At 40.6% G+C, this 576,716-nt stretch overlaps 1 protein-coding gene across 13 annotated transcripts; it reads right to left on the bottom strand.

The window, feature by feature from the left end:
* Positions 1–148,058: 148,058 nt before the first annotated feature.
* Positions 148,059–563,605, bottom strand: EBF1 (EBF transcription factor 1). 13 transcript variants are annotated; one of them, XM_062188752.1, is made up of 17 exons: positions 562,862–563,605; positions 562,646–562,764; positions 560,270–560,426; positions 559,660–559,723; positions 558,948–559,003; positions 548,498–548,571; positions 537,434–537,502; positions 302,685–302,766; positions 279,767–279,908; positions 253,689–253,822; positions 231,357–231,483; positions 180,976–181,064; positions 163,836–163,901; positions 162,719–162,896; positions 161,888–162,067; positions 157,994–158,188; positions 154,525–155,980 (listed from the first exon to the last, which is right to left on the bottom strand). In XM_062188752.1, the coding sequence occupies exons 2-17, from the start codon at positions 562,735–562,737 to the stop codon at positions 155,877–155,879; spliced, it is 1,809 nt and encodes a 602-aa protein (XP_062044736.1). In that variant the 5' UTR covers positions 562,738–562,764; positions 562,862–563,605; the 3' UTR covers positions 154,525–155,876. The 13 variants fall into 13 exon arrangements, with proteins under 13 accessions (XP_062044737.1, XP_062044738.1, XP_062044739.1 ...); XM_062188753.1 differs by lacking the exon at positions 154,525–155,980 and adding an exon at positions 148,059–148,641 and having other exon boundaries at positions 562,646–563,604; XM_062188754.1 differs by lacking the exon at positions 154,525–155,980 and adding an exon at positions 148,059–148,641 and having other exon boundaries at positions 253,689–253,819; positions 562,646–563,604.
* Between the last annotated feature and the right edge of the window lie 13,111 nt (positions 563,606–576,716).

Below are 576,716 nucleotides of genomic sequence, written 5' to 3'. Positions count from 1 at the left end.
GAGGTCAGGTTAGATGAGCATGTGAAGCAAAACTGCCTTCTAGGGGTCAAGGAAGCAGCACCAGGGTCTCCAGCTCAAAGAAGAGATATCCTGGCCCACTCTGGAGGTTTCCTGAAAACTATGAGTCTGTTATTTGTGCAAAGCTATAGGGAATGTTGGCAGGGTACCCACATAGGAAAAAGGAATGATGTGAGAAGTGGTGCAGGCAGCTAGCCCTGTAGTAAAGATGCCCACATCCTACATCACAGTTTAAGTCCTTGCTTTGGATCCCAATTCCAGTTCCCTGCTAATGTGCACTCTGCAGCAATGATGGCTCCAGTAATTGGATCTCTGCTACTCACATGGGATATCTGCATTGAGTTTCAGAGTCCCACCTTTGACCTTGACCTAGCCCCTATCATTCTGGACATTTGGGTAGTGAACCAGCAGATGGAATTAGTCTCTCTCTCTCTCTCTCTCTCTCTCTCTCTCTCTCTCAGTCTCTCACTCTCTCTGACTCTCCCTGACTCATAAATAAATAATAGAAAGAACTGGCACAGGATTGAAGGGAACACACACACACACACACACACACCAAATGTAAAAGGAAGCAAAGGGTCTCTACTGGAGCAGGAACCTAGGAATGAGGCACGCACAAAAGTATCAGAGATGCTGACCCTCCTAGTATCTCAGAAGGTTTGGAGGATGTGGATCATTCCTGAAACACCTCATTTCATTGCTAGGCCTCTTCCTTGGATCCTGGGTCCCAGGAAAACTGTGAGTTCTGAGGAGCACCTAGAATCTTCCTGAGCCTCTGAGAGAAATGATAAAGGGAGATGTTGCATCCTGGGAAAGGCCACTGATCACTAGGACAGAGGTCTTTTGTTTTGCCAAGAAGGAAGAAGGAGACGCAGATTGTCCCCCTGAAATGATCATTAGCATTCTCACTCTTCCAGTGACTAATTAACCATATTCAGCCAGCTCTTACAGACTCCCAGTGCCAGGCAGTGTGCTCAGCATCTTTCGTGCATTAGCTCATTAAGTCTTCCCAATGAACCCTAAAAAGTAAGTTCTATGGTAACATCTGTTTTAAAAAAATTATTGAGGTTTAGAGCTTCCCTACCCAACCTGGTAGCCCCTAGCCACATGCAGCTCTGAGAACCTAACGTGTACTACAAGTGTCAGACACTCATATAATGTCAAATGTGTACTATGAGGAGTTCAAAGACAACATAGAAAGAAAATGAAGCAAAATACCTAATAAATTTTCAGTATTAGTTACTGGATGATATTTGGAATATCAGATTAAATATATTACTAAAATTAACAAGTTGTTAGTTTTATTTGCTTTCTTTTGGTTTGTTTCACTTTTTCTAATATAACTGCTAGAGAATTTTATATTACCTATGAGCCTCAGCCTGGTACTTACATTCTATTTCTGTTGGATAGCACAGAAGTCTAAAGCAGAGGTCAACAAACCATGGCCCTTAGGTCAAATGTGACTTCATAGCCTGGTGTTATAGAGTTTTCAAGCTAGAGATTATAGAAAGATTTTTACTTTGTAAAAAGTTTTTTAAAATGTGATAGATTCCATGTGGCTTCCAAAGTAAAATATTTGCTAACGGTCCTTTAGAGAGAAAAAATACTGATCCTTAGTCTAGACAATCAAGTGGCAAAGTAGACCTCAAACCCAGGACCACCATCCCGAGTTTCTATAATGCTGTGACTACCAGTTGTATACCAGACGTCAGTCTTAACTTAGAAACTTAGTACACAGTATCTTAATTTTTCAATTAAATGATGTCAATTACCAATATTTATTAATAATGCTACATAATATTATATAAGATGATCAGAACTGGCATTTTGGTGTAGCAGGTAAAGCCTCTATTTGTGACACCTGCATCCCTTAAGGGCACCAGTTTGTGTCGTGGCTGCTCCACTTCTGCTCAATCTCCCTGCTAATGGCCTGGGAAAAGCAGCAGAAGATGACCCAAGTGCTTGGGCCCCTGCCACCCACATGGGAGACCTGGATGAAACTCCTGCTTTTGGCCTGGTTCAGTCCTGGCTGTTATGCTCGCTTGGGGGAGTGAACCAGTGAATGGAAAATGGATCTCTCTCTCTCTCTGTTTCTCTATCTATCCTCTCTCTGTCTGTAACTCTTTCAAATAAATAAATAAATCTATTTGAAAGGCAGAACTACAGAGAGACAGAGACAGAAACAAAGGGAATATCTTCATCTGCTAGTTCGCTTCCCAAATGTCCGCAAATGGCTGGAGCTGGGCTAATCTGAAGCCAGGAGCCAGGAGCTTCTTCTGGGTCTCCCATGTGGGTACAGGAGTCCAAGGACTTGGACTATCTTCTGCTGCTTTCCCAGGTGCGGTAGCAGGGAGCAGATGGCAGCTTTACCCACTATGCCACAGTGCCAGCCCCAATAAATTTTCTTCTTATTTTTTTTTTAAAGAAGGAAATAATGTCATTGCATCAATTTTAGAGATGAAAAAGTTGAAGCTTGTAGAGCTTTAGTAACTTTTCTTAAGTCACTTAAAAAATGATGGGAAGCCGGCACCGTGGCTCACTTGGCTAATCCTCTGCCTGCAGCGCCAGCACCCCAGGTTCTAGTCCTGGTTGGGGCACTGGATTCTGTCCTGGTTGCTCCTCTTTCAGTCCAGCTCTCTGCTGTGGCCCAAGAGGCCAGTGGAGGATGGCCCAAGTGCTTGGGCCCTGCACCGACATGGGAGACCAGGAGGAAGCACCTGGCTCCTGGCTTCGGATCTGTGCAACTCGCCGGCCGCAGTGGCCATTTGGGGCATGAACCAATGCAAAAGGAAGACCTTTCTCTCTCTCTCTCTCTCTCTCTCTCTCACTCTCACTCTCACTCTCACTCTCACTGTCTAACTCTGCCTGTCAAAAAAAAAAAAAAATGATGGGAATGGGATTGGAATCCATTCCTTCCAGAAAGGTTCAGCTCTGTGTCTGATTCTTCTCAGGACTGAATTCCTATCTCAGCCACTTCATTGACCAGCACTGAGTTATCTGCCCCTCGAGTGTTTATCTGAGGTGGTGTGGTCAGTGTTCCTGGTACAAGATAATCCAGAGATCAGCAAACTAAGGGTAACAGGTTAAATTTGGCCTACTGTCTTTTTTATATACAAGTGAATTTTTATTGGAATGAAGTCCTTTGTTTGTATTTGTGGATTGTCTGTTGGTACTTTCATGATGCAATGGCAGAGTGGATTTGATGCACAGAGATCTCACATGCCACAAAGCTGAAAATTTTTACTCTCTCAGCCTATACAGAGAATGTTTGCCAAGCTCTAATCTAATTGATGCAGGACAGGAATTACATTAGCCCATTCTATGTGAGTCACTGTGTCTAGTGCAGTATGGAGTTGATGAAGACGCATTAACAGGAAGTGGTTGGGGAAATGATTGATTGGTGAGTGTGTGTGGAGAGTTGGGGAGTGTTCATGTCCTCTTCACCCTGGCCAGAGCCCCCTGTTGGAGCATACATGGGGCACACCCCTCAGACATTGCCGTCTCAGAGCTTATGTTGAGATTCTCCCTCCCCTCTTCTTCCCCCACTCCTTTCCCCAAGAGTTACTTGGCCAGGAACATGTGGATCACATTTCTCTTAAAATACACAGGGAATTTAAAATTAGGGGAAAACATGTTTGGCAAAAGCTAAAATACTTTTGCAAACCATCTGGGATGTTCTCTTGTTTGTGCTGGAGCTGAGAGAGCCCCTGTCCTCCATGGAGACATGATTTTCACAAAACCCATATTAGTTTCAGGACAATGGGACTCTTCACACTTAAATAAAACCAACAGGAGTGTGTAATGTGACCTCACTATGGTTTGAAAAAATACTTGGCAGCCAATTGCATGTGATGCAAAGGTGACAGTTCAAGGACTTTTTGAGGAGACCCATGGCAAGAAATGCTGTATAAGGGTTGCCCCATGCCGATTCCAAACGACACAATAATAGCAACCATTACTAAGCATTTCCTATGGTCCAGACTCTTTTCTAAGCAGCTTCTACCCTTTACCACAATTAATTCTCCAAACAACCAAATGAGATGGATCCTATTATTGTCCATATTTCAATTTGAGGAAACTGGGAATTAAACAGTTTAAATATTTTTTCCAAAGTACAGGTAACTAACTGATAAGTGACAGAGCCAGGACCTAAACCAAAACCCAGGACTAGCTAGCACTGCGCCCTGTTCTCACTACTGTTATTACACACCAGATTCTGTATATGTTCCCTTAGTTATGCTTGTGACCTACAGCAGTGTGCAGCACATGGTAAGCATTCCCTAATCACTCATTTCCACAGCTATGAGTTTGAATCAGTGTATTAATACCTACTTTACATGAAATACAGGGATAGGTGGAAGGTATTCAACAGTGATCTAAGACAGATGGATTCAAATAAAATTTATTACTTAAAAATGGCATCATGAGATGTTGTACCAGTTATCTCTGTATCTAGAAGACCCCAAACTCATGCAAATTTTGTCCATTTTATTCCCTTTAACTTATCTACTTCTTCATGCTTGGAAAGGGTTTCGGTTTTCTGTCTTATATCTCTTTCCCTCTTGTTCTGCATCTTTCCCCCTTCTCCAAAAATCCCAGCTCCAAAAACAATCTACATATTGTGAAAAGGATTTCTTAAACCACAGGGGTGATGTAACTCTAGGCCTGTTTTTCCTCCCTCTCACTCACACAATATTGGATATGAGTGAGATTTTTAAAAATTGGTTTTTAAGTGTGATGAAAAGAGTGTCCTTTTCCCCAGAACAAAACAGCACTGAGTGCTGAAGACTCCTTCCTGATATGGTCGACTTCCAATGCTGAGGAAATCTGTGCATGGGGCCACAGCCTCCAGACCGAGCCTGGGATAACGGGAGACTAGGGATCAGAAAGACCTTCACCGTCTTGGAGGAACTGTGGTTAAAGACATGGTCTGTATTTAATGGGTAGCAGGCCAGTGAGGCTTCTTGCAATGCAGCTGATATGACAGGGCTTTTGCCATGGAAAGTGTTCACATTGGAGTGCTTCTCAGCTAGTCACCGGCCATCAATTACTTAAGAGTCAGATCTTGGCCAGCGGCCTCTGTTCCACAAAGTATGTCATTCTGTGTTCACAGAAATGGAGTTTACAGTCCTGCTGCTAAATTAAAACTGGTGCTTTCAAATTAAAAGCAGACAGGACAGATGTGCAAGGGAGAAATGAAGACTCACATCTTTTGTGAATCAGCTAATCGTTTTGCCAAAACTTGAAATCAGCTTTTCCTGTAGAGGCCTTGACTACACCACACCTATGGAAGCTGCGTTCACTGAGGTGGAATTAACATTTGACCAGAAATTTCCTACACTCTGACATCTGAAGAAGAACAAAGAGCTCAGTGAAGGCTCGAGTCCCAAGGATTCTGCATCAAGAGGACACGGGGACAGCACCTGAGGGTGACAGCAACCAGCGTGTACCCATAGTAGGCAACATGCAGCCACTTAGGACACAGTAAAGTAGATGAGGAGCACAAGACAGCAAACTTGCCACCTCTGACAGCAAAAGATCCAAGCGCTAGCCAGGACTCTATAGAGGCTGTGTTCCTCAGAAAAAAATGATAAGAATACGTTTTTCAGTGGACTCTGCCTGCCCCGTTAATCAATTCACAATTTAATGTTAGCTTTAATTTATTGATTGCTAATTCTATTACATTTGAAAACCTCAAATCTGACTATGACCAGGTGAATGCTTAAAATGGTACAGGCAGAAACCATCTGGGGGCTTCAATCCCTCCCAGTGATGAAGACTGGCATCCTTGACAGGACCCGCAAGGCCTGCAGAGTCTTGTCCCTGGGCGTCGGAAACCACTCCTCTCCTCTGTGTCCCAGCCATGGTGGCCTTCTCCCCATTTCTCCCATGTACCATATCCCCCTTCATTTCTCTCCCTCTGCTGTATTCCTTCGCCAGCTATCTACTTTTTAAAAAATTTCTTTATTGAGAACTCATTTACAAACCATGTAATGCATTCATTTAAAGTATGCAATCCAAAGATTTCTAGCATATTCCCAGAGTTGTGCAGACCTCACCACAATCTATTTCAAATCATTTGATCACCCCCAAAGAAATCTTTTACCCATTAGCAGTCACTTTCTATTTCTCCCAACCTCCCTCCACCCCGAGCCGTAGGCAATCACTAATCTGCTTTCTCTCTCTGTTCTGTTTTCTATTATGGAAATTTCATACAAATGGAATGTGTGGTCTTTTGTGTCTGGTTTCTTTTACTTATCATAATGTTTCCCAAGGTTCATCTATATTGTAGCATGTATCAGGATTTTATTCTTTCTTAACCATCAAGTAGTATTCCATTCTATGGGTATACCACATTTTGTTTATCCATTCACAAATTGATAGGTATTTGAGTTGTTTCCACTTGTTAGCTTCTGTGAATAATGCCTCTAAGAATATACATGTGTGTGTTTTTAAGTGGATATATGTTTTCATTTCTTTTGAGTATATGAATATACCCAAGGGTAGAATTGCTGAGTAATATGGAAAGTCCATGTTTAACATTTTGAGGCAATTACCATATTTTGGCTCTAACATGAACTGCCAGTCATCCTTCAAGCCTCAACTAAAATCTAACTTCCTCACAAATGCTTTCCTGTCCCCTGTTCTCCCTTCTAAGTCAAGTCCCCTGGGTCACTGCTTCTTATAACTTACTGTGCTTTTTCTTCTTTGATTTATACCAGTCAGTTGATATATTTTTAAGTCCATAACAGTTTGTTATGTGTCTCTCTTTGCTTCTGTAATGTAAGTTTGATGGTTCTTTAGCTCATCACTGTATCCCTGGAACTCATGCTAAGTCACCAAGGTGGCCAGCATTCAAGATTGTTACCAACAATTCCACCTCTTGGTGCTCACATTCTTTTATTATTTTTTTAAAGATTTATTTGAAAGTCAAAGTTACACAGAGAGAGGAGAGGCAGAGAGAGAGAGAGAGAGAGAGAGCGAGAGAGAGAGAGAGAGAGATAGGGTGGGGGGTGTCTTCCAACTGCTGGTTCACTCCCCAGTTGGCCAATCCGAAGTCAGGAGCCAGGAACTTCTGGTTCTCCCACATGGGTGCAGGGACTCACAGACCATAGCCACCTTCTACTGCTTTCCTAGGCCATAGCAGAGAGCTGTATAGGAAAAGGAGCAGCCCGGACTCGAACAGGTGCCCATATGGGATGCCGGCACTGCAGGTATAATATCTTCGCCTAGATGGTGGGTAGATTTCATTTAGTGGCATATTCTAGCAAGCAGAATAAGATGGATTAATTGATATTTGATTTGGAGACTGCTGTCTCTCTCTTTCTTATCATTTGCTCTGAGAGAAGCCAGTGGCTGCCTCATGAGAACACCACTGGCTATGTGAGTGATCTATCTTGGAAGCAGGACAACCATTTACAGTCAAGACTTTAGATGACTGTGGCCCCAAGCCATGCTGTGATGGCATCCTCATTGGGAATTCCAGTCAAAATCATCAAGCTAATTCCTTGAATTCCTTGCCCACAGGAATTGTGAAATGATATTTGTTGTTTAAAGTTACTAAATTTTGAGAATAGTATGTGGGGTAGGTGCTATGTTGGAATGGTTAAGCCACTACCTGCAGTGCCAGCATCCCATATGGGTTTCGATTCAAGTTCCCCACTAATGTGTCTAGGAAAGCAGTGGAAGATGGCCCAAGTGCCTGGGTCCCTGCATCCATGTGGGAGATGCAGATGAAGTTCCTGGCTCCTGGCTTCAGGCTTCAACTCGGCCCAGCCCTGGCTGTTACGGCCATTTGGAGAGTGAACCAGCAGATGGAATATCTCTCTGTCTGTCTGTCTCTCTCCCTCTCTATATATATATAACTCTGCCTTTCAAATTAAATAAATAAATAGATAAATAAATCTTGTTTTAAAAAAGAGAATAGTTTGTAATACAGCAATAGAAAACAAGTATAGTTATACTGCCTGGTAGATACCAGGAGCTAGGTAAATGGTTATGCATGGATACATGAATGAATTGGTGAAGAAGTAAAAGCCATTGGCTTCTGAGAAATAAAGGTTATTAAAAGCTGTATTCATGAACACTTCCCAAATGTTAAATTTCTGTTATTGGGTGAATGGTTTTGTCCTTTTCTCCTAGTTCGTATCTTGAAGTCCTAACTTCCAATATGATAGCATTTGGAGGTGGGACTTCTAGAAGATCATTTCACTTTGATTAGATCATAAGGGTGCCACTCTCATGAAACTGGTGCTATGGGATCAATGGTCTAACAAGAAGAGGAATACATGGTTCTCTGTCTCTCACTTCATCCACCAAGAAAAGGCCTTGTGAGTGTACAGCCTACAAGCCAGAATGTAGGCCCTCTCCAGCAGCTGAGTCTCCCACATCTTGATCTTGGACTTCATAGCTTCTAGCACTGTGAGAAATAGATGTTTGCTATTCAGCTACTCAGTCCTCAGTATTTTATTATAGCAGGTCCATTTGAGTAAGATCGTTTATAACAGAATTGCATTTAGTGATCACATCAACCCTAAGAAATACACATAATAACCTGCATTTTACTAATGTTGAAATTCAGGTCCAAAGAAGCTAGAGATCGAGAACAAATCTGCGTGACATCAAAGCAAGAAGAAGAATCATGGCACCCTGTAACCAAGCCATGCAGATAATTCACTCTCTCCGCTGAGGAAAACATCCACAGCCCTGGACCCTGAGGTAAGATGCGAGATGGAGAACTGACTGCATGGAAAGAACTGTATTGGTTCATTTTCAGGTATTTTGTGACTTTATTTAATTATTTAGTGTGCTTCTCAAAATTTTATTGAGATAAACTTCATATCAAAATTAACCACATGAATGTATATGGTTCAATAGCATTTAGTACATTCACAATGGTGGGCAACCATCACTTCTCACAACTTCCAAAGTAATTTATCTCTAGACCTTGGGTGCAGAAACAAGATAATCACACTGTTAAGTTCTTGACATGTGAACATCATCATCAGGTCTGAGACCTTTATTCAAACCCCTTAGTTATGAGTTCCCTTCATTCTGTATCCCAGGAACTTCTCAACTCTGACTTTCCATTTTTTCTCAACATTAAAAAAGTGTAATGGGGCTGTGCAATTCATCTGTCCTCAAGGAAGCAGCTTTATTTTCTTAGAAAAAGTGCTAAATGGTCAACAGTCCTTTGTTTGAAACCAGGAGTTCACCACTTACCAACCCAGGACCAAATCCAGCCCTTAGCCTGTCTTGTACATAAAGTTTGGTGGAACTCAGCCATGCTCATTTGTTTACAGATTGTCTGTGGCCATTTTCTCACTACCATGGTGGAGTTAAGGAGTTGTGACAGAACCCACAGTTCCCACAAAACCCAAAATATTTACTAAGTTGCCCTTTTCACGAAAAGGTTGCCAGGCCCTGTTCGAAGTCACAGCCTGTCACCTACAATTCTTTGTATGATCATCAGACAAACCTCATCTACTGGGCGTTTGTGACCAGTCAAGTCTATGACACTAAAATGATCACTTTTATCTCTCTTCTGTTTTAAATTCAGTTGTTTTTCTCTTTGCCTTGTGAAGTTGTATACATTTTTCTAATAAAATATTTTTGAGAAAATTTAGTGTGGAAAATTCACAAGTGAGATTTCTCTGGTAGATGTAAAGTGGGGTCCAGCCTGTCTGCCTTCAAGCAGCCCTTAGCCCTCCATCAGCTTCTGAGATACTGAACTGATGTACTAGAGCCCCGGGGAACTCCTGTAAAAAAGCAACCCATCTTTGAGATACTTTTAAGGCCAATCCTTCCTGTGGCATTACGCTTTATGGAGGTATGAACAGTGATGAGTTTTGGAGTTGGTTTAAATGCAAGCTCTGACACTTCTCTTGTGTGCTTGCGCCAGTTGTTTTAATCTCTCTGAGCCTCAGTGTCCACACCAGCATGGGAAAATGAGGGTAAATAATGCTGATATCATGTGCTGATTGTGAAACTAAAGATAGTATTTCTAAAATATGTTGCATAGAAACCTACACTCTGTGGATAGGAGCTACAATGGATAAAAAGTAATATTCGTTTGAATGGTAATGTATTCTTTGAATGTGCAATTCCTGGATACCCTTTGAGAGTCCAAGTTCTTTGAGTTCAGAGAACTCAATCTGATTGTTCACTTATTGGCTTTTGTCATTGGGACTGGAAAGCTCTGCCTTTTTGTTGGGTCGGAAATGTATTACTTTTGTGCTTTGATCCGGGGACACCTCTAAATATCCATTCCTGCCTCAGAATAGCTCATCCAGTGCACAGCTGTATTCTTGACATCAGCATCAGTGACCAGCAGATTCTTGGGTGGAACAGTGCATCTTCAGCTGCCGAGAGTCCCAGATGGGAGCACCTTGTTAAGTCATCATCTCCTACAGGAAGTCAGTCAATCTTGAATTAATCAGTTAATCAGGTTTCAGTCTTTTGGGGTAAAGAAACATAAATAAGGCTTAGGAAAGGCCCACAGTATGAGTGGCAACTTACAGAGGACATATAATCTGCAGAGGTCTAGAGAGGGCAGTAGACAGGGCTCTTGGGAGAGAGTCCTACTGAGTTGAATTCTCTCACACCTCATAGAGGCTGTGTGCCATGTGGCAGTCCCTAAACTTCTGTGAGCTTCTAGATGCTCATCCAAGCCAAAGCTGATAAGATTGATTGAGCTCCACAGTTGAGCACCAATACCTGTTGGTCCTGGCATGGGATGGACACTCCATTAAAGCTTGCTAAATGAATCAGTACAATGTCACAATAGGTACTGTGAGAAGACTTGACATTGGAAATGACCAAATAACCTTGCAACTGTTACACATGGTGGAGGGCCTAAGTAAGCAGCACCGATAAGTTGGGGGCCCACATTAGTGCACTGGCGGAAGGAAACACAGTACAAAAAGGTAAGGAAACACTGATGTAGGTCAAAGACTACTGTGACTAGCAGAACCTGGCATCTACCATGGCCTTCCATAGTCTGGAAGTGCCAGTGATTGGATCTGAGTCAGAATCATGTGAAATCAAGTCAGAAAGGCACTGAGTCAAAAGCAAACACCAGGCACTCACTGTGTGCTGACACAGTGCAAAGCATTCCGTGTACAGTGTCATTTAATGGTTTTACAACCCAGTGAAATTAGGCAGTTAGCCTGCTTTGCAGTAATAGTTCGCAGGGGAGTTGTAGGTGCTGGGGCCTCCCTGACAGCCATGGGATTTGGGTGCTAGTGTGAGCTGTGGCTGAGGTTATTGTGAACAGGAGTGCTAAGAGCCACATTTGTGCCAGAGGAGCAAAGAGCCGTGAACCCTCTTTCACTCTTGTCTTTATGTCAAGTTGGACTAGAAAGCCATGGCTTGATTGACATGGTGATCTCAGATGAGGGAAAGAGCCCAGGTGGTTCATCACCATAAATAATAGAAAAGAAATTCCTGAAAGTGAGTGATAAACAAACTTGTACTGATAGCAAAGTTCATTACTCAACTGGAGCATAACTAGGCCCATTATGACAAACACAAGTGCTTGTACTATGGACTTTCATCTATTTTTGGTTTCATTTCATCTTCAGTATCATTTTAAAAGGTAGGGAAAATAGTGTGTTATCTGAGAATTCAGTGAGGATGGATGAAAGCCTGAATTTAAACCTAGGCATTCTTGTGGCATTACAGTAAGCTGCTGCCTTAGAGAAAGAAGAGGTAAGTTAAGGAACTTGCCTAGGATCTCAGTACTCAGAAATGGCAGTCCAGATTTAAGCCCAGATCTGTCCTGTCATCACCTTCTAGGGGAGTTGTAGTTTCTCTTTATGCCTTCTTTTGCAGGTTTGTTGCAGACTGGTCCAAGGTGGCTGGTTATGTGTGTGTGTGTATTTCTCTAGTGTTTCCATTCTTCCTCTAGCATGCAGGAAGTGAAAACACTTTGTAAAAGGTAAAGGACAGTGATTTCAGCCCTTATGGGTGTGAGGACAGGCAAAGGTGGACTGGTTTTCCTGGTGCTCAAATTCCCACTCCCTCGGGTAGCTGAAGATGCTGTGGCCTAACAGCGATTCGACCCTTCCTCTGGGCAACACTTTCCATCACGGCAAACCTTCTCTGTGCGGGGCCTGGCAAGCTCAGCAACACGCTGTGGGCGCTCCCTGGAGAGGCTGTGCGTCCTCCTATCGACAGGCGTATTGACTTTCAAAACCACAGTGCTCTTGCCTCGGGGCACTCTTTGACTCATATTTCCTTTTGCAGTCTATAATGCCGCCAGGGTTCAGAAAGACAATGGGAAAGGCAGGCACAGTTGTACCCAAGTAGGTAATGAGGAGTAGACTGTGGCTTGAAGGGAAAGAAAAGACAGGCAATGTAATGGTAGCTGAGACTCAGGCACACAGCAGTGTTTAGGCTGCTCTGTGGGCAGAAAATCATGGCAGCCTCCCAGCAAAGCTGAGATGTGGATATTAACTGATTTTCAGGGCATAAAATTGAGGTTAAAAGACAGAATATGGGGCTAACACTGTGGCATAGCAAGTAGAGCTGCCACCTATAGTGCCGGCATCCCATATGAGCACCGGTTCGAGTCCAGGCTGCTCCACTTCCAGTCCAGCTCCCTGCTATGGCCTGGGAGAGCAGTAGAAGATGGCCCAAGTCCTCGGGCCCCTGCACCTACATGGAAGACCCAGAAGAAGCTCCTGGTTCCTGGCTCCTGGCTCCTGGCTTCAAATTGGCACAGTTCCATCTGCTGTCACCAATTGGGGAGTGAACCAATAGATGGAAGACCTCTTTCTCTCTGCCTTTCTGTAACTCTTCCTTTCAAATAAGTAAATCTTTAAACAAATAAACAATAAAGACAGTATGTGACTTACCCATGGTCATACAGTTGGGAGTTAGAAATGGTGTTGGATTTCTCTGGAACCAAGAATTTTAATTTGCTTGGCTCTTTCTGTGTTGATTGGTTTTATGTTTTTCTGTATGGGCTCACTTGACACTTTTGCTAGAATGAATAGTGCATTGGGGTTCTTACTTGGCAGAGAGCATTTGTAAATGTGAATTATGTTTGATCCTCATGAAAGCTTTGTGAATTAGGCAGGGTGTATCTGATTTCATAGTCAAGGCTACTGAGACACAGAGAAGCAACTGACTCACCCTAGATTCTACCACACAGACATGACCTAAGGCCCAAGGTGTTCTGAAACCTGGAGGGATATGTATCTCTGAGTCCCAAGGCTCTCTTCTTGGAAGCTCAGGATTGTTAAAGGGCTAAGAGCATAGGCCAAGGCATTGGGGCCATTTTGGATTTGAGTCTTGGCTCCACAGCTCAAGAGCTATGAGACCTTTTGTAGTGCCCAAAGTTTTTCTGAGTCCAGGTTCCCTTAGTCAGAAAGTAAGAGGAAGAATAATAACATCCAGCTCATGTTCCTAAAGAATTCAGTGTAAGTCCAAGTGAAGTCCAGGCTGATGCGAGGAGCCTGGAACTTCGTGGATAGGCACATTTATTTTTCGTATTCTGCAAAATCTCTTCATCTGGCTTTACTGCCTAAGAAAAAAATCACATCTGTGATAGAGCCTGAGACTCCTACCAGCTTAGCTATGTTTCATCCTCAGAGATTTCTAGGGACCCTAACTGTGCCTAGTGCTGGTCTCATGCATTCACTGGCTCCATTGGCTGCTGGACTTTCAGGAGGTGAGGTTGTGCTAGGGCTGAATTAAAGGCCCTGCCAGTGGATGGCTCCACAGTTGACAGGATCCTGGGAGCTGCTGTCCCTCTGCACAGCTTCAACTGCTTTCCTGATAACAGTGTTATTCTCTTTGGTCTTGTGGGAGTCCCACCAGCATCATTAATCAAAGCACTGCATTGCTTACTCGTAGTGAAGTACCCTCACCGCCTCATCAATCATAAAAGCAGCAAAGGGTGTGCTTTGGATTTCTAAGGAAAGCTCCAGACAGCACCAAAAGAAAAAAAAAGTGTGGAGATGGGGGGAGCTTAATTATCAGCTGGTCCTGAGCCCATCACTCACGCTGCAAATGTCTTTACAGCTTTATTTGGGTTGTGTCTCTTTTTAAATCCTAGTAAACAGCCGTTAAGCGAAAAACTCTCATTGCTCGGCACAGGGAGCCCCACTGGTTTTCAAGCTATTATTTTAATAAGGCCTATTTTACAATTAAGGCACCATGGGCTTTAAATTACATATAAAATAAAATGTGGAAATTGAAGCATTAAGTGCGTGACTGCCATTAGAGAAACAGCAGCAACTCTTTGTGGTAAAATGCTGTCTGGTATAAAGTGAATAGAACAGAAGGCTGGGGTTACGCACCACTGTGATAAAAACAAAACTGAAAACCCCACATACACACACACACAGCACACACCCCATAAAAAAGGCCTGTGCACTCTTCCTCAATGAGGACTGGAGATCATGCCTAAACATAGCTAAATAGTAATAATAATACTACTACTATTATTAATAATAATAATAGTAGCTAATACTTTGTGAGCACTTGCTATGCACCAGGCACCAATTGTACTTTTCTCCTGCATTGAGTCTTCATTTCGCCAAGTTTCAGAGAGAGGTGCCATTCTCATTTCCACGACAAAGATGGAAATTGAGGCCGCCAAGGAGGCCACATGCCCCTTGCTGCAAGGTGCAGGCAAGGAGATAAACTCAGGTCCATCTGAGAGCAGACTGTGTTTGTAGCTAGACCATGAACTTTTCAACAAATGTTTCTGAGCACCAAGAACAACGATGGGCACTGGGAAGTTCACTGTTAGAGCAAACAGCCTTAGCCTTGCCCTTGCAGCATTTGTAATCCAGAAGAAGGTTCAAAGGATAAACAAGAAGCTATCACATGAGTTTTTGACTATGGATAGGATGAGTGTTATGAAGGAAACAAGCAGGGTGATGAAGAATAAGCAAGAAGGAGGCTCTGCTTAAATAGAGTAATCTGGGAATTCCTCTCTAAGGAGGTAAGGCTTGAGCTAAAGGGGACAATTAAGGAAAGAGGACCTAGCTGAAGATGAAACACAGCAGAGACCCCAGCTCATCACAGGGAAAGACTATGGTGACTGCATGCAGCTGAAGGAAGACTGGAGAAGCTGGAGTGTGCTAAGTTAGGGAAACGGGAATTAAATGAGGATGGAGAGGCAAGTAAGAGCAGGTTCCTGCGTGACTACAGTAAGTGACTTTCTCAGTTTGGGAAAAGTTTTAACCAAGGCAGACTCATGTTCCAAATTTTCCCTTCAAAATTATTTCATGTAATTATTTGAGAAGCAGACACACACACACACACACAGAGAGAGAGAGAGAGAGAGAGAAAATCTTACGTTGGTTCATTCCTCAAATGTTATTTATGGCTGGGGCTGAGCTGAAGCATGGTGCTGTGAACCAAGTTGGGTATTCCACCTGAGTATCAGGAACCCAGTTACCTGACCCATCACCTGTTGCCTCCAAGGGTCTGAATTAGCAGGAAGCTGGGACTAGGAGTGAGAGCCAGGGATTGAACTCAGGTAATCTGATGTGGAATGTACATCTTAACTACTAGGTCACATGCCTACCCTATCCAATTTTAAATGGATTAGTTGGGCTGCTCATGAGGATCAGTTGGAAGCAGGGAAAAGTGAAACTAGGGAGACAGGTCAACAGGTTCTTGTGGTATCTCAGATGTGTCAAAAGAGGTGCCAGTGGTGATGAAGATTGTATGTATTCAAGATGATAGAAATCACGGGGTTATTATCATCCATCTCCTATAGGGTCCCCTCAGACTCCCTGTGTTTTGTTATCATCTGTTCCTTTTCTTCCCAGGGAAGGTTCCATTTGCTCCCTTACATAAAACTCCCTTCCTGGAATGTTCATAGAGCTATTAAAAGCCTTATTGGTCTTGCCAGCCAGCAACTCCTCCTCCTTGGAAAAAATGATAAATTCATGCTTTTCAAGCTACCACCGACTCCCCTCATGATCCCTGTGGTTGACATTTAAGACCATAGGGTTTGCAAATGTTTGCAAGATTCTTCAACATGTATGCGAGCCACATGCCAGTGAGACTTGTCTGCCTCTGCAGACAGCTGTCAGTGGAGGGTGACATCAGAAATGCACATTTGCTTTAACACAGCAGCTCAGTTCCAGGGGCGGGAACCCTTCCATGATTAGCAGTGGAGGGGTTGGGGTGGGGGGGACAGACAGAGGCTGCCTCTGCCCCAGGGGCCATGGCTACTCTAGTGGCAAGCCTTCTCCTCCCTCAGAAGAGGAGTAAAGGTAGGGCCAACTATGTCATAAACTTGGAAGTTTTTCATTTTTTGTCCACAAAATCCAGTTCCTGGGTGGTACTGAGTCAAATTCATTAACATCTGACAGCTGTTCGGTGGCTTATGGAAAATGACTCGCAGCTTCGTGGTTTGATTCCCAGTTTGGCCCTTCAGAGCTGGAAACTTCCTTGGCAACCTCGGTGGAGATCCTGAGATGGGTTGAGGGCCCTTCCCTTCTGAAAGGAATGTCCTTTTTGAACTCTACTTCTTTCTCAAGGCTAATAAGAAAGCTGCAGAGGCTGATGTTGGCAGAGTGGAGCTTAGAACCACAGTGGCTTCCCAAAGGCATGAAGTCCACGCTGCCCAGCATCAGGCCCAACTCCTCACAATGATAGAATGGTAAAGATCTACATATTTTCCACTTGAGGGCTCAGGTGTCTTGGAGCTCTGTAGGTTTGTTGGCTCAGGTTTAAAGATGAAACTTTTCATATAAACCCCTGAGGAAGTACCCTTCAATGCAGTCGTGGAATTTCATGTGTTTGTTTTAAAAGACTAAACTGTCCTCTTACAATCTTGCGAAAATCATGTTCCGTTGTATTTTGGACAAAGGGCTGTAGAGCAAGGAGGAAGTCAGCGCCCAAGAGCAGCTCAAAGTTAGAATCAGGGCAGTTCTGTGTGCACAGGAGGCAGATGACATCTGAGTGGTGTGGTTCCAGTGGCTAAGGAGAACCTTAGATTCCGACATGTTCCTCCTACTGCCACCTCTCTTCCCTGAATCCCTGTCCTAGGAACTTCATTGACTCCTACAGCTCAGGTGTTTCCAAGCTTCTTAGCCTGGCTTCTCATCTCAGCATTCCAAAGCTGTTGAGTCCTCTCAGACTTCCCAGACTCACTCCAATCTATTCTCTCCTCTCTGTACCCCTCCCCTGGCCTAAAATGCTTTTGGTCTTCTCTTCCTGATGAAAAAATCCACTCACCTTTCTTGACTCATGGCACAGCCTTCCCTATGCAGCAAAGGTGAGCCCTCCTTCCACCCACCTCTAGTACTGCTCTGTCTTGTAATTAGTTGCTGCTCTGTTGGTGTCCCCTGCTTCTACTTAGCCCCTAACCCCCTGCATGGGAACACTCTTCAAGGGTAGGATTTCTTGTTACTCATATTCAGACTGCTTTTTTATTTTTCCAACACATAGTATTTTTATTATTATATTTTTATTATTTCCAACACATAATAAACACTCAGCAAATAATTGAACAATTGAATGAACAAGTGAATCTGTAGAAGTAGTTGCCTCTATGAAGGATAATTCATCAAGTCTTGGCAAGTACGTGACTATAACTGTTGGTCACATGATTTGAACATAAGGGTGAATAAGGATAATTTTTATTACTGTTGTTATAGACATTTCTTTTTTCTCTCTGGCTTTCCACCAAGGGGTTCTCAGTCTCTTAGCTTGCCTGCTGGACTTTTCAAATCTTTTTGTGACAACTTGAATTTTCTCCCTTCTAGCTTGCAGTACAGTTTATTTGTGCCTCTTGCTACCAGAGTTGGATAATGAACCCATTAAAATGGTTACTAATAGCAGAATAGTAGCTTCATCAGGGAAGGGATCGTGCTTATCATATCTGTGAGCACCTCCAATGCCTAGAGCAGTATCTGGCACATTGCGGGGTGGTCAGTAAAAACCTGGTGGGTAAAGGAAAAAGTCAACAAATCAATAAATATACAAAAGAATAACATCCTTCCATTAATGTGCTGTTGGCTTTTTAGAATGTCATCTGGGTTTGATGTGGCCTTTCCCCTTTTTTATAAGAGAATGATAAATAAGTTTTATCTCATTTAAAACTGATCAACTGGCAGTGGCCCGGTGGAATACTCAATTGAGAAAGATTCAAATTTGGATCAGTATAGAGAGAAGACTATGATTGATTAGTGATATTTGTCATGAGTAATGGTGGGGAAATTGGCTATTTATCCCCCAACTGGAAAAAATCCTAATTAATACATAAATAATACTTGATCACATGGTTCAGAGTGTAGGCATCAATGCAAAGTGGTGAGAAATAAAGAAGGGCTGACAAGTGAGAATACCTACACTATCCAAGTGCCTTAAATCTTAAAAAAAAATCAGACACTTTTTAAAATAAATTAGCTTTAAAACTTTCCTTCAGGGGTGGGCATTTGGCATAGCAGTTAAACCACTTCTTGGGATGTCTGTCTTCCATGCCATAGTGCCTTATTCAAGCCCCAGAACTTCTGCTTCCAATCCAGGCTCCTGCTAATGTGTACTACAGGAGACGGAAGAAGATGGCTCAAGTGCTTATGTTCCCTGTCAGGCACATTGGTAGACCTGGATTGAGTTCTAGGCTCAGGGCTTCTGCCTGACACAACCCTGGCTATTGCAAGCATTTGGGGCATGAATCAGTAGATGGAAAATTTATCTTAAAATAAAAATAAAAAATAAAAATAAATAATTAAAAACAAAACATTTAGAATAAATTATCCTTATATAAATAAGGATGTATTTAAATGCATAAATAAATTTGATGATCAACTTAAATTGCCAAAGCATCAAGTTATGAAACTATAAAAAAATTTGTTGTTTTACTTATTAGACATATCATACACAGACTGAAGCAGCTGATTTGGAGTGAATCACTTTGTGATTTTCTGTGAATTCATTAGTGCCATTCATCACATCTCTACAGCATTTCTTCCGCTACGTACATGGTAGGACAGCATCTTTACCAGCTCCTTGAAGCTGGGCATCATTGTGAGATTTGTTCTGGCCAATGAAATGTGCATAGAAGTGACCTGGGTCCCCTTTGGGTCAAATGCCTTTAAGAACCAGCCTATGATTTGCTCTTTCCTCCTCCTATGGTAACCAGTAAAGCTCCAGAGAGCAGGGACATCTTCAGCCTAAGTCCAGACTGAAGATAGTAGGAAGCAGAATGCAGTCTCCAGCTGATTTGCTGTAGACATACAGCTTGAAAGAGAAATAAACCTTTGTTAACATGGTTAAGCCACTGGCATTTGGAGATTGTTTATTACTACAGTAGGAGTGTGCCTGTCCCAGCTGATGCATCTTCTTGATTGAGAATTACGATATGTCACAGTGCTGAGTACAGAGACCAGTCGCTAAGGACCAGGTACTTGGCAAAGTGCCCCATTCGGTAAACTGTGACTTCTCTTCATCTGAAATATTCAGGGAAAGAATCAATAGAGGGAGAAATGAAAGCTCTCCCTCCTACTGCTCCTCGCCATGAACCCTGTACTCCAGGCGAACAAAGCGAGGCACTGTTCTTTATAATCAGCCCCAGGCTTTCTCATTTCATGCCTTTGTTCCCACTGTCCCCTCTCCTTAGAAAACCTTTCTATCACCTAGTATCCAAGTCACTTCTGTCTCCCAAGGCCCAGCTACAATGCTGACTCCTCTAAATGTGTCTTCCCACTAGTGAGGGGGATGCCTCCCTCTTCTGAACACTCACACTACTTATCATTATCTTTCTTAACACACTTTTCATTGTCTACCATAAAGCTTTATTGAATGATTATATGGAGAGAGAAGAAGAGAAAAGGAAAAAGAGAAGGAAACAGATTCAGGAAAATAACAATATGTAAATTACATTTGCCAATTTGGGAAAATGTTCTGTGTTTTCTACCAGGGTACTTCAAAAGTTTATGGAAAAACAGAATTAAAAGATAGTTTATTCAGGGCCAGATAAAATGATTTTGTGGTCCTCATAGATCCTGTGGGCTGGACATTCCCCACCCCATCAAGGGAAATTCTTAATTTCTCTTCGTTTTCCTGCAACTAATGTGTCCGTCTACTAAGCAGACTATTTCATAACACAGTTGAATGTTTTATCTAAGAATTCTAAGAATTTTCTTTTTTTTTATTATTTATTTGACAGATAGAGTTAGACAGTGAGAGAGAGAGAGAGAGAGAGAGAAAGGTCTTCCTTCTGTTGGTTCACTCCCCACATGGCCGCTAAGGTCCCGTCGGCGCTGCTCTGATCTGAAGCCAGGAGCAAGGTGCTTCCTCCTGGTCTCCCACATGGGTGCAGGCGCCCAAGTACTTGGGCCATCCTCCACTGCCTTCCCAGGCCAGAGCAGAATGCTGTACTGGAAGAGGAGCATCCGGGACTAGAACCTGGGGCCCATATGGGATGCCGGCACCACAGGTGGAGGATTAGCCAAGTGAGCCACAGTGCCAGCCCAGAATTCTAAGAATTTTCTAAGAATTATTTTGATGGCCTTGGGAGAGTACTTTTTTTTTCCTGTCAAAATCAAAGAGAGGTTAAGGATCCTTTTACTTATATTGTCAAACTTCTCTGCTATTCAGTTCCACATCAGTGTAATCAGAAACTCTGAAATGTTCTCCAAGAGGGCAGGACAACAGGAGGAATTCCTCCTAGCATGGATCTGTGATGCTCTGTGATGCGTTCATATCTTTTGCAGAAATCAGTCAACTCCTGTTCAAAACTCAGAGAAGCACCAAAAGATGGTCATGAGGACCTGAGAATTATGTTGGTATTGTCCCTGCCCATCTTGGTTGAACTAAGTCAATAAGTTTAGTAAATGAGAACATGGGATGGGTAAGATTCAACATAGTAGCTTCAGTCACCATAAAGCTTGGGTCATCATGCTCCAGTTGGCTGTTATAGCCAATTATAGTCTATTACTGAAGATATGAGATCAGATGCTGGTATCCATATCAAATCAGTTATACCCATGTTATGTCAGTTGTATCTGTGTCGTATCAGTTGTTAAACAATAAGCCCATTTCCAGTTTGGTGTCTCACAAATGTGTGGCTCCTGTCTGCTCGGACAAGGTATGGTGGAGCAAATGTGTACCAGCTCACACAATTCTTCCTAACCAACCATTCATTGATGTAACACTAAAATCAGCCACAGTGGGGGTATTTATACCACAAAAGTCAGCAAACCCTCTAAACCTGTACTTTGTTTTTGTTTTCAGAGAGCCAGATTTATTCATTCATCATAAATCTTAGATGGCGATAGATGTGCATTTCATTTGTTTAGCCATTCATCCATGGTTTTACCCATAAAACATATGCAAACAATTATTTCCATATAAATTATTTCTAAAACTAAGGATGTTTCCAAGTGTAAAAGGAGATGTTATTAAACACTTACACCAGGACAACCCGGAGGAAACATACTGTCATGGGCAGCCTAGAATGCATTGCTGCCCATGTGCTGTTGTCCCTGGGCTTGGTGTTAGGGCCACAGCAGTCACGGGCAGGGACATGATCTACCCTTCTGATATTAGAGCCTCGTGGGCTAAAGAAAATTTATAAATCAACAGCATTATATTCAGCTTCATTTTCCATGAATAACATCAAGACATTTAATTCACATATTATAAGAACAGTTTTGAAAACATTATTTTTGTCTTCATTATCTTTTGAGTTGTAATTTAACAAAATAACTTAAATGCCTACAAACAGCAAGCCATTTATACACTACCATGTTCAGAATGGTCACCCTGAGAGGTTGTATATTTACCTCAGTGAGGCTGCTGTTTGCTAGAACATTCAAGTCCCCAGGATATTTTGAATAGCATTAATTGCAGTCAGGCTTCATCCTCGAAATGTGGTTTTAACTTTTGAAATGGATCAAAAGTCATTTGGCATCAAGTCTGGTGAAGAAAGAGGCCAAGCTGGGTAGAACACTGGTCTAAAACAGGGTGAAATCATAAGGTCATGAGATGAAGTTTCCTGTGTGATTAGCTAATGTGGCTTTGCAACTAGCAGTTTCCAAGAAACATTACACAGTAAAGTTATAGTCAATTCATGTCTATAACATTCTTAATTTCTAAAATCATTCCAGGAGCTTTTGACAGCATTTTGTACAGCACGGGTATGGCAGAAAAGCAAGATTGCAGTAAATGAAAAATTCCTAGTTCTCTGACATTTTATGTCACTAAAATTTTACTGATGTACATGAGGGGTCATCAAAAATCTCACAACAAATGCATATTATTTAAAAACTATGCCTGGATATAAAAATTTTTACACCAAAATAAATTTATATTTTAAGTCCATTTTTCCATGAATTTTTTGAAGCACCCTCACATATATACTTTTTCAGTCTACTACAAGCTTTGAAATTCCTATCAAAATAAAAATGGTGGTGAGCATTTGTTAGAGCAGTTAATATGCTGCTTGGGATACTCTTATATTGGAGTGACTGTGTTTGAGTTTGGGCTCCACTCCTGAGTCCAGCTTCCTACTAACACACACCGTGGAAGATAGTAGGTGATAACTCAAGTACTTGGTCCCCTTCCATCCATCTGGGAAACCTGGATCAAGTTCTAGGCTCCTGGCTTCAGCTTTGTTTAACCTTGGCTTTGAGGTCATTTTTTGATGGTATTTGAAGCACACAAATGGGTAAAAGAATGGTCTCTGTGTGTGTGTGTGTTTCTCTCTCTCTTTCCTTTTCAAATAAATAAAAGGAAAAAAAACATAAATCTAGTTAATCATTTTTTAAAAAAAGACTTATTTATTTATTTGAAAATCAGAGTTACAGAGAGAGAGAGAGAAAGGTCTTCCATCCGATGCTTCACTCCCTAATTGGCCACAACGGCTGGAGCTGCACCAGTCCGAGGCCAGGAGCCAGGAGCTTCTTCCAGGTCTCCCACGTGGGTGCAGGGGCCCAAGCTCTTGGGCCATCTTCTACTACTTTTCCAGGCCATAGCAGAGAGCTGGATTGGAAGTGGAACAGCCAGGTCTCGAACTGGCGCCCATATGGGATGATGGTGCTTCAGGCCAGGGCGCCACAATGCTGGCAATCTAGTTATTTTTAAAATGCTGCTATGCAGAGATAGTAATTGCTGGGTTCCTGGTATTCAGAGAGTACTACTTCTCACAGAAATTCCCATTAGTGGATATTGGGCATAGAATTGTGGAACATGGGTAATGCTCAGAGCTCAGCCCTGGACGTGAGGTGATGAGAAAGTCACAAGACTCCTGTGTTTGTGGGTGATGGAGTCTTTGATAAAACAATATACAAATGCAAGGGTGATTTCCATCTGCTGTGCTAATGTCATAAAAGCAAAGCGCAGAGCTCTATCGGGAAGCAGAATCCTCCTCCTGCCCTAAGGAAGCAAAATGCAAGTCAGGAGGAAACAAACTACCTGGTCAGAAAGAGAACAAACTGGTGTGGGGAAAGAATAGCTCATGCAGGCACCCAGAGACTCCTGTTGGGATCAGTGAACTGTTCTACCTTGGGGATCCCATGACCAAACTCCTATTTGAGTAAGTAATGAAAGGTGAGCTTTAGAGGCCAGATGTCCTGACTTATATCTCACTCAGGGCACTTTGCAGCACCCTCCTGTCACTTCTTGAATTCCAGATATCCCTGGGGCATGGAGAGAACTTAACTGTGGAGGCAGTGAGCATCTGGGGCTTGTACACACACACACACACATACACACACTCATATACACAAAACCTACATATACAATGGTCACTTCAAAAGTTCATGAACGGGTGGGCATTTGGCATATCCGTTAAGGAACCATATGTAGTTTCCTGTTAATGCAGACCATGGGAGACAGCAGGTGACAACTCAAGTATTTGGGTCCCTGCCACTCATGTGGAAGGCCTGAATTGACTTCTTGGCTTCTGGCTTTTTTTTTTTTTTTTTTGACAGGCAGAGTGGACAGTGAGAGACAGAGAGAGAGAAAGGTCTTCCTTTTGCCGTTGGTTCACCCTCCAATGGCCGCCGCGGTAGCGCGCTGCGGCCGGCTCACCGCGCTGTTCCGATGGCAGGAGCCAGGTGCTTCTCCTGGTCTCCCCTGGGGTGCAGAGCCCAAACACTTGGGCCATCCTCCACTGCACTCCCTGGCCACAGCAGAGAGCTGGCCTGGAAGAGGGGCAACCGGGACACGATCGGTGCCCCGACCGGGACTAGAACCCGCTGTGCCGGCGCCGCAAGGCGGAGGATTAGCCTGTTGAGCCACGGCGCCGGCCGCTTCTGGCTTTTTGGCCAGCCCAGTTTTGTACATGACATGCATTTGAAAAGTAAAACATTGAATGGAATCAATATCTCTCTCTGTCTCTCTGCCTCTCTCTGCCTCTCTCTCTGTCTCTCTCTTTCTTTCTCTCTCTCTCTCTCTCTCCATCTTTAACTGCCTGTTGAATAAGATTTTTTAAAAAAATTTCTTAAAGTTCTTAGAAAATGGATACATTTATTAAGGTTCAAGAAATTTGAAATCCCTGCATATGGAGGTTTTTTCAAAGGTTCATGGAAATGTGTATCATGAAAAAATTGCCTTTTTTTATTCATCTGTGTAATAGGGACAAATCTACTCTATGTAGTGCATTGGATATTAGTGATGTTCTAATCATAGGGTTAACATAAAATTGTTACATTTACACAATACATTATTATAGATTTATTTTGCAGTCCAAAAATGAAATGATGCTTTGGTTTTCTGTGTGGTGACTCCATGACGTTGCTTCCTTCCTTGCCTGTTACTCCGGAAATTATTCACCTCTGCTTGACTACTTGCTAGAGAGCATGGAGATCTAGCACCATGAAAGTTGCCCTACAAGCCCCTGTATGATTCAGGGTCATGAACTTTAGAAAAACCAGAGACAGTCACCACTCACTGGGGAGCTCTCGTCCACCATGGAATCTCTCCACCTTGTTTTTCTTAACGTGTTGGTCCTTTTTCATCCTTTGTTGCAGCACCAGTCTGTCCTGTGCTTCAGAAGATGTTTAGCAGCATCCTCGGCCTCTTCTTACTAGATGCTAGTGACGGTATCCCAGTTCTGAAAAACAAAACTATCTCCACAGTTGGGGCAAGCAAAATCTTTTTCAGAGAATCAAAGGTCTAATAAATAGATGTAGTATACTTTTGTCATTATATTTTTGACTAATTAGCAGTGAAACCACTTTCCTGTTGTTTTGAAATTCTTTACCTTATATCATTTGAAGGCACACAGAGTCTACCTCTGTTAAGGACTGAATGCTTGTGTGCCCCCAAATTCATATTGAAGCCCCAACCTCAAATATGATGGTATTTAGAGGTAGGGTCTTTGGGAGTACACAGGCGTGTATGAGATTATCAGAATGAAGTCCCCATGATGGGATTTGTGACTACGACTAGGAAGAGGAACCAAAACTGTCTGTCTCTGTCTCTCTCCCTCCCCCTCTCTTTCCCTTTTACCCTCTCTTTGTTTCCTTCTCTCTGTCTCTCTCTGTTCCTCTCTCTCTCACACACACACACACGCACACGCACACACATTTCAGAACTCAGGAAGAACTCAGTCATCTGAAAACCAAGAAGAGGGTCCTTACCATGAACCAAATATGTCAGCTCCTTGATCTTGGACTTTGCAGGCTCAGTACTGTAAGAAATAAATACCTGTTCTTTGAGTCACTCTGACTAGGGTGTTTTGTTATGGGAGCCTGAGCTAATAAGACCTTCTATAAAATCTGAAAAAAACAAGAAACTTGACTTGAAGAGTCCACTGACAGTGAGAATGTGGGCCTAGGATTGGCCATTTAAGTGTATCTGCCCTTGATTTTGTATCCAGTGAGAGCTGCAAAGAAGAAAGAAGAGCCTTTTGCATTGGAAATATCAAACTCTGGACTTCAGCAAAGAGGAGTGGAGGTCCCCAGGACAGCCTAGTCCAGAGACAGATAAGTCTCATGCAGATTGCCTTGGACCATAGCTATCGTTATCCCATCCATGGCATTTTGTGGCAGTTTACTGTCTTCTTCCAGGCTAACAGTTTCTCAACTTAGTTCCTACAGGTGTTTTATTTTCTATCCTATTGATAAACTCTATTTCCTCATAACACAGCTTGCCATCAAGAACATGGCATGTTTGAAAAGATAAAACAGTCAATAAACAAGCTGATTTCTGAAGATAGGAATTGAAGGGGAGGGCTTGTGTTCACACTGAGCTATTACTGGTTGCCATTTGCATGCTTTTGTACCTTTTGCTATTTTGACATTCTGCCCTCTTGGTCTTAGAACTTTTAAATGGAAATACTGAAAAGTCTTAAGAGCTTAGGGGCACTGCCTCAAGTCTTTCCTGAAAAAGGATTAATGTTGGGAAGAATGGTGGGGTGGGGTTTGAGCTAAATGTGGGGACTTGGGGTGTAGACTCAAAACTCAGCTCTACTGACACCTACTCCCAGGTTCCCAGACTCACCTGTGAAGGAGGCTATTTTTTTTTTTTATGAGATTTTTCAAGTGGTTTGGCATGGACCACTTAGGATTGACCTGCCTGACCTAAGACCTTTTTGTATCCTTACTAATGGAAAACTGTGTTTGTCTAATCTGGCCTTTCCTTATTCAAAGCTTTGTGAGAAAATTCAGTCTTCATGTCTTTTTCTTATAATTTCTTCATTCATATTTTATTATATATTGACAAATATTACAGCTGCACGTACTTATAGAGTACAAAGTGATGGTATGAATTTTGAAGGTACTGTAGAATGACTACATCAAACGAATCAAGACATCATCTTAAACAGGTAACATCTTCTTTGATGAGAACATTTGAGATAAATCCTCACCACACTGTTCACATGTGTAGTCCTCAGCTACTGGCTTTATTCACCATGCTGCTCAACAAACTTTAAAAAATAAAAAGGAGAAAAACCAAATCTTCATTTCTGAATGAATCCATAATATGCAATGAGAAAGAGTAGACTTACTAAATAATGATGATAATAAATAGATAATAAAATTGAAACCTGAGCACACACCCTTATCAGTCCCTGTTCTAAGTGCTACACACACACAACTCTTCATTCCATCACTGTGATCTTCAGTGGGCACAACCATTATCCTCACTTCATAGATGAGAAAACAAAATCATGGAGCTGTTAAGTAACTTGCTCACCAACCCATAGCCAGAGAAGAGCAATGCTGGTGATTAATGAATTATTGGTTGCTTATTTGATTGATTCAAGAGCACCTGCTCCTTCTAATTCAGTGATTATAACTGCTGGCCTTGAAGTCCTAGGTTCAAATGCTAGTTGTTGCTCTTCCTATTAAGGCCTATCTTTAACTATAGTTTTTTTATGATTAAAGGAAATCAACAAATAATAATATCTAACCTCACAGGAATGTGAGAAGGTTAAGTAGTTTAATATATGTAAAAATCTAGAATAGTGCCTGGAGCAGAGTAAGCATTTCATTAATGTTAGCATTATTGATATTGCTATTACTTTCTATATAACTTAGGTAGACTGACCCCACAGCCTGAATTCTTTCTTGTGAGATTTATTTATTTGAAAGAAGGAAAGAAAGAGAGATTTTTTTTTTAATTTTTTAAATTTATTTGACAGATAGAGTTAGACAGTGAGAGAGAGACAGAGAGAGACAGAGAGAAAGGTCTTCCTTCTGTTGGTTCACCCCCCAAATGGCCACGATGGCCAGAGGTACACTGATCTGAAGCCAGGAGCCAGGTACTTCTTCCTGGTCTCTGATGTGGGTGCGTGCACCCAAGTACTTGGGCCATCCTCCACTGCCCTTCCGGGCCAGAGCAGAGAGCTGGACTGGAAGAGGAGCAACCGGGACTAGAACCTGGCACCCATATGGGATGCTGGTGCAGCAGGCAGAGGATTAACCAAGTGAGCCACGGCGAAGGCCCTGAGAGAGAGCTTCTGTCTGCTGATTCACTCCCAAAATGGCTACAACAGCCAGGGCTGGGCCAAGCTGAACCCAGGAGCCAGGAACTCCATCTGGGTTTCCCACATGGGTGCCAAGGACCCAAGTGTACCATATTCTTCCACCTTCAAAGGCACCTTAGCAAGAAGCTGTATCAGAAACAGAGCAGCCAGGATTTGAATCAGCACTCCAATATGGGATGCCCCTATCACAAGTGGCAGCTCAACCCACTGCACCACAATGCTCACCCTCACAGACTAAGTTCTAACAGCTAATCTACAATATCTGTGTTACTAGATTATGTACCCCATCCTAGTTCCTCAGTTGAGTAGTTGACCCATATAAAGCAGTCAGCAAATATCTGATTAATAAATGAATGAAAGAATACAGAAATTTTTAGATGAATTAGAGAAAGATGGAGAGGGAAATTGAGTCATATCTTACTGTGTAGAGTTTAAAAGAGGAAATTCATATGACATCTTAGAAAATACATTAATCATGTGTTTAAAGTCATTAATTGATCAAAAACTGTGATTTCCCTCAAAGGAAATTGATGAGTCCATCTACACTAAAGGAAGCAACAGGTATTTGGACCTCTCAGTCACCTTCAAGTGTTGCATCCCTGTCACACTTTCCCTTTTCTCTGCTTCTTCATTTGCCCTAAACCTCAACTGTGCCTGTGCTGTGAATTTCATCACTATAGCTTATGCCACTGAAGACTTCCATGCTCCACTAATGTGGCATTTGTTTGGTAATATGCAGAAGAGAGCATTAAAAATAAATCTAGAAATGGCATCTTATAAATTTATATTTTCTATTCTCATAATTTATAGGAGTTCATGTTAGAAAACACTGTCTTATGCATAAATACAATTTCTCTGTGAGCCGATGGTGGAATTTATATCAAAGAGGGTCGAACATAGACTTCATGAACTCAGCATCCACTATTATAAGCTATTTCATGTATAACTGGAGATAAATGATCTCTCCCCCCTGTTTGTCTTAACTTAAAATTCAGTTGGTTTACTTGAATTCATCCCAAAGCACAGGAGTGGGGGAAGGGCACCCAAGATTTATACACCTTTAATATAATCAATTCTAAGCATATCTTTAGACAAATAATTTAAAAATCTATGCATCACAAAACACCACTATTAATTTCAGGATACACAGTTTGGTGAATTTTTATGTGATTGTGGGTTTGTGTGTTTAGGGAGATTTAAAAAAAAAAAGAATATTCTGCCCTCTCTTTTCTTCACCATCAGAAAGAAATTTTAACAGGAATGTTTTGAAAGAAAATCCCACAAGGAAACAATCCCCCCAGACAATTAAACTGGGAGAAGTTCCCCGGAGGGCAAACCAAAAAAAAATCTGTAAAAATAATTGCTGTGCAGGGTTTCTGCTGCATTTTTGGCTGGGTGCAAGGAAAGACAGTGAGGACCTGTGCACACACTCAAAGCACACACACAAACACACAGAGTAAGTGTGTCCCTCCATGGAGCAGGCTTGGGGCACTGCTGTGTGTAACTACCTCGCCAGACTTGGGGACTTTCTGGCAAGCAGCAGTGATTGGAGGCTGTAGCCAATATAAAATAACAATCAGGTCATTTACAAGGTTCTGCCAAATATTAACCTTATATCCAATTCTCCTCCAACCTTTCAGAGCCCCTAATGTGAACCAGGCCAGCTTTCCCATCACTTTACAATATTCTGGAGCTGGGGTGGGGGCAGTGGGTAAGCTGGGGGCAGGGGAGGGTTGGTACCCACTTGTTAGAAATATTTTAAGGGGGGTGTGTTTATACCAAAATAATGATGTGGTTTGTTGGCCTCCTCCCCCCTCTTTTTTTTAAGTGCCAGAAAGATTGTTTAATTGCTTTCGCCTTCCTTAGGGGAAATTCAAAGGTTAATTTGTCCAAGAAAGTAGAGTGTGCATTTGCCCTGAAGATAACAGAATTAGCTGAGCTGTGGTCGAGAGTGTAGGAAACTGTGGTTTAAGGCCAGGTGGCCAAGAGTGTTTTGGCAGGGAAGACTGAAGTTATGGTTTTGTGTCTGTGTTAGGGAATTGCTCTGGATAGAAACCATGCGGTTCTGCCTTTAATGCCACATGGAGAAGCATGCTCAGACAGTTAAGATTGTATTAATGTTTAATATTAACATGGCTTCAAAGTTATTTTGGTCATTTCCAAAGGGATCACTGATTTTGACAGTGGCTTATATGTCTTCCCTTTTCATTTTTGTATCCGTGACTTTGGAGCCCTTACTGTTTGCCAGACAGTGTGGACAGCTTATCGTAGACGAGTCATATTCCATCTTCACAACTGAAGTGTCCTGGAGGAGAAACCGTTAATATCATCATTTTACACATAAGGAAAAGGGGACTCTTTGGAGGGGGAAGTATCTTTCCTAGGTCCTGAACATGAAGGAGCACACACCCCCTGGGTTAGTAGTCCACACTCCTGGGCACTATGAATCTGTTTTGAGATAGCGCTAGCTATCCATGCCTGGATCCCTTCTGCAGGTCTTTGCTTTCAAAAGCCAGTGAGACAAAGGCTACTGATCTAGTCTGAAGTGCGCAATGAAAGCTTAGATACTTCTCAAACCATCCAGGATTCCATGGATAAGCAATTCCTAAGTAAGCCCTTCTGTGTGAAGAATGCATTTTACTCATTCTCTCTACTGGTTGTATAAATCCTAGCCAAGTTTTCCATCCCTCTCTAAGGCCTACTTGAATCTTCCTGATGAAGGCCTTGGAGAATTTAGTGCAATTTCCAGTGTGAAATTAAGCCAGCTGAAGGGTTCGACAATAACAACAGCAGCAGATCTGGGCTCTCTGGGTCTTCTCTAGCAATGGGTGTCATCACTACCACACCGGAAGCACAGGTGCCATTTCTTGTCAGGCAAGACACTGCATCTCCTAGTCAGTTATTCCTCTCTCAAAGTATTTCTTCTTTTGTGGAGGGGGATTGGGGGTAGGGAAAGCCAAGTTTTTAGCGGATGGAGTGTTAGAATAAACAGTTCTGTGTGAATGTTGGGATGGTGTTTTAAAGTGAGCACCAGCCTGTGTAGTCAGGAGAAGAAGTTTTAACAGGAGAGCTGTTATTTTAACAATAGGTTACCAGATCCATTGGGCAATCTGACTAAAAGCCCATATTTATTTCCCTAATTTTATAAACATTTAATAGGTCCTTATTAAACACATCAGCCAGCATGATTTAATAACACAATCAGTCTAGAAGTTTGAGAAAATTGAAAACAGGATTTGAATGTAATGCAGCCACAATTACTGGAGATTATAGGGAATCATTCCCATATGCCTCCAGTGGGGAGCTGCTAATCTCTGTTTGCGTGGAGGTGATTTCCTTTGGAACCCTGCCCAGCCTTCAACAGCACTAGGGCTGAACAAATTAGATTTGAAAGTCCCCAATTTTATGACTAAGGTAATATACTCTGTGTATTTAGAGAAACACTGAGTTCCTATTTTCACTGGCTCTCAAATGCTGGACAGAGACCTTGATTTCATTTAGTTTGGCTCCACTTAGAATATGGTCATAGGTTTGAAGGGGTCAGCATATGTTTTTGTGTGTCTTTCATAGATATTCTAACTCCTCTCCACCCACAATGCTGAGGCGTTTGCATCATGGCTGAGTGACGACAGAGCTCAGGAATGCGCTGCAATTAGACCTGGAAGACAGCCTGCTGCTTGGGGCCTGGGGACCCACACCTCCCTCCACTAAACTTTGGAGCCCCCAGCTCATTCCCTGTCCCCTGCTCATGGAACCCTCACTGTGTCTTTTCTTATGCTTGAAGAGTGGCAGCCTGGTCCACAAGGCTGTGTTTTTCTCCCTATCTTGGGCAGCTTTCGGAAAAGGGAGTGCTTTCACTGGGAGACAGAATTTCTTGGCTCTGGAAAAGCAGTAAAGTCCAGAAGGCTAAAGGTTCAAGTCTTAGGAACTGCAATATCATTCAGATAAGGCTCAATGCAGCTTTTCTATTAGCCTGAGGTAGGGCTTGTGGGTCTCTGCCTTGATATCCCATTCTGCCTCCTATTTATAGAGCTAGAAGCATAACAACTCCAGATTATTGAGCACTTACTATATGCCAGCATGTTATAGTATCAACAGCTTTAAGCCTCACAGTAACTCACTAAGATCAGCCCCACCAACCACTCTTTATAGAAAAGGAAGCTGAGAATATGTCGACTTGGGAAACTTGCAAGGATTCAACTGCCTGCAGCTTTGACTCCAAAGCTCCTATCCTTAATCCCTATTTGGAGCATGCCAATTCCAGCAATAGTAAAGAAGATATGATAACAATTCCTGATGTGCATATGGAAAGAAAGAATAGATTTCCATGACGTCTTCCCACTCAATCCCAAAATTCTACTTGTAGATGCTTATTTTCTTCTTGATGCCCCTCTCATTTCTAATGGTTCATCTGGCTTTAGAAGAAGGAGAAGAAGCAAGATGGAAAACAATCAAAGAATCCGAGGAAGTCGTTTGGGTGAGGTTTAGGGGTATTCTGTGGAGCTTGCAGGGAATAAATGGAAATGAGATGTTCTTTTGTTAAAGTCGGTTTATCATTCACCACTTCCCAGCCACTGTGCTAAGCACCTTTCTTTGATTTTCCTTCATTTTCATCCTCCCAACAATCCTGTGGAGTAGTTTTATCCCCAGATAACTGTACCCACCATCAGTAATTCACTCAAAGTTACCTAGTTAGTAAGGGACCCAACTGGTATGTACACCCAGCATTCTGAGGCTAGGGCTGTTCTTGCCACTGGGCCATGGCATAGCTGTCAAGGACTCTCTCACTCTGAGAAATGCCAGCTAGGAACTGAGGCCTCTTCCAGGGTAATTTTTGTTTACTGAGCTGTGTTTGGCTGACCTTCACTGAACCCCTTGCCTGAAGCTTTCAGTGGATTCATCAAGAAGGAGTGGGAATAAAACCCTTAATTTATTGAGGTGATTTTACAGCCTAAGCTTATAACTACCTTGCATCCACACTCATACACACACTCACATGGGAGTGGTGCATAACCACAAACAAATCCATTAACATATATTAAGTTTATATGTGCTGAATATTAAAGCAAAGTGGAGAACAGTGAACCCTTCAGACTGAACAGACCACCAGAAATCTCCACTCAGCCTTTATTCCAGCCAGGAGGGTTCGACAGCTGCCCTACAGGCCGAACTTGAACACCCGCACATCTGTATGTCGATTTTTCTTTTGTTCATTCCTTTAATTTACAGTAATTGTTGCCCAACTCTAGCAAGAACAAAAATTACTGGAGAGAATTAAGTGCACCAAACCAAAGGCTATGCACTGAGTGTGATAAGCAAGGAAGGCTCTGCCTTCCCAGCAGATGCCTCATGAGATCACCCAGGTGGGCACTGGCTCTGGTACAACATAGTAAGGCTTTTTAAGTGGCCCAGACAACTCCTTCGATGATTTGTTTTATACCAATTCTCAGAAACAGGCAGCTCAGGACCTAGCCCCATGAGGTGTGTTAAGTCAATTAAAATGAAGACCAGGCCTGAAGAACCCCTGAACACACTTAAACGTCATAAGTGACCTTCACCTTGCTTGATTTGTAAACATAAGCAAAACTTAACTGGAGCTATTCCCTGTAAATGCTAATATAATTTAAGCTTAACTAGAAGAAGCCCTAACACTTAATTATACAACTAAGGGGCTTTCCAGTGGGGTAGACCAAATAAGACAACTGTATAACTGTAACCAATCACGTATCTTCTTGCTTTATTTCCATGTTTATCCTACAAAAGCCTCCCTTTTGCATATTCTTGACAGAGCTTCCAAATCACTTCTCCTTTGGAGCTGCCCAATTCATGAATCACAGTTTGGTCACAAATTCCTTTAAACTTTCTGCTGTTTCAGTTGACCTTTTTAATTTGTGTCATTTCCATACCACCTTCTCATTGATGGTGACGCCAGCACAGGGGAAACCTCACATTAAATAAGAATATGCTAGAATCTAAAAAGGACCTTAAAAGGGCCCTGGAATACAGGTTCTGGGCCACATGGAGCAGCTCCTTTTACCACCATCCGACATTTACCATGATTGGCTCAAATGGCTCCAGAGCCATTGAACACAACAGCCTGAGGATTTAACAATGCCACACAAAAAAAATACACATGAGTTCATCTGAAATGTTGGGAGACAAATCCAACTAAATAAACAGCAGATAGGCTTTTCTGTTTCTGAGAGACAATGCCTTCTTGTATACCCTCCCAGCAATCACTAAATATTTTGTTTAATTAAAATTCTAATTGTTTATTAAAACTAGCCAACCCGTGACAGAACATGACCTCTATGGAGCCACTTGCCTGACTTAGAATGCTTGCTCTGCCAACCACAAGCTTTGTGTTCATGAGCAAGTTCACTTGCGCTCTTTGTACTTCCAAATTTCTAAAATGGGTACAAGAATGGAATCTACCTTCTGAATTTGTTGTAAAGATTAGATTAGTTAATCCATGTAGGGTACTTAGAAAAGTGCCTGATGCATATTAAGTGATTCATCAGTGTTACCTTCTTTGCCACCAAATGAGAAAATGCCTCAATCAAGAGGGAACTACTGAGCTAGAAATATACTAGATTTCAAAATCAGTAAGGCCAATTAAGTGTTAAGAGATGGACTGTCGGTCATATAATGCACCAAGGGTAGATCTTAAGAGTCAGATCTGAGTATGCCATCCATGTATTGTCTTCAACGCAAACCACATGAGGTAGTACGCTAGTCAGCTGTGCATACTTCAGAGCCAGCACAATCGTGGATTAGAACATCTTCCTACTCATGTGTTGTTGGAAAAGACACCTACCCTTTCCAAACCTCAGTTTTTTCATCTGAAACAAAGGAACAATAAATCTTATGCTGTGTAGTTGTAGTGAAGGTTAAATGATAAGGTGTATATATTTACTGATAAATCATTAACAGTCAATAAATCATAATATTAATTATTATTGTTCTTTTTTGCAGATAGTTTGCTACCTCCAAAGCCCCACTTCATGAGAAAAACTTCTTATTTTCACTGTTGTATGAGACAGATAACATAAAATTCATTATCTTAGCCATTTTTAAAGGTACAGCTCAGTGATTTCATGGTTTTAAGTACATTCATATTGTCATGCAACCCTTATAACCATTCATCTCCAGAATTCTTTACCTGGAAAATTAAAACTCTGCACTCATTGAACAATAATTTTGCTTTCTCTGGCCACCTGTCACTACTGTTCTGCTTTCTGTCTCTAGGCACTGGCTTATTTAACTTAGCATAATATCCTTAAGATTCATCCATATTGTAGCATGTGTCGGAATTTCCTTCCTAAAGTGCAATAATATTCCCCTGCATATATATACAACACTCTGTTTATCCATTCTTCTGTCAATGGACAGTTGGGTTGCATCCAGGTGTGGCCATTGTGAATGCTGCTGCTATGGACAGGGGAGTAGAGGAATCTCTTCAAGACTCTGTTTCCCATTATTTGGATTATATATGCAGAAGAAGAATTGCTGGTTCATAGGGTTACCCTACTTTTTTTTTGAAGATCCACAATACTCTTTTGTGCATCTGCACCATTTTACAATCCCACCAAAAGAACATGAAGGTTCCAACTTCTCCGTCTCCTTGCCAGTACTTGTTACTGTTTTTTTTTTTTTTTAAGATTTATTTGTTTATTTAAATGTAGAGTTAGAGGCAGAGGAAGAGAGAAAGTGAGACAGACAGGTGTCTTCCATCCACTTGTTCACTCCCCAAATGGCCACATCTGTTGGAGCTGTTGAAACCAGGAGGCAGAAACTTCTTCCAGGTATCCCACACAGATACAGGGGCCCAAGCACTTGGGGCCATCTTCTTCTGCTTTCCCAGGCCATAGCAGAGAGCTAGATCAGAAGTGGAGCAGCCAGGACTTGAACCAGTGCCTGTATGGCATGTTCCCCACCCCTGCAGGTGGTGGCTTTACCTACTACACCACAGCACAGGACACTATTATCTGTTTTTTGTAGCAGTCATCCTGATATATGTGAGATCAGATCTTATTTGGTTTGTAGTTGTACTTCACTAATAATTAGTGGTTTGAGCATCTTTTCATGTGTTTATGGACCATTCTTCTATCTTCTTTGGAGAAATGTCTATTTAAGTCCGTTGTCAATTTGCTAATCAGGTTGTTATCTTGTTGTTGCTAAGTTGTACAAAAATACATTTCTTGAAGATACTTTTAGAGACATGTTTTTATTTTTAAAAGTTTAAAAAAAGTTGAATGTTTTTAATTAACCTAGAGATTTGATTTGTAAAGCAGCATTTTTGTTTTTCCTCAAAAAATAAACATTCTTAATGGAGAAGAAAGCAGGAACTACAAGTTTGTTTCTCCAAAAGTTTGATGCAAAACCTTTCTTTCCCTGGGAGTGACTTCAATGGAGGCCTCAGAGAAGGGAGCACATGGAGGGCCTCCATGTCTTCTGGCCTGGCTCCGCCCTTGTCCTCGCCCCTGCCCCTGTGCCTATGCAGACTAGAGCACCTCTGCCTCTGGGGCCCTGGTCCTTCAGAGTGTCCACTCAGACCCCATTAAAAATGGTCACCCTAAAGCTAAAATCAGCCACAGTCTTAGTCCTTTTGTGGTGCTACAACAAAATGCCTGTACTTCGTAATGTATAAATAATAGGAATTTATTTCTCACAGTTCTAGAGGTTGGGAATTCTAAGAACAAGTAGATGCACTGTGTGGTGAAGGCTGCTCTCTGCTTTAAGGTGGCCCCTTGAATGCTGGCCTCACATGGAGGAAGACAGACAGGCAGAAAAGGGTTAAGCTACTTCCTTCTAGCCCATGTATCAGACACTAAGATATTCAGGAAGGCAGAGCCCTAATGACTTCGTTGCTTTCCCAAAAGCCCTGCCTCAGGATATCACCACAGTGGAGAGTATGTTTGACCATGAATGCTGGAGTAGATGTATTCAAACTATAGCAGCCAGTCTCAGAGGGAAAGCATGGCATGATGCCACTTCTGTGAGCTATCAGAGAGTAAAGAGGTGACTGCCAGGGCTGGACAGGGAGAGCAATGGGGAGCTACTGTTCAAGGTGTATGAAGTGTCAGTTATGCAAGGTGGGTATATTTTAGAGATTTGCTATGCAACATTATCCCTATACTCTGCATACACTGTATTGTGCTCTTAAAATGATGCTCAGAGGGGAAAGCTCATATTAAGTCTTCTTGCCACAATAGTAACAATTTAATTAATAATAATTAATGTAATAATAATAATAAACTAGGGTCTCTAGCACTAGTCTCTGGACAGTTGATTTCATTTTTTAAAACTTTTTTTTCCCAAAGAAACCTTTTATTTAATGAGTAAAATTTCATAAGTACAACTTTAGGAGTGTAGTTATTCTTCCCACTATACCCACTCTCCCAACCCCACTCCCACCCCTCTTTCTCCTCTCTCCCATTCCCATTCCCATTCTCCATTAAAATTTGTTTTCAATTAACTTTATACACAAAAGACCAACTCTATACTAAGTAAAGATTTCAACAATTTGTGCACACACACACACAAACAAAAACTGTTTGGGAACAAGTTTTATAGTTAATTCTCATAATACAACTCATTGAGGACAGAGGTCCTGCATGGGAAGTAAGTGCACAGTGACTCCTGTTCTTAATTTAACAATTAACGCTCTTGTATTTGACATCAGTGATCACCCGAGGCTCTTGACATGAGCTGCCTAGGATATGGAAGCCTTGTGAATCCACAGTCTCTGTCACTATTTAGACAAGGCCATAACCAAAATGGAGGTTCTCTCCTGCCTTCAGAGAAAAGTACATCCTTCTTTGATGGCTCCTTTTTCCCAGTTGGGTTTCATTCACAGAGATCCTTCATGTAGGACATTTTTTTTGCCACAGTGTCTTGACTTTCCATGCCTGAAATGCTTTCATGGACTTTCCTCTTTGAGATCCCCCAGCTAACACCTCAGAGAGGATATAGTGGAGTCTTTGGATGCAACACTAAGTCCTGCTTTATTTGCCCCATTCAACTCTGTGACAAGAGTTTAGAAGAAGTGAAAGATGGATTTTACTAGGAACAATAACCTTCAGTTCCTTGCATACTTTTGCATCCTGTTCCAGTGTCCCAGACACTGAGCCCACCAGCCCCATCTCTCTCCTCCTTCCTTGGGGAATGGCTGGATCTTTCTTCTTTGTCCTAATCAGGTAGCTAACTTTGAATTCCTTTTCTTTGGCTTCTTTTACTTAGCATTATTTAAGTCTACTTTTACCCAGAGCCTTCAACCCTTAATTTAATATGCATTTATGCAACCACAGGACTGGATGAACTTGCAATGAGACAGAAAAGGAAGGTCAACATGTGAAGGAAGGTGCCATTAAAGATCAATGGATCACTTTGGTCCCCTCCTTTTCTTCTCACTGAGATAGAGGGTGTAGGACTGAGGGCAGTCATGTGTGTGTAGCAGCAACCTGTGAAAATAGTCTTCCTGAGATAATTTCTCCTCAGAGACAGAGGAGAATATTCCAAGCATTTTATCTTCATGTCTGCTTCAATAACTGAAAACAATTTAAAGAAGCAAAATATAAGGGCCAAAATATTTCAAAGATATATTTTTTCACCTCTAGCTTAAAAGCAAATTGTAACTTTCTAAGCAAGCAAACAAAAAGGGCTTTTATGCATATCTGATTAGCTCATTTCCTTTGATTTTGGCGAGTGATGTCATTTGGGCCCAGCTGTTGGTATGCTGCAAATGATTTCCCTTCCTCATGTTTCAGCAAATCATTTCTGCTCCTAATGGAATTACTTTGACTGGAACCCGGTGTTTTTCATGGTTCACCTCCCCTATCAGCTGATACCCAGGACTCCTCTGGAAAGACCGCAGAAAGTCCACAAAGGCACTTAAATGCCTGGAGAACAAAAATTTTACATAGACTCTTACCGCCAGTTATCAGTTTGAGGTCTGTTTCTAATGTCCCAGCTTCTTCTCAATTCATCCTGTAAAATAATAGGGACAGCCTGAAGTAGATGAGGGATTCTGAAGGAAAGGTTCACCTTCACCTGGGTCCTTAGAAGTGGACTGGCCCACCCCTTTATGTCCCATGTGCTTACAACAGAGCTGATGCACTAGCTCAGCAGAACAACTTGCAGGGCTATGGAAAGAAGTGGGTAGCGCATATAGGAGCATTCACTGGCTTTCACATTCTGCAGAATCAGGTCCAAATTCAAGTACTGCATCCTACTAGCTGAGAATCTGAGCATCTGTAAGCCTTGCTTTCTTATAGGTAAGAAGAAACCACTAAAAGTAAGCAAACATAGTGGGGGAGGCTGTGAGTATGTGGGAAGTAGAGATACACGGGCATTCTCTATACCTTGGCTCAATTCTGCTGTGAACACAAAGGTTCTCTAAAAAATATGAAATCCTGGGGCCGGTGCTGTGGCACAGCAGGTTAAAGGCCCAGCCTGCAGTGGCTGACATCCCATATGGGCTCTGGTTCGAGTCCCGGCTGCTCCTCTTCTGATCCAGCTCTCAGCTATGGCCTGGGAAGGCAGTGGAAGATGGCTCAAGTGCTTGGGCCCCTGCTCCTGTGTGGGAAGCCAAGAAGAAGCTCCTGGCTCTTGGCTTCAGATTGTTACAGTTCTGGCCATTGCAGCCATCTGGGGAGTGAACCAGCAGATGTAAGACCTCTCTCTCTCTCTGTCTCTGCCTCTGCCTCTTGGTAGCTCTGCCTTTCAAATAAATAAATAAATATTTTTTTTTGTTAAGTGTTTCTTTTTTTTTATTAAACTTTTATTTAATGAATATAAATTTCCAAAGTATAGCTTATGGGTTACAATGGCTTCCCCCCTCCCATAGCTTCCCTCCCGCCCGCAACCCTCCCCTTTCCCGCTCCCTTTCCCCTTCCATTCATGTAAAGATTCATTTTCAATTCTCTTTGTATACAGAAGATCAGTTTAGTATATATTAGGTAAAGATTTCAACATTTTGCCCATATAGCAACATCAAGTGAAAAAACTACCATTGGATTACTAATTATAGCATTAAATAGCAATGTACAGCACATTAAAGACAGAGATCCTACATAATTTTTTTTTCAAATTAATTAATTTTCTATGCCATTTCCATTTTAACACCAGGTTGTTTTTGTTTTTTAATTTCCAATTCTCTTTATATACAGAAGATCACTTCAGTATATAATTAGAAAAGACCTCATCAGTCTGTGCCCACACAGAAACGCAAAGTATAAAAATACTGTTTCAGTACCAGTCATAGCATCACTTGGCTTTAGATGACACATTAGGGACAGATCCCACATGGGGTGTAAGTACACAGTGACTCCTGTTGCTGACTTAACAATTTGACACTCCTGTTCATGGCGTCAGTAATCTCCCTAGGCTCTAGTCATGAGTTGCCAGGGCTATGGAGTATTTGTTGTTGTTGTTGTTGTTCTAGTACTATTGGTTGAACTCAGTAATTAACACACAATTATTCTTAGGTGTTTAAATTTTAACTGAAAAGTGATCCCTGTTAAATCTAAGAAAAAGAGAGGGAGGAGATGAACAATTTGGAACATGCTCAATCGGACTGGCCGCAAATGGTGGAGTTAGAAATGTGCCAGGAGATTCCAACACAATTCCATCAAGATGGCATGTACCAATGCCATCGCACTAGTCCAAGTGATCAATTTCAGCTCACAATTGATAGCTCTGATAGGTCTAAGAGTCAAAGAGATCACACAAACAAGACAAGTATCTGCTAATACTAACTGATAGAATCAAAAAGGGAGAGAAAGATCCAACATGGGAAGTGGGATACACAGCAGACTCATAGAATGGCAGATGTCCTAAACAACACTCTGGCCTCAGAATCAGCCCTCAAGGCATTCAGATCTGGCTGAAGAGCCCATGAGAGTATAGCAGGCATGGAAAGCCAAGATATCATGGAAAAAAAAAAAAAAAAGACCTAAATGAATGATCTCTGTTAGTGAGATCCCAGTGGAAAGAACGGGGCCATCAAAGAAGGAGGTGCCCTTCTCCGAAGGGAGGAGAGAACCTCCACTTTGACTATGACCCTATCGGAATAAGATCAAAGTCAACGAATAAATAAATATTTTTAAAAATATATGAAATGTTTTAAAACAGAAGAAGCGGTAGAGAATTGCTGCATATACCAAATCCCATTTAATCTTAGTAAGCAGATAAATCATTATAAGAGTAGTTATCCAACTTGAGTATGTATCAGGATCTCTCTTTTGAATATAAATTACTGGACTCTACCCCAGTATTTGTGATTCTGTAACTTTAGTGTAGGCCTGGGATTTGGCATTCCCAGGTGGTGCTGAGATAGTTGGTCCTGGAGAGCCTGGTCAAGAGTGGACAAGAGCTGTGACCTCAGACCTGACTAACCCTGTTTTGAGACCCTGTTGCATCTTCTTGAAAGAGATAACCTCTTTGAGCCTCAGTTTTTTCATTTGTAACATCAGGGTAATAATAACTAGAATTGCTCAAAAAATATAGTATCCTTGTTCCTTAAATGTAATATCCTCAATTCCTGGTGCTTACCAACTTCCAAGCATGTGTCCTGATCAGAGGGGTAAAAGGAGGTCAATTTCCTTCCCCTTCCCCTTCCCCTTGCTTAGAAGGAAATAGCAAGGAATTCAGTCTCAGGGAATGTGTTTAATTTGGGTATGTGACTGCAAAAGTCATTTGGTTGTTTAACCATTTCTGTAGTGGACAAAATGTCCCTTTTTCACCTCCCTGCAAGTTTCCTGGACCTGTTGGGTATGTCAGAGGACAGCAATGAGTGCTTTATAAAGAACTACTTAATATAGAAAATGCAAATGTATCCCATCTTGAAACCTCGTTTGGCCCTTCTCTTGCCTTTTTTTTTTTCTAAACTCTGCTTTACCTTCTGCACAGGGTCTTTGCTCCTCACTCTAGCCCAAATGAATATCTCCCTTTTACGATTTATCTCTGTTATCTAATCGCTACTTTGCTATAAGCAACTCACTTTGAAACTTACCTGCCTAATGAGTGCTGTCTCCAAGACTCTTCTCTGCAGTTAGAGTAAACATTGTTTGAGGAAGTGAACTATGCTTTCCATTTCTTTTGAATTCCCTCTGAGTGCCTGGCTTCATTCTCTGAACAGTCAGCAGGCAAATGCTGATTAAATGTATATTATCAAGTTTGCATAGATTTGAGATCAAAGCTTTGAACAGGAAACAGGGAAATAATTTCTTGTGTCTTCATGTTTAAGATGTAGATCTCTGTATCTTTCAGGTCATTGGTGCTTACATTTGACAAATTAGTCACTGACAAACCCCAAACTGCTCAAGTTGACTAGTTATAGGAAAACTCCTAGGATAAATCAATATGCATCACCTTTCTCTGATGTTGTATCAACAAAATTATTTAGGGGCTGTGGAAAACAAAATCTTGGGAAAATGAAACATGTCTGGCTTCCAATCATCAGATTACTTTGTGACTGAAATTATAAAAGCATTACGCTGAGTGAGTTATCCAGCCTTCTCCATTTAAGTGGACAAACATTAAACTCTTAAAATAATAAAACCCTGAGAGTAATGGGAAGTAGAGCGGAAAGGAGGGAGCTGAGAAATGAGATGAGGGCTTCCAGTCCTGAGTTGCTCATTTGTGTCCCACTAAAGTATAGCCATAAAATAAATAATGAGCCATTTGGAGTGCATGTGGTTTAACTTGTGTTCCCTCTCTCTCCCAAACATGGCTTATTTTAATAGAACAATGATTCTACCCAAGATAGGTCTCCCTGGAGAGAAGTTAGGGAGAGAGCCATGACCACAGGGATCTGTGGAATATCCACTAATTCTAAAATCATGCAACAGTTTGGATGGAGTTTTATGCAGCTTTTTGGCTAAGATTTATCACTTCAGGAAAATTATTCCATCTCTTATAACTGTATTTTTTGTGCACTCTTTTTTGTCACACCCTCCGGGAGGACTTGGTGCTATGTACCAATTCCATTTCCCTATAAGTATAGAGAATGCCTCCAATCAGCAAGGGGTGTAGTCCCAAAAGGAGTCAACTGGATGGAGGTGGTAGGATTTGCAAAAAGCAATTTGACTTTCCATGATAACCTTCAGTCTTTGATTTGGATAAATGGTTCCCAGTCGTGGGTCATGACACATATTTGCCTATGGCGTCACAAATATTTGTAATATGTTACTAAACACATGCTGCAGCACTGGTGAGTGGTTTACTCTTTATAAGTTGAATTGAAATCAAAGCCCTCCTGGGACAAAATCCACTCTCATGTATTTCTTTCAAAAAAAAAAAGATTTATTTATTTATTTGAAAGGCAGAGTTAAAGAGAGGCGGGGCGGGGTAGGGGAGAAACCTTCCATCTGCTGGTTCACACCAGAGCTGGGCTAACCTGAAGCCAGGAGCCAGGAGATTCTTCCGGGTTTCCCACACACATGCTGGGGCTAAAGAACTTGGGCCATCTTCTACTGCTTTCCCAGGACATAGCAGAGAGCTGGATCAGAAGTGGAGCTGCTGGGACTCGAACCAGCACGTAGTGGCTTTACCTGCTATGCCACAGCACCAGCCCCCAGTTCTCTCATGTATTTCTAATGTGCTTTCTAAGGTAGAGTTCAACCATGTGCCTACATATGCATATGGGAGTAAAACTTGAATGCTTCAAGCTGAAAGTGATTTTAAAAGATAATAAAATATCACCTGAGATATGTGTATGCCATCTATGGGGCTCCAGTGAGTGAGTATACTACACAAGACACAGACCTAGGAGATTACTGTAGTATTGCTTAGCAACAGTGTGAGCTCAGGCAAAGCCATCTAACTTTAGAGAATCTTGATTTTCCCACCTGAAAATTAGGAAAATAATAAGATACAGCTGTTGTGTTGTGATGCTTAATTGGGATGCTCTGTGTACATCACACAGTAAATTATCAAACGTTAGCAGCTATCAGCATTATTACTATTATTATTATTATGCTTATTCATATATACCTGAGACTTAGCAGTAGACTTAGCACAGTGACTACTTAATAATTCTACTATTATTTTTGTTGTTAATTTTCAAAAAAACCTTGATGAGTAGAACATAATTCTGACGATGTCAGACCTCGTAGTTGCAGTTTTATTTCCTGTGTCCATGTGTGTGACACCTGCAACCAAGTAAGTCACTAGAAGTGTTTCTTTAGTGGATAAAGAAACTTTTCTTTTAACATTTTTGGTTTTTTTTCTGTACAGTTTGTGCAGGACTTCTTTTTCATCTAGGGAAGATGTCTAACAATATTTAGGTAGAACATTATGGTTTTCCAACAGATGCCACTATTTAAGCTTCATATTTGCCAAACATTGGCTTGAATTTGTTGTTTTGAGGCACTTGACTTTAGAACAATGCATTTGCTTAAAATGGAGGACATATGTTTTGCTGCTTTTTATCCTACCATATAGGGCTTGACTACTGTGATAACGTTGAGTGCTCTTAAAAATCATAAAACCTAAAATTTATTGAGTGTTCTGGTTGTGCCAAGCATGAGAGTAAGTGCTTCCCATGTGTGAGCTATTTTAATCTTCAGAGAGCAGTAAGGTACATTCAGTAGTTACTGCTAAACCATTGTACACATGAGAAAACAGAGGTTGAAGAATATATTCAATGTGGTTTCTTAAATAAGTGGAAAAGCTTTGCATCTCAGATCAATACCTGTTGGATTCCCGAACCTATGAACTTATCTTCCACAGAGTCAATCTGCAATTTCGTCATAAATCATTGTGTGCCCACCTTGTGGTTCAACTGGCTTTCTAACACTGATTTCTTCTTTCCCAGATCTAAAGCACTCTGCAGGCAGGGACTGCATCTCACTTGGGGTTTTATTTCCTTTCTCCTTTTTGATGGACCCAGAACATGAGGAATTATTTTGAAAACCTCATTGTATTCATGTTGAGTGTCTTTACAGCTTCCATCATTGTTGGTTGCATGATATAGTTATTGCAAATGAATTTTAAAAGCAAGTTTCTACCATCCTTTCAAGAGACCCAAATATGGACTTTGAAAATAGTTCTTAAGTTCCTGTATTATACAGTATTCTCTGTACTCCAAACTCTCAAATACAAAGAAGGAAAATTTATGACAGTCTACCCTCTGGATGCCCCAAATTTAATTTCCATAGTGGAGTTAATTAACTTTCAAACCGTACTGTATTCCAGTGTCCAGAAATGCGCAGTATCTGAAGTATGAATGAATTTAGTTGTGGGCCCAGATGTTACTTTCAGGAGCAATTTGTCTGTGACTGGAGAGGTGGTCCCACACAGATTAATTAAAAAGGAGACAATTACAGTGATGTGTTGAAGGCAGTCACAGCCAGGGAAAAGATTAGTGGAACTATCTGCCAGTGAAGTGGGATGTTTTATGTGACTTAAGAGAAAAGTACACTGTGTGTGCTTCCTCTTCCAAACATCTGGGTCAAACAGACCCAACACCTCTCAGAAAATCGGGAAAGAACCAATATGAATGACTCAAGAAGGAAGTGGTTATATCTGTCTTAAGTGGAAGAATCTGGACATTAATGTCTCCCTTAAAATTAATGAAGGAAATCCAAACACATTAATTTGTTGAATTCTAGACATTTGATCCTAGTTTCTATTTTATTTGTGATGATGACAATAACATCACTGTGTCAGGACTCTTTCTTGCAACTGACATAACTCATACTACTGTAAGTAGTAAAACAAACAAGAAGCTTTCAGTGCAACTCAGGAAATGCAACAGATCAAAGTAGACAGGAATTTATCTCCTACTTGATCCAGGGCTCAAATGATGTCATGAGGACCCTGTTTCTCTCTCTTCATTCTCAGTGACTTCTCCTTTGGTGCTGCCTCCTTTGTCAGACTCCAAATACAACATGGCTGCAGAGTCTCAGATCCTACATTCTTTCCGATACACTTCTCAAAAAGGAAAAAAAAAAGTGATGGTCTTTCTCCAGAATTTCTACCTAAAGTCCTGCTGCTCTGATGGGGTTATTGACCTATCTCTGAGCCAATGTCCATGGTCAGAGGCGGGGATGTAACAAAGGGATAACTAATACCTGCCTGGAACACATGTTTAATCCAGAAGCCTATGAGTTAAGAGTAACTAAAATACATTCATGATGAGTATTGACATTCACCTCCACTGCCATATAGCAAGATCCATGTATTGGACATTAACTTTTTCACTGTGGTTTCTCATTAATTTATTCAGAGACCACATTGAGGTCCTACCATGATGAACAAAAACAGAACATGGTCTCTACTAACAGTGTAGAAGGGGAACATACTATGAAGGAATCATTACTACCTACACCTTAAGTATGAAAAAACAACGAGCCCTCCTTATGTTATTTCAGTTCCCTACCACATTATAGTTACAAAGCAAGAAATATAAATCGAAACCCAAACCTCAGGTTTCCACAGCCCATGTCCTAATCTACTATACTGGCCAAACATGTCCTGCTTCGTAGAATAATCTTCCTCAAACTAGTATACATTTATCTGTAGATGTCCACCAGGAAGGTTATCACATGATGAGGAAAAGAAGGACAGAAGGTAAAAGGTCTAAGGAACGTGTATCCTCTTACTCCATCCCATACTCATGAGTCAGTATTAAATTCTTTTGGGTTATCGGTGATAGCCACAAACTGGCCAGCTGATTTTTGTGAATGTGTGTTTGTTCATCATTATTTCTCCTCAATGCTTTAAAAGAACAACCAACTGGGTCTCAGATATTTGCCCTTGCTAGAGAATCTTTACATATTTATTGGCAGCATAAGCGTAATTGGGCCTTGTATGGCTTCTAGGAGTTCAACAATTCTCTTGTTGGACACATAAGAGTACATAGCTCAGAGAAGTTAAGTGGCCAAAGCCATTGAGCAAATAAGAGATGGAGCAGCAGACTATATCACCTGTTCTTTTAGCTTTTGTACTAGTGTACAATTTTCTGTCACCCTCCATGATTTTTTGCCATATTCTAACCAACTTTATTTAAATGCCTACTGTAGTCTCATTCTTGGCAACAACAGTTTTCAGTTGATGTTACTGAGTATCCAAATTCATTTTGGTACCCAGAAAGCTGGGACCCATACATAGTTTTTTTTTTTTCATAATATGGATTTTCCACAAACTTTTTAAAGACCCATGTGTATTTTCCTAAAACACTGTCTAAATCTATACAAAGCTAATCAAAATTTTCACATTCCTTCCCTGAAAGCCCTAAAAATACCTCAAGTACCATCAGTAGTCATATCTCATACTTTGAGAAATCTGTTTAGTGCTCAGTAATTATCTTACCAGTTAGTTGGCCTCCATGACAGGGTCAAGACTCAGGCAGGCAATTTCCACAGAGAAAGAGACACACATGTGTCAGGGTTGTGGGAATGTGGTCATGTACAGTTCTTTCCCAGTCACCATTGGTCTCCCCAGTCACCATCACATCCCCTCACACTGATCACTTCCTGTCTTTCCTTGTGAGATACATTTGCTATTTAAAAGTCAACACAACTTTCCTAGTCTCACTCTTGGAGACCTTTATTGTTCTTCAGCTTGTGTGAGTTTTTTGGTAGCTTTCAAAGTTACATTATTGTTCACATTGAGAAATATCTATTTTGGGAGAGCAACTTCAACAATTTGCATGAAGCTATTGCCACGTTCGCTTTGTTTTGTTGTAATTATGTTTGGTTCCCCATAAGTTTCTCTACTTATTGTTGAGGTTCTACTACCCTCATAAGCCACGTAAGAATGAAATTCAGATCCCCAAGTGCACTTTTATCCCTAGTTGCTTGGAAGGAAGGATTAGGTAAACTACCTAATACTTCTCAGTTTTGACACAGTGAATAGGAGGAAGAGAAAAGACCCATTTGTGTTGAACACATTGCTTCACAAGAATTCAAGCTCTTAGAAGCGGCTCATTTGTTTCACCATTTAAAAACAAAATTAAGAAAGTCTGTGTTTGTTCTCATAGCTATTCTTGGCTGCCATGGTGCTCAGGGAGGTTGGGGATAGTGAATGCTAACATACCTTCCTCAGGGAAAGGCGTTGCATGTTTGTATTTTTGTTTTTGTTTTTTACTGTTTCTCATGAGAGAATCTACCAAATTGCAACATAACACAGTTTTCTTCCAACTCCACATTGGAGACTTAAACAGGGTACTTAATAACATTGTTAACTTCAGAGTGTGGATCCTTTTTCCAACTCTACTAATCTTCAAATTTTAAGTGGTGAAATAATCAGTGACACAAACTGATGAAGCAGGACATTTAAGTCAGTATCTCTGAGGATAAAATCTAGGCATCCTTTTAAAAGTGCACCAGGAGATTCTAGACTGTGCATGTGGTTTATAGGTCTTCCATGAGCCCCTGGGTTCAAGAGTCCCAATATAATATTATGGTTAGATGCAGTCGGGCAGGTCTGGAGTTGAATCTCGCTTCCATTTACTAGCCATGGCATAAGGCTATTTATTTAGTCTTTGTAAACCTTGAGTTCTGTTCATTAAATAGGGATAATGATGGCCCCTACATTATGGAGTGGTTCTGAGGTTTCGCATGATGAAACACAGACAGTGCAACCTACCTCCCCTACAGTGATGAACTACCTACTCTTTCTGCCTTTGTGCTTCTTCTCTGCTAATTTCATATCATCTACCAATGAAACTTCATAAAGCTTTGCTCCATTGTGCACTAAGAGAAAGACATTCAGCCCCTGACCTTTGGGAACTGGCCTAATACATCTACCAAGGGCTTGGTGTTGTTAGGCACTGGCCTGGAATTCAAAGCTTGGCCATGGCGACATGAATGGCCTCACTGAATATCATCAGATATGCTCACCCTCTGACTGTGATGACATGAGACAAAAACAGACCACTTCATAATTTGTCTAAGCATGAAAACAGGTTGCTATGCAAAATGCAAAAATACCAGACACCTTCTGACCCCTAGTGTGAGTAACAGCTGCTTCCTTACCTATTGCAGATTAGCCTGAGTTTGGTCTTCCCTTTTTCTATGTAAGGTTTATTATGACAGTCAATTGAAAAATTATACCCACTCTCTGACAGCACCCAATCCAGAGTAAACCTTTTCAACTCAAAAATCAACTAATTGAAGTACAAATCCCATAATTAATACTTTCTAACACCTTGCTGTTAAGTGACCACATAGTTCCCAGGATGTGGAGTCTCTCTCATTCCCTCTAGTAATGAACTCAAAGTGCTCAATAACAGCTACATTCCTAGTGACCTTCTGTTGGAAGACAGTGATACCACTCGCTTCTCCAAAGTTCAGCGGTCTCAGTCTCTCATTTAAGAACCTAAGAGTTGTTAAAACTCTTAATTCATCTTTATATTGCTGTGTCAAATCTTCTAAGCCTTTTTCACCTAGCTTATATCATCCATGAAACCCCATTTGCTCATATACTCTAGTGTGACATCCTAGGGTACCCCTTTCATCCATTTATGATTGCTTTTTGTCTTATTTTTAGTCATACCATTTCTATACCGTTTCTTTACTGTTTTCTCCTCTCATCTAGCCTGAAATAATAATTAAACATTTACTATGTAATGGCCACCATCTCCAGACAGATTCATGAGTTGAGTCATTAAGGATAGACAACAACCTTTGACTTAGAAGCCTTTTTGTCTGTTCTGCAGAAGAGGAAACAGAGTTCCATGAAAGTTAAAAAATATGCTAAAATTCACAGTTAGGAAGCCATGGAATCAGGATTAATTACATACTGATTTCTCTCTCTAGTAAAATTTTTACAAAGATTAATGAGATAATGCAGGTAAAGGATTCAACATTGTGGGATTTCCAAAAAGTCTTTGACACTTAACCTGTTTTTTTTCTTCAGATTTATTTATCTAATTGACATGCAGAGCAATGAGTTGTGGGAGGAGACAGAAAAAGAGGGAGATTGAGAGAGAGAGGGAGAGATCGAGAAAGAGGAAGAGGAAGAGAGAAAGAGAAAGAGAAAGAATGAGTATCTTTCGTCTGCTGGTTCACTCTCCGAATGGCTACAATAACCAGGTCTTAGCCAGGCTGAAGCTAGGCTAGAACTTAATCCGAGTCTCCCTTGTGGGTATCAAGGGAGCAAGTACTTAGACCATCTTCTGCTGCATTTCCGGGAGCATTAGGAAGCTGGGTTTGAAGTGGAGCAGTCAGGATTCGATTGGCACTCTGATATGGGATGCCAGAGTTGCAAATGATAGCTTAATCAGTTGTACCACAATTCTGACTTTAACATGAATTTGAATCCCTGTTTTGATGCTGAAAATCTTTCTTTGCCTTACACAGCCTGAATAAGTATTGTCACATGTATTAAGTTTGTCTTATCTTAACTCATTCATTCAGAGAGATCTATTTTCTCCCAGTCCAAGCAGCCTTTTGACACTTGTCTGAGTCATTTTTGCCTTCCCATTTGGAACTATGTCATATTGATTATCTGTTGGTCAAAAATGATCATAGAGCTTACTTCAATCTAGTATACTCTGTTAAAGACTTACAGATTCAAGTACTAACATGCAGGTGCCTAAAACTGAATTAAAGATACCACACATACAAAGGACGTTCACAACACATGAGATTTTACAAAACAGTACAAATGCCCCTTTAAGAATTATTCTAGTATTCAGGCAGCAAAACTTTTGTAAAAATAATTGAATACCTAAAGATGAGTGATTCACAGAGCCTTCATGAACTAGGCTCAGAAATTGAGTGAGATGATGAGTTTCTTTTTTATCTGGAGCAAATATGTTTCTCAGAGAAAAGTTAAATCCTTCTGCACTGGATATTCACTGAAGACTCATTTTGTTTTCTTTTTTTATGTTACTGGATTCCTTATGTTGTATAGAATTTTTAAAGTTTATTTAATAAATATAAATTTCCAAAGTACAACTTTTGGATTATAGTGGCTTCCCCCCACCCATAACCTCCCTCCCACCTGCAACCATCCCATTTCCCACTCCCTCTCCCATCCCATTCATATCAAAATTCATGTTCAATTAGCTTTATATACAGAAGATCAATTTAGTACATACTAAGTAAATATTTTAACAGTTTTCACCCACACAGAAACACAAAGTAAAAAGTACTGTTTGAGTACTAATTATAGCATTAATACACATAGTACAACACATTAAGGACAGAGATCCTACATGTGGAGTAAGTACACAGTGACTCCTGTTGTTGATTTAACAATTGACACTCTTATTTATGATGTTAGTAATCACTCGAGGCTCTTGTCATGAGCAGTCAAGGCTATGGAAGCCTCCTGAGTTCGCCAAATCTGATCTTATTTAGACAAGGTCATAGTCAAAGTGGAAGTTCTCTCCTCCCTTCAGAGAAAGGCACCTCCTTCTTTGATGGCCTGTTCTTTCCGCTGAGATCTCACTCACAGAGATCTTTCATTTGGGTTTTTTTTTTTTTCTGCAGTGTCTTGGCTTTCCATGCCTGAAATACTCTCCTAGGCTTTTTAGCCAGATCCAATTGCCTTAAGGGCCAATTCTGAGGCCAGAGTGCTGTTTAGGACATCTGCCATTCTATGTATCCTGCTTCCCATGTTGGATCGTTCTATCCTTTTTAATTCTAGTGTATTAGCAGACACTAGTCTTGTTTATGTGATCCCTTTGACACTTAATCCTATCATGATCAATTCTGATCGAAAACTGATCACTTTGACTAGTGAGATGGCATTGGTACATGCCACCTTGATGGGATTGAATTGGAATCCCCTGGCACGTTTCTAACTCTACCATTAGGGGTAAGTCCGATTGAGCATGTGCCAAACTGTGTATCTCCTCCCTCTCTTATTCCCACTCATTTAACAGGGATCACTTTTCAGTGAAATTTAAACACCTAAGAATAATTCTGTGTTAATTAAAGAGTTCAATCAATGGTATTAAGTAGAACAAAAAAAAATAAATACTAAAAGGAATTAAATAGTAAGTTGCTCCTTAACAGTCAGGACAAGGGCTGATCAAGTCATTGTTTCTCACAGTGTCCATTTCACTCCTACAGGTTTCCTTTTTGGTGCTCTGTTAGTTATCACTGATCAGGGAGAACATATGATATTTGTCCCTTTGGGACTGGCTTATTTCACTCAGCATGATGTTTTCCAGATTCCTCCATTTTGTTGCAAATGACCAAATTTAATTTTTTACTGCAGTATAGTATTCTATAGAGTACATATCCCATAATTTTTTATCCAGTCTTCTGGATGGGCATTTAGGTTGATTCCAGGTCTTAGCTATTGTGAATTGAGCTGCAATAAACATTGAGGTGCAGATGGTTCTTTTATTTGCCAATTTAATTTCCTTTGGGTAAATTACAAGGAGTGGGATGGCTGGGTCATGTGGTAGGGCTATATTCAGGTTTCTGAGGAATCTCCAAACTGACTTCCATAGTGGCTTTACCAGTTTGCATTCCCACCAACAGTGGGTTAGTGTCCCTTTTTCCCCACATCCTTGCCATCATCTGTTGTTGGAAGATTTCTGTATGTAAGCCATTTTAACCAGGGTGGGTGAGATGAAACCTCATTGTAGTTTTGATTTGCATTTCCATGATGGCTAGGGATCCTGAACATTTTTTCATGTGTCTGTTGGCCATTTGTGTTTCCTCTCTTGAAAAATGTCTATTGAAGTCCTTGGCCCATCTCTTGAGTGGGTTGTTTGTTTTGATGTTATGGAGTTTCTTGATTTCTTTGTAGATTCTGGTTTTCTTTATCAACCCTTCATCTGTTGCATAGTTTGCAATTGTTTTTTCCCATTCTGTCAGTTGCCTCTTCACTTTCCTGACTGTTTCTTTTGAAGTACAGAAACTTCTCAATTTGATGCAATCCCAATTGTTGATTTTGGCTTTGACCGCCTGTGCCTCCAGGGTCTTTTCCAAGAAGCCTTTGCTGGTGCCAATATCTTGCAGTGTTTCTCCAATGTTCTCTAATAATTTGATGGTATCAGGTCATAGATTTAGGTCTTTAATCCATGTTGAGTGGATTTTTGTGTAAGGTGTAAGGTAGGGGTCTTGCTTCATGCTTCTGCACGTGGAAATCCAGTTTTCGCAGCAGCATTTGTTGAATAGACTGTGCTGCTCCAGGAATTGGTTTTAGATCCTTGATCAAATATAAGTTGGCTGTAGATGTTTGGATTGATTTCTGATGTTTGTATTCTGTTCCTTTGGTCTATCCATCTGTTTCTGTACAAGTACTATGCTGCTTTGATTACAACTGCCCTGTAGTATGTCCTGAAATCTGGTATTGTTATGCCTCCGGCTATGTTTTAGTTGTACAAGATTGCTTTAGCTATTCGAGGTCTCCTGTATCTCCACATGAATTTTAGCATCATTTTTTTCCAGATCCGAGAAGAATGTGTTTGGTATTTTCATTGGTATCGCATTGGATCTATAAATAGCTTTTAGGAGAATTGACATTTTGATGATGTTGATTCTTCCAATCCATGAGCATGGAAGATTTTTCCATTTTTTGGTATCCTATTTCTTTCTTTAATATTTTGTAATTCTCATCATAGAGACCTTTGACATCCTTAGTTAAGTTTGTTCCAAGGTATTTGATTGTTTTTGTAGCTATTGTGAATAGAATTGATCTTAGAAGTTCTTTCTCAGCCATGGCATTGCCTGTGTATACAAAGGCTGTTGATTTTTGTGCATTGATTTTATATCCTGCTACTTTGCCAAACTCTTCTATGAGTTCCAATATTCTCTTAGTAGAGTTCTTTGGGTCCCCTAAATAAAGAATCATATCATTTGTAAAGAGGGATAGTTTGAGTTCTTCCTTCCCAATTTGTATCCCTTTAATTTCTTTTTCTTGCCTAATGACTCTGGCTAAAACTTCCAGTACTATATTGAATAGCAGTGGTGAGAGTGGGCATCCCTGTCTGGTACCAGATCTCAGTGGAAATGCTTCTAACTTTTCCCTATTCAATAGGATGCTGTCTGTGGGTTTTTCATAAATTGCTTTGATTGTATACAGGAATGTTCCTTCTATACTCAATTTGCTTAAAGTTTTCATTATGAAAGGGTGTTGTATTTTATCAAATGCTTTCTCTGTGTCTATTGAGATAATCATATGGTTTTTCTTCTGCAGTTTGTTAATGTGGTGTATCACATTGATTGATTTGTGAACGTTGAACCATCCCTGCATACCAGGGATAAATCCCACTTGATCTGGGTGGATGATCTTTCTGATATGTTGTTGCATTCTATTGGCCAGAATTTTATTGAGGATTTTTGCATCTATATTCTTCAGGGAAATTGATCTGTAATTCTCTTTCAATGTTGCATCTTTTTCCAGCTTAGAAACTAAGGTGATGCTAGCCTCATAGAAAGAATTTAGGAGGATTCCATCTTTTTCGATTGTTCTGAATAGTTTGAGAAGAATTGGAGTTAGTTCTTCTTTAAATGTCTGGTAGAATTCAGCAGTGAATCCATCCAGTCCTGGGCTTTTCTTTGTTGGGAGGGCCTTTATTACTGATTCAATTTCTGTCTCATTTATGGGTCTGTTTAGGTTTTCTTTGTCTTCAAGATTCAATTTAGGTAGGTTGTATGTGTCTAGGAATCTATCCATTTCTGACTGATTTCCCTGTTTGCTGACATACAACTCTTTATAGTAATTTCTAATTACTCTTTATTTCTGTAGTGTCTGTTGTTACATTCCCTTTTTCATCTATGATTTTATTGATTTGGGTCTTTACCCTTTTTTTAGTTGGGTCAATGGTGTGTCAATTTTGTTTATTTCTTAAAAAAAACCAGCTCTTCATTTGCTAATCTTTTGTAATTTTTTTTATTCAATTCTATTGATTTCTTCTCTAATTTTAATTATTTCTCTTCTCCTACTAGATTTGGGTCTGGTTTGCTGCAATTTTTCTAGATCCTTGAGATGCACTGATAGCTCATTTATTTGGTGCCTTTGCAATTTCTTGATGTAGGCACCTATTACTATAAACTTTCCTCTTAACACTGCTTTTGCAGTATCCCGTAAGTTTTGATATGTTGTGTTGTTATCCTCATTTACTTCCAGAAAGTTTTTTATTTCTCTTTTGATTTCTTCTATGACCCACTGTTTATTCAGGAGCATGTTGTTCAGTCTCCATGTGTTTGCATACGCTCTAGGGATTCCTGAGTTGCTAATTTCCAATTTCATTCCTTTGTGGTCTGAGAAGCTGCATGGTATGATTCTAATTCTTTTGAATTTGCTGAGACTTGCTTTATGTCCTAGTATGTGGTCAATCCTAGAGTAGGTTCCATGTACTGCTGAGAAGAATATGTATTCTTTAAATGTAGAATAAAAAGTTCTGTAGGTATCTGTTAGATCCATTTGAGCTATAGTGTCAATTAAATCTGCTGTTTCCTTGTTGATCTTCTGTCCAGTCGATCTGTCTATTTCTGAGAGTGGAGTATTGAAGTCCCCCAATACTATTGTATTGGAGTCTAAGTCTCCCTTTAAGTCCCTTAACATATCTCTTAAATAAACCAGTGCCCTGTAATTAGGTACATATACGTTTATAATAGTTACATCTTCTTATTGAATTGATCCCTTAATCATTATATTGTGCCCCTCTTTGTCTCTCTTAACAGTTTTTGCGTTAAAGTTTATTTTATTTTATATTATGATGGCTACGCCAGCTCTTTTTTGGTTTCTGTTGGCATGGAATATATTTTTCCAACCTTTCACTTTCAGTCTGCATGCATCTTTGTTGGAAAGACATGTTTCTTGTAAGCAGCAAATAGATAGGTTTTGTTTTTTAATCCATTCAGCCAGTCTGTGCCTTCTAACTGGAGAGTTGAGGCCATTTACATTCAATGTGACTATTGATAAGTAGTGACTTTGTCCTGCCATTTTCCCAAAGATATTTCTAATATATGCTTTGAACTTCCTGTGATCTTTTACTGGGAGATTTTCTTCCTTTACCTTCTTTCATATTGATGGCCCTGTTTCTGTGTATCTGTGTGTAACACATCTTTAAGCATCTTTCGCAGATCTGGACGAGTAGTGCCAAATTCTTTCAATTTCTGCTTGCAATGAAAGGTCTTTATTTCACCTTCATTCACAAATGAGAGCTTTGAAGGATATAATATTCTTGGCTGGCAGTTTTTTTCTCTTAGTACTTGGACTATATCTCGCCATTCCCACATAGCCTGTAGGGTGTCTGATGAGAAGCCAGCTGTGAGTCTAATTGGAGATCCTCTGAAAGTAATCTGACGTTTCTCTCTTGCACATTTAAGAATCTTTTCTTTATGTTTTACTGTGGTGAGTTTGATTACAATGTGTCATGGTGAGGATCTCTTTTGGTCATGTTTATTGGGGGTTCTATGTGCTTCCTTTACTTGGATCTCTCTTTCCTTCTCCAAATCTGGTAAGTTTTCTGCTAGTATTTTACCAAAAAGGCCTTCTAATCCTTTCTCTCTCTCTCTCTCTCTCTCTCTCTATGCCTTCAGGAACTCCTAGAACCCGAATGTTGGGTTTTTTAATAGTATCCTGTAGATTCCCAACAATATTTTTAGATTGCTAATTTCTTCCTCTTTTTTTTTTGGTTTGACTGTATATTTTTCTGTGCTCTGTCTTCTAAGTCTGATATTCTCTCTTCTACCTCACTGATTCTGTTTTTAAGGCTCTCAAATGTGTTTTTCATTTGTTCTATTGAATTCTTCATTTCATTTTGGTTTCTCTTCAATATCTCAATTTCATGTTCTACCAAATTCCTCATTTCATTTTGATTCCTCTTAAGATTTCATTTTCATGAGCGATTTTCTGTCCTTTCCTGTATGGATTTATGTAGTTCATGCATTTGTTTTTGATAACTTCTAAATGTTCTTATAAATTTTTTGAAATCTGTATCTTGCATTTCTTCTATCTCATCATCTTCATAATCTTGTATTGGAGTGTCATGTTCATTTGGGAATGTTATGATGTCTTCCTTGTTCTTGTTTCCTCGGTTTCTGTGTTTGTTGTTTGGCATTGTGGAGATATTCTTTGGTTGTTTCTTTTTTTTTTCTCACTATGGTGGCTTTTCTCATTATACTAAGACTCTAGATTAAGTGGACTGTTTTTGGTGAATTTCTAGAGGCTTGTGGTGGGTGTGGCCAGAGAGCTCTCTTCGGTTCTTCATGGTTAAGGGTGTGCCAAAGGTGACACACCCTGGTTTGGCATGGTAAATCTTCTCTCCCTCTTTTTTTTTTTTTTAAATCAGAAGGGAAGTGATTCCACTCAGCTGGGCTCTTCTCCTTGCTGGCAATCAGTGCCTGAGCGCTAGCCCCAGTGGGTATAGTATTCGTCTGCTCTGTCCCAAGGACCACACAAAGGATTGTGCAGTGCTCAGCCTCATTCCCTCTAGGCTCTTCCTGCCGCTTCTCTGCCAGTGTCTGGGGCTACTGTGGTTTAGCCTCACCTCCTTTTCCAGTGCTGGTGCGTAGACTCAGCAGCTGGGGTCCTGAGCCATGGGTGCCTGTGCCCGCCACATAGGTCCACTATGTCCTTCTAATTCCAGAAGAGTTTCCTCTATTTTTTTCCCCTAACTCTTCCCTGAGACTACAGTATCTCCACTTTTATTAAACTATCTTTTCTTGGACTATCAGTGAGCTTTCTCCCTATTCTGCCATCTTGGAGCCCTCTCATTTTTTTTTTAATGCATTCAGATGACTTTCTGATTCCTGTCTTGGAGGCATACCACTCTACTACTAGGAGCTGCTATCCCTGAAATGGGCCTTGTATAGAACATTCTTTAACCCAAAGGAGGAGTTTGCAGATGAGTTTAAAGCAGAACGAATTCAGATGGGAGTGAAACCATTTTAATGAGTGTAACTGCTCTTGAAAGAAAAAGATCTTTCATGTATCATTTGAGACACTGGATACTGGGTTCAGTCTTAAGACTCCAGGAAATTTTTAACTTCAGAGATTCTAAGAAGATAGACCTGTTCTATTGTATTTGGTTTTTTGGTTAAAGATTGATTGATTGATTGATTGATTTGAAAATCAGAGATATGTAGAGAGAGAAGGAGAGGCAGAGATTGAAAGAGGTCTTCCATCTGCTGGTTCACTCCCCAGTTGGCCACAACAGCCCGAGCTGCCCTGATCCAAAGCCAGGAGCCAGGAGCTTCTTCCAGGTCTCCCACATGGGTGCAGGGGCCCAAGGACTTGGGCCATCTTCTACTGCTTTTCCAGGCCATAGCAGAGAGCTGGATTGGAAGTGGAATAGCCAGGCCTCAAACTGGTGCCCATATGGGATGCCAGCACTGCAGGCAGTGGCCTTACCCACTACACCACAGCACTGGCCCCCTGTTGTATTTGACCTTACATTAGACTTCTTTCCACTTTGGTGCAACAGAACAAAGCAGTATTCACCGAGAGCCCTCTTCCTTCCCCTCTTGTGAAAGAGCATTCTCTGCACTTTGTGATCTCTCTCATTGCTGTTTAAGGAGAGCCCTGTGTTTACTGGCTGGGGCTTTTATGCTACTTCCACAATGCAATGGAGAGCTAAAAACAAAAGTTTAGTTAGGAAAGGGAGAAGATCAAATCAAGAGAGAACAAGGAGAAAAAGTAAATGGAAGGACAAATGAGAGAGAAAGGAAGCTCTTTCCCTTTCCCAAGCTCTCTCCCATAGCCCTGCACTACGTGAGCATCTTTCATAAGATGTTGATAGCCGTGCCCCCCTGCCTCAGAGTCTGAGTCACTTGATATTAGAGCACTAACTTTTTAAAAGTCTCCCTTGGGAGATTAATATTCCACTTAGGTTATCACCCTCAGGAACAGGTGAATTATTAAGTCCCCTCGTCCTTTGAGGTGCTATGATGGATCAAACTTCAAATTCTTATTGTTTAAGAGCATGAGCTCTTGACCAAAACCTGTACTGTGTTTAACTCTGCTTTTGATATGCTATGTGACATTGAACAAGTTATTTAACCTCTAGGAGTCTTCATTTCTTCATCTGCAAAGTGAAAGCAACAATAACATCTTTCATGAAAATACATGAGTATTAAACGATGTGTATAAATTATTAGGTTCAGTGCCTGGCATGTAGTAAGAACTCAGACAATGATGATGATGATGGTGATGATGTTGATGATGATGGTGGTAGGATGATCCTCTTGCAAGGAGAATAAGTGTAAATTTGGATGTTGCAGGTTTCAGTGTATCTTATGATAAAATATGGCCAAAACTTAGATGAAGTTCATAGATAATAAATTTTGTGGACAAAGATTGTGAGGAAAGGGAGTAAGTGGAAGTTAGACATTCTTTTTTGAAAACTTCAGGATTAAAACACAAAGAGCTAAAGCTTCTCATTTTCATGGTCCTCTTACAAGATATCACTAAGCCAAAACACTGAAGTCTTTGTCTCTGGCTGTGTTAACTCAAAAAGATAATTTCTGTTCCTGCTGTCTTGGGAAGATGGGGGATATATGAGAAAGTTCTCTACCAGATACAGGTGTTATTTTCAACTGGCAATGTTTCAGTACACATTATCTATAAACCAACAGAGAAATCCATCAAAGATGAGGAAGCAAGACTACAATTTGAGACTTCTGGGAGATCCAACCTCTATCACATACATACATGTAGAAAAAATATGGTGGCACAAACTTTTTAAGACTTTATTTTATAACTACATAAAACAAGAAAGACTGATGATATGTAATCTGCTGGAAGATCAGTTCCTTGTTGTTGCTTTGCTGTTTTTAAATCCCCCAGCCCCTCCTCCCATTCCAGCTTATAAAACAAAAACCCCAGCCTAATTAAAATCAGAACCTTGTATCCTATTGGTGCACTTTTGCCAGGCCTTGGCTATCGCATTGTTGTTCTGACCAGTTTACTCATTAGTGTTTATTATTAATCATCTGTGGCTGGAAACATGACCCAAAGGGAAGAAGACCAGAGCAACAGCATGCAGTGACGTTGTTAGAATTATTCACAGTGTTTTCTACAGGAATCATTCAACTCAAATCTACAACCACAGCAGATGCCTCACCGTGCCAAATCCCAGGCATTGGCAGCCAGGCAAAGCAGGCTTCCCTTAGCACTTGACAAGATTTTGTTTCATTCTTCCCTTCGTCTGAAGTCCAGTGTTTCCCAGACATAAAGGTGGGACACGCTGAGGAAATAAGTTTCTTGCAATTGACAATGAAGTTCTAATATCACGTATCTCCTCCCCACTACCCATAGAAAATGAACAGTTTTGGTGAGTGAGATTTGGGCACAATGAGAAAGTGTCTTGGGGATATCAAATATATCAGTATAATACACTTTGAGTGATGATGCGTCTGAGTAACTTAATCTGAACTCAGCCGGCCTGATGAAATCTTTTCACCCATGTAATATTTAAACAAATATTTATTGAATGTCAACTGTGAGCCGGGTCCCTAGTATCAAAGAAAAGGCAGGAGATGAACAAAAATATAGTGATGTATGGCATAATGATGTTTTAGTCAATGATGGATCATATATATAACTGTGGTCTCATAAGATCATATCATCTTGTGACATCATAGTCATCTTAATTTCTGCAAGCACATTCTACAATATTCACACAGCTGTGAAATCAACTAACAGATTTCTCAGAATGTATCCTCATAGTTAAGTGACACATGACTATATTAAAAATCACTATTAAAACTGATGATAGGCTGGCGCCGCGGCTCACTAGGCTAATCCTCCGCCTTGCGGCGCCGGCACACCGGGTTCTAGTCCCGGTCGGGGCACCGATCCTGTCCCGGTTGCCCCTCTTCCAGGCCAGCTCTCTGCTGTGGCCAGGGAGTGCAGTGGAGGATGGCCCAAGTGCTTGGGCCCTGCACTCCATGGGAGACCAGGATTAGCACCTGGCTCCTGCCATCGGATCAGCACGGTGCGCCGGCCGCAGCGCGCCAGCCGCGGCGGCTATTGGAGGGTGAACCAACGGCAAAAGGAAGACCTTTCTGTCTGTCTCTCTCTCACTGTCCACTCTGTCTGTAAAAAGGAAAAAAAAAAAAACCTGATGATAGATGGCCGGCGCCGTGGCTTAACAGGCTAATCCTCAACCTTGTGACGCCGGCACACCGGGTTCTAGTCCTGGTTGGGGCGCTGGATTCTATCCCGGTTGCCCCTCTTCCAGGCCAGCTCTCTGCTATGGCCCGGGAAGGCAGTGGAGGATGGCCCAAGTCCTTGGGCCCTGCACCCACATGGGAGACCAGGAGAAGCACCTGGCTCCTGGCTTCAGATTAGCGCGATGCGCCAGCCACAGCGGCCATTGGAGGGTGAACCAACGGCAAAAAGGAAGACCTTTCTCTCTGTCTCTCTCTCTCTCTCACTATCCACTCTGCCTGTCAAAAAAAAAAAAAAAAACTGATGATAGAAACATGAGAGTATTAAAATTCATGTTAAAATTAATGATAGAAATTTATTGACATGCAAATTTTCAAGTGATTTTGTAACTGATGTTGTTGCTATGGGAGAGCTCATAGACAAAGTTTACCTGAATCAATATCCTTAACCTAATTATTGTAGCTTTGTTAATATTGTAGTTCCTTCATCTAGAAATACATGTTTGAACATTTAATTTTTTTCTCTACTTCCCAAAGTTATAAATCCCCATTTTTAAATTCATTTGGAAAATATGGGGAAAAAAACTTTTAGTTACCTATAATCTTACCATAACAGCATAATCCTTCGAGTATAGAATAGGTGACTTTAATTGATAAAAATGTCATTTTTACCTCATGTTAGTAGATATGCTTATATTGAAAATTCAGCTGATTGAAACAAAGGGGTACATTATGACAATGAGAAGAATTTGTTAGGAATTAGTGGTTTCTTCCATGAGCGAAATATCCTAAGTTAATTTAGCATTTTTGTTAAACCAGTTTGGAAAATGACAAAAGATTGAGATGGTGATGTTTTATGATTACAAGTGTGTGTGTTTTCTTCCACGAAGAAAATTCTAGTGCCTAAGAGATCTGTAACTGAGTGGTTTTTGCCTGCTTAGTCAATATAATTTTTTATCAGGTGTCTTTTATGTACCAGTAATAAGACATGGAGACTCAGAAACAGAGGTACGGAGGTGCTTAGTCTAGGGAACTAGTGACCTTAGGCCAGTAATAATACTCAGATGAAGTATCGTGGTGGTACATGTTATGAAAGGAATATAGGTGCTATGAGATTTTATAGCAGGAACGCTAACTTATTCTAGGTAATGAGAAAAGCCTTTTATAATCAGGTATACTTAGAGCTCATGCAATGCATTTGGAAGAAGGCAGTAGGTTCAGTCTGTGGTCTGAAGAAGAGATGATTTCAGCTACCATGATCAGGTGGAGATCTATACTCAATTGTTCAAAATAACTACATTGTACCAAGGCCATTTTAACTTTACTGAGTTTGCTGCTCTAAATGTGGCTATGTAAGTGCATCTGGAAAATAACATCCTTGCGCGGTCAATCACCCTTCTCACTGACCTTCTTTGGAAGAGAATGTCCCTTCTTGGAGGCCATTTGCTGGAACCCCACCCTTCAGCATTTGATGTATAGTGTCACTTTGGACCTAGTTAAGAGGATACCAGGAATTCCAGGCTGTATGCATAAATGGATACAAAAAGCATCTGATAGGTTCTTTGAGTGGTTGTGGCAAAAAAAAAGATGCATTATGATATACGTACCGTACATTGGGAGATGTCTCATGTGAAGCCAACTACTGAAATCAAATGAATAATTCAGCAAGCAGATCAATTGCATCATCTCACTTGCCATGTTATTGCTATTTTTATGTAATTGCAAAGTGAAAAATAAATTGATGTCATAAATAAACAACTGTCATTTTATGTGATGTAGACCCTAGCATCTTAGACATATTCTATTTGGGGGTACTACTCTGATGCATTTTATACAATTAAAAATGTAGCCTTATTAAATTATGGAGAGAAATATCTCTACATGGTATTTCAATGTCAATGTTGAAAGAAAAACAATGTAGTAGATGAATCATCACACTTCTTCTTCTGGAGTATGTTCTTCATTTCTGGTCTTGTTCTAGAAGACATTTACTCAAGAGAAAGCTCTTAATGCCCATGAGATAGTGTGATAGTACACTGGACTCAATGCAACCAAAACAAAACAGTTTAATTCCTTTCATGTTGGCTTTAAAGTAGGTAGAGAAAACGGACTTCATCCAAAGTCCTACTTTGCTTCCCCATGAATCCTTCCTTGATTAAGTAAAAGATAATGACAATTACCTTGTCCTTTTTATTTTATGCTTTTATAAGAAACATAAATACCACCTAGGTAAATCTTATATCATCTCCATAAATAGTCATATCATGTCAGAATTAATATTGTAACTAGTACTTTCAAACTGCTACTGAAAGTCATGAATTTCACAATTAGTGGCCTTTCCATTTTTCAGGTTTTTAAAATCAGTCTTGCCTTCCTTGATCAGAAAGGATCAAGGATTATTTCTTGCAAGTATTAATCAAACATATTTTCTGGGTGAGACTAAAAAAGTGTCTGAACTTTAAAATTACTATTAAAAACTAGAAACTCACTTTTATTTACTTACTGTTGATTGAAGGATAAGCTCTAACTTGAAGTTTAGTCTTAAAAAATATGTTTTCTGGGCCGGCGCCGTGGCTCAATAGGCTAATCCTCCGCCTGCGGTGCTGGCACACCGGGTTCTAGTCCCAGTCGGGGCACCAGAATCTGTCCCGGTTGCCCCTCTTCCAGGCCAGCTCTCTGCTGTGGCCCGGGAGTGCAGTGGAGGATAGCCCAAGTCCTTGGGCCCTGCACCCCATGGGAGACCAGGAGAAGCACCTGGCTCCTGGCTTCGGATCAGCGCGGTGCGCTGGCTGCAGGACACCAGCTGCGGCAGCAATTGGAGGGTGAACCAATGGCAAAGGAAGACCTTTCTCTCTGTCTCTCTCTCTCACTGTCCACTCTGCCTGTCAAAAAAAAATTTAAAAATATGTTTTCTGTGAAATTTATGAACTTTCTATCTTAGTAGTAACTGTGTTGGACTTTAACAACATAGGTTTGTCTTTAAAGATCTTATATCTGAAATTCTTTCAACTGCATTCATTTGAACATCAATTAGATTTCCATCAAAATTTGGTTGTTTTAGAATAGAAACTCTTTCAGGATCAACCAACTAGGCTATCTATATAATATATCTTGTCTAATATACTAGGTAGTATTAGTAGTAATAATAACAAAACAACCACAGCATGATTTAGAGAGCACAGGTTTTTCTTTGTTTTGTCATACTTCTCTTTATTTCATTATTTTATGAAGAATTATTTATTTTTTGGAAGTCAGAGAAAGAGAGAGAGAGAATCTTCCATCCACTGTTTGACTCTCTAGACTCCCCAGATGGCCACAATGGCCAGGGCTGGGCCAGGCTGAAGCCAGGAGCAAGGAGCTTCATCCAGGTCTCCTGCATGAGTGGCAGGGGCCCAGACACTTGGGCCATCTTCTGCTGCTTTTCCTGGGCAATGAGCAGAAAGCTGAATCAGAAGTGGAGCAGCCAGTACATGAGCTGCCCCACTATGGGATGCTGGCATTGCAGCCAGGGGCTTTACCCACTATGCCATGACACTGGTCTGTCTCTTTCATTTTAGAATTGAAAATATAATGGGGTTTATAAAGCCAAATATAATTTAAAATGAACTCTTCCATACTTCTTTTCCAACTCAGGTTGGAAAATGGAAAGAACCCAAGTAGGAAAGAATGAGAGGTTTTGAACTTCGTGGGGGAAAAGTGTAGGGAGTCTGGATGCTTCTCTTGTTTCTCAGCTGGGCTGGGCTGGGCTAGGCTGGGCTGTCATTATTAATGTGTAGATGTTCTTAACTATGTCCTACAAAAAGTCAAAAATGTGCAGCCAAATGTCATTTCATGGGAAAAAAAAACAAATTCCATTTGTGAGATTTCTGGAGAAGAATGAAGCCAGGCTGGGTGGAATTGACAAAGCGCACTGATGAAAAAAATTTTTCTACATGTGGTGCCATATGCCTGCCATTCTGATGTCTAAAGATGACATATACATGACTTTGAAGCATGTATATGTATCAGATCCTATCTTGTAGAAGCTGGCATTGGTTTTATCAACACTAACCTGTAGGATGTTTGTAGCCTAGAGTGAGGTGTGTGGATAGCTGGATCCAATGCTAGAGAATTCACTAGAGCAGATGGAACACTACACACGTTCTGCACAACATCCCTCACTCAGCCTATAGTATGAATGTTTCTCCACCTTGAGGGAAAACGCAAGACCTTTATAAGAGTAGGTGGCATCCTGAACCTGTCTCCTCTCTCAGATCTGCTTTACTAAGTCACTTGAGTGTTTCATTGAGCATCCTTCAGTGCAAGGATCCAAAAAAACTGTTTGAAGTGATCAGTCTTAACAACAACCAAATGGAAGACATATCCATTGTATATTAGTACCTAACTGTGTATACTTGTTGAATGAATGACATCGTCTTGCACATGTAAGTGAATCTTTTTCATTAAGTTACAACTCTGTGGCAACAGGCATTCTATCTGGCGATTTGGTGAGATTATTTCTGTAAACTAGTTGTAGGCTTTAGTCCAGTGGCTGAAGCTTAGATAACATTAATTTAATACTTGTTGAATAAAATTTAAAAGTATAAATCATCATGTCGTTAACATTTGTATCTTATGCATGTGAGGATCCACATGCCCAGGGGTCTGAGACATGGTGTTGTATCCAGCCCTTGGTTTGGGTTCTTAAACTACATCAGATCATGGGAAATTTGCATCTTTGGACTACTCCCTTCTGATCTAAGTACGATTCATTACTTTTAACAAACTATTTTGAATTCTTGCAGTGAGTGATGCTGAGAGAAATAGCCAAACAAAACTTATCACTTTATTTATTCTAGAGATTTTCTTGAGGATACAGATAATAGCCTACTTACAAGGACTTGGAAATTTTTCTGTCTTTGAGCTGGGAAATGTTGGCTATTCCTGAGCAACTGATGGCTTCTCCATCATATAAGCAACATGAATTTGTAACTGAGTGAAAATTCTTTGTGCTTTGTCCACTTAGGAAGTCAAAGCCGACTTTGGAGGTGAACTTAGTGATCATATACTTATGTGTGTTTTTATCTCTGGCATCATTTTATAAGTCTAGCCCTCTTTTCTCATCATTGTGCTTTTTTACATAGTTTATGCTTTTTAAATTTTATTTAAGTTACATAGTTTTATGTATTTCATATATACAGTTTTAGGAACATAGTAACACTTTTTCCCCTTACCCTTTCTCCCTTCCATGCTCCAACCCTTCCTCCTCCTCCCTCTCATATCCCCACTCTTAATTTTTATGAAGATCTATTTTCAGTTTATTTAAAGATCAGTAGTTAACCCTACACTAAGTGTAAGAGTTCAACAAATAATATGAAGAAAAAAAAAAAAAAAGCTGTTCCTCAGGAGACAAGGGCTGTAAACAATCACTGAATCTCGAGATGTCTATTTCACTCCAATACATTACATTTCAGGCACTCTATTACTTACCTCAGATGAGGAAAACGTATGATATATCTTTTTGGGACTAGCTTATTTCACTAAGTAGAATGGCTTCCAGTTGAATCCATCTGTTGCAGAAGCCAGGATTTCATGTTTTTTTTTAACAGCTGAGTAATATTCCATAATGTATACATACCATAATTTCTTTGTCCAGTTAACAGTTGAAGGACATGATTCACTCTTACTGTATGTTAGCATGCTATGACATACTGTCTATACTTGCATTATTTGTAAATAAGAATCTATTAAAAAAAAAAAAACTCCAATAGAGGCAAAGGTTGTGAGAGTGATTAAGAGTTTAAGAAACCCTGAGTTCCAGTGCCAACTCTACTATTTGCCATCGGTGTCACCTTAAGTGAGTATTTCACCTCAGTTTCTTTATTCATAACATAGCATAGGATGCTAATACTACAAGGATTTGTTGCCAGGATAAAAGGAGATGATGTGTATGAGGCACTTAGCCCAGAGCCCAGCACACACAAAGTATATTATTTTTTTTTATTTTTTATTTTTTTGACAGGCAGAGTTAGAGAGAGAGACAGAGAGAAAGGTCTTCCTTCCGTTGGTTCACCCCCTAAATGGCCTCTATGGCTGTCGCGCTGCACCAATCCAAAGCCAGGAGCCAGGTGCTTCCTCCTGGTCTCCCATGCGGGTGCAGGGTCCCAGCACCTGGGCCATCCTCCACTGCAGTCCCGGGCTACAGCAGAGAGCTGGACTGGAAGAGGAGCAACTGGGTCAGAACCCGGCACCCCAACTGGGACTAGAACCCCGGGTACCCGTGCCACAGGTGGAGGATTAGCCAAGTGAGCCACGACACCAGCCTACACATTATTTTTGTATTCTCTTGTTCCACTCCTTGTCTCTTCCTCTCTTACCTACCACATACACAGTGTTCTGTTACAAAGCTTCTCTACTCAGCACTATTGGCATGTTGGGCCACATCTTTCTTTGTCCTGTGCAGCAGAGGGTTTTTGGCAGCATCCCTTACCTCTACTCACTAGACACCAGTAGCTCCCCCTCAGTTGTGAAAAGAAACAAACAAAAAAAATGTCAACAGGCATTGCCAAATGTCCCATTGAGGGCAAGATGGTTTGTGGTTTGGAACCACTGCTTTAGAAGTCTGCCGCTGATGCAGACCCTTCTTCCCAGTAATTCTCTGTCAGGTCAGTTTCCCAGATCAGTTGACATACCACTGGTTTTGTTTGTTTTTTAAATCCAAACCTAGTGGTCCCTTAGGATCCTGTTCTCCTCCCATCGTGCGGAGAACACTTATTGAATATCAGTAATGGCCTTTGCCCTTAAGGAGGTGTTGTCCAGGGAGGGAGTTTGACTGTGTCTACAAACCACCATGTACAGCTCAGTGAGAGCTAAAAGCTGGAGATAAGTAAACTCCCCTACTCTGTACTGTGTTATCAAAATGATAATTCAAGACACATGCTTTGACACCAGATTTTTTTTAGAGGGCAGTTACATTGCAATTTGTATGAAATATTATAAATGCATAAAAATAAGTAGGTAAAAATTTAATGAATCACTCTTTTGAGAAGAGTAAAATTAGTGCCTAGAAAAACTGAAACATGCAGTGACTATCAGAGGCAGTGATTAATTTTTCTAGAAATAGATAATCTGATTCATAGTAAGACAGTGATAATTGATAAAAGGTTAGGGTGATGTCCCTTTCAGACACCATTTGCGTCTTAATGCAGGACTGTCATGTGCTTATTGTACGTGTGAGTCATATGGGAATGATGTTTGTAAAAATGGAACCTGAATACTTTCTGTAAACTAACAAAGGGAAAGCTGTCAGGGCAGGAAATTTCCCTTTCTTTCTTTAATAAAGAAAAAAGAAAACCATACACATATTTAAATACAAACAACCCAGTCCTGAGTCCCTCATCATCTTGGGGACCTGCACCAGGAAATGGGAAACACTAGAGCAAAAAGAGCTTGGTATAAAATCAAATAAGATTTGGAGATAATGTCTTACAGCTAATGGTGGTGATGAACATGATACAAATTAATGATAGATGGAAAATATCTTGGCAATATTCCTTGTAATTTTTACTGAAAAGTAAGTAAAAAAAGCGTGACTTTGTCCAGACTTCCCTCTCTCTACTTTCCTCTTTGCATTGCTGGCTACTCACCTTCGCACAGATGAAACCACCCATAAGTGTACAATCATTTTGATGAGTACGGAACCATTGTGGAGTTCATTGTTTTTACCAAGGTTGGTGCTGTTGATCTCTCAGAGTTTCCTTATAAAATTTCCTCCTGATGACTACTATGCTTTGTGAAAGGTTTGTTTCTAAATACAGCTGCCTCCACGCACAATGGCCATTGGTAGGTTTTGAAGACAGAGGGAAAACAAGAGAGAAGGCAAACTTTGCTTTTTGAGAAAGGCCTGGCATAGAGGTTCTTAAGTCAGTCTACTTGGTTAACTTACAGAAGAACACCCATACCAGTACACAAATGTATTTGACTTTGAGTCTTAAGAGCTGAATAATCAAATTCAGGGACCAGGTGAGAAGGCACTAATAGAAACCAGAAATTCATTTTCATTGTGTTTTCTAAAGCTCAACTTTGTACAGTCTCGTGAAAAGCGCAGAGATACTTCCCCTGTGTGTATAATAGGGTCATTTTAAGGACACATTTGTTGGACTTGGCTCTCTTGGCGTCAGTTCAGGACAGCTAACAAAAGTCAGTTGTCTCTTACCTTCTGAACACCACCTCCCCCCTCCAACACACAAATCACCAGCAAATTCCACTTGCTGAGTGTCCTCCTATTAGCATAATGGTGTGTTTTAATTTCGAGAAAAAGCATGTGTTTCCTATAAGAAAGTTGTTTTAGGTCTTTAAATGTCTCTGTCAAACACTTTCTTTTTGTTTGGAGAAATAATTACAGATCAGTACTGTTGAAACGAAAACATCAGAGAAATTGCCTGTCCCAATGTTTCTAATTTGGTGGACGTCTGCTCAGTGAATGACAAAAGTTTAGCTTGGCCATGCCAAGAAAAACATATCCAGTTTGACCATTGCAAATGCTGACTTGGTTATAAGGGATGACAGTCGCTTTACTTTGGTTGATTTCCTCATACTCCAGGGAAAGCATTCTCCTTCTACAAGGGCACATCTCTTTTTGCAGCTTCAATAATGGCAGACACCAGGTGAAAATGTGATGGTTTTCTTTTAATAGCATTTCCCTGCTGTTTTAAAGAAGACATTTATGTTCTTCCATGGATACTCAGGACCACTACCTTGATATCTCCCCTGTATAAATATTTCACCTTAGACTTTTCCCAGTCCTTGGTTTTTGCCATAACCAAGATGATAACTGCAGTAAGATAGTTGTGCACAGCAAATAAGCAAAGACATGGAAGGACAGACACTGAAATGTGATCATCTGGGAACGAGATTATAGAAAATTACTATTTACTTATCTGCACTGGCTACATTTCTTAATCTGGAGTAGTTATTGTATCATAGGGGAAAGAAATCATTTGTTTAAAAAAGTAAGTCATTCTGTCTAGGAAAGGAAAACAATGTAAATATGAAAAGAAATACTCAAATTCCAGGGAATAGGTAAGTGCTAAACAAAAGTATTGACTAAATTGTAAGGACATAGAAAATGGGGAGCAAATGCCCACAAGTCATCAGAGGGGTAGGGTTCAGCTGGCACGAGCTCTTATGTCAAGGGTGACAGTATTCAGGCAGCACCTACCCTCTGCTGGCAAGCACTCCATTAGAATATCTCAGACAATAACCCCATAATGGGAGTGATATTTCTCTATTTAAGTTTTCTTTAAATTTTTATTTATTTTGCTTTATTTAAAAGACAGAGGGACATGCAGGCAGAGTGAAAGAGATATCTCTCATCAGCTGGTTCACTCCCTACCTATATGCTTGCAATGATTGGGCCTGGGCGAGGCCAAGCCAAGAACCTGGAACTCAAGTCAAATATAACCATGTGGGTGATAGGAACCCAATTACTTGAGCCTTCATCACTGCCTACTAGGGTCTTAAGTAGCAGGAATCCAGTAGGGAGAGAGGAGATAGAATTTGAACTCTGGTATTCCAGTATGGGATGCAGGGTCCCCAGCAGCATCTTAGACCACAGTGTCAAACACCCATCCCCTCCATTTGTTTAGGCAAGAACTTTTTGGTACAGAGAAAAGTAACTTACTCTAGATCCCACCACTAGAAAATTTCACAGCCAATATTAGTAGAACCCTCTAATGCTAAATTCTGTGTTTTCTCCACTTTACCTTATCCCTTAGAAAGACAGGCAAGACTCAGAGAGGTTACTTTCTTTGTTCTAAATCAGCTGTGTGTTTGTGTTTGGGCATAAAGTGAAGGGGTATAGAATGGAGGAGGGTGGTGGTGACAAAAATGGAACCACTCAAGCACACAGCATTTCCTCTACCTAATAGCCTTTTTGCCTGATATTAAGTTACGGGTCAGGAAAAATGGAAAAGTTCTTTCTCTGTGAAATTCAGCATAGGAAATCATTATGCAGAGGCTCTGCTGCCTGTTTCAGAATAAAATGTAACATGACACTTTGGATTTAACTTCTAGAAGTACACAGTCAAACTTTTTGCAGCCTTTCTTTGGATGATATATATTATCTTTTAAATTGTCTACACTTGAATACCTGATTGGGGATGTTCTGCTCCCAAATGGCGTGAAGCTTATATTCCAAGGCTTAGTAAAAGTGTTCTGGACCTGTTTATCAGATGCCTTGCTGGTGGTACAAACTAATGGATTTTTAGGATTTGTAATGAGTTTACACAGGTGGTAAATCTAAATCCATCAAAAATAAGTTCTCTACTTCTCTGATGAAATGGATAAAGAGAATATGAAAGGTATGCAAAATGTATTTGATCTTATGTATTATTCAGCTGTGGAAGCAAATTAAAATTCTGAGTATTCATCTAAATGAATATGTCAATAGCATTTGGCACATATTAGACCAGTTCAGACATTAAAGATCAATGTATGTTTAAGAATAATCTTTGAGTTTTATTACTTTTTAAGGAAAGTCCTCATATATGTGTCTACCAAAAGTAGACCAGAATGACACCATTTGTATCTTTTGTTTACTAAATTGCAATGTCAGGATAATAAATGCTGTGGTTGGCTTATGTGTGTGTTTCATTTCTCTTAGGGAATTCTGTACTTCAAGGGCTTTCCTCTTCAACATTGCAGATAAAACACTACATCACACTCTTTAGTGAAAGAGACACTTTCTCCCTCAAGATGCCTGTTCAGCTGTTCCACAGCTGAAGAGCTGGGAAGACTTAAATTACATTCTTTTTCCTGCCATTAAAAAGGAATGGGGGAGGGGAGAACAAGAAACTTGCATCTGGTTCAATTTCTTTGCCAAATTCTTCATTTAATTGTTTTGTAATTTGAAGAAAACCACAAATGACAAGATGAAATTGCTAGGAATATAAATACAGAATTTAATTGTTCATGTCAGGATTTTAATTCCCAAGCCATGGTAATCTGAGTCACAGCTTTCTGACCAACAAACAAAAAAAGCATTAGAGGTTGCTGCTGAGTTTGCTGAGCCTCCGTGGTCCTACTCTCCTCCCTGAACCCCACCAACTCCATGGTCACAAAACAGTCTTCAATCAGAAACAGAGGAAGAGGAAAGCTGACTTTTCTTACCTCAGTGGATTTTGTTCCAACAGCTGGGATGCACACAAGTTCCCGCAACAAAAACCGTAACCCCAAACCCAGGAACGAATCTAAACTATCACCTGCCTGCTAAACACTGAATAGGTTTAGAGCATCCTTAATAGCACTGAGATTATCCTAAAGATGTCTTTGTTTTGAGTCAATTTAGCCTAGTTGGAGTTATTCTAGTTTTTAAGTTAAAAAGTGTTGTTACTCTCAGCCAGCAAGCTGAGTTTGTTACTCTTGTTCCACTGTCTGAAATAGCATTACAGCTTCAGATATGCTCAATTAGTAATTATGGCATGAGTTGGTTTCATGAGCAAATGCATAATAGAATGAGTACCAGTATTTTGTAAAGTAACTGAATAGATAAGATCCTCAATCCTTTACGCTGTGTTTCTTTTCAAGTCTGTGAAGTCTCCAAATTCTAGCTTCCTGGATCCATCATGGATTTCGTTCACCTGAATGTCTCTTTAGTAGAGTTCCCCCATGCACCTCCCATACATATTCCTTTTGTTTTCTTTTCATCAAAATTTACCACATCTTTATGCCAATCCCTTCAATTTCCAATTACTTTTGACTATATTAAAATCTAACAAACTAGTTGTGGCTAAAATGTTATTGACTTAGAATAGCTGAAGATGCCATCCAACCCAAATAGTTTTCTTATGCCAGTCTTATTAACAACAGGTCATTAATGGTTATAATTCATTACTTAATAAAATATAGACAAGTCTTAAAATTTATGTACATACTTTTTGCCCCAAGTAGACTACATTCACAATTTTTCCTCTTGCTGATAATGGAAAATTTGGGCAAATCTTGGTTATTTATCTAAGGTGGTATATAGTAGCTCCCAGTATCTCCCAATATTTTTACATTGAATTCCAATTACCTATTCAGAATTTTTATTTTGTTATGATAGAAATAAAAATGAAAGTTATTTTATTCCTAAATAAGAAAATAGCTATTTTGACATCTGTCATGTTTTTGTTTATTTTTATTTTTATTGATTTATTTGGTCTGAAATTTTAAAATTATAAAATACTGTAGAAAAATACTGTGGGCAATGAATTTTGTAGTTCTGGGTTTAATGCTAAAGTCCAGCATTATGGGGCAGCAGGTTAAGTTGCTGCTTGTGATGCCAGCATCCTACTTTGGAGCACCAGTTCAAGTCCTAGCTACTCTGCTTCCAATCCAACTTCCTGTTAATGTACCTGGGAAGCAGTGGTAATTGGGCCTTTGCCATCCATATGTGAGATCCCAATGAAGTTCCTGTCTCCTAGGTTCAACCTGACCCAATATCAGCTATTTTATCTATTTTAAGAGTGAGTCAGCAGGTGAAATTCCCCCCCACCGCCCCATCACTATGCATTTCAAATAAATAAAATAAAACTTTAAAATGTTTATGTACATTAAAAGAATAGTTTTTTGTATTCTTTAGTTGTATCATGGTAATTTTCAGATTTTTCTATACTGTTTCACCACACGGATTTTATATAATACTAGTTTAGTAGCGGAGTTAGATCAAAGATTGCAAGGTTCTATGAGTGGCTATGTACTTGCTTCTCAATTAATCCAATGTGTCATTATATTGAGAATCATCACAATAAGAAATGTTGCTAATACCTACCCCATGCAGGCTTTTCATACTAGCCCTATTAAGAACCCCTTCCCTGAGAATTCTTCAGATAGAGAAAGCCAATTGATATATATTTGAGGGTACACTTTTCTGATAGATTAATATCATCTTGAGTTATTTTTCCGACCACAAGGCATCTACTTTCATATGATTCTGTGAACTACTTACTACTATCTTCTACGAGCATAGGACCCAGAAATCATTTTTGTAACCAATGACACCAGTCATAGTAGATTGAGTCAAGGCTAGACATGACACAGCAAAGTCATGCAGATTCTCTTTCCCAGAAATCTGTAACCAATACCAAAATTGAATAGAATCATATTATCTGGTGAAATGAGGCTATGTGTTAGATGTCAACACGTAGTCTCAGAGGGTAGTTAAATTTTACCATGTGTTCCACAGATGCATCTAAATGAGGAATTGAATAGGGCCACAGAGATGGAGTTAGAGAAAGGAAGAAATGGGGGCCCGTGTTGTGGCACAGAAGGTTAAGCTGCTGCTTATGATGCTGGCCTTCCATATCGAGACATGATCTGCTCTCCTTCTCATCCAGCTTCTTGCTAGTGTGCCTGGGAAAGCAGCAGAAGATTGCCCAAGTACTTGGACCCCTGCCACCCATGTGGGAGGCCAGATGGAATTCCTGGCTCCTGGCTTTGGCCTAGTCTAGACCTGGTTGTTGTGGCTATTTGTGGAATGAAAAAGGGAATTGAAGATCTCTCTTGCCCCCCACCCCGACCCCGTCTCTCTCTCTGTCTCTGTCTCTCTGTCTCTCTCTCTCTCTGTGTGTCTCTGTCTCTCTGTCTCTCTCTCTCTCTGTGTGTCTCTGTCTCTTATATATGTGTGTGCACTCCACTTTCAAATAAAAGACCAACTTTTTTTAAAAAAAAGAACTGAAGAGAGTTCATTTCAACTTTATTAAAAAAATGATATATTTATTTGAAAGGCAGAGTTACAAAGAGAGAGGGGGAGAGAGAGAGAGAGATCCCCAGATGGCCTCAATAGCCAGAGTGAGGCCAGGAGACCAAACACTTGTGCTGCTTTCTCAAGTACCTTAGCAGTAAGTTGGATTGGAAGTGAAGCAGCCAGGGCTTGAACCAGAGCCCATATGGAATGCCAGCATTGCAGGTGGCAGCTTAACCTGCCACAACACAATGCTGGCCCCTCAGCTTCCTACTTCTGACTGCATCCTGAGGGTCAGTTTCTGTTCTTGATAAGATAGATCTACATTCTCATAATAAATTCCCTTTTTTTGTTTTAAAAATAACCAAGAATTAGTTTTTATTACTTGTTACCACAATGTCTTAGTGAATTCCGGTGGTTTGAAAGGTTTGAAACCTTCTCTTTGAAGTATTGGTCTGGTACCCCTTTCTAGGTTCCTCCAGGCCCAGGGATTCAAGTTATTCCTTCTGGAGGTTCCCATAGCCTAGTTCAGGGATGTTTCTTCATCCCGTGCTGCCAGCTGTCATGAGGGAGGTACAAGGTGGGGTTAAGATGCAGCTTTCTCCCTCCATCCTAGTCTCTTAGGAAACCATCTCAACTCTTTAGAGCTTCCCAGCTTTCTTGAGGGAGGATCCAAGAGCGATGCTTGGTGTTCTCACGCTTCTCAATAACAAGTTTATATTGAGCAAATTATATATAATTTTTAACTAGGATGTTGGTTGGTGGGAATCTCTTGACAGGCATCTTCTGATGACTCTCAGTGCCAGCTGCCAATTATCAAAGCTTTGTTTTGAATAGATTTGGTTACACTATGTGTAGAAGCCAACTTTCCTTTATTATATTTCATATTTTATAGTTTGACTTTCTATTTGCTTCAATATTAAATTTGGAGAAATTGCACCCTTGGCTTCAGAAATAAAACAGTGTAACCTACTTATCCCCCTAATCCTTGACTGCTATTTTCACTGTGATAACTTCATTTTCTTCACTGTTTTGGTAGATTGGAAACCATTGGTCCTGCATTTTTAAAACCTATCTTGAAACCCTATATTCATACTCTCATTAGCAAACATGTTGAATTTCAGTGTGCAACAAATCTGCCTGAAGGTCTTGTTAAAATTGTTAGGTCCCACCCTAGAGTTTCTGATTCCGTATTTCTGGGTTGGTGTCTGATGAGCTATATTTCTAATATATTTCATAGTGATACTGTTGTTTCTATCAGAAGATTGTACTTTGAGAATCTCTGTTTAGAACATCAAAGGAAGAATTCCTCTTTGCTCTTCCCAAGTGTTAGTCAAATCGCCAACTTCTTATCTTCCTCAGCCACTAAAATGGTACCACCATATAAAACTCACCCGGTGAAGTTTCATTGAAAATCCTTGGAGAGTACCATGGTGCAACTCAATGACATAAAAGTCATTGTTTTTGTCTATTTGGTTATTAAAACCAGAACCAAATGATTCATTCTCAGCAATACTTCCTATTGCAGCATTTGATATCCTTAGAAATTAAAATTCATGAAAAATATATTAGAGTAATTATCAAAATAAGGATCTTAGCACAAAGATATGTTTGTGGCTATCAAAATAAAACCAACATTTTTGTTTATTATAGCCACTGCAAGGCTAATATGAGACTTCTAGCACTGACCTTTATGTGCAATTCAACATTTTCATGAATGAATAAAAGAATGAGATTGCCTCATTCCTTTGTAATCATAACCTCTACTCTACCACCAATGGCTCTACTCCCAACCTGTGTGTACTGATGGTCCTCTTCCCCACTTAATGCTGTATAATTGTTCAAACCTGGTAAATGCCACTCTTAGGATCATTGATTACTATCCTCACTCTGTCTTTTATGACCTTGTCTAAATATGATCAGAGTCGGCAAACTCGGAAGGCTTCCATAGCCTTGGCAACTCATGACGACAGCCTAGGGTGCTTACTGGCACCATAAACTAGAGTGTCAATTTGTTGGGTCAACAACAGGAGCCACTGTGCACTTGCTCCTCATGTGGGATCTCTGTCCTTAATGTGCTGTACATTTTGATTTAATGCTATAACTAGTACTCAAACAGTATGTTTCACTTTGTGTTTCTATGTGGGTGCAAACTGTTGAAATCTTTATACTAAATTGATCTTCTGTATATAAAGAGAATTGAAAATGAATCTTGATGCAAATGGAAGGGGAGAGGGAGCGGGAGAGGGGAGGGTTGCGGGTGGGAGGGAAGTTATGGGAGGGGGAAGCCATTGTAATCCATAAGCTGTACACTGGAAATTTATATTCATTAAATAAAAGTTTAAAAAAAAAGAATGAGATTGCTCCTAGTTTATAAGGAGTTTCACTAACCTTCAGACTATTATATTTATTATTGTTACTAATCTACCATTGGTCTGTGACTATTCAAATATTCTATTTCCCAGTTGTCTTACATAAATGGGAGGTATATTCAGGTCAAAAAATGACTAACTTTTGGGAATATGTTATGAGTATGAGCATCATGAAGTAATGGAAGAAAAGAGGCTGAGATCTACCTTATAAGACTGCCTTATAAGAGCACTCTCACCTTATTCCCCTTGAATTTCATCAACTCTTAGTTGGAAATCATAACTTGTTTTGAGTGATCATCATGTCCCAAACATGCACATGGCAAAGATACCGGTAAGTATAAAAATAAAACTGAAGAATCAGTATTGTCACAGAAGTAGATGGAATCCCAAGTACTACAGTCTAGAGCCATTGCCTTGACAGAGAGGTGATATACCCGGACACACATGAGGCAAAGCATCAGGTATGGGAGATGAAAGTCACGCCAAGAGGAGAAAAGCCAACATTCTAATCAGCCTGAATGACACTAATGAGCCATGTGAGGGGGCAGCGTTCTGATGCAGTGAACTAAGCTGCCGTGTGTAATGCTAGCATCTCATATCAGAGCACCAGTTCAAGTCCTGGCTACTCCACTTGTGATATAGCTCTCTGCTAAGGTACCTGGGAAGACAACAGAGGATCGCTGTGGTGTTTGAGCCCTTGCCACCCATGTGGGAGATGCGGATGGAGCTCCGGGCTCCTGGCTTTGACCTGGACCAACCCAGACTGTTGCAGCTCTTTGGGGGAGTGAACCAGCAGATGGAAGATCTTTTTCTTTTTCTCTCTCCCTCCATCACACTGACTTTCAAATAAAAAAGCAAATATCTTTTAAAAATACATAGTCACATGAGACCAATTTCAAGGTCCACAGTCCGGTTCCCAAGGGTGCAAGAGAGGCTTCAACAAGACTTCAATCCTTCATTCATTTATTCCCCCAACAAAGAGCTATTATTGAAACTGTGTTAGATGTCAGGCACTGGGCTGAATACTTGAGAACATGAGGTGAATTAGCCAGACTTGCTTCTGACTACCCAGAGCGGATACAATTCCAAGGTGGACATAGTAAGAAGGATTAATCATCCAGTAGGAGATTTAATTCAATTTCTGCTGCTATTTTTGAGAAATATAGAAGTTTGCACAGTTAAGAGAGGCTTCCGGTATGACACAAAACTGTTTAAGTTGAGGCTTAAAGGAATGCGAAGGAATTGATGAGATTTAGGGGAGAGGGCTAGAGCCAAAGGGGAAATGATGGGAGAGTATTCCAGGTAGAGGAAAGAGCAGATATAAAGGGTCCCAAGGAGAAAGGAACACAAAATGCTGGGGCTGAATTGCAGTTCCTACTTCCTGTTTCAGCCAGGGATCCTTGTGCAGGATACAATGTCTCTACCTACACAATAATCTGGCCACTCTGTACGATGGAAATTTTGCTTTTCTCATTTTGTGTGACTTCCTAGTCATATTGCATACCAATTGTCCTTGACCTTCTTTAAATACTTCCTTCCTCAGATGTCTATGCCCCATTCATCCTTTTTCTTCCACTAACCCACCCTGACCTCCCTCTTCATCTGGGCCTCCGTGTGATGATATGTCTCAAGGTTCAGTCTTCAGTCTTCCTCTTCTTTTCATTCATATTCTCCCTTGGTGATCTTTCCTGAACCAAATCTTTAAATCTCAATATGGTCATGATGTCTTTATTATCATCCCAAGCCCTGACTTCCTCTCTGAGCCCCACATTTTTGAGTCCTAGTGTTTATATGACATCTGTACTCATGTATCAAATATACATCTCATACATGTTGTGAATTAAAAAGAACTAATCCCCCCCATATCAGTCTATGTCTTTTCCTATGTCCCCCATCTCAGGGAATGGCACATAACCCATGTATTTGGTTGCATTAAAAACCTAGGAGTCATCCTTCATTCCTCTAGTTTTCTGACCCTATGGTCACTTGATTAGCAAGAACAAAAACTCAGCTCTACATATAAGCTATATCTCAATTCAGTTGGCTGTTGTGCAACAGTGGATATCCACATCCAATGTCAAATAACTGATTTGAGTCCTGACTACTCTGTGCTGTTGATTCAACTTCCTGCTCATGTATTTGGGAAGGCAGTAAATTATGGCCCTTGTGCTAGAATCTCTGGCACCCATGTGGAAAACCAGGATTGAGTTCTGGGCTCCTGGCTTTGGCTCCAGCACCAGCTGTTGCAGGCATCTGGGAAAAGAACCAGCAGACTAAAAGATTTGGGGATCAACCAGCAGATAGATGATATTTCTCTCTCCCTCTCCCTCTCCCTCTCCCTCTCTCTTCCCCCCTCTCTCCCTCCCTCCCTCTTTGTCTCTCTCTCTCTCAAATAAATAAATAATAAATAATTCTTTAAAAAAGGAAACATAGTCCAAGATTTTACCACTTCTCATTTTGTTTTTCTCATTTTAAGAGAAGCCATGCTACCATCACCTTATACCTGGATGGAATAGTAACCATCTCACTGGTCTCCTTGCTTCTACCATACTCTCTAAAATCTGTATTTTATGAGGAATCTTGGAGATTCTTTTTCTTACATAGAATTCTATTAATGTATTCCTATTTCAGTCAAAGTACAATTTTTACCTTTGTCTACAAGACCATTTTTGGTTTGTCCCCTAACTACACATCCACAGTAAACTCATGTAGTTATTCATATCTCAGGGCCTTTGCACCTGCTTACATCTCAAGAAACACAGTTCCCCTAGATGTGTTTATCCCAAGCCCTGACTTCCTGTCTGAACCCCACATTTTTTTTTATCCTGGTTCATCTCCCTACTCAGGCCTCTACTCAAACAGGAGAGTTTTTTCTGGTCTTCTCTAATATCCTTTCTCTCTCCACAATCAAGAGATATTCCATGACTTGCTCTCATTCTATTTACAGGTTTGTAATAATCTGAAATTCTTATTTATATAATTGTTTATCTGTTTCTGTGCTTATCCTCCTTCAGAATATAAGATTCATAAAGGCAGACTTGGTCTACCTAGAAAGTCTAGCACTTATAAAATGACCTAGAACATAATAGGTGATCAATAAATAACTATGTATGAGGGAGAGATTGAAGTTTTGCAACATGAAATTTATAATCCCGGCACAATACATTATTTCAAAGAAAAATGGCCAAATAGATATATGTTCCAAATATGGTGCATAACATGGAGGGCAGGTACTTTCTCAGCCAAGGACCACGTTTATGTTACATACTTAAGCAAGAGTTGAATGTATTACATTTGTCTGATGCTTATAATTTATGCCTTATTGGAAGAGAGCATGTAGCAAAATGTAGTTCTTTAGGTCAAATGATCTAGATTTTAATCCAATCTATAACAATATTTGCTATGTCAAGTTAGATATTTTTATGAGTTTTCAAGACACAACAGAAAAATACCACCTGACTTGCAGTTCTATAATAAAGAGTATCCACACATACAAAAAGATATAAATGAGGCCTAGCATATATTAGCTATTCAGCCCTGCTAAGCATGACAACAGTACTGATACTGAGTTTGTCACTGACTAAAACTATGAGAGTAGTACACTTATCTTAGTCATTTATTCCTTTTGCCCTTCTAGTTGCTCCTCTTGATTTCTAGTTGCAATTTTATTACCCTCTCTTTCACCAAAATTCTATTCTAGACTGTTTCTTCCATGTCCTTTATGGCTCTACTCCAATCTATCTCTGTATTGTCATTCTCTCTTCTTGGAGGTATACACACACCCGTTTGTTTATTCAGTTTAGGCATTGTCAGTTTATTGAGTGCTTACTTTAGGCCACATTTGAGACCTTAGCAACAACAGTAAGCCACTTGATTTTTCCATATTGGGATAGTTAGTTAAATTCTTATGTAAATAAGGATCAAGAATGGCATATTTCAAGCGTAGAAGCCAATGCAAAACATAGCACATACTTATGGCAAATCCTTAATACATATTCATAACTTGAAAGATGTCCTGGTATAGTGGAAATGGTAAGACTTGGAGCCATGTAAATAGGATTCAAATCTGACCACTAACATTGATTACTGATGTGATGTGAAGTATGTCCTCTGTACTTTACATCTCTTGACGCACCCTAACCATCCACTGACACCTTTTTTATGCTCTAAGATTTAGCTGTAAGAAGCCACCTCTGACCCATCTTGCTCCAGTTAGTGCCTTTTCCTTGGATTCTAGAACCTGAGTTACCTCTGACTTAGCACTTCTCACATCTGGGATTGCTTGTTTATTTTCACACCCTAGTTTTAAGCTCCTTGAGGAAAATGAAAATCATATTTGTACTTTTGGCTGCAGTCACTAACTTAGCACACACAGTGGCCAGTGAATATCAAACTAGTCCCAGTGAAATTTGGTCATCCTTCTTTCACACTGCACTTTTCAGTTTGCATGCTCCACTAATCTTATGTGTTAGTTGTTTAGGAAGCACTGCTGAGGCACTATTTGAATGTTTGACCTTCCAATCTAAAGTATCAGCTCTCCAAGGACAAGACTCCCATCTTCTCCTTGTTTATCCCTCCTGCTGACTGGTGCTCTGTTTTGGTCTGTGTAAATGTTTCCTGTCCATATTGTTGACTAAGTGTTGAGCAAGTAACTCTCCAAATGTTAAATCCTTTTAGGAGGTCAGCGAAATCCCTATTTTGCCATTTTCTTTGTTCTTCAGGGACAAAAGAATCCCCCTAGAATTTTTTCTCTGCTGTTCACTTGCCATCATCCCCAAATGACCTCCTTGAAGGCACAGCCTCTGTAGGTAAAAGGTATTTGTTCATCTTTATGAATGTCAGTCTCTTGACATTCATGGTAAATAGACAAGTTCTCAGTCTCTTGACATTCATAACAAATAGACAAATCCCTCAGTAAATGACAATGGTCCCCAGCATCACATTAAAAGCTCATGGGGATAAACACTCAAGGGTAGTCATGGTTCAGGCTCAAGTTTCAAAGGCTTTGTAATGTGCTTACCTACCAAAAAATGTGTATCTTCACCTGTTACAGCCTCAACAGCAGCATTTTTAGAGTCCTCATCTATATTTAAACTTGCTCTTGCTTAGTCAGGAACAGGGATGTTGCCTGCTAGCATTTCCAAACAGCAAGATAGAGATGGCAGCTTCCAGTACAATAAACACAGCTCATGGAGGCTGCTGCTTTGGTATTCACTACCGTGTAGGTTTGCCAGAGGATGCTTGCTTCTTATGACATCAGAGTTGCCATTTCAGTGACTTTCTCTCCAGTCTTGAAAAAAGTCTAGGGGCTTAAGCCTCCCAGTGAGTCATTTTAGCAACAGCCTATCCATTATTCATGATTGAATTAATAAGTATTTATGGGGTATTTACTATGTAGCATCTGCTACTACTTGAGAAGTAGATTGATAGAATGATTGAGAGTCCACTTGCTGAAATCAAAATATATGGTTCAAGATCCAAATACCTTACATATACACTGTGAAGCTTTGGGGAACTTATTCCATCTCTCTATGCCTCAATTTCTCTATTAGTAAACCTTCGTGAGTTGTTGTAAAAATCAAGAGTCAACACCTGAGATCCTCAGAACTGGTTGATAGTGACTGATTTTAGTATTAAGTCTCTGGTTTTGAACACGCCCATGGTGATACAATGATAAGCAAATTTGTTAAAGCTCTTAAGAGAGATTGATGAAATAGTTACAGTATGTTATACAATAGTGACAAAGTACAGTGAACACTATGGGGAATTTAAAAATTTGATTTCATAGGAATAGAGTACAATAGTGATCACTGGAGGCTGGGAAGGGTAAACTGTAATTAAAACAATTATTTTGAAAAAAATTATTTGAAAGGGTTATAGAGAGAGAAAAGAAGAGTGAGAGAGAGAGAAAAAGAGAGGTAAAGAGAGGTAGAGAGAGAGAGAGAGAGACAGAGAGAGAGAGAGAGAGATCTTCCATCCTCTGGTTCACTCTTCAATTGACCGCAATAGCCATGGTTAGGCTAGGTGGAAGCCAGGAGCCAGGAACTTCATCTAGGTTTCCCGCATGGATGGAGGGTCCCAAGCACTTGGGCCATTTTCCATTGCTTTCCCAGGTGCATTAGCAAGGAGCTGGATCAGAAATCACACAACCGGGACTTGAACCAGCACTCCTATGGAATGCCTGTAGAGACTTAATTGGCTAGACCACTTTGCTAGCCCCTAAAATTATTCTTAAGACTTGTTTTTTCTACAGATATTTAAGCTTTCTGAACTGGAAATTTTACTTTTCTTAACATATTACCAAAACACCCCAATGCTAGAGACAGGGAAATAAAGACAGGTTGGTATATGGGTATCTAAATACAATTGGATAGAAGGAGCACATTTTAATATTCTGCAACACAACAGAGGACTCAAGTTCACAACCAATTTATTGTAGTTTTATAGAGAGCTAGAAGAGAGAAGTTCAAAGCTTCTCAATACAAAGAAAAGGTATATGTTTAAGAAGGCAAATGCTAATCATCCCAATTTTACCATTACACATTATATACATGATACATGCAGCAAGTCGTCCATTGTACCATGTAAATAGTGCAGTTATTATGCACCATTTAAAATAATTTTTTAGGAGTAGATTTTTAGTGGAGCAGTGAAGTTGCTGCTTGTGATTCCACATCCCATATCATAGTCTCTTGGTTTTAGTCCCAACTCCATTTCCAAGTCATCTGTCTGCTATACCGCCTGGGAGATAGCAGGTGATGATTCAAGTACTTGAGTCTCTTCTACCCACATGATAGACCTGAATTGAGTTGCAGACTCTTGACTTTGTCTAGGCGCAGTCCCAACTATTGCAGGCAGTTGAATAGTAAACCAGCAGGTGAAAAATCTCTGTGTGTCTCTCTTTCAAATAAATAAATTTTTAAAATTTTAAAATATTTGAAAAAATCTAAAATATTTGAAAAATATCATACACACACACACAAACACACACACACACTATATAGGATAGATGAGTGAGGGATAATCACAAAAGAACCCATCCACACACACACTATATAGGATAGTTGAGTGAGGGATAATCACAAAAGAACCCGTCCAAGGCTTCCAAGAATGGGCATCAGATTTGACTCCTACGTTATCTGTTAGCATTATCTATGTGGCATGAGAAAGGAACATCCTGGACAGGACAATCATATACCAAGATCAAATGAATGGATGGAAGTAGGGAGTGGTAAGTTAGGAAAGAATAGAGATCAAGACCTATAAGTGGTCTTTTTAACTTACGTTGAAGATTTTAGTCTATTCATTTGACAATGCTAATTCACTGAAGTAGTTTAAATGAGTGGGAACCTGATTTCTGATTTCTTTGAAAGAAGTACTCTGGCTTCACCCTTGAAAATGGACTGAAAGGTGCCCAAAAAAAGACAATGATGGCACTGCTTAAGTGGCCATTCTAATGATCAAGGCAAAAGATAGAACTCATCTGGATTACAGTGGTGTCAGTAGAGATGGAGATACAGAATCAAGCCCCTAATACCTAATACCTCCTACCCTTAAAATACCACCTCATACTTCCCTCAATGAGATGGAGTGAATTATTTTTATAAACCTTTATTTAATTTTAAATATTATCTAATTTTCTTATGGGAGGGAGAGACTACCAGTTGATGTTAAAATGCTCATCAGTTATTTGTTAGATGGGTGAGATCTGCTGCTGATGCTGAGAAACCAGGAGTTCTCCATATGTTCATGGAGAATAGATGGAAGGGAATTGTTGAAAAAAATGATGCTTTAATCTCATAAATAAAAATAACAGTATTTCACCTAAGTGTGCTGACCGGGACTTCTCCAAGGATGGATGAGTTTCATGGTGGGTGCACAGCCCTTTGGCACCAATTCAGTGGCAAAGTTCCTCTCCCTGGATGTGACCAAGGTGTTGCTCCTGCACAAAGGCAGATCTTGGTTAATGTTGCACCACTCTGTGTTGACTGTTCTCAGAAAGAAAACTTCGAAAGGCAAGAGCTTAGAAAACGAGTCTTAGCCAGAATGCTTGATGGCAGGAAGAAAGCATGTGGGATTATATTAGAAAGTTTCTATTGACTACCAGGAAATGGAGACAGGAGAATAACTCTTTAGGTACAAAGCACTGAAATGACAAGAGGGAGAAAGGTACCTATCTTAAGTCTTGTTGAACACTATTATATTCTAGAATCTTTACATGTCTAGGGCTTATTTAGTCTTCAGTGTTGAGGTACTGAGTAGTATCCTTATTTTTGAAATGAAGACACTTGGATTTACAGGAGTAAATAACTTGCTCCAGGTGATGTGGTTGGGAGTGCAGGGATGGTATTTGAACCAATTACAATCTGGGCCCCAAACTTATCCCCTTCTATTTTATGAGGGCTCTGTTTAATGACATTGCATTCCTGATCTTTTCCTTGGCTTACATAGGCTTTCCTATAAGAACTTTGCCCTTTGTCCCTCTCTTGAAGGTAGAACCAGCTCCCTTTGGTAATAATGAGAAAGGAAGGCAAATAAGATCAATAGCTCTACTACTTTTTCTTTCTCCAGGACCACAGCTAAGCCCACATGAAAAAAATACTTAAAGTGGGAACAGAAAGACATTTTGTGAGAAAGCAACAGTAAGAGAGAATGGAACCTCATTTACTGGTCACATTTTATAGTGTGGAAATTGGTACCAGGTGTTATTTTAGGGGGGTCTGATGGATTGATGAAGAGGAACATTGTGGCTTAAATGGGGTGGGTTATTCCTTATCTTCCTATTTGATTTCTGCCTGTGTCCCCCACATACCCAATAGGGACCAGCCTCTTATGATACTATTCTAGTCATCAGAATCATTAACACTGATTTCCTCACTGAGAGTATTAGTCAAGTTAGGGAGAGTGTTCATATTCTCTGTAGAAAAAAACTAACTGCTGAGTCATAAGAAAATACCATAATCAGTGTAGTTCATAGATACAGCTATAAGAATGTAATGTTATTCCAATATTCCCTTCCTTGCTTCCTATTTTCCACTCCCTCCTCCCTTGCTTCCTCCCTCCTTGTCTGTCTGTCCTTCTTTCTTTCTCTCTCTCTCTCTTTCTTTCTTTCTCTCTCTCTCTCTTTTCTCTCTCTCTCTTTCTCACTCTCTCTTTCTGTCTCCCTCCCTCCCTCCCTCCTTCTTCCCTCCCTCCCTTCCTTCCTTGTTTTTTTCAGCTTTTGAGATAACATTTTATTTAATGTTACAGTCAAGTGCTTAATGTCCTACATAAAGACATCAACAAGTAAAAAGTAAACAAATCCTACTTCAGCATAATACGATCTCTAATAGCTTATAGCATATTATATTAAAATCCTGGCATGACTTAAAATATATGCACAATTAGCTATGTCTACATATTTTACATCTGAACCTCAACTGAGTGCCCTTTTCCCTTTGGTATTTGTCATGCTCTACATTAATGAGGAGATAGTTCTATCTTCTTTTGCTCCTTTAAATCACATTAATAATTTTTGCCACTTCAATTTCTTATCTGTATGATAATTGTTTCAATATTATTATTAAGTCCACATAATTTTTATACTTAGCTTCATCCTAGACAATGAAATTGCTAGAAGTTACATTTTTCCCAATGTATTAATTAATATGTAACTTATTCATATGTTCTATACAAATTAGCCTTCTCTTACACCAATGATTCATGTATAACATTAGAAAAACTTCCTGTGTATTAGAAAGAGACCACTTCTGTCATTTGTAGGCTGTAGTCATGTATTTTTCCATTGCCTGACATCAGTCTCTCCATCTGCAAAGTGGAAAGCTACTATCTACCACATAGCATTGTTACAAGGATTGAGAAGACTGATTATAACTAAAATATTTAAGTTCCTAATTCATACCAGATACCATGTCAGACCATTATTTTTCATGCTTTCCTTTTTAATCTCAAGAGTTTTCCTATGAGAAAACATTACAACACTGATCATTAAATCGGGACTATGAGGCTTTGGATTGTTATTGAACAAGCCCAAGTTTCCTCTTGTAGTAGAGTGAGAATTTGATACCCTTACTGTCTTACTACAGAGCCCATAATACTGAATACTTTTATCCTAAATTATTTAGTTGCTTATTTAATTCACTTGAAAGGCTGGCAGAGAGAACAGAAAGAGACAAAATCTGCTGGTGCACTCTCCAAATGCCTAAAACAGTCACAGCTGGATAGACTGAAGCCAGGAGCCAAGAGCTCACTCTGAGTCTCCCATGTGATTGGAAAGGATCCAACTCTTAACCATCACTCTCTGCCTTCCAGAATGCACATTAGTGGCAAGCTGGATCCTAAGCTGAGATGAGACTCAAACCCATGCTCACCTATAGGGGATGATGGAATGCCACGGTATGTCTGAACCTCTGCACCAGAAGCCTGCCCTTGACCTCTTATTCTATACCATCAGTATTACTAGCATGGTTCTTGACACCAATAAATGCTCAATAAACATGTATTCCTTTCCTTTTGTTTGTAGATACCAATTATGTTGTTCCATCTAGGGTGCTAGGTGCCTTCTAGTCAGAGCTTCAATGTACTTCTCTCGCCATGGCCACCAATGCTATGTGATGCAAAATAGAAGCAGGAGAGCTGTTTGCATACTACTTAACTGAAAGCTCTATTATCCTTTACTATGTTTATCTTGTGGAAGACAATATTTTACATTTCTCTGGTGACTCTAGGACAGATCAGTCATGCACAGAAATCATACAGGCCTAAAGCACTCACCAGCTGATGTGAGCTGAGAATCTAGTTCCCTAGATTTTCCTCTAGGTCTAATTTCTAATTAGACTTCAGTATACAAAAATAAACCTTTTATATGTTTTCTATTATATACCTTTATGTGATTCTGTGTCTAGTTTTTCACAGGGAAGTAGGAAAAAATTGCATTTGGGTACCTGATATTTTGGTAAGAATAAAGGCTGACATTGAGGTGAGGTAGGGGTTTATCTTGACAAGAGGAACAGCTTCTTCACAATTCCACATAGAATTCTTTTTTTTCATTTATTAAACTTTTATTTAATGAATATAAATTTCCAAAGTACAGCCCATGGATCACAATGGCTTCCCCCCTCCCATAACTTCCCTCCCACCCACAACCCTCCCCTTTCCCGCTCCCTCTCCCCTTCCATTCACATCAAGATTCATTTTCAATTCTCTTTATATACAGAAGATCAGTTTAGTATATATTAGGTAAAGATTTCAACAGTTTGCCCCATATAGCAACATAAAGTGAAAAAACTACCATTGGAGTACTAATTATAGCATTAAATAACAATGTACAGCACATTAAAGACAGAGATCCTACATAATATTTTTTTAAATTAATTAATTTTCTATGCCATTTCCAATTTAACACCAGGTTGTTTTTTTTTTCATTTCCAATTATCTTTATATACAGAAGATCGATTCAGTATATAATTAGTAAAGATTTCATCAGTTTGCACCCACACAGAAACACAAAGTGTAAAAATACTGTTTCAGTACTAGTTATAGCATCACTTCACATTAGACAACACATTAAGGACAGATCCCACATGGGATGTAAGTACACAGTGACTCCTGTTGCTGACTTAACAATTTGACACTCCTGTTTATGGCGTCAGTAATCTCCCTAGGCTCTAGTCATGAGTTGCCAAGGCTATAGAAGCCTTTAGAGTTCGCCGACTTTGATCTTATTCCGATAGGGCCATAGTCAAAGTGGAAGTTCTCTCCTCCCTTCAGAGAAAGGTACCTCCTTCTCTGATGGCCCCGTTCTCTCCACTGGGATCTCACTCACAGAGATCTTTCATTTAGGTCTTCTTTTTTTTTTCTTTTCCATGGTATCTTGGCTTTCCATGCCTACAATACTCTCATGGGCTCTTCAGCCAGATCCGAATGCCTTAAGGGCTGATTCTGAGGCCAGAGTGTTGTTTAGGACATCTGCCATTCCATGAGTCTGCTGTGTATCCCGCTTCCCATGTTGGATCCTTCTCTCCCTTTTGATTCTATCAGTTAGTATTAGCAGACATTTGTCTTGTTTGTGTGATCCCTTTGACTCTTAGACCCATCAGAGCCATCAATTGTGAACTGAAATAGATCACTTGGACCAGTGAGATGGCATTGGTACATGCCACCTTTATGGGATTGTATTGGAATCCCCTGGCACAATTCCTCATAGAATTCTCTATACCCTGGCTATCTTCACTCCTAAAACACAAACAGGTGTTAACCTTTTGAGATATATGAATAGCTCTGAAAATCTGATGGAAGATATTGGCCTTTGCTTTAGGCAAATCCATGTATGCACACACACACACACACAAACATGCTTGCATCCAGTACAGGGACTTAATGGACATGCCTAAGAATCTATGGACTACTTCACACCCATATTAGTACTTCAAGGGTTCTGGAGACATGGTGAGACATTCTCTACAGGGAAAGATGACAATCTTTTGGGAGATGTCTTATGTGACACAGAAAGTAAGCATTTGTTTCCTAGGAACTAAAGTTGTTAGGAAATAATCCAGATCAATAGCCTTCAGTGTGGGCATTTTTATTCATAAGAAGTTACAATAACATTAGAATTTCTTGCCTTAGATAATATACTAATATCTTATCACAGCTTTTAAACAATAAGGGAAGAAAAGATAATAAAAAGAGAGATGTGGTATAGCAGTTATTGTAATTAAACATCAACATCTGACCATTGAAAAGTAACTTTTTTGTGTATATACATTGACATGCAACACATAACTAATAGTGATGATTATGAAAGCAAAAACTTAGGTACTTCTAAGTGCCAAGCATTATTCTTCATGCTTTAACAAATATGTTACTCTTTCCTCCATGAAAGCTCTAAGAAAAGGAAAAGATTTTATTATTCTTAGACAAACGGGCTCCAGAGTTCAATGGGGATTTAAAATATTCCATTGAAATGACTAAAGAGTTTGTATTACTTCATTGTTATAATGCTTTATTGGGTAAGTCTTCATGTCTCCAAGAGACTTCAAGGGACCCAACCAACTGGCCACTCAGTAGAGGGGGCAAGGATTTTTAACACTCCAGAGTTCATGTGGGTGGCAGCAAAAGGGTTGACTCTGTGAGGCTTCTACTCCTCTGGAGACATTTGTGCAACATAATGCCTTGCTTTACCCCATTGTTCTCTAGGAAAACTCTTGTTTTCCACCTCGGTTGGTATGTTGCAAACATTTTATCCCAGAGACACTGGGGGCCATGGGGAATGGAATGCTGCCCATAAGCCAGATGTTTGTAAACCTTCACTCTGAAATGTGGCACAATACCACAAACTGTCAACTTGCGTAAAAACTGAAGCAAAGACAAAAACAGAATGTAATACTTACCAGATGACATTTCTTTGTGTGTGTAATCTTGTTGGAATTTTGGGAGTATCCAACTCTCATACATTTCAAAATGGATCTTGTGTCCCACCCCATCCTACCATGCACCCCTCACCCTCAGCTTCTCCCTGCTCAGGGTGGGAGAAAGTTATAGAAAAGAAAGCCTTTGTCCTAATAAACAACAAGATTGGCATAGCCCCAGGCAGTTAGCTATATAATTAAGAGATACACAGGATGTTTTCTGTCCCAACTCAGAAGGGGAGTCCTAAAAATATTATTTCTGGAACAATTTTTGGAATTAGTGCTAAACAATGGGATATTGTGTGTGTGGCAACTTTTCATTTTGCATGAGCTGTTCAACAGTTTTATAAGCTCTATATTCATTAGCTCGTCCAAAGTTTTAGCATGTATGACAAAATTAGATTCAAACAAGAATTCCCAGAAATGTGGAAGAAAATATTTTCTCTGTATGACTATTGGTATAATCTCAGTGCGTACGTTGACACAAAAGAATAGTTTAAAAAAACCAATAGTAGGTACTTGTTTAAAGGACTTTGGGGTGAATCAAAATGGAAAAAGGTGACAAATTTAAATGTATTTGAAATGCAAGGCTTCTGAAGAAACATCAGATTATTTTGATTTTAATTTTGAAAAGGTTGAGTAGCCTGTTAGTTTGAAGAGTTATAGTTGCATCACAAGTTTAGGTGTTTTTTCTGTTGAGAGAGGAAGTGAGAAACTTAACTCAGTGCCTTCATTATGACAAATATGCATTTGTGAGAGGTGGTTCTAGGCCACCGATTTTGAGTCATATTATCCCTACCCCATTATAGCTGGTTAGAACAGAGAAACCTTGTGACACAGCGGAGCCAGACCAAAGATGAGGCAATGACTAAATCTAATTCTCTCTTTCTCTTGAAAATACGGACTAAGAGATCCAAAACCTGAGATCAGAAAATGTTGGATCACTGACCTACAAGGCCATGTTGAGATGGGAGTGGGTGGCTTTCTGTAGTCACTCCCAAACTGAGGGATTGGCAGGGAACATCATCCCAGAGACATGGGACTTTTGATCAGCAGCACAGTAACATAAGATGGTGTGTTTTCAGAAAGAGAAACATGGTAAGCATGGATTCCTCTCTGACAGATAGTTTTCCATCTCTAGTCCCCAATAGGCCTCAAGATAGCTCTGCCTTTTGTCTGAGAAGCTCATATGGATCATTCTTATAATACACATGTCAGTCTCCAAAAGCACTTGGGCGGTAATGGAAGCTTCCAGCACCATAAAACTCAGTACTAGGAAAAGCTGGCGACTGTTTCACTTATTTAAGTTAAGAAAATGTAATGTTTAAATTTTTGACTTAACGTATGGAGATTTTTTTTTTTTTTTAAATGCTCACTTGATTAGTTTTTACAAAATGTCTCATATGCCTTGGGTGGCACTGAGATGCGGCAAAATCAGTGTAAAAATGGGCTTTCTGGGAAAAGAATAGAGATTCTGTTTGGCAAAAAGCTGTGTTTAATAATTGTGTATTGAGTGGAATTTATGACATGACACAAGATCATTGAGTGTAGGGTGGGTTTGCAAATAAAACTGCTAATAGCTGCATTCCAATTCTACCATAGATGGTTGATTTCAAATCTTTTTATCCAGCTGTGTTGCAGTAAGTGAAACTGGAAGTGTTAATAGCAAATTAAATGAAATAGATACTGTACATGGGCATTATGGGAACAATAAACTCTGTAACCTTAGCAGAACATTCTAGAGGAGGAGAAAAAGATCCCCATGGTGTATTAGTGGATAATTTGAAAGAAACTACCTTACCTTCAAGTCCCACTTTTAACTAATGGAGATTCTGGTGACAAAAGATCATGCTGCCGCTTCACTATTCTAGTTTCAAATTGTAATTAAAATGGATTTTTGCATCCATCACCTGTACTATTCCCCCTCTCCCAGTTCCTCCCTTCCCTAACCCAGCCCCTTGAGCTCTCATTTATAATGTGACCTTCCCAACCAATCAGAGTAGAGAAGTCTATCTTTTTGCAAACTAGCTCACACATGAACCATGCATACTCTTGGCTGATGTGATGTGCAGGCATCTTGCTAAGTACTGCATATACTTATCTCTCTAACAGTTATAGTAACTCTGGGTAATGGAAATTTTTCTGATCTCTCTTTTACTTGTGAGGAAAGTGATGCTCCCAGAGGCTGGGTAGCTTGCTCAAAGTCACACGGCTTTCAGTGACAAAGCTGAGATTTTCCTCCAGATTTGACTGAACAGCTCATCTTGCAAGCAATCAAATTCTTTAAATTACATGCTTGTGGGCTCTAATCTCTGAAGAACCAATGTCAGAGTCATATCAGAAGTTAGTGCTTGGGGTCAGCACTGTGGCATAACAGATAAAGCCGCCGCCTGCAGTACCAGCATCCCATATGGGTTCTGGTTCGAGTCCCAGCTGCTCCACTTCTGATCCAGCTCTCTACTGTGGCCTGGGAAGGCAGCAGAGGATGACTGAAGTCCTTTGGCCACTGCACCTGTGTGGGAGACCTGGAAGAAGCTCCTGGCTCCTAACCAGTGCAGCTGCAGCCATTGTGGCCAGTTAGGGAGTGAACCAGCAGATGGAGGATTTCTCTCTCTCTCTCTCTCTCTCTCTCTCTCTCTCTCTTTCTCTCTCTCTGCCTCTCCTTCTCTGTGTAACTCTGACTTTCAAATAAATAAATAAATAAATCTTTAAAAAATACTAATAAGAAGAAATTAGGTACTGTCTCTTAAATGACCAGGAACTTAGATCAAAAAGCTGTAGGTTGTCTAATTGAGAAGACAATAGCCATCAGTTTAGTCAATATGATTTTTTATGTGCCTACTAGTAAGAAATAATTTTGGACAAAATATGTTTTTTTAAGTAGTAACTATAGTCATGCATTGCTTAATCACTGATATATTCTGAGAAATGTAATGATAGGCATTCTCATGTTATCTGAAGGTCATAGATTTGTACCTACACAAAGTAAGACGGCTAATCCTTCTTATTGGTGCAGTGTTAGGGGACCCATGTCCCAAGTGCGGTTCACTGTTGTTTCAAATGTTATTATGGGATGCATGATTGTACAAAGACTACTCAACTTTATATAAATTAATATAAATAACTTCAGAGCTCATGCTATGAGACTATCTTATCATAACACCTGTTTCAAAAAATGTAGGACAGGCCTCCCTCCTCTGAAATTCTGGATGGTATCTAGGTTGATAGATAACCTAACAATAGTTTCCCTAAACAAAATCAGAATTGTTTGGAATTACCTATTTACCTGCTTTGTTTCAGGAATTATCAGGTAAGATAGCTCAACTCTCTCAAAAGAAATGGAGGCTGTTTTTAAAGATCCATTTTCCAGTAAAACAGAGTTCTCATGATCCAACTTGTAGTTCATTTTTAGTTGACAACATTTTAATCTTAAATGTAATTTCAATATGAAATTTAATCTATAAAATGGGCTCAAATTTTCAGCATATTAACAAGATCAGGGACAGTGAGATAGTAGGGAAAATTACTCAACTGCAACTGGCCATTGGCTTGGAGGAAAAGATGAGTTGTTGTTTCCATTCCTGGCTGATCCTAGTGAGACATAAGGTGGTGCACACCACGTTCTGCCCTTTTGAATGGAACACTGTTAGTTTTGCTGCTGTGCTAATATAGAAATGAGAATCACAATTATGCAAATAAGTATTTGCTTAATATAACAAATTGTTCTATTTTGGCTGCTTTAGCTCTGTTGTATGATTTTTTTTTTCTTTGAAAATAAGCTGACACTGGAAATAAAGGAAATGTATGATTACCATGGGAAATACAATTTGAAGATGGCATAGGAGCCAAAATAGCAGTTGTAGAAAAGGGAATCAAAATCATTCTGATGTTATCAACTGTACTATTAATGGGGCTCCAAGGAGAGGAAGGAGTTAGTGAGTTCCCAGAGCTATTAAGATTCCATCAACCCTTTTCTTGCTTTCAGCAGTCTTGTTGTATACCTTTGATGGTTGGCATGGGTTCAAAGCATAGAGGGCACTTTGCTTAGAAATTCTCTCTGACCCATGCAAAGAAGGATGCGGATAAATGAATACCATGCCTAGAAATGGATGCCATGGCATTCCACTAACCAAGGATCCCGGCTAATTCATTTGTAACATCCCCATGTATGTTTAACCCCATTCATCCCCTCTTCCTTTCTCTCTTTTTTTTTATATCAGTTTCTTATTTTCTTTCTTTTATTTCTCCCTTAGAGGAAAACTCCATTTGATCTGGTAGCAGATGACAAACCCCCAAAGTAGTTATTTTGTATTTTAATGACAAATGTTTCCTAGGGCAGCAAGGGGGCATAGAGGTATACACAGAAAGAATTATCTGGTTATAGCAGTGACAATGCCTGGTAAGGAGAGAGCTTGGGAAAGGTCTTCCATCAATGACTGGGTGCATTTTCTCTTCTGGGGAGAGTTTGAGGCAGCAAGAGGGATCCTCTCATTGCCACTACAAAGGCTTGCAGGGATTAGTTAAGACTGCAGACCTCACCCTTATCAGAGTGGTCAGAATGTAGGTAACATTAGCCCTTTCTTTGTTACACCAAAGACAAAACCCTGTCAGAGAAGGCAGTGGGAACCCTTTGTGGATTTATGCCTCTGTGAATTCATAGCCCACTCCAGCCTAGAGCTACCTCATTTTGTAGGCTGTCTGATGTTCAGGTGGAATTTGGGGTAGCGGGGGAAGGGGAATGAAGCAAGATTTACATTTCTAGCCAAAACTGTTGGGAAGGACAAATTTTGCTTCTCATTTTGATTTTATTTTTTGGGCCATCACTCTGTGAATGGCCTTAGAGATCGGGCACAAAGTAGAAGGGCAGGGTCTGGTTGTCTAACTTTAAGAGATTAGAACAGTGGGATAAAATGGGCTATTAAGAATTGTTATGTATATACACTGGAAATGCTAACATGAAAACACACACACATAGTACATTGTGGGGGAAAAAAACAGGCCATGAATTAATATATATTATGTTTGTTTCTTAGTGATTAGGATTCCTGTTAAGACACCCATGTCTGACATTGGGACACCTGGGTTCTACCTCTGGCTCCTGACTCCAGCTTCCCAGACCGTGAGGGGCAGTGGCTCATGTGATTTGGTCTCTGCTACACACTTGAGGGAGAGCTATGTTGAGTTCCCAACTCCCAGCTGTGACTCCAGCTCTGTCCCAGCTACTGTGGGAAATCTGGACAGTGACCTCGCAAATAGAAACTCACACTGTGTCTCTGACTCTCAAGTAAACTTTTAAAAAATTAATAATGTATGTATGTATGCATTTAAAAAAAAGTCTAGAAAAAATAGACTAAAATGTTAAAGGAAGTTATCTGGGAATAGGGGATTTGAAAGGTTTTACATTTTCCCCTCATTGCTTATCTATATTTTCCTGTCTTTCTTTCTTTTTTTGTAGAATGCTTGATATGATATTAAAGGAGGGTAAAAATTAAAAGCAGGATCCCCAAGTCAGAAAAATCCAGCCTGGGTCCTGCCTCTGCCTCACCCTGGCTGAGGAAGCTGGGAAAATCCACCAGTGTTCTCACCCACGGCTTTCCGTTTACAAGCAGGGGTGATAACAGTACTGGCCTCACAGGCAATTGTGAGAATTGAGCGATTTAACATGCATGGCAAAGCTGTGTAAAGGCATATTCCTTCCTTGAATACGGAGTTGTGTTTACTAATATTTGGCCCCCTTCAGTTTTGGGAGAACTGAGTCCTTTTTAAAATTTTTCCAAGGGCCAGGCATTTGACATAGTGGTTAAGATGCCACTTGAGATGCCCACAGCCTCATCAGAGGGCCTGAGTTCAAGTCCCAACTCTGACTCTAATTCCAGCTTTTCTCTAATGCTCACCATGGAAGGGAACAGGTGACGACGGCTCAAGTGGTCACTGAGTCTCTGTCATCCCCGTGGGGGACCTGGGTCGAGTTCCTAGAAGATCTCTTTCTCTCTGCCTTTCTTTCTCTGCCTTTCAAATAATATAAAAATACATTTTCAAATAAAAGCATTTTCTTTGAGTGGTACGGGATAAGGTCTTATGTCTTCCACACAGGAAGGCCCGCCATCCTCCAGAGCCCTGCCAGAGCTGCTAGCTTCCATCTGGTCCTTTCCCCATCCTTGTGGAGGCAACAGTGTGTGTGTGTGCACGCGTGTGCGCAGAGGGAGTTAGTCCTGGACATCTGGGTCAGGGCAGAATGGAAATGTACAGAAAGAGCTCCAAGATAAAACTGTGCCTGCAGAGAGCATCAAACAGCCTGTCCTCTAGCTTAAAAATTATAAACTACGTTATAATACAGAAAACTACATAAAAATTTACAATTTGGTGAACAACTAAAAAACACACACTCATGTAAACTCACTGACATCAAGAAATAGTAGACAATTCTAATTCTAGAAGTCCTGTGAGTTGGCCGCTAACCATATATCCTTTTGAATTCTAGAAGTAACTGCTACCTTGACTTTTGGGGAACTTGTGTACTTTCATTTGAATTTTTTAGTTATATGTATCTCTTAACTCTGCTTGTTATTGAACTTGCTGTAAATGAAATCATTCTGCATTAAAGATAAATAAATAAAAATAATAAAATAGAATAAAAACCCCATCCTTCCCTGGACTGCCCTACATCTCAACTTCCTCCTGGGGAACAGGGAGATAATCATAGTGGGTCACTTGCTGGGCCATGTAAGGCAAATCAGGGAATGACTCCCAGAGAGAGCCTGGCTGGGCTTACTGCTCAGTACATGTCAGCTGCTACTGTCATTAGTCCAGTGAAAAGTGCTGGCACATGACATTTATCTCAGATTGGTGGTTACTGTTATTACAGATTATTTGGTAAAAATAAGAATAGTTCCAACACAGATCAGTAATAACTGGGTGGCATGAGGGAAGGAATCACCAATGTTCTTCATTCTTGTGATTCTAATTCTCATCTTGATGTTTGAAATGCCACTGGTATGGTCCTCCACTTGGTTTCAGGCCTTTATTATATTCAATCCAAGAGTGTGTTCATTGTCACACCCATGAGAGGAGGAGAAAGATTAGAGAGAGAATAGCCACTGGGGCAGTGAATCCACAGGGCTGTCATCTGAGCATGCTTCTCACACCCTGCTTTTGGCCTCACAGCTCACAGCTTTGCTGTGACTGTGAAAGTCAGGGGCCTGTCACTCCTTAGAAATTCACAAAGACATGGAGGCAGCGCGGAGGTGACAGTCTGAGCCTGCACATAGGTGTGGAGTGAAGCCCCTCTATCCCTTGACGATATGTTCCTGTGCAAGCACCTTTGCTCTTCACCTTTGTTATAAGAATGAGAAATGACGTATTCAAAGAGTCTAGCATAACATCTACATCTAACAGGCCCTTGATAGATGTGTAGATATTTAATTTTCTCTTTATTGAAAGAGCAAGAAAGAGATAGAGCTCTCATCCACTAGTTCCCTCTAGCTCCAGCTTCACACGAGTGCATACATACCCCGGCCAGCAGTGGTGAAGACTATAGAAGTTGGATGTCTGCCACCCACATAGGAACCCAAGACCGAGTTCTAGATTGTTGATTTAGGCCTGGCCAGCCTCAGCTGTTGTGGCGTTTGGAGTATAAACCATTGGATAGGAGATTGCTGTTTCTCGCTCTCTCTCTCTCTCTCTCTCTCTCTCTCGTTCTCTGTCTTCCAAGTGAAAGAAAGAGAGGAAAAGAAGGGAGAGACAAAGAAATGGATTTAAAAAAAAGAGTTGTTGGAAAATGTATATTATGAAAACACTATGTGTTTCAGAAGTTATTATGCCCAAATAAACTTGTTTTTTAATTTCATATTTTCAGGAACTTTTTAGGTACCCTTGTATCTTCAATTATATACCAGGCCCTATTGTAACTTCATTACATATAATCAATGGGTTAATCCTCACAACAATCTTTTGAGGTCTAATATTATCTCCACTTTGCAGATAAGGAGACTCAATCTCTAGAATGTTAAGTAACTTACTCAAAGTCACATTCCACAGCTGGAATCCAAAGCTGGGCATCCAGCACTGGTGTCATACCCACTGCTCTTATCTGTTGGTGCTGTCGGGGAAGAAAGGTTAAGCATGTTCCCTAACTGGAGTAGGTCAAAATAGGGCCTGTTGTAGGGGGCTGGTGCTGTGGCACAGCAGGTTAACGCCCTGGCCTGAAGCATCAGCATCCCATATGGGTGCCGGTTCTAGTCATGGCTGCTCCTCTTCCAATCCAGCTCTCTGCTATGTCCTGGGATAGCTGCAGAAAATGACCCAAGTCCTTGGGCCCCTGTACACATGCAGGAGACCCGGAGGGAGCTCCTGGCTCCTGGCTTCAGATCAGCATAGCTCCAGCCATTGCGGCCATCTGGGGACTGAACCAGCAGATGGAGGACCTCTCTCTGTGTCTACATCTCTCTGTAACTCTGTATTTCAAATAAATAAAATAAATCTTAAAAAAAAATATGGCCTGTTGTAGAAACTCTGGGGAGAGAGATTTCACCTCAATACAAGAAGTGTTTCTAGTCAGCCCCGACTTGAAGAATAGCTGCCTCTTGAGTTGGTGAGTCTTCTAATATTAGAAGTGTTTGAGACACACTGGCATTGTGGCATAGCAGGTAAAACCACTGCCGGCCGTGCAAGCCTCCCATATGGCCACTGGTTCAAGTCTGGCTGCTCCACTCTCTGAACCAGCTCTGTGCTCATGGCCTAGGAAAAGCAACAGAGGATGGCTTTAGTGTTTTGGCCTCTGCTGTCATGTGGGAGACTTGGAAGAAGCTCCTGGTTACTGGCTTTAGCCTGGCCCAGTGCTGGCTGTTTCAGCCATCTGGAGAGTAAACCAACAGAAGGAAGATTCTCTCTCTCGCTCTTTCTCTGTATGTGTGTATGTTTGTGTCTTCTTGTTTTTCCTGTTTCTCTCACAAACTTTTTCAAATAAATCTTTTTTAAAAAGTAGTATTCAAATAGCTGTTGGACAGCCTCTGGAACGGAAAAGTGTTGAGAAGATTCTAGTACATGGAAAAGGGTTATACTAAAAAAAAAAAAAAAAAAACAAACACACACACACACACACAAAAAAAAAAACTTGTAGTCTCTTTACAATTTTAGCATTCTCTTGTGCCTAGCCTGATGTAGCACAGTTGCTTAGTAAGAATCTGAGTAAAAAATAACTGAATGAATTCAACAATTCCATGAACATATCTGTATACCTAACATGCTAACATGTGCAGATGAGAAGGCTGCCATGCTTAGAGATTTTGGATATGTCAATCAATAATAAAGGTTATTCTCATGTTGCAATTTTATATTTGATTATTTCCTTTGCTGTAATTGAATTAAAAACCTTTGCCCACAAGAGGCAATGCCTTACCTAGTATAAAGCAGAGCATGTATTACAAGCCCTAAATATGCTCTTAAATGGTAGAGCTACTAGAAATATGATTGACTTCCAGCTGAATGCCCTGGATCAGAAATCCATCCTGAACCATTTATTCATTCATATAGCAAGCACTGATCACATTCCTTAAATTAGCCCTTACTATGTGCCAGATTACATGCAGAAATATAAAATGAGAATGACCTTGCCCTTAAGAGAAGGTATTTGCCATAAAAGGGAATAGATAAATCTATGGTGGAGAAAGCATAGATGATGACCCTGGGCCCAGATGAACTTAACCAGGGAGTCAAAGAAAACTCCAAGAACTCCAAGCCAAAAGAACTGGATGGTCAAAGGCCTGGAGGTAGTTACAGGGATGGGCACATGAAGGTGTTTGATGAATGGTTTGTTCCCTGATTACAACTCCTCTGGGGGCCGCATCCCATAGATCAGTGGGTAAGTGTGGTCCCAGCTTTGGCATCATCTAGAAACTTGTTAGGAATTCAAAATTCTGGGGCAAGCATTGTGGCACAGTAGATTAAGCCACTACTTGGGATGCCCACATTCCAAATCAGAATGCTGGTTTGAGTCCTAGCTACTCTCTTTCTGATCCAGCTGTCTGCTAATGAACCGGGAAGCAACAGGTATTGGTTCAAGTACTTGAGTTCCTGCCACTCATGTGGGAGACCGATGTGGTTCTTAAATCTGAACCAGAATGGGAATTGGGGAATGAACCAGCAAATGGAATCTCATTCTCAATCTCTCTCTCGCTCACTCGCTCTCTTGCTCCCTCCTTCTCTGCCTCCCTCTGACTCTTCTCTTTAAAATACATGGTATACATAGAGTTTGGTACTATCAGCATTTTCAGGCATTCCCTGGGGGTCTTTATCAAATCAAATAAGGAAGAATTAATGGAATGGCAGTCTGTGGCTGATTTTCCAGGGACAGTCAAAAGTGAGGACCCATTTCTGCTTAGATTTCCAAGGACCTATCATTGGGGCTATGAGTCTCCGGACAAATCAAGGAAATAGAAAGTGAAAACAAACACGGACATTTATTTCCCTAAGTTGCCAATTGCAAACAGAATTTTGCTTAATAAACCACGAAACGATTCACAGAGGTCTGTGTATTATTCCAAAGTGCAGCTGGCTAATGTAAAAGAACCTTTTCTCTTGGTCCTTTGGGTCGTATACAATTCCCAGGCATGTCGATTTGTATTTGTTTTATTGGTAGAGCCTCTATCTGCTGTGTGAGTTAGTGCATTGGGAATCCCACTGTCAGGTGGACATTGTCAACAAAAACCTGCAAGAGTGAGTGAATTGCTGTGAATCCCTTTGTCTCCACAGCCCCAGCCCGAGTCATCCTTTCTACAAATGGGTAACTGCAATTGGCTCAAAATAATCCCTCTGGATATTGTCATTAGTTCTTTCCAATCTTCCCCCATATCCAGGCAGAATTACATCTTCAGCATCTTCCCAATGTCATTATGATAGACACACTTGCCTTACTGCTACCAGCCCTGCATGTGGCCCTTCTGCCTCTTATCTCTGCTCCTCCCCTGTGGTTTGTTCCACTCCAGCTACAGCACCCTCCCCTTTGTCCTCAACTCATGGCAATGACTTTGTACTTCTCTACCCTAGGGTCTTTACACTGACCGTGGCCGGTGGTATGAACACTGTCACTTCTGCTCTTCAGCTGGCTCTGTCCAGTCCATGCTTGAGGTCTTAAAGAAACTATCACTCCTTCAGGAAACCCATTCCTTCAACCCCACCAGACCTACAAACTTGATCAGGCCCTTCTGACAAGCACTTTCGACACTGCCTGGATAACTTGCACAGAATCACTATTAAAAATGCCAAAAGGTAATTGTGTACCTCACTGTCTAATATCTCTCCCCTCATGGGACATGAGTCTCTAAGACCAAGAACAATGACTGCTCTGTTCACTACTATATTCCCAGCACTTAGTCCAGTGAGTAGCATCGAACATGTTTCAATCAATGTCCATTGAATGATCCAGTACATGAAGTAACTTTTCAAGGATGCAGAATTTCTGAAGCAATTTATTTAATTTTTTCTGGGGCAATTTAAATGATGGGAGAGAGAGAGAGAGAGAGAGAGAGATTGATTGATTGATTAGACCTGGGAGGAAGACTATTCAAAGCTTAGGAAGCTAGTTCCAAAAAGGTGGCATTCAGGCAAATGTTGTCATAGAGAACTTGTAACCTGGAGACCACAGAAAGAAAAGCCATCATTTAAGAGGCTCTACGCATACAGCCACACTGAAGTTGAAGTCCCATCAGCCATGTGGAGGAGAAAGTGGGTCCAAACTCAGCAGTGTGGTGCAGGATGCTTCCTTTCACTTCTAGTTGGAGGCTTTGTTGACTACTATGCATGGTTCGTTAACTTAAAACTTGTTCTATTAGAGCAAGAGCATTTTCTTTGCTATTACCATTGAAAGGCCTTGATTTTTGTAATATTGGGCTTTCTAGAAATTTTTCCCTATAGACAATCCCAACTATTGCGGCTTAGAGAACCTGGGCAACTCGAGCTTTAGGGCAAGTGAGGAGAGCAATGAAAACAGCCTGTGCAGTGGCTTCTCTTGGGCTTTCTCAGTGTTTTATCTGGAAAACTATGCTGTCTGATCTATTATTACAGACTTGTACCAGCCATGGGAGAAACATATGAAGAAAGCCATGTGCTTTCAAAGGAATATTAGTGTTTTGAGCTAAAGTATCAAAACTACAACTTCTCTCCACACAGCATATGTACATGCAGGAGTATACCCAGATACACAAGTGTGCATGCGCAAGCATGCGTGCACACGCACATCCCGTATTTCATACAACCTCTGGCTGCCTGGAAAAGCCAAGACAGCTTCTTCCCTAGACATACCATCCTCCAGGTGCTGACTTGACACAGATTGATTGAGATTCAGTATGCAGACATTTCTGAGTAACCTGAAGGACACCAGAGAAACATTTTTTCCCTATCTCTTCCAAAATAGTTTTCACTCACTGCCTCAGTGTCTGAAATTCCACATTTAGCCTTTTTTGGGGAGAAGTGTGGCCCTGTGTAAGTAGTCTCTGTAAACAGTAAATGTTCAGGGTTTCTTCCAATCAAGTGTAAAATAACAATTAGAAAGCTTGGTAGGTAGTGACCACTCGATAAATGGTATCTGTAAACTTTATTAATGAGAGGAGCTGTTACAGTAGTTTTCATGTCTGGCTGCTCTTTAGAATCAACAGGAAAGCTTTTCTAAAATACAGATGTCTGGGGCCCTCTCCCTGGGGTTCTGAGTTAAGTGGGCTGGAATAGAACCCAAACATCAGCACTGCTTAGTTTCTGTGCTAGGCAGATAACATTAGCAACCACTGTCACTCTGACAGGAGGTGGTAGACCACACTGCTGACTTCAAGAGCACACTTTGCCAAGGGTTTGGCCTGGACCCCAGAAGAGTATGGAGTGAGGAGGAGTGCCAAAGTCCAAGCAGAGCCTACTCACTGTTAGAACTCAACAGTTCTGTGCTTTCTCTCTACAAAAACAGTTAAAAATATGATGTAAATTAATATAAATGATAAGCAGATTTTTTCATCAAGTGGGTGGTGAAAATATCCCTTAGTATTTTTAACTTTGAATAACACCCTTAATAGTATCCACAAAGAGGAGAATCTTCTTTTCTGTTACCTTTTATTCACCTTCATTTAATTTTTAAATATGTAGTGACGTGATTGTGGGGCTTCTCATTAGGGGAGGTATCTTACAGTCATAATTTTTGATACACAACATTACTTACCAATTAGCCTGTCTTGTTCGTTTAAATTTCTTTGCTCATATTTTAATGGGAGCTAATGATGCCTTTGTTGACTTATTTAATGTTATGTAAATGTGGCTATAAACTGTGAAGAGTTTAAACAGAAGCACTATTTTTGCTTACTCGTCAGATTTTGGAGTGTACAGACTCCCCAGGAAACACACATATCAACACAATGCATATGAGCTACTGATGAGATGAAATAATAATAACAATTTTTAAATGAAGCAAAGAAGGATGTGTAGAGTGTGAGATTTTTTTTATTTTCCTCTGGGTTAATTGTTGATGTGAGTATCAAAGAAGTTTCAGAGTTCACTTCCCCTAAGCTTTTTGTGTCTTTTTCTCTTTCTACCCTTGTAATCCTTCCGCACATACCAGTCTACGACCACTTGCTGAGCTCTGGGCTTAGCAGTGGCTCTTGTTTAATTTCATGAACCTTGCTCTCAGCCAAGTTCCCTTTTCCCTGTGGCTAGCACATGCATATATGAATGGATGGATGAATATTCTTCAGATGATTAACTTAGTAAATTCCTAAGTTCTGTGGGATGGCTGTGTATTGGGTGACATTGCACTCTATTATGCATTGTGATGTACAAGTCATTTCAGAAAAGGTTCTTTTCTGGAAGATAACCACTAACCCAGCGAACTTTAAAGCAGAGCGTTTCTTCTTTGCCTTCTGGGTAAATATAATCTATTAGCCTTTGTATTTATTTCTTATTTCTAAATGTCCCATTCTTTTTTGTTTTTCCAGCATTGTAGCAATTGTTAAAGGAGAGAGATTATTTCTAAATCTTGTCGGAGCAAGAGCTAGAGTAATTTGTGTACAATACAGTTAAAATTACACCATTAAACTTGAAGCTAATATTACCCTAATGAGTTGAAATGGAGGGAAGAAGGTTGCTTAGAAAAGACAGTAAGTGACTTAGCTCTGGTTTCTCACTTCCAAGGATAATGTTCCTCAGAGCTGTGTTTTGAACACATTGTTATAGATTTAAATATTTTAATATTCATTTATTCTAATTTTTTCTTTTGATAGGTACCATCTCTGTACTTGCATTTCATCAACTCTGACTGGTGACACCACTATATTTAATATCTTCCTTGGCCAAATTTCTTGTGAATTGGGAACTAGCTTTTAGCTGCTTAAGGAGGTTTTCAACAATTCCTTTGTGTGGTTCAACATTTAAAACTCAGATACTAATCTAAAATCCTTTAACAAGGAATTACTCAACCTAAGGCTTAAACAAACATACTGGGCTACAATCTATGGAGATTTTGTTAATATTTGTCCTAAATCATAATCTATTTCAGTTTTCATTTGTGTTTGGATTTGAAATGGAAGTTATTATTGTCTAAAGTGTGTCACTTTGGCGTATATTGCAGGCAGGCAGCAATCTCTATACCCAGGAAGAGCCGTTTCTGACAGGGAATAGGTGAACACCTGTGCTGGGTAGTTAGTGTTGTGAGATCCACTTCTCGAAAATAGTCCCAGGGGCCGGCACCTTGGCTCACTTGGTTAATCCTCTGCCTGTGGTGCCAGCATCCCACATGGGCAGCAGGTTCTAGTCCCGGTTGCTCCTCTTCCAGTCCAGCTCTCTGCTGTGGCCCAGGAAGGCAGTGGAGGATGGCCCAAGGGCTTGGGCCCCTGCACCCACATCGGAGACCAGGAAGAAGCACCTGGCTCCTGGCTTCGGATCGGCACAGTGCTGGCCGTAGCGGCCATTTGGGGAGTAAACCAACAGAAGGAAGACCTTTCTCTCTGTCTCTCTCTCTCACTGTCTATAACTCTACCTGTCAAATAAATTTAAAAAAAAAAGTCCCTTGGTGAGCTGCCAATGTCTGCATTTCTATGATCCTTGCCATCCTCTGCCATCAAGTAATCTCTAACAGGTTCCTGTAAAAGGCACATGTTATCTGGGAGGAATAGGTTGTGTCCTTTAGATAGGATAGCAGGTGTCAGTTATAAATGAAATGGGATACAGGAAAGGCAAATTTTGATATCCCCTCCCAAAAGAAAAAGGAAATTGGGAAAATCTCAAGCCCAGATGACTTTTGGAGAATGATGAGACCTTATAGATTCTTGCAAAGGGACAAAGTCATGGATAAGGTCCCTGGGCTTCTGGGTGTGAGGCATTACTTGTAAACATTGGTGGGATGGAAATGGGGGAGAGGATTGATGTCCAATTTGTATTATGTCATACTTTTACAAAGGGCTAGTCTTCCGTGCACTCACCTCTCACTCAATAACTTACTGTGTTTTATTTTTTAAGATTTATTTATTTACTTGAAATTCAGAGTTACACAGGGAGAGAAGGAGAGGCAGTGACAGAGAGGGTCACTTGGGCCATCTTCCACTGCTTTCCCAGGCCATAGCAGAGAGCTGGATTGGAAGTAGAGCAGTTGGGACTCAAACTGGCACCCATATGGGATGCCAGCACTTCAGGTGGTGGCCACAGCACTGGCCCCAAGAATTTACTGTTTTAGACCAGTGCTTTTTTCTGAATACTCATATTTGAACTCAGATATCAGCTTTCCTGAGGGTTTTCCCAGACCATCTAGTTCAAAGCAGCAACACCCAAATCACTGCTGTAACAAAATACCACAGACGGAGTGAGTTACACAACAGAACTTTATTTTCTCACACAAAGTCTGAGATCACGGTCAGGTTCTGGTGAGGGCCCTCTTCTTTTTTTTCCCTCATATTATGTACGAGAAAGAACTATCTCTCAAATATCTCTTCATATGAGGACACTACTCTCCCCATGAGGAGCCCACCCTTGTGACCTGATCTAGCCCTAATCACCTCCTACAAGCCCTGTCTCCAAACACTGTCGCTTTGGGAGTTAGTGAACTTTCAGTGGACACAGTTCTGTCCATAACATCATGCTTTATGGCTCCACCCTGCTTCAGTTTCATCACAGAACACATCCTAGTCTGAGAGCATCTCATCTTGTTGATTTACATGTCTGACTTTTTCTGTATCGAGAATATAAGCTACATGAGAACTAGGGCTAAATTTGTCTTCTTCACTGCTGTGAGATTCATTGAATAAAACTTGCCAGCAAGAAGGCACTTTATTAATATGTGCAGGATAAATGCATAAATTCTAGTTATTTTCAGCTACTCTGTTATAATTAAGTTGGATATTATAAAAGCTGTTACTGGAATTAAGCTGATACCAAAATTGTTTGGCTTTAGTTACGTTTTTTGTACAACCTATCACAAGAATGTGGTTGACTCAATATTGTTTATCCATGCAGTTCTTCACTCAAAATCTAGTAAGCTCCTGCTCTATGCCAAGCAGTGTGCCAGACTAACATTCAAGTAAGAAATAAAGACAGACATGAGAGAACCATCAGGCAGAAAGGCACTGCTCTGGAAATGGCACACCAAACTGCATCTTGGCACAAAGGAAAAGGAAATTCACTCTTTCCAAGTGAGCCATGCAAGTGTGTGTTCTAGAGAGGGAAGAACATAGCAAAGCTTTCAAAGAATTGGTCAGGTTCAGAGGTTGACAGACACATTGAGTAACAAGATGGCTCACACATGGGAAGATTGAGATGAGGAAGAGGAAATGATAAAGTTCAAAAGAGACCATGAGTCAGATACCAAACGTTTGTTGAAGATCTAGTCTTTTTTCCCTTGAGAAACAGGAAACCATGGAAAGTTTGAGAGGAGGAGAGGGATCTGCTTTGCTTGTCTCATTAAGGCAATGGTGCTTCTGATTCTGAGTGTGTAGGTATTTTCCTTTAATTTTCACACACCTCTGATTTCTGACTCCGTCTCCTAGAGTTTTCTGGTAGTCTGTGGGTCTTTAGTATGAGAGAGTGCTGATGACTTCACTCAAACTATCCTCACTGCTAAAGGTCACGTTATCCAATTCAGGGGTACATTTGAATTCTTAACCTTCCAACAAAGTACAATTTTATGATGAATGAACAAACAGCAATTGTCAAAAGAAGATGCATCCTGGATGGTTTCCATGGTTGATAGCATTCAGAGGTGGGCTTGGGCACACATTGGATGCATGGCTGCCTGAAGGAGGGGTACACAAGGGGTACACAAATAGACCAGCACCCCTTTATTTTCCCTTTGAATCCCAGGTCTGTCACCAGAAAGCCATATAACCATGAGCAAGTTCTCTGGGATTTGTTTTCCTCATCTCCACAGTGAGTGATAAAAGTCTCTATGTATGGTTGGGTTGTGAGTATTAAAGTTCCAGTGGCTGTGGAGCACTTAATGTAGAGCCTGCGCAAGATTAAGTGCTTGCTAAATAATGACTACTTATCATTACTACTTATGACGACTGCATTACTGTGGTTTTTCTAGCTAAAATGACATTTCTGCATTTTTCTTTAAAAACTCAGATATTATCTTTTGTCATCTATAAGAATTTAGATGATGATGCTAACACTTTTGCTGTGAATATTAAAGAATGGATCCATAGCCCTATCTTTGTTATATTGAATAGTAATAGGTCTGTCTTTTATCCATGTCGGTCTTTTAGGAATATTAGTATATGTTTAAAATATCTCTGCCTTCTTTTAAAAGGCTTATTTCTTTATTTATTCATTCATTATTTATTTATTTGTTTGAATGGGAGAGAGAGGAGAAAGAAAGCGAGCATTTCCATCTGCTGGTCCCCAAATGGTTGCAGCAAACAGGTCTGGGCCAGACTGAAGCTAGGAGCCAGGAATTTTACTCTGGTCTCCCACATGGGAGGCAGAAGCCCAAGCACTTGGGCCATCTTCCACTGCTTTCCCAGGTGCATTAGCAGGGAGCTGGATTGAAAGCAAAGCAGCTAGGACTTGAATGAGTGCTCTGAAGTGGGAAGCTGGCATTGCAAGTAGCGACAACCCAATCTTCCACAAGGCTGGCCCCACACCTATGCCTTCTTATAGAAAAATAAAGGAATTTGTCACTGTGAATCTGTAAGTACTGAGAAAACAGTGCAGAATTGTGAGGAAATAGGGAGAAAAATTAGGTTGATGGAGAAGAGAAAAGCAGAAAGAATTTTTTCTAGATTAGTGATTCTTGATTCTACTTGCTACTTTTGGCCCCATAACTGAGGGAGTGCTAACAGTCACCAGGCCTTCCTCATTTCTTCTAGAAATGATGGTCTAGGTTCATCTGTACATGGAAATTCAGAAATTAAAGCAGAATTCAAAATTGGTAGGACTCTAAGTCAAGAACTTTGTGAGATGCACTTTGAAACATGTATATTCAAGACATTAGGGACACTGCAACACAAGTGCACTAGAGAGAGGGAATTCTCAATGATGAATGGGCTTTAGGAGAGCTCCTTAGTACCAGTATGAAAATGCAGTTCTATCAGTAGGATCATTTCATCGGAGGATCTGTATGGGTGCCTTTTGTCATATGCTCACTGGGATCTCTGATACCTCAAAGTTCATGAAGCAGTTAAGAAAGCCCTAGATCCCTTTTCACATGATATCTTGTTCTGTTTCTGGGTATTAATCCTGGATGGTGGTGGTTACCGTAGTGGTGGTGGTGGTGGTGGTGGTGATGGTGAGTGTGTGGGGAAATTTTCTCACGTAACAAGTTGAAGCAATGTGTTCTTCATTGACCAACTTATGGTTCATAACTGAGTAATCAGCATAATCTAAATACTGTAAAATGAAATGTTCTTTTGGGCTTAACAAATGCTTGTTAGGTTGAAACCAATCAGTAGGAAATGACTTGTGTTTGTTAGTGTTTGAGAGGAGAGACCAGATTCTTTGCACATTAGCATTCCAGTTGGTGCCAACATAAACCTCCAGACCTCCAAGTCACAGAATGTGTTATTGTTTTCATATGAGTGAATCTGGGACTGCTTGTTAGTTGTATTTCCATTGTCCACTTGAAAAATGGAGCTCCATGTTTCCACAGACTCTGGTGACAAAAGTAACAAAACAACCCTTTTGGGATTGAACTCTCAGGAAAGGACATTCTTCTTCAAATTGCTGCAGTCCTGGCTATTGTTTTTATGCAGTCGTGGAGTTGGAAGAGGGTAAAGGGCACAGATACTGATTTGACAGTCATGTAAGCTAAAAAGATTTAGTCATAGAGCTCAACTCACACAGCAGGAGGCCCTCGCTGCTAGTGGAGTAAGCTCCTCCAGGAAGGACATGGTAGTTTAAGTCTTTTTAGCATTTTTCTAAGAGCATCATAGATGATATTTTCTAGAATATTGACCTTTATGAAACACCAATTTTCCAGGATCTCAGAGCACATTATTTTTTGTATACAGAACCTTAGGATGTGTATGCTGTAGAAAGTGGTAATATAATCTGCATCTTGTACTTAAGAAAAATAATACCATTGGTTCTCCAGACTCCACTATACTGCCTGAAGTGGTGGATCCCAGGGGGAAGAAGGCCAAGAATCAAGGCATTTGTTTGCTGTCACCTTCCCTTTGCAAGGAAAGTAGTATTGAGTGCAAGCTGGGAAGGTCAATAAACCAAAGTTTGAACCAACACTTCCATTTACTACCCGTACCCCAGAGAAGGTTACTTAATCCCCTAACTCTTACTTTCATAATTTGTAAATTGGCCCAGTCATTATATGTGCCTCCTAGGGTTATAGAGAGAATTAAATTTCAAAGTACATACTGAGAAGTGTCAGTTAAAATGGTGGAGTAAAGACTAAAAAATTATCTCCTCCATAAAAGCAGTGGGAAACTGGTAAAACTTACAAAAGTTAATTTTTTAGAAAGTTAGAAATTTACCAAAATATTGCAGCAATCCAGGAAGTATTAAAAAAATCACTTAAGTTCATAACAGTGGTCCTTGTGGCAATTTAGGTTGCTCTGTGCCCAGACTCAACCCATCTCCTTAACTTTGGTAAGTCTTGAAAACCAATAGGCTACATTAATAATGAAAACCAATAGCGTGGCAGTCACTAGTGGACAAAATAGAGTGGAATTCCCTCAAAGCATCATTCCCACAGAGTTATTGCTGTCTGACTTGTCTGGTGTTTCTCTGGAAGACTCCATTTGGAAGACTGTCTTTATTTAGTTAGGCTAGGCACTTGCCATTTGAAAAGCCTTTTACCCAGAGGTATTTGTTGAAAACAAATAGAGGCAATTGATTAACATCATAATTGTCTGAAGAGGTAGATAATAATGGCAGTAAACAAGAGACTCATCAAAATACTTGAAAGGAAAATCTAAGTACTGAGATGTTCATAAGAACCTTGGAAAGTTCTGACATATCGCAGGGAATCTAGAAGGCTGTATGCAGACATAGGACTTTCTGTATATTCAGGAAAAATTTAAGACGGACTAAATTCTAAATATGGGTTACTTTGCAGTTCTATGCAAGCAGAAAGTGAAAATGAAGGCAGAGATATTAAGTACTGACTTAAGTGTTGAAAACATATCCACCATATATACAAACTTGCATCTGCTTTATTTAAGAAAATATCTGCTGTTTTTCAGCCAACCATCAGGCTACCTGGTCAGAGACTTCAGTAATCATATACAATAAAAATTCACAGAATTGGTTTAGAAATTACTAAATAAATAAAAATGAAAAAAAGAGAATTGGTTTCTAGAGTTGGCATGTCATATTATTTAAAATATCCAGGTTTCAACTAAAAAATTATGAAATATGCAAAGGAACAAGAAACTATAGCCCACTCATAGAAAGAAGGGAATCAGTAGAAACTGTTCCTGAAAAGTCCACACGGTGGACTTACTAGAGACAGATGTTAAATCAGCTATTTTAAATATATCCTAAGGAAGGAAGAATGTCACATTTAAAGAATTAAAGGAAAATTTGAGAAATATGTAGCTCAAAATAAGGCACCAATAATGAAATAGGGTTTTTAATGGAAAATGCACAATAAATTCTACATGTTAAAGGTACTGTAACATAAAAACTCATTTGAGGGTGCATGAGCTGATTGGTTCAGGTTAAAAATTAATTAGTGAATTGAAGCATAGGTTAATTGAGATTATCCAGTCTGACAGAAAGGAAAGATAAGGAAGAAAAAATGAACAAAGTACAAGAAATATGTGGGATAAAATCATTATACCAACAAATATGTAATGAGAATTCTAGAAAAAGAGAGTGAAGAGAAAGTGACACAAAGAATAATTGAAAAAATAATGACTAAACATTCTAAACTTGATTAAAAATATTAATCTATGAGGGGCCGGCGCTATGGCTCAGCGGGTTAGGCCGTCGCCTGCAGTGCTGGCATCCCATATGGGTGCCAGTTCATGACCCAGCTTCTCCACTTCCAATCCAGCTCTCTGCTATGGCCTGGGAAAGTCTTTGGGCTCCTGCATCCATGTGGGAGACGCAGAAGGAGCTCCTAGCTCCTGGCTTTGGATTGGTGCAGCTCCGGCTGTTGGAGCCAACTGGGGAGTGAACCAGCAGATGGAAGGCCTCTCCCTCTCCCTCTCCCTCTCCCTCTCCCTCTCCCTCTCCCTCTCTTTCTGCCTCTCCTTCTCTCTCTGTGTAACTCTGACTTTCAAATAAATAAATCTTAAAGAAAAAGAAAAAATTAATCTATGAGTCTAATGGATTCAACAGACTCTAATAGGTTAAACCCAGAGATCCACACCAAGATCAAGACATGCATCATAATCCAATTGTAGAAACATTGAGACAATGAAAGAATCTTAAAAAGAGCAAAGAGAAAAAGGACTCACCTTATACAAAAAAAGTTCAATAAGATTAACAACAGATTTCTTCTTAGAAACTATGAAGGTCCAGAAGACAGTGGGATGGCATATTCAAGATGATGGTGTGAAAAAAAGACTACCAGGTATGAATTGTATATCCAGAAAAAAATATATTGTGAAATTGAAAGAGAAATAATGATAACAAAAGTTAAAATCTGGTAAAAACTTTCACTGGTAGACCTGCTCCACAAAATGTGTCAGGCTGAAATAAAAGAATGCTAGACAATAACTTTGTCAACTTCATAAAGAATAATTACACCTGTATATTTATAAGCACATGAAGTATAATCATGGAATTTATATAATAAACCACACAAAGAAAAGAATAAGAGAGTTTTCTAACAGCAATGTTTTTATGTGCTAATGAAATTAGTTTGTTATTTATCAAAACTAGGTTGTTAGAAGTAAAGATGTTAAATGTAATCCCTAGGATAACTACTGAAAACATAATTGAAAAATAGTAGTAAAAGAAACAGAAAGATAATTACAAAGATACATGAGGAAATGTCTTTTAAACCAAGAGGGTAGTCACTGAGGAGAGGCTAGTAACCAAAAGAAGAGACATATCAAACAAATAGCAAAGTGGCAGACATAAATCTTACCTACACATTCACAGAATGCAAATGAGATCCTAATTATTACAGGCCCAAATTGAAAAATATGTGAATACCCATCAACAATAAAATGCATAAAAAATTTTTGTATGTTCATACAGTGGTCAGCAATGATAAAGAGCAATCTACAACTACACATAACAAATCAGATGTATCTTAACACAATGTGGCATGAAAGCAGCTATATACAAAAGAATATTCTGGTATGCTGTGTGACTTTGTTTATATAAAATTCAAAACAAGCAAAACTATTCTATGCTTTCAGAAACCATAATGGTAACTGCTATTCAGAGAATTATTATTCACTAGAAGTGGGGAAGAGAGAAAAATTTGGGGGTGCTTAACAATATTCTATTTCCTGAACCTGACTGCTAGTTATATAGATTTACTCAATTTCTGAAAATGCATCAAGCTGTACACAAATGATGTATATGTTTTTCTTTAAACCTGTTACTCCAACATTCTCAATACAAAAATTGCTTCATATGAAGAACAGAGCCAGGGGCCGGTGCCATGGTTCACTTGGCTAATCCTCTGCCTGCAGCACTGGCACCCCAGGTTCTAGTCCCAGTTGGGGCGCTGGATTCTGTCCCAGTTGTTCCTCTTCCACTCCAGCTCCCTGCAGTGGCCCGGGAGTGCAGTGGAGGATGACCCAAGTCCTTGGGCCCTGCACCCCATGGGAGACCAGGAGGAAGCACTTGGCTCCTGACTGTGCTGGTCGCAGCACGCTGACCGTAGCAGCCAATTCGGGGGTGAACCAACAGAAAGGAAGACCTTTCTCTCTGTCTCTCTGTCTCTCACTGTCTACTCTGCCTGTCAAAAAAAATAATAAATAAAAGAACAGAGCCAGGAAAAATACATACTTACCCCCACTAACCCATTAACCCAAGATAATTATAGTTAATATGATAGATTATGCTCTTCTACTCAATGTTGATAAATATAAAGAGGACATTATTTTTCCTATAAAATTGTGTTACTATATTCTCAGTTTAATCTGTTTTTTTTTTCTTAGCCATATGAAACATCCATCTTCTCATACCAAGATATAATGTTCCATTACTTATTCCTACAATATGTTCAGTCTTGTGAATGTAACTTACCTGATTCCCTTTTGTTGGGCATTCCAATTTGGTCTTTTATGTGGAATGTTATCATATGAATCATTGTATTTATCTTTCTTTATAAAAAATGTCTAGAGTAGAATTTCTGGTTAAGAAGAATGCATTTGTAAGCCTTATAAAGTCCTTGATATATGTTTTAAAGCCATCCTTCAAATTTTTTTTACTGATCTATACTCCCATCAAATTTTATGGAAGAACCCATTTCCATTGCCAAGACATAGAATTATGATTCTTGTTCACATTTTCCATTTGAAAGGGCCAAATAAGTTAGATTTTGATTTATTTGTGCTTTTTATTACTGCAAGAGTTGAACATTGTTTTCATATGTACATCATCTATTTACATTTCTTGGTTTGTGAAGTTCATGATCACATACTTTATATATGTGTAGAATATCAATCTGTTTATTTTTCAAGTATTACTTCCCAATTTGTTGTTTGCTTATCAATTTATTTCTTTGTTTTGATTGCAGGCCATATCCATCATGATTTTCCTACAAATAAGTGATTTACCTAATTATACTTTTTAAATTTTTAATTTATATTCTTTATCTGTCTAGAATTTTTCTTGGTATATGGAATAAGATAGGAATTTAGTTTTCTGTTTTCCAATAAATAACCATTTCTCTTCACTTATTTATATCTAGCAATGATGTATTATAGAAGCATTTATTTACTTTAAGGACTAAGGAAGAGAAATTTTAAGATCTTGGCAAATCACAAAATTCAAGCAAGTAGAGCTCTCTGAAGGTTTAATATTTTATTCAACATACTTGAAACAAAAGTTTTGCACATCAATAAATGCTACAGGTAGTTTACAAACTCCTTCAGCCTTTTCGTCTTCTAAGATATATGTGAAAGATGTTGCAACAGATCTCCATCTTCCTACCTGAGGAATACTTAACCATTGGCAACATTTCTTGAATCTGAGTCTAGATGAATTTGAACACACCAATGCAAATATAAGAAGTTCTACAATTCATTTCTGTCGCAGGTGGAAGGGTACCCATCCTCCAGGTCCTGTGCTGAGTTCTGGGGCTACAGTGGTAACAAGGGTACGTTTCATCCAGTCCTCTTGAGGTTATACTTAGACCTGCCTACTGATACAGTGACTGAGTTCATTCTATTCTTATTCTTATACGAGATCAGGTATATAGTATACACATACATACATATACAGAGCAGTTAGAACAAAGTAAACAAACTGTTTAGAATTCACAATTATTATGTAGCATAAATGAATATGTTGACCATCGAATATTCAGCAGACTAAGGAGTCTATTTGAACATAGTCCTAAAGGTGACTACTATATTTATATCTTTTTTTTATTTGCTGTTTGTAAACTATGATCACCAGCTCTTTGTCCATATCATTATAACCATTGATCTAAGCCAGTCTTCCTTACTATTGGAAGAAGTAAATGAACAGAAGGAGGAAGTGGAAAACGGCAGAGCAGAGATAAGGAAGAAGAGGACATGGAGGGCAAACCTCCACTGGATAAAAGTAACTCATGTAGATGAAAGATGTATCACTGCCACACCTGTGTACTGCACGGGTATATTTTTCTTGCCTTCATCTTTTCTTCCCCACATGACTTCACTACACAGTAGCAAAGGCGGCTTCCAGATGCTCCAGGGATTCAGCCTTCGAGATGAATACTCTCCCCAGGAAATAAGAGCACTTCTCTTCTACTCGATCTAGCCAGTTCCCCACGTATGCATTTCGTTGCCCTCATAACAGCCTCTTACACATACCTAAACCAATCACCATGGCTAGAGAAGAGGGGACTATTCCCAGTGGGTGGGTCTGTGTCATGCACCCATGGACTGATTGAGAGTGGAATTGATGTTTCTGCTGACAGTTTGGTTACCAGTATGAGAATATGTGTAGCCAAAACAGATAACTTGAGAAAATGAATAGCTGGTGGGCAATCTTGCTACCTTGTCCTCAAAAATAAGAGGAGCTCAGCTAAAAAGAAACTTTAGAAAGTGAATTTATTTTAGGCACTTTCTTTTGAGGAGTGTAGACCTGCCTTCCATTTCCTCCTTCTTACTAACACTGGAAAACTTATAACGTTTCATTGCATTTTTGTTTTGCCATATGCCATTGACTGTCACTTTTTACAAGTTAAGAAACATGTTATTTCTTTGTTTATTTTGTCAGTCTTTGGTATTCTCTGGAGAGGAATTACATATCTGTGTTTCAGTGGAATAGATTTAATCTGTTTGTCTTGTCTCTAGTCTCACCTAACTCTTTATATTTCAAAGGTTTTCTCTTTTCTTCACTTGGTGAGCAGGTGAATTTATCTTATATCCTGGAAAGTACACATTTCCACACAAATCATATTGAGGAATGGAAAACACAGATTTCTGAGTGTAACATCTTGAGAACATTCTAATGGAAAAGGAAGTTGTCATGGCAATGTTGCCTCTTACTGCAATATTTTTTGGAAATTGCTTAGTCAATACAATTAATCAGTGAATCTAAAGGAGTCATACATAATCTTAAAGTTTGGGCTTTGCTGTCATTCCAATTATCCTTCATCTGTAGAGCCTCTTGTTAATTCTCCCATCAAATACTAAGAGTCTTATACATCACATTATACATCCACACGTTTTTCACCTGTGGTTGAAGCTGTTTCAAGTCCTGACCATTTCTGTCTTCCCAAATAACTTGCCCGATTTTGTGGTTTGCCTTCTGGTCAGTCATGGGGATCAGATTGGGTATCCTGGTTATGTTGCAAAAAAGGAAAGCAGTGGGCCAGCAGGATGCTTTCTTGGCTGTGTCACTGGTGTGTTTTTTAGGAAGTCATTTGTTTGTTGTTAAAATCTAAGAAAATTTAGATGCTGTCCATTAGACTTCTTTAAGTTTCATCTTTAAATTGCCTAATTGTGTCTTTGCTAGTTTTATCATGTATGTTTCAAATTCTTCTCGGTCAACTGTATATGAATATGCTATAAACTTCTCATCACTAATAATTAAATGCATTAAGACCTTCACTGGCTGTCTTTAAATTTCTCTGGCTTCTTTCCCCCTTTCCTTGTCTTCCTGAGCATGTATTATGGAAGATTAGTTCTAGAGGACACTAATGAGTATGATCAGAAAGTGAGGCAGGTGTGACCCTCTCCTGAGAATAATAAACCAAAGAGTACCACTTGGGAGGTGCCATTTGGAACTACATAACTGATGTCAGCATTCTTTTGATTTAGGCTTTCCTTTCTTATCTCTTCTCCTCCTGGAAGGCTATGAGTTGCCCCTCAAGATTTCCCAGAAGCCATCATGCAGGACATCAGTTGGGGGACATAAATTAAGCCCCTTAAAGCATAACCTCATAGTATCTCTCTAGGAACTGGTCTCAATTTGGATCCCACTAAATTCTTCTGGAATTTATCTAAAAGTGTAAAGTGATGATGACATATTCTCGGAAGTAAAGATTTATGGAACCTTTAAGCCTCAGCACCTGTAGGTTCAATAGTTTTATTGGTATATTGGAACACTCTAAAGAAATCCAATTCTTTGTCTCCCCTTTAATTCATGGTAACTGCAATAACAAATCAGTTATGAAGTCTGCCACAAATATTTTATTATTAGTCTCTCCCATACTTTGGTATAAGGTGCTTAAAATCCTGCTGGAGAGTTAATTCTTGATTTGGTATGTTATTATTGAAACTAAGTTCTCGCCAGCGCTGTGGCTCAATAGGCTAATCCTCCGCCTTGCAGCACCAGCACACCGGGTTCTAATCCCAGTCGGGGCGCCGGATTCTGTCCCGGTTGCCCCTCTTCCAGGCCAGCTCTGCTATGGCCCGAGAGTGCAGTGCAGGGTGGCCCAAGTGCTTGGGCCCTGCACCCCATGGGAGACCAGGATAAGCACCTGGCTCCTGCCTTTGGATCAGTGCGGTGCGCTGGCTGCAGTGTGCTGGCCGCAACGGCCATTGGAGGGTGAACCAATGGCAAAAGGAAGACCTTTCTCTCTGTCTCTCTCACTGTCCACTCTGTTAAGAAAAAAAAAAAAGAAAGAAACTAAGTTCTCCTATGTTCTGAGTTGAGACAGGTGGTGGAAAAAGACAAAAACATGTAAGACATGATTGCTGTACTCAGGGGGAAGGTAAGAGTAACACAAATGAATGCCTGATATGTGGCAGGTGTGACAATTTCCTGTACTGATATGTATTGTTAGCAACCAAACTGAATATAGAGTAGGCCATTGACACTGAAATTGGATAAGGCCAGAGACTATTTGAATGTCCCAGTAGGTATGATTTTATCACAAAATACTTGAAAAGAGAACAACACTGATCAAGATGTGAATGCTGATTAGAAGATTTGAATCATTCCGTGGGTACCAGAGGGGCTCCTTCACAGAAGCCCTGCTGAGATCCATCCCCAAATCTCTCTTTTGGCCAAATGACCAGTAATTCTGAATTGGACACTTTTTAAAATTAGCAAATGGGTGAACCAGAATTTTAAATATGTCACTTCCAGCTGTCTACTGTAATCACGCCAATGGATCTCTTGTGCATGATAAACATGAATAGTTAGAATAGTTAGAAGGGCACAGAAATATTGGTAAAATAGGGAAATCAGAAGAATACTGTACCAGAGGAAGGTTGAAAGGAATGGAAGAAGACACTGGAATTCAAAATATAGTGTTCTTTCAAGTTGGAGGCCCCCTTTCATCTCAGGACAATAATGTATCATCTCCCAGTGATTTTCCCATTCATCTTCTTAATCTAGATCCAATGCCACCCAATATAGTTGTGTACATTGCATACTGCAAAAAGATGTCTTATCTAAGGGAATACAATTCACACAATAGACATCTTAGATTGGTCAAATTATCTGACAACTTTTCCACAGATGGCATTGAAGGATACACTATGAAAAAAAAATCCGTGTATTTCACTCATTTTCTCATCTTACAGATATATTCCATTACATTGATTTGTTTGTATCCCCCAGAAGTTCATATGTGGAATCCTTAATTCCTGAATGTGACAGTGTTGGGAGGTGACAATGGATGAAGACACATGGAGACAAAATGTATTGAAGGAAGAGGTGCTTTCTAAGTTCACAGAGCTACCATAAGGGCAAGTGGCAATGTTTGCTCTCGTTTTTTTACACATGAGCCCTAAATCCTTTCCCAGGATTACTGAATTAGGCTCAGATGTCAACCTAATTTTTACTTGTTTGTTTATTTTATTTGAAAGGCAGAGAGACAGACATCTCCCATATGCTGATTCCTTTCCCAAATGTATGCAGTAGTGGGGGCTGGGCCAGGCTGAAACCAGGAGCCAGGAACTCAGTGCCCATCTTCCACATCGGTGGCAGAGACCCAAGTCCTGGAGCCATCACCCGCTCTCTCCCAGGGCCCACAATAGCAGGAAGCTGGAATTAAGAGTAGAGCTGAGACTGAAACTCAGATACTGTGGTATGGGGTGCAAGCATCCCAAGTAGCATCCTGACTGCTGATCGGTCGAGTTGTGGTCAGTCGTGGACACGTTAGGGAGGGGTCAGTAGCCCAGACTCTCTGGGCTTACAAAAGAAATATGAAGAAAAGGGAGAGTAGCCCTTTCCCTTTATGAATGGGTGCTGTTCTCAAAAGGTTGTGAAAGATCAAGCAGCCTGAGAATCATCTATGCCTAAACAGCTATTCTCATCTGGTAGATAACAAATACCTGATACACTGCAGTGTGGGATAGGGCATGGGGACAGCATTGGCCACCCTGTGTTGCTGCTGTGGCTCACCATCGATGAGACCAACATCCTCGACGTGGTTACAATTTCCTATACTTTTCTTGGGTCCCTTGCTGCATCAGCCACTGCTCTGGTGTTTCTCTGTTCTTCAAGTCTGAGGAGGTCCCAAGCCAGTGGGAGTTCCTTTATTCCACTTGACAATGACACTAACTTGTAGGGATGCCTTAGGGGCTGAGTGCTGCTGTGTTCAGGACAGTCCTTTATTTCTGGGTGTCCCAGGGCTCAATTTTCTTTTAAATTTCATTTTTTGTTGTTGTCTATACGGAAGTTGGCAGCTGTGACAAATCAGCCATGGAGTCTTACTAGGCTTGTCTTGACCACAGCAAAAGAAATATTAATACAGACCAAACCCCCTGATATCTGGTAGTGTTGGAGTCATGCTCACTAATCTAGAATTCTGGCCATTACAGAATCACCATTACCACTACTTGTGGATTATCACTTTTCCAAGTTTTGGAGAGACAACATGTGATTTCCTGTAAAATTAGATCATCTTTAATAGTCCAGAATGTACTTTCAAAAACCAAAGAGGCTTCAAACTCCTTTCCAGTTTTATTGATTTTGAATTTACCATAGATGTACAGAAATTGCTAAGGGAAAATTTTAGGTAATAGGATATTGGGTGGTAGAGATTTGCAAGATGCTGGTTTTCCTAAAGTTACAGGATTCTTTACTGGTTGGTATGTTTCGTTTGAGGGCAGGGTGGTTCCTGGTGAAGACCTAGAATGGAAAGGAAGATCTGATTTCTCACTAGAGTAGAAATATGATAAAGGTTCCAGGGCTTTTGATTTGCCTTATTGGGCCCCGTCCATAAAGTAGTGAGCCCAGTGACTATTGGAGCTACCCGTGTCTTCTGAAGGGGAAGGTGGCACTGTGTCTCTGGAGGAAAGCCACCATCGAACCCATGCCTGCAGTCCTCTGGAAGCAACCCGCACTGGGCAGGTCTTACAGATGCGTTCCTGGCTTCTTTGACCGAGGCTTCGTTTCCCTCTCCAGAAGCTGCACCTCTTCACTCACTGGCAGAAACCTCAAGCCCTCTGCCTGGCCTTTGCTTGTGTTTCCACCGTGGCTCAGGGCGCTGTGTCTTCCCACTGGCAAGCGAGGCTGTGTAGCCACCAGAAATGGCTCGGAGGAAGGTGGGGGTGTGATTAGCTCTAAATGAAGTTCTAAACCACTGGTACATGAAATGAAACTATTTTTCTCTCTCTCTTTCTTCTTCCCCTTCCCTTAACCTGCTCTGCTGATGTAAGTGGCTCTAATTTACTTTCCCTGAGAAAACAAAGCAGAATAAAATGAGGAATGGCAAAAAGATCCCTTTGCGAAGGGTAGTGCTTCTGCTCCTGATAAAAGGCAGTCATTTGCTGCTTTCATGGTGTCAGTATTAATTTTCAAGCAGTCAAAGCCACCGCTAATTTATTTACAGAACAATCTCCTTGCCCAGGAGCTGGTCTGGTGAGGCAGTGGTTTCCAGCCTCCAGCTTTGTTTGTTGACAGGCTGATTTCCCACAAGGCCGTTTCCACCTGTGTTTCTGTTGTTTTTAGTGCGTGTCTCCCTTTCTTCTCCCCCGCCACCGCCTCCCTGATGGCTGCTGAAGGCCCTTCTCATCTCCGGTCTCTCTCATCCACTTCCTCCCTCCAGCCCCAAGGACTCCTGGCAGGGCTTTGCAGTCATTCTGCACTTGGAGTCTCTGCTGGGGAAGTCCCAGGGGGCACTGCATTGCTTTCTTTCTTTTTCTCCACCCCCCTTTTTTTTGTTTCAAGGACGAGATTCAAAAGAGCCTGCTACACACAGGTTGTAGGGTGCACCTTCAGATGTGCCTTCAAATGCGGGCTGAGCAATTTGAATATTTGTGCTCTTGGAAATCAGTCTGTAAAACTGTCCCCAAAGCCTATTAAATTCTGCAAAATCGCTCAGCTTTGAGGGTTTCATGATGGAGTCCAATTTGGGGCCCTGGTATCGCACTGCACTGCGGAAGCCCCCATCCCCAAAGACGCCTACAATGGAAATTATCTGGTGGCTTATTTGGCCCTAGCTCCTTGCATATCAAAGGGTGGGAGGGAGGCGTCCCTGGAGCAGGCAGGAGGCTTGCTGCATGCCAGAGCCAGGCAGGTAACACATTGAGATGTTAAAACACACTTCCAGTGCCTGCACATGTACCTGCCTCTCTGCTCCTCTACAAGGCGAAGTGTTCAGGGGCAAGGCCTGTTTGAAAGTCCATGGCAGTTCTGCTTGGACATCGAGTGGAAAACAAGTATTCAATAGCCCATTTTCCAGATGACACAATTGCTACATCCATGGGAAATGTATCCAGACCAGAACAGACATCACAGAAACTATAAAACCTGCACTAAGTGTTGCCACCTTGGTCCTTTGATGTCCTTACTGGTTAAGAAGTACCAGAAGTGGAATTTTAGCTAGGAAATGTGCCTTGGTTCTAACTTCTCAGTCTCGGCACGGGATGTGCAAAATTGTTCTATGCATCTTTGTTTGCAATTGCAGTTTTTTCTGAATTCAGAGATTCTTCTTGTTTGTTTGGGTTTTAAAATACTCATCTCCCAAAGGAAGGCGAAGGGAAGAAAACACAAAAACTTTGTCCATTTGCAATCACACAATTATGCTGTGGGTAATCTGGAAAATTATAAAGAACCAAAGGCCTGGCAAAGGGAATTTTGCTTGCTTCAGTGGATGAACAGAAGAGTAAAAGTTAAGAAATGGCCTGTGGTTTCCATCCCTCGATAATTAGACAATTAAGCTAAAAAAGTTTCACTTGGTTAACAGACTCTCTTACCTTCTTTCCTTTCCCACAAACCCCTGCTCCTTTCTCCAGGCTGCTGCCTCCCACGTCTCTGTGATGGGTTGGCACACGGGGGATGTGCGACTCCTGGAGTTTGAAACTTCCGCGGATTCTCAGTTCTCAGTCCTGAGCCTTCCGTGACCAACAGCTCCCCTATTTATTTTGGAAGCGGAAACAATGCCGTTTCTTTGCGTGCATGCAGAACTCCAAGATGCCTGAAACAGTTTCACTCAAACTTCCTCCCACCTCACCTTTGGGCTGAGACTAAACAGGGAAAGTTAGGGCCCCAAAGGACAATTTTTCAGAGAAGTTGGGAGCAGGGAGAAGCTGAGTCGAGTGATGAAACTCATCTGACAATTGTCACCTGCCCTCTCTGCATCTCCATCTCATTCTCCCGCGTCTCCGGGGGATGCCTGGCTTTTCTTTCTTCTCGGTCGTGTTAGCAGTTTCCCATCCCTTCCCCTGTCTGCTTGTCCTCTGGGATGAAGAGAAGGCTTTAAACCTGTAAACTGTATACATTTTCTCCAAAACCAACTTTAAACCCAGTGAAAATTGGCTGCAGAGGACTCGCTTAGGAAAGCAGCAGCGTGCACCCCCACGCTGCTAGAGCCCCCGTGCTGCGGGCTGTGGGCTGCGGGCTGCTTATGCATGCGAGCCAGCTTGGGGTGGCTGAAGACGAGTTTTCTGGTGGATATTTACGCGAAGATTTCTCTGCAAAACCGAGCCTCCTCCCCCCCACCCCCAGGGGCTCCTGCTGCCCAGAGTCCTTATGGACAAGCTGAGCCTGCCTGTAGCAATTGAAGGTCCCTGGGCAGAGATGCAGCTGACAGAGAGCTTCAGGTCCACCCTCTCAGAGGGATGAGAAGAGGAACTTTCTCTAAGCTCAGTTTTGGTTTCAAAATCAATTCCACAGATGAGACAGAAAGTTGATCTGTGTCAGATTTGGCCTTTGCTAGTCCCCTTTCCCCGTCACAGGTGAGTTTCAGTTCCGGATGCTTCACAGGGTCCCCAGGCCTGCAGAAGGTCAGCTGTCCACCCCCTGTGCGGGATGTGGCCTGTGTGGCCCGTGGGGACGACTCCTGCTGCTGGCTGCCTAGTCATTCCTCCTTTGCATCTCCTTGCTTCAGCCCTGGAGATGTTCCTGAGGACCTTGGTACCAGCTGTAGGCAGGAGGGCTGTCTGAGACACCTCTTATCACAGCATGACAGGGCTCTATCTGGGAGGCTGTCTCCAGGTGATCTTCCCTGCTCCTCACTGGCAGGTCTCTTGCCAGGAACTTTGGGGCATCCCAGGCTCTGCCCTAAGAAGCACAAGATAGAGCCCTCTCCGGGAACCTCTGTGTTCCTGCCATACTATCTGCTCTCATCTCTCCACCTCTCCCTGTACAGGATCTTTCTGGTTTCCAGAGGAGGCCAAATTCTTCTGTGGTCTCCTTTCTCTCATGATCCTTTTCCCAAACACAATGTCAATGTCTGGTGCCCTCTGTGTTTCTAGCTAAGGCTGTTGGAGCACAAAAACCTGAAAGGAACTCTCCTTTTCTTAAATTTGCATTCTGTTATAGCCGTGTGAAAAATCTGTGAGGGCTGGCATTGTGGCACAGTATGTTCAGTCACTGCTAGGGATGCCTTCACCCCACATCTGAGTGCCTGGTTATATCTGTGGCTACTCCACTTCTGATTCTGCTAGTTAGCTTCCTGCTAATACAGCTGCTAAGCAATAGACAGTGGCTCCATTGCTTAGGTTCCTGACACCTGCGTGGGTGACCTGGATGGAGTCCCCTCAGCCTGGGGTTATTATGAGTTTTTAAGGAGTGAACCAGTAGATGGAAGATCTTTCTTTCTGTGTGTCTCCTACTTCTCAGTCCCTCTGCCTTTAAAATAAATAAATAAATAAATAATGAATTTTTTCTTAGAAATTTCTGAGCTCTTTCTCATGAGTAAATATTTACTTTTGAAAAGCTACTTGTGGAAAAATTATGAGCAAAAAGGAAATTACAAAATACCTATTTTTCCTTTTACTGTTTTTCTTATTTAAGAAATACAACTTCACGCATTTAATATATACAGATTTGGGAACACGATGATCCTCCCCCCCCGCCTCCCTCCCACCCATGCTCCCTTCCTTTTTTCCTCCTCCCTCTTTCTTTCTCATTCTTATATTTTTAGAGAGATCAATTTTCAATTACTTTTTATACTCATAAGACTAACCTTACACTATGTAGAGAGTTCACTGATTAGTATGAAGAAAAAATGTAGGCAAAAAGCAAAGCCAACCAAACAAAAAACATTGTTCCTTGACAGTCAAGGCAAGGGCTGTTCAGAATCATCATATCTCAAAGTGTCAGTTTCACTCCTGTGGAATACATTTTAGGTACTCTATTAGTTACCACAGATTAGAGAGACCATAGGTATTTGTCTTTTTGTGACTGGCTTATTTCACTAAGTATAATGGTTTCCAGTTGAACCCATTTTCTTGCAAATGACAGGATATTATTTTTTTTACTGCTGTGTAGTGTTCCATAGTGTATATATACCATAGTTTCTTTATCCAGTCTTCAGTTGATGGACATCTGAGTTGATTACATATTTTTTTTTTGACAGGCAGAGTGGACAGTGAGAGAGAGAGAGAGACAGAGAGAGAGAAAGGTCTTCCTTTGCCTTTGGTTCACCCTCCAATGGCCGCCGCGGCCGGCGCACTGCAGCCGGCACACCACGATGATCCAAAGGCAGGAGCCAGGTGCTTATCCTGGACTCCCATGGGGTGCAGAGCCCAAGCACTTGGGCCATCCTCCACTGCACTCCTGGGCCATAGCAGAGAGCTGGCTTGGAAGAGGGGCAACAGAGACAGAATCCGGTGCCCTGACCGGGATTAGAACCCGGTGTGCCGGCGCCGCAAGGTGAAGGGTTAGCCTGTTGAGCCACGGCGCCGGCCTTTGATTACATATCTTAGCTATTGAAAATTGAGCTGAGATGAACAATGGGGTGCAGATCACTCTTTTATATGCTGATTTTATTTCCTATGGATAAATTCCCAGGAGTGGGATATCAGGGTCATATGGTAAATCTATATTAAGCTTTCTGAGATACTTCCATATTTTCATCCATAGTTTCTGTACCAGTTTACATTCCCAATAACAATGGATTAAGGTTCCTTCTCCCCACCTCCTCGCCAGCATTTGTTGTTTGTTGATTTCTGTATGAGGGTCATTCTAACAGGGGTGAGGTGAACACTCATTGCAGTTTTGATTTGCATTTTTCTGATAGCTGGTGATCCTGAGCATTTTTTCATGTGTCTATTGGTCATTGAATTTCTTCTCTTGAAAAATGTCTGTTCAGGCCCTTTGCCCATTTCTTGACTACACTGTTTGTTTTGTGGTGGTTTACTTTCTTGAGCTCTTTATAGATTCTGGAAGCTAATCCTTTGTCAATTTCATAGTTTACAAACTTTTTCTCCCATCCTGTTAGTTGCTTCTTCACTTTGAGTGTTTCTTTTGCACTGCAGAAGCTTTTTAGTTTGATGTAATCCCACTTGTCAATTTTGGCTTTCATTGCCTGTGCTTCTAGAGTCTTTTTCAAGAAGTCTTTCCTTATGTCAACGTCTTGTAGGGTTTCCCCAATGTTCTCCAGTAATTTGATGTTATCACATCATAGATTTAGGTCTCCTATCCATTTTGAGTGGATTTTTGCATAAGCTGTAGGGTAGGGGTCTTGTTTCATGCTTCTGCATGTGGAGATCCAGTTTACCCAGCACCATTTGTTGAAGAGACTGTCTTGACTCTAGGGGTTGATTTTTGCTCCTTTGTTAAAGTTAAGTTGGTTGTAGATGTGTGGATGTATTTCTGGAGTTTCTGTTCTGTTTCATTGGTCTACACATCTGTTTTTGTGCCAGTACCAGGCAGTTTTGATTATAACTGCCCTGACGTCTGGTATTCTGATGCTTCCAGCTTTGTTTTTATTGTTTAAGATTGCTTTAGCTATTCAGGGCATCTTGTGTTTCCATATAAATTTTAGCATCATTTTTTTGTATCTCTGAGAAGAATGTTGCTGGTATTCTGGGATCACATTGAATCTATAAATTGCTTTTGGTAGTTTGGACATTTTGAAGGTGTCAGTTCTTCCAATCTATTAACATGGAAGATTTTCCCACTTTTTTATACCTTCTTCTATTTCTTTCTTTAATGCTTGGTAATTTTCATTGTAGATATTGTTACTATCCTTGATTAAGTTTATTCCAAGGTATTTAAATTTTTTTTTCTAGTTATTGTGAATGGGATTGATCTTAGGTCTTTCTCAGCTATGGCATTATCTTTGTATACACAGGCTATTGATTTTTGTATATTGATTTTATATCCTGCTACTTTACCAAACTCTTTTGAGTTCCAATGGTCTCTTCATGGAGTCTTTTTGGTTCTCTATATAGAGAATCATATCATCAGCAAATAGGAATAGTTTGACTTCTTCCATCCCTATTTTTATCCATTTTGATTTCTTTTTCTTACCTGATGGCTCTGGCTAAAACTTCTAGTACTATATTAAATAGTAGTGGTGAGAGTGGGCATCCTTGTCTGGCTCCAGATCTTAATGGGAATACCTCCCAAGTTTTCCCCATTTAGTAGCATGCTGACTATGGGTTTGTTATGTTGAAGATGTTCCTTCTATACCAAGTTTGTTTAAGGTTTTTGTCATAAAAGGGTGTTGAATTTTGTCAAATGCTTCCCCTGCATCTATTGAGATAATCATAGGGTTTTTGTTTTTCAGTGTGTTAATGTGGTTTATCATATTTATTGATTTTCATATATTGAATCATCCCTGCATGCCAGGGATAAATCCCTCTTGGTCCAGGTGATGATCTGCTGATGTGTTATTGGATTCTATTGGCTAGTAATTTATTGAGGACTTTTCATCTATGTTCATCAGGGATATTGACCTATAGTTCTCTTTGTCGTATCTTTTTCTGGCTTAGGATTTAAGGTGATGCAGTCTTCATAGGAGGAGTTTGGGAGGGTTCCCTCTTTCAATTGTTTTTAATATTTTGAGAAGAATTGGGATTAGTTCTTTAAATGTCTGGTAAAATTCAGCAATGAAGCCACTAGGACCTGGGCTTTACTTTGTTGGGAAGGTCTTTATTATTGATTCAATTTCTGTCTTGGTATGGGTCTGTTTAGGCTTTGTATGTCTTCATGGCTCAATTTAGGTAGGTTGTATGTATCCAGGAATCTATCCATTTTTTCTAGGGTTCCCAGTTTGTTGGCATACAATTCTTTGTAGTAATTCCTGATTATTCTTTTTATTTCTATGGTATCTGTTGTTACATTTCCTTTTTCATCTCTGATTTTGTTGGTTTGAATCTTCTCCCTCTTTTTTTTTTTTTTTTTGGTTAGTTGGGCCAATGGTGTGTCTATTGTGTTTATTTTTTCAAAAAACCAGCTCTTCATTTCATTTATCTTTTGTACTTTTTTGTTTCAATTTTTTATTTCTTCTTTAATTTTAATTATTTCTTTCCTCTTACTAATTTGAGTTGCTGTTGTTTTTCTACGTCCTTGAGATGCATTGACAGCTCATTTATTTGGTGACTTTCCAGTTTCTTTATGTAGGCACTATTTGCTACAAACTTCCCTCTTAAAACTGCTTTTGCTGTATCCCACAAGTTTTGATATGAGGTATTGTCATCTTCATTCATTTCCAGAAATTTTTAAATTTCTTTTATGACCCACTGTTCATTTAGAAGCAGATTGTTCAGTTTCCAAGTATTTGCTTATGTTCTTGAGATTCTTGAGTTGTTGGTTTTGAACTTCAATCCATGTGATCAGAGAAGGTGCATGGTATGATTTTGATTTTTTTGAATTTGCTGAGACTTGCTTTATGACCTAGTGTGTGGTCTATCCTAGAGAAAGTTCTGTGCACTGCTGAGAAGAATGCATGCTCTGCCACTGTGGGGTGAAAAGTTCTGTAGATACAAGTTAGGTCCATTTGGTCCATATTATCTATTAACTCTGTTGTTTCTTTGCTGATTTTCTGCCTGGTTGATCTATCCAGTGATGCAAGTGGGGTGCTGAAGTCTTCTGTTACTATTGTATTGGAATCTACGTCTCCCTTTAGATTCAATAACAGTTATTTTAGATAGCCAGGCACCCTGTATATGGGTGCATATACATTTATTATTGTCACATCTTGCTGTTGTATTGATCTCTTAATCATTACATAGTGTGCTTCCTTGTCTCTTTTAACAGTTTTCATGTTAAAGTCTATTTTTTCTGATATTAGGATGGCTACACCACTCCTTTTTTTCCCCCGTTAGCACGGAATATCTTTCCATTGTTCCACTTTCAGTCTACGTGTATCTTTGTTATTGAAGTGTGTTTCTTGTAGGCAGCAAATAGATGGGTCTTGGTTTTTAATCTATTTGGCTAGTCTATATCTCTTAGCTGTAGAATTGAAGCCATATACATTCAAAGTAACTATTGGTAAGTAACTACTTGGCCCTGCCATTTTTCCATGAATGTTCCTATCGTTTTCTTTGGATTTATTTTGTACTTTTACTGGGAGATTTTCTACCTTCACATTGTTTCATGAACATGGCTTTGTCTCTGTGTGTAGCACATCCAAGTGGTGACAATTTTTTTCAATTTCTGTTTGTTTTGGAAGGTCTTTATTTCACATTCGTTTATAAATGAGAGCTTTGCAGGTTATAGTATTCTGAGTTGACAGTATTTTTTCTCTTAATATTTGAACCATATATTGCCAATGTATTCTAGCCTGTAGGGCTTCTGATGAGACATCATCTGTTAGTCTAATTGGAGACCCTCTGAAAATTATCTGGTGTTTTCCCCATGCACATTTTAGAATCCTTTCTTTATGCTTTACTGTGGAAGGTTTGATTACAATGTGTCATGGTGAAGATCTTTTCTGGTCATATCTGTTAGGAGTTCTATGTGTTTCTTGTAATTGGACATTCCTTTCTTTCTCCATGTTAGGGAAGTTTTCCATAATTATTTCACTAAGTAGGCCTTCTAGTCCCTTCTCTCTTTCCATACCTTTAGGCATTCCTAAGACCCATATGTTGTCATTTGGTGATATCCCATATATTTCCAATACTGTTTGTAAGTTTTCTAATTTCTTCTTGTTGTTTTTTTGTCTGACTGTAAAATTTCCAGATATTTGTCTTCTAGCTTGGATATTCTTTCTTCTGCCTCACCAGCTCTGGTGTTAAGGCTTTCCACTGCATTTTTTATTTGATCTATTGAATTCTTCATTTCTAGTATTTCTCTTTAAGGTCTCAATTTCATGAGAAAAATTCTCATTCATAGCATATTTAGTTTTCTTTAGTTTGCTGATTTTCTTCTGATTGGTTTTGAGTAATCCAATGATTAATTCTTTGAATTCCATTTCCAGTGTTTCCTTAATCTCTTCATCTTCACATTCTAATATTGAAATGTTGTAGTGTTCCTTTAGGGGGCTCATAGTGTCTTCCTTATTCTTGTTTCTTGAATTTCTGCATTTTTAGGCATTTGTAGAATGTGGGGTTTTGTTTATTTTCATTCGATGGCCTTTATCTTTGATCTGTGCCTCTGTGGCTTAGTGGGAAGTCTACGCTTTCAGTGACTATCAAGAGGAGTGTGGTGGGTGTAGCCAGGGAACTCTGTTCAGTGTTTCAGGATGTGATGAATATCCAGGGTAACACCTCTGGTTAACTGGATGGAGAGGGATGGTCACCTCTGTTGGTGCAACCACCCCTTTTCCTCCAAGCTGAGGAATGCCCAGTTGTTAGTCCCCAGTGTGCTCAACACTCATCTGTACCACTGTATGAGCCACACACATGATCTGCAGAGTCCTTCCTCTGAGCATGGTTCCCTCTGCTGTGAGCTGCTCTAGGTAAGAAAAGAGCTCTGAGAGTGTGGAGAAACACTCTGTGATTGCCCAGAACCCAGCTACACTCTGCCTCTTCTCACATAGTCACAGTGTTTTCTCAGTCTCAGCTCCCAGGCCTCTCAGCATCGAGGAGTGCCAGTGGGCCACTCCACCCGGCTAGCCCATCCTGTCCGCAGGGATACTATGGTGTTCCCAGAGCCACTGTCCATGGTTGTTCCAGCCCACTAGATGAAGTCTGGTCCTTCTAACTAGATTTGATGTCAGTAGGGAACGTGGGTTTTTCTATCTGGTAAGAGCTATAGTTCACAGGCGCGCAGAATACCTGCCAGTTGTAGCCTCACTCACTTCACAATTGTGCTGGATATGTAGGAGAATCCTGTAGGTGGCACTTCCCTCACATAGGGATGGCTCCCTCTCCCCTCCCATTGTGTGGGTGCAGCTGGTGTGGTAGAAACCATCTCCCTCCATTTCCCTTGAGCTGCTGTTGTGGCCCCTACTGAACAGGGGGAGGGCAACCCCAATAATTTCTGGGTGCACACACAGGAGCTGGTGTGGCCACTACCTGTCTGTGTCCAAAAGGGGTTCTAGCACTCCCACCACTGGCAGCAAGTCTCTGTCGTAGCAAGGAGGGGGAGAGGGAGACATGCCCCCCCCTTTTTTTAATTTCCTCTGCCTCTGTGTGAGCAGTCGCCCTGCTTTCCTGAGGGATCTGGGTGGGACTCACAAAGGTGCAGGTCACTAAGCTCTCCCTCCCACTGTATCACCAGTGGCATGGGCCCGTGGAGTCTGATGTCACCTAGTTTGCCAGGGCAGACACCATTCTCCCCAGATCCAAGCTGGTGGGTCTTTTGCTATGTGTCTGCTCTTTCCACACAGGTCTGGGCTGTTTCTACTGCTTTCACAGGATCTACCATTGCAGTTCCCCCGCAGCTTTACCCTGAGAATGTACTTTCTTGACATTTTTAATATCAATTTTGCCCCATGTAAATCAGACTGCCCTGTTGCAATTCTGCATCTTGGAAACCACCCCTATACCTATTATTAAACCAGTTATCCTCCCCCCACCATTTTTTTTATTGGTTACAATATATAAGTTTACTCCCCTTGCTTATTGCTTAGAGACTATTTAAATAACTTTCCCATCAAGAACCAACAAGCATAGTGCACACAGTTACTGCTGGTGCTTAGCATTTTCTTACTAAGCAGTTCCCTTTAACAGTTTTTCAGATCACTTACATGGCCAGTTCTAGTCTGTGAATTAGCACTGTGATTAAAAACATGAGCTTTGGAATCAGACCCAGTTCTGCACTTACCTAACAGCTCAGTGGCCTTATGCAAATTAAAGAACTTCTCTAAGCTTCCTGGTCCTCATGTATGAACTGTGTTAGTATTGTTAGGAGGTGTGGATGAACTAATGTGTGCAAAACATCTAGCACGTAATAAATATTAATGTTTCCTTTACTTGTTTTATTATGCATCTTATATTTCTATGTACTACACCAAGAACATATTTTTTCTTATGAGAAAAGAACTGACACAACAGCTCTGAAAATGAAATGAAATGTACTAAGGTGGGATTTTGTAGCCTAAGTTAAAGAGTAGGGTACACATACACACATACAAAGAGAGAGAGAGAGAGAGAGAGACATTGAGATTCTTCTGATCATTTTGCTGGACAAGCAGAGCAATTGAGAGAAGGAGCCATAAAAAATTCTTAAGTTAGTTTTTAAAAAATGTTTAGTCAATATATATTTTTAAGATTTATTTTATTTTATTTGAAAGTCAAGAGTGGCACACACACAGACAAGTGGAGAGAGAAAAAAGAGAGATAAATCTTCCATCTGCTGATTCAGCCCCAAAATAGCCACAATGGCTATGGCTGGATCAGACCCAAGCCAGGAACCTGGAATTCCAACCAGGTCTCCCACATGGGTGGAAGGAGCCCAAGTACTAGGATCATTTTCTACTGCTTTCCTTAGCTGGAAGCTGGTTTGGAAGCAGAGCAACGGGGACTTGAAGTGATTTTCCACTATGAGATGCAGGGGTCATAGACAGCAGCTTTATCCCTGTGCCACAAAGCCAGTCTCCAGTATACACTCAAGAAACAGTACTCTGTGTTTCCATTTGCTTTCTTTAAATGAATCCAACCTATAATTTATTACATTAACCAGAAGATAAAGCAGAAAGGTTATGTTCTCAACAAAAATAGTACTCCTGGAGAGATGTTTATGAAACTTCCACTTTTCAGACCTTATTAAGAGCATTCATTTGTGAGTTTGGGACTTGTTCTCACTGTCCTATAGAACAGCCACTGCAGGAGCATGAGGGCCAAGTTATCCATAGATCTGTCATTCATCAACTATTGTTGTGAATTTTATAGTCAACTATCATGCAGCCATTTCTCTATCAAAGATTTTTTTAACTTACTCCTGTTTTTCTTGAATAAAATAATTAGTCTCTCTAAGAAAATGGATTATGTCTTTTCTGGAGAACTGCTGGGGGAATAAAATAAAGCTCATTTAAAAATGAAAGCTTAAGAGTGTTCACAGTACAGCACATCTCCATGTCATCAGTGAAATCAAGTTGATGAAGATGGGACTTTACATGGAGCAAGGGATCCTGTTTGGTGGAAGTTTTTTGTTTGTTTGTTTGTTTTGGTTTAAATTACACTTCAGATTTTCTCCTGAGCTTTTTAGAGACAGAAGTGAAAAGGAAAACTGATTACATAGTTTACATTATTAAAATGGAGCGGCACATCAAAGAATATCATGAAAGACATAAGGAATATGAGTACTTCCTCATCTTGACTTTATTACTATGCTGTCAACACATAAAATGGGGATACCAAGGAAAGCTGGACAAGAAGAGGCAAAGATAATAGAGAATTAAGTTTCTCTCTGAAATAAGAGTCTGACTCCAAAAATTTCTTCGTTTATCTAAAGAGAGGCATTTAAAAGAGGTCACCAGCCAGACAGCCTCCAGTGGTCTCCCAAAAATGCTGAAAATCCTTGTCTTGCTTTGTGACTTCCATAGCACCCTGTATCCACAGCCTGTTTGAATTATAGAAGGAGCCCCTGGGACACCCCTCCCAATCACGTGGCAGCACCCACCAGTCCTGGGAAATCAGATTATAGTTCCTGATCCACTTGGGCCTCAGTGCCTCTATGTCCAATCGAAGTATAATCACTGCATGATGATTCAGAGGGACCACACTTGTGCTGATGAAGAGCAAAACAAGGAGAGATGCAGAGGCAGTTAGCAAACACTATCATCTCTTGCTTGGGTTGTGGTAAATATTTCCTAATGACCTAACTCCTGCAGAACATGTCATCTAATCAGATGGGCAAATGCAGAGAAAGACTGGATTTAACTGTTTGCTGATTCCTCCAGTAAACTCTGTACAAATACTAGTATGACTGGGTGGGTCATTAGGGTGACTGCAAAAATGAAGAATTACATGGAATTTGTAATAATGGCATATTTTAGAATTTTTTTAATATTGCATGAGAATAAGAATAGGCTATTACCTTTTTTTCAACTCTTCAGTTTTAATAACCCTCTGGAAATCATTTTTGTGGATTCAGAAACTATAGAAGCACAGAAACAGAGTGGGAACCAACCAGCTTCTGTATGAGCAGTGGAGATGTTGAGTTTGGCACCAGCACTGCTTTTGCTGCCAGATGTTGGGCAAGTTGCTCCCTTGCCCCTGGCCCCACCCTAGTCTGTCTTCTCATCTTGTGAGTGCATTAGGAAAATAACTTCTAAGTTTGTCCATCTAGTTTGTAAGGGCCTATGATTCTTTGGGTCTTGGGGTGGAGCAAAGATGAGGATATTTATGACTGACTACTGATACTTCTGAGTGTGAGCCCAGCAGGAAATAGCTTCATGGTTCTCTTACCATGATTTTTGTGTCGCTTTACCCAAAACTCTAAATCAGGGATTAATTTGCTGAAAATCTACTTTGCAAACAGATAAGTTTCAATCCTTTCCTTTGCAGTTCCCATTTAACCAAGTTTGGGTGTTAGAAGGTGATTATGTGGGCCGTAGTACTTGCTTGGGTTTAGAGATGAATTGAAGTTCTGAGATGGAGAATTTGTGAAAGCCAGCTTGGTATCATGCTAGCTCTCATGAGTGACAACTGTGTGTGTATTTCTGGGGCTCTACTTGCTGATTTCTTCATTTTGCTGGGTGCCTCCTGGATAATGTGATCAATGGCATGAGTTCTCTTGCTGTTGCCACTGCCCACAAATCAAGCCCGTAATAGCCCAATAAAATCATGAGATTCTGGATAAAAAAGTGATTGCATTGCTCAGATGCTAATGAGACACATATATCTGAAATAACTGATCAAAGACTGAGAAAGAGGTCCCGGCACAACATGTGGGGTTGGTAATTTTCAAAGGTGTGGAGCGTTGCAGATAACAGAATGTCAGGAACATTTACTGCAAGACGATCTGAGTAAAATAGTCTGGTTTTCCTTATGTATCTTCCCATCAATTACTGGGACCCCGATTGGGGTGAGTAAAAACAAGATGGCTGAGTGATGATCCTTCAGGGTCTTCTGTCTGCCAGGTGATAGCCAACAAATGCACCGACCTGGCAGGTCAGATAACGCCAACATATTTCTAGAATGTGTTGTGTAGTCAGTAATAAATAAATCCTACAGTGTGTGATTACATAATGATAGCCCTATTCATTCATCTGTCTATCAAAGAAGCCATATTTGAGTTTGAGCTCCTTTCCCCTGGGCCCATGGAGTACAGACAGGGCTTTAGCTTGTCGTCTTTAAAATTCCTAGCAACCTTGGGCTAAGTGCACTGGGGTGGAAGGTAGTCCCTTTTGCTTAGTAATCCATTAGCTAATGGGTGTGAGCCCGTCAGTTTTCTATTTATTCCTTAAACCATGAAAGTTCACCTGCTGTGCCTGAGACTACCCCTGACAAAAAGAGTGATAGTTGAAATAAAATAAATATCAAGCCTTATGAGATCTGATGTGTTTAAAGTACAGGGGGCTTCATGGAAAGGTAAAGGTGAACCCAGTGTTACAAGTTGACACTTGGCCGCCTGGCACAGTGAGGTGAACAGAACTCTTGTGTCGTAGACTGAAGGCACTTGCCCTTAGAGGAGAATTGCTGGAGATGTGCCTTTCTAAGAGGCCCCCAACATTTGTCCACAATATTTGCCTGTGTCTCTTGGAAGCTGATCAATGTAACTTCTTAGACTTTTGATGACTCCCTTTACTCTTTAAATAAAAGCCAATCTCCTTCCTTGTCTATACAAGGCTCTGCAGATCTTGCCATCTGTCTGGCTTCATCTGTCACCTCTCTCTCCCTTGCTTTAGCCACAGTGACCTTTTTAAGTCCTTTGCACATGCTACTCACTTGGACTTTGACGTACTTCCTTGCTTCACTTGCCCTTCAGATCTCAGCTTGAACTCCATTTTCTCAGGGGAAGCCTTCCTTGACTCCCCAAGGTCAGGTCTCTAGCTCAATGCTCTTCTTGTTTCCTGTCCTCCTGTGCAATCCTCAAAACAGTCCAGTGTGCTCTACTTAATTACATCAAGTATCTCATGTTGTCTGTCTCGCCCTAAATGGACAGCTCATGTAAGGCAAGTATCCCTTCTGGCTTTGCTCACTATGGTTCTCCCAGCACCTACCATCATGTCTGTTGAGCAAATAAAGAAATTGGTTATCTTCAGAGAGTTCTGTGGACAAGAACTGCAGAGGTACGTTAAAAACTGCCAGGAATTTCTTGTATTTTATTCCTTATATTTGAAGTTTATTATCTGGTGCTTAGTTTTGACCCCATTGATTTCCATCATTACCTCCAAAAGTTATTATTTTGTCCTGTGTAGACAGACTTATCAACAATGAATATAGTTAAGACTAATTTACTGGAATTAATACTATAGACCCCTTGCTCATCTCAACCCAGGCAAGAAGGATTTCTCTCTCCTGATTACTTACTTTCCTGAATCATTACTTAGAAATGATTCTGCTTGCTGTACTGGCTCAGAAATAACTAATTAGAGTGCACATTAGTATTCCCAGTGAGTTGTTAACTATCCCACATCAAAGATGCCCTTTACACTTAGTGTATCAGTGTTTTGAAGCAGTGTTGAAGGTAGAAACCAAAGATCTTCACGTTATCCCCAGTGCAACCTGAGCTTGTGCGAATTACAGAATCGTAGAGAGGGAAGGGAACTTTAATTCAAAAGAAATGTCTTCAGCATTACCATGTGCCAGGAACAGTTCTAGGTGTTCAGATATGTCAGTGAATAGGAATGCTAACAATTAAATCAATATATGAAGAAAATAACTCTAGGGAGGGAAATGGACTCAAAAGAAAATAGAAAATGATGATGTCAGAGATGGTGACTTGACAGGAGATGCTGTAGTTGAGCACTTCGGGTCAATTCAGCTCAGAGAGTACACATTTCATCCAGGATTATCAACTACTGCAGTGGTCCTGCTGCCAGACCAAAGCCTTCCTGAGCAAGCCACACATCATACCCCTGGACATTCCATTGGTCTAAGCCAGTCATGGCAAACTCACCATCCATGGAGTAGGGAATTACCCTGCACCCATTCTGCGCCCTTGAAGTAGATCTCTGTGCAATTGTTTTCCACAGCTCTTGGCTTTGCCCTCTAGGATCCCTTTCTTTTTTGTTTTAATCTTTTATCATTTCTGAAATGGTAAAAATAAGGGTCTGTCCATTTTCCAGTACAGCACAACCCAGATTCTCTGAGTTCTCTGTATATTCTCAGTTATATTTGCAAACTAACACTTCTCTTTCCTGTAGTACCTCACCAAATGTTGCTACCTACAGCCAGTTCAGTATTTTATTTAAAAAAAATATTTATTTACTTATTTATTTGAAAGAGCAATGGAGAGAGGGGAAGAGACAGAAAGAGAGGTCTTTCATCCACTAGTTCACTCCCCAAATGGACATAACTTCCAGCACTGGGCCAGGCTGAAGCCAGGAGCCAGAAACTCTATCCAAGTGTTCCACGTGGGTGACTGGGCCCAATTGCTTGATCCCTCAGCCACTGCTTTTCAAAGCACATTAGCAGGACGCTGGATCAGAAGCATAGCAGCCAGGTGTTGCACCGGTGGTGCTCTGATAAGGGATGTCAGCATCATAAGCCCTGCTTAATTTGCTGAACCACAATTCTGGCTTCTAGTTCAGTCTTTTCATATCCTATTACCGAATCTCCTCACCCAATTCCTCAAGTTCACTAGGTAAATGTCTGTCTTTCCAGATAATGACAGGCACTGCTTTACCCAATGTTTCACCACTGCCTAATACACATCTTTAGCTCCCCAGCCTCCCCATTTCTCCCTACCCACCATGGAACTTTTAGTGTTCTTTTCATGCTGCTTTTACCATTTCTAGGTTTCTATTTCAGTGTCAGTCAGCTATTGCCATGCTAGTGGTGTGTAACAAATCACTGCAAAGTTTAGCAAGTGTTAATTCTCATATCCTGAGACATGCAGGGCACTGGGTGTGGGGAACAGCTGATACTGGCAGGGATAGCTGAATGACTCGGCTGCAAGTTGCCAGGCAACATAGTTTAGCACCTGGGTGGGCTTGGGTCTGCTCCAAAGACAGACATTTCAAGAACCAAGTCAAAGTTTCTACTGAACTTCCTAGGGAAAACTCTTCTCAAGGAAGACTTCTGAATATAAAAGCCAAGACAAACTGCAGTCACATCCAAGACCTCAGTGCCGGTATCAGGTCAATTGTTGTTTCATGGCCAGACCCAACATCATAAGATGAGAGGTTAGCGGAACCCTGCCAGTTTCCCACCCAGAACTCTTCCCAACATATATGAATAAACGACATGTGCATTTTTAATGTGCTTTTATTTTTTTTTTTGATGATTGTCCATGTCCAGCACCTTTCACACCCATCTCATTGGACAATGTCAAGCACACGTTAGCCACTTACATGTTGGAGTGACTTAGTATGTAAATGATGAGTTATTTCAAGGGATTTCTTATTTTGAATGAAAACGATGGCTCCTAACATTTCATCTTATAAGTTGGTTAATCATATCTAAATTTCACCTAATCCCATGTCACCTAACTTGTTAAATTTATGCATGTTTTAAACTATGAAAGGGCTTGTGTGGGATCACACATCAAAAGTCACTCATGGCTGTCTGCATATGGGAAATATTTCTTTATTCTTCCTCCTTGCACCCCTGCATTGCTGACTTCTCATTATTCGTCCCTTCCCATACTCGACAGTAGGGCTAAGCCTGGCCTTACAGAATTACTACTCAGAGTCTGCTTCCTTCAGCAGGTGCCAATATCAGAATCAATGATTCTCCTTCTTTATGTCTGGAGTTCCCTGGCACCTTTTATGGTGTTAACTAACATAGTAATATAATAAGAGAAATAAATGATTTAGGGTGATATATTGTTTTGCTCATGCTTATAACAAGTGTCAGCCACAGATAGTTTTGGACCCATATGGAAAAGTTGGACATATTTCCTCTTGACAAAATCCATTCTTTGAGGTGGCCTTTTGGGTGCCAGGGATGTGATAAAAAACAGAATTTGCAACGGTTTTTTATTTCTTTTAAATTATAGATATCCACTGAATTTAATAGCAAGAAATAAGAGACAATGTTGTGTCTAACAGTGTGAGAACAGGTGAATATATTATGATATAGATGTAAAAGAGAATAACGATTGCTAACATTGACAGAGTGGCTAAAATGTGCCAGGCACTGAATCACTGGTTATGTGACATTTAGATCATCTTCTTAGACAGAATTTTAAAATAAATAACTGTTACATTTTTAAAAAAGATCAAGAACTGGGGCCAGTTAAGCTATGGTGTGCAGAGCCAAGAATGCATCTGGGTGCCAGTTTAAGTCCCTTTTGCTCCACGTCTGATCGAGTCCCCTGCTAACGCACCTGGGAAAACAGCAAAAGATGGCCCAAGTCCCTGGGTTCCTGCACTCATGTGTGGGAGACATGGAAGAAGCTGCTGGCTCCTGGCATTGGCCTGACACAGCCCTGGCCTTTGTGACCATTTTGAGGGTGAACCAGCAGATGGAAGATCTCTGTGTCTCTCCTTCTATCTCTCTGTAAATCAACCTTTCAAATAAGCAAATAAATCTTTCCTTTTTAAAAAAAGGGCAAAGAACTGAAGATTAAAGAATTGAATGATTCCCTTTTAAAAAATGTATTGATTCACTTGAAATGTAAAGTGACAGAGAGAGGAAAAGAGAGAAATGGAGTGGGGGGGGGGGTGGAGGGAGAAATCCTCCACCTACTGGTTCACTTCCCAGTGTCTGTGACAGCTGGGGTGGACTAGGCCAAAGCCAGTATCCAGGAACTCCAGCCAAGTCTCCCCACATGGGTGTCAGGGGTCCAAGTACTTGGGACAAAATCAGCTGTTTGCCACGTGCCTTAGCAGGAAGCTGGATCAGAAGCAGAAGACCTGGGACTGGAATCGGCACTCTGATAAGGGATGTCAGCATCCCAAACAGTGGTATAACTGCACCGCCCACCCTGTATGGTTCCTTTTGGAAGTCATTTTTAGTATATATTGGTTACTGGGTGAATATATTCCGTAGATATGCTAACCACTTGTCCACATGTGTTAAATGGATGGCTTTCAAGTTTCAGCAGGGATGCATTGATCCTATATGTGTACAGGAGTGGTGAGCAATTCTTTTCTAGCTGGAGAGAGTTTCTTTTCTCCAGGTTCATCTTCAGTTTGATAAAGCAAACTGACATTTTACTGGACACCAGAGCATGCCAAAATAGTCTGTGTGTGTGGAGAAAAAAGCAGGAGGGTCAGTGTTGGCCTTTGGGCTGCAGTGGTTTCTAGGGCATATGGTAGAGGTAGGGATGTTTATCTTTGGAAAATGGAGAGCAATATTGGAGACCCCCCAACCTTTATTCTGATTATGCCTCCCAAAAATTGAAGAGACACTGCCCATGTCCCTAGAATTCCATGCAATAGATTCATGGGTCTGGTAGGCATGAGGGTAAAGAGAGAGAAGGGAGCTACGCAAAGGGGAGACTGGAATAATTAGAATCATGGAACTGCTTTCAGAGCTCCCAAGGACTATCATACTGATCGGGAATGATGCATAGACAAGTCAGGAAAGAAGAAAGAAGATGGACTGAGAAGGGGAGAAAGCCCATGGAAAGGGAAAGAAATGTCAACAGAACAATGGTCTCTGTTCTCCAGTTGGGTGGTGACCTGGCGCCTGTGTTTGGAAGGCTTTCACTGCTCCTCTCCAGACTTTGCCTCGTTAACCCACCTTGCCTTCTTCAGGTCTCCTCTCACCCACAAGCCAATTAATTCATCTGGATTTGTGTGCTCCTGGTTCCCAAGGCTTGTCCCTCACAAGAGCCCAGGCCACACTTCCTAATAACAGAATAGTTATGGACCACTACCCCCACCCCATCCCACCTTTTAACCGCATCTCCCTTTCCCTTGCTCTGATAAAGAGGAAAGGTATTTTTGTTGGAAAAGAAACTTATTAGAAAATAAAGCAATGACAGAGATAGACGAAGGAAGTGAGCAGGAAAGAGCATACAACCTCAGAGTAGAGAAGGGGCCTACTGTCAGTTGCACGGAGGAAAGCAGCGTCTAAGTAAGGTGAAGAGTGAGGGAAAGCATGGTTAGAAAAAAAAAGAGTTCCAATGTGTATTGCTGTGGACTTCAAAGTCGGTACAATGGCCTTTGAAGGATCTAAGTAAGGAATTCAATTCCTCTTTAATTAACTTTGAGGTAGGTTGACTTCATGCAGAGATAGGGCCACATGCTCACTCAGATATATTAGGGTTACAACAGCATTTATCGCAGTGTGTAATTTTATGTTTGAGTGATTGACGCATGTATCTGTCTTCCTTAAGCAGTAATGATGGAAAGAAATAGCTCTATTTGAGATGAAATCACAACCTTAGCCCTTCGTGCAATGCCTGTCACAAAGGAGAGCCTCTGTAAGAATATGTTGCCTAAATAAATGCTTTAGAAAAGGCCATGGCTGTGGCCTGGTTCTCATTCATTTCCTTTGGTTTCCTGGCAGAATCCCATCTATGTCTACGTTACTGAACAAATCACCATCCGTCCTTTTTGCTGACATTTCATCAACATCTTTGTGAAGTCCTACATTCTCCTTACAGAGTAATTCCCTGTGCAAGATATTTCCTGTGGAAGGCCTATCAGCAGGCCTATGGCTAATTCCAGGGCTCAGAACTTGTGTTCTTAATATAGAATGTGAAAATTCTACAATCAGTGGGAAAAATGTGTGCTAAGTAGATAAAAATCAGACCCACTGTAGCATAACTCTCCAGAGAGAAGAAATAAAAGTGCCTGATGCTTAAGTTAAAAAAAAAAGTAGCAAAATATTTCCAGTTCCGGAAACTGAATCTCATTCCTAATGTAAATATAGAAGCCTCTGGCGCAGAGGGTAGCTATTTGGATGGGGGAAGGAAAGGGAACAGGAAGATGGACTTCTCCATAGCAGGAAAACAGCCCCAACAGAGAAACCAGGCATTTCTTTAACAAAGTTAGCCCAGTAAAAGAAACCTGAGCTTCATCTTACAAAATCTTTCCCCACATCCCCCACAATGCACCAATTACTAAGTCCAGTGGTTCTATCCCACAAATACTCTTAGTCCTACATATTTTCTCCTCTTCGTTTTCCCAATCCATGCTGTTCCTTCCTTGCCCAGGCTCCTGCCATGGCTTCCTAATGGCCTCTCTTTCCCCTCTATCCCCTCCAAGTCATTCTCTTGTAGCTACCAAGAGGACACTTCTAGGAAAGAAATCTGCATCCTTTACTTTGAATGTGGAAGACTCCCCACTATCCATCCTTACAGTAATGTCAGTCACAACACAGACAATGGGAAAATAGTAATGAAGAAGAGAAAACAGCAGAAACAGATGACTCTTTGGAGATTTGCTATATGAGGGAGCAGAAGGGCTGTGGTTGAAAGCAAAGTGAGGTCCAATAGTCTTTATTTTCTTTCCAAGGGAGTCATATTTGTAGGCTGATTAATATGTGATACTGAGATAAGGAAAATTGATGACACTGGAAAGAGAAGAGGTGATTTTAGGAGCAAAATTCTTGGGAATGTGAGTGATTGCTGAGATGGGTGTGGTCATGAGAGAGGTGTGTTGGAAGGAGCTCATTCCTCTGAAAATGTTTTAAAATAATGTCCCTTGTGAGGGGCTTTCTGCAAGGCAAACATTTTTCGTAAAAAAGAAAAATCCTGACCTTGGGGTCGGCATTGTGGCATAGCGGGTAAAACAGCTGCTTTCAACACCAGCATCCCACATGAGTGCCAGTTTGAGGCCTGACTGCTCCACTTCTAACCTAGCCCCCTGATAACTGCCTGAGAAAAGCAGCAGAGGATGGCCCAAGTGTTTGGGCCCCTGTCATCCACTTGGGAGACCTGCACGAAGCTCCTGGCTCCTGGCTTGTGGCCATCAGGGGAGTGAACCAGTGGATAGAATCATTCATTCTCTCTCTCTCCCTCTCCCTCTCCCTCTCCTTCTCCCTCTTCCCATCTCTCCCTCTTTGTAACTCTTTCATATGAAATAAATAAATCTTTAACCTGATCTATACATTGAATGTGATAACAGCAAAGGGTAGGGGACTTTCCATAAGTACAGGCTTCCACTTTCCCATATTCCTGTTCTTATTGGTTTTTAATTTTTCCATAGAGCCAGCTCCCAGAGTGCTGACTGTGGCCTTCTGGTACCTACTTTTCCTCACAGCTTTGGTGAACTCCTATTCATCCTGCAGACACCAGTCAAGCACCCCCCCTATTTGCAGCACTCTTTGATCTCTATGAGTAAGACACAGCACCACAGCTTTCAAATCAGCCTATGTAAATCCTTTAAGAACTTGTCTTTTGGCCAGAAGTCCCAAATTGACACACCACAGGATCATGGTCTTTCTTTGCCCAATACAGCATTATTTTAATAAAGCACTCTTTTAAGATGAGGTGCCAATATTTTAAAAGTGGAAGTTTCACACTATTAAAATTCAGTAGCAAACTGGGAATTCTTGTAAAATGAAAATTTGGGCATTTTTCAGCCCACATTCCCATATGGGAGAATGTGGGGTGCCCACTTCAGAGGGAGCATCACTTACCCATGGCCCCAGCATTCCTCCTAATTTAAAGCCAGCATAGTCCCAGTGGTCTAGTATGGGACTCTGAGTTTATTAGCCTTGCCTTAGGTCCTACAGGTAGTAATTGTGAATTTCTCACTGCACTGTAGCGTCCTGTACAGCACCAACCACATAGTTGGTGCTCAGCACATGTTCTGAATTGGACTTTCTAAGCTCGTGGGTCTTACTGTGCACATCTGCATACTCCACTCACACCATCTCTCTGTTCTTGAATGTACTTTATCTACTCCAAAGCTCCAGGAACTGGTACCTGCTCTCATCCCTGCTGCCTATGGCGCTTGGTTCACCTGGCTACCTCCTGCTCATCCTTCCCATCTCAGCTCAGATGTTACTCTCTCCGGATGCCTTTCCTAGACCTTCTTGTGAAATCAGCTTCCATCAGGAACCTGCCTTCAGAGCGTTCAGTACTTTTTCTTCATTATCATTATTGATTTGTTCTATGGACTTGTGTGGCTCCTTAATGTTTATTTGCCTTACTCCATCACAAGATACAAAATGGTGAGGACAACATCACTCGACTCCCTATGACAGCCACCATGTCCTGTCTGCTGCCAGATACCCATTAAACACTCAAGGATTACATGAATGAAAGAATAAGTGAGCAAATGAATAAACATTTCTATGAAGAAGGCCATAGAAGGTAGAAGCCAGTGTGTCAGTAATAGGCACATCCACTTCATTCTACAGGGCATTGAGACATGCCTGCTCACCCGTCTAACCGTCCAGGGCTTAGATGATATGGATATAGGTTTGTCTTGTCTGAGATTGTGAGTGTCTTAAAGACTGGACACTGGTTAAATTTTATCTTCCGTTTGCAATACAGGGAACTGCATCCATTACCATCCCAAAAGTTTATTAGCACAAGTTCCCTGTTTAATAAAAAGATGGCAGCTTCTCTACTTATTAACTTACACATTATACTCTTGCATTACCACAAATTGGGCTATATTCCAGAGCAAAAGTATATCAGCAGTGCCCACGATGAATGATTTTGTTGGTGGTTGTGAGACATCCTATTAGCGCTGGTCATCAAGTTTCTGTTGGTCCATGGCTTATTTGCTGAGGTTTCAAGACATTCTATAAGCATCATTAACCTTATCTTGTCCAATAATTGCAAAAGAAGGAAAAGCATTGAGCGGGCAGTTTGGGAGACATGGTTACGATGGAGCGTAAAGTGAAACACTTTTCCACAAGTGTGTAGCTATTAGGTATTTGTGGAATGTTTGACTCCAGGTAAAGGACATGGAGACTGTCCTATCCACCTGGAGCTAAGAAATGTAGATCCCACAGTGTTCTCAGTTCACACACACTGCCTCATCAGTGAGCCAGTGTGCATCACTGAGCACAAGCCTTGCTTAGGACTTAGTAGCAGCTGTATAAGAGGTGTTTGGTTCCAACTTGCAGCGTGACAGGTGGAGTTCTAGACTGGCCAGGTCCTGGATTTACAGTCACTGTGGGGTATGGGAGCCCAGGGCTCACTGCATGGTTAGTGAGATTGTTAGGGATCTACACTCCTGTGTGGGCGTGCGAGCACACACACATTCAGCTGATGCCGGCAGAGGGCAGCAGTACGCTATGCGTGTTCAATTTGCATCCCAGATGAGCAAATCCCCAAGGATCTACAAAGAAAGTGGGTATCCCAAGACTACCCTAATTCCTTTTCTCTGAGTGTCAACGCTGGTCTGAGTAATTGCAAACACAGCCTTTGTACATGACGATGGATTCCGGCTCATGTGAAACAGAAATGAATACACCACTAGGAGCTGCCATCACAGACAGGAAGTAACTTTAATTAAATATTGTGAAAGTTGAAAAGTTTTTACAGCTTGAATTTTTGCAAAAAAAAAAAAAATTATAACAATCTCTACAGTAGTTAGGTTCTCTAACAATTGAACTGTACAGTGTGTGTCTATTCAAAAAGTTTTGATAAGAAGGTGAAAGGTTAGTAGATTTAGAGATGACTGCATTAAGCTGCATCCTAGTACAATGTGAGGCCAGGGCATGTTGTCCAATCCAGTCATCCAGAAGCTGTGTTATTCCCCCAAAACCGAAATCTTAATTCTATTTCATTTTCTTCTTAAAGCCATATTCTGTATTTAGGGGAACATCCTTTACTTACAAAACTTTTGTGGAGAAGAAAGAGGGTCAGAGGGCCAGAATGTCTTTTTCATCTAATCAATATAAACAGATGCAACAAAACACAAATGATACACATTTTAAAGGCTCTTTGGACTTTCAAGAAAAGTTCTAACCACTGCACATGGCTGACAGATGGGTGGTGTCTGCTGTCGGGGCTGAGCCGGACACCTCACCGGCTGACCACTGGTTCCTTCGCAAACAGTTAAAGGGCCCACCAGACAAAATATGGCTTTACATTGTATACATCTTCAGGCCAGCACTTACCACACGAATCAGACCACCTCTCTGAGTACCGAGAAGCAATGCTAAACCTTGCTTACATTTTCCAGTTTTTATTATTATCAGTCATCATCATTATGATTTCTCACCATGAAAAATCAGCTTTCATCCCCCCCCTCCCTCCCGCTGCTCCCCTCCCCCGCCCGCCCCAACCCATAAAAATCGCACTCTGACAGTCTAGTGAAAACCATTGCAAAATCCATATGGGGGCATGCACAGTTGCAGCATTGTTGTAAATGATTTCTTGCTCTACTAGAAAAAGTTACATTGTCTTAAGGTAACAAAACAGTTCTTTTGTGCTTTTCGATTTCTTTGTTGTTTTTTTTTTTTCTTTTTTTCTTTTTCTTTTTTCTGAGAATGTTAGTGATGACTGAGAGTTCTGGTGCACAGTTGCAATGTACAAGTGAAATGAATATGATCTGCATGGTTAAGGCATCCAATCTGCTGGTTTATATTTATGTGAAGGACAGAGGAAATATACAAGCAGACTTAAGAAAGAAAGTATGTTCATTGATTTCTATGAAGTTTCTCCCCCGAAATTTAATGCACAAAATGCGTCACTCCAAAGGGAGAGATTCCATGCATATTAATAGAGTAAAACAGCAATAGGGTTTTTTTTTTTTTGTAAGCTTCCAAAGCAAAGGATACATTTTTTTAAATCTACAGAACTAAGTACTACAAGAATAATATGCTACTATTTTTTGCCATATATTGGAAAAAACTTCTTAACTTACAAATAATACAAAAATAGACAATGGCTTTTGGGTGGGAATAAAAAAAATTGAAGCATGGTTTAAAACAATACTAAAAATAACTATAAATGAAATGTTTAAAAATCACATTGAAACAGCTAATACAACTGTAGGTGACCAAACAAATACGCACTTTTCACATAGCAAACATACACAATAAAATAAATTGGGGGTGGAAGGAAGAGAGGAAGGGAAAAGCAATGTACAAATCCCAAAGATAAATACATTATTTATATGGATATTTTACAAAATCCCCTTTAAAACAAAAAGCCTTTTAATTAACTTTGCAAGTATGTGCAAGCTAAAGGTAGTGAGCTTTTTTTCTTTGCAAAATATGCAGTAAAATCTTTTTGTGATATTGAAAAACTGTCTTAAGACATTAAAATGTATAAATAGAACAACAACTTTGGCAAAAAATCACAAAAAAATCTACAGTATTTATAACTACATACAAAAACACAACCGCAAAGAAAAAAATATCAGGCAAACGCATCCTCAGAGCTTTGCTGCATCTTTGCCATTAACTCTTATATTTAAGAACACTTTCCAGCTAACGAGAGCAAAAATTCCCATAGAACAGAAAACTATGTTTTGGAGGTCTCCACCTTCTTTCCCTTTCCCCCAGTTTCCTTTTACTCTTAATTCCAAAGCACTTAACCTGTTGTTCGGATCTGTGACGCTGTGAACGGAAGGCTCAATGACAGAGGCCCTGTCGTGAATGGGACAATCGAAATAACCTGCCACGGTGCTTTAGTCAACTTTTGGAATCTTGGTGTGAAGTCAGCAGTGAGGCTGAGTAAACTTTCAACTCGTAAATGGTACAGTGTAAGTGCGCGTTTGGCTTGGGAACTGGAGGGCCGAGTGTGGAATTCTGTGCCTGGACCCTGTTCTGTGAAGTCTCAAAAGAGATTCTCACGTAGTACGCGCGCCTCTGAACTCTCAGAGGCCGGCGGCTTTGAAAGGGGCTGACGTAAGTCAGAGAGAGAAGGAAGGATATCAGGTTTAAATATGCAGTTTGAATGATCTGTCTAGAGGCACTGGATTTTTTGAGTAAAAGGGAAAAACGTGATCACTGACATCGCTTTTTCACTTTCCAGGCTGCATTTATATACACAGTCACTTAAGACAACAATACAAAAGAGATAAATAAACAGGCTTGCACTGCTAAGGGGTGGCAGATTAAGTTAGATACTGAAAATGCACGGTCTGAGCTAACTACCATTTGATATGCTTTAAGGCGCAAAAGCCGACCCTTAGTTTTCTAAAAAATCTAACTGGCATTCCTATTCTGTCCCATACAAGCTTTTTTTTTTCTTTTTTCAAACTTTTTTGTAAATATCACCACTTCATTCTCCCTTTACACAGCTTTAAAAACATCATAAATTAAAACATGGAGTCTTATTTATAGTGTCCCTTGTATATAGCTTTACGGTTTATAAAAGACAAATGATTGCAGAGTTAAGCTTTAAAAAAAAAGAAAAAAGAAAAAGTGGATTTGCTTTTATCAGTACAGAATAAATATATCCCCCAAACACTCGGGAGGTACAACTTTAACCAACACCCTGCACTGGCAGATTCCTTCCAATTTCAGTATTTGCAAGGTCGGTGATTTTTGTTTGTTTAAAAATCTGCAGTTATTGTGATTCCTCTTAAAAAGGCCTGAGTTAAAAGTTCCACTCTGGGACTTGTATCAGATTACTCTCTGTAGCAGAATCCAACCTCTTCATTAATAAAATTCTTCAAGGCAATCCTTTCACATGGGAGGAACAATCATGCCAGATATCGCTATGGAAAGAGAAGACAGAAGTCAATGGCTTAGCATTCAAACTTCTCACTGAGGGGAAAAAAAAATAAAAAGCACCCACACACATCTACATTGATTGAATATTACCCACACACATGCTCTCATCGTCTCTGGAATAAGTTTTTGTGATAATATATATGTGTACTTTATTAAATATTATAGTATATCAACATGTGTATGTATCTCCATCAGAACAGAATAGCCTAAGCATCACTCCAAATCTGATTTCAATTTTAAAACATGACTGGAAAGTTAAATAGTTTGAATACCATTGGGAAAGTTACAGCCCCAAACATTGCAAAACAGTGAGAATTTTCAATCTGTCCCTCTTATCCACATCACCTCCTGGCCCTGACTTCACATCCAGAATATAAATTGGTCCATCCCATTTGCCAGTAATTTTATAAAAGCAACAATAACACCACCACCACCACCACCACCTACGACTTTGCTGTGCACAAAAATGGAGCCACAGGGCAGCCTTCTGAATGCCTTCGCGCCAGCCCTCAGGCTGCAGGAAACACAGCCACTACCACGGCAGGCACCGCTCACTTGGGAATGTGGAGTTGGGAGAAAGCTCAGAGTGGGAGGCGAAGACAAGAAGGCATGAAGCTGCAGAAGGTCTTCACCACTGCTTTGCTCCTGGTTTCTGGAATGTTCTGACTATGCTTCCTAGAAAATTGTAGCGTAGGAAAACTAGAGTGAGATCCTGGGAAACAGGACGGCTCTTTGAAGGGTTCAGACTTAGGCAGTTAAACCTACTGGTATATGGAGAGAAGAGAGGTAGGTCAGCCTTCCCACCTCTGGTTTTCCTGGGCCATAGCCACTCGGATCCTTGAACTTCAATCTCCTTGGCTAGATAATGCAGTTATTCACTTGGTTTAAAGTTGTTGGAAATTTAAATAAAATAACAAATATGTGAAGTCCTTTGCTTAGGTTCCTGGTAGGAGTTAGCTGCATATCACTTGTGCTGTTAAACTAGCTGTGTGACCTTGTGTTAAGTGTTTAACTTTTCTGGGCCTCTCTTTTCTCTTATACCCAACAGGCACATTTCACACATGGCTGTGAGGAAGTCTGGGATATCGATAAGACAGTGAAGGTGGAGCGGCAACTCTGAACTACATCAATGTAAGAGAGATTCTTACATTACAATCAGGAGGCAGCCATATTTGACTCACCAGAACGGCTCAGCGCCCTGTCAGGCAGGGAAAACTGCCTGCCTTCTTTTTACTGGCAGTCCTAAACTTAAATTAATGTTCTTGTCAGTGATGACTGTGTTTAGGAAGTGGCCCTCTTCATTTACTAATGATCCTGTCTAGAGGAATGGGTCTGTTTAAGTGAACCCCACTACTACAAATACTGCAGGGGACACGGGGAGGCCAGGAGGTGGGGCTCTGCACCCTGAGGCCCCCACACGCCCTGACGTTTTAGATTCAATTAGAACAAACACCAAAAAGTATTTTGCCAAACACTTTTTCCGTTAATTTTTAAACCCATCTGTATTCACAAGGAAATTCAATCCACATGTTTCTGATTCATTTACACGTAAATCATCCAAATGTTGTTTTGCAAGAGCCCCTTTGCAGGCCAAAAGCTCCTGGAGTCCTTTTTGTAAGCCCTCATAAGCCTTTTTTTCTTAGAAACAGGAAGTTGTCTTTTGCCAAATGCAGACCAACTTAAACCCCCTGAAAGATTTGAGATCAGAACAAAATGCAGTCCCCCCAAGAATCAAATGAACCCTAGATCTGACTAAAGCCAGGAGCTCTGTATTTTAATCCAAGTCTGAACTTGAGCATTGAAGATGTGGTGACGCAAAAGGCAAGGGGGGTGGGGAGGGGTCTTTGCAGTGTGACTGCTCAGCAGAGCCCTGCCTCTTCAAGGACATTTTTATTCCGGCTGGAATGGGGTCCAGGTATCCTTATTAAAGATTGCGGCAGTTTTAAGCCCATGGCCAAAGAGGCAAGTCTACTTGTGACTTCTACAAGAAAATTAAAGAAAAGTCCCTCACAGTATAGCCAGATAAGCTTAGGCAATGTCAATATGACTCAAAGTAAAGCGGAGAGCTGACACTGCTAATATGGTCAATAGGTCCGGCCAGTATTTATAGCTGGGCCCTACAAACATCCCATTGGGTGGCTAGATTTTTTGTTTATAAGATCTAAGCAGTGTTTGGGTACCTAAAGAATGTGCTAGATCTGTCAGATGAAACTGCCACTTAGGACCACATTTAAAGTTCTGAAACAAAGCTATTTTAGGTGGCAGTCGGTAGCTAAGAGCACTTCTTAACTCAGACTCTAGGGGATCCAACTGCAGCACCCCAGGGGCGCTGGCTGGGAAGGGAGTGAGGAAAGCCTCTGAGTGGGGATGGAGGTGATGTAGCCAGGACCCATCTTCTTCAGAGTGTACAGCAGTCAGGCCCACCAAATGTTGCCACACAGGAATGACAGTTCACAGCCTCCAGGACTTCTGATCTCTTTCAAGACAGCTGGAGAGGCAGAATTTTAAAGACAAAATAGCCAGTGTATCCATGTCAGCAGATAATAGAAATTAAAGACACACACACACATCTGAGGATCTCTAGAGGGGGAACGTGGTCGGCTCCTCCTTTCCCATTTTCCTTCAGTGGCCTACAGACTTGTGGGAGAATCTAATGGAAGCTGTCAAACTCTGTGCAGAAAAAGGCCCAGAATTTTATTAACATCACAAGTTACAGAGCCCTAAACCTTGCCTATGACTTCCAAAACTCCATGTGCAGACACTTATTGATGAGTAAATCCGGGGCTAAGATCTCCATTCGTGGCTCCTCAGCATAGCATGGCAATAGAAACCTCTTTATGAAGAAACCTCACTGTGTGCCTGCAGGAGGCTCTGAGGATGTGGAAGCTGTTTTTCTTTTATCTGTGCTGCAATCTGAAAATTAATTATGTGGGTGAGAGGGATGGGTGTCTGAGGCTCGGAATGTTCCAGAAATGCTGCTGGCATGTTAACTTGCCCAAGTGGGGCCCGTGAAGATTCCCATGAGGACACCACACTCATCACAACACATGCAGACATCACGAGCCCATGGCTGCTCTGCTGTCTCCCCCAGCAGCTGGGCCATCATGTTCTTGGACAGAGACTCAGGAAAGCATTGATTTGGGAAGCAATGCATTTTGCATGATTGTCTCCATGTTCTGATAAGAACAAAGAGGAAATGGGAAGTTTTCAGAACTGGGAGAGGTTGGGCTGAAAGAGTATGGTCTCTCCCAAACCACCATATGTGTAAGAATTATGAGCTAGTCAGGAACAGGAGGTGGTGGTGGTGATGAGATTGAACAAACTGAAATGTACATGGAGAGGAAGGTGAGCACACAGGGCTGAGTACCAGACTCCATGCTCTCTAGGTGTCTAAAAGATCCTGATCTTCAACAAAATGGGAAAGGGAAAAAAAATGATCAGCATCTGTGGACTATTTCTGTGACATCACTCTGGCCCTATAGTATTTGGGTCTGTGCTGTCTGGACTTTCCAGGACATGGCTAGAGTCTGAGTCACTCTGTAGTAGGCACTCCGACAGCACATGACAGCTGTCTTAGTGCTGCCTCTCTCTTGATGAATAAGTCCACTGAGGACCGAATTGCATAGAACCCACGCTCTGATGCATGTGAGCTTTAGGAGAAGGGAGAGGGTATATGTGGACAAAGGCTGAACAGAGCTGGTGACTGAAGTCTTTGGCCTATGGTAACAGGCACATCTGGGGAGGCTGGGGTCAGGAATTAGCAGTGACCTCATCCAGGTAAGAAGGGGAGGAGGTTTCTCTGCATTTTTCTCTTTAAATCTAAAGTGAAGCTGTATTTGCAAACTGTTTCATATGATGTTAATTGATGTTAACAGGTGGAAAAGAACTCTGCAGGCAAATAAGTTTAGCAAACTAAAAGGAACACAGTCAGCCCCCGTAAGCATGGATTCAGCATCTGCAGATTGAACCAACAGCAAATCCAAAATATTTGGGAAAAAAGCTGCATCAGTACTGAACAAGTAAGACTTTTTTCATGTCATTATTCCCCTATACATCAGAGTATCACAAGTGTTTACACGGCATTTACAGTATCGGAGTAATCTAGAGCAGAGATTGGAGGAGGATGTGCACAGGTTCAATGCAAACACTATGCCATTTGACACAAGAGCCTTGAGCATCTGTGAGGTTAGACATCTGTGGGGGGTTCTGGAGCCGGTCCCCCATGGATACAAGGGAGGACTGAAGTCAGTTTGTTTTACTGCAGGATGTCTCAGCCCTTTGGTAAATGTGTGCACATGTAGCTCTCTAAGACAGTGATTCAGTAAGAACCATTTTATAAACTTATTTGATCACAACAGTTTTATTTTTTTAATAAGATATCTTATAAGGCTCCAGAAGTTCAGAGACAAGGGTTACTTTGTCCAAAGAAAACATCTCAGGTATAGAGTAAATTTGCAATATTTATCTACCTGGAAGAGAATGGTAGTTGGAATCCCCATAGGATGTGTGAATTATAGAATATAAAGGAATGGAGCTTAAGGCTCCAAGTAGAGGCTGCGGTTTTCGACCTTTTCCCTGTGTGTGCTTCTTGGCATCAGTGCTGTATTCAGGTTGCTGAGCCACTTCCTGGGTCCCACATGTTGGGGAGGACTTGTCTGCCTCTGCTCCTGGGCTCTGTTTATCCTTAGTCCTTCTGCTTAAAAACTGCACCCCTCTGTCAGTTCCCACGCTGAGTCCTCCTTACTCTTCTACAAGGTCCATTCACAGGCAAACCTCTTGATGCTGTTGTGCTAGCTCCCTGGTCCTCCTTCCTCTCTGCTGCCCCAGCTGTATGCCCAGCTTCCTCCAGACAGCTCTGCCTCATTTACTTAGGTGTTGTATCTTGCTTAGAGAAAGCTTTTTAGGTTGAGACGTTATGGTCTATGTGGTCCTTTTCCAGTGGTTTGAATATATATGGCAATCTGGCAAAGGGTTTGAGCACAATGTTGACAGTCTACCTGGAGACTGAGAACCAGGCTTCCTTGTTTACTAGTTGTGTGAGTATGGACAAGCCATCTTAGCTCTATATCAGTTTATACATCTTTAAAATGGGGATAATTTATCAACAGCCTCCAGCAAAGGGTGGTTGGGAGGAACACATGAGAGAACACAGGAGCCAGGCAGGAAACAGTCTGTCCTGTTAGGGGTATGAGCACTCTCACCACCACCATGTGACAGTGCAGTGTTCCTCATTTGGGAATAGACACACATGCAGTAACCAGAGGAGGCTAAGTGATGGCTGCTGGAGAAGAGGTTTCTAAGGAATAGGCTTTTAAAAAAGTGGAGTGATGGACAATTAGCAAGTGGCAGTTGGAGGTAAATAGGCCTTTAAACAGCCTCAATGTGTCACCTCTAATCTTGTTTACATGGTCAATTTGCTTAACCAACTCTTCCTTCATCACTAGCCCTGCCTTAATGATCACAATTGGGAGTGCTGTAGATCCAAATACAGGAGGTGCTACTGGAACACAAGAAGGGGAGGATGGGTGTTTGGGGCAGTAGTTAAGATGCCACTTGGGATGCCTGCTTCCCAGCTCAGTGCCTGGGTTTGAGTCCTGTCTCTGCTTGTGATCCCAGCATCTTGGTAATATGCACCCTGGGAGGCAGCAAGTGATCCCTCAAGCACTTGGGTCCTTTCCACCTACATGCGATATCCAGACTGAGTTCCAAGCTCCTAGCTTCAGCCTGATCCAGCCCTGGCCTGGCCATTGCAGGCACTTAGGAACTGAACTAGTGAATGGAATCTGTGTTTGTGTGTGTCTCTGTCTCTCTCCTTTTCTCCCTTCCCCTCACCCCTCCCTCCTTCTCTCTCTCTTCCTCTCAAATAGAACAATTTTTGAAAATTGAATTCATTCAGGGATCCTTACCTCCATTCTATAATTCATCCATGTCCCTTTTTCATGGTAGCAGTGGAGTTTAAAAAGCTAAAGATGAAGTCATTCTAGAAGCCCACTGTCAGAATGTCATTTTTTTTAAGATTTATTTATTTGAAAGGCAGAGTTATACACAGAGAGAAGGAGAGGCAGAGAGAGAGAGAGAGAGGTCGAGAGAGAGAGGTCTCCCATCCGCTGGTTCACTCCCCAGATGGCCGCAATAGTCAGAGCTGCGCTGATTGGAAACCATGAGCCAGGAGCTTCTTCCAGGTCTCCCACGTGGGCACAGGGGCCCAAGGACTTGGGCCATCTTCCATTGCTTTCCCAGGCCATAGCAGAGAGCTAGATCAGAAGTGGAGCAGCTGGGACTTGAACCGGCGCCCATGTGGGATGCTGGCACTGCAGGTGGTAGCTTGACCTGCTACGCCACAGTGCTGGCCCCAGAATGTCACTTTTCTCAGCAGAGACTTTAAGAGCTAAGCAAGAGTCACTGGAGAAAATGATGTTGCCCTCCTCAGGCTGGGTCTTCCCTGCCCTGCTGGAGATTGTGTGCTGTGGGGGAAGGTACAGTTCCTGGGGTGGACGTGGGGAGCAAAGGAGTCCTATTTGTGAGGGGTAGGGGCTAGCGGTGGAGTGGACAGCTTAAGCTAAGATTGGTCTCAGTTACTTCAACTTTCACTTCTCTACTCATACCTCCACTGCCATCACCTGCTCAAAAGCAGGAATGTTTGGTGCATTACGGTATTGAAAAACAAAAGCCACATTTTTTCCTACTGTTAATAATTCTTAATAGTGAGAGGATGGGATTGGGGGCCACAGAGGCCACAAGCCCCTGATCAGACCTCAAACTCTCCATGTTGTGTGGCCACATGTGAAAAAAGGTGGTGGTGACAGACTGGGCTCCTGATCAGACAGGGACAGCAGTCTCTGTACATTTAGAATTGGGCTGGAAATGTCCTGGGGAACAAACACACTTTGTATGTGTGACTGGAAGCTATTCTGTCATTGAACACACACACACACACTTACATTACCAGTTCATCCTAAAACCCAGGAGGTTCTGTATGCTGGGACCAGCTCCTATTTTCAGCCCCTTCAGGCTCCTTGATAGAAACATGTGGCATGGGAAGGCTTCAGCTTTGCTGAAGGGCCCCCACTGATGTCCCACGGACAGCCACGATGCTGGTCTCTCTCCCGTAGATGGGCCCTGCCTTCTGGAGTACCAGCCTTCAGCTATCGACTGCAAACCCCAGCACATCTTGTTCCCAACATCAAATCTATGTGGATCAAGGGTTCAGACTGGCTGCTCAGGAATGCTGCACTTGTTCCATACATACTTGCCAGTGTCTACACCTGTTAGAAGCGATGGTTGCTTTGGTGTTGCATTCCCAATTTGCCAGCCAGAAGTGCCCTGAAGGTGACAAAACATGACTTTGAGCTGAAGAAAAGGCAGGTGTATTTGAACAAGTTGGCTCTTCTTTGTGGAAAGTATTTCCTATCATGAATAAGACTGCCTACAAGGTAGCGCCACAAATTCCTTCCCTCTTATGTTTTAACAAGATGGATTGTGGGAGCAGGCAATTAGCCTAGCAGTTAGGATACACTCGTCTCATTCCTGGGTTCAAATCCCCAACTCCAGTTCCCTATTCCAATCTCCTGCTAATGCAGACCCCAAGAATCATGTTAGGGAGTTTCTGCTGTTCACATGGGAGACTCAAATGTGTTCCTGGATCCCAGCTTTGACGTCCCAGTAGTTGTGGGCATTTTAGGAATGGGTAAGTGAATGGGACTGCTCGCTCTCTCCCTCCCACCCCCATCAAATAAATAAAAAGAGGAGAAGAGGGGAGAGAAGGGCTAGCCAATGTGCACTAGATTAAGGAGTTTTGGATAGTTCTTCTGTGGGCAGGAAAAGAAAGTGATTCCATGCTCCAGCTCTGGATACCATGGTTTGGGTTCCATTTTTGGTCTACAATCTACTAAGTCGGTGACCTTTAGCAAATTGTGCCTTGATTTCTCCCACGTATATGCATGGACACAGGGCTGACCTCATAGGTCTTTGAAAGAAGCAACATACACTTGCATCACTGGTAAACACCCAGCACAGAGTCTATGTATATAAGGAAAAACATGCCTATACTTATCCATAGAAGGCAGGGCTGGGGAATCCCAGACATGTGCTTGCTCTGTTGACCCCACCCTGACCCTCAATTAGTGAAGTGCTACATACTGGAGGAAGACACTGTCAGGAGGGCACAGGCCCTGCTGGGTTATATTCACCTCTGCCATCCATTGGCTATGCCTGGGGGCAGGTATTTACTCTTCCTCTTCAGTTTTATCATCTGTACAGTGGTGGTGGTAAGAGTCCTCATACTTCATCAGGAAATTGTGAGGATCAAGTGAGATAAAGCCTGTTCCGTGCTCAACACGGCACCTGACACACTGTTCAGTGCTCAATAGATGGTGGTTGATTATTGTATTGATCTTATTGCCCAACTGGCTGCTTTGAGAATCCTGGATGTGTCCTTTTTACCCTCTGTGAGAAACAAAGAGCTTGGGAGATGAAGCCCAAGTTTGAAGCAAGTATCTGTCTCACACCAGGAAGTCCAATAATTTAGAATCCCTACCCTTAGTTTTCTCATCTGTAAAGTAGGTCCTGCTGTGGGGTGCAAAGGATAGCATTCAAGCCAACATCACAATGTGATGCACAATACATAAGAAACATGGATGAAATGTTGGACTCATTTTCTAACGTCAGTATCTTTTTTTCTCATTGAATGAAAAGTAAATTCTTGGTGATTTTGCTGTTTTACATATTTCATGGTTGGGAATAGAGTGAATAATTTTATTATGAACTGAAATATTCTAGTAGTGCTTTGGGATTCCTGATTCCCTGGAATAAGTAAACTTTTGGCCCTTGGTGTCCAATGCTTGGGTCTCATGGTTCTAATCTAGCCACGGCTAGTCCCCTCTCTGCTCTCTACCCTGCACACATTCACTCTGACACAGGCAACGAGTTGAATGACCTACTTCAGGAGAAGGCCAGTCCTGGGAGAGACCCTGCAGGGGAGAACTTGCTAGAGTCCACAAAAGACTGGTCTGATAGTGGCGACAAGAGGGAATCCAAGAAGAGAGAAAAGAAATGGTAGCATTAGTAAGTGCTAACAGCATTTCCAAGCAAGTCCCAGGCCTCAGCAGAATTGCTAGAATTAGAGTCCTCCTCAGGCCACTCCAGCACTGGAAGGGTGAGGAGGGCTGTGAGCCAGGGTGGATGAGAGTGAACACAGAGGAACAAAAGACGTGAGGGCAGAGAGAAGCAGACAGGCCCCTGGCTGATTGCCTGAGCAACAGTGCTGCAGCTGCTCCAGGCCCTGAGAAGGTGAGTCCAGGGCACGGAAGCTGGACCCCAGTGGGGTCTGGGGCTTACCTTGCAGGCTGTTCCCATTGGTGCTGGTGCAGGTGGGAGGCGGGGAGGTCTGGGGTCTGACAACAGGTGCGAAAGCACTCTTCTGTTTCACGGCTGATACCATGTTGGCTGGTGAGAAGGAAAAGATGCCCGAGGAGCTGCTGCAGTTGGAAGGGAGGCTTGTGGAAGAGGCCATGGTGGGGCTGGATGGCACAACTGAGAGGGGCAGTGGGAAAGGAGAAGTCAGTGCCTCTCGTAGTATCCTGTGATGAGAAAGTTAAGATCCAAACCCAGCCTAGACACTCTGCTGGAGCCTCCGTGGGCAGGAACCATCCCTGAGCCCTCAGGATCCTGCCTGCATCCATCACTTAGTATTCAGCACAAGCTAACTTTCATTGTTGGTGATCTTTGTGTGCATTTATTGTGGGCCTGTTATGTGCCCTGCAGTGTGCTAGGCTCTGGGGTCACAGGCAGCAAGTGCTATCAGGGGGTAATGACCCCATAATTAGCCAAGTCACTGAGTGCTTCATACAGCAGAGCACCATCCTCAGAGTTTTCTAGACGAGACAACAAAAACACAGTACTGTCTTCCCACGGATAGAGCAACACAAAATAGTGACCTAAGTGAGCATCGCCAGCTCTGTGAAGTCATTCAGAGGAGGCATTCCACAGAGCTGAACCTGTGCGTTCCAATTCTTTCATACCCTTCCCTCTGTGGAGCTTTATGTAAGTGTGGATTAAAAAGCAATCAGATGGGAGCCTAGAAAATATCCACAGTGTGGCAATGGAAGGGCTGCAGATAATCAGGCAATGCAGAATCAGAAAAGAACCTAGCTGCTGCCGACATGAAAGAGTTTGGTAGATGTGTCTTCTCTAGTCACCACGGTCCTCTCAGCCTGGCCTTTTGCTCACGGCTAATCATCTCTTGGGTACTTTACAAGATAGGTTTTGCACACGCACCAAGCCTGGTGTTTTCATACATTCAGTTTCTGTTTTCTACAGAAAAGCATGAACCTGATTTCAGGCCCTTAATTAGCATTCTAGGCTCTACCATCTACTTGATTATTTTCCTCATTACTTAGTAAACATTTCATATTGCTTTATCATTCACAAGAACCTTCCTGTCTTTTTCATCTTGTCATTGGCAAGCAACCTTAAGTTGGGCTGATCACATATTTTTTACACTTAAGCCAATCAAGCTGAAACTCACAAAACAGTTGAGTGACTTCCCCAAGGGCCATAGCTAATGCCGTGAAGACAAGAATCAAACCCAAATCCAGTGCTCTTTCCTCTGCGCCACTCTGCAAAGGAAACAGATCGCCAATGGGAGAACACCCCTTCCCATGAGCCCACCAGAATCCAAAGAGCAGCCTGGGTGGCCTTATGCTTGGTCTAATGTAGGCTTTGGAAGACTGCATAAATGGGAATCAAATGGGTCAAATGGGTTGGAGGCAGCAATGGCCATCAGGGAGATATGGTCCCTTGCAGGCAGAGAAAGGCACTACACAATCCCAACGTACTGAATGCTTTATGGAGCAGAACATAGAGCCGCCTTCCTCTGAGTTTTCACAAACATTTCCTAAACTGTACTTTTTCTTTTAATGAGGCCAGCATTTTTATACATCTCTTAGGATTTGTAAATGTGAAAATACGCTCAATAATAACACCCATTTAAATTGCAAAACTCCTGCACTGGAGGTTTGATTTTTAAATATTCGTAGACTTGAAATCCTGCTGGTTCACTGAGGAAGGCAATTAATCTCGTTGGCAAATGCGATCATTATGTGTATTTAGAGATGGGGAGTGTGTGAGGGGGGTGGCTAGCAGAGAGAGGGGTGAAATACAGTCCAGCAGCTCCATTCGTTACAACATTATTAGTTATCAGCCACCACACCAGAAAGTGTGTTCACCAGTGGAAGGTCTGATGTTATTTTTTATTCCACTGGAATTTTTCAACATGAGTGGTTTATGAATAATTAAATATTATAGAGGCAAAAATTCAAATCAGCCGGGCTTTGTGTTTATTGTTTTATTTGCATTTATGCAGATAAAACCGTCCCATCTGAGAGCCTATTTGAGAATTTAATACTTTATTTGTGAGCACTGAAGAAATCAATTAATGGAAATTAAATGTTCTAAGTTTCACAGTCTGACAGATGCAATCTTAGGCTAACGTCACTGGGTGTCTGCGCAGGCTTGAGAAGGAGAAAAATCCAAGCCCCTAAATTGAATTGCTACCATATAGCAATTAGTTTATTGATTTAATTAAGAATGCCACCTTTTAATTTTCAGGTCATGATTGAAACATTTTCTGATTGAATAGATGGTGAACACTGAAATGATAAATCTAGGAGAAACAATCTTTCAATAAATCAAAATCTAATGTGTAACTGATCCCAAATGTTGACTCTTGAGCAGACTTAATATATACATATTATTTGGGGGAACTTTAAATGTTCTAAAAACTGCCAACTGCAAACAAATAAGGTAAAAATAATGCATTTAGTATATCCAGTGCAGAAAAACCACTCATAAAGTAAAAGACTGTAAGTGTCCTTTCAAAAATAACTTCTCTTGGCTGCAGCGCTGGCACACCGGGTTCTAGTCCCGGTTGGGGCACCGGATTCTGTCCCGGTTGCTCCTCTTTCAGTCCAGCTCTCTGCTGTGGCCCGGGAGGGCAGTGGGGGGTGGCCCAGGTGCTTGGGCCCTGCACCGCATAGGAGACCAGGAGGAAGCACCTGGCTCTTGGCTTCGGATTGGCGCAGCGCGCAGGCCGTAGCAGCCATTTGGGGGGTGAACCAACAGAAAAGGAAAACCTTTCTCTCTGTCTCTCTAACTCTGCTTGTAACAAGGAAAAAAAACTGCTCTGAAAGAATTAGCACACTCCACATTTCTCCAATGAGAGACATTATAACTGTCAGTATTTTTAGCCAAGATTGTTTAAAAAAACATCACAAATATTCTTTCATTTAGCAAGATATCATTCTACAAATATCTAAGAGTGTGGCTACATTTTACAAGTAGAAGGATCACCCAGAATGTCTACGATGAGCTTGCTTCTCTATGTAAAATCCTCAGAGGGAGATTGAAAGGTTGTGGAGAAATGGTTCGTGACATTTTATATATGACTATAAAGATGCCAGTTTGCTGAGGCCTTTTAGATGCAAACAAAATGCTATACTAAAAAAATCCTTTAAACTTTAGAACAAAGATAAGGCAGGAAAGAACATTTGCTGTGTATGTGTATACTTTTTTATTATGCCAGATTTTTGGAAAAAAATGTTTCTTGATTTGTTGGTTTTTTAAGTACCCATCAAACACAACCAAAAGGGACAAAATGTAATCATAAAAATCAAGGGAATTATATGCCTAAAAGGGGGAGTTTGGGTTTTAGGCTGTTGTTACTATACTATACCACCACCATCCTTATTATCTTTCTGTTACTGTTGATTATTACTTAGACCTTGGAATCAGGACAAGCTCACCATGTGCAGTCTCTGATCTTTGACTCACAACACTGGATACAGTTGGAGCTAGTTTCTTCTCCATTTCTTGGATGAGAAAATTGTTGCTTGGACTGGGAGATGAACTTGCCCTTGGCCCTCAGGCAGCAATTGGTAGAAGCAGGTGTGTACCCTTTTTCTGACTCCAAATGTGGCTCTTAGAATGCTATCCTTTGGCTGCTTTTGGTTGTAGCAAAGTTTTGACTGTTAGGGAGACTTTGGCCAATGGCAGTTGAATACGGAAACTGGAGATTTCTGCTGGGGAAGAGGATGCCTTTAGCAGCATCACCCAGAGCAGTGCTTTGCAGGATGGGGGACCTCAGGCACAGGAGCCCTGCCCCTTGGCCTCACAGCAAGATGGAAATTCCTCTAGTGAACCCAGACAGGACAAGAAACACACATCTCTACTTACTGGCATAGGGCGAGTTGGCAGCTGAACCGTTGAGGAAGGTCGGGGAGCCGCCCAGGTTGGACATGGCAGCAGAGCCATAGCCATTCATGCTTGTGGTGACTGAGTTGTAGTTGGTTTGCTGCGGGGTGGTGCTGGGCACGTAGCCATGGGGTGACACACTGCTTGAGTTGCGGGTGAAACCTGAGGAGGGGTGGGGTCAAAGCAGGGGTTAGGGTGCCTTTCAGCTGGTGGTGGTCCTGCAAGCTTCAGGGCAAGAGAGGCCTCTGCTTCTTGCCTGCTCCCCGCAACCCAGAGGGAAGGGATCGAGTGATTCATGTGTGTGGGTTGGTGGTGCTAGCTCTGTGATTAAAATGGGAAGCAAGCAAAAGACACATTTCTTGGGAGATCATAAATACTTAGCACGGCTGTGAGAAGTGGCAATGCAGGGCCTATAAATTATCATTTTGGAGCAGAAATAAATCCCAATCTAAGAGATGCACCCTGGAGTTCACGGGTCCCTATTCCCTGGGCAAGAAGGATGTGCTATGGGGCTAAGAACTTTAATTCTAACCCTCTTTGCCATCTGTCATTCATGGTTCACAGTGCCACATCAAGCATGGGGAATGCTAAACACATGCATCCTTTCTGGCCCTCTATCACCAGGTTATCAGACAGGAGAGCTAGAACCAAAATTCTGCAATATCCGACACACAAAAACCAGGACTCTCCCCTTTAGGAAGAAAACAATGTTTTTTAAACATGGAAATTGATAACAAATGGCAGTGAGGAAGGGGAGCTTGAGGTTCGGAAGGGACAGGGAAAGCAGGGAGTGGAAGAAGAGCAAGTTCTGACCCTGATTGGTGGCTTGTGATGCCTCCGAGACGTTCACAGCCAGTTGTCCGCTGAAGGAATTCACGCCCATCATCCCTGCATGGACCGAGGTGTTAGCGAGAGCTGGGAGCTGGTTGTGGTTGCGGGGCACACTGTACAGGGCCTCTGCAATGTCAGCTGCTCTCTTCAGAATAATTTCCTGAAAAGACAAAGGAATATTCCTGTAGCAGAGCCGACCAGCCTCCCATTCCTACCATTTTGGAGTGCTCATTCTGTGCTAGGCACTGTGCTCAGGGCTTTCAGTCGCTCGCTTCATGAACTTCTGTAACCCTGTCTGCAAGCTCTTGAGGTGAGTCCCATCGTCAGCATGTGCATATGCCACATGGGGAGACTGAGGTTCAGAAAGCCAAGGCCTCACTGAAGGGCACATGCCTATTTACGGCCACAGCTGAACTTCATAACCCCACGAGCTCTTGGAAAGTCCATCACAGTCAGTATACAACAGAACCACAGGGCTTCCCTTGCCCCCCAGTTCCTATAGGAACATCGGGTGAGAGAGGGAGAGAAACAGACAGAAACTGCAAGTCATCTCTTGTTGGTGTTGAGCACAGGCTGTAGAAGACTAGTGGGTCCCTGAGCATTAGCGACATTTCATGTCCCTTGGATACTGAGTCAGATGACACAGCAAAAGAGACAAGGAAGGAATGATCTGTCAGACTCAAAGTTTTCAACACAGTTTGAATCCCATGCGTGGAGTTGCTCTGTAAAACAGAAGCAGACACTACTCTTCAGGCCTTTTTATACTTTATTGGGAAAAGAAATTGAAACCTCTTTCTCCTCCTAAATTTGCTTGAAAACCTGAAATAAAGTAAGTCACCAATTATCAAGTACATTTCCACAAAAGAATAGCTTTAAATGGAGCAACTTTTCTGATAAGGAAAATGATTCAGTAAAAAAGGCAATAAAAGACATTCAAAAGAGAGAGGATTGAATAGCTGTGCCAAGTGTTGTGTCTGAATTACACTCCTAACTCATTCACGTGGGGGTTGTATTTGTCATGCTTTCTCATACTACAAGGAGTCTGAGATCATGAGTTGAATGTGCAAGTCCACCCAGGTTAGAGGCCCAGCACACTCACCTGGTTGTTGTGTGGCATCCCATACAGTGCTTCTACCAGATCTGCAGCCCTTTTGAGTATTACTTCCTGTCAAGAGAAAAGCAGACACAGACCTCTGAGTGAAGGCACGCTGCCTGTATCTTTTCACATGATCCTGTTCCAGCCCTTCCGGACATACTTCTCTAAGGCTCTGCAATAAAGGTGGTAGCGTAGGGAACCCTAGAATGTTGTTAAATCATCAATTGATCCTTGTTCACATACACACTTAATTGAGCCAAAAGGTGAGCATTACTGGTACTGCAAGATAAAATACACCACTCAACAGTCTGCTATGGCCACGAGAAAGCACTCATATGTTTATTGCAGAATACAATTCCCTAGTCATTTACTATATTACTACAATCGATGTCATTCAGTGCATGTTATGAATCCCTAAGATGTGTTTATTCTGCACTTAATTGCTTATTCCTGGAACCATGACCTTATCAGACAGGTCATTTTCGAGGGATTTCCAATCAATCTTCAGCTTCTAGAAGCATGTAGCATTAAACTTCTTTTGTTTATCTCCCTTGTATAGCAGAGTCATGATATAAGGGGTGGTGTAGTAAACCCACATACCAAGGAAATGCACTGTTTGTCAAAGGCTCTTACAAAAGGATTCTTCTGTCCCCAGAAGACCCCTCTGCACCGATTTTCATGAGTGGCAGCATCTGTATCTTTCATAGCAATTCTTTTTTATTTCAGTATTGTTTGTCATTTTCCTGATTCGTTCATTCATTCTCATTCTTAGACTGTTTATGCTCTGTTGCTCATTCCAGCTTAAGAAAAAAAAAGTATCTTTTCATTTAGGTGTGCTTCTATATTTAGTTTGCATGTCTTGTTCTAATAATATAGGATACTCTATAAAAGTGCATGACACAGGAATTTTTTTTTTCATTCTAACCAAAAGAAATAATTCTCTTTATTTTTCTCTAGTTGCCTGTAGATTCATTTGCAGAATCTAGAATGGGAAAAGGAGGGCACAGACAGGCTTGGTACATACAAAAATGGGAGCTTATTATTGAACAAAACCAAAGGGTATGATAATATTACCAAAGGGGATTTGCAGGAAAATATGTTCATCATATTTTGCTGTGGGTAAAGTTTCAAACAGAACTTCAACTGTAGATATTTTAAACAATAAATTTCTGTATGGAGATGCAGTGCTGTTAAATTTTCATATACTACAGATGCTGATCAGAAAATAGGGGTATAATTGCATCCATTTTGCTGTCACCATAGCCTCTTCAAAAATCCTGAACAACTCTTGAAATGACAAGCTTTTAGATACATATTAGCATTTTTCAAATTTAAATTCTCTGTAATATATGATAAAACAGTTGTCATACTGCAGTAACAACTTATGACATGTATAATGTCCTAAATTCAAAAATGAGGTAGAGGGGTTTTCAGTTCTCAATAGATATTCATGCTTGCCTTAACCTGCTAGACCCTCTTATAAAACAATATTTTTTATGTATGGAGTAGCGAAAAGCATTATATAATCAATGGAGTTTGAATCAATACATCTGAAATTATTTCTTTATTTTTAATGCAAGCTACAAGAGAGTTCACCACTTTCTGCTTGTGGTATTGTCTGACCATCGCAGTTAATAATTTACTATGGTATGGGCACACTAAACCCTATTCCAGGATCAAATTCAGCTTGGGCCGCTTTCTCTAAAACCTCATGGCTTTATCTGGCTCTTAGAAAAGATTAAAACAAAACAGGATTTAGTGAGTTTATTTGCTAAGATTTGACTTCTCTGGGTCTATGCTCATTTATTTCCTCAAATAAATATTTGAAGCTGGGCAGAGAAGGTATTTCTGTTTTTATCTTAGGAAAAAGAAACATGTCTCCTGTTTATCAAAAACATCATGATGTCAGTTTAAAGTTGAAGTTAGGTACTTCATTCTTTTAACTCTGCAATTGGGGACTCAGAGCCCTCCAAATTTTTTTTAAAGTGTTTTTAAGTCTGAAAAACTAATCTGTGCAAATTACGTGTTTTAATGTTATATGTTATATACTTTAGGTGATAAAGTTTTTCAGTGACATAATCCACAGGTTTTTATTTCTCCTTATTTCAATACCCAGAGGTCTTGTCACTATTTAATCCTTTGGGAGTAAAACACGTGAATCTAGTTTCTAAGTTGCATCTTTCTCTGATCTCCAATGCTATCCCTTTCATCTGCAATGCTGGCACATGTTTCATCCATTCACCACAGTGACACAGGTATATCCTTAGCACAGCACCATTTCAGGCCAGCAGTCTTAGATTTGAAAGGAGTGAACCTGGATTTTTTTTTTTCCTGGAAGTGATGCCATTAAATGTTGTCTTGCCATTTAAAAATGTCCTTCACTGCAGTATCAATGTGGGGTTTAACAGAGAGCTCACATTTGGTTCAGCTTTGCCAGTGTGATTCAGCTTCTACTAGTTATTTCTGCAAATGGGAAGGAGAAAGGATGTATCTGGGTCCTCTATGAGTTCATGCAATGGACCTGCAAGGTGCTTGGATTTCGGTGACCAGAAAATTGCTCTCACCTCCATGTCATTACGCTCCCAGTGAACTAGCCCCCAAGCGTGTTTGTGTTGGGGATCTAATATATTGCCTTTCAATCAGAGCTGAGAGCCACTGAACACACAGACAGAACATGACGAGCAGGTCAGGAAAGCAATAAAGATTTTACAGAGCTGTCCAAGGTGCTAAATTTACTCAATAATGGGTTTGGCACCATAGTGTTAACCTCTCATTTACTACCAGTTTGAGGGACTAAATTGAAGTAGCTGACTTCATTTACCTTGAAATGTATATTTTATGACATTATGTAAGTAGATTGAAAGGGCACTGCAGTTTTAACAATTTAAAGGCTAAAGCATGTTTAAGATGAAACTTGAATATTTATTGTATATTGCACTTAAAGTATATAGAATGTTAAAATGTATTGATTAAATTTGTAAAAGGCATTATAAAAATGACAGGTAGTAGAAAAGATGTATGCCTTTTAAAATCAAATTGGTAGTGTATGCTATCTCTTCTGTGGTCACAAGTGTAATTTTTTTGCAGTTTTATATGGTAATTTGAAAAATCTGTAATTTTACATTAGGAAATGATTGAGTCTGAGATGTTAAAAAAAAGAAATTCCTCATAAGGAGAAGAGCTGGATATTTCATATAATCTATTGTCTCTGAAATTATTCCTAAAGTCTTATTTTTTGTGGCATTAGGAGGAAGCATAGTATAAGAATCCTTCACTTTTAATATGCAACTTCAACATTTCTGAAAGGAAAGAGCACTTGACTAGTGCTAATATCTAATTTTTCCAGGCAATTTTTTGTCAGGAGAGATTTTCTCTTCTTTTCATAATGTTTAAAACGTGTTCCTGCTTGCAGTTTCAAACACAAGAGTAGAGATTAGACTTTTCCAAGATAATTAATCCTATCCTTGGATTTTTAAAAAAATTTCACTTGGGAGTTAAAAAGATAAATAGTTGTATCCAGAGTCTCTTTGTAGAGATAATTCTTGTTCTCCAATCTACATTCTGAGTGAGACTGCTTTTCTTCCTATTGCCTTGGATTTCTTCTCTTGAGCAAACCAAAAATATTTACTCCTTAAAACAACTGTCCACTATTCTAGTTCCTCTCATAATCATAACCTAGCTTTCCTTGTCTTCCTGTAACCATCTGTAAATGATTCATATGAGTGGGGGAGTCTGCAGACAAAAAAGTGGGTATGTTATACTAAATTATTTAGAATCTATGAAAATACCAGGGAGACTCAAGGCAGGGGTGAGGGGAAGTTCTAAGAAATAGTTCAGGTGTAACTCAGGACTTGGAAGCTCATAATTAAAAAGATATATGGACTAAAAATATAAAGAGAAGACTTGGCTTTACTTTTTATGCTGCAACCAGTCCGTTAGCTAACAACTTCTGAGGTTCCTGCTGCCCCAGTTGTCACATGTGGACACTATTCCTTAGTAACTTTCAAGGCACAGTTTCTCCTATCACTGAGCTAGGGTTTATATGATGATTACAAAAGACGCCCACCCTCTCTCCCTATGTATCTGAAGAACTGTTCTGTTCCAGTCTGCTGAGTCCTCCCCAGTACAGAAGCAAAAAGCCTGGCTCCTTCCTGTCTTCCTATCTTCATTTCTTTTGTCTTTCCTTGTTTCACATGCTGCCTTCAGTTTGTACTCATTTAAAATGCCTCCTAATCCTATGAAGACTAGTACTTAATATGGCGGTGTCAGTATGGTAATGAAAGAGAACTGTCATTTATTGAAAGTGGCACGTGCACACATTCAATCTTCAAAGAGAGCCACTTAAGGTATTATTCATACGGCCATTTGGCAGATGAGGAAACAGAGTGGGAGATGGCAGCTAACTTCCCTCAAATGTATATAGCTGAGGAGTGACTAAACTGGGATTCAAATTCAAGCTTGTAAGACAAAACCCAAACTCTTGGCAATTTGACTATACCATCATTGATACCCCAGCTCCCAATCTCCCTAATTTCTCTGAAAAATAGTGTTGACCATCTATACCAACCAGCAGCACAGAAATACACAGGGTGGGGTCATTTTTCCCCAAAATGTGCTAGTATTTGCTCTCCACAGCTGGACTCTTTGAGGCCATGCCTATGTCAATCTCCTTCTCTTAGCCACTCACACCATGTTTAGCAGAACACAGACCTTGAGAAATTCTTCAGTTTATTCTAAGACACAGTCATTGATTTCTAAAAGCACATACCCAATTTATATGAAAAGACCAATCTATGTATTTTTTATATATTATAAAAACAGAAGACTTAAATTTGGTGTTCCATTTGGCTTCAGATTTTGTAATCCAAATTCCCAAAGGTCAAGTTTTGATCACTTTTTCTTAATGTCACTTTTTCAAATAAATTTGCTTTCACTCCTGCTGTCTGGTGCTTGCATTTTAATTTTGCGATTAATATCATGAATCATGTCTAATACAGACATTATCTCAAGTTATAGGCTGCTAGCAACATGAGGTTTGTCTTGAGGTACATCAGTCTTTTAATAAATGTACTCTTGGGCCCTTGGAAATACTTAGGTATTTGCACATTCACAGAAATCCACCTTGGGAACCAGACATATCCCATCAAATATGCTGATAAACCGAACTCATCATTCTTTCTGTTTCATGACAGTAAAACCTCAGAGGATTACTCACCAGCCATGGGAGGCTTCTCTTAAGTGTTTGGCCTCAAATATGTAGCTATTAAGCTCATATTCACTGGCCACATCTAGCCTTCAAGGATAAAGGGGGATGTTGTCTAACTGACAAATATGAACTCATTTGTAATCCCAATTCAGTGTTTTGAGTAATTCAAACCAAAATGAACATGTGAGAAGGCCTAAACTTTGTTTAGTTCATAGCACCTATTAGCCATCTCATAAAGCCAATGGGTATCGACTTACAACACAACATTAGTAGTCAAGGTTCAGACATAAATTCTGAAACTCTGGGAACACTCCCTTAAAATTAAGGCTCAGGATCCCTTCAGTAACCTGATGGGACAATCTGAGGTTGGATTATGCTTGCCCAAAGTGGGTACTAGTCGGCAAACTCAAACAGCTTCCATAGCCTTGGCAACTCATGACAAGAGCCTAGGGTGATTACTGACGCCATAAACAAAAGCGTCAATTTGTTAAAGTCAACAACAGGAGTCACTGTGCACTTACTCCTCATGTAGAATCTCTGTCCTTAATGTGTTGTACAATGTGAATTAATGCTACAACTAGTACTCAAACAGTATTTTTCACTTTGTGTTTCTGTGTGGGTACAAACTGTTGAAATCTTTACTTTATATACAGATGATCAATTTAGTATATATTAAGATAATTGAAAATGAATCGATGTGAATGGAATGGGAGAGGGAGTGGGAGATGGGAGGGTTGCGGGTGGGAGGGAAGTTATTGGGGGGGGGGGGAGCCACTGTAATCCATAAGCTGTACTTTGAAAATTTATATTTGTTAAATAAAAGTTTAAAAGAAGACAAAAAAAACCAAAATGTATACTAGTGTTTGGAAGGAAGAATAAAACAAGATAAACTACAAGCATCAAATGATAAAAGCCAAGTTGAGTTGAATGATTCCTGAGAAAGAAGGACACTACTTTCCTGTCACTGTGCATGGTGCCTTGACACTCACTGATCATCAGCTACTTTGCTTTGTTAGGGATTCAAGGTGTAACAGGCCAAGTATCAGCAAGATAAAGTGCAGTGGCAAAATCACTCCCAATTCAGAGATGATAAGCCTCTGTTAATGAAGTCACCAATGATATCACTGGACTTTTCACTCCATGGTACACTGTGGAGCCTAGATTTGGAAGCATGCATTCAAGTCACTGGCCTTAAGTTTTAGCTCTCTCCCTACTTGTTTCTCAATGGCTGGGTGACAAACTGATTGGAAATCCTGAATGATGAAAAATTGATTGGAAGTTTCTCTCAGCCCATTTCCTGCAGAGCTGGGTGTACAATGCAATAAATATTTGTTGTACTGAGATGTATTTCTGTGGAGGGTAAACTGCCTTTGTTTATTCAGGCAGATGGAAAATTCCACAACGGTAGACTTTGCATTCTGAAAAATCAGTATAATGAGGGCAGTGAGAGAAAGAGTAAAACAAACCAAAGTAACGCTTGGGCACTGTTTAGTTTGCAATCCTCTGAGACATTCCTTAAATTTTTCATTTTTCTTGTAATATGAACTTCTTGAAATAGAGCTTACAGCCAATCATTAGAAGCCTTTAGTGTCACACTTTAAATACTCTTTACTCAGAGGCCCTATGACTGAGAAGAGTCACTTACATTCACCATGGATATAATTAAACATGTTTCTGTTGAAAGGGGCAATCTCATTATGGCTAAGGACCACTTTAGAGTAAATTGAAATGGAAAGGAGCAGCAGAGAGGAGGTGTAGGTAGCAAGTGGTTATTTCCAGGGAGGCATAAAATGCCAAATGTGTAACAATTATATTTTACAATCCTGTATTCTAAAGACTTCATAGTATTTTTATTATATAAGAAGATTCTGCTGAAACTGACTGCTCTATAGAACATTCTAATGCAATCCTGTTGCCCATATTCTTCCGAGAGCCATAAAATTCAAACCACAATCAGAATCGTCAGAAATCTCCAGAGAAAAGCAACTAAATATATTGATAGTGTCGCCTGCAATTAATATGAGAGGCAACATACCAAAAGTCTCCTATCCCAGAGAAAATACAGGGAAGATTTCTAATCCTACTTTAACTTGCATTTACATGATAGCCCTCTCACTTCTCAAACTTATTATCATAGACCATCATGTAGCAAGGCTAGAGACCTACCATAAAGTTTTTGCTTGTGTTGCAAACATGGTGTAGGAGACTTCTGTATGAAATTAAAGTAAGTTGTAAGCTAACCCAGCTATAGCCACATAAGACATACTAACTTACATGATTGACTTTTACAGGGGAAAGGAAAAAAGCTGTTTTCCAGCAGCTGTTATTGCCTCCATGGAAAAAAAAAATCAATGAAAGTGAAATGAACAAGAGATTTTGTCTGAGTTGCAGTTAATACCACTGAAGAGCTATGGATATTAAAAGGTCAACAAATAAATTAGCCAGAGTGTTATGAAATGAATGATTTGGCTTATAATTTTATTGAGTGAAAATTGTTCGCTGCCTATTAGACCAGGTAATTTTTATCTGGTTCCTCAATTACTGTTCCGTAAGCAATAATACAGTTGTGAGAGCTGCCGGTTCGATCGCATGACCTCTGAGAAGCTGGCCAGGACAGCCGACTTTACTATGATGGATAACCAAGCATGGTTTCCATGAGGTGCCAAGCCTCCCTTTCCTGCATACATAAAAGAAACATTGCAGCCTAATTCACTTTACCAAAATGTTCAACTTTTCAAGTGTCAGCAGTTAAGTATAAATGGGGAAACCAGGTATTCCTGAGAAGAGTTATGACAATGGCTCCCCACCCCCGGCCCCCACCGCCCCTTTTTGGTCTCGTGGCATTCTCTTCTAAATGGTGTCATGGTAATTGGTGAATGGCAGCCTGCAGTGCTTCCCGCCACAAACACAGTGAAAAATGGTGTCTGCACCCTTGTGAATATGACCTGCTCAGAGGTACAGAGCTGACCCTGGCAACCTCCGGCCAGCTCTTCTTCTTCCAATTCATTGTACTGGTTTAAGACCAGCGCTCTGGGTTAGGTCCTGCTGTGTGGCCTCGGAAATCGACTTTCTGATCAGGATAAAAGCCTCTGCTGAAACAGAAAGCTCTGGCCAGAGGTGCCTTTTTCAGGGGTAGGTTGTAAAGTCAGCACATGAAACAAAAACTGCTTAGAGTCAAAATTAGCCTTGAACATCTTCTAAGTCACCTTTAAGTCACCAAGGCCTGGGCTTTTAGAAACACACAAAAAGGCCCAAAATTAACTACTTCTGTTTCTTTTTGTCTTTTGTCTGTGGCTTCCCCTTCCCCAGGGCAAGGCAGAATAAATATCTAGGTTGAAAGTAAAAATTCCACGGAGCCGACAAAGAGACACGCTTGTCATCTCTATACATGTGTGTCTATGTATGTGAATGCCCAAATGTATGTGTGTATTTTTATTTCTGCACATGTGTTATACACTTAAACCTGAATACATGCTATGTGTCTATTTTAAGCTATGCTGTGCTTTAAGGATATCTAAGGAAGATAAAATTATAGTGGGTTTTTGCTACTTACATTGCTAAACATCTTTGGTTATTATAAATATTTCCAGATGAAGGATACGTGTAAGTGATGATACCCGTGGCTTTATGTAGGATCATGAGTATAAATGCAATAGAACCCACTACCTCAAGACTGCTGCGGCTCAGTACTTATTAGGCCAGTGCTTAATTGAAGTCTTACTAAAAACAGTGAGCAAAGTTTAAATCTCCTTGCATCTATGTTTAAGAAGAGGATGCTGTGTGTTGGGAGGAAGAGATGAGATTACCCCCTGTTCCTTCGATTTGTCTTAAACTAATGAGTAATTCAATTCAGTGTCCCTGTACGCGGGGTATGATATGAAGTAACTTAACTTAGTCTTCCCCTTCAAGATGTCAGTGCTGAAAAAGAACTTGAAGGAGTTTCAGAACTCAGCTCTTGGGCAACTGTTATTACAAGTCACTACCACAATGACTCTGCAGCTGAAGAGAAAAAGAATGTTCTCCATGGTCTGTGTGTTTGTAACTCTTGCTGCCATATTTGCTCAGCTCAGCCATTTGTGAGCTAACCTCATCCTACAGCACCTCACCCTCTAGCCAAGCTTACAGATTTTAAATGCTGGTTTGCAAAACTTCTTTTGGCTTTTAAGTTCTATTTACTTATTTTCATTGTATTTGAAATGGAGAGAGAGAGACAGAGAGAGAGAGAAAGAAATTTCCTTCCATCTGCTGGTTCATTCCCCAAGTGTATCCAACACTCAGAACCCAATCTGGGTTTCCCACATGGGTGGTAGAGACCAAAGAATATGAAACAACATCTGATGCCTCCCAGGATGTGCATTGGTACGAACACAGATCAGAAGACAGCAAAGACTCAAGCTAATCACTCCCATATGGGATGTGAATTTCCAGAGGTATTGTAACCACTGCACCCAACGTCCAGCCCTGCCTTTTTTCTTCAAATCCCTTTTTCTTAATTCCAAGAGGCAGAAAACACCAACATTGGTTCAAGATCTAGAATCCGAGAGGCTTGGCTCAAATCCATGCTCTGCCAAGTCTTACCAGTCTAAATGCATACCTTTGTTTCCTCATCTGTAAAAAGGACTAATGTCAGCACCAGGTTCAGCAGATGAGGAGTTTTCAAAAAGTTTGTGGAATATGCATATTATGAAAAAATCATATATTTTTAAAGTTTTAGCAACAAAATAAACACTTTTAATCCAGTTTTCCATACACTGTTTGAAGTGCTTTTGCATGTAGCTAATGTTTGTCAAGCAATAGCTAGAATTTCCACCTATTTTCCAGAGAACTTTGCAAAATAGATGCATTCTTCCAGTTAAGGTACACTGGATGTCTAAGGTGCTATGTTGGAGAGGCCAGCCTAGCTGGAAAATACTTTCCAAGATTCTGAATAGACAAAAGGTGAGGCAGAAACCTCTGTTTTACTGGCTGTGTTGGCTTCAGCAGGTTACTTACGCTCTTTGAGCCTCAGCTCCTTCGTCTCTAAAATGGGCATGACACAGTACTAACAAGCAGCATAACACTGCTACATAAATCAGTTAAAGAAAATATTATTATAAAAAATGTTGCTTTCTTGGGACTTTAAATGAAGCTGTAATCTCTCCAGAAAAATTTTATGTGTATGTATACACTTGCAACATGCACACACACACAAACACACACACACTAACGGATTCTACATATAATTTCAGATCTAGGCTCAACTCCCCTGATAACAGAATTGTAAGGAATCAGAAATACCCAACTCCTAAACTGAGCACATGATCAAAATGGAAAAATGCAACTTGCCTATAAGTTTTCTGGCAGATGTAGAGGAGGGAGAAGGAAATGGATTGCATTGCATAGTTTGCTTTTCTGGACACCCACTGAAGCGTGTTTTTCTGAGAGTTGAAGATATCATAAGATTTGTATTTGCTGCTGCATCTTTCTTTGGAGTAGGATCACTGTGGTTTTTGGATGTAATGTTAATATTCTTAAATTTAAAAAAGTAAATAAATAGAGAACGAGTGAGTGAGCAAAGCCACTGTCTCAGTGTGGAAGATAAAGATGTAGGGCTTCTCTTTATCCTTTTCTGCAAAGAGGCAATGTGGTTAAGCAAAGATTTCTTATTTGTATTTTCACTGATGCAACTGCAGGTTTTGAATTACTGATAGTCTTTGCATAAAGACTAAAACAATAAAAGCATAATTAGAATACATTGTATACAGCCCATTCCAGTTTTATTTTGCCCCAGCTCTGTATTTATGATAAATCACTAAACATGAACACTCTTTAGGGAGGGTGGTTTGAGGTCTCATCTCTCCACTGAGCAAAAACAGTGCCTGTGACTAGAGTCTGAATTTCAATTTTGCAAGTGTACAGTTGAAGTGAATAATATTTGGCACAATACAGTGCACAACTGAGCCACTAAGTGGCTGATTTACTAAATTATTATTAGATGAGCCCTTGCTGTTCCAAATGAAAGTGCAGCCACTGTCTTCCTTCATGGAGTGTTCAAATTGTTCTGTGTTTAAATATTCAGCATGAGGCTAATGTGAACTGATGAACTGAGACTATAAACATTCACTTTCAATACACATAGAGCGACAGAGATGCAGCATATCATGTGGCCTGCGGAGGTGAAAATGATTTATACTTAAGGATGTTGCTGCCTACTTCCATCACTTTAAGGTACTCTTAATTAGCCTCATGTTTGAAATGACTAATTCCCATATACAGGAAGAGCAGCTTCATGGAGACAGATTTTCTCATGCCAACAAGGAAGAAGCTACCCTGAGGATATGCTGCCTCTAGAGTTCTGAACCTTAAGTTTTATTCATGGTGGGCTACACAGCACCAGCAGAGCAGGGTGTGTCTGCCAAAGCAACTGGGGCATTTGAAATTCAATGTTGAGGTTTTCCAACCTACCCAAAGGGTCTATAGTCCGGCCTTCCTACAATTCATCCTCATGAAGTCCTACCTCTTTACAACCCAAGTCTGCTTATGGACCACACTAGTACCTGCTCCCCACCCCCGAGCTCTCTAACTTCTTTACTGACACCTGCTGGAATGAACAACAACCCTTTGCTCCTTGGACAAATATAACCCCTCCTGTTTCTTCCCCTTGGAGGGCAGTTATAGGGAAGCACTTAAAAAACTGTGATCACTTACAGTAGATTAGAATTTTTTATTGGTGCCGTGTTGCCATAACAACATGAAGACAGCAGATGACTTAAGCTAGGCTTGCAAAGCAAAAGGCTGCTCATCTGGCAGTTAAAATGAATACAGTTCATTTCACAAGTTTCCCATATGGACTCTTAGTGTATGGTAATGAGGAGACCATATGGTGAGAGAAAATGCACTGAGAACAATTGGGTTCCACTGGCTGAGTGGGAAGCTGGGAGAGAAAACCTGGGTGAGAAATTCTGGCGTGCTCTCTGGGTTCAAGGTTTGGCTGAGGCTTGTTTGGGGTGGTTGTTTTCCATAGTGGTTTTGAGTTTCCTAATCCATTCCTTAATATGTCGTCTGTGCAAAATGACAAACATCTTGCAAATTTTGCAATATCATTCATCACAAACTGTCAGCAGTGTTTGCAAATCTGACTTGCAAGATCTTTTAAATGTGTTGTTCTTAAAAGGCAACAGTACCAAGTTTTTAGACAAAGTGCAGGAAAATTTAAGCACTTCTGACAAGCAGAAACATTAACAGTAATCATTTTAAAAACACTCACATCTTTTGCCTGCATGTTTAGCTGTAAATAATGCTAGAATGTATAAAAGCTTTAAAGTAAAAATGTAATAAATACTTTTTATTATATTTCATAAAGAATAAAAAATGCTTCCAGCCTGTGTCTATGTTACATATACATGCAAACATATAGAGATGGATAGCTCCCATTCATAGCACTAACCAGATTGGAAACCTGGGTGGACAGCTTGAACAAGACTCTAAAGTCAATTCTGTACTATACATGCTTCATAAAAGATGAATATAAATGCATTAGTTAGACACGGTGAGCTAAATTAGAAGGTCAGGCAGGGCTGGGAGGGCTGAAAAATCACACAACCAATGAGTGTAATTACTCTTTTTTAAGTCTATTAAGTGGTGTTGCTCTATCAAGGCTCAGGGGTATAGGACATGAAGAACAAGATAAAGTAATGTGTATTTATTACTCCCACTGGATCAATTTACCAGATATTTTCAGCTCCATAAAGCAAAATACACAAATGCAGCCTTTGTTACTTTTGTCAAACTGCTTTATTTTCACTAAAAGAGACTGGCTCTTAGAGAAAAATCCACATTTACCCTGTGGAGATCCCCATCTCAAACCTCTGGGTGGATTCAATGAGACAAAGTTGTTGAGAATGCGAGGAAGAAGGCGCTTGGTGTCTACTAGGGAGAGAATAGAGAACCTAAACACCTCAAGGCAAAATGATTCGGGTTTCCAGAGCTGAGGGTAAAGTGGGAACTGCATGTGGTGGAAAGAGTGAGGTACTGAGCCCAAGAACCTGGGTTTGAATCTCGCTTTTCCCACTTGCTAGCTGTGACATCCCTGTGGGCTCTGACGCCTCATCTGTGAAATGGGGTATACTCACTGCACAGGGGATTGCTGGTCCCCTTTTAAGGCAGTCCCTGAATTACAGGAAAGCCACTTTGCATAAATTATCTCATTAACGCCTAACAGTGCTGAGGGACAGTTACTTTACAGAAGAGAAACCTGAGGCTTGGGAGGTGGAATTGTGTGCACCAAGCAGTGGATTTGGTTTCCGAAATCCACATCTGTCTGCCTTGAGAGGATCACTATTTTGGCCTCTATGCTCTTCAAAAGCCCTGGTCGTGCCGTACCTGGCTCCCAGTAAGCATGAAGTCAACACTGCCTTGCTCTCCAAGAGTCACAGCTAACACCCAGAATGCCCATTCAGCTTGGGGCCTGCTCTAACCACAGGCAAACTAGCATGCTCATGAGGACAGCTGACAAACTGAAAGAGAATGGAGATACCTCTGGCCTTCAAAGCAGAGACAGCCCTTTGCTCAATGCTTCTGGATTGCATCACTGCAGCTGCCAGCACCTCCAAGCTTCTGGTTGACCACACCACAGTCCCCTTCACCCTCACCTCTACATTGTAACAAAATCCAACCTTGACCCCAAAGTCAGACACATACTCCTCCCCCTCGTGCCCGGATCCAAGAAAGGAAGACAAGTCTGTGTGAAACAGAACAGAATGCTGTGATTTTAAAAACCTTAGCTTTCCTTTCTCCGTGTGCACATGAAAAAGGAAACCAAGAAAAACATCTGGGGTTAGCATAATTACAGTATTTTAAATTCGTGTGTCCAGCAACTATCAATGATGGTGACTTTCAGGGACAACATAATTTACAAAGGATTCTGTTTGCTCCTGTTTTCCCATTTGGTAAATGGGAATGATGTCTGTTTTCCTGACTTCTCTCACAAGAGGGGCTCCAATAAAACAAAGCCTCTCCAAGTTCTTTGAAAAAGCACAAGCCTGTATACAAAGGCATATTATTATGGAAAGCTGTCTGCTAGGTCTTTGGAGCAGTTCCATTTGACAGAATATGTGGGTGGTTGCATGAATCTAGCATTGTCTATTCACAAACACATGGATTTAATAAAGTAGAGTTTGTTTTTTAAGGTGTGTGGTCCACAGCTCATTGAAACACTCCTGTTTGACAAACACTGACCATGATTCTAAGAAAGGCGGAGCCCACTTTTATCCCCCTAACAATGGACAGCAGGAGTATAAATCTCCCCAGTCCACAGGAATACCTTGTGCTGGCTCCATCCGCCACTTCCTGACTCTGCCCTTGAACTCTTGCTCCACCTTAACATCCAGAGCCAAGAGGACAGCCACTCCACTCTGAGTCACACTGAGAGCTTCCTGGGGTGGGCTCCAGGCACAGCCCTTGCATGGTCAAGTAGCTAGATGCAAGCTGTGGAGTGTTTCCTTAACACACAAATCCATTGTGTCCTTGATTACTCTTCCCAAACTCAGGAAAAAAAAGGGCTGAGAATTTCACCATCGGGCCACCAGGGACAAAGTGACACGTGCCTATGCTATTTGTTCAACATTTCTGAACATAACATGCAACTCTTAAAAAATTATCTTGATAGTAAATGCACAGATTTGAACCCCGTATTCCTATTTCTGTTTTCCTTATAAATAAGAGAAGTACTGACTTCCTTCTTTAGACTTTAACCCTTAAATCCAATTTATCTTCTATTTTCCAATATTTTTTTTTAGATTGTTAATCGTGGACCAGATGCTATGTGGCCAGACTTATGGAATTACTTCTCTGTATCCTTACATAATCCCTATGAGGATACCGTGATTATTAGCCCCATTATATAAATGAAGAAACTGAGGTAATAATTTGAATCACATACTCCACTGCTTATCAGGATTTGGATTTTCTGCTCTGCAACAACTGCAGGGGATAGCCTTCAGCAGTAAGGGTCTCATTCTCAATCACAGCCACCTTTATGTCGAGTAGTAAATAAGTGGTTAAAGTGACAGTTTGACATGGCAGAAGGTATCACCATTCGCATTTGACAGATAGGAAAATTGAGGAATAGACAAAGAAATAATTTTGACCTAGGTTCCACAGCTGGTAAGTGGCCAATGTCTGAATTCCACCTTGTCGAGTCTCACTCTCCAGTCTGTGCCCTCAACTCTTACAACAGGCCTTGCAGATCAAATATTCAATAGAAAGTGAAGGCATTCCCAAAATTGGGCCAATATTGAAAAATCTGGCAATGTATCCAGACCTCTGTTTCACCATCGAGACAGCTAATCAACTGACCATTATGTAGACACACATCATTTATGTCATTGTGCTGTATGATTACCAAATTGTCCCATAAGAAATATCTGGAAGCTATATTCTTCCTAGACAGAGGAACCAAAAGGGAAACTTTCTTATAGAATACCTGCACTATGGAAGGAGACTTCCATTCATGATGGTAGTTCATTTTTTTTCATTGCTCAAAAAGAATAAAGGTGGAAGTGGGAAGATGAGAACTTATTCCAAGTCAAGGGCATAAATATATGGACCTCCCCTATGATCCATTCCTCAAGGGAAATGGTTTCACGAAATTTTTACCCAAGTGAGCAACACTTTCATCCAATGAAGCTGAAGGTTCAGACCAAAGGTTTGGTGGTTCTTCCCTTGAGGCCAAGGTACTGGACATGCTTGTCATGGTCCTTCCTCTCTTGCCATCTCCCCACCCCTTCTCACCTGTGCACGGACCCCAGGGGTAGCTCTACGCTGGACAGGACCTGTTCTGACAGGTGGCTGTGTCTACAAGTATAGCCAGCACACAGCTAAGATTTGGTGATAAGCTGATGAGCCACCGAGGTTCCCTGAGATAAGAAGGATGCCAATTTGCCAATTTCGTTTGTGTAAGTGTTTTTACAAGGCTCCATGGAACTAGAAATGACATATCTCTAGATTTACTATTGCAAGGAAAGAACGTCTCAAGTACTCATTTCACTGCATGGCAAATGAAATCTCATTGTGTTGTCAGTAAACAGTGAACAGGAATTTGACAATTCTGTACTTGAACCTTTTTAGCATTTAACTGTTCTTTCCTCCAAGTCCTCAAAGAAGTTGGTGGTGCTTTGGCTAAATAGATGTATCATTTTAGGTTTTTGATTAGTTGTGCTTGGCAATGTCTACCATGCAAGACCAAATGTCTCAGGCACAGAGAGGAATGTCCCAAGCTTTCACATCAGGTACAGAAGAATAATAAAGATCAATTTCTTGACTGGCAATTAATTGATGCATAAAATATATTACTTAATTTTGAATTTTTGTTTCATTTCTCATATTCTTGAACTGTGTTTCCTAAATAGATAGTCTCTTTCATCCCGAGACAGCCTATCTCATTTTCCCAGACTCAAGATCTCCCAATACATTTTCTCTAGCACACTGGCTGTTCTTGCCTAGTCAGGGGTAAGTAGGGATTCTCCTATAGATATTGATGCTCTTTTTTCTTGTGAGAATTAGTAGAATTAGTAGGATGTAGTGATTAAATAGCCCAGATCCTGGGGCCAACCTGTAAAGTTTGGAACTTCATGTAGCAATTTACATGCTGTGTGATCCTGGGCAAATTACTCTCTCTTTGTTTCATTATTTTCTTCCCTACAATAGGACTGATAACAGTAGCCCAGAGGGCTACTGAGAAAAATAAAATGGCATAAAATATATAAAAGTAACCACAGTGTTAACTGGCACATATGTGTTTGCAACTTTTATGAGTGCTTACCTTATAGTACTAAACACAAATGCACAAAAGTACGAGTTGCTTATCAATGAACTGATTGTATCAGCAACAGATTTTCTCTGCCAATCTCTCAACTCCAAGTTTCCAGAGACCATAACTCAAAAAAGAAGTGTTCTGACCTTTGGTAAACGCTCAGGGTCTCCAGGGTGCCGGGGAATGACCTTCTGTAACCTCTGGAAACCATAATCAATGGTGGGTTCGTTGAGCGCTGCAATGAAGAGATCACACCATTAGAACATTTTTAGAAAATAAAGCTGATTTTGTGAGTTGTAATACTGATGGTGAAGATATAACTTGAAAATCCAAACTTTAGTGGAGACTTCTGAAATGATCGTATGAATATTATCTTTGTTGAACATTTCCAGCATGTACGTCTGTTTGCCACAGAGGAGAGTGACTTGCCCAAAAGAACAGTAGGAGAAGGTCTTGAACACCATTTCTCTGGACAAATGCCACAATACGATCATAAATAGAAAATAAAATGGTATTTGATAGGAGCTTTTAGAATTCACTTTATTTTAGAGCTCAGGCAAAAACATTCAAGGCTTCTGAGGGGTATATACACATTATAAACGGTAGAGAAATTAACAGTATCTGCTTAACTAAAAATCCCCAGTATGTGTCAAAGAATACAATTATTTCAGTGCCTTCTATGCAAATAAGCCTGAAAGATGAGGGTGAGGGGCAGAGGAGAATGGATACCAGTGGGTTTTCTAAGAAAACCTTTCAAAGAGTCTGCAAATAGATGGGGATTGAGTATGTCTGTGACTCAAAACCCTCACACTACAACAGTAGGCCCATTTACCAACATTGGTAAATAAAAATATGCCAACTTCATTTTTCTAAGTGTTGTTTCACTGACAGAGACCGACCGACCGACCGACCAATCTCTGTGGAGTACTACCTTAGAGCAACTGAAATCTCCAAGAATAATTCTTAAGGACATTTTTAGTAAGGCTCAGTCTTTATTACCATTTGAAAACAATGGGCCTGCTGTCCTTATATACACTATACAATCTTAAAAGAATGCTTAAACAAAATTTAAGTGGACTCTTATCTATTATACTCAAAATTCCTCCTTAGTGTATGAAATATCTCCAGCCCATTTCACCTGAAAACATGGAAACAATGGCAACTCAGTCCTTTACCCATATCTTCCACATTTTCTGAGTAATGGATAGGTGAGTATTTTTTAAATTTCTTAGCTCATTTTTTCTTTTCTGGTATAAACAAAGTTTCAACCACATATCTTCCCCTACATTGAATAAAAATATAGTTTTTGTAGGTCTGACATTCAGCTATACATTAGAAAACAAGTTGCCACACGCTTTTCTTAAAATCCATTTCCATTAACCTAAATTTTAAAAGTAAGATTCATACTACTGCTAACTTTAAAAAACTGTATTAAATTCAAATAGGTCCCAAGGCTAATGGAAGCAATTTGTATACCAACCCAAACTGACTGGCCCACTTTTCAAAATACAGGTATGATAATCTTGTGGTTTTAAAAGGACATTTAAATTGAAAGACTGTGAATTTAGTACATAATTATACCAATAGAACCCTTTAACTTGTCAACTTGTAAATCTAAAAGGCTATCAATCATTTCTAAAGAGGAAATAAACCTTAAAATTCCTTGATTGACAGTGCTTACTTTTTATGTAAGAGAAAAAAAAAAAAGGCAGGAAAAAAAAAAAAAAAGGCTGCATAAGTGGCCAGAAATCCATTTACAAAAGTACATTGTTTTACATGGGTGAGTAAAAAGCCAATAATTACACCTCCAAAAGACACATAAATCAGAGTAAGTACTTTTTCCTCACTTGTATATTTTAAGTTAGAGTGAACTTCAGATAACTTTTTATTAAAAAGATTTCCTCCCAAATGCAATGCTTATTGAAGTTGTTAATCGAGTACCATTTTCATTTAGGATAATGTAACCATTTTGGCAAATATGAGACTCTGTCAACCCCTCCCCACTTTCCTAACAGTAAACTAGCATCCAGTCTCTTGTGGAAATTAACTAAAATTACACCCAGGTGTACCAAACCTCTCTATACTAGTGTATTAGTTAAGGCACAATATTTATTATTCTTCCCATTTTATGAATTACTTTCTACACCCTTGAGAAGACTTTTCTTAAAGCAGTCTTGTAGAGGAAAAAGTAAAACTATTTCTGCAGGGAAGTTCTTACTCATAAAATCCGCAGTATTTAATCAAGGAATGCATGAGGGGAAGGAATGAGTACTGAGGTTTAAGGTATTTATCCTACCTATGCCCCACCTACAATGCTAATTGCCAACCAAAATGTTTAACCATCAATTGCAGCTTTAGACAATTAACTTATATTGCCATGTATTAAAATTATACATTTATCATCCAGAAAATTCAAATTTTTGGTTTTAGTTTTCAATCTATCACCAATAAAATTTGAATTGTTGACTCACCCCTTTCACATTTGCATAATGAAGTCCTATTGTGTCTAAAAATCTGTGGTTATTAATTGAATGACTATCTAATGTATTGGAGGGGAAGATGTGATGTTCTGGCAATATGGCCAACTCACAGCAGAATGACTGACACCTAATATCAGTAATTAAAAGAGCCAATTCAAATATCCTATGGAAATAATAGCTAAAGAGCTAAGGAAAAGTCATTCTGCTGTCACAGAGTGTAGTTGAATTAAACATATTATACTCATTATTCAAAGAAAAATAAGCAACTGCTCCATGAAAGTATACTGCAGGGAGAAATATTTAAAATTCTGAGGTAAAGGCTTTTATTTTCCATGACTTTATGTGTTGTTCTATGCTCACATTTTTAAATGTGTTAACCTGCTTTCAATGGAAGCACTGAATATTACAATGCAATAGTCCAGGGCTATAGGCCAAGTTAACATGAAACATCCTAAATTCAAAGGAACCTGATTTCTCTGATTTCATTAACTAGATGAAAAGAATTAAGCCAATTACTGAATGAGAGGGGGAATCTGTTAAAGTTCCCCACTTAAACACATACTACATGCACCACAAAAAAGGAAAAAAAAAGCTTTGAAAACATTAAATACCTGGGAAGGAGAATGGTTACATTATGGCAAACCTATGGGATAGAATTTGAGGCAGTCCTCAAAGAAATGTCAAAATAAAAATAGTATTTACTAAGATATAATATATTGCTAGGTTAAAAGCAATTACAGGGACACATGCAGAATATGATTACTTTTTTAAAAAAATAAACAAGTATGAGTGTAGAATAGGAGAAATGTGTATTTTGTTTAAATGGACAAACAGTAGTTATTACTTAGCAGTGGGTCTTACATTGCTTTTCTTCCCCTCTTTGTGCTATGCATTTTCTAAGCTCCCCACAAAGAGCATATATGACTTTTATAATCAGAAAAAAAGGTTAAGAGCAGGAGATTGTTGCTAAGATGGAATTTGACCTGCTTGTATAAAGTAATGACATAAGAAACTATGCCTTAAAAGGGGTCTGTATACCTTTTAATAACCTTGCATAGGTTATTACCAACCATAAGAAAAATAAGTAGTATACTTTTGGCCAGTTGTATAAATATGTGACTATTCATAAACTCTCTGAAAATCAACAGAGAGGGTAGCAGGGAGGAATCATAAAGAATGGTATATTTATTTCATCAGTAGGGGCAGCCGTACCGTAGGGACACACATCGACTCTGCAAGAATGCAATATAAAGTTAATCCTTCAGCAAAGTGACCTCATTGTACTCAAGCACAGGGTTCAGGGGGCACTAATCAATTTTCCCCTCAAACTTGGGATAATTCTGAGAATCTGGGAGAGAAAGGAAAAACAACACTAAATTGGGCATAAATAACCACAAATAAAGATGCCTGAGCATCTTTGGTTGAAGAAAGGAAAATAGCTGAAGCCATACCCAGCAAAGGAATGGAATGGTGACAGCAACTGTGTGGCTCTGCTTCCGAGATCCACATGCTCTGAACAGGTTTGAAAAGGAGGGTGTCATCCTAAACCAGTTACGCGTGATAACAGAATAAGTAAGGCTCTTAAGTTTAGAAAAACGTTATCTTACATAGAATACCTTTAATGTTCAAATTATCAGAATACAATGGAGTCCTATATGTGCAATTTTTAATTCCAAAAGATAGGAGTATCCTTTTTTTCAGTAATTATTTTTAGTGCCTACCACATGTATTTGCCAGAGTGAACTGGTTTGTGTCACAACATCATAAGCCATTAAAACTAAACTTTTAGAAAGGTTTAGTTAAATATCCAACCTGAAAGGACAAATGAAATCCTTTGACTGTGAGTGGAGTCAGAACCCAGCTCCTAGTCTCCCAGCCATGCTTCCTCTTCTGCTCAAAAATCCATTGTCTCCTCTTCCTTAGAGTGACCACCTCTGCTCCAGTTTCTGACAAAGCCTGCACTAGGTTCACAGTGCACTTAAAGGAGACACACGGATTTAAATAGTGACCAGGCTATGGTGGAGCCATGAACCACTGAATTCAAGATGCTTTCCACTAACCCCTTCAAACCTATTCACAGGTAGATAGACGTAAGAGCACATTTACTGAATCAGCTTGGTGGGGCTTTGTAGCTCTGAACAATAGACCAGGGGAGGTTTGAAGCAGTCCTGCAAACACATGGGGAGCAAGAGCCAGTGTTCCTGAACAGGGGAGAAAGCTGGCAGAGTGATGAGTCAGCTGGGATTTCAGAAGGTTCTTCTCACCACAGCTAGGATGTGATCCTGGGGAAGGGCCCCTGGTAAAAATTTGCCTGCCCTACACACAGGGATGGCATTTCAGCTGTCAAAGTCATTACCTTTGAAACAGGACAAGCTGATTACATGATCAAAAAGAAAATCAAACCATTTCACCTGGTTTTGTGTTAGGACTGTTAATAGGTTCCTTCCCAATCTCATCTTCTCCGAATTCCCTAAAGGAAAACAGTAACTTTCTCTTCCAAACCAGTCTCTATTAAGCTTTTCTCTTTATGGACTGCAGTCCACGTGCTGGTCAGAACAAAACAGCTCTGGTTATCCAAAGCTATTTCTACATTGTCCAAATGCTCACATAGCATGAAATGCTGTCTATAAAGAAAATTTGATAATACAACTAGATGTTATACACTAATGTTAGTCATAAGATTACTAAATGCAATTTCAAACCACTAGTAATGAGTAAATTCTAACTGAAAATAGTATAAATATGGCCTTTTTGTGCCTTTAGTCTCTTTCTAGTTTTTTTCTTTAAACAAATTCACTTCACTAAGAGATCAAATAAAGACAATTCTTTTTAAGACAATTTATTTGCAAATTAAAATCATGTAGTCAAGATGGATGCATTGAGTTATGAAAATTGATTTTTCTCTGTTCACAACTTCCTTTTAAAGAAGTCACTCCTCTGTCCCCCTGAGTACTTATTCCTGTAAACAATAGTCATGAGAGGCTGGAGGGCCACGTTCCCAAACACCAGGGGAAAGGGCTCTGGGTGCCATTCCAACATTTGCTCGCAGAGTTCCCTGCTTTTATAGCTCAGCGACTCACTGCAGTGCTTTAACATATTTCTGGGGTTTTAATTTCCTTTTTTTAATGGTTGTGTGACATGATGTCATTTTGACTGGAAATGAAAAGAAATGCAGATATTAGGAAGGTAATATTTATATTCTACTGCTATTTAATGTCCAAACAAATATCTAGACGCTATGCCAAGTAATAAATAAAACCTCATAGCAGAGGCAATGATAAAACTAGCACCTGGGTCTCCAAGCTTCCCTGGTGACTACTCTATATTTGAACTAAAGGAGTAACAGCAGAGCATTTCCCTTCCAGGCAGGCCCATTCTGGGTATGAGAGTTATTACATATGTGTTAGGCAGAGCCTTTTTGTTCCATAATGGCCCCATTTTTCCCTCACTCACTAAATTAACAACCAGAGGTAAACAATAAAACAGCAAGTTATCTTCAGAAACCTATCTTTAAGAGTGACTTTAAAATATATAAGCCGAGAAATCAACCAGAAGACTAAACAAGAGCCAGAAATATTGTTACTGAAGAAATTTGCTGCATTTCCAGCCACTGGATGTTTCATTACCCGCCTAGATGTCGAGTACACAAATGGCACGCAAGGTCGACTCTTCAGTGGAAAAGATACACTCCCTAAGAAACCTAAAGCCCAGGCCCTGGTAAGGGAAGCCCTGGCTTTCCGTGTGAAATGCTTTTACAGCCTGGTGCCCCTGCCTTAGGCTTGTGATGCTCAGGAGAGCTCAGGAGCAGGCTCACTCAACCGCGAGATCTGGAACTGAATGTGTAGAGTGGCAAGAGTAAGCCAACATGGGCAGCATTAACCCAGACAGGAGCCCAAGAAAAATTTCCGAACTGCCCTTGAACACGCCTTGTCTTCTTGCTGTGTGGCAACAACTTAAAGATTCCAAATGAAAAGCAAAGAAAGGAATACCACTCTCTACAAAGGCACAGCTGATGCATTTAGGTGGCAAAGAGTGGAGCCAGGGGACTATGCAAAGCAAGGGTTGCAGACAGTCAGCTGGAAGAGGAAGAGCCCAGGTTGATGAAATGCAGAGGCTCTTAGAGACAGACTGAGATGTAAGACCCTGAGGACTGTGGCCTGGAATGCAAAGAACTTACATATGTTTGCGAATTAATAACAATTCAAGAAGCACAAGCAATCAAGAAGAGGAAGGAAGAATGAAGAGTGACTTGCTTTTGTTTTTCAAAATGAAGTAGCTTTATTGTATTTCTAAACCTAAAAGCAATACATTCTTAATACATAAAAATTTTTGAAAGCAGGAGAGGGAAGAATTCCTGTAGCACCCCTAGTCATGTATAAGCACTATTTATATTTTAGTATGTATATTTTCAGACAGTTTCACACTGCTGTTTTGTATAAATAAAGATTCTATCTATATTTAGACTCACCTCATTGTTTCCCCACATTTCCACTGGGTTAAGAAGTGTTATAATGAACAATACCCAGGCAAAATTCCTGGGTAAAAGAAATGCACATTTCAGATCTTTTAATACATAGATTTCCTAACTATCCTTCATAGGATTTATACCAATTTATGTTTCAATGGGTTTCTTTTAAAGGTGTCTGCAAAAGAAAACTAATTTTTACAATTTTATGTCTTTAACCCAGTTATTCTCTAAGTTATAAAGACCGACCTCTGAAGATTTTTACTAGATGTTAACAATCCCAATGAGCCCTTACAGAGGTGACATCTTCAGCATAACCTGAGGTCATCGAAGACTGTTTTCCTGGCAGTATCAAAGTGTTTCATAGACATTATCTCAAATATTCCTATAGAATGCTCTTAATATCAATATTGAAAAAAATTCTTTCAACTCAGGTGGGAAACTAAGGTGGCATAAGTTAGTACAGATGCTTCATTGTTGATTTTTTTTTTTTTTTACGGTACTTTGTGTTTCAAGATGGCTATTTTGCCTTACTATTAATGAACCTCAAACTGTAGCAGACTGACAAGTCCTGATACCAAATCAATTAAACCTCTCCTTTTGCACAAAATATCTGAGAAACAGAAGTTCATCTTCAACTGTTATCTTTGTGTCCAGAATCCTGACTTTATACAGATGAATGAGCTGCTCCGTGGCCTGACTTCTGTACTTAAAGCTCACCGCACCAACAAGCACAAACTGTTGCAGGAGACCACCCTGGCATTTTAAAGTTGCCCCACAAATCATCAACCAACTGTATTTCCTGCCTCACCAAAATGTCCGAGCCTACAAAGCTCTCTCAAGAACTGAATTGTCCTTTGGAAAGAGGAGACACGTAGTGGTGTAGAGATGCCTTAAATCGATGTATCTCCTGCCACAACCAGTCAGCGTTTTACAAGATCCTTGGTGAGAAGCTGCTGGAAGAAGTGGAGCATTTCCTCTTGAACAGCCCCCATCTCACCCTGGAGCATGTACTCTGTCTAAAATGGGAAGTAGGTGAGCCTACAATAATTAGAGAAAACTGTACTGCTCTCAAATTGTAATGAAGCTGATGAGAAAAGACGCCCCTGTTATGGTGTGTGATGTGCTCTGAACAGCCCGGCCTTCCAGGAGCCTTAATTTAGATTTCCAAATTTGATCCAAGTTTTAAAACTAAAATTAAATCCCTTAAGCAAACAGAAGCTCCATCTTCACTTTTTTTTTGTCTTTCAATCTTGTGGATTTAAAGAAAAAATGGATCATTTATGATTAGATTTCAAAGCCAGATCTGCTCCTTTAAAGGGAAAGAAGAGGATGGTTTTCTCTGTGTAATGGATGATAGTGTTTAAGTACTGAAGGCCAACATACTCTGTCTTTCGTTCGTAACATTTAAGGATAAATCCATAATTCTCTTCCCTACTGACACATCTTCTGATATAACAAGAGTAATATTACTTCTATAATTGTTCTTCAGATTTCTTCCCAAAGAGTTTTGACAATAACTGTTATCAAGGGGGTAAAATCACCCAGCCTGTCTGATAAACATGTTTTCTTATGTTCCCACCCCAGCGAGTGCTGTGACACCGTACTTTTATCATCCAGTGTGTGTACAGAATAAGCTTAGAACAGCAATTGCCGAGAATAGGCAGGCGATAAACCGCATTGATTTAACACATCTTGTTTTCAATCATGCTTGGATTTTCTGAGCACGCATTTTTCCTGTACTCTGGCTTGTAGCTTTTATCTGACGAGCTGATCCCTTTTCACTGGAAAATGAAAAGGTCGCACAATAAGACACGGTTTACTGGAACTTGAACACGCACCAGGGAAAGTATTTTAGATAAATACTGTCAGACATAGCGGAGCTGAATTTCAACAACGCAATTGCTAAACAACAATACTTATTACTCTCCTAGAACAAGCCTACAAGCAACTTACGGCTCACAGCAGGGGAGAGCACCGAGTCAGGCGCCAAAGCTAAGAAACCCTTCCCTGAGCCTCATGCTAACCAAGCACCAAGTTTTGGGCTGAGGTCTTCCTCATGATTGTTAATAACACAGTTTATGAAACAACTCGGAAAAGTACCCCCGCTGTTCACAGAGTCATTTCCTCCAAACCAGCGGACAGGTTTCAGAGGAGCTGGATGATGAAGCTACCACAGAGCTCTGCAGACAGACTGGGAGGAATGAGAAAATCCCAAGGAAAGTGCGAATCAATGTGACTCCAACTAATCCATTAAATTCCACTAATAAGACAGGAAAGCACTTCTAACTGGGAGATATTAGAGGATCAAGTGATTATTTGGTAACGTTCTAATGGCATCAAAAGAATCATATACCCTATGTAGAGACCGACAATGGCCTTGCAGATAAGCCTAGAAGTTTTTATCAGCCTGAATTCAAGCAACATAGCATCTTGACACACAATAAACGAAGTCCATCTTCTTCAGTTTTGACTCACATCACAAGGCTCAGCCAGGACACACTCTTCCACCTCAGCATCAGAGTCTGGAATTCTCTTGTTTTGGCCTTACCACAAATTGATTATGCCTTCATGCACTGTGTGCCCCAGAGATGCCCCAGCTTTCTCTGTTCACAAACCACGAGTGTCTTGAAAACCATCTCAAAGCATCCCCAAGTCAAAAGAAAAGCCCATCAGTTCTATTTACTAACCACCTAGTTCTAAACAACTGAATGTTCAAGTCCTAACAACTTGGTAGCCATTAAAAAGAAAGCAGTACAAGGAAACTGAAAAAAAAAAATAACATGGTATTTTCATTTAATGTTTAAATACTCACAATAACCTACGGGATGTGTGTTTTCGTTGGGCACCACACAACTTCACGAACCTCAGAATCAGATTGAATACTGCCACCCTCATGTTCTATTCCACAGTGACTTGTACATGGCAGTTCCTTTTGACCACAGTAACTGCTGCAAACCCAGATTTGCAAAGGCCTGATGCCATCAAGAGGCATGAGCTATGAGCTTCTATGAACTAGTAGTTTGTGTAATACCTGACATGCTTATGAAAGTATTGCTATTTCTGTCATATTTAAAAAGCCACTGTGCCCATGTGAGCTTGTAGGATGCCTTCGTGCATAAGTACAGGAAACGTGGATCCACTGAGAATCACAGTATTACTTACATGCTACAGTACTACAAGAATCCATTGCATCCATTTAAGTGTGGCTTTTCCTCTAATAATAGCTATCACATCGGTGACAGCAGCAGATGACATTCCCTGAGGACTTACTATGTGTCATGCAATTTATATAAGTTAATTTATCTCATTTTCACAGTGATCCTATAAGAAAGCACTATTATTATTCCCATTTGACAGAAAGGGAAACTGAGGCTTGAGAAGTTACCTTGTGTAAATCTGCAGACAATCACATGAGGAAAGCTTGGGGGTCTCCCAAGCAGATCACTGTTAATTTTAGCCTCCATGACTTGTCTTTTGTTTTTCTTGCTCTCCATCTAACGTCATATTTACAATCTGTTCCCATTCTCCTTTGTCTTGAATTATGTCCCATGGACACCTGTGTCACCTGGTGCAGACCTCATTTGAGTTCCAGCTCTCCACACCACACCATTCTTCCCCTTGTCCCAACCATCTGGGAGTAGGACACAGCTAGATGTACAACCAGGCCACATCATTCATTGACCAGATATGTGCCTTTTGGGAAAGTCACTTGCATTCTTTATTCTTCCTCATCTGGAAACTGAAGATTTGATGTGGGACTATTTGTACAGTGCTCAGCACATAATAAATACTCAACTGGAAGTTCCATCGCTATTAATAGAATACCTGCCATGGCCTAGAAATGAGGCAGGACAGGGAAATACATGATAATTTAGGCATATTTACATATTCCTCACTCTACAGAGTCCAAAGAAAGTCATAAACAGAATCTAAGAGAATGTGGTAACTGACAATTTGAGGATGCGGCATTATGGAAGATCATCAGGTATGGTTTGCCTGTCCCTGGGTCTCAACCTTTCCTCCCTCATTTCTACTAACTTAAAATACAGCTCAATTAACTTCACCACCTCTGATTCTCAAGTATTACCCTAAAGTAGAGATCTATCTGGAGTAGGACATAACCATTTTAAAACAATATAAATTCTATATTTATTATTCTATGAATATATATGAACAAAAATAGGCAGGAAGCACCTAATTAAGTTGGGATTCTTTCTGTGACCTAAATATTTTACCCTTCAAAATTAATGAAAGAAAAATGGATGCTTTCTGTATTCTAGTCCCTATGCTTAAGATGAAGAGAAAGAGAAAGAGAAATACAACACAGGAGCTGTCTTATGCATCCTTAGCTAGAGATGATTCAGTTTGAAAAACTCTTCCAGACATCATGCCGTATGTACCCTTGAGAAATGGGCACTTCAGTGGGAAACAAGCCTGTAATCTGCAACCCCAAAAGACACAGAATTGTAACATTTTTAATGTATTAAGAATCCACTGTGCAGAAGAGTAAAAAAAAAAAAATCATTTGTAGAGGAGTAAGGGAAATATTTACCAAACAGCTGATTTGAGCTGGATATAGGAAGATAAACAGGATTTTCTATTGAAAAGGTGAGAAAAGCATTCTGGGCAAAAGCAACAGCCTGAGCTAGGGAAGAGAAATGCAAAAGGCGTGAGTTCAAATAACATGGTGCTATTGTTTGGAGAAGGGTTTGGCCCCAAAGATTCATGTGCTGAACGCTTAGTCCCCAGCATGTCCGTATTGAAAAATGGTGGGACCTTTAGGAAGTGGAGCCCAGTAGAAGGTGATTGAGTCACAGCCACCTTGCTGATGGGGTTAATGGTGGTCTCACAGAGTGGGTTAGGTCTCACAGACGTGGGTTAGGTCTCACAGAGTGGGTTAGGTCTCACAGGAGCGGGTTTGTTTCCAAGACAGTGAGTTGTCATAAAAGAGTGACCCTAGTCCCTCCTGGGTCTCTTGGTTCCTCTCTCTCTTACAACAACTCCTACCCTGGGAGTTATTCACTTGACGCCCTCACCACAGCTGAGCAGATGTTGGTGCCATACACTTAGACCTTCAAATTATGAACTAAATCTCTCTCTCTCTCTCTCTCTCTCTCTGTGTGTGTGTGTGTGTGTGTATGTCTTTGTCTTTCTCTCTTTTAAATTACCCAGCCTCAGCTATTTTGTTATAGCAACACAAAATGCACTAAGGACATGAATTTGGTGAACTTTTGGCTTGCATGTTGGGAGTAGGGTACTGAAGATTAACCCCAAGCAATATTATTGGCCTTGAGTGCCTTGCTAAAAACTTCACTTGGTAGGCAACAAGGAGGTATTTAAGATTTTCCATAACATAGGATCATGGGAGTGAGTGACACAATCCGATCTACATTTCAAAGAGATTACCAGAAAGGTCAAATGAAGGATGGGTTTTAAAGTCAGCATTATTGTAATAGTCTCAATGGAAAATGAAAGACCAACTAATATCCAAGTGGCCAAAGAGGAAGAGGTAAATTTAAGAGATATTTTAGACTATAGTTTACATGACTTCAAGAACATGTTATATGTGAGAGATTAGGAAGAATAAGGGATGACTCTAATATTTGATTCACCTGAGTAGAAAGACTGATCATTTAGCAAAACAAATAATGCAGGAAAAAATTATATATGAAAGGGAAAATACCATGAATTCACTTTCAGACATGCTGAACTTCAGATGCCAGTAAAACATGCAGGCAAAAATGCTTAGTAACAGCTGGAAATTGTGTACAAAAGTTCAAAAAAAAGAACAAAACCCAAAACTGAGTTAATGTTAATGTTATGGGTAACACAAAGATATAGATAATAGTGAAACCATTCATGTGAGAAGAGAACCAACCACAAATAATACTATGGGGACTACCAACAAGTGAGGACTGGTTTGATAAAGATTCAAAGATAATAAAGGAAGGAGAAAGGCAGGTCAAAATCAATGAGGAGTTTAAAATATAAAGGGTTGTCAACTCCATCTAATATAGCTGGGTGACCCATCAGGAGATACCCAAAGAAAAATTGTGCATGAGAAGCTTAATTTTAACAGAATTCTGAATGCTTTGACCTTAAGACTCTGGATTTCTCAGTAACTTCCAATAAAAAGATCTGAACACAAGTGAGCAAGTGTGGTTGGCAAGTTTGCTTACTTATCACAAGAGGTGTAAGAGAGTACAGATACTTCGTCCCAGAACTAAGTCACCTCCCTCCTAAAGAAGCATGTAGAACTCCAGATGGCCAGAGACAAAAGCTACAATGTTCATCTATAACAGCTAAGATGATGGATCTAGAGCTTATCTTTAGATGTGGCTGATTCTTGGTAGTACATTTTGAGGGACGAAGATGGGAGACTTTTCATGGCTCTTGATTTTTTTTTGCTTTTGGCTCCCATTTTTTGATGTCAGTCTTCTAAGAAGTAGGTGTACCCATGCTGATCCCTTGAGACACTGAGTAAAGTTTTACTTCTACCCACCCTAAGTTTGGACCTGTGATTCAGGGCGGGAATGGGTCCCTTTGCCCCAAAATATTGATAAAATACAATGTTTGCATAATAAGAATTTTATGTTCCCCTTTGGATCTTGGTGGTCTTAATATTGGTCCCTGGAGTCTTGCAATCAATACATGTTTAGTTAAGCAATTCACTTGTTTTGGACTAACAGTTATTGTGTGGGCAATGGGTATGTGGCCACTTCCTCAATAACCCCACGTCTCCTGATGCAGTGAACATTACAATCACACATTTGTTGCTATTAGCTCATGAGATGCTGGAAACCAATTTTGAAAAGCAAGTAATAAAGCACCACATAAAAAATAATGGTGTAATTACTTCTTGGTCAGGTTAAACCTACTGTGACGATAAAAACCAAAAGGAACACCAAGCATCATAAGTGGATTTATTATAAATTTGACACTAGTCCTGACCTTCAGCAAGGAAAAGATTTGAACCCCCTCACCTAAGCTAGGTAGATAGAAAACCATTTAAGTCATATATCTTTACCAAGTCTCTGCTGAAAAGCACTTGAATGAATTTATCCCATTTATGCCTATGTCAACACTCAAAACAAGAGACTGAACTTTATAAAATTACTGCACCAAGGCTTTCAGAGTTTCATCTGAATTTAAGTTGCAAAGAAAAGGGGATGTAGGGGCTGCCGCTGTGGCAAAGCTGGTTAAGCCACCATCTGCAGTGCTGGCATCCCATATGGATGCCAGTTCAAGTCCCAGCTACCCTACTTCCTATTTAGCTCCCTGCTAATGGCCTGGAAAAGCAGCAGAGGACAACTCAAATTGTTGGGCTCCTGTGCACATGAGAGAGACCTGAAAGAAGCTCCTGGCTCCTGGCTTTGATCTGGCCCAGTTCCAAAAGTTGCAACCATTTAGGAGGTAAATGAGCGGATGAAAGATCTCTCTCACTCACTCTCTCTCGGCCTTCAAATAAATAAAAACAAATTAAAGAAAAGGGGTCTAGAAAATGGGTCAGAGGGCAAAAACATGCTGATATAATTTGTTCTCTAAATGTAGTGGGAGGAGGAGTTTCACTGGAATATAAAGTACATTGTTTGATGGAAGTGAAGGAGGTGCTGCCTCTTGCTGTTGATCTGTGAGCAAACACGCCAGTAATTACTAAGGTAAACAGAAGAAACAAATCAGCCTTGACGTTCAGGCTGTGATTCTTCCACTTGTCTCTGCAGCAAGTGAGGCTGCCCTGATCACTAAAAATATCATGGGACTATAGGTAGGAATAGGGGATGAGAGAGAGACTTATCCAAAGTTATGGCAAGAACTTTTAAGGAGACATAGTACAGTAAATATTGAAGGATATGATTAAGTTTTCATTAGAGCTGTTTAGGGTTATTTCTAGCTCTTGAGAAGACTTCTAGTTAACATCTCTTTCTTAGCTCACATAAGAGTTGCAAACGATTCTCCTAAGGTATCTACATCCTGAACAGACTTTATGACAGGATACTATTGGAGGATAGCATCGATCACAGCCTATGATAGACAGTAGTGAGCTAATTTACTACTAATAAAAGTGACTTCTGTAGGTTAATTCTCAACAACAATAACTTGAACGAGATATAAGAACTCCTGTATACTGATGGTTGGTTAGAAACTGGTGTAGGCTTTCCAGAGGGCAAAGTAACTATCTATGGGAAAAGAGGATATAAGACTAACCTTAGAGACCAAATCTTCATTAAGTTCTGGAACAATCTCAGAAGTAGCCCAAGGCCACAGAAACCACTTCTAATGTCTATTTTTTCAAGTGGGCAAAGGCCCAGATCAGCCAACCCAGCCACTTCATTCTTCAGAAATGCCATCTAGTACTACAAGACAACACTGTTCCTGCTGAGACTCCTCTGGGCCTCTTCTTCCTTCTCACTAACATTGCAGACTGAAGTTCCTTGAATGGACTCTTCCACTTCTCTATATATTAATGGGTGCAATGGACCTGCTTAAAACAAATAACAAATGGGAAGAAGGAAAAAGAAGTGATTTTCCCACTATGATCTCTTTTTACAATCTTCCCTTATTGAAGGTTGGTAAATTTAGAGGACATGAAAATACATATTTAGCTCCATCTAAGGAACGCACTTTGCCTGAGGCTACTGTGTCAGATATTGCTGGATTTTTTCAGAGGACTAGGATATATCTGCAGGAGCAGACACTGGCTTGATAAACTGCTGACATATTCCCAAATGGAAAATTTTATGATTATACTGGTACAATAGATACTGTGACCCTTTAAGGACAAAACCAAACATACTGGATTGCACTTTTCCAAAGCTACCAAAATATTTTTCGGTATGAATATATTCTTGTAGGTCTTCCTTCTAACTCTAGAATTAACAACTTGATCTTGATGGGCAGGAACAGATCCATTCAATCAACTTCAGAACTTTACTGCTGCCAAAAACAAACAAACAAAACAAAACAAGTGCTTCCTTTTATAGCAAATACAACCACACTTGCAGACCCTAAGTGATCTATGCAAGATCAAACAGTCAGCTAATAGCTGAATCACAATTGAAAGTCAAATGCTGGAACTCAATCTACCCCGGACTCCCCAAATCATTCCTTCACATAAGCCTATTTAAAGTAAAAAAGGGTCTCATGCTGTGGTGCAGTAGGATAATCCTCCGCCTGCATTGTCAGAACCCTATATGGGCGCCAGTTCTAGTCCTAGCTGCTCCTCTTTCAATCCAGCTCTCTGCTATGGCCTGAAAAAGCAGTAAAAAATGGCCCAAGTCCTTGGGTCCCTATATCTACATGGGAGACCCAGAAGAAGCTCCTGGCTCTGGGCTTCAGATAGGCCCAGCTCTGGCTGTTGTGGCCATTTGGGGAGTGAACCAGTGGATGGAAGACCTTTCTCTCTGTCTCTCCCTTTTGCTGTCTATAACTCTTCTCAACTAAATTAATAAAATCTTTAAAATAAAATAAAAATTAAAAATTAAAGTAAAAAGGATCCATTACTGAGAAGTAGCATTGAGCATTTTATTTTTGTCAACCTGTATTTTATTCTCCAGCACCCAAAAGGTAAGAATGCCTATTTCATGAGAAAACTAAGTCTGCAGGGTATGAATGAGCAATGGGTAGGTGCTATAGTTTGAATATTAGCCTGCTGAATGTCCCTCAAAGGCCTACAGGTTCAAAGTTTAGTTCCCAAGTGTTATGTCAATGGTATAAGAATAAAACTAATCCAATGAAGCTGTTTGAAGCTGGGGTCTTCAGGAAGTGCTTGGCTTGGATTAGATTGCTAGGGTGGTGTTCCCATCACTAAATTCTGCTAGCTTTTTAAAAAATTTATTTTATTTGAAAGGAAGGGTCACAGAGAAAGAAGGAGAGACTAAGTGAGATCTTCCATCTGCTGGTTCACTCCCCAAATGGTTGCAATGTCCTGGGCTGGGCCAGTACAAAGCCAGGAACCCAGCCTCGGTGGCAGGGGCTCAAGTACTCAGTTCATCTTCCACTGCTTTCTCAGGTGAATTAGCAGGGAGCTGGATTAGAAGTGGAGCAGCCAGAACTCAAAGCTGCACTATTACGGGTTGCCAGTGTCACAAATAGTGGCTTAACACACTATGCCACAGTAATGGCTCCAAGTTCTGGTGGCTTCATAAGAGATCACAAAGACATGTCTATGTGTGCTCCCTGCCTCTTGCTATGTGATGTTCTATGCTTCCAGAAAGCCTGCACCAGAAGCCAAACCAACGTGCCCCACCCAATCTTGGACTATGATCCTCCAAAACTATGAACTAAGTAGACTTTTTCTCATTACAAGTTAGCTGCCTCAGGTATTTCATTGTCATGGCACAAAACCTACTAATACAATGAAATTAAGTGTGACTGATGTGCACTATGGAGAAGAAAATATCAATCATGCCCTTCAGATAATGTCTGCATCTACAAGAGCTTTGTCCTGTAACTGAAGGACATTTCAAAACCAAATGGCCCTGATATTTAGTAAAATGCACACTAACTACAAGGAAGAAGAGCCTAAGTACAAAGTTTCTACATTCTCTTGTAACCCTTGTAACCACTGCCCACCTGTCTTGTATAGTCCATTTTGTGAAACCTTCTTTTGTTCTTGAGATTAAAAACAGTATTTCTGACTTTGCCTAAATTCTCACAGCAGTAATGAGGTAAGAATAGTAATCATCACCACTGATGTACAGTCATTGTGTGCCAGAGACTGCTAAATCGTTAATTTTAGCTATTTTTTAAAAAAATTATTTATTTATTTCAAAGGCAGAGTACAGAGAGGCAGAGGCAGAGAGAGAGAGAGAGAGAGAGAGAGAGAGAGAGAGAATCTTCCATCCACTGGTTCACTCCCCAAATGGCTGCAATAGCCAGAGCTGGGCCGATGTGAAGCCAGGAGCTTCTTCCGGGTCTTCCATGTGGGTGCAGTGGCCCAAGGACCTGGGCCATCATCTGCTGCCTTTCCAGACACACCAGCAGAGAGCTGGATTGGAGGACTTGAACTGCTGCCCATATGGGATTCTAGCCCTGCAGGTAGTGGCTTTACCCTCTATGCCACAGCACCAACCCCAGTTTTAGCTATTTTTGAAGTCTGTAGTATAGTCATCAACAATTTTTGTTTATTGTTTGATTTCTCTGAAAAGGAGAGGGAGAAAAAGAAGGAAAGGAGAAACACAGATCTCCCATCTATCTATTCACTTCCCATATGCCAACAGCAGAATCAGTGTATTCAATCCAGGTCTCTCATGTGGATGGTCAGGACCCAAGAACCGGAGCAGTCATCAATTGCCTCTCCGGGTGCACAATAGCAGGAAGCTGGAATTGCGAGCAGAACTTGGACTCAAACCTAGGCACACTTTGACATAACATGCAGGTGTCCCAACTGAGGTCTTATACACTCACTCCATCAACACCACCTTTACAGATGGAAGTAGACACAAAAGATGTCAAAGAAGTGAAGAATTTTGTCCAAGTTTCACAGTAACAGAAGCTGAACCAGGGTTCAAGTTTAGGCAGTCTTTATTCTCTACATGCTTACCCACCTTTTACACTAGATTGCAGTTTGGAAGGATTGGCTGCTACTTTGGAAGGAAAGATGTTCTCTTTCTCATCAGGGAAATACAGATGAAACAAATAATAACAGATGCCTCAAGGAAAACTTCCTGATTTCAGCATGAAAAACTTAAATGTACATTCACTGGTGCTATAGAAAGACATGAGTAAGACATTAAGTTTTAAAAGGAAAACTTTCCAAAATAGATCACACTTCAGCACAAAATCATTTTCTATGAGGTGTATGGTGGTGATGTCACCCGTAAGACAAGATGAGAAATGACACACACTTCTCCATTATCACCTTCCAGGTTGTTTAATCTCACCTGGCAAGTTTCCCTTCATCAAGTAAGTTGAAAATTGTATGGAATCTGGAGACAGCTCTGGGTGACACGAGTAGAATTCTGATATACTTTCTTCATTAACTGCTCATACCCCAGAAATGAGAATAATGCCTCTCTTCCTGGGGAGTCTTTTAACTGAAAAACCTATCTTAATTGAATGCACACATCAGTTAACTATCTTCGGATTCACAAAGCATTAATGCTCCATTTTCACAGAGTGTCTTCTCTTGGCGTGTGTAAAGGCTGGGACTCTCAGGGCTCTGCTTACGGGAATGTGAGATTCAGCAGGAATGTGGAGGGGACAGGAGAGAAGAAGCAAACTTATTAACTACTCATCTTCACAACCAAACGAGTGTTCTGGGGCTGAGCAGCAAACACAGCAAATGATGCTGCCCATGCAAAATTGACATCCTCCCATCCGCACTCTCAGTCAGTTGCAAGGGAATCAACAAATAATGCCATTCTGCCCTCTGACTACCATTTAAGCAGGCTTCCAATGTGCCTACTGAGGGAAGCCGAGGCGTGCAAATAGAACCTTGTGGTTGTAAAAGGATGGTATAATGATGAAAGGAGAGGGGAAGAAGACTAATTGTAGAATTCTCTCCTGAAATAATTGGCCTGTTAGAAGTCCACTTTCTCTTTCAAGAGCCAAAAGACCTAAGCAAGGGTTTGAGACGTGACCCCAAAAGAATCTTGCCAAGCTGCCACCCACAGCAGGGCAAGTTGCCCTGGAAAAGCATCCAGATTAACTGCTCTTCTGTGTCAGGATAAGCAGCTCCTGGAAGAAGAATTAGACCAGCTATGCCTCTAACTGAGCACATAGCCCGTTACAATCAGAAGGATGTGCTCTTCGGTGTTTCTGATGAAGAAGGTGGGGGGCCAGCATAGTGGTACAGGGGGTTAAGCTTTCATCTACAGTGCCGGCATACCATATGGGTGCTGATTGGAGTTCTTCTGATCCTGCTTCCTGCTAATGTGCTTGGGTAAGCAGCAGAGGATGACCCAAGTCGTTGGGCCTTTTGCAAACACATGAGAGACCTGGAAGAAGCTCCTGGCTTCATCCTTGCTCAGCACTGGCCATTGTGGCCATCTGGAGGGTGAACCAGTGGATGGAAGATCTCTCTCTGTAACTCTGCCTTTCAAAAAATAAATATTGGCCGGCGCTGCGGCTCACTTGGCTAATCCTCCACCTGCCGCACGGGCACCCTGGGTTCTAGTCCCAGTTGGGGCACCGGATTCTGTCCCGGTTGCTCCTCTTCCAGTCCAGCTCTCTGCTGTGGCCTGGGAAGGCAGTGGAGGATGGCCCAAGTGCTTGGGCCCTGCACCCGTGTGGGAGACCAGGAGGAACCACCTGGCTCCTGGCTTCGGATCGGCGCAGTGCACTGGCTGTAGTGGCCATTCGGGGGGTGAACCAATGGAAAGGAAGACCTTTCTCTCTGTCTCTCTCTCTCTCTCTAACTCTGCCTGTCAAAAAAATATTATAAGGAGAGAAGATGTCAGGTAAAATTATAATTTATAATAGATATGAGCATATTTAAACTCATTGCATGTGAAACTATTTGGGTTGTATCAAAAATTTTTAAATGTTGTGAAAATATTAGAAACCACCAGGAAGATCTATTTCCCAAAACGTGCAATACCATCTCTTTAGATATCCTACTATTGCTTTGGAAATAAACTCAAAATTTGATAGTGTTGCCCTTGGCCAAGATTCTAAAACCAAGAATGACTGTAATTCTATAAGCAGAGAAAGATATTTCCAACTCAAGTCCTTGCCTTGGGACTTTGGTATTCAAGACAAGATACCAGATCAGGTTTTTGAATCCCAGACCACGCACTCTACACCAAAATCCACTCTTGGTAGAAAAACAGTGTGAAAGCAGTACTCCAGTACACCTTCTAGCAATGCCATTAGTTATGACATAAGGCAATAAACTGCCATAGGGTTTAGGGTTTGGGGAAAACAAATAATGTTATTATATGAGGGAGATAAACATACCCTGGATAACAGCAGTTATGAGTTTCCGTTATGTCACAGCAGCATTTTCCTGCCAGTGGGATTTAGTATATCAACAAAGGAGGTTGGACATGCCAATTCCCTGTTTCATTAGCCTGCCAGAATATTTAGAGGTCTACGCAAGGTACACAACTCTCCCTGTCTGTGCTCAAATAGAGGTGCTGTAGATGTGTCCCAATCTGAGGATTAAATTCCCTTTCCTTCTGATGACATCAACATCGACACTTTATAGAGAACTTCTTTTATAGTCAGCAATCTGGGGCACGGGATTTTATTTCCCTTTGGACAATGAGATTGTGGTTAGCATAACAGTAGTGGATCTAACATCAATCCTCTGTCAAAAATCATTTTATGAAGGCCAGAGAGACAATGGGCAGAAAGGAGATGTACCCAGTTGCAGATGTATAAACATTGAAAGGGAAACTAAAATCGATTCTGTAAACAGCAGAAGTGAAAGCACTGTTGGCGTCATTAAGCACCTACCATTTTAATATTCAAACAATAGGATATTTACTGAAATGTCAGATCAATTCTTAAAGGAGAGCTATTCCCAGTGGGGTTTATTTGTGGTCCTCTGTCCAACATCCATTAGACAGGGTCTCTGTCTAGTAGAGTGGGCTCAAATAAATGGTAAGAGAGGAAATAGATTCCATTCTCTCTGTTTACTTTATTACTATTGATTTCTGAATTCCCTCCAATCTATTTCCTAACTGGGCAGATAATATACATTTAGTACCAAAGGTAATTATCCAAAATGAATCTAGTTTGCAGTTGGGTGATTAAAAAAAAAAAAGAGAGAGAACATTAATAGATTAAATACTTATGCATTAAAAAGTATGGTTGATTGTATGTGTGTATATATATATATGTGTATATATATATACAAGAGCTTTAATATGCTTACTTTATAGCTAGATACAATTTCCTTGGCTAATTGTGAGTTCATGTGTATACCTCAGCATATTTTATTTCTACTATGCTATATTTTATAGCATTATCATATAATGCAAATACAAAAATAATAAAAACAAAATCATTTCCAATTTTTTTAAAAGTCTACCTCCTACAAAAAGAAACTATTTAAAATAACTTTTAAAATCTTCAAAAAGGTTTAAATATTTTAGTTACTCAGAAATTATGAGTTTTAAAGCATCAAAGTTAAGAAGTAGAACAAAGATTACATATGACTATAAAATTATATATAAAAAAACTTCAGTATCTACCAACAGCAAATAAATAAATATAGCAAATCTATACTGAGGGAGATTATGTGGCTCTTTTAACATTGTGTTTATGGAGAAGTTTTAATGCATGGGAAAATGTTTATTAGACTATATGAACAAATCAGGATATAGAACTGTGTATGTAAACTCATACACAGTATAACCACAAATATGAAAAAAATGTTCATGTGTATTTGTAATGCATAGAAAAACATGAAAAATATATGAAAATTATCAGTGGTTATCTCAAGGTCACAGGTATTAGGTGATTTTAACTTTTTGAATTCTAGCCAGTTTTTCTCTGTATTTTCTTTAATTAGCACACTTTTTAGGTCTAAACACGTAACAGAGAGATGGACAGGAAGACAAGTTGGGTGGTATGGAAGGTTTCAAATATGTTTTGTTCAGATCTGAAGGCACTCGCATGTCAGGGACCCCTGTGCTGGCTCCTCTTAGGAAAGCTGCCGATTTGCAAGCTGGTTAAGTTTCCTAAGAGTTCTGCCAGATGCATCCAAATGTCACTCAGGGATCATCATACTTCTAAAGGCAGTGCCGCGGCTCACTAGGCTAATCCTCTGCCTGTGGCACCGGCACCTCGGGTTCTAGTACCAGTTGCTCCTCTTCCAGTCCAGCTCTCTGCTGTGGCCCGGGAGTGCAGTGGAGGATGGCCTAAGTGCTTGGGCCCTGCACCCTCATGGGAGACCAGGAGGAACCACCTGGCTCCTGGCTTCAGATCGGCGCAGCGCGCTGGCTGTAGTGGCCATTTTGGGGCTGAACCAATGGAAGGAAGACTTTCTCTCTGTCTCTCTCTCTCACTGTCTAACTCTGCCTGTCAAAAAATAAGTAAATAAATAAAGGCATATGGTTATATAAATATTGAAGGGGTTTAGAAAGAAGCACAATGGAGGCAAGAGGTTGACTTCTGGAGTCAGACTATCTGGCTATGTCTGGCTTCCCCACTTGCTATTTGAGTAGTTCTGCAAATGACTCTATGCCTCAGTTTCCTTACTGGTCCAATCAGGATAATAAAACACCTACCTCACGGAGATGTTCCAAGACCAAATATGCAGTAATTTGTAAAATGCTCAGAATAGTACAATACATAAGTACATAAAATTTATGTTAAATGAATACATAAAATTTTGTGTTGTATTAGAAAAATGCTATAAATGAAGAAATGGGCACAGATACATATGTGTAAAACATTCGAGCCTTTGTAAACTTTTATATAAGTTCATCTAGGGCAGGAACATAATTTTCTGTTGAATTTAAGCTGCTACTCAGGATCCTAATGATTTTAGATGGTTTTTCTGTATGTGACAAAGATCTATGCATTCATGCATTTCTAACCTGGAATGATGATGATGGTGTCGGCGGTCAGTGGAACAGTCACTGTAGGCCGGGACTATTTGCAGTGTTTTTTTCACTACTCTGTATTTAGAGTCTAAATATCTCAAGAATAAGATAAGAAACTATATAGGCATTCAATCAGTGTTCACTAAATGGAAAAAAAGAATGAGTGAACGGTTTCACCACAGGTCCACTAAACTGTCTATATATGGCATATTTCCACAAATGGGCCTTTCCCTTTTTTAAGAATCAAGGTTGAAGTATCAATTTCCTCTGACTCTAAAACTTTTTACTGTTACAACATAGACACAATGAGATGGCAATATCAATATCAAAGGGGCACATAAATGAAAAAAATTATTCCTAGAAAAAAATCACAGTTCAACACTTGAACATCTTTAAGGACCTTTTTCTTAGGGAATCCATAGGATGAAGGAAATCACTGGAAACAGAGATACCAAGACAACAGCACAGGCACCAAGGAGCAGAAACAGACAGTTTTTCTTGCTGGTTCTGTGGCTTTTCTCCTACCAGGTAGAGCGTGACGATAGAATGTTAAAGAAACAGAAATCAAGGATGAAACTTGAATAAGAACAGTTTATAAAAGGGTGAATTTTCTGTAGTAAATTTTATTATGGAGTGAGGGAGGAAAACAACTGCTTTTAGGTACTACTCATTGTTGTGTATTCATTTCAAAATTCTTCACACATCTAATTTTTAGATTTATAGTGTTAACTTTTAGCCTTTTGTGGAGGTCTTGGCTCCAACACAGCAAAAAAGAAGTGAAATGTCCCACGGTTGTAAAATCTTGATAAGTTCTCCGTGTCACTTTTTTCAAATGTGGAACTGCTCAAACCACACAGATAATTATAGATGACCAGATTGTAACTGTTTTATTGCTTCTTTTTCCCCATAAATTTTAATTTTGGAAAGTTAAGTGAAAAATGTGGTTTCAATTTCCTACAAATTGCACACAATTTGGTTTTAACAAGAAAATAGAAAGAAAGGGTATGTTCTTTAAAGTGAATTATGAACTAGAGTTTGTTTTCGCTCGCTCAACACTGCAAGAGTAATAAAGCACAAAATTTAGAAAAGATGCCTTGCAAAATGGAAATCATGAACTGTAGTAAGAAAAGCATAAAGTAATTTTTTATCTAAACATGGTGTAAGCAATCTAACAGGATAATACAATTGAGCCACTCTTTCTCCCTCTGGTGAAGCAAGTGAAAGTTATAAAGAAAAGAATGAAAGGAAACAGGAGTAGAAGCCAACAATCGTAATGCATGTATAACAGGAAATCTCTTAATAAGAAAAGGCTGTGCACATCCCCATCTTACTCTTTCCAAAAGTGCCACCAATAACAAAAGAACCATTAAAAACAATTAATATTGAAATTATTTAAACAGACACCTAGAAACAGAACCAAAGACAGAAACTCTTAAAAGGATGTTTGTTGGAAAGAAATTACAGCCTTCTGCTGGATTCCAGGTATAGTCTTAAGAGTTAGACCAGCATGCTTCCTCCATCCAAAGTAGTGGTCTGCTACAAGGAGCATGTTAAAGACAGGAAACCCAGGAAGTGTCTTTAACCCTCCAAACAACCAGCTGGAAAGCAAACAATGAAATCAATGAACCGGCTGGTTTTTCTACTTTGTGTCAAACTCTGAGTTCAATGAATTCTTATTCCTTCAACTGACACTGCTTTCCCCTTATTAGTCATGTACATGTACATGTATGTGTACATGTTGGGCAAAATAAATCATTCAGGTAATAAACTTTTCCCTCAATATTATCAATCTCCATTTATCAAACAATCCATTTTTAAGTTATAGTAGAACCACCATAGCTTTCTCAAATTTTACTACCAAAGACAACTGCAAAGTGCACCTGTACTGTGCAGTCTACAAACAAAGCTGTTGCAGACCACATGTTAACATGAGTACTGGTAACTTGTCTTCTCCCTGCATTTTCTTTTCTTTTCAAAGATAATGCAAAAAGGTCTGGTAACATTGAACTGAAAGGTTTATTTTGTTGCAAAAAATTTTGAAATTTATGTAGTTTTTTCATAATACACATTTTCCACAAATTTGTAAAAGTACCCTTGTGTAGTATTTGCTAATATTTTTTTCTAACAAGGGTTGCAAGGATAGAGTGCCTCTGACTGTTAGAACACTAAGTTCTGGCTTATAAAGGCCCAGCTATAAACTGGGACTTGGCAAACCTGAAGTATTACTCATTGCCTAATAATCCCATTAGTCAAAACTGCAAACTTCTGGTCAGCTGCATATTTTAAATATTACTGTATAAAGCTTTAGCAGAAGTTCAACATCCCAAATGTCCTTTGAAGGCATCACAATTAAGACGAGGTGATTTACTCACTTGAAATATAAAAAGCTGACTTTTCCCACCCAAATGTCAATAAATCTGTGGTGTTGCTGAAAGGCCATCCCTACCTGGAACAATCAAGTTATGTATCCCTCAGGCGATGACTTTTCATTGAACTCTGACCTGACTGACCACAGCGTTCATGTGTATCTCAGGTCCAACTGCTCAAGTAACAATGAAGTCTGACTCCAATGATGGTACCATAGAATGGTAGGATTTCATAGCAAAATGCTCAAAAACTTCAATAATCTAAGAATCCACAGGTGGATGTCTTGAAAGGAAAGTAAACAAGCAGAGTCATTCATAAATCTAGGCTGGATGTCCTTCACTCATTCATTTATTCTTGCAACATTTATCCATGAAAGCCCTTGAAACCCATGCTTCCCACTTTGGGCAGCCTTGGTTCCAAATCTGTAACATCAGATCAAAAATGCCTTCCTGACAAGGACTCTCAAATATTTGACTCATAATTATAAGCACTTCAGTTCTCTCTAAGAAAAAGTTTCTGGTTGACATTGGCTAGTTATAGGAAACTCTTATTGCAATGCACTCATTTTCCTTACTTGAAGTTGATACCAATTTCAGGATTTTCCAAAACAAGATGAATAAAATACAAATATGTTAAATATGTTCAAGTCTCCCTGGGGCTGTAGATAGGGGAGGAGAAAATAGGCAGAGAGGGATAATGCAAATCATGAGCTTGGGAAATCACTTCTGGAATATGATAGCACGTATTCTGAGAGGTAAAAATACAGAGATGGGTGGGCAGGGTAGTTTTTCATATAGTTTCTTACAATATATAATTTCTTATGAACCAATGTTTTGTTGGATTCTTCAGTATAAAGACTGCCCATGGCCCATTTTTAAGAGGATGGAATTCCGTAATAAAGGAGAAAGCAGAAAACTGGAATTCAAAGTAATCTTTCCAATTCTAATCCTCCCAAGCTAAACACCCTTCTTAGTTCTCCAGTTTCTTAGAGTCCAGACTGGGACATTCTCTTCCCCCATTTTGTTCCCCGGCCATGCCTTCTGCTTATCCCTCTCCCCTCTATCACTCTCGTACCCTCCACCTCCTGCCAAGTATCTAGTTCTCCACAAGCACTGCATCGCTCTGATTATATGCCAACACAGCCTGCCCTCTGCATTTGCTGCGTACCTGCCTCCTGTGTGTATTCCCAGTGCTCTGTGCCACACCTTGCACATAGCTGGGATTCAATGAAAGGCAGGGAATGCAGTTCAAGAGAATAACAAAATTGGTTCTACTTCAGGAAGTTCATTTTATTTTTAACCCCCTATTTGCTGAGATTAATTAGCTGAAGGCCAAAGCAAAGGAAGAACAGGCATTGAGAGAGCAACTTGAGGTATTTAATGGACTTGGAATTCCCACAGAATTTTTTTTTAAAAAAGGCTGAAACCCATAAGGGATTGAGTGCAAAGCCACATTTCTCAGCTGAGCATGTAGACAACGGCAACAGAGCAAAGGAGGATGGGGCATGTGTGCTTGGTACAAAGTAGTTGCCATGGGGCTGCCACCTGCAGTGCCAGCATCCCCTGTGGAATGTGGTTCAAGACTTGGCTGCACCACTTCCAATCCAGCTCTCTACTATAGTCTGGGAAAGCAGTAGAAGATGGCCCAAGTCCTTGGGCCCCTGTACCCACATGGGAGACCTGGACGTAGCTCCTGGCTTTGGATTGGCGCAGCTCTGGCCATTGTGGCCATCTGAGGAGTGAAGCAGCAGAGAGAAGACCTCTGTCTCTCTCTGCCTCTGGCTCTAACTGTGCCTTTCAAATAAATAGTAAATATTTTTTTTAAAAAGTAGTTGCCATGTTGTATGCTGGATAATCCATGTGAAGACTAGTAAGGGAGTTGGGAATGGGGTGTATCAGAGGTGAACCCAATCTCCCTATATTCAAATTACAGCTTGGTAAAAGGTCACCTAAAAATCCCCTACCATTCTAAATGAAAAGTTTTAAGATAAAAGGTGGTTTTCCTACTGAAAAAGAAGAAAAGTGAGGCATGAAATCAGAGCTTTTTTTAAGGCTCTTTTCCCAAAATGTCTAACCTGGCCAAAATATCTGTATTACTTTAACAGCCTAAAGAGCTTAACAGCAAACCTTACTAAGTTTTGGAGTTGGCCCTGAGTCCTGACTTATTAAGTGTGTTGGGTCTTGAAGATGGGTTCACACCACTGTGTCATGGTTGTGCCTCTTGGATCCAGGGCTGTCATTCTGGCAGGCTCTTTCCCTCTGGCCAAATCTCAACCACAGTTAAACTTTCCCAGCCTCTGGAGACAAAATGCTTGGGCTGCCTTCTGACCAAGTGTGAGTTTTTTTGGATTTTTTTGTTGTTGTTTCTGTTTATGAGATAGGGTATAAAGTCTTTCCCAGGATAATCAGTCATCTTGTTCGGTGACCTCAGGCAGAAGGAGACAAAACTGGGAGATTCTAGATCAATGGTTTGTTTTGAAAAATCACTGAACTCTGTTGGGACAAATTTGATTGGTTTTATTCCCCCCCTCCCTTTTTATTGAATGACTTATTCTTCAAGAATGACTTAGAATATTTTACTTGAGTTCATTCCTAATTAAAAATAACCTCTTCAAGTGTAAACATAATGGTTTTCTAATTCCTTTTTTATTCACACATCATCCATCAATCTGTCCACTGGACAGCAGTCAGTGGAGTTTTTACTCTCTGCCAGGCATTGTGCTTATGATGTCCAGCGTGCAAACTCAATCCTTTCAGTTGTCTCTTTTTTCATTCCTCCCTATTTGTTAAGTAAGGAATAGACAAATAAATTAACTAAATAATGAAGAGGGCAAGTACAAACAGGAGAAACATTCAGAGCACTGAAAAGCTTATATGAAAGGCAAAGAGAGGGGAAAGACACAAAGATAGCTCCCATATGCTTGTTTTCTCCCCAAATGGCTGCAACAGCCAGATCTGGGCCAGGCTCAAGCCAGGAGCCTGGAACTCCATCCTGGTCTCCCATATGGATGGCAAGGGCCCAAGTACTTGGACCATCTTTTGCTGTCTTCCCAGGCACATTAGAAGGAAGCTGCTTCAGAAGAGCAGCAGTTGGGACTTGAACTGGTGCTCCGATATAGGATGCTGCCTTCACAAGGAGTAGCTTAACCAGTTGTGCCATGATGTTGATCCCAGTATAAAGTTATTTATGTGCATATTATGGTTTGTACATAGATACCAATTTAGGAAAATCTTCCACCAATTTAAAGGGTGGGCATTTATGGCATTAGTATCTGGGGCCTTGAAGTTGAGGTCCTGAACCTGAAAGACAAAGTTGTTCTGACTTTTCTGTAAAAACCTGACTCCTGACCCAGGTGCTCAGAAAAGAAGATAAAGTACGTTCTTTCTAGATATTCTAAACTCTTCATGGGCTGAGTCAGGAGCGTGTGTCTCCTGGCTGCAGTGAAGCAATGCTTTCCTCACCGATTCCCAGATGTCAGTAGGGTGCTATAGATGGCAAGGAAGCAGGAAGAGGCCTCAGTAGCATCCGGGGCTATAGATGGCATGTGTTACACACATGCATCCTCTGTCTTCTAAAGAGAAGATGCCATGTGTGCTGGGAAACCCTCTGTGATCAGTAAAATACCATCCTGCTGCTGCTTTCTCCTGTCTGCAGATGTTTATGGCCTCCCTTCCACTGCGTCAAGGCCGACTTCTGTCCCTCATTAAACAGTCACTGAGGAAAGTATGAGATTAATTGAAATTTAAGCAAATCAGATCTGTTAGACTATAATTTCCAAGAGGGTAAAGAGACTGCTCAAGTTGTACATGGTGTCTCTGGTAACTAAGATATGGAAGATTATTATTATTATTGATAAATGATCAGGGTACAGTGCAACATTTCCATTACCTTTGTGCCTAAATACTGAAGATCATTTATACATATACTCAGGAGCATGGACCCTGAAGCCAGTCTGCCTTGTGTTCAGAATCTGACTCTGCTTGTTTCTAGTTGCACAACCTTGAACAAATTCTGAACCCCTCCTGACACAGACTTTCCCTCCACAAGTGGGGATAGCAATATTACTCATCTCATAGGTTTTTATTCTTTTTCCTGATTTAGTTGTGCTTTATAAAAATGTTTATTAATACACAGAGAACAGAGTTCATGTATTTCATAGGTACAATTCTAAGATAATAACATTAGATGTCTAAAGTTATGTTGAATGCTGAAAACAGTGTATGGCATTGACTAAATGCCTTGTAAATTTTAGCAGCAATAGCTAATGTTATTTATTGATGAGAATCGGGAAATGCATTCATTTAACAAACATTATTTGAGCATCTATTCTAGGCCAGGCATAGAGTAAGGTCCTGGAAATACATGGGTGAATCAAACAGAAATAGACGCTCAGATAATCACTTCACAGATAGAGAACTATTTGAAATCCTTAATAATAAGGACTATCATTTTGTATCCTTACTACATGCCATTTAAAATGTGTTAAAGGCTTTATTCATATTATCTATTTCAGTCATCACAACAAACTAGTAAAAAAAAGATATGCCTATTTACCCCTTTATTCAGATAATAAAGTAGAGGTTCACACAGCAAGCTAACCTGTACAAGGTTAGCAAAGTCTTGACTCTATCCCCTCATTCTTTCAACATCTACTGGGTACTGCTGCTACACGCCTATGAGCTGATGAGAGAGAACTAAAGACACATGAAGATCACAGTAAAAGCCAAAGGTTTGTTTTTCAAATATCAGCCTGTCTCAAATTAAAATAATCACACAACAAATAGGTTATATATGATATGACGTTTATCTTCCTGAGTTTGGGACAACAACCAACAGAACAACCTAGAGTTCATTTTGACAATCTGTTGGCCAACAAGGGAGAAACATGCATTTTAGAATAATTCAAATGCCTCTGCCATTTATAAACAATCAATGATTTTAAAAAGTATGAGCTCTTAGAAAAGTACTCTTAATGTTCTTTTTAATTCAGGCACTATACAAGCTAATAACCATTGTTGCAGTTAACTGCTTACTGGTTTCTTGCCACTTTCCTTTCATTATAAGCTATTAACAGAGAGAAGCAAATTATACAATATATATTTATTCAAGCTGAGATGACTTGACATCATTTATTATATTTGTGCTTCCCCACCATTGCCTGGTTATTCTCTTAAAACTAAAATTTCTTTAGCTCCAAACTGACTTAGCATACTCCCTGCAGTGATACACTTGCTAATCATGACTCAAAATGTGGAGCTAGAAGAGGCTGAGATAATATGTTGTCACTCCCATATTTATCACCACATTTCCTGAATCATCCAGCTTCGTAATGATGATTTCTTTCCATTCTTTGCACTGTTTGGCAACCACATGTTTTGTGAATACCTAAGAACACTTATAAATATTCCCTTCCCTTGCAACCAATAAATCTTTAAAATTAAAAGACAAAGTTAAAATGACTTCTGTACTTTCCCAACGTCTCTACTAAATGTACCATACATCTCACAATTTCAATATCACAGTTTAAGGAGCAGTGATGACTTTCAATTTTGCTGTGTGGATAAAGAAGGAAGGGTGTGCTTTGCAGTTTATTGAAAGCTATTTGGGGAGTTAAGTCTTGATGGCTACCTGTCTTATTCTTTCTGCTTCTCCATCCTTTCTCCTCCATCCACATTTATTGACACCTGGCATCAGCCTCTTATTCCACAGAACTTCTTTTTTCTTTTAGAATCAGAATTGGAGAGACAAATATTATAGAAACAACAATTTCAAGGATCTAGTGCAATGACATGGATCAATGCTTATTGAAATTTCAGGAAGCCTGATCTGCTGAGAACATAGTTAGCTGGTATGGCTCATATTTCTAGATAATGATCACAGAGTGGCTGGGGGATGGGTTAGGAAGAGGGAAGCTTCTGGCAAATGATAGCATGGCTTTCACTCTGGGGAAAGCCACAGATGCTTGGAAACAAAAACATGTTTACCTAGAGGAAGCTGTGCAGATTCAATGTGCTCTCCATCTTATACTGTACTAATTCTAATATATAAATGGCTACTTACAGCAGCCCTCCTGCCCCCTATTAAACACTACCGAATTGCCCCTCTTATTTCTTTAATGCTTTTACCAATCTGGCAATTATCGACCTCTTAACTTGCGTATTGCCTTCTCTCTTACTAAAATGTAGGTGTCTTGTGGGAAAGAACCTCACCTTTCTGGGTCACAGAATGTAGAAGATGCATGGAAAGTAGATATTCCAAGTATTTTATTAAAAATTGGAATTTGCATATTGTTTCACCTAACTCTTAAAAAAAATAGCCTCAGAGCAAAATAGCCATGTTTTCTCATGCCTACTTATAGGAGACAATCTCCAATTTTTCAGCACTGACATATAGTCTACCATCTCCAGGACTTACTGTGGTGATAGTACATTGCCAAGTTTCACTTGCCATGTGAGGCCTTACACATTACACAAGAATTTATAAATTCATGGTTATGGTTATCACTAATCAGAAGTTTATGATTTATGAACATGAATTTCCAAGTTTCAGGTTATATTTAAAGATTTTGCTCAGGAACAATACCCTTGCCTAATCTAAACCTTGTAGTTAAGACTTAAAGCAAGGCCCTGTAGAAGCAGAAGCCAACATTTTCCCTAGTCCAAAGCAGCATAAATGTATTGTTTTCAATTTGGTGACTTAACAAGGAGTACAACAGACACATGCGTCTTCAGTCAAGGCAGGAATTCCTTCCAAACAGGGGAATGTATTACAGAAGATGGAGATCTACTTGTTCCCTAAATGAACCACGCAACATAGGAACTGTCATTAGCTACTATAAGGCAACGAAGAACTTATAAAACCAGAGCCAGAGTGTTATTAAGACCAGGCACGATGGATTTAAGGCAATATAGATTTCTGAGCTATTTATTTATTTATTATTATTATTGCGGGTCCCACTCTCCCTGCCGCAACAATTCTAGCTCTGCAGGACCCATGTAACAAGGCGATAGTATCTGAGAAATAATGAGCGAAGGAATGCTGTTCTTTCTTTCAGAGCAATCTCAGGTGCGATCTTATACCGTAAAGGACTGGATCAATACTCCCAGCAGCAAGCCGCTCGATACCCCCTGAATTATTGCTTCATTTTTCTTCTTATTATAGATGAGTTGTGTTATTATTTTCCCCAAATCGATATTTTACAACCTTTTTTATCCGTTTCTCCATAAATTTTGTGATTACTTTAAACTGGGAATTCCGGTACACTAAATAAGATGCAGTATCTGAAAGGGACGGGATGTACTGACATGTTTTTGTTTTTGTTTTTGTTTTACTCTTTTAGACACAATGCCTTTTTTAAAGGCACATCATAATCAATAGCCAAAGAAAAATGTTCAGGGAGATAAGTTTAACATAATCTTGTTCTTGCAAAATAAAAATAGAAATCCTATAAAATATCAACATCCCAAATAGCAAAAAGTTGAAAAAACACAAAAAGAGACACAATTGATAAATACTTTCCATTTGAAATTTCATTCTTAATGCTGTTTCTCCCCTCCAGTTAAAGGGCCAAAGCAATTCCTTTAAACTGTTTCTCACGAAGGAGATAACTCTATGCACCTTGGAGAGATTTAATTGTCTTCTGTAGCTGTCTCCTGCTAAGTGTTTAAAACATCAGCAAATCAAATCATGTAAACTCATATCCTGTTCTGTGTCAGTTTGCTCCAAGCCTGATTATTTAGATGTTAACATCAGCAGTGCCTACACTTAACACAAGAGATGGGGAATATACTCCCCTCCGCGAGTTCCAGGATGACTTGAGTTAATTCTATGCTTCCTATGAAATAATGTGTGGTACTTGGCAAAGAATGCTCAGTGGTAACTAAATAACCATTACAGTGCAGCCAGTGGTAATTACATGGTAATTCACATTAACTTTATAATAAGCACTGTATTTTTCACTATATCCATCTGAGAATGAGGCAGAATCATAGCCTTTCATTTCTTTTTAGTGCCACCTAAAATAAAAATAAAGTAAAATCATTTTAAAGGCAGATGGACAAGGAATATAATCCTGGTGAGTTAAGCTAAAGACTGCATTAAAGAAATACTTAAATCTATTAGGTCTAATTAGACATGACATCCCAGAATTTACAAACAGCAGTTCTAATAAACTTATTTAAAATTTTTGGTGGTTTCTTTAGAAAATGGGAGAATATTATATTATAGGCTGTTATATTACATTAAGGTTGTATAATTTTATATGGGCTCTTCTCTTTTTATGTAAAAGCCTACAGAACTTTATAAGAATATTTCTGATTAAATCAACAAGTCTTAAATAACAATGTGCTTCTTGTAATATGTACTTAATAATGCAATAAACTATTCTAAGTAGTTTAGAATAAAACAGGATGCACTTTATTCTGATTGGCCAAAAGATTTCTGGGCTAGAAGGTCTCAATTCCTTATAGCACTGCAGTGCACAATTCGCATGTGACTCTCTATTTGCATACATATTATTTAAGTTTGCAATTATGAGGTCCTGAAAGCACCTTTCATTTACCACCTGGACCCTTAGGAGGAATCACACGATGAATGCATCATGTGTAAGAATATGAAGAAGTATTCAGAGGAAAAGAAAGCAATGGGAACAACTTTAGACGAGATCGGGCGCGTTCAGAGTGGTATGGCCATAGACATGGGAACAACTTTAATTGAATACTTACATTATTGGCTTAAATTAGACCTGGTTTTAAGTCAGCTACTCTTCATTAGTTGCTGTTGGAAGTGTGCAATGAATGTATTTGACTTTTTACTCACTACACTTACCACAATGGACAACTGCCACTTTTGACTTTCTACTGACAAGTAAGTGTCCTAAAAAAAAAAAAATCCATTTTTATTTGAATTCTAACACAAGCCCCAGATGAGACTGAGAGTATAAATCCTTCACACAATCTTACTTTTTTTTTTTCATGAACTGGGAATATGTCACTGACGCAGCGATACCCTCTGCATTTCTGACCACAGCACAAGTCTGGCAACAATTCACATGCTCATTGTCAGCCAGTCAGCTGCCTCTTGGGCTTCAAACAGTAACCAAAACACCTCACTAAGCCAGACGCACCACAAAGCTCTCTTCCCAGGCAACTTGTAATCTTGTCCCTGATTAGCATTATCTTGCAAGTATCTCTCTCTGGTTGACCCTGCTAATTTTATTTCCAAACCTACTAAATGGAAGATCACTAACTGTGGCAAAGGCTGTGGCCTCCTGTTTCTTCCAGGACCCCCATAGGACTGAGATTTAAAGGCACAATGGAGGGTCACAGATGCCCTGTGACTAAAACAGAGTATCATAGCAAGTCTCCATGGGCGTCAGATTATGAGAGTGCAGTGGGGGATGCTATAAGAGTATTTCAAAAGCATGTGGAAAAACATAATCATGAGTAAAGTTTCTTTTGGTGCAAATTTGTTTTAAAATCCTGCATATGAGAGGTCTTAAAAAATTAGAGAAATGCATATTATGAAAAATGATGCATGAATTTCAAAAACTTTTTGCACCATAATAACCTGCTTTTAAATTCACAAACTTTTTGAAGTACCTTTTATGTTCGGGTGGACCCAACCAAGTCCCTCGCAGTTTGGACATTCAGAAAATGACCCTTCAGTCCCCATGAGGTCACCCAGCAACATACTGGGCTCTGACAGATGCCCTGATCTTATGCTGAGCTTCCACAAAAAGAATGAAAGACATGCTCTTAATTTTCATGAATTCACTTTTCCATCGGAAAAATGGCACTTGGCTCTTCTGTGGGACTTTGATTTACTCAGAGATGAAGAAAGCCTTCTTTCATCAGCAGAAAGGCAAAGATGTAAACAGATCAGAACAACAATGTCTGTGCCACCTATTTTGTAAACAAATCATATATTGGAAGGCCTTCATACTGCCTCAACCTTTCCTTGAGAATTTACTCAAAGGTCAGTGATCTTAAAGAATTAAAGAAGAGCCTATCAAATGTTGTTTAGACGATCTTCATACACATTCATGAAATTGATGTCTTTGTATATTTGTATATTTGAGAACTCTTCCACAAAATAATTAGTAAGTCTGTGTATATATGGTTTGTTCTGATTCTGAATGCAAATTCACCCTATGTTGGTTTGGGAAAGGCTCTTCTTTTACTATTTGAGCCTCAGGTGCCTCCTCTGTTAAATGCTGGAATTGTACAGGCTGTCTCTCAGACTTTTCCATTTCTATACATCAGATTTACAGGCGCCTATTCTCTTGAAGCATTTTTATATGATTTTCCATTAACAGAGCACCTACTATATGCCATGCACTATGCTAAACTTCTCACATACAGTATCTACAAATCTTCAAAGCAATCCTAGGAGATACTATCTCTATTTTACAGATGAGGAAATGCAATCTCAGACTGTTTAGAAAACTAGCAAGGGGGGCTGACGCTGTGGCTCAGCGGGTTAACGCCCTGGCTTGAAGCGCCGGCATCCCATAGGGGTGCTGGTTCAAAACCCGGCTGCTCCACTTCCGATCTAGCTCTCTGCTATGGCCTGGGAAAGCAGTAGAAGATGGCCCAAGTTCTTCGACCCCTGCACCTACATGAGAAACCCAGAAAAAACTCCCGGCGCCTGGCTCCAGATTGGCGCAGCTCTGGCTGTTGCAGCCAACTGGGGAATAAACCATCAGATGGAAGACCCCACCCCCACCCCCGCCTCTCCTCTCTCTGTGTAACTCTGACTTTCAAATAAATAAATCTTTAAAAAACAAAAATAGTAAACTAGCAAGAAATTGCACATTATTCATATTGGGCTCTTTCTTGATTTAAAAGATCTACAATCACACAATTTCTATTTAATTAAGTGAACCTAAGTAAAATACACTTAGTGTAGAGACAAGCATTTAATAGGACAAAAAGGAAAAAATAGGAATCTGGTATAAATACCCTACCATTAGCTTAGTGACTTTATCCAAGTCTTTAAAACTTGGTCAATCTAGTTTTAAACAGCTTCAAAGAGTACAATTTGGCTAAACAGGTTATCTTTCAGGTTCACATTCCATAAGCTTAAGATCACATTTTACAGTCATTCCTTCATACATTCTTCCATCCATTGATGTGAATACTGTTTATTGCAACCTGCTGTGCACTAGGCACTGAGAATACAGTGGTGAACAATGCAGACAAGGACCTTGTCTTCATGAAACTTACAGTCTAGTGAGAGGTCCAGGCTATACACAAGTAAATTAGAAAAGTAAGGCTGGTACTGCTGGTAATAGCAGGTTTAGTCTCCATTGCAAGCATCTTATACGGGCACCAGATCGAGTCCTGGCTGCTCCACTTCTGACCCAGCTCCTTGCTTAACACATTTGGGAAGCAGCAGGTGATGGCCCAAGTATTTGGATTGCTGCCACCCACATAGGGAACCTGGCTAGAGTTCCTGGCTCCTAGCTTTGGCCCAGCCATTGCAGCCATTTAGGGAGTGAACCACCGGGAAGAACTGTCTCTCTAACTTCGACCTTCAAATACATACACACTTATTTTTAAAAATAAGAAAAGAACCCAGATCGTGTCAGCTGATGCTAAGTGCAGAGAATGGAATAAAAGTGGTGCATGCAATCAAATTGTGAATCCTGGGGAGTCGGCTGAAGCATCCACAAATCCCTATTCTCATTAATGAATTATATCCATAGAAAATTAAAACTTGGAGTCAAACTACTGCAAGTCCATTTCATAGATAGAAAAATCTGGGCTATTCAAAGGTATAATCACTTACTTGAATGAATATAAATGTGACATGAGATCCATCACTAGATGATCCAAATTTTCCTAAGTGAACAGTTTACCTTTCGTCAATCTCATTCTTAACACCTGAAACTGAGGATAAAAAGCCCTGTTCTTCCTACCAGACAGAGAACAAAACAGAGTGAATAGATGGCAAAGTATTGGTCAACCATAAAACTACACTGAAGTAAATTATTTATTTATGCAGACGCAAGGTGAAGATGAGACACACAGAGGATTAATAGCCAGGTCTTTACTCTGGCCCCGACATAAAACTTCACACAAGTCATAATATTATTTTTTTACTTTGGTATTAGTGATTTTAGTAAGTGAAATTTCTAAGCCTTTAGATGATCCTGCTATCTCTTCTGAGCTAACCAGTGCACTGTTTCATTTTTCCAGTGTCAATAAAACTGGAGCTACACAGCTCATTAAAAATGGATTCTTCAGATACAATCCTTCACCCAAATGTTCCAACAACCTCAAAGAGTAGTTTTGGCCTCAGTGACTATTTTAAACAACAGTTAAAACTGAAAGGAAATGGTGCACGTGTGTAGAATGACAGGGAAGGTCATATTCCGTGCAGATATTTAAATGTGAATATATTTTTGGCATTAAACAAAGATCTAAATTAACTCCATATTGACTAGGAGTTGGTGCTTCCTGAAGCTAACCACCAAGGCTGATCCCAGGTGGTTCTGCCCAGCAGGTTAAGCCTCCCTTCCATGATGTAAAGAAGTTAACCACAGTTGATGTTAACAGGAAAACGATGAACAATTACATGTGTGAGGTCAAAGAGCAGTGGGTGTGAGGCGAAGTCTGTTCTGTTGTTTCTGCCTGCAATGTACTGAGTCCCAGCTCTGTCTTCCTCTCACCACTGAGATAGTATAGGAAATCTGAAACCCGTTATTAACAGGATGGTTTCAACTTGTACTTTCAGTTGCCTAAGATGAAGCCTGTTTACAAGGGTGAGCATCCCTTATTTCAGTCAAAAACATTATGTAGGTGCCAATACTGTGGCATAGTGGGTTAAGCTGCCGCCTGTGATGCCAGCATCCCAAATGGGCACTGAATTGTGTCCCAGCAGCTCCACTTCCAATCCAGCTACATTCTAATACTCCTGAGAAAGCAGCAGAGGATGGATCAAGTGCTTGGGCCCCAGTACCCACATGGGAGACCTGAAAGAAGCTCCTGGCTCCGCCCCGGCATTTGCTGCCATTTGGGGAGTAAACCAACAGATGAAACATCTTTCTCTATTTCTGTCTCTACATCCCTCTCTATGTAACTCTGCCTTTCAGATAAATAAATAAATCTTTTAAAAAATACTATGATACCATGTAGGACAGACAATTCAACTTGCACCAAGAATCGACTATGGCACATGATCAAACAATGCAGAAGACATACCATGTTGAAACATATGGAGAGATTGCTCCTGATGAAGAACTCCCTTGTTATACATTTGAATCGTTTTAAGTTTTCTCGTATGACAAGGTGCTTTCTCAATGACATTATTTTAGGCTAGGTAGGGTTATGAAACAATCATAATCAAATGGTGATTTGGGAGAGCTTACATAGATTAAGATGAGAGTCAAGACAAAAAAGGAGGACAACATAAATTTAATAACTTTTCCTAGAAGATTGGCCTCTCACTGTCACAAATATTCCTCAAAGCAAGCATTTTTAAAGAACAGTTTTAAAAACATTATTGAAACGGGCTATGTTTGGAGATTTGAAAATACCAAATGGTTATTTATGGCTCAGAATAAAATTTCCAACAAAAGCCTTATGCACAGATCTAAAAAGAACTGTATCCCAAGCAACTTAGGTTGAAGAAAATACAATGGGATTTAAAATGGTCCTGATTTTGAGCAAAACAAAATAAAACAAAATACATTGACAGCAAAGATATTTCTAAGGAGTCTGAATAAAAGTGGAACCCTAAAAGCAGAAAAAGTTATATTTATGAAATATTATAACATATTATGAATTTAAATATGTATCAGAGTACTTCAAATATATATATAGGAAATACATATAATGAAAAGCTATGTGTGATTTTCAAGACTGTTTTTGCAAAGTAAATGTATCTTTTAAGTCCATTTTTCCACAAACTTTTTGAAGTACCCTTGTGTGCAGCTGAATTAATATGTGAAATTTTGTAAGTAGACATTTGATAATTCCTTGGTATCTACAAACATCACTATGATTAACTTGACCCTAAAACCTGAAAACTTCTTGAGAAAAAATGGGGTAATGTCTTGTATTGAAGGTCATGGTATAGTCTTGCAAATATGTTGCTAAAAATTCTGTTAAAAAATAATGTGTCACCCAATAATATAGGAATAATTTTTAAAAATGGTATAGCCATGAAAATGCATTGTTACATCCTCACTAAAATGCTTTCATGAAGAATTTGAACAAGGGAAATTTTTATTTTATAATTTAAATTACAAAGGAAGATGCAAATTTATATAAATATAATGTGACTTACTCTAATCAAAGTATGTAGGAGTACACAAAGAAAGATACTGGAAGAAAACAGTGGTTATCTCTGAGGATTGGGATAAAGGATGACCATTTTTCCACTCCTTTCTATATTTTTAGAATCTTCTATATGAGGATGTTTTATGTTCACAATGGTACCATTTGGTTAAAATGTTTAAGGCACCAGTTGCTATCATGTCAGATGACAATTCACACATCATAGAAGAACCCACACTCTCCCATCACCAATAGCCTAATTTCAGGAAATCAGGGAATTCCAAAATTTAACAAGGTAAAGTAGCACCCCAGGAGTTTACCCCAGTGTAAGCTCCTGTCCTTCTACTATGTTCCAAATCCTGGCTCCTCCACTTACTGACTAAACCCAAAGAAAGTTCCCTTCTCCTTTTTAAATTTTCTTGTCTTAAAATTGGCTAATAGTAGAGCCTGCTTTACTAAGTTTTTTGGAGGGTCAGGGCAGGGGGTATTGGGATGGATGTTTTACATTTCAGTAACGTAGAAAGGAAAAAAGTTGAAAAAACGGGGAGAGTTAGTGTGGGAGAAAAGTGTGCAATAGGAGAGAACAACAGGATGAATCTCCACCAAGGATGTTGGAAGCCTACTGGAGTGGAAAATCAGAGAATCAGTGACAGAAGAGTTCAGCACTCCATCAGGGAACACCACTCTCCTGGGAAGAGGACGGAGGGGCCTATAGTACTTATTAATTGTGATAATTTTGGATTTAGGGTTCATATATGGTTAAGGGTTTTAAATGAGTTTCATTTTTACTTATGAAAATTATAGTACTTATTCACATAGCAGGGGAAGGTTTTATAGAATTAATTGACCCTAGAGGTTATTCAGGTTGCAAACAGAAGCAACTGCATGCTATAGCTAAATATGCTTTTGTGAGCTACTCCCAACACCTAAGGACACACACACTCATTCACTGATGACAGATAATTTCCAAGGAACGTGGCTATCTCTAATTCTGACCCCTAAAGAATCCAGGCATGGACAACTGGCCCTGTACTGCAGGTTTTTCAGAAACACAGAGACAATAATCTAAATTCAAGATATGTGTATGTCTTAACATGAAGATAAGGATGTATCTCATTATAAGGCTCTCCCAAACCATGAAATAATTATCAAAGACTGAAAATTATTTTAAATTACCAACCCTGATATTTATGACATATGAATATTATCAAATGAGAACACAAATTACATAATATTATGTAAGCTATCACCTTAATTTGGTAGTGAAAAAAAATATATATATAGGACGAAGATTGGAAGATACATGCCATTGAAAATAATATTAGCAGTTCACATTTACTGAGTGTTTAAGTTTTTAAGAACTAGCAGGAATGTGGGAAATTTTAATATTTTTAATATTTTCATTGGTGCTCAATAAAATAGCTGAAATCAATATGCATTCGTATGCAACAAAAAGAAAAATGAATTTTATGTGCTATAGGACTCTAGGTCTGTTAACTTTAATAATGAACAGAAGGAAAGGCATCAGGCTGCAAACTTGGATAAACAAAATCAAAATAACCCTCAATAAACATTTGGAATAAATCTTAGAAAAAGAGAAAAAGAAATGTCATCCCCCTTCTCTCCCACTCCAAGATATTGGAGACATTTTCAACATACATACTTAAAAAGCTGAAGGGTTAATTTATCAAGATAATGGGTAAGAAAAGAAAAATCAAAAAACAACAAAAAAAATTGCAAAACTCCAAATAGTTTATTGGCATTGAAAACCAAATCATGTTATATCATACTAAAAAGATTAGAGGTTCAAGATTTTATAGTAATGCATGATATTGGCAATAATACATAGAAAGCTCAGCTTACTACTTTTATTGTTAATAGCTTTCTAATCCCTTACCAGAAATTTATAGTTGAGAAACAGCAACACATCTTAAAGATTAAAACCATGTGACAAATAGTTCATGTCCCTTAATAACCAAATCACATGCCTTACATTGGGCAAGCTTATCTGCCCTTTCCTTCTATATGGCTTCATTGGTAGGAAATACTTTATATACCTATTACATGAATGATGAATGGGACCGTTGGTTATGGTCTGTTATTTGCTTGGCTGTAGTCAATATGTTTTCTTTGGACAGGGATTTCTGTGATTTATCTCTCTCCCAGCCTTATCACTTATTAACTCTGGGTAGACAGGAAAAAGCCAAGGTTGTATATAAGGCCTTGTGGCTATTTAGACCTCTAATGTCAGTGAAAATATCCCTTCTAATGACTCTGTTACACTAGCTGCTCAAGTCTTGATTACACTCCACTCCAAATAGGAAATAAAGATCATATTTCTTGGAGAGTGTATACATAAAATATGCAAAATAATATGCTTCCTTCAGTCCAGCTTTATTTGCAGGAAAGCTTTTGTTTTATAGATGATACAGAAGTACAATGGTTACTTTTTCTGATTGTTGTTACCCTCATTCTGGCACCAATAATGTTTAACTATATAAATATGAAAGGATTTGAATTCATCAACACATCAGCCTACATGGGATCAGGAAAAAAGTCCCATTTTGTGGACAAAAACCCCCCAAAGTCAACAAACACCCTCCAGTAGAGCAGAGACTCGGGACCTACTCTTTGTGTCACAAAAGCGAAAGGAACAAACATTCCCTCTGCCTTGAATAATTTCCTCATTTGGATTAATATTTAAGACATGTGGACAGGCATATCCTGAGAATTTTTCTTTCTTGTTGGGTCTTTTCCAATTAGGACATCACTAAGGCATAACCACGACTCAAGTGTTCAATACACAGCTCTCTTTCAGCTGTCTCCTAAGTGAAAACAATATGATAATAAAATGACAGATAAAGAATATAATTCTTCCCGAGTTTGCTTAGGCTTGTCTTCTTAACAATTCACTTATGTGGAGAAAATTTGCCTTTGCAAAATATTTTCATGCCCATTTTTTCATTGATACTCACAAGACTCTTTGGACACACAAAGAGTGATGACACTTGTTAAGCTGAGGAAGCCAAAAATCTAGAAGACTAACCCCTCTTTCAACCCCACATCCAACCCATCTCACATCCTTTCCAATTTTCCTCTTAAATACCTCTTGAATCCTTTCACTTCATGCCATCTCCACCCATTACCACCTAAATTGAAGTCACCAACTCACTCTCCCAATCGCAACGAATCTCCTAAGACGTCTTCCAACATCCATTCTTGTCTAGTATGCTCCAGCCACCCAGAATTATTTTTTCCAAAATGTAAATATGGTCATGTCCATTTGTCATGTTAGATACTTCAATATCTGCCCATTGCTCTTAAGATAACAACCAAATTCCTCTCCATGGCTTTAAAGTTTTGAACATGCATATCCCTGCTCTTCTCATCTTCTTTCTTGCCATTCTCCTCCTTCTTGATGTTTAACCTCAAAAGAGTTCTTACTGATTTCCAAGCTGCCATAATTTCCCCCACACAGTGCCTTATATTCTCCCATCTGCTTGAACACTCAATCTCTTTCGCCAACCCCAACCTTCACTATTTCTGGGTTAACACTTAGTCATCCTTCAAAATTCAGCTCTCATTTCTTTCATGAAGGGTAGTACCTCTGACCAACCAGTCAGGGTTTCTTTGTTACATAATAATCAGAAACCCCATTCCTGTTTTCTGGACACTTGCCAGGTCTGAAATTGTAAACTGATGAACATTTATGTTCCCTTTAAGACAATCATATCAATGAAAATGGGCCATATTTAATTTTGTTCAACATTGTTTTAGGACATTGCCTAGAACTGGTTTATAAAATTGTCTGGAATACAACAGGAAATCCACATTTTTGAGATGAATGAAGTAACAAAAAGAAGCAATCAAATCAGAACTAGAACCCAGGTCTCTTGATACCTCCCATAATGCTTAGAAAAAAATCATGTCTTTAATCATGATGAAAGCTGGCACATATGTAATATCAAAGCGTACTCTGATAACCAATTCTTCTTTGGATTTTCGAGAGAAACAACACTATTATTGTCTGCTTCTCTCTTTTTGAGTTTACTTTTAAGGAGCACATAAGGTACTATTAGGACTGCATTTCATACATTGAACCATTTAGTCCTCAGATGAAGGCACTATTAAGATATCTCAATTACAGATGAGAAAATTAAGCATATTTACAATATAGACCTAAAACCATTCTTTAACAGAAACCCCAACTGCCGTGTTCTTGGCATGTAAAACTTCAAGTGAAAAATGACAGAACCTTAATTAACAGCTCTTATTTACATTACATGTCATCCAGAGTACAAAAATCAATGAGAACTCATTGATCCTGGGCAATATGTCAATCAACCATTAGAGAACACCTATCATATTGTTTCAACACAGAGTTTAAAAGAGTATAGGATCAGGGAGGGATATCTCTTCCCTCATAAAGTTTGTGGACATTTTGTGATTTGTCTTCCAAAGAATAGTATAGAATTCCAGAGGCACAAAACAGTATATGATAAATTAATAGTCTAACCACATGGGGAAGTCAGATACAAATACAGAGACTCTTCCAATATATCAAGGTAAGCAAAAGGGAACATGAAAGTCTCCTACCCCAATTGGCTTATTTTATGGTGAAGAGATAGAAGTCCAGAGCAGATAAGTAACTTGCCCTACGTCTCGTAGCCAGATAGTAGCAGAGCTGGGGCTAGCACACACCTCACTGCTCTCAGCTCAGGGCTCTGTCCACCATGCTCCACAGGAAACAGTATTTCAGTTGGATCTTACACAAGGAATTACGATGCTCAAAATGCCCAGTGAGGAGACTGGTTTGACTAGAGGTGGGAAAACACTGGGCCCAGAACACAGTGAGACCTGAATGCCAAGCAGAGGATTTGCGGCTACATCTTAAATACTGTGAGTCAAGAGGGAAGCCTTCCCTGCAAGATATTCACATGAAAGTGGCTTTTCAGAAGCTTAATGTGGCAGTGAACTAGTGTGAAGAAAAGGCTAAAGAACATGAGATGCATTAGGTACGAACTCTTCACTTCTCTAAAAATAATGCCTTTACCACCAAGATGGCGACTCTCATTTTGTGGAGGAGGTTGTCAAGCATTGGAAACAGAGCTTTCTGGTCTCAAACTTCTTGAACCTCGAGTGGAAACTACTTATAACTAAAACATCTTGGAAGGTGATTGGTAATGGACTGTAATCATGTTACTACAGCCTCCTACCTTTGTTACTACTGTCTCCAGAGGAAGGGGTTGAAGTTTGGGATGGAAACCAATCATTATGTGTTGTTTCTCAAAAAAATCCACAGTACGCATTTTACAAATCAGGATCCCCTCAGTAAAATATTTACTGTTTGAGGACATTCCTGAGAACATATCCATTATAACCAAATTATGAGGACATTCCTGAGAACATATCCATTATAACCAAATTATTATATTCACTTTATTAACTTCTTTTTCTTGCTACCTTATTCATATTTTGCTCTTTTTATTTGTGATTGATGGTGTTAAATTTTTTTTTACCAAGTTCTAAGGTGATGATGATGATAATGATAGTGATGGTGTTAATAACAACAAATACACAGTAGTCCATTGTAAATGGCAATGAATGAATGAACAATAATAGCTGCCATTTATTAGTGGAAATTACTGGTATTTGGTATAATGCTAGATTCTTTATATACATTTCTTTGATCCTAAAAACAACTCCAGCGAGGTATTATTGCCTTCTTGTAAAGAGCAGGTAACTGTGGTTCACAGTTGTCACAGAATGTCCCAAGGATAGCCTCTCTAGTGAGTGATTCAGCTGAGAATTCAGTCCACCTCCACCATCTTGGACTCAAGCATCCAATCACTCTGCTATACTGTGTTCTTGGGAGTCAAGAAGGAAAAAAATGGGGGAGTAAAGAGGTGAAAGTAGGGAGGCGGGAAGCAGGGATACAAAAATGGTGAGAAAGATTAAAAAAAGGAAAACTTGAATGTCACAGTAAAAGTTGTCAAGTTCTACAGAGCATATTGAGTCAAAATAACCCCTCCAGCTGGCGCCACGGTTCACTAGGCTAATCCTCCGCCTGCGGTGCCAGCATACGGGGTTCTAGTCCCGGTCGGGGCACCGGATTCTGTCCCGGTTGCTCCTCTTCCAGTCCAGCTCTCTGCTGTGGCCCAGGAGTGCAGTGGAGGATGGCCCAAGTGCTTGGGCCCTGCACCCACATGGGAGACCAGGAGAAGCACCTGGCTCCTGGCTTTGGATCAGCGCGGTGTGCCGGCGGCAGCGCACCAGCCGCAGCGGCCATTGTGGGGTGAACCAACAGACAAGGAAGACCTTTCTCTCTGTCCCTCTCTCTCACTGTCCACTCTTCCCGTCAAAAATAAAAATAAAAAAATAACCCCTCCAATGTACAAATCAATGTGTTATGCATTGGTAAATTACTTTGGGCACAAGGCATGAACAGGGAGTATTTCTAGGAAGAACTTCCATTTCAAAGTAAATTCTGAGACTAATACACAGGAATTTGGGTTAGTTCTTCTCCATAAGCAGAAGTTAGATGAAAAATGTTTAGACCGGAAGATAACAGTAGTAGAAAGGGTCTGAGAAGTGACCTAACTATTAATAAACAGCTGAACTGTTAGGTATTCCTGCATCAGGACTTTTAGCAACTTTCTAGAAAGCAGGCAGTGCATGGCCCTCAGTGCATACCTAAGCTAGTCAAACATCATCTTGGTGGCTCATTCTGGCAGCCATATATTCCTCAGACATAGCAGCCACTCCTACGGAGAAGTGAGTGGAATTAAAGTTGGATTGGCCACTTTTTATCAGGAAAACCAATTCCAAGAACTTCAAAGAAGCAGCTGACATGTCCCAAGAATCTTCTATCAGCTCCCAAGGTTATGTAAGGCTTAGCAGGAGAGATCATGATTCTAAAAGACCCAAGTCACTTAAAGATCTAACAACTGCAAGAAAACAAGCTATGAGAATAATAAAGTACTGGAGAGACCCCTTACATGGCAACAGAGTTATGGTAGATTTACTTCCCACTAGACTGACTGACCAAACACATGATGATAGCGCGCTTTGAAAAGAACCCTGTGACTAAAAAAGGGTGTCATTTTCATCTTTTAGAAGACATTATCCAACATTTAAAGTCCGTCTTGCCTTGCATTTACCTAAGAATAACTAAAACAGTAAAGTAAGATGTGGGAAGTGCTATTGAGCCTTTTTGTTCTAATCAAGTTGGGATTCACTTTCCTCCATGATTCTGATTGGGCAAACACAAGGGTCTCTCACATATGGAAGCTCAGAATCGTGTGTTTCTGGTAGGAGGAGCCATGATGGAGAACTGCCCTCAGCACCCTCTCAAGTGGAGCAAGCTGGCAGGCAGTCTGGGTTTAGTCAAATTCTTTCCTCTCTACTCAAAAAGTCTGCCTTTATTTACATAGATTAGGTCATACAGCTTCTGCCTCAGGGTTTTGTTTTTGTTTTTTGTCTTTAAATGATTATTGATTTTTAGTGCCTTCCATTTCTATACATCCAAACTCTCTCCAGCACACTATGAACACAGCAACAGTGCCTTCATTTGGGGTATTTTTTGGCTCCGCGATATTTTTTTTTAAAGAGAAGAATTCCAAATGATATTCCACGAGAAACAAGAGGTTCAGTTGACTCGATCCAGAAAACAAAGCTTCACATCTTGAAATACTATCGATGTTAGAGAAAATGAAGTGTGAACTTCTGTGGGTGGACTGGGGAGGGGTGCCATACATTTACAAAGACCCAGGCAGCTGTTTGAATACAAAGAACACGGAGGTTTTACAACCCATCTCTAGGCCGTCACTAGTATGTGGTGACAAGCAGAGAGGTAAACTGAGTAAATCACACACACCAGTAGCCCCAGCCATGAACCAGCAACCTTTGGTAAGAGCATTTTGTGGTAATGATTAAGGGGCCCATATATAATTCACCAATTAACAGAGCTTCTCTTTTGCTAGAAACGATGTGATGTCGCAGCAACTGTTAATGGCCCACTATGTACCAGTGGAGAAATCTTTGTTTCAATTTCTTCAAATTTTTGTTTTTCCAATATGGGGAAAGGTTACACTCTCTACTAAAACATTTTAAAAATGAAGACTTTTTGTCTGTTTCCCATAGTTTGAAGCAAGAGCAGAGCATTTTTTCATACTTTAAATGTCACACACAGGTACCCATGTGCATACACACCAACTTTTCCCACTCTCCCTTAACTACTTTGCTAGACTTGCAAATCTGTTGCATTTATGTTTGATCTTAATTCCAACATAATATAGATTTTTCCAAGATGTGATTTCTTAAATTGATGGCAATTTTTTTTAATGGTTAAAAAAACTCCAAATAATGATGGGTCCCTAGCTATTTTCTTTTGAGAAGTTAAGTAATTTAATGGGGCTGATTTTTTTTTTTTTCAAACTTTTACGGCCAGGTGGCTCTAGGGGATATTTTGTTGAACACTGATTAAAAATAATTTCTTCTAAATGAGACCTGACCACAAAATGGAACCATTAATGGGCAGGGACATTGTCACCAAAGCGGAAACCACGGCTGATTGCCTCTTGTACCTCCCACCACACAAGCATTTTCTTCCTTTTCTTCTCCTTTTCTTGCGCTTAATAGCAGAGTAAATAAGCAGCCAGCAAGACCTAAATGTTTTCGGCCAAAAACAGAGTCCAAACTCCTCAGAGAAAACATTTGGCCTCTGTGGTTTTGTAATATGTTCCAGAACGCCGCGTTCAGTGAGGAACATTGTGAAAAACTCCCATCCAGTGGAATGATGGTGGGGAATGTTACAGTATCAGAAGTTTCAATTGGTCCTTTTCCTGCAGGCCCATAATGAGGCTTGTAAAAAAAAAATAGTGCTATGTGGAAGTTCTCATGGGAAAAATGAATGGCAAGAAATCCTAGCTTTAAAAGAAACAGCTAATCTGCTAGTTTGATTGTTCTTCAAAACTTACGCTGAACCAATGAGCCTAATTAAAAACACTTGGCCTACTTCTATAAGGCATCACAGCTTTCTCTATGCTTCGTTTGTATACACCGCAAAACTCCAGATAGACTATTATTTTTTCAAGTGCTCACTAACAAAGTGCTGACTTTGTTGGGATGGCTGAGCTAATTTCTTGAACTCAGTGTGAAACCTTAGCTAAACAAAATTGTGGTAATTTTCCTTAATTTGTAAAAGTGATTGGAGTGCAAACAAAATTTTCCTCTTGGGTCAATCCTATAATTTTCAATTAACTAAAACTAATCGTCAGGCAGGCACCAAACCTGCATTTTGTTTAAAGGGCTGGGAGGCATTTCCAAGGGTCAGGATGCATTAATTGTTTTTTATAATTTTGAGACAGAGAGACTAAGAATCGTATTTGGTTTTGTTCCTATCATTAAAATACAAGAGAAAGATGTTTTGAGATAAAATGTCACAGCAAAATAAAATGTGTCGATTTAATTGAATGGTTATAATTAGGACGCACTAACAGTGTTATCCCTTCCCTGCTCTGGAATCTCTTTGAAAGCAACTTCTGCTTTGGAGTAAATGTGGCCCCATGATCCTTTGCATGAATGTAGGAGATCTAGGATGAGTTCATGTAGACAGATACCCAGACCGACACTAAGCAGGGAGCCAGGATTTCACTACTCGGAGTGCAGTCCTTTAGCAAGCAGCGTAAGTCTCACTTGGGAGCTGGTAAGAAATACAGAGTCTCCGCTGCAGCAGAATCTGAATCATAAAAAAGATCCCTGTATGTCTGGTTTACACTGTACCATGTGGGGATCTTTTCCAGTTCATGTTGGCTACTTAGAAAATTCACCTGAAGTATCTGCACAGAGATCCCGCCTGGATCTGAATTCCTGAATACAAAAAAATACAAAGACAGTTTGTATTCCCTCTCCAACCCAAGCTCTCTACTACAAACTGGCCCAAGTACCAAGGCTATTTTCAAGAGGACAAAATGCAACTTAATGGAGGAGGAAAGAACCAAGCTCAAATTAACTATGAAAACTGCCAAATCTATAACACAAATGCTACAAGTAAACTCGAAGAAAGTTGGATTCCGACTGTCCATGAGAGCACATTCCCACTCTATAAAGCAAACTAACCCCAGCAGTTTGGCTTAACATCCGGAGAGACTCAAGAGTGTTTAGCGCACCTCTTTCCCCTTCACTTTTTCCCATGCTGCTGCTTTAAGCATCCGGCTAATTGTTCCAACAGTTCTGCCATTCAGCGCACACACATAGATACATTTTTAATAATAATAGAAGCTACTCATTTAGTCAAGCATATCATGAAATGGACAATGTCGTATGAACAGAAACTGGATTGAATAGTAATATACTAGCTTATGCCTATAAGATACAATAAAAAGACCCCACAGGCCACGGAAGTCCTCCGTTCACCATGGCAGTAGTTCTTACCTGTGTAGATGAATCTGCCTGGCGTCCCTTTGCAGAACTGCTTGGATTTGTAGGACAATGTGACTTCCACAACACCAGGGATGTGCCGAGGAGGGGTCTGCACACGAATGGCATGAGGAGTAATCAACTGGAGGAGAGAGTGGGGGGGAACTGTCATTACGATATGTGAAAGACTCATTTTGCAGCTTCCCTATCAGTTCTCCATAAACAAAGCTTTAAAACACATAATTAACCTGTCAATGTTTAAATGCAATCTCGATGGAACCTTTATAAAAGACACTGACAACAATATTTACAAGTGCTCTGAGCACAGCCATAACAACATTATCTGGGTTTTCCTACACGGCAGGCACTCTGCTTCCTGGTTTGAAAAGGGAACCTGGCCTAATGAAATGATTTATCTACCACAGGATATCCTTTGGAAAATCTCTGTTTGAAACAGACACCCCATTCTGAGTTGAGCTTTGCCATGCCCCTCCTGAAGTTGATGGGCCTGGTTTTTGAACTGAGCCCCAAAACACGTGGACAACACAGAGGTAGGAAAACAGTAGGCCCAGGCATTCTGATTAGCTGCAGAGCACATACATGAAAAGCCCTGAAGATCATTCAGTGCTTTAACTACCAGAGGCACAATCAAAGAGCTTTAAAGGCAAAACCAGAGAAATCTGCCTCCCTGGCATAGCTTAAGGATCTGGCAGAACGGAGGACTGTCCATAAAAGAAAAATGGAAGGCTGGTGAGGGAGCTGCCGAATGCTCGCTGGTCCATGGTGTAATTCCCTGTGCACAGCGAGCAAAGCCACTGCTGAGCTCTGCTGGCAATCAGATTACACTGTGAAGCAGAATTTATTTTTTATTACTCTTATCTTTGTTTGTATAACAAAAATGTTATTAATGGCCGTAAAACTGGCATTATCTGGTTCTTTGAAAAATTCAGCTCTGGTATTTGACTGGTTGACCTCTGTTGGTACTGGATTCTACATGTTCTCTCCATGAGTTCTGCAGTTGCCAATTCTGACTCCATTCTGATGCACTTAGTTAACATTTGTGGTATTGAGTTTGTATACAGCAGATACTACATACAGTATACAAGAGTTTATACTATCTTATGCATGTGCTGTTTTCATGAGGATAATCAGAAAGTACTTTTATTTTAGTGTGCAAACCAAGCTCAATCCAAACTTCTCGCCCAGAGAATCACAGATGACACCGTGAGAAGTAATCCAGTTCCTGGATTCCCCCAGGGTAAACTGCCCCAACACCAAGTCCTGGGAAAAGGAATGTGAAAAAGTTGCTTCTGCTAAAATCCACAAGTGGTTTCTGGCAAGTGTTCCTTCTTGAAACATGAGTAGGCATCAGAATAATACCATTTTAACTTGGAACGAGAAATGACTCATCCTCTTCTGTAGAATATAAGGATGCTGAGCTTATTTGTTGAAGACATTCAAAAGATATTTCAGTAAGACCAGGCTAACATGGAGACTGAGTTGATTTCCACAGCTAACAGTTTTGAATGGCTCAAGGTTCACCCATACAAGCACACATACAAAAATCATTTCTTAACATTTTGTCCTATTGATGTTGAAATTCCTCTCAAGTGTATTACACACTTTCTAAAATAAGTGTATATAATTTAACTTAGTCTTGATGAATCAAGATCACTATTTGGAATACCCTGTATTGTATCTTGCTATAAGATGTAGATACTCTGACTACTGAGGCATGAAGGGCCACTTTCTCCTGCACTAAATGGTTCTAAATAGCACAATTTTGGAATCATTTTTATTTTACTCTGTTTCTTTGCATGTTTTTTCCTCCTGTGACTCACTGTATTTTCTCATTTGCTCTTGTGATCTATAAGCATAGCACCAGGAAATCAAATTTAATGTTGTATAGAGAATAGGAGAGGAAACAGGTGTTGAAGGATACTACAAGATGATCTTCCAAAATCTAGTGCATGCTAACATCAGTTGTTCAGGGAGCATTCTTTCAAAGTTGGGAACTAACATTTGTCAAGTACCTAAGAAGTAGCTACCGCAAAGCTGGAGATTTTATATAAAACCAGTAATTTGTTCAGGAAAATGGCTGTGTTTTTGTCTCTTTTTGTTTTTCTCCTGTGGAAACAGAGTTTTTAAATGGTTAAACTGCATAAGATTGCCCTGGTAATCTGCAATAACATCCTTTAGGTGGCAGGAACAAATACTTCCTTTCTAATCACAGGGAAGAACTGTTCATATGGAAACTTTAAAAGGTAGTAACAAACTCCAATACTTCACATCCAAAGCCTGTGTGTTTTCTATACATACTCTTGCTATCTTCTCTTTCCATTTATTGCCTCATCCTTTGCTGACTTTGAAAGTAAAGGTTGTTATATTTCAAACATGCTTTTATTTATGAGTTACTTAGGATTTACAATAATACTTAAAAGAACCTGCAGCCAATTAGAAAATCCTTCACCTCTTCCTTTTTCTTAAAAAATAAAAAGATATTAATAAATAGGTGGATAGAGATTTATTTTTAAGTTTATGTGCTTATTGCCTACAGATGCTACACTAAGGAACAAAATTCATGGGCTTTACTAGATATGACTGCAATGAAACTAGTGATTGTCTGAGGTTTTACCATAAAGCATTAGGCTCAGGAAATTCAAACAAATTTTCATTTGCAATTTCATTTTCGAGTTTAATCAATTACCCTAACTAAAGCAGAGATTCCTTCTTGAAACAACTGTCCTTCACTGATGAGGTTAAAATCTGAGTCATCATTAGAGAATGAATTCATTAATATTTTCCCTGTTGTCAATATTGGTCTGGGAACGGTCTCTAGCATTGATGGCTTAAATAAGAGAACCATTGTGGGTGATGGCTATCAATTTGAAGGCATAGGTTTAGTTACTCGTCATTCAAAGAACTATCAAATTTATTGCTGGTAAGAATGTCAGTAGTCATTCAAAACGAATCCTCTCATTTTCACAGCTAAGGATATAAAAGTTGAAAAAAAAGTCTAGTGGCTTCAAAAAATGATCCAACAGCTTAGGAGAAGGACGTTATTTAGAGAAGAGGGTCTAGACTCCAAGGCCCTCAGATCCAGGATTTCACACATTATTCCAACCTGGTTGGACTAAGGGAGCCACTCTTGGCAACCAGGGTAGAAAGGTCTGTATTAAGTCTAAATTTTCTACATTTCCATAATTCAAAGATCTCTTTCTCATGTTTTGTCATATATATATATATGTATATATATATATATACACAGCCTATGCAATTCTGTACTTAACAGTTTTAAGTGGATTATCTTTTTGTTTTAAAACTTATTTTAAGAGGAAATTGTATATTGCTACCATAATTGGAAAACTGCCAACTAAGAATGTATTGTAGACAGTAATCTCAACATTAAGATGTTAAATTCTAGCTGGATACTGTTGAAAACCTGGAGGACTTTACTGAAAAAGAGAGTTAACTAGTATTAGATATAAAAGACTTATTTACCCCAACTGAGACTTTCTCCCTTAGCATAAATCAAAAGTGCAAACAAGAGACAGAATAACTTTCTCACTGGGTGATTCAGTCCTATTTAACAACTGTTGAACCCAAAATTGTCTCCTGTTCTGACAGGGGTACATGCCCTATACTCTGGGAAATTCTCTTCTATGTGATTAGAGGGCAGATGCACTGTTGACTTGACCTCTAGAACTGCAAATCAAACAAGCTGGGTTAGAAGTAAAGATTCTGAAACTGTAACATCTGACACTACTTTCTCCCTTGTTGGAAGTCTTCACTTTCTTTACATCTTTTTCTTTTCTTCACCGTCTTTACATCTCACTCATTCGAACATGTAAGACTTGTGTCAGACTAAGTGTCAGAGCTTACCATAGCATTTCACATTCATCAGTTTTAAAGCCCATCCTGTGGTGTGCATATTCCAGATGAGAAATGTTGAGCATCAGGCAAGGTGATTATTATCATTTGAAACACTAGGAAGAAACTCTGTCTCTTATGCCTATAAGTAACTGTTTTCTATAACTCTTCTCTTACTCACTGGGGCCTAACTATTTTGGTTTTCCTCATTACTCCATTTTTCTGCCAACTTGTTACCTGTGGAAATTTTACAAGTTCTACCACATCTTTTATTTCCCTCTTTTTACTTGCTTACCCTTTCTTGAGTTTACTCATTGACTCAACCACCTCAGATAAACGGATACCTGCCGACTTGCTCTCTTTGGCCAAGCACCAATCTTTTATAAGCAACACAGCCACAGCATCGCTCCAAACATGTCTTCCTGCCACCTCAATCACAATAGGACCCAAGTTAAATTTTATCATCTTACTCCCTCCAAATGTACTTCTTGCCACTGAATTCCCTCTCTAAGGTACTACAATCCTCCAAACTGCTCAATATAGAAAACATGGAGTTATCTTTAGTTTTTCTAACCTTTAACACATGCTGACTGCATCCGCACTGGATTCCAGCAGCAGCTCTGTGCTTCTGCACTTTTCATTTTGCTCAGGTCGTCATCCTTTCTTACTCAGACTACTACAGAATGGTAAGTGCCTTTCCAAATGGTCTCTCTCTACTTTGACTTTCTTTGCCAAAATTATCTTCTTCAAATGTAATATTACCATGTCATGCCCTGACTCAAACCTTCAGCTTTCCACTTTGCCTACAACATATACTCCAAACTCCTTGGCATAATACTCATGGCACTCCATGGCCTGACAGCTCATCTATTATGCTCCCTGCTTTTCCCTTCCCCACTCCCGAGTGCAGCGCATGTGAGTATATGGGAACATCACACCCCAGCCTAACATTTTTGCTTTGTTTCTTACCATTCCTTGCCTACACATTCCCCTATGGATATTCCAATTGTTCTTAGAACCCTGAACATATGCTGTCTCTTCCAATAACTTTACTAATCCACAAAGTCAGGATTGCCTGCATCTTTGTGGGAATTTATACAATTATATATAATTTATACTAGAACATTTAACAGCCTATTTTCTTTGTGCTATGAAGATTTTTCTACATATTCTTCTCCAATTAGAGATCCCGAGATCAGCAAGAGTTTAATTCACACTTGTGTTCTTTAAAGTAAATTAGTGCCTGACACTGATGGTATTTTTAAAGTATTTCTGGAATATATATACTTGTAAATTGGATCACAATTGTGCGAGATCTTTGGGTCCCCCAGGCACAGTGATACTATCCATAGGAGTCCACTCTTTTCTTTTACATTTGAGAGGCAAAGAGACAAGAGTTCCTTTCCTCTGGTTCGTTCCCCTCTCCTCCTCCCCAGGAGCCATGGTGGCTGTAGTTGGGCTGGGGATGAAATCAGGAGTCAGGAACTCAATCGGAGCCTCCCACCTGAGTGGCATGAGTCTTATCTTGAGCCATCCCTGCTGCCTCCCAGGGTGTGTTAGCAGAAAGAGTGAGGAGCCAGAACTAGGAATTCAAACACAGGTACTCCAATATGGGACACAAGCAGCTTCACTGAGATCTTAACTGTGAAGCCAAACACCTGCCTGGAGTCCTTGGTTCTTAAAGCAATAATATTTAACCCTCATTCCCTAACTATGTTGATCTTAAAATTATTCATTTGGCCTAGCACCTATGTCCCAATGTAAGCACGGGGCTGCTGTTTGTATTTCATCTAAGTGGTAAAAAAGACGTCTAAAGTTCTGTGACCCCAGTAACAAGTGACAAAATAAAGAAAAAAACAGCCGGCGCCACCGCTCACTAGGCTAATCCTCCGCCTCGCGGCACCGGCACACAGGGTTCTAGTCCCGGGCACCGATCCTATCCCGGTTGCCCCTCTTCCAGGCCAGCTCTCTGCTGTGGCCAGGGAGTGCAGTGGAGGATGGCCCAAGTCCTTGGGCCCTGCACCCCATGGGAGACCAGGAGAAGCACCTGGCTCCTGCCATCGGATCAGCGCGGTGCGCCGGCCGCAGTGCGCCTACCACGGCGGCCATTGGAGGGTGAACCAACGGCAAAGGAAGACCTTTCTCTCTGTCTCTCTCTCTCTGTCCATTCTGCCTGTCAAAAATTAAAAAAATAAAAATAAAAAAAATAAAGAAAAAAAAAGATAAGAAATGTGTCCTGGGGCTGGCGCTGAGGCACAGCAAGTAAAGCCGCTACCTGCAGTGCCAGCATCCCATATGGGAGCCGGTTCAAGTCCCGGCTGTTCCACTTCCGATCTAGCTCTCTGCTATGGCCTGGGAGAGCAGTAGAAGATGGCCCAAGTCCTTGGGCCCCTGTACCCATGTGGAAGACCCAGATGAGGCTCCTGAGTTTGGATCGACACAGCTCTAGCCATTGCAACAGGTTGGGGATGGAAGATCTATCTCCCTCTCTCTGCCTCTCCTTCTCTCTCTGTGTAACTCTGACTTCAAATAAATAAGTAAATATTTAAAAAGAAATGAGTACTAAACAGGTAGTACACAAAAGAACCACACTGAATGTTAACCATATTTATTCCCAGAATGACATTAGACCTCATTTCTCTCTCTTCCACGTGTGTTGTGTATGTGTGTGTGTGTGTGTGCAAGTTTATGTGTATAAATTCCCCAAACTTACACAGGAAATACTAGTCACATAAATAATTATGGAAAAAAGAAATGTATACATATGCAGGTTCTTTCAGTGTAAGAAAATCAATAGTAAAAATTAAATAGCATACCACCAGTTTGGAGCAGTATATATCTCATGTGGTTACATAAAAACCAGGAGTATATGTGCATGGAAGATAGACTAAAAGGGAAAACATCAAATGTAACAGAAGTTACCTCTAGAGAGCAAAGTTACAGGTAGTTTTATTTTCTTCTGCATGACTTTTTTAATTCTCCTAACTTCTCAATAATAAAATATTACAACCCAAAGAAATTAAGATGAAAACACACGTGGTTTCTGTGGGACCTTACAAAGGCTGCCAGCATGCCCGGACACACTGGTGACAACAATTCTCCCTCCAAACTGCCCATATAAGCACTTTATATTCTCTGGACACAGAACACAAGACCAGAAGCACCCTGTGGAGGAGAGCCAGGTGAAGCACACTCATTCTGTTCTCTGGGTGCAAAGCAAAGCCGCAGTGGCCATGAGACAAAGCCCGACATGGAAGCTGCACAATGGGGCCACTCCTTCACTTGATCTTAGCCAAAAGGCTGAGATGTATGGGGCCTCTCCACAGAAACGTAGGTCTTAGGAGAGAGGTTTCACATCCAGCTGTGCACATGGAGCAGAACTCTTGAGAGGCAACCTGCAAACTTAGGAAGGTCAGAGGAGGGGCATGGAGGGGACAATTCTCCAAATGGTTTTTATAAAGCCTCATGTTATCCAAAGTGTGCCCTGTGTGGTAGGTTAATCAGAGTGCCAGTATTTAAAATCATTAATGGAAACGTGTAGAATTCTGTGGCTAAACAGCAAGTCTTGGGAACTGCTTTCTTCTCTGACAGCCAGTAGCATCTTTTAGCTGAACCACTCTAGTTCTTCATAAGCTGAGGATGGTGATGGTCTCAGTGATGACTTCAGCACTAACTACCCTTCCTTGTCTTCTTCCCATGCACCAAGCATTTGGCTAAGTTCTTTCACTGAATTATATTCTATACTATTAGGGGCCAGGAGTAGTCATGAGCTGGTACATAGATGAGGAAAATGAGTTTCAGCAAAGTTTAAAATCATGCTCAAGGAACCAATTAGAAGTGGGAAGGCATCCTGACTAATGACTGCCATTGTGCAACTGTCACTGCCTCTCCTTAAAACTGTTTATTGTTTGTCCTTAATTTCTGGTACGTGTACTTTGCACCCTAACTCTGCCTTTGAGAGCACAGATTGTATCCTGAGCTTCTCCTGTGCCTTCAAAGGTCCTGGGAATATAGTAGCTACTCAAAACAACCTTTCTCCTTGATGAATGAACAAGTTGAGAATGATTCCCCAGCAAAACAAAAAAGGCAATGCCAAGATAAGCCTTTATGCATATTTTCCAACCAATGGGACTATATAAAATAAATGCAATTGGAAGTTCCAAGCCACAAAGTAAAAAAAAAAAAGGGATTACTAGAAAGCACGCTAGTGATTTTTCATTTCTACTCTTCAGATTTAATATTTTGCCCTTTATTACCTTCAGCACTAAAAGGTGAAGGAAATTAAAAGTCCAAAACAAGCAAAGACTCAAAGAGAAGAGGTAAAAGAAAAGTTTCTTCTTTGGAAAAGTGATTAACACTTTAGACTAGAAAAAGCTTAAAGGGGGCACTGATAAAAAAGCTTCCAGAGACAGCCCCATCCACAGGCCAGGGTTTGAAGGTATACCAGCCCACTCAACTACTGGCACATGCCACCCTGTGCCTCAGTTTACAAATCTACTGCATTAGCTCTTATCTGTTCTGTGGAGGTACTGATAATAATATGCTTTTTGTTTGGGTATAGCTTCTCTAGGGACCCTGAAACATTTTCCAGATTAATTTTTTAATTTATGTATTAATAATCCTCACAGCATTCTCCCTCCACCTCAATTAGTATAATAATATCCATCTCTTTTGAGATAGGTAGGGGGTACTGAGTGATGGACATGAAGCAGACACTTAAATAAGGAAACTATAACATAAAAACATAATTAAAGCTTTGTAACCAAATCACATTAAGGACATTTAAAGAGATACCACAGTGCTACTGACCAAAAAAGCAACTTTGCTTTCCACCCATTCTAGAACATTGATGTTTTGTAGTCAGACATGGCATTTAAAAATATACTTTTCATGAGTTACTAAAGGAAGCTGAAATATGAAAAAGTGTGTATTCTTGGAAACAGTGTTGACTGGACTTCCATTTTATATCTCTATTCTCCTGCGGTGGATACAATACTAGTGTGAGGATGCCAGCTCCTCTCCCAAGATCCTCAGTGTATTTTGGTTTGTTCTCTAATCAGAGCTGTCTGGATTTCGTAACACAGATTCTTTCATTCCCAAGAATCATCAGTCTCAAAGGCAGTATATGATTTCTCAGAATGTGAGAGAAAGCCAGTGGAGGCATTTACTGTTTCACAAACATTCTGGTTTCTCTTTGCCCCTAAGAAAATAACTTTAAACCAGTGTTTAGCAAAATATAGTGGGTCACATGAATCCCCAAAGATAAACTTTATGTATGAATTTCTGAGAGACTTTTGAAACCAAGTCTCAGGAGTTGAGTTAACTAGAGGACTTAAATCCTAGCTTTTGAATAATCAGCAGTGTTATCTGACACTGTTTAGATTTCCCTCTTTAGAGATATGCACTTAGACAAGGCTAGGTAGTAGATATACATATAATTTACTCTTTATTATCTGTGTTCTTCAAGGAGAATATAAGCCCCATGTAGAAATGAACTTGGCCTTTCTTTTTTTGACTATGTTCACAACATTTAACAGGACCTTGAGACTACTAAAGACTTGTTGAACATCAAATCAATACGTATCATAATGTTATTCACCACTACTAATTGTTAAGATTCATCAAAGTCCCTTATGAATCTACAAAAAAAAAAAAAAATCAACATTACTCCATTCAGAATTAGTTTTGCTAAAAACAACTCCCCCCAAAATCAAACTAACAAACAAAAAAACAATTTACTTGGCTACTACAAATTTCATGGTATCCTCATTAAGCACTCACAAAAATATATACTGCCCCCTTCTTCTGACCAGAAGCTAACCAAATCTCTAAATCAATGCAGTTAATTATACGAAAGAAAGCAACAACAGATCATGTTTCAAAATAACAGGTTTGGGAGAGAAAGACTGAAATAAAACATAATGCTTCAACTGCCTTTGGTTTGTGGGTTTATTTATTTATTTACTTATTTTGATATTTATTTTTAAAATAAACTTCCTCTAGCTCTCTTCCCAGGATGTAGATCTTGTGCCAACTGGGCCCCATTTATGATTGGATCCCATCCTGGCCATCTGGGAGCTGGAGAGGCAGTGGTGAGTTCCTGAGGTCCAGGGTATTACAGAAGGAGAGAATCAGACACCAGCCACACCAGCCCCTGTGGTTTGCAAGAACACAATGAGCTCTTTCTCAAGGCTTGTTTTTCTAAACTCAGTCAAGAAGGAACATCATTCCCAACTGGAGCCTGGATCAAGAGTCTGTGTTACTGCTTGCTTGTTTAAAAATTAAAATACAAAAGGAAAAAGAAAGCCTAAAGTATTTATGAATGAAGCTGAATACTTGGAATCAGCATTGGCAATTAATAGAGCAATCTTTGCCTATGGAATTAGGAAAGAAAAAATATAAGAATGAAAAGACTGATAAATGCAGTAAGTAAAGAATGAACACACCTTTCACCAAAAGATGGTTAGTGTCTTTCAGAGGACTAACAAGAGGGTTAACAAAACAGTCACAGAGACTCCTTCCAACATTCTTGTGGTGTAGTTCATGTTTGCATACTGTATATGTCAATGCTTGTGCATATATTCAGTAATTAACACGTACCTTCAGCTAACGAGATGCTACACATAAGTAACCTCTACAGTACTAAAATCCCTTTTACTACTGCAGCCCTACAATTGCTTTTGCTGGAAAAATCCTCCGAGGATGTACTACACACATATTGCTGTTTTAAGTACAATATATTGACATGATTGCAGCTCCTCCTTGATGACTCAGAGCCACTGTCATGATGAGCAGTCATCAATGTGGTATACAGTGATATGCATAACTCTGTATCTGCCTTTCAGGTTTTCCATTTCTGCCCTTCACATTAGGCGGCCAGCTGTCACTCCTGCTGTCCCTGAGCTTATTTCCAACACCCTGCCTCCATATATGATGCGCCTCTAGTTTACTCTTTGTAATTTGTTGTGACCTAATAAACCAAAAAGCATAGTTCATTAAAAATTACTGTTCTAGTTGCTCCAAAATCTTTTTTTACTTCTGGTTTCATGCTGAATTTTTGAGAGTTGACGTTATTATAACACTCATTTCTGAATAAATGAGTTCCAACATATTCATAGGATATGGTCAGGAGAATCTCTGGAGTCTGATGGATTTGGATTCAAATCCAAGATTTGCATATAATCAGATGGGGGAACCTTTAGAAAGTCACTCACCTACTTTAACTTTCATATTTTTGGGGGAGAGTATGTCAAGGGGGAGCAGATTAGTTCTCTATATTATCATGATAAGGATTCATTGACATAATGCCTATAACAAGTTCAGAGAACGGTATCACCTATATTGACCACACTGGTTTTATTGCTACTTACTCCTAATCATTTCCAGGAGATTTACACCAAGATATTTACTTGTATCCATATTGCACAACAAATACATCTAAAAACTACCTACCCACATATGCATTAACAAAAACTAAACTACAATCTCACTATTTATTAGAGATATTGTGAATTATCTTCAAATACAATAGTTTCTAGTAAAGAGCATCTCTTGAATGAATGAATGAATGAATGAAAAGGAAGGTAGCAGTATTATTCAACAAATTTTCACTGATGCCTACTCCAGGCTCTTGTGCTAGGCACAGTGAGAAATGGAGCTGAATTTGGCATGAATCCCGCCTTCAAAGGCAGAGTATGCCCTTAAATCACAATAATTTGAGATAAAAAGGTGGAAAGAATGTATATGATAGAGATGAGACAATAAAGAAATGTAAACGCAAGAGAAAATATTCTGTGCCTGAAGCAGTAAGAGAAGATGTCCCAGAAAGAGCTGGTGTTTTACAAGATTCTAAAGGTTAGAGGACTAAGAGCATAGAAGGGAGGTAAAAGCATTTGGTGGGGTTCGGGGTGGGGGAGGGGGAGGATTGGCAAGAGCAAGACAATATGGCAGAGGCAAAAAAAAAAAAATACACACAACAAGCACAGGAGCAGCTAAGAATTCAATGTCACTAGAACATAAACTAAGGTGAAGAACTGCAAAGATGCTTAAAGGAAAGACATTTAGCCTAGCAGTTATGATGCCTGTGTGCTGCATTGGGATACTTGGGCCGATACTCAACTCTAGCTTCTGACTCAGGCTTATTGTCAGTGCAGACCCTGGGAAGCAGCTGTGAGGGCTCCGGTAACTGGGTTCCTGTCCTCCAGGTTGAAGCCTTGGATTGAGTTCCTGGTTCCTGGCTCCCAGCTCCCAGCTCCCAGCTCTGGCACTCCTATAGATGTGGGGCTCTGGGAAGTAAACCAGTGGATGGGACCTCTCTCAGATAAGTAATTTTTTTTAAAAGAATCTTGAATTCCAAAGTAAGGAACGATGACTTTAGGGAAGAGGCAGCCATTGCAGCAATCAGTGCTGAACACACCTAGGAAAGGAACACAACACTATAGACACTCATTTCTTCACACAGTGACTGCAGTCAGGTGCGAATTCTCTTTGGTTCATGTTAAAATTAGAAATGTATCACACTTCTGTGGTTTTCATAAGTTATAGGCACATATGTGCACCACCTCAATACACTGTAAACAACTAGCTGAAAATGCCAAGCGATGCTTTAATTATCTATATAGAGGATAGATTTCAAGTGCTTTGGTCATCAAAAATAAAAATATAGACTGGGGCATTTTTAGGTTAGTGAGGATGGCTGTTACTATGTAACTATATTTAAAAGGCTTTTAGACCATTTTTATCTTCTTTTTAATATGCTGGATCATTGACAAATGAGTCCCCATAAAATTACTTCAGCTTGAAAGTTGTTTACCAAAGTCATATTCAAAGTTTAATGTAATTGATTCATACAAATAAAGTTCATTATTTTGCTTCAAGCTTCTTCCATATAATAGGTGGTCAGCGATACACCTGGCCTATTGGTTAAGACATTTCCATCCCACATCAGAGTGCCTGAGTTCAACTCCCAGCTCCAGGTCCTGAGCCCAGCTTCCTTTTAATCCATGCCCTAAAGGGAACAGGTAATGACTCAAATACCTGGGTCCCTGCCACCCATGTAGGAGACCTGGACTGAGTTCCCAGTTCCCGGCTGTGGCCCTGGCTTAGCCCCACTTTCACAATTTGGCAAGTCAACCAGCAAATAGGAGCTCTCTCTCTCTGCCACTTATATAATTTTTTTAAAATTTAAAGTATAAATAGGTGACCCACAAGTATAGGTTAAACATAGATGCTGAAACATACATTTAAGAAAACTTAGGCAGCTGTGGATTATTTTAAATTCAAGCATTTAGTCAACTTTGAATTAGATATGTGAAATAAATGAACACTATCATTTATATTGAATCATATTTTTATTATGGAATTTTAAACTGTATGATCTTTGAGATAACATCATTCCATAAAATGTGATATAGGTGAGTTATTAGTGTGCTGATGTAATTACACATGAAATTTGGGAAGGTTTAGTAAATTTATGAAAGTTTGTTAAAATATTGTGGTAATTGCATGAAAAAATCTGGTACAACACAGATGAACGGGGGATGAAGCCAGGTGTCTGAGAACCTGGACTCTAATCCCAGCACTCTGGAGCGGGTGTCCTCCAAAGAACAGTCACTCTCTGGGACCAGTTCTGCCTCACAAAATAAAAATGCTGCCCTGATGGAGAAGTGCCCCTTAAAGCCCTGAAAATGTTAGACTTGAAAACTTATCATTTTTTTCCATTTTCCACAGACATTTTGAGCTTTTAGAAGTTCTTTATATTTACCCACAGGTTTCCCCCAGAAACCTTTCAACTTCTCTCCCTATCTCTAGGAATGCAGCTGCAGGCAGCGTTCATCTGAACGAAGAACACAGGGGTAGCTCCCAGTGACACTACCTGATTCATACAGGGATGAAACCTTGGTTTCTCCCTACTGAGCTAAATGGTACCAACAATCTTTAAACAGAACTGTCCTATAAAATCATAATGACAAGTGGGCATTGATTAAAACCGGATGCAAAATGAGGGAAATTTTATTCAGACCCTTGCAGCATTAAACATAATAGCTCTCCATTTCAGGCCAAGACACTGTGGCAAAAAATGTACAACATGGAGGATCTCTGTGAGCAAGACTCCAGTGGAAAGAAGTGGACAAAGAAGGATGTACTTTTCTCTGAAGGGAGGAGAGAACTTCCACCTTGCTTATGGCCTTGTCTAAATACTTACAGAGATTGTGGATTCAAAAGGCTTCCCTAGCCTAGGCAGCTCATGTCAAGAGCCTCGGGTGATCATTGATGTCAAACACAAGAGTGTTAATTGTTAACAACAGCAGTCACTGTGCACTAACTTCCCATGTATGACCTATGTCCTCAATAAGCTTTATTGAGAGTTAATTGTAGGACCAGTTCTCAAGAAGTTTTCTCTGTATGTCTGTGCAAATTGTTGAAATAGAGTTGGTCTTCTGAGTACAAAGTTAATTGAAAATGAATCTTAATGGAGAATGGGACTGGCAAGGGAGAGGGAGAAGGAGGAGGGATGGGAGTGCTGATATGGTGGGAAGAATAACTATATTCCTAAAGTTGTACTTATGAAATGTGTATTCCTTAAAAAATAAATTTAAAAAAAATTTTTTGACAGGCAGAGTTAGACAGAGAGACAGAGAAAGGTCTTCCTTCCATTGGTTCACCCCCCAAATGGCCACTACAGCCGGCGCGCTGCGCTGATCCGAAGCCAGGAGCCAGGTGCTTCCTCCTGGTCTCCCATGAGGGTGCAGGGCCCAAGCACCTGAGCCATCCTCCACTGCCTTCCCCGGGCCACAGCAGAGAGCTGGACTGGAAGAGGAGCAACCAGGACGGAATCCGGCACCCCAACCGGGACTAGAACCCGGGGTGCCAGCACCGAAGACGGAGGATTAGCCTAGTGAACCGTGGTGCTGGCTAAAAAAATTTTTTAAAAGATAAAACAATAAATAACAGCTCTCAATTATTCCTGGTATAATCTGAATATTTCACAACTATTTCAGACAATTTTCTCACATCTATCCCAGTGCAATCTCTTCCTAATTGAATTTTGTGAATTGGTTTCATTAACATGAAATCAAAGTGTACTCCAGTCATCACCAGTTTGTCTTCTTGTAAGGTGATCCTTTGGGGGAAAAGGGCAATAGAGTCAAAAAAGTTTGAGGGGCTGGTGCTGTGGCTTAGTGAGTAAAGCCACTGTCTGTGATACTGGCATCCCATATGGGTGCCAGTTTGTCTCCTGGCTGCTCCACTTCCAATCCAGGCCCCTGCTAATGGAAAGCAGCACAAAGATGATCCAAACTCTTGGGCCTGTCACCCACGAGGGAAACCCAGATGAAGCTCCTGGTTCCTGGCTTCTGCCTAGCTCAGTCCTAGCCATTATGGCCACTTGGAGAGTGAACCTGAGGATGGAAAATCTCTGTCTGTCTCTCCTTCTCTCTCTGCAACTTAGGCTTTCAAAAAAAAAAAAAAAAAAGTTCAAGACTTACTAAAGACTTTGTTGGTCTACACGGTGAGTATTGGTACTTCAAGATCCTGCACAATCTCAGAACCCGGCCTGCCCAGGACTTTGCCCAAAGTTTCTTGACTCCCTCACCTCTCATGTGGCATCTATTAATATCCCAAACAACTGGAATTCCACAGAACTGGAAGAATTAGGGCACCACTATGGTACAAATCTCAGGTTTATATCAGATTCTAGAAACTGAAACAAAGAGAACAGAAATATTGACAGAAGATTTATCAATAGTGAGATGCAATTTTATGGCTAATTAAATTGTTTTGATGAGGTTCAAAGAGTCAGTCAACATATTTTTGTACTCTAAAATAATACTGGTTGAAAAGAAGCTGCTTCCCATCCACTAGTATTACCCCTTCTTACTTCAGGGGAATTTTAAGGGAAATAAATTCTAGATAGGAGTAGCATTTGGCAGAGCAGTAAGTTGTCACTTGAGATGCCTGCATCTCCTATCAAAGTGCCTAATTCAAGTTCCAGCTATATTGCTTTTATTACACGTTTCTGGTAATGCACATCTTGGGAAGCAGCAGATAATGGCTCAAGAACTTGGGTCCTTACCATCCACCTGGGAGACCTGGACTGAGTTCCAGGCTCCTGGCTTCAGCCTGGCCCAGCGCCCAGCTATTGTGGGTATCTGGGAAGTGAACAAGCCTAAGAAAGTTCTCTCCTTGACTCTTTCTCTCTCTTTCTGCCTCTGTCTTCCAAATAAAATGGAAATAAATAAATGTTTAAAAATCAATTTAAAAATTAAACTTGAATTAATAGAATTCTAACACAGATTTCAAAAAAGAATTGAGTGTAAGCCCTTTTTTGTCAGATGAGGAAATAGTCCCAGTGTCCTAAGTGGACAATAGGAATACAATAATTATCTAGGTGTCTTGACCGGCTCCTTGCCTGTTGCTATCCCATGCAATTTAAATAAACCCTTTTTTAGAATATTGTCCTTGACTCCACACTAAGCCCACCATGATACTTGCAAGCAATTACTATTCCTTAATCTGTAGTAATTCTCTCAGACATTTATATGATTAAATAAAAGCCACATGGTAGCCTGAAATACCTAGCACAGAGATCCATCCACATGGAATAGAAACTTGATTGATTTCTCAACGGCCAACTTATGACTACTCCACTTTCTCCACCTTCTAGAATCTTGAGTATCAAACCACAAATTTAATACTAGATTATATAAATATATTATGTAACTTTCAAATTTGCTTCCTGGGATCAAGCTGTTTTTCCAAATAAAACACTAGATCCCACAAAGCCCAACTTTAATTACCCATGGTACCTATCCCACTGATAGACAACCAGCAGGCAAGCTAACCAATACTCATTGTTTAGAAATAGAGGAATTCAGAAAAAGATACTCAAATAATGATGAGCTCTACAGCCACTGCCTGCTCCAAATCGTACGTGGTTAAAAAAAAAAAAAAAATGTATGTCTCTGATCAAGAAAAACCTCAGTCTACTCAGTCCACATCAAACAGTAGCACACATCTACCTTGTTAGTTTTCCTAGGTTTATAAATGAGGATTCAAAACATATATGAGATTAAAATCTAAGTTTATTTTGGTGCAAACTTTTTTTTAAAACTGCATGCATAGTTTTTTTTCATACTATGCATTTTCCATTACTTTTGGAATACTCCTCATATAAAACACTAAAAAGTGTTTTTTATAGTTTTCCAGAGAGGCCAAGAATATAAGTAAAATAATTTACATTCTAAAAAGAAGGAGGAGGGGGTCCCCTGTGTTGTAACATACCACAGTAAACCACTGCCTGCATGATGCCAGCATTCCATATGGGCACTGGTTTGAGTCCGGGCTGCCCCACTTCTGATCCAACTTTTTTAATATGCCTGGGGAAGCAGTGGAGGACAGCTCAAGTCCTTGGGCCCCTGCACCCACATGGGAGATCTGGAAGAAACTCCTGGCTCCTGGCTTCGGCCTGGCCTTGCCTGGCTCTTCTGACCATTAGGGAGTGAACCAACGGATCAAAGATCTCTGTGTGTGTGTCTTTCTATAACTCTAACTTTCAAATAAATAAATAAATTTTATTTGTTTAAAAAAAAAGAGGATAAAGAGCAATAAATAATAAAGGAAGAGAAACCAAGATGCAAACCCAGTTCACAAGAAAGCCACATGAACTTGGCAGCTGGCAGAAGGCAGCCTGAATAAGAGGCAAGGAGTGCCAGCCACCTTTCTTTTTTCCCACCCTCAGGGGGCAATCAGTGAGCTAAACTGAACTATTCATTTGCAAAAGATTGGGTGGTAGGGGAAGAACACAGATGAAGGTAAATTAAGCCAGCCCTATTTTCTTCTGCTCTTTTAAAAATTCTTTAGCTAAAAAAAGACTCCAAAGTAATAGCATCAACTGCTAATCTAAAACATTATCTTCTGTCCTGGCCCACCAGCTTGCTTCCTGGGTACTTTGGGATACAGAATGAGGAGCTAGAGAAATGAAAAAAAAAAAAAAAAGACTACTTAGAATTGGAAGGTCTAGATTCTAAAGATGGCATAAACTCCAAGATGATATGGTCCAGGGCTCTGGATGGCCTTGGTTAAGTAGGAGTCCCACTTCAGACACGAGGTCCAAATAGGCTGTTTTGCCCCAAGCACAAGGCATCTTCCCTTAATTTCATAGGGACAAATTCTTTCTAGAAGGCAGTAGCTCCAACCACAAACATACCCAACTAGAAAATTCTGAGAATCCCTCTTATTTCTGATTGCATACATGCCAGTTCTACCTTATCTTGGGATGAAATGGTAATTGCTAAACTATCACCAACACAGGTAGGCATAACACCATAGTCTGATAAGGTAAAACTCTAGAATAAAAATTGTGGCATAGGCAAATTCATGGAAGGCTAACAGGAAGCTGAACTGTCTGGGTTCAAATCCCATCCATACCACTTGATAAATAAACAACATACTTTACTTTCTCAAGCATCAATTTCCTCAGCAATAAAGTGAAAATATCATGCACAGTTGTGAGGCCCACATGAAAGCCTTGCAAACACTTAGCATATTGCCCAACAGAGACTAACTGCTCAATGAATGTTAGCTAATAGCCACACTGTGAAATTTTCTTTAGCTTTTTTATAGATGTCTTCTCTTAAATATTCCCAGCATCACATTCTTATTCTACCATGCAAAACTTGAGCAATGACTGTAAACTTGACCAATAGTGGTTTTGCTTCTACAAAAACAAAAACCACTCATATAATTCTATTTGATTAAAAACAACAATCATCATTGCTACCACTAATGCTATTACTACTACACCATCTGGCTTGCTGTACATCTCAATTTTTTTTCATCTTTTCCTATCATTCTTCACTTTCTTAAGATTGCATTTTCTCACCTATTAACTAGGACCTTTCCTACCTTGGTAAAAATATACAGTATCTTTCAAATTCAATCTCTAGCACTATTTGGTTCTGTGAGTCATCTGAACTTCTATGAAACTCAGTTTACTCACATGTAAAATTACAATAACAAGACTGTCTTACACAGGGATATCCAGAGGATTAAGTAAACTAACACACATAAAGTGCCTACACATGATAAATCCTTAATAAGCATGAGCTATTTCTCCATTTCCCAGTATTATACAATGGATTTTTTTATTTGGGGCAGTACCAAATTCTCTCCCTGTGCAAAAAGGCAGAGAAAATCATGTCTGTCAAATAGCCTGTGTGAAAATCTAAATATACCAAGAGTTAAGAGTACTACACAAAAAGGCTTATTTCTGCAAGCCTCATTATTCTGAACACAATCACGATAGTAATAGTACAATTTATAGTCCTCCATCCAGATACTCAACTGCTAGTGCTGCAGGGGATTTTTTTTTATGTTAAAAGAATATATGGGGACTAACACAGTGTTGCAGTGGGTAAGGTCACCGCCTGCAGTGCCGGCACCCCATATGGGCACTTGTTCAAGTCCTGGCTGCTCCACTTCTGACCCAGCTCTCTGCTAAGGCCTGGGATAGCAACAGCAGATGGCCCAAGTCCTTGTGCCCTGCATCTGCGTGGGTGACTTAAAAGAAGCCCTTGGCTCCAAATCAGTCCAGCTATTGCCACCATTTGAGGAATAAACCAGCATATGGAAGATACCTCTCTTTCTCTCTCTGCCTCTATGTAACTCTTCCTTTCAAATAAATAAATCTGTAAATAAATAAATAAATAATTTTGGGAAACTTTGTAGTGGGTTCCACCAGGCATAGTTGATTTTTTTTTTATTTGACAGGTAGAGTTTTAGACAGTGAGACAGAGACAAAGGTCTTCCTTCCATTGGTTCACTCCCCAAATGGCTGCCATAGCTGGCAGTGCACCAATCCAAAGCCAGGAGCCAGGTGCTTCTTCCTGGTCTCGCACGTGGATGCAGGGGCCCAAGGTCTTGGGCCATCTTCTGCTGCTTTCCCAGATCACAGCAGAGAGCTGGATTGGAAGATGAGCAACTGGGACTAGAACCCAGCGCCCATATGGTTAATCCTCCACCTGTGGCGCCAGCATCCCAAGTGAGCCACAGCACTGGCCCCTGGGCATAGTTGATTTGTGACCTAGGCACAACTGAGAGCAGTTTGGGAAGAGTAGTTCAGCAAAGATGGAGAATGCATCTCCCACTTTTAACTGACACCCCTGACTGGACATACTCCAACTTCCAGGACAAGAGGGACTTCTGGAACACACAAGGAGAGGAGAGACAGCAAAGGTAAAAGGACAGAGACTTCAGTGGGTTTTCCTTTCCATAACTTTCATCCATTGTGATGCATGGCAACAGATTTTTTTTTAAGATTTATGTCTTAATTTGAAAGGCAAAGATACAGAAAGAGAAGGAAATAGAAACAAAGAGAGGTCATCCATCTACTGGTTAAAATGACCACAATAGCTGGGGCTGGGCCAGGCAGAACCAGGAGCCTGGAAATCTACCCAGGTCTAATACATGAGGGGCAGGAGTCTAGGAACTTGGGCCATCTACCACTGCTTTCCCAGGCACATAAGTTGGGAGCTGGATCAGAAGTGTAACATCAAGGACTCATATCAGCCCTCATCTGGGATGTGGACATTGCAGTGTCAACTTAGCCTACTGGGACACAACACTAGCCCAGAAACATATCTTTTAAAGCAATTGGGAAGCGGGATACACAGCAGACTCATAGAATGGCAGATGTCCTAAACAGCACTCTGGCCTCAGAATCAGCCCTTAAGGCATTGGGTCTGGCTAAAAAGTCCATGACAGCATTTCAGGCATGGAAAGCCCAAGACACTCTGGCAAAAAAAAAAAAAAAAAAAAGAAAAAGAAAAAGAAAAGAAAAAGAAAAAAGCAAAATGACCTAAATGGAAGATCTCTGTGAGTGAGATCCCAGTGGAAAGAACAGGCCATCAAAGAAGGAGGGACCTTTCTCTGAAGGGAGGAGAGAACTTCCACTTTGACTATGGCCTTGTCTAAATAAGATGGGAGTTGGCAAACTCAAGAGGCTTCCATAGCCTTGGCAGCTCATGACAAGAGCCTCGGGTGATTACTGTCATCATAAATAAGAGTGTCAATTGTTAAATCAACAACAGGAGTCACTGTGCACTTACTCCCCGTGTAGCATCTCTGTCCTTAATGTGTTGTACTATGTGAATTAACGCTATAACTAGTACTCAAACAGTACTTTATACTTTGTGTTTCTGTGTGGGTGCAAACTGTTGGAATCTTTACTTAGTATGTACTAAATTGATCTTCTTAATATAAAGAGAATTGAAAATGAATCTTGATGAAGAATGGGATGGGAGAGGGAGTGCGAGATGGGATGGTTGCAGGTGCGAGGGAGGTTACAGGGTGGGGGGGCTGCTATAATCAAAAAGTTGCACTTTGGAAATTTATATTTATTAAATAAAAGTTAAAAAAAGAAATGGAAATAGAAAATCTGAGTTCTAGCTCCATTCTGCTTCTGATATCTTTATATGATCACATCCATATCTGTCACACTCCATGGGTTCTGGAGGCTGCTCTTTGGTTAGGCAACTATTTATCTCTAAGCCTCAATGTCCTCATTAAGAAGACATCTGCTAAGAGTATTCATCTGAAAGATTTGTCTCACTGTTCTCTCTATACTATCTAAAGAACTCAGCACACTCTTGAGTACACAGTTTCCATAGAGTTCAGCAGTTAATATGGCTGCTTACAAAGCAAGTTGGCTGAATCAAACCTATGGTACCTTTTAGGTTTTTATTCTAAACTTCAGTGAGGTTAAGAAGGGAGGGCTCTGAGCATGCTAAGAACTCTAGGCTCAGAATTTAAAGAGCAAAGTTTTCCATGGCATCTATAATCTATAACTAATGCAGATTATTCCCAGGGAAGTAAACTAGCAAGTTAAAATAATGATCACAATGCTTGGAAACAATCACACAGAGAACAGTGTCATTTTCCATTGAGATCTCCGAGAGCTGTAGATCCCTAGTGCTTGGAAAAAGCCCTGGGTTCTTCTAGGTTCCCCTAGCAAATCACTCAGTTTCTAATGAAGAGTCAATGAGTAAGTAAAAAACCACATGTACCCTAGACTATTACCATCATTTGAACAGTGGTTCCCCAAATATGAGATACAGTAGACCTTGTTTACAAAATATTCACAGATGACAACTCTGCTAAAGCTTGAGTGGGCTTTTCCTAAGTATCTTGTGACTTTGCATCTTATTTCCAACTCCCCACATACAACAGAAGCTCTACAACACAGCAAGCCCAAGAGCACGAGTCACAAAAAAAGCTCTCCCAGTGCTTATGGGCAAAAGAATAAAAGTCACTCCAACATAAACCAGTCCATCTTTCCCAGTTTCCCAAAGTTTTGTAGAATGAAGCTGGCCCATCCAGGAACACACCACTAAGTTCTACACACTCTATTAGAAATTCAAGTATAGACACTATCTTCAACTAGACCAAGTTATTAGATATTAATGTTCAGACAACACCTACCTCACTCCAGACCAGCATGGTACCGAATATGACCTGTAACCCATCAAAGAAATTGTCCCCTATGATGATCACAGTTGCGCCTCCCGTCGTCCATCCTTCACTCGGGCTGATGGCTTTGATACAGGGAGTAGCTGCTTTTCAACACACATGAAAAAGAGAAGGAGTCTGCTGTTAGAACCAAACTTTAATGATGGGAGACTTGAGAAAAAGAAAAAAAAAAATCTTTTATCTTTTCACTAACAGAAAGTCCCTCAAGATCTCAGCATTTCCCAGCCACATTAGGACCTGAAGCCCAAGGGTGCAACTTCAGTTTTTAAAAACATTCTTTTCATTGTTTCTATGAAGGCACATAATATTTTACCCAAATCTTTTTCCCAACCTGAAATCTGATAAAATAAAACACAGACATAAAGCTTAATTTATAAAATACTAAAGATGTTTTTAATGGGTGACTTTTTGAAATGGCCTGGAAACCTTACAGAATTGCTTCATCATTAAGTACATCTGAAAAGAAAATGTCTATGTTTTTAGATAAACATTTCTGCCCAATGGTAAGTTAAGAAAGAGAAAGGCTGGAGTAGGGAACGGTTATTGCTCCACACCTTCTGTCTGTAACACGAAAATAGCAACATTCATCATTAAAAATAACTAATTTTTTTTCAAATAAAAGCCATGGATCCCATTTTATAAGATGCAAAACTTGCAGGTCACTCAGGGTGAATTATGAAACTAAATGGCTGAGTCAAGGCTGAACCACAAAGACTCCTCATGACCTTTGCTTTGTTGTCTTTCCCAGGCATCAAACCCTAGATTTGACTTTTTAAAAATTTCATATATTTTCTATTTCCATTATAAATGGCCCTTGGAGATGGGAAATAATTTTCAAATATTGTGCTTCCAAACAAATTGGAGGTGGTTTGCCTAATGAGCATGGCATACTTTCAACAGAATTGCTAGGCATAAATGTAATTGTTGGATTATGTTTTTGCAATCTCTCTGAAGGGACCTTCACATCACTGAGGATTTTTAACTCTGCAATGCCATGCTGCTGTTCTCATGATTACTTTTATAAAAGAAAAATTTCAGAGCAAGGGAGATGTTGTGCAAGGAGAGAAAATGGGACCCTCCTCTTTAATAAAAGGTTTATGAAGCATCCACAACAGGCTTTCCCAGTCTTGAAACCAATGAGAGCACCAGTTAATCTTAACAGGAGAATAAAACTGGCAAAAAATTATTGGACTTTGTAAAATTTGGCAAGATCTCATGCTTTAACTTATGCAAGAAGGAAAGAAACTATTAAGCCTAGCCTGTGGGGTCATTGCTCACGTCCTACCACACAAATAGAACAGGATGGATTTTGATACAAATTAATCTTTAAAAACTACAGAGAAATTTGAAAATACCCCAACTAAACATTTCACGTTGGCTGAACTCACAGCAATGCATTTGCAACTAAAACTGGGCAGTTCTGAGACTTTTCTACCACTTTCCCCCCAAAACAAAATCATTCATCAAGAAAATATAATGACTCATGACTTGACTTTCAAATTCTTCCAATTTTTAATATACACAGTGGTTGTAATCAGTCTTCCACAGGCACAGGACTTCTTAAACAAAAATTCTCATTAAAAGTAAAAATGTTTAAATGCATGGTTAAGTACTCCTGAACCAATGATGGAATATGATACAGAATTTCAAGCAACTTATAATAAAGTACTTTAGCAACTATGTAAAATTCTGTACATAAGCAGTTTGCAATCATTTTGTTCATGTTTTTAGTCTTAATTTTTCATTTATAACTTACTATATCTAGTTGCTAGAGTGAAGTCATAAAGGTGTTCTTACATTCCTGGGTACTTCTGACAACTACTGGATGTTGGTTTGAGAGACTTGATCTTGAGAATCCTACCTGATGGCAGAGTGTGAAATCCAATGCTGCTATTCACTGTTGACCCTATGATTACTCACACCAAATACAACTCTGTTAACTCTTCTAGTTTTAATCCTACAAGCATACTTCTTGAGATAAATATAGTCTCCTCCAGGCTTCTTACCATTGCACAAAATGGGAGTGTGTTTACATATCTTTGAGTACTTATCAGTGTGGTCAAGCCCTGCAGAGTGAAACTTGTTCCCCTCCATCTTTTTTCCAATTTGTCAACTATAGGATATGGGAGGCACATATTGGGGTGGGGGGGGGGTGTTTCCTCCTCCCTCTACATTCTGTATCATCTACTTTCCCTGCTTAGAGACTATGTGCATTCAAGACAAGTCAGTCATGCAGCCCTTTTCAAGTGTGGAGCTCAAAGTGTTCTAAAGAAGCTTCTCAACATCTGCTACGACATATCAATCTCAAGAGGAAGCTCTGCAGTACCTCCCCACTGACATGTTTGGAAAATATGGAAAAGATTCATGGGTTTTTCAACTAAGAGACAGGGTGGGTGCTACTGGCATTTAATAACTGGAGGTCAAAGATGATAACTAACCAACAGTGCATAGGATAGACCCCAAAAAGGAGGAATTTCAAAGTGCCAGAAATACAAGGTGGAAAACATTGTGACTAACCAAACAGAATTACACCTAAGAGAAGTCGTTAGAAAGTCACAGCTCCACACAGGCCAAGGCAAGAAACCCAAAGAAACTAGCAGCTCAAGGATGACTGAAGTAAGTGGACGCTGGCATTCAGCACTAGCCGGGGCCGAGGGGGTAAGGAGGGGAGCAATGGGAATGGAGAGGACCCTGGTGCACTGCACCAGCTATGTCTAAATCCAGCATCTGCTGCTCAGATCCAGCCTTTGGTGACCCCACCAATGCAGGTCCAGTGCGGTCTGGCTTCCGATCTTTCAGAAGAAGCCAGGAAACCAGGTTTTTATATGAAATTTCCCAATCTTTAAATGTTGGCAACTAATTCAATATTTTTGTAAAAATATGTAGGCCAAACAAAATGTTTATGGGCTGGCTTTAACTCACGGGTCAACATTTTGCACTTTTACCCTAGTCACAAACAACCTGCCAGACTAAAAACAGACCAAGAAATATTTACCACTGTGGCCAAAATTACAGGTACTCAAATGTTCAAATGCTTCTGCAATACTGACAGTAAGAAGTAAAGTGTCTAGGTGCCCCCAATAAGACAGTGGTTAAATAAATTATAGTATATCTATATTGTAGAATGTAAGATGTGTTTCATTATAATGAATGAAAAAACTTCTATAAATTGACATGGAAAGACAGCAAAAGTAAAGAAAGCAATTGACAGATTAATAAATAGTATGACCTTTTTTTCCCAAAAATGATATATGAGTCTGTGTGTGTTGTGTGTGTGTGCACACGTGGATGAGGGTATTTGTGAACAAATATGACACATAAAGATCTAGAAGGCAGGATGTGCATGAACTGTCCCCAGTGGGTCCTTATGAAAAGAAATGAGATTGACAGAAAAGGCAGACTTCAATGTTACTCTGTAGACATCTATATGGCTCGAATTTTTTAAATTAGCATATATTAAGGTAATAGGTTAAATAATAAAAAAATCAAATGACAGAACATTTAATTTTGTGAGAAATAAAAATTGTACTTTTTAGAGCAAATTGATACTACAAAAAAAAGGCAAGACAGCTATACTAACAGACTCTGAACCTTCCCTCCCTTCTTCTTTTAGGTAAGTTTTCTCCAAATAAGCTCAGAAAATAGCCAAAAGCAGCCAGGGACTTGCTTTTCTCTCATTCAGGATACCCAGAGAGAAGCAGAGGGAAGACAGAGGAACACCATTTTTTTTAATAGTCACAGTAGATGCATTCAGTGGAATTTAAGATTACAAAGATTTATTAAAGAGTTGGATTCAGTCTGGGAATGGAATAATCAAGATAATTCTATCTCCAAGAAAATATTATGGAAAGGGGAATAAAGAGGTAGTTTTTGAATACAAAACTACTGGTACCAGGAAATTCCTGACTTAATTAATCAAAAGCTTCTTTCTTCCCAGTGAGCTGTCATGCTCTATCCACAAGGACATCAAGCCAATTCCTGTTTCTAAGTCTCCTTAAAAATAAAAGTTTGGGTGCATTCCCCCCTACCCTCTCCCCACCCCCCACACACCTCATTTCTTTAATTCCTCACCCCACCCTTCACCAGCCACCAAAATAGAGATTTTCTTTCCTTCAAACTATGACAATAACATGATTACCCTACCACAGTTTAGCATAATGGCTCTGAAATGCTCGTGGCACATTGCAGAGTTAAAGTGGAAATTATTAGGTAGCTCTTCTTTGTTATAATAATGATCACTCTACAAATAAAAGCTCTTCTCCCAAAGGTACTGCAAGGCACAAAATGCTAATTCTGAAGATTATGTGTGCGCTTTTATTAAATATTACTATGCCCTGCCTGTTTGAGGGCTTCTCTGCTCTGATTGTTTTATGAGTACCATGTTAATGTCATTCCCATCTTGCTAGCAGCAGGCACACATTTTAGCGTTTGTATGAGAGTTGATCAAAGGCCACGTGCTGGGGGAATTGCTGAGAAAACACGGACAAGCGATAAAAATCTAACAGATTAATTGGTTTAAATTTCATTTCAGGGTGTTGAACTTTGGCTCGGGACTTTAATGCTACACCGTGAGTCAGGGCCTAATTACCAGATTTCCAATTTGCTTCTGAACAATGGTCGTGGTGAGAAGGAAGAGGGAGGGAAGAATTAAAAAAAAAAAAATCGCTCAGCTCCCAGTACGTATTTAACCAGGAATGTTCTGTGTGCAGACAATTGCACCAGGGGACATGTGCGCTCACCTGCCTAAGCTCCAGAGCGTTTCTATCTCCTTCAAATAGCCACAGAAAGCATGGGAAACCACAGATGCCCTCAGCAGTTTAAAATGTTCTGATTTACAGAATCAATGTTACATGATTCGAGTGCCTGCACACTCGCACTGGAAGCATCAGGCTCTTTATTAGCAAGGGGAATTTATAAGCTGGAGTCGCACCTCAGCCTCCAATAGAAATGATCTATTTCATTGATAGAAAGCAAGGGCCAGGAGAGCCATGTTTACCTCGGGGTTTATGGGTGGCCTTGGGAATAAGGGTTAATTGAGCTCAGAGGTGCCTGCCCATTGAGGTGAATTAGTGGTGTGTGCAGCTATCAGCAGGGTCCTGGGGCTGCTCTTACTTTTGCCTGTGAAATCTCTTTGTGTTTTGATCAATATCTCACTTGTTTGGGGTAGCTATATAGATAACCCAAGTTCAGCATTTATCATATCTTATCCTCAAAATGAGGTTTTCCAACAGTTCCTGCTGCATTATGGAAGCCTAATTAGGAATGCCATCATTTAGCTTTTTCCCTCCATTCCTGTATTTAAATACACTGAAGAAACAATGCTCTAAAGTTGGTAAAAGGTACAAATTTAGAAATGTAAATCCACTCTAAATTTCAAGATGAAATTGAAGTGGATGTACGTTGTGTATGGTGCATGAAAATATGTAAACTCTTTTTCTAGCATTCTATTAGCCAGCACTCTATATTAATGAGCATTTCTACAAAACAGATATTCAATGCATACAATGGAAGTGAAGAGACTGGCACCATCCCTTACTGGCATCTGAGTAAAGACAGGAAGATCAAATTATGTTAAGTAGATTTTAACATTTAGAATATTACAGTATTTGATAATGGGCAAGAGCTCCAGCTGTTCCAATTTCACATCTACCATTTAGTACAACCTTGAAATAGTCACCTACTCTCTCTAAGCTGTAGTTCCCTCTTAGGAGATACCTTAGATACTCCCAACAAAATTCACAGAATATGCCTATGTATGTTATATTGTTCTACTATATGTCAGGTACACAATACGCTAGTTGTTATGATCATTATTATTGTATCGGTTCCCCACTAACCAGAGGTTATCTACTTATTCAAAAATCCTGTTTATCATCTATTATATAATTTCCTTAAGGAATTCCCATCAGCTACTTGCTAACATGTCCAGCTAAGCGTACCGAGTAGGTGGACTTGGCATCAGTCCTCCCAAAGTAGAATGTTTTTTTAAGGATCTCATTTGCCCAGAATGAATATTGATGGGAAACTTTTCAGAAATGAGGGATTGACTGTAAAGTTATTGTCCCAAATTTTTGAGACTTGGCAGTAAATGTGAAACCCATGATCATAGCTCATTTTTGTTGGGATATCTGTGACCTCATAAAATCTGAGGGCTTCTCATTTTCACCTGTTGACTTTGGCGATGTTGTGCTTGGGAGCAACCCTGTCCCAGAGGCTGATGGTGACACAAAATACCACCATGGATGTCAGCGCATACATACCTGCTCTTCCTGCTTAGTCTGAACAACTGGATTTTGCTGGGTTTTTTTTGTTTGTTTTTTTTTTTTTTTTTGAGTGAAGTGACTTTCCCACCAGCTTACAGCTTAGCAGCACCAAAACCTGCCTTCTCTGATCCCAAAACTATAAGCTGCCAATAGGAAGGAAGACAGAGGGTTTGCTACTAGCTGTAAAACTGATCCTCTGCACTATGACCATGGACAGGAGGCAAATATGCTCTTGGCTTTCCCATTTTCCACCAGAATGCCTTAGAAATGAGAAGGAGTCATGATGCCCGAGTTACAGCACCAGAATGCACAAAGCTCACTTTCACAATGCTATCACTGCCACACACTCCAGTCAGTCAATAAGCAAACAAGTAATAGCACACAATGTGACAGCTTTCCCACTCAAGATGTAGCAATCTTTCTAACACATGCTGTTCCTTTGAGTTACTATGTAAGAGTTTCTGTCTTTACTTTCTTAGTAGTTGCATTATGCAGTTAAATGTTTTATTGCTTACTAGGATTTTTATTTTGTTTTCTTATTGGTCTTTGTTTATTGTCCTGTCCACTAGAATATTTGGATATCATTTGGCAAAGATATGTATTTGCAAAGAAGACCTCTCCCTCCTCATCTTTATCTCTATCTCTATGTGTGTGTGTGTGTGTGTGAGGGGGAGTTATTTTCCACTTTAAAGAGAAATGTAACCCATGATATAGGGGTTTCTCAATATCAGATGCAATTAAACCTATTAAATATTAAATGAGGAGATTGAAAATTTCAAGTGTTTTTCATCCTTTATTCCAAAGTGACTTCATTTGGAAAGAAAACCATATGCTTAGACAGTATTAATGGATTTCACAGAAAAGAAGAAAAGGAAAACTTCCCGGTCACTAGATGGAAACTTTGCTCCAACTCCCATCCCATCCACATAGAGGCAAAGTTAAACTTGGGGTGGAATCTACCTCTATTTAAACTTTAAAAAAGAGCAACTAAGACCCAAGCTGTGCCAGTAGTTAATTACAGTCCAAGCCCAAATAGTATCTACCTCCTGCTTATTTTCTAGCTTTATTATTCTATTTTGAAGCAACAAAATACCTCAACAACCAATGGACATGGCACTTGAGCAAGGAAAGAAGTGCTGGCGGAGAATTTGTAATCCAAAAGATTCCAAGGCAACTGCTTTTGGATTTCGGAGTTTGTCTCTCAGAGATCTAGAACACTGTGCAGGTTCAATATGCAGTTATTTAACAATTTAGCAGTGAAAAATCTTGACATTTTGATGTACCTGTAACTTCTAAATTGCACATGAAAGATTTGTTGAAGGCTTTTTGATTTAATGACACCCGACACAGCATTGTTTCAAAATATGCAAAAATTGTTTGTTAAATATACTGTGAAGGTTTGGAATTTTATAACTCAAGGAGGTGTGAATATACTGCTTTCTACCTCACATGAGATCTGCCAAATCCAAAATTAAAACATAGAAAATATTAATCTGAGAGCAGCTAAAGGCAAATACTGTTCTTTCTTTTTTGTTTCTCTTGTTCTATGATTGTCAAGCACTCTATTGCAAAGCAGTGGGGAAAGACTGTCATGGAGGCCCGGAGAATCCTCAAAATGAATTATTCATAGATCCAATCGTGATATTTGAGGAAACAGTGGTAAATTTACTTGCCTCTTATTATACAATAAGTAACTATTCTCTTCCTGACAAGGAGAACTTTGATGTAAAAAATGATGTTTAGCCTCATTCTCCTTATTAACTTGATATTAAAAAAAAAAAAGTTTGAGAAATGAAAGCTAGGAAAGAAAATGCAAAGATCTTTCCAGAAATGGACACCCAATATTTTGAAAAAGGGAAACAATTCTCAGGTTAAAAAAAAACATGTAACTGTTTCTTCATGGAATACTCAAGTCTTTATTCACAAGCACTCTTCCTGGGCCTAGAAAATCATAAAGTCAAATATGAGCAAGTCTAGTGGAAAATCTGTGACGATAATCTTGGCTGGAGTCGTATTTTTAACAGGCCTTGAATGTGTGTGCCGGATTATCCAGATGGCCATACAGGAATCAGCCTGATAGGATTAAACCTTTATGCTGAACTCTGCTCCATCTGTTCACCCAGGTTTGCCTTTCCTTATCTGAATATGAATTTTAGCCTCCTTATGTCTGGGAGTGGGACTAAATGCAACATTAAAAACATAGATGCATGGAGACAATTTAGCATTTCATTAGGGAGTCTTAGTTGGTATTACCTTAGTCTTTTTTCTCGAAAGCATTTTGGCTAACAATTTCGCTAAAAAGAAATTTAAAAGCACGTACAATGCACTTTTTTTTAGTTAGAGACTTTTTATCTTTCTCTTCCTATGGAATTCTAGAACTCATTCAATTCAATTAAGCATCATAACAGAGGTCTACATTGATGTCCACTCACAAAAATAAAAATGGGAAGACACGAGAGCCTCTCAGAGAAACCGACAACAGCAATAGGTGATTCAGAATTATGATTGGATGAGTGACCAAAGTAGAGGATACTTATATATGTGTGTTGTTTTCTTTCCATTTTGAGATTTGTATTGTCAGTTGACAAAATTATTTACAACTGTTTCTATCATTTCCACTAGGCTTTCCCCGTTTTAAGGAAGCTCTTTTTGCTGGGGTGGGGAGGCGGAAAGGCTGTAATTCAGAGCTTCACCTTGAACGAAGCAGCTGACATAGGTTGTCAGGTGAACATGTCTAGGCAAACAGGGAAGTTACTTGTTGAAAATGTATCTGAGAGCAGTTCTAAGGCAGAGGCCAGTGAGCTGTCAATAGGCCAGAGTCTGGGTGAGGGTTCTGGGATTTCCAACTCAGTGAGAAAGTCAAAAGGAAGCTCTGACAGTGGGCTCAGAGGAGAGGACCAATGGCAAACTTCCCAGAAGAATACCATGAATAAATGGAGAAGGTGCAAGAGAGAGGACTCTTTTAGAAGCCTACAGTGGGGCTGATTTACAGCAACATAATCCTTAGAGGTGCTCAGTGTGTTTGTGATAAAAATCACAAGAAACAGTAACCTGTTAAGCTTCGACCCCTAAGAACACAGAGTCTCCCAGCAGTCTCAGAGGGTTCCAAAGGGTTCCCACAGTCCCTAGGTCACACTGGCTCTTGCTCTAGCTGTCATGAAGGGAGGAGTCAAGGCGCTGATCAGATAGAAAGGTATCTCAGAGTTTGAGAAAAATCGAAATTAAAAGATATGTTTACTTTGGTATAACAGTTTTGAAATCTATGTATACTTTTTTCATTATACGCATTTTCCATGAATGCTATAAAGGCCTCTTATAATTTAGGTTTTTCCACACACAGGTATAGTTTTCTATTTAAGTAGTACCATTAAGTGGACAGATAACAGTAAAGCTTACATTTGAGCTTAAGGTAACTTATATTAATTGGTATGAATGTGCACATAAACTATGTTAAACACATGTCTTTGTCTCCTTAATTGACAAAAATTCTAGTTAGTTACTAAGGATGACTTCTGGAAGTAGATGGTGTTAAGCCAGGAAGTCCCTTATAAGTCATCTCTTGTAAGATGGACACACTCACGCACCCCTCCTGTCTATACTCCATATTTTACAACTAAGTGAAGACACCTGACTATTCAATACTATTACTTAATCTGCTTTGCCCAATAAAGTAGCTACTAGATGTAATTTCAGTTGATGAAAAGCAAATAAAAGTTATTTTCTCAGATATACTAACTACTTTTCAAGTGACCAACAGCTACAGTGGCAAGTCACTGTCATACTGGACTGCACAGAGATCAAACACTTCTGCCATTACAGGAAGTTCTATTGGGTGGAGCCAATTTCAGGAACAACTGAAAATAACTGAGCCTGCAATGGGTAAACTAATCTGAGCTATCGTTTATGGGGTGCCCTCTATATAACTGGGACTGGGCTAACAAACATTAATCTCCCACTACTCCAAGTTTCACAAAAGCAAATACCCAAAATGCCATGCAGAAAAGTAAGTTAATGTAATGGAAGAGGGGAATGGTGGGGATCTGGCTAAATGCAGAGTAAAGAGAGCCTATCCAAAAGGTACACACATCTGAGTTTGACAACACAGTTGCTATTTGAGAATGTGGATCCAGCACAACAGGTTGAGTACAGCTTTCACCTGAAATGCTTGGGACCAGAAGTATTTCAGCTTTCAGACTTTTTCAGATATCAGAGGATTTGCATAGATATAATGATTTATTCAGAATAGACCCCAAGTCTAAGCATAAAATTCACTGTGTTTCATACACACCTTACATGCATATCCTGAGAGTAATTGTAGAAAATATATTGGTGTACTTGCATTTTCACTATAATCCATCACATGAGGTCAGGCATGGAATTTACCATTTATGGCATCATGTTGGTACTCAAAAAGTTTTAGATTTTGTAGATTTTGGATTTCAAATTTTCAGATTAGAGATGCTCAGTCTGTACCAGCTCTTCTGATTATAAAAGGAACTTGCCCATCCACATTTTCATATAAAAATATCTTTAACTGTCAGCCACAACTGTATCAGTTCTTAAAGTATCATGCAAATGAAATGTAAAATGGATGAAGTCTGGATTTAGTCCATGATCCACCAGAGAGTAACTGACAAAAATCCTTGGAGGGCCAAGAAGAATCTTTCAGTTATTAATTTTTGTAGCTACATAACTAATACTGCCATTGAGTTATCAAAAATAAACACAAACCACAATCATGGGCAATTCTGCTTCTGATTGTTTCAGGCCTCTTTCAAAACACATGGAGGTCCCAGCTAAGCTTCTATTGCTATGCATAAGATTTTCAATAAGCAGTTTGGAAGATGAGCTCCCTGCTCCTGAAGGATTTCTATTGTCATCATGCAAGACAGCATAGATAGTGACTTTTTAAGAGAACCGTGTTTTGAATGTGAGCAGCATTTCAAAATCAACCTTGCCAAACCTTTAATAATGCACAAGTCCTGCTTGGTGCTTTTTGGAATAGTTCTGCTTATATTTCTCTGCACAACCGAGGCTGCTATTGCTAACGTATTTGAGTGAACTTTCACTATGGACAGCCTTATCATTCTGAACCAGTTTCCTCTCCTCACTGACACATTCGGTGATGCTGCAATCCAGCATTTGTTATAGCACAGATGTTTCCGTGGTGATGATCTGTGACGTCACAAGCAAAGGATTGTGTATCATCTAACTGATCCATACAGGTGAGCAAAGCAAAGCGAGAACTCCACTTCCTTTTTACATTCCATGATGTTCTGACTCAACTTCCTCTACAAGTACCCTTTGGCATCCGGGCCATTCTCTCTGGACTGTGAAGAGCACACACACTTGCCTGTTTGTGATTCCCTCCTACTACATGATTATTAATTATGTGCAAAATCTAGCCCACACACAAAGACACAGATTATCCTTCCTCAAAAATTAGCCAACAAAATCATGTCCACCCTCATAATTATGATCAATTCTCCCTTTACAACCTTGTTTCCTGTCTCTCTCAACCTGGAGGGAGGACTTGGCAGCCATTAGGAGCTCTGGCTTTGGATTCAGGAAGCCTCAGCTCACATGTCAGCATCACCTCTTAACAGTTGGGGCAAATCGTTTCATTTTTCATAAACCTAAGTTACTACCACTTTAATCAGGGATAACAATTTTAAGAGAGTTTACCTCATAAGGATGTTCTAAGGTTTAAATTAGTTAATCTATGTAAAAATTTCAACAAAGAGTAAGCAAGGAACAGATGTAAGATGATGACAGAACCAAGAGGAAGAAGAATGGATGTAGGAGAAAAAAGAGGGAGATAGGGAGGAACAAAAGTAAGATGGAAAGAACAAAACCCATTGTCTGCAAATGTTTTTTGCACATTCCCACTATTTCTTTTTCAGGAAGTTTGTACCACTTGCCTCCACTCAGTTATACAGTTCCTTGCCAAAATGACCCATCTTCTGCATGAAGCTTTTCTATCCTTGTTTACAAAATGCTAACCCTTTAATGAACTCCTTTTGTTTCCTATTCCTTTGTCATGTCCTGACCTTTTCCTTGAACTTTTATCTTGATACACAAGATGTGTCTATATGGATAGCTAGGCATGCACCTCTGTGTGCAAATCAGTCCAATTATTCAACTCACCCCTTGCAGACAGGAATTTCCTTCATTCACAAACTGAACAGCACTCTGCATGAAACCAACACCTGACAATTAACTAGCATTCAGTTTTCCAAGGACTTTCCCATAACATTACCTCAACCATTCTTAGTATCAGCCTTAAGTAGGAGACAGCTGAATTTCAGAGACTCATTTAAACTTGAGACTTGGGGAGTCTCTTTTGATCAATATAGTCAAATATTTAAAAAAAAAAAAAAAACCCAAACTACCCTTCAATGATGGTGTTTATCTGAAATTTCTGCTCAGTTTGGCTAAAACTTTCACTTCAATCAGATAAATACAGCCAAAGTCCCATAAAATCTTAGTTGTGCAATGTTTTATCCCCAAGATAGAGGGTGGATATTTATTAACTTTACTTGGAAATAGAGTAGTAATATTCTGTAAAGTTATTTTCCCCTTAAGACTCAGACCCATGTATGAATTATAGTAAAAATTTCTCTCCACCTTCTTCTATTTCCAAGTTCAGAAAATGGCATCCCAATATAACACCACAGATGCCAATTTAAACACAGGAACATTGAAAATATTGCCAAACTTCCAGGCTTCTAAGCCTATTGTTACAAGTTGGGCTGCTAAACACAAACTTGAGATTTTGAATATCTAACACAAAGGAATTTCAAAAAGTTTATGAAAAAAATGGAATTAAAAGTTAAGTTTATACTGATGTGGAATATTTTTAAATCTATGGATGCATGATTTTTCTCATTATATGTGCCTTTCATGAATTTTTGAAGACTCACTCATATGCAGGGGTTTCAAAATTGTTTTGAAATTCAAAAAATTAACTTATTTTTAAAATTCCGTTTTCCACAAACATTTTGAAGTATTCTCATTTAAGTGATAGCAACACCATGAGAATTTACATTTTTTAAGTGTAGGGCCACTTCCCCTTTCATTTTCAGCCTGGACATTATCCACCTCAATGGTGTTCATTATAGAACTTTACATGTGTAAACAAAGAAAATAATGACCATTAGGTTATCCTGAGACAATACTTACTAACATTTTTCCAACTCTTTTCTTTCTTTTGTGCAACAAGTATTGGATGCCAAAGGCCTTTAGCTAACCAAATCAAAAAGAATGTTTAGGATTCTGCCAAAATTAAAAGGTAGAAGAATATGAGGTCTGACTTTATAGATTTGTTGCACATAATAGTTACTAGGGGAGCACAGCTGGTTTGATGATTCAGCCAGAAGATTTTGGCAAAGAAAGACCAAAGATATATTTGCCTTCTCTAGAAATGATAAAAAAAATTCTGAACTGCCTGGGATACACTCACCATCCCACAGACAACATATGTAAAGTCATGTGCCCTAGGCCCAGCACATAGTAGGTATTCAGGGTCTATTGGCTTCCCCAGCTCATCCAAAGAGAAGTAGATAGAGAATAACAAAGAACCAGAGAAGATCCTCAATATGTACCAACCACATTAATGTTAATCTATCTCCTCAGTAACAGTCAAAGGCTGCCGCTATCTGTTCATATTTTACATGTACACCTATCTGGAAATTTTTATTCCTTTGCCAAAGGAACTGTTGTGTTTAGAAAAGGTCTCAGACCTGACACTGTCTGCAAAACCTATTCCCTCTGTCCCTTTATTTCATTCTCCCCAGAACTGCAGATGAAAAATATGGGTTTGAACAACTGGTGTTGTGCTGATTGCAACTGTCAATTAAATAAGCCGGCAACACAGGAGCATATGTTTGCATATAAAATATTGATTAATTTAACAGATTTGGTTAAAAATATATTAGTACTTGGGTTCTGCTTTCATGCTTAGTGGTCAGATATGCATTCAGTCAATTCAGATCTATTTCTGCATCCTGTGGGCTAGAGAGTGTTACTTTTGTGTTTCTCTTTTCTCTTCCTTCTCTGGTTCCCGTCTGGTTTCCCATGTCAGTGCTTCTGTTATGACTGACCAGCAGCACACATTTAAGCAGGATTTTAATTACTAGGTCATCTCACAGCCCAATCTCCCATGGCAAGAAAAGAAACAGTTCTACAATCCATGCCTCAGACTTTCTCTTGCACCTCTCCAGGTAAATCTCTTTTTTTCAAGGATGCTAAAATCGTGCCGATGGCATCACATTCATCTGATAAGAATGATGATCACCTAATTTCTATAAAGTTTCATTTCTGTCCACTGAGTATTTCAAGTTGCAAGACTGGCACAGGGAGTTTGAGATGGGGTGCCCGATAGCGTGACGTGATACCAGGATTTTTTATCTTAACCCAGAAAAGCACCTTCCTGTATATCACTGCACATGCCAGCTACCTTACCCTTGGGATTTAGCATAGATCTGGCTTTTCAATTGGCCTTTGAGTAACGTCGTCAATCTGCTTCAATTGAAGCACGTATTATATTACATGCTCAAATAGCAAGAGAATTTCTCTCCACCTCTGAAGTCCAATGTTCGGGGATTAGCGTTGACTAAACAGTGGGAAAGAACAAAGGCAATGTGTCCCTGTGTCAGCTACTTGGAGGTCCAAAAGCAGCAGATACAAAGCTTAACTCTTTTTCTTTCCGACCACAACCAAATCCTGGAAGGATGGCCTCAGTTTCCCTCATTAGTTACATAGACATAACAATAGTAGTGCCTTTCTGTGGGTGCCCAGAACATTAAAAGACATGGCACAAAGTGCTTACCACTGAACTACAAGCCATAGAAAGTGTTTTTTTTTTTTTTTTTAAGATTTATTTACTCATCTGAAAAGCAGAGTTACAGAAAGAGGAAGAGACAGAAAGAGACCTGGGCTGGGTCAGGCTGAAGCATCTTCTGGGTCTCCTTTGTGGGTTGCAGGGACCCAGACACTTGGACCATTTCCTGCTGCTTTCCCAGGTGCAATTATCAGGAGCTGCCTCAGAAGGGAAGCAGCAGGGACATGAACTGGCACTCACATAGGACGCCGGTGTTGGCTTAACCCACTGTGCCACAACCCTGACCCATTAAGTTCTACAGCTGCTATTACAGCAGCAAAATAATCACTACTCAAAACACTGGTTAAGAGCCAGCATTTTATGTGACAATGAGCCAGGTCATCCTGTGATTAAGAAAATATAACGGCCAGGGCCAGCATTGTGGCGTAGGGGGTAAAGTCATCACCTGAGATGCCCGCATCCAATATGGGTGCCAGTTCACATCCCAGCTGCTCTACTTCCAACACAGCTCTCTGCTAATGGCCTGGGAAAAGCAGTGGAGGCCGGCCCGTGTTTACATTCCAGGCATCCTCGTGGGAGACCTCGATGAAGCTCCTGGCTCCTGGCTTTGACCTGGCCCAGCACTGGCCATTGCCGCCATCTGGGTAGTGAACCGTGGATGAAAGATCAGTCCCTCCCTCTGACTTTCAAATAAATAAATAAATCTTCGTGTGTATGTGTGTGTGTGTGTGTGTCTGTGTAATAGATCCATAACTTCCATGTAAAAGAAAAACCAACCCAAGAGAAATTTCTCAGTTTACTTTCTCAAAAATGGATCTCCGACATAAATCTGTGTTTCCTATTTACATTTCCTCAAGCTTCTAATGGTTTCTGTTCACAAGGATCTTTGAACATGATTTCTTCCTCTCTACCTACAACACTCTTTCCTCTTTGCCTAAGTGCTACTCTGTCTTATTAAGCATTTAAAAACTCCTTTGATTGTTCAGACTTGGCTGAGACACTTTATTGTCAGCTCTTAACAGTTTATATTTCTGCTTTATGGCACTTTCCATCTCCGCAATTCCAATTATTCTATGTACCATTATTTGTTTAACCACGACACCTATATATACATACACACATGACCATATACCTCCTAATGTCCACAACTGTTCCTACCTTGTTCATCTCTGCACCTCTATTCTGTAATATAGTAGTCAGTCAAAATGTGTTAATAGATGTGTAACTGAATGAATAAGCAAATGAATAAAAGAGGAATCATCACGGTAACTGAGATATTAAGGCATGAAACATCAAAAGTTAAAATCTCATCCAGCAGTTCTTAACAGTTGACTACACCACAAGGGGCTTCCTAATGGATGAGTGGTGGCTACGTGCTGTCCGGTTTCCTGGGCTAATCTGGCTCCCATTCTAGCAGCAGGCACACCATTCTTTTCGGGGGTTAAAATTAGCACCTGTAAGCTCCCCCTGAAGTGGGCTGTAATCACACAAGGACCCAGGTGGACCTTGCTGACAGATGTTAAGGTTAGAAGGAAGGGTAGCAGCCAGATGAGAAAACAGAGCCACCCGCTTCCGGAGGCACCAGAACTTCCTGTCTTCAGGCCCGGCTGGTTCCTGCTCCCCCGCCCCCTCCCCCAAGCATCAGTCTCAACACAGTTGCAGCTCTTTTCTGTCATTTGAACTCAAACCCTATCTCGGAAATTGATGGGCGATGCTGCCCTTGACAACACAATGTCAGCTTTGCTCAGTGTCCAGCTGGTCCCGTATACATTATCATAATGTGCTGCCTGGGTGGACCGCGGCTGTTTCCCTTTCTTGACTCAAGTCCTCTTTCCAAACTAATTTCTGCTCTCTGACATGCAGATACTGCTTGTTTAAAAATAAAAACAGAGTTAACTGGGAAGAAGTTTTGAGTTTTAAAATACTATTAGATATTAGGTCTACATTAGCAGGAAACTGAGTCTAAAAGGCTTTCTTTGAAAAAGCAATATATGATTCTTGAAAAAAAAGGGTGGGGGAGGGATGTTTCCCAGGGTCTTACACATTGTTTCCTGGGGATCTGAAAGAATTATTACTTCCCCAAACTTTTACAATCTTCATAGCATTTCCCAAACTTCAGTCATGATTTTGCTCCATCCTGGTACCACTTAAGCTATTATTTACTTACTTTTATTTAGCTGCTGCTATTTTTGTTTATATCCATTTACTTTTCCTTGGAATTTAGTCTTGCTCTAAAGAACTGTAACTGAGATTATGATGTTCCAGTTGAGTTGTATTGTTTGGCTTATGTATCAAGATAAATACAAGACTATTAAACATTTTAATGTTTTTCCCTCATCACCTAAAATTATTTACTGCCTGAGAAACACTGGTTTAAAAGCTCACTGCTAACCATCAAGTGGATTATACACTATATTCTCTCTACTGAAAGAATTCAGGCAGAACATCTGGTGAGTGCTGCCCAAGATGCATGTGGCTGTGTGTGTGTCACAATTGTGGCTTTTCCAGACTGTCTAGAACCAAGAGTTAACCTCCTGAAGAGATGCCAAGGCGGAGGAAAGTGAACCATAGGTCTATTCTATAGAAACACCACAACGTTGGCATTTTGGCAGGCACTTCCCAAGGCTGTGTGTGTGTGTGTGCTTCTCAGGAGATAAGGGAATCTCTCAAAATTAACTGGGTTCACACAAGTAACCATCAGAGTTTGACAGGTTCTCCTAAGCCCCACCTTAACTGATGAGGGAACTAGGCTCAGAGAAAATGAAGTACAGACTTGAGGTCATATAGCAAGTTAAAAGAGTTTCCTGGTCATTTATTTCTGCATATATAACTAAAAGTGTCCAAACAAAAATATTTCAAATGTAACTCCTGGCCACTGCCTCTAAATATCTAATGTTAAGGAGAGTTTATGAACAGTCCACTGGAGCTTTTACTCAAATATTAACATCACTTGGATCCTCTAGAAATTCTCAGGTAAGGAATGTTTCTGTAACAAGTACTAGGAGGGCCTTGTCTGCAATTACCAATTATGAAAATAAATTAAAATTATGATGCTTTTATAGCCAAATATAAGCTAAATAGTAGGCTTCCAAAAATCGTGTCACCTCTGGCAGAAAGTACCACCACCTTGCAACATACCACACTTGGTGTTTATTAAAAGAAATTAGGGGGGCTGGCACTGTGGCATATCAGGTAGAGCTGCAGCCTGCGGCGCCAGCATCCCAATGGGTGCCAGTTAGAGACCCGGCTGCTCTACTTCCAATCCAGCTTTCTGCTATGGCCTGGGAAAGCAGAAGATGGCCCAAGTCCTTGGACCCTTGCACCTGCGTGGGAGACCCACAAGAAGATCTGGACTTTGGATTGGCGCAGCTGTGGCCATTATGGCCATCTGGGAAGTAAAGCAGTGAATGGAAGACTTCTCTATCTCTGTCTCTGCCTATCTGTAACTCTACATTTCAAATAAATAAGTAAATCTTTAAAATAAATCAGGTGAGGCTCATCCATTTCTGAGATCTAACAAAAATACCAAATATACTGGAACTTTTCCCCAGTTTACAAGTTTGTCAAGAAATTCATATTATGGTAACAGTCCCTCCATATCTGTATCAATTTCTAATGTTATTTCTAACATGGAGTTCAGTAACCCTCCAGTGTCCTAACAGTTGCTGAACTCAAACTCTCATTATTCTCATGGCCTTCTTTTTTTCCACCTTTACTGTGCCACAGAAGCCACATGGCCAACAAGTGATTTCCAGAGAGATGAGTTAAAACATTTCTGAAAGGGACCAGTGTTGTGGCGCAGACTAAGCCACCATGAATGATGCCCACTTCCCTGATCAGAATGCGAATTCAAGTCCCAGGTGCTATGCTTCAAATCTAGCTCCCTGCTCATGTCCCTGGGAAGGCAGCAGATGACGGCTTAAGTACTCAGGTCCCTGCCACCCATGTGAGAGACCCAGATAGATGCCTGGGTTTGGCCTGGCCTAGCCTCAGCCACTTTTATTCGCAGAGTGAACCAGTAGATGGACTATCTCGTTCTTTCTCCCTCTAGTAAATAAAATCAATCTTAAACTCTTGCAAGTAAGTAACATTATGAACCTCCTTATTATCTTACTACTGTCATAGAAAATAAGCCAGTCATCAAGTAAAATCAGCATTTTTAAAAAATTTGACTAGCAGAATGTGTTCCAGCCATGTGAAAAACAGGTTACTGAAGGAAAATGAACTTTAAGGTATACTTACATGATGTGTCCTATTTTTTAAAAAAGGTTTGCCCTGGGCGATATTTTGAAAGGTCTATTTAAAATATTCACATAATTGCCTTACTTGTGTGGAGAAAAAAAATAAGAACAATGGGAAAGGAGATGGGAAGAATTTGGCATTATTTTCTAAGAGCAGTAATCAAGAATACAGACTCCAGAACTGGGCTTTCTGGTTCTGATCCCTGGGTCAACTATTTCTCTGTGACGCTGGGTAAGTTATTTCCCCTCTGTTTGGCCTCAGTTCCCTCATCTTTACAATGGACGTCTATAGCACTTGTAGGTACACCTAGGGTCAAATTCCAGGTCTAGTTTTAATTAATTTTGTGGACTCTAAACTCCAATTTATGCATCTATAAGATAGGGATAATAATTGTCATATCTAATCAGGTTAGTTGGAGGATTAGCCTACTGTTGGCATACGGTGAGTGCTCCATAAACGTTGGCTGGTAATAGGCAAAAAGTAACCAGGAGTAAGAGTACTAATAATAATACAATAGTTTGTTCTGATCACCTTCAAGCATAGCAGTAAACCTGAGCACATTTCTCCTTTCACAGCAAAGCTGTGGGTGGTCATATTCAAATAAGGATGTGATACAAATTTCTGCTTAGCAGTTACAGGGTGATCTGCCCGAGGTTAAGATTTTGTGGGCTCTCTCGTCCCTAGGATTAGGACTCCTGGTGCTACCTGCCTTATGAATTCCTCAGGGGGTACACTGGACATAGGTCTTCACTTACTGCCTTGCAGATTATCTGGCTTACCTGCCACATTCTTCCAAGGAACGACAAAAGGCCTCTTCTCAACTGCTCAAAGAAAAAGGCCTGACTTGATACTTGAAAACCTGGGGTGTTGGTGTTCTCTTTTATGATCCATATGGATATCCTTAACCCTAAGGTTCTGTTCTTCCATCTGTCTTCTATCTTCAAGTGGAAAAATTAATTGGTGATTTGTAATTTACCACTGCTGCCACAAAGGATGCCAGCATTTATCTACTCAACCTGGACCCTTCCTGCAGGTCCTCATGCATAAGCGGGTTTGGATGAAGTTCTGCAACAAAGCCAGTTGCACAATATCATGCAAGCTCTGCTATTGGGCTTTGAATGTGTGTTTCTGTCAAGAAGCTGGCATAATTGTACGCGATCCTTGGAAATCCCAGAGGCACAGGAAGCAAGCCTAGGCCCCTTTGCATTGGCCTCTGACACCATATCACCCAGAGACCAGGAAGCTATGCAATCCCAATTCATTCTTGCTGACCCACATACCATGGGCAGGTGAAAGGCACTGAAAGGACTCTGACACAGAATGAGCTTTATCAGAGGATATGTAGGTTCCATCTCTAAGTTCTACTTTCCATCTGCGCAAAACGAGGGCAGGGGAGTGATGGAGATGACCTTCCATACTTCAATGACTCCTCACTCCGCTTAAGCTGCAGCTCAGCTATTGCCCAGGCTGGGAAGGGGGAGAAGGACAGTGGGGAAGGAGGGGAGAAAGAGATTTGGGAGGGTACATGTTTATTATTTTAGTTTATTTCACTCACCAATTTTATTTTGTTGAGGTTGTTTTATTGGTATAATAGGAGGGTATTCTGAAATGTTCATGGGAAATGAAATTATCCAACAAGTTTATTTTGTTGCACACATTTTTAAATCCATGCACACTTGGGTTCTTCAGAAAGTTTCTGGGGAGACAGGTGTTTACTGGTTGAGATGCTCATGTCACACATCAGAGTGCCTGTGTTTGATTCCTAGCTTTGGTTCCTGACTCCAGCTATCTGCTAATGCAGATCCTGGGAGGCTGCAGTGATGGCTCAAGTATTTGGGTTCCTGCCACCCACCTGCAAGACCTGGATTGGGATCTTGGCTCCGGACTCCAGCCCTGGCCCAGGCCGTGTCATTGCAGGCATTTGCTCCATGAGTAATCTCTGCAATCTTGAATCAGCTTTCTCCACATGTGCATAATACAGCAAATTTAAGTGCAGCTGAGCACAAGAAGTCAATGGGGCTGGCAATGCAGAGGCAAAGAAACAACAAAGACTGCTGCTTTCTGGAGCAAGTGGATTAAAGTAGTTCATAAAGATCAGGAATGAGATCATATTGTCAGAGAAGCTGGAACCAAATGATCAGAATTCACTGCAGGTGTGGAAAACTTGATTCTATTTTCCTAAAACTGTAATTACAACAAGGGGATGGGCCCACTGACTCCATCACTACTCATTATTCTCCACGATATTTTTAGTTTGACCAAACCCTACTTCTGCTTTGATTTGTTTTATTTTGGGATCTGGCACATGCACATTTCATGTCTCAATCTTTATACTTACTTTGAAGGAAAATTCAATTGTTCATATCTGATGCCCACAAAAGCTAAATTTTAATAATTTTCCATTTTAATATATTATTATGTTTTAAAATCACCTGTATTTGAGCCAACAAACTAACCCCAGGTCAGAATTCATGAATGTTAAAAATGTCCATATTCTCCAAGTTCTTGATGAATCGTTCCACTTTTTTTCCCAAATAAATAGGAAGGCTGAACAAATTCATAACAACATCAACAAAAACCCAGATCCGAGGAACAGCAGAGTGGGGCCTTAACCTCCACCGCGAAAGGAGCCCTGCCGTGGGGGGAGCTCTGGGATTTCCTGTCATCCACGGAAAGGGCAAGCCCTGTAATAGTCCAAAAAAGAGGGAGGAGAAAGAGGGAAGGAGGGGGGAACACAAGCACACCAAAATAATATATATGTATGTATGTATATATATATATATATATAATATCCTTTTTTAAAATGAGCATTTAAACTGCTTGTCAAACAGCTTCCTGACAAAGTCACTAGAGTGTATTCACAGGCATTTGCATAAATGCTGCCGGTGAGTTCACCACAGCTGCTAGCGCTAATGGTACATAAAGTAATTTAGTCACTTCTCCCAGCATTCTATGTCAGAATGATGAGCACCGGCACTTTGCCTTGTTGCATATTAGATCATTAGATAATAAAGTGTTAGCACATGCAAGCTGACAGGGTCTCTGCACTATAGCATCCAGAGGGCAATGCATTTTGCCACAGGGGGAAGAAATAGAGAAACTGATGCCACAACTGGCCTTAAATTCAAGTCAACATAACCTGAAACCCAGCAGAACAATGACAGTAACAGCATCCCCCGAAGCCCTGTAAAGCTCCCCAGCACACAGACCCCAGCAATCTGCTCAAGTGACTACAAGATGGGCAAGCACGCAAACTGCAGAGTTGTGCATCACTGTGGGTGGCAGCCATTCAGCTTCTTCAGTCCCAAGCCCACACTTTTTCAAAAAACCCTAAGAGCTCTTATATTTTGAGCCTGCCTCCCTCCACCAATGTACATCTTCCATAAACTACTGCTTAAAGAAACCTCACTAGCCTGAACGCTCCCATAAATATCTAGCCAAAGAAAATCTCGGTATTTATGAATGGAGAAAAAAATAGCAGGGAAGAGTAATTACCATAAGCTACAGCATGCCAGGATTCACCCTCTTTGGACCACACAAAATTCTATGAGATAAATTTGGCTTTGTCAACTCTCATATTTGAAATGCAGGGACATTTATGTGAGCACAGGAGTTTGAGTCCATGGGTCATATTCATGCAAAGACCATGCATGAATGTTAACCATGATCTGTTTCTACTTATATGCAGCAAGATGAGCCACGAAAGGAACTTTCCTCCAACTGTCTGGCAAGCAAGATATAAATAGAGATGTGCAGAGTAGCTCAAAATAATTCGGGCTACCTGTAAATGAGATGGTAAAAAGCTCAGAATGGGTAAAATGAAGGTTCCTGCAGGTTGCAAGAGGTGAAAATGCTTTGCAGTCTTACTGTGCAGCAACTGTTTGAGTGAAGCTGGGAGTAGAGAGGCAGAGGGGCGGGATAGAATTCTGTAAGCTTTCAACAGGGCCTTGTTAAACAGGATTTCTCAATCACAAGATGAAGTATGACCCCCAAATCAACATGAATTAGCATCCGTCCACTCCCACGCATTTCCAATGAAAGGGTTCAATAGCCACTTTCTACTAAGTAGATATTTATGTATCAGCTTCAAGCATCTAAATGAGTGGGTGGTTGTGTGTGGTTGGTTGACTGCAGAGAGGCAGATTTTGATGTTACTCTAGTGTTCTTACTAAGGATCTAAGTATGTCTATCTTTTCATTCCTTAGGAGAAAAATGCAAGGACGCTTTGATGAACAGGAAGCCTCCTAGCTAAAAAAAAATTCAGGACCTAGCTACCTACCCAACACCAGCTGATCATTCAGTCGCAATGAAATCTCACTATTTTCTTCAATATTATCCTAATAAAACATAGCCACTTCTGACCAGCAAATGGGAACAGAAGAATATAATGTTCTCTTTAAAATTTAGAATAGCCTCATTTCCAACTGAAATACTATCATGTACTCCTGGAAGGTAGACTATGTGGCCTGGGAGGAAGCATAGAGACATTTAGGTCCAGAGGTCTCCAAATGTTAGCCTGTGGGCTGCATTCTTCACAAGTGACTTTTATTTTGCTCCTTTCCTCCCTTCAGCATTTCAAAATTTTGTAGTTAGTTACCAACAATTATAATTTAGGAGAGTTTTAATTCTTGCCAAACTGGGACGTCTGTCCCCACTGGGCTGAAAGGCAATGGAGTATGCACTTGCCTGCCTTCAGTCTCTACCTAGCCTGCTTCCCTTGTTGGGGTCATCTGCACCCATCCAAAGCACAGTTTCTTTTCAATCGCTTTACAGATCCTCATGCTCATTTCACCAAGACAGGAACCAGGGACCCCAAAGCTAGATGACTTGTCCAACATCACGCTTAGGCCAGAGTGAAATTCGAAATCAAATTTGAAGTTCCTGGTACCTGTTTAGGACACTGCCATGCATATCACACTGAAAATGATGGGACTGACCATCACTCTCCACAGGCACCCCTTTCTAGCAGTTTGTTTGCTCTGAGGTTTTTTTGTTTTGTTTTGTCCATTGAGGGGATGGTTTATGTAGTATTATTAGCTCTCTTACTGGCTTCTTAAGAGCAGAAACAGAGCTGGGTGTGGGCTGCATGTGAACCATCTTTGAATTCAGGACTAGCAGATTTCAAACTGGCAGTCAAGTCATTCCCCAAACTGGGCATGGACCATTCCACCAGTCAAAAACCTAACTTTAGTTCTTAAGCTATTCCTCTCCAAATTGTGCCAATTGAGGTTTTCCCTGTTTTTTTTTTTTTCTTTTTTCTTTCAACTAAAGATCTTTAGTCATGCAACACCTTAAGTGACTCCAAGGGTACTAAAAAGGTAACATTACTATAAAGTGAATAATTACAAGTACAGAAATGGAACTAGGAATGTAATCATGAGCAGATACTTCAAATGGCCTTCTGCAAAATGTAATATCCATCCATCTCCGTGCTAATGAAACCATAAAGAAGCAGCTTTTGAAAGATGATGGTTTATTTTAAAAAAACTGCATAACTGAATCTGGTCAGGAATCTCTTCTAAAAGCATTATATCTGGCTAATTAATAAAAAATACCATTTGTACATTCCTTAAGCACAGGGGTGGGAGAGGGGACAACAAAAATGATGACAGGATTATGTTTATTAAATAGGGATGCTGTCAGGAAAGTAAGTTTTCTACCTCATCAATTATATCATAGACAGCTTATATCCATGGACAAATCAGGCCATCAGGTGACAATTTGTGTGGTAGTGTTCACAAAAGAACTCTACTGACCTAACAAACTGGAAAGTGAAAGGAGGGAAATGGGTTAATGCTTAATCGTAGGAAACTGGAGAACTTCCAGTATGGCGACTAGTTTCCTGTAGAGTCTCAGTTGAAGATGTATGGATGCATGAATGATGAGCAGATGACTGAAAGGATGGATAGGTTACATATACACACAGTACAGACATGCACCCAGTCCAACACATGGCCCTTCTGAAAGGCATTGGCTTTCTTTGATTCAAATTTTCATCTGGTTTCCTTCAGTTCTCTCAAAGGCACCACTCATTGGCTGTAATTCTCAAGAAAAATATAATTTCTCCCCCACCATAGTCAACCTGAAGCAAGCAAGCTCTCTCATGTGATGAGGGGAGAGTTATGTACAGGGCACCAGTGGAGCACTTGGTCTGGACTTCATATTCGGAAAGCACCCTTCAACCTAGACTCTGGACCTGATCTCTAAGTGAAGTTCAACAAGCAGTCACATAGCTACACTGGCAGGCTTGTGAACAGAATGGACTTATTAGAAAACCTTAGTGGTCAACCATAAGTAGTTAAAATGGATGACAACTTTGGTGATACAAAATTGTATGGCTTTTCCCGATTTTTCCTACAGATTGGCCTTTTGTTATTTTGTGGTCAATGAGAGCTTGTAACAAAGCCGTGGTCCACATCTTCCTCTCTTTCTCAACTTGAAGGATGGAGATTCCAGCCCTTCTCAGGGCAGAGAATGGTGCAATGAGAAATGGGGGAGAGCTCAGATACATGTCTTCAAACATTCATCATTACATATTGAAAATTAAAAGCCCCAGAGGGTCAGTATTGCTCAAAAGGACATTTGAAATTTGAGAGTAGAAAATGTGGTGGAGTGGAAGAAAGAAACCAAATTAATTCACAGTCAAGAGTAGTAATGCCAACCAATGAAAATGATTCGCCTACCATGTTCCAGATAAGAGGGCGTACCTTCCGAGGGGTCAAGCCTCCGCGCCCTCCGCCCGTGCTTTGAGTTGTTATGGACAAACATGTTATCAGAGACTGCCAGGACATGGCCATCGACGTTGACTGTCGTAGACACCACGACCTGGAGATGTGAGAGAGATGAATGAACATTTTAATATAAAAGCATGGCAGGTAATAAACTCAAGTTAAATAAATAACAGCTGGGAGCTGAAGAAAATTGCATAGCTATTTCACATAATAACTGGCGCTTATGCTGTACAAGTCTAACAAGAGGAGCTATTGATGAGTGGGTCTTTGGCATGGAACGCTTTTGATGCAGTTTTAAGTAAAATTGCACAGTTTATAGTTATACAGCAGAAGGTACACTGTTAACCATAATTTTAACAAGAGGATCTTTATTAGCATTTTTTTCTTACACAAGGGTGGTTGTGTTTCACCTAAATTACCCTTCAGTTTAGACACTGAAGCAGATATCACAGTTGATCATGCAAATAAAAGTCTTTTGAATCTTTAAAATATTTCCTCCCACTGTGTCAGTGTTAAGAAGATAAAGACAACAGAGAGGTTTCAGCAAGAGCTGGGGTGCATTTTCCCCTCCTAGGTCTGAGACTTCATATTTGCACTTTTTTTCTTCCCAAGCTGGTTTGGTTCATCAGACCAAAGCCCCCTCATCACTATCACTACCACCCCTTCACCCCAAATCCCTGCTAATTAAAAGGGGGAAAAGAGCAATTGTGGGACTGGCCCAAGGCACAATTCAGACCCCCAGTTCATCTCATAAAGTGACTCTGAATCCAATTTGCGAGAAGTGACTCAAGCAAACGTGTTGTCTCAGAGAACTTTGACTAAAACAATGAGAAGAAATGACCTACACTTCTCCTTATATTAAACGGGGAAGGGGATTAAAACTGAAACCCACAGAGATATGTTTATTCATGCGACCTCTTACAACCAAATATAATAATTGTCTGTAATTGCAGCTTCAGCTCCTACCTCATGCTTTGACATGGGAAACAGCAATCAGCTAGCTCCCGTTTAATCCACCTATTATGTTGACTAATTAACTTTGCTCGACAGTTTATTTCTTCCTCCATTATCAGCCCCTGTCAGCCGCAAGCACCCTGCAGCATAGGGGAAACCTCCGGCTCTTTGATTGATCACCGATAGATTGACATGCAGATTAATTTAATTAGAATCACCTCACTTGAGAAATGAAAGACAATGGCAAGAGGGCTAATAGATCTGCTCTCATAATGAGGCAAGCCTCCGGAGCTAAGGCTGAGGATTTCTGATTTATTTTGCTCAATTCCCCAGTTGCTTAGAAAGACTTTGGCTTTAATTGTTCTTGGTTTTGAGAGGCATTAGCCTCTGAAGAGGTGAACTGCTTTACAAGGATTGGCACAGAGTGGGGCCTTGGTTTCAGAGGAGGAAGCCTTTTCTCCAAGTTGGCTAACAGGAACACTGACTTCCAGACTCTGTGCAACACTGCAATTTCATCACCTGAGCCGGGCAAAGGGAAGGGGCTGGGACTCTGCCTATGGCTGTGAATCATCAGCTCTGCCTGGCATGTACTCGCTCCTTGGGCTCCCACCCTACTAACGTGGCCATACTTAAACATCTCACTGTCCCCTACTTTGACCTAAATGCATGCTAAAAACATGTTGGAAAACTCTCTCCATAAATCCCACAGGTACAATGAACTGCAGGTTGTGACCGTATCACTCATGATATACGCTTATTAAAATGGATAGTAAACAACAGAGTCCATCCAGGGACCCAGAGCCGTTGTGCAACCCACAATTCCACCTAAAACAAGGGATTGGAGCGACTACATGTAAGTTGGATGTAGTTCGCAAAGCTGTTCTTCACTTTATTCATGATTGACTAACCAGCTCTGACACAGCCTGAACCTTGGCAAATATGCCTTGGCAAATCCTAAGTTAACTTAAAATAACAGGAGAAAAAAAAATGAACTGTTCTTTTATTTTCAAAAAACTATTATGTGCGGTGGCAAAGTCAATATTATTGAAGGCAACAGAAAGTCCTTTCTCTTTTTAGTTAGGCAGATGACTTTGTAGGACATTTACAATTATATAACAGATCTGGGTCTTTCAAAGAAATTTTGATTTACTACAAGACCACAACTGAAAAGTCACTGAAGTCGTTAGCTAAGGAGACTATAAAAGGAATCTCAAACGGTATCTGTTTCCAGTGTCAGGAAACACACAAAGTGGTTATTCTAAGATGATCGTCTTAAAAGGAAAAAAAAAAAAGTGATGCCAATTCACCATGCACCTGTAAGACACACATGCTACAGACTTAAAGCTTAAAATATTCAGTATCTTTTAAGGACACTGTTATTTAATGCGTACATTGAATAAAAACATCAAAAAACAGTTAAGGCGGAAAAAATCTAAGCCCTATACATTTTTTTTCTTGGCAAGAGAAGGCCACCTGGGCCTTATGTGTGATAGAATCACTTAACAAAAAGACCAATCAAAATTGGAGAAAAGTAACGTGTTTAATCCTCATGCTTTTTAATTTCTAGAAGATAAAAAAACTAATCTGTTCCTCAAAAACTCACAACTTCCCTACCCCCAAATTTTTCATGTTCCAATTTGGAAATGATCAGGATATCTCTAAATAAAATATATGCTCAAATTAATCCACAGAGTAACTTGCAATTAAAAAAAAAAAACTAAAACACGAAAGGGATGCTGAAGTATCCTTTAAAAATGGGCCCATAGTCGGAGGGAAAAGGGCCTTTACACTGAAACCTAAGATTAATGAGGTGCTGACACATTCATGTGGGCAAGGGGACAGACGAGCCTGCCAAATCTTCAGCCTGCCCAAATTTTGTCAATAAAACAGCTGGAATTTGGGACAGATAAACATAGGAAATGATTTTACCTTTGGACTCAACCATCCTGGCCCTCTGTATACCCTTTTCCACTTCCCTACCCAGAGAAAGAGATAAGAATCTAAGGAACAGGTATACTAAGATTTTTACTGCATCAATTATAATTACACATTGACTTTCTAGAACTGCACTATTTAATGCAGTAGCTGCATAGGCAGCTATTTAAATTTAAACTTAGTAAAGTTGTCAATTCTGTTGGTGAGTCTCTATAGCCACATTTCCTATGTTCATTAGCCACAGGTGTCTAGTGGCTATTGTGCTGGACAGGGCAAAGGCGGAGTACTTCCATCACTGCATTATGTTCTACAGGGCAGTGCTGCTTTAGAATGGTTTTGAAATAAATTATTCCAATTAACTCATGAGAATTCCCAAATTATATATCCGGAAATAAATATAAGCCAAATAGACAGGTTTAGAGTTATGTACACATATATTTTTACCACAGTGTGTTTTTAGAATCAAGTTCCTATTTCTATTTACTCTTCAGTGTAGCAATCCAGAGGCATGCTAATTAACTCTCAGTGTGTTCCATGGTATTTTCTATCTGGGTCCTTCCTTCCAGATGAGGTTATTTGGTATAAGGAGCTAAGACAGTAGAGAATTCTGCAGCTATCCACGGGCTTTGCAGACTTGACACTGATGTTTTCCATTTCCTAGCTCGCAACAGTGGTTCAGTCTTCCCTGTTTTATCTTTTCCTAGGCATAGATACTCCTAAAGTTTATTATGTGCATTATATAGCACCCTTACTTAGAATTTGAAGGAATTAGACAAACAATTTATGATTCTTGGCTCCCACCCTCTCCTACCTGATGTGTCTTTGGCCAAGTCAATTTCCCTAAGCCACAGTGTCCCTGACTATCAAGTCAGAACAACATGAGTAACAGTACCTAACTCATAAGGCTACTGAGAGACTCAGCTATTTAAAGTGGTTAGCATGGCTCCTGGTTCATATCCAATACCAATAAAGCATTAGTAGCAGTAGTAGAGCAGTTGCCACTTTGTTGGTGATGCTAAACCAAAAGTTCAAGGGAATGTGTTCAGTTGATGACCTGAAGCTATCAAGAGGCTACAGCATAAACTGCTATTTTGAATGAAAAGATACAGGAAATATTTCTTCTATGTCTACTATTCAATGCAATCTTTCAAGTTCAAAGACTTTAAAGCTTACGACTCATTACTATACAATTTAGGCCTCTTGTGAATTACAGTTTTCACTGGTTCATGTAATTTTGCTTTCAACAACTTATCTGCATCTTAACCTGTTACATTCTAGACATAAAGCTAAATGAAATCTTACTTCTTTGAAAATAGTCTGTATTTATGTATCTTCTCAATTCAGTCTAATTTTCCTAATATTTCCCATAAAGAAGGAAGTCTCAGGACTTTGTTCTTGGTTAGCATTTCCTCACCCTCATTTCTCAGACTGTCCTTCCATTCGTGTCAGGCAGGAGACCTTGCATGTCCTAACTGTATTATCTGAAATTCATGAAGCAGAACCTCTGTCTCATGAGCAGATTTTCGAAAAGACAGAAGCAGCTAAACTCAATCATGAGTGGAAGATCACGTTAACAAAAGTAGCAGCTCTTGTTCAAGAAGGGCTTATGACAAAAGCAACCAAAATGGTTGAAACCTGGTAACTTTAAGCGTTTCTCCAACAAGTATGGAGTCAAAGGAAAGATAACTATTTTCAATATTCAAGTTTTGAATATTTTACTAGTAAGTACCTCCCTCAAAAAAAAAAAAAAACACTTCTACAAGTTGATTTTGAATGATTTAAAAAGTGATCAATCTTGATCTTCAATGCTAAGACATGATTACTCAGCAAAAGAAAAGAAGGGCTCGAATTAGTCTCTTCCATGGCTTCTTTACCTCTGGCTTTAGCTTGTTCATTTTCACATTAATTCTAATCCAGGGCCCCTAATAATAAGGCTTTAAAAGCAATAACTAGAAGTACATCAAATGAACAGAAATTGGGCAACATTCCTTCTTGGAACAGTACTTAACCAAAAAAGAACCAACTATTGATACACCTGTGTTAATCTCTTGAGACTTATGCAGAATTTTTTTTTAAATCCAGTAGCAAGAGGTTATGTACTGCATATTAGGGGTTAACTGCATCCCTCCAAAATTCTTATGGTAAAACCCTGACTCTCAGAATGCCCCTGTACTTGGAGATAGCTTCATTTTAACACAACAAAGACCCTATCAGGGTGATCCCCAATTCAATCTTACTGGTATCCTAACAAGAGGAGGAAATTCAGACACACTGAGAGAAGGCAAGTATGACTATTACAAAAGAACATGAGAAGGGACCCATGTGGTAGAGGAAATGCCCCATGTCTTGTGTTGGCTGTGGTAGTCAATACACAAATTTTTACAGGTGACGAAATTTTACAGAACTAAAAAAGTGTACTGTCACAAATGAGTGAACTAGAGAAATTTGAGTAAAATAGGTGGTTTGTATTAATGTTCATATCTTGATTATAACATAGTATAATTTTGTAAAATGTTAGTACTGAGGAGACTGGGTAAAAGGTACAAGGAATCTGTATTGCTTCTCACAACTGCATTTCAACTGACAATTTTATCAATAAAAAAACTCAGCTAAATGTAAGGCATCAGCAACATTGAAGATGTCCTTCAATGGGTGAATGGATAAATAAACTGGGAATCTAGTTATTATTTAGTGATAAAAAGAAATGAACAGTCACAAAAGTGTGGAGCAATCTTAAATGTGTATTACCAAATGGAAACAAAAAGGCCAACACAAACAATTTAATGTGATACCAGGTATATGATATTCTGGAATGGCAGAAATATGTAGAGAGTTAAAAAGAAAAAAAAAAGGACAAGTGGTACCAAGAGCCTGGAAGAAGAGGGAGGATGAACAAGTGGAGCTCGAGATTTTTTGGGCTAAGACTGTAAAGAAATATCTATAACCTTATATGTTGGTCTAAACCGATAGAATATACATCACAAAGAGCAAACCTTAGTGTCAACAATGCACTTTAGTTAACAATAATTTATCAATACTGGCATGTCAACCCTAACAAATATATCACACTAATATAGGATATTAATAATGAAGGAAATTGCACAGAGTGAGGAAGGATTGAAGGGACATATGATAACTACATGCTTCCCACTCATTTTTCTAAAAACTTAAAACCTCTACAAAATAAAGTCTATATATTATTTATTCAGCAGGCAGAGAAGATGGGTAGAGAGAAAAATGAGACACACGGACAGACACAAACAGAAAGCCCCCACAATGCCGGCAACAGCAGCAGTGGGATGGAAGCCAGAGATAGGAGCCAGGAATGTGGATTTCCCATGTGGGTGGCAGGAACTCAACTATTTGAGTCATCGCCTGCTGTCTACCAGGGTCTGCACTGGTAGGAATTTGCAGTCAAGAAATGGAGCCAGTTCTTGAACATAGGTACTCCGATCTGAGACACAAGCATCTTAACTGCTAGGTCAAACTTCATGTATATGGCATTGATCAAACTTCTGCCTTCAACCCCACACTGGCCACACTCTACACACAACTCCATGCTGAAACACTTCTGTATCCAGTCATTGAATGTACAGTCATGAGACCCAATATATCAATTAATCTAGTAGCTTCCAACCCTGAGTTTTCCAATGTAGTAATGGGGGATAGCAATGAAAAGAGCAAGATATACCAAAATATTCAGTTACTCTAATTTGGGATCATATGAACTCCATATGGAAACTGGTTAACTCATGCACATGAGAAGTTCTTAACTGTCAGTTTTACACAGCTTTGAATAATTTTCAAGTACAGAGTGTGATTCTTACTCAATAAATGCAATCAGATTGAAAAACTATCTCATCACATGAGGTTCAGAGGAGAAAATGATAACAGAAGTCCTCAGCTGCAGTGAGGCCCAAGGGGTTTTAAAGCATCCTCAGGGCCATGGGGCAGATTAAGAGGCAAGCCTGAAAGGAATCTGTAGACTCCCAGCCCAGTTCTCATCCATGGCAGCTCTGCCTCTCAAAACACTGTATTGGTTTAAGTCTTTTCTTTGGACTCATGTGTTATCTTCCAGTTAACAAACTATGGAATCTCTGGGACTGACCATGGTTTAAGTACCATTCACATAAAATGATCTGCATCATTTAGGTCTTCACTAACATTATCCTTAAATTATTCGTGACTGGGAGTGGGCACTTTGGCACAGCAGTTTAGGCTGACTCTTGGAAAGCCCACATCCCACATCGGATTGCCATTTTCTGTACCAGCTACTTTGCTACTGATGCTGCTTCCTGCTAATGTTCTTGGGAAGTATCATGATGGCTCAAGTTCTTCAGTTCCTGTCAGCCAGGTACAAGACTAAAATGAGGTTCCTGGATTCTGGCTTTGGCCTGGTCTAGCCCTGGCTATTGTAGTCATTTGGGGATTGAACCAGCAGATGGAAGGTCTCTTCACCCCCAATCCCCACTTTAAATAACATCTTGAAAAAGTATATATCCTTGACCAAAATGGAATGAGATATCCTTGGAAAAATGCCCAACCACTAGCTTCTACCTGACTGAAAAATCCCAAATTACTCACTAAGAACTATGGACTGGGTCCAGCATTGTGGTGTAGCAGGTGAAGCAGCTGGCTGAGACACCAGCGTCCAATATGGGCACCCCTTCATGTCTCAGCTGCTCCACTTCTGATCCAGCTCCTTGCTAATGTGCCTGGAAAAGCAGTCAAGGATGGGCAAAATGCTTGGGCTCTTGCATCCACCTAGAAGACCCAGAAGAAGCTCCTGGCTTAAGCCTGGCCCAGCCCCAGCCACTGTAGCCATTTGAGACAGCAGATACAAGTCCTTTCTTTCTTTCCCTCTTTCTCTCTTTCACCCTGCCTTTAAAGTAAAATAAATCTTAAAAAAAGAATTATCGAGGACACATGAATCTACAACAGAATGGAAGTGCTGGCATAGGGAGTGGTTAAAAATTAAATCCAAACCATAACTCAAGACAAAACTAGTTCTTATCTTAATAGGAAGACAAAAACAGATACCTCTAAACTCTCACATACTTGGGCTAAACTCAGACCTTCTGAAACCAGATTTAGTTTCTGCATCTGTGCTTTGACATGTGCTAAACATGAAAAACTCCAAAGTGATATAAACCTCATTCTTCTCTCTGTGGATATGGATATTTTTGATGACTCCTGTTGGTGTTCTTGGTATTTAACTGGCCTCACTGGCTTTTTTAAGTAAGCCAAACACACAGAATGATCATGCATGCTCACTAACCAAGGGCTATGGAGCATGGACATGGAAAATAGAAAAAAATGGCATATTGGTCAACAGCTTAGATGTGAGGGTTAGACAGCCCCGAGTCTGATCCTCAACCATCTCATCTATAGCTGTAGATACGTCTCTTAATCATAGAAGTGGGCCGTGTACCTACTATGTACCTACCACCTCCAGGGCTTTATTCGATGTATTGGAGAGGTACCCATGAACAAAACAGAGCATTTATCCAAAAGCCACACAAAGGTGGCAACACAGAGATAGCCAGGCAATTGGTAAATAACCAACAAAAGCACATTTCAGACTGGCAAATTCTAAGAGAAAAATTAAACAGGGGAGAGGGTGATGCCTAGGGAGGAACAATTTTTGATTGAGTAATTAAGGAAGGCTTCTCAAAGGAAGTGACATTTTGAATGAAATCCAAGTAACAAGAAGTATCCAGACATTCAATGATGTGGCAGAAGAGTTTCTCAGGGAGACTGAACAGTCAGTGCAAAGACTGGTATATTTGAAGAAGATAAATTAAAGAGAAGGAAGGCCAATTTGTTTGCTTGGAGCAAAGTGAACCAGAGAGAAAGTAGCATACAAAAACTAGCAGGATCATCCATGTATTAACATTTAACATAGCATCTGACATATAACAAGTGCTCTGCAAATTACAGTTTAAAAAGTGGAAGAATGTAATAGTACCTTTTTCTTGATATGTCTTAATAACTACAGTCATCTTCAGAACCAAGATCCGCTTGGCAGTCACTGATCCAACCACTTCCAGCTATCCTTGAATATATATTGCTTTTTCTTCTTAGACAACTCTACTAAACCTAAGAATATTCTTTCTCTAAGTGTAGCACCGACACTCATCAAATCCCATCTGTAAGGATTCCTTCTCAGCGATTCATATTTTCTGCCAAGGCTCAGCATAAGGCTCATGCCAAGATACATATTTTCCCAATAAGCCGTAATGGTTTAATACATCAGGTTGAAAAGCCACCATTTGTATTTACCATGTTATGTGAATTAATACTGAATTCTGAAACTATCATTAGAGCTGCTTTCAGTATAATTAATCAGCATGACGCATCTTGAAATTATTCTGTACGAAGAGAGTGAATGCAGCTCAGGTTCCTAGCATTCTGTTGGTAAAGAATTTAATTGCAAGACCTGCTGTTTGTCAAAACAGTATCAGGACATCCAAGACAGGGGGAGAGGGACAGCGGGGAAAGAGGCTGAGAATATTTCCCTTTTTATGTAAGTGTCTTTTTTTTTTTTCTGTAAGTGCTTTTAAAAGCAGAATGAAACTGCAGAGGTTGGGTCCGCATTTTTTAAGTTTCTTTACAATGTATTGATTGAGGAACACTACCGCTTTTTGAAATCAAAAACATTCTCCAAAATTTCTAAAATTCACACAATAACAGGGAGTTGCCTCTTTAGGCCATAACTCGGGCCATCACTTTTTAAAGAAAAACGTATTTTTGGTGGGAGTTTGGGATGAATAACCAACGGCTTCTCCTCAAACGATGGGTATTCAAAGTGTTTGTGGAAATGCCCTTTATTAAAAAAAAAAAAAAAAAAAAAGGAAAGCAATTTCAGGAGGGCAAAGGCTTCTCTTACTTGTTCTTCACTATAGACTCACCACCTACTTCAACAAATGCTACTGAATGCAAGCATGCATGCAGAAATAATGAATGTATCTTACGTCTATGTTCACATATACTGTAGTCATAGATGTAACAGCCACATTCTCATGTGATTACAATTGATATGTCTTCAACTGAGTTTGCCTGTAGACTAAGATGAATTTGGAAGTTTATACCCGACTTCAGTCTCTGGGTATTAGGACATCTACAGCAATGACAGCTTGAACCCAATTCTTGTTCCTCTCCTCACCACCCTCAGTCTGGCAGTCCCAACAAGAAAAGCTGAGCATAAGGATTTAAATCTTAACCTTGAATTGTCTGGCTCCTGTCAGTTAAGAAACAGATCCATGACATGGTTTTAACATAGTCCTTTGACATTAGCATCTTTTTAGTGTCAAGATGAAGAAACAGGCTCATTTAGTCACAGTGAATTTCTCTTTGTCATGAGCTGTTTCCAACTCCCCCCACCCCTTCTCCACCCTTCTCCACACCCACCAGAACTGAATGAAGCCTGTATCCACTGTTGTAGTTAACCAAGTTTGTTACTCTAACCACAGCCTAGGGATTTCAAAAGAAAACATCCATTGTAAATTGAAAAAAAATACCAGATTTTCTACCAGGTTTATTCCATCCTGCCTTAAAGTATGAACACGGCTGAGCTCTGCAGAAAGTGATTAATTTCTTGAAAACACTGGGGTCACACTAATTGACATGACCTGTGTAATTAAGCAGTCTCTGTTTACACACCAGAAGCCCAGCCACTGTGAGGCTGAGTGTGCTTGACAGAATGTCTTTACATGTCAGAGAGCAACAACCCTCCTTATGTCCTCCTCAGTCACCTACACAGGCCCCCGATAGCTGTTCAGGGGAGACACACTCTGGCGTTGCCGAGTGAAGATCGGGCTGGTCCAGTGCGCATACAAAACGGGCATGAGAGAACAGCTGCAGCGATGACACTGGGGAGAGCCCACTTATCAGGCAAGACAGAGTGTTTTCCATCACGTCTCCAGGACTCAGGTTGTCAATATCTCCTGGAAAAGCCACGTTGATACATAAAAACGACCAGTTTTTCCAACCACAAAGACACTCTTGTCACCCTCCCTCAGAGGCAACAGGGACATAAAAGTATTTGAAAACAGCGAGGGTGCTATAAGGGAAATGACAGAAACTGTATACCTTGTTCACAAGGTTGCACTGTTGTCAGTTTCACTCTCTGGTATTAGCCAGGAAAGTTGCCGAGCAGACCAACCTTCCCCCTCATGGACCAGTCCTCAGATTGGTCTCCTAGCCGAGGACTCCAAGGGATTTAGGGACAACCAACAACCTCACTCATGCCCCACCTATATTTGGGGGCTTTTTCATCCCAGAGAACCACCTGGAGTTTTCACAGGTTACACGAAGCTCAGGCTGACTGTTAAGTAAAAGCTTGTTTTTCTAAAGCTACAGTATGGTGTAAGCATTTAGCCTTGCAGTTCAGACACTGCTTAAGATGTCCTTTTCTTACATCACAGTGCCTCAGTTGGAGTCCCGGCCCTAGCTTCATGGTTATCCATACCCTGGTAAGCTGCGGTGATGACTCAAATACCTGGGTTCCTGCCACTGATGTATGCGACCTGGACTGTTCCTCAGCCCTGCCTTCAGCCTGACCCAGTCTCAGCCATTGCTGCCATTTCCAAGTGAACAAGTGGATGCAAGCATATGTAAACTCCACTCTTCTTTTCTGCTTCCCTCCCCTCCCCTTCTCTGCCTTTCAAATAAATCAAAACTAAACTTTGAACTGAAAATTGACCAATACTAGCTCCATTCTGGAACACTGCTCAGGTCCTCCCCCTTCTAGACCAATATACTCTCTGCTTAACTTCAGTGGCATTTTAGTGTTCTGCACTTGGATGGCCTATTTAGTCTCTGTTAGTGCAGATACTATCTTTGCAAACCCTCTTAAGGTTTTGCAGGATTCCAATACTCATATCCCTGAGTTGTTTTCATGGCTGTCAGATATTAGGAAATCTCCTTACCACCTCAGTGTCAGCCTACAGACTCTCGACAATTTCTTCTTATTTGAAACCATTAGATAATACGTGAGGGTAGCTTGAGTTGAATCACTGCCTTACCCAACTCAGTAGAGATGTAACTTTGGCCAAACCGCTTAATGGATCTAAGTCTAGTCCCTCATTTGTAAACAAGGAATAATTCTTATTTACACATTCTTTACAAGTACATTATGAGAGTAAATATAATTCATACAAAATACCTCACACAATGCTTCTCAAATTAAGTACCCAATATATGTGAGCTTTATCATATTCATCACTGCCCATAGATGTATATAAAGGTGAACAATAGATATATGTATTTATACACATGGATGTGGACCATGGTAACAGTAGACACAGACAGAAACAGTCATCTGCTCAGCACCAACTGTAGTTATGTAGAATCAGAATCAAAATGGAGTGAGTGTGGCTAAAAGCTAATTGCAGATCTCTTGCTTCTGTACATATTAGCTTTGCTTCCTAACGGCTAAGGGTGTATCTTGTGAAACTATGTGGATCCAAATTCCCAGGAACTAGGTTGACCGAAATGCATCCGTCACTGTTATCTTACCACCATGTCTTGGATCTGTTATGGGGTTTGTTCTCGTTAACTGTTATCTTACAACCATATTCTGGTTTTACTCTTTATTGTTCACTGCATACCAGGGGTCTGGTTCAAAATTGTGAGCCCTAGTGGACAGGATACTATAAAAAGCTGTGTAACCCGTTGTTGGGGGCTGCACTCTGGTAAGAAGTGTTGGTCCCGATCGGTGGCCGGTCCCAATTGGTTACCTTGCCTCTGATTTGTCTCTCATTTACTTCTCATTTTTAATAAAATTCATGCGTGACTGTCACTGGTTTTTGTAACATTCTATTTTAGCTGACAAGTGGATGCAACAGTTAGGAATGGACCACAATGGCAATATAGGAAGGGAAGCCAGCTTGGGGTAGAAGAGAAAAAAAGGAAGATGACAATGTATTCAATTTGAGGTTTATTGAGCTGAAGTTTCTGGAAATATCCAGGCAGAATCAGGACAAGTAGATCTAAACCTGGGTGTCCAGCCTCAAATCATGACCCCAGAGTCCTCAGTGCACAAGCAAGTTTAAAATGCTGGAAGCAGGAAAACACTCAAGAGAGCCCATAATGTAAGACAACATTTGAATCTCAGAAGGAAACTTAGGGAACATCAGGTTTTACATGAAGATGGACAAAAAGCATCTGTTGGAGTGGGTTGAGAATGAGTAAATCCAAGGGGAAAAAGAGGGATTCAAAATGATGGAATGGTTGCCAGCATGAAATGATATGGAGAAAGGTGGGGGTAAATAATCAAAGAAATACTGAAGAAAAAAATTAAAAGATGTTGGATCAGGGATATTTGAAGTTTTGGTTTAACTCTCTCAAGGCAATGCATCCATTCTCCGATTGCAAAAATAATCACATGCCTACATGCATAAAGCCAAATGTTAATTGTGTAACAATGATAGGAAATGCATTTTATATCTCTGTACATTTACAAAGTGTAGATTTTTCTATAGATTCCTTCTCTTCTATCCCAAGAGGTAGTCAGTGAGTGACAGCAAACAAAGTAGGTTAAACATGAGATTCAGTAAGAAATCCAGCATGGTTCATTAAGAGAGACAAAGTTCTTCAATTCAAATATTGATTCTGTGGTGGCTAAGGTAGCTGCCCGTACTGGAAAAGGTCTTTTTTAGGACACGTTTGCAAATCCCAGTCAAGAATATTGTCAGGGCCCATGGAAAAAAAAAAAATCTGCTTCTTTGAAAGACAGTATGGACCTTGCGTGGGGCAGCTTGCATGCCTAATCAAAGGGTGCACTCTTTGAGACAATCATTCTACCTACCACCAGGAAGAGTCTGTCAGAGGTCATCAGGTACAGGACTGAACTAACAGTCCTCTATCAAGGACAATTTTGGCTCCCTTTCTACCCCCAGGGATATTTGGCAATGCTTAGAGACATTTTTGGTGACCACACATTTAGTGGGTAGGAACCAGTGATGCTGCTAAATGTTCTACAACACACGGGAAAATCCCTCTATTGCCCTACAATGTTTGTTCAGCTAAAATATTAATTATGCTCAGGCTAAGAAACTCTAATAAACTAATAAGCCATGTTCAGTTTATCTCAATGATTTTTCTTGCAAAGGCTTACATTTATATTGGCTCATTTACAAATTACTTGCATACGCAAAATGTTTTTCCTTGATAAATATTGAAATAGTGTCGTCATTTTTATTCCATTTTATTGTTCATGATAAGTGTAACTGGTGACTTCTTATTCTTTGGTAGAAGGCTACTGAGATAACTATTTTGTGTGCAAAAGTAAACCTTTCTAGATACTGTCAAAAATAATAAATTGAATTGGTTTTTCATGTTATTTAAGAGTTTTTCTTTACCTTGAGGCTTTCAGACATTTTTACTAGATCTTTTGATGGCAAGCAAAGCCTCAGAAGTTCTACACAAATGCCCTCATGTCACTAAAGTCCATCCTGAACACTGCTGCCCTGAGAAGTGTGATAAACTTGGTCCCGATATTCACAAGGTGCTAGAACTTCTCAGGAGACATAAATTGTTTCACTACTGGCTATGCTTTATTCTAAACCCAAACTCAGTCAGAATAGACATATGGCTCATCTCAAAGCAAGCCACAGAACAGTTTATACTGAAAACCAATGTTTCAAGACATGGTGCAAGACAGCAAACACATTTAGTAGCATCACATGTGTGGTTTCACCAACTGAATTACAAAGCTGATGACTTCAACTGAACCTCCAAAATAAAAATCCTGTGTGAGAATGAGAAGACCCAAGTTTACCAACTTGAGGTCAGAATCTGGCAACAAAAGCATTTTCCAAGAAACTAGGAATCTAGGAATCTACAGATCCACGCTATTCATCTCTGCCAAAAGAAAAGGTGGCAAAGCCACAAGGAATTTTATAGAAACACCTCAGAAACTCAGGAGAAAATACCTTCTTCCTACTGAATTTGTTCTTTAATGAGGCTAATATGTCTCATCTCCTTTTAAAAATTGTTGTTTTGGAGACTAAAGAGACAGTGATATCCAGAGTCAGTGTTCAAAATCATCTCTTCTCTGTCTTCTGTCAGCGAAGGTGCAGCTAAAAGTTTTCAAGAGCTTCTCAAAAATCATACATTGCAATCTATGCTTCAAGCTACTAAGTATACCTTACAACATAACTTAAAACACCATGCTGTTTCCCTGATAGACGAGGCAAGCACACATATACAGGTCATTAGTCTGATAGAAACTAACACTGACCATGCAAATAAGTTAGCCATAAAATTAGATGGAGACCAACCCAAGGATCTGTAACTTAGCTGCTCAAAGTGTGGTCCGTGGCTTTGGCAACACCTGGGAGCTTGTTAGAAATGTTGATTTCCAGTCCCACCCTGACCTCAATCAGCAGGTTAACAAGATCCCCTGGGGATACTCAGCCTCTTAAGTTAGAGAAGCCTGTGCCTAGAACACAGCAACCTTTCCTAACACTCAAGTACCTTTTTGTGTCTAAAAAGCTAAGATGTTTTTTTTTGAGTCCTCTTGCCTTAGTCAAGACATAGTTCTGCAAGGTTAGCAACCGCTCATGTTTCAATGGTGGCAGATGGGACTGATGCTTGAGAACATTTTCATGTGCTGTACAAGGACCTTTCTGAGAGAGAACTGAGTGTCGGTCAGATCACTCTAAACATTTGGTTATTAGGGGATCCATTTATTGTGGGCAATTGCTGCTAACAATTTCCAAGATTAGAAAAGAAGAACAGAGAGAAAGGAAAACAGAGGGGGATCATAATTCTATGAACAGTTTTACCAATTTTACTCTTACTGCCGGATATTCTACTTGCAAAATTTTAGTTCAAGAATTCATCATTTCTATGTACATCACATAATCTATATGGGGTAGACACATGAGTCTATTCAGGAAGTCAAAACTTGTAGGGAACCAGACCGGAGGAACCGTGCCCCTAAGATGGCGCCGACTCCCTGCTTCCGGGTTCTTCCCCATCTCAGGGAGTTTCCGCTCTTGCTCGCTCCTTCCCGCCTTAGATTTCCCGCTCTAGCTCGCTCCTTCCCGCCTTGCCACGAGATTGTCCTATCCCCGCGCTTCTAGCCTATCACCTGATTTGTGACGTGTATTGTGCATATAAACCCTTGCTACGCGGGTGTAAGGGAAGTTCCTGCCCAGAAGAGATCGAAGCTGGATCTCCTGCTTGCCGAGCAATAAAGGAACCCCGTGCAAAGTGTTCGGTCTCTGTCTCTTGCTGGACGAGGACGGCGCCGAGCAGCTGGTGGCCCGTACGGGGAGCTTCCTCTACGTTGCCCGGTAAGTAGAAGGTAAGCGAGGTCAGTCTTACCGTCTGGGCCCCGCGAGTGAGGTATATCTCGTGGTTGGAGGGTGGACGCACCCTAAGATAGCGGACGTGTTTCCCCGCTTTAAACTGAAAGAATAGCGGACGTGTTTCCCCGCTTTAAACTGAAAGAATAGCAGACTTGTTCCCCCGCTTTAAACTGAAAATAAGATAGCGGACGTGTCTTCCCGCTTTAAACTGAAAATGGGAAATTCATCTAGCCATTCAATGTTGCTTAATCCGTTAAAAGCATTATTGCGTAGCAAAGGGATTAAGGTTTCTAAGACCACACTTGTCAGGTTCCTTGGAAGTGTTGATTTCTTTGCGCCGTGGCTCACCCACGAGGGCCAAATAACTCTTGAGTCTTGGGAGAAATTAGGAAAGGATCTCCGGCGCACAGTTAACGATCCCCAGGAACCCGATATCGACCCCGTTGTTCTCCCCTTATGGGAACTACTGCGGGCGTGCCTCCAAGAGGAGAGGTCGGTGGGAGCGGACCGCCCGACTCTTACGGCGGTTCGCGAGGCTCTCGAGAAAGTTCGTTCTCAGAGCTCGGACGGCGCCCGGGACCTCATACAATTTAAGGACACGGGATGCCAGACTTCCTCACTGGCCTCAGGCTCCGAATGTGGCTCCGCCTCCTCTGAGTCTGAGGGGGAAGGGGACGGCGATCCTAAATCCCCGCCTCCTACGTATGCGCAGCTGCGGCAAAAGTTAAAAGATGCCTGTTTACGCCCTCTAGTGCCTACGGCTCCTCCTATCGATGTCGTGCCCGCCCATCAGATTAAAGACGCAGCGCCTCCTACTGGCGGTCATGTAGGCGTGCCTCAGCCCCATCTAACACCCGTGCCGCCATGGCCATTAAACGTCCCAAATGTGCCACCTTTTTCAGGCAGACAGTTTCATCAACAAGCCTGGAAACAGTTGCAAACTGGCGCTCCCGCTGCCCCCGCTCAGGCTTACCCTGTTTTGGCTTTGGGCACGCGAGAGGCCCGGCACGAACCATTGGACATGACAGTATTAAAACAACTTAAGGCTGCGGTCCATGACTATGGACCCACAGCCCCATTCACATTGTCACTCCTTGAATCAGTCGGCCAGTCCATTTTAACACCTAGCGACTGGACCCAATTGGCTCGGGCCTGTTTAAGTCCAGGCGGCTTTCTTTTGTGGCAATCTATGAATACAGAGTGCTGTCATGACCAGGCAGATAAAAATGCTGAGGACGGCCACCCTACGTGGAATGCTGATATGCTTTTAGGGCGTGGACCTTATCAGGCTGACCAGACCCAATTCCCTAGACAAGTATACAGGCAAATTTCCAACTGTGCCCAACGTGCGTGGAGGCAGGCGTCCAATCCAAGTGACTCAGCTAGCCACCTCACCAAGATCGTTCAGGGCACGGCCGAACCCTTCGCTGATTTTGTCGCTCGCATACTTGAGGCTGCGTCGCGTATTTTCCCTTCCGAGGTTGACGTTCAGCCACTGGTCAAACAAATTATTTTTGAGCAGGCTAATAAAGAGTGCAAAAACATTCTTCGACAATATAGACATAAATCTCTGGACTCCTGGTTAAAATATTGCAGAGATACCGGTGGGCCACTTACTAATGCGGGCCTAGCTGCGATGCTGGCAAAAGTCAAAGAAAACAGTCCAAAATCTAAATCGACCCGACCCCCCATATCTTCAGGACTTTGCTTCCAATGTCATCAACCGGGTCACAGAAAACGCGATTGCCCCAATCTCAGCCATGGGTATTCCACGGCACAGCCTTCAGGCATAGAGCCTTGTCGCCGTTGCCGCAAGGGCCCTCATAGGGCAGAGGTATGCCGTTCTGCTTTCGATATCGATGGCAACCCACTTACAGGTAGCGCCCAGGGGCCAAAAAACGGCCAGAGGGGGCTCCCCAACCCAGCGAGGAGCCCCCAAAATCAAATCTACTCTCAGGTTCCACCTCCCGTGTCTGCGCTACACCCAGTGCACCCTCAGCCCGTGCCACTCACGGGTCCGCAGGCCTGGACCTCCGCGCCACCTCCCCTCTCCTCTTAACTCCGGAGATGGGGGTACAATTAGTGGAGAGCGACTGCTCCGGTCCTCTGCCCCCGGATTCGGTTGGATTAGTGTTGGGTCGGTCCTCCGCCGCCCTCCGAGGGCTAGCTGTGATCCCCGGGGTAGTTGACTCTGATTTCACTGGTAAAGTAAAGATCATGGTTCAGGCCCCTCAGGGACCTTTAGTAATCAATCCTGGAGACCGTATCGCACAAATGTTATTACTGCCCAGTCTTCACTCTTTAATCCCAGCTAAAAACCACGTTCGCGGCGCTGGTAACTTTGGGTCCTCTGGCATTAATTTTACCGGCTTACATATGCTTTTAAATGAACGTCCCACTTTAGTGTTGCAGATTAATGGCAAGGACATTAAGGGACTTTTAGACACAGGAGCCGACAAATCCATTATAGCAACAAAGGACTGGCCTAGTACATGGCCTACAAATGTGGCGGAACAAACCTTGCAAGGACTTGGTTTTGCTCATTTCCCAAAAATCAGTGCAGCCTTGTTGTCATGGCAGGATAGCGAGGGTCATAGAGAACAGTTTTCTCCATTCATTTTACCTCTACCCATTTCCCTTTGGGGGAAAGACGTCCTGGCCGAAATGGATGTTGCTTTGGTCACCACTTCCCCTGCAGTACGATCTATGCTACAAAATATGGGTTACGTCCCAGGCAAGGGACTCGGTGTCCAGCTCCAGGGCCACCCTTCCCCCATTAAACCAAAACAAAGACCAAGTAAAGTTGGCCTGGGTTTTTCCTAGGGGTCACTGTTTCGCCTCCTAAACCAGTGGAGCCTTTACCCATCTCGTGGCTAACGGACGTACCCGTCTGGGTTCCACAGTGGCCCCTATCTCAGGAGAAACTGGAGGCAGTCAACACTCTGGTCTTGGAGCAGGTCAACGCTGGTCATTTGATCCCATCCACCTCTCCATGGAATACGCCTATTTTTGCCATCCGCAAAAAATTAGGTCAATGGAGACTCTTACATGATCTTAGGGCAGTCAACGCACAGATGCAGCCTATGGGCCCTGTGCAACGTGGTCTTCCTCTGCTTTCGGCACTTCCCAACCAATGGCCTGTTATTGTAATAGATCTTAAGGATTGTTTCTTTTCCATTCCATTGGACAAAAAGGATACCCCACGTTTTGCTTTTACTGTCCCCACCCAGAACCAGAAACAACCGGACAAGCGTTGGGAGTGGACAGTCTTGCCTCAGGGTATGACTAATAGCCCCACCATGTGTCAAGTCTATGTAGCCCAAGTACTAAAACCTCTTAGAGACCGATATTCCGACTGCAGGTGCCTACATTATATGGACGACCTACTGTGTGCAGCCCCCACAGCAGAGAGGCTCCTGGCCTTATACAGTACACTCCAACAAGTGCTGGAAGGGGCAGGGCTGCATATTGCACCTAATAAGGTGCAATTGTCGTCTGTAGTTTCTTATCTTGGGGCTATAGTCGCCCCTACTCAAATTAGACCTCAAAAAATTCAAATAAAAATCAATGCTATCTCCACTCTAAATGACTTACAAAAACTTTTAGGGGATATCAATTGGATTAGGCCCTACCTTAACATTCCTAATGCTGCATTGCAGCCCCTCTTTAATATACTTAAAGGAGACCCGGATCTTGCTTCCCCCCGAACCTTCACCTCTGAGGCCAAACAAGCACTGTCAATTGTCAACGATGCCCTTAGTAAAGCTGCCCTAAAACGTTGGGACCCTGCGGGAGACCTTACTCTTTGGGTCCTCGACACCCTTAAACAGCCCACCGCGGTCCTATGGCAGGATGGGCCTCTCCTCTGGATCCATCCCTCAATGTCATCTACTAGATCTATTAGTTACTATCCCGTGGCAGTGGCGGAGATAACTCTCCTAGCCATTCAGAGGGCTATCCAACATTTTGGACGCGAACCATCCACCATTGTTGTCCCCTATTCCATGGAACAGGTACGTGTGCTAATCGCTTGTACTGATGCTTGGGCGGTTTTAGTCTGCTCCACTTCCGCAACTATTACAAACAGAACACCCTCTGATCCTTTGCTAACCTTTGTTCAGTCTCACCCAGTTATTTTTCCAAAGTCCACATCCCAAAAGCCCTTACAGGGAGCCCCAGTAGTGTATACCGACGGTTCTAAAACAGGAGTCGGTGCATATGTTGTTTCAGGATCTGTGCCAAAAACATTCCAATTCGCTACTAACTCCCCCCAGGTAACTGAACTTCTTATAGTTAACCAAGTCTTCACTGATTTCCCCGGACCTGTCAATATTGTGTCTGATTCACGCTATGTGGTTAATTCTGTGTCTATCCTTGAGGCCGCAGGACTAGTCAATTCTTCATCCTCCGTAGCGACAGTTTTCCTCACCCTGCAAAAATCTATTTGGAATCGGTCTGCTCCTTTCTTTATTACTCATATTAGAGCTCATTCTTCCTTACCTGGACCCATGACCACAGGCAATGCTATAGCTGATCAAGCCACACGCCCCATTTGGATACTCCAATTTTCTTCCCCAGAAGAGCAGGCTATCCAGTTTCATTCAGAGTTCCATGTAAACGCAAAAACCCTTGCCGCCAAATTCGGTCTTTCTCGTGCTGCCGCTCGCGATATTGTTCGCCATTGTGCCGCATGCCCTACTTTAACCCCTGTGCCTTCGGTGGGGGTTAATCCCCGAGGATTACTACCAGGACATATCTGGCAGATGGATGTCACCCACATATCCGAGTTTGGGACCTTAAAGTATGTTCATGTGTCAGTTGACACCTGTTCCCAAGTAATTTTTGCTTCTCTGGAGACGGGTGAGCGTACCACCCATGTCATTAATCACTGCCTTGCTGCATGGGCAGCCTGGGACAAACCAAAAACTTTAAAAACAAATAATGGTCCTGCATACACAAGTAAATCATTCCAAGATTTCTGCACCCGTATGCAGGTACAACATAAAACTGGAATCCCTTATAACCCTCAGGGACAGGCCATAATTGAAAGGGCTCATCGAACCCTCAAGGCTTTTCTCTTAAAACAAAAGGAGGGAATTGCCACGGGCAAAACCCCTCGAATGCGCCTCTCCCTTGCACTGTTTACTATAAACTTTTTGAATTTGACAGATCATTCTATGTCCCCCGCTGAGAGACACATGTTAAAGGAGCCATCTTCACGAGGCTATGTCCGTTGGAAAGATGTCCTCACGGGAAAGTGGTACGGCCCGGATCCGGTATTATGCTGGAACCGAGGCGCGGTCTGTGTCTTCCCACAGGAATCTGGAAGAGAACCTCTCTGGACACCGGAAAGATTGGTCAGAAAAACAGCCCCGCCGCCACAAGATACACCTCTATCACCTACGGACGACATCTCCCCCGAAATAACCGAGATTACCACGCTCTCACAGGACGACAAATTGCAACAAAACAACGAGACGTCCCTGTGTACTTCGCTGGGTGAGCTCCTTCATCAACAACAAGTTGGAGAGCGTCAGACATCAGTTCCGCGCGGCAGCGTATGCTGCTCTCCATCACCGTGATCCGGATGCATATGCCATGCTGGCTCGCATGACTTATGACCGGGTCCATACCAGCGATTAAAACCCTCGTCCCCCCATCCCTACTCACGCCTCACATATGGACAATGCCTCCATCAGGCACACACCTTCCTCGAGTTGTCTTGTTCCCCCTCTCATTCATTGGGCTGTATCACCCATCCCTGACGGGGAGCGAAAACTGGGTATGCGAGACCAAAGGTACTGCAGCAGGAGTCCACCCGGGGGTTCCGGGGGTCCTGGGAGAGCATATGCATATGCATGCAGGTTCAATTCCCAGCCTGCCCCAGCAAAAGGGAATAAAAACTGATCCCTAACGGAGACATCAGGGGTTGTGGCCAGGCCCTTGAAGTTCCGTAACTAACGGATCACAAGCACGCTGGGTATGCACCTCTACTCTCTGCCTAGTAAATATTCTCCCGGCCCTCATGAGCCAGGGCCGTCGGGGATGTGATTTGTGCAAAAACAAAAGGAGGGAGATGTAGGGAACCAGACCGGAGGAACCGTGCCCCTAAGATGGCGCCGACTCCCTGCTTCCGGGTTCTTCCCCATCTCAGGGAGTTCCCGCTCTTGCTCGCTCCTTCCCGCCTTAGATTTCCCGCTCTAGCTCGCTCCTTCCCGCCTTGCCACGAGATTGTCCTATCCCCGCGCTTCTAGCCTATCACCTGATTTGTGACGTGTATTGTGCATATAAACCCTTGCTACGCGGGTGTAAGGGAAGTTCCTGCCCAGAAGAGATCGAAGCTGGATCTCCTGCTTGCCGAGCAATAAAGGAACCCCGTGCAAAGTGTTCGGTCTCTGTCTCTTGCTGGACGAGGACGGCGCCGAGCAAAAACTAGACTCCAAGGAGTCCTCTGCCTTAACCAGGGAGCACAGGTGGTGCAATTCTAATTTTTCTCCAGTAAAAACAACAACTTCTAGATTGCAGATACCTGGGGGACCGAGGGCTGCAGCTGCTCTTCACCTCTAGGGAAACAACTATACCCTGGATCTTTCAGGCTCAAGACTTTTTACCCACTCCTGATACGTTATTACTGAAATTTAAGACAGACAAGACAGACCTACCTGGAATCTCCGCATGTCACGTGGGTTTCCTGCATTCTTTAGGCAATTTTGGTTACACTTGAGGAAAAATTTCAAGAAGAACCTGTGGAGAAACAAATGATCATGGTTAGCATTTCAGTTGGCACAGGAAGGAAAAAAAGTAGCAACTTGCTTCTGGGGTGTGCCTTCCATTTTCTTCTTCTTGCATTTTCTGAAAAATTCACAATAGTGTTAGAGCCAGTATTTTATTTGAAGCTTTAGCCTTTGTTTTGTATCCAAGCTAGACCCTCTCTATGCCAGAAGATCTCAGAAAAGACTTAAACCCCCAAGGAAGTATTTTTCACTCAACAGAGGGAAGTCTTCACCATAATTTAAGATAGGTTCCAATTGGACATAATTGTCTGAGAATTCTCACGCTCCCCAACAACAACATGTAATGCAAGCCCTATAAGTTCACAGATGGTGAACTGGCAAACATACACACTGCTTGACTATAAGAATAAGATCACAGCAATGTAGGGATAGGTGGCAAGCCAATTAACGGCTGCTTTACACACTGATCTGCCATCACGGAAACCCAGCAAAGCTAGTTCACCCTCCACTGGCACCAGTGTTCAATGTGAGAAGCCAGGGCACTGGGCAAGCAGCTATTGTGACAGGCACCAGTTCCTGAAGAGACCTCTCCAAGAGCAAGGCCACTAGAAACAGAACTGCCCTGGGGTTGAAGAACTCCTGAGTCAGAGCCTCAGGCCCTGTTGGCCCTCTGTAAACTGAAAAAAGTCTTCATTCTGACCAGCTTGCCAAGTAACCATTACAATTGGGGGAGAGCAGAACTGTACATTTCCTTTTAGAGATGTCACCCTTTTAATACTAACCTTTTACTGAGGCCAGCTAGATAATGGAAGTCAACAGAGTGTTTTCTCTAAGGAGGTTCACACCTCCCTGAGGATGCCTCTTCCAGTACTCCATGTGAAGACAGGTGGTTCTGGGCCTCATATATACCTAGCCAGGCCTTAACACCCACCTGATTATTATCAAGCCCCTTCTATCAGTTTCTGTTTGCTACTCAATGGGAAAATGCCCTCCGGATTCAGACAGCACCTTTCTTAGATCCCCTAATAATGACTCTGACTTAGTTTTGGACCCCGTGTATTTAATCTGCTAGTTAGATTCATTTCCTCCAGACTTGAAGCAGCAAAATTCTAGGTGGCCATGCCGATGAAATTTTGAATGCAGACAGTTTCTGTGAGCTGGCATTGCAGCTCCCTCAAGAGGCCACCTACTGAAACCCTGTCTTGACCACGGGTCCCTACTCCACCCCTACTCAGGTTGAAGAAGTCACAGAAGTCCTTGCCCTAACCTCTGACAGCAGCCAGGGTTTCCATAAGCAGAAGGAGGAAATGAGGGAGCCCAGGACTAGATGCAGGCCAGACTAACTCCATCCCACAGCTCCTTGCCAGCATGTGCACCCTAAGCAAAATGGAAGCATTCAGACATTCACTTGTCTTCCCACTAACTGGACAGGACCCTTGCTTTCCTATATCCCCCACTACCCTCCTCATTTTGGAGATCTTTTCCACCATGGGCAAATATCTTCCACAACAGCACTGTGAATATTATGGAGGGAGACGTCATGGCCACACTGCCTCCAGTGGAGCCCTCTGTCTGGCTCCCTGGAGTAGATAAAATTCACGTGTGTTTAAGCCATTTGAGCCCAGCACCGACAGCCAGAGTCAGGTTCTGCTAGAAGGAGCTGTCAGCACACCCTCTGGCATCTTCACATCAGACAACTGCTAGCCTCCATGAGGGGGTCCATCTGGTGCCAAATAGATTTTGAAAGACAGGCAAACAGGACACTAGCTCTGCCAGACAGAAACAGAATCCAGGGAGCAGGGGATCTTCTACCTCAAAGATGAGCCAGGGGCAAGGCACCTGTCAGCAGCCCATCGTTAGCACAGAAGCCATGCGGGGCACACACCGGATCCCTGTTATCCTAAGCCGCCCCATCACGTGGCCTGCTGGACGGATCCCCGCCACCCCACCCCCCCAGCAGAGGATCACTTGCTGAAACTGAAGGCTTGACCATCTGTTGTGGGGGAAGACACGGCCGTCAGCTGGTGCCTGGGGCCTTGCACAAGCCCTTATGTGGCAAACTCACTCTAAAGGGCCAATTCTTTTGGGGAAAGACGGCCTTACCCAGGGAGAGCCCTTAAGAATTCTTTCAAAGCTTTCCCCTAAGTAGAAGCCAAGTGTCTGACCCTTTTGGATCACACTTCCTTAAAGGAACTGAGGGGAGTTAGAAGGAGTTAAAAATATCCCCAGTGAGAGACCAAGTTAGATGCAAAACAAATTGGGGGAGAAGGGTGTGAATTCTCAGACTGAATGTATAAGGCATTTATAAACCATAAAGGGGGGGGGGGGTCACTTGCCTGTCTTCTGGCTTATGGGGAAGATCTCTGAGGAGGCTTTTAACAAAGTGGAGGTTATTGTAACTCCAAATCTCACCTTTGTCTAAGAAAGTGTGGCATTTTGTGTGGCGGGTGTGTTTGGTAAAGTGTTGTCAGGAAAACAGTGTGGCACCCTTCCCCCAACTGTGGGAAACTGCCCACAGCTGCACAAAGCCCCTATTGACCCTGTAGAGTTCCAAGGACTTCCGTACACTCCAGAAAACAGCCTGGCTGGGATCAAACTCCTCTTTAAATCCTTTTGGTTGGGGAGGGATTGGAAGGTACCAAGAAACCCAACACCTTTCTGTTAGTTTTCAGTAAGAATAATATCATCTTGTGTTCATGAAATATGTTACTCAAAGCACTCAGATTCCCAGTACCTCATGGAAGTCCCATAAATAAGGCATGCCAGGAATTATCAAATCCATTTGAAACACACGAAAACTAAGACTCAAAATTAAGATAATTATCTACAGTCAAAAAAGGAATCTCCTAGATTGGCCAAAAGGACTAGTCATGGCATGAGTTGTCCACAAACGATGGGAGTTTATAAGTGACCTTAACTATTACTTAGTCTAACCCCCTAGTTTGTATATGACAAAAGTAAGACATCAGGACAATGCTCATATAGTTAATAATACTTAAAAGAATTGGAATTACAATTCACACATCCTGACGTCTTGTATGATTTTTTTCATTATCATGTTTGCTTCTCAAAAGCCAATTCAGTAGGAGCTCAAAACTGAAACTCTTGAACTTTTTAGTCTACTACATCAGTCAACAAAGTGAGGCATAAAACCAAAAGTGACATGCTATTAAAAGTGGAGTTCAGGTTCTTTGATAAGGCTGATGTAGGACACTAGTCTATCACTGAACTAACTGAACCAAACACACATATTTGTAGAATAAAATTGTTTATTCACTGATATTACTTGTACCAAACTTTACTTACCAATAGATATTCAGTATCAAGTCTGGGTATTTTCTATGTGACTAACACAGCACTAGAGATCAAAAGGTACCTCTGGACTCCCTCCAAAGGAAAATTAACTGAAATAGCCAATGGGATCTGACTAAATTACATAAGAACATAAAATAACAAAATAAAATCATTTCTGTATATATAATATATGATACAGGACCTAGAACCTATGGGTTTGTAAGTAAATACTTGTTCAACTCAACAGAATCCAGGGCCTCCAGAGGGATTGAAATGGGAACAGTCTACAATAAATCCAGCAGCTGAGGTCTTGAAGACAGACATGGGTATATTTCAGCAGTTCCCTCAACTTCAGCAGCCTCTTTAAAGCATGGATATAATTATACCTTTCTCTGAGGACCACGCTGCAGCATTCACCATCATCCTAAATTTACTTCTCAACTGATTGTGTGACTAGATACAAATTATTTAACCTCTCTGTGCCTCAATTTTGTCATCTGTAAAATAGGGGAAACAACAGAACCTATTTTAGAGAATTAGTGAGAATTAAACAACTTATGTGAAGTATTCAAATAGTTCCTGGCAGAGAGGAAATGATCTTTGTTTTCATCATCATTTATTCCTGGCAATTGCTCACTGCCTAGCCCACAGAGATGCTCAGATTTTTCAGATCTGCTCTCTAAATTTTAGTTCACTTTAAGAGAAAAGATAAAGACTTAGGTATCCAATGAAAACTATAGGTTTCACTGGATGAGCTACCAAAGGAAAAAAGAAGAAACAACCACCAAGGGAATACAATAATGACTACTGCAGCTTTACCCAAAGGCCAAGACATGTAAAGAAGACAGGTAGAGGCTTAAATCACAGAGCTTGCCAGCTAGTCAGAACTGAAGGGCACATACAGTAAAACTGCCCATTAGGCAACAGCTTGTACCTCATTAATTATTATGCAAAGCATTGAATAGACCTGGGCTGAGCAGGTTGGGTTCTTACCTCCCCCATCCCAAATTCTGAAAAATCACATTCAGATGTTAGTAGCTGCACTCCTACATCCAGGCTGGAAAGGAAAAGCTCAAGGCACACCTACACCAAGACATAAAACCCCCATTTGCAATCTTGAGACTCCCCAGAAATTCTAGTGACTTGTTCCTGCAGATGGTTACATGGGGGCTGATTCTTCCTGAAGATATTCAGGACACGGAGACTCATTCTGCCCTGAAACAGCTGTATGAAGACAACTGTGCCATCCCTTCTGTGTGACGTTCCCGCTGCTCCTGTGCACACACTGAAGGGTAGAGAGGGTTTTAAAAGGCCCTCTTTAGAGGAGTAATGTCTATAGAGGTACCACCACCTTTGCTTTCACAAAACAGCACAAAACCATTTGTCTCCACAGCCAAGCCTACTGCCCAGAAATACCCAAGGAATTCTTTCCAGGAGTACAGGGATTCTCCCAAATTGAAAATATTTAACTTTCCAGAAAGCATTTAGCCCTGCCCAGACTGTCTGAGCTGTCATGGGCTGTCTCACAAATGCCATCAATACCTTAGGGCAGCCCTCAAGGACATACAGTCCTGTGAAGAGGTAGACAAGAGTCTCGTGACCACTACCATGAAAAATAGATCCCCCTTAAAAATAGGGCAGGCCAAAACAGAAAAAGAAAACTAGATTTTCAATGTCAAAGAAAACTCTTTGGCTCCTAGCTCCCAGAAGCTGTTGTAGAGCACAGTTCATCCATGTGAAATTATGATACCCATAAGTCTGCCAAAATCCTAGGGAAGCCACAGGGCAAGCCCAGGAGGCTGAACCTGGTTAAGGGGGAAGGGTTCTTGCCACTGGGCCAACCTCCTCTTCTTTGCTGATATTAAAATGCACTGCTGAGAGAGGACCTCCTTGACATACACCCTCACCATTCTGCTGAAGAAGCATGGAGGATAGAAAGATGGACGCAATCATGGAAGTAATTCTATGCAGAGAAGCAAATTCTCTCCTCCCTCCCTGAGTGGAAGGTGGAATGGTACCAAGCTCTGGTGCTATCTTGGGGATCTCGGGGGAGAAAATGTGGCTGCCCCCATGATCGCCTACTGACTTCAAGCTGTTTTCCTCTGCCTCTGAAGAAGGACTCTTAGATTTTGGGAATTTGTGGAACGTGCTCTCAGCCTGAAGGGATAACCATCAACATGAAAAGCATGCATTACCTCAGAGCTCAGAATTTGGCCTTGATGGAAGGACATAATTAGTGGAAAAGGTTTATCAACAGCAGCAACAAAAAAAGCGTTGGGTAACATAGAAGCCAACTAAAAAATTTTACAATTCTAATATACAGGACCACCACGAATCAGTCTATTCATATTAAAAGTCACATCTGAAAGACTGGGAAAAGGGTTAAGATATTGAAAGGACAGGAGAAAAATAACCAGTAGCCAATGGGGAAAGAATAAATTGTAAGTACTCAGAAATGATATGGAGGGGGGACAGGAGAGCAAGGATGCTGTGGCTTAACACTGGCTTCTATCAGCCTGGTTCAACTTACTCCCCTAGCAATTTTCGACCAGTGACCAAACGAGAAATGACATCTCTAAAGAATTGTAAGCTCAAATATGGCAGAAAAGGCAGTCATCTTTGGGGATTCTCTTTTACAGACATTACCCAAATACCACGTTTCTTGCCAAAATGTATTAAGGTGCCAACCCTGGCCCCAGGGAGACATCTGAAGTCGTCCTAATAGTTTAATATGCAGCATGATTGTGGCAGACAACAAACCAAGTGTTTGTCTGGCCTTCTTGGCGTCAGAGACAGACAGATGACACATTTGTCTTTAACTGTTTCTATTTGCAGGAACACGATCTCCAGGGAATCACAGGAACAGAGTTCCTGCCCACCCCGGGATAGGCTTCCAGCAAAAGCGTCAGGTCTGGGTGGCTGATGCAAATCCATCCCCAGGCTGGAAAAGATGCAAGTGCAGGTGACAATGCTGCTTCAGTAGCAGTGACCTACACCATAAAGTGTAGAAAGTGCAAGCTCAGAAAGTGTGGTGGAAATATCCTAAATGTCATCTGAGTAGTTATGTAGCAAATACACAAACCATTCCATGTACAAGGAGACTCCAAAGTCATGGACAAAGTGAAATTCAAAAGCAAATTTATTTTAATGCAAGAATTTTGAAGGTCATGCATGGTTTTTTCATAATATGCATTTTTCCATGAACTTTTTGAAGACCCTCAGTATAAGATCCTGTTCTAAGTGCTTTATGTATATTAACTCCTCTTCACAGCAACACTATAAGGTTCTACTTCAACAGAGATAATGTTACAGAGAGGTTATGCAATTTGCCCAATGTTCACCACCTAGTAAGTGATAAAGCCAGAATTTGAAACAGAGGCAGTTTGGCTCCAAAGCCCATATCCATCAAACTATATTCTTTGTACAACAGATCACGGAAGTGTAGATCATTGACAATATCTGACTGTCCTCTTACCATTGTCATCACCAGATTCATTCAAAATCAGGACTAAACAAGGATAATAATTTCTGCCATATTCAGTGAAAGAGTCTCATTTATAAATTTTAATAAGTTTCAATTTTGCTCATGACCAGACTCATGCTATTTGTGATTCCTCAAAGGCATTTTAACCATAATGAAAGGCAGTGGGTGGTTCTGGTAACAGAGCCAAAGCAAATATAACAAACAATGGCCAGAGCAAAACCAAGGTAGCTGAGTCTTCCAGGAGTTGATGAACACTGTCTCCTGGGCTCACAGTCACTACCTTGGAATATCTTTCAAGCAGACAGAAAGCAAAAAGTTGGCATTGAGGCCGGCGCCATGGCTTAACAGGCTAATCCTCCGCCTTGCGGCGCCGGCACACCGGGTTCTGGTCCCGGTTGGGGTGCCGGATTCTGTCCCGGTTGCCCCTCTTCCAGGCCAGCTCTCTGCTGTGGCCCGGGAAGGCAGTGGAGGATGGCCCATAGTCCTTGGGCCCTGCACCCGCATGGGAGACCAGGAGAAGCACCTGGCTCCTGGCTTTGGATCAGCGAGATGCGCCGGCCACAGCAGCCGTTGAAGGGTGAACCAACGGCAAAAAGGAAGACCTTTCTCTCTGTCTCTCTCTCTCTCTCACTATCCACTCTGTCTGTCCCAAAAAAAAAAAAAAAAAAAAAAAAAAAAAATTAAAAAAAAAAAAGTTGGCATTGAATGCTTTTTAATAGCTCTTGTTCAACATGTACTTAAAATTTTAAAGCAGATTCATTTAGAATCTCACATTAGAATTTCACTTTTCCCTTCTGAGGACCCAAAGAGTTTTGATATTATTTTCCCCAGTGGAGGACACAGATGCCAGAGAGAAGTCAAAAAGTTCAAGTCCAGAATCACTGAGGCATGTAGCTTCACCTGGACTCTCAAGTTAGTACTCCTTTTAAGACCTCATAAAGTACAGATGTTCACTGTCATTCACTCATTCTCATACTCAACCAGCACATCTTTCCCAGAGCCCAATAGGCACCAACTCTTTTCTCTCAAAATCAATAGTACTAAGGTCACAATGACTATAGTTGAAGTTTTCCTCCAAGAAAAAATAAAAGAAAAAGAAAGTACTTAACTTCAAGCTTTCAGGGAAATTTTAAGACATGATGAGAGATTATTTGGGTAGATGCCAATGAAGGCTGAATACCCGTTGAATATTCAACTGTTATGAGTATTTTGGCAGACGCTAGATCAATGACTCTTTCGAAGTCCCTAATAATGTCAACGATGTACCTTTCCAGACATATCATTCCCCTACTGCTCACCTCCCAGCACTTTTTACTTCAGTCTCATCAAGTTACATCTTGTGCCCTAAATAGGACGTCTCCTTCCTACCTTTACTGCAGGCTTCGGCTCTGGCTCTGAAATGCCTTCCCCACACCCACACCAACTCAGCTTCCCATAATCCCATTTATCCTTCCAGATGCAGAGTAAATACACTGCACCAGTGAACTATTTCCACATACCCCCAGCTAGAATGAATCACTTTAGAGCACTTGGTCTTCACCACAAGTACTATAGTTACTTGTGCACTACATGACACTACAGACCCCTTGAGAGTACCTTTCTGTTGCTCAGGGCAACTATTAAAGTTGTGTATGGAAAACAAATACCTCACTTAAATTGACTGTAAATATTAATGGTAGTTAAATTTGAATTATAGAACAAAGACTATGTCTCTCTTCTTTCCAGTTTCTTTGTTTTCTACAAGTAGGCATGACTTTGATGAAAAAATAAAGCACTTTGTTGGTGCAAAAATTGAAGTGAATATTGTTCAGCACAAAATGTGGAAGATATTACCCCCATTTTGCAAGGAATAAGTTAGACATTAAAAATGATGAATGACTTTCTCAAAGTCTCTGTGCTTTTTGTGTATTTAGCTCAAACAAAAATGGTTAAGATATGTCCATCTCTGTAAAATGTATATTATATATGCCTAATTCATAAAATAGCTGATTCCACACCATTGGTGTCCTTAAATTCCTATTTAAAACTTTCTTGGCCACAAAGTTTAACATATGTTCTCAAAGTTAAGCCTGCCATTCTTCTTAAAATATTTAAGTGCAATCCAAAGGGTATACAAGCTGTCTAACGAAAAGTCTAAAGTGGATCCCCTCTCTCTGAAATTCTGCAGACCATTCTGTTGATTTCATTGAAAACAGCACTTAAAACTCTTACTGGTTTACTATTTCTTCATTCAATCTGCTTCCTTAAATCATCCATTTATTCATTCAGCTAGCCCTTCATTCAATCAGTATTTACTAAGCACCTACTATGTGGCAGGTACAATGCACATAGAAACACCCCCAATCTTCAACCTTACAGCAGATCACTAAAGTAAAGTTTGCAGGCCACCTTTATGAGAATTGCCAGGGACATTTACCCTGGAAGAGACAGAAATCAGAGGTATGACGTTGAAACCATTCTGATGCACACTGAAGCTTGAATATAACTGATTTTAAAAATCAACAGTAATATCAATACTATGAAATGATGGTATTATGTAACAGAAATAAAGAACTATAGAGAAAATATGGACATCTAATCTTCTATCACTGGAATCCAGCACAAAAACTTAAACCAAATGATAACTGAGAAAAAAAAAAAGAAAAGTGAAATTCCCTCACTCATTCCTTCTCATACCCAGAACAAACCACAAAGAAAGAAGGTGGTGCCTGCCCTGCCAGAAAAAGCTGGTATTTGACTACTTTTGGCTCTAAGGAAAAAAACCAGCTCCCTTTTCTACAAAGTAGTAGTAGCAGTACTACTAGTAGAAGTAGTAACAAAACAAGAAATCAGCTAAAAAACCTAGTCCAAAAGGAAAAGGTATTAAGGATGAAAATTATTTTGAAACTATTTTAAATCCTCATTGTCCTTTTAACATTCTCACCCCATGTATCTGCTCACTTTTCCCCACACATCCTCCCTGGCCCCAATCTGAGCATCACCATGGGTTGCCTGCCATTCTCTGGGCTCACACACTATTGACGGTAATGAATTTAATTTAAGCAATGACTTCCACTGAAAAAAATTACTGCCTCCCAACACACCACACAAGCTGAGTTCAGATAAAAACAAGTGACTCCTTAATTTGGATTTAAAGCCCAGAACCCATCTCCAAATAAAAATGACCAGTGAGCACCATGCCCACAGAGCACAGACAATAATCTCATGAGCTCCAAATTATTCCAGTTTATATTATGGACGATCCAATAAGTCTGTATGTTCTAGTCCATAAAAATATAAGAAGAAATTTATCATTTTGAAATCATAATGCAGAATAGAGCCTGACACTTTATTAAACACAATTTGTCATGATATCATAAGAATGCTGATGGAAAATGAAACTAAAGCAATATCATAGACGAACGATGACACTATTTAGATTTTCCAAGGGTGCTTTGTAGTTCACAGGTCACTCACTTGCCCTCGGCACAACATGTCACTCTTGAACAGCCTCAGTTTAAAGCAGAAACATTGGAAACAAAACTATAATAAAGCTTTTATTTTATCACAAACATGAGAGAACCATTTACTAAAACATACTACTCCAGAATGAGATGAGAATTTAGAAATGATCTAGTTCATGTATTCTTAAACTAGAGTACATGGATGGTCTGTATGTTGCCTTCGAATGCCACAAGGCTATGCAAGTTTGTGCATACTCCCCTTTCTGTTGGATGGATGGAGAAGTTTCACAAGACTGGGAGGAGTCTGTGAGCTCTAGAACTCTTTTTCTCCTTTTGTAATAGTCCCCTGCTCTCCTTTTGGAGAACTTCTTTTCTCTCACTCAAGAGTCTCTGTATTTCAGTGGCATGGATTTATTCCATAGTTTGATCAAAGGGCCACCAGTGATTGGGTAAGGGCGTCACAACCTCCATCTCCCCAACTATACAATGCTTTAGAGGTGGGAATGTGCACAAGTCAAGTCAACTGAGCCCAATCTGAGTTAATCACAGGACTTTGGTTTGAGAGGCTAAATAAAGAGATGGATTTCCTTTTGCTGGACTTGAACCTGGAAAGATGTGAGGCTGGGGTTAATGGAAAATTTAATACATCAGAGATGAACCCAGAATAGCATACAATCCATTTGTATTCCACTTCATAGAGATCACAAGACAAGTGAATTCTGATAGATGAGGAAGAGAGAAGGTAGAGAGAGCTCATACCCTCTAATGCCCTCCAAGAAAGGTGACACTACGTGGAGATATCAATAGAATAATAACACTGAGAAGACAGCAGAAGAAAGTTTCAAAAACGGGTGTGTGGGCAAGCATTCGGCCTCACGGTTAGGATGCTCATCAGAGTGCCTGTGTTCAAAGTCCAGCTCTGAAACTTATCTCCAGCTTTCTGCCAATGCACACCCTGGGAATCAGTGGTGATGGCTCCAATAATTGGGTCCCTGCCACTGACATGGGACACCCAGATTGAGTTCATGACTTGAGCCTGGTCACTCCCTACAATTCAAGAATCTGAAGAGTGAATCAGGAGATAGGAATGCACTCCCCTACCCCAATCTCTTTCTCCCTCTTCCCCCATGTGAGTGTGTCTCTTTCTGTCTCTGCTTCTCAAATAAATAAATCTTAAAACTAAAAAAAAAAAAGTGTGAAAAAAGCAGAAAATACTACTGACCCCTGGTAATTTTCAGGCTGTGTAATTTCAACATCCTATGGCCTCCTCTCAAGTCACTACCATAAATACTTTTACAGCCTGAGCATCCCTTATCTGCATAGGATTCAGATTTTGGACTCCTTCAGATTTTGGAATATTTGCCTATATATAATAAGGAACCACGGGAATGAGACCTGAATCTACACAACAAATGGATTTATGTTTCACATATACCTTATGCACATACACCAAAGTAACTTTAAATAATATTTTAGTGTATCTGCATTTTGACTGTCACGTATGAGATTTTCTACTTTTTGCATCAGGTTGACACCAAAAAGTTTGGAATTTGGGAACACTTTTGCCTTTGGATCTGGGATGCGCAACCTGTATAGACAGACACACACAAACACACACACATACATACACATTTTTCCTCATATGAAAACTAGTTTTACTTCAAAATGAAAGAAGCTCTTTAATTGGGTGTCTCAAACTCATAGATTCCACAGAGCCCAGGCAGGTAACATCAACACATGAACCAAGCTACCTGTAAAGCCACAGACTTCTCCATTCACCTGACTCTCAGGGCAACAGGGTAGTGCTGTCAGACCTTCCCAGTTGGAGAAGCTGGAAATATACATTGTTGACAGTGAAATTTGCCAATCTTCCAAACAATAAAAAGGCAAGACCAAAACCATCTGAGAGAAGGTCTCTAGTTTGCATCTTGTGCTCTAAACTACAATAACCAGAGTAGCAGCAAATCATTTTTCTGCAATGTTAGGGAATGTGGCACTTCCTTCATGCCCATTTTTAAATTAAAAAATAACAATAAAAGAAGGAACCCCGTGGCTTCTCTAAATACTACTCCTTTTATTAAGAAAGCACAAATTGTTCTTACTTTTGAAGAAATGGCATGTTCTGTTAGTTTTCTTATTTGTAAGAATCCTGTCACTCAAAATCCAGATGTAGTCAACCTTTGTGTTCTCACAACCCTTCAGAAGCTGATGTGTTGGGTAAAGGGGGGTGTAAGGGAAAGCATCTGCTCCCAAAAGCAAAAGTGAAGGGGGCCCCTATTTACCAGCCTGAGGCCAACCACAGACACTGAGGAGACACAGAGAAAACCTCCAGTGCCCACCTGTTCGCAACTGGATTTCCCGGGGCACTTAATTCAGTTAGAAGCACTAAGTTTCAGCGGCAGTTTACAGCCAATTAACCATACAGGAGCAGAACATCTGACCTGATGCCTTTCCCTGACTTCTAAAGAGTCAGTGGCCTCAGGAGCCAGCAACTGGGAACTCTCCGTATGAAAGAAGATACCAACAACCTAGAGCAAGCAAGACTGTCCTTCCTTCCATTTAATGGGAGGAGACAGGAGCGCAGCCAGAGCCCATTGGCATGAGAATCACTCCCTCTTCCACACAGAGAACCCCTATTTCACTCAACATATGGCAACCAATAGGTATTCACATGAATCATTCCAATGAGTCCTTAATGCACAGCCATAGTTAGGACCTATTAATATCTGAACTTCACAGATGAATAGACTGAGGTCAGAGAAACTGGTAAAAGAGCACAAGTTCACACACATCATGAATCGAAGAATCAAGATCTGAGCCCAGGATATAGTTCATAACAGAGAGTGAAATCTTAGTGTAGAGCTCACTTCTCACCCTTTGGCAGAATCACAAGTGAAGTGATGTGGTAAGAACTGGCTTCTTAGTATTTGTGGGGATGAACCTCCTTGTGTAGATAGGTGCTCAAACTTGTACTATATTCCTTTAGCAATAATTTATTGCCAAAGCAATCATAATTAAAAGGGGTTACACTTGTTAGACTATGTAAAAATTGTTAAACTATGTAAAACTTGTAAAAATTAAAGGAAGGAATGAGAAAGGAAGGAGGAGAGAGGGTGGAAGCATAGGAGGGAGGGAGAGTAGGGAAGGAGTATCACTATAAGGAGTATCACTCCTAAATCTGTGTATAAGAAATACATGAAATTAACTCACATCAAAAAAAAATTAAAATTTAAAAATAAAAAACTATAACTCTACATCAATGGATATACAAAAATAAGTATTATGCAAAGGCACAAAAAAAGAATTGATCCCCACAGAAACTTGTGAAGGACATGGTCCCCCACTTGATGGATGAGTCCACTTATCCTCAAAGAGTTCAAATGGTATAGTCATAGTTATCCTACTGATTAGTGCCAACCTCTGTTTCCAATTCTTGAATGCTCCAGCCATGGAGGCTACTTCTCATGTTCACAAATACACCAAACTCCTCCCTGCTCTGGCCTCTGGACTATTCTGACCATAGTTCTTTCCCATCTTGCCATCTCCCTTGACTGTCAACCCCTAGGAATAGCTTTATGCATCCTACATCAGCTGTCCACCTTGCAGTTCCCATCATTGTCATTTTTACCCAGAACCTATCATTGTGCTTAGCATTTGGCAGTCAGAATGAATGAATAAGTGAAGGAATGAATGTCTGATAGAGTCCCAACTTCCTGAATTTTCTGCTAATAGTGACTAAGAAATAGGATATTCTCCCAATATTCCTAATTAATCTCAGAGTAACAGGTGAAAATAAGCCCTCACCAACAGACTTCTGAAGAGGCTAGAGTCCTAAAGATGGTAGGAAGACCAACAAAGCACAGGACAGATACATAAAATAGGTAAAAAACAAGTAGCTTTTCTCATTAAAACAAAGTACAGACTCTTCAAAGTTATCCAGAAAAAAAGCTCCAGTATCAAAGGCTACAACACAGGCCCTGAATTTTCTCCCCTTACTTTTCATCTCTCTTTCAGGGGTTCTCCTGCTGATGGCCACCATGTTTAAGCCAAGAGGCGTGGCAAGAGAGCATGTGTCTGTCAGAACCCAAGATATTGTCCCTCCCTCCCAACCAGTCTACTTCCAGAATGCTTTCCCTGAACTCTGAGACTGTTTTGAGCACTATTTTTAACAAATAAGCCTCTTCCTTTACAATGATCCTGATGATGACAAATTGTTCTCAAGATGAACTGCGTTTGAAAACAGGAGATTTCCCTTGAACAGTGGGATCAAGTTTGCATGTACACTTTGATGTGATGATGATGGTTAGCTAAGATGACCCAGAATACTGATTTCCTCTGATGATGGTAGTCCAGCTGAACACCTTGGGCTTTACAAAAGATAATAATGGGTTATTATTATAAGCACAGCCTGTGTGTATTGAGGGGTTATTATGTGCTGAGTACTATGTTAAGCAAACACTCATTGTCATTCTCACAGCAACTCTACAACCACCATCCATTCACCAAACCCTCACCCTTGCTCCAAGTCTCCAGGAAAGGAGAAGGCTCAGCCACAAGTAACTTGCCTAACAGCAGACAGCTCATAGCAGTTATAGACAAGATCTGGATGCAGTCTCACTAGACAGCCTGCAGTGGTGAGCCCTGGAACAGAGCTAAGAGCTGGGTTCTGTTTGCCACATGGTGATAACATGCACAGCAGTGACTGTATCTTTCTGTCCTCAGACATTGCATGATAAAATGTGTACAGATGCCTATTCATTTTTTAAAATTAAAAACAAAATAGACCAAGAAGAGCAAAAAACCTTCTGAAAGCAATTACCGTTTTACTCATGATCTGAGCCAAACCTACTCCATGCCACCTCCTCTCTCCCAGCCTATGCCTTGGAGCATATGCTGCAGCCCCACCTGGAGCCTCCTCTTTCCTCTCAGTACCATTTCTGCTTTGCCAACTTGCACTTTTGCACATAAGGCGGCTCCTCCAAGCATAGTTTCTCATTGCCTATCCCATCCACTCTCACCTGAACAATGGATTATTAAACATCACATCTTCTAGGGCACTGCCTTGACTGCCCCAAGCAAATACACCCAAACTCTCCTCTGTGTCTCGACTGCGATAATAATCTTGCAAAAAGTCAAGTTCCCTATCTCTGTTGCCCCTCAAAACAAGTTCCCGCTCATTCATTATGCCATACATTGTTATAAGATTACAATTTCATCAGTATTCCAAGTATTTTGGTGCTATTAATCCTTGGACTACAATCTTGCACTGAGCTATTTATACCCTTTGAATTGCTCACATTTCTTCCCTCAGGAACTAAACATAAAAGCTTTTGTGCCTCAAATGAGACAGTCCAATCACCAACAGTAGCTTGACCATGTTGGATACCAGTTTTCTATACTAAACACAGAGAGTAGAAAAAAATCCATTTACCTCTGATTTTTTGCTAGAAAGCTTTATAAGTTGCTTTTTGGTCTCACCTAGTGGATGGGTCACTGCCTTAGCTGGGTTTGTGACAAACCTCTCCTGAATTAGAGTACTTTATTATCACATTAGTACTGGGAAAAGTCACATAATTAACAGAATTTATCCTCATTTACTCTGTAAAAGCACTAATATTCCATCTCTCTGCCTCTGTTTAATTACTTTCCTTAACACGACTTTTTTTCCAAGTTGACCCTTCCTGGGCTCATCTAACAGAAATGTGTTAAAACTTCTCCCTCTACTCTATTCAAGTCACTAGACTGTATTTGTTTGAATAAGCACAGAAGTTGCACGAGGGTCTGTCCCAGTTCACACGATGCCTTTGAATTAGCAGCTGTGACAGTGTCGTGCTTTTGCTGGAGATACTCTGTTCAGGGTAAGTGGTGACAGCCACCAGAATTACTGTTAATTGCAACATGACACTGGCATCTCACCGGCTGCACCTAGTGGTGAACTACCATTCATTCAGGTGCCTAGGAAATTAAGAAGCAGAAATGCCTCAACTCTTCAAAGAGCACAGCAGATCTACTTAACACATGCTTCCTACTCCACTGCTGCCTCTCAACCCCATTTGTTCAAGAGAATGGGAGGCACACACTCACACACACACACGTCAAATAAAGCCAACAGTAGATAACAAAGTCATCATTCGATAACAAATCCTGCAGGCTCTATGCTTACTCTTCTCTCTTAAGACTGCTTCTTTATTTCAGACATTAAAATATAAAGAAACCAAAGTACAGATGGTAAACGTGTCATGGAAGTAGAATTTCTGCTCCTATTTTTCTGAAAGATGGATTAAAAAGTGTGCCTCTGTATTTCCTATTGACACTGTCTCTTGCCTGGCCAGGAAGATAGGGACTTGGAGAAAGAAGAGGGTGTCCGGCTTTGAGCTGACCTATTGAAGTAGACGGCTCATTCCCAATGGGAGGTAAATCCCTCCTGATGAGGTTGGGGCAGAGTTAGTGGCAGTAGATAAAAAGGGCAACTGTCCTGGTCCCTTAGACACTTGGCTTCAGGACTAGAGGATTCAGGCAGTTATCTCCCACCTGGGACACATGGGAAATCTAAGAGATGTTTCCAGGAGTTACAACAAATCCCCCCTTGTCTATCAAAGGAAGAATCAGCCTCACTCCATTTTCCTTATAGGAGATGCAGCAGAATGTGAAAAAGAGTTCCTTCTCATCCATCCTCCATTTTATCCAAGTGACATGAGTGAACCATACTGGTCTTTATACCTTGTGGGCCCTTATAGTATATATCCCTGTTCCCTGGGCAATAAGAACCCTGTCCAACCTCTCTCTCTTTCTAAAGTCCTTCTACTTCCAAGTGAGATTAAGATTTGTCCACCTCCAGTAAGACCTCCCAGAAGTTCCTACTGGGAGTCAATGTCTCACCCCTCCACACACCCAAGGTTTTCAAGGTCTGTGAGTATCCTTCTTATAGTACTTAGGAAGCTTGTGTCATCTTTATTTTATCTGTGCATGACACTGATTGCCTGTTAACACCTCAAAGGGATCACTGTATGTGTTGAGAGTCTACTAACCTCAGTCACTACATTTGAGGCCATTCTTGTCTGAAACTAACTGATCCAGTTTCTCTTTCAAATCCACCCTTCACTTAACCCTCCCTGAAGGTCCGTCATTTCCCACCTCCACACCTCTACACAGAGTTCCCTCTCCTGTAAAGCTACCTGTCCATTCTTCAAGGTCAACTCCAATGTGCCCTTGATCACATCAGCCAAGCAGCACAGAACTTTTGTCTGTATCACATTGGTCCCTTAGCATCTAATAACTGCTTATCTACATTTAGTATTCTTATCTGGTCAACTAGATCATCAGCATCTAAGTGAAGGGGAAATACTCACAATTATACAAAACATCAAACATACAAAACATACAATCCCATTTCCTTCACAACATTTAGTACAACCATTTTTGTATATCACTGCATGATGAATGAATGGACATTGGTCAAATATTTTACTTTGGGATGTCCAGAGGAAAATGAACAAACATTGATGACTGAACTACAGGACTGCCAATAAACCTCTTCTGTTGCTAATAGTAACGTTGATATTAACATGATTATTGTTATTCTTGTTATTAGAGTTACCATTATTTGAGTGCTTACTATGTGCAAGGTAATTTATTAAACCAGTATCTCGTTTAATCCTCACAGTAGCAACTGCTAAGGTAGGCATTATTAGTATTCTGTTTCTCTGAGGTCACAGATCTAATGCATGAGAGCCCCTAAATTCAAACCCACATATCCGAATGAAGCCAAAATATGTGTTCTTGTTCACGATGCTATTTGGATTCAGCCTATCATGATTCCCAAGTAATTCAGGATGTTTGTGAAAAGTATCATTCCCCTGCTTGCCTGCTTACCCTGGCTCTCTATTATAGGAATGAGGAGAGAGAGCATAAAAAATGCCCCCATTCAGAGCGTGCTGTTTAGAAAGGAGCCACTTCTGATGGTTTCCACTGGGAATGGGCTTGGCTGCTATCTTTACTTGTTTCTATTTAGCACAACTGAGTCCTTTTCATTTTCAGCGGGACAGGAAAGCCCTCTCAGCCTCTAGACTGTCTCACTGCCTGCTTTAAAAAGTTTGTTGATTAAGGTTTTGCAAGACAAACAAATGACATTTCTGACTACTCAGAGCCTCCTGCTCCTCTTCCTGTCCATCCCAGCGCATGGTGCACCCTTTGTCTCCAGGGCATGCATGTCTTGGGATACAAACACCTTCACCCTCAAGACCCTGGCATTGCCATCATTACATCCACCTCCAACAGCCTGTACAGAGGGAACTCAGGGCTTCTTCACCTTCAGCTGTTCACTGTGTCAGTATCAAGCGAGCAAGACATACATTCCAGGCCTGGGTGGATTAACCTCAAAGATGACACTCAGTTTTAGCTTTAGCCTCCCTAAATCCTCAACAAAAACTTTAACAGCCAGATCTGATTTGGGACCTTAACTGTAAATCTCCTCTCTTCTTGTGCACTCTCTAAAGGGATGAGTAGAATCAATTCAGACCTTTTCTTGTCACTGGTGCCCTATATTACCCAGAGGATTCAAGGTGATACATAAGAACTTTTGTCATCATGAGCCTCATTCAAATATAGACAAAAAGGAAAAAAGAAAGAAAATTGGAAAGTGGAGAAAATCATTATTAATGTCTTCTATCACACATGGAGCAAAGAATATAAAACACAGATGGGAATTTCCGAAAATATTTGAAGGAGAAGCATTCATTTCTAGAAATGAAGCCAACTTACTGGAATGTTAAAAACAACAGTATCTGAACGTATACTCAATTCTTAGAGCCCCTTGTTGATTAGCAACTGAGCCCTGCCATGAGAACACATCTCCTTTTCACTCAAGTAAGGATCTGGAAGGGTATTTTCAAAAGTAAATAAATGGCCACAAAGAACAAAAAAAGATCAGTAGAGAACAGAGGCTCTCAAGAACATCCCTGACAAAATAAACCCATGTTTATGTATACTCCTCTCGATTGGCCTGAGCCAAAAATCTTTCCTGAAACTTAAAACTGATGGCAAAGGAGCTGAGAGAAAGGTCCAGATTTAGCTTAGTCAAATGCTATCTTAAATGCTCCTCTGGTACTTAACAAGATCCCAGGACCAAAGCACTTATTAATTCCCACTTCTTCACCACCATGAACCACATTACCTTGTCTATGATTATGTGATGTCTTCAATACAGACATTTCTTAAAATTCCAAGTAGCACATTTTAAAATGAGGTCTAGATTTTTTCTGATGGTAAAGATTGATTTATCGATTTATTGTGTAAAATCTGAGAGTAATACATCAATAAAAACTACCTATATCTCATTTCTTTCCAGCCTTTTCACATATATACAAGCTTTATTAGCATATACAGATGTTATCCTTTTTTCACATTAAGCAATCTTCAAAATGTGATTTTTTTATTCCATAACATTTCATCACATACAGTAGATATTCAAATAATCTTCTATTGTTTGATTACTTTCAAATCTTTGCTATTACAAATAATACCTTGGCGAACATCCTTGCATATAAAGTTTATCTTAATAGAAGCATTTCTTTAAAATAGTTTCATCTTACAAGAATTACTGGGTCAAAGTAACAACGTGTTGGAGAGTGAGTATAAGACAGTTTCATATGAAAATATTGGCAAAGGTCAAGGTAAATTGAGTTTTGGCCAAAACAGGTTAAGGAAACTTCAAAAAGTCACCCTTGCTGTGCCCAGTGGTGAAGGGGGTTTGATATCACAGACATCCATGTTTATAAAAAACAAAACAAAACAAACAAATAACCCCTCCCCATGAAGCAAGCAGCATGTATTGTGTATACATAGGTCCAGCTGTTCCCACCTGTAGTCACAGAGCACATTAATGCCCATGATCATCAGCATCGGTGATAAATGACAGCAATGGAGCCAGCCTCAGGGCAGCCCCTTGTGTGCCACCAACGCTTACCTCACTGTGCCTGCTACAGGAAATTCAACCATTACAAAGGAAGTCACATGCTGGACACAGCCAGGGTTTCTACTAGGCCCAAGCTATCCCCAAGATATCATGTCTAAGAGTTGGGTGAGAGAAAGCTCATTTAGGGATCTCTGCTTAAAATCTGAGAGAAGTTATATTCTCCCTCTGAAACTGCATCCTTTGTAAAGTGAACACCATATTGTGAGCTGATGCCACAAGAAAAATTCTAAACAACTGACCTACATTACAGTTATTATCATTTTCTTAAAATTATACCTTAGGGGCCAGCATTGTGGAGCAACACTGGCATCAAAAAACGGAGCATCAGTTCAAGTCCCAGCTGTGATCCAATGCCCTGCTTATAAGCCTGACAAAGCAGTGGAAGATGTCCCAAGTACGTGGGTCCCTGTCATTCATGTGGGAGACCAGATGGACTTTGAGGATCTTAACTTTGGCAGGGAAGATCTTCTGTCTCTCCTCTCTCTCTCTCTCTCTCTCCCTTCCAAATAAATAAGTAAACAAATCTTTTACAAAAAAACATACTTGGAAACTGTCCCCCAAAAAAATCCTATCATAAAAGAACATCGTAGCATCAGACTAATATTCTCAAACAATTGGAGTCCAGAGTCCCTGACTATGAATTTGTTCTTTTTCCACCGTCTCAGATTTGGATGTGATCTCTTCTAGCTGTCTATGGCCTGAAGGTTACTCTTTCAGATCTGGGCCCAACAATCCGGCCAGCTAAATCCCTCACCTCTGTCCTCTATGCCATATTCTTTCAGTTCCTTAACACAAACCGTTTGTGTCTCCTAAACCCTCTGAGATCTCTTAGCTTCTCAAATGCTATTTATTTCACCTGATAGGGACTTCTACCATTGGTCAGTCCAGTTTAAAATAATTTTCTTTCAAGGATTTAAAAAATATTCACAACTCCATCCTCTCCCTCCCTCCAAGAACTTTTGCCCAGGTCCTCCAGGCAGACTGGCTACCCCACCCCAGGGTACTTGCGCACATTCCTCTAGAACTGCATCCATCCCTTTGTTCTGTGACTCAACTACTTCCTGGTCTCCCTAGCTAGACAGTAAAATCCTAAAAAATAAGAACCAGGTCTTTTCTGTATCCTCAGAACCTGAGAGATAGTGGATAAGCATCTGCTTGATAAAAGTCTACTTACAACAGAGATACCACTAAGAATCCAAAGCAGAGTTACTGAGGGCAACAAGGGCCAAGATACCCTACCTGTGAAGTTTGTGCAGAGCATCGTGACTTACTGTAAAGAAGCACATTTTGAGATGTTTGCAAAACCAAAGTGTACAGACAAAAAACACCCACAGCTTTATGCGAGGTGGCCTTTTTCTTGGTATGTGTGAGAAATAGGGAGTATCATCTGTAACAATTAAGACAAGCTCTGTAAATTCTCACTAAAATAATCCAAAGGTTTTCTTTGGTGCAATTTAAACATTTTACGTAAATGATGTCAAATTCCCATGTGAATAACACGAGCACAAAGTTGAATGGCAACAGATGTGGAGAACCCCCATAAAGTTACTGAGGCCGCAGATCAAACCTACTAACTCAGTGGTTATCGTAGGCACAAAGAGAGCTCTGGTTTCTAATCCAACGAAATGCTGGCACTGAGATCTTCCAAAATATCAAACACTCTCCTGTGTTTCTGACAAGACAAAAAAGCAAGGGCAACTCCCGTAACAGTAATTTCTTGTGTGCTACAAGAATGAGCAAGGAATACTCATCTAGGAACTATTTTGTAGTGTGTCACTCAAAGAAGTATCCCTTCCCTGGGGTCCCTAGACACATGGTAACTCTGGCAGCTCAAGGTCTGTCCTGGGAGTGTGACAGAGAAGATAGGGAAGCATTGTCCCTGGTTGAGGTGACATTCTAGTGGAGAAGAAATACAAAAAGCAACTAAACAAGACAGTGTCACTTACTGATTAGAGTTATTGGAAGAGAAAAGATGGAAAATGATTGTTGCTAGAAAAGGAGGAACTCTAAATTAAAAGCACAGTCAGGGAAGATCTTGGAAATGCCAGTATTTGGGCTAAGTTCTGAAGGACAAGATGGAGTCTGTCATGCCAAAACTGCAGACAAGCATCACTGCCAGCATGGGGGCCAGGGTGGCTAGAGCACAGCAAGTGAGGTCAAAGGGATGAGAAAAGAGGTTCCCGGGGCAGGTGGATCACTCTAGCTGTCAGAGAGGTGGTTCTTTCCATCCAATGTCCTCCTGTCATTTACCTTTAGAAGTTTCAATTCTGAGTGCATCCAGAGAGCAAGCCACTCATTTCTTCCCTATGATAACCTGGAAATAATTTGGAAGTGTCTTCCTGGGCCTCTTTTCGAGGATAGCACGCTTGATTCTTCTATTACCTCAGAACAGGATTCTCGTCACCTTCTCCATTCTGTTCCTCCATTTCCAAATACACTCTACTCAGATGGCATGTCTCCTGAATAATGTCAAAACTGAGTAGGTCTCCAAAATGTTAAAGGCCATACAAAAGGTTGGTTAAGACATTAAGTTGTTCAAACCCATCTCTAATCTGGACTCCACCACTCCAGTCTGGCTGTGTGACCTTAAACAAGTCACTTAACCTAAGACTCCACTTCATCTAAGCAATGGGAATTTTAACACCAGCCTGGGAGAATTATTATGAGAATTAAATAAGAGAAGATTTATATGTAAAGTCCACAACCCCTCACATGATATATAATAAATGTCAAATAAGATTTAGTTATTGGTAATATGACCAGTTGACAATGATAGAGATGAAACAATAATGCAATCATTCCTAATTTTGATCTCAAACATCTATTTGTTCAAATGCAAGCTAGAGATATGTTTATTTTGTTGTGTTGCATTGTGTTGGCAATAGTGAATGAGGGTAATGGATTAAGGGGTTAGCATTCAGGTGGATTTACAGTGAGCTTCTCCCCCAAATCTTTTGCATGGAAAATAATAGCCCTAATTTGATCACAGTAACACAGAAAGAACCAAATTATGAAATCAGGATACAACTAGGCTCCAGTTACTGTGGGAAACATAACCATGTCCATGTCCCTCAGATAATGCTGAATATATTGAAACAATATTTGATGATCTCCTTGCCAGGGAGGAAAGGAGGGTTGTATTCACCTTTTCCAATCAGTGGTAATTCATCTGTCCTCAATAAGTACTAGCAAGAGTGAAGGAAGCAGGAAGCTAGAGGCCTCCCAGGATGTACAAAATATCATATTCAATAACCAAAGATATACAATGTTAGATTTCAGATGCTCCCAGGTGTAATATTTAATAGGCATAGAAAGGGGAGAAGCTCAGAAAAGTAAAGGGCCTTACTCAAGCCCAAAAGTTACCTGAGGTCAAAGCTGTGTCTCTATCTTGTCCCTGAAAATCATCCTAAGTGAGTCACTCATAGACCTGAGTCTCTCTGGACAGATCTTCTTCTTGCCCTCCTTCAAAACCTTGCTGCAGAAATGTCCTGAGTCAGGAGACAAGCAGGTTTCCCCATTTCCATGGTTTGTATCCCTAGCTCATCTGAACTCAGAGCTCCTCAGGGAGTAGAAAGTCAAGGCTGGCATCTCCAAAGCTGCATAAATCTCTCACCGAAGGAACATCATCATTTTTCTCTTGTCACAACCCTTCTAGCCTAATATTTGACAGCTCCGATCGGGTACTGTCCAAACATTTATTAAAACATTTTAAATGATGAATATATCCAATTATTACTATTAATGCAGCTAATACTGACTAATGAGGGGGAAACGCAGGAGCCGGTGTCCCACAATTCATTACCCTTGCCTTGTCAACAATTCAAAGCCCGAAACCTAATCATCCATACCGGGCCCTGTTATATTTCACACGTCACTTTTAATAAGTCACTCAGTGCCTATAAATTAATGTAACATGTCGGCGTTTATGAGTGTGGCTTTGTCGCTGTTAACAAATGATGTTCTGGCCCAGTCTACAACAGCTAGGCAGTGACGAATGATGGAAGATGATTTCTCTTCAAACTATAAACTATACCCTGGGGAGTCCAGTTATACGTATGTGTATATAGGCACATATTATATACATCTAAGCCCACACAAACTAACAAAGCACAGCAACATACATGCATACAAGTACAATGTGAAATAAGTATGATGCATAATTTGTGGCAAAGAGAGCTCTGTAATAACTCCTACACTTTCTTCTCAGAAAGATTACACATGCAGCACTGGGAACCATGACAGCTCCACAAATGTGGTCAATGTCAATTTCAAATTTGCTGTAAGTTTTGGTCTGTTGCTCCTGGCCAGGTTTCAGGGCAGCCTGACATCCCAACTAATAATGAAGACCCAGTGGTATCAATGGAAATGGGAGAGCTCACATGACTGCCTAACACAATACACTTAGACGAATGGCCTGCCATTTTATGGCAAAATTGGTGGCCATTGAGTCTTGGGGTAGAAGAGGGCACATATTTGCTTCTAAACAGACCTGAATAATTTATATCTCCTCCTAAGCCATGACTTCATATTTCACAAAACCATTAGTGTGTAATTTAGGGGTAATTCAGCCTCCATATTTTCATCCGACTCAATGCTTAGGAAGAGAGGTGACGTTTCTTTAACTGGGGTCACTTTTTTGCTTGTTGCCCATGTCTGTGGCAGCTGGAGCTAATGAAACCGACTGGATCTTTGTACCCATAGGTTGAGCACTATACACAGAGACAAAACTCCATAGACAAAGAGGGCTGGAGATTTCCTTGGGGATCAGTCTACAGACAAGGCCACAGCTTTGTGGGCTGAGTTCTTGGCATAGACAACAATTCTCTCCACCTGCTTTGGTTTTAGAAAAACTTAACTCTCCATTTTGAGGAGTTTGCCCAGACTTCTACATGGTCAGATATTTTGCTATCATTATTTTCTTTACCCTGGCCATTATATCTTAACTTCAGAACTATTAAAATAGACAAAAAAAATTAACCAAATTTGAAAAACAAGTTGGAATGGATCCTGCAGAGTTCCTTGCAGGCCTCCCCTTGACAGACTTTTAATCATTAGGATTCCAGACCCCAATCTCACTTAATTTTTTCTATTTGCCTGCAATCTTTACATGATATTACCATCTCCTGATTATACAAACACCAAAAAAACTTTAAAACTTTTTCCCTCTAAAGATTGTACATCTAAGCCTAAATATTCTTTATATTCTTTTGTCACAAGGATAGCACAAATAAAATGGTCAGGATTCAAATCAGAGTTGCCTGAGACACAAATGACAAAATAGCTCCTCTAAATCTTTGACCCATTAAATTAATACCAACAAATAACAGCCCTAAAGTTTAGGTGTCTAGAGAAAAATTTCTGTTTTTTGAACTCTGAGTTCATCGCTTTCTTCTGAGTGTGTGTGTGTGGATGTGGCTGAGTCTGGTTTTTCCAATCTATACATTACACATTAGACAGTTAAACATGCTTTTTTATTTTCTTAAAAATATCACACAAAATTCAAAAGAAGCTAAAATAACAAGAGCTACAAATATGTTTCCATTACATGTTTATTAGAAAAGTACTTAGTCTGGCAGGAACATGTTGCCCAATTTGTTTTTCTAGGGTCTGTGAACATCCACTTCAAGTACTAATACCCATCACATCCCCTAATAGATCAGAGAAATTCATGGTGATGCAAGGGTCTAGCTCTTTTTGTTATTTGAAAATTGGGCAATGTCTAATATTTAAGAAAATGGTTCCAAAGTACACTCCAGAGTTGCACACCACACAGCCATGTGTGCAGCACAGCTGGAAAGACTGGCAGACCAATATGTTCACGATGACTTGGTGCCCCAGATTCCCACTGTTTGCACAACTTTCAAGCATTAACGATTCTGAAAGTGCTGCAAAGTGGTCAAGGGCCATGGCAGTATCTTGCTGGGGATGGAGCAGTGGGAATGGCATAAGCAAAACTTGAGATGATTTCAACATGTTTAATGTTGTAACCATTAACTTATAACCTACTCCTGAAAGGATTCAAAATGACTTCATAAAAGCATTTAGCAGCTTCCAAAGGAGGTTTTACAATCCCTTTACAAAGGGGGACCAGGAATATGCAATTTCTTTTGGAATCATCAAGTGTAACATTCAGCTTTTCTCCTTTTGGAGCAGTTATCTTATGAAGTCTGTCAGAGGGGAAAGGCACTTGGTTAGGACTCTGTAAGTGTGTGTTTGTGTGTGTGTAAAAGTGAGACAGAAATAGAAGACACTGGGATCAGGTGTTGCAGTGCAACAGGTTAAGCTGCCTTTTGGGATGTTCTGAGTCTTGGCTACTCCTCTTCCAATTCAGTCTCCTACTATTATGCACCCTGGGAAACAGCAGGTGATGGCTCAAGTATTTGATTTTCTACCAAAACTAGCCCAGATTGGGCTGTTATGAGCATTTGGAGAGTGAGTGAACAAGCAAATGGAAGATCTCTCTGTTCTCTGTCTCTGTCTCTCTTTTCTAGAAACATATAAATCTTTTGTAACAAAAAAAAAAAAATGTAAGACATTAGAACACTGGGCACTGGGTATTGTGTGAAATAAAATGCAGAACCCTGACTGCTCTGGTCACCCAATTTACCCAAACTAAAAGAAATCAGCATGTGAAAGAGTTATTTCTACCCTCATGTTCATTGCAGCACAATTCACAAAAGCTAAGACATGGAATCAACCCAGATGTCCATCAACTGTTGACTGGATAAATAAATTACAGTATACATGCTCTATGGAGTACTATGCAGCTGTAAAAAAAAAGAAATCCTGTCTTTTGCAACAAGATGAGTGCAACTGGAAACTATTATACTAAGTGAAATAAGCCAATGTCAAAAAGACAGATATCGTATGCTTTCCCTGATCAGAGGTAACTAATAGAGTTCTTGAAATGTAATGTATTGGAGTGAAATAGACATTTTGAGATTGTATGATGGCATACAGCCCTTGTCTTTTCTGTTGAGGAACAGTGTTTTGTTGTTTTTCTTCATCCTATTGTTGAACTCTTTTCACTAAGTATAGGGTTAACACAGGATCTTAAGTAAACTGAAAATAGATCTTTGTAAAAACTAAGAGTAGGAATGTGAGAGGGAGGAGGATGAAGGGATAGAGCATGGGTGGAAGGGGTGAGGGGGTAAGTGTCACTATGTTCCTAAATCTGTACATGCCACATACATGAGAGTTCTATAACTTCAATACAATTTCAAAAAAGAGGGGAGCTCAGAAAGGTTTGGATACTGATCAGTTATTGAAAAAAAAAAAAAAAAAAAAAGATGTCGACCCAGGAGGAGACAGCTGAAAGCCTTTTCCCGGTAGAGAGGACTTCACAAGGCCTGCACAGTGGGACTAGGACCAGTTTGCATGACAAAGTGCTGTTGCTGGTGCTGAAAACCCAAAGCATTTGGGGGCCTAGAGAAAACATACTTTCTAGCCCAGCTCTTCAGTTTGTGTGGGCAGAGAAGGAGGATGACTCCACCCTTTGGCAATACCTTACCACACAATAATGAGACCTTCACATTTCTTCTCCTCCTATAAGACACATTGGTTTATTTTGCTGTTAATAGTGCTCTTTCCATCCCCAAGTTTGGTGTAGATCCGAAGACACACAGAGACACACAAACAGACACACATGCCCAAAATTTTGTCATTTGCTTGGTTTTTCTTTTAAGTTTTGGGACCCACCCAGATTCAAAATTTTCCCATTCCCTTTCCACACTTCACTCCATGCCTTTTCAACCAGGCCAGAGACTTGGAGTCACATATGATACATGCACTTCTTGATATTGTGAATACCGGATTATCTTTATTCTTTCATGAAGATGACTGGAGAGTCTATTCTATGGAACCAGGGGACACCTATTTTGTTTACTCTCCTCTTGAATTAAAAAGAGGCCTGTCTGAGGGTGATATTTATTCCTGCTGCTTTGTTTTGGGACCAGGTAGGGAGGCTGCTGTAGAAAGCCAAGAAAACCCAGAGAAGGCAAAATTTTGATTCTACAATATGCCAAATACTCACAGAAAGCAAGATTTCATGCTCCAAAGCTGCTACTGTTTATCAACAAGCAATCTACCCACTGCCAGTACAAAGTATTTTTGCCAAAGCACATTGGCAAGGGCTAGATTTAGAGAGCCTGAAACATATGCCTCCATTCCAACCAAAGGTAAAGTAACATTTGGCCATATTACTAGAAATATGGTGTTCAGAATTGAGGTGATATGAAGACTGCTCCGCTTACCCATAGACTGAGCATTTCTGGTCTCCCACCATTTCTGGCTGTCATACTTTAGAATAGACAAGAAAACAAGGTAGCAGTGAGAAATAATAAAAATTCATTTAGTATCTGTCCTAGATCCCAATATTAGATATTTTCAAATATTATCATCAATTTAAGAATGAGAAATCTGAGATTTATCCAGTAGCCCACAACCACATAGCAAGGTAAGCAGTATATCTTGATTCTGAACTGAAATCTGATTAACCCAATGCCTTTACTCTTTGCATTTGGAAGTGAACAAAGGGTCAGATGACTCAACACAGTGTCAAAGAGAATATCTGAAGAAACATTTAGTCTGAGGAAAGAAGACTAGATAAGGCAACTGTTTCCAAATATTTGAACTATTTGTCTTCAGACAAAGCAATAGATCTAAGAGTCTGTAAGACAGAATTAGGAACAATGAGTGAAAATTTTATCTAGCAAATGTTTGCTCAACAGAAGGAAAAAAGTACTCTAATAACCACAGATGGGTTGCCTTGCAAGAGGGTGAGTCTCCCATCATAGCATACATTCAAGAAAAGACAAGGCACCATTTGCAGAAGTATCAGAGAAATGAGAGGCTCATCAAGCTGCCAGAAATTTCCCTTCAAGTCATGTGAGTCTATGGCCAGTAAAAGCTTGGAGAGGTTCAACTTGTGACATGTGGATTGCTGCAGAAAACAAATTAAGATATCAAAACCAAATGCCAAGTACTTAGAAAACACGAAGTTCTGCATGATAGAAATTCGTCATGACCAACCCATTCCCTGCTTTTCTTTATTAAATAGTGTTCAAGACATATTTTGACTCCTTTGGAAATAAGCCATACAATTGAACTAATACAACCATTGCTATTAGGAATAGTTATGTAATAATAGTAACGTGCAGAACATTCAAAAAGAAAAGAAACAGCCAGCAAATCATTCCTGCAGATGGTCACATATCTAAGGAAGCAGAAATAAAAAGCAGTCTATCAAGCAGTCTAGTTTAAATTACAACAGTTGATGTTCTGACTTTATCAGGCCCTGTGGCCAGGGATCTGAAGCCCAGCACCACAGGTGTGAATGGCGAATGATGAACCCATAAAATTTTAGAGCAGAAAATCCTCTGAAAGAGCTTAGTGAATTGGTTCAATGATGACCAGTACATCAGTGGCAGAGCTGGGGCCACAACCTTCTTCAGACCTGCCCTTGTGGCACAGGAGCTCTTTTTACAAAAACACACCAAATTCACTCTTCTAAAATTGAACTTCAAGAAAACAGAATGCACTGGCTTGGAACAGTCATATCCAATGGGATGAAAGCCTAAAAGAAGGCAGATAGTTACCATAGCAGGTGCAGAGTACTTGCTGAAATTGCAGCTGTGGCTTTTCCAAAATACAGAATGTTGGCTGAGAGAATTTTTTAAAAAATGCTTCACAACTCAATTCTGTTGCCAAAATAGACACTAACAAGTAGCCAGGAGGGATGTAGTCATCCCAGTTCCAATATGGCCTAAAGCTTCCCTTTGCCTGTAGATAGATTCCTCTACCCAAGTGAAAAGATTTGAGTCTTTCCTGATCTGGGTAATAAGAGGGAAGGAACTAAGAATGGAGACATTCCCATCTGAATTTTAATATTAAAACCTTCCTTAGCTCACAAGACACTCTTGTCAAGTGCATAGCCACAAGTTCATAAGAACTATAAAAATTTACTCTTGGGTCACCCCGCAGTGTACAGACATAGACATTCACTCTGCAGGACACCCAGAGTTGATAAACCAATGATCTAATGTCACCTTCAATCATACTTTTTCTTTGTGCACCTTTTTTTTGATGAAATATACAGAGCCCTACTACCAAGCTTTAATTCAATTCCATAGAATGGGTACGTGCCAAGTGCTAACAACACACAAGGCACTATCCTGGAGAAATGACCAGGAATCTCCTAGTGTATATCTACTTTGGATTTAAAAACAACAACAACAATAAAACAGGTCAATATTATGGCTTTACTGAGAAATGTATCTTTGTCCAAGGGCCCTTCTGTAGGTAATTACACTGATTTTCTACATTCCAATCAAAATTACAAGATCTACACTGAATTACAATAGCATACCTGAGCCCTGAAAAGCCTCACTCACTAATGACAGTGAATTTCACTTCCTACACCATCCACATTATTACATTGGAAAGGGAACTCCAGTGCTTTAAAAAAATTTTTTTTCATCAACATAAACAAATCTTCAGTTAGCCAAAAAAGCAAACTGAATAGAACCCCATTTACTCAGTGGATACATTTCTGATAAAGACAAAAGTAACTGGGTTGCCCAAAAGTACGTCCTTAGTCTGTCACTCAGTCCCACCCTCCTCTTTGGCTCTATGGACTCCCCACAGAGATCTCTAGACTGATTCACCACTGTTGTGACATTATCACAGTGTTCCTTGAATCTCAATCATTCATAAAAGCACCTTCAGAATTTTTGCCATTTTATTATATTGTTTACTTAATATTTTTTATATATTGACTCACTTCTTTTTTATTTCAAAGAAATTCACTTTTGAATAACACCTTCTATTTCTATTAGGAATAAAAACCTGCACCACTTGCACAAGATAGAAGGAAGCAATACCATTCAAAGTCAATGAAAATAACACAGAACAAAATTATAAAATTCGAGTTAGATACTTTAACCAAAACAGGGTTTTTATTGAAAAAGGAGATAAAGCAAATATGAGAGAGGTATTAAGGCAGATTAGCATCAAACTAAGACCTTGACCTAATCAGAAGGACTAAAACAAATTGCAAATGGAATTATTTCCTTATTATCTGATTCAGTGATATTTAAAGTCACCTTTGAGTACCACTTAAAACCCCTTGGCTTCCAATTTGAGATCAACCCACATGTCACCAGCAGTCTACAGGTATACCGGGAGAAATAACAAGGTGGCTGCTACAGGTTGTGGGAAAGTGCACATCACATATAGGAGGGAAGACAACTTGGATGATGGAAAGAAGACTAGAAGGAAAATATTGATCAGTCTTGGGAGGGGAGATGGAAGAGGGTTTGTTAAATGATTTGTATAGAGTTGGAAGTTCCTGGACTAGCAGAAAAGTCATGAGTATCCACAAATAGAGGAGAGAATTAAAATATACCAGCAGTAGGTTATGAGCTGACATGAATTTTTCTATTTTTCCTTTTTAGATATGAAAAAAGATAGTAAAATACCAGAAAAGTACACTCTGTGGTAAATATATCTTTTGATATTCATCAACATTAACATGTACTTTTGAAACTAAATGACACACAAAGAGAGAGAGGGAAGATACAACTACCATATATTCCCACCCTCAAATGAATTTCAAAACAGTGTGATGTAAGTGGAATGAAGACCAAGTTGGCAGAAAAGGAAAAAGGGAATTAGGGAGGCAAAATAAATGGGTGCAGAGAAGCCGTCACACAAGTGAATCGAGACTCAATATTTAATTAGGGAAGGCAAGCTTGCAAGACTCCTCGGTAAATGTCTACAGAAACCAACCACATGTTGGTTAACACGGAGACAAACAAACTAATCAATAGTACAAAACAAAAGGGCTCAGGTATGCATGTAAAGTCATACATCATTTCAATAAATTATGCTGTGTGTAAGGACAGGTTTTTTAAAGAACAATCACTCTGAGATCAAGAACTAAATCACCTCAGCTACATCTTGATTTCTGCAAAACTCGGCAGGAATTATGAGGCGTAACAGCATTCTGACAATTAGCATATTATAAATACAAAAATGATATATTAAAGTGAGAGGAGGAAAAAAGGGCCAGCATTTTACACCTACAGTAATATAATTCCACTACTTAATGCAAAGTAACAGGCCTCAGAGTGTTTGGGATCCTCTTGTATGGTGTTATCTTCTCTATCAGTAAATGAGACTATGTGAACAGTACAACCTATAAATAATTCAAGGCCTGAGATGGCAATTATAGAACCATGCACAACTAGCATGAATATTTTATGAAGGCTAAAACAGCCCTCAGAATGAATCATGGAGAGATGAACACACACACACACACACATATCAGGCAATTTTGGCCAAATTGTATTCCAAGACAAGGATTCTCTTTGATCCCTGAAACACCTTTATTTTATAAAAACAGTACTGAGTTATATATTTTTCCTTTCTTGCATTTATTTATGAAAATTCAGAGGAATGAACCAGTAGGTTTGCCAATAAGGTGGAAGAACTTGAAAAGGAAGAACAAGCCACTTTTAACCTGAACTTATACAGAAAATTCCAATTGATTTTTTTAACCTCTCCAAATGGACTCTACAAGAAGTACAGAGTTCCAAAGCAACAAAATTGAAACTAAAACGTGTGTCACTTCCTTACGATTCAAGCAAGAACACATCCTACTTGAAAACTTCCCTGGTATAAATAAGCTTTTATTTCTAATTATTCCTGAAGGAATACCTGTAATCCCTGCTTGCAGTACATTTATGAGACAAAACAAATATTGCTGAGACATAAGCCTGAACAAACAAGCTACTATATTTAAAGGAGTAGCCCAGAAGCCATCCTCTACTAGGAAATGAGCAATGCTCTAAGTCCTGAGCTGCTTCTACAACCAAAGGATGTGCACAGTTGAAAAAAAATGAAATAATATGAATTCATGCCTTGATTTCCCTGAGCTATTTATTTATACTATTTGAATAAGGGGTAATATTCATCTGGATTTTACAGAGATTAGTATGCATCTTTTTCACCTGTCACTTATTTAGATATACTCACATAATATCCATGTGGTTAGAGAAAATTCCATCACCTTGATAGAGTCAATTTTATCATAAATCACTTTCTTAATTATGATCTAAAACTTTTCAGGTTCCTTTACACAAGAACTTTAAATTTATGATCCTTTGGGAATGAATAGGTGCATTTTTACTCAATTACCACAAAAAGAAACTTAGGACCTCAGAATCTTAGAGGAAGAAAGAAAACTTAGCTAGCTGGTCCAATTGCTTTGTTTGGAGAATGAGGAAAACTTAAAGCTAAAAGAAGTTTCATGGTATATTCAATATCATGTATACTAGTTGAAATGCCAGGGCCAATAGTAATATAAGATAGAATGTAATTATACTAGCAAGGATAAAAGTCAGTAACAGCTTCAAGTATTTATGGTGAGCTTGCAATAAGGCAGGCATCCTACTTTGTAGGCACTGTCTCTTTTAGTCTTCCAGTACCTCTAATAATGTAGTTGTTATTATTGCCCCCATTAATAATGAGGAAACTGGAGCTTAAGGAAGTCAGTATGTCTCCTACCTTTAATCCCAGATTGCTTCCTGTCTACTGTCTACTGTCCTCTACAGAAAGCTCCGTAAGAGTTCTCTCTTTGTGGCTTGCCTATTAGACAATTTTGTGACATAGAGCCACTGTCTTTTACTGAAGACTTCCTAGGTAAGATACACAGATGTTTTCCATCTTGCTTTTCCTGCTGCTTTGTAGGACCTCTGAGGGCAAAGAAAAAAAGGAAAGCTCTTGCAACCTATACCCTCCAAGCTTCAGGAAAAGCTGTATTTTTCCATAAGATGTTTGGCATTGCCCTGTTGTTCAGTTTAAGACGCTCTGATCCACTGTTCCACCAGCCAAGCCCCTCATGTTGGATATGGAAATCACAAAAAAAAAGCTTTAAAATCTATAAATCTCAACGCAACCAAGGGATATGCCACCTACCATGGCAGGTGAATGGCATACTAGTGTTCCTTTGATAGCCCCCTTTTGATTTTATTGGTACAAAAGAAATTAAAAATATGATTCTCCTTCAGCCTCTGCTCTTGCCCAGTGCTGGATTTTCCTAACAGTGGGATACCTAGGCAGGTCTTTTTACACTAATGTAATACCCTGGCATAAACAAAATTATCCTGTTTACTGTTTGCTTTTAGATGCTCACTCCAAATTATGCATGGCTTTAGACCACAGAGTCAGAGAAACAGCTTGCTATACTGTAAAAGTGTAAGGGAGTAAGTAAAGGAATTGGCTTTTGGCATTCATTTCCTTAAAGCCTCTACCTCCACCACCTCCCTTCCCATTGCACCCAGATTTGCTTCACAGTCTCCATCTGCAGTTCCAAGCCCAAGCTTGTAAAGGTGTTTAGAAAAGGCAACCGGGGTAACTGGATAAAAACCACTCTTAGCACCATGACTTCTTTTCTTCGTGTATACACTAGGGAGCCAGAGTGTCATGTATTATTTACATGCACCTGAAGGGGTTAATCTTTTCTTTTCCTTATTTTGACAACCATGTTTATCTTTTGAAAAGGCTAGCAGGGGCTCAGTGTGGCACTGGAGTGCTAACTGCTAACACATGGGCTGTGCTACATCTCAGCAAAAATTTCTCTCATACTTGTGCAGGCAACCCAGCCAAGATCAACACCGTGCGTATGATTTTCTTCATCATGAATTGACAGCTTATTTATCTCCATGGAAGAACTTTCTGAGACCCATAGGCACCCAGGCAACTTAGGCAGCATTCAGCTGACTGTTCAAAAATATTATTGCTTCATAAAAAGTAGAGACTAAATTATTTCATTCCTATTAGACTGTTTTCCCTTTAATGAGACATTTTGGCAACACTAAGTTTTGACACTAATTTATGATGAAATACTACAAACACTCAGACACACAAACACAAGCTCTTTCCAACTGGCATTGTATTTTGAAACCCTCTTTAGACCCAGTGGTTTGTGGGCAGTGCTAAGCTTTGTGACGAGGCACATTTTCCATGGATTCTCTTTCCAATAATGTCCAGGAAGCCTCATTAGAATAATTAGGAAAGAAGTCGTTTCCGTGTACCATATCTTGCAATGGAAGTAATGGCTTCCGGTGCCTGTAAAACCAGCAAGAAATAGAACACAAACGCCAGCTCCCAATTGACAATGGAGAAGAATATAACCTCATGTTGCTACTACACGGAACACAGATCAAGTGTGAGTCTGTCAGGTTCTCTCATCCATATCTTGGACTGCTCATGGGAAAGCTTAAATCAATTTGCAAGCAGAAGACGACCCAGAAAATAATAACAAACTGAATATGCAAATACAGAATCCAAAAGTATTTTCACTAACAATAAATCACCTACAATTATTTAGCTAACTGCAATGAGACTAGTGACCTACTTTTGGGTGGTGAAAGATGCATAAAACTATCAGGACAGGGGGCGAGGCAAGGAGAAGGGAACATGGAGAGAGGAGGAGAGGAGAGGAGAGGAAAGGAAAGGGGCATGAGAAATTGGTCTGGGGACGGGGGCGGTTTGTCCGCTATATTGGAGTGACTTCTAACTACAGACACTCAAAAGTAAAGGCAGCTCCCATTTCTCTGAGAGAATAGCCCCGATTTGGGTACTACTTTCTGGTACTATAACTTCTACATAACAATAATAGAAAAGAGTTTTTGAATAAATGTTTTACGTCATTTAATTCATTATTTCTTTGAATCCCCACAACCAGCTAGTGTAGGTGTCTATATTACTTACGCCTTCATTTTTCAGTGAGGAAACTGGAGCCCAGACAAGTTAAGCAATTCACCCTAGATCACACATTTTTATTTTTACCAGGCTAAATTTCTTCACTGATTCCCAAAGTCCAGCAAATAAAGTAGATTCTCCTGTCTCCAAATATCAAACTAAATCTCCCAATCTTTTTCTGTCCAGTCTATCTCCCACTATTCACTCTTCCCTGATTCCTACAGTCCACTGTGCCTTATTATAATCAGATACATCCCCTCCGCTGGTTCAAGTCCCCTCTGCTCCACTTCCAATCCAGCTCTCTGCTATGGCCTGGGAAAGCAGTGTAAGATGGACCAATTCCTTGGGCCCCTGCACCTGTGTGGGAAACCCAGAAGAAGCTCCTGACTCCTGGCTTCAGATCAGTGCAGCTCTGGCCGTTACAGCCAATTGGGGAGTGAATCAGAGGATGGAAGACCTCTCTCTCTCTGCCTCTCCTTTTCTCTGTGTAACTCTGACTTTCAAATAAATAAATCTTTTTAAAAAAAAGATATGCCCCCTCTTTTGTCTGTTTTGTACATAAATATCTGGGGTAGAATGCTTGGTCCTACGCAGATGTAACTGGGCACTTAAATATGATCAGTGATCACAGTGATGAACATAGAAGAAGCAGGAGGCACCTTAGTGCCTCCAGTGTAGTAAAATACGATTCAACTGTACATAGTGTTTGTACACATGGATGCTCAGAGAGGGGTCACCTCGAGGTGATTTAGTAAAGGGGCTTTCTGAAAAGATGAAGTTGGACTGAAAACACTGTTGTGTTCTCTACTTGAACGTTAATGGCTGTGAGAAATGATAACCATGGAGACAATATAAAAGAAAATCATAGGAAGGACTTAATTAGTGAAGAACATCACGGGGCCAGCACTGTGGCATAGCAAGTTAAGCTTCCACCAGCTGTGCTTGCATCCCAAATGGGTTCCAGTTCAAGTCTCAGCTGCTCCACTTCTGATCCAGCTCCCTGCTGATGGCCTAGGAAAGCAGTGGAAGATGGCTCAAGTGCTTGGGCCCCTGCACCTATGTGGGAGACCCAGAAGAAGCTCCTGGCTCCTGGCTTCAGATTGGTGCAGCTCTGGCAATTGTAGCCATTTGGGGAGTGACCCAGTGGATGGAAGACCTCTCTCTCTGTCTTTCCTTCTCTCTTTCTATAACTCTGTCTCTCAAATAAATAAATAAATAAATATTGAAAATGAAAAAAAGAACATCATGTGAAAGCCAATATGGAGAACTATAAAATAATTTTCAAACATTGAAGGAAATTTTAGCTTTTTTTTTAAAGCAAGGAGAGACAAAAATCCAGAGAAGGACAACCCAGTCCATGAGGAAGCAGCCCTAGTTCTGTAACCATATCATGAATATTAGTAATTGTTATGGTCTCAAGAAGGTGGTAAGAGTTGAGGACAGACACGGGGACACATGTGTCTCTCTCCCTCCACAATCCCCATCCCCTGAGCTTTCTGGAACATTAGGGCAGGAAAGGTGATTCAACATTACCAAGTACAATCACGTCATTTCACACACAAGCAGATAAAGGTGCAGTTGGATTAAAGAACTGGCCCCAAATCACACAACTAATTAACAGCAAAAAGCCCAGCCAGACAACTCAAGAAACCAGGCCTGTGGAGTCCTTGCTGTGGGCACTTTCTAAACTGCCCCCCTGACTCATGTTGGAGGTTCTTGATATATACAAAGTGCTGTCAAGCTCTGCTGTTCTGAGGAAAGGAAGATGAGAGGGGCTAAACCATTCCTATTCAGACCCCAGGTCCACCCAGATATTCTACCAGCTGTTCCCACCCGCCTTCCAAGACCAGCTCACTAGAGCTACAAACATGATAAACTGAGAAACTGCAGCTTTAGAAAAATGGATAAGGATGCCTTGAAAGCTAAAAGATAATGATGTCTAAATGAGAAGGGTCAGTTGGAAATGTGGAAGAGAGAAAATTTGGAAGGATTTCATTAGCAATCTGGCCATAAAGATTATTAGCTAAGATGCAGGCTATATATATATGTGTATATATATATGTGTGTATGTATATTTCTCACACTATTCCTAGCATAGCATTAACATATGTACATATTTGTTTAGCAGAATCCTTCAAAGTCCTCTCTGTCAGAGTCATTTTCAGATAGTTCTCAAGCATGATGCAGATCAAAATGCAATATACAAAGCCAGGTGATGTCCCCAGCATCAAATTAAAATAGCTAACTGGCCAACAGATGGCAGCTAAAGCAAATCACTTGCCCATTTAAATAAGAACGGCATTCGGTTCAGTTGTGCACATTTTTCAAGACCTAAGTTGACTGCTAAATGAAATCAACTTCAGAGCCCAGTTGTTTGTAGAAAGACGGGGAAATTACAAAAAACAAAACAAAACAAAAAAATGCCTCCTTTGTTCCTGGAACCCAGGGTGATTCACAAGCATGGACATCCCCAGGTCTTCTGATTTTAAATCACTAAGGTGGAAATGTCACTCACCCAGGAGGTTATTGATTAAAATAAAGAGCAGGAATGTTTCCTGCACAAACCTCACTTCTGCTGGCCATGTTACATCATTTAGATACTGAAAGGAAAGAAGAAGGGGGGAAAACAGCAGAGGGAGGAAGGTTCAGAACAGTCAAAGACTAAGAATAAATAACACAAAGAAGCTTTCTGGCCTGAGGATAGAGGCAGAGGTTGGCATTATTTTACATTAGAAACACTTCGTATTCAAAACGGTAATTGATAGCAGTGGAGTGTTGGGGAAAAGAGCCACTTGCGCTCAGGCAGGCTGCCCTGCCAATCAAACTCAACCTTTCTTTGAATGAATAAAAGCTTCATTGCCCTATTATGCTGATACAGTCAGACAGGACTAAAGTAGCCTGTTTGTCAAGTTTATGTGCACTGCCCCAAGCTACTTAGATTCTGACGCTTAAATAATCCCCTCAAAATCAGCTGTGATTTTGGATGCAGTTCTCTTTTTCACCAACGCAGGGTAAATTTCACCCCGCAATTGCCCGAGACTGGCCGCAGATGGGGATAGAGGGCCTTACCTCCTCCTCTGTTCTAGTTCAAGGAGGGCATTTGACTGTCTTTTATTTACGATCCACAGTGTTCAAGTGTTCTGCTCACAGTCTGTCTATGCTGTGGGCTGTCTGAAGCCTGGAGACATTTACCAGAGTCCCTACTCCCAGCTCTGTAGGAAGTCAGTGCAGAAAAGTCTCCCCACTGCCTCTGTTGTCAACAAGAATTTGGGGTAAATAGCACCAACCTGGCCTGCTACTAAGTGATCAATAAAAACTGAAGAGCCTGCAGAGACTCTTGCATCCTTGGCCCCAGTCCATTGCTGCCTCCAGCTGTACATCAGTGTCTTGGGCTCAGAAAGGATTAGAAGGTTCCACGGTACTCCATGCTAGCAAGGCAGGGATTCTGAGGACAATCTTCAGACACTGAGGGCAGCAAGAACTCAGGAGAGCAGGGAATGAATCTGCCCTCCGTGCCTTCGCAGGTCTATGTGCCTTTGATGTCTCAGTTGTCTCTGCTTAAAAACGCATGTGACAAAACTGCTTTGTGTTTGCAAAGAGGAGTCATGGGTAACAATGAACATGCAATTGGGCTGGAAATAGATTTATCAGGCTTCAAGGATTATTGTTTGCTGAGAGATGGTACACACATTACTATTTCACAGTTCAGCTATGACATTATTAACCTACTGTGCAAGGATTTTATTGCCAGATTGGTCCATTTATCAAAAATAAGAGAAACTCAAAACCCCATAAGGAAGTTAACATTTCAGGCAGGCTTGGCTTTCACTTAACGCCATTAATCTATCTATTTACACAAGAGTAAGAAATGTTCATTTAGTAATGTCTCCTCATTTTGTATAAAAGCTGCAAGACGGCAGTGGATGCAGGCATGTGAATGTCATGCTCATTGTCACAGGAAAAATGAGTGTTTTTTCTTTAAAATGAGTTGGAGTCCCCAGAGCCTGCCACACATTCTGGGTTGCAATGTGCTGGAAGTCCGGCACTCAACCAGCAGAGATAAATCCAAGAACTGGAACATTTAAATGACCACACTGGAAAAAGATGTGTGGAAGAGGGTGGATCTTCCTAATTATTTTGAGGCAAAAAAGTTAAGAACATAGGGTTTCTTAACTGGAAAAAAGGCATTTTATATAACCTTCTCGCAATAGTGAGCATTTACAATAAAAAGGGACAGGAAAGAAACAGTCAACAACTCAAAAATTAGCAGAGATGCAATTGATTTGGGGCTACACCTTCTCCAACAGAAGGGTTCAACAGCACAGGGGTACTCACGGGGTAATACCCCATTGCTAAGTTACAGACCATTGCATAGCTAGCTCTGCATACAAACCATGGGATGTTACAGAGCCCCGCTGTTCGTGTATGAATCTGCCTGGCCGTGTTTGGAATTTATTTATCTGTCAGTAATGATATCAGCCTTTAAAAATAGAAAGAGGGGACCAAATCACTCCATTTCTACTTGTCAACCTTTCTTTCATTCCCTTCTCCCACTCCCTCTGTTTTGTTATTTCTTTATGAAAGAGAAGATAATCCTCAAGCCAATAAAATGTCTGTAATCCAAAACATTGATGCTATCAACCTCTTTTTTCTTTAAAATGAGTACTTAATGTCAGGGAAAATGAAGGGAGGCTGTGGTGAAAGGAAAAGATACTCATTTTTTAATCTGTGTACATGCATACATGTGCATAGGAAAGGGAAGGCAGGAGATGGCAAGACAAAGACACACTCACTTTTGATCTGTATTATGGGTGTGTATATCTCCTCACAACAGCCCTAGAGTCATCAGCATCATGTTATGAAGGTGGAAGTTGAGGCTTTAGCAGCTTCTTCAAGTGACACAGCGGGTCACTGCTCAGACACCAAAGCCGGTGTCTCTGCTCCCTAATTGCTTGGAACCACTTCAGTCTTGCACCAGGCAAAGAACCAGGGAGAGCCTCACAATAAAGTGGGCCTTGCCCTGGAGGAGCTCAGTCTGGCAGGAGAGCACATACACAACTAAGCAGGCACAAAGCAACAGCATCATGCCAGCAGAGCACAGAGCTCGTGGCAGACACCTTCCGCACTGCTTTGGGAACTGAGACAACTTCACAGAAGCTGTGTACACACACACACACATTCACTATCATTTCTCTGTATAAACCCATTACTTCAGGTACAAAAACACCGTGCATCTTAAAGTCACTGGCACAACACCCGCATTTGCTACTGGTTACTCCCCTGAAAGGCTAAGTCACTGATGCTGTATTTTCAAAGATTTATTTTGGTTCCAGAAATAGAATAGTTACAGTGATATGAAATCAAATGTCATCCATTTCTCTGTGCCAACAGTTGTCTAAGCAAAACATGGTAGGTGAGGTTTAGAAGAATAAATGAGGGGTTGGAAGTCAGAGAGATCTTATTTTATCCCTGACTCCACCATGTGTTTGATTAAGCCCTTTTGTGCCGAAGAGAAATAGTAGTCTAGCGACTTCTTTAAACACTAATAAACTTCTCAAATTCTTTTAATCTCACCTTTCTTATCTGTAAAATGAGGCTAATGCATTCAATAAGCATCTATTTAGCACTACATGCCAAGCATTATGCTTGTTGGAGGTACAAAAAATGAGAAAGGGGTGCATGCTACAGCAGTGCAGTCACTACTTGGAATGCCCACAGATCACAAAGGAGCGCCGGTTCAAGCACGAGCTCTTGTGTTTCCTATACTGCTTCCTACTAATGTGTATCCTGAGGGGGAGCAGATGATGCGTGGCTTAAGAATGTGTGTCTCTGCCACTGTGTGAGTGACTCAGTTTGATTTATAGGTGTCTGGTTGTTGTGGGTACCTGGAGAGTGAACCATAGATGAGAGCTCTCGCACTTTCTCTCTATCTCTCTCTCTCTCTCTCTCTCTCTCTCTCTCTCTCTTTTTCTCTCTCTCCCTGATACCCTACATCTCTGTCTACCTGCTATTCAAATAAAATGAAAATAAATAATTTTTTAAACAAAGAGTGAAGGGTGGCTCTCAGGATGAGGGAAAAACAGACCAACAGCTAGACTGCTCTTTGAGAGTGCTCCTAAGTCGGGCACAGGCCAGAACAGGCATATCCAAGATGCACACCCAGCCCAGCCTTAGGGTGAGATGGGTCAGAGAAATAATAAAGAGTTAAATCCTGAGCAGAGTTATGAAACATTAGCAGATGAAATACCAGTTATTATGATGTTATTAATATTAATAAGCATTTGGCCTAGCAGTTAAGATGTGGCCTGGGACATTTGCATCCCATATCAGAGTATTTGGAATTGAGGCTGCCTCAACTTCTGACTCCAACTTCCTTTTAATGCAGACCCTGGGAAGCAGCAGGTAATGGCTCAAGTACTTGGGTCTCTGCCACCTACGTGGGAGACCTGGACTGGATTCCTGGCTCCCAGCTTGGTTTTGGCCCAATGTCAACTATTGTGGGCATTGGGGGAGAATGAACAAGGAACTCTATCTTTGTCTCCCTCCCTCCCTCCCTCCCCCTCTCTCTGTCCCTCAACTAATAAAATTTTAAATAATAATAATATGTTAATCACCTGTGATATGACAGAAAATATTTTAAATAATGTATTCCTATTCATCTATTTCTGCCTATTGACGAGAAAAGTAGGTAGCATTATTATCCATAAAAATGAGGAACTGAGGCACAGGGAAATTAAGTAATTTAGCCAAAGTTGCTCAGTTACTGAGTGGGAGATCAAGGATGCAGACTCAGGTGGCTTACCTCAAAGGCCATCTTCTTAACTGGCAGGCTGTTTGGAAAAGAGAGGTGCCCCCAGGGACAGATGCTGCCCATACAAAGGTGAACTAGCCCAGGTGCTGCTGTAACATGGGGGAGCTCAGTGTAGCTGGAAGCTAGCTTTGTCACATTGTGGGAAACAGAGGAAGGAGACCTGAGCTGGAGCTGATCACTGAACACACTTGGGAATCTGCATAGCAAGTTCTCTGGAAACACTGAGGGGTTTAAGCCAGGAGATGATATTTTATTTTATTTTATTTTATTTTATTTTATTTTATTTTTTTTGACAGGCAGAGTGGACAGTGAGAGAGAGACAGAGAGAAAGGTCTTCCTTTTGCCGTTGGTTCACCCTCCAATGGCCGCCGCGGTAGCGCGCTGCGGCCGGCGCACCGCGCTGTTCCGATGGCAGGAGCCAGGTGCTTCTCCTGGTCTCCCATGGGGTGCAGGACCCAAGGACTTGGGCCATCCTCCACTGCACTCCCTAGCCACAGCAGAGAGCTGGCCTGGAAGAGGGGCAACCGGGACAGGATCGGTGCCCCAACCGGGACTAGAACCCGGTGTGCCGGCGCCGCAAGGCGGAGGATTAGCCTGTTGAGCCACGGCGCCGGCCAGGAGATGATATTTTAGAACCAGCCCTCAGACTGTCCTATGGAAGACAAAGAAAACACAGCAACCGAAAAGGAGAGGGGAACAGTTAGAAGACAGCTGCAGTTATCAGGATGGATGGGAAAAAAAGAGGATCTCAGAGAAAGAACTGGCCCAAGACAAGAGGTGTTATGGCAGTAATACACACAAGACTCGATGACAGACTAAATGAAGGTGACATCCAAGTTTGAGGTGATCATGCTGGCTGGATGATGGTACTGTTGGTCCAGTGATACTGAGAAGATCAACTAAGAGTGCCCCTGCTCCATGGTTGTGAAGAGCAGAGGTGCTCATGTCATCATCATCATCAACACATTCTCTGAGGCTTATTGAACAACTGCTATTGGCCAGGCACTCGGCTCACATGTTGTCCAACGCTTCTTATCAACTCTTCATAATGATTCTATAGCAAAAATGTTGACTCCTTTATAGATGCAGAAGAAAGGTCCTCAAAGTCTAAGCAACCCATTTATTTATTTATTTATTTTTGACAGGCCGAGTGGACAGTGAGAGAGAGAGAGAGACAGGTCTTCCTTTTGCCGTTGGTTCACCCTCCAATGGCCGCTACGGCCAGCGCACTGCAGCCAGTGCACCATGCTGATCCGAAGGCAGGAGCCAGGTGCTTCCCCTGGTCTCCCACGGGGTGCAGGGCCCAAGCACTTGGGCCATTCTCCACTGCACTCCCAGGCCACAGCAGAGAGCTGGCCTGGAAGAGGGGCAACCGGGACAGAATCCAGCGCCCCGACCGGGACTAGAACCCGATGTGCCAGCGCCGCAAGGTGGAGGATTAGCCTATTGAGCCACAGCGCCGGCCTAGCAACTCATTTAAATACTACACCACTGAGTTGGAGACCTGGGATTCAAACACAGCTCTGCCAAGCCTCAAAGTCTATGGTTCTTAGCTGTTATTCTATGCTGTGATGTCTCATATCATTTTATTTTTCTCTTCCCAGCACAGTAAACTGTCAGAAAACATGTGAGTGAATGCAGTGTGTCTGCTATGCAAAGTGCCTATTGCAATTGCCTCTCCACCTGCGCCCTCCCCATGGCTCCCCCTCCCCCTACTCAAAGCACAGTGTGAAGGAGCTTGTTCTAAGGCAGGAGGAGGAAAAGAACCTGGCCTCGCTGGCAGCACTTGGTGTGAATAGGAATGTGTGCTATTGCTTTTACCCATCTCTCCTGCCCTAACCTTTAAAAGGCCCTACTACCTACTAATGCCTGTCCCCTAGCTTATCTGCAAGGATACTGCCGTTACCTATGAAGCCCACTAGAAGAAAAGTTATAATTTGAGGTCTCTGTCATCAGCTTGTGGCACTAGAAAAGCAGTGTGGACCAGCAGTTAAACCACGAGTTTTAGAAACCCAGCAGACATTCTCTGCATTGGCAAACCCAGTGCTGGTCTGCAGCCAGATGCTCAGTGTCTTTCAGCAATCCTCATCAATAACTGACAAATTCCAGGCTATTTCTGAAGTATAACATTCCAAGTTAGATGGAGGGGCATTTGCTTTGCATCGGTGCATCAAGTCCAAAGGATTCACAAATATATTCCTTAGATTAAAGCATTTCGGTGCAGATTTAGGGGCACAGGAGGGTTTTCACTACAGCAACTCCAATCCCAGGGCCTGTGTGTGTATATTAAACTAATTCAAAATAAGTACTGTTTCAGTTTCTCTTTCAAAATTGAAGAGATTTAGTTCTGGCCCCAAATCTAGATAAGGTAGAGCTGCCTGATAACCCTAGGAGATTAATATTTAAGAACAGATAAAAACACTAAGAAAAATGAAATTTTTTAAACTACAAAATACACATAAAAGATTATTCTGTTTGCAGAAGGAGACTCTAGGTTACAGAAGAGGGCACCATAGACATACAAACCTAGATTTTTCAAAGATCTCAACTTCAAATATTCTTTCTGGCACACTAAATGGAAAAAAGTTAATACTCAATAAACATTTTTTTCAATGACTGAGGATATGAATGGCTTCTATTCTGTTGTCCTGGTAACTTTTTTTACACTTGTAACATTGTATATCCTATTTAGATTTGAAAAATATATTCAACAAGGTCCAACCACTACATAGATGCCCTCATCAATAATTTAAAAATTTGATCCTAACAAAAAACCACAGAGCTTGCCTTAGTTTAATAGCTCTAAATTTTAAAACAGGTTTCAACATATACATAATTTCTTCAGAAACAACCATTGTATCTAGTGAGGTATACCTGTAATGCTGCCGTAAAATTCTGGAGCTACATTAGTAACTAGTAAGCTAGCACTTGTTTATCAAAAATAGTTTTAACCTATTCTCATGTTTATCTTTGATCACTGTCCCTATGAATTTGTCCAGATAATTCTTAAGAAAGTGAATGAGGAAGTTACCATTTGGAATAAGCACCTTTAGGGGTAGAATTTACCTTCATCCCTAGTGAGCTGCTCTGTGGTTGGAAACCCCCTTTATGCTCCTCTATTTATTTTCCCTCTAACCCAGTATTCTAGAAGTGACTTCCACTCCATTTTATATCACCTAGTAGGATTCACTGCAGTGGGAGACCGAGTTACAAAGCAATATATTTAAAGCATTTCATGTTTATGATTCAAAGGTATAACTCTAACCTTGAGCTCTAAAAAGTTTACCAACAAATTTCTAAGGTCCAAGGTCCAAAAGAGTGACTTCTGTTTTCCCTCAATATGAATTACAAAATTCAAATGATTAACCTCACTTTTGGGCTCTGTGTTTCCAGGGGAAACAGGAGAAAGGACAATTTTTCTGCTTAAATCTCTGAATCAGACTGCAGAGAGCAGTGCTGGCAGGTGAGGGCTCAGCAGAAGTGACATCCTTTTGTCATCAAAACCTTACAAATTATTTATTTGATCGGGAAAGAGTCACAAAAGGCAACATATACTGACAGTTTCTATGACTGAGGATTTTTTCCATTTTTCCCAGGTGGTGAAGAAATAAAAGCCCTTAAAATTCACTCCTCATTTTTTCTTCTTGTGTATATACGTGCAGATTGTATGTGTACAGTGTGGAATCAAAGTCAAAATACCAGTATAATGACTATGGAGAGCATGTGTTATGGCTAATAAATTTGTAATCAGGCCAAATTGTTTTCAGAGAAAGTTGTGTACCTTCCTAAAAGGCAAGAATGTGAACCCAGCATATAGTCATAAAGGTAATAAATCTGCGTAGCTACAGAAAGCTTTCACACCCAAAGTGCTAAATTTGTTCCAAGTGTTGGCCAGAAAACATTTTCTATGACTATATCTTTTCCAGTAAAATGTATACCTCTACCAGATCTCAATAAAAACTGACAAATTATATTAAAGACCACAGAACTGGGACTGATATTTTGAATAGTAGAGAGAAGTCTGCAGATGAAAGGATAAAAACCACAGTTGATTTATTTCTCCACAAGAATTTGTTTCTGTGTGTTCCTGATAGCTCTTCCTTCAGCCCTCCATGATAAAACTCTCTTCAAGGTTGTACCTCCCCAACATCACTCACCATCACCTCTCCGGGGGCCAGAGGTTCTGTTCCTCCTTGCTCTACTCTACCTCCCACTATGTTCCCCACCACCACCACTTACAATAGATGTGTCCTTCTCCCAGCCAACACAAGTAGAATTACCTCCCACCAATATGCTGAATAATTCCTGCCTTCATTTCGCTCGTCTTCAGTCATCAAGTTCTATATTAGGGTCTTTCTCCCAAGATGTATTCCATTGAGAAAGAATTGCTTATACCGCTACCAAACTACCCTTATTTTCCAAAACCTCAAATCTTACCTTTTAGAAAGTGGCCAGCATTCCACAAAGCTAATTCAGAATCCACTATCATATGTCTGGCCCATGGTGAGCATTTAACAAGTACTTGCTAAGCATTCCTACTAAATCAATAGATGGGGTTTAGAGGAGGATTTGCAAGTAGAAAATGCCAGGAAAGAAAGATCCTAGAAAATTCTGCTAAGGATGGTATTTTGCCTAACTTTTCAGCTAGAGCTGCTAAGGGAACTACTTTGTCATTCTATGTAGATTACTTAAGTTTAAAATTTAAAACAGAATTGGTACAAGTCTTAGCAATTTCTTTACTACATAATAGTGTTAACTTGTACAGGGAAATTAAAAGAAAAAAATCTCAGAGATGATGGCAAAATTAAGCAGAAAGTTTCAGAATAAGTGCATCCAAGAGAACAGAATGTTTGCCTCTGCCATCCCTAATGCACTGGTGAAGCTGGGAAAGCAAAGATTCCTGGAATTTAGAGGAGAAAGGCTCTATCAGTTATTCACTGAGACACTCCCATTTTACAGATGAGACCGGAGGCATTAAGGGAACCTGTGAAAGCACAGAATGCGCTACTGGAAGAGCCAAAGCAAAACTCCAGGTCTTCTCTACTCACCTCTGCTCTCTACTTTTTCATTCCTTATTTATTTAATGTGATGACAACTTTCCTCCTAGCCCCTTTGGTTGTTGTGGGAACAGATAATATGAAAATACATAGGTTAGACATGAAAGAACCTTGCAAACCAAAATTGGACAACCAAGGGATATTATAAAGGGACCAAGGAATATTGAGTTTTTTTCCTCTAAATGTTACTTATTTCATCTTCTGAATTGTTTAATTGCTGCTCTTCTGGCCACAGGGTCTTTATCCAGCGTGGTAATTACACTTTCCCACAAGGAATGTCATTGATGGTCCCCATTTACTCATTGATTTAAAAGCTCTTATCCTTATATTTAACACCAAAACAAATAGCTGCTGGCCACTTTACATGCCCCTCAGAACCATGCAAACTTCTCAGCAGGCCCCTATTAGTCTTTTATCTTTCTTTTCTAAAGACACAGACTGTTTTTGTGTCTACATCATGAGACTCCTGTAGCATTATCTTACATACCTCAGTCATTCCTTTCTCGTTGTTACAAATGGAGACAAGAACTGAAAGAAGCATTATGATAATTTCCTCCAGGTTACTGTATATTCAATCCTTCTATTTACACTTCTCATTTTGCCTGCCGCCTTTGTTTGCAGTCCCTCCTCCCTTCCCCAGCCACCCTGCTGCTAAGGTTGGGATCAAATACACAAGATTTTTCCATCCTGCTGTTGAGATTATGCTATTTGCTCTTTATTTGGGGATGGATCGCTCTTGAAGGTACAGGCTTCTAGTTAACATTTTAAATAAAACTTGAAGAAGCTTGATGGCATTACTTCTACCTTCCTTCTAAAAGCCAGGTCTTCACGACATGATTCCAAGACAGCTGGGCTCAATGTTCTCAAACTGCATCCTGGGCTAGTGTCTATCTTACGAACATTCAAAAAGCAAGAAGTAGTCTTGTTCCCCCTGCCTGGAACATTAAGGACAAATAAGACACCTTGACTCTCAAGCACAAGACAGACCTTCTGTCCAATCAGGGGGCTGATCCACACACCAAACTACTGTCAGTTTCTTTTCCACAACGTAACCACAAGCTGTTCGCATGTCCATAGCATTAAAGCTCATGATTTCCCACTGCACACACTTGGTTGGGGATTTGTTTATTGGTTTTGCTGCTGCCTGAACACAACAATAGATTCTGATGAGGAGGGGGAGTGGCATTTTTTTAAAACCCATGTCTCCCTCTTGCCATTGCTTTTTTTTGGCCTTAAAACATCATTTCTGTTCTGCCAACATCTAAACTTAGAAAACTAACTGTAGTGGTCTCTGAGCAATGAAAATTGATTTCAGCTGGAACTGCGTGCCTGTTACTATGGGAAGGAGCTCATCCCTGTCTTATGGTGGCAAAATCTTCTTCACTTTTTATGGATATAGTATATGTATATTTTTCCCCTAATGCACACTTCTCCGCTAGCACCGAATAAATCTCCCTAGCTGCTTTGCCCTGTTATTTCCTTTGGAATCGATGTGGATTCAGTGTGAAAACCTTGCCAGAGCCAGAGCCATCACTCTTCCAAGTCTCAACTTGGGGATAATTTTTATTTCTCCAATATTTTTCCTTCTTAGAGTCAGCTACATTGTGTTTGTACATTTACATTTGTGAGCTTATATGTGTATGTATTTGTGCATATGTGTTTATATTGCTCATGTGTATATATACTACATGCTTATGTATGGTAAATGTGTATGCTGTTACTAGCCATTACTCGACTCAATAAATACTTCTTGGCAATGGTTTCAATATTCAGCTGTTTGTCTGTAGCTTTCAAACTCCTGCGAACTAGAAACATTTTTGGAGATTTCATTTTTCATTCTTTTGATCAAACTGAAAAACAAGGCAATGGTCAATATTGACTTTATTTTTATTTATGTACTTATTACCTGTTTATTTATTTTTGTCAACTGTATACTCTTCATCCAAGAATTCACCTTGTTCTGTAAGAGGTTGCTTCAAAAAGTTATGGAAAATGGAATTAAAAGATAACTTTATTTCGACACAAAACACTTTTAAAATCCATGTGTAGGTTTTTTTTTCTTTGTAACAGACCTTTTCCATGAACTTTTTGAAGACCCCTTACAAGTATGGACATACATAGTCAATATGGCTTTTATTTACTTCATCTACAATCACACGATTGTATAACATGCCAAGGAATGTTATCTTCTGAAGAGCTTCCTCCCCATTTTACTGTGTGTGTTCACATACACATGAACACACATACAAAAAGACACACATATTTATAGTCCCTTCAGATAAGTTTAATATTCTGTTCTACAATATTCCATTCTTCCACCCCTACACTATCAAATTCAGCAGGAATGAGTAACATTATTTTCCCATTTCTCCGGTAAGAAGGAAAAAACTCTGGAGTGGTAGCATCAATATACTGCTCGGAACTTGGCCAGAGCTGGAATTTTGTTCCTTGGGTATACAAACAAGCTCTCAAAATTCCCCATTCTGATATGACTTTTCCTGATAAGATGTCTCCCCTATCCCCCCCCCAAAAAAAAGAAGAAAAAGAAAGCAAGCAATGGTGCACTCAATTTCTATTCTTACTCTTTATTATCCTTAATTTCAAGCCATAATGATTTTGCCCCCTCAGCAGTTTTTTCAAGGTCCCCTTTTGCCTCAATTTTTTTCTAAACCTTGCTTTTTATGTAAGGTTACTCCTTCGGTTTTATTTCCACTAGCCTGACGCTTTTCTTCTTTGCTGATCTTTTCTGAACAGTTTATATCCCACAATATTTATCCTTCTCCCTCATACACCATTCATTTTCATTACTCCACCATGATTTGGCTATACCCATCATTTCTGAAATACAGAATGCCTGAACTTCTTTGAAAAGCCACATGTCAAAATGTAATAAAAATGTTTTCATTGTTACATTGTTTAAGGGAAATGAATGGCTTGCTCAACCACCAACTCCAAATTTATATTCAATTTTGGAAATATACATTATTAAGGTTTTTTTTTCCCTCTTACCCTGAATAAAAGACTAGACTTCGACTCCATAGTCTTGCATGGCTGGGATTAGGAGTTAAAGCATTCCTTATAAATCAGTGTAATCTTCACAACAGGACATTGCAGTATTGAGAATTCCTCTCTGTATTGTGCATTTTCAATTACGTTACATGTTTCTACTTAGTAAGCCAGCTTAATTCTATGCTGTGTCACAATATTAGAACATGTCCAGGTTGAAAAAAGGGGCAATCTCACTTCTGTTGTAAGTTGTTTAGCCTTTGGCACTTATAAATCCCCCCAAAACACAGGGGAAATCCCTTTTCCTTGCTTTTAATATGTCTTTAGATTTATTACGTAAAGAATCTGCTCGCTTAATCCTCTGCTGAGACCAACGTTTGTGAGCCTTCTAACAAAGGACCCATGAAGAGAAAGGAAACAAAATCACAAAATCAGGTGTGCAAGGGATGCTTCAAGTTTAAAACACATTTTCAAATATATTCTCCACAAGAAAGACAAGAATAGAAGAAGGCCTTAAATTCCTCTGCATACATCAGTCTCATTTATCTTGGGCTTCTTCCTAGACAGTTTAGCCAGGGCAAGCAGGTAGGACATAAGCTGAAGGATCCTTCAGGAACAAAATTACTCTTTGAAAATGGGTCTTGTGTTCCAAGTGCAGGATATTATTATCTGAGAAATGCTACAGATCTTTTGTTCTTCCAGGAGCTTTGTTAAAACACTTAGAATGATTGAAGCGTGCATCATTAAAAAAGAGGAAGAGAAAACTTGAAAGCTTTATTTAAAATATATTTTAGTAAGTAATAGCCAAATATTAAAAGTTCTGAAGTTTTGCAAACATCTGATGGATAAAAAGTGAAAAAATAAAAAATTAACATGTTATCTAAAATGCCATTTTCAAGTTCCTAGCAAAAGTAGAAGAATCCACAGTAAAACAATCATTAAGTTTTTCTTAATAATGCAAAAAACACAAAGCTGGAAGAAAATGTAGCATATGAATCAAACCTGATTTTTGCCTTATTCCAATTTTGATTTAGGGAAAGGGATATTTAATTTATTTTTTAGTTATTGAAAAACTTCTGTATGCACGAACATGAGAAAATACATGATAGAATACTGAGAGGCCGGCGCCGTGGCTTAACAGGCTAATCCTCTGCCTTGCAGCGCCGGCACACCGGGTTCTAGTCCTGGTTGGGGTGCTGGATTCTATCCCAGTTGCCCCTCTTCCAGGCCAGCTCTCTGCTATGGTCCGGGAAGGCAGTGCTTGGGCCCTGCACCCACATGGGAGACCAGGAGAAGCACCTGGCTCCTGGCTTCGGATCAGTGAGATGCGCCGGCCACAGCGGCCATTGGAGGGTGAACCAACGGCAAAAAGGAAGACCTTTCTCTCTCTCTCTCTCTCTCTCACTATCCACTCTGCCTGTCAGAAAGAAAAAAAAAATAAAAATTTAAAAATTTAAAAAAAGAATACTGAGAAACACAAAGTAAAGTTCTCCTAATGCCTAAATATATCTTAATCCTTTCAAGATAATCTTTAGTTTTCCTCTTTTTTCATTCACACTCTTGAAAGTGCCCTTGGTTAACTTACATGGAGAGGCAGATTATTCTCTCTGGACTAACAAGGTACCTAAAGCAAGAAGCACCAGCTCCTCCCTTTCTATAGTCATTTGTGGCATCTACAAGGTGGCCCATCCTTTAAAATCTGACCCAAATATCCCCATTCCATGGTCTTACAGGCAGGATTAGTTGTTCTTTCAGCTTCACAGACAAGAGCAGGGAGTGTGGAAGAAAGAGCATGGGAATGTAGCCTCTGACTGCCATAAGGGGCAGGTGCTCAGACTTCCCTGAGTTTCCATCCCCTCATCTGAAAAAGAGTGCTCACACACACCCTACTGACTTCAGGGGATCTGTGCAAGAATCCGATGAACAGTGTATATGAAAGCAGGCAGAGTGAAAATTCCTCCACACCTCTAAGGTCGCAATCCCTTATCTGACACCATTAGGAATCCAGATATGCTTCAGAATTCAGAATTCTTTAGATGTTAGAAGGGTAATATACTACACTTACTGTACATTATGAAATACCTCATCAATAAAGTATGTGAATATTCAATGAGATAAAGATGATAATGAATACCAAATTCCATTTCCGTCTGTAAGAATTCTGTCCAAAAGCCTTCATTTACCGGTTGAGGAGAATGGACTACAAGCAACAAGTCAGATGTCAGATAGAAAATGTTGGTCATCGATGTTATTCACTGAACATTGGATATGAGCTGAGTACTAGACACAGCACTTCTAAAGAACACAAAAGCACTAAAATATAAACATGTAACATATGTGTATATATATATACATATGTTACATTACATAAAGGTGTCTTGTAATAATGATAATAATAAAACTGATAACAACATCAGTTAACATTTATACCTATTTATTTATTTATTTATGTTATCTAAGAGGCAAAGAGACAAATAGAGAGCTTTCATCTGTTGGTTCACTCCTCAAATACTCTCATTGGCCAGGACTTAGCCAGTCTGAAGACTGGAGCTGGTCATTCCAGGTCTCCTGTGGGAGCAGAAGGAACTCATTTACTTGAGCCATTATCACTGCCTCCCAAGGTCTGCATCAGCAGGAAGCTGGAGTCAGAAGCTGGGGTCAGTCATAGAACCCAGGCACTCCAATATGACATGTGGATGTCTTAACGGTTAGGCCAAGTACCTGCCCCAGCCAGCATTCCTTGAGTACCTAACTATGTTCTCTGGGTATTCTATGCACTCTATCTCATTGAATACTCTCAATGATCTGTAAGTTAGGCACAGCCCACAAATAAAGAGACTAGGACTTAGAGAAGGAAAGTTGCCTGTCTTATTTTAGTGGGGACCATGATAACAAGGTATTTCCTGAAAGGAAGAGAGTAAGCAATTCAAATGGGGAGGAATGGTCTGGTCAAAGGAGATTCTGAAATCTATTAGCCTGAACTACTTAACCTGTGATCACCTGGGACAGAAGTAGAAACTGCTCCAGGCTGTAAATACATCTGAAGCTTGTGTTCCCCAATCACCTGCTGAAATGCAACTTTCAAGTTATGAAGATAAAATTCCCAACCTCAGCCAAATCATACTTTTGAAACATTGATATATACAAGCATTCCTTTTCCTGGAGTTCTTGATACAGTTTTAAAAGAGAAGCAAACAAGAGGAAGAGATTAAAAGAAGATGGGAAAGAAGAGAGAAATTCCAACTTATTCTACATAACAGATATGAATGAGAAAAAAATTAAAGTCAAAGGTAGGTTGAACAAGGAAATATTTTTAAGCACAAAAATAATAAAATAAAACAAAATAATATGGATGGTTAACCCTTCACAAAAGGCAAATTTGAAATCACTTTAAATCAAAATGAAATATTCCTTAATCACTTGAGGATAAAGAGATTTAAAGGACCATTGTATGATCCTATGTGGAGACCAGATCACAGAATTTTCATTCCGTTATCTATTGTTGGATACTGTTTGCTATATTGATGGGAGGTTGGGGTTTTTCCTTCAACTACTACAGATTAGATGGTAATATCCACAGAACAGAAGCTTTGCTCAATTTTTTCTTGAATTTCCTTACTATTTATACACATTTCTAAAAGACCAATTACTCAACAAACAGTTCATAAAATAATACTAGTAATAACTACCATTCTGAGAGACAGAGTGAGAGAAAAAAAGAGTCATCTATTATTTGTTGGTTTATTCTTCCAGAAGCCCCAAACAGCCAAGGCTGGGTAGAGGCTGAAGTCAGGAGCCAGGAACTCAATGCAGGTCTCCCAGGTGCGTGTCAGGAGCCAAAAATTGCTTGAGCCATCACTGCTACCTCCAGGATCTGCATTAGCAGGAAGTTGGAATCAGGAGCTATAACTTGGTACCAAATCCAGATATTCTGATGTGGAACACCATCATCTTTGAAGACCTATAGTGTACTATTTGCTATTGTTTTTCATAATTTTCTCATTTAATCTTGTTTTAGGAGACTGTTGTTACTCACAATTTCCTGATGAAGAAATCAAAGCTTAAGGAGCTTAAGTAACTTGCTCAAGACCAGACAGCTAAGTGGCAGAGGGTGGGACTCAAACTGTATGATTTCAAAATTCTTGTTTCTTTGATGTTGGGCATATGTTTTCTGCATATTTATACATACAAGGTATTCATGAGTGGTGCTTTATTTGCCATGATCTTGCTACTTTCCTTCATGACTCCATTAACATAGAATCTGCAGCCAAAATGACATTAGTAGTTTTTTAAAACCTTTTGTAATAATAAAGTAAAAAAATCAGACTTTCCACTTTTGATATTTCATTTCTTTCCTCAGAAGATCAGGAGAAATCTGGATGCCACTGTTATCCACCATCCTAAACACAAGACCCACATCATTTCTGTTATCGAGGTCATATAGCTGGGCAGTAATGAAGCTTGTATGTGGGTCTATTGACTTCAATCCAAGGCACATTTAACTCAAGAAATATTTTGAGCAGTCAGTCTACATTTATTAAGGATCTATTAGGTACTCAGTACTCCTTAGGACAACCAAAACCATTCTTATTCTTATCTAGTTGAAGAAAATAGCTAATATAAATATGAAATTAATGAATTGCTCAAGTTGATGATGCTAGTCACATGTAATAAAATTTCAGAGATGCTACCACCAGTGATGGAAACAGCAATGGCCTCAGAGTCACAAGACTTAGCATCGAGTCCAAGCTGTGTCACCTTCGTGGCACATAATAAACAACTCACAGTTTTTGTGGCACACAACAAATAACCTGTAGCTGTTTTGGTCAAGGCAAGTTCGTTTTTCCCTCTTACAAGATGGTTATCTTGGGAGAAGAGAATAATCTCTTCTGCAACAGTGAAGAATGAAGTGAGCTTCAGGAATAGAAAATGGAAAAATTTTAAAGTTGTATTTATTTGAAAGGCAGAGAGAGAGAGAAGGAGAGGGTGGGGAATGTGTGTGTGTGTGTTTGTGGTGAGAGAGAGAGAGAGAAAGAATATCTTCCTTCTGTCTTCTGGTTTACTTACAAAATGCCTACAACAACCAGAGCTGGACCAGGTCGAGGTCAGGAATCAGGAGCTCCATTCAAAATTTGTGATGGGAACTTAGGCTATTATCTGCTAACTCCCAGGAAGCTGGATCGGAATTGGAAGCAAGACTTGTGATCATGGGGATCAATGATATGGGATGCAGGGGTCCCATTTGGTGGCACAGCCCACTGTGCCACAATACTTCACTCAAAATAAAGAAACTAATAATAGGACTGTTGTTAGGAGGAAATGAAACAATGACCAAAAAAATGCTAGGCAAGGTACAGGGTGCTCAACCATTAATATTTGCCATTGAAAGGTCATTGCTGATTCCCAAACTGTGCAAAAAAGAGTATTTTTCCAGATTCCAGATCCTCAGAAGACTTTGATGGCTTGCTATTTAGGGGCCACAAATTTTAAATTTACTCTTGGTCTTTAAAATATTGTTAAAATATCAAAAATGGTGCTATTCTTATAGGCAAGATAAAATTAGCTAATGAACACTAGTAACATCCATCTCAGGTCTGAATAACCCTTGATCTTTTTTAATTTCTCTAGGTGATCTCCTTTTACCAAAATTTGCATTGGCAACTGTTCCACATCATTACTAAACATTTGACATCAGACTTCAGAATTTCTGACACCGGCAGAAAAGTTCTGGCCCTCATGATACTTTCTCAGAAATTACTCATTGTCGTCAAACGCGCCCGAGTCCCTGAAGCGTACGGGATAAACCACCAATGAGAACCAGCAGTGTTTCCCACTCCTGAGCCTTGAAGCACTTGCTCCAACCTTAGAATAGGGCATTTCTTTCTACTTTCACATAGCAACTTCTATTTTTCCAAATTATTGTGCAATATCAGTTTTTCTGAGATATTTGTTAGCCTTAAAAGTACAGAAAATAATTTTTGAGTAAATATGGACATCACATTTTCATTTCCCCCACTTCTGCTATTTTCAAAACCTCAGACTTTCCACTGGTAGTGTTGCATTAAGTGTGGCTGTCATCCCCCCATCAAGCAGGATATTATCTTTTTTGTCTCTTAGGCACCTAGCTTCTGTATTGTGGAAGCAATCTCACATGCAGAAGTTGGAACACAGTAACAATGAAGTTCTAGGAAAGACCTTGTCACAGGGCAATGAGAAAGAGACTGCCTGAGCTGGTGGTCCTACCATCTCTGCAAAAAGAAAAAAAAAAAAAAACCTCATGCTGAAGCTTAAGACATTCCCCCCTCTCCACCTGACACCACTACCTGTTTACAAGAAGCACTGATAAGGAGGCTTCAGCACAAGATGTCCCCAGTCATTCTCCTAATGAATGCAGAACGATCAGCAGACCAAAATTTTCAATTTGTACAATAGAATTTTTCCAGTATTGTTGAATCAGATAATGTTCTCTATAACATATCTGAATAAACATGTGCGATTAAAAATTACATGTTAAACTCTTCCAACAGGTGCCACTTTCAAAATCAAACAGCTTGTGCCTTGCATATACCCAGAAAACACTGCAATTATTTGTAAGTTAAAGCACATCCACGAGTATAAAAATATATTTTACACCACCACTGGCAGTGAAAACAGGCCATGGCTATAGCTAACTCAGATGCCTACAGATTTAGCATGAAATATATATGACAGCATAAGCAATAATCCCACTGTGTTTACCATGTTGCCTGTGTAGATCTGTCAGTGAGCAATTATGAGGCAGAAAGACATTCCTGAATGGTGAGAATCACATGAAGCAGTAATCTCATCTGGAACTTAATAGTCCTTTTTGTGTGTAGTTTTGATCATTTTCCTTTTATGAGTGCCGTATGCACAGACTTTTGATTACTTCTGCAATGGAAAAAGAAGAGGATGTCCCTCTGAATCCCAATGATCTGCTTTGGCCAAAATCAGACACCAAAGCTCTTAATAGGAAGAACACTTGCAATACGGGAAATTCTATAATGAAATGACCAATCAATTGGTTAGAAACTCTTAACACACTCCCACATTGTTGGCAGTTCTCACTGACAACTACACAGTTAAACCTCTGTGCCCACTCTATTCAGACTAAAGGAAAAGGGAGGGATATTGAATGGAATATCCCTATATGTTGTAGGTGGTCAGAGCTGTGTGTTTTAGGATGGTCTTTTCCAAGAGGAAGGTGTGGCTTTGTGGGCAAACTTTTTAATCCTCCCCCTCTTCTCCTCCTCCCATGTCACACAATTAAAAACTGTGGGTGGGAGAAGATGGATTGCTCATTGCCCTCCCACTCTGTGGTCGTTCTTTTGGATGGCATCATTGGACCCAGATGACAAGCCAGGAGGCAAGAGGCTTCCAGCAGTAGCATCTGGCTCTCTGGCAGATGGGCAGGCTCTGGACTTCCCAGTTGGGGCTCCCTCCAGATGTTTCTCACGCTTCTACTTGTGAGCTTCTTCCCAAGTCTTCAGGGAATTTTTTACACAAAAATATTTTGGAACAGAAGAATTGACAGGTTCTTATCTAAGAGGATCTTATGTTTTTCCCTCTAGGGTTATATTTTACTCAAAGATGTATGGATCCTAAAAGCATATCTGAATTCGTTATCCAGGTCACCTCCCTGAAGATCTCAGTGCTGGTCTGGCCAGGGAGGGAGGGGGAGGGTGGAGAGGTGGCAGCAGGTGAGAAACAAATCACCCTGTTAAACCCTTACATCACTTTTTAAAGAAGATTTATATATTTACTTATTTGAAAGACAGAGAGACACACACGCACACACACACATACACACTGAGAGAGAGAGAGAGAGAGAGAGAGAGAGAGAGAGAGACATCTAGCTTCCATCCACCGGTTTATTCCTCAAAAGGCAACAATAGTTGGGGCTGGACCAGGCTGAATCCAGTAGCCAGGAACTCCATCGAGACCTCCTATATAAGTGGCAGGAACTCAAGTATTTGGGCTATCATCCACCACTTCCAGGTGCACTAGCACAGAGATGGATCAGAAGAGAATCTGGGATTTGAACCCACACTCTAATACTGAATGTGGGCATCTCATGCAACGGCTTAACCTATTGCACCACCACACTGGCCCACCCTTCATCACTTTCTACTCTTGTTTTTTTTTTTCCTACTGAATTCAAACTTTGATTAACAGTAAAGGTAGCTCAGAGGGAAAAACTGAGGAAAGAAGTGTCATCTGGCATGGAGAACTCTGTGCAGCCCTGTTTTGGTGATAACATGAGTATGGGGACTGGCAATGGTAGCATTTATACAATGCCAAGTTTATTCAACAAGGCAGCTCCTACCCACTTCTCTATCTTTTGCTGAAAATTTCCTCAACTTACTCCCTAGTAACTGTCTCAGTAGCAAGAAGGAAAATAGCAACTGCAATAGCAACTGCCAATTAATGGGCACAAGGTACAACCCTTGGTACATCACAAGCCTTAGTTAATTCAACCCTTATCCATTCCTAATGGGTCTACTCATTCTATTAAGTAAGGTTAAAGTTAAGTAAGGTCCCACAACTAGTAATTAATAGACCTGGGATTTGAACCATTGGATTCCAAAGCCCAATAGACATCTTCATTTGTCAACTGGAAAACAAAAAAAAAAAAAAACCTTAGAATCTTTACACAGAAAAGGATTATGGAGATTATCCAAAGCAAACCTCCTTCATGTGATGCTAGAATTTCCCTCAGAATGTTTGTACTCCTCCTCTGATGATGAACTCACTGCTGTCAAGACAGTCCATGCTACTTCTAGACTACTGAGTCAGAATCATCTTAAATAGCCAGAGCTGAATTCAGGTTCTTTGTTAATTTCTACCATGTGTCCTAGTTCTTGCTCTTTGGAGTAATATAAAGTGACCTCCCCCCCACCGTGATTTTCTGTTTTCCACTGAACTGACTATCATTAGTTCTCGGTAACATTCCTCAGATTCATCTAGCACTACTAAAGATTACCAACTAAAAGATTACCTTGATTATTTATTTAACTGGCTTTTTTTGGTCTGTTCCCACTAACAACAAGGCCCACAGAGCAGGGATATTGTCTTATTGATAGATTATATTATCAGCTCCTACTTGAAAGACAGTCAATAATAACTACATGAATATCCCTGTGTCTTCTGGCTCAAGTGAATTTATTAATGCATTTGATCATTTGTTCACTCATTTATTCAACATCCAACACTGAGTGCCCATTTCAAGCGAGCAAAAGTGCTAAGTGGTAAATTCAGTCAACAGCATTTACTGTCATAATTATAACATTCATTAAGAGTTTACCACAGAATATCTTAGATACTTTACAAAGTAATATGCTAAGTATATGTCAGGTTTTAATACAGGCATTCTTTTAACCACTTTTCTATAGATATGAAAATGTAAATGGAAGTTTAGAGAACGCAGTAACTACCCCTGAATCCACACAGACATTAACTGAAAAAGGCAGAGTCAAAACCAAGTTTTCTGATTCTAAAATCCCTAGTACCACCCAGACAAGTACACTGCCCTCCACTTAATGAGAGCAAGGAATACTTGGTCTATGTACTTTTTTGTGGCTGTGGGAGAGAAAATTCTTAGAAGCTCGCAGGAAGGCCTCCCACAGATTAGGAGGACAACCACAATATGCAGTCAAAACTCCAACCCTAGAAAATTGTATGCCAATTACAGAGCAAGAGTATTGGTGGGACTCTAGGCTCAAGTCCTAAGCTGACTCGAGTAATGGAGTGACCAAAGTAGCATGAGGCTAAAGGGGCTGCTTGCAGGAGGACAGATTTTCCCATGGTCCCCAAGGACACTCGCTTGTGCACAAAGAACAAGCGATGGTTCCAAATGAGAGGTGTCTGATACAAACCCCTGACATGGGAAAGGTTCCAGGGGAGCCATGGTGAGGGACCTTGCTTTGCAGAGTGAAAAGATGACACTGGAGAAAAAAGTCAGGAAGTCAATAATGAATCTAGGATGCACAGATGGGATTTTCCCAAGACAACCTAGATCTTGTAGGCTGAAGAAGCCCATATCTTTAGCTCACAGAAGTTCAGAAGGCACAAGAACACAACAATTAGGTTGAGAGTTCAAGAAGGAAGGGAGAAATTCTCCAAGGCTTTGGCTGTCAAGGAGCAGAGAGATCTTTCTTCAGTGGGGAAGCCTGTCACATTGGATTGTGGTTACAATCCACAAAACTCCCCTTCCCCAGGTCAGCTCCTTCATTCATAAATGAGAAGATCACTCACTGTCTATGTGCATTCACAGCTCTCTGCATCATCCTGGAGGCAGTTGCCCTAACCCTTTTCTGCGTAGCTCATTTCTCTTTTCCTCTTCAAATGCTCGCTCTGTCTGGGTCAGGATGAGTTTCCTTACTACCTGCCTTCAATGAACAGTTCCAAGACAGGCCTGCAGCAACCTTTCTCTCTGTCTCCTCCTAAGGTGAGTCCCTGGATTAAAGGGCGGGTGGGGGGCGTGGAAGGAACTAGCAGCAGAAAGCTCTCATGCTCTACCCTCCCGTCTCCAGCCTGGCAGACAAGAGGCAGGGTTTGGGCTGTTAACTTCCATTCAGGAGATGGATCTCTTTCTCTCACTCACTCTTTTTCACTTAAAATAAATGCAGTCTGCTAACTTTCCAGCCATTAGTGGTGGCTGATTAATTTTCAAAGTGAGTTCAGTTTTAAGCCACTTCTACAAATAGACACTTGATTGAGCTGAAGAGTCAAGAAGGGATTGTTATGTAATTGCATTTGATCCAAAGACAATCAGTGGCTTCACACTCTCCCTGTGTCCCCTGATTAATTATCAGCAATATTCCTTCCTTTCGTGTTGACAGAGCACTTCATAATTTTTCACCCTCTTCTGGACATGTTCCTGAAGAAATGCTTCCCCACACCCTGTGAGCTAAATCAATCAGGTAGTAGCACGTCAGCTTGACAAGGTGGCAATGGAGGCTCAAGGTGACAGGAACAGGACCCAGTTGCACAGGAAGAAGGCAACTGAAAAACCCCAAATCCAAGTCCCTGACTCCAGTTCCATTTTACTTCCTTGTCCTGCCACATCACCAAATCAGGGTGAGGGATTCTAGTGTGGTACTTAAGAGCTCACGGAGGGGATGGGCATTTGGTGCAGTGTGACATCATATCCTATACTGGCGGAGTCCCTGGTTTGGAGTCTTGGCTGTACTTCAGATCCAGCTGCCAGTTAATGTGCACCTGGAAGAAAGAGGTGATGGCCCTGCCACCCACTGGGAGAATCAAATGGAATTCCTGGCTTTGGCCTGGCCCACCCCCAGCTGTTGTGGGAACTGAGGGAATGAATCAATGGATTCAAGGTCTATCTCTCAATCAATTTTTCTCTCCCCACCTTTCAAATCAGTAAAATTAGTTTTAAAAATAAAATAAAAGGGGGCCAGCACTGTGGCGTAGCAGGTAAAGCTGCTGCCTGCAGTGCCAGCATCCCATATGGGTGCCAGTTCAAGTTCTGGCTGCTCCACTTCCAATCCAGCTCTCTGCTATGGTCTGGGAAAGCAGGAGAAGATGCCCCAAGTCCTTGGGCTCCTGCACCCATGTGAAAGACCCTGAGGAAGCTCAGTTCTGGCTGTTGTAGCCAACTGGGGAGTGAACTGGTGGATAGAAGACCTCTCTCTTTGTGCCTTTCCTTCTCGCTCTGTGTAACTCTTTCAAATAAATAAATAAATCTTTAAAAAATAAAAGAGCTTGCAGAGCCTATCTGGGTCCAAATCCTATCTCTGCCTTTAGCAGCCTCAGTCCTCACATCTATAAAATGGAGAAATAATGGTACCTGCTCGTAGTGCCTGTTCAAGAGGGGTTCAGACGATCCAATGAGGTAAACCACACATAGATTTGGATAGAGCCTGCCACACAGCAAGCCCTCAACCACGTATGTGAATCACCACTTTCATCTCTTGTCCCTTTCCACATGCTGACCAATTCACCCCACCCCACCACGGCCCAGTGCATTTCTCAAACCTCACCTACGCAACTCCTTTATATTCCTGCTTAGCTAGGCAACGTTTAAGTTTGCCTAATCTCCAGCACTAACACGATAGTGTGCCCTGCTCCATAAACTGTGTGATAATATCTTCTAGAGCCAGCTGAATGACTTCTAAGAAGGTCTGGCTGGTGCTGTAAGTCGTCATCTCAACCACAGAATTTCAATGTGTTCTCCGTGTCACCCAGCTTCTCACAAACAAATCTTTACCGAAGGAAGAAACACATTTTCCACCCCTTTTGCCAGCAGAAAACTTTAACCGAAATCAAACTGGAATAAGCAGAAACAAAATGAGGATTACAGAGCTGGGCTCAGAGGGACAGCTTTTACTCTGTAAAAATCTCCCCATTCGCACCTATTCACATAAGCACGGCTGCCATGTGACTCCTAAATGCACTCAAGATACATTTTTTTATTCAGTAATCATATTTGTTCATGCCATAAAACGCTCTTGCTCCTATGTGAATATTTTTTAAGGACAGAATTGGGGGATATTGACTATGATTGGGGAATTCAAGGGACTTGCACTCTCTTCACCACGAGATGTGTTTATTAAAGGGGCCGTTTGTCCTAGGGTCCTGATGGTGGCATTTTGGCATTGTGGAATAACTGGTGAGGATTAAGTCATTTCTCAGCTTTCCTTGGCAGAGTCTTTTATTATTTACAATATTTACTTCGGGGAAATCTTGGCGTGTGTCATATTTATCTTGCTGAAAAATGGGACCATAAATGTGTATCACCTTTTGAACAAAGCCAAATGCGGTGGTGCTAATTTGGTTCATGAAGTGTGTAATTCAGTTCTTTGCACAGAGGCAAAATTCGTCGTCTGCTTTTATTAAACTACCATAAAACAATTTTTCTTGCTCATTATTGAAATATGCATCATGGGGTTGGGGCAAAAGGGATTTAATGACTGAAGTCCTAAAGGCATCCCTGTGACAGCCAGCCCTGTTCTGCTGCTTGCCATGGAGCCTGGGAGAAAAGCCTGTGCCCTTTACCCATGGAGAGAGCAGCAGGAAGGACATGGGGGTATAGAGGAGGGAGCAAAATAAAGCAGACGTTTTATGATATTATTTCCATGAAACACATGTCTTCATTAGCACAAGCTATTTATAAATAGCTCCTGATTTATTTTCCATTCCATTCATGTATAGTTTCAGTGTCTTTGAGGTTAGCAGCATAGTATCTCTGCCCCCAACACACCTGAGATCCAGCTTCCCCATTGTGGAGATGGTAGTGCAGTGGGCAGAGAGGTAAAGACAGAATGGGTGTACCACAGGCCTCCACCTAGTTTCCCTTTGCCAATCCTGTGTAGCCTTGTGTCCATTCTGTACAGGAACACTGACAGTTTTGCTATTCCCACTTGTAACACTCATTTGCTTGGAAGCAGGCTGCCTGTCTCTCCTACCCCAGCCATGCAGTAAGGAGTCAGACTGACTATGTGTGAAATGCATAAAACGAATGGCATTTCAGAAACCAATGATACACACACACACAGGCATCATCTTTCCCAGCAAAATAGTCTACACGAAAACAATTCAAAATTCAGTTTAACAAGATCCACCTCCAAAAAGATGCTATCAGGTACTTCAGCATGCTCAGTATTTATATATGTTGGAGACAGAATACAGTCAGGAGCAATGGTGGAGAAGAGATGTGGCTTGTGCCACCCACATCCTACATCCAAATGCCTGGGTTAGAGTCTCTGCCCCACTTCTGATTCCAGCTCCCTACTAATGTGCACTGTAGGAGGCTGCAGTAGTGGCTCAGGTACTTGAGTCCCTGCCACGCATGTGGAAGACCTGATTGAGTTCCAGGTTCCTGACTTTGTCTTGGCCCAGGCCTGTGGCTGTTGTGGGAATCTAGCGAGTGAACCAACAGATGGGAGATTTTTTTTTCTCTCTCTGTCTCTCCATGAGAGAATCAAAGGCAGAGGAGAGACACAGCCCCTGACCTCACACCCTTTGCTGTCCACCAGGGAGATGAGGTACAGACATACAATGCTGACCAATTTTAAACAGAAGTGGAGTCCATTTTCCTCTCATTTAACCTTATAACCTCTTCAGTATAAAGGATTCATTTTTTTCAGAAACTATGGATGAGCAACTATGTGCAGAGACTCCCTGGGATTAGAACTCTGAGTTCTAAAGTCAAGAAAATCCTCAGCAAACTGGAGCAACTATTTACCCTTAAAGTAACCATGCATGGGAAATGGGGGATAACAGTGAACAGGAGACACCATCCTGGCTTTCACCCACAGTCAGGGTAGTAGGGACCCAGGGAGACACACAGTGCAATGTAGGTGCTGAAGCAGGAGGCCAGTGCTCAGTGACATCACAGACCTGCAACAAGGTGTGAATATGCTTCTCTTGGATCTAAAAAGTCACTCAAATAAACAAAACCAGGAACAAAAAAGGCAGCTTTTTCAAAGACTTGAAAGAATGTATTTACTACTGACATGTAAAAAGAAGGCCAAAATTATGCACACCCTTACAAATGTGATGAAACAATGTATATATTTTCAAATATTAATAGATAATCAACATTTAGAGTGATTTTATAACATATTAACTCATTACTAAGATGTATAAGTTGAAAAAGCAAAATTTTCAGAACTTAAACAAGAGTTGCCACAAAAACCTTTCTAATCTATGTTCTAGTTTCAGTAAGTGAATTCCCAAGTGATCAATATCATTTTTTATTTTAAATGGGTAAGAATAGAATTAGTTCTTCTCCTCCAGCACCATCACCCAAAATGTGTCTTTAGAGCAATTATTCCATTACAGTGGCAATTAATGTCAACAGTATAAAAAATAACAAATGCTCAAAGGTGTAGCCAACCAAATCCAGCATAATCATTCCCTGAATTGGCATTTGCTCTTTTGTTCTCAGTGCATTTATCAAATATGCAGCAGATTCCAGAAATCACTTCAATGGAAATTGCTCCGACACCACTACAATGATTAAGTAATTGAGAAATTAGAAGCCACCTTGACCTTTCAAAAGTGAAACTAATAGTTGCAGAACAAGGAGTTAAACAAACAAACACAATGAGATGCTAATCTTCGCCTCAATGCCAAGTTTTGGCACATAAAGATTACTGAGCTGGGGTTTGGCACCTGATCAGCAAGATTTAAATCCTAAAAACTCCTGTCAATGAAAACTGTGTGGCTCCTCTGACCATTTCCACCTTTACTTACAACACACACTACTTTGTATGCTCAGCAATTATTTCCCAAACTGTTGGTGACCAACTTTAAACACACACCATAGCATACACAGTGCATCCATTTTAAAAAATATTTTTTATTTATATAAGGGGAACAAACTTTGTATTTCATATACAAAGATTTAAGGGCAGCGTGACACTTCCCACCGTTCCCTCCCTGCCTCTCAGGCTTTCACACAGTATTCCTTTGTGCACAAAATATCTTTGTACATTTTGTCCACATTATCTCTACATATATCTACATAGAATTGCACATGTATTATCTCTGTTCACAAAAGGTATGGTTATAGATACATTATCCTAACATACTACCTTAGCTCATAAGTATCAATAAGTTGTCTTTATTTTTGTCCATCAAAACAAATCTCTGAGTAAACCCTTGTCTCTTTCCTCTTCTTATTGATCTCTTCTGCAACCAAGGCTCCCATTAAAAGCAAACCCTTTGTAAGGATCACATTTTACAAAGTTTTTTTCTGGTCCTCTTAAATCAACCAGGGTTCAGGAATACGGATTTCGCTTTATCAGAATCACGCGGCAAATTCCAATCAGGTGTATGTTGTTTGCTTTCACCCTGGCAATCCCCAATTTTGTTTTTAAATATGGTGAAGAGACCCCAAGAAATGCAGATTTATAACTGAGGAGATGAGTCTGCACCTTTAAACACAAATTTTGTTAATCAGGTATTGCAGCTGGAGCTTGGAAGAGGTGGTGTGATTAGTCTCAGGAAGGCTCTGTGATTGGCAGCCAACTCATACTGAGAACCAGAACTGGTTGGCTCTTTGGAGCCATGCAGAGTGCACACCTTCCTCCCCTTAAGTAAAGGCTGCACCGCGCTCTACCTGTCTAGCCTGACTGTGGTCAAGCTGTTCCGCTTGCCATGCATCAATGCCATTTTGTTCAGACTGACTGGCTCTCTGATAGTGCCCCTCCTGCCATCTGTATTATTTAAAGGAGATTTATGGCTGGGTGTCTCGTGTTGTGAAACATGAGCTGTGACCCCCGGGCTGGGAAGCCAGCAGGGAAAAACATTAATATTATGGCACATGGGAAAATGGAGCTCATAGGCAGAGCATAAAAGAGGAACGGAAATGTGGGACATGAAACAGAGGAGTTACAAACCACACGGAGTATTTTAATTTCTCTTCCCATGGAATCCCAATATACATCCAGGTTCGAGTAATGGGACTTTTTTGGTATTTGCTTTGATTTGGTTTAGAAGACGGAAGCAAAAGGCAAACAATAAGGGCTTGTGTGAAAAAAATATACTTCACCTTAACTAGAGCACCAGGAACCCTGGTTGCATATTAAAGAGGATCAGATAATTATGTGGCCATTAGGACTATTTGAAGTTATGCATACTAAATTAAGGGCAATCCAAACTCATGCTTCAGGGCATACTGATCACTGGTTGGGTCAGGAAGAATTCACCCCTCTTCTGACAGAACGATGTTTAGGACAAGAGGCTCTGGTCACAATGCTATGGAAAGGGGAGGGTGTTTGGCAAACTGATTAAGATGCTGGTTATGGTGCCTGCACGATATTGGAGTGCCTGGCTTTGAGTGCCAGCTCTGTTCTCAATTTCAACTTGCTGCTAATGTGCACCCTGAGAGGCAACAGGTGATGGCTCAAGTAGTTGGGTCCCTGGCATCCACCTGGGAGACTGGGATTGAGTTCCCTGCTCCTGGTTTTAGCTTGACCTTCCACCAGCCATTTCTGGCAATTGGAAAGAGAACCAGTGGGTAGAAACATTTTCTATCTCTCCCTCTCTCTGTTTCTCCCTCTCCCTCAAATTAATTAATTAATTAAAAATATATGCATGTATCAGGGAAGAAGCAGGGGAAATACAAGAACTAGAGGAGCTAATTTAGTATTCTTAATATAACCTGAAATGTATATCCTGATTTCCCAATTGCACACATCTGAAATGAAGAGGCACCGCCATCCTAAATAAGCTGTGAAATAAGTATCACATTTTATTTCAGATTCCAACACTAGCCAGAAGTAATTAGTCTGTTTTCTTCTGGTCCTCAGAGTCTTAATCTGTAAAATGGAAATAAATGCTCACTGTATCCATCGGAACTGAGGTGACCACCTACCACGCAGCATTCTTCCAAAGATGAAGATGACTATGCCAGAATCAGACATTTAAAAATGCCCCTCACATGTTGATCTATCTTTCACAAATGCATAACCTTCTGTTAATTTTTCTCTTAGGATAAGAGACTTTATTTGCATCAATGGTACTTAGAAATGCATAGAAGTAAACTGGCATAAGGATATGTTGAGGAAGACGGGGCAACCATTAAACTCTGAACAGCCCGTTCACCCTGAAGATGTTTCAAGACCTTTGAGTTTCAACCACTTGGGTGAAATTAGATCCTACACTAAAGTAACAGTATGTTTAATCTCTGTGGCAAAGATGCTTTTTTAAATCACATATTTTATTTAGATGTGATTTCCTTCACTCAATGAAAAATTAATTAAGGTATGGCCTGAGACTAATCTTTATTTCTCGGAACAAATGTCCTTGATGGTTTACGGGACGACCTGGATATTGTGAACCCCATCTTCTCTCAATTCTGTAGTAGAAAATGGGAGAAGTCTAATTTGTGACCAACAGGAAACACTGCTGTCCTCGAGTGCTCCACACAACTGTATTTCCAATTAGTACCTGCAGATCCACAGTTCCATATTCAAAAGGAAAATAAATCCCTTATACTCCCAAGCATGTGTGTTTTCCTCATGGGGAAGCATGGAGGGCAGGAGTCAGTCCTTACAGCCCCCAGAGTTTTCTTCTGTGAACTATAGGCTCCTCTCTATCTTCAGTCACAGAAAGCACATGCTGAATTGCAGCAACTCCCAGAAAACTTTCCTCAGTAAGTCACCCACTGAACAGGGAACCTCTACAAACCTCTTTCCTTTCATGAAGTCACAGAATGCTAAACCTAACTGTAACAGCCGTTTTGTACAAAATGCTTGAACCTTCTTTAGCTGACTCTTTTAATGTTCAGTGCTTGCTCATTTATTCTGGTGTGGGTTATGCCTAACTCAGTATTACTAACTAAAGCTGTCAGCTTGCAGAGTTCAGAGATACAACCATTTAATTCTGCCTCTAACCTGCCTGGCAGGCCACTAGTTGCAAGGAGATCACTAAGATAAAGTGTTTGATAAGGATAGAGGTTTTGTCTTTTGTTTGTTTGTTTGTTTTAATTGCCCACATCCTCAAGAGGGGAGAGAGAAAGAAAAGGAGACCTACCATCTTGCCTAAAACCAGGCTAAAATGTATGACCACCACAATCTGAAGAAACGGCTTGTTCTGCTATCACAGCATACAGTATGTGCAAATCACAGTAAAACAATCACTGTCCCTTCAAAGCCTCACTCACCCTTTCTGGCTTGACCACGCCTGGGGTTGTCACAAGTAGGGCAGTCCACCCACACTCCTATTTTCTTCCTTGGCTGGAACCACCGGAAGCTGAGAATCTCAGCACCCACTCCACATGCTCATCTTGGCAGCAAAAATGTAACTAAAGCATCACTGATATTAGATTAGATGATGTTGTCATCCATTGTTATCCAATTTATCGTACCCTGACATGGTATGAAGTGGCTCCACGTCAATAATGGCTGATAAATACAGCCATACCTGATCTCTATCACCATCTCCATATGCTATCACCTAAAAGAACCGGGCCTCTCTTCCATTTCTCCAAGTTCATTTCTTTAGTGGATAATGACAGTTTCACCTCCAGAGCCTATTTAACTGTAAAGAACATTCACCGAATGACTGAGCTGTTTGGTTGAGAAAGAAGCACCTGCTGTTGACTCCGGCTGGGCTGTATGTATCTCAGCGGGAGAGCAGGGGCTCTTCCTCCTGGAGCCTTCCTGATAGACACATAAGGATCTCACTTCTGCCCAAAAACATTGCAAATTCCAGACTGCCATTGTTTTCCACAACAGATCCCAGTGACTTACTCGGCCAGACTGCAAACTCCAGAAAGCAGTCAACACTTAGAACTTCTATAATCCAGGGCTTTACCCAATTTAAAATTTGTGATAACTACAGGCACAGTCTTGAACTACTTTCCAACTATTATCTGTGCAATCTCCCTATAAGGACTGTAATTCATAGAGCACATTACATACAGCATGCCAGTGACTTCCTAATTTGTTAGATCACCAAAGTGAGAGTATTTACGTATATAGATCCTCAAGCACCAATCTAGACATACTGAATTGGAATCTCTTGGTAGAAAGGCCTGGAAATGTGTATTTTTAACTCATCTCAGGTGCTCCTGCTGAATAGTAGAATTTGGGGAACAGACAGGTCTCAAGGAACTTTCAATACCCCCTCCACAAATAATGCGAGGCAAATGTGAGCTCCATGTTACTGATATATAAAAGAAACAAGACTCCAAGAGGTAAGCTCCCTCTACTGTATTTAATTCTGTCCCACTAGTTCTATGCCATGCTTAAATGTCACTTGAAGTTTTGTAGTTCTTGGTCACTATAAGCCCTCAATAAGAATAAATAAATAAACATGTAGCGGCTACATGGGAATCTAGTAGTTTCTCTTGCAGATAGTATGGATGCTGATGTCAAGAGCAATTTCTGAGAAATTTGCCTCCATATTTCCAAAGGATGTCCACTTTCTATGCCTAGCACCACTCTGGGTCCTCATTCTGATAATAATCGACATCCACTCCAGAAGGCCTCCCTCTGCTGAGGAATTCATCACCAGAAATACTGCACATGAGGATATAATATACAAAATATCTGTGCAATACAGCTTCTTACGCAATTATCCTGAACCACTGGGTCACATTAGGCAACTTAATATTTCCCATAACAAAAGTCGAGTTATGGGATTTTTTAATGCATATGTTGTTAAGTTTTACTTTAATCATTTGTGGCATTCTTTTATATTATTTTACGATTGCATGTCAGAGTAATCAGTGACAATTAAATTTTTTAAAACTTGCATTGAAAATTAACTGTCATCAGAAATAGGATTAAGATCGGGCTTTCATGGTTCTAAGGCTGAACTTAGTGGAGGGAAAGATGTTACACAGGAGGGAAATTTCCCTTGACTTAACACACACCAGTGGGCTTGAATGATTTCTGAGAGTTTTCCATCAGTGCTTTCTAAAATAGCCTTTGGTGGTCTGTTCTCTCCGCGTCATTCCTAGCAATTCTAGCAGAAATGGCTGAACCCCAACAAGGAGGAAGCCGGGTACTGCGTGTTCCCACTGAGATTTGGGGAGAGGTTGTATAAACAGCTAAAGCATTAATCGGACTCCACACCAGTTGTGATTTACGTATAGCTTGGGAGGAGGGTGAACCGTGGCAAGAGCCCTCCATAAGGGTTTGGCAAGGCAGCAAGCGGGCCCTCGGTCTCTCCTCTCGGACACCTACCAAAGACACAGCGCCTATTCAGAATCCAAGTTCATTCGTGGAGGCTTTTCAATCAATAACATATGGCCACGAGAGCGCTCGTGTTAAACAAACAGACTGAAATAAATATGCTCAGCAAATAAAATATCTGTATGTAAAACAACAAAGCTTTTAGTTTAACTGCAGAAAATGAAAAACAACTCTACTTGAAACCAGGCTAAATAAGGAACCAGTTATTCAATGTGAGTTTTTGGAGATGAACGTGCTGGCAGATGCTTTATTCAGATCATTAAGGCCCGATATCAATAATTTCTGAGGATTGGAAGCAAAACTCACCAGAAACAACCTAACGTGGCCCGGGGCCCATTTCCTGTCTTTTTCCCACTTGGGCTGGTGTGAGGAAGGCTGGGACGGACCGGCTGACTTAAAAGCCACGTAGCTCCAACCACACCAGCTTGTTAAGTCTTCAGCTCACAAGGATTTTTTTTTTCCCTCCTAGATTCATGAGACCAGATTAGGTAGGTGGTGGGGGTGGCTCTACATATACCTTCCTGTACCAGAGAGCTGGACCAGCGAAGGTGCTTATTAATATCATGGAGATATGATTTTTAATGATCTCTGAAAACAGCCTATATGGGTGTGAAAAATGGCACTGTCTCATTGCACGCGTGGTTTGTGCTTTTGTCTCAGACAGGTTCATTTTTCACTGGAGGGGAAAGGTTCATGCCGCACGAGGGGGTAACCAGTTGATGTTACAAGGCTGACTATTAGGCCCCTTGCTGTTCCACATGTCACAGGGAAGGACTCCAGCCGGCAACCTTAATGCCTACTTCAGCATCTTGAAGAAATTAATGAACACAGCTTCTATGGCAAAACATTTCAATCAACCCTTACCAGCTGTGCCTACATTTAAGAAAAAGAAAAGGAGGGGGCAAATGCCCAGGTTTATCAAAAAAGTTTCTTCGAAAGATCAACCGTGGTGTTGGCTGTGCGCGAGGTGGTGGGAGGTGGGAAAAGGAAAGGCAGAAGGAATAAAGGGAGAAAGGTGCCAGTATCCAGTGCCAAAAGATGTGCTCTGGCCCCTGTGTTTGTTGAACAAATTAAGCACGTTCTGGTTTTTCACCTGCTGAAGTAGCAGCAGTGCATATGGCCTAGAAGTTAAAAATAAGGAAATATGCATACATTACCATACTTAATGGACGACCCTCTCCATTTAATATGCAAATTTCCTGAAATATTACTGAATGCCGTCTGTTCTAAATGAATAAATTTGAATTGCAATTAGAATAATCCTTTATAATTAATGAAAACTGTCAATTTTAGTTCATAAGTAATTTGATTAACAGGATGATGGGACACTTATCAAGTTCACTGGACTGCTAGGCTATGAGAAAACTGACAGTGAAAATGGGGCGGGCCAGGCACTCAGGCTCCACCGGAGTATTATCCTAAATTATTGATAACACAAGCTAATGAAGTTCAGAAAGTGAACTCTGGGGGCCTCATTTAAAGGGACAGCCTCAGAGGGTGATGGGCAGCCATGGGATGAAGATCTTTCAGAAAGCATCTTTGCTGGTATTTTGGGCTCATAGGAAAATAAATGTTTAGAAATGCCAGGGCAAAGGAAAACATTGGCTCAAAACTCAAATTTACCATTTCCAGCTGTTGCTGGAACAAAAGGAAACAATAGTCGGAGGATAAATGTAAGAAGAGACAATGCAAAAACATGTGGAATGAAGTTTCTGGTAATGTGTCACAGAAGTAGGACATGGCAATGGCAGAGGGGCAGTCTCCGTTTCCCTCCTTTGTTTCTTCCTTCAGATAAACTAGGAACAAGAACTTTAAAATTGGCATTAATTGGACATTTATATAAAGCAACGGGGGGTGTCCTTTGAGACACACATGGAGCTCTTACTTATGGCACAAACAGGAAGAAAATAGTGTGGCCCTTAAAGAAATAGATGCCCAACACATTCTCGTTGTGGAAGGCAAGGAAGTGGGGAAGAGGGTTAGTGTGACAAGAGAATTTTAGCATTTTCTTGTTTTGTTGTTGTTGCTGTTAATTAAGATGCAGAGTAGGTAAAAATAAAACGAAAAGAAGTTATAAAATAGGCCGGCGCCGTGGCTCAACAGGCTAATCCTCCGCCTTGCGGCGCCGGCACACCGGGTTCTAGTCCCGGTCGGGGCACCGATCCTGTCCCGGTTGCCCCTCTTCCAGGCCAGCTCTCTGCTGTGGCCAGGGAGTGCAGTGGAGGATGGCCCAAGTGTTTGGGCTCTGCACCCCATGGGAGACCAGGATAAGCACCTGGCTCCTGCCATCGGAACAGCGCGGTGCGCCGGCCGCAGCGCACTACCGCGGCGGCCATTAGAGGGTGAACCAACGGCAAAGGAAGACCTTTCTCTCTGTCTCTCTCTCACTGTCCACTCTGCCTGTCAAAAATAAAAAAAAATAAAAAAAAAAGAAGTTATAAAATAAACTTACTTTATCTTTTCTAGAAATTGGTCACAAAACTCAGAGCAACAGTGCCAAGTGTGTCAGTGTGGCAGGGTAGGGAGGGGTCCACATTTGGGGTTCTCACACTCCCTGGCAAGTGAGAAAATTTATTAAGAACTTTCACATGGGAGCCTTTAGAGAGCAAGGATCTGTTTTTTCCAACTCACAATGTCCTAGAAGACACTGTTCTTTTGTGCCTTCAACACTTGTAGCTCTTGACAAACATGGGTGACATCCTCACTGACAAAGTAAACTCCAAATTTGGTTAATGTTAGCGATGAGTTAGGGTATAATCGAATCATAGATCTTTACTTCTCTTGGTTCTTTGACACCCACTGAGAAGAGCCCTAATGCCAAGGATGAAACTTAACTATCCAAATACTTTTTGTCCCTAACACCTTAGAATTCATGTGATCACATCATGATTGTCTTAACGTTATCAAGTATATTTTTTAAAAAAGTACTAGTCATAAGAGTACTGCATTACAAAGGCACACAGGGGCTCTTCATTTTAGCAAGCTCAATTCAATCTCATCTATTTATTTGATAGAATTAAACATAACAAACTCATCACATAATGATAATGAGAACAGAACCCACAATTTACTAAACAATTATTTTATGCACCAGACAGTTAAAATTCTTTAAGTGATTAAATACTTAAGGAGGCCCTGGAAGCATGCATCTGACAAGTCAATAAGCCAAGGATCAGAAAATGTCCAAGGAACCACAACCAGCAAGGAAGAGGTTGTGACAGGATTTGAACCCAGATCTATCTGACTCTGGAAACTAAGTGTACTGTGGGCTGATTTCCATTTTATAATTCTGCTTAGATGCTGGCCATATTTAATTATGCTACAGTTTCCCTCACTTTCCAGTTACATTTTTATTCCCTTGTTCTGGACCACCATGACTGCTATGTTGTCTGCATGCATTTTCCACGCCAGCTCACTGGATATACATGTGGAATCACTGTCTCCCCCTCACATGGAATAAGCAGGTCATAAACATTGTTTTTCATTCTGCAGTGTGTGCTGCAAGCAACCCTTCAGCATTCTCTGCCTCACACAGTGCGTCTCTTGAAACCCATTCCTTTGGAGTTCAGTTTTCAAAAGGTGACAAGCACAGGATAAGGCTCTTTCCTTGGACTCTGCCCTAGCATCCTGCATTAGCATTGTCCTAACTAGCCAACCTCAGCCCTGGGAGATCTGTAATAAAAGCTGTTAGCTCTTTGACACTCAATAAAAGAAACAAACAAGAAACCAATGATGTTCTTGGTTATTAAGCTCCCTATTAGACCTAAATAAAATTAAGCAGCTGGTGGCCCTATGTCTCTACAAAATTAATATTAAAAACTCTCTTTGAGCCAGTTAGATCCTTTGTATGTATACTCCAAGCCTCAAGCTCCTTCATTCTTCCCAGAAATACAAGCATATTTTTTCTCCTCTCAACTTCTTTCATTAGCTTATAATACCCAGAGGATTTCCTTGTTTTTCCCTGTTAACTAACCCTCATCTGCAAATTCCCCAGGTGACAAGAGAGATCTACCTGGATACTAACCATGCTAAATACTATAGCAAGAAACTCTTTCAGAAACCATACATCTCAATGTCTCTCAAGGGTTGCACACATACTACTTTTAGTGGTTACTTATTTTCATGTATATTAGAAAAGAAAATCCATATGTGGCACATCAAACTTTTGATTTAAAGATAGCATTGTTGGGGTAGGGATTTGGCACAATGGTTTAGATGATACTACTTGGGATACCCGCATCCCATATCAGAGTGTCTTGGCTCAAGTCCTGGCTCCACTCCTAATTCCAGCATTCCTGCTAATGTGCACCCTGGGTGACAGCAGGTGATGACTCAAGTACTTGGGTCCCTGCCATCCACAGGGCTGATTCCTATTGAGTTCCTGGCTTCAGGTATTGGTCTGATCCAGCCCCAGAAGTTGCACTATTGGAAGCATTTGGGGAGTGAACAAATGAATATGAGATCTCTCTCTCCCTCCGTCCCTCTCTCTTTCTCACTCTTTCTCTCTCTCTGCCTTTCCAAAAAAAGAGAAAAAGAAGAAAAAAAGCATTAAAAGCTCAAAACCAAAGTGAACATTTAAGTAAGAAATTAAGAAATAGTGAATAAATGTCTTTGATTACAAAGACAAATAGGGAGTAAATAAATAATACCCTGGTGTGCCTCACCTATGACAAAAGTCACAAAGATAGTCTGTGAATAAGAGAATTTCTAGGGGCCAGCACTGTGGGTGCAGTTGGCTAAGGCTCTGCCTGCGGCACCAGCATCCTATATGGGCACCGGTTCAAGTCCCAGCTGCTCCTCTTCTGATCCAGCTCTCTGCTACTGACCTAGGAAAGCAGAAGATGGCCTAAATGCTTGGGCCCTTGCCCCCATGTGGGAGACAAAGAGGAAGCGCCTGGCTTCTGGTTTCGGATCAGCTTAGCTCCAGCTGTTGCAGCCACTTGGGGAGTGAATCAGAGGATGGAAGACCTTTCTCTGTCTCTCTCTCTCTTTATGTTTGTTCATTTATTTAAAATAAATAAATGAAATGTTTAAAGAAAAGAGAGAGAGAATTTCCAGAAAATCTGATCTAGTCCAACCTCCTCCCAAACCCATCTTTCTTTAATGAGTAAACTAAAGCTCAGAAAGGTTGAGGGAATTTCCTAAGACCATGCAGAAGCTAAACTGGAATTAGAACTCAGATCTCCCAGGGAGGTGATCTTTCCTTTTCACAGGGACCCAGGCCTCCATCATGTAACATTCTGGGAAGAAAGGGTGAGAGGAACTCTGAAAGCATTCTGCAGAACACTGGGACTGTTCACTGGAGAGAGGAAGGGAGGAGCCAAAAACCACACTCCCTCGGCCCCCTTTCTTCAGCCAGAGCAGCTCCACTTGGGTCAAGTTCCATTTGAGGGTTCTGCATCTGATATTATTTGGAGAAAGAGTTTTATATATAATGTTTAATAGTTCCAGGAACACAACAAAGATAATGTCTTCCTAAGATGGGAAGCTCTTTGTTTCGATCTCTTGTGCCCTTCAGCCTTGTTTAAAGTAAAGCAAGTTGGATTCCATCATTACTACTCAGCTTCTTCCAAAACGTGGCTCAAGGGTCATTTACGATATTATGTTATAATTCAGATTCCTCAATCCTATCCAAGTTTTATAAAAACAGACCTAGAGTGAAGTCTGATGATTTGCATTTTTAGCCAGTTTCCTAAGTGATTGTGCTAAGAGTTAAGAACCATTATTGTCAAAGGATGGGTTACCATCAGGACTAGAAGAGAGAAAGATACTGAGAGAAAGAGTATCAGTAAGAGAACTAAAGGAAGAAGAATGAGAAACTGAGATTCAGGAACTTACTCATCCTTCCGTGGAATACTATTTTTCAGGTTAAGCTACATCATGGTAAGGTCATCTTAAGTGTTCACATAGCTAAATCCATCTCTCACCCATCCATCTCCAGCCCCCACACTAATCCTTCCCATATGCTGAATTTATTTCTGAAGAGAATAGTGTGACCATGAGGCTACGACCTATCTGCCAAAAGATCAGCACAGCAGACTGGGTCCTGGGCAAGGTTTTATACCAAAATTAGGACAAGTCACTGCCCAGTAGAAGTTACACTCCTGTACAGAATCAACACAAGCATTTAGATATTCATGCTTGCTTTCTCAAGATTCAAGATTATGCTTGAATACAGAAATTAGCTGTTGATAAAGTTCAAATGGACTTCCACTAATGCGTTCATTATCCATGGACTCAGCTCTCCCAGTATTCCAGAGCCTAGAGTTCCTTGCAAATGCCTGTTAAAAATCTCCTTTGGTAAAAGAATAGAATTTTTGCACTTGGTAATTTAGCTCTGAATTCAGACCCCATCTGTTTACCACTTGTTGGGCCTGCAAGGATGTGCAGACACCTCCAATGCTGACATGGGTGGTCACCTCCCAAAGAGTAAGAAATAAACCTGCTTTCATTAGCTGCTGGCATTTATGAGGATCTTGTAATGAAATTAGAAAATTTTGTTTAAATGGCAATTTAGAATAATAGCAACCTTGCAGACAGAAAATGGTGCTCCTGTTACTTGGGTAACATGTGGACAAAGTATCCAGGGGGGAAAACTGTGTTGTAGGTTATCTCAGAGATAAGGTCATCCATGTCTGAGATGTCAGAACACTGGGGAATCTCACATATTTTGATCCACCAAATAATGTGCAGGAAAATAGAAAAACATAAACACACTAAATGGGGAGGCAGATCTTCCTTCAACCTTGAGAGTGATAAATCAACAAATCTGTTTAGAGAAGATGTATCCCAACAAGGGTGCTCACTTTTTAAGAATAAAATACCAATGAACTGGCCTGGGAAGACTTGAAACTTTATCTCCTCTCAATCAAAGCATAAAGAGACAGAGGAGAGGAATATTCTGGGAACAGGGAAAACAAGGCTTCACTCACTTACTACACACCTACAGAGGCAAAGTTCTGTGAATATATGTTACTATGTATCCATGCTCTCATGTGTTCCTGTCCCAAACACTGTGGTGGGTATTATCCCCACTTATAGATAGAAATATAAAGCATATCAAGCTTCATCAACTTTCTCACATGAAGAGGGATTTGAAAACAAGAGAACTCTGTTTTCTAGGCTGTGTTTTTCCCCTAGATAGACACTTCACACAGCCCCACAGAAGTGCAGAAATAAAAATCCAGAGGTCAAAAAATCAGATCTTTGAAAACTTTATCTAAATTCCTCATAATTAAAATAACAATAGGCACAATATCAGAGACCCCCTTACGATATATTATACAGATGTTATATTTTAGGTGTGTCCCTATATTCAATCTTCTGAACAATTCTGCCAGGTGTTGCTATCCTTAAGTCACAGATGAGGCCATCGGAGTCAAGTATTGTTAAGTGGCAGGCTCCAGTTTGCACAGCCACTAAAAAACTGACATCCAAAACCAGATGTGTCTGACTCCCCATCCCCTGGACTTTCACACAAATTATTCTATCTCTTCCTAGACATGGAATATTCTTTTTCTATTCCTTACAAATGGAGGTGAAGATAAATCAGAGTCTTAAACTTTAGTAAAAAAAGAGGCTAAAAATAGTAAGTTACTCCCTGCCCACCAGCACCTGCATTTGGGATACTTGGACATGTGGGGCTTGGCAGTCAGTGGCCATGGTGCATGGTGATTCCATGACAGCCCTGAGTAATGGGAAAACCTTCTCCCAAAGACATGGACACTTCTGTGGATCACTTACACCAGACAGACACACTTGCCCCTTTTCCTTTTGCTGCAGGCTATGCCATCAGTATAACCCACTAAAACCCACCTGGGGGAAGAAAAAAACAGAACTGGAGAGAATGTCATGAATACGGAGGTCCTTGTGTTTTAATTTGCCTAAAAATCTGTGTGTTGTTAAAACAAATGTAGAAATTAGCCATATGGGAACCTAGCTTGGGTACATATCTTCATCTGTCACCACATTTGGGGAATAAACACTACAGAATCATTGTAGTGTCTAGATTTGTAGAGAGGGAGAAAAGTCCACTTGGAAGCAAACTAATACTGAACACATGTTTATGCCTTTGACCTCACAATATGGTAACTAATGATGGTTCTGCAAATAGTCTTGGGATAATAAATGGATAACTGCAGAGGGGAGACCCCAGCGAGGGTGGCAAGCTCCATTTCACTTATGCTAGCCCTTAATTCCTAACAGGACAGCCAGCACAAATTCTGTGCAGCTTGCCTAAAATAGATGAAATCTACACCTTATTCTGAATTCAAATCTTAGACCCAGTGCATGTAATACAGTGCCTTAATAGCTTTCCAAACTCTCATTTGGCCTCAGTTATACAACCAGCTGACACTGAAAATAATTAATGCCCTTTAGGACTTGCATCTGCTCCTATGGTTCCAAGTCAAGGTTTTTAATTGGGCTATTTTGGCATTTGGAGACAATGGCAAGGTGAAATAACCTTTCTTTAATATTTTTGAGGTCAGCAGATAGTTCTGCCAAAGGTCATCCTTCAGGTTCACAAATTAGTCATTTGTATCACCTAATGCAATCTGTGACTTGCAAATTGCACTGGGATGTGCTATCGTGCATTAATTAGTCCATGTGATGAATACTGAATTCATCATTACTAGCCGGAGCTTGCAGAGATGTGCCAATACTTGTTTTGGTGGTTTGTGGTTGCTTATTTTTACTTTAAACTTACTACCAAGCCTGGTCTGACATCTTCAGTGCCCGGAGTCCAATAATTGGCACAGTGGAGTTAACCTTCTCGCTATGACAAGGCAAGAATGTGGGGAAAGGCTCCCTGGCATAAAAATATCGTTAAGCAGGAAGCAACCACTGTCTCCCTCTCTTCAGTTTGTTTCATCTGCAAAACTCTGCATCAAACGGTGATGCTTTTACCACTTATGATCCATAGCATGAGAGAGAGAGGGAGAGGGAACAGGAGCAGGAGAGGGAGACTCTTGTCTCCCACTGCTTGCTCAGAGCAGTGCTCAGAGTTGTGCTAGGTCCCCTCAGCTGCTTGGCAGCCACTGCCTATAATGAAGGCATTATTAATTTCTGTTTCAGGGGGATAGAAAATCAGGATGTGGACACTGTATGGTTATACCATCTGTGCAGTTGACATATATTGATTCATACCTTCTTCCCATCTGTCCTTGACACTGTGCAGCAACAGAGGTCACAATCTTCTCTTTCCCGGAATTCCCCCCGAAAGCAATTTCTGACCCAGGATCTTCTCTGTGATTTTCTCTGGTGGCTACTGTGCACTTCTAAGGAAAACCGGTGGTTAAGTGTCTACATCTGTCATCTCCCAGGTACGTTCCTTTGACCCAACATAACAATAATGGAGACCTTCAAAAGGGTATTTGAAAACAGTAGCTCTTCCACTGTGCTGGAAGACAGAGCCAGTGAGGGGCAGACATTTAAAATGGATTTTTCCCAGGACAACTGTTTGGTGCAGCCATTAAGGTTCCACTTAGGACATCTACATCCCATTATCAGAGTGCCTGGGTTCAAGTTCCAGCTCCACTCCCTATTACAGCTTCCTGCAAATGCACAACCTGGGAGGCAGTAGGTGAATGGCTCCAGTACTTGGGTCTCTGCCACTGACATGGGAGACACAGAACGAGTTCTGGACTCCTGTCTTTGGCCTGACCCAGCTCCATCTGTTGCAGGCATTTGAGGAGTGAACCAACAGATAGAAGATCGCTGTCTGTGTCTTTTTGTCCCTCTGTCTTTCAAATAAATAAAAAATAAACATCAAAAAGTTTTAAATAGATCTTCCAATTCTCCAAAATTTTATGGATAACACAGAATTAATGCATCATAGAAATTAACATCTATTTTCTACAGAAAGGTACAGTAGCCAATTAAATTACATACAGCAGATCTAGGGGTTTGAAAAAAGCAGATATACAGAAAGTTATGAAGCTGAAACCCAGCAGGTGGTTATATCTTGCTCCACACTAAGAGAAAAATAGTCTCCAGTTAATGGGATATTTGTGCATGTTCTATTTAATATACATTTTTAAAAAAGAGAGATCTGTCCCCATTATCATCACTTCAAAAGTGAGGATGCCTGAGTCAGATTTCAGAGGGATTTTATTTCAAGGACTATCATTTATTCCACTTTACTTTTTTTCTAACTAGTCTCTAGTCCAGGTGAAATTGGACACACAAATAATTGAATTCACAATGGACTTTTTGAGGATTCAAGTGGCTACTTGTATCTGCAAAGTAAGAAGTAAGTGGCTAATTGCAGCCCCAGTGAATGGCTGAGCCTACAATTAGCCAATTAGGTTGTCTATTAGAGGGAGGAGCGATCTGAATGCAGAAAGCCTTTCCAACAGGCTGGAGAAACCCCAAAAGAGTGAGGTGCCGCTCTCTCAAAGCAAGCTGGATTGCTCAAATCAGAGAACTCTTTTTTTGTTGTCAGATTACTCCTAAAATTAAAAAATCCTCCAGGTCCGGATGATAAACACTGCACCACCCATCCAACGAGGGAAAGCACATCTTAACAATTTTAACAGGTGTCTGCACATCTTTACATTTTCAACAGAGTAAATGCCTAGCTTTCTGTTATCCACAAAATCATCTTCTCTTCCTCTCTCTCCTTCTCATAAAATTACAGATTAAAACTTCTCCAGCATTCTCAACCCATATTTAACATAAAAACTGAATCTCATCTTTCAGTTACTCCTGAGTGAATATATTGAAGCCTTTCAAATACTTCAGGGAACTATCCCTTGCTTTGTAGGGTGGATCTTAGATCACTCAGTCAATTTGATTTCAAAACAGGAAATTTCATTTTTGATTAAGCAGTGTAGCTCTTCAGAGCTTCTGCAATACTGGGCAAGAACTAAAAGCATTTAGGGGGTGGGGAAGACTTGAAAATAGCCACATTATACCAACGGGATATACCATTAGCTCCTGGAAGTCAGCTCTAGAGCAAACAGCAGTAAATCAATACATAGCAGAAAAGTCACACCTTCGCCGGGCCTCAGGTTTTCCCCATGTGTAAAACCAGGGACTGGCCTAGTTGATGTTCAGGTTCCTTTCAGATCCAGATCTCAATGATTGCAAATTGAAAACACATTTCATGAACTGGGGATGGACCCGTCAAAAGCAAGATTCAAAAGCAATTGCCTTTGAGCCCAAAAGCCAAGCCTGGGCATTGTTCATTGACACTGCCTCTTTCTTTGAGCCCTTTGGGCTGCAACATCTTTTTAATGACTGTCCTTCAAACTAAGTTCACACGGAGTTGTGCTGTTTTAATCACTTGTTGTCTACAGCCCTTGAGACATTGCCCATAGCCCAGATGTGTAATTCACAAAACACCATCCCTTGTGAGAATTACAAGACAAAACCACATGTTCCTAGTGATCTGACTTTTCATCCCTTAACTTTCCCTCCCTAGGTTCATGCTAGGGCTCAGGCATGAGCTCTGGCCTGTGATGGGTGATAAACAGTTGGCTGAGAAGGCAGACTATTTGCAGAGCTGTTGTCTTATTTCACCTGCAAATCTTTTCATTGTGAATGCTCACTGCCTTCCTCATGCAGGGGTGCCGTGAAGGGGAAGGAGGTTTTAAATGTGCTTTCCCTCATGTCTCTGTAACAAGCAAGTCATCCAGGGTTTTGCTAAAGCCACATCATAAAGCCCTGGCAGGACACAATTCTCTGCATACCACAGGGCAAAAAATCTCCTTCGTGTGTTCAACTCAGACACGAGAAGCAGAGGGCAAATCCCTCTCTCCCTGAGCTAGATAAAGCAGAATGAGCCAGTGCCACTGGCCTGTTTCACTTGTCTTTCTCTTTGTGGCATCCAGAATGGTGTTTTAACAATGATAAATTGAATTATGCAGCCAGCTTCACTCCTGGCCATTGAACCTCCCTTCCAAAAGGTTTCTACTGCTCTTAAAAGGAAATTCATACCCCTACCCTGGCCTGGCTCCTAGCTACTTCTCTAAAGAAATCTCATTCCACTCTTATCCTGCCTACTTTCTGTTCCCAAAATATGTTAAACTCATTCCCGTCTGAGAGCCTTTGCACATGCTGTTCCCACTGCCTGAAATACTCCTCCCAGTGCCTTCACCAATCAGGTTTCAGTTTCAAGGTCATCTTTCTGGAAACAGAACCCCTGCCCAATCCAGAGTAACTCCCAGCCTTGATCATGTGTCAGCTTTCTACTATGTCAATCAACTTCACTTTCCTCAAAGCATATATTATTGTTTATCTTGTTCATTGTCTATCTCCTCCCTAGAATACAAGACCTATCACAGTAGGAGCCCCAGCAGCCTTGTTCACCTCTCAATGACCAGGAGGAAAGCAAACATATAGTGAGTATACAATATCTATTTGTTGAAGGAATGAATGATGCATAGTTGGATAATAAATGAATAAAAGAGGAAATGAATTTTTCAAAACAAAACGTTGTGAACCTGGGGTTCTTTGACACCTGGGCGGCAAGAAATCCTTAAACTCTCTTAAAGAACTTGCACATGTTCATTATGTAGAATTTTTCGGCTAAGAGCTTTCACACCTTTAATCATGATTCCTAAAAGAAGAAAGACTACAGACTACAGTAGACTTGTCAGTAACAGACTACCTGATTGCCCAACTGCCCTACATTTCCTGGCCACTCCTGTGTCCATGTGACTAACTCTGGCCAATGGCTGTCAGAAAAGTGGTGAATAGTAACTTCCTCAAGTGTTTTTAAAGGGAAAGGTTTTCCCTTTCCTCTCTCATCCTCCTTTCCCTGGTGGTGACATGGAGGTGAAGGTTGGAACTCTAATAGCCATCATTGACAGTTCATTGACCTTAGGAATTGAAGCACACAGAGCAACAAAATAGAAGCCAGCAACTCAACATCATGGAAAGCCAACTAGTCCTGGACTGCCTCCAGACTTCCCAAACAGGAAGAAAAGAACTTACCTTTTTAAGTTGCTGTTATTTGGTTGGGGCACAGTCCAAGGAGATGGGAGGGGGCAACTTTTAACCTAACTTAATCCTGATTAATGTACCCATTTTTAGAAAACTTAGAAGAGAATCCATGTGTCACTACAAATGAGCAGGCATAGTCTACAGAGCTATTCCCAAGTGTCCAGGAACAAAGTTTGATGGGATAAAGGTGCAGAGGAATAAGAAAATGAATGCAAATGTTGTAAGAGGAATTTCTTTCAGTAAGCTTCAAACTTGGAGGCTTACTAGAAGGCAAAATCCTCAAAGAAACAGTGCCTGCTTGATACATTTAATTTATACTTATGCTACTACAATGTGCATCTAATATAGGGATTATATTTCTAACCAAAAAAAGTCCTTTCTATTACCATTTTTCTACAAGCATAATGAAGTCTACCTGTGCCTATCTGTTTATATCAACAATTTTACCAAGCATTCTAGCTGTCATTTACTTAGGTCTACTTCTTAGCAAATGTTGCCGCTTAATGTTCATCAATGCATAAATGTAGGGTTGAAATTTAATATTAATTTTTACATATTGATTCTGAAGATAGCAATGAGAAATAATGGCATCATCATAAAATTAGGACTGTTATCATATATTAAAATGCTCCAATAAAGTGTATTAAGAGAAATAACTATCATATTTGAATTAAATTACTGACCCACAGCATTGAAAATGCCTAGGATTTATTATACATTTCTTGTGTATAATGAACCACTTACTAAATTATCCATAGAGACACAGTAATTTATTAATTGCAACCCAATCAATACAACCACAAATACAGGATATTATTATTTACAAAGTGATGTGCCAGTGGAAAAGCAAGCCTTCCTTGTAGAAGCAAAGAATACCAAGAAGTAAAAGTAACATAAATATCTTGCCCTTGCCTATCTGCACCCACACCTCGAGGTTCATTTAAGGTGGTTTCACCCCACCTTTGCAAAATGGGTCAGTACTGAAATAAGAAAATGCAGAGAAAGATTTACAGTAGTTTTACTCTGGGCAAATTACTTAACTTCTTTGTTCTTCATTTTCCTCAACTGTACACAATATGATTACTAGTTTTCATCTGTAGAGATAACGAGAACATTGGATGGGATAATTCTGCAGAGTGTCTGGCAAATAGCACAATGCCAGTGGCCACCACTACCACCACCACCACCATCATTATCATCATCATCAAAGTCATCATCGTCATCATCATTTTTCTTTGTGCTCTTTCCTTAACTGAATTTTCTATAGTGAACTCAAGGCAGTCTGTGAATTTTGTTGCAGTTCATAAACCACCACTTTGTTCTTTCTGTCTCCTGGAGCCCCAAACAGTGCCTTAAAATCAGTGTTTTGCTCATGCACACAATCTCAGCTTCAATGGATGAGTAATGCTGTATGTACCAACAGGTGCATAGTTTATCATTTTGGGAGTTAACATCATTATCCATTCTAATAATACAGGCATTAAAGTGGCTTCAAGACAGAAAGAAAGGCCGTCTTACATCAATGCCAGTAGGCCCAAGCTTGTATTATGCTAAATGCCACTCTGGGTACTTCCCAGAAAACATTGGCAGTCAAGTTCCCAGAGACAGCCTGGACCCAGTAGATAAGATGAGGCAAAGAAAATTGTACTGGACGAGACCAATGACCCCAGTGGCTTGCATTTAGCTAACAGTAATTTCAGCTAGCACTTACTCATCACTTACTGTGTTCCAGGCACTGTTCTGAACAGTTTACACAGACTTTCTCATTTATTTTTTCTAACAATTTATATGGGGAAGCCATCATTATTGCCCCCTCTTTAAAGTTGGGCCAAGTCAGTTTCAGAGTCAGACATAGTTAGAAAGTTGCAGAGTGAAGCTTCACACGGGGGGGGGGGGGGGGGGGGGGGGGCAGCCTGGCTCAAAGTTACTTGTCATGCATTCTGCTATCATGTTCTATGAAGTCGGTCTACACACTTGAACATGTATGAGTCCCATCACCTTCTGCCAAAGGCCTCTGGTGGCAACTTATAAATGCAACCCATATGATAGCTAATTAAGATCTCAGGATGTCAGGCACACAAGGGTTCAAATCCCAGGTCTGCTGCTTGTAGCTTGGGCTCATTCTTCTCAACTGTACAATGGGAATGACAATAAGGGTTCCTCATAGACCTTTACAGATGCAGTGATAGGTTGGAGTAGAGTACTTAGCACAATACAGGGCACACAATAAATTCTCAATAAAAAAAAAAATGTTGATCCATTATTCTCTGCTTCCTTTAGAAAAACATGATTAAAAAGTAAAAATGTAGGCCCTGTTACTTATGGAGGCCCTATTACCTACCATATTCAACCTTGACTAGCACGGCTCCTTTCACATCTGGATGATAAAATGTAATTCTCACGGAAAAAAAAATAATTTTTCAGCATGACGTTCCCTATCTGCAATTACATCAAAATCACATTAATTGAGCTATAACACTGTCAGGCTCAGCAGCTGGAAGGCGCATCCATACATTCTAAAGAGAAGGCCATTAATTCAGCTCTCTACAGCGCAGCAATGAAATCGGGATGTCCGTTCTTCAGCGTGATTTACTGTCTTTCAAGCTGCTTAAGTGGGAACCTCTACAAAAAGATTTAAGTTAAGTGACTCTTGTGCTGCTCTGAAGCTCATTTATTATTGAATTAAGTTTTCATTTCGTTTAAAGCGAATAAAGAAATATAGTTTTATTTGAAACAAGGTAAAACGTTTAAAAGAAATCAGCTATTATGATTCAAGAAGCCAGTTTATATATCTGCAAATGATCTCACTCTGCTTATGCTCTGCTGAAAAGCCAAATTTAAACGCATAAATATTGCTAATATGCATATAATTTGAGACTTTTGCATGAAGGCTCGCCCTTACTTTTCACACTTTATCATTCCTCTCTTTAAATATTTTTATCTTTTTTTTAATCCAAGGGAGTTAGAGAATGAGCTGGAGAAAAACCAGGCAGAAATAAACATCCATTTTCAAAAGTCTGTATTTTCTTTATGACATGGAGGGAGAGATGGAGAGTCTGGGAAATACATGTTATAGGTTATCAGTGTGTGGCAGAAAAATCAAGGCATGGTAGACACAGAGTATTAAAAGATTTACTGCATCCCGGTGTACAGATGAATTGAGAGCAGCAGGCAAATAGAGAATAATTCTCCACTAGTGGGGTATGCACAACTTCAGCCCTTGTAGGGGTTACAAAGCCCTTATGGAATTAGTGATCCTGTTTGTCCAAAGTCCAGATGAAAGAAATGGCATATTTCTACACTGTTTCCTCTTCTAAACTTCATGCAAAACAGCCCAGAGTAATAGTCCCTATACCCAAAAGTCCCTGAAGAACTAAGCACTTCTAAACACACTATATTTTTTAAAAATCTGCTAGGACCCCTCTAATGGTGTCATTTACACTCCAGTCACATGTGTCTACAGCACAAGACCCTTCATAATTAGGTATATACACTATACCAGCTCACTGCCTAATTAGCAAATTATGTTGAAAATAGCATCCTGCTAATTAACGGTTATTATGGCATTTCTGAAGCTGAGGCTTTAATTATCACCAACCTAATGCTTGTGTACAGAGAAAAAAAGCATACCCCCTCCTTTTTAAATGATCAATAAGTGCAAAAGATTATTATAAGGCAAATCTGCTGACAGCTGATTAATTTGTTTGATGCAAAGTTGCTGTGTGTTTCATATTATTTTATCGGAGTTGCAGGAAAAAGGTACATCATTTGGTTTCATTAGCAACCTCTGCGATTTATCATTAGAAAATGCACCCCCCTCTTTTTTGTTGTTTGTTCAATTCCCTCTGTGTTTTTGCCTGTACTAGCATCAAAGTCAAGAGCAGGAAGTTTTAATTAAGTGACACTAATGAGGTCGTTGAAAATGATACTTCAGCAATTCAGCATGCTGTTAAATGTGTTTATTCTATAATGTCATCAAAGGTGATTGTTTTCCCTGGTAATAGATAAAATTCATTACCATAAGCATTGTACTTTTGAGTGTTAGAAATACAAAATGCAAGTTAGTCAGGTGTATCTGTCGCCTTTTATTCTTTTGCTGCCAATTCAAATTACTGGACCTTAAACGAAACTTTAGCCAACAAGGCTAGGTCTGTTCTTTGGTTATTTGTTTGTTTGTTTGTTTTCTTTTTTAAGTCTCCCATGTTTAGTAATTAAAAGCCCCTGCCTGTGAGAAACAGAACACAAACGAGCCTGCAAATGACTAATCAAGGAAAGCTGGAATCAACGGGATGTGGAGTGAAGTGATGTTCCTCCGAGCACGGCCACCGCACCACAGATTCCGCTTGTCTGCCAACCCAGAGCTGTGCATCTCCCCTGGCCACACCTAGGGAGCCCTCCTGCACAGCAGAGGCGCTGCTGCTGGAGAATTCAGCATCTGATTTGAACTAGAGGGGGACATTGTGTATACTTTTTCCTGTCAGATGCTTCCGGCCTCCCAAATACAATTATAATTGTATGATCCACTTTGAGAAAGTATCACAGTGACTTTCCATATTGTCTTCTTCCTAAGAATTAAAAATGCTTTGTCACATTTCTAAGAAGTCTAAAGGAAGCAAGCATTCTTCCATTTTACAGACAGGACAAACTGAGCAAAGAAATTTGTCCTAAATCAGAGGCCCTGTTCCTCTGTGTCTCACCAAATCATACCATCTCTGTGATTCAAAGAGTCTCTCAAGGTTTTCTTAGATTTCTCAACAAATGGCCTACTTCTTGCACAGATTTAAAAGATCCACAGTGTTTCTATGACAGCCCATTTCTCTATGGCGTCACCACTAATGACAATGCTGTGCCCAGCTGGCCCTGCATCAAAGTAGCAGGTCCAGTCTCCTGCCTTATCTGCAATTAGCCAAACATGCTGCTCTCCCACAAAGCTGCCCATTTCTAGAGTTTGCTTTTAATGCCAAAGGAAGCCTGTTTCCTAACCCAAAGGGCTCACCACTCTTCCAGTAATGGTGCTGCTAATTCACAGCTAACTAAACACACACCACATTCCTTTACTCACTACCCCACCACAGATCAGGAAAAAACAGGCATCTGGGGGACTTTCTCAAGATATTTGTCCTAGCTACTGTGATTGAGAAATAAAAATGGTTTTCCTTCCTCACTGTTAGCCCAGTTTGGGCAGGCTTAGTCCTGGGGAGGAACCTGGATTGCTAGATGAACTTTGTGCAGTTTTTCAGGGTGCTTTCAGAAATCATCTCCATCAAAACTATTGCTCAATTTCCTGAAACACCTCAAGACGTGTAAACATCAGTATCGTGGGAGCAAATCAAACTTTGACAGAAGTTGTCATTTTTCTCCCAGACCACTACAAAAGAAGTTCAAAATGCCTTGGTGATATAAAGAAGTATAAGAAGTCACCTGCTTTTCATTAGAGATATGGAAAATCAGAATAGCTCAGAAAGATAAACAAGGCAGGAACAGCTCTAGCACCCTGTCTAATGTGCATTAATACAGTGCAGCCAATACTCCAGGAGACTATGGAGTGTTGAGGCATTCTCTCTATAAATTAGACAAAGGATGTTTTTGGAATCGGCATGCGCCTTTGCCAATTTTGGTTTATTGTTTGGAATCCAAACTTCTGTTTTTCTTCACAGTTTTTCACACCTTAACTTTTATAACCACTCGCATTCCCTGAAGGAAACAGCAAAGATGTCAATAAATGACAGTGTTCTGTGCCAGCAAGAATCCAATGAGACGAGCATTCTCACCACACAGGGAGGGAGCACAAGTGGCACAGCCTCTCTGAAAAGCACTTTGGGATTGCATCAAGAGTTTATAAACATTCATATCTTTGATCCTGTAATTGCGCTTCTAGGAATCTATCACAAGGAGATCAGAGATGCTCATCAAAGCATTATTTATAATAATGAAAAATTTAAAACTTAAATGTCTAACATTGGCAGATTGGTTAAATAAATGATGATATATCCAGATGATGTAATATCATATAGTCATTAAAAACATTAAAACATAGTCATGTTCAAGAAATACATATTAATGAAAACAATGACAAAAGAGAGGACTAAAAATGTAACATCAGACCTTATAGATATGATATGTCCTCACATTCACAGATTTTAATGAATCCAGATAGCATTCTAAAAAAAAAAAGTAGACAGTGGATACCAAAGTGTGAACAGCAGATATCTTGGGAAGAAGGAATAAAAGGCAATTTTCATGCTTATCTTTAAACTTTGTAAAATCTATTCGTTGAAAAGTTATAAAATAATTCCATAATACATCTTTTTAAAAAAACACACCCCCATATTATTCAGAATTTTATATTATGGTATAATATACAATTATACCATTGCATAATTTATAACATCATCATTCCAAACATTTTTCCTCTATTAACTTCATAACAATTGAGCCACATGAAGCTCAGAGGATAGGCTGGGAACGGTCACTATGAGATGCCCAGTGCAGCACTTCCAAAACACTGCTCTACAAGACGCCCTCCACATTTCACAACCATGGCAGCGACCTCGGTTTGTATAAAGTTGCCTACAGATTCACATGAGGCCAGAGAACAACATCTGAAGTCTCAAAACATTTCATAGCACTGTCCTGCTTCCTCGAAGGGGAATATTTTCCTTAGAGGCTTCATTTACTTATGTTACAGAGTGGTGAACGCCCTTGGACCTGATCCTTCAGGAATTCTGCAGCCAAGTTCACTTTCCAGTCAGGCATTGAGCACAGGACAAGTGTAACCAATGGTTATATATTGTTTCTGTTTCCCTACTCAGCAAGAAAATGTCAATGGAGACATACTATTTATTTAAATTTTGAAAAAAGTGTCCTTACATGTCACTAAACTTTTGGTCAAGACTGTTTTTCTAAAGTAATTTGAAAATGTATTCCACTAAAGGAGAGGGGATATTCCAGTTGCAGGTAGAAAACTTCCTACAGGAGGCAACTATCATCCTTCTGAAGGGAAACATAATTACAACTAAAATGAAGACACAGAAAGAAGTGCACAAAACAAGCTACCTTGTCAGCCTCAGATGAGGGGATCAATAAATTGTTTGCCTACCATTCCCCAGTCACATTCTTAATATAACCAGAATTACTTGGGTTTTAGGGATGCTCATAAAAATAATACAGATTTTTCCCTACTGGAGACTAAATTAAATAAACTTAAACTACTCATCAAAGGATTCACAATTATTGGTGTGTTTTTTTGTTTTAACCTTTTAAAAGCCATGAGGAAAAGGAAAGAAAGCTGAGGATGCAGAAGCCGAAGATCGCGTTTTTATCCAGTTGCTTACAAGCTCTGTCACTTTAGGCAAGGGCCTTCACCTCTCTGAGCCAAGGGTTCCTTATCTTATTCCTCAAAGGTGTGGAAGGGTGAAGTAGCCTAACCCAGAGCTCGAGAAATCGCAAGTGCTCAATGGAGTTGTGTTTTATCCACTTTAATATGAACCCACTAAAACAAATAAATTAGATCTGCTCATAACCAGAAAGGAAAGAACCCAAATGAATAAATTTAAAGCACAGTAACTCCTTTGCTTCACACCAACCTGGAAGGACCATCTGTATTGGGATCACAGAGGTTTAATGACTCACTTCTGTGTTTTGCCCTTATATTAGAAAAAAAAAAAAAAAAAAAGCTTACCATTGTTCAGTGTTTACCAGATCACTGGAAACTGGATGAACAAAACCATAATACACATTCACAAAAAGATTTCATCATGCCCAATAGACACCAGCAAGTAAGAATCATTGTGTGTGTTTGGTGTATGAGTGCTTACGGGGAATGGGTGTACGAACACAAGTAATGAAGAAGACACAGTTCTCCTGAGTGGACGATGGAAGCAGACTCACATTTTAGAGTCAGGTGTCACTTCATGTGCATCCTACTTCCTTTTTCCCTTCCTTCCATTCAACTTCCACAATATCAATGCAATGCAGTGCTCTACACACACACACACACACACATACAAGCAAAACCACCATTGCTAGACTGAACAGTCTCCTTAACGTGGCCTGGAAGATTATAATCCATGCTACTTCTGCCAAGATATGGAGAGAAGACCTTTGGAAGACAGCAGGCTTCCAATGCTCAAGATCCTGGGACTACCTTTTTCTCCTTCTTTTCCCAACTTTCATTTTCAAAGGTTTTCCCTAGTTTAAACAAATCATTCCAATTTTAACTGTCAGGCCCTGCAATGGGCAGTGTCCAATACTTGGACAGAGTACAGACTCTGGCACTGAACTCAAGTTAGAAACCAGAAGGTTATTTTTTCAAATAAACTAAGTAAGCCTGGCACACTGTGTTTACTAATTGTTCTTGCTAGAAGAAATGGTAAGTAAAAACCGCAGCTTAGCTTTAAGCTGAATGCTTTAGGTATAAGACTGCTCTCATAAGAAGGTAGACATTATTGTTATTCTCATTCTACAAAAGAGGAAACAGACTCATAGAGGTTGATTTTCCCAAGATCCAACAAGAAATTGTTACAGACAATGATCCAACCCCGGGAGCCTAGCTCCAAAGATGTTAAGGGCTATACCTTACTTTTTCATCTATTTAATTAAAATATATTTAATCTATCTAAAAAACTGTCCCAAGTGTTTGCCTTTGGGAAAGCACAGTCTCAGTTTTGCTTAGCCTCAAAGAAGGTGCCTGGGCAGTCATGCTCCCTGCAGCTCCCTAACCCTCACTTTCCTTGCCTGCCCAAGAGAAGATGAGTGTGAGAGCTGAGCCAGAGGGAGCTTGGGAGCAGCAGCTGGTAGGAAGCCACACTCTGAGGGCATGGTTAAGGTGAACTCAGCACAAAGCATGGGCAACAAGGAGCTGAGGACACATCCCCAAGATGTGACACAAATGAGCTTGCCACAGCACAGCCACTCCACTTGCCAGGCGAGCCTCCTGGGAGACATGGGCACAGGTGCGGCTGTCCCACTCCCAGATTAGCATTAGTGAACCCAGGGCAGGCCAGCTGGTAAAACACCTAATAACCACTGCTGCAGGCTGTTACTGTGCACACACATGCACATACACACACAAGCAGTTACACCAAAAGGGTAAGCAGGAGAGAAATCTCATTCTATCTCCCCAAAATCATTCCATTTTCCCAAAAGACATTTATAAAGGAGGAAACACATACCAAAAGGAAAACTAGCATTATTATTGCCCCCCTCAGTGACTGTTAAAAATGATCACAGATACAGCGATCACTCTAATTAGCCCATTCTTGGAGGGAGCACACTAATGCAGCCATTCCCATAACGTGCAAAATGTTTAGAAAGTGGCAGTCACAAATGCATTTAAACAAACATATAACAAACATCTACTGTGTGCTGAGTATACTTATTGGAACAATATCAATATGATAACTGAAATCTGCCAAGTACCCACAGGTTTTCCAATCCACAGATGACTCATGTTCCATTTTTATTCAGCTATCTTTGAAATGAATGACCATTTTTCTAGGATAGAAAAGATAACCCTCCCAGTAGACAGACTTAGTTGAATTACGTGATGCTACTGGATTCTAAGAATTAAAAATTTAAAAAGAAAAAAGCCTCTTGGTGTCAGTGCTCTGGCGTAGCGGTTAAAGCCACCACCTGCAGTGCCGGCATCCTTTATGGGCACCAGTTCAAGTCCCAGCTCTTCTACTTCCAATCCAGCTCCCTGCTATGGCCTGGGAAAGCAGTGGAAGATGCCCCAAGTCCTTGGGTTCCTGCACTCACATGGAATACTCAGAAGAGGCTCCTGGCTCCTGACTTAGGATTGGTGCAGCTCCAGCCATTGTGGCCATCTGTGGAGTAAACCAGCAGATGGAATCTCTCTCTCTGTAACTCTGTCTTTCAAATAAAATAAATAAAATTTCAAAAAAAAAATTCTTGGTTTTCCATTCTCTTCCAATACTACCTTTAAATTTAAAAATGCCAGTGTGTGTTCCCAGGGTGCCTGACAGTACAAAGTGCCTTGTTGATCTCACACTTGCTTTTAATGAACACCGGCACAGGGAGAGTGACTTGGGTATAATATGAAAATAGTCTTTAACTCTGTACGTCATAAACCGTATTTCCTGCCTCTGTTTTCCATCTTAACTGATTACAAATGGATAACCCATGCAAGTACAGTACCATGCATAGGAAACTCAGTGCCCCCACCTACCACCTGTGTGAGTTCAGGGTAGCTGCTTCATAGCCTACAGACTTGGTTTCCTCCTGGTAAATGGAGATAATAACTGTACCTAAAGTTTTTAAGGCTTAATGTGAGATATACATATCAAGTGCTTAGCACCTTGGCTGGCACATATGAGTAGATGTGCTACATAAAAATATCAGCCAGAGACCCAGGATATTAAAGGCGCTTTCTAGGCTCAGTGGGACACACCCAGATGAATGGGGTAGTGACCCTCCCCACAGTCATGAGCTCATTATTCACAATGGGAATGAGCACCTGCTCTGCAGTCCCACACGTCGATTTCAGCATCTACGGACAGCCATGCACCGGCCTCCTCCTCTGGACTGGAAACTCCACAAGGGGAAGAATTTTGTCTTGGGGTTTTAATCTCATTAGTTTTCCAATTTCCCAATATATGCCATAATATCGTAAGCAGAGTACGCACTACTTTAAAGTTGTTTTGAATGAATTAATGAATAAAAGAAAGAAGAGGAAGCACTACCAAAAAAGCAAGCACTGTAAAAGCGTTATGGTCATTCATAGGCAGGAGAGGTGATTTTTATCTGGTTACAAGGTGGGGAGTTGAAGAAACTCAATGAAGGGATCTTGAAAGCATGAACCTAGAAGCTTGGCCTTAGAGAATGAATTTAGTGAGACTGATTAGGGAAGGTCATTTCCATCCCTCAGTGGCCTAAATCCATGCTTCTTCTGTTCTCATAGTACAATAAGGTACAAGGGCAAGCATCTCAGAGAACTGGATGGGGGTACTTTTCCTTGCAGGCAAACTCATTTTTCTCTGAAGTATCCAGAGTCCTATCATAGGGAGTTCACTCCAGCTCTGTCTTTTAAAGCAATTTTTATTTTCTACCCAACCTGGTTTAGCATCATTGGGAAGGTCTTACATATAAAAGATTAATAAATAATACAGTAAGGAAGGCTAGCATTCATTCTGGGGCCCCTCGGTACCTCTGAAAGAAATAGGCAAATTGGATAGAAATCAAAGAAGGGGAGCCACAAGGATTAAAGAGAACAGCAGCAGGAGCTACTTATAAGGGTTCCCGCAGCACCAGCCAGGAATAAGCAAAGCTCAGGGATGACAAAAAGCACGGAGGATCAAATGCTCTCCCTGAGCAAGGGTGTAGGCACACGGATGAAGGGAAAGAATTGCTCAGGGTCACACAAAGGGGTAGAGCCGAGAGGAATGGGATGTAATTACAGAAAGGAAAACTTGGGCTGAATATCAGGGCAACCTTCTTAAGTGCGGGCTCTATTTGAGTGTAGAACGGCTTCCCAAGGGAGCCAGTGGGAGCCCCATCGCTGGAGATGCATAAAGCCACTGGACAAAGAGCTGAGAATGAGAAGTGTGAGGAATAATCTGACTAGGCAAGGGGTACGATAGGTACCCCCAAGGGGCCACGGGCCCCCACACTTCAATGACATGTCAAGATATATTTCATCAGGCACCCACTAGCAAAAGCCTGAAGCATTGTCCCACCCCCTTCCCCCGGCCCCTACACACACATCCTTGGTCCGCTGTGCTTTCTCAATGCACCACTCAGGAAATGTCTCCCATTCACCTCAAGAGACCCTCCACAGCTCCTTGCAAGAGCCGTGAAGACACCGTCTTACTGCACATCTGATATGCTCATATGTTGCAGCTTTGAAAGAGGAATTTTAACTCTGGTTTAAGTGCCTTGGACTTTGCTCCTGGCATTAGGATGTTTTTGTTTTGTTTTTGTCTTGTTAGAGACTTTCTCAACTCAAAAGAAACCCATAATCCTTACTGCGGGATCCTGAACATCCAATATAAGATTGCAAGACTTGAATATATTCTCTGAACTAATCAAATGGCTCCCTTGACCTCTCAGGGGAAAGTACAATGTTTCCGACATGGACAGTAGCACCTTCCAGGCCCTGGTGCTTGACCACCTTTGCCTGTCACCTGTCTTCTTCTCTCCTCCTTGCTCTGGCATATGAAGTGAATTAGGGTTTCCCAAACATACTGTGTTCCCTTCTTCTTCAGGACTTGTACTTGGCTGTTCCCTCTGGCCTGAACACCCTCAAGCTTTCCTTACCTTTATTACTACTGTCTGCTGGGACTGCCATAACAAAATACCACAGGCTAGATGGTTTATAAACCACAGAAACTTGTTTCTCATAGTTCTGAAGGCTGGCAGTACAAGGTGAGAGTGCCAGCAGATGCCATGTCCAGTGAGGGCCCTCTTCCTGGCTCACACACGCAACCTTACTGCTACATCTTCACATGATGAAAAGAGCTCGGTCTTCCTCTTTCTCTTCTTATAAGGACACTAATTCCACTATGTGGGAGCGGGGTAACTCCCATCATATCATCTAAACCTAATCACCTTTCAAAGACCCTACCTCCTAATAGCATCCCACTGGGTACTGGGGTTTCTACCTATCAATTTTTAGGAGTCAGAAACTTCTATTCAGTCCACAGCATTCTGAATCTCCTCTCCCCTCAGGAGCTAGCCTGCATTTTTTGCTTCATGAAGCTTTTCCTGCTCTGTTGACGACTGGGCGAGGGGCCTCCGAGAGGCATCCACAGCATCCCGGGCTTCACTGTGGAATCACAAAATGCAGTGCGGTTTTACTTGCCCGACTTTCCCATCAGCCTCCAAGAGCACAGGAGCTGTGCCAATTTATAACCTCAGGACCTGGCACACAAAGTGTTCCTTATGCACATAAATAAATATGGAAGCAGCACATTAAATAGGGCCTGTGGGTACTCTGTGCTCCCCACACACTTCACATGTGCCTCAGTCTTTATCATGCGGAGTGCAAGGGTTGTGTCTGCTGAAAAACACCAACACGAAGTAGAAACGAATCTTAGAACTTACGGACTAGACAGGGAGAGAAGATGCACATATTAACAGCCTATACTCCAAAGTACAAAGCTGGAAGTGCCAAGAGACATGGACACATCCTATGGAAATTTAGAGGTAGGTCAGACACTTCCAGTTAGATTGGGGGGAGAGACTTTCCAAGGCTTCCTAAAAGGCTGGCAGAATATGTGGAGATGGTCATCAGAAAGTGTGTATATACCAGATGGAAGGTCCAGAACAAGCAAGGGCATGGAAGCTGAAAATCTCTAATACCTCTGACTCAAAAATATTATTACATTGAAATTTAATTATAGAGACACTGTCCTGACCACAAAGCACCTTAATTGTAAGGCACACATGGACTGTGTTATATACATTAGGAGAGTGACATTATCAGACACTGCTCTGTAATGTGACTTGGTAGAAAGTGGACATTTGCACTACAATTTGTGAAAAAGTCTGCAGTCTCCTACTTCTCAAGGATTCACCAGGCAGTGAATACTCAATAGTCACAGAGGGTCGACCATGCAGGCTTTCCTAGGAGAGGAAGCTATGAAGTACCTGCTTGTTTCAGAAATCATCTGACCAACTGGCCTCATAGAAATCTACCTTTCCTGTATGTGAGGATTCCAGGAGCCTAACAGGAACACAACCACAAAGCTTGCAAAAGCACTGGCTCAAGGAATCTGAGTATCCAAATTCAGAATTCTGAAACACTCTCAAGGAATACACTCACATCCTCTCATCACTTTCCTCATGAAAGACTTTACCCCCATTGTTTTCTGATCTCCTTCCCACTGCAACATCTTAATGAATGCAGGTGCTTCATTTACTTGGCACTGGACCTTGCCCTGATGTGTTGTGGAAGGCCTTCCCTTGCTCCCATATTTCTATAACAGTGTTACCAACCACAGTCTATCCTGGTAAAAGAACCAGAAAGCAACCAAACGGTAGAGTTGTGATAGCACCTGGGAAGGGAGCTGTGCCCATGATGGATTATCAGGCTACACATCTGCTGAAACCAAAGGGTAGCATTTGCTAAAGAATGAGATGTCCCAGATCAGATGGTAATGAACATGGAGAGTAGTAATGACCAACATCATCTACTGCCATTTATAAGACTAAAGGATGCTAAGCCATTCAAATACATTCTTCTAATGCTCTCGGGGTAAAGCATTTCTTTAGCCCAATGTGAAGGATCAGAAAACAAATACTTAGGTAGAGCTGGACTTGCATTTACATTTGACTGATGCCAGAGCCCAGGTCTCAACCATTTAACTATTCTATTTGGTTTTTGTGTTCTTTGGAACATTCCTGGAGAGACCAAGAGGACAGGAAGTTCACCTGGGATGCCCCTACTCCAGCCCATTATAAGGATTGGTGATGAAATAGGTTCTCTCTACACAGTCAGTCCCCTTAGCCCCAGTCACATGGAGGACAGACTCCAACAGGAAGTGAATGCCCCACTGGAGGAAACTTCCCAATGGACTATCCCTGGAATAAAACCACTTCAGATGAAAGGATGTCTACATATGAATTGAAAGCAATTATTATTATTATAATCATTATTTGTATAACATTTGGGTAGGAGACAGTGCCTATGAGAAGTTATGCCTGTCTGATTGAGCAGAGTTTAATTGCAAATGTCAACCAACTTGAAGATCATTAGAGTGAAGCTCTTAGCATCAAAAATAGACAAACTGAAAAGACTCATCTGTTGCTAACTGCAGTGGCTCTATTGGGGCAGACAGAAAATTAAAAGAATGAACATATGGTAACTGCAGCAGTTTGAAGCCTCAGGTTTGCTGTGAGTGGCAAGACACTCATTCTGGACACGTATCTTGTGAAGAATGACAATAGGAGGAATTGGGCTCAAGCATAAAGCCTGGACAGGTCAAACTGGGACCATGCACAAACACACAGAACCTCCTCCTAAGCATGAATTTTTGCAGCAAGAATTCAGCTATTCTGAAGCAAAGCAACAAAGGAAACAGAACCATCTATCATTCAAGTCTAGTAATATTGTAAGTCTCCAAGAAAGACCTTCATTCATCCTCTCCATCATCTTCCTCCCCCTTCTGCACATACACATATGCACAAGTACATGCGCATACACACAGATATCTTAAAGGTTTGCACTGCATTATCCCAATTCAGCAACTTCTCCCACGATCCAAAGATCTTCAAACTTAAATCTTGGGCATCTCAGAGCCTTGTTATAGTTGCAAATACTTTCCAGCTGACATTTCTTCAGTACTTTTTGAGCAAACAAAAAGCATTGCAACTATAAGAGCAAAGATACATTTTATAACTGTGCAATATTATTTTTACTGCAAATATTGAAAACAAGATAGGAAGGACTGGGTTTAAAAAAAGTTCATATATTAACACATAGGTCATTTAGGAGATTGCTCTAAGAAACTGTGCTCTATAAAATTATATATATATATATATATATATATATACACATACACACACACACATAAGAAGTACAATATAAAATACTGTCTTCCACCGTGAAGCAGTATCCTAAGATATCATCAAATTTAGCACTGTGTCACTGTGTTTATAAAACTTCTACCTGGTAATATACAAGGTACAACAACCATAAAATCATGAACTGGTTGTCAAGGGCCCTTCCTCTGGAATCAGACCACCTACATTCAAATCCTACTTCCACCACTGACTTTACTTCTGTATGCCTCAGTTATTTCATTTATAAATTTGGAATAATACAATAGCAAAAATCCCATGAGAAAGAAAGCATTTAGCACTGTGTTGGACACATGGTAAGTTCTCAATATATCAGAGTTGTTACTCATATGGCATGTTGTTTGCTTCACTTGACATCAGGATTGGGTACGTGGGACTGGGTTACTATCATGAACCTAGGTACTGGGTTACTCTCATGAATTCCAAACAGAGACTGTGGTTTCATAGACAAAAAACTAGGGATCCAATGAAGGTTTTTGAAGGAGGACTGATATGATAAAGAAGCCTCAAAGGAAGCACTGGCCAGTGGGATTGATAGACTTCAATGAGGGAATACTGGAGTCCAGTGGCTGTCAGGAAAGTCTCTGCAGTGATCCAGGTGAACACCATACCTCCCCAGACGAGAACAGTGGAATCAGCAAAGGCAAGGTGAAGGTCTTTGCAGGAATGTACTTAAGGAAGAAGGAGGGAGGAGCTAAAGGGAAAGACGGGATGGAAGAGGAGGGGAGGAAAGAGAGACAGGAGGGAAGGAAGGGAGGGAAGGAGCAGGCAGGGACAGGAGAGAGGAGAGGGAATAGGAAAGGAAGAAAGAATGAAGGAGGAAGGAAAGAAAAGGAAAAGAGCTGCCTGGGCGACTGACTAGAAAAAATACTCATGAGTCAAAGGTGGATTCAGGGCAGTCATCTGACAAATCGCATTTCCTGTCTTTCAAGGGGTCGCATTAACACCAAGTGTGGCCAGAATGACACACAGACCAGTCATCTTCCTAACTAGACAGTCGTCAGGGAACCTCAGGGTCTCGTCATGTCCCGACGTCCTTTCACTCACTTCATTTAGTGAGGATTTACTGAGTCCCTGTGATGCATGAGCCATCATGCTAGACTCTGAGGACACAGCAGTGAGGAGATACAAAACACTGCTCTTTTTTGAGCTTTTAATCTAGCAGGGTAGGTAGCTATAAAATCATTAATTACAGAAATAATTCATTCTAGTTGTGATGTGTTTTACAAATGGCATCTCGGACGACTTCTGAATCCTTCCAGAAAAGTTCTAAACAGAACGTGGCTCTCAAGAAATCACACGTGAGGCCCTCCTGCTCAACTTCTTGTGTCAGTCAGTCTGAGTGCCAAAGTCAGAGAAGGCACCCAGAGAGGTCTTCCCTGAAGTGCATGCCTGTGCCTATTCTAAGCAGAACCTTGCAATCCTGGGGAAGTTGGAACCTTCTCTGAAATCCCAGCTGAAATGAAAGCAGAGGACCCTGGGGTGGGAGGACAGCATATTCTAGAATATTCTACACAACACAACTGCTGTATCTTATGCTCAGTCAAGTCACTTATGGTCATTACTCTCATCGTCTATAGAAAATAAGATGAGGCATAATCAGCAATGGGAAGTGCTAGACACTCACCTCCACTCCACAGGGGAAAACATCCTAGCTTCATCATCACACTCACTTCCACTGAGCTCACATCCTCCCTGTTGGGGCTTCCCAACAAGGCCCCAGGCAGCCACTGGCAGTTGATATGGGGAAGCAAGAGAGGTAATCCTATTTCTAATCCATCAGTTTCTAAGGTCCTTTCTAATCTATGCCATGATGACCTATGGTTCTGGGGTTTTGTAGGTATACAGGGGAATCACAACCAACAGAAACAGAAGTCATCATGGTGGAAGAAAGTTAAATATGAAAGTAAGGAGTTGGGATGGAAATCATTTCCCAAATTCACAGAAATGGGGGGTGAAGAGTACAAATATGTGGCAGCTTTTTAAAAAGTTTCCTTGCTAAGCAATCAAGCATCCTTCCTCCATTCAAATCCAACACTGGCTTAGAAAACATTAATTCTCTCTGTATTTTTTTTTCAGAACTCTAACCCCAAAATTTTTAACATTCTGAAGAACATGCAATGATCTTTGAATACATAAATCCCACAATCCTAGAGGATGAGTGTGCTTCCCAAGAACTATTCACGTCCCCAGAGTGGCAGACTGTCACGGGAAGGGAGTCATTCCACAATATCCTTTGCATGGGGTCGGGTGGCAGGGGTGGTGTGTCAAAACAGCACCCACATTCTCAGGGACCTTCATTCTCATCTTTGCTCCAGGTGATCAGGGTTCTTCTCATTCAACCATGTGTCACTGTGATGTCAAGGAAGGCCCGAGGGCAGGCCAATGGCAGCTCCTGATCAGCGAAAGAAGAGGAGGCTGGCTTGCTCACTACAAAATATAAATAGTGCAACAAAGCTGCTCATGGAGAGGTATACACTGGAATGCTTTTTAAAAATAAAATAAAGTACTCCCTTCTAGAAGGGCCATTTCACATGCGGACTGTATAAGGGCCCAAACTGCCTACAATGGCTCTCAGGAATCTAAGTCTTTCTGAGATTCCTTCTTTTGTGTGTTATTTTTACTCTATTCTACTGAGATTAAACATGGCCTAGAATCCAACCTGAAAGGGAAGAGCAAATTTTGCACTACCGGCTATCTCTCCATATTCATCAGTACTCATCAGGAATCTGGGTGATGACACCACTAACATAATGAAAGCACAATTAAAGGTTCAGCGGAGGACAGTCAGAGCCAAACGGACCCTTCGTTGCTTGCTTCATCCTCTAGCCCTGCTCAGTCACTTTGCCTTTGACTGACACGTGACATTCTTGTCTTCATGGACACAGAAGCCAAGCTCTTGATGGTTATCGACATCAGAAAATGTCATGTCTGAATATACTCACCCAGACCTTCTCTCCCACATCATTCCTTGCCTCCTGCCCCTCCATTTATTTTAATTATACAATGAAAACTCCCAAGTATGGAATGACTGCCTTTTGCATGACACGAGCCCTTAATTGTACTCTAGAGTTGCATTGTGGCATTTTATCACCCCGCCATGGTAAAAGGCACATTAGCAACAGGAGTAGGTCATGGAATATTTTCTGGAAATGCCAATGGGTTTCAAGGCCCCTCCCTTTGATATCAGAATTTATGAGTTTGTGTGTGTGGATAGGACAATAGTGACTGATATCTTTCCTGATACCTTTTCCTACTCTCCTTCCTATTTATACAGTTCCCCAACTTGTTCTTTATATTGAGTTATATTATGGTATGATCAATAATTACTTGTCTCTTGTCAATCCACAAAAGCAACTGTGCAGATGTAATTTTTGTAAGACTGTCGTTCCTATACCCTGACACTATACCCATCCCTCATTCTTCTTAGTCTGTTAAAACATTTCACCAGGGAAAAGGGCAGATTCTAATAGAGGAACTATATTCAGATTTTTCCCAAAGAAGCCACCTCAACAGTAAGATTATCTCCCGGAAGACAAAATGGTGACACATGTCCAATCTAGACATGGCTGGCCAATCTGGGACTTGGATTCAAATGTCTATATATGCCCCTCTGAGTAAATTCAGGAGCTACCTTTTACATGTATTCAATAAATGTTCACTAAATGAAACTTCCCAACCATTAACTTCCAATGTGCTGAAATCAAGTGCACCCCACCCCATCCTTAACCAAAAATTTCATGCTCAAGTTAGACACTCGTTCCCTAACTCACATTAGAATAAATTCTGTCCTGTGCCCACCATTTCCTAGCTCAGTCCAAGTGCCCTGGAAGCAGGGTTCATGTGTTCACATGGTTTATAAGCCATGCTCCCCACAGCAGTAGCTTTTACTTGACAGATTCATGTTGTATCACTTTTAAGAAATTCCCAGTGGAGCAAAGTGGTGCCTGTTCACAGATGTTTCCCTAATACTGCTAAGCAAAATGAAAAGTTTCAGTCTGGCTTCCACAGGGGCAGTAGGCTAAAGAGAAATGGATTACTGATGCTTTTCTATTTCCTGGCCTAAAGGTCTCTAATTAACACTCATGAAATTGGCTTCTCTTGGCACTCCTGCTCACTTCCCTTAGATGTTATTCACTTCAGGACCTGGGAAGAAGCAAGGCTTTATGGAACAACATCACTCCTTAATCCTTGGTGAACACACCCAAGGAAAAGTACTCAGAGCTGGCGAACGGCCAAAGAAGAATGGTAACCTGTTACTCATCCTGCCCTTTCCCAGCAAAACTCGGTCCAGGCTCATGTTCCACTACCACAGTCTGACACTTCCCACTGCCTGTGCTGGAGTCCAGGGTTTACAGGCCAAAGAGCAGCTGATTGGTGTGAAAAGTGCCTCTTCCCATGTCTTTCACAGAGGAAAGCTTTAAAAAAGTTATTTTGAGATCTACAAAGAAACACAAGAAATGTTGGTGAAATTGGCAGATATCCAAGGACCATGCAGAAGGCCATAGAATGTGTCCCCAGTGGCCTTCATGTGTGACATCTTTTAATCTGAGAAAGAAAAAGACAACAAACGAGTGCTACGAGCAATCTGAAATCTCACCACGGTTGAATACCACAGGGATGTGCTGAGTTGATTGGTGGAGTTTGTCTGAAAGTCCATCTTCCCTGATTATTCTGACCATAGTCACTTCTATCGCAAATCCGTATAAACCAAGGTAGGAAATTACCAGGCTCTGGACACGTAAAATCTCTGATTGGAGAGCACAAGGCCAGACACTGAGCCTGGACCATTTATTTTCATGCAGGAATGGCAGGCCCCTGTTGCTGGTCCTTCTGATTTTTCAAGAGAAGATGTAAAACTGAATTTTTATACCAACCACCCAGTTTTAAAATACGAATTCAAACTTAGAAAAAGTTTAAGCAAGCCAATTCCATGTGACGATGAGCTGAACTCAATGCATGTTTTGTCATTTTGCAATCCCTGAACTCACTGATTCATGTGACACTGAATCATACACTGCTTTTGCATTATTTCACTTTTCCCTTAACAAGCTGTGATTTCCCAAATTGACGATAAACACTTCTGACCCTGACACACTTTTGGTTGGGTAGGTTTGCACTATCACATGTTTATTATACAGGGACTGTATTCTATATTGCCATGTTGAACAATGCCTACAAGCACATGTAATATTTCCCAAAGAAGAGAATGGGAAAGCAAAAGAGGGAATTTGGCATCAACTTGAGTGAACGTTCCTCCTTCTCCTCTCTATTCTTTTTTTCCTGGCAGGTGCACGTTCACAATGGTGATTTCTCATTTAATTGCTAAGTATTTCCACGGCACAGTAAAAATCCATCAGGGCCCAGACACGGAGTATGCTAATTCCCCATCTCTCTGATAATGCACAAATTCAATGGGGTCTTCTTCCCGCCAATGTGCGTTCATAAATGCCATTAATAGTAATGGGAGTCAAATGCAAAATATGACTGAGTAAGTAGGCCTTAGTGCATGAAATATATTCTCAACCACAAGGACAAGCTGCCACACAGCTCACTGCCTTGTACTAAGTTAGGGGCGGGTGATTCTCTGATTTGGACCGAGATGGTGATAATGACAAATAAAAAGAAAAAAGCCAGTCCCTGTTCTCTGCTTATCCATTCCCAAGACTATCCCTGACTTACAGGTGAGAGACAATGAGGAGCTTTGAAGCTTGAAAATAGAGACAGGGTGCAGAAAGATGCAAACTTCAGCTCTTGTAGGGAATTAATGAAACACAACTAAACCAGTTCAACACCGTTGCCCTTTAGCCATCCTGCCCACTAAAAGACACTGTTAAAAACCCGCCAGCTTTTATTAGCAGAAACAAACGAAGTCGACTACTGAGCACTCAGGAGTTTTTCATCGCGAAAGTCCAGGATGGCTTTGGCATAATAAAGGTCATATCTCCTAACCATGGTAATGTTCACACAGCAACCTGAGCTCCGGCAGGGCCCGGCTGGCTTCTCAGTATTCCCCCTGTAGAAGGTGTTGCCGATTAAACTATCACATTTCAAAGGCCTCCTTACAGTAAATAGGAAAGAAAGGAAAAAAGAGATCCAGGGCCTTTTGTTAGTCAAAAAGCTAGGGAAAGGCGATAATTAACCCATTTTTGTAGAGAAATCATTTGGACAAAAGTCAAGGGATTTACCACCCTGTCAATTGTTAAGTCCAGATAAGGACATTATATTCCACGGCACAAAGGGTGACTGAGATGGTGAATGGAAAGTAGGCCACTACTACTACTTTACCCTACATCTGAGAAGGACTTTTTTTTGACATCCTGAAGCAGTGATGGACTAAAGGATTTTTTTTTTCTCCCCTTGCACTAAAAACATAACTTCAGACGCTGGCTTTTGCATTTTGTTAAATATTCAAAGGTATTGTGCAATTAGCATGTCATTAATGAATAATTAATTACAGCTAAAGCAGCCTTCAGATTTTTGCAGCTAAATTATTTAAACAGTAACTATAACAATACAACGCAATGCTCTCATTCGATGTTTTGTTATTGCATTATTTGAAAGGAACAGCAATATTACTTTTCATTAGTTGCAAGAATTATGTGCAACAAAAGCTGTTTTCATTTTTTCTTACCTAAAAGTTGCTTCATGTGCCCTAAAAGGTAAAATTAATTCAATTCAGATTGGATTTCCTAAGAATTAATTAGCTGCAAATATCTGAAAACTGTGGCTAGGGATATAAGGTTTAGATATCTGAATTTAAAAGAAAAAGGTAAACCCATTTAAACCTGTTCTTTAAAACAACTGCTGCATAAACGTACCCTTTTCTAGATATTTAGTTACCACTTTTGAAATAGAAAACCCATTAAAAATACTTTTTTCCCCCTCTAACCAAGTGAATATTATAATGTTTCCCCTAGCAAATAGTCAAGAGTTAAATAGAAAGTAATTTGTCGCTACTTACAAACATACATCACCGGTAAGACGCCAGTTTATATTTATAAGCTGCACATCTGGGATCAGTTGACTTATCCATCTGCTAACTACACCAGTAAACAGTATGTCTGGGACCGTCAAACCCTTGCATCCATCACAAATTCCTGCTTTAATTGTGTGTTTACGTGGCAAACCTCTGCTTAAGTATATTTTAAGACTGTTTTAAGCAGTTGTAATTGCTCCTTTCTTCTTCATATTAACTCCAACACATTTTATTTACCATTATGACAGGCCATGATTTTGCAAGCCTCATAGATAAATAAATGCCAGAGACCATCATCCTGCCAAGGAAGAGGCAGCAGAGGCAAAGCAACTGAGCTCTAACCTGTCCAGCCTGGAGAACTTGGACTTCTCTCTCAGAAGTCAATGCCTTGAGACCAATTCAAGTCAAAGTAGGACCAATTTAATCCCATGCTCTCCTGAACTCAGGCCACTGACAAGCCTATACTTCCTTCATGAAGAAAAGAACAGAGCAAGAGTTAAGGGAGGGTGTGTGTGGGGCGGGGAGGGCAGAACAGTTTGGAAAGATAAGATGCTGTCCCCGGGTATCCTTTTTTCTGAATTAATGGGCTACCAGGGCCAGAGAGTTTTTGGCCACCAAACCTGGAGAGTTTTTGTAAGGGGTAGGGACTTTTCAAGACAGCAGAGAAGTAGATGAGCCAGTGGTAGGGGGTTAAAAAGTTGAGTGTAGCCTGTGCACCTACTACATTTTTAACTCATGATATCTCACTGTAAGTAAGTTGAAAGCACGAGTTCAAAAAAAGAGGGGGTTAGGGGAAAGACCTTCCATTTAGGGAAAAGTTAATCACCATTCTCTGCACAAATGGGGAAATTTGACTGTATTTTTCCCAACCTGCCTTTTATGTTTATATGTATAGCAGGATGTCAAACTTCACACAAGGTTGTTAAACCACTTCTTGGGTTTAGGGAACTGAAAGTCTTATGTGCCTGTGTATTATTGTGCGGATGCAAATAGTTAAAACTTTTCTGTGTGATTAACCCTCATTTTCTCAGGGTATGCTGTACAGCTTTCCTTTTTTGGCTTCTGGGCAAATATTTAGACGAAGATCCTGCTGAGAGGGGTGGGGTGGGGGTTGCAAGCAGAAGACCCACCCTGAAGCCCAACAGTCATTCTGGCACAGAGCAGTTAAATGATGGCAGGCAGTAAGTAGGCCCTTTACCCAGTCCAAGGGAGCAGTGGCTTGTCAAAGACATTAAAATCCAAATGTGCTACCACCAGTGCCAAATGTACTCTAGGCCTTGCAAACACATAATCCAGACAAACTGAATTAAATTGCAACCGATTTATAATTAATTTGCTTTTGAAAGTCGTGCCATGAGAACAGATACACCATCCATTTTCAGTGAATTGTTCTTAGAGGTGCTCCTACTTGCCTTGGTAAGCAACAGAATCATATTTAGTATTGGTTACTGGCATCGGTATTGGCTGCTAACTTAATGAGGGGGTGAAGAGAAGTGGGGGACAGCTTCCAGGAACCTTAATCTTCCTGTCAAAATAGTGGAGTCTGCTTAGCAGCCTGGTAGGTGGTGTGGTCCTGTGGCCTCCTTGACCTCAAATGCCAGCCACACTGTGCCTGAGATGCTAAAATTAGAAACATATTCCTCTTGCTTAGGTACTGTCTTTCTGGACATCATTTTATAAGTAGAAATACTAGCAGGAAGGCTAGAAACAGTAAGAAATTAAAGCAGTAGCATTTCCTGTGAATTCCTTTCTCAGATCATTTTTCTCTATGACTTAGAAGTCAAGCAATGCTGGAGTTCTGAGTATGTGGGAAAAGGAAACTAAAATAATGTAAAAGGGAGAAAATACCCGAAACTTAACACAGAATAGGGTTTGCCAAGCGCATGCTCCACCACCACCCCCATCCTCAGGGAAAATAAAAAATTACAGAGAAATAACTGCCAAATAGAAGATTTACGTAATAAACCTCAAACTTTACAGCTAGTGTCAGAGACAGAATTCAAACTCAGGGCATCATCAAGAATGATATGTGACTATCCTTTGCAGAGCACAGAGGCCAGAGAGAGATCTGAGATGTGACTGATTTTCAAACAAACTAGGATTGCACATCAAAGTGAATTCCCTCCCATCCTAATCTGTCACTTTAGGAAAGTCTACCGGAGAGCATTTGCAGCTCTACCTTAAATCTAGGCAGGAGGCTTAGATCAACTCACTATAATTCCTTTATCAGAATTTCTGATCCAAAATGATTTTTAATAGACTGATCGCTCTATCACCCTTGACACCAAATCACTGTTGGCTGCTCCCAAAACTCAGACCAACCCTCAGGCAATGGCAGAGCACTACCATTAAGGAGAGTCAGAACAAAGTGCTGCAGCTGGTTTGCAACTGGATGAAGAGAAGCTTCGAAACCATGCTCGACAATGGCATTACTGGAGCAAGAATAACTGCATTCATTCATTCACGCAACATATACTTATTTGTTGTATTTTTTACTCATATTTGTTACAAGTTCCTACTCGAATGTGCCAGATACTGCATTCAGTTGGCATACAAACCTGTGTGTGTGTGTGTGTGACTTAGAAATGTGCCTAAGCTAAAGCTATGAAATGTCAAAGCTAAGACTGTAAGCCAAGCTGACCCTAGCAACACACTTGGGTCTACAATCCTACACTGCCAAGAGCAGTGGAGGGACACGCACTGACGTGTCTCAGGCCTGCCAGAGTCAACCTTAAGCTGTCGTTTCCTTTCACTGAGATGCAATCTAATGGTCTCTGCAGGTTTTTCAACAGGAATAGAAAGCGCACACCACCCTCTGAAAGGACATGTGTGCTGCTAAAAGAAAGAAAATTCACAAAACAGCTCAAGGGTTTTTTCCAAACTGAATATTAACTGCAGGACTCACCTTAACTTGCAAACATACATTTTACACCTCTTGAGAATTTGTTTCCAATCATAACCTTAAGTCTTCCAAGTCATCTTCAATGATCCAAAGAAAAATTGATTCTTCAAAAGAGACAATGCTTACTAAAAGAAGAAAGAGGTTCAAGATACCAAAGATAGAGCCCAGTGAGACTAACCAAAACAGAAGGTTCTAGATGTTAAACACACACTGCCATGACCATTACACCTCTACTTCTACTAATAAAACCTTCTAGGAACTCTCAAATGCTGCATGTGTACCTGTGCCAACCTCTCTGCTGAGTGCTTTACACACACATTGTGTCATTTACTCTCACAAGCCCCTCTATGGGTAGACATTGTGCCTATTTTATGGATGAGAAAACCGAGGCTTCCCAACTCTAAAGATTACACAAACAACAAATCAAACACTAAAGAAAGTATTGCCAAGGCTCTCTGTATTGTATTGGGATACCAAGCACCGTGGTGGACACAAGAAAATACAGGAATTCAAATGACAAAGATCAAGCCAGGCCAGAAAAGATAACTGATAAGGCAGATCTAAGCAGGAAGTCTCAGGAGGGCAGGAATTAAGCTTCTTCTATGATAAATTGAGTCTCCAGGGCCTAGCACAATAACTAGCCAATAGCATATAGTGGATAAACAGTTGTTGAACAATATAGAAAATAATAAGTGCCAACAGAGTGCATCAGAACTCCAAAAACATATCATTTCCCAAGCATTTGGTTAATCAAGATTTAAGAGAAAATGGTCCTGACTCTGCAAGTACTGTCTCAAAGCAGCCTGACCCAGCATACTTCAGGGAAGCCACAGTCTGATGGCATGCTCTTCTTATTTTTATTGGGTTTGGACTCCAGAGGCCAAATCACAAAAACTCCATTTCTCTTTGTCCATATTCTACCATGGATGGCTCCTCTGCCAGACATTTCATAGTAACCTTAAAGCCAAACACTATTTTTCAAGGGCCATGATTGGCAAACAGCCATTAAGCCTAGGATGCAGAAAAATACCATCACTCCTGCGTTTACATGCCTTCCAGGAGACCCTCAAATGAAGAGACCTTGACAAGCAAATCTCAATCTCTTTTTCTCACTCCCCTTTTGTGCAAATATCTTTTACAGGAGACTTAAAGGGAAAAAAGAAAAAAATAATCAGAAGAAAACGTAAAGAAAACCTGCCTGAAATGAAAAATTCCAATCCGGCCTTTGTAGAAATCCTCCAAGCCCAGTCAGCGGCCCCTCCCCCTTGATCCAGGCCTCTGTGTTTCCCAGCAAAGGGGTTAGAAAGCTGTTGAAAAACATTCTCTGCTGTATTGAGACTGACATCTGACAGAGCTCCGTGGTGTCCTAACTTGGGTGAATTTAAATGACAAGCTTGGCTTTATAAGTGAGGGATCTTCTTTTACAATAGAACAGCATGATTGCTTCATGGCAGAGGGGCAAAAGAGGAAGAATCAAAGTTCTCTTCCAATCCCCAGTGGTGCCATTGACCCGTCAGAAGGTTGTGACCCACTCCTGTTAATCCATGCAAATCAGATGCCTCCAATTTGTGGTGCTGATTGGAGCACCACACCTTTAAATTCAGGAAGCAGCCGTAGAGTGAAGTTCCTATCACAGAGTTCAGCTCACCTCTCATTTTTTTCTTCTTCAAAAACATGATGACAGCTGACTTCCTTCCTGCCCTGCCCTTGCTCAGTCAGGGAAGACTGTCTGATGGCTTCCTGATTAGCATCAAGGCAAAACCAGCATGTTTTTCATAGAGTAACGCTATTACCTAAATTATAGGCCTGTTGCTCCCAGCATTTCCCCCCACAGACAGCTTAATATACACATCCCACTGGTATTATTGCTTTGCTAACAGTCACCCAATCATTTTTATAACATGGGGGTTAAAGGCCTTATATTCCCTGGAATAAGCCTTGGATTCAGATGAGAGGCTTATAAAACCAGAAACGGTTTTGAAACCACCCCATTCAAACCTAACAACACTTCCAAGTCCACTGCTATGTGCCATTTTCATGTTAAACCATGATAGTTTCAAGCAGAAACACAGAAAAAGGAAATTTAAAGGCTGATATTTTGAATATCAACAGCACGGGATTGCCCACGTGATTCACACATCACTCAGGACATTCCAAGTCGTTCTGATCTGGTTACTTATACAATGTAAATGACCAGAATCCCCATGCAGTTTAAAAAGATGATCTAAAATCCTAATGGGGGGAAAGGAGTTATTTAAATAATTTTTATTTTCTGAAATTCAGAAAGTTACTATCTTAAAGAACAATTAACAAATATGGGCAATAAGCAATAGTGATAACAATTTTGCCAATATTTTAGAAAATATTTTCCTAACAGCAAAAAAAAATGATAAACAGGAATAATTCAACCAAAAATATAAAGAAAAAGTCTACATAAGGATATTAAAGATTTAAATAAATGGATATATATGTATATGTATGTATATAATTATTCCAGATAGGAAGAAAAGACATAGTGCAAATGCCAACTGTCTAAGACTTTAACACAATTTTGCATAATATCTTAAAGAAATTATTTTAGCCTAAGAAATGATCCTATTGTTCAAATACAGGAATAAGCAATAATCATCATGAAAATGGAGGGAATTAAAGTCTATTCTACGGCCACAGAAATTTAAATCGTGCAGAAAGGGAATCAATCTAACAAAGTAAAAAGCCATGTGCCTATATATTCTGAATTTGGGTCAATATTCAAGATAGAAGAAATAATAATCTGAATTGTCCCTGGAGCACCAGTCTAAAGACACAACACCACACCCATTCCTTTTTAATATGCCACAGAAGGTCCTCTTAATTAATAAGAAAGGGTCTGAACTGAGGAGGAGGGAAAAGATGGGGAACTAGAGCACCAGCTCTTTACCAACAAGCACTGAAGCATCTTAAGACTTTAATAAGGGATATGACTATATTGTGAGTATCAGCTGAATATCAACCCAGTATCTATTGATAATAAAGGAGGCATTGTAAATCATTAGGATAAATTGAGCTTTTTCAAAAACTGCCACTAAAATAAATGTTAATTACTTTTTAAAAATAATTGATTGCTATATCTATGGTCATGTATTAAAAATAAATTCTAGAAATATTAAAGAAGTTACACATAAAAAATGAAATCAACAAAAATCTGAAAGAAAACATAAATAATTATTCATCTAATCCCAGAGTGGAGAAGACATTGCCAAACATGAAGAAGAAAGACTCCAAAACAGAAAATGATTAATACGCTTAAGTACCTGGAAATTTTAAATCTCTGAATGTCAAAAAAAATTAAAATTGGGCTCCATGGTGGTTTAAAATATATCCACAAATTCTTTAAAATGTGATGCTTCAAAGGTGGAACTCAATTTCCCTTCCCTGAATATAGGCTATACTTAGTGACTTGTGCTTACTAAAAAGAAAATGAAAGAAATTCAATGTATAACCCCCAAGACCAGGTCCAAAAGACAGTTTCCAGTTTGTTCTGAGCTCACTCAGTATGATGGAAGCCAGCTGCCCTGTCAGAAGGACACCCCACGGCTCTGAAAAGGCTCCTGTCTCAAGAAACTGAGGCCTCAAACCAATAGCCTTGTGAGTGACTCATCCTGGAAACACATTGCCAGCCCCAGGCACACCTTCTGGTAAAGATGGCTGCTCTCCTCTGAGGCAATACATGTTGATTGTGTTAAGTCTATGTAAAAACTCATGAGAAAAACAAAAAGGAAATGACTAGGTAACAAAAAAAAAAAAATAAATAATTTTTAAAAAGAAAACTATTCAACCTCAGCAATAATTATAAAATACAAATTAAAATAGGAGTAAACATTATAGTTCGGTTTACTAAATTGGCAAAAGTTTTTAAGTGATCTTTTAAGGACACCAGTAAACTACACTCCATTAATATGGGAATGGATTGTCTATAGGTGTAACCATTCTGTTATGCAATTCAGCTACTTGCACCAGAAAGCCTAAAAATATTCTTCTCTGGGGCTGGCACTGTGGTGTAGCAGGTTAAGCCACTGCCTTAGACTCCAGCATCCCACTTAGGAATGGGTTCATGTCCTGGCTGCTCCACTTCTGCTCCATCTCCCTGCTAATGCACCTGGGAAAGCAGCAGAAGATGGCCCAAGTGCTTGGGTCCTTCAACCCATGTGGAATATCAGAAGGATGAAGCTCCTGGCACCTTGCTTCAGCCTGGCCCAGCCCTGGCCACTATGGCTATTTGGTGAGTGAACCAAGAATTGGAAGATCTCTCTGTCTCTGTCTCTTCCTCTCCCTCTAAACTTGGCTTTCAAATAAATAAATAAATCTTTAAAGAAATCATCTCCTTTAAATCAAAGATTACACTTTAAGATTTCACCTAAAAAAACTCAGATTGCAACCCAATGATTTAAGCAAAAGGTGGCTCATTGTTCCATTTTAACTACTGCAAAAAATTGAAAACAGGTTAACTATTCCAGAACTGAGAGATAATTAAATAAGATATACCCATAAGACATAAAGCTGTGCAATTATTTTTTAAAATTATGAGATATGTTAAAATAGTCACAATATATTAAGTGAAAAAAGCAAGTTATAAAAAAGTATATTTCAATGTTGTAAATAGACAGTTCTAATATATATGCACAGAAATATTCAGGAAAAAATACAGAAAATGTTAAAATAGACTCTTGCAAGTCTTTGGACCAAAAGTAATTTTTGTTTGCTTGTCTATATTCTTTGAAATTTTTTACAAAGAATAAAAGTTACTCTTCTAATGTATTATTTAAAACTAGTAATCATTCTAGGAACAAGATGTAAATGGTATCCTTACCCACAGTAAAACTCCCATGTATGAAAGTCATTTCAATTTTAAAAATAATTATTTCTAAGTTTCTAAGTTTCAGAGAAGGAGAGAGAAAAAACTTTTAGGAAGAAGAAAAAATAGAAACCCTAAATCCTGGAAAGTCTTTTTCCAAACAACAAGACCTTGGTATCTCCTGTACAAACCCGATCAGTTCATGGCCCCATATGCAGTAATCTTATTTGCTTACACTGTGCATCTGTGCTAATGCACAGACCGATGAACTATCTTTCCATACCAATGCTGAAGGTTGCCAGTTGTGACAGATTTGGACTAATGTTCATGGTAGCGTGGGACTTGGATTAAGTGATCTGATAAAGTGGGCAGCAGCTTGATGGGCGGTATGCTTCCAAATATGTAAACAACATTGTTACCAACCAGCCCATCCCCTACATGCAGCCCCCTTCTCAGATGTTCTGCAAATAGAATGGGCATCTCTTGCTTAGCTTCCTATAAGACCCTCACCAAAAAAAAGTGATATTAAACTGAGAGAGAAAAAAAAGATGACAATAAACTCGAGACTTCCAATTCAAAAGTCTCTAAATCTAGGCCAATAAAATACTGGACTGACGCTGCCAAGCATGGGGACTGAGGCAGAAAGAAGCCCATACACCCTATCCACAAGGCAATGACATAGCACTGGCTTAGCAAAATGCTCCCCAGTCAAATATGACAGCTGCCAGTTTGCAGCCTTGGACTATGCACACTCCCTGAGAAGAGTTCTTAGAAGCATCAAGATTCTCAGTGCTATAACCCAGAGTGTCACTATAGTAAACTTTCATTTGATCAGAGTACAACCTATGACATTCTATTCAGCTTCATTAGTGAACTATTATTTTTTTCTGTATTAGACTTACAATAGAAAAAAAATACTTCTTTTAAAGCTCATGAAGCCCATGTAGGGACTTATAACACATCATAAAGGACAATAAATTAGGCATAAACCCTATCGTGGGATGAACCATCTAGAAGACTTGGGCTAGCTGGTTCATTGCTGTGGTCTCCATTTCCACTTCTTCAAGCATGAGGTTTGATCAGATTATGGGTAATTTCCATTCTGAGACAAAAGGCCCACAATGCTATAATTCAGGAAAACAACTCAAGAACCCCTGGGAGTTTGTTCACATCTATCTCAATCCCCTATGTCTCCATAGCTAGACCATTATTTGCTAAAGAAGACAATGAAATAATTTTCTACCAGCAAAGTTGGAGAAATTTCACAAACCACTCCATTTCCCTGACATTCTGGCCAATGAAGATTTACTATAATAATAATGGATCTATTCAACTTCTTGGTGGCTTTTAGTTTGTATTTTTGCTAGCAGAGTATGGAGATCCAGGAATGAATGATATTTGCTGAAGAATCCTGTGTGCACATGCCTGTTCCACCACTGGACAATTATGGTATTCCAACAGATCTGTATTTCTAAAGAAAGCTTCTCTGTTCACCACTCTTGAGTCTTAAAAATGTTCAGAGGTTTACCACAGAAAACAAACAGTTTCCAATAGTTTTGCAGTGATACTTTGCTATTAACATTCACAGAATGACAATATAGGCATCTTTGAAAGTTTCATCTCCTACATCACATCACAGAAAGAATAGCTTCAGAATTGACCTCCAAGACATGCCACAACTAGAGAATACTCTCAATTACATGACAAAGGCTTTTTTCTCCAAATGAAAACAGTTTTGTTTGATTATAGGTCACTGCCTACTAGTGTTTTTAGAGGTGCTACTGGGGTGAGCATTTAACCTAATAGTTGGGAGTATCTAGGTTCAATTCCCACCTCTGGCTCCTTACGCCAGCTTCCTGCCACTGCAGACCCTATGAGGTAGCACTGGTGGCTCAAGTAATTGGCTCCCTGGCAGCCACTTGGGAAACCTGCATTGAATTTCTAGCCCTAGCTTTGGTCTAGGACTAGCCCCAGTCATTAAAGGCATTTGGAAAATCAACCAGAAGATGAGAGTACTGGCTCACTCCATCACAACTAAATAAATAAACAAAATTTAAAGGTGCTGTTAGAGAAGCTAGTGGTCAACAGATCAGGTAAGAAAAAGTTATTGAAGATATTGATAGCAAGACATTAAAGCTTGACATTGAAAGGCACCTATCCAGCTATTAATGAAAACCAGTATCTGATGGAATATCTATCCGAAGAATGTTAGAACATTTTCTTCTGCAGAACTCATTAGAGTACAAATTGTTGTCAGAGTTTATTTCTTTCTTTCCTTCTTTCAACACTTATTGATTTTCTCCTTTGAATCAAACACAATACTTAAAAACAGAAACAGAAAAACAATAATATGTTCACTGCCCTCAAGGAGCCCACTGGTGGGGGGAAGGCAAATGGGAAGTTGTCACTATGCCATGTGAAAAGCACTATAATACAGAGTTGGGTGCACACTATGTCCTAAGTCAGTGGGTCCAAGAGGACTTTTTTGAGGAGCCAATGCTGAGTTTAATTCTTTGGATAAGACACAGTCAGAAGAAAGCTCAGGCGAAGAGAAAAGTAGAAGGACATACCAGTTAAAAAGGAAATCTGCTACAAAAACTAAAGAGAGTTCAGAGTACATGGCAAAGTCTTTATAGTACAAGATGGCCAATGGTATGGAGGAAAGTAGAGAGAAATGACACCAAGAGAGATGCTGGATGCAATGTTAAAGAGATGCTGGATGCAATGTTAAAAAGCTTGGACTTTTATCTCTGGGACAATGGAAGCCAGGCTGTCCAAGTAACAGCTTTAAGCAAGACAATGATGTCAGAAAGATCATCCTAGCTGCTTTGTAGACAGGTTGGGTAGGGATAAACAAGATGAAAGACCGTAAGATAGCTAGGAACTTACTATAGTAATTTGGGTGACAGATGATGGTGAACTCAATTCAATCGAAGAGGAATAGGATGGACATGAGAGAACAAACCTGAGAGCTGGTTAAGAGGGTCCACAGGGATGGAAAGGTTTAAACTGGTAAACTGTTAAGCTACCATAAATTCAGCGGTTTTTTTTCTCAAGACTACTCAAATCCTAGATACATCAAGTGGTCACCAAAAGCCCAAGGAAATTATCTAAATTTAGCAAAATACAAAAACTAATACACAATCCTTTAAGTTCCTCAAACAGCCAGGAAGCCACTAACAAGCAAGTGCCCCAATTTTCATTTCTTTTTTTGGCAATACCTGCCCAGAATGGTAGATATTTATTCTAGAGTCACAACTTTCCATTCTTTACTATACACACGACATGACACCTGCCTGTAGGTAGAAAAACAATATGTATTTTCAAGTAGTGGAAATGCAACAAACCCTCAAATGTCTAAGAATATATTTCTCATTTGTCAAACAGATATGACTTCAGGAAACTGAGGTATCTTAAGACATGATGTACCAAACAAATAATCCATTATGTCAAGGTACTTGGTAGCCAGGCTAGAGATGAAAATACTACTGGACCAAGAGTCAGAAACTTTGGTGTGTAGCTGTTGCATGTCACTACCTAGCTGGGTAAATGTTGTGCTTCCTTGCTTTAAAATGAGGGGGCTAGAAAATATGACCTTCAAGATTCTTTTCAACCCAAAGATTCTATGATCCGCCTCCATGTTATTGGCGAATTCCTAATGGTGTTGTCATACGATCTTTGTGGCAGAACAGCTCCAAAGTAGAGCTTCAAGCCCCTCAACCCTTTTGCAACTTGAGCAATCCCCTAACATCTTTAATACATACTGCTTGTTTAAAGAAAGGTTATTTTTATACTTAAAAAAAGATTGTAAACTTGTGCTCAATGGATTTTCCTATTTTCTTAAAGATCTCAATTGTACTTTCATTCTCTATGTAGAATAATATCATTCAGAAGTTTAGGATTTAACGGAAAGTAGAGATTGCTTTGCAGCTTTGGTTCTTTGCAAATGCTTTTTTTTTTTTTTTAAATCCATATGGTTAAATCACACTGATTCCCTGATGCAAATTCTATGTTTATCCTAACCTCTAAGCCTTCTGTGGCATTTGAGTTTATAACAGCTTTTGTAAATGTTGATTTAAGATTTAGGATTAAAGTGGGAACAAACCACCTGTCTTAAAGTTGACATAAATGTTATAAAATGGGATGCTACACTTTTTTTAATCCTTGTCTCTAACCAGACCCATATGTAAATTTCACACAGTAGTATTTAGTAGCATAATTAATCCCTACTTTATGTTATGAGTAATATTTCCTATTCCCGACCCTGTAACGTCCTTTAAGAAGATCCATGTTCCAATTAGACTAGCCCATCGGCACTCTTTTAATGAGCAGATTAATCATTCAGATGGGTACAACGGTGTCATCACAGGTTTTAAATATGATAATCTACATCCTAATGGTGCTGCAAAGCCTTGGCTTAGAGCAAAAAAGGTAGACAAAATTGGTGAGAGTTACATTTTGTTCTCTATCTGGGACAATGCAGGGCACAGGAAACCTTGAGTAATGCAGATGGGCAGATTTAGGAAAGTAATCATAATTCAGTTATAACAATTCTTTCTAGGAGAAGTCACATTGTTGGCTCCCTGAAGCACATGCTGATATGTGTGACTTTGAGGTAGAGAATTTTTTTTCCTATTTTCTTGCCTAAACAGCTTTTCTTTTAGAACTTGGTCCCCAACTTTCCCTTCTAAGAAAAAGCAGAGAAAGGAAACTTCCAAAGGACCACAGATTCAAAGTAATTGTGATTTTGGTTAAGCCTGACCCATATTGATTAAAAAGTTCTCCCATAGAGGTAGGAGAGGAAAAAAAAATCTTTCCAATTTGATGACTACCTTTTCACATAGGATTATAGAACACTTTATTTTTTAATACCTTCATTTCCACTCTCTACAAAAGCAGAATTACAGCCAAATCTCAGAGACCATCAGTTCTCTGAGTGATGCAGCACAAAACCATTGAAAAATAAGCTCACAGAGAAAAATATCAGCAAGTTGGAATTTGCTGTAAATGACTCATTCTGACAAAAAAGAGCGTATGTTTAGAAAGCGATTAACAGATGCAAGAAACTCAAACCAAACACATTCTCTCTTCGCTGTACCTCTTGGGGTCTTATTGTAAGTACCCTAAACACAAACTACCTTTTGGAGTCTTATAGTGATGTCCAGCTTCCTCCATCTCAGCTAAACCTGTCCTCCCAAATACAGGCACTTAAGGTGGTCTTGATAAGTGGGTCCAAATCACTTCTTGAACAAGTATGTTATGGTTATATTTTAATGCAAATAGCTGAAGGTCAATATATCTGTGTCTATAGCCAAGGGTTTTCTGCCAAGAAATCTCCAAAATGAACCTAGGCTGACTTGAGCAGATAGTGAGGGATAGCAATGTGGGGCAGATGTCAAGTATATGATAAAGGAGCATAATGGGATGGTACTGTTAATATGCTCAGAGTAACCTCAGGTTCATCAGAGGCATCTGTAATAACAACCCAAGTTTCTGGATCCATGCAGATAAGAAGCCCTTTCAGGAAATAAGACATTTGGGGGGAAGTACTTAAATGGGGGAATGGGGAAAATCACTCCTTAGGGACTACTTCATTCCAATCAACTTAACAAATGCACACTGCACACCTTGCAGAGCTGGGCACTGTACACACAGCAGGGCAGGAGGCACACAAACCCCCTCTCAGGTCTCTTGTTTCTTTTGGAATCCGAGGAATGAAAAATATTTTTATTTCCAAAAAGCTAAACTAAAATACAAGCTTCTCTTTTTAAATTGTGGGCCAGAATCAATATATATCTTTACTGTAAAAGGGGGACCTTTTCTTTGAAACTCAAATTAAATCTTCATAACCATCAAGACCCATGCAGGAGGACACCTTTTCTCCTCAGTGCCACTCCCACTAGCACTTCCTGGCCTTCAGTACTTCTCCCAACAAAACCTGCACATGACAGAATGCAATGCCCATCAGCACTGATGTGTAAGTACTGGGGATATGTTGCAAAGGGAACAAGGAGTTAGGGACCGGGTTAGAATCCAAAGGAACAATGTGCCAGGATTTTAGCAAGATTTGGAAGAAAACTGCAGACAGGGAAAGAATGGCGTGAAGTGGTTTTAGGGAATAAGGCAATGGGAAGGAGTCTCCTATCCCAATATTCTAGACTTACCACTTTGGAAGCTTTTGCAAAACACATGTTAACCCTGATTTCTTGCGCATGAAGTCACTACTGTGAATAAACATGAGTTGAACCAGTTTTCTCCCAGTGATATGATTCAGCAAAATCTACAAAAGGGTCAATTGCCCAAACCCAGGAATTTCACAAGTTCTGTGAACCAGTTATACATAGATACTACTAAGAATAATGGCTTAGTATCTATCCTCAGGAAAAAGTTTTAAAAATCTAGATGACTTTTGCTGAAATGTGAATTAAACATGCAACTCAAACACGCTTCTTTCTCCAGTAGATTTAATGCATCCTCACTAAGTACCACATCATGGAAAAACACATGTCAACAACTACAAATAATTGCAAAAAAATAATTATAAATTAGTTCTAGATGTCTAAGTCAGTGCGATTCATTTAATGCCTTCACTGAGGTCCCAGTCCAAGAAGAGTTAATCAAGCATAGCAGCTTCCTAATCAGAACAGTGAACTAATGATCCTATTTCTGAGTAATACCATTCAGATAAAGCTCTCAAAAGGTAGTTAACATCACTTTGGTGGAAAGGAATGACAAGTGCGAGTCCTAGTAGGGGTAATGCATCATTCATGCCCCCTCTCATTCTGACATTTTAACGTTATCTTGTTTTACTGTGTCGGCCTAACACTGCCACTGCTGGCAAATTAAACTGTGAACTTACAAAGTGGGTGGCAATAAATACAAATTATGAGAGTTCAAAAGATGTCCCTGGAGGTACACTGTGAGACACAGGACGTCTCTGGTTTTTCTGTCACATAGCAATAGGATGAGAGACAAAGTAGAGCAAGCATTTTTGGTGGCAAGAAAAAGAGAGAGAATTAACTAGCAGATGATGAAAAATGAGATGAAAATGAAGAGAAAACACACATTTAAAATACTGATTTGGAGAAGAACATAGCAACAAAAATGGGAAGAGACCTTGGAAAACTATGTAAAACATCAAAGGTCTTACCATATGCCAGTCTTTTATGTAAAGGATTTCAAAAAATCTATCACAAAATTGAGCAAGATATTTATAAGTTATCAAGACTAACAGCCAGGGATTCTGAATAAAATTTACAGTGAGAAGATATGCATGGATTCCATGGGAATCTTGTTCATGGCACGAGTTGTTGTTAAATTAAATCTGAACCCCTACTCCTACCACCCCTCCCAACTCAAGAAAGATAAAAAGAAAGAAGAAATTCGCCTCCAGATGTACCAGACTAGCATGGATACCACTGGAAATACCAATATCCAGAGTTCCTCAGGAAACAGTTATAGGCCAAGAAGGGACTCTCAGGAGCCTTTATCTCTGTAGCAACTCCATGTGCTTTCCTGATCAGAGCATCATCAAGGGTTAATGGGCAAAGTCAGCAGGAGGAGGATGAAAACTGAAATGTCTTTAGAAAGTCAGCTGGCAGCTATGCAAACCTAAAATGCCTATAATGAAAATCAGAAACACATCCCAAACAAAAGAAATCTCCCTCTTTTTAGGCACATGAAAAACAGACCTAACAAGCACTACAGTCAAAGATTAGATTTTTTTAATATCTCTAATATGAAGACTTTTGCTCCCAATTTGGTCTAGTTCCACTAATGAATCTTATAAAATATTTTATCTGCCTATTCCATGCCCACAAACCACTCACAGGAGACTTGGAAATCATCATTTCTTCCAGAGTGCAGATATCAGTTGGGCCATATGCAACAACGGCCTGTTTATTTTTCCCATAAACCATTGGTTTCATAGAAACTCATTAGCATCACCTGTGTTAATTACACTAGCAAACCAATCAACAGCTCCTTCTTAATTAGGTTTTCTTTATTAAAGCCGGAAATTGCCAAGGAGACAAAAGTCACCTGGGGAAATTATGTGAAAAGGAGTGTTTATGCCAAATTACACACTAAAATAATAATAAAATAGCCTGGTTTGTTTACAGGAAAAGGAAACAATATTAATATTCAAGGTCACTGGCACACTCCTTATTAATTATTCTCATTATATTAAATTGTGATCATTTCTGCTTCAAGAGGGTTGGCTTATAGAAAGCCTTTGTACTGGAAGTTGACTCACATCAGATTTTAATGGCTGTGGTCAGCGATTATGACTTGCTTATTCCATAAACACAAGCACCTACGGGTTAAAGCAGTTAAAACTAATTTCATGAGCTCATGTCCCAACTGTAACTCAAAATCCTACACGTATGTCTATTAGGAAACCTGGAAAGGCACATAAAAATCGACCATGAAAGGAAAAGATACACGTGTAATTCTTGGAATTTACAGTTGTTCTGACAGAGAAAGGAAAAAAAGACTTCTAACCATAGTCCTTTCACTTCCAAGAACCTTTCAGCTGGGGAACTGGGTGGTCGCAGCACTGAGGTCGCAGAAGCAGCTTTTAGAAGATTCTTTCTCCAATATTGTTCTTACAGGGAGGCTCCCCTGGGATGTTTAAACCATGACTGGCCAAAGTACTAGAAAGCGGTTTATTGGAGCTTCCTGTTCTGGACATGCGTAGGTGGAGAGTGAAAGGCTATACCAGGTGACCCATTAGGTCTTTTCATCTTCAATTCACTATAATGCTAAGTACATTTACCAAGGACTCCAAAATCTGTCCTAGGAATAATGAAATCTGGGCACGCCCAACTGTAAAGTGGGGATAACAATGCTTAATCTGATTTTTACAAGAAGAATGAGTTCATATTTAGAAAGTACTTTGATGATGAAAGTCACCAAGTGAGTGATCATTGTTCTTGCTCCCACCAGTCTTGGGAAATAGCCTGTCCAGGGAGGGCTGTGGATGCTGGCTATGGGTGGTCAACTAAATGAGTGATTAAAAAAAGTTCACCAGCTGAGCCTCTTAAAAAAATAAATAAATAAGCAAATGTAGACTTTAACAAGCAACCACAAACAAAATCACTTTTCAGCGTCAAGCTTGGGACCCAACAGTACTAGCTCTCAGTGGTTCCTTCTTGGGGTCTTCTTTGCTTTTGCTTGAGTTACCAAACACATCCAACCTCAGGTCAAGGCCTAAAGGGACTTTTTACTAGAAATCAAAGAGAGTTTGCCCCAAGTTTCACAAAGACCTCTTTGTTTTCCAAAACAAATGCCACAGAAGGGAGTAGACAGGAGAAGATGACTAAAGGACACAGGTGGAGACACCACAAATGATCACAAACAGCAGAAGATTTTTGTTGTGGCCTTGAATGAGCCCACTGAACCAATGCGCACTTAATATTCCTTTCAAAAGCCAAGATTCTGAAGGTGCTCTCTCACCTACACTTTGGGAAAAGGCTGAGAATCTGAAATGCATAACTAAAATTGCTTCTTAGTGTTGTAAAATTAATATCAAAGAACAAAAGCCATAATGCTAGAAAAGGAAACAGAATAAAGCACTTACGTATGGATAGCAAAGTATTGGGATGTGGATAACAAAATATTTCTTCTTGATCATCCTGCTAATCGCCACAATGAGATCACTCATACCGTATTCTTGAGACAATGAAACTTCAGCTTACAACAGAAGCCAAGGTGGCAGTGAGGAGTCTCCCTGATGGGCTGATGACCTTTGAGGGAAGGTGCTTATCACGACAGGTCATTGTCTTGCCTGCATTCAATCTGCATTCACAGCTGCTTTCCTCTCCTTCCCTATCTTTCACCTACCCTGCTGCATAGCTTGTCACTCAAGCCCCAGCTGACTTTACTTCATTCACCCTGCCCACATTGCACACACACTGTCTTGCATATTTGGGTACACAATCATCACAGAACTAGAGAGACAGTTTAGTGACAATAGAATTTCAGCAATGGGGTAATCAAAGCAGATCCTTAAGGCGTGAAGTGGAGCCATTCCAAAACACCTCTTGATGCATCAAAGTCAATGTAAAAATCCCTTGACTGTGGACTTGACAATGAAGCCATTCTAAAAATTAAAAAAAAAAATTTTTTTCAAAAAAAAAGATACTGACTCTGGAAGCTGCGGGTTTTTAAATTTTTTTTTAAGATTTATTTATTTATTTGAAAGGCAGAGCTTTAGGGAGAGAGGGAGGAAGGAAGGGAGGGAGAGAGAGAGAGAGAGAGAGGCCCACCCGCTGTTTCACTCCCCAAGTGGCTGCAATGGCCCGAGCTGCGCCAATCTGAAGCCAATGTCTAGGAGCTTCTCCCAGACCTCCCATGATGGTGCAGGGGCCCAAGGACTTCGGCCATCTTCTACTGCTCCCCCAGGCCACAGCAGAGAGCTGGATCAGAAGCGGAGCTGCAGGATCTCCAACTGGCACCCGTATGGGATGTATGCCCATATGCCGGCACTGCAAGTGGTGGCCCCATCTGCTACACAACAGCACCAGCCTCCAGAAGCTGTGGGTTTGAGGTTTTTGGGTTTCAGCAAAAATGCCAGGAACCCTGGGATACCTAATGCCCATTGTAAGAAATGTTTCCCTTCAATTTAAGATTAATCTGCTTACCATGATGACATGGGGGACATCTTTCCCATTGCCTGGAAACCTGTTTATCATCAATCTGCCCTCACCTTCAGAAGGTTTCCACCCCATAAGAACAGCACTTGACCACCCAATGGCCAACAAAGCCCAACAAGTGCCCCATGATATGTGGGCTATGACTTTCTTCCACACTCACTCTGCTGCAGCCATACTGCAGCAACCAACCTTGCTCCAACCTTGTCTTCAACCCTGTCAGGCCCATTCCCCTTCCAGAGCCCTGCTGTGCACTGTTTGGTCTTCCTGGGTTTGCCTCTGGTTGGCTTCTCCCACGGTCTGCAAGTTTCACTCCTTCTGCTCCTGCCTCAATTACCAACCTCCTTTTTTTAAAAAAATATTTATTTAATGATGTATTTGAAAAGCAGAGTTATAGGGAGGCAGAGGCAGAGAGAAAGAGAGAGAGAGAAACATCTTCTATCCACTGGTTCACTCCTCAAGTAGCCGCAATGGCCGGAGTTGGATCAATCCAAAGCCAGGAGCTTTGTCCAGGTCTCCCACATGGGTGCTGGGGCCCAAGGATTTGGGCCATCTTCTACTGTTTTTCCAGGCCATAGCAGAAAGCTGGATCAGAAGTGGAGCAACCTGGACTCGAACCGGTGCCTATATGGGATGCCAACACTGCAGGTGGCGGCTTTACCTGCTATGCCACTGCGCCGGCCCCTTACGAACCTCTTGATGGCACTTTTTCTGACTAATGTATGTAAATCTAAACCAACCCCACCCCACACACACTCTCTCTAAGTTCTGAATTATTTTCCTTTGTAGAATTCATCACCATTTGATGTACTATATACTCTACTGGTTTTTTTTTTTATCATCTGCCTCTCCTGATTAGAATGTATGCTCCATGAGGGTAGTCATTTTTGACTGTTTCATTCATACAGAATCCCACTGCCTAGATTAGTGCTGGATCTTGGGAGGCACTTAAAAAATATTTGTTACAAGAATGAAGAGGAAAGGGGGGAGAAAATGTCTTTACCCTCTTGTTGCATCTTTTTATTTTTTCTCCTTCCATTCTTTTTTCTCTTCATCTCCCATTTCCCTCTCTAGAATATTCTTCCATACCCTACCACTCCAAACCCATTCCATACACCTGCTTAATTCCCATTCTTAATCACTTTCTTAGGGATTTCTCTGACCTCTTGATGAGGCCAAACTACACAAACAAATCTCTTGCCTCAATTAGATGGGTCCCACAAATCAAATATTTTGCTGACCTCCCATTTACAAACTAATCACACCAGAGATTTCACATTTATGTGTGTGATTTTTTATCTTAGTGTTCAAGTTCTACAACCCCTATCCCATCACCTATAAATTCCACAAGAACAAGAGCCTATTATGATATCCCAATTTTCTAGCATATAGAAGGCATGCAATAAATATTTATAGGTTGAATGAGGTAAGAATTATCCTCTGAACTAAAAATTAACCAATACGCTATTTTAACTAAGTATCCCTAAAAGCTTTCATAATTCCTAACAATAATTGCAGTAGTTAGTTGCTATGGGCACTGCCGTTGTTGCCATCACCCATGATGTCATCTTTTGAGTCTCACCATCTCTCTCCACCTGAGCCAGCACCCTTAACTTTTTGCCACTACTTCACACTCTGAGGAAACCTGCAGAAATTCAGACATTCTTATTCTTAAAGTAGTTTGCTGGTGTTTCCATTCATTCATGCTTCCATAGTAGAATTTACCAATGCAAATATGCTTTGCAGGTCTGCATGCTCCCCAAGGGCATAAATGCAGCTTATTCTCTTTTTCTCTAACTCCTAGCACAGTGACACATTCAATAAGTCTGAATAAACCAACAAGCCATTGCCCTATTCTGAATGATTTCTAGCCCTCTGCAGTTGGATGAACCATTGGTTCGGAGAGCCCAATAAAATCAAAGCCTGGACTTCTAAAGGATACAGGCTTGAGGCAGAAAGCCTGGCAAATGTCTAAACTTTCAGTAATCTGTGTTCACAGCCTCAAATAAGCATAACCAGGCATTTCTGATCTTTCTCATTGTGGAGTGTCTCAATTGCCACAGGAGAGGCAGTACAAAAATCTTCGACTCTGAACTGATTCATTTTGATGATCTGCCTCCATTTCAATTGTTTTTGCATAATTTTTTCAAGTTTATTGGTGAAGAAAAAAATCCTCATTGGAAATATACACAGCTTTGAGATTTTTTTTGTAGACAATTTCTTGGATACACACACACATTATCTCCCTGATAGGTAATAATGGCTCTTTAAGGCGCTGTCAGGATCCATCGTAAAAATACATATTTAGAACACTTTTTAAAATGTGTGTATTATAAAAATGTTTTAAAATGAAAACTATTTACCCAAAAGACTATAATAGTCCTGAAGAGTATTTTGTAAATCCATATTTGAGACTTTAGAGGGAAAAAAAAAAGATTTCTGACCTGGGAGATCATAAAGACTTCACTGAAGCCATTAACATTTATTGTCTCTCAAGAGCTAAAAATGTTGCTGGAACATGTTTCCAGGTTGGAGTAAAAACACAGCCCATCTTCTAACAAAGGGTCTTGGATGCGCCTCTCTGTCCTGCCCCAAAGGCTGACAGACACCAGTCCATTATACTAACTAATGGCACACTTAGAAGAAAATGCCATCCAGAGTCGCTAGCCCAGGGACCTTGACTAATGGGTACTGTCTAATGTTCAAAGACCCCATCAGCTCTGGTCACTGATGAGGCATTCTAAGAGTAGTGCATTAAGACCTTGGTCGAGAAAGTCACTGTGGGAAATCTGATAGGATGAATTGGATATTTGAGGGGAAAATACTCTTTATCCCTTTCGTCCCAAGCCTGATTCAGGAGAAAAGAAATGATAAATGATCTCAGGTAAAGATCTAGTCTCCTGTACTACTTATGTCTCCTTCTATGACCCTGACCACTCCCCTTAAAAAAAATGTTATAGTAGATCAATGAGTCCTCATACTTAATATTTACATATGCTGTGCTTACTAAGGCCAGAAAATAGGGTATTTCTGATTTTTGGAAAAAAATCCAGGTCTGGTGAATGGCAAAAATTATATCTTATATATTAGGACAGTCCTAAGGTTGTGAATACTGTAGAGGGCCTACATATTTTTCTCAACTCTTTTAAACAAAGTAAGTTTTTGGAATTAAAAAAAAGAATTTGGTGACAGAACAAAAGAAAGAAAGAAGGAAAAAAGCAGAGAGTGAAAGTGAGAGAGGAAAGGAAGATGGAAGTTAGGAAAGGGAAAATGATTGGAAGATTTCAGGATCTGTAATATTACATGCTAAGTGCTGCCCTGAAGCAAAATGTCACAGGCAACCTATAAAGGGAAGTCAAAGATGGAAAGATGGAGAAACTTAACCATGGCCACATGAAACACCCTACTGCACATAAACAATTGAGGTGGGAGCTGAAAGGGGGCTCAAGGGTACACATTTTTCACATTTTTATATTGCAGAATTCACAGGTCTCTACTGGGCTTCCTCAAAAACTTTACCTGTTGAGCCTAAATGACCAGCTGGGTTTGATTAGGATGGAACGCACCCCTGTACCAGTACAGCCAGGTCTGCGATGATTGGACTCGGCTTTACACCAAAGGAAGTTAAGTCCCTAATAGTTAATGAAACGAGCAGATTTCCTTTCTTACACCTGAAATAACCTGCCTCCCAGAACCTGCCCAACAGACTGTCTCTGAAAGCAAATAGACCCAGCTAAGAGTACCTTCAAAGCCTTTCATTTATTGTCAGCACAGAATCAAATTGGTCCTTTTTATGTAACACATGAGCTAGGCTGACCTAGCCATTCATACATAGCAAAGTAGTGGTTCATTGTGTTGGCTTTCTTTCCTCTCCTGTGATGTTAGGAAGAGAATCCAAATACTCAAGGGTTCCTAAGCGTCTGATGAGAGTACTTAGCTCACATAAATGGTAATGGATCTTAAACCCAGGCATTTTAGGCAGAATAGATTTCTTTGTTGGGTACTTTTCCTCCTTTTCCTGAGCTTGATTTCACACTAGCTATGTGTGCAAACCCATAATAAATCACTAGGAATGTAAAATACACTACATCCCCCCCACCCCCAAGTCGGCCTGGGTCATTTATCATTCTGTGGATTTCAAAAAAGATGGTAGTGTTTTTATTGCAAAGGCCTTGTCATTACAGAAACTAGAAAAGAAAGTATTGATCACAATTAGATCGTATATTAGCAGACCCTGATGCCTGCACTGCTGAGAATTTCAAGCGAGATCATTCTCCCCTCTGTTAAAATTCTGGACAGCAATTTCTTTTATGTTAGAATAACTAGTATAAACCCATAAAATGTAACCTAAAAATGTAATTATAATTGCCATGCCAAAAGCAAGCCAGTCAATATCTTTGAGATTCTAATAGTTTCAAGCACTATTACCTTAACGGTCTCACATCACAGTGCTGATTAAAGAAACATTTTGTCTTTTTATCTGTATGGAATGGCCAGTGTAATCACTGAGGCAGAGAGAGCTAAAATATTTATTAGTGAGTATACATCTTGGTTCAGGCACTGAATGTCAATTTAGGTGCGGAAAGTTATAAGGGCAGCCCTCAGTTCAACTCATTTTCAGGTTCTTCTAATGTTCTTGGGGTGCACATCCCAAGAAGAGGAGGGGATCTTAGAATCTGCTCCTACACTCAAATGAATGACTCCTGTAGATTTCCCAGAAGAGAACTCTTCTAGGGTCTGAAATTGGCAGGGATCCTCCCGGACCAGAGACACAAATGAAAGGGAGAGGCATAAGTGGATGTAACCCACCAAGGGAAGCCAGCCAGAAAACCTGTGTTCCAATCCACCCTTCCTGTCGAGCAAAACAGGCGAGCAAACAAAACCATTCACATGAACTTTATTGGTTAACAAGATGTAATCTGAAATATAAGAATCCCAACCTGTCATTGTCCCACAGAATACATCATCCATGATTTGTATCATGAGAGGTACCTACCATTATACTCCAGTAAATTAGCAAACCTAGAGCAAGAAAGCACACGTAAAAGGGTTTCTCCAAGCTACACACTTAATATCGCTTCTTTTACCCAACTATACAATCTCATTATATCTGCTTGGAATGTAGAAAGAATAAAAAGGTATTTTTAAAATGAACAACACATTCCTCCTCATTCTCTGAGGACTGAAAATATATGTTCTCCCAATTAGTGGAACAGGAAGAAAATTTAGTGTCCCATCAGTCCAGACACATCAGCACAGTGGCCAGATAAAATGTCTACCATGTGACGTGCACGATTAATTTCACACCGAAACTTATCTATCTGGGTCTTCAAAGCAAGATATGAAAGGGGAGGTTGAAAAAATCCACTTCACCTATGGATTTGGTAAAAACACAGTTGTGCTAACCTCCTGGTGGGCTGCATGCATGAGGGTAGCATCTCTGCTGACTCCTCACCAGTTCTTAAATACAGGGGTGCCAGGTGCCAATCCACAGTGCTTCGCGAGGAGGAAGGAAAGAGAGGAGGGAGGGGACACAGAGACCAGAGGGAAGGAAACAGCATGATTCAGTCTCAAAAATTAAGTGAAAACGCCAACCTCGTCATGTTGGATGGCCAGACAAAGAGAAGAGGCAGCCTCACACCTCCACAGTCTACCCATGGGTTAACTGGCATTTCTAATACTCTTCACCCAGTCTGACTTGACAGATGCCTAACCTTAGCTACTGAGTGGAGACAGGCTGATGGGCCTTGGCCATACAGGGGGAAAATTTTTGATGCTTCTCACTTATGACATGATTGATTTTCTTTCAGCGGCCCTTCACTTTGGGAAGTGGCGAGGGCTGGCTCACTGCGCCCCGGTGCGCCCTGACCCCCGACATGCGGCCGCTGTGAGGCTGGAAACCGATGACGGCAGAAACCTAAAAAATCAATAGGCCCTGTCAGTCAGGGGTGAGGCGGACGTCTTTTAAAAACCCAATCACGACATGTATTTGCTGCATGGTGTGGATCTACTGCACACTTGAGAACACACTGCATTCCCCCTTCACTTATTTATTTATTATTTGGCTCTGCTTTACACTCCGCTTTACCTCTTTCTGAGAGAAGGGAAAAAAGCCTTAACCTTCAAGGCAGCCAAGGAAAGGGGGCAAGTCATGTGGTAAGGTTGAGTCTTCATGATTTTAACAGAAAAAATTCCCTGGAAACTATGTGAATAATATGAAATAAATAGAGCACCTTGCTACTGCCAAGACAAACAGTGACATCATTTTTTTTTACATTATCTGGAAAGAATTTAGATATAAGACTTTTAAGTCTAAAAACACATGAGGGCAAAGCTGCTTAATAGACTTGATTAAGGAATGACCATTTAACTTTTCTTGAGGTTTCTTTAAGGTGAAACAACTGAAGCACACACACACACACACACACCATCTACAGTTCTCTATGGGAAGAATATGCTCTAGAATTGTTCAGTTTCCAAGCAGGGTCAGTGTAATATTCTCCATTCAGGGTGCAGAAAAATCAAATATGCATCCTTTCTTTGGAAGTCAGACAATGCAAAAGATGGCATTTAGCTTCTTCATGGTCGAAGGAGAGTAGGAGAATAAATATCAACTATGACAAGGCAAAAAGATAAGAGAAATACCATCAACAGAAATGTTTCAGCACAGAGAAAGAAGTCACACACACACACACACACACACATGAAGAAAGTGAAAGTGGTTTGGAGACTACAGAAAAACAAATAGTTACTATACTATTAACATGTATACTATAGGAGCTATGTAAAGGTATATTTCAGGATTTCTGGGATTTGCTTTTCTTCTTTCTTTTCAGGGAAATAAAAATGCATCATCTTGAAATCCACCAAGGTATACATCATACATTAAAAATAAAACAAATAAACAAAATCTGTGCCCAAATTCCCAAACTAAGCCCAATTAAAGGTTTCTTTATGGCTGTAAACCTGACAAGCTACAATTTCCCCCTGTTGCAGTGGGTGTGTGTGTGTGTTTTAATGTAATATTAATGAGCCAGGATGGAGGGTCATAAAAAGTGATAGGTTTTTGCGATGGTAAATTATAAATCGGTATTGATTTTTCCCGGCACTAATGCAGCCAGCTTATTGTAAGACACCACAGGCAAAGTGCACTTTATCAGATTAGACTGGGGCCGGTATCAAATATACATGAGAATAAGGATGCATTTGTGAGTTAGACTAGACTTTTCTTCCCTAACAATGCATGAAATTTTTAAGGAAAAAAAAAAAAGACAAGGATACTGGGAATTTTTTTTTTTTTTTTTTTGGTCAAAGCAAAAATTTCCAGAATTGTTGCTCTTGGGACAATTTATTTCAAAATGAATAGAAAGTAGTTAGAACACTAATTAGATTATAAATAGTTTTCATTAAAGGCTGTTCTAAGTTTCTCTAATTAATTTGGAGCTGAGGATTGTGCCAAAAATGAAAGGGCACACTTCTGGCCCCCTTCACGATGCCCACCCTAGGGTGCAGTATCTTTCCTTTCTCTCTCTCCACACAAGGCTGGGATGGGGCCACAGCAAAGAGATTGTAGTTTTTCCAAATGATGCGTCTCCACTAGCATTGTATAGTCAGAAGGACTTCTCCACTTAGGTGGTGACATTAAGCTACAGAAAGAAAAGAGAAGTCAGTGAAAGAATAAGAAAAGAAGAAGAAGAAAAAAAAAAAAAGACTGGATCTTGTCTTCCCCGACAAAGATGTGATCTGTGCTGTCTCCAAACCTGGGTCCCTGCTCTTAGGTCAACCGAGAAGAAAGCGCTCAGCCTGAGAGTGTTTGCCTTTTGTTCTTGGGAGGGACTACTCCAGCTTTGTTGGGAACGCTCACAGCCTTGTTTCCAAACACTTCCCGACTTCTTCCTAATAACTGCTGGCACGCTCTCTATCAAAATCTGCCACTTGCCTCCCCGCACAAAGGCTGTGCTTTCATCACGTGACTGCAAGCCTTGCCCAGCTCCGAGGCCGGTCCTCAGCCAAGACTCCTGTCTGTCTCCGCGGTGTGAACGGGAACGGGAAACCAACACACTCACCCCCAAAATAGTCTGTTTTTAAGAAGTCGGGGAGAACATGTGTTTATTGACAGTTCATTAACAAACATCAACCCCCCTGCAAGCTGTTTACTGAGGAGTGTAGTGAAGTGAAGAAGTGTGAATATAAATAACTAACAAAGGAAGAATGGAGAGAAAATGTCTCAGGGTAGTCCCCGTCTTAAAGCACTGTGGATCTGTTTTCTTTTCTGCTGTAACAGGGTGCTACTGAAGGTATATCCATGACACCCGGACATAAAAACAATAGGTGTGTGTGTATTGGTATGTAGAACATTTAAATGAAACTCTGAAAAACTGAAGTATGACATTCCTTCTCACTTTTTTTCTCTGCCTATATCCAAGATTTAAACAATTTTTTTTTTTTTAGAAAAGGAAAAGTAGGCTAATAAGTTCCACAATAATCAGGTTAAGGCTCTAATATTATTGCTAATTTCTGAAATATGAAGGATGTTAAAAACAACGGTAAAAGTTCACAGACACCAGGCCCCAAGCTTGAGGAGCGTAAAATCTAAGTTAGGGGTAAGCAAAATCAGCAAAGACTATATACTATTCAATAAGGTGTTTCTCATTTGTTACATCAATACTCATAGTGGCCCTTACCGAGTGAGGGTAGCTAACTATTTCCAAATGTTTAAAAAAAAAAACCTTACTACAATATCCTTGCATCAAACTGACTCCAGCAATTAAAGAAACAAGGGAAAATGTTTTGAGACAAGAACAAATCAGGTAAAACCTAATAAAGTCAAAAGGAAATTAAAAAAAAGAAGGTTCTTTTACAGAAGTTTAATCTTTTCACTGAAAACTGATCATTATTATATGTCAAATCAACATTTTAAAGTTCTTTTTCAGAAAGTTATGAAAGTTAAAGAAGCCATTTTACCTATTCTAATTTAACTTTATTAGTGATGCCAAAACCCTCATTTACATTTTTCATAAAATCATGCAGAGGTGCTCTCAGCTTTAGGGATAAAGCTAATAAACAAATACATAAATTAGTGCATTTTAATTAAATGTTATCCCCATGAAGTAATATTATACTCTACTGCCTAATATAAAAACAACTTTCTTACTTAAAATCCAGTACAATATTAAAATATTAAAACTCATTAAAAATTAATTTAAAAGTACTTTATAAACATTCAAGTACTCTATGTCCTGTACTTTTAAAGGTTTTATGACGTAATCCACAACCTCCTACAAAATAGTACAAGAAGCTATCGTTACTTAGCAGAACTGGACAGCCAGGCTTGGAGCAACTGTTATTGTTTTGCTGTAAATATTTCATCAAAACAGTGTTTCTAGAATCTTACTTTAAATATATGTATTTGTCATATACAGAGAGAGAGAACACTGAGTAGACACATATAATAAAACAGAATTTGATAATGGTTTCAGTCTTTATTGAAAAGATCTAAGATACTTGATTTAAGTTTTAGCCAGGTTAAGTTCTTGATTACACCATTTTAAAATTGCATCTAGTTCACTCAACCAGAACTTATCTGAGTGCCTACTCTGTGCCTAAAATGAGCACACACTGGGAGTTTAATTGTCAATTTATGGTTTGGGAAATAGGATTCAAAATACAACAGCCTAGACCAAATGACAAACTAATTGAAACTCTGTGATGAAGGTAAAGTTACGTAGGTTTTAAAATGCACCTAGAAATATCTTTAGAACTCTTAGGTCAAATAGATAAGTGCCCTGAGACAAAGAACTAATGAATGTGAACTGTTTGACATTCATTAAATAAATATAAGCTGTTATAGTTTTTACTGATAGTACTACTTGCACAGCAAAGCCCAATCAAAGGTGCAGGTTAACCAAAGCTTAAAAACATAAATGGAAAATACTTGGGCATATTTCATATTCAAGTTAATAATAATTTACTGAAGAGCTAGTATGTGTTAGACACTATATTGTGTTAATAAGGATGCAAACATGAACAAGACTAGACTAAGCTACCTGAGGGTCATAACTTTGCTTTATTTATTGCAATATCTCCAGATCTTAGCATAGTGTCTGGCATACTGAAGATCCTAGATAAATACAACTATTTGTTGAACAAACGAGTTAATAGCAAAATAAGAATTCCTACTGAAAAGGCATTCATAGTCTAATTATTTTTTCTATACTCATTTTTTTTTCATCACAAATCAAGCTTGCTTTTTTTTGAAATTCTTCCCTAGCTAAAAGAAATTTAATAAAATATTCATGGTGCTTTGATTTGGAGAATATAATCCCACTGGTATTTAAAGGAAAAGATATATATTATGGCCCAAAAAGGGCCAAACTTCCATTCAGTATCATATGTATGAAGTTCTTTATTTAATTAGAAAACTCTGGAAGGAAATCCGATGTAACATATGGCCAGAAAACTATGGAATTTTTCTGGTCTGGTTGCCTATCAGGGACAGCTTTGTCATCTCACCGGGTAAAGCCATCATAGGACCCATCAATCTCTGGCATTTTGAATCTGTTTTCCACATGCCATCCTTCCTCTAAGAGGCCCTGGATGTCCATCTCATAGGCTCCTGACTCCCTCAGCCCACATTCTCTCAGTTCCACGGCAGAATTCTTGTCAGAAAAAAATATCAGCTTCTCGTTTCCATCAAATTACCGCCAAGGCTTAGAAGGTGGTAAAATAGTACAAGGGTTCCCATAAGCAGCAAGCCTTGAAAAGCTGTAACATTCATTTCATTGGAATTCTTAGTAACCTCAAGACACAAAAGACGAAAGAATAATAGGCTCCAAGGAAGCATGTAGGGGGTTTTGTGTGTATGTGTGTTTTGAAGAGGTACATTTAGTTATCAAACTCTCTGAAAGTATGACTGACTTGATATTTCCAATATGACTAATTTACAACACAATCTCAACTCTGCTGCATCCACTCGTCGAGGCAGGAGGCATCTTTTTCCAATATTGGTGGAATGTTCACTAGAGTAGTATTGATCGCACAGTGATGGGAAACTATAGGACAAACCAGAACTAATTAAGCAATAAGCTCAAAGACTACCTACCTTCAATACTGTTTGAAGGTACATTTAATTATTGTGTGGATGCAACGACACGAAGAAGAACATGCCATTTAGGTAAATGTATCAAAGAGTATTGACCGGAAGACTAAGACTCCCTGTTGGTTGTAATGTCTTTGGAAAATCAAAGGGAATAAGAAGCAGATACTTCAATTTAGAAGATGAATGTTACCACATGGGTAGAGCTGGGACATAGAGTGGGGTAAGAAGGTGATGACCAACCCTGAGATAATGTATTCAATCAAAATCTAGAAAAAATAAGTCCTAGGCCTAGATTGGGCATTTTTTTTCAAGAATCTGAGAGTATTTTCATACTTTTTCTGGGTAGAATCTCATCTTCCAACACTTTGTGTGTGTGTATGTGTGTGTGTAAGCAAATAAGAAAACAGAACATCTTGAATGAAAACAATAACAAAATATAGGAATAGGGGCAGTATTTGATCCACAGCTTACGATGCCAGTTAGGGTCCAATACTGGAGTTTCTGGGTTCATGACCTGGCTCTGTCTTGCTCTTAATCCTAGTTTTCTGTCAGTGCAGACCCTGAGAGGCAGCAGGGATGGCTCAGTAGTTAGGTCCCTACCACCTACATGAAAGACCTGGATTGAGTTCCTGACCCCTAGTTGACAAGGCTCAGCTCCAGCTGTTGTGGGCATGAAGGAATGGAACAATTGGATGGGAGCTCACTCTGTCTCCATCACTGTGCCTTTTAAATAATAATTTTGAAAAACAGAATTCTGGTTCACTGTTATAAACAGTCGATCCCTTTAGTTAGGAGATTATTTCCCATGAATTTCATGAACCTCCAAATTAAACCTGAATACCAAAAGAAGGGATAAAAATCTAAAGGAATCCTTAAAATCTTAAAAAAAATCCTCTACATTCAGCTAACTGCCATCGTTGAGAACACTGCCTACAAAGCATGCTAAGAACAATTTACCAATTGTAGCCATTACATAAAGGTTAACATTCTAACCTTATCGGGATATTGATGCAGTTCACGATTACTTCAGCCATCTCTCACTTCTGTTCTTTACATTTCACAAGGTTCTCATCTGATGACCTGACTTCATATTTCATTTTTCTATCTTCTGAATACTTGATTTTTTAGACTACTTTTCTTATAACTATTCCTTTCTAAAGCAAGTCAAGTAGGGCCGGCACTGCCGCACAGCGAGTTACAGCCCCAGCCTGCAGTGCCAGCAAGCTATCTGGTGCCAGTTCAAGTCCTGGCTGCTCCTCTTCCGATCCATCTCTCTGCTCCGGCCATTGCGTTCATTTGAGCAGTGAACCAGCAAAATGAAAGACCTCTCTCTCCCTCTGGCTCTACCTCTCTCTGTAACTCTGTCTTTCAAATAAATAAAATAATTCTTGGAGCTGGTGCTGTGTTGTAGTGGGTAAAGCCACCGCCACCTGCAGTGCCAGCATTCCATATGGACACCGGTTCGAGTCCCAGATGCTTCACTTCCAATCCAGCCCTCTGCTATGGCCTGGGAAAGAAGGAGAAGATGACCCAAATCCTTGGGTCCCTGAACCTGTGTGGGAGACTCGGAAGAAGCTCCTGGCTTTGGATCGGCCCAGCTCTGGCCGTGGCGGCCATCTGGAGAGTGAATCAGCAGATGGAAGACCTCTCTCTCTCTCTCTCTCTCTCTCTCTCTCTGTCTGTGCCTCTGCCTCTCAAATGAATAAATAAATATTTAAAGAAATATAACTCTTAAAAAAAGATAAAGCAAGTAAAGCAGCACTGATGATGCATTCTGGACAATTTTATGGGTACAAGTACATGAGCATTAAATAACATTGAATCAGGGTGGGCGGTTAGCCTAGTGGTTAAGACTCCAAGAGAGATGCCTGCATCTCATCTGGGAGTACTGAGTCTGATACCTGGCTCAGACTCCTAACTCCAGATTTCTGCTAATGTAGACCCTGAGAGAGTAGCAGTGATGTTTTGAGTTTCTAGGTTCCTTCCATCCACTTAGGAGACCTGGATAGCATTCCCAGATCCCATAGCTATTGCAGGCATTCAGAGAGTAACCCAGTGGATCGTAGTGCTAGCTCTCTCTGTGTCCTTCAAATAAATACATATACAAATAAACAAATAATTTTCAAAGATAACATTGACTCACATAGTGAGCAAGTCTTTCACTTTTCAACTTTCTCTAGATTGTTCTGATTAAGCCAATGAGAGAGTTTGTTTGATGCTAGCATCCCTTTCTTGAGCACCTAACATTGGCCAGCCTCCACATTGAGCAGTCATTGGCAGGCAACAGCATCCAGCTACAACATGGCAATGCTACTTTTTCTTCATCATATATACTCATATCTTATGGTTACCTGCCATTTGCTACAGCACTAATAAAGTTTCCTTTTCAAATAAATTCAAATTTAAAGAGTAAGTTGATGTAAACACACTTTTTAACATGATACAGATAGTGCAAGGACAGAGAAAAAAAAATCATCCAAATGGTGTGAGAAATGGTTTTTGCAAGAAAACTCTTCATGAAAGTGAAGAGCTGAGAAACTGACAGCCTGGATATCTAGTGCTAGTTCAGCTACTAACCAGCACTGAGACCATGTAGAAATTACTTACCTAGACCATAAAGGAAGAGTCAGGTCAGTGTTTTCTGACTATAATCACCTGGGGATCTGTTATAAAATGCCAATTTCTGGCCTTTATCCTGGATCAATTATTTCAGAATACCTGGAGGTAGGGACTAGACATCAGTTTTACTCCCAGAAAATTCTAGTGGAAGGCCACGGCCAAGAACCATTGGGAGAGATGATCTCTAAAACCTTCAACTCTTAATATTCCACTAAAACACATAAGAAATACACAGGTCTATTTCTCCCTGCTTTTAATTTTTTGTTTATTTTTAACCACTCTTTTCTTTTTTTTTTAAGAGATTTATTTTATTTATTTGAAAGACAGAGTTACAGAGAGAGGTAGAGACAGAGAGAGGTCTTCCATCTACTGGTTCACTCCCCAGATGGTTGCAATGGCCGGGGCTGCGCCAATCCAAAGCCAGGAGCCAGGAGCATCCTCCGGGTCTCCCATGTGGGTGCAGGGGCCCAACGACTTGGGCCATCTTATACTGCTTTCCCAGGCCACAGCCAAGAGCTGGATCGGAAGAGGAGCAGCCAGGACTAGAACCAGCACCCATATGGGATGCCCACGCTTCAGGCCAGGGCCTTAACCCACAGTGCCACAATGCTGGCCCCAAACCATCCTTCCTTTTCTTTAAAAGTTCTAGATGCACATATTCTTTCTGAATTTTGCTGATGTGAAACCTCCTAAACCTCTATGATGCACAACATCCATGAATGTGCTATTTTCCTATTCTTCAGATCAGAACTAAAGCTACTTAAACAGAGGCATCAGAGTCTGAAGTCAGGGAACTCACACAGACAGTACAGATTTCTTACTCCTGGTCCAGCATCTGGAAGAAAGAGAGGAAGAAGAAAGGACAATTCCTCTACTTGGATGTCAATGGGACCCATGAAGTTCAGGTCCTGAATCCAGGAGCAGGCAGGACCAGGAAGCGAAGCTCCTGGAAGATGGTTTGCACTGCAGAGGCCCAGAGCATTAGCTGGAGGGCTGGTGTTCTCCACATACCACTTAAGCCCCTTCATCAATAAGCACTTACCCCAGGAATGGCACATCAGCAAAGCCATTCCGAGCAGCCTAGCTCTTGCATCCAGCCCCTCCCCAGGTCAGGGGGCAATGTATGATAAATGCTGAGCTACAAGCTATGCTGTCTCTCTTAGCCTCTGTCTCTTTTCCCAGCTTAATTAAGAAGTAACATGCTTCCTTCCCTTTCTGTCTCTGTTGTTCTCTCACTGGTTTCCCTTTTATTCTCCCTGCCTTGCCCTATAAGGAGGAGGCTGCTCTTGACTTCTTGGTGTGGAAGGTGGAAGTGAATGCTAATGACAAATCCTGAACAATATTAGAAACAGCACACTTCCAGGACTAGAATTTTTTTCTTTAATTAAAAAGACTCCTTCCTCCTCCAGCTTTCCCAGGTTGACCTTGGTGGTTTTCCTGCAGGGGTCTCAAACTCTAACACCTACAGGAGCATCTCCATGTGTGGCATCTCCACATGGGGAGGGACACTTTAATCAGCAACAGCTGGCAGTGGCCAGGAAGCAGTATGAGCCCATTATTATATATTTTCCAATTTTATAAGAAAAGCCAGACCTATATATTTAGATGTGAAATTTGATTTTATGATGTTTGCATCTCATCCAAAATTTTTTTTTTTAATTTTCTGAAGATCAAACCAAATACATTTGTGGACAAAATTAAGGGAAAAAAAGCTACTAATTCCCCTAAGTTGGCAAACTGGGGGAAGGAAGAGAGAAAATTCCTAGGAATTTAATCTCATTTCATTGTGTTTTCCAGATAATGTAACTGTTGTATGGGATCCAACTTACAGTCACTTACCATATAATTAATAAACATGATCATTATTATTATTTCTATAACTTTTCATGTATACTTGCACCGACCACCCTTATAAGGTATTATTATTGCCATCATTTCACAGTAAGAGATCTGAGGCTTAGAGAGATTAAATAACTCCACTTACATCACATAGCTAGGGAGTGTTGGGATTGTCCAATTGCAGCATCCAAAGTTTAAAGAAAATTTATTTATTCATTTTTTCATTTGAGAGGCAGAGACACAGAGCACACTCCCAGCCTCTGGTTCACTTCCCAAATGCCTGCAATGACCAGGGTGGGCCAAGGCCAAAGCAGGGTGCCAGAAATTAACAGTCTCCCACCTGGTCATAGGGACTCAGCAACTTGAGTCCTTACTGTTGCCCACTCCAGGGCACTAGCAAGAAGCTGCAGTCAGAAGCCAAAGGCAGGTATCAAAGCCAGGTACGCTGACATGGGCCATAGGCATGCTAACCAGTGAACATGTTAACATCTGAACTGTGTTGCCAAATGCCTGCCCATGTAAGTAATCCTGCATTTACAATGGATCTGAAAAATATGAAGGAATTAGATGAAGGTAACATTTACAGTCTTCTTAGGGAGATAAAGCAAATAGGTTTTCATTAAAATCTAGGCTTTCCATATACAAACCACCTGTTCTAATGAAAACTGTTTTACTTTCCTGAATCTCAATTTCTTCAGCTGTAAAATGGAGATACCAGTAGTCTCTCCCACCTATTTTCGCTAATAAATGGGCAGACAACCCATGCAAAGGCTTACTTAGCATACTGCCTGGAACACAGTAAACACTAGATAAAGCTGGACTACTACTGCCATTATTTTATTATCTTTACTATCACTTGTCATGTTCAGCACTCTGCCCTAAAGACACAGACTTCTAACACTCCCTTGGACTTTAAGAACACTTTTAATTTTTCAAAGCCTTTTAACATCCATTATTTCATTTGATCCTCCCAGCAACCTGATGAGTAGGCAAGGTAGGGGTGACTTCACATGAAAGAGGAGAGAATGAAGGCACAGAGAGGTTCAGAGGGCCTCCAAAATCACACAGGGAGACATAGGCTGTTCTTTGTTCTAGTTACTAAACATTCAAAGAAGGAAGTGGACAGCGGAGACTACTAAATGTAGAAACATCATACATATCCATGACTGCCTAGAAATATGACAGGGATCATAACACAACTAACCTCCCAGGAAAAAGATCTAAGAACATTTCTGAAGAAACATAAATGAGCTGGAATTATTATAATGAAAATTATGTAGATCAATGCTTATAGGGAAAAAATTACTAGAAGCAATTACTAGCATGACTGGGAGAGTGAAGTATGAACTTCCTGGAGATAAAAAGCCAAAGGGATACAGCCCCTTCTGTGCAAGGCTCAACTTACTAGGATTGGGATCTTTTCCCAACCCCCATCCCCATCTGGGATTGAACAGAGAAGTCCTGTAGGGAGGGAAAGCCATTCTCCTGAAATTTTCTGTCTCTAGCCACATTTTGCACAATGGACATCTGAACTGTTACTGTATTCTTAGCATCTAGCAAATAATCAGGGTCATAGTAAATGCTCATAGTGGGTGGACTGAACGAATGAACAAATGGATGCATGAACACCTCTGCTGACAAAGACAGAAGGAGCTGTAAGCCGTTGTGCAGTGGGCCTGGCCCATTCTGGTGGTTGGTATTTTTCCTCTCTAATTCCTCCTTCTCTTTGTCACTGTGCTTTTCCTTGATCCACTCTTTGTGATCTTCAGGAAACTAATAACCAAGGCCATCTGGTCCAGCTCTCTGTCCCTACACAGTAAGGGGAGAAACAGGAAGAGCCCAGGCCACTGCTTGTAGCATCATGAGACTGTTAGTTTCTATGAACTAGATTCCCAATGACTGACTTTCATCCTCATCTTCCCAACACCTTCCTGCTGACTTTTAAACTTGCCTGTTATCTCCCCCCAAAAACTCCTTTTTCTTTGCTTTAAGTTGCCAACAGTCAATTTCTATTGTCTGTAACCAGAGGACCCTGCCTGATAGACTCACCACACTCTCTAAAGGAAGAGTTGAGTGAATAGGCTTGCTATTGTATCAGCTGATTCAATTCCAAGAGGCTTTAAACAGACCCCATCTTTCTTCTGAGTCTGCCTCCCAGATCCTATCAATAATATAAATATAAGAGAAGGGGTGAAAAGTCTGTTAAGGTTTCCCTCAGCTGATGCAGGACAGAGATATCTACTTTAAATATTTTCTTCTGTTCCTCTCCCCCAAGATTACACTTGAGCAAAATACAGCCAATGGAGGTACAGAGAGAAGGAAAAAAAAATTGAGACGTTCAAAGGGGTCTTCTCCCTCTGCTTCATTCAGCAGCTGGCTGCTCCAGTTGAACTAGCTCCTGCACAATTCCAACAGAAAACCTTTTCTGGTAGCCACTGGTTTCACCCACCACCAGCTGAGGCCTTCTTCTCGGGACCAGAGGATAATGACTGAAATGTCTTGCAGTGTAATTTGAGCTTCCAGATCCCTGAGGCACACCAGGGAATATGTGTTGATTTCCTGGCTCTCCGATTCCCAGTAAATCCTCCCACCCACCCACCTCAATACCTATCTGAGTCACAAGCCTCAATATCGCAGAAACTGAACAGCTGTAGTCTGCACCTCTCTTGTTCCCACGAAGAAGGGACAAATTGGAGGAGAAGGATGGCTTTCTGCAAGGCTTCCTCTTCAATCCCCAGGTCAGAGAGCTGGGATTTCTGGTTTTTAATAAAATGCATGATGGAGGCTGAATGCAAACTGCTAGGATGGGAGATTTTTGCTCCCGTGCCAAATAATGGACAATTTCTTGTCAGGCTAGAAAGCAAATACAAATGTCATCATATCAAATGATAGATGCAAATGACCCTAAGGATCTTGGGAAATCTCAGACAAGTGCATAGTCAACAGTGATCACTGTAATCCACTGCCAGTTCAAATCAAACGCAAGCATCGCCATGATCAAAGCAAACAGAATCCTGAAGCAGAAGATGCGGTGTTTCTTATTCTGTGTGCAGCTCCACACCTGACTCATGGTCATGAGAACAGAGTGACTGGAAGCCCCAAGAACAGAGGCTCAGCAGTTACAACTTCAAAACTTCTACTTCCACTTCTTATTCCCTTTCTCAAGCTGATGAAACAATCTGTAAGAGGTCAAGTGCCTGTTGCAGACACTCATCCAAGGTATATTAATTTATAATAACAGCATTCATGACATGCTATAATTCACTCCTTGCTACATTCCAGACAATATCTGTTGACTACCTGACTGCCAGATAAGTGCTATGGGAGAGAGTATTACTATGCAGAGCTCTAGCGCATAACCCTTGAGAAGCTTAGCATGAAGAGTCTTAGCATGTAGTAAACATGAAATTTAACATGAAGTAAAACATGGAACAAACAACTAGATTAGAAAATGAAAAGTGATGAGGGATATGAAAAGACCAAAAGCAGGACTTTAGAGAAGCCATGGGAGGGGTGATTAAGACATGGATCGGCAAACTTCATGTAGGAAGCAAACCATGAATCTCTTGGTGCAGTAAGGGAGTGACTCTAAATATGAGGGTAAGGTTTTGGGGATGCAAACTGCAAGTGGAACAGTATAAAACGCAAGACATACTTGAACAAACACCACCATGAAACCACGGTGGTGCTTCTTTGCTGGAGACAGAGATATTGTAGGGACCTCCCAGGTAAACCAGGCTCTGGCTTCCTATCAGTATGGTCTTGGAACAACATTCAGCAATCTTGGCTCTGTGAAGCTTAGCTAAAGTTTCTTCTTCAGGAAAAGGTATAAGAGAAAAACAACTTTAAGGAAGACCTTCCTGGGTGCAGTGTGAAGGAATGGATTAGAGGAGGAAACAATTTTAGTCAGGGAGTCAAATTAGAAGTTGATTGCGATAAGACATGCCTGACTAAGGCTGTGACACCAAAGGGTAATGACACAAAGACTAAATTTCACTGTAATGTCAATAGTACAATCTCGCCTGAAAATAAACATTGGGCTTAGCTTTGGGAAGCAATGTGATTCCATAAAAAAATGGGTTCCAAGTCAGAAAGCTTAGTTTCTAGTCCTAATTCAAGCAAAGACTGGCTATATGACTACAAATAAGTCCCTTAACCTTCTATACCTTCTTCTCTTGTTTGTCTCCATCTGTTGTGATTCCAAGTGAGAATTACAAGTATGATTAGGATGAACAGACACAGATATCTTTACTTTTCTATAATAACTAAAAAAATGTGGCTAATACAATTACACTCCTTTAGAACAGGATCCTGCAGGCTCTGTATCTTCCTACTTTCTGTGCTAGAGATCACCTTAACTAGATATGGGCTTATCTCCATGAAATCTATCATTTCCACTTAGCACTCATGGGCCAAGTGATACCAAAAGCCAGCAAAGTAAATGAGAACTTCACAAGTGGAGCCCAAAACTAAGCCTTAGTCATAAGATGTGCTAAATGTCTCAATATCTGGTCTTTGTAGAAAGAGTAACAGATGTATTGGGGAGGGAAGAAGATTGTAAATCCTACTCTGCTATTTATTATCAGTGTGATCTTGGGATGATTTACTATTAAATCTTTATATCTCCATCTGTAAAATAGAGTTAATAATCTCAACCTCCTAGCAGTAATGAGAGTATAAATATGTTCCACAGAGCACAGTGCCTGGCACAATAAGCACTTAATAAATACTGCTTATCTTTCATTGTTATTTTTATTATTGATGTCATCATTGGCCATTGTTTCATTAATCTCTGACTACAATATTTTGCATATCCACTCTAGCATACCAGATGGTTGCTTAAAAATATCTGAATCACATAAAAACAGCCTAGACATTCCATTGAATAAGCAAAGTCACTGGTTTATTTTTTAGATTAAAAAACTCAAAAAATCTCATATTTTATGCAAGAGATGCCTTTATAGATAGTCTTTTTAAAAACACTACCACATGTTTTGCCACTACATCTTGACAAAATGTTATTCAAGAAAATAAAGAGCACACACACACAATTGTTCTGTTGTCAAGAAAATATATCAAGACTGAGATGTTAACATTGCCAAAAGATGACAGAATTTGGCAGACTTAAAAATGTTTGTCATCTTAAAAGTATTTATGCAAAGGCAGAAAATAAACTATTCAATATTTTAGTCACTTTAGGTGATTAAGGCAAGTCATTAGGTTTCAGTCTAAAATATTCTTGCAGAAAATCCACCCTTCTCCAACCTCACCAGTTTTATTCTTCTGCATATAAAATTCAAGCTGTTTCATAAGTTTTATCTGTGCGACCTATGGAGTTTTGGCATCTGCACAATGCAAAGGCTGAAATGCCCTTCATTGCCTGCCCAGCCTACACTCCCACAATGTTTCTTCAAGACTTTTTAAATTAAAAACATTTACTAGATTCTGACCTTCAATAATTTACTAACTCCCAAGCACCAGTTTGTCTTCTACTGAAAATCTGAGGAAGCAGTAGAGTTGAGGGAGCTCTGTCTAGCTCACCATGTGGGGCCAAGAGAGAATACATCTGAAAATTCTTTTTGTTAATGGTAAAGCCATTTCAATGAAAGAGTGGGGGGTGTTTAAGCCCATAAAGCAACAGCTTATTCAACTAAGACTTTCCTCATCATTTTCCTTCCAGAACCCTAACATAAAACCTTATAAAGCCAAAAAAAAGTATCCCTTTTACATAAATGCGAGCCACTGTGTTGTGCTCATGTAGAAACAGAGATCAAAATACTCCCAAAGGCTTTCCCTAATGATTTTTTTCATCAAAATTAAAGAAATGTATGCCCTTTTGGAACTATGCATAATGTGTATCTTGTGAAGTTATAAATACATGTAGATCCATTTCTCTTCCCTTCTTATAAAGACATTGATGTGTTTTTTCTGACATGCCTCATGAACTCAGTCAATCACAAGTCTTTCTTAATGGAAACCACATGTCTGCCCAGAACTGTGCAATTATAAAGCTAGGATTCTTGGCACTACCAGGAAAAGGGGCATTGTCAAACCAATTAAGGTTTATTTACTTACATACCATTTCTGGATCAGAATGTTCTTTTATGCTGATGCTGTGAAAATGTATATCTCATCAAGTTGTTGTAACTGTTTTTTAAGACAGATTTACGTTTCTTACCAATTATATTCCTGATTTTCAGTTCCTTTGCATGTAACTAAAAATTTCTTTAAGAAGACATCTGGGAACAGCATCATGAGATGTTTTGTAAATAAAACTACACATTTCATATCAAACTTAAGGTGCTTGTCTGTTTTGCTGCTGAAATGTAATTTGATAGGAATAATCTCCAATAAGGGGTATATTAAGAGCCCTGTTTCCTTTAGACTTCTTAGGGATTGAATGTGACCTACATGGAGGCCACTACTTGGTATCCGGCTCAGCACTAAATCAATGGATTACCAGAGTGAAAAGTTCCTTAAAGTCTCAGTGTTTTCCAGCTGAAAATAGGGATAAAAATTCTACTCACAGACAGAGCAGTGGTAATGGGAAATACCATGGTTAGTGGAGAAAGCAGCAGAATAAATACTGTGAGGTAGGCGCCAACTAACTGAACAGCAAGCCCTTTAACCACGCTGAACCTTCTTGCTTTGCCTGTGAAACGGACTAATCACACTTGTCCTATAAGCCTCAAGGGATTGCTCTGAATTTAAATGAAATAAGGGGAAAGTACCTTGTAGTGTGTAAAGCAACTACCACTGCCACTCTCTAACTATTTCTGGTCTTCCAATCCTAACTCAAGAACCACAATCACAAACCAACAAAAGTAAAACCTAGGAACAAGTTTAGACTTAGATCACGATCAGAACCAAGAGATTAAAGTATTAAACAAATCATACTTAAAACCTCATATTCTAGGCCAATTGAAGAGGAAAGGCTATTCAAATAGGAACTCTGAAGGGTGGGCATTGTGCTGCAGGAGATTAAGTCACACTTCAGATGCCCGCTTTTCATTTGGAGTTCAGATTCAAGTCCCAGTTACTTCTGATGGAGCTCCCTCCTAATATGCCTAATATGCCTAATATGCCTGGCAGTAGATAATGGCCCAAGTACTTGGTCCCCTGTCACCCACATTGGAGACTTAGATGGAGTTCCAGGCAGGCATTTAACAAGTGAAGCAGTGGATGAAGGATCTCTCTCTCTCTTTCTCTCTCTCTCTCTCTCTGCCTTTCAAATAAATAAATAAATATTTTTTTATTAAAAAACAAATGAAACCTGACCCAAGTACCTCCTTTCAATTGTGACAAACCCACTTTATGTCAAGACTAAAAGGAAGATAGGGTAAGTTATTTGGGTTCTCTCCACTCCTGTGTTGGGTACACCTCAGCCAAATCTCTTGTCTAATTGGACAGAGTGAAAGGCACACGTTAGGAAAACCATGCAAACCTTTCCGGGGATGGGTTTACTGTTTCTGCTTCCTACAGGTAGATGAGTCTCAAAGGAACAACAGAACTACATTGCTGCTTCCTTGAACCCACCAAATTAAATGATTACGATTCCTCAATTCCCCACCAAGAAAAAACAAATGGGACACTCCAATAATACAAAAGACTAAAGCACAATTTTTTGTAAGCACAATAATCAAGCTGATTCTAGAAATTATGTGGTTATTGTGCAGGGCAGCTGTGCCCTAACCCAGCCAGCAAGCCTGCCATTAGCCTCTTTCAACTTTTGGGCTTAGAATCAAAGGACCTTTCAACTTACAAAATTTGTCACAAGAAGTATGAGTCTTATTGTAGGGAGCTATGCACACACAATATACAGTGTTTGCCAGCCGGGGAGATAGCCCCTGACATTAGAGGCTAATCTGCTAGGGATAACTCTGGATCGTTACGTACTTCTTTTGAGAAAAGTAAGGTATTTCTTGGAACTCTGCATCTAAGGTTATGACATTAACTCTGAAGATCAAATTACCTTGATACCTCATAATGAGAGTGACTGATCTTGCTATGCCATTTACATTTCACCATTTGAGCAGGTTTTTTTTTTTATCAGAAACTCATGGGGCCAGCACCGTGGCTCACATGGCTAATCCTCCACCTGCAGCACCGGCATCCCATGTGGGCACCGGGTTCTAGTCCCGGTTGCTCCTCTTCCAGTTCAGCTCTCTGCTGTGGCCCAGGAGGACAGTGGAGGACGGCCCAAGTGCTTGGGCCTCTGCACCCGCATGAGAGACCAAGAGGAAGCACCTGGCTCCTGGCTTTGGATCGGTGCAACGCCGGCCATGGCAGCCATATGGGGAGTGAACCAACGGAAGGAAGACCTTTTTCTCTGTCTCTCTCTCTGTGTCTGTAACTCTACCTGTCTAATAAAATAAAAAAGAAATTCATTTCTACCTCAAATTCCCAAATATACCATTACATCATGGGATACAATAGGACTTTTTAAAAAACATAGTTTTGAGAAACTAATAAAGCAAGAAATTGAAGGATGATTGTTTTCATTAGGTAAGAATTCTTCACTCTACCTAGTGCTGCACGAGAAGCTTTCCCTAGCTCATTTTGTTTTTTGAAAATTCAAGCTACTAATGTGGAAAATTCAAGGTTGGTATTGCCCATCATTAACAATTTCTAGTTCACTTTGATTTTGATTTTGATTTTGAAAAATCTGTTTTCCAGGTAACTCCTCAGGAATGTATCACTGACATTGGAGGGGCACTTCCAGGTAGCAGCAATGCATGTAGAGTGCACAGAGTCTCTAATGGGATACTTACCATCCACTGTGAGAAGCCATGACGTCTATTCAGTAACCCCTGCTCTGTCCAAGAAGGCACCCACCCATATCCTGCCCAAGTTTTTAAGAAGACGTCAGTCTGCCTCAGAGATCTCCTCCTTGGTAGGAGAATTGGGGCAATGGGAACAAGTGAGATGAAACTGAATAAAGGGTATGCCAGGGGAAGGGTGTTGTAGCCCAGCTTGTTAAGCCACCTCTTGGGACACCAACAGCCCATATCAGAGTGGGTGCTGGTTCAAGTCCCAGTTCCTCCATTTCTTATCCAGATTCCTGCTAATGTGCCTGGGAAGGCAGCACAAGATGGTCCAAGTACTTGGGTTCCTACCACCCACATGGAAGACCTGGAAGGAGTTCTTGGCTCCTGGCCTCAACCTGGCCCAGTCCCTTTGATGAGTGAAACAGCAGATGGAAGACATCTCTCTCTCTCTCTCTCTCTCTCTCACACACACACACACACACACACATTCTGCCTTTCAAATAAAATATATATATATATATATTTTTTTTTTTTCAAAATAAAAGGTATGTCTGGAGCTTCACCAGAGACCATGTTTTTCTCTTTGCTATTCCTTCTCAATATTGTTTTGTCCTTGGATTCTTACTAATGGCATCAAAAATTCTGAACCTTAAGTATTAATGATATCTTTCTAGAGTCTTGTTTTCTTAACAATAGACAATGAGTCAGTGTGAAATAGTCACTGAAGGGTAAACTTTGAGAGAGAAGCAGATTCATACTAGAGTAACTCTTGAAAAGCTTGGTTTAGAACTGCTGGGAATGCAGCAGTGGGTATGTCAACATCACAAGGGGCTCTGGCACTGAGGCCTGAGTGTAGGAGACTAAATCATGTCCCACTGCAGGGGAGGCTTTTGACATCCCCCAGTGTGAGGTCCAGGAAAGAGCCCAGAATCAGAAATCTTAGGAAAAGCAGTATGGCTCCCAGATTGGCCATTTGCCATGTTCTGCGACCTGAGATATGTTCCTTAACCTCTTTGTCCTTCTTCAGGTTTTGCTATGAGGGTTAATTGGACAGTTGAAGAAAGAATCCAGTGCTATGCCTGGCACAGGATAGCTGAACAATAAAACTGTAGCTCCCTCCTGCTTCACAGTGAATTTGGTATGACTCCACCTATGGGTAGGGCAACCATTGCCTAAAACTATGAACTAAGAAAAATGACTTCATCTTCAATCAGAGATACGCAATACAATTTTATCTCATGATGCACAGTGCTCTCCAAAACGTGTTAGTCAAACCTACTGGCTTCCAGGGGTACAATGATGGGTCAAGTGCTGCACTGAAGAAAATTCAATTCTGCCTCCCTAAGGATCTTGGCCCTGCTTCTGGCAGTCTGGCCTCCAGCCTTGGAGAATATAAACAGCTATAACAGATTCTGGGCCCCAAATCCAACTTTAATTTACTGGTGACCTCATGGCTTTCAGGACTATTACACAGGACTTATCTGGAATTCACTCTTTGCGACGCCCTTTCTTTCATTGGATAAATCTGATGATCATGCTGATTTCTTGGATCTTTTTATGTAACATGGAATTTTTTTGGAAGTACTTATTGTTTTAATCAGATCAAGAAATACTTCTGGCACTTTATAAATAACTTGCAAGCATGTAATTTCTTAGTATACTTCTTTGGTAAACTAGTGACTGTTTCACAATATTTTTTTCCTACTTTTTATTAAATAGCTTAACTTTAATTCTACAGGTTAACCCCAAAAATATTATCTAAATTTTGGATTTGGAAAGTTGTGAAAAAGTGTAAAACCCCAAAACAGAAGGAGAAGGGTTATTTTCACTTTCTCTAAATCTGGCTTCTGTGTCTTTAAAATGCGATTCTATTCTGGACACTCAATTCTACATGTGCACTTATTTACTGGGTTGTAGGGAGGCTGTAGACATGGGATATATATATATATATATAAAGCTCCATATTTAATAAAACTCCACTTGCATAGCCAATTACACTTCCACCAATTATTACTGTATTTCTAGATTAGAGGCAAAGTGCACAGAATTATGATACTCATACCCATTCCAAATAAAACAAGACTCACATATCATACACCAAAATATTTAAAACTATAAAATAAACTAAAAAACTTTAAATGAAATATGTTATCCCTCAATCTTGACAAATATTCCTTCAAAAAATTTGGAAAGACAAGTTTGATTGTAGAATTCCTGAAGTCTTCTAAGTTCCACTCTAGAGTCTGGTGTCACAGGACAGCCACACCATCCACTCTTTTTCCCCACTCCTTCCATCTCTGATCTGAATCTCAAGGGGCACAAGCACACACAAGAACACACTGACTCTCACATCTAATCTCTCTAGTTTTAATCCTCTGGACCAGAGGTATACATGTTAGTACACTGCCTCCAGGGAAGATAAAATTGGACCTTGAAAGAGCCCAGTGGCACTGTGGCACAGTGGGTAAAGCCGCTGCCTGCAGTGCCGGCATCCCATATGGACACCAGTTCGAGACCTGGCTGCTCCATTTCCGATCCAGCTCTCTGCTATGGCCAAGGAAAGCAGTAGAAGATGGCCCAAGTCCTTGGGCCCCTGCACCCACATGGGAGACCCAGAAGAAGCTCCTGGCTTCTGGCTTCTGGCCTCTGGCTTCAGATCGGTGCAGTCCTGGCCGTTGTGGCCAACTGGAGAGTGAACCAGCAGATGGAAGACCTCCCTCTCTCTCTCTCTCTCTGCCTCTCCTTCTCTCTCTCTGTAACTCTGACTTTCAAGTAGAATAAATAAATCTAAAAAAAGAAAGAAAGAAAGAAAGAAAGAAAGAAAGAAAGAAAGAAAGAAAGAAAGAAAGAAAGAGCCCAGGGCTTTTGGGACAGTGAACTCCTGGGTCCCAAGAACTCAGCATGATCTAGAAAGGCAGTCAGGTTCCAGATGGCCCCATAGACCTCTCACCTTATCAGGGCAGAGATGGCTGGGAGACAGTCAATCTACAGGCCCTCAGGGCCGGCTCTGTGGCATTCCCTATGGGTGATGGTTCGAGTCCTGGCTGCTGCACTTCCAATCCAGCTCCCTGCTAATGCGCCTTAGAAAGCAGTGGAAGATGGCCTAAGTACTTGGGCCACTGCACCCACACGGGAGACCCTGAAGAAGCTACCAGCTCCTGGCTTTGGACTGGCCCACCTGCAGCCATTGTGGCCATTTGGTGAGTGAACCAGCAGATGGAAGATCGATTTCTCTCTCTCTCTCTCTCCTGTCTTTGTACCTCTGCCTTCAAAGAAATAAATTAAATTTAAAAAAAGAAAAAGAAAAAAGAAAACAACCTGCAGACTTTTTCAAGAGCTGAGCCCAGTCAGAACACCCTGTTACCTGAGTCTGGGAGTGCTGCTGGACACCCACAATAAGCACTCCATATTCTTCATGGATAAGTGCGTACAGTTTCCAAGTCTCCAAAAGTGACTCATCCACATACATATAGTTGTTCACCCTCTTTCTACTCAGTTTACAAAAATCCTGATTTCACACTCAAGGCACAGATTAAGCTGCTTTAAACTGACCAGTGATGCCCACTCTTCCAAATCCAATTGACCCACTAGTATTTGCTTCTCATTACTCCTTTCTGGGTCTTCTTGACCCTCCCTCCCATAGCCCTTTCCTTGTTTCTCTTGTGCTTCTACTTATCCTAGTCAAATTTATCCCCCCAAGTGACACAAGAGAGGTTTACTAAAGAAGTGTATGTGACACATCATCCCTTTCATAGACCCTGCCAGTGATCCCCACAGACCCAGTGAAGAAGTTCAAGCCCCACGGAAATATCTAGTCCAAGGTCTATGTTCACGCTGCAGAAGGCTCCCCTTCCACTCCTCACCTCTATCCTGTTGCTCCTGCAATATCAAAGCCCTCCTCACATCATTTATTCATATAATGGGTACTTACTGAATGCACACAATGGGCCATCCACAAGGAATATTTTATGCCTTTGCATATGTGGTTTCTCCTGCCATCTCCTTCCCATGCCACCTCTTCCCTCTGATGAAAGACTCAATTCAGGACAAACACCTCCAGGAAATCATCTGTGAACTCATTTCCCATTACTTAAGACAAGTCATTCCTTTCTTTCATGGTCCCAAAGTATCCTACTTATGTCACGATGATTACATTCTTATTAAATTTTAACTAAGAATTTTACCTCCAAATTATGAAAAATCTGCATTTATATCCCAGAGTCAAACACCTAATGCATATTTACAAAATTAACTAACCTCAACCTGTGTGGCTTCTGCTCAAATGCAACCTTCTCAGTAAGACTTTCTGTTGTTCTCCCTAAAACAGCAGCCCTCTGCCCCAGTCCTAGTCCCTATCCCTGCTTTATTTTTCTTTATCACACTAACTCCCTGACATCACATTAAATACTTATTTCTCTTCTCCATCTGGGATGTGAGCTCCACAAGGCTAGAGACCTTGTTTGTATTGCTGACTACTGAATCCCCAGAGCCTAGACTAGGCAGGCAGTCAATAAATAATGTCAAATAAAAATAAGAATAAATATAAGAATCACTAATCATGTGTGAACTATTTCAGCTTCTTCCAAATCAATCATTTGTACATCAATGCATCTACCACCCTTGCTGTCACTTATTTAACAACTCTCTTTAAACTGACTTGATATTTCATTTAAGTAAAATTATTAAAAGGAAATTACATAGAAACTAGTAAACTGAAGGCAACTGTAAGAGTAGGCATATAATTATTACATTCAAATGTCTGTGTATCTCCTAAAATCATGTTGCAGGCCAACACTGGTGCTTTCACTGGTAACCCACCATACTTGGGGAAATGTCGTTGACTTGATCAAACAGACCTTCAATTCCCAACCATGCCAGATCGTAGAGTATATTATGTATGCTTTTCACCTACTCCTGAGAAATATCCACAACCTGAAAAATTTAGTGCCTACACCCTAAGTATTTCTCTGTCATGGAAGCTTCAAAGGCTCAGCCGAAATACCTCACTTCTCAGATTGCAGTGAAAGAACCTTAAGCACACACAAGAGTTTTTGTGTTTTATTTTCTCTTTGAAAAAAAAAAAAAAAAAGTCCTACAGAAAAAGAAACAGACTGAGAGTCCCATATGAATGGCTTCTACCCAAAAACTCAAGTCTCCATGTTGCAGCCTGAGACACTGACAATTCCTAAACCTGCATAACTCCTCAAGAATAGGAAATATGACCAACTATCATTCAAACAATGGAGTCATAACATCAAAAAAATTAATCCTGTGGCAAGCTTCCATGAAACTCCCAAATTCTTTTCACTTCAACCAGGACAAGACTTAAGAAGTACAATTTCAAATTTAGCTAAGATCCGTTTTTTTTAAAAAAAAAAACAACTCTCTACAACCAGTTAAAAGATCTGTCTTCAAACCCTCTCCCTCTTGGCAAAGAGGGAACACGAGATGTTTGTAGTCACAGAGAATCTTTCCAAGCATTCGTGAGAAATTGGTGGTTTTTTGCCTCTTAAAAATGCTGTGACTATACACAAATATTTTAAATCTATTCCAAGTAGCTAGTCTCAGGATTATAAACAGACGGAGAATCAGTATGTTCCAATGTTGACATGGTAAAAGTGAAAACTAAGTTCAGCAGTTGCTGATGGTTTCAAAAGTGTGTTCTCCACTGATACACAGTGGCTTTTTTTCTTTCTTATTTTGAACCATAGAGGATTTTTTTTCTTTGCTTGAAATGAAGCGCAAAGATTCAATAGGAAATGAAAATTTACCAACATTTTAATAAAGCATCTATCTGTCACTACAGACAGATGGGTATGGAAATATGTATTAAAATGTTATTGTAAGAATAATAATATCCAATTTTTTCCTATTGTTTTGCTTCAGAAAATTGTTCATATTTGATCATGAGCATTTTTGAGAGATAGCAATACATAGAGAAGCAGTTTTCAAATGTGGTCTTGCAGAACTCGAAAAGTTTTTAAGTTCTTACAGGAGGTGCATGAAGTCAAAACTATTTTTCTATGTTCCTAATAATATGACTGAGCCAACATTTGTACTGAACATGCAAATGCAATGATAGATAAAGCAATTAGTGGTGCCTTGTGAGAATCAAAGCAAACACCAAACCACACTTAGCCACTGCATGCTTTACCATAAGGCACTTGCAGTAAAAATATAACACAACAGAAAGAACATAAAGATCATTTGTACTAAAGCATGTCCTTGATGAAGTTATAAAACTATTAGTTTTATTTAAGCTTTTAAAAATATTGAATTTGGGGGCTGGTGTTGTGCTGCTCAACAAGTTAAGCCTATGCTTGCAACACTGGCATCTCATATGGGAGTACCGGTTCATCCCCTGGCAGCTCTCCTTCCAGATCACTTTCCTGCTAATGCTCCTGGAACACAGCAAATGATGGCCCAAGTGCTTGGGCCCCTGCCATCCACTTGAGAGTTCTGGCTCCCTGCTGTGCCCTGGCTAGACGTGGCTGTTGTGGCCATTTGGAGAGTGAACCACTGGATGGTCTTTCCCTCTGTCTCTCCCTCTCTCTCTGTTGCCCTGCCTTTCAAATAAATAAATAAATCTTTTTAATAAAATAAAGTAACTACATTTTATTAAATCTTGACCCCTCTTACACATTCTTAATATTTTGTGAGATAAAAAGAGAAATTCAGATAAAGCTTTTTGCTGCATACCAAAATACTATGGTGACATTCAGGTAAGGAATTTGTAGAACTGTATGAGTTATAAACCAGTCTAGCTGGTTGTTGTTTTTTTTCCCACAAAGAAAGCATTTTTACTTGAAATTACTCATACATCTGACATACTATGGTTATTCACATTTGGGTATTAGCAAACATTTTCTCAAAAATGGAATTTAGAAGGTAAGTTTAATACAAAAGATTTGAAATCCATGTAATTTTTTCAAAAATGTATTTCCATGAACTTTTTGAAGATAATGTCACACTGTGTTACCAGTGATTAGATTCAAGCTTTCAAGTGAAAACTGGAATTTTGGAAAACTTGCGTCCACTACTATGAGCTGGGCTTCTTAACTTTTTTTATAAGATTGATGGTAATATTCAGAAATTTTTGATACTGTATAATGAAATATGTACATCACTAAGCATAACTCAGTGAACAACATTCTCCAAATGACCAATGTATGATGCTGGCAAAATAATGATGGGTAAAACATCCATTTGAAGTTAAAGCCATGTCAATGTAATGGATGAAAATGGTCACTAACGTTTCTTCATGTTCCACATTGCAACTAACTTTTAAGAAATTACCACTTGTCAAATTTTGGTGTAGTATCAAAGAAGAATATTCATACTTATCTGAAAAACTATTCACGTATCCCCCTTTATTTGACTACATATATTTCTGAAGCTTGATTTCCTTCATATACTTTCATCAAAATGACATAAAGCAACAGAATTTAATGTAAGTATGACAGTCCTTTCTTCTATTAAGTCAGACATTAAAGGAACTTGGAAAAATGTAAGACAGTGCCATTAAATATTTTTAAATGTAAATATCATTAAATATTTTATTTTAGAAAAGACAGCTATTTCATCACTTTAAAATATTTTTCTATGTTAATATGTGATGATGAGCTTGCTATTGTCATTTTAAAGTGAATAAGAAATATTTTTAAATGTTTCATTTTTAATTTATGGCACATTCAATATGGATAGGCATAAGCCATATAAAAAAATGTCTTTGGATCCTTAATAATTTCTAACTGTGTAAAGGAGTCCTGAGACCACAGTCTGAGAAGCACTGATGTAACACTGATGAGACAGGAATGTGTGGTTAAGAGGGAACCACAAGTGGTGACTGGGCCATTCATTGACTGGGTGACTCTGCAGCCATTTCATTCCTCTGAGCCTCAGTTTTCTTCTCTGTAGAAGTTACAACATCCTTTCCCCTCAGCAGGCTCTTATGAAAGTACAATGAAGTATCACCAACATTGTCTTTAACACATAATAAGGCCGGCGCCGTGGCTTAACAGGCTAATCCTCCACCTTGCGGTGCCGGCACACCGGGTTCTAGTCCCGGTTGGGGTGCCGGATTCTATCCTGGTTGCCCCTCTTCCAGACTAGCTCTCTGCTGTGGCCCAGGAGTGCAGTGGAGGATGGCCCAAGTGCTTGGGCCCTGCACCCCATGGGAGACCAGGAGAAGCACCTGGCTCCTGGCTTCGGATCAGCGAGATGTGCCGGCCGCGGCGGCCATTGGAGGGTGAACCAATGGCAAAAAGGAAGACCTTTCTCTCTGTCTTTCTCTCTCTCACTATTCACTCTGTCAAAATAAATAAATAAATAAATAAACAAACCCATAATAATTACTAGCTGCTAACATTGCCTTCATCTTGTCCTTCTTGGCCACTGTATTAAGTTGACAATAGTCAGGGCTGTTCAAATTTTTAAGGTGTCTTCTGAAAGAAAGAAGAGGATGCCCCCTCCATGGGCCATATGACCACAGCACATCAACATCTGAGAAGCAGGAATGGTAAGATCCCAATTAGCCTGAATCACAGTCACTACAATACTGTCTGACGCAAGGATTCCAAGGATTAGGCTTTCTTCTTCCCAACTGGTGCTGAACGGGAGTGGGATCCAAAGATGGGAGAAAATGTATCACTTCCTAAACCACAAAAGTCACTTCGATTATCACCTGTGTGTGTGTGGGTGGGTGCCCAGAGTATACGAAATTGTTCCCAGTTATACCCAATTCACTTTTGTAACGGTGTCAAAGTTCAAATGCAGTTGATGCACGTAACCTTTTTGCCATGATCTTAAGGAAAGACAACCAGCCCTGTAGACAAAGCTGAGAAACAAAACCTCACCCCCAACCCCGCTTTTTTTTTTTTTTCTCTTTTTCCACTTACTCTTTAAGCCCTCTGGTGTAGGTACACAAACTACAAAAAAATTATTTCTCAATTTTCTCTTATTACTTTTTTCACAATATGAAAACATAAAGCTCTTTCCACTAGCTGCCTTTCTAATTCTTCTTTCTATTCCTGTTTCAGTGCAAAAAGAATTTTGCCAACGAAAGTGCTATAAACAGCCATGCCCTCACTGAAAAAGGCAATATGCCGTCAGCCTGACATATACCTCGCTTTTCCGCTCATTGTCAACACGGTGATTGATGGTGTAGTTCATTAATGTGGGACGATTGTCAGCTTTTCCTGAATAAATATAAAAAGAAACAAAGAAATCCCCACCCTTTTCAAGCCAGAGTGAATTATTTCCTATTTTCCAGGCTTAGGTTTAAGGATCCATAGGGCATTCACCTTAAAGTAAATAATGAACATATCCTTTCATGGAAGAAAGTTTTGGCTGAGATTTTATACATACACATATACATACACACACACATAGAAAGAGAGAGAGAGAATAGGAGGTGGAAAGCATGATGTTCAAAAGGATAAAGCAATTTAGGTCCCTAAATTGTACTTTAAAGCAATAGTTCATCTTTAGTATACATAGCTATGTAAAATGTGAGAAATTATCACCTTTGGAAACCTGTAAAGTAAAATGTATCTGTCATGTGCTTAAACTGTGCATAAAAAGTCACAAGGAAAGAAAGTGGTAGAGGGAATGGGTAGTTAGAAGTCTAATTTACAGCTGCATAGGAAATTTGATTAAAATCAGTATATATCAAAGAAAGTTTAATGAAAACAACTAAACTAGATCTTTCCTTTTGATTTGCTTTTACTGGTGCTAGAAGTTAGGGATGTTTACATTGCCTGATGCATTTACTTATATAAGCTGAAGAAAGGTGAGGTGGTTACAACACGGCCACATTAGCCCTTTTATCAAGAGGTGTTGTCTCAGTGATTATTCTTTGTGCTGGTATCCTTATCTTTCTCTCTGTAGGAACCCTTGTAATTGGGGCTTTGCTAACTCCATTAGTCACAAGATCAACAAACACCATCGGGTGTGTCTTGCTTTTTAGTTTCAGTGTACAAAAAGCAACAACTGAAACAAAACATCCTCGTACATATGGTGCTCACAAGTTGATGAACGCGCAGCATTTCACTCTGGGCATTCTGTTCCTCTACAGATTTTTCTTGGGTGGTAATGTGCTAATGACAATAATAATTTATTCCGAAGATGTGCTAAATTTCTTGAGTTGAATTGTGAAGTATCTTGAATACCACTGGAAGGCACAGGAAACTGAGAAATGTGGGAAAAGCTGGCATTCTGCCGCCACTTGAAGATCAAATCTGATTGTAATAGAAGGTGATTGTTGAGAACTATAACCAACTTGGCTGTATTTGGATGATTTCCCCTTAAAATGACAGCTTGCCTGGGTATCGGGTTTTCTTAGAGCACATATGTACGGGTCTGTTTTCAGGATGCTCTAATCACTAATAATGTAGGTAACAGGATTCAAAGTCTAAAAACAGCTTACATTTACTGAGCACTGGGCTCATATCAGCAAGCAGTAGCTAACTCTTCACATATATTCTTTTGTTCAATCTATATTCCAACTCTATTAGGCGTGAACTATCATCACTCCCATTTTAAAGATGAGAATGACAGGGCTCAGGTTACACAAGTGGCTTCTTCAAGGTTAGATATGAGTAAACGGCACAGTCAGGATTCTCACCCAACCATTTCTGACTCCAGAGCTAGAACTGAGCCACTAAAATACGTGCCTTCTAATTAAGCTGGAAATGTTGGGAGAGTTTCTCTCATGGAAAATAGCAATCCCACTTGGCTTTAAAATGCTTCTCAAAATGGTACCACATTTGATGTCTCATTTCCTCCACACCCTAACTACATTAAGTCAGCAGAGCAGGTAACATTATGTTCCTTGTACAGATGAGTAGAAGAAAGTATAGAGAGGTTAAAGTACTGCCGTAAGGTTCAGCAGTTACAACTAAAATAGCTGGGTCCAGGATTTGGGTTTTTCCAGGACACTAGCATAGCATAAAGGGGCAAAACAGAAACAAGTAAATAATCAAAGCTTATCAAAGTCACTGAAGGAGAGAGAGTTGGTGTTGCCATATTTCATTATGCAGCTCCTTAGCTTGTCATATCATAAATGCCATGTTGCTCTACTAGTTTTTCAGATCCATGAGATGACATATTTTCTCTATGGCTTCAGTTGATGAGATCCTGGACTTTTCAGGGTAAGAGAAGGCTAAGATCCCTGAGAAGTTGAGGTGAAAGTGTCAAGGCTGCTGGAAATCAACAGATAAATCCAACATAGTGGGAAACTCTTCCAGTGAGTACTTAGTATTCTGCCCATACTTCTTAAAGAATCACAGCAGCACTTCCTGAATGTCCTAGAATAATGAAAATGAATTGTGGGAAATGGAGAATTTTAAAGAGAGGAAAATACCCCCTATAAACTGCAGGCTTTCCATATCACAGTGGCCCCAAGACTGCAGTCTAAGTGTTCTCATAGCTTCACAGTAAATTAAGCTCAAAAACATCCTTGATAACATCCTCGTACTTTTAAAATGTTAAGATGACAGAGACAAGAATTCCAGCCACATCTCTTTGATTACGAGAACTCACAGTAAGTAGTGCACAAATATCATCAATAAGGAAAGTGTGTATACTTTCTGCTTCTTAGATATGTTGAGTTGGAGACCAATGAGGAATACAATGAATAAACCCAATAATGTACATACAATGAATTTATTCTGCATTCAAAGGACCCTTTCTTCCAATTTTCTCACCAGCAAATTGGAAATTATATTTATAACTTTATTTAACATTCTGAAGGTGCATTTCTCAGATCTATTAACTTTGAATGATTTCTTTCCTGTACATTTATTACAAGATGTCCAAGAGGAAGAAGAAATTAAAGAATATCAAAGTTGAGCATGCTTTTGCTTCTTCTGCATAAAAGGAAAAAGAATATCAACTTTTGTAATAAAACAAAAATTATGAAGATAGAATACAGTGGTTCCTTAACCTTTTATGGGTGTAGACCCACTTGAGAATTTAATAAAAGCCTCTCCCCTGGAAAATTCCTGTTACTTAATAAAAAAGTTATATCCACTTTAAAAGTTTTACTGCCCCACCCCTGCAATCTAGCCTTGAATTGCCTACAGGTTAAGAAGCCCTGAATTATAACATCCTCAACACCATGAAAATTCAGTTCCTCTAATTGACTTGTCCCATTTGCTAACAAGATCAGAGATGATGTTCATGGTCTAGTATTGCAAGTGCAGTGGTTATTGCAATCTTACTGGAATCCAAACCTTCTGACCCCACTCTTCCTCCCTTCTTCACTGGATGCATTACTCAGTTTCTGTGGGGTAGTACAGAGAATTGAATTAGAAACACTGTTAGAGAGCTGCTTTCGCATCTCTGCCACTTAAGATACAGATGCTCAGTGAGGTGGGGGTTACCCATCAAGAATAAACCATGTTTTTCTCAGGGCAATCAAACCAGAAGGGTCACACTTTCAAGGTACAGCTGGGGCTGTAAAGGAAACCAGAGTCTTTGGAGAACTGGGTGACAGCATAAATAGTCGTGAGAGGATTTCCACTGGGGAAATGCCTGGTGCTGACACTGAGTCCTTCATCATTGTCCCAAGTTGGTGGCAACTCTGTCCATTTTTACAATCTAATTTTACAATAGATTAACTTTGAAAAGGTTTCCTGGTAAAGAGATTGTATGGGGCATATGAGTGGAACCAAGCAATTCAGTCATTAGTGAGGGCAGCACTTTTATTCTCCTCTTAGAAAGAGAAATAAGTCAAGAAATATAATTAACAAATCACAAGGCAACCTGGGAATCTTTCAGATAATCCGCCTTTGATGCTGCCCAGAAATCAGGTTTGCAGTTTTACAAACTCATACAACTGATTACGGTCATACTGAGGGAGAGGACGTGGGGCTCCTCTAGGGTTTTCACTGATGATGAAATTCAAACACAGGATGAATTTGTAAGACTACATTCTTCTATACCCAGCAATTCCTAGCACACAAAAGCATTTGGTTCCAAAATCAAAGACAACAACTCCAATTCCAATTAACATAAGGTTTCTGTCTTACTTGTTCTTGCCTTATGAAGCAATAGAAATTAGTTTGACTTGCAAAATTCTGTTTTTAAAAACTCTTCCTATTTACATATGTTTTACTTCTCAAAAGAATGTCACCTTCCTATTAATGCAACACTTAACAAAGGCAATGTCAGAAATATGCCATTGTTGGGGGCTTTGTTTCTCACTTGCCATGTTTTGATTGGGATCTGTATTAATTCACATGCTCTCATTGTGAGACAACTGAAAATTTTCACTGTCAATACAGTTTCCTAACAATCTCAGAACCCAGGCAATTAGGTATAAATAAGTCATTGTCGGCAAAATAGAGAATGTCATCTAATGTCTCCAATGAATAAGAGAAACAGTTGGAAAAGAAAAGGAAGGAGCAGAGAGAGAAAAAAAAGGGGACACAGAACTTCTTTACAGGGTCCCAGAAAAGGGAAAAACTTTACATGCCTAAATAAAGACACCAAAAGAAAATAAACATGCTTGAGAAATCATTATCCAATACACTTTCAAGCCAACTCCTAAAAACAGCTTTTCTGAAATGCTTTTGGATGACTGTTTATATGTTAAAATCAACATTTAAATTGTGCTACAAAGCTTATTGTGCACTACATAAGCAGTTCTAAGACCTCTAGAACAACATAACTTTGGGTCTAATCCACTCAAAACACTCTCTCTGCACAAGAAAGTTTGGTTCGCTTTGGTTGGGAAAAAGTGAGGAATGTGCTTGCCTCCAAGTTAGGAGAGGGTCAAGAAAGCATTTTTAAATTATACTCCTCCAGAAGTGACCAGCAGCCAGGGCCCTTTCATGCACCTGAGATCTTTGCCAGCCGAGATGCAGATCGATTCCTGAAAGAAGCATTCATACCTGGAATATGCATGTGTGCTCCCCAAAAATGCATACTTTCAAATTTTTTTTCAAATATAGTAGTTCAGAAATGAGAGGAGTTGGAAACACACAAGCACTGTTTATTAAAATCAATGGTAAATATTATGAGATATAAAGAAAATCCTAGCAATCAGAGAGATTCCAGATATATGACAAATGTTGGCATTGACTTTAGAAGTTACTTTCTTGAAACTGAAAAGCAACTTCCTGTGACAACATAAGATAAGGACAGTGATCCATTTAATGACATGAGATATATATTTTATTCTCTAATCTAAAAGAGTTATCACCAATTTTCAGGATATTATTTTACCTATCAGTGTGAACAACTCATTAGATATTTAAGAATACAACACTATTTCTACTAAAACAAAGGTACCAAACAAAAGTAAAATAAAATGCAATCACCAGAAATTTTAGAGGTAAAACTTCTGATCCAGAAATTCTACTCTAGGAACCTATCCTAAGACTGAAATCAGAGTGGAAGTTGAGATTTATATTCAAAGATGTTCATCATTGTGATATTTATGACCCTAAAAGATTACAAATTACCTATATATCCAATAAATAATGTTAAATGGGATAATTACTCACTACTAAAATATTTTCCAAAAATGTTGTGATAACATAGGACATGTCATTTATCATTAGTAGAAGATAGATTCAAAGCAGTAAATATGGATAACATATAAATAATATTTACTTACTTCTGGTTAGTCATACTCCTCAGTTTGTGGCACACACACACACACACACACACAAGAGTGCTTCAAAAATTTCACGGACAATGAAATTAAAAAGTTTATTTTGGTTCAAAAAACTTTGAAATCCATGCATACAAGGGATCTTTAAAAAGTTCGTGGAAAATACATTTTTTAAAAAAATGGACAGATTTCAATATTTTACATCAAAATAAACTCATCTTTTAATTCCACTATTCCACACCTGTCTGAAATGTATTAGTACATGTTATATATTAATTCAATTTTTATTTTAACTGACACACAAAAATGTTTTCTTTCATAGAGTAACACTGGATGTTTCTAAATATATTTATATACTATGTAATGTCCAATCAGGGTAAAAATATCTATCTCTTCAAACATGTAACATTTGTTTATAATGAAAACACGAAAAATCCTTTCGTCTAGTTTTTTTAGAGACACATTCAGTATATTACCATTATATACAGACCCCTATAATAGAACTCCAGAGTTTCTTACTCCTATCTAACTATAGTTTGGCACCTGTTACTCAACCTTTCCCCATCTCCTCTTTCCTACTCTTTTCAGCCTTTGGTTAAATGCCACATATGAGTGAAATCAGGTGGTCCTTGTCTTTCTATGCTTAGCTTAACATAATGGCCTCCAATTTCATCCATGTTGCTGCAAATGACAATATTTCATCCTCTTCATGGCTGGATAGTATTCTATCATGTGTATGTACCACATTTTCTTTGTCTATTTATCAGCTGATGGACTGATTGTTAACATTTCTTGGCTACTGTGGATAATGTCCCAGTGAACACGGGTGTGCAGATGTCTATTCCAGAGTGATTTCATTTCCCTTGAATATATGCTCGGCAGTGGGACTGCTGGATCATATGGTAGTTCAATGCAATTTTTTTGAGGAACCTCTATACTGTTTTCCACAATGACTGTACTAATTTACATTCACATCTACAGTGTACAATGTGTCCTTTCTCCACATCCTCACCAGCACTTGTTATCTTTCATCTTCTTGATAATAGTCAATTTAATTTGAAGAAGATGATACCTCAGTGAGGTTTTTATCTACATTTTATGTATAATTAGTGAGTATCTTTTCAAGTGCCTATCAGCCATTTAGGTGTCTACCATTGAGAATTTTTTTAAATCTACCTCCCATTTTTAATTGGATTATATACAATTTTTATTCTACTAGAAACAAAGGGGCAGATCATAAAGAAAATTAAAAGAAGAAAACATATTCCAAATGCATATCTCTGTGTATTAGTGCTAATGAATTATTTTTGTCTCCTATTAAAACCTTTCTATATTCTCCAAGTTTTCTATGACTTAATATCAGCATAAGGACGCTTGCAAAATGTCAAAATGGCTTTGACTTCTATTAGTCTATATTCTAGCTAAAATGATCTCTTTTAGACTTTAGGAACGTAGGATGCTGGCAGTACAAGGTGGGCTCTGGATTGCTCGAGGGGCTCTCCACCACTCCATGACTCAGGACGGGAACTCAGCCAGGGAGACGCTACCCCAACCTCGAGTTCTCCATCCCCACGTTTTTGGTTTGTTTTTTTTGTTTGTTTGTTTGTTTGTTTTTTTATGTTTTTTATTTTTTGACAGACAGAATGGAGAGTGAGAGAGAAACAGACAGAAAGGTCTTCCTTTTTGCCGTTGGTTCACCCTCCAATGGCCGCCGCGGCCGGCGCATCTCGCTGATCCGAAGCCAGGAGCCAGGTACTTCTCCTGGTCTCCCATGTGGGTGCAGGGCCCAAGCACTTGGGCCATCCTCCACTGCCTTCCCGGGCCATAGCAGAGAGCTGGCCTGGAAGAGGGGCAACCGGGATAGAATCCGGCGCCCCAACCGGGACTAGAACCCGGTGTGCCGGCGCCACAAGGCGGAGGATTAGCCTGTTAAGCCACGGCGCCGGCCTCCCCACGTTGACTTATTTAAATTTATTGTCAAGTCAAGTCCTTTTCAATTACAGATGAGAAAAATTTCCCCAAAAAGTTAAAGGTCTTGCCTAAGGTCACACAATTCATTACTGGAAGATTTCAAATTAGAACTCAAATGCCTTCATTCAGATTATCCTGTGCCAACTATGTGGTTCTGTCTGTCCAACAAAGAGCACACACTTTCAGTTCATTAATACTAGTAAGAGAGCCATAGAGAACCACACAATTTTCTTGTGCCATACTCCTCTTCATTCTCCTCCCCCAAAACACATACACACACATATACATACCACTCAGTGGCTATAGAACTTAACAGAGAGCTCTATTTAAGAAAAGGCACTGGAAGTCAATTGAAAATGAAGTGTCAGACCTCCTTCATTATGTCAGTTTAGATCCTAAAACATCTTTGAAAATGATCAATTGTCTCCTTAATCTTGATAGTAACAATCATACTATGAATAAAAAAAAGATGGCTGATCTAGTAAGGACAACTTCCTGCCATCCATGAGATAACTATTTTAAACAGCACATTTAAAAAACTAGCAAAAAAAATAGCTTAAGGATTAAATAGTAGAGGATGTAAGTACAGCTAACACTTGCTTTTTCATGCAAAGGAAATATGTAAAAAACTTCAAAATTATTCATTTTCATCTGAGGAATATTTTTAATATATCAGAACTCTCACTGCAATTATATTGTTTGCTTAATCAAAATCTAAAATTTAGGCACTCCTTAACCTTCACACCAAAATATCAAATACAGGACTTGACACTCAGATACTAAGTTAATGCTGCTATCACATTTAAATAATCATGCCTGTTGAGTATGCAAGTTCACGGCCCAATAGAACAAAGTCTAACTATTGAAACAAAAGATTAAATATATGCTAGGGCATGGCATGGGCAAATTTTTAATAAGGTACCTAACCAAAAAAAGATCATGATATCTTTTCAGAAGAGATAGAGAAGGTTGGGTGGGTGGGTGGGTGGGTACACACAGACAAGGACAGAGTAATGCAATTTGCAGGATTTAAATCTGGTTAAATAATTTACCTAAAGAAGTTAGCAAAATTTCCATTTGCAAATGCAAAACCAACTTCTTCTCTTGCAACACCTTCAGTCCTCTACCTGCCCATTACTCACACAATTGTTTCTCCAAAGTTCTATTGTTCCAAAAATTATTTATCTTCTTGCAAGCAAAGAGGAAATGGTCTCTGCTAGGTTAAAAACCCCGGAAAATACTCCCCAGAAGCGTGACTAGTTTGCATCTTTTGGACAGCTAAGATCAAAGTGATTTTAAATGTTTATTTTTAAATAAGTCATTTACACTGATCTTGAAAAAGCCCTTTCACCCTTGAAGAACTGTATTTGCTTCTGGAACTCTTTCAGAGACCTACCAAAATCACACCGTACATTCAAGATGGCACTGTCGGGATTGTCAGTGCCTGATTTATCTGACACAATCTCAATGTCAGCTGCACAGGGAGTGCATCCAAAGGAGAGTAGGAAAGTACACAAGGCTGCCCCTGGAAAGCCAGAGACTCCATGAACCCAGCCATGGGATGATGCACGCCACACGGCTCTCTAATTGGAAAAAGCTGCAAAGAAACCATACCGCGGGGGAAATCATAAACACTGTTTTTTGGGATCATTTAAGAAGGTAACCTTCATGAATCTCCAACTTCTGTTTACAGAGAAGGAAGTGACAACTTAAAGTCCCATTCTCTGCAAATTATAGACACACGCTGTAAAATGGTAGACACAAAATGCCACAAGGACATTGGGGGAGGCTGAGCCCCCACTCCTGTTCAAACCTGAAGGATGATTTGAATTGCATCAGGGTCACTGTATCTGAGGGAGTTTTTCCAGCCGCCTGACTTTATTTCACGTCTCAAACACAACGCTTCTTTTATGAAAACCCAGCTTAAATATTAATGCGTGTTTTCTTAAGGAAGTGGAAGGCAAATCAACTTCCTGGTACCCAGGGTATCTGATTTCTAAAATGGTCTAACACTGATTGTCACAGCTCCGCCAGATGTGAGGGGTGAAGCTCTGTAAAAAACGGAAAGGCTGGCTTTCAGGCTCACTGCTGTGCGGGTCCCACGCCTCCCTGAGCTGCATCCTCTGAGAGTATATTTTTGTTAGCCGGCTGCCGGAAGCCCTCAGCTGCTTGAGTTGTTTTGCGATCCTGTGAGGACCTTCCCAGCCCTACTGTCAGCCCTGAAATTAAGAGTGTTTTTGCTGGTCCATTTCAGGGGGCCGGTTAAAGTAATAAGTATTAGCAGAAGTGTCGCTGTTTCAGCAGAATGGGCCAAGGAGTGAGGAGGACGTACAAGAGCAGGGCTCAGAAGTTTGCTAAAAAGCTCATTTTGACAAACCTTTGTTCTAAACACTCTTGTGACCTCCTGCATCCAGAAACAATGTCTTTTGTTACTAACCCCCCCTTCTTCTACTGCTGTGTTTGTTTACTGACATTTTCAATACCAGGCAATACAAAGAGTATTTCCTCATATTAACTCCAAATGTCACAAAGAACAAAATTTGGTTCTAAAGAAGCCTGTCTAACCAGATAAGATGCCCTCAGCTAAGAAAAAATATAATGAAAACAAATCTCGCTCTTTAATGTGGGCCACACAGCCCCAGCGGAGCCTCGGTTCTGCCTTTCTTTCCATGTCACTTGGAAGGAAGCCGCCCAGCTTTGCATCACTCTACCCAGGCGAGGCTGGTCACCATGACTCCAGTCTCTGCTTAGAAAATGCTCATGTGGGGCTTGCACGTGACCTGGAGTCTAGTTGCCCACTGCATTCCCCGCCCTGCTAAATTCTATGCTGATGTCCTAATTCTCGGTGCTTCAGATGGTGACTGCATTGCAGATGGGGCCCTTCCATAGATACTTAAGATTAACATTAAGTGAGATCATTGTGGTGGGCCTTAATTTAATATGCCTGGTGGCCCTCCAAGAAGAGGAGATTGGGACAAAACAAGTCTCGAGGGGAAGTCATGTGAAGACACTGGAAGAAGATGACATCTACAAGCCAAGGAGCAGGGCCCTCAGAAGAAACCAACCTTGCCAACACCTAGACCTTGGATTCCTAGCTTCCGGAACTCTGAGAAAATTTTCTGTGGCTCAAGCCACCCAGTCTGCCTAACTTTGTTAAGACAGTGCAAGCAAACTAGTACATTCACCAAGCAACTGCTAAGCTTTAAAAAAACACAACGTCATTTTAAGGAGAACTTCTGAGCTACCAGAGGATGATTCATAGAGAATGCATGGATTTTTCAAATTAATTTATTCTGCAAGTATTTCTTAAGCACCATGCTAAGCAAAGGGGACATGGTAATAGGCAAAAGCAGACAAGGTCCGTGCCCTCCTAGAGTTTACAGACCACAGAGGGAGGCAGACATCAATCAGGCCGTCCCCTAAGAATCGTGTATTATAGTTCAAGATCAGCACTCTGAAGGAAACTGATCCAGTGATGTGGGAGTGAAAACAAAGTAGCCTGGTCAATGCAGGGCCTCAGAGAGGCCTTCCTAGTGATGGGATTTGAAGAATAAGAAGCAGGCAAGAAGGTAGAGCAAGAAGAAGGCTCCCAAGGTCAAAGAATACAACTACAGAAGTTCTGAAGGCAACAGGAAACACGAGTGGAACTGGAAAGTCAAAAACACTGGACTGAAGTCCAGGTTGAAATCACCAAGACAGAACAAGGACCAAACACCAGAGCCCTGTGCATCATGGGACTTAATCCAGATAGGGTCCTCCTGTGGCAAGCCAATGAAATATTTTACTTCAGTATCCAATCCTTGCCTGTTTTCTGCACTAACTTCTCAACTTAGCACTAAAGACAGAACACACTTAATCACACACACATTCTCTAACACACACCTCCCAGTTGAAGGTGTTAAAGTGTAATGACAGACTTCAGAATTACAAAGAAGAACAGGAACCTCTGGCTTCAAAGTCTGCCTCTCTTAGGGCTGGTGCTGTAGTGTAATGAGTTGAGTCTCCATCTGCAGCACTGGCATCCCATGTGGGTTCCAGTTCGTGTCCTGACTGCTCCATTCCTTCCAGCTGCTCCCTGCTAATAGCCTGGGAAAGCAGTGGAGAATTGTCCAGGTGCTTGGACCCCTGCATCCCTGTGGGAGATCCAGAGGGGGCTCTTGGCTCCTGGCTTCAGATTGGCCCAGCTCTGGCCATTGTGGCCATTTGGGGAGTGAACCAGCAGACGGAAGATCTCTCTCTCTCTCTCTCTCTCTCTCTCTCTCTGTCTCTCCCTCTCTGTCTGTGACCCTGCCTCTCAAATAAATAAATAAATATTTTTTCTAAAAAAAAGTCTGCCTCTCTTTTAAGTCTAATTCAGTGATTATCTGAATATAGAGATCTATATGAAAAAATTTATAACTAAATTTCTCCTTTATGAATAAATTCCACATTTATGCAAACATTTGGCTTTGTAAGCACACAATGTGAAATTGAGTTCTACAAGAAAAAGGGATTAACTGTACAAGTATCAACAGAAAGGGAAACTGTCTTTTATGATTTCTACTCCAAACCTTTAGAATTCATGATCAGTGAATCTTACCACCTTCACTTGACATGAAAAGAGGCATTACACTAAAGTGACACAGGATTCAAAAATATTACTTAATAAAGAAAACAGAACACAAAGGAGAAAGTATAAAAAATAAGCATCTTTATCTAATGACTACATTATCATGTTCAAAAAATGAGCAGAAAGAAGGAAAAATTGAGGGGGCAGGCATTTGGTGTAGCAGTTAAGCTGACATTTGGGATGCCCGCATCCCAGACAGGAGTGCCTGGGTCTGAGTCCAAGCTCTACTTCTGGATTCCAGCTTCCAATGCACACTCTGGGGGGCAGCACATGATGACTCAAATAGTCGGGTCCCTGCCATCCATGTGGGAGACCTGGATTGAGCTCCAGGCTCCCAGCTTCAGCTTGGTGCAGCCTCAGCCATTGTGAGCATTTAGGAAGTAAACCAGCAGATGAAAGAGACATTATTTCTCTCTCTCTCTCTCTTTCTCTCCCTCTTTCAGATAGAAAAAATAAATACTGTTTTAAAAAAGAAATACAGGAAGATTAGTAATGTTACAGCTAAAACTAGCAGTGATGTTTTTGAATGATGCCAGCTATAAGACACATGGTAAATGCTTTCTTTAGGGCCTTGTTTATTCCTCACAACATACCTGAAGTTAGCAATTACCATCATTCGCATTTCCAGCTTACAGGTGAATAAATCAAGAGGCATCTAAGTGACTTCTCCAAGGTCACTTCGAAGACTAAATCTACTGTTGATCCCAAATCAGTTTTCTCTTTCATCTGAGGTAATAACATCATCAGTGTTTGTCTGAGACCTTGGCTGTCTAGCTTCCTTTATAGCTACATAACCACACGGCCAAGCTCTAGCAAGTGAGTTGAAACCAGAATGCTAGGTACACCATTCAGTCCCATTAAGAGGAGAAGTCTGTCCTGTCCTTTCCATCCTCCATTCTGCTTCTAGGAATGCTGCTGTGATGGCCTTAATTCCATCAGATGGCAGGGGTAAAGCTACCCTCCATGAGTGGCAGAAGAGTGTAGCAGAGGTAGCCTTGCTGGAGGTTTTGTGTAGCATGACTTCCTCCCCATCTCTAGGCTGCTTATGCTCAGGTTTCCTTTATGTAATGGCTTATGTGATAGCAGTAAACTTCTGTCTTATTTAGGTCACTGTTTCACTTTGTGTTGTATTGAGCCAGGGGTTCCCTCACTTGCAGACAAGTATAATCATAGCTAATACATCGACCTAAAGAAAAGTCTAGGCCGGCGCCGCGGCTCAATAGGCTAATCCTCCGCCTAGCGGCGCCGGCACACCAGGTTCTAGTCCCGGTCGGGGCACCGATACTGTCCCGGTTGCCCCTCTTCCAGGCCAGCTCTCTGCTGTGGCCAGGGAGTGCAGTGGAGGATGGCCCAAGCCCTTGGGCCCTGCACCCCATGGGAGACCAGGATAAACACCTGGCTCCTGCCATCGGATCAGCGCAGTGCGCCGGCCGCAGCGCGCTACCGCGGTGGCCATTGGAGGGTGAACCAACGGCAAAAGGAAGACCTTTCTCTCTGTCTCTCTCTCTCACTGTCCACTCTGCCTGTCAAAAATAAAAAAAAAAAAAAAGTCTGACATCCTGAGCAAATTACTGAACTTCTCTCCATTTTCCACTCTGTAAAAGAGGATGAGTAATACCTACCACAGAGCATTGTGTGAAATAAATATGATATGATGTCACTGCAATATCTAGCACAGTCCCTCAGTAAATACTAGCTCAAACAACGAAACTCACAATAAACTCCACAGAGCTGGTAAAAGTTATCGCATTCTCTTACAAGATATTCACAAAGCTCCATCCTCCAGACTGTACTTAGAGCAAAGGGTTCCCTAACCGGCACTCTTGAGCATTGCAAGTGCTCATCTTGCAGTTGATTTTGAAGCTCCTCCTAGAGATAACAGGAGCTTGTCTTAAGCTGAGCAAAAGCACCTGGGGGAGGCGAAATGTTGGTGGATCCTGAAGCCAGCAGCCTCAGGGCAGGTTTTTGTTCCTTTCAGGCTGCCTGTCTCCTGCCACCTCTACTTCCAAAGAATGCCTCAGACTGGCCAGATCTCTGTGTCCCTAAGTTCAGCCAGGCTGGGGCTGCCTGAGAATTTTTCTTTCCGCTCTACCATCCCCACATTAAGAATATACATTACTCTTCAAGCACTGAGGACAGTGCTATATATCCCCCACCTTTGTGCCCAAACACCTGGAATTGTGCACAAAGAACTTCGACATACAAAGAGGACCTACAAGTTTGCCAAAAGACAGGTCTCAAAGACAGCATGGAAGGCCAAAAAAAAAAAAAAAATCATAAATAGCTCAAATTACCCTTGAAAATCACTTATATCACCCATGAAATATTACACATGTGGATTTGTTTACAATCCACTAAAATTTGAGAACCACTGAGCTGGACTAAAGATAGGAACAAACAGAAAATCCATACGCTCCTATCTGGACATTCAAACTGCCCTGTCTTTATGAGAACTGTTAAATCCCTATCATGTCTGGGAATGGGTGGAGAGTAAAGCATTCTTTCTTGCCCCTCTAGATACTAAGTACATAAAGTGGAGGTGTGTTACTTGAAGAGAGAACTAAATGAGATGGTGTCTGTGAAAACACTCCATATAGAACCTAACAACTGAAAAGTAGACCAATAATATTTCCTAGGTTTAATCTAGAGCTTGCTCAATTAGATCCACACATGGTTCTCTGAAAAGCTCAAAAGAAGAATTTGGCCAGTCCTTTCCCCTCTTTCCAACTTACTGTTTGCAGCTATAGCCCCCTGACTGTCTTCTACCTTCTTGCCTTTAGGAATTACTCTCTCATGGATTAGCTGCATGGGGTAGGGGTTGAGAGAACAGATTAGGTACTAAATCAGTGGAATCAGTTAAAATATCAGCTTCAATCTAACCCAAAAAGAGATTCCAATGGTGATATGACAACTTCTCTTCACTTAAGCAAATTTAAAATGCTTGCTTTTTTTTCCTCCAATATAAATAAGTTTTAAAGCAAAATTACAGCAAGTAAAAGAAATGTCATTCCCAAGAGTTCACCCTGTTTTCTGAAGGTGCCAAGGCACCAAGGGCTCCCTGCCCATGCCTTGAATGCCAGATGTCAGTGTCATCTCTTCTGGGACTCAGGCGAGGACAGCTGGGTGCACACCTACCAGTCAATCAAAACCTGAGCTCAAGGTGTGAAATCCATTTTTAGCTCTATCCTTGGATCAAAACTGACCTGGGTGGAGAACCTACCAAAAAGGCAGATCTTTCTTGACCTTTTGGTTGGCCTAAGAAGATCAGATATGTAGATAAATTCACGAACCTTCACCCACAGAAATCCACAAACACACTTGGAGATGACCTTAGAGGAAAAATTCAGCTCAAACTCTCTAGAGTAATATGTCCACCAAAAATAAATACAATACAAGCCACAGACAAGTAACAAATGCAATTCTAAATGTTCTTGGTAGCCACAATTCAGAAACAGAAAAAGACCAGAAAAGTTAGTTTTAATGACATTTTACCTAATACATCATATCCAAAATATTATCATTTTAACAATTAATATTTTAAAATATTGATGCATTTTTCCAAATCCAAGCTATTTTTTTATATTTACTGTATATCTCAATTCAAACTAGTCACTTTTTTTTTTTAACATTTATTCATTTTATTTTCATCTAGCTGAAAGACAGAGCAATAGAGAGAGACAGAGGGAGAGAGAAATCATCCATCGGCTGATTCACTCCCCAAATGCCAGCAACAGCCAAGACTGGACCAGGCAGAAGGCAAGTACCTGGATCTCTGTCTATGTCTGCCAGGCATGTAGCAGGAGCCCAAGCCCTTGAGCCATCACCTGCTGCCTCCAAGGATATGTTAGCAGAAAGTGGGATCAGAAACACAGCAGTTAGGACACAAACCAGCACTCCAATATGGAATGCGGGCATCCAAAGCAGCAGCTTAACCACATCCTCACCCCTCAAACCAGCTACTTTTCAAGTGCTTAATAGCCACATCTACTGAGCAGCTATATGTTGGACAGCACAGCTCCAAAAGAAAAGTGACAGGCTAGGAACCAACAGATTAATTTTGTTTTGGCTTTTATAGTGATTTGAATATTTTTAATTAGTTGCCATCATTTAAAGGCAGATTTCACATTAAAATATCATCTTCTGGCTTTAGAAAAGTTGATTCTGGTGACTCTGGCTTCAGACTCTCCAACAGCAACAGGCAGATCTGAGAACTGGCTGCAGCTCCCCCCTTTAGAAGCGGCATTTGCTTTCCAGTTTGCCACCGCTCTCATTCCCCATTACTTCAGTACCTTACACTTCCTGCCTGGCCATATCCCAGTAGGTAGCATAAATAGCAAAGTCACAACCTTATGGAGATAACATCAAAACTATTGGCTTGTTTAATGTGGAAACTTTTGAAAAAGAAATGTATTTATGTATTTGTCCTTTATTTGTTTTCCTACCACTTACCATTTATGTTACCATGAACTCTGAATTTAAATGGGGTCATATACACAAAGAAGAAACAAACCCTTGCTTATTGATTTAGGAAGAGACGGAAATCAGCCTAGGAAAGGAAGTGATCTTGTTTACTGTTTTTCAAATAACTGAAGACACAAGATTGAGAAAGCAAAGGGGCATTAGAACACCTTGTTATTCAAATCCTCCCCTAAAAGGTTGGTCTCTAAAAACACTAGTGTAGATAGAAACAGTCTTCTCTCTGTGTCGAAAAGTTCCCATGTACTGGTCCCCTCTGAAGCTCCTATGAGTGTTTCTCAGGGGTTCATTTCCTGTCTCCACCACCCCACCAAAGCCTCCTGGCAAGGGCTATGACCCCTCTCAGTGCCCATTTTCATCCCCACTTTCTTCCATCTTTCCTCACACTAGACTTTTAAGGATCTTCCACCACTTCTCCCTGCTGTTTTCTCTCCTATCAGATCGATGCAAAGGCATTAACATTTGATCCAAGGTCTCAATCAGAGCTTTAAGTCGTCCTATCATCTACCCTAGTGGTCCCTTCAGATCAGGCCAATAATAACACTAACAACACAACAATGAAGTGGATTCATCTGTGATGTGAAAGTTAACATCTAAAGTCAAAATAGCAATATAAAGTCAAAATATTTCTTGAAGGTCCCTTAAACTACTTGTACAGTGCAGAATACATGCATCAACAACTTTATCCATTAATATCTGTGTACAAAGTTCTGAGTAGCAGTAAGTTCATGTCTCAGGCCTTTGAACACATGGACACACAGTGAATGGAATGGAGAACATTAATCAAACTCTTCTCATTCTCTTATTCTTTGTTTCTCTATTTTTTGTTTGAGTATACATGAAATCAGGAAGATAAATGCATGCACAGTGAGAAACAACTGTGATAATAACTTCATAATATATATATATCACTAGCTGAGCATTTATAGGATGCTAGGTCCTGCACCAAACACTTTATAAATACTCTATGCTTTAATCTTCACAAAGACTCTGTCCCCATTCTTTTTTACAGGAACAGGCTTGAAATGGTCAAATCATTTGTACCAAATCTTGTAGCTAATTATTAAGTGTCAGGGCCAGGAATTGAGTGTGTATCCATCAAAGAGGCCTCATTTTCAACAACGCAGCCAAAATACAACCTCACTCCTCATGACTTGCGACTACGGACAGAAATTTTATGCACTTTTCTCATCCATTGAATCTGGGCCTTCACTCACATCCTCTCCATGAGAATGCGAGCCACCCCAGATCTTGGCGCTATCCTATAGTCCCTTTTCTCCAAACAGTTCCGTGTCTTCTCCAATCAGTGTGCGTGCAGTAAGTGTTTACAGATGGCGAGTGTTTAGTACCAAAAGTTCAGAAGACACCCAAACCAACCATAATTCCCACGACTAGAGAAACGTTTTAAAATGTTTATTATTTAGGGTCCACTGGGGGTAAAACTCCCCCTTCCCTCTCAAGACTCCATGAGAAAGCACTTTCCTAAGCCACCACATAATTTACATTTTCTCATTTTCTCCTGTAAAAATTATAAATCTCTGTATAATTTCCCACAACATTTAACAGGAGAATATTTAAACTAAGAAATGTCTTGTGGATATGTCAGCCTCATATGACTAAGCTTGGCATATTACATAGCTCAATAATATCCTAGACTTCCTGTGTGTATCTGATTAACAGTACTGTAAATATAAATGAAAAAATAAGTAATAATTTATGAAAACTGATTTGCATTTCCAAATATAAAATGTGTAAAATCCAACTAATTAGCCAGAGTGAGGGCTGAGGTGTTTCTATAGCAACTATAAAAATGCTAAATTATTTTTCTCCAAAGTGTTTTATATCTGCCTCATTAATGTTTGTTTTTCTCATTTGTTTTGTGGATATTTCCAAAGTGAAAGGTTTCAAAGATTGCAAAGATTCTCTGCTTTATCACAAAGTTCAAGAACAGTTTCTCACTAAGAATTGTCTCATGTGCCGCCTGCAATGTGTATTAAAACTATATTTGGGAGAGTTTCTTTCATGCTACTGCCTTCATCCTTTGTTCTTAGCCTCCTCTTAAATTCTTCTTTTCTCTTCATGCCCCTGATTGTTCTCGGTGCATCTCTGTTAAGGAGATGTTAACCTAAGGTCAGTTTTTATCTTGCATCCTTTGCTGCCACCCTGATAATTCCTGAGAAAGTCTGATCTAAGCAGGCAGACTCCAGCTGAAGATAATAAAAAGCCCCTAGGAACACCGAGGGAGTTTGGGCAGTCACCTCAGCCCCTGGGTCTCAGTTTCCCCACCTAAAAATGAGGTGCACGGACAATGGCCCAGTACTCACATTCTCTAAGACCCCCCCCCACCTGCCCCAACAAAACCAGCCCAGCTTAAACTTGTGGCCCTCCAGCTCCCATGAAGCAGCAGTTCTGAACGATGGGTCAGGTTTTCAATTGACGGGCTTCAAAGGACCATGAGTTCTTTGAATTCACAGCAAACATGTTTTTATTTCAGTGGCAAGGTGCAGGAGTTGAGAATATCTGCACTGGGCTCTAACTTCCTTGAGAATGGGAGAGGCTCTTACTTATTTGTGTCCTGAGAGCCTAACCTAGTGTTTGCCAGGAACAAACACTCGTAGGCTTCCACAGTGCCCCCCCTACCTACCCTGCTCAATCCTCTCCAAGACTTCACTGTCCACTGAGGGGGGCAGGTTCCTATGTCCTCACCCCTTCTCCTGCAGGTCAATGCCCAGCTCAAGGCCCATTTTCTTCGCACTCTGCTGCAAATTTACTTCACCTGCTTTGCTCCTGCTTTAAAATCTTATCATGGGGTGGGCGTTTGGCACAGCAGTTAGAACCCCACATGGAATGCCTGCATTCCATAGGCAAGGGCTGCACTTGGAATTCTGGCTTCCTGTTCTGTGCACACTGGGAAGAAATAGATGATGGCTTTAAAGCTTGGATCCCTGCCATTGTATGGGAGACCGAGACTGAGTTCCTGGCTCTCGCTTTCACCTGGCCCAGCCCTGGCTACTGCAGGTCTTTGAGGAATGACCCAGCAGACGGAAGATCTCTCTCTCTCTGACTTCCAAATAGAATAATAAAATTTATAAAAATTTAAAATTTATTTTTATTTATAAAATATATTTTTTATATATAAAATTTATTTTTATAAAAACTCCTACACTATAATCAACCCAACATAATCCAGCTACAACAAGTTGACCCATTCTGCCAGTTTATCCTTCACAACTGAGACAAGAGTAAGGGCCAAGGACTCTTCCCTCCCTCCAAAGCGCCTAGGACAGTGGAAGTCAGACACACAGAAACAAAACAGATGTTCAACAAATGTATCTGACCAAGGCAAATTATGGAAGTGATTAATAACAATTATTTCTCTATAAGCATTTAATTTATGCAACAGAAAGGAGATAATATATATAATGCAATAGTAACATAATACACATGAATATACTTATTATGGCAACTTACTGATCTTATTTCAGTGAATGCTTTCTGACTTTTGACCTCTTTCAGAGAAAGCAGGCACCTCTGTACATCTGAATGTACATCTGAATGTCGCATTCCCTCTGCAATGCTGGAGTCATTCACTCATGCCATGTTCATTACTCATGCTCAGCAGCAACTTTGAATTTATTCGCAATTTTTTTCAATTTCTTTATCTCAGTAAATTGAAACTGAAGACTTTAGTGCATGGTTATTCTCTAAAGCAATCTCTGGATGTTTGATTAGATGTCGGCGGAGTTAAATAAGACTTAACAAAGCAACCTACCTTGGAGGAGATTCTAGTAATCTCCCATCAAATAAAAGGCAACCACTTGATAGGGGAAAAAAAAAGCAGCACTAAGAATTATAATGCTGAGGCTTATAATTGCTATTATTTCCTAATAACATGGATTCCAAACAGTCTATCTCTGACAGTCTATCGCTAATTCCCTAACTCTGCCAAATTCTTAACAGAACAACAGGGTATGAGCAGCCGGGGGTATGTGTGTTGTTGCATGCCGTTCATGAATGCAGACAATTCCATGTGTGAGCACACAGGCATATGTGTATATAAAGACAAGTAGGCTTTGCCCAAAAATACCCAGCTCCACTTAACTCTAAGCCAAGTTTACGAAAACCCTAAATCCTAGTCTTTTTGTTGAGTGTTATTTATACCTTCAGCAAAGCACACGGCATCACGTCTGAGTGACGGTGAACAATGAGGATCTCCTTAAAGGACTGTACTCTTGACAAAGAGCATACACAACCAGCCCAGCTGGAAGGGGCTCACTTATAATGCCCCTTTAGCAGTGGCTGTAATAAGTTAATACCATTAGTCTCAGTCTCAACTGTAAATGGCCTTAATGGACCCTGTGGTGTTCCTTCAGATTATGTACTGATATTGGGGCACAGCTTTTATGCTCGCATTACCGCTGCTAATTGTAAAGCGCTTGTGTCGGATACACTCAAGTGTGGCAATAGGCGTCTTCAGTTAACTTCTTAAGGGCACAGCTTTAAAAGCAGCATTTGTCAGCACGATAAAAAAGGCAAGAGTGTTTCATCTGAACATCGAGGGCGATCCAGCAAATCTGATTGCCTCGTTCTTACTTCTTTGCAACAAGCACTGTTGCTTCAAAACTTGTTAGCAGCCATCTCCTCAAAGGATGTATTTTGATAGTTCATGAACGTGTTGTCACACAGCATAATTAAAGCGTACGGAACTATTATCAAAACACAGAGGAAATGTGCTCGGGGAGGCTGATGGCTACCCGGCCGCCTGTGTCTGCCACTTCCCACAGGATGTGCACTGACTGACCAGCTGGCTCCCAAGTTCTGACACTAGGCATATGGAGGAAAGTCAGGCCTCGGGGTAAAGTGCGCGGGCAGGCTTCAGTGAGCAATCAATTACAAGGAACAGCCAAACCCCTCTTGGTGACTGTATATATTCCCACCATCACACACTGCCAGCTTGCCTCTATTTTGAATGCCATAAAACTTGTAGGGAGCCAGCTCATGTGAAACTCCTAAAGATATATGGTAGGGATTAACCATAAAAACACTAATTAAGGATGGGCTGAGGAATGAGAAGACAGGTAAAAAGGCTTTCTGCCTGACCGTTTGTATATAAGAAAGAAGGAAGAGAACTAAAAATGGAATCCTCTCTGTTTGTTTGCTAAAGACTGGCCACTGGGATGAGGCAGTGACTGCTTGGGCAGTGCAACATCATGTGCTCCTCTAAGGAACTCTCATCTCAATGGTATTTGAAGAGACACAAATGGACAGAGAGGAAAAGAAGAAAAAAAAGACAAGAACTTTTGTACTTAAAGTTTCTTTTTTTAGCATTTGACTTTTAAAAACTATGTTTAAAAACTATTTTTTAAAGTCACCAAGTAAAAATGCAAATAGGAATTATGAAATTAAACAATTTCCAAACAGCCCTGACTTTGGACCTTGGCTTCCCAGTTCTCCCCCCAATATAGCTTGTTTCTTCTGCTTTGGGAACCGGGAAAGTTTGGGATTCTGGTAATCTCCCACAGTGAAATACAGCAATAAAATTGGTGGTTCACTTGCAGAAAAGGGAACTTGAAAGCAAATATTAATTTATTTTCTATAACAAGGGTGAGAATTCTCTCACTAAAAAGAAAGCTAAGTTTGTGCGACTTGTTCATGCAAATCACTTTAGACGAAAGGAGGAGTCAATAGAGCATTAGGTGCTCTCCTCTTTTAAGACTGATGTATTTATTTTGAAAGTCAGAGTTAAAGAGACAGAGAGACATAGAGAGAGGGATCTTCATCTGCCTGTTCACTTCCTGGATGTCCAAAACAGCCTTGCTGGGCCAGGTCAAAAACAGGAGCCAGGAGCTTCATCTGGGTCTCCCACATGGGTGGCAGGGACCCATATACTTGGGCCATTTTCTGGTGCTTTTCTCAGGCACATTAACAGGGAGCTGGATCAGAAGTGGAGCAGCCAGAATACGAACCATCACCCATATGGGATTCTGACATTACAGGCAGTGGCTTTACCTTCTATACCACAACCCCAACCCCCATGGTGCTCTCATTTGATTGTGCATTATGATGGTTATCTGATAGATACAGTAATACAGACCTTATGAACAACAATTGTGCCCAGTGTACAGACAAGAATAGCCAGTTTGGACTAAATCAAGCAAGGTTTTTCCACTATTAAGAAAAATGCTGAACTTCAAACCCAGTTCTGTCCAATGCCCATGTTGTACTTTTACATTGGTGTCTCTGTTGTCTTTGCACCCCAGTGATACCCTTGAGTCTGCTGCATTGTATCCTAAAAGGATACTCCTAAGGAGATAAGACTTTGCAATAAAGCAGCCCTTCTTTGATCAAATTACACTGGCAAAGTTAGAAATTTATATATATTCTAACAGGCAGGTAGTGACAGGAAGAAAGACACTTGATTAATTTTTACATTTCTTTTTATTCATAAAAATAAACTTGTAACAGCTAGCTTCCATACCACACACTGTCTGAATTTATAAGGAAACTCAGATGCATCCTGAAAGAAGTCACAAATGTATTGCTTTACCATGAAATAGCATGAAGTATGACAGAGGAAGCCCATGATGGGAAATGAATCCATGTAAAAACAATCAGGCCTTGCTATTGAAATAAAATCATCCTACATCTAATGTGGAGTAGGAGGAAACAGTGGGAAATGGAGGTGAGTATATGAGAAACATTCATATTTCCTCAACAATTCACAGGCTTATGAGATTGTCTCTTTAGAATCAAAATTCTTTCTTTAGATTGCTACTGTCACTACTCAAGCAAGATAATGTAAATTGTTTGAAAACAGTAGTTGAAAGCCCAACACCTTATTCCCTAAAGATGGAAAAGCTAAAATCTCCATGACTTGGGTGGGTCATCCCTGATGTTCAGCTCCTGAGACCTTATATACTCCACAAACCAATCTCTAGAGCTCCAAAACCTCCACAGATCCAAGCCAATAAGGCACTGAGGTCACTTTTCATAGATTTCGAATTGCCTGCTGGAAGACTTCGTGAAAACAAAAACCTTACCTTCACTCATTACCTACTCAACATCTGACAAGCCAGGGCTGCAACATGATGAGGCTGAAGTCCAAACAACATGCCTACCAGAAATGAAATCTTGAAAAATTATACAATTTTTCTGATTTTATGGCCCTTGCTGGTTGCTTTTTGGAAATTCCTTAACAGTTCTATCATAAACAAAACCAGACACACCTCCCCGCAAAAAATCAGTACTCGAACCTGAAAACCTAATGCTACAAAGAAAAATCACACTCCCAATGTGTGACTCACTTCAAACACAGCCCCCATAGGTGCAGACCTGTCACGATCAAGGATTTTCAAAGTAATGCACCCCAGGCTGGGGGTAAACTAGATTTGAAGCAATGAAATAAGACCAAAGCTTCTAAATGGGGTAATATTGACTTGGATGTGTAAGTACAGATGTGCTGCTGTAGAAATAAATGCATCAGTTAAGGTATTTGGAGCAGTGGCCAAGACACTGCTTTGGGACATGCACATACCACATCTGGAGTGCCTGTTTCGAGTACCAAAGTACTAACTCTGTGGTAAGCATCTGAAGGGTGAACCAGCAGATGGAAGACAGATTCTCTCTCTCTCTCTCTCTCTCTCTCTCTCTCTGCCTTTCAAATAAAATGAAAAGTAAAAATAAATAAGACTTTCAAAACAAAATGCATCTTGAAACTTCAACTCCTACCTAGCAGAATCATCTGTGAAAGAGTGACTACTAATCAGAAGCATTCTCCGTAATCGCTGGGTCTGGCAGTAGACATGACACCAAAAAAGGCTCACAGGTCAACCAGAATGGCCAGCTATCAACCACTTAAACTCAGCTGAAACCTGGTGCTTACACACCAAAGTAGAGATTGCCACTCAAGGCCTTGTGGACAGTGGCAAGTGTGTACGGCAATGAAGACATTTCAGCTCCAAAAGTTATAGGAAGCACTGTTTACAAAGGTACAGAATAATCTGCAAAGTCCTTTGGTCACTTCCCTGGTCAGCTGGGCAACCTCAGCCCACACAGAAGGCATCTATCTGACTTCCCTTTCCAAAGCAGAGGTCAAAGGGGACTGAAAGTGAATCACCTCCTTGGCGTGATGGTTTATAATGGTCTTTGTTTAACATCAGGTGCTAAGTTATATTGCCTATGCTCTTCTTATATTTTTACACTCTCTAATGGATGCTAGTGAATTCTACCACAAGGAAAGCAACTAAGTGACTTCCAGAGAGGAAAAGGGACTGCAGAGGTGTCCAAGTGTGCATGTAAGATGCCCAAAAAAATAACTGTCCCACCAAAGAATTCCTGCAACTATTTCCTGAGTACGTGAGTTATGATTTTTGTTTTTCCTACACAGTGTATATACATGATGTGACACGCTTTATTTATTGGAGCTGATTTAGCCACACTGCTTTATTGTTGACCAGCTTTTATTTCTTCTTTAACCTTATTAACCCTTGCTGGTATTTGACAGCTTAACACCCTCCATCACTCTGCAACATTCACTCTGAGAACCGACGTGGAACTAATAGCAGCCTTTTTATTTCCAATCTCTGAGGTCACAAGCAGCTGCCCTAGCCTGAACCCTGGAAGGTTTTTCTATATGTAGTTCTCTTTCAATGGGTCGCCTCCTTAATGTATCTCTACAGGTCTGTCTGGATGTTTGAAATGAGATGTGATTCCTGCTAACTTTTGTCCTGGCCAACATACACCTTAGAATAGGAGGAATAAGTTTTACGTTTGGAAAAAAAAAACACAACAGTGCAATTCAAGTGAAACAACTTGGAGATTTTCTTCTTGGGCTTTTAATCACCTTTCAAGTTACATCCAAGGTGCATCCATTTGGAGACATGTTGGATTGTCTCAACAAAATACAAGAGTGAAACAACTCACAAACTTCTATCACCTGATGTAAAGTGTAAATGCAATAGAGGACAGAGGATGAGGCTTCCTAGCTCCGTTTTTCAGCCTGGATTGATTAACTCTAATAAATTCAGGGAGGTGATTTCAGATGATACCCGTCAAGCTGGATCTTACAGCCTGGTTGTTTATTATTTCACACTGCCCTGGGCTCAGTCTTTGACATTCACCACCCTAAAAGGTCATAAAGTCAAATTCTACAGCCAGATTTAGTGAGTATTTTAGTGAGCAGGCTCCTGTGTTAATGAAAACTAGTGTTCTTAGAAAATAGACATAGGGAAGAAAAATTACAGGTTGAATACAACTACCTCCAAATCAGGAAATCCATGCTTTTCAATAACCAAGTCAGTGTAAAAACATTTGAGACCACAGACAAAGGAAGAGACCATTAAGAGGGAAGCCAGTCAGCACTAACAAACCAAGAAAACATAAAGGTTAACAACTATGGGGGCAAAAATAACATTTCCCACCAGCAAAGATGAGAAAACCTGAGCTAACAGTCAATGGAATCCTAGGTTGGCTGCCACTGCTCTTACCACACCAAACATGTCACAGGCCTTTGTTCACTATGATAGAAGAGACCCTGAAGCTGGACTCACAAGTCTCTACTGCACTATACAAGCCAGAACTACAAGCCTTGAAAGTCATCCATCCACTCAAATCAAACTTTTCTCTCTCAAAGCTATATACAGTCTTAACTGTAAACAAATTAGATCAGATCAGAAAATAGTTTTTAGAAACTCTACCTGGGAAGAACATGGGGTAATAGACAAGTATAGGGTCAATGCCACTTTATTTTCTATCCACAAAATCTTCCTCTTAATGCCCTCACCCTGTTTGTTTTGCTAAAGTAAGAGGGAAAACAAGCATTTGTCCATGCACAAATTCCCACTGTGGAGGACTATCATAGACCAAAACAAGAAGAAAAGGAAGACAGAATCTATTTCATTTGGTTAGGCTCTGCCTGATTTCCATCAGCCCCACCCAGTTGTCTTTCCTGGCCTCAGGGATATATCTGCACCATTAGCACATATCCTCCAACCTGCCCTGCATTCATTTGTCCCTCTATTAAGAAACAGGGAAGAGTATTTTTAGCATTTCAGTAGGGGCAATGCCTCAGTCTATGTAGCCTGATTTTGTTCATGACTAAGAAATCTCTACTTGAATGCTGCTCTAATTCCTCATTATTGGTAGACACATGGACATGGTGCTAGTTTGCACTGATGACCTCAACAGTTTTCAGAAAGGGACTAAATTCCCCCTCCCATTACTCTATGGTCTATCCTAGACCAGACCTAGATGCTGTCCTGTCCTAGCTAACTCTGGTCCTCCAAGTCACCACTAAAATACCTTTCTCAAGAAACCTTCCAAGCCCACTGCTCATTCCCAGAGTAGGTTAGACTGTCCTGGTATCCTCTCTTCCAGCACCTTGTTTAATACTCAACACTTAATCATTACTTACCATCATTCTTTCCCACATTAGTGTATCTGTGTTTTCTCAGACCTCACAATGCAAAAGAATCTAAGAGGAGCCTATTAAAAATGCAAATTCCCAGTCACCTGTCCCCAGAAACTCTGCTTCTGGTCGAGGATGGTTATTTTCATTTGACCATGGTGATGCATATACAAATGACCTTCAATTGCACTGTCCCAAATTATTAGCTCTTTATCACAGTCAAAAACCCCAACACAGAATTACGCCTAGCATGTAGCTGGCATTTGATAAACGCTTATTGGATTGAAACAAAAACATGCTAATTCTGTCCCTCCTCCCCTAGTCCTAATTCTTGAGCTCCCACAAAAGATGTGCTCAGCAGGGTAGACCACAATTGAGTCATGCATAGATCTTTGAAGCTCCTGGTTGTATAAAGTACATGCAAAGTGGTCATAACCAGGGTTCCCTCAGCTCAAATAGATATTTCATTTACTCTCTCTTAGAAGAATGAACTTTAGCCCACTCCCTTTCCAAATAAAGCTTGCAAGTGGGAAAAAAAAATGACATGGACTTGGCAAATACAAGTTTCTATTATTAAAAGCAGGTTGAAGCTGGGGATTTGTGCAACTGTATTCTACTTTCTGCTGTGTCTCTATTTTAAGTGTGTAGATAGTGCTTGAAAAATCCCAGAAGGCTCTAGATGAGGGAGCATCATCCTCATTAACACTAATGGGAGCTGGGCTCCTGCACTGAAGGAGGAACACATCTTCTGGGTCAAACCTAGTGGATGGCACATTAGGAAAATGAGGACTTGGGATGAGGTTGAAAGAAAGAGACTAATCCTTAATTTTATTTAATTCAGGAACTTGATGACAAGGCAGAGAGAACATAGTTAACAGAGACTGCTAGGTTAAGGAAATCTAAGCTTCTGAAAGATGCCATCAACACAACAAGCAATTGGAGTGGTACCACACTGGGGAATGAGTGTAGAAGGGACTGAAACATTTAACCATTCAGTAAATATTTATTTAGCACATGTAGGGCTGGGATGTGGTGGTGAACAAGAAGTATAGGCACTTGTTCACACGGAACTGTCATTCCACAGTTGGGGGTGAAGGTGTCACCCAATTAAGAAGGAAACAAGTAAGAGTAAGATATTCCACGTGAAAGCAGGGACCCTATAGGTTTTGTTCACTGCTATGTTGCCTGCAATAACTACCATGTCTGGTACAGAGTATAGACTCAATAGGCATTTATTAAAAGAGATCATGGGAGAGCTGTATGACTAGATGGTTGGATGAAATGATAGAAAGAAAAGGAGGAAAAGTGAAGAGAAAGTCTTCTCTGAGAAAGTGACATCTGAGTTAAAAGACAAGAATGACCAGAAATGAATGTTCTGCAGGAAACGTTTCAGCAAGAGGGAACAGTTACATTTCCAAGGTACAAACAGGTTGGCATTCAGAAGAAGGCCAGTGAGGCTGGAAGGGGAGTCAGGGAATGAGGACAGTGACAAAGCTGGGGATTGGAAGTCAAGAGGCATAAAGAGGAACTGAGGATGGAAAATAGTAAGCAACTATGATAGTCATTTTATCCATTCAGAACATCTGATACATAAAAGACTCAATGCCAAGTGCTATGAAGAACACAAAGGATCCTTTATTTGAAGAGACTTACCCAGAATTTTATAAGAATGAAATGTTAGGCGCTTGCTTTGCAAACAAAATGGAATAACCAGTCACTTGTGTCCCACAACCCTAAAACGTGTCTGACACTATTTTTTGATAGTTATTACATTTATTGTATCAAGACTTAAACAAATGATAAGAAAAATTCCAAGAACCCAAGGAAGAAGTAGTCAGTAGGAATGAAAAACAGAAGTCCCCTGAAGAGACATGTATATAATAAATGCGCATGTGGTAAATGCCCAACCACAATCAGAATAGGAGATGTGTACACTTAAGCAAAGATCAATTTCATCTATTAAGTAAGGTAAAAATAAATTTAATGACAGATAGATAGTGTTGGCAAAAATATAAAGTAACTGGTACTCACAAATAAACAAGAGAATTGAGCACTAGGTACCTAGTAGTTGGAAGGCAATTTGACATTATGCATGAATGTCATGATAATGTTTATAATGTATAAGGAAGTAATGCCTCTTCTGAAATTTATCACAAGGCTTTCAAAGTATTTTCTGCAAAGCCCTAGGATTCTGCAGTTGCTTCAAGACCTGGTCTGGAAGGGCTAGAGAGCAATTAGGAAGGAGAAGACAGGGCTTTAGGTACTCACCCACAACCTCCAGCAGAGTTCTGTTTATAAATGCAGGTTTGGCTTAAAGTGTACATGATAAAGGAACTGATACTTAAGAATTTTTTTAAAACTGCCTATGTTAAACAAATAATCCACAGGCAAGCACTGTGGTGCAATGGATTAAGGCACTGCTTGGGATACCCACATCCCAAATTGGAGTGCTGGTTCAAGTTCTGGCTATTCCACTTCTGATCTAGCTCCCTGCTAATATGTTTGGGAAGCAATGGATGATGGCCCAAGTACTTGATATCCTGCCACCCACATGGGAGACCTAGATGGAGTTCCTGGCTCCTGACAGCAGGTTGGCCCAGCCATGGCTGTTATGGCCATTTGAGGAGTCAATCAGCAGACAGAAGATATCTCTGTCTCTGTGTGTGTGTGTGTGTTTGTGTGTCCCCTTCTCTTTCTGTCACTCTGCATTTTGAATAAATAAATAAATATTAAAGAATTAACTATCAAAAATATAAAACTAATTACAAATATATGTTCATCAAAATTATTTATAAATAATAGTGAAAACATAATCTTCAGTTAGTTTTCAACATTTCAATATTATCCATTAAATATGGACTATGTAAAGACACATACATACATATACAGTCATCCCTGAGTATTTGTCCGAGCCTCTCTCCCTTCCAACTATCAGACACCAAACCTGTGGGTGCTCAAGATTCTAGAGAGTGGGAGGGGAGGGAGGGGGAGGAATATCATTATGTTCTCCGAATTGTATCTACACACCACATTGAATCTGTTAAAGCTAAAATATTTTAAAATTAAAATATAATAGTAATTGTTTAAAAAGTTAAGGAAATAAAGGAAAAGCATTTCATTAAAAAATGGCATAGTATTTTCTTAGAACCTATGTATGTCTTCCCATGTACTTCAAATCCGTTACTTATAATGCCTAACACAATGTAATGGTATATAAATAGTTTCTATAATGTATCATTTAGGGAATGATGACAAGAAAGCAGTCTGTATATGTTCAGGGTAGACACATTTTTGGGGGTATTTTCAATCCACAGTTGGCTGAATCCACAGTTGTGAAACCCATGGATGTAGAAGACAAGCCATATATTGGAATTTGAGATAAAGAACACAAAAACTGTAGATCTACCACTATAACTTTTTAAAATGAAAACATGTACATGAATTAAGATGCAACATGATGAATATAGTTGGACAGTAGTAATTTAGACCCTGTCTAAATTAGATCCGAGTCAGCGAACTCAAAAGGCTTCCATAGCCTTGGCAACTCAGACAAGAGCCTAGAGTGATTACTGATGCCATAAACAAGAGTGTCAATTTGTTAAGTCAACAACAGGAGTCACTGTGCACTTACTCCTCATGTAGGATCTCTGTCCTTAATGTGTTGTACAATGTGAATTAATGCTATAACTAGTACTCAAACAGTACTTTACACTTTGTGTTTCTGTGTGGGTGCAAACTGTTGAAATCTTTACTTAATATATACTAAATTGATCTCCTGTATATAAAGATAATTGAAAGTGAATCTTGATGTGAATGGAATGGGAGAGGGAGTGGGAGATGGGAGGGTTGTGGGTGGGAGGGAAGTTATGGGGGGGGGGGGAGCAATGTAATCCATAAGCTGTACTTTGGAAATTTGTATTTGTTAAATAAAAGTTTTTAAAAAAAGAAATTTCCTTTCCTTTTTTCTGTCAATTCAATTTTTCTGTAATGTTTTTATAATTTACTTCTTTGACAAGCTACTTTTACAAAATAATCCTGAATAGCCAGGAGACCTTGAATTATTATTAATCTCTGCATCCCAACATCAAGCAAAGGAGCTGGCATGGAAGATACTGTACAAATATGTGATGAAAAAACAGATGCATTTTTAATAGAAATCCGATCATGAATAAAGCACTAGGAAAGAGAGCGGAGAGATTCCTACTTGAGGGGCAGGAGAAAAGGCTGGTATACAAGTGTATATGGGCCCTTTAAGAATTCAGCTTGCGGGGCCAGTGTTGCGGCATAGTGGGTAAAGCCGCCGCCTGCAGTGCCGGCATCCCATACGGGCACTGGTTCGAGTCCTAGCTGTTCCACTTCCAATCCAGCACTCTACTATGGCCTGGGAAAGCAGTGGAAGATGGCCCAAGTCCTTGGGCCCCTGCACCCATATGGGAGACCCAGAAGAAGCTCCTGGCTCCTGGCTTCAGATCAGCACATCTCTGGCAGTTGCGGCCAATTGGGGAGTGAACCAGCGGATGAAAGACCTCTCTCTCACTGCCTCTCCTTCTCTCTCTGCGTAACTCTGACTTTCAAATAAATAGATAAATCTTTAAAAAAGAAGAAGAAGAAGAAGAATTCAGCCTGAGCAGAGAGTAAGAAGGGACAGTCGGCCAAGCAGAGAGAGCGAGGGGAGTCGGAACCTGGCCACAGACAAGTACTGGATGTGTCTGGGAAGCAGGAAGGAGTCTGTGCTGCACACCTGGGGGCATTAAAGGACTACTCTTCGAAGGCCGGAAAGGTGCTTTGAGCCCACAGGCTAAACGTTCAGACATTACTTGGGAAGAGGAGGGCTCCAGTAACAGTTTGTGAATCATAGGGTGACCTATTCAGAGCTGGACTTTGACTAGAGTTGGGATTGTGGAATGTGAAGAAAGTAGGACCCATGAGACCAGTTGGGAGGCGACAAAGAGATTGAAAAGATGGAAGGACTGAACCAAGATTAGAGCTGTGGAAATGGATAGAAAAGAACTCCCTGGTGGTAAGGGACTATAATTACACAGAACGCTCCAACAAGATGCTCAGAATCCACTAACACATCTCCCTGTCCTTAAGAAATGGGGAGCAGTAACTGTGGGGAGCAGTAACTCCTTCCTCACTTCCCCAACTTAGCCAGGCTTTCTTTAAGGCCCTAAACATGCAGATGGGCACCCAACAATCCACTCTAACATTTGCTGACTAGCAGTTCCAAATGCTTCCTGTGCTACATGAAGCTAACTTTTGACTTCAACTTGGGGAGTGAAGGGCAGAGCCAGGTACAAAGGAAGAAAACTAAGCCCCTACACAGTCACAGCACAACATCTCCAATTTTAAAATAATGCCTTCACCCTAAAGCTCAAATCAAAAGGTCGCAAACTTGCATAAAGTGCCAGTGATTTAGAGCGTTCTCCTATATACAGCTCAGCAATGCATGGAATGTAAAAATACATGGAAACCACAACACAGCGGGATCCGCAGCATTGCTGGCAGAAATCGCCCTTTCCCACACAGGCCCTAAATGTGACCCAGCGATGAAACTTTTAAAAACTGTAAAAATAGAACAGTTGGGAAATCTTGGCCACTTTTAGTTAAAAGAAAAACAAAACTGCCAGCTTTTGCGGGTGCAGTTGAAAATCTGCCATACTCCTCCCCTCTTTGAAGGACTTTTAAAGGCAAAAAAAAAAAAGATATTTTCAAATGTCAAACTATGTTTTCCATTGAGGTTACCTGGTGACTACAACAGCACTTCAAAACTTCATGGAAATGCATTATGAAAAAAAGTATGCAGAGATTTCAAAAATTATTTACACCAAAATAAGATTATTATCTTTTCATTGCATTTTTCACAAACTTTTTGAGATGACCTTGTACATTCTAGGATGCTCTAGTATTTGTAGACTGTTTTCAGCTTACCAAGAGAAGCTCCAAAATACCCAGTCAACACAGATGAGTGTTACAAATATCTCTGTTTAACATTCTGAATAGTAATAATAGTACAACTACCACTTATTCCTACATTAATTATACACCAGACTTATTTCCTATAATTGTGAAGCCTCAGTATACAATCTTTCAAAGGTAAGTACTACCTATCCCCCACTGTACAAAATTTACGAAACTCATAATAAATTTTCCCAGATACAAATAATATCCAAGATTCAAACTCAGGACCCTCTAATTCCAAAGTACAGGTTCTTTCTGTTACATTCATTTCATAGAGTGCAATTTCCCTCAACCACTCTAAAGTCATACTTAGAAATCAAGACATACCACTGATTGCTCAGTCAGCTCTTAATGAGTTTTCTTAGACTATTACAGAAAGCTGGCATAAAACAGACCATTATTGTTATTATTGTTATTATTATTATTAACCTTGGGCAACTCTGTACTTCATAACACAGCCCAGATTAAATTGTAGAAGAGTTCTACAGAAACAAAAACCAGAGTGTGCCTATCTGTCTGTCTTAAGCCACTCCTTCCTTTTAAAGCATCTCACTAATATTTATTTGGGAGTTATCATCAACAGTATTATGACACTGGCTTCCTTAAAAATTTAACATTCACGATTAGCACTCGAAATGAGTATAACCAGAGAATGCACTGCGTTCAGTGCCTACAACCAAATTATCTCTGTGTTCTCCATTTAACCGAGCCCCACACCGGCAAAGGGAGGGGAAGGAAAGCAAGACTCGGAATATCATACATACACACACACACACACACAATTGAAATATTCTATTCTCTCTCTTTTCCTCCCCTACCTTCTCCACCCTCCCACATCCGCCCCACCCCCAAACTAAATATAGAGACCCAACATCAAAACCTTAACTTGAAAATTTCCAAGGTGATCAACAAATCACAGAAAACACGTAACATAAAACTTAAGTGAAATGCCCAAATTCACAGAAGTGGCCACATGGAAGGCTAGACGTGGGTCCACCTGAACATGCCCGAGGAAACTGCACACACGCACCCTGCCTTGCAGTCACCTCTTCCTTCCACTGCACAACACAGGAAAAGCAGATTCTGAGTATAACGCCAGAGCCCTGGCTTTTCCTACCGTTAATGGTCATGTTGGATCCTGGATACAGAAATGTTAAATGATCAACAAACACAAAGTGAACACTGAAGTCAAATGATTTTTTTTTTCCTTTCTCCTTTATTGAAGGGAGAGGGGAAAAAAAAAAAAAAGCTTCACTTGGCTTCCTTTCCTTGACCTGCAACAAATTCCATTAAACTTCAAAAACAATGCTTTGAGATGCTGGAGGATGCAGACAGGAAACTGAAGAAAGACTTTACACAAAAGTTAAAAACGTGTTTTTCGAAGTGAGGACTATCGGTAAGGAGGGATTGTGTCTTGACAGCGAGGGCTCATGGCAACTGAGAACATAATTAGATCTGAATGTCATGTAGTTGTGACTGGGATGTATAGCACATCAAAACAGATTTACTGCTCAGTCGGAGCAGCAGAAATGTGCAAATGCCACTGACCAGTAAATAATTAATGAGTGCCCCAAAGTTTACAAATGCATAAACTGCCCTACAGTTTAAATTTCATCATGTTTTCAAGTTACTTGAAATTATCTTTTTTAGAATGAATATCACTCTTCTGTCCATGATGAATTCATCCTTAAGACTGAAAGAGTCTTCTCCTACCCACCCACCACCAAATTCCCGTTTGTTTCCTGGGACTCCTAATTTATGGCTGTTTAGTGTAACAGGATAAGCTTTTCAAAAATAGTGTAATAAAAATGGACTTAGATGTCATCACCATTAATAAGTCTGTTATTATAAAATGTAGTGTTTATAGTGAAAAACAGGCTTATGTCTGTATTTCATTGGCATCCATAAAGTTTGTTTGGGATCATTTTGAAATTTGATTCAAGTGACAAAATTTCAACACAAAAAATTGTTTCAGAGTGATAAGCGGCAGTAATTTTATTGGACTTATTTCGGGGAACATTCAAACTATTCCTTCTCTTTCTTTTGCTTTTTTAATTTTTGGCATCAATCGCAAAAAGGGTTAATCTTAATTGCAAAATCAAGAAACAAAGATACAGGTCTATTGTGTAATAATCAGCCCACATTTCAATGAATAAGTAATATTTCTCACAAACCCAAGTTAGATAGTGGATTTATTTAACCTCTTGGGGTCAGGTAATAAATACTAAGTGAATTATTCAGTCCAATGGCTAATCAATACGATTCCATGATATATTTTTTGTGTTTCATAAAAGGTTGTACACTAAAGGCAGTGAGCAATTATGGAAATTGGGCCAGCGCGCCTCTCAATTCCTCTCCTGCCTGAAACCCCAGCAGGCCACCTTGACAGCAAATCGATTAGTGCTCCAGTGAAGCGGCTCAGTGACCCCTGACCCGCTTCCAGCGGGCCTGACAGAGGAGAGAGTATTTTATATTTATTTTATTGAATTAACTCCATCTTGCCTGTACCAATGCTTTACACATATTAGGCGGCAAGCTACAAGCTACTTCATTGTTGTTGTTTTCCAATACTCTTGCTAAGCAAGCCCCGCCCCTTGCCCTGCAGATTTCTTTGTCCTGGTTTTCCTTTCACTTTTGGCCTCAATATAGGATTTCAGTACACCCTGAGACTCTCGGTGGAGCTGCAGGTAATAAAAACCAAGAGCAGAGCACATAATCCTTCCACCCTATGGTGCCTGTCTACCTGGTCCATTCAGGACTGGGCATAGCCCCATTTTTTTTGGTCTCATAAAAAAGAAAGACCACTCATTAAACCCTCCCTCAACATGGAGCTCTTTGGAAAACAGATGCAAGAGAACATCAAGGACAGAGGATATTTCTTACTAGAAAACCAAAACTAAACCAGAAGCCATAGGTGTTGTCCATTTTTTGTGACCTAATTTCATTATTGGTTCATTGAAAACATTAGAGACACAGAGAGTGAACCAAGTCAGCTGAGTTTGTACCATTGTTTGTCAGAGAAGCAGTAATTCCAAAGGCTCATCAACTATCAACAACTGCAAGCTGACAAGAGAGGGAAAATTCCCAAATCACCAAAAATTTCTCTCCTATGTAGCAATGGCAAAAAAGCAAGCAAACAAACAAAACAAAACAAAAAACACCAAAGTAAACTATAGGAAGAAACTGAGAATTCCAAGTCAGAAAGTCCAACTGGAACTCTAGGTTTTAAACAATATCATAGCTTGAGTTATCAGCAGAAATTTGCTGTTACAAATCACAGAATCGAAGGGTTTGGGACCGTATTTGAAGAAGGTAAGTCTAGAATACTCAGCACACAGACACTGAAGTTAAACTACTACATGAATTCAAACTGTAGTTTTTCTACTAACTGCAGAATTTGTAAAAATCAATCTCTCCAACCTTTCTCTCTCTTCATCTATAAATAAGGATGACAAGAGTTGTCCTGTATGTATTATTTTGTCTGTCATTACTATTTAATAAGGACCCCAACTATTTTATATGAGTAGGTAAAAAGTAATTTTTCAGCCTCATTGTATGAGTGAGGAGTCTGAAGAAGGTGGAGAATCAGAATTTATCTTCCAAATTAATTCTCTTCTCAGTTTTGTGTATATTCAAAAATACTGTGATAACCATCCACTCTCAAAAATCTCTTTCTTGCAATTAGAGAACATTGAGCTTTAACACTAACAATTCAGTGTTTGAATTGATTTCTCCAAAGATCTAAAATGGAAGTCCCTCCTTGCCCTACCCCCGGTAATGGAGAACATGAAACTATTTCATTCGATTCTTATCACCTTGCCCTGGTCAGGAGGGACTACAGTCGTGGAGAGTATCGGTCTCCTGGGTACACAGTGAGAGGCTGGAGGTTATGATGCAGGAAAGGAGATGGCAGAAAGGGGGTAAGAGATCAGAAAAGGAAGATTTCAGAATCACACTTAAATCTCATCAGGAATGGGTTGGCACTCTCAGACACTTCATTTCTGATAGGAATATTAGCTCATCTCTTAAATATTTCAAGTTTCTTAGCAATGAGGACCACGGTCACCTTCCCATCTGACATACTAGCTACTCTCAGATCTTCCTGCAAGACAAAAAAGAATCCAAGGGTACCTTTGCAAGGACTGCTTCTGGAGAAAAGCCCTCACTTAGGCCCATGCACAGCAGCAGAGGGTCAGGAGAAGCTGACTGCCAAGGCTATTTCTGAAGGACTTGCACAGTTCCTGGTGACACTGTGAAGAAAGATTTTTGTCCCTCATCCTTTAGTATTCAAGGATTAATAATCCATGCATTTCTTATCTCAGTAGTTCTTTCCACCTTAACCCACAGCCCAACAACCTCATGGCAGACAGTAGACTCACCCTTCTCTTCCTCTGGCCTACAAACCCATGGCAAAAAGCCAAATAGCTGTAGGAAGCAGTGGAGGGAAATGAGGAGGGAAATCCACCTCCCCCTGCCCCACCTTCTCGACTTAGCACTTAAGTAACAGCCCAGATATTTCACACTTTCAGAGCCAATGAAAATAACTTTAAATGCATATACTCAAGGTGGGCCTAGCTACTGGTACCAAATAGAGACATCAAGATTCAGGATCAGGGGCCAGTGTTGTGACATAGTGGGTTAAGACCCTGCTTTTGATGCAGGCATCCCATAACATGGTGCCAGTTTAAGTCATGGCTACTCTGCTTCTGATCCAGCTTCCTGCTAATGCACTTTGGGAAGGCAACAAGTATTTGAGTCCCTGCCACCCATGTGGGAGACCCAGACAAAGTTGAGGGCTCCTCGCTTTGGCCTGTTCCAGATCCCACCATTGCAGCCATTTGGAGAGTGATTTTGGATTGAAGATATCTCTCTCTCTCACTCACTTGCTCTGCCTTTAAAATAAATAAATAGATATTTTATTAAAAATAAAAAGGATTCAGCATCAAAATAACTTAAAGTTGAATGCAATGTTGGCGCCAACATTTCAATAGAAGAGGAGCTAAAGCTGCTGTTCCATAGCCAGGCAAACAGCATTTACCTAGACTATATATTTATTTGGGAAGATCAGGCGGCAGTTGATAGAGACTGTGGCGAGCAAGGCTAGGACCTCAGCTCTAAGCCATTCCTTGGCAGTGCCACTGACCTAATGATATTTGGTTAGGTTGGGGCTGCCTTACCCATTAGCAAAACTATCAGCAACACTTTCAAAGTTGCCTGGATCTAGCATCTGGGCACCTAATTTTCTGTGGAAGTCTCAGACACTTCGCCTTAACTCTCATCAGGAGGGGCAGGGGATAGGGTAGAAAGAGATTCTGGTTCAGATGCCCAGGAGTTGTAGGACCTTGGGCAAGTCGCCTCTGCTCTGGGCCCCTGTCTATAAAATGGAGAGGCTATTTCCTCCCAGGATAAACACTATATGCTTCAAAGGGCTCTGTTTATCTGAATGTGTGAGAAGCCCTGGATGGAAAATTTACTCCCTTCAGAAAATTGGAATTTAACAGCCCAAAGAATCTTTTTTAATATATAAAAGAATAAAAAAGAAATCCATTTATTCAATCTGCTAACCCAAAACCAAAACAAAGAGTTGCTGCGCCTCCTGCAAGCATTCGCTCTCAAGTCAGCCCTACTCCCAGTCTCTCTGCAAAGTGGCACAGCTTATTCTTCCTGGCCCCACAAAAAAGGAAATCTTTCACACCTTTGTGTAACTCTATGCATTAAACCATAAATTATTCTTCCTCTCTTCCACTTTCAGAATCTATACAAAAGTGATTACCTCAGTCATTTTTCAATATTACTTTCATACTTGGAAAATGCATTTTCAAAAAGTTATTTATTTTTCACAGCATGTCAAGTTGTTATATTGTACTAGTTAAAATAAAACTACTATATAAAATATTGTATACTTTTGCATGCATTACATTTCCTTACAAATGCTGTGAAGTAGGATTTTCACAGATCTTAAGTATATTTATTTTAAATATTACATTATACTTTATTTTAGCGCCATTCCAGATTTTAAGAAGGAAAGAAATAGGAAAGCCAGTTGCTAAAGTAACTTGGCTATTAAGGAACTTTCTTATTTGAAGTTGCCCATTTCAGGAGAAAAATTATTTCTTCTTTTAAGTTGCCCATTTCAGAAGAAAAATTATTTAAATATTAAAAGCAGTTTTACCATGAAACCTAAAACCAATTCATACTTTTATTCCTCCTCAAGAGCATTGAGAATAGCTTAAAAAATGTCCCTCTGAGTCTGATTCAGGCTCACCTACAAGCAAGAATTAGGCAAGGAATAAAAATGTATAAAGCATAAAATATCAAATAAGTAAACCCAGCACTTCTAATCACAAAGCCCAGAGACTCCTGATGGAAATGGTTAGGCTGAAAGTATTTCCTGGAGTACCTCTAAAAGGCGACAAACAAAACAAAACAAAAGCTTTGCTGGGGGTAATCCTCTATTTTATGGCTAAATTTGTTTTCTGCTCAAAGGTAGTATTAATCAACCTCTAAAACACTGTGAATTTCTTTCAAATGCCTTCTCAATTAAAGACTCCACAGAAGGGCAAAAATCTGGGTACCTTCACCAGCATTTGCATTATGGGGGCTGGCAGTCCTCCCTGAAGAGCACTTGGCACTGGATCATGCGCCAAAACAAAGCTCAGCCTTGCCGGTAAAACCTAAGAACCTAGACAACTGCACAGTGGTACATCACTGGGCTTGGAAAATGCTGCTCTCTGGCTGTCTCTGTGGCCAAGTGAGAAGCAGAAAGAGGAAACACTTAAATATTTAATAAACGATCCTGCAAAGGCTTTTGAGCCCTGGCACGCTGGGTTTGAAAGCCTATCTATTTTACATCCATTGAGGCCGCCACCAAAACGGCTATGATCCAAATTACAAGCGACTCAAGAAACCAGTTTCCCTTCCCTCTTCCTTCTTCTGAAGCTGAGCTGGCAGTGGCCTTATCCTGAAATCTTTCAGAATTGCTTTAATCTTTCATTTTAGTTTCGTCTCCAGCCACACGGAATGTCCACCCTCAGTGCCCTTGGGGTCACCAGACTGTGAGTTTCTGAAAACAGGGAATGCATCCTCGGAGAAACGCAGAGAGCAGAGACGAAGAGAAGAAAGCAGAGATAGTCTGCATGTATTTTTAACACAGCCAAAATTTAACTAAAATGTGCTCCCTGGTAGTGCTTTTAACTAACAAGCAGGCAATATATTGCACCATAAAATGTTTTATTTTAACACCTTACAGTTTCTAGCTCTGTGGCTGTTGCAGGTATATCCATTAAAAGCAACACAGACTATAAATCAGAACTCCATACCTTTTCACAGCATATGAATCTATTCTCCTGCTGGTAAGCACACAGCTTTCATTGATGCCGATGAGGGTGACATATCCTTATGCAGGAGAGAATAGACCGCCTATACATGTGAATTTATGCTTTTAGACAGGTGGCTGTATGTAGACAAGAGACACCAATAAACAGATTTTATTGTAGCTGTTTAGAAACAGATTCTGTGCTACATATCTACAGAGGAACAGTCATCTTTTTCAAAGGGAAATACAGAGGCAAACCCTTGGCAGAGTTATCAGCTACAGTTCACTGCATCACAATGTGGTACCGATTCTCACACATACTCACGGTCATTTGAAATGAGTCTGACCAATCCCAGTGCCTTCATAAGCTAATAGTATTTTTGGAAATTATACATATGCCAAATCTAATTGCAATATTCTTCATTCCTGCCATGAAAATATAGTAAACACTGTGTGGCAAAAAGCAAATGTTAACTTTTTTAATGGTCTGTGCAATATGCATACCTATGCAACACAGGGCATGGATTCTCAGAGGAACAGGTTTTGCATGAAGCATCAATCATTTAGATCACTGCTACAGGGACTGATACACTGGCTTTAAGGGAACATACTTCTCATGTTTAAAAAAATAAATACATACTAAAGTAGTCTATGCTGTATTTAGATTCTGTGTGGTTATTTTATATATTTCATTTCTTTGAACAATATTTACTTTGATTTTCTTTCTGTATTTTAGTCACTTCCAAAAAGGGAACCCAGGAATAATGAAAGTTACAAAAACAGTTGTAGAAAATATGTTTAAAGCAGCCTGGATTTCCATAATTTACCATAGATATTCACACCTGCACAAAGAGGTTGACACTGAGCATACGCATCTAGCTGTGTGTGATGAACAGAGGTCTTTTACCAGGATGAAACATCTATTTCCAGAAAAATTCATAAACCAGAGACACAATAACTCCCATCTTTAGCCTTTTCTTGCATTTCATTTTAAAGACAACTCCCTGGAAGATAGTGGAAGGGTCAGTTCATTTTTATTTACTGCACCAAAAATTTTTATGATTGACACTGTCATGTCCACGTGTTGCAGAGACTCCAAGGCAATGACAACATTTAACTGCTCACTTTTGCTTGCCTGGCTGTGGTGGAGGGAACCACGGAACACCAATCTATCCAAAAGAGAAAAAAATTAGAGAGTGGCACAGTGGAATTTATGAATGAGAGTACTTTGGCTGCAAAGCATTCCCATTATAGCCCTCAGCCACCACAAAACTGCTGTGTAATTGGAAGACAACTTTTTCCCATGCAAAGAAGTTTGCTGTCGGCGCCAGCCCATCAGAGACAGTATATTGACATTAAGGGACACACACCTGCCAGCAGACTCTTGCTCACTGGAAGCCTGGCCCTTGCCTGCTTCCTCAGCTCACAAAAGGACCTGGATCTGAGAAGACCACTGATCATAGAGACATAAGTTGAGGGACATTGAATCATGGAAGTTGTTTCATCCACTCAGTTTAGAGGGGAGGAAATGGAAGGCCAGAAAGCAAAATAGAGAAGCATCAGGTACATAGCCCCATCAAAGGCAAAGCCAGGACCGAAGCCAGCCTCCTTCCTGCTTGCTAGCCCAGAGGCACTCCTCTAGCACCACATGTCTGAAAGCTGACCATATTTCAGAATGTATTTACCTAAAACCATGATCAACCAATTCAAATATTCTCCTAAATGTCATTTGAGCTGGGAAACAATCAACTTCCTCCAAACCAGTTTAGACAAATTGCTGCTTTCCCAAAGGAGGTAGGGGGTACAGGGAGACAGTATTTTCTTTGTGTGAATGTACGTGGGTGTATGTTTGATGTTTGTTGGTTGCTCCCCCAGCAACACAAAACTGTACTGAAGCTGGAAATATGAGTAATTACCATCTTTCTGGCTTACTTAAAAAAAATCCATCTTCTACACTGAAGTGTGCCATAATTATTGACATCTTAAATTTTTAAGTCTAAGTTCTAAAGTCACATAGAGGGTTCACAGTTTTGGATGACTTCACAGCATAAACAATATGTACATTATTTTCTCTTTATCTAATATTCATAATAAAAAAACTAAAAGTTAATTAGAATGTCATGATAGGGAGCTACTACACAGCTGCTTTAAGTTATGTGGTCAGGAAAGGCCTCTTTAAAAAATTTTTTCTGGGAAACACAAGGTCTGATTTATGTAACTCATATTTTATCAGATGCAACAATAATAGCAGCTGATATTTATTGAGCACTTACTAACCACTGGAAGCAGGCATGTAAAGAATGTAATATGTCCACGACACAAACAATCCGGCACAGTAGATGTTGCCTTTCCTATTTCACAGATGAAAACCCTAAGTTTCAAGGAGATGAAATTCCTGGTCCAGGGTCACAGAACTGGTTAGAAGCACTAGCGGCTTGGAACCCTTGATCATGTGATTCCAGCAACCATGCTGTTTCTTCTCTGCCACATTGTACTCTAAGTGAAAAATGCAGATGTTAGAGATTCGATCATCACTTCCTTGGGGATGTGCTCTTTCAGCCTTCAATATGCCAGTTCTTCTCCCTGCTATATGTACTTGAATCACCTTCCTACCCTTTCATCACTTAATACAACTATAATTTCATCCATATTTCAGTGGTTTCTTTAAGTGACTGTCTTTCCCATAGACTGTAAAGCCAATGCAACATCTATAATAGTTTTTGCTTGGCACATAATAGGTAGACACTATGAATCAACAAATGAGCCACGGCTTCCAAACTACCTTTGTTGTAATTCAGCACAAAATACACAGCCAGGAGAACCCAAATTGCTCTTACTGTCTTATTATTCTAGCCAGATCTGATAATCACCACAATTCTGACTCAAATTATGTCTTTCATTTAAACATCTCAAAGCAATATAAAAATAAACAGCTGGAAATAGCTAACAAAAAGAGAGAGAGAAGGAGAGACTAAAATAAGTTTAGGACTCTGCCAAAGGTCTTGATGGTAGCAACAAAACCATAAATGTCTCACGGCACTTCATACGTCATGAGGATTTACAGATGGACACGATACCAGTCTCCAAGCTCTGCTTCTGCTTCCACCCCTCAACACAGTAGAAAAAGCTGATGTGATTTATCCTGTGTTCTATCATTCTGAATCTCCTATTAGCTGGCATTTGCACAATCATAGTACAATGATAAATGATAGTTATAATTATGACCCTAATTCACAGCAAGTCACCAAGGTATCCTCTGAATCAAAAAAAAAAGTGGCATTAGGTGAGAAGAGACCACTTTGTACAATTCCCCAGGGGCTTTATACAACACATAATTGTTGAATAAAACCATATTGATCATAACTACTATTGGGTCTGAAAATGATGTTCTATGTTCAACATATGAAAAAATTATTAACCAGGATATTTAGCTACATGTAATATGCATTGATGTTTGTTAAGAGAAATTTAATCCTTCCTAAGCAAAAAGCTATGACAATTTTATTGGAGGCTGTTTGAGCCCAACTTTGATTACTAAAGGACAAAATAATTACAATATGGATAACACTGGACTTTGAAAGAGCCCCAAGTTAATGGACATATTGTGATGGTGGTGTTGATTGGTTTTATCCACCAAAAACTATATTGATATTTAAATTTTGGTATAATTAAATCAAAACTATGAAGAAAATTTGGTCTGTTTCATGAGAGATCCATCTGCTGGAATGCAGAAGAGGGAAAAGTTAACAGAACTCACCCAGACTCCTTCAGAAATTACATTTTTATCAAATAAATGAACCATTCCAGGGCCGGCACTATGGCTTAACAGGTAAAGCCACCACCTGAAGTGCCAGCATCCTATACAAGTGCCAGTTCGAGTCCCAGCTACTCCATTTCTGATCCAGCCCTCTGCTACAGCCTGGGAAAGCAGTGTAAGATGGCCGAAGTCCTTGGGCCCCTGCACCTGCGTGGGAAACCCAAAAGAAGCTCCTGGCTCCTTGCTTCAGATTGGCCCAGCTCCGACCATTGTGGCCATTTGGGGAGTGAACCAGCAGATGGAAGACCTCTCTCTCTCTCTCTCTCTCTCTCTCTCCCTCTCTGTCTCTTTTTGCTCTGCCTCCTCCTCTCTTAGCTCTGCTTTTCAAATATATAAATTTAAAAAAAAAATCATTTCTCTCCTTTCCCAGCTAAAGTCATATAGAAGTAAAAATGTGTGAACATGCATGATGCCAGAGTCTCTGTGTAATATAAACTCTAGGGTGGCCGGCGCCGTGGCTTAACAGGCTAATCCTCCACCTTGCGGTGCCAGCACACTGGGTTCTAGTCCCGGTCGGGGCACCAGATTCTATCCCGGTTGCCCCTCTTCCAGGCCAGCTCTCTGCTATGGCCCAGGAAGGCAGTGGAGGATGGCCCAAGTGCTTGGGCCCTGCACCCGTATGGGAGACCAGGAGAAGCACCTGGCTCCTGGCTTCGGATCAGCGAGATGTGCCGGCCGCAGTGGTCATTGGAGGGTGAACCAACGGCAAAAAGGAAGACCTTTCTCTCTGTCTCTCTCTCTCACTATCTACTCTGCCTGTCAAAAGAAAAAAAAAAAAAGAAAAAAACTCTAGGGTAAATTTACATTCTTCCAGCATATGGAATACTGCCCGAGTCTGGGTCTTAATATACAAGTCGAACTAGGGCCCTATTACTAATTCTTTTGTCATTTATTCAATAACACCCAGTGCTAACTAGTTATTGTGAAAAATATTATCTCATCCATGCCCTATCACCTTCCTCTCAATTCTTTGTAGTTGCATATTTTTAAAGTAACTCCTTATGAATCGCAGGGAATTAGTTAATTTTTATAAACAAAACCAGAGGGAAAAAACATCCTCAATGTACCAGAGCTTAAAAAAAAAAAAAGACTCAAAAGAAAGAGAAAATATGAAATAAGCTTAGGATGTTACCAAATACATTTAATCCTTTGAATAACTATGTAAATATTTGAATGTCTTTTATTTATGTTTTTCTCCTTTTATTATAAAGTAAGATAGGCTTTATGAAGTAGTCCTCTCTTTAAAAAGGGAAAAAGAAGCCACAGTTTATTATTTAACTTTCAAAAGCCAACATCAAAGGTCAGATTTTTGGCATTCAAAACCAGACCACTTGTAATTTCTTCTTTTTTTATTATTTTTGAATTTTTATGAAGAAAACAGTCAGAGATCTCAGGAATTCTTATCTGAAGGCTTGTCTTAGCCAAGGGAGTTACCCTCTCTCTCTCTCTTTTTTTTTTTTTTTTTTTGCTACAATTCAAAAAAGAAGCTATATATAGCCCCTCTTCTCCTTCAGCTATCATCCCCAATACACACCCCCTTTCTGACTACAAATCAAATATGTTTGTTTTTTCTCCTTGTATTTAAAGGGAGAAGAAAAGGAGAAGTGTAAAACTACAATTTCATTGCATAAAGGAAATTATCTGAAACACCCAAATTTATTAATAAACTCACATTACATATTTAGGACTGGGGTGAGAGTACTTCTTATTTGCATACGGTATCCTATGAATTTATTACATGCACATTTTAAGGCCCTTAATGAGTGATTCAAATACAAATGGAATTAGGCTGCAGACAATGACAGTAATGAAACTCAGGGACAATGAAATAGGATGCAAGTCCAAAGCTGTTTGACTAAATCAAATTGTGCATCCTACAATCCAATTTCTATTGAAACTGCAGCAGCTTGAGATAAAGTTGTCATAAAGTCTTATTAAGATTAGTCAACATAACATGAGCATTAAGAACCCATATTTAGATCATTTCCATTCTCTGATCTTCCTACCACAAAAAGGGGTGGTCTTCTCTCTTGCCTCTTTACAATCAATCTGACCCTTTGCCCCTGCTTACTCCTTTTTATTCCTGCCACCAATACAGACCAAGACTTCATCTCTGGACCATTCCCATCACCATAATTTCCTAATTTGGTCTCCTTGCCTCTGGACTCTACTCCTAAGAGCTCTCCTTAGATCCCTCCATGTCCATCTCAAACATCATTGATTCTTCTCTCTCACTTTCCCTGAGCCCCACACAAAATTAATCAGTCTCTATATAGGTAGCCCCTGACATTCTACTCTACCATCTAATATGTCCTATAAGTTAGTTCTCTATTTACATACATCTGCATCTCTCAGTACATAGATACTGGAGGGTAGGAAGTGTGTCTGTCTCAGCATATGAGCAATGTTGTCTCCCACAAATCAGGTGCTATATAATAGCATTGCTTTAAACCTACTACTTTTATTGTACAATTTGGTTATTCACTTAATTGTGCTAATCTCCTCATGATGACAAAAAAAAAAAAAACCTGCTTATTAAAATACGCTTCTCTAACAAAAGTAGGATGTGCAAGAGCCACAAGTGGAATGGTGGCGAGAAACAGGACCAAAGTGGACTAAAGTATCATTTCCAAATCCTTTTCTTAAGCAGCACAGTCAGTAGGACAGACTACACAACATGACTGGATTCCAACCTACTAGTCAGTGTCTCTTTTTTACATAAAAGCTTATTTGAAAGCACATTCACTTATGGGGCTCGGAGCCCAATAAGATGTGGTCTCCACCTTCCAGAAAACTGATGACAAAGATTCAGTATGAAAAGAAAGTTTCAGAAAATTAAGCTGTGATAGGAATCATGATTGACAGGACCAGTGGTATTCTAAAAGCAGATGGAGGGAGCCCTGATTTGTACTGTTGCCAATCTCCATGGTGTAAACACTACCATCGTGAATGATCCTAAGCTACAAACAAGGCATCATAGAGCAGAGCTGGGAACAGACTCACTCAATTGGCTCTCATGAGCCCATTCCAGCTAGCTTCAGCGTAGCACTGGACAGGATCCATACTACCCACAGCCACAGGCTAGAATCCCCTTCATCCAATAATTCATTCAGTAGGTGTTTATAAAGCATCAAGTATCTGCACTGTGTTGATCATTAGGACTAAAGTGGTGAACAGCCAAGCCTCTGGCCACATGGAGCTTGTAGCATCCTGTGATGGGAACAGACCAACTGGGAAATCAGTAAAGATATCTCTGAGAATTGAAGGAAAGGGAGCTAGAAGCCGATGGATGGATTGGGTTTAGCAAACAGAGGAAGAAATGTGTCTGACAATGGATGGAGCATATGAGTAAGAAATGGGTCTAATGTATGAGTAAGGAATTTGGCTTACTAATCACTGATGGTTTTAAGCTAGTGAATGGCGTGGTCAAATTGAATCCTTAGAAACTTACGGCCTGTGCCACAGCTCAATAGGCTAATCCTCCGCCTGCGGCTCTGGCACCCCGGGTTCTAGTCCTGGTCAGAGTGCCGGATTCTGTCCCGGTTGCCCCTCTTTCAGGCCAGCTCTCTGCTGTGGCCCGGGAGTGCAGTGGAGGATGGCCCAAGTGCTTGGGCCCTGCACCTCCTGGGAGACCAGGAGAAGTACCTGGCTCCTGGCTTCGGATCAGCACGATGCACCAGCCACAGCATACCGGCCGCAGCCACTGGAGGGTGAACCAACAGCAAAAGTAAGACCTTTCTCTTTGTCTCTCTCTCTCACTGTCCACTTTGCTTGTCAAAAAAAAAGAAAGAAAGAAAGAAAGAAAGAAAGAAAGAAAGAAAGAAAGAAAGAAAGAAAGAAAGAAAGAAAGAAAGAAAGAAAGAAAAAGAAAGAAAGAAAGAAAAAGAAACCTACTCTGACTCCTTTGTGGAATGGACTATAGTGAGGCCAAATCGATGCAAAGCCACCAAACTGGAGTCATTGCATGAGCTGGATGATATAAGTGGGGCTAATGCAGAGAGGACAGTGTTAAGAGAGTTCTGGTATGGCTGTAGCAGTGGAGGGAGAGATCAGCCACATGGGTAATCCCCTGTTTTTGTAACCAAAGGGACAGAGAAATCAGTCATATGAAGAAAATGACCAAGTTTTGGGAGCAGAATTGAGAGTTCATGTTTGAACACCGATTCATCCACACCAACTTAATGCCCCACCATCACCATTTGTGTAAAAGTGACTCCCTATGAAAGACAACCCACGTTTCTTACCACACACACTGGTCCCAACCACTTCCCAAGAGTTACCACATGCCCCATGTAAGGCTATTTCCCTCCCTCAGCACTATCTCCTCCCTGAAATGTTCTGAAAACTCATGGAACTCTGTCTGCTTTCAAAATCAAAATTTGCTTTCTGATCCTTGCTTCTTAGTAAGGGGAAAATGCTCAACATCTAGGGAGTCACCCACCCAGAACTATCTACATTTCACACTTAAGATATGAAGTTCAGATCCTGTCTCCTTCACCTTTGTATCTCCAGGACATATCAGGAAATGGGTATCGTATTTTCTATTTGTAGACACCATATTTTTCAAAGTAAAATCACAACACCCGGTCTGACAGCATGAACACTCTTACAGGAAAAAGACAGACAAGTCTCCAGACATACATTGCACTCATTAAATACTTACTGTTAAGGAATTTTTATACTCATTGATGAGCTCAACAAAGAATCACTGAATGCCTACTATGCCCAAGCACAGAGTAGGTAACAATGAACAAAAAATGGACCATCAGACATCAAAAGCTCCCCTTGCCAATGGAATTTCATATACAGATTCTGTAATAGATGTCTCTGGCACTTACAATCCTGTGGCCCACCTCTGATTTTAGCCACATAGCTCACCCTGACCACCCCCTCCCCAAGAAGGCTTCCTTCCATCTCATGCCGATGCTAGAGCAATTGCCTGGCCCACATTCAAGCACCCAGGGACAACCCTCAACCAGTGAGGGCCAGAAGCCAGAAGATAAATGCTTCAGCCCCTTGTCCTTCAGGAATATAATTCTGAGAGGCACATTTCACGCTACCCCTTAGAAGAAAGAGCCCAATTGCATCAAGCAACTATTCCCTCTGCAGTGACTTCACTTACACCCCACTGCCCTAGTTTTTCTTTGCTTACCTGTTCTCACTGCCTTCTCTCTCCCTCATTTCTGCTTCCCAGAGACATGACACATAAACCACCTGCATCCGATCCCGGTCAAAGGTCTACTTTCTGGGGAACTTCAGTGTCTGGTCAAAACCAGCCATTCCTGCATTGGATGATCTGTTCTTTCACTCTGGCTAATGAATTCCACACTAAAAACACCGTGAAGGCCACTCAGCAACTTTCCTATTTTGATTGTTCTATGAAGTTATCTGTGGGATGTCACAGAGGGAACAGTATACAGCAAGTGTCAAACACACACCTTCCGAATTAAGTCCGGTTAAAAATACTCCAGCTCCTTCACAGGAACTCAAAGGTAGGTAACGGATACAGCTTCTCAAACTAATTTTTTACATAATTCAGGTATGTTCTCCAGAGTTTGATTTGGCTCTTTTTTTCTCCAACTTTTGCCCAGCATGTTAGAATATATTTATCAATATCTTAAATGCTACTTAAACTTCCTTAGATAATCCCAAAATAGTAATTAAAAAAAGCTTCTGATTTAAACTAAAATTCAGTAATCCATTAGCATGACAAAGTCTGCATTTTATTTAGTCATTGCCGTTAATAATGAAATGATGTATGATTTTCATTCCTGCAACTCTTCCTTCTGTGCACAATCAATTATACATTTAAGAAAATACTTAGTGTATGGAAGACTTCTCTAATTAAGCATCACTTGAGGGAGCCTGTGAGATTCTTAAAACTAGAAAAGATCTCGATGTAGGATGGCACAGGGAAAATAACCCACTCAAAATATTTGAGTCTTGATTTGTAAAACATAAATTTACACGTGTTCTGAACTGCTAAATAAGGAAAAGCTTACACACATTTTTTTTAACCCAGTAGAGACTTGGAGGTGTATTAAATATACTGCAAACTCTAAACTCTTTCTCTCTCCTCTTTGTTCCAGTTAAGAAACCAGAGCTGAACTGAAATTAGATATTTTGGGTGAGACTCAGTCCCAGAATTGCTGTCCTTTAGACAAAACAGTCTTCTCTGTCAAAATCACTGAGGATTTAAGATAGCTGGTTCTTGAGAACTCTGGAAATTGTCCACAGTTAGAATTAAACAGAAATAGCTAGCCTAAGATTTCCCAGAAGGCAAAATGAGGATGGTTTTTCTCACTAAAATTATTACAGATCACATCCTGTTGTTGGGAGGGAGGGGTGCTTATCTTGGGATAATATCCAGTTTGATTCGGCATCCTGGTTGTCCCCAACAACTCTCTCTGGCACAGCCCAGCAAATTCACTCAATTTGGCCAGTCCTGATGCTTTCTCTTTCTCTCCCTCTAGAGGCAGAAAATGAACCACTAAATAAGGTTTAATTTCAAGGCATTAAAAATAAAATCAAGGATAAACCACTCCGACAGGAACAGAAAGCAGGCCTTGGAAAAAAGGGAAGAGGTGTGTCCAGAACGTGGATACAGGAGAAACCCCGGTGAGTGGTAGAGGTGGGGTGGGGGCGGGCGGGGGGGGGGGGGCTCAAAAGAAGTCTGTCCATGTCTGTCTGGCCATCCCACTCACACACAATCTCACTCTCGCTCTCCCTGCATCGCTCTGTCTCTGTCCTGGTCTTGTCTGTCTTCCTCCTATTCTCTCTCCCACCTTCACCTCTCAGGCTCCTGCCCCTGGCAGGGACCAGCGACCCTCCCTCCTGGGGCTGATCTTCCCTCCTGCCCAGGTGGCTCCTCCTACAATAGGCAGGCTCAGTGAGTTTCCAGAATGGGCTCTGCACATGGTGTGAGTGTGACCAGCGTGTCACCAGAAATAGCAGATGTCCCCTGATTTTTGTGGCTCCCTTCAGAAGTCCCTCCTCTCTCCAGCTCCCCTTGGCCCCGTGTGCCCCAGTGACAGCTCTCAGACTGCGCTATGGCAGAAAGGACTTTCTTCACAAATGCCATAGCGCGTTTCTGACATATCTTTGCATGAACTCATTTCTAAGTATTCATGGACTCTGTTCTTCTGCTAATTGGTCCAGGCCCTTGGTTGCTCTTACGGCCAGGAGCTGCCTGGTGAGAAGGAAACAGCTAGAAGTCGCTCCAGGACGCAGCCTGGGGACAAAGCTTGGGTGCCTGCGCTCTTTTTAATTCCACATTCTGGCAAAAAGAAAACCTCAGGTCTGACTTTAGAGCCTTTGACACATAATTGGTAGCCAATTTTCCTAAGTGGTGAGTCAATTTTCTGCTTGTGAAATGTAACTTTACCCTGGTGTACACCAGGCCCCAGGGTTTTCAATGTGGCTTAACAGCAATTATATGAATGTTAGGAAGGGGGGAAGTGTTAAAAGTCCTTACATTTACATTTTTTCATGTTTTACCTCTTAAAGGGATAGGAGACATCTCCTAACCAACTAACCCAGGAAAAACCCACCCGAAGACAGACACAGGATATCCTGGAAAAGAAAAGAAAAAAAATTTTTTTGAAGGCATACTACAAATGTTACATTTTTTTACAGTTCTCTGGAATATTCAGACAACCAGTGAGACATACTAGGGGACTGGTGGTTGGAAGGGGTGGGGGGAGTAATAACATTTAGGGTCAGGGCATCCTTTTCCTAGTTCCCCCTCCGGCTGCTTCTTTGTTCATTCCCTGCCCCCTCCCTTCCCATCCCCAACCCCCAAACAAATGCCCTGGTGGGCGCCGCAGTCCGGGCTGCTTCCCTCGACCCACCCCACCCCACCCCCGCCCCGCAGGCGGCGAGGGCTCCCGCTCCACATGTGCGACTCGCGTTTCGGCTTTCACTGGCGACAAACTGGAGCCTGGGCCTTTCCGCTGGAGAGGAACTCGCTACGTGTCGCTAACAAAAACACAAACAGTGCCGGCCGCTCTGTGCTCCGCTGCCCGCAGCGCGCTCGGCACCGCGGCGGGATTTATAGCACGGAGCCCCGACTGTAAGAAGTAATTCATGAGTCCCCACAAAGCCAGCACTGAGAGGCCTGGCGGCGGGGGCGTGAGACGGGTGCTCCCCTCCGTGGGCCTCCCAAGGCTCGGCCTCACGTGCAGTTGTGCACAGTCACGTGCGCGGCACAGCAGATGCAGTTTGTCCTCGTTCATTTTGTTGTAATTTTTTTTTCTGCACAAGGAGGGAAAGTCATTATCGTCATCCCCCTTTATCATAATGTGTTAAAAACAGGACAGACTTAAAATAGGTTCCTTGGCTCTGAATAGTTGGAATGGAAAAGTCCTATCACAAATGCATGTTGACACAGACCTGCATGGGTGTACAATGCACATAGATACACACATGCAGGCTCATCATACACACTCTTGGGAAGAAAATTATATCACCATCGGGGGCTTTTCTGGGAGATTCAGTATGTTTGTTTCAGCAAGACATTATAGTTTTAATAAAACCAAAGCTGATTTGGGAAGCAGCCACTGTGAGTGAAGTTTTGGAAAGATGAGATGGGAAACAAAATAACTGATGATAAAAATCATTTAACAGGGAAACAACATGCCATCTAAGAATGCCATCAAAAAAAGAAGAAATCGGACGTCATGTAGGCATATGTTTGTGGTTCCACAGCCCTGGAAAAGCTCCCAACGATCTCAAAGCACAGAGTAAAATGCTACACATGAAAGCCACCCTTTGGACTATCAAATTCAATTCCAAAAGCTATAGTTAAAAAAAGAAAAAAAAAAAAAAAGACAGCAAAACTACACACATGAAACTTTGTACCAGAGTTTGTATTAAAACTAGGCTTCTCTGGTCTCATGAATACCTCCCCAAGCCTGCTCTGTGGTTACAAGGTTTGGTGTTCAGTCCTGAGCAAATCAGTTTGGGGTTTCTCTTAAATCCCAACCACAGCCAGTCAGGAAGGTTCTTTGCAATGGCTGACTTTTAATTCCCACACCTCTGTTTTTCTCCCTAACTCTCAGATGAATTGTCTTCAAGTTCCTGTCTGGGTCAGCCATCCCAAGCTGGAATTAAGAGACGGACCGATCCTTTGCCCTGAGAATTAGGAGCCACAAGCCTTCAAGAAAGGCCCAGGGAAGGATAATTGTTTAAGCAGGGCTGGCCGCCTTTTCAGTGGTCCTGGAGACCCTGCTGAGGGTGGCTGCTCACCTTTGGCAGTAACCCAGGGCAGATTCAGGAAACAGCTTCGTGTTCCTGCCCTTAGCTTTGTGTCAATGAAACCTGGCACATCTTTTTTGTGGTTGTAATTTAAATGAGACAACCAACTGCACAGCTGTCTCAGTCAAATTATGCAGGGCCATGTGGCCTTTCTTCCATCTTTAAAAAGTCCGGGGCACCTCTGACCATGTTTGAGGGAAGCCCAGGGGAGCAATGACCAACAAAAGGAATAGCGATTATGCCAGCAAAGGATGGATATTTGCCTAAATGAATATATTAAAGGCTGTACTCAGAAAATGGAAATGTTAGGTTTCAAATAGAAGCAGAAGAGCATCGTGATTAAGACCCCAATCTTTGGGGTCGGACACAGCAGGGTTGGCAACCTAGCTCCACCATTTAATATCAGTGTTGAACTTGGGCAAGTTATTTAACCTCCTGAGGCCCTACTTTCCTTGTCTGCAAAATGGGGCGGGCCAGTGGGGAGAACACGTACCACACAGAGCTGTAAGGATTAAAAGAGAATACTTAGCAAAGATGTGGCTTAATAAATGTGGGCTGTTATCATTGTTATCAACAGTCACTTGTAGCCCAGGAAAAGAGTAATGGTACTCTGCCTCTAGTCTCATAATTTACATATTACAAAACTGCATCTTTGCTGAGCTGTGAGTAAAACTAAAGTCACTGAAGTTTCCTATGATCCATACTTCAACTATTCTGTTTATACTGGGTATTTGAACATCTCTGTCTCTAGCTCTATTCCAACTCTGTCTCTGTCTCCATGCCCATCTCCATCTCCATCTCCACCTGTATCTCAAATCGCAGACACAGGAATGTGAACATAAGCATCTATGTGGATGCGTGCAACACCAATACTCACCAGCAGATGCACAGACACAAAATGAGTAAGTATATCCCAGAATGAAAGAAATATAATTATCAACTTAATTTTGACAACTCTATTAGATAATACTCAATTATGCATTGCATGACAAAATTAAACTCTTTGAAATTCTGAAAGCAGAACCCATTGTATCTTTGCTCCTAAGGGCCCTTTAAGAGCTGAAGTTAAATTACAATCAGATGGCAAGAGGATAAGGACCTCGCCTCAGGGAACTTCCTTGGGATAAATGACCAGTTCTTGTCCACACTGGAAGGAGTTGTTGGCCCAAAGCACCATGGGGCCAGTGACCCCTTGCTGGTCATTAATCGTTTCTGAATTCCCTGGAACCAAAGTCATTATTGCTAATATAAACTTAAATAAAAATTCCAGAGACATATGGATTTCTTTTAATAGTTAGTCTTATTTCTTTTGGTTTTTATAGGGCATTTCTATAGAATTAAGATTCTATACATTAGTTCTGTAGTTGGTTTGTCTTAACACTTGATCCTGCCTAAAGTAAAGGTTTATTGGACATAAAATAAGAAACGAAGGAAAGCAAACGAAAAACAGGAAATCCTGAGAGGGCTGAGTCTGTACCTGGAATTCTCAGAAAATCATTATTCATGAGAGTTACGATTTTGTTTCTTTGGGAATCTGTCAAAATATTATAATGTTTTTATGTAATAGTTAGAAAATCTAGAATTTAAAAGATAGAGAGATGGTTAGATAATGTTCGCATCTAGGAAAAAGTTCTATTTTTTAGTCATCTCTGCATATAACAAAAAATGTTATAAAGATTTTGTGAAATTCTTATTTACTTAAGCTTAAGGAATGTATGCTATATTATCACACATATACAGGATACTAGCAGAGCATATAATTTCACAGCTTCATTCTAAAGCTATTCAGTTATTTGGCTTTAAATAGAAGTATCCAGCCCAAAAGTACAAATAGGAAGTGGATATGTTGACCATGAACAATTATTTAGTGAGCATATACTGTGTGCAACTCAGGGTATATTCTCCATATATCAACATGTAGGCTGCTTCATTTGGAAGAAAACCTAAATCAGAGCAATCAGCCAAACAACTCTGAATGTTGCATAAGTTACTGTCTCTGGTAGATAAATGTGTTTATCCACTTATCTCATATTTCATTACCCTACAATTTTCTTTTAACTAGATCTTTTCCCTATCTTGACTAAGTTATGCTACCAATAAATTTAAATATACCAAGTAAATTAGCTTCATAAGGTACATCATCTGATGATCTCACCCAATAGCCCCCTGCCTTAAGAAAGACCTTAGCAGTAGACGTGGGCTCTGCTTACTGCCTTTTCCTTTTATTACCTAGTGGATATGTTGAACAGTTGGAAAGCCTTGAAAACCTGGTTGGGAATACTACTGGTTGTTCAATTCTGACTATTAGGTTGCTATTTACCTTATATTACATGCTGCTCCAGCAAATGTTTAATAATAGGCTACTGTCCAATCTGAGATAGAAGAGGTAACCAGATTTATAGGAGTGTGGAGGATTACATCATTGAGAGAGAAGGAAGCTTAAAGATCCTAAGTGTCCAACTCTCTCATTTTATATTTGGGAAAACTGAATCCCAGAGAAGTGAAGAGACTCACCAAGGCTCACATATCTGACTAACAGCAGAGGCATATTGAAAGCCAGGTCTCCTGTGTTCTAGTTCAGCATTCTAGACCATGTTGCTTTTCATTTTCATTATAAATGAAAATTTCAGCTTCAGAATGAGCAACTGAACTTGTCAGGCCTGCAGCAGAACCAAAGCATGTTTGCTCCTTGAAAGAAAAGTATTCTTGAATCTAGAATTCTTGAATTCTAGAATCACAATGGAGGTAGCTATCTTGAAGACTGAAATTAGCATGGTAGGGCATGAGCCATTCCGTTGATCTTATGTTGGAGGTGGGACAGGAATGACCAGGCAATGGTAGGAGAAAGCTGAATGACTCAGTTGGTTTGGTAATGATTTGGCAAAAAGAAGGGGATTCTACACCAAACACAATTTCCTTCAGTGAATGTTCTGGACGTGTCAAAGGCATCTCTGAGGTAGTCTCCAAACGGGCTACAGCTTGTTTCATACAGTAATTGTTTCATGAACATTTACTGAATAAAGTAACAAGCCAGTTCCTCTGTTTCTCCTACTTGAAGGCAATAAGCTCAACTGGTTCTTGCCCTCATCCTTTCCACAAATGGAAACAACTCAAGTATGTATCCCATCACAAAGAAATTATTGTAGGTTTGCCAAAATTATGCTTTCTGAGTTCTGATATCAAAATATTTGGGAGAACAAAGAAATTCATTTTGTTGAATGGTTGATGGCAATTTGGGAAGGAAGGAAAAGGGAAGAAGATAGATAAATTTGAAATTCCACTTTCAAAAGTTACTGACCAGACAGTGGATGGACACAGGGAAGAAATACTTGGTTCTTGACTACATTCAGAACCATCTTTGCACCAAAATGAAAATCTAAATTTTTCTCAATCAGTTCAATCATTTGAGGGAAGCCAAAAAGGCATATAATTCAGAGATTTAAATAACTGTTGCTTCCTTCTTTCCCCCACATCCTGACAACTTTAAAAGCTGCTGAGAACATTCTTCTCCCTTTAGCTTACTAGGTGAATGCCCCTTGCCTTCTGGAATCATTTTCCTGTAGCTCAGTCTGAGACTATGCCAGGGGCTAATAATCTCTCTCAGTGTCATCTCCATAACTTCTGCCCTTCCTTGGCAGTTCAAAAGGTGTGATAATTCTGCTCAGACACAGGCAAAACCATGCACAAACGTGGTTTTAAGTAAAAGGACAGTGTACTTTTTACCCTTTCACTGTGAATTTTTCAGAATTATATTCTACCACAATGCCTCATTTCCTTTATTGCTATTTTTAGAAAGGACAGTTTATTAAATCTATTTAGATTTAAATACAAGATATTTTTTTAAAATTAGGACTTAGTTTGAAATTTGTCAAGTTCAATATTTATGGATGTCAGTACCTTCCAGAGAAAGATAATAGAGACAACAATTCATGATGAGGTGTCTGGAATAGAAAGAACTTTTATAAAATTCCCAACAAAAATTGACTATTGGTGGAAGATTTTTGACAAATAAAAACAAAAATTGTTTTTGCACAGTGTTATGATCTCATATGAATAAGCATTGTTGCAAATTAATGAAATATGTGAGCTTTTAAACATAAAGTAATATTTAAGCTGGGATATTCTGTAGCTTCGTTCTCCCCCATGACTGCTATAAATTCTTAGAAACAATTTAACTGCTACATGGTGCACAACGCTAGGCCTTGTTAGAGATACAGAGCTCAGGGGTTTCCCTGGACCCAAATCCAGAATATACAAGTTGTACTCTTCCCTGAGGCTGATTTTACACAAGGTGAAATGGATAGCAGCGCTAGACCCAGATGGCCCAGAGCAGTAGCGAAAAAGCCAGTGGAATCAGAGCCAGGGACTTGGCGTATGGTCCTGGCTCTGAGGCTCAGTAGATCTTTGGGCAAGGCTGCGGGCTTCTCTTGGCCTCAGCGTTCTCATCTGTAACATGAAGGGCCTGGACTGTAATCTCTGAGAGTCCACTCAGCTCAGTGTAAAACTGGTCTCCTCTTACCAGAACCTAAATTCTTAAAAACAAACAAACAAAAACTGCCTTTGAGATCTAGCTGGGTTATTTATTGGCTTGATTAAGCTAAATGATTCATTCTCTATATCCATGAAATGGGTACCAAAAAACCTTGCCTATCTCACAGTGTTCTCATGGAAAAGAAAATAATATAAGGCAAAGAACTTTGTAAACTAAAATGAGCTGAACCCATTTAAGACCTTTATTTCACTCCCTCTAAAAGGTGTATGAGTGACAGAATTAAAGTATTACCTCCCCTAACTAATGTACATCTTAGTAAAGATCAAAGTTTCTTAGCTACAGGGATACAATTCTGACAGTGGAATTCCAAGCATCAGCCAGAATTGGGTGGGAAAACCTTTCCTGCATTCTTAAGAGTTCCACAAATATTCCTTATTGTTTTTATCCCTGGCTTGTTTAATCAAACCTCAATGAGACTTTTCTGGTGGAACTCACAGACTTGCCTGAACTAAAATGAATATCCAAACCGAGGGGAGGAAGAGTCAGTAAGTAAATGTTTTCTTAATGAATGAAGATCCCATATTTCATTCCCGAAAACGTTCACAATGTTGGAGGCCCATCAGCAAAAGCACAAAGCTAACAATAAACCACAGGATTTGAAAAATTCAGTGTTGGGCTAGACCACAGAAGTGTTTCAACGAAAGGGACCTTTGGGAAGCATCGAGTCCACCCCCAGTCCTGCCTTGAAACCAGAGCACTGAAGTTACCTACTAGAAAAGCTGGAGATTACCTTGCACATTTCCACAGTGACAAGACTGCGTGTGGGAGCCTCCCGGAATCATTTGTAACTGAGAGAACGAGAGCAGCCACTTCCCAATTTCATTTAAAATTGACCGGAAATCCTTTTGGAAAACCAAAGCAACAACACCCCAAAAATATGAACAGGTCAACCTTATCCAAGAAAGAAGGGTCACTGTGGGTGTGAGCTATTATCTCAATAATATTCAGCCACAGCCACCACTTTGCTACTGGGTAATTTCCACATTCCTTAGTATTTGAATGTCTAACTCATATCCCTCTTTTAAATCCGCACCACTGAGGATGCCTATCAGAAATACTGACCGGTTTGTGTCAAGCACTCTCTAAACAGTTTCCCAGTGATCGCAGAGGCTGCATACATGGTTTATATGAGTTGCTAGTTGTCCCTGGCAGATCTTCCAGGGACAAGGCCACTCCTACAAGGTCCCACCATTTCAATCAGGTCTCCTCAAACAACTTGCTCCTCATTTCCACAATTATCCAGGTAGCAACTCTGGCCCAGTGGGTACCCACAGAGAGAAAGAAAGCTCACTACAACCATTTCTGGGAAGCTGACAAATTCCCAGGCAATCTATTCTAAGCAGCAGACAGAAGTAAAAGAATTGGTAAGAAGAGAAACAAATAATGTAACAGTTTCCTGAAATTTATTATACCAAACTTTCATGAGATATCAAGGAATCAGACCTAATTCTTCCCTGATTATTTTGGGTTTGTCATGATTAATGTTGCAGAAGCATGTTTAAGCCACTGTCTATCAGCAATTTGATATAAGAAAAAAACCAACATTTCACAGGTAATGTTGAGAGCACAGTGATTTGAAATAAACTACTATTAGTAAACTAAACAGCACCCTAAATAAAGAAAATTACTGCTGTTAAGACATACTGTTCTGAGAATTATCGGAAGAGCACAATGCTAACACTGCGGTATATAAGAAATTATTCAAGTATGCATTTGAGTAATTCTGCATTTTAATTTAACCCTTTGAAACATTAATCAAACCATGGCTAATTGTAGGAATTAAGGAATTAAACGATGGAATCTTCTAAAAGATATTATTTAAAAGGCAGTTTATACAATTACTTGTATAGATGTTTGCTTTAAAGAGGAAAACAGTTCTACTGTAATGAAAAGGGTCTTAGAAAATTAAATTAACAAGGGGGGACCAGGCTGATATGAAACTAAATTAGCATCAAATGCAAATTACAGGGTACTTAATGGTAGAAACAGGTGCAGAGAAGAACCCTAAATGAGATAAATGAATAAAACATCCCTCTCCACAAATGTGGAAGCTGACACAAAGTCAATGATATGAATAATTCAGCAGCCTCCACACTGCTGTTGAGGTCAGCCTGCCTTGACCTTTGAAACAGGAAGTAAAATTCAGTTCAAATTTGAGTGACTGGAAATATAACAGTTATTTGTTTTTATATTAAAAAAAATCCACAGAATTTTTAAAAATACAGATATAGGAAATATACAGTAGAATTGCAGTTTTAACTGAAAAGACATTATATACAACAGTTGGTAAACAAAAATTATTGGATAAGATTTCACCCAAAGTGTATTTCAATATGGAAATCCTAAAAATAAAAATAATTAAAAGCACATATACCAGTGCTCATGTTAGTGATCAAACTCCCTCTAGGAATAAATTTCCAAATCTTATGTCAATGACCAAAAACATGTTATGATTTTTTAAATCACGTATTTTACTAGTAATGCAAAGTAATTTCTTATCTTTGTAAGATAAAATTTGGTTAAGCTAGATTTTTTAAACTCTATGTGAAGCTGCCTTATTTATCCATCAGCCTCTAATTTAGTAAATGCTGCATCCCCAAAATCCATTTATCATATAAAAATGCAACCTGGGCTCTAAATACAAATCATTCTCAAAATTGAATATCTAATACGGTGTTATGTGTCTTTTATGCTTTTCTTTCTTTCTTTGCATGCTTCAAAAGTATTTTGTACAGTCAAATAGTGAAAGTATTCTCCTCATTTCAAATTGAATTTGGTGCTGCTAGAGATTAACAGGGCATGACAACAAACCAATTTCTATGAGCTAGAAGGACAGCAAAATATATATGGTGTATCACCCTCGGTCTTATTTTACAGGATGGCGTAAAAGATGTTTGATAATAGCAGTTATCCCTGTCCTCCAATTGGTTCTATTAATGGGACCCACAACTTGGCTATCTACCTTTCATCTATCTATTGTGCTTGTCAGATAAAAGATTATGCTGAAAGATGAGCTTAATTTTATTTCCTAGATTTAGAGAGGGTTAAAGCTACACACACACACACACACACATATACACACACCCCTCAGCCATCTAGGAGAGCAGTGGTAAACTAGATCTATGATTATAATTACCCTAAGAAGAAGTTTGAGAAATGTTCTTTCCAAACCTGAATGTTTAGCTGAGGCTAAATTAAAGATGCAGGGTGTGTTGTGTGTTTTAAATTATTATTATTATATCATATCGGCTAAATCACTCCTCGCTCGACATTTAATAAGGGGTGATAGACCAAACACTGCTGATTTGGGGTTTGCCGTAATGACTGACCTGAGTGAAGGCTTTGTGTACAAAGTGGCTCCCCATTAAATGAGGGCTCTGTGGAAGCAGCTGGTTCTCATTTTGAAACAACCGGTTTCTCTATCCCCAAGTGCTAAAGAAAATAATCCCTGCAATCTACGACTACACACTTTCACAGAGGCAGGAACGAGAATTTGATTGTGTTGATAATTAAAGTCATTCCTGGAACTTCCAAGAAAAAGAGGCAAAGACGTTGGGTAGAAAGAAAGAATAGTCAATGATAGTGTTTAAAATTAAACTATGACAAATCATTCTGAGTGGGCAAGGGGGAGGAGGAGCCCCGCCCTCTGTGAAACGCAGTCGAACAGCTCCACTTCCCTCTGCACCCGGCTGCTCCAGAGCGAGGCCTGGGATGCGATTAGTCAGGGCGACAGCCCTGGTGTCCGGCTCGGAAGCAAGAGGATCGAAACGTGGCTGGAGAAGCTACTTGTCACTGATGACACACCACACTTGGGTTTTTTATTGTTGTTGTTAAAGTTTCAATCTTAAACAAAGTAGCCGGGGAGGGACCTCCAACAGTCTTCGCAGGCTGATCTGAAGTACTGAGATCATTTTAAGATTGAAAAAAAAAAAAAAAAAATACAGACAGTCTCAGACATCCGAAGGTCCTCAGGTTTCAATCTCAAGAACTTGTTAATTTTTTTTGTTGTTGTTTAATATTACACTGTTGTACGTTAAAAACTCGTGTTCAAATTGCCTGAATGGCATTCGGCTGAGGCTATATTCTCTGCCTGCCTACAGATTTCACGAGCTTTGGGGAAAAAACTAAACTCTGTGTAAGCTGCCTGTCTGCACTATCTGTGGCAGGAAGAAGAGATGGGCTCTATAAGGAGATCCAAGGCCTCTCAATTAACCTGATTAGTTCAGCACATTGCTCTCATGAATGACACCTTATCTTGAAAATGAGGGAGAACTTCCTTCCTGCAGCAGACACAGGAGCCCCCTAAAGCCACAAAGATGCAGCCTATCAAATGTTAGCAGCTCCTGCTTCTCCACCCTCTTCCCACCTCCCAGGTCAGAGAGACTGGCAACCCTGGCGCCTGATTGGATTTTGTGTCCTAAGGACAGAAGGCAAGCTCCCGTCTGCCCAGGTGGCCTTGGAGAAGGCTGGGAAAAGGGATGCCCTGTGGGCAACTTCAAGCCCCTTCTTTCAGAGTCAACCAGGCACATGATGGGATTGGGGGTGGGAGGCAGGAGGATCTGGGAGGGGGAAAGGAGGAGAGAAACAGAGAGACAGAGTGAGAAAAAATATTCATTAACCCTTCAATCACCAGAGTAGCAAGTCAATACTATACCTGTCCGGAAAAAAAAATGAATTCTCAAGTCTTCTAACATTACAGAAAACAAAGGCATTTGTTAAACATGAATATCCTCTCACCAGTTTCACATTTGACACAAGGATGAGAAATCACCAAGCAGTTTAAAAAAAAAAAAAAAAAAGCAAGCTTTCCTCCAAACCCTCTAAAATATGCTAGCTTGTAAAAGATGCAACACGTATGTGTTATTTTATTTAATTCATGTTTGTGTGTGTGTAATAGACATTCTAGTTAACAGAATATATTCTAGAAAATGTGTTCTGTGAGAATGTCAACAGCAGGGTTTTTCACTTACTTGTCTGCCCCGTGATTTATTTGATCAATTAAACAGTTAGCAATGAGGAGATTTGCATGGTAATCGCGTGAAGATTAACATTTTTAAGTGTAACAAATTTAATATTTTATCTTACATTTTCTGTTTCTCATCATTCTTTGATGGCAGTGCCGTTTCACTTTGTTGTGTGGTTATAACAAGCCTGTCTTTAGGCCAAGAAATGTCTACCAGATTCAACAACCACTTTCAAGCTCCTTTTATTTATTCTTTCATTTCACAAAAAGCATTCTCTAAGCACCTACTATACACACACATACTAGCAAGGCACTCTAATGAGTGCCGGGGCTATGGTGGCAACCAATACAAGCTGTCATTGTCCTCTTGGGCTTGCAGTCTGCCCCCTAAAGAGCTCATCTGCCTCACTGTGCTCAGCAAGATCACCAGGAACTAAAATTAGAATCTTATAGCTGGGAAGGCTCTTAGAGATATCTTCATCTCAGCACTTATTTTAAAAAATAAGTCACCTTGCCTTAACTATGCAGATGCCAAGCGTTGTGCTAAGTCATCTCCATAAATTACCTACTTATTCCTCAGCACAATCCTATAAATTAGCAACAACTACTCTTATCCTCATTTTACAGATGAAGAAACATAGGTTTAGGAAGCTACACTGCCCGCAGTCCCACAGCACTGGCAGAGCTGGGTTTGGATTCGAGGTGGTCTAACTCCACAGCCTGCAGTCTGAACCAGCGTGTGGACTGCCTCATAGGAGCACAATACAGCCACAGAGTTTGCCCAAATTCAAAATCACTGGCTACGAGCTATCAGGCAGCTTCAACCTGTGGATAATTTCCTCTGCATCATGATTCCACTTTAAAATAGCATCCTTTTTTTAAATTTTGTTTACATTAATATTACCATTCCAACTAATTCTCTCTCTCTCTCTCTTTCTTTCTCTCATCAAATCTGAGACACTGAGAGAGCTCAATGTGGCCAGGAGCCATAACTACCTTTGTCTTTTTCACTGTTATATCCCCAATCCTGAAAATAGTGCATGGTACATAACAGAGGCTCAATAAATATTTGTGGCAAGAAAAATGTAAGTGAATCCTCATCCAAAAAGCTTGTCACCATGATTAACTTAAAGTAAGGGTGCTTATAAGAAAACTCCAGGCCCAGCGTTGCAGCATAGCAGGTAAAGCTATGTCGCCATTCCATATGGGTAACGGTTCGAGTCCCAGCTGCTCCATTTCTGATATTACTCCCTGCTAACGCACCTGGGAAAGCAGTGGAGGATGGCCTAAGTGTTTGGAACCCTGCCACCCACATGGGAGACCCAGATTAAGCTCCTGACTCCTAACTTCAGCTTGGCCCAGTGCTGGCCATTGAAGCCATCTGGGCAGTGAACCTGTGAATGGAAGATTCTCTCTCTCTCTCTCTCTCTCTCTCTCTCTCTCTCTGCAATTATAACTTTCAACATAAATACATAAATCTTAAAAAAAAAATTTAAAAGCCCCATGGAAATTATCACAATAAGAATTACAGTCCGGGGCTGGGTACAGCGGGTACGGTCGCCGCCTTCAGTGCCGGCATTCTATGTGGGTGCTGGTTCAAGTCCCGGCTGCTCCACTTCCAATCCAGCTCTCCGCTGTGGCCTGGGAAAGCAGTAGAAGATGCCCCAGGTCCTTGAGCCACTGCACCCACATGGGAGACCCAGAGGAAGCTCCAGGCTCCTGACTTCAGATTGGCCCAGCTCCAGCCATTGCAGCCATTTTAGGAGTGGACCAGTGGATGGAAGTCGTCTCTCTTTCTCTGCCTCTGCTTCTGCCTCTCTGTAACTCTGCCTTTCAAATATAAAGAAATCTTAAAAATAAAAAGGAATGACAATCCACATGGAATGTATTATGGTCAAATTCCAAGAGCTACCTGATTGTAAGCAGCTGATAGGTATCAACTTCAGTGCAAGGTATTTTTTTAATTTTTATTTTATTTATTTACTTATTTATTTATTTTGGACAGGCAGAGTTAGACAGTGAGAGAGAGAGAGGCAGAGAGAAAGGTCTTCCTTCCGTTGGTTCACCCCCCAAATGGCTGCTACGGCCGGCCCGCTGCGCTGATCCAAAGCCAGGAGCCAGGTGCTTCTCCTGGTCCCCCATGCGGGTGCAGGGCCCAAGCACTTGGGCCATCCTCCACTGCAAGGTATTTTAACTGTCGCAACTCTTCCAAATAGCACTGACTTTCCCCATTTTGCTCAGGTAAGGACAAGTAGCAGTGAAAGATAGTAATCCTCACCAGCAGACTCCAAAATCTATGCCTTTTCCGTCATACAATGCTTTCTCCCAGATTTCTCTCTGAAATAATACCTGTTTATTCCTAATGAAATACACAGCGGTACACTCATCAAATTAAATGAGAATCCAAGAACTCCAGCTTTGCTCCAGCAGTGGGCACAACAATTGATATGTCATTTTTTAAATCTGAAAAGTGAAGTGCAACATCAACTGAGAAAACAGGTTTAGAATTAGAAGTAGTAAAATAAAATAAATGCTGTGATCTACAGAAAAGAGTGTTTCTTTACTGGGCAATAAAGTATGGAGAAAAAAATCAGGCTGAGAGCTGAGAGGGGAGTTCCTAATCACTTGTCTTGTTACTAATAGATAGTCCCTGGAGCTGTGTGCCTCAGTTTAGAGATCTGTCAAATGGAATTGATTTGTGCTCTGACATTTCTGCAAGAATTTTCTGAACTATTACACCTTAAAGTACCTGAAAATTTTGCAAGTACCATTCAAATGTAAATTACTGCCCAACTCACAGTAGTCAGGGATTTTGCTGGTTTAGCTATAAGAGGCTTCTAGGCCAGGTTTGGACAGGAAGGCACTCCCCACCTACAGCCACTGGAAGAAGGGCTGTGTTTTTAAGGTGCTCTGAGGTATATACTATACAACTGAGCTTAGAAACTGGCTTTAAGAAAATATCAAGAAAGGTCATCGTTGTGGCCCAGCAGCTTACATATCCCATATCAGAGTGCCACTTGCAGTCCTGGATGCTCCAGTTCTGATGCGGCTTGCTGCTAATGCAGCTGGGAAGGCAGCAGATGGCATCGAATTCCTGCCACCCACGAGAGACCAGGGCGACATTCCTGGTTCCCGGTTTTGGTCTGACCCAGACCTGGCAGGCGTTTTCCGAAGTAACCAGTGGATGGAAGGTCTTTCTTTCTTTCCCTCTCTCTTTCCCTCTCTCTTTCCCTCTCTCTTTCCCTCTCTCTTTCCCTTTCTTTCCTTCCTTCCTTCCTTCCTTCTTTCTTTCCTTCTTTCTCTTTCTTTCCTTCTCTTTCTTTCTTTGTTTCTTTCTCTTTTCTTTCTTTCTTTTCCTTCCTTCCACTTTCTTTCTCTTGCTCTCTCACTCCTTCTCTATTTATTTCTCTCTGTCTCTCCTAAGCCCACCAAACCACCATTCTCTCCAGCACTCTGCCCTTCAAATAAATAAGTAAATAAAGCTGTTTTTCTTATTTATTTATTTTTTAAAGATTTATTTATTTATTTTAAAGGCAGTTAAAAGAAGCAGAAGCAGCTGTTTTTTTGTTTGTTTGTTTGACAGGCAGAGTGGACAGTGAGAGAGAGAGAGACAGAGAGAAAGGTCTTCCTTTTGCCGTTGGTTCACCCTCCAATGGCCGCTGCGGCCGGCGCATCTCGCTGATCCGAAGCCAGGAGCCAGGTGCTTCTCCTGGTCTCCCATGCAGGTGCAGGGGCCCAAGCACTTGGGCCATCCTCCACTGTCTTCCCGGGCCATAGCAGAGAGCTGGCCTGGAAGAGGGGCAACCGGGACAGAATCCAGTGCCCCGACCGGGACTGGAACCCGGTGTGCCGGTGCCGCAAGGTGGAGGATTAGCCTGTTAAGCCACGGCGCCAGCCAGAAGCAGCTGTTTTTAAAAAGCCAAGAATGTGTAGAGAAACCTTGGCTTTCCATACCATTGGCAATCACTTTAAGGATAACCAGGTGAAGGCTTAACTAACTTTGTCCTCTAAAGAATGTGATAATAACTAATAAAGAGACCACTCACTTTTCTTCTTTAAGTCTTTGTGATGACCCTGTGAGTGTGTGTATGTGTGTGTGTAACCACACCTGATGCATACCCAGAGTTCTTCAAATAAACTTTTCATTTCTGTGAGGGAATTAATAATGCATCCAAAATCAATTTTAAAATGATATTTTAAGAGGTAAACATTTGGTACAGAATTAAGATGCTACTTGAAATGCCCACATCACACACTGGAGTGCATGGGTTCAAGTCCCACCTCTGCTTCTGATTCCACTTCCTGCAATGCAAACCCTGGGAGCCAGTGATGACAGTTTAATTAGTTCAGCCCTACGATCCATGTGGGAGACCTGGATAGAGTTACTAGCTTCCTGCTGCAGCCTGGCCCAGCCCCAACTACTGCAGACATCTGAGGAGTACATCAGAGGATGGCAGATCTCTTCCTGTCTGTCTCTGCCTCTCTGCCTTTCAAATAAATTTTTAAGAAATGAAATTTTTCAAACGTTTTTTAAATGACATTTTAAGGAATTGGGCACATCACAGATCAGAGTACCTGGATTGGAAACCCACCTTTGGATTGAGTTCCTGGCTCCCAGCCTCAGTTCAGCCCAGCTCTGGCCTTTGCAGGCTTTTGTGGAGTGGGCCAATGAATGAGAGCTAGTGATTGCTCTCTCTCTCTCAGCCTCTCAAATAAATAATTTTTAAAATTATACACTATGATATCACTAACAGTTAAGAATACTACTGAATGGGAAGCATTTTAACAAGGGGGCAGGGGGAGTTCTAATAGTTCATCAAACAGTAATAAACAAACTGCAAGTACCATGATATCTGATCTTCAAATGGAATATACGAGAGCTTCAGTCATATCATAGCATTTTGAGAAGGTAGAGAGGGGAACAACTTATGACCATCAGAAACATATCCAACCATGTACCCAACTCCTCGGTGTGCACCATCAGGAGCTAAACCAGTGTGTTCCAAGCAGCTGAGACAGGGTCTTCACAGTCCTAACAGAGAAAGAAGCGTCTATCATAAAGCAAAATATCTGCACACTTCACTCTGACAACTTTCAATTCATTGATTTAAAAAGGAAAGGAAATTACTAAAGCCTGGAAAATGTTGGGTCCTGACCCTCCGTGTTCCCACCCTACAGAAGGACTCTTCCCAGCCCTCCCACCCCAAAGTGTATCAATATTTGGTCAATTGAGCATAAAATGAGCAAAAAAGTTCTTGAGAGATTCTTGATATAGATTAAAAGGAAAATTTTTTAAACCACCACAACCTTAACGTGAATAAAAATTTAAGAACCTTGTCAAAGTCCTCTAAAATACACATAGTGACCATGTCCACATTTCAAACACTCCTGTGCAGTTTGATTATGGTTTTCTCTTTTCCCCTGCCGTGGCACTGAAAGTGTTAAAGAAAACAATAAAAGAACAAGTGAGTGTACCGGGTAGGATTTACTGGCATTTACTTTTAATCTATGGCCCTTCACTCTGTAGCTTATCGGGCCTCTGTCAGTCCTTTTTCCTCCTTTATATTTCATGAGGAGCCCCCCATGCTGCTACTGAGAGACAGAGCCCAAGTGTCTATAAGCTTTTTGTCAGGTAAAAAGAGAAGAAAAAGGAAAGGAACAAGAGGAAAAGCAAAGCTAAGAGGCATCTATTAGATGTCACTAGGCTTTTGTATTCATGTCAATGATTCAGGATTAGAGTATTTGAAATAATCTTATTGCGAGGAATCAAAAGGCCCACCGAGTGAGAGGCAGCGCTGGAGCATATGGCAAAGGTGCGAACAATATCTTATTAAAGATGTGTTGGCTAACACTACCACTCTATATTATATTACAAAACTATTATGCCTCAAACAGTTAGCAGGACGGTATAGTTACTGAGGGCCATTTTGGAGGTTATTGTGTGGGATCTAGCTATAGAATTTGCCAGCTTGTCTAGTTAAGTCATTGCAAGTAGGGTTGGGGCGTGTTTGGAACTGGAGTCGAGCACTTCACCTCCCAAAACAAAAATTCCCAAAGCACACAGAAGACCACTCTGTTCTCACTGAAAGTGGGGTGCACTTTACATGAATGAAACACCAATAGCATGGTCTCCCCCCCAGTCAGCTTCATTAAGTTTGTATCATATAACATGTGACATCCTCCCCCCACCCCAAGGAAAATACAACAGAGGATCTTTTTTTTGGCTTGACTACCCTCCCCATGAAGAAAACACGCACGCACGCGCGCACACACACACACACACAAACACATTCATTCAGCTTCACACTTCAGCGGGATTAGGGTAATTAAAATTCTATTATAATAAGTACTGTAATGTTAAAGCCTTCATCTGCTTCTGGACAAAGGCTGGTAACTGGAGAAATAGTTTGCAAGGGAGATTTATCCGCATCTACCCACACCTTTAAAGGCAGCAAGCAACCAAAGACAAACCTGTACTTTTCACCATATTTCATTCACTGCAACAGGAATACTCAGGTCACTTTTACATTGTCCTGGACAGTAGATAGTTACACAGTTTGTAGAGAGGAATAGGATGGGAGAAGGGTGGGAAGGAAGAATGAGTAGCTTATTTGAGATAACATCTCATGTAAGTTAAAATCACCAAAACATCATCTCATTATTGCAGAATCTGTAAGTGTAGTTTTTAGAATCTGGTCAATCTGTATTGGAGAGTTTGGTCTGGTGCTGTTACTGAAGGAAAAGAAGAGTAATTTATCAATGGAGAATAGTGCTTGGGAGAGTTGGATTTGGTTTTTTTGTTTTGTTTCTTTTTTTCCCATTTTAAGCACCTTCTTTTAGAAAAGTAAAAGCATATTTAATATAGTGATATATTCTCATCACAACTGATTTGCAAAGTTGCTAACATGACACACAGGGGATTCTGTACTGCTTCTCTGTATTTTCCCAGATCCGTTACAAAAGCAAAGTTATGATGACATGGGTTAAAAACCCACACCATAAGCTGACAGCCAGGCCATGCCGCATGCACACACACACACACACTGCTGATTCTCTGAAGCTTCACTAAATACATTTCTTGGAAGTTGGTGCCATTATTTCCTTTACAGGAAAACCACTGTTGTTCATTATACAGTGTCTGCAGTAGTACCATACCATGTAAAAGTACTTTGCATTATGATATATTGTCAGCATATTTGAAATGCATTTTAATGTATCCTGGTTGTGTATTTGGGAATAGCTGATAGCAAATGGAATATAGCCTGCTATTAGCTTATTGTATTAGTTATTTTCTTATCACAGTAACAAACTGCACACAAATGTACAAGGCTCATCTCCTATTCAGAACGGTATTATCCGATATGTGATAAAATTTAGAATGATATTCACATAAGTCTTATCGCTAATAATCACATACGAATTCCCACTGAGAAAACAAATGTTTAAACACACTAGGGTTAACAAATAACTGTAAATTCATGCCCTGGTGTCAATGCTGCCTTTTCACTTTTGAAAAATGCAATCTCTCAAACCAACCAAAAGGACTGCAATTATCTTGCCTGGGGCAATTTTAAAGAGTGAATTCCTCTTCCTTTTATTTTAACCGAGCATTCAAGGTTAGGAAATCAGGTAGTATAAAAGGTTTATCAGAGCTCAGAGAAACACATTTACATTTCTGGTTCTTTGTGCGGCATGATTATGTTTGGTGGTTGGTCCTTCTAAAACTAGATGAAGACCAAAACAATAAAAAGAGTTGAAAGGACAACGAAGTGAAGACATGGGACTCTGACTAAAAGCCTCATTTGCAATATTAATAAAAGTATATCTTTATGTTCATGTTGGTTGATGAATTTATTTTTATGGAAGACAAAAATTAAAAAAATGTAATGAATCTTGGGATTTACCTATGATGATAAAAGAAAGTCAAATCATTCATCGCTGAGGGTTCGAAATGTCTTTACAATGTTAAGGGACTATACATCCTATCCCACCCAACACTCCTATTTGTATCCTAATCCTAAATTTTTACCATTGTATGCCCATTATACAGATAGAAGCATATATACAGATGTTCCAGCTCTTCAAAAAGTTAATGGAATGTACACTATCTTTTAATTCTATTTTACCATGAACTTTTGAAGTACATCAGGGTCAATGTAATCAATAAAATTAGTTTGGTGATAAGACAACACTGCAATTTTCTGAAAAATCTTAATACAACATTTATACATCTTAGATGAAGACTGAATTTTAGTACAATTGCTTCCCTGAACAACCCAAACATGGTTAAGTTTGTCTGTTCATATCACACATGTGTATCATGTAAAATCAACAGGTAAAATGAGCATTCTAATATTTTCATGATTGAACATTCTATTTCAGCAATAACCATGAAAAAAACAATTGGTGCTACGTAAAATAAAGTGATCTAGATGGGAAAGGTCTTTGCACGATTCTGAAAAAATAGATGCTTGCATAAACTCTTTTTCTCTCTCTTTAGGAGACCCTTGGGTAAGTACAGTCTAAAGTAATTCCAAACAGACTGGGTTTTTCATGTTTAAAAAAACTCTGTATTTTTTTAACATCACATGTCAAGGCCTATATCCAGTAACTATAAACATGGATACAGGGATTCTTATAAATGGAAAAGAAAGACATGGCAAATCTGTTCAAGCCATGAGTGAGTAAACCCAAAATCATTAGAGGTATAGTAGTTAAAAGGCTCTAAAAAGTGATGTTTTAAATACTGACTTTGAAAATCCAAAAGCTTTCAGGTTACTTGAGCCGGGCTATTTCCTGAAAGGACTGGATCTAAATTCACACCAGATAGGAGAACATCATTTGAGAAGGAATTTCAGCCTTTATTATTCCTATCCATTTTCAAAAAACCCATTTGTTAACACCTCAGCATCCACAGTACTAGGAAATGAAGAATTGGGGTCTTTCTATGTCCCCTTACTGAGTAGTCTCACAATTTCACTGGCCACACTGATCCTAAATTGTAAAAACAAATAGAGAAACATTGAGCTGCTCTCTATCCTGTCCTACTAGAAGTAAACACCAGAAATATTGCTGGATACTCAGGGCTCTCTGTGCAAGGAACCCTGTAGTGTAATTTGGAATAAGAAATGCTTTTGTAAAACTGTCTGTAACTGCTCAAAGATAGTTTAGGAAAATAAAGAGTTTTTGTGAAGGAAATCAAGCATGGATGGTAATCCTACCTAGATAAGGAATCAAAAGTCTATAAACTTAATATATTCAGTCCAAACATTTATGAAGAAGTTTCCATTTAGAAAATGGAAGGCTTTTTTTATAGATTCAGAAAAACTGGGTTCCCAATACAGACTACCCTATGTGACTTTTGTCATTATCATCTTTTCTGATTCTTACAAAGTAAACCTAATTAAGAACCTCCCTCATTAGTCTTCCAGAAAAATTAGCACAGCTTATGCTAATTACTCCTGCAAAATTTAATAAACTCGTTGAAATGGGAATAGTCTAATGAGGTTTTATTTATTGAACTAAGATAACTCCCAGGAAAAAGGTTAGGACACAAGGATATCCAATGTAGTAATAAAACTACAATTTATTCAATTTCTAAACACGACTTTTATTGCAAACCTTTTAAATTCAAATATGAGTTACTGCATGAATACGTTAAATCAATCTCCCCCTTAATTCAATAACTAGAAGTCATCTTTTGCTTTTTACTTAAACAATAATAATCACACATAGCCCTTACCTCAGTGGTAATGAAATTTGCTGTTATTAGTTCCTGGTCATCAGCTATTAAACCTAATACATTTGACTTTTCCCATGTCTGCATAGCCCAAATATCTGGATTGTTGGGCACAGACTGGGTTTTGTGCTTCATAATCCAGCTATTTGGCATCAGAAGAAATTTAACCTGGCAGTCAACTCCAGATGCACATTTCCTACATTTACAGCAATTTTCCTATAAACTTTTTGAAGTGACTTGACAAATTGACATGATTGTAGAAAGAATGTGGGTCATATTTTTCTTATATTGTTGCATGCCATTAGAATGAAGTAGAAACCCATTTTGTAAATCACAGTACACAATTTCCGATTTTGTTAATTCCACTTTTTGATAGAATTTGCCAAACTGATGTCCCCAAATCACTGGCAGCAAATAATACAGCCAAAGTTTAACACAGAAATAGCTTGCCCTGCACCATTGCCGTATGACCAGAAAGCTTCTTCTATCTATCCTATAAATAGTTTTCCTGAATAACCACTGCTAAAAGTCTTTTGACTGATAAAAATAGCAGTGTTCTTCCAAATTCCGAAGGACAAGCAAAGAGAGCTAAAAATGATTGGTGCTCAAAAGGTGGCTGCATGTTACAACTATGCTAAATCCTATTGCCAACAATTGTCTATACCCTCAGTTCTAGAATTACACATAGTATGTATCACATAAAAAGAGTTACTATTGTTACTGAATGTAGACCCTGTAGCCTATGTTTACAAAATATTCATGGATTCAAATCCATAAATCTGAAAAAGACTCAAACCCTAAGCATGTAACACAGATATTATGCAATTGGTAATAAAGAATCAAATTGGAAACTATGAAACTCAAACACGGTTGCCATCATTTTTTCCTTTGCAGCAATTTTATGAAATTGAGAAATCTTTTCTATTTTGCCCTTTCTTGCATAAGTTCTTTTCTTGTTATTCTCTTGTTAAAAATGGAAGTTTCACATATCAGCAGACAAGACTGCAGCTCTGAAAACCTTTGACAGACTGAAGGACAAATAAATTCTGAAAATTTAGGTGCATATAAAAGTAGCTAAATGGGGTTTTGCATATCCACTGCATCACTGCACGAAAAGACAGTTTATGGGAGACAGTGGCAACAGTTAGCAAATAAACATATATTGGGACTTGCGCACATACACTATGTTTCAGGCCTTCTTAAAGTACTCTCTATCTTAAGAAAGCAAGATTGGCTACACACTGTTTTTTACTTTGTCAAACCAAAGAAGAAAAAAATGAACAGGATAAATGTCACGAGTAATATCTCTAAAGCCACCAACAGCATAAAGTGCGTACTTCTTTTGCCTAAATTGTTTGAACTACCCCAGCCAAGAAAAGGTTTTAAGTACCCTACTGGGACAGATGCAAGGCGGCAACAATAGAAGCCACATTAATGCAATCCAGGTAACACAATCCTGTTTCAAAAACTCGGGCGGGCTAATTACAGTGCTGCTGAGTCAAGTTTCTTATGCCATCGCAACCCACAGGAACAGGTCAAAATCAAATGTTATTCAAACCACAGTCATATCAGCCTTCTATATCAGAGTCACAGCTTAAAACCAAACGAAGAACTTAAAAGCTTAACCCAGTCACAAGCAAAAAAAAAAAAAAAAAACACAGTGTTTTCATTGCGGGTGGTAAGGTAAGGTTCCTGCTATCATTTAAACCAAAAGGAACTGAGTGGCAGAACGAGAACGAAATGCTTACAGTTCCAAAGTTTGAGGGAATATTTGGACTAGTCCTTTATCAGAACACTGTCTTTTTAATAAAAGAGTAAGAAAAACTTGCTTAAGATAACAAATGGCTTTTTAAAGAGGTATATTTAAATGAAACAGAGCTTCAAGGATATATTTGTTTCTGATCTTATTCGTTTGAAGCCTTTTGTCTTCCATCACAGAAAATCCAGTTCTATGAATGGTCTATCTGTTGTTGTAGAAACATATGCTATCCCAATTCTATAGGCAGCACACAGCATCATTAGCCTCATCTCTTAACTTTGAATGGACTATATTAATACTCATATCAAGTAAAACATTAATGAATATATGCGAGAGATACTTAACTAAAATATCTTAATAAAATGTAACCTTTATAAAACTCCTGGCAATCAATATTGGGTTTACATAAAAAAAAAAATCATGTCAAAAATCAACAATCCATCTCAATATAAATTACAACGGAGCAAAATGAAACAACTTGGTTTTGCTCTTGTGAACTGAAAAATGATAAATCAAGTCCCCAAAAGGTGAAGAATTGAAATGATAAGTAGATATCTTGTTTCTTCATCGTTGTCGTTGTTGCTGTTGTCAAAAATCATTATTTCCAAAACCCCAGAAAAGGTTTTGTTCGGCTGTTGGTTTCCTCAGTGAGAGATCAGTCTTGTCTTATCTTTTTCCAGCAAGTAGAGTATGTTAGCTCTTTGCCTAACTGACAAATTGACAGTATCTATAAAGCTTCCAGGCCATTTAACTCTCAATGAGTAATACTATGTAACAAATGGTTTATCATACAAGTTTCCATACAATGAATTTCAATAATTAAAATGTAAAATGAATATTTGGAATGTGATTTTGCATAATGTGTGCACACACTGACTCAAAATTGCACCGAACAACTAAAACAGATTTATTGTTCTACAGTGATTTACTTGGTCATGTCAGATTAGTAATATGGATCTGTTTAAAAACACAATAATTAAGACAAGCAGGGTAGATTAATCAACTTACAATACAGTATGAGCTGCAATCAAACCCGGGAAATAACAGTGGAAAATCTTGGTTCACAGATCTCTTTAAACTGCTTTTATGCATAAATAAAACCTTAAAATGTAGATGGATTATGTCCAACAAAACTACTGTAGCTAAAAGTGATAATGATTCAAACATTTTTCAAATAAAAGTTAAATATTTATAAGCACCCAACCACATTTCATAAATCAAAAACTATTATTATTTTATTTCTGAAGCTTCCTGGCACAGCATGAGGATTGAGCCACAGAAAGTCAGCAATGAAAAAAATATTCCTTTAGGAGCATGAATCAGACACAAAACCAGAGCAATCCAAGAAACAAGCCTCCAAAGAACATTCCAAATGGCTTTCCCAGGACTCGCAATTGCTCGGCGCAGCGTAAGTCAAGACCAACAGTCAAATTTCAGCCACATGCATTCCTAACCCTCGCCCATGAGCGACACGAGGCAGGTGTTTCATTATAATGAGGAATAAGAATCCAGTGAAAGAAGAGTGGTCCCTACCTGTCAATTATCACTGGATCTGAGGGTGTCTCATTTCGGTTGCCACAGCTTTTCTTGTCACAACAGCGGCTATGGAGCAAAAGCAAAAGGATTTAGTACAACCATTACAATGTAAAATCATCATTTAAGTAGACAGAAGGTTCAAATTGCTGAGTTGCAAATGCTAGAATTACCACAAAGCCATACCTGGCAATCAACGGATCCCTGGGACAGAAAATTCTATTTGGGTCACCTATGGGTTAATGGCCAGGCTTAACCTCTCCCTACTCAAAGAGGGGAGGAAGGAGAGGGGCTCTCCAACAGCCCAAGCTGACAGCCTTAAGATACGTCTCCCCGTCACTGCTCCCTGGGTAGGGAGAGTTCACCGAGAAGTGCCTTATTATTACATCTACCCAATGAGAACACTCAGGGTTGTGGGTGGCTCAAACGCTCTTCCCTCCAGATCACACTGATCGTGTGGAACGCATCAATAACAAGGCATGAGTGATTTCTCTACCTCCAGTCATTCTATATTACATGGATTCCTTTTCCTTCTCCATCCTCTTCTATGGGTGGTGTTTCCTTCAACCAAAAATCCTAAAACTCTGTTTTGAACCGTCTTCATGGGAAGACAGGTAAAGCACAATAATTAAGATAAGAACAAAGCAAGATAAAAGTGAAGTTTGACATTCAAGGCCTGCATTGTCACCACTTCAGTTTCCAGGGAGTTTCTGGACAGTGGATCCAATGGTTAGCCTAGCCCTGACAGTAAATGCTCTATATTAGGTCAGAGAGAGAACAGCTAGAGGCAGGCAAAGAAAGCATCTGCCACCAAAATACCACCCAGCTATGACCCTCGGGCTGCCAGGTTTTTAAAATTAACATGCTTCTAGAGGATGAAAGGTTCATGATCTATAAAGTACCCATGATCAACAGAAAACTACCCATCTGAGACTTGTTTGCAAATAAAAATATGTGTCCCCTGGCCACGCACCTGGAGGGGTATACCATAGAAGCACCAGTATGATCAGTCAAGAAGGTGAGGAGGTTGTCCAAGGGTTACACTTTACCATGTACACAAGGAATATACACATTCTTCCCCCTCATACAATGCACATTTACACACACACACACACAGAGAGAGACTTAGTGAATCATACAGCCTAAATTTAGTGAGCTGCAGCAGAGAACCAAACACTGAACTTTATTTCAGAACCCAGAATATACTCTTGCATAGGGAATATTTCACCAAAATTGGGAAGTCTCTCTCTTCACAGTAACTGTATCTCTGAGAAGAGAATCAGCTTCCAAACTTGGTGCTAAGTCTGTTTGTCTCTCTTATGTTCAAATAGCAATGGTTAGAATTATATCTCCTTTGTAAAAGCCCCACCTAAAAACCACCCCATCAACTGTATAGCCCTCAGCCTTTCTGTTCAGAGGGAACACTTTCCTCTGAGCCTACCTTATGCTATTGCCAGCACTCTAAGGATAGAAAGCCCAAAGTACCCTGATATCTAAGAGACAGAAAAAGAAGCAAAGGAGCAGGAAGCACAAGTAGTTAGAACACATGCAAAAAATTAGTTTATAAAATAAACTCCATCATCCTTGGATGCTGATCCCCTACACCTATATTTCACTGGCTCGACAGGGCAGAATAATGGTTATGAACACGGCGTTGTTCAAGGTGTTCTTCATAGAATCTTAATTTCCTCATTTATAAAAGGGGGCAATTGTAACACCTACATACCCAGTGCAATAGAGATACAAAGTCTGGGCTCTGTGGTTAGCATCATTAACATGACCTTCCTCCAGCCACCACCTTTTCCAAATCTGAACAAACCTGCCTTGTGCTTTGCAGAGGCCACTTCTCTCCAAAAGCAGCCCATCAACAAAGCCCAAGCAGGGAATGCAAGCTCATGCTCATTACAATCCTTCTGAACAAAATACCCTCCAGGGACTCTTCCAACTTGCTTGATGATAACTGTGGATAAGAATCTACCCCTTGATGGCCGGCACTGTGGCATAGCAGGTTAAGCCACCATCTGCTGTGCCGCCATCCTATATGGGCACCAGTTCGAGTCCCAGCTGCTCTGCTTCTAATCCAGCTCCCTGCTAATGCACTTGAGAAAGCATCGGAAGATGGGGAGTGAATCAGCAGATGGAAGATCTCTCTCTGTGTTTCTCCCCTCTCTCTCTCTGTAACTCTTTCAAAGAAAGAAAGAAAGAAAGAAAGAGAGAAAGAAAGAAAGAAGCAGAAGGAGAAGAAGCAGAAGGAGAAGGAGAAGGAGAAGCAGAAGGAGAAGGAGAAGGAGAAGATCTGCTTTTCAAGCCTATCTGATTCTCTCCCACCTCAGTGCCACCATCCTCATCCTCGCCACTTTCATTTCTCAACTGGATCCCTGCAGTGGCCTCCTACCTGGTCTTGCTGCCTCCATTCTCTCAGCACCTCTAACAGCCAAAGGGATCTTTCTGAAATCTCATGGGATTACATCCCTTCACTGCCCAAGACCTTTCGATGGCTTCCCACCACACTTAGAATGAATCCTTGACAGGACATGATGCCAGCCCACTTCCTGCCCTCCTGCTTCTTTCCTCCAGCCTCACTGCTGAGTGTCAATCCTTCCACTGGGCCACATGCAGTCAGATCTCAGGCCCAGGCCCAGGCAGGCCTCTCTACATCCTTTAGTCTGTCCCTAGTTAGTCAGCCTCCACTCTGCCCCCGAATCCAGCCCAGACTTCCTTCCTCAGAGGGATGCACCCTGACACTCATCCTTAAATTAAACTAGGTTCCTTCTGGAGGCACTCTCCTTTTAGAGCACTGAACACAATGCAGATTACATTATTATGTGTATATTTGTGTATTTATTTTTACTACCCTCCCCACCACTCATCCTTCCTTCTAACCTATATGCTTCATAAGGGAAGAAATTGTCCATTTAACTTACCTAAAAGGTAGCATAAGGTCTGGGCTAGAATAGAAAAGCCCAAATATTCATTGATTGGATCAATGAATGACTTCATGAATGAATGGTAGGTACTGGAGGGAAAATACAATCCAAGAGAATAAGAGGGTGACAGGCATTGCTGAAGGAAGAAAGTGTACTCACTACATACACCAACCCACCTCCCCCAACAAGCACCACACTAAGTTGAAATATGTCCTCTGACTTAAGTACAGCCTTCATCTCCTTGAAATAAAAATGCCCCTGAGCACAGCCAGATTAATTTGACCATATCTCTATGCTATACCCCAAGAAGCCCAGAAAAACAAGCAGCTGCAAAGAATAAAGCATTGAAGGAAGCATAGATCAGGAATAAAATGGAGAATGGGGAAGAAAAAAAAGGGGAGGGGCCGGCACTGTGGCACAGTGGGTTAAACTCCCAGCCTGCAGCACAGGCATCCCAAATGAGCACCGGTTCAGGACCTGGCCGTTCCACTTCCGACCAGGTCTCTGCTTTGGCCTGGGAAAGCAGTCGAAGATGGCCCAAGTGCTTGGGCTCCTCACCCACGTAGGGGGCCTGAAGGAAGCTCCTGGCTCATGGCTTCGGATCAGTGCTGCTCTGGCCATCATGGCCAATTAAGGAGTGAACCAGCAGATGGAAGACCTCTCTTTCTCTCTCTCTGCCTCTCCTTTCTGTGCGTAACTCTTTCAAATAAATAAATCTTAAAAAAAAAAGGGGGGGGGTGTTGGGGATCACTCACACTTAGAAAGAAAAGTTTGTACAAGGTGTGCAAAATAGCCAGCAAGTTTTCTGTTTTTTGGTGACATTACTGCATCACATTGTCATTACTTGTATTTCCAAAATAGGACACTCATGGTTCTGTTGTGTACCTCAGAGGCTACAAAACAGTGCTTTAGTGTGATCCCACTATAAAATATGCAGATGGGGGCCAGTGCTGTGGTGCAGCAAGTTAAGCCATGGCCCATGCTGGCATCCCAAATGGGCAAAGGTTCAAGGCCCCGCTGCTCCATTTCCATGCCAGCTCCCAGCTAATGTGTCTGTGATAGCAGTAAGAACAGTCCAAGTCCTTGGGTCCCTGCACCCATGTGGGAGACCCAAAAAAAGCTCCTGGATCTTGGCTTCAACCTGGCCCAGTCCAGTAGTTATAGCCATCTGGAGAGTGAACCAGCAGATGGAAGCTCGTTCTCTCTCTCTCTCTCTCTTTCTCTCTGTAACTCTGCCTTTCAAATAATTAAATCTCTTAAAAATTGCAGCTGGATATGCACATACACATACATTCTTATATGGAATGCTGTGTTTTTTAAAAAGTTGGGCTTGAAGCACTATTGCATAAAGAAGTCTTATCTTGAAAATTGAGGAAATTAAGTTTCAGAATAGGATGTACAGTATGGTTCCATTTCCGTGAGGAAAATTAAAGAGACGGAGACAAGGAGGGAAGGGAAGGGAACATTTTTCACAAGCATGGTTCATTGCCTCACTTTGCTCAAACCTGTCGGTATTGCCATTACCTTAGAAAGGTCCTCTCTGACTACCCCAGAGCTCTCCAGCCCTTTTCCCAGAGGACACAGTCTTAGGCATGTTTTGTTCACCTCTACATCTCCAGGTACTAGAATAGAGCCTGGCATACACTAGGCCTTCAGGAAATACCTTTTGAATAAATGAATAAGAACTTCAATGAGCTAATACACAGGGAGGGAGACAGGCAGGAGGGAACAATGCAGTGTTCTGTTCTGTAATTCATTATTACTTTCCTAATCAAAAATTAAAAATCAATTGTAAATTGGGGAAGAAAGGTCTTCCTTTAGGTTGAGCTGACATCTACTCCCCCATAGCTTCCTTGAGCCAAAGCAGATCAAGGACCCGTCTTTTCTTTCCATGATGGTCTTTCCCGCCCATGTGAGTTCTCCCTTCTCAAGCTGAACTGCCCCTGGTTATTTCTCCTAAATGCCAAGAGACAAGAAAGGTAGGCACCACCTCCACGATATACAAGACAGGTATTAACCAGGAAGGACAGGCTAAAAAGAGAACCTATGTTGGGGCCCGGTGCTGTGGTGCAGTGGGTTAACGCCCTGGCCTGAAGCGCTGGCATCCCATATGGGCACCAGTTCGAGACCCAGCTGCTCCACTTCTGCTCCAGCTTTCTGCTATGGCCTGAGAAAGCATTGGAGGATGGCCCAAGTCCTTGGGCCCCTGCACCCACATGGGAGACCTGGAGGAAGCTCTTGGCTCCTGGCTTCGGATCGGCACAGCTCCAGCCATTGCAGCCAGGTGGGGAGTGAACCATCAGATGGAAGACCTCCCTCTCTCTCTCTCTCTGCCTCTCCTCTTTCTATGTAACTCTGACTTTCAAATAAATAAATAAATAATCTTTTAAAAAATTCACCTATGTTTAAGACAGAAGAGGGTATATATTAGAACAGTTCAATGAGACAGATGCCTCACCCACTGAAACTTTTTGTCTAAAATATTAGTATGGTTATTTCATACAAAGAGTTATGCACCTTTAATACCATCCTCAGAACTGTAGGGCATTTGCTAAATGTACGTGTGTGTGTGTGTGTGTTTTAATGAGTAGAAATGAGTACACATCTCTAGAATCAGAAATTTCTGGTCCAAATATGAACTTACTGGCTTATAAATATGCTTTCTTAAAAGCAATAAAATGTTGGTGATTTTAAATTGTAAAACTAGAAAAAACAAAAAATTAAAAAATGAGATATGCAAATGCACTTACTGGGAAAAGTTACTATGTTAACAAAAGAAACTACAGTGATAATTGTCATGTCCTCCTTACTATGTGACCAAGTAACCTTCATCCACTCAAAATAGCATATGTTAGGTTCCTACTATATGTGCCAGCGTAGACATGGCATTTACTCTCTAAAGCAAGCATTTATTAGTTGGTTTGGAATTTTCTAACTTGCTTTGTCACCAGAATAAAATTCAAAAGCAGGCAAAGCAGGCAGGTGCCTCCAGTCTTCACATTCTTTCCCCAACCTGCAATCCGAGTGAGAGGAGAGCTATGTGGCCAGTAACAGCAATGGGTACCTAGCTTGTGCTATGGTCTACAGACTTTGGACTCAAAATGGTAGCTCTTTCCTCAGAGGGATTGCTGATCTCCCAGAACATTCAGCATACTCAGAGAAAAGTAGTAAACCTACAAATCTCTTCCTTAGCAGTCAACCCTGGTGGCATATTTCTAGTAAGCGGACTCACAGATTCATCAATCAGGGCAAGAAACAAGCAAATGTTTCCCAGTCCTGGAACCTGCAGATTTTCATCTTAGGGGCATAGAACTTCTTCCTGCAAGTAGAGGCTCTCTGAACTGGAGAAATGCATTATTTCAAACTCTGAGCTTTAAAAAAGAAACACACACACACACACACACACAAGATGCCTCCTTTATTTAGCCAAATGGCTAGAGAATGAGATATCTGAATTATGTGGACAGTCTGATTAATTGTTATAAGGATGACTAGTTTTAAAAGAATCCAGTCCAGAAATAGCCTTTTCTACACTCTATCTTTCTTCTACTCTTTATCTCATAACTAACTCAAGCATTTGAGATCGTGGGACCCTCTCTGCTGCCTCACTTGAGACCTACCCATCAATGATTCCTCCTCTGTTTTGCTTCCATAACTCGTTCCTTTGTAGTTAATTCTTCCCCTCAGTGTACATACATCATACATTGTCAACTTGCTCCTTCTTTTCCCTAGAGTTTATTTCTTTGCTGCTCTGCATTCTCCTTATAAGAGTCTCCAGCACTCCTTGCCACTTCAGCCCCATTAAAACCAGTGTCCACCGTTAGCAGCCACTTGGATAGCCTGCCACAAAATCACCAGGGACCTTCTGGTGCTTTCCTCAGTCTTCACGTCCATCTGATCTTCCTGGAACTTATTATGTGGATGACTCTGCCCTTTTGAAACACTCCTTTTATGTTTGAATCCTGTATGCAAAGCTTTTTTTCCCTGGTTCTCTAACACTTTCTCCCTGCTTGCTAAATGTGTTTATTCCACAAGAATGTATCCATGGCCTCTTCACTTGCTCTTCTCCTACCCTTGTCAGGCCTTTCAAAGTCCATAGCTTCAACGCTCATCCTTGGGAAAAGAACTCTGAAGTCAGTTATAGTTGACTACGACTCTCTTCCCAGCTCCAGGCCATAGCTCCATCCATCTGCAAACCTCTTTGCAGAGAAATCTTGCCTAAATTACCAGCAAACATGCCCAAATGCTTCTTCATGCACCCCCTGAAGCTCTTCTTGCCTCACCCCTCACCCCTGCTGCTTCTAGCCACCTGCAAATATGTCCTTCCTTCTCTAAATAGGAAGAGTCCTCTGCATCAACCTCTCAACACGTCCAATCCTTTCTAGAGAGCAGTCTAGTTGTTTGCTTTCAGGTCTCATCTCCCAGGCTAAACCAAAAACTTCCTACTGTGTGGTCCAGCATTTTCTGGCTCTGAATTCTACAGTGCTTTGCACATAGTAGGTGCTAAAACAATGAATTAAAACAGCCTTAGCAACAACAATTTGAATGAATAAAGTAAAAAAAAAAATGGTTTAGCAAACAGTTCACTTCCTTTCAATGCTGTTTTATCATGGTTTACTCTGAGCTACTGTGGACCTAGCTTGGCAATGTGGCCATTGCTACTACTGCTTCTATTGACAATACTGCTACTATTACTATTGACAATGACTACAGAGGCTCAGTACTAAATGTGTCAGGCACACGATAAGCATTTATGGGGATTACAGCATTTAATCTTAACCACCAGCTTAAAAGTAATAATATCCTCCCATTTCGCAAAAGGGACAACTGAAACACAGAGGGAAACCAAGGAACTTCCCTGCCTTCAGGAAGCTCTTAGTCCAGCAAAGGAAAACAGTGCGTATAGTTACAACTGTGCTGTGCGCTACAAAGGGAAACAACAGTGCACACAGGACTGCATAACAAGGGGACATGACTCGGACCAAGGGCCAGAGATGCTTCCCAGAGAGAAATCATGCTTAAGCAAGAATCTGAAGAGCCAGGAAGAAATACTACATATCGAGGGACTAGGCTAACCTTGAGAACTTGTGGTCCTACAAGAAACCATGCAGCGCAAATGAGAAGAGTGCTTTCCTAAACAGAGCACCTGTCCCCTGAAACTCTCCTGTGTGTCGACAAGAGATAAAACACTGCTTCATTCAGCCTGTCTGGGAGCTGGGTACTGATCACCTACCAAGAATAATTCCTATTTTCCATTCTAATTTAAATGCAGAGTGTCCCTATAATCAAACCCCCTATGGAAGGGTGCCTTAAAAAATCATTCATGGGGCCTTATTATTTTAAAAACTTAACTACCAGGTACAAGTATTAGCAAAATGTAAGAGTGAATAGTATGATAAATTCTAATTTACCAAAAAGGCAGAAACTCTCCAGGAATTCCACAGAAGGAGAGCTCCATGTCATCAAGACAAAGAGGTTTTTGTCTCTGAGTGGTAATAATTATAATCCAATGGTGGCAATTCCTTTACCCAACCCATGTAGTGGGGTCACCTTCTCCACAGAACACAATAGATTTTTAAAATTTGCAACCACTTGAGACACAACTCTCCCGCATTTTCCTTTCCTTTTTTTTTTTTCTTTTCTTTTGCCTGCAACAAAACAGCATCATACCAAGCCCTTTCTTGTCTATCTAAATTCCCTGTGTCTCCTTTACCATAGCCAACATCCTATAAATATACAGCTTTTGTGACATCAATGCAAAGTTTTATTGTGCTGCTAGCTTTGATAGAAAGCACTGCAGAAAGTTGTTTAGAAATTAAATATCTAAAACAAGCTATTTTAAAATCCAGGGTCCTCACTATTTCATGTCTGCAATGAAGAAATTTCATCGTGGGGAGAGCAAGCTGTCTTTCACACCATATGGCTAATGGTGGTGCATAGCAATTAGCCAGGCTGATTAATGGTGAACAAACTCTAATTTTATGCTTATAATTGAGCCTGCATTTGCACCCCTGGTGCAAATTCAGCACATCCCAACTTCCACTTACAACAGGCAAGAAATCAAGAGAAATAGGATGATGCAGAAAGTGAGAATTTTTTCCTAAAGCCCCCTAAAGAGCATCAGATTTGCAATTTAAAAGACTGTTAGCCACACAATAGATGACAGGTTTGTGTAATAGGGTCATGGCAGCCTGGTAAACAAACAGTACCCCTTACACATCTATAGGCAGCCAAGAAAATCTGTAACATTAGCAAGATGACATTCTGAATATGGCTTTTCCCTCTTAGCACACAGTACAAACATCATTTGCTTCCAGTGGCTTGAGAATTTTAGTTTTGCTATTTTTATGTTTCTGAAAAATAGAAAGAATATCAGCAGTAAAGCACACCAAGCAGCATAATAAAGTGCTTTGGACCAATGAATTTTAAAAACAAGAGAAATATAAATTGCATTAATAGAGGGTAGGCCTGCATGTGAAAGGCACAATACATCTTTAAGTATTTCAAAAACAGAATTATTTCAAGCACAGACCAAACGTGCAGACACGAGATGCAAATCTATGATATTATTTGGCCTACTGGTTGAGATCCATCTTGCTGTCTATTTAGTATTTTGCCAGACTCACAAGTAGTAGAACATGGAAAATTCATTCTAAGGACATGCTAATTGTAGGAAGCTGAAATACAGATATCAGAAAAACAGTAAGATGAGGGAGCTTATGTTTTAATGTTTCTAAAAGCGGATCTCATTTACTTCTGAAGGGTGCAATGACCTTTATTGTAAAACTGTTATATATAATATAACTCTAACTTCTGCTTAAAAGTATCATATAAGCAATCCATGATCATATTTTTAGGTCCTGCTACTGCTGTAGAGAAAAACAACCTGGTTTTGGAGTAACAAAAAAGTTTCATAAATCACCAAAATGTAAATTTATGAAACTCTTGTACATTTTGGAATAATGTATTAGAATTTACATTTTTTAAAAGGAAAACTGCAATTTTTATGTATGTATATAATTGTATTTAGAATCTCAGGAAGCATACGAATCCCTTTTTATTGTACTTCCCACCTGTAGCGTTTTAAGGTGGCTTTCTCTACAAGTTCATGAGCAGCGAAAAAGCCTACCCACGCCGCCAAGGTGTCAGCTGAAGCCCTAAACAGATTGGTCAGTGAGTGCAAGCAGCCAAGTACGCTTTGTGCCAGGAAGAGCCCGCGTGGCTAACAAAGCAATTCGAAGCCTTTCTCTCAAACACACTGGCATCTTCATGCTTTATCCAGTTACTTAGAATATATCAGGAGCAGAGTGCTGGTGTTATGTTCTGAAGAATAAGAATGTAACTGTCTACTCCCTCACATGTGGAGGCCTGGCTGAGTCCAGGGAAGTGAATTGAGTTGCTTGCCTGTTTCCAAATGTTGTTTCAAAGCCAAAATAAAGACACTGGTTTTTGAGTAACAGGAATTTTCAAACCTTTTAGCGAGACATCTTTGCCATCCTTCCAAAATATCAGTGCCTCTGAGAATTATGGCTACACTGTCAGAGCTATATGTGGGATTAGGAAGAGACCAGATGCCCGGAAAGCAGAGAAGCAGAGCAGAGAAAAAAAAAAAAAAAAAAAAAAAAAAACAGCACACACAAGACCATCAGCACCCCACAGCAAATGAAAGGAGGAATGATGCCTAGATATGGATAGTCATATTTTTAAGTGGGAGAATTAAAAGGGAGGAACTATAACTTTCATCTCTTACCCAACCAAGGCCTCAGCTGACATCAATAGAACTCTTACTCATTTTACTAGGAATACAGTTGAGCGCATATATTAACACTAAAAGGGTTATACTGTATTTTATTCGATTGTAAGAGAAAAGGGGGGGGCACTGCTTTGTGCCCATTAACAGTATGATATCAAAATGGAAATGGATGTCTTTCAGGATGAAATCTAATACATAATTGAGAACTACTGTGATGCCTGTGACACTTTACTACCAAATACTCACGTCTAACAGTTCTTTTCAGATTGTCTACTAGGAGCAAGATAAATGTATACCCAAAAATAGATCTGGGTTCACCTAGATCTGAGATACAAATTCATCTTCTCTTTGCTAATTAAAGGGAGAGACCAAGGTATTTCTTACCTGCACATAATCTCGTGTGTGAGCAAGACTCGGCACATTTCTGGGTTCTTGTCTTGGCCTTCGTACACTATGGCCTGAAAGCAAAGGTATGATTTTAGCTACGCACAGAATCAAGCAGCAGAAAACAATCACAGCTGAGATTGAGCCCACCGTACCACTGCTGACGCTAATTAGCTTTCAGGAGCTGAAGGCCATGCTGAGCTGACTGTTTCAGATACGTGGTTCAGGATCAACCCAAATTGAATGGAACTGGCCATGTTCCTCTCTGACCTGTTGACCACCTTATGATAATGCACAAAGCTTTGGATGAGTGTAAGGGATGGGCTGCTGCTGTTAAGACAGCCACAATTTCTCCTTTCAATACCAAGTAAAAGTAAATGTAATTATCTCGAGGACAAACCCTGAAGGCTTAGCAGATTGAGACACTGTTTATTTAAAATATGAAAAAGCAAGTGAATTTGGTTTTTGCATGATATGTGACTTCCAGCCCCAACATTTAGTGCTCTAATGCAGAGTAGCAGAAAACAAGTCTGGAAGCTAACCCATTCACTAAATGTGTCGACTTTGAAATGATTCATCAATCAGGAAAAAGCTCTCTTCCCTCCAACAGGCTCAAAACATGTGCTCTCACCGGGTGTACACCCACCCAGACAGGAAGACTCACTGGCATATGCTGCATGGAGGCTTAAGCCAGAGAGTCAGGCACCTCAACTAAGAATTACATCTGACTCAAATCAGCCAATAGTTTTCGTCTGCTTTTTGTAAGATGTGTATAAACATTTTACTGTAGGATGCAAAGAAGTTTCCCTGGGACCTGAGCTTCCTCATGGATCTACATGTTAACACCTGGCCCAAAGCAAAACAGACGACTATTAACAGAGCAGTACTCTGCACCGGGACACACTTAACTAATTTAACACTGGATCACTGCATAACCCTCACATAGCACAGCTGCAAAACTTTAATAAAATTATTGACACATTCATATATCCCCAATTTCTTGATGACAAAACTGCTTAAATTGACTAGATACTACCCTTACCCAGCACATGAAGATGCTGCAGTGACTAACTTGTAGTTCGCTCTACTGAACTTCATTTTTGAACCCAGGACTTTCAAAACCTGTTAATGATGTGTACAACTGAAGAACCAGTAGGTACAGATCATCCGAACAGATTCAGTTATGATTTCTGACCATATTTCCAAACAAACTTTGCAACAAATTAAAAAATAAGGAAAAGTACTTGCTGAAGAGAAAATATATCTCAATCATTGGCCTATCAAAGCCATTTTTTAATGTCTAGCTTATCATAATCCTGTATTTTTTAAGGATGTTTTTTACTTTGAAGTGACTGTAGATATACAGGAAACTTGCAAGAATATATAAAGAATTCCAGCATACGCTATACCAAGATTCTTCAGATGCTTGCATTTTGCTAAATCTATCTTATCCTTCTCTCTACTTTTTCCTGAATCATTTATTAGTAAGCCACAGACATGTTCCAAGTATTTTCTTTATAACAAGTATGTATTTCCTCGAAACAATGAATTCACTTGCAGAATCACAGTATAGTTATCTAAATCAAAAAATTAACATTGGTACAGTACAATAATCCAATCTGCAGACCTTACTGAGATTCACCAATTACCCAATTATAGCCTTTACACAAAAGAAAATCCAATACTAATTACTGCATTCAGCTGCTGTGTCTCCTTTAATAGGAGGCATCTCTAGCCCTCTTATTGCATGACATTGATATTTTTGAAGAATATAGGCCAGTTATTTAATAAGCCATCCATCAATCTGGGTTTGTCTAAGTGTTCTCAGGCTTAAAGTTAGGAGCTTCAGGCAGGAACAACACAAAGGTGACGCTGAGTTCCTGGTGTATCGAAATGTGCGGTGGTAGACCAGTTCCACCCTGGCAACATTATGACCATTTGCTTGCTATCCGCCAGAAATCATCAGCCATGTTTCCGGACTGTAAGTTTATGGCTTTACCCTTCGTCATTCATAAACTATCTTCTAGAGAGAGAATCTAGATTATGTTAGTATCCTGTCATGCCTCAAACTTTCATTACTATTCTTAATAAGTATAGATGAATCTTTCCTGTATTCTTAAAAGACCTTTCCAAATTCCTAAGAAACTGCTTCACTACAAAACATGCATTAATTAAAAATGTTTTGAAAAGCAAAATTTATATCTGCTTGCTTTGTTTCCTGCAATCATTGCTGAAGTAAAAATAAAAACATAGTAAATTATTGATTACATCTCATACAGTGCTAAAAATTCTAATGATGTATTTCTGCTAAATCCTCTTATCACTAAGTTGTTTGCATGTTCTTTTAATACTCTTGATAACCTCCCTTTCAACTTTAGTATTTGTCATACTAAATGAAAACAAGTAACGCGGTAAGTAAATTCACAGATATTGGTGAGGTTTCCCCTAGTGTTCAAAAAAAAAAGTTTGTTTTTGCTAGTGGGAGAAATATCAGTTACATTAGACCTTCTCATTTTGATTCCTTCTATGTGAAACAAATATTATTTTGAGTGAGGCTACTGGTTCCATTGGAATCAGTAGGTCCATGGTAATATTCAATTAAAGACGTGCCGCAGTGCACATAAGCTCATGACTCCACAAATGGGAAACGACATGAACTTTCAGAAGTCGCGTGTTTTGCTTTTTCACTTCTTTGGTTTTTTTGTTTTAGAGACTGAACATCACTTGTTTAAGACCCAGAGCCTCCGTAATACATCTCTTTACCAAATACCACACTGCCACTTCGCTTCTGGCAACAGAGTCAAAACAGAGAATTTTTCTCCAAAATCAAGCATAGAAAAATGAAAACATGAGTTTGGATTTGCTCAGAAATAATTAGGAGCTCTGGGGAGGGGTGGAAGCATGAAGTTTCTGCTTTCTCTCTCCTTAAGGCCTCAACAGAGCAAAATATTTCGGCACATAAAGGCAGAGAAAGAAGTGTTGCCGTGACTCCCAAAATAAGAGCAAGTGAAACTCCACATTGAGCAGGACTAGAATCCTGTAACTAGAGCACACAAGAACCTCAGTTAAACAGCTAATCCACCCTAACCTGATCCAAATGATTTTTGTTACTGAAAAGAATTATTATTTCATACACACATAATACTGTTAAAGATGCACATGCACACACAAACATACATACATTATATAGAATGTATGGCCCCATTATCAACATTCTGATGGGATCCAGTACTGGAAGATATAATAAATTTATTTTGATGAGTGTCTCTGATACACAGTGGTAACAATAAGACAGATTTCTGGAAAATGCCCCCAAGTGCCCCCTCCAGCATGGATACCCAAACAACAACCACACATAATCTTTACATCTGCACTTTAGGCACACACATCAAAACTGATTCACAGCTCAGCAACCCCAGATTATGAGCCCAAAAGCGTAGGGATCCTCTAACACCAACTTAGGGAGAAGTTTCTAACTTTTCTTTCTAATTTAAATATGTGTCTCCGTGAGGTATGAGTAAAGACCGCGGAGGTTGGATCAGCTGGGAGATCACAGAAGCATATAAACAGCATTGACTATTTTAAGTGAAACCATTTTAATAGACAGCTGGTTTAGGGCCCAGACAATGGAACACCAAGAAGAAGGCTTATTGTCCTCCTCTGTAGTAAATCATGCGTCTGTTCACTGTGAGGAAGGTAGCCCACTATGACAGCAACAAAGACCAACAGTGGTTTAAATAAATCAATGTGTTTATCAGACGTGAGGATGGGAGGCTTGCTACATGGATGGGTGGGAGAGGAAGAGAAAGCATGTAAACTGTGTTATTTAAATGAATCAATTGATGGTGAATCAAGTTGGGATATGTAACCCAAGAAACAAAAAGTATAGTATTAAGTAGAAGGCAATGCTTAAATTAATCCTGCCAATGGCAAATAAGTCTTGTAAAGCATCAGGAATGCTTGTACAGAAAGAAAAGTAAAATGGTAACCAGTAAAAACTTCATCTTAACTTCAAAAATCTGACGATATTGATAAGCAAATTTTCAAAATTGGATATATTTGGAGCATATTAATATTTCTGATATACTGGCCTCTCTTCTCTAAATGTCAGCCTCTAATAAGCAGACAGAAAATATTGCATATTTTTAGTGCTCTCTTCACTTTCAGATTGAAAGTTTTTCCTAGAATAAGTTTTTTATAATTTAACTAAAGAACAAAACAGAAATTGTGAAACTTCACATCCTTATGCAACAACAGTGCTGATAGAGAATAAAATGCCATCTATTTGAAATACTGAATTATAAATTCACCTTAGCATCTTTGAAAATTAGTCATACAATATATAAAATCTGCCTCAGTGGCCACTATTTTAGGAGGCATCTGTGAAGTACAGGGATTTCATACCCACTTTTCCAAAATATCATTAGATCTCAAAAGTTAATTGAAACTATCTATGGATAAAGACCATACACTAAAATGAAAAATACACAATGAACATATACCTGGATCACACTTCAATAGAAGGCCGAAGGAAATACAGTGATTTGAATATGGCTTTTATTGATTTACTTTTCTAGTAGTTTTAACTCTTTCTGTCCCAGGCCAAAATAAAAGTAGTGGGAAGAATACTTTTAACTTTGGCTCAAGAAAATCTGAAGGGTTTTTGGGAACAAAATGTTTTTATTATGAATCTTTCTTGGTTTACAATGAAACAATAGAAGACATCATTAGTTTAAGAAAAAGAAAGAAAAGACAAAGAAAGAAGTCATCTATAAAAAAACTCCCAATTTTCCATTTAAATCAAAACAGTAATCTTGCAAATATGTTACTCCTTTTTCTACAGACAAAAGAAAAGTCCAAAACTAACATACTACCTTAGAGAACAAATTCACGAACGTACAAAATACCTCCTTCAACCAGAAGTGAAATGCCCTCCAAATACAAACTTTCAACAAGCCTTTGGCAGCAAATTACCAATAATTGAACTAATAAAAAAAAGAACACCTATAGTCTCAAAACACTGTAATAATAATTACATTCAATCACCAAGTTCCACTGCCTGTCATTAAAAAAAAATAATGCCTCTACCAGCTAATGGGTCCTAGAAATTTCCAGAGGGTGAAGGAGCCCCAGTTAAAAATTAAACCATGCCAAATCAAACCACTACAAATCTGACATTTCATAAACAATTGTGTCAACCAGCAATCCAACATTAATAGTGAGATAAAATAAAAAATCATTTTGCTTCAATTAGCAACTTGGCTACTGGTGAGCAAATTACAAAGATGTAATTTCAGCTCAACAGCTAAGCAGGCCCGTTTTCAGAAGTGAATTAGGAAAGTCGCAAAGGAATGATATCATATTCAGTATGCTGTTCAGTTACATCATAGCCCTGAATAAAAAGGGAATGTGTACCAAAAGCAGTTAGCTCTAGAATGCATCTTTTATGTCTCACAGAACCAAAACCCCTTATATTATTCAAATACGATGAAAAACCGCAACCCTTTTAACAATTTTATATTTCTTTTTCTGGAAGTAATAAGATATTTCACTCATATGGTAACTACATTTACATCTCTATTGGTAAATATGGCTGGTTTTTTTAACCCAATGAGGCAGTAAAAATAATAATAAAATAATAAAAGCAGCTAATTTATTAAGCACTTAATATGTGCCAGGCATTATTTTAAGCCTTTCATTTCTATGAATTCATTTAATTCTCACAACAGAGCTGCCAGGTAGGTGCTACCATTATTTCCATTGGTTTTATTCCAAATGCTTATATATATTGTAATTATTCACTAAGACCAAATCATTCTTGCTCAATAACTATGCAAACAATCCCACAATGTCCAAACACTCCTTCACTGCTCTCAGCAATATAAGTAAAGACAGAGGACAGACTATCTGTACAGTTGTACAAGTTCAATAAATGCATCCCTACTAATATGTTCGTTTTTAATGCTGTTCAAACATTCACATGGAAACAGCTCTAGCGTAAATATCCCCGAACAAATGGCTGTATATTATCCAGGAGGGAGCAGTTGGACCGCCAGACTGGGGAAGTACTAGGCCATCTGGCTCCGGCAATCTCTCCAAAACCATCAGCTTTGTTTTCACCCCCAGACTCCAAACAACACATTTTCCACTGTGATGAGTTTACATTTTCCCAAACACAGGTCCTGATCATGCATAAAAATTCCAAACTTCTTCATTCTTCTCTGTGCAAGGAAATTTAAATCACCTGCATTTTTGACATGTTACCAAAGGAATGAAAAAGCTGCTGAAATAGGGCCCCTGACTATAATCTTGCTCGTCCTTTTTTGTTTCTTTCCCCCAAATATGTGAAAGAAACTCTCTGCTGGCCTAGTGAATTCCTTGGGAACCTACTGATATACTAAAAATGCGTTTATCTACCAATGAAGAACTATGAACTGAAAGAGTTGTTAATCAAATTTATATAACTGTGGCAGGATATAACGAAACAATCAATAGGGGAAAAATGCATTTGCTTCAATAACTTAAAGTATCAGGAACATCCAAACAAATATATGAAGAAGTCTAGCTGGGAAGAAAAATCTGAGAGCATCTGTGAATGCTGTACCTTGGACCCCTCCCCCCGCCCTCACTGTGCAGGGGCTTTTTTAGGGCAACCTCCACATATCTCTTACCCTCAAATCTGTACACACAAGGATTGTGTGACTACTGTTTTTTCTCCTTTCCAAAAAAGCTTTTTGGTGGGGGCAGTGGAGTGGTAGCAGCGGGCAGGGAGTGTTTTGTTTTTATAGCTTTATGAAATCTGGTATCCTTTCTTTGAGTGTGACTGAATTAATGTCACTTTTAAAGCAAGATGGTAGGAAGGGAGATGAGTTACAGGATTTTTCTGTTAACTGTTTAAAGATAAATAACTCACAGAAGCAACCAGAATGTAATCATATTTCAAATACTACATGAACATGTGAAATGGAGCATATTAAACCTCAGACCTCCCCCACCAGGTTCGTTTCAGCTTCAGGGGTAGACATGGTTTCTGGATGCAACAGCCACAAACTTCTGGATCCTACAGGGCTTTCTGCACGCTCACTAATAGAATACCAAAAACAGCAATGACACAAAAACAATCTATTTTTAGTCTAGCTAAACTTGGTTTTCTACAATCCTTCCCAAAAGCAAGCCTTTTCTTTTCTAGTTGGTGAACAAAATGTTTACGTATTATATCCTCTATGTTTCACAAAGGAAGCATGCAGATAAATGAGGAGCTCAGAGCCTTAGACATTCACTTCTCAAGATGCTTCCTCTTTCCAGGTAGAGTCCAAAATGAAGAGTCATTACCCAAAACTGTCTAATGAGACACTTTGAAGAGGTGTGAAACACTGTGTCACACCAACACATCTTGGTTGATTGAGTACATTTCTGTCTGATTTCAAGACTACTAACTCTACCCAAAATCAGGAGCTCTGTATTATTAAAATGTTGAGTGCACAGTCACTTTGGGATTTTCCTTGCTCAAGATTCCTTTTTCATTTTAACACCACTGTGTAAGTTAAGAATATGACATCACACATAAAGCTGCATTCCTGATATGAAAAATGGTACAATAAACACATAGCTAAGAGAAGATGTCTAACAGCGGCTAGGAATTCCCTCCACAATTTCTGATGTTATTGGAACTCATCATATCACTAAAAGTATTCCATTCTGCACTCTAAATATCAAAACCTGGACTCAACCAGAAAGAATTTCACAGGGGAAAAAACATATAACCATTTAATCAGTTGGCCTATATCAAGACTTACTTCTGATTTGACAAATATATTTAGCTAAAAAAAAAAAAAAGTAAGAAATTTTAAATTAGACTAGAATAATTTCAACCAAGATGAGGACCCTTGAAACTTTACTCATTAAGGCTAAATATACATTACTATGTCACAGCTAGGGAAAGTTAGCCTTCTTTCCACTGACTTATCTGCCTTTTGAAGACTATTGTATTAACTGTGTACACAAAAAGCTCACCTACTTCCAGAACTCTCACAGCACATAAGCAAAAAACAAGCAACGGGATAATGAGCAGGGATTGCCTTTCAAAGTGAAAGCCATAGAGAGGGTAGATATTTAAGCAAGTTTTATAAAAGCAAATAGGTATACCTTGACATATCTGTATTTCTTTTTTTTTAAACTAAATCATTTAAGATTTTCTCAGGTCACTATCAAAATACATAATTTATAATTTTAACTTTTAATAAGTCATTTATGGCAAATGACTTTTTCATATCTGCTATTATTGAACATAAACAATATCTCATTCTTGTTCCTCTCCTCTCTCTCTGATTCTTTCTTTCCTTCTCTCTCTCTCCCTCTCCTCCTCACAGAATTTATGATGATAACAAGAGGTCAAAGAATGCCTTAAGCTGCAGTTTTTCTTAAGCTCTACGACCTTGTTAGTAAAATGATATTTGATGTATCGCTTTATAAAATATCAAGAGATGACTCTCCCACTGTTTTCATATGAGAGTGTATAAAGTCACTTCATTTCTTAATGGGAAAATCAATATTGATTTTTTGTTTACAGAGATCTAAAATAAAATTTTGAGGAAGTTCAAATCAGGCACAAGTTAGCCCCTTCAAGTATGCCCCAGTTTTGTGCTCCTTACAACAGTTCATTTCCTAATGCTGCCTGTAATTTAATATGTAAGTGGTAAATGTTACGCAAGCAGGCCTCAAGTTCTGATTCGTGTGCATGTGCCTTTTACCATATTAAAAGTGCATCCTAAGAAATACATATGGAATATGAATTAGAGTTCATGCTTTCCCCTCCCCCTCCCCCTTTTTAATCCTCTGATGAGAATGGCAGGAAAGGATATCCAGGGTATCAAAGACAATTTTTGAAAACAAAACTCCACTTCAGGCCTTTTGTTTTGATATCATATAAGAAAAAAAAGTTACTAAAATCAGGCTTTTGTGTTTCTACCTGGCAGGAAAAAAAATTTTTAACAAAATACAATGTCCAAATGAAAGGGAATTATCCTATGTAATAATCAAATCCATTAAAGGAAAAAACAAGCCCAGTATTAAAAGCATAAATGAGATTACCCTGACCAATGAACTAAAATACAAACACCTCAAGAAAGGCAAATATCATTAGCAAATAACATGAAGTAGATTACAATAGATATTTATTTATTATTATTTTAAATATATTTTTCATGTTATCTTGTTTTCTACTTGGGTCGCAATGAAACATGACAGTAATAATTGAAACTAGCTGTTATTAAATTACCTCTTGCTGAGTAGATTTTAAAACTCTCAAAGCTTATCCATATACATTTTGTGCAACATATATAAACTACGGAATATCTAAAGACAGTTTTTAAATATGCGTGCCTACCCCAACTTGAAACTTTTCCAAGGCGGTGTTTATAAAAAATCACCTCCTTTATTTTAACAGAAACATTTTAAAATCAAGTAAATAAATTCTAATCCTCTTACTAAATTGCTGGTTGGGACACAATGGTTAACTTTTCTCTTTGTTCTGATTTCTTTCCCCCACCCAATAAAGCTGTCTTCTTTTTTTCTGCTACTAAATCCTACCTAACCAGCTACTTAATTCTAAAACTAAACTTTTTCTTAAATGTAAGAAGAAGAAGAAGAAGAAAAGCTCCTGTACCTCATTAAAATGTCAGACCTCTTTTCTGACTCGGCTCATAATTGTATCTTTTAAACCATAACTCAACCTTAATGTATACTGCCTGACACCCGCGTGCTGGGGAGCTTAAGAAAATGCCGTCTATGTACCTTTAAGACCGCAAGCTCACTCATGCTCTCTGGCTTCCTGCCAAAGTTGGAGGCAAAAGCAGGAGGATTTTTGCAAAATATCCTGACAACTATCCATCCCTCTTTCAAACTACCTTCACCACTACCCTCTTGTAAAAATAATAATAATTTTTAAAAAAATACAAAACAAGACCTATGGAGCAGTCATCCATAATCTCCGCACATCCCACCATTCCTGGAGAAGCCACCTTTGCCGCCAACCCTGGACCCCTGCATCCTCTGCCTCCTGGAGCAGGCCTGGCTAGTTTGGTTTTCAGAAGTTCAGCCCTCCTTGCACAGGGCCCCTGGGCACTTTCTGTGCCCCTTGGGGCACCTCTGCCAGGTCAGAGGAAGTTCAGCCCTTATTCCCTGTGCTCAGCACCCTGTGGTCTCTTAATTCACAAGGCCAGGGCCTCCCGCCTCCCTTGGAGGGCAGGAGCCTTCAAGCCATCCTCTGCATGCGGCGGGCAAGGGCTGAATGGATACTGGAAGGCTGCACCGTGCCTGTGTGGTCTGCGGTCAATCCCAGCTTTCAGGGTTCAAGTCCCAGTCTTCCTGCTGTGGAACAAGCAGCTTCTGGATTCTCCCAAAATTTCATGACCATAGAGTCAGCCCAGTGACACAAAATTAAGAAACTTACTTGTTTTGTCATGGAGTCAATGAGGCGCACGTAGAAGTCCTGCTCTGTCCTTATCCCTGGGGTGGGGGGTGGCGGTGACAGTGGAGGAAGAAGGAAGAATTAAGTGAGAGGGGATCAGCTGGGGGCAAGGGAGCAGACAACAGTTAAACAAAACAAAAACCCACATACACACGCAAAGCAAGGGGTTCCCGGGGCAAAAGGCTCTCCCACTGTCCAGGGAAAGCTCTGCTGACATCCTTTCCCCAGGGTCCAGACAGGAGCCTGCAGCCGGGCCCAAGCACCCTGGCAAGCCAGATCTCTGGCGCTGCAGCTGGGAAAAGGCTGAGACCCTCACCTTCCTGCTCTTCTTCCCAAGCAAGAGCCCTTCTGTGCTGCCTGAAGCCATCAGTGATCACGGCCCTCCAGGCCTCCTGAACCCAAAGGGCCTTGGACGTTGGCGGAACAGGCCTCAGGAAGGTGAGGAGGAAGGAAAGCAGTCCCAGCCTTGGCTGAGGCACCACACCTGGCCCCAGGTATTTGCAACACCTACAAGGCAGACCTCCGGACCTCCTGGGGTGAAATCTCCTAAGGTGAGGCTTAGGATAAAGGGATTCACCACCAGGACGACAGACAACTGGTGTGGCTGCAGGCTTTTGTCCACCAGGAGTTCTCGGCACCCCTGTCCCGTGCCAGAGCCCCCCGGGTGCTGGCACAGACCCGACGGGAGCCTCACCATTGCTGTAGAGGAGCTGGAGCCGGTAGTGAATCCCATTATTGGTCTTTTCGCTGTTGGCTTCCTGAGTTGCAGCAGGATGCAAGGCACAAGAGACGCGAGAAAGAGGTCGGCGTGAGCATCAACTTGGAGGCAACTTCCCCCAAACCAGGACCCCCGGCCAGGGAGCCGCAGAAAATGTGGACAACTGTGACTTCCCCTCCACCCCCAACCCCGGTCCCTGTCTGCTCTCTCTCCCCTTCCAGAAAATTGAGTGGCGCGCGCACGGGCGATCCTCTGCCCAGGTCCTGGAGACTCTGGCCTGGGCTGTCAGGGCAGGCGGTGCGTGGTCTCCCGTCGAGGACTGGCACATCCCTGGCGCCTGAGGCTCGGGGCTGTGGGGCCAGGCTCGCTCCTATCCAGCTCCGGGGACTCCTGACAAACTTTTTTTGGAGCAGAACCTGGTGGATCGGGAGCCCGAGTTCGTCCGGGACGGGAAGTGGCTTGGGGGGGGGGGCCCGTACGGGAGTGTGTTTTGGATGCTTTGCACTCACGGAGGAGCGCGCCTCCCGAGCGCCTGGGCCTGCTCCCTGAGCCGGGGCCCAGGGGCTACGGCGCTGCGCCCACTTACTTTTTCCTTCTCCACGAACCCCACAAAGGCTGTCCTCTCGATCTCCACGGGCTGGCCCTGTCTGTCGTAGAGGGCCAGGACGAAGTGGAAGAAGTTGGATTTCCTCAGATTGGAGGGCGGCTGCTTCTCAAAGTGAGCCCGGGCCAGACCCACCCCGCTGCGGTCAAAGACGCAGAGTTAGATGGCGCAGCCAGACGGCCCCAGCCCGCGCCCCGCTTATCAGCTGCCGCCGCGTGCGATCCCGCAAACACCCACCGCCTCTGCCCCCGACTCATCCCGCGTGCGCCCTCCGCGCCCCCTCAGGCGCCCGGAGCGTGGCTGCCGACCGGACTCGGGAGGCCCTGCGTCTCCTCGTCCTCCCCGCCGAGGACAGCGCGCGTCCTCACAACTCTCCGAGGAGGTGTGAAAGTTTGGTCTGGGTTTGCGCGCGAGTCGAATCGCTGGCAGCCTTTACTCGGGCCTGACGCGCGCCGGTTGTGGAGGCGGCGAAGTGGTGGTGGGCTAGGGCATCCCACGTTAGCGGAGCAAAGCGCACGCGACTCACAACTCCCGGGAAGGGGTACGGCCGCTGGTCCCCGCTGCCCACCCACCCCGGCTGTCTGTCCTCTCCTGTCCCGGCTATGTGGGCAGGTGGGACAGGATGGAGACACGCTGAGCTTCCCGCCGCAGCCGCCACCCTGCAGGAAACCTCACGCGCCCCGGCCGGCCAGCGGCGGGTGCCCGGGTTCAGGAAGCCGCACTCCTAAACCCAACCCCCCAGAGAAAGCCGGAGGGGAAGCCGGCTGTGAGGGTGCGTCGCCGAGCGATCGGAGGTGGTCGCTATGGGAAAGGGAACGGAGTGTGTGTGTGTGTGTGCATGTGTGTGTTTCCCCCCCGCCAAGACCTGTCCCGACAAAGTTTGGCTGTCGGACAGCAATCCTGCTACTCGTGCCATCACGGGGTGGCTGGCGGAGCGCGCCCGCCGGGGACTGCCGGCTGGGTCTCTGCTGGGCGCCGGGCGGCAGCCGACAGCCCGACCTGCCCAACACCGGCGCGCGCAGGCACAGACATAACACACACGCTGGGGCCACACACACACACACACACACACTTTCGCTTCCAGCCAGGCCACCCCTTGCACTCTCACTACCAGTCGTCCCCGGCCTGAGGCTCAGCGGGGATGCGAACTGTGTGGAGTACACTTGTCCCCAGCCACGGGAAGCCGCAGATGAGGCGGGCACCTTCCTTCTTCCCCTTCCGCACTCAGCATGATCAGGCCTGGGGCCAGCAGGTCCCCCACTGCCCCAAGCCCAGCTGACGGCCTGGGATCATAAAAGGGGGCCCTTTCTCACTCGGGACCAGGAGCCCCGGAAAGGGCATGGGGTGTGCCCAGGAAAGTTCGCCCAGGTCAAGCGCCAAGGGCAGTGGCTCCAGGTCACCCAGTCTGGCGGCTCCGAAGCTGCGGGTGGGAGAGGGGCTGGAAGGGGCCACCGCGACCGGGGGTGGGGATGTCAGAATGAAAGTTGGGAGTTGCTATCCGCCGGGTGGACTGAGAAACGCCGAAAGCTGGAGAGAGGGAGGGAGGGAGAGAGGGAGAGAGAAGCAGACGGGAGAAATCAGAGAAGACTCGAGGGAGAAATGGGGAGAGAAAAGCTGCGAGGCGGCGAGGTCCGCTCTGGAAGAGGACTCAGAGCCGGGCAGCAGGAAGGAGGGAGGAAGGGCAGGGGAAGGCAGGACGGACAAAGGGAGGAAAGACGGAGGGAACGGAAAGAAAGGGGAGACGGACGGAGGGAAGGCAGGGGGCGAGGCAGGAAGGGGAAGAACGAGGGAAACGCAAGGAGCGAGGCTAGGAGCGAGAGGAGCAGGAAATAAAGGGAAGGAATAAAAGGGGAAAGAGAAAGAAAGAAAGAAAGAAAGAAAGAAAGGAAGAAAGAAAGAAAGAAAGAAAGAAAGAAAGAAAGAAAGAAAGAAAGAAAGAAAGAAAGAAAGAAAGAAAGAAAGAGAGAAGGGAGGAAAGCAGAAAGAAGGAAGGGAGGAAAGCAGAAAGAAGGAAGGGAAGGAGAAGAAAGTCGGCCGGAAAAGAAAGCGCGATCACATAAAAACACAGATATCCAACATCACGAGGGTGAGACGCCTCTTCTGGGGTAAAACAAAATGAAAACAGTCACAGACGAGGCAGGGGAAAGTGCCGGCAAAGCGTGGGCTCCTCGCAGGCAGCTCCCGGCTCTCCGGCCGCAGGCGACGCGGGCGGCGAGGCCGGAGAGCTCCCAGCCCGGGGCGGCGAGCGGAGCGGCGGGCGCTGCAGCGCAGCCCGGCCCCGCGGCCGCCGCCGCCGCCTCCCCGCTCCCCGGCCCGGTGCTCGGCGGCCGGCCGGCCGGGTCCCCGCGCGGTACCCACCTCTGCGCCGCCGTGTTGGCGTCCAGCACCCCGGCGCCCTGCATCCACGTCCGCACCGCGTTCATGCCGCTGCCCAGCGGCTCTTCCTTCATGCTGCTTCCACTCCGTTGGATGCTTTCCTGAATCCCAAACATGAAAACAACCTTTTCTTGTGGAAAATCTCCTCCCCCTTGAAAATATTAAAAAAAAAAAAAAAAAGCAAAGAAAAACGCCAACCAGATTTTTTTTTTGAGACGATGAACTCGCGTTAGAAGATCAAGGCGGGCTGGAAAGCAAATTTTTAAAAAATGTAAACCTTTGCTCAAAACTGAGCGATAACTAGAAAAAAAAGGAGAGAAAAAAAAAAGAAAAAAGGGAAAATCCAACGAAAAGACCAAAATAAAAAAATTAGAGATGTATGCTTGGCTGTTGGGGGTTGTTTGGTTGGTTGATTTTGGTTTGGGTGTTGTTTTTTTTTTTTTTTTTTTGCGCTTTTTTTTTTTTTTTTTTTTTTTTTTTTTGTAGTGGTCACAGGCCGGTGCAGGACAGGAGGGGCCGAGTTGCCTTTTGTAGCGGTACCTTCACTTGAAGAAGCAGGAAGAAAAAAAACCTGATGGCAATTTAAGAAACAATAGACTCAACTCGCGCTGCCGGCTTTGCTACTTCAAGTGTCATTTTCCACAACCAGGCAAGTTTTTTCCTCTCTCTCTCTCTTTTTTTTTCCTCCTTCTCTCCCAACCAAAGATGTTTCTTTCCTTTGAGTGCGTGCAGAGGAGGACGCTGGTCGCCGTAGACAGAGACACCAGAGAGGGTGGGGGGAGGGGAGAGAGGGAGAGGAGGGGGAGGGAAAAGATAGAAAGAGAGGAGAAGGAGAAAGAGAGAGGGGTGGACCCTGCTGGATGGAGATTCTGTTTTCTCTTTGCTAAAATAGAAGTGATTTGCAGGCTTTCCCTATGGAATCCAGTTTGACTCTCCCCAGAGCTAAACACAGGCACACTAACCCCAAAGGGAGGAGGCGGGGCCCGCGCCCAGCAGCCCCGCCCCTTATTTGCATAACGTCATCCTTCCGCCTCTCCGCGACCAATCGCGGCTCGGGAGCGGGCCGGCTCGGCGCGCCAGGCCACGCTCCCTCATTAGCATCCCTCCCTGGGTGGCTCGGGGGAGCCAGCTAAAGTTCCTCGCAAAGTGGCTAGCGAGGGAGCAATGAGCGTCGGGGTCTGCGGCTGGGAGGAGCGGGGCCGGAGCGGGGCCAGAGGGCAGGGGAGGGGTATCCTTCCCAGGGATTTGAGCTGGGAGAACGGGAGGGGGAGTCCACATCCTGGCGGTTGCAGTCCCCCTGCATCCGCGCTGCGCCCTGAAAGCGCTTGAGGCGCACAAGGTGCGCCCTTCCAGGCCCAATGCCGCGTCCTGATCCGCAGTTCTGGGTCGTCGGGGGCGAAAGTGGAGGAGTCGGGACAGCCTGTGCAGAAAAGTCAGGACGCGCGTCCCAGGTGCCCACCTCTTCGCTTTCAGGAGGGGGTGGCGGGATGGATAGGGGTGCGCGAGGTCGGGGTTGAGAGCGCGTAGAGGCGGAGGTTGGACCCGGGGCCAGGGCACGCGAGCTCTGTGGGTCCCCGAGGAGCGGGGACCCTGGCGACCTCTGAAACGGTCCTCTTTCGATCGCGGACCTCGGGCCGGCCGGCGTTAGGCGCTGCTCCCGCTCGCTAGCAGGCTCACTTCTCTCGGACGGTCCTCAAGAGATGCGAGTGGTGGAATGAATGCTCTCCCGGAGGCTGCGTTTGGTGCGTTTTGAAATGTTCTCGAATTCAACCCGTCAGCCTTGCCTCAAAGTAGTTTATTTCTCTAACTACCAAAGCCATGACAACGTATACCATTTCGGAAAAGCTGGTTGTTTGGTATAGGGTTTCTCTCTTTTTCCCTCATTCTCGCTGTTAAAAAAGAGACTTGAAGAAAATCTCCCCAACTTCTGTCTGTGCCATATGGAAAGAAAGAGAAGGGAGGAAATGAGATGAAGGGAGGAAAAATGAGGGAAAGACTGAGACGGGGAGGAGGGGGGCAGAATTGAAAGTGGAGAGAGGGAAGGAAGGTAGGAAAGAAGACCGGAAAGGAGGAAGGGAGGGAGGGAGAGAAAGAAGGGGGAAACTGCCTCCTCCATAGGTCCCTTTGGTATATACGCTTGTGGCTAGCAAAGGAAATCACTAGATGTTTCTGGGTAATGTGTCCCATCATTTTTTAGCAGGTTGTAACCTCTAATAAGCACATGGTGAACTTCTGTTTCACTTCCCTCAAAGGAACTCCCTGCCTGCAGCCAAACCTGCCAAGGACTCCAGGGGAGAAATTCTCTGCCAGAAATCCAGGTCCCCTTTCTGCTGGGCTTCCTTGGCCCTTTGATTTAGGAAGCTCCTGGGGTCACAGATGGAAAAGCACACATGCCCACGTTGAATGGAGACAGACCACTGAGTTATGCTTTGTGCTCTTGGCATCGCAGGAAAGTAGAGCCACTTTTGGATTCCTAAACTGGATGAGAGTGTATTCCAGGTCTGTGGGTGCATGGCCACTGTCTTCAAACACTGCTGAATCTACAGGGCAAGAGCCCTGCCCATCACTCAGGCTATCTAATCTGAAACTCTTACACACCAAGCACTTTGTCCCTGCTATCATCCTTAATTCCATCTCCTCTAAGACATTCCTAAAGGAGGTGATCAGACCCATCAGAGTTCCCACAGCATCTTCCAGAGTTCCCAGCATACAGTTGGCATTCAGGAGGGATATGTTGGTAGAGACACTAGAAGGGATGCAGGTTTTTGGGGAGTGGGAAGAGAATGTGGTCCCTCTCCATCTCTACAGAATTTAAATGCAGACTGGGCCTGCTAATAACTTCCCAAAGCTCCAAGACCAACCTGATGCCCCAGGCCCAAAGGCCCATAGAGTCAAGCCTTTCCTCTACCAGGAACACATTTTACAGCTCACAGGAAATCAGAGATCACTTTCCTGTCCATGGGTCCCAGATGGCCCTTGCATAAGACCCTAGCCTCTGTTTTACTTTCTGAAAGCAGGACTCTGAGCTGAGTCTGGTAGGGTGGATACTACTCCAGTGATGGGCACACAATAAGGGTGCATGCAGATCACTGCCAATGGCCAGTGTGAAAGGCATAAGGAAAGAGGTGACGGTCTCCCTGGAGAGCAAAATCAGCAAAGGGCATGCAACAGATAAATTGATGGGTGTCAGGCAGAATCTAGAAGAATCTATAAAAGATGTGTTTGTGGAAGCTCCCGAAACTGACTATGCCAAATGAGAAATTGGCAGAGAAAGAAGTGTTTAGCAGCCCAATTCCTACCCCAGAACCAATCTCTCCAGGAACTAAATATGAGGGAGGCAATTTCCACATCCGCCAGGCCAGAGAAGGAAGAAAAATGCAAGAGGGCAGGAGTCTTTTGATAAGACTAATTCCCTGTGGCTGTGCAAAGACAGCAGCCGCCTCACCTGGCAGGGTGGGTGTACTTTATTTTAATCAAGCAGAGTGTGTTCATAGCTTTTCTTCTGAATGTCCTTGTGCTTTCAACTGGGCTTTCTCATCCCATGATAAATGTTTAACTAGGAAGAAGGCTAAAGAAAAGATGGAAAAGAGACAGGGTGACCAAAAACAAAATAAAAAACAAACAAACAAAAAAAAAAACCAACTAGGAATGACACCCAGGCCAAGCAGAGCAGTAGTTTTGTGTGTGCATGTGCATGGATATTCACTCTTTGATGAATAGTGAACCAGCAAGTGCAATTTTAAACTGTGGAAGAGAATCACTTACATACTTTGGAATGCATCCCTTATGTGAGGTTAGCATCACCTCAGAGAACAAGCAGGTGTTTAAGGGGTGACTATAAAGGATGTGCTGAGGCTGGTTTTATCCTTTTACTTTCCCATCTCCTGCGAAGAGATGTACTTGTGTGCAGAGCATTGCCCCAGGCTCCATAGCCCAAGTGTGACTTGGTTTCAGTGCAGTTTGTAAGCCTCAAACTGGGCTCAGCTGCCTAATCACATGACAGAAGGTGAAAAGAAAGGAATTTGTTAGAAATACAGATTTCCAGGCCTTGCCCAGACTTGCAGAATCTGAACCTCTGATGTTGGTACCTGGAAACCTGTATTTGAAGGTCTTTGGAAATTCCCGATTTCAGCCGTATATCATCTCTGAGAGGGAGGGGGCCAGGATGGAGAAGAACCCATGCAAAGGGAGTGAGCTTGAATCTTAAAAGAGCAGTTGGAGAGACTTGATGAAGCTTCTTGCCAAGCTTCTCGGAGTTGCTTTAGCGGTCAGGGCTAGCGCCCACCAGCCCTCAGCTGCTCCAAATGGTAAGCAGAGCGGCCCAGCGCTTGGGGTCTCCTCTCGCTGCTGGAGGAAGCACCCGCCCTGAGAGCAGCCTTATTCGTTCCCTATCCCATGGGGAACTTCTCCTCCCTGGCTATCCCAATCCTCTTGAGACGCAGGAAAATGAATTCCCTTTCTTAAAAGGCTTCAGTCAGTGCAGTAACGTCTGGCGTGCGGAGAGAAAAACACATCCTCTCCCCAAAAGATAAGAGACCCATGAAATACAGCCCAACTAGGGCCAGCGGGAACGTCCCGGGAAAAGAGGGAATCCTTTCTGCTCGCCCGCCCCCAGGAGGCCAGGCTTGGGACTTGTCCTTTACAAATTTCCCTAGGTCTCAGTTCCCCGGGCGAGGGCGCGTCCCCAAGAAGGGCAGCCGTCGTTGAGAGGGGGTGTCCCCTTTCCTTTGCCATTTGCTGCGAACGAGTGTGGAGGGCAAACGCCCCCCTTAAGTGCTGGGCCGAGGTGAAAATAGGGCGACGCGCAAAGGCGCAAAGCCCTTACACACACGGCGGGAGACAGAGGACGCGCGCTGCAACTTCAAGTCCGAGGCGAAGGTGTTTAGAGACCTAGGCGCGGTCCGAGGAAGGCGACGGTTAGGAGAAGGTGGGCGCCCCGGGGCTGTGGGACAGCAAGGACCTGAGCGGGCGCAGCTCCGCTGGAGCTTCTGATCGCACCCCCGGCGCCAGCAGGAGTGGCGCAGCCCCCGGACTCCACTGCCGGCAAAACCCCAACTCTGCTCCGTGACCTCCACCCGCCTCTCGGGGACTCGTGGGAGCAGCAGGCTGGGGTTCCACCGGAAATCCGGACTCTGACCTCTGTTTCCCACCCTGGAATTCCCGCGAAGGCCCCTTGACTCACCGAGGCTGACACTTCCAGCCCCTTGGAGCACACCTCGCCCCCAGGGTGCAAACAGGGAAACTGAGGCCCAGACAGGTACAGAGACACGCGGACACGACACCGTGGGGGCTCTGTGGCAGGCATAGGACCAGAAACCTGGGTTCTGCGTACCCGCCGAAACTTTCCGGGAGCGAGCCTGCCGCCTCTCTCGGGTTTCCCCCGGGGCGGTCCCAGATAATAATAGATCCCATTTGTGGAAGGCTTTACGGGCACGAAGTCTCTGAATTTCCACCGCAGACTAAGCAGACAGATAAGAACACTCCCATTTTACAGGTGAGCAAACTTGAGGCCTTGTGAGGGAAACAGGAAAAAAGAAAAACAGAAAACTTGTCCGAGGCTAATAAGGTAGCTAAGCCAGAATTTCATCAGACTATCCTTAACGTTGCAGAGAAACCATTCACCCAGCGGAGGTGCAAACCTCCTGCCCCTAAACGCTCGTGGGTCCCTTGGCTGCCTGGAATCCCTCTCCCGAATGAGAAAGGAACGAGGGCACACGTTGTCCTCTGTGGACGGGCAGCGGAGGAGAGAGTCGAAAGGGGGAAATTCTGAAAAGTGTACTGACTGAACGCGCACTCACGATTCTGCCCACCTGCGGGAACAGGGGGCGAGGGGGACGCGCCGGCTGCAACCCCAGCTCTGCCGCTTAAGCCATTTGGCCTCTTGTGAGCTGCTTCTACCAGTCCAGGGTGAGGTCTGAGGGCTCAGGATAGCTCGCCTGAATGAAACACGGCCAGCACTGGACTTTGCCGCAGTGTCCCCGATGCCCGTCAGAGGACAGAAATCTAGACACCTGCAGGCATGCTTTCATAAGAGAAAAGAAGGTTCGCGCAAAGTAGGGAGAATACATCTGGGGGCACTGCCAGAAAGGGTCGCTAAGGTCGAGGATGCCCCGGGGCGTGACCACACCTCACTCCGCGGCTCTTATTCTTGGTCTCCGGTTCAGAGGAGGGCCCCGCTCCCTCGGTAGACGAGGCTCCAGGGAGGGAGAAGGGAGCTCTCCAGCATTTTTGTAAAGAAGCGTCCTGCAGTAGCGTATGCCCGGTGGAAGAAACCTTGGAGGGGAGAAAGGGCGGAGTGGGCCTTAGGGGTCAGCTGGAGAAGGAGCGGCGAATTTAGCGCACAAGCTGAAGACACTTGGTGACAAAAAGTTAGCCCGCGTATTTCCCGAGGCGCGCAATTCACTGTATATTTACGGGTCACTGCACTCGGCAGGTCTTTGTTGGCTATGCAGTGTGAGATACGTGCGATGTGAGTGTGCAAAAAGGTTTGCACGAGCGAAGTGTGGCTGCAGGTTTGTGGGCCTGTACTAAGGTGTATGTGTGTGACGGTGAAGGAGAGCGCGCACTTGGCCGCATGTGCCCGGGTTTGAGGAGGCATTAGCGCCACCGGAGCAAACGTCCAGTGCGTACGTGCGTTACTTAAAGGCGGGCTTCTGTGAGTGTGCAAGTGCAGAAGTACGTGCGCATTGTGCAACAGCATCGCACATGTGCGTGTGAGCCTGAACCTGTATGTGGTTCCAGTGTAAGCCTTGTGTCAAACCCAGCAAAGAAGTCCTAAAAATCCAGCTCCAGCCGGAAGAAAGCAGCAGGCAGGATGAGAGGGTCCAAGGCCAGGGGATCAGAATTCTGCTCCTTTGGCTTTGCAGGTAGCTAGGAGCAGCCTACCGGGCCCGGGGCCAACGCGGAGGCCTCGGGTTAGCGCCCAGCTCGGCTCAGCTCCGCTACGGGAGGATGAGGCCAGTTCCCGCTGCTGGCGAACCAATTACACGCAATGGTCCCTGCTGGACAGTTCCATGCTCCTAATTGTTCCTCGCCGACAGTTTCTGATTATTGATGCCGTGGGTCGCAAAGGAGTCCGCTTTCGAGTTATTTGCTTTTGTGTTTATTTCGTATTTATTATCTTTATCACTGTCATTATTTGGTGGCTGCTGTAAAGATGACTTGAAGCCCAGCGAGGCGGCTCTGCCCCACCTCTCGGAGGCCGCCCTAGGCGTGCTGGTGACCCGCGGGCGCCGCATCTTCCCTTGAGATGGAGCCACAGCGCCACCTCGCGATCCTCCAGCCCCCTCCCGTCGAGGCCACTGAAGGCCGGGACCTTCCCAAGCTCCCCAGTTCCCACCACTGGGTTTCTATTCACGTTGACCCTTTCTCATCCTCCCTCCACAACTTTCTCCGCCAGAGCCTCCAGGGCCGCAGTCACTCTCTGCCATCTCCTTGCGCACTGGCGGAACGCCTGCCTACCTTCTTCTCCACCTGGTGTAGCACCGCTCGCCTGGGGAATCACTGAGACCGTTCCATGCTTTCCCTGGTGCTGTCATATCACTTTGGACAGGAAATATGTTTTCGTGGCTCTCACCCCTCCCTAATAGGAGAGCATTTCAAGGATCGTTATTGCCGCTGACTCAGTCACAATTTAACTTCACAGTAAGTCATGCTATAGAGCATCTTTTTGTTGTTCCTATACATTTTTGTACCCTATATTAACTGCCACATATCAGAGAAAACATAATACTTGTCTTTTGGGGACTGGCTTATTTCACTAGACGTAATGGGTTCCAGTTGCATCCATTTTGTTGTGAATAGGATTTCATTCTTTTATATGACTGAGTTGTATTCCATAGTGAATATATACCATAATTTCTTTATCCAGTCATCAATTGATAGACATCTAGGTTGATTCCCTATCTTAGCTATTGAGCACTGAGCTGCAGTAAACACAGATTATGCTGATTTCATTTCATTTGGGTAAATTTCCAGGAGTGGGATGGCTGGGTCATATGGAAGATCTATTTCTTGAGGAATCTCCATGCTACCATAATGATAGTAATAGTTTACATTCCCATCAACAGTGATTTAGGGTACTTTTACCCCCACATCCTCATCAGAATTTGTGATTTTTTGATTTTTGGATGATAGCCATTCTAACTGGGATGAGATAAAAATTCACTGCGGTTTTTATTTGCATTTCCTTGATGGTTAGTGATCCTGAGCATCTTTCCATGTGTCTGTTGGCCATTTGAATTTCATCCTTTGAGAAATGCCTGTTCATGTCTTTTGCCCATTTCTCAACTGGACTGTTTGTTTTACTGTTGTTGAGTTTCTTGAGCTCTTCAAAGATCCTGAATATTAATCCTTTTATCAACTGGATAGTTTGCAAATTTTCTCTCCCGTTCTGCTGATTGCCTCTTCACTTTGTTGAGTGCTTCCTTTGCAGTGCAAAAGCTTCTTAACCTGATGTAATCCAATTTGTCAATTTTTGCTTTTATTGCCTGTGCTTCTGGTGTCTTTTCCAAGAAGTTTTTGCCTGTGCCAATTCTTGCAGAATTTCCCCGATATTTTCCTCTGGTAATTTGATGGTATCAGGTCATAGATTTAGATCCTTAATCCACTGTGAGTTGATTTTTTTGTGTAAGATTTAAGATAGTAATCTTATTTCATACTTCTGCATGCACAAATAGACTGTGCTAAGCATTTAACCCACATTGATTGGTGTAATTTCCCCAGTAAAATCATAAAGTGCCAGAGCTCACTTCTCCTCTTCCTCTTCCTCCTCCTTCCAGAAATACATGTCTCACTTTATTTTTAAAGTTTGTTTCTTTCTATGTATTTGAAAGGCAGAGTGACAAAGAGGGAGGGATTGAGGGAGGGAGGGAGAGAGGGAGAGGGAGAGAGGGAAAGAGAGGGAGAGAGAGGGAGAGAGAGGGAGGGAGAGGGAGAGAGGGAGAGGGGGGAGAGAGAGGGAGAGAGAGGGAGGGAGAGGGAGAGAGGGAGAGAGAGGGAGAGAGAGAATATGAATCTTTGATTCTCTGGTTCATTCCCCAAATGCCACAACATCCATGACTGGGCCAGGCCAAAGTCAGGAATTCCACCCAGGTCTCCTATGTGGATGGGAGAGACTCATTTAATTGGGTAATCCTCTGCTACCTCCCAGGTTTGCTTTAGCAAGAAGCGGTTTGGAAGCAGAAACAGGACTTGATTTCAGGCACTCAGCTATGGGATGCAGGCATCCTAAGCAACACCTTAACCAGCTGTACCACAATACCTTAACAGCTGCCCCACAGCTCACTTTTCTTAATTCCTCTGTCTTATGAGTTTATGCAGCTCTATATTCACAGTTCTTGCAATAGGGAAAGGCACAAAATTGGCTCATATGTTTATGAATAAATGTACCATTGCTCATTTAAACTCTTTTCTTGTAGAGTTGGTTTAGGGAAAGAACTGCAGTTATCAGACCTTGATTGGAACGTGGCCACTCTGAATCATTCCTTGAGAATATCCCACAGCCAACTACCTCAGTGACTTTGGTCAAGTCATTTCATCCACAACTGCCTTGTCCTTAAAAGTAGATTTACTGTAAGGAGTAAATGAGGTGGGGGGAATGGTGAAGGGTTTGATATAGTACCTCATATTGTAGTCAATATTCAACAGCTATAACTCAATAATATAATTATGAATAATAGCTTTAGAAAATAAAGCACAAAACTGACTTATATTAGTTGCATAGAATTCACTGTGCCTCCCTATGAAATTAGCTCAACAGTATATCCTCATTTCCATCTTGAACAAGAATTATGTGGTAAAATACTTATAGTTTATGGTGGTTGGGGTGTTAATGCTAACCCGGTTCTAAAACCTTAAGGGACAGGGGGAGAGAGATAATTAAACAGTAAATCAGGAAACTTGGCCCCTCACCCCTTCCTCCTGCTTTGTGGAGTTTTACCAATAAATACTATGAAAGTGCTTATTATATGGAAAGTACAAAACTATTTTTTAATTTAGGGGAGATTCTGAGCTAGTTCTAATTTCCCTTCACTTAAAAAACTTAGTTGCTATGAATATATTAATAGTTTAAAAATATGTGTCTAAGCAAATGATTGTACCCAAATAAAAGAAACAAATGAGGATTGTTTGAACATATTCTAGGCTTTCAAATATCACCTAAAAAGGCTAAGGTTTTAAAGTTCAGGGTCTTTTTCTCAAGCCTCACATTAACAATGACCCCTAGTAGCAATTTAGGTAAAAATGAACTGTTCCGCCTGATAGAGCTTTACCTTTCTTACTATCAAATTATTTTGGAAAGACTATTGACTAGTATAGTCAATTTTCTTCCAGAAAAAATGAGGCTAATAAAATCCACAAAAGGCATAAATGTGCTCCACATTTAATTGATCCATAATCCATGTCTAAAAACTTTACCATAGCCCCCAGTTAGTTGAATTTGTTTGTACCTGCTTCTTACTCCATGCAATGTAGTTGTACAGAGGTATAGAAAAAAATTCAGGCAACTTTATCTGCAGCAAGTTCATGTGTTACAGAGATTATATTGCATAGCTGACAGATAGTCTATAATTCTTAATTTAGAATCTGATTGATATTGATGGTATGAGACACTGGATTTTCAACAATGTGGGAACCTTTGGTTTTATTTTCTTCTTTTTTTTTTTTTAATTCTTAGCATGGTAGTCATTAAATGTGCTCACCAAAATTCTGGATTTTCCTCTTCTGGGTACATAGCAGTGTTGAACTGTTCTGACCTCTTCAAATGAAGCACATGAGAAATTAGCAGAAATGACACATGTCACTCCCAGGCAAAAGCATGAAGAGCCAGTGTATGATTCAGCACCTCCCCTGCACGTTTGCTGATGACACCCAGATGGAGTTTCCTTCAGTTGTGCACAATTCAAAGAGCATGTGGAACGGAGACCCTCATACCCACAAAAGATGTTAGCATGATCCTTTGTTAAATGTGAATCTCAGAGATTGTTTACTCTGGCATAATCTAGCCTCTCCTGACTGACACGCTTAGGAAGGCAACTCCTCATTATTTCCTGGGTGTGTGGAGAATGTGAAAATTCTTCCCGTGGAGTGAAAAGTGAACTTCCACATCCTACTCAATAATGTAATCAGTTAACGAAATCATTCAGCTAGAAACCTGAATCCCATGCTCTCTGTCAATTCATACATTTCCTGAGGGTCAAGACATCAAAACCTTGAAAAAGCAAAACAGCTTAATTTTAGTAATGCTTAAACAGAATCTCAAAATTATTGCTGGACCTCCTGCAGATACACCATGAAGGGAGTCCCACAGGCTCTGGCTTGGAGACTTTATTAGAATTGTGTGAAGGAATTGGCAAAGAAACATTTCTTTCTCCATCACATTCATTTCTCTAATTTCAGGTCAGTGAGAGGGAAAAATACTTGGCCAGTCAATTTGGGCTTCAGGAACAAGTTATTTCATGTTTCCAGACTTTAGTTTCCTCATTTAAAGTTATGGACTAAATGTTTGTGCCACCTGAAACTCAAACATTTGAAACGCTAACCTCCAATGTGATGGTATTATTTCCCAAAGGTAATTTGGAGGTAATTAAATTTAGAAGAGGGCATGAGGATGGAGTCTATCATGGAATTAGTGTCCATAAAAGGGAACAACTAGAACAATCTCACCTCTCCTCCCTCCTCCTACCCCAAAGAAGAGGAAGTGAACAGAATGATCTCTCTCTCCCTCTTCTTCCCCCTCCCCTGTACCCCCTCTCTCCCTTTCCTTCTCCCTTTCTTCCTCCCAGATGAGGACATAGCAGGAAAGTAGCTATCTGCAGGAAGAGGGCCCTTACAAGAACCTGACCATGCGGGCATCCTAATCTCAGACTTTCTAGTTTCCAGAACTGTGAAAAACAAAGACCTGTTTTTGAAAGCCATCTTATGTGCATTTTCTTATAGCAGCCTGAGGAGATTAATGTGTCTGGAAGATAAGAATAAGTGGACAAGATGAGTTTCAGGACATCATCCAGTCCCACCAGGCTAGAATTCTGAATCAGTGTTGGGTGACAGCAGGTTCAGGTGATGCTACAGTATATGACTCTTCCTGTGTTTCCATTCCCGACATTATTTTGTGAAATACTTTTGAACCTTCTTCTGTACTGATCCAAACTTAAAAGAACTGCTTCTTGAGCAAGATAGGCAGTATTTCTTTTCTTCAACCTTGAAAATTTTAAATGTGGAAGTCTGCTTAAAAAAGTGGGGCATATAAATTGGAACCATGTAAAATGCTTCGTCGTTTCCTAGCTAGCAGGAAAAGCTTGCTTCCATATTGAAGAACTGTTCTCCCCAGGTTTCATTATCTATCAACTAAAGAAGTTTCCTGTGAATTTTCAGGAAACTTTAGTGAAAAAATATTGATTGCATGACAAATCCTCAAGGGTGAAATCACTTCTATCTGTTCTTTATCTTTGGTGAGGAATGATTGGTTCCCAAGAATAATAGTATTAGGTTCATTTGGATAATACACAAATTTTAAAATTAACAAAGAGGTTTCTTTTGGGCTTATAGTCTTGACTCCTCTTAACAAATCATACAATGGACAAAGGTCCCCACTTCACAGGGGTGAAAATAAGGCTTAAATTGGCGCATAGGCAGCATTCTGGCTGTAGCTCCAAAGATAACAGCTGTCTATGAAGTTCAGAAAGCTGCCCGAAACGTTAGCAGGGAAGAGAAAGTATTGAGATGATGCCATAGGGCACTTCTTGGTAGAAAAATACAAAATGTTCTCTGTTGCAAACATCGTTCTGTTCTGGGGTTCTGCTTTCCATCTGGGCAGCCAAGAAGATGACCCTCTTCTTTTTCAAGTGTGATGTGTTCATCTGACTTGCTTGATCCAGAGCACTCATGGCCAAGAGAACATCTAGGGCACTCATTCCCCTCAACAAGAACTATCATTGAGAGCAGAACCAGTAGTTTGGGTCTTGCTTGTGGTATTACCATGAAAAGAGTTCCTTAACAATATGTAAGAGAATTAATGGAACTAAATGGCTTGAGCCACTGGGATTTCAGGCTTGCTTGTTATTGTGACTGAAGTTAGCTTACTTCTACTGGTACAATCTTCTAATTCAAATTTAAGTCTTTGGTGAAAGGAAACTATCTCTGTGGGGCAGATACCCCTAAGTTTGAGCTTCATGCACATATCTTTTAAAAATAAAATACTATTCTAGACAACTCGTTTTTATTTCACTTAATTTCACTATGTTATTTAAATATACACAAAGCATAAAACTAGGGATAAACTCTTTCTGTGTATTCTAAAGTAACTGAACAAGGAGATCCCCACAAAGCAAGGATTGATAAATAATCAATATGCTGGATTCCACATTGTTTTGTGAGAACCAAATTGTCACTCAAATGTCAACATGGTTCTGAGATCATTAAAGCAGGCTCTTTTGGGCATATAAGTATGTTCTCTTTAATTAGCTGGTTTTCCACAGCTTGCCTCTTCTTCTGACCCACCACAAGATATTCGTGAATTCATAATGTGTAGAAAAACCTAAAAGGAATCATTTCAGTGTTATTTAAAAGTTTTTTTAATTAAAAAATTTAGAAGACATAAAAATTATACATATCTACTGGGTACTATCTGATGTTTCAATATATGTTTGCATTGTATAATGTACAATCAGTAAATATATCTATCTCTACAAACATTTAACATTCTTTTATGGCATAAACATCCAAAATCCTAACTCTGGTTTTTTTCTTTGTATACTAAAAAATGCAGTACATTAAAATTATCTATAGTCACTCTGTTTTAGAATAGAACCCCAGAACTTCCATTTCTGTTCCTTCTTTATCAGTTCATGGCATTTAGAAATCTCTATTGGCAGGCCAGCGCCGTGGCTTAACAGGCTAATCCTCCACCTTGCGGCGCCGGCACACTGGGTTCTAGTCCTGGTTGGGGCGCTGGATTATATCCTGGTTGCCCCTCTTCCAGGCCAGCTCTCTGCTATGGCCCGGGAAGGCAGTAGAGGATGGCCCAAGTGCTTGGGCCCTGCAACCACATGGGAGA

Source organism: Lepus europaeus, chromosome 4 (assembly GCF_033115175.1).
Source record: "Lepus europaeus isolate LE1 chromosome 4, mLepTim1.pri, whole genome shotgun sequence".
Classification (NCBI taxonomy): domain Eukaryota; kingdom Metazoa; phylum Chordata; class Mammalia; order Lagomorpha; family Leporidae; genus Lepus; species Lepus europaeus.
Note: the sequence above shows the minus strand (reverse complement) of the source record. Positions and strands in the feature narration are given on the sequence as shown.

Bases quoted from the DNA above. Each gene is read 5' to 3' on its own strand.
- EBF1 (XM_062188748.1), bottom strand. From the start codon at position 562,779: ATGTTTGGGATTCAGGAAAGCATCCAACGGAGTGGAAGCAGCATGAAG. The intron at 560,427-562,645 runs GTGGGTACCGCG...CTTTGACCGCAG, and splicing joins GCCAACACGGCGGCGCAGAG to CGGGGTGGGTCTGGCCCGGG. The intron at 162,068-162,718 runs GTCAGAACTTGC...ACCCCTCCTCAG, and splicing joins ATCACAAGCCACCAATCAGG to GTTTCACCCGCAACTCAAGC.